The 545761-nt window shown below is 43.2% G+C and overlaps 13 protein-coding genes across 34 annotated transcripts; 6 read left to right on the top strand and 7 right to left on the bottom strand.

The window, feature by feature from the left end:
* Window positions 1-123509: 123509 nt before the first annotated feature.
* LOC118227130 (glutaredoxin domain-containing cysteine-rich protein 1-like) lies at window positions 123510-135331 on the bottom strand. The gene is made up of 4 exons (XM_035417280.1): window positions 134580-135331; window positions 127893-128132; window positions 126691-126756; window positions 123510-124419 (listed from the first exon to the last, which is right to left on the bottom strand). Exons 1-4 carry the CDS (start codon window positions 134979-134981, stop codon window positions 124240-124242), a joined length of 888 nt encoding a protein of 295 aa, XP_035273171.1. The 5' UTR covers window positions 134982-135331; the 3' UTR covers window positions 123510-124239.
* A 12305-nt stretch (window positions 135332-147636) lies between these two features.
* LOC118226748 (phospholipid-transporting ATPase IA) lies at window positions 147637-272196 on the top strand. Of its 4 annotated transcripts, XM_035416585.1 has the most exons (38): window positions 147637-148077; window positions 169249-169363; window positions 175821-175920; window positions 177628-177726; window positions 185016-185061; window positions 185646-185686; window positions 188072-188145; window positions 189870-189939; window positions 191319-191446; window positions 194254-194365; window positions 195692-195857; window positions 196276-196281; window positions 199338-199465; window positions 200555-200632; window positions 201482-201570; window positions 210909-210953; window positions 216581-216653; window positions 220553-220658; window positions 222166-222248; window positions 225127-225176; window positions 225696-225765; window positions 226324-226408; window positions 227079-227218; window positions 228340-228478; window positions 231474-231538; window positions 239096-239268; window positions 240846-241029; window positions 244166-244276; window positions 250916-250990; window positions 253035-253157; window positions 256884-256962; window positions 258073-258134; window positions 258453-258509; window positions 259237-259344; window positions 265189-265277; window positions 265716-265808; window positions 268905-268996; window positions 270687-272196. In XM_035416585.1, the coding sequence occupies exons 1-38, from the start codon at window positions 148032-148034 to the stop codon at window positions 270782-270784; spliced, it is 3498 nt and encodes a 1165-aa protein (XP_035272476.1). In that variant the 5' UTR covers window positions 147637-148031; the 3' UTR covers window positions 270785-272196. The 4 variants fall into 4 exon arrangements, with proteins under 4 accessions (XP_035272476.1, XP_035272479.1, XP_035272477.1 ...); XM_035416588.1 differs by lacking the exon at window positions 210909-210953; XM_035416586.1 differs by lacking the exon at window positions 196276-196281 and having other exon boundaries at window positions 147638-148077.
* Window positions 272197-275568: 3372 nt separating this feature from the next.
* LOC118226750 (protein shisa-3-like) lies at window positions 275569-280274 on the bottom strand. Its single transcript, XM_035416591.1, has 2 exons — window positions 279318-280274; window positions 275569-276754 (listed from the first exon to the last, which is right to left on the bottom strand). The coding sequence occupies exons 1-2, from the start codon at window positions 279586-279588 to the stop codon at window positions 276117-276119; spliced, it is 909 nt and encodes a 302-aa protein (XP_035272482.1). The 5' UTR covers window positions 279589-280274; the 3' UTR covers window positions 275569-276116.
* A 3944-nt stretch (window positions 280275-284218) lies between these two features.
* LOC118226749 (BEN domain-containing protein 4-like) lies at window positions 284219-311157 on the top strand. Of its 2 annotated transcripts, XR_004765095.1 has the most exons (6): window positions 284219-285109; window positions 301504-302088; window positions 302388-302482; window positions 305243-305483; window positions 305820-308179; window positions 308210-311157. XR_004765095.1 is itself a non-coding variant. In XM_035416590.1 (5 exons), exons 1-5 carry the CDS (start codon window positions 284647-284649, stop codon window positions 306056-306058), a joined length of 1623 nt encoding a protein of 540 aa, XP_035272481.1. In that variant the 5' UTR covers window positions 284219-284646; the 3' UTR covers window positions 306059-311157. The 2 variants fall into 2 exon arrangements, 1 of the variants encoding a protein (XP_035272481.1); XM_035416590.1 differs by having other exon boundaries at window positions 305820-311157.
* A 921-nt stretch (window positions 311158-312078) lies between these two features.
* pomk (protein O-mannose kinase) lies at window positions 312079-315703 on the top strand. The gene is made up of 3 exons (XM_035416679.1): window positions 312079-312211; window positions 312778-313061; window positions 313629-315703. Exons 2-3 carry the CDS (start codon window positions 312795-312797, stop codon window positions 314400-314402), a joined length of 1041 nt encoding a protein of 346 aa, XP_035272570.1. The 5' UTR covers window positions 312079-312211; window positions 312778-312794; the 3' UTR covers window positions 314403-315703.
* Window positions 315704-316223: 520 nt separating this feature from the next.
* On the top strand, window positions 316224-324199 carry wdr32 (WD repeat domain 32). The gene is made up of 7 exons (XM_035420069.1): window positions 316224-316954; window positions 317953-318066; window positions 318595-318792; window positions 319214-319416; window positions 320423-320512; window positions 322076-322221; window positions 322893-324199. Exons 1-7 carry the CDS (start codon window positions 316509-316511, stop codon window positions 323262-323264), a joined length of 1569 nt encoding a protein of 522 aa, XP_035275960.1. The 5' UTR covers window positions 316224-316508; the 3' UTR covers window positions 323265-324199.
* Window positions 324200-329188: 4989 nt separating this feature from the next.
* On the bottom strand, window positions 329189-343417 carry slc39a8 (solute carrier family 39 member 8). The gene is made up of 8 exons (XM_035416976.1): window positions 342676-343417; window positions 341163-341325; window positions 337056-337228; window positions 336372-336494; window positions 335532-335687; window positions 333438-333645; window positions 332507-332691; window positions 329189-330370 (listed from the first exon to the last, which is right to left on the bottom strand). The coding sequence occupies exons 1-8, from the start codon at window positions 342910-342912 to the stop codon at window positions 330221-330223; spliced, it is 1395 nt and encodes a 464-aa protein (XP_035272867.1). The 5' UTR covers window positions 342913-343417; the 3' UTR covers window positions 329189-330220.
* Window positions 343418-344639: 1222 nt separating this feature from the next.
* On the top strand, window positions 344640-373368 carry LOC118227344 (nuclear factor NF-kappa-B p105 subunit-like). 2 transcript variants are annotated; one of them, XM_035417690.1, is made up of 24 exons: window positions 344640-344983; window positions 346424-346461; window positions 349411-349483; window positions 351740-351777; window positions 351881-351979; window positions 356367-356515; window positions 357147-357310; window positions 357715-357873; window positions 359268-359372; window positions 361228-361319; window positions 361834-361972; window positions 362518-362652; window positions 362779-362874; window positions 363622-363807; window positions 363929-364070; window positions 364424-364538; window positions 365031-365232; window positions 366016-366185; window positions 366617-366719; window positions 367594-367721; window positions 367838-367904; window positions 368060-368226; window positions 369921-370068; window positions 371554-373368. In XM_035417690.1, exons 2-24 carry the CDS (start codon window positions 346429-346431, stop codon window positions 371730-371732), a joined length of 2889 nt encoding a protein of 962 aa, XP_035273581.1. In that variant the 5' UTR covers window positions 344640-344983; window positions 346424-346428; the 3' UTR covers window positions 371733-373368. The 2 variants fall into 2 exon arrangements, with proteins under 2 accessions (XP_035273581.1, XP_035273580.1); XM_035417689.1 differs by having other exon boundaries at window positions 351737-351777.
* manba (mannosidase, beta A, lysosomal) lies at window positions 373306-392298 on the bottom strand. Its single transcript, XM_035417691.1, has 17 exons — window positions 391868-392298; window positions 391189-391283; window positions 390493-390598; window positions 390022-390195; window positions 387619-387742; window positions 386607-386776; window positions 385733-385843; window positions 385199-385350; window positions 384439-384556; window positions 383609-383695; window positions 380353-380520; window positions 377929-378147; window positions 377398-377562; window positions 376631-376775; window positions 375944-376086; window positions 375309-375566; window positions 373306-374106 (listed from the first exon to the last, which is right to left on the bottom strand). The coding sequence occupies exons 1-17, from the start codon at window positions 392090-392092 to the stop codon at window positions 373870-373872; spliced, it is 2697 nt and encodes an 898-aa protein (XP_035273582.1). The 5' UTR covers window positions 392093-392298; the 3' UTR covers window positions 373306-373869.
* A 636-nt stretch (window positions 392299-392934) lies between these two features.
* LOC118227963 (ubiquitin-conjugating enzyme E2 D2-like) lies at window positions 392935-413687 on the bottom strand. Of its 2 annotated transcripts, XM_035419075.1 has the most exons (8): window positions 413380-413687; window positions 399707-399770; window positions 399592-399623; window positions 399412-399489; window positions 397959-398064; window positions 397195-397288; window positions 395879-395928; window positions 392935-394077 (listed from the first exon to the last, which is right to left on the bottom strand). In XM_035419075.1, exons 1-7 carry the CDS (start codon window positions 413401-413403, stop codon window positions 395880-395882), a joined length of 447 nt encoding a protein of 148 aa, XP_035274966.1. In that variant the 5' UTR covers window positions 413404-413687; the 3' UTR covers window positions 392935-394077; window position 395879. The 2 variants fall into 2 exon arrangements, with proteins under 2 accessions (XP_035274966.1, XP_035274967.1); XM_035419076.1 differs by lacking the exon at window positions 395879-395928 and having other exon boundaries at window positions 413380-413686.
* Window positions 413688-416781: 3094 nt separating this feature from the next.
* On the bottom strand, window positions 416782-419480 carry LOC118228021. Of its 2 annotated transcripts, none has more exons than XM_035419197.1 (4): window positions 419409-419480; window positions 418372-418563; window positions 418144-418271; window positions 416782-417761 (listed from the first exon to the last, which is right to left on the bottom strand). In XM_035419197.1, exons 1-4 carry the CDS (start codon window positions 419472-419474, stop codon window positions 417506-417508), a joined length of 642 nt encoding a protein of 213 aa, XP_035275088.1. In that variant the 5' UTR covers window positions 419475-419480; the 3' UTR covers window positions 416782-417505. The 2 variants fall into 2 exon arrangements, with proteins under 2 accessions (XP_035275088.1, XP_035275089.1); XM_035419198.1 differs by lacking the exon at window positions 419409-419480 and adding an exon at window positions 419062-419211.
* Window positions 419481-422298: 2818 nt separating this feature from the next.
* On the bottom strand, window positions 422299-431692 carry zmp:0000000662 (RING finger protein 145). Of its 3 annotated transcripts, XM_035419194.1 has the most exons (10): window positions 430875-431692; window positions 430275-430383; window positions 428911-429002; window positions 428148-428389; window positions 427629-427804; window positions 426843-426983; window positions 426100-426282; window positions 425693-425840; window positions 425014-425370; window positions 422299-424719 (listed from the first exon to the last, which is right to left on the bottom strand). In XM_035419194.1, exons 1-10 carry the CDS (start codon window positions 431047-431049, stop codon window positions 423826-423828), a joined length of 2517 nt encoding a protein of 838 aa, XP_035275085.1. In that variant the 5' UTR covers window positions 431050-431692; the 3' UTR covers window positions 422299-423825. The 3 variants fall into 3 exon arrangements, with proteins under 3 accessions (XP_035275085.1, XP_035275087.1, XP_035275086.1); XM_035419196.1 differs by lacking the exon at window positions 430275-430383; XM_035419195.1 differs by lacking the exons at window positions 428911-429002; window positions 430275-430383.
* Window positions 431693-438624: 6932 nt separating this feature from the next.
* On the top strand, window positions 438625-545372 carry LOC118227898 (transcription factor COE3-like). 13 transcript variants are annotated; one of them, XM_035418931.1, is made up of 16 exons: window positions 438625-439365; window positions 452550-452706; window positions 455831-455894; window positions 457554-457609; window positions 462276-462349; window positions 465938-466006; window positions 509157-509238; window positions 509675-509792; window positions 511343-511473; window positions 512378-512504; window positions 522996-523084; window positions 533473-533538; window positions 533678-533849; window positions 536010-536192; window positions 537659-537877; window positions 540887-541067. In XM_035418931.1, exons 1-16 carry the CDS (start codon window positions 439232-439234, stop codon window positions 540976-540978), a joined length of 1833 nt encoding a protein of 610 aa, XP_035274822.1. In that variant the 5' UTR covers window positions 438625-439231; the 3' UTR covers window positions 540979-541067. The 13 variants fall into 13 exon arrangements, with proteins under 13 accessions (XP_035274822.1, XP_035274823.1, XP_035274821.1 ...); XM_035418932.1 differs by having other exon boundaries at window positions 511340-511473; window positions 533678-533837; XM_035418930.1 differs by having other exon boundaries at window positions 511340-511473.
* Window positions 545373-545761: the final 389 nt, after the last annotated feature.

Raw genomic sequence — 545761 nt, 5'->3', positions numbered from 1 at the left:
GGTTCATGAATAAGAAAAAACTCTCCCCGCTTAACGATCCCAGCTTCCCAGCGATCACCGCTTACTTCTATCCGCCAGACGTTGAATAAAACAATCATTGCTGTTATTACAGAAATAAATGTCTTGACCGTATGGATGCGAGATTAAAAACTTCAGAATCCTGAGTGACACGCCATTAAACGTAAATCTGGTATTTTCGGCACGGACATCAGGAGTTCATTGTTTAATCGTTCAAGCATGCCATTTCAACATATGACTAGTGATTGCAAAAGAGACAACATGATACAATGGGCATTTTGATTGATGTCACATTCCTCCTAGATGAGAGAAAAAAATGACTTGGAATGTAAATCTCTAGTTAAGGAGGCACAGAGGTTGTTTCTTTTCCGTTTGATAAACAACTGACATTTAAATTGTTTCTCCGTCAAAGCAATTTATTAGCATTTTAATGATAAACTCTGACTACTTTATTAGTAGTTAATTTGCTTTGCACATGATAAAGTATTCACACAACTAATTTAAAAACCCTATCTGAAAAAAAATGAAGAAAACCAGTCCTGCCTCCATATGAAATGCAGATGGAAGACAATTAAAGCCAGAGAGGCTTCAGGCATTCAGATGGTGGAGGAAAGTCTCCCTACATCTTGTCAGACCCCAGGAACAAAAACAAAGCCATGTAATTTGAAAAGACAGCCAGTCTTCCCAAGAACACGTCTTCATGTTGAGTTGTTGTCGCACAATTAGCAAGCTGCGAGATGCGGAGTAGAACGAGACAGTAACATAACATGTATGGTCACCTGCGTAAGCATTATGCGAGTGTGAGTCAGCCTTCAGAGCCAACTGCATGCACAACTGATGTGGAGAGATGACAGAGACATGACATCACACCCATTATTTTGTGCACAAGGGACTGGAGAAGCAACCCACTGGAAAAAAAAGCTAAAAAAGAGAATGGATTCATCCACAGTGCAAGACGATGATGATGATGATAATGATGATGATGACAATGATGACTATGGTGATAATGATGATGATGATGATGATAATGATGAGTCTTTAGCTCTAAGTAGGATTGTGCAGCCGGTATGGATAACATGTTTTTTCCTGATACAAATACTGTTTGAGTACTATGGGTAAATAACTATAGCTGGAGAAACACACTGCATATTTCATTTGAATGAAATGAAATTAATGTGTACAGTCCTGAAAGGAACCTGACACTGCTGCGTGATAGGCTGGATACAACCGAGGTCCCACCCCTGAGTCCCCTCTAAATACCATTACTCGCATTATTCTCACAACTCACCAGACACCACATCTCATCATGGGCCTGCATGAGTACTATCAGTAATTTTCATTATGATTCTACAATATTCATTGTTGAGTTTATTTTTTTTCTTTTGAATCTTTACTTCATTTAGCTTGTGTACAGTATTCATTTACTCACTGCTATTGCAGCAAGTTATTAGGCAGTGGCACTGGGGGTAGCTTGCTTAGTGTAGAACCTTTGCTAGCCACTGCAAGCAGGCCGTTGCTTTCTTTATCATATAGCTTATAAATCGGGTCACAGCTTTCAATCTGCTATTGAGCCTGCTTTGTTAGAAGCAGGGCGAAATTCTGCAATATAAGTACACGCATTCAGGGAAACACCATTCACAAACATATCGGCAAAACATATTGTCAATCTTTAATTGGTCTTGCTGGTGAATTAGTTTAATCGCCTCCATTGTTGCAAAATTGCATTGCCATTGCAGCGGCACGTGGAGGTAACGTTCACGTACATACATATTGGCACAATGAAGCAGCACATTGTACATCTGCTTTGTGTTTAACTTGCTCCAGTGCTACAGAACGGTAAATTCAACGTCTCCTTCTTCACTCTTGCATTTTTATAATGGTGTTCAAGCGCCATTTCACAGCGAAACAGTACCAAACAAGTGTTCGCCACACAAAGCAGCCTATGTTCCTTTTTTTAATTTATTTTTTTCCTTCCGACTACGACCATTGGAGCTAGGCTTCCAGATACGGATCCGACTCTGACTATTACGTGGTCAGCTCAGTCCTATGTCTAAGCTGTCCAGAATATTTAGCCTCAGCAGACTGAGTAGCACTAGGTACACTCATATGTCATTGCTATGATGCAATGCTATATAACTGTTTTTCATAATAAAGCTATTGATAATATGTGTAATTGTGATGAGACGCAGTGGGATGGAACTATTATAAAAACACAATGAGGCCCATCTCACAAATAAAGCCAGTAAAATAAATATGCATCTGTATTGTAAAATAACAGCAAAGCATGCTCCTCTGGGTGTTGTCTCTCACTGTATCGAAACACATAATAGTGCAAACATACAATAGGGGGCAACAGTCTTTTTAGCCTTCTTCAAAGAAGGCTACATTTAACTTGTTCAGCATGCTTTTTATCTCACATTTAATTATGAGATAATCTCTTCAATCAGGTATTACATAAACCGTAATTTGTCAGTAATGTCATTTGAAATGAGCTTTCCTTCAGGGGGCTACAGCTTAAAGAATACTTTCTGAGGCCTGATTGAAACACTGGGCCTGATTGAAGTAACATAGCAGCTCAGAGATAACTACAAACGACCTTCTCTTTAGCATGTCGTCTCAGGTGTTAAATACAACAATCTGTTCATTAGAAAATACGACTGAGACATGATTCCATGCATTGGCTCATCCACAGATCTAGAAGCTACGATACGAAGAAGCTACAGTATGATGTCTGCACATCCATCATGAGGGATAGAAAACTGGCTCTCGTTATCTCCAAAGTCTCATTTTTTTGTAATCTCTCTCATCAGTACCAGATATTTTAGCTTTGCCAGAAACTCTGCTGTCAAACACTGTAGGATCGGGAAATGTGCAGCGCACCTAGGAGTCTGTATCTGATTGGTAAATCCAGCTCCATCTTTAAACTTGATAAGTGGGATTCCAAACATCTATGTGACAGTGTGCTAGAAGTAACTAGTGAGCTGAACTTGTTAACATTTACACCAAAATGTTCAGTGCAAAATCAGATCTGAGGGCTTTTGACTCTAATAGCGTACATGCGGTCCCTATTGGACTCACAAAAATTTGATTTCAGGCTGATCATTTTCCTGGGCACTGTTCACCAATAACCCTTCAAATGAAACATTATTTTCACTACATTTTTCAGATCTTTAAGTAGTTTTTTCAACACCTAGGTTTGAAGAATTTTGCTGGTCAAGTTCCTAGCTTTAATTCTTTGTTGCAATTGCATCACAATTGCAGCATGATACTCTACTTAAAAGGGCAACTCCGTGATTAATGAAAAAGTCTACAAAAAGTCTCTTTGAGCGGAGATGCAAAGCCTGGTCAAAAATACCCCTCCCTCCAATAATCTGATTATTGAAAGGTATCACAATTTTTCTGTGGATTGTAAATCATTTGGACATTGAGACAACATGGTTAGTCCTAATTGACATGATTGGTAATACATTCCTTAATTTCAATTTCAGTTTTGTTATTTTAAAACCATCAAATCATGACCATGCACAACCTGCAGATGCACCACTTTAATCAGGTGTCAAGTTTATAAGATTTTAAAGTGTCCATTAGTGAAGATATTCAGGCAGAACACCTTCAAAGGTAAAACAGCAGTGTTCAACCTAGGATTTGAAATGCCAACCTTCTGACTGTAAGTCAAGTTTCCTAATTCCTAAAGCAAGTGTAGCATAGGACCTTTAATGTTTAACTGAATGAGGTATTCACCTGGAAATTACTGCTGTTCTGACCAGGGGGCCTTAAATCAGAATGCCCAGCCTTAATGAACTGTCACTGTTCATCACAATGTACCTCAGACACCACAGCTGGAAACACTGGCCTCAAAGAGAATGTTCTAGATAAGAATCACAATTCATCACGCATTGTCATTTCATTATGACATAAATCACGTACCAAGTGTGATATGATGCAATGTGGCTTCAGCTTAGGAGATAAAAAAATTCAGGTAGAAAAAAAAATGAAATTGGAAAATATAAATGATATCTTGATTCCTTTAATAAATATAGAAGCTGTGGAATCGCCATGGAATGAATTATAGGGTCTGCTAGTATTATAAGCCTCAGGATATCTCTCGCTAGATATGAGGAATTTAAATTTCTAGGTATTCTACAACACGTCTTCTTAGTTTAGTCCTATGAACTCCTTGTCTAGTTTAGTCCTGCTTTCCTTCTCTGAAAAAGGAGAATAAATATTGTGCTGTAGCTTCATAAAGTATGATCTTGCTATTGTTAGTGCAGAACTAGATTCATGGGCTTGTCAATGGCTCTCATTTTTTTCATATCATTGTTGGACTTTAATAGCGTTTGTGTCTATCACAACTTCAGTAATGCCGAGCACAAGACCCTGGTTGCAATAAATTTGGAATAACAAGACACTTTTGTGTTTGTAAGAATGGATTCCCTTAACTTTAAAGCTACATGGATAGTTCTCTCATGATTTCAAGGCTGATAAAGCTGTCATAAAGCAACATCCCCCGCTCCTATTTATATGTCAAGGACAAATCCACCTCGGAAGCCTTCTTGCACAAAGGTCAGTGGCAACAAACGTAACTCTGGGATGACCAGACATCCCTTTGTTTCAGCCCATTTTCATTATCTAACCTGCTTATTCCTGGTCAGGGTTACAGGGGGCTGGGGCCTATCCCAGCGTGTACTGGGTGAGAGGCAGGAATACACTCATCACCAATCCATTGCAGGGCACTCACACCATTCATTCATACACTAATATGTGTAGGAAATTTAGACTCTCCAGTTAGCCTAACCTGCACGCCTTTGGGCGGACCGTGGAAGGAAAACTGGATAACTTTAGAGTACCCAGAGAAAACCCACACAGACACAGGGAGAACCTGCAAACTGCACACAAATAGGCCCTGGCTAGGATTTGAACCGAGAATCCCTGCTGTGAGGTAACAGTTCAACACCACCTTGCCACCCTGTCAAACAGTCACACCGGGGACCTGCTCACCCTGATAAACCAACTCCACCTCCTGTTTAAATATTTACTTTTTAGAAAATATGGGGGAAGTAGGGGATTGCATTCTCTCAAAATGCAAATGAGTCGCTGACACTAATTAAGGTTGACACCTGGCTGTGTAATTAAGTGAACAGTCAGACAGGAGAGAGTAATTAAGCTTGTCTATTTCCAAAATGGATTGATTGAATGTATTGATGAGATGAGGGGTAGGTCCATTGCTCAGTAAAATGGGTGCACATTTGCCTCTTCACAGCTGTGTGTTCCCAGTAAAATGCAGGTTTAGTGTCAAGCACCTGAGTGTCCTTCATTAAACATTAACGTTTCTAACAGAATGCCTAGAAATTGGTCTATTCGGTGTGCTTATATGGAGATATCCATGGAAAAATGTGAAAAAAATGTGAAAATTTTCACATGCCTTATTACACAGCAAAGTAAATTTTCTTCTTGTTTTTAGTCTGAGAGGGATCAAATGTACACAGATAAACAATAAAGCAGACGTTGTAATGTGCTATTGTGGCTGTGATCGAATGTTTACGGTAACACTTCTAAGAAGTGGGCCACTCAGTTATTTTCTTGATCTCCTTAAAGGATGAGCCGGCTTTTTGTACATGGTAAATAACTGAATTCCACACTCAAGGCTCGAATTTGGAGATTTAAAATGAAGGCCCCCCTCAAAACCGGGCCCCTGGGAAAATGACACAATTTCAGCGATTAGAAACAAACAAAAGCCAAAAGAAGAATATGCTGCCTCTTTGTCTGATACAATTGCATAAGTACCAAAAAAATAAGTAAACCTTTAGGGATGTGGGAATTCTGAGAGTGGAGTTCAGCAGAGCAGAAAATCACATCTTAATCCGTGTTTATGTCCTAAGACAACACAGACATCAGTGAATAGTTAACTGTAGTGATCTATTGTTTTATTAAATTGCGTGCCTTTTTGTAGCTAACAACAGCAAGAGATATGGTAACTACTTAGGCAAACAATGATAATTAGCCTTTAGCTCTTTAAATAACAATAACTAATCTCAATTCTGGTCCCTCAAGTCTTAAACAGATGGAAATATTGCAGGAAATTTAGCAGCCATTTCCTTTTCTTGTATAGCTTCGGGATATGTAACATAAAAGCCAATGTGAACACCAACTCCAATTTTTTGTAGCTTTTTTCTGCATAAAACAATCAGAGTTATCTTGCTTGGCTGAAGGCATACAATATGTTGAATCAAATATCTTTACTATTTCAATATTTGCGAGACACCAAGTCCTACAGGTACAACTATGCACACATAAGCATGCACACACACTGAATTCACACGAGCCTACACATGCGAACAGAATAACACACACATGCAAGCCTGCATACACACATCGCACACTCACACACACGCACACACACACACACAAGTGCGCGCACACACAAGGGGACACAAACTGACGCCGCTTCGCATTTTCTAAAACTTGTTTAATGGTTGAATTTTAGCTGACCCTTTTATATTCCAGATGCCCTACTCTTAATGTGTTTATAATAGTTAATAGTGCCTCCCCTCCAGCTGTTCCTGGCCAGCATGCGACACAAAGCTGGGTATCTTTCACTCTCCTCCCCTCTGGCCAGCTCATTCCAGAGACATCTCCCTGTCCTTCAGCTCATACTGACAGTCCTTACCTTATTAGCTTGGCTCTCCTCATATTTGCTAATAAAGCCACTTCAAACATTACATGCATTTAAGGCATATAGGCTTAATAAAAATAGATTAAAAGGGTGGTCGCAGCAGCAGAGGGCTCAGTCATTTGAAAAACGAATGAGATGTGAATGTGTGGTATGGTAGAAATGATTTCCATGGCAACCACTACCTCAGCTGGCACCGAGTGTAAGCCTTTTGAAAACGGAATGAAAAAAAAAAGTCACTTGTGCTGTCTGTGTTTTAATCGCGTACGCACAGATCATGGAATTCTCTTCTATTCGAAATCTAAATATCTATTGTCAACAGAAGTCTTTCTTCCCCAGCCTACAATTTGGATCGGTCGCTGAAGTCTTCCTCAGAGGGAACGACAATTACAGAAGCGAAGTTGAAGATGGAGGCAATTACATGCCCTCCTTCCTGAATGTCTCCTTCACAATGTAGATTCAGCTGGAGAAGAGCTGCCAGTTGAGACTCACTCAAGTCTTCTATTTTAAGGACACAAAGAGCTGTTCTCTAAAAGCCAATACGCAGTTTACCTGACAATGTATCTCAAGATGTTGCCATGCACTGAATGGTGCGCACAACTGTAGTTCAAAATGAGTTTTCTGGAAAAAGATAAAATAATGTTTGAAAAACACACAGGCAGTGTTGGGAAGAAGTTCAGTTACATTCATATTTGTTTAGTGGTTGTAGTCATTAATTACTTTTTGTCATTTTGAGGTTAAGTTAACAGCAGGACATACCTACTTCTTTGGACCCTAAAAAATATATATGTTTCCATTATGAACAAAATACCACCTCCTCTCTCTCTTTTCCCTCTAATCCTGATTGGTGAGAAGCAATAAACTCCATTATAGTTGCCAACACTGAACTGCCAATTTCCACACATTGTTCTCCCCACTGAGCTGTACAGTGGTTCTCCTGGTGAGCAAAAAGACAATATTGCTCACACATCATGTCAGGGGAACATGAAAATGATGTTTTTATCTTTTTTTTTTTTTTTACAGATTCGTTTGAATGTTTTTGAGTTATTGTAATACTTAGGGTAGCTTTGCTGTAGTTGAACTACTTTCAGAGTGGTTTTCTCAACACTGCATACATGTATTACCTCTGGCTCATTTTCTCATAAAATGACCTTCTCTACTTTTTTTAATAGCAGCTGTGTAGCCCCTGAGCTCTATCTACTATCTTCTGGGCTGCTGGTTGGCTGATTCAGTCAAGGCTGGACTTGTAATGCATGAATAATCCCACATAGGAGAGGTCTTCCTCTGACTCCAGTCTGTGTGAGCTTGTCTGTAGTCTGCGGCGAAACCAAGTGTTTCCGAGGAGAACTACAGCTGTACACATTCTCCCACATCGCCAGTGTGAGTCGGGCATGAATATGGTTGCAGTTGCAGAGAGTTTGCCGTTCCAAATTAGGGTGGGAATTGGACACACTCAGCTCCACATTGGGTGCCAAATTTATGTTTAAAAAATCAGAAGCTTCTCTGAAAAATTGACAGGCAGGTGTCGGTTTGATTATGGCTTTTTGTGGCGCTTCATAAAAAGGCAGCTATGGCCAAATTATGCAGTTCATAATTTCTCCATTGTGTTCCACAGCGAACATAAAGGGGTTCCTTTGAATCAATATACTCACAGAACATGACCAAAAATGTGACATCATGACCCTAATAGCATGCACAGCACTGCAACTTTACTTTTACTTCTACTTCCAGACCAAAAATTTCCCTTCCCTGGCCCACAAATCCCACTACTAGGATCACTCTGGTGCTCCCAGGAGTCTATGGTGTCTTCCAGCAGTAACAAATATGAGACTAATTTAGCATCTGCCATTATTATACAGGATGGTATGAATGCTTATGATGCATCTGTTAAATGGTTAAATCTAAAACAGAATGTAATGGTGGGAATGATGGTAAACAACTTATGTCGCAGTTGTGTGCTACTAAATTCTGCATTTCAAAAAAAAAAAAAAAAAATCAATTTGTTAGGCTTTTCCAAAGAATGAGGTAAGAAATTGGCATAAATATAAGCATAAGCATAGCAAAATGCTCAGTGGGAAATCAACACTCATAGAGAATATTTGGTCCCTATTGGTCTCATACAAACACTGCTCTCCAACATACATTTCTTATTCAGCTCAAATAAAAATAATTCAAAATGCTTTTAAACAGGCCAATATAGAACAACTATGTGAGCTGAATACTGTATGTCAAAATGATGCAAGATGGTAAATATGTGTTTTTGTAATTAAGGGAATATAAGTATAAATGTAAGGGTACTGAACTGGGCAGTCTGACATTAAGTTAGGGTCAAGCTTCTTAGTTTTAACTTAAGAGAGAGTGCCTTGTGCATCTCCCAACAGTTTGAGGTACAGTAATTAAATCGATCACACTGTTAAGACATCCATTTGTAATTAATTAAATAGTAATGCTATTTACAAAGGTTGGAGCTTTAAAAAAAAACTGTCTGGCCTTCTGCATGAAATTGCTGAGCACATACTTCCTTGCTTCCAAATATTTTGGCTAGGGCTAATTTCTGAAATAATTTTGAGGCTAATTTCCAGATAATTACACTCCCTAAAGAGAAAATATATTTCATTAAGAAAGAAGTCTGCACCCAGATTCTTCAATACTGCTTTGCAATTCTCATTTATCTGTGTGTCTTAACTCTGTTCATTTTCAATGATTCCTCCAGTGTTTTATAGAATGCTAACTTATTTATTCATCTTGTGCTTTCCCACCTATTTAAATAGAGTATTCAAGGGGAATAGAGAATCATGCACTGAATTGCACACATAGAAGCAGTCAAAAGCACATTCAAATCTCATTAGTCAACTACCGCTACCAGTAAGAATAAATTTCCTTTTTCCAAATTCACAGTCAGAAAATATTTCCTGCAGTCTCTAAATGCATATGATTGTAATCAACAGACATCATAATTAGTCTAATTATAATCATGATAGCCAATTGACAGCACATTTTAGACAAATTAAACTTGCACCCAGTGCGTCTGGTAGGTAGTATTGTGGGGCTATGGAACACAACAAATTTATGCTTAGCACGCAAGCTACATCAATATGATGGGAAAATTGAGTCAACAAATGTAGCTTGCCATCTTAATCACCTGAAGGCAGAATAGACCACATAACAAGATGAAAATGAACAAAGAAAAAGGAAGTTAGTCTTAAAGCAAATACATACAGAAATAATATTTTTCTTTTGCATTTGCCTGTTCAGCTTGCTCACCAGGAAAAGAAAGATAAATACTGCTGATATCTCCCTATTTATCTCACAAACTGCACCATAATTCAAATATATAGAATGTCTCTATATACCAGAGAAGACAATGGCTGGGGGAATTTAAATGGGCTTTTTATTCTCTGAAGCGATTGAAAAATAAAACCAGTCACTCTCTTTGTTCTTTTGGGGCTGTCACTCTTTCATGTGCGAAAGCATTTGGTATTTGTCAAAAAGCAATTAAGTCCATTCATCAATATATAAAGCTGGTCTGCATGATAGTGTTTTACTGTAAGATGTATATATTAAAAGGTCTTGTACTGTAGCTGGAAGTCTACCTTTGAGTTCTTTTTCACCTGTTTTCATTTTGGCACAAGTAGTGTTCTGTAAATTGCTTGATATTGGGATTCCAGCTAATGTGCATGTGCTGTTTTGTTTACCTCCCTTTCAGAAACAGGAATACAGGTTTTCTCTAATCACAGCACCAAATAACAGATTAAAATGACAGTTTATAATAGTATAGGAGATCCTCAACATCTTATTTATGAGTTTGTTTTGATATGCCACTCTTCTTATTATAGAAAGGGACAACAATTACCAACACAAACCATTCATTGAGAACTTAGTTATAAAAGACAAAGTAATTAGAAGTTACACTTGTATGCCAAATATTTTTGAAGGTATTAAACTTAGTCTATCAGAGTGTTGCTGTTGACAGTCTTCACAGTGGAGCTGGTCTGCTGTTGGAAGGCTGTCCAAACTGAAACTGCGTTCACATGGCTGGATAATGTCCTCTGAGTGGCTAGCTGAAGCTGAGGGAACTGTGAGGAAGGATCACAGGCTTCTTGCCGATAAAAACCTATTGGTTTTTTGTCACAGAAGCCAACTGCCAGGTTTTACATCCATTGCTAATATTTGCATGAGGGGATTAATCAACCATGTAGAAAAGTCTGTTCGCATGGCCCAATGGGCAGCGTTCACTTGTGATAGAGAACACATCTCAACAGAAGGGTGAGGCCTGGCTTTTTCCAGGGCCAAGAAATCTGAGATCAGTGGATGAGTGACACATATCCTCCTTAAGCGCTGGGATCTTTATCCACCTCACTAATCAGTGAAGATTGATCTCTGCCAGATTCAAACCTATTCCGATGTCAATTCTGATGTCAAGCTTGACTAATTCTCAGACTCAGTGGTGAGAGGAGTACTCTCATCTTTCTGGAGATAAAGTATCTGCTATCACATTCCTGAAGAACCTGGCTGCATATCCTTTATGTATGCGACTTATAATGCCTTACTAATTGCTTTTAATTACTAATTTTAATCTTAATTCTCCACGGTTTGTTGATGAACTATTTGTTCAAAAGGTCATTTTACAACTGGCTGCAATATATTATCCCACTAGTCCAATGCTATTAACCCAATAAATTTGATTATATCATCAATTATACTTATACATTATGCATAGGTTAAAAATCTGCCTTCCACAAGTGACTGTTAAAATTGCCTTACTGTGTGGGAGAGACCACTATAATTTAATTGATGTCTAAATATGTTTTATAGCTTTTGAAATAAGTATCATAATTTCCATTACTAGTTATCATGTACAGCTTTTATTTTATCCTGCTAGCTGACAATGTAAATAGCAGCCATTTATTATTGCGATAACTAAGATATGCATAAACCTACAATGAACAGGAACAAGTTTTAAAGTAAAATTGTGATGTATTATGCATGTCCTCTGAAAGAGCCTGTAAATGAGCAGAGCACCTTATGTGCACGTTTGGCAGGGTTATTTTCAGGTGCATTGCTCCACTAGTCGTAATATTTATGTATTTGATTAATCATGTCAGTCAGTCATATTATGAGTGGACCTGTGCAGATTCGAGAATCAGGTGAGTATGAGTATGAAATTTTTATGAAAATGCATTCCTACCTTATAAATCAGTGGCAATTTCAAAGCCGCATAATACAACAAACTAGCCCCAAAGGCTACTACGTGGACATTTCTGTTTTGTTATAAATTATAAGTCTTGTTACAAATTATCGTTTCACATATACTTACTGGAGCAATTTATTTATGTTTATACCTATTGTATATACTGGGTCCTTTTTTCTAACAACGGTAGTGCAAATGGGCCTGGGTGTTGGTGGAGCTGCTCATTTTGTCCTGCGCAATTGGAATATTTTTCATCTTTGTCTAGCTCGGTGGCTTCATGGTCTGCCAGAGACTGGTTTGCATCAACATGGGATGGGTAACTAAAAGGAGGGTGTGTCAACAAAAAACATTTGTGCAAGTTCGGTGTTGAATAATGGATTTGCGGTTTTAACCCACCCAGACCACCTATTATCTCTAATGGTGGTGCTTTGTGCCATTTCTGTGTTCTCACCAATGTGCGCGTACGAACATTGAACATATGAGGCAGATGACTGAACACACAAGATTTTTCAGTGCATTTATTAACTATGCATTTATTTAACAAGTGCATGTCTATACAAGTGCATGACCATTGTGGTATCAATGGTCTAAGCAATTATATGTGTGTACTGTAGAACCTAAGATGTAAAAACACTGAATGAAGCATGTTTCTGTGTTATCATACATCTCCTTTTCAGTGACTCACTGTTTCCCTTGTGAACCGTTTATTTATTCTGGTCTTTATATCTGAATGCAGTGCAGACTTTATTAGTAGTTTATTAGGAGAGCATCCCAGTGCAATCCTCCTGGGTAGATGCTGATAATAAACTCTGAACAGCGTTTTGCAGTAAATGAAAATGATCAGGTATTTTTCATCCTTTGAATATCGCTATGGCTTTTTTGGCTGCATCTTGAATTTCACTACAGCTCAATTCTTTATAACACTTTAAATTGTATTATTACAAAATTGTGAATACAGAGAATAGTGTCTCTTAATCTCTAGTTGAGGAAACTGGCAGTTCACTTATGCCTTGATTCAAAGGTATAGGAGTTAATTAAATTAGCCCTTCAAACTGTCCATAATATAGTAGCAGAAATATCAATTATTGAGTTGGACACAAATTCATTTGCCACCACTCTCAGTTACTGTTACTGAGTTACTGGGTTTGGCAGTTGTGCTCTGACAATGAAAACATGGCCCATTGTGTCATGTATTTTTCACACTTGTATGTGCCTAGACCAAAAGCTACCGATAAATGTGGAATAACACAAGCTGGCACACACAGGTATAAAAATGCATCGTAGTGCTAGTAGTACTGTGTAATTATATGTAATACTATGTCCTGGTTTAATCCAACATTTTTGTTAATTTTGCAACTGCTGAACTGAAGAAAAACAAATTATTATATTTATATGTGACTGAAAGATCAAATGGTTCACAGGACATGAACCGCTGAATTTAGGTGGAACCCTCACAGCAAACGTTCAAGTACGACTAAAAGAGATGAATCGGGGCTAACGTGACAAAGTGTGCGCTGTGTCTTACAGAAGCTTAGCACTGCAGCTTGATTCCGAGACTGCGCAGCCTAGGGGAATATCTTCAGTGAAGCACATTGACTCCTAGCTGTTCATCACTCGCTCACGCGATGGCTGCCCTCCACCTTTCTTTACAAATTTAATGACCTCTCCTCACAGGCAGATGTAACGGCCCCTATGAGTGTACTCAGCGCCGCACAAGACACTTGTCTAATTTATAACTTAAATTTCGAACAGCGCGTCTGTTGTTTTTCCAGTAACATCTCCAGAGCCCTGCTTGTTTCACAGTTGTGACCTTTGACCTCATAATGTGAACCACCGAGTGCAGCTGTCCAGCTGATGTTCCCTCTCACAAAGCAAGCATCGGTGGAACACCAAAGCACTTATACTCTCTTTTATTTTAGCTATCACTGTTTTTCCTGTGACAAGTCAAACCTTTTGTAAGCCTATACACTATATAAATAATGGCAAAATACAGAGCAGACTTCAGATGTATCTTGCAAAATAATGATAAAAAGAAAAGCTCAGCTCATATAAACTAATGGACATTCATGTTTTTTCCATAGCAAGGTGTGCAAACACATACAGTAGTAATACTTGTTTACATGCACATATCTGTCAAAAAGATACAGTTGAATGCGTTCTCTATTCACTTTTCAAAATTGCAATATAACCTCCATCCGAAAACTGCTTTAGTAAGAGGTAAGGTCTTTCTTCATTACTGTATAAATAGGTTTCATTTGTCTGTTCTGTTATTTTTAGTTTCTGGTCAGATATCAAATGCAGATGAATTGTCTAGATGGCAACATATTAATCACACAGCAAGCTCTGTTTATTAAATAAACATGTTTCTCCATAAAACATGATTACATATTTACCCTGATAAGAATGTCTTTGTTTTTGACAAATCCTTGTTTATTTGCTTTACTGGCAGGACACTGAAGACAAGGGTGCAATATTGTTCTGCAAGCACAAGGTTTGATAAAGTGCAAGGAATAACTACGCTTTAAAAATTCCAAAACAAATGTTGTTGGTGCTTTATATTGAGTGAGCATAATACTGGTGTACCATGGGTGCACTACCAACACAGATAGGTATGGTGAAATGATTGTGTATTCTTACATCATTACTTACTATTGCAGAAGCTCCACTGCAATATAAGTTGTAAATGGCAAAGCCTAATTTTTTACCAGTGAACCATTTACCAGAGTAGGTCATAATTTGAATCATCCTGCTGGAGTAGGGTTTCATTTGGCAAGGGCTAATCAGTGTTTGTTTACATTATTTAACCAGATACACCAAGTTAAAAAACAGCACCAGCACATTACTATGGTAAGACACACATACAGTAGAATACTCACCCAAGTATTTGAATAACAAATTTTTTACTTGTGCAGTATTAATCTAAGAACAGCCCTAAATTGTTCAAATAACGCTCCGGCTGTAATACTTTATTAACACGCTCGTCTAATTGGCATACCTTGTGTCCTCCTTTGATTCGGGCGGCGCTGCGTCGCGGCGGCGTCGCGGCGACAGTAATTCCTCACGCGTGCGGCTCGATGCGCCGCTGCACAACGCGTGCTCAGCGTGGCCTCGCCGTAGTGGGCGGTGTTCTCGCTAATGAAGCGGCGGTAGTTTGACAACGCTCACAGCCGGCCTAATTGAGGTGCCGCACGGTCGTGCGTTGGGGGCTCCGATCCGCTCCTGATTAGTTCTGCGGGAAAAAGGAAATGACAGTGAAATAATTATTTGGCACTCGCTCTGACACCTGTGGCACATGTGCAGTGTATGTATCAATTTTGTGTGGGGCCGGCTTGGCATGGATGCACTTCAGGGTTGCCATTCATTGTGCTTGTTTTCCACTCTGCCTGCTGGGGAACTTTTTTATTTTTTACATCAGCTTATTTCAAAGCTTTTGTCGGTGAGTATTACAAGCTGGTTCGATATCACAATTAAAGCCATCCAACCAAAATTATGAAACAGAACTGTAGGTCTGAGACCATAGAATAGTGAAAGTTTACAGCAATGGCCATTTATTTACATGTTTTTAGGGCATGAATTTTCCTACCGTAATGTAATAATGGCAGTTGTTCATAAATGTTGTAATTTCCCTCTTATTTACTTTGTGAATTGCTGTTTATGGCAATAGACTTTTTTTGTTGCTGTTGTTTTTGCAGTAGCAGGTTAAATTAGGTTAGGGTGTAATAAGTACCCTTTACATGCCTACAGAGACCATGTGTTTCCAGTAGTAGGCTACAGTATTTCCATTTATAGCATTATAACTGAAAATAACAAAACAAAAGCAAAAAAATGAAAAATCTCACGTTGTACATTCACAGATCATACATCACAATAGAAACATTAAACATAAACATACACACATCACCATCTCATATTATAGTCCGTCAGTTTGCCTGCCAGTCTTTTACACAATTGTTTACGCAGTCCGTATCTCTTCTGCATTTTCCTGCACGCTCGTTCCTCTGCTGGTTTATTTCATATTACAGTTCTGTGTCATAGTCGATGCGACAGCCATTAATCGGCACATAATTGAGATGCTCCACACCGCACAGACGAGACGCTTTTGACATTCCAGATAGCATCCATCCATCCGAAGCACCTCTAATTGTTATTTCACAAGTTCCTCTCGAAAGACTGAGGACTGTTTAGCTTCCATATTATCAATCAGCAGTTTGGCTCAGTCCGTGTAGCAAAGGTCATTTGCAGTGCTTCATTTTTAAAATAGGATATTTCAATGCAATGCGTTTTGCTGATTAATTTTCAACGGCGGAGATGGCATTGTTTCAGTGCGCACGCTGCTTCAAGGCGTTGGACGTTTTCCCAGATATTGGCGAGTTCATATTCCAAGCCTGAAGCTGTCTTGTTTTGTCTTTGAATTATTGAAATAAACAAGAGCCTCAAATGAGGACAAACATTTTTATACAAAACTGATCAATTACGATTTTCCAGTTAATTAGAGGCAGAGATTTGCTTAGGCACAAAAAAATTGTGCCACGCTCGCAGATAACCGGACCAATGCAGAACCAGAACCTGAACCAAAACAGGCTCACAGATAACCAGACCCATGCAGAACCAGAACCTGAACCAAAACAGGCTCACAGATAACCAGACCCATGCAGAACCAGAACCTGAACCAAAACAGGCCCACAGATAACCAGACCCATGCAGAACCAGAACCTGAACCAAAACAGGCTCACAGATAACCAGACCCATGCAGAACCAGAACCTGAACCAAAACAAACTAGCAAATAACCAGAACTGTGCACGCAGGCAAACAAATAATTGAATGCTAAACATTAGTAGTCTGCTTAGAAACAAGAGGGCATGCTTTTAATTAACATTTAAATAGATGTTGATGAATAAAAATAGGCCTATTTATACAGAATTAACAAAAAAAAAACATGCAAGTTACAAGATAATGAAGCAACTTTATTTTACAAAGCGAACAAGACAACCAAATAATGAAATGAGTGCAGTTGAGAATATGAACAAAAGTTTTTAAATTTTATAGGCTGCTATATTCTGCTGCTACAATTTTGACTCTTTCCTTGTACAGATTACAGAAGTCTGGAATCCAAAGTCTCTCTCTCTCTCCCAGGCTACTGTATATCTTCCGTTTAATTTTTTCACCGTGGCTCAACTACTGCTTCGTGATATGCGACCGATTGAATTTCTGGCCCAGAGTCATTGTTGTTCTCAGCAGAAGAAATGTATCTGTGTCGTGATCCAGCCTTGCCCCAAGTTGCCTTACTCTGTTCTTAAGCAAAGCCACAGTATTTGCCAGAGTTCAGAGCGGTGTGACTGTCTGTCTGTGCACACGTGGTCGTGGTGAAGTTCTTACCTGCGGTAATTTGGCTCATGTTTCTGCGATGCCACGTCCTCGAGTTCTGCACAACACCAGTCGCCTCACATAACGGCACCAGCTGAAGGGGTGAAATAATGGCACCCGACTGGGTCAGCTTCTATTAAGCGTCTCACAGGCCAGGGTATTGTAATTTGGCCTGGTCACAAAGAGCAGAGAGGCTGTTGAAGATAACCAAGACAGCCCCTCCCCCAAACTCTAACCCCAAATTGAAGATTGTAAGGCGGATTAAAGGCAGAAGGAAAAAAAAAAAACTTGAATTAGACCAAAGGGGTGGTTTTACAGGAAAATGTCCTCTTTTAATTCTAGGTCTTTTGTGATCTTCAGGCCACATTGCACCAAACCTAGTTTTTAAAATAAATATCATATTACGTTACTAAATTGTCCATGCCCAATATATTATCCCTACACTGTTCATTTAGTTTGAATCTGTGTTACCCACATTTTAACTGTGTATAGTGTAAATCCTGCTTTCCCTATGTAGCTGATTGATTTTCTTAGGCAGACAGTATAATATGGATGGAAATGATAAAAGGTGGCATGGAGAATACACTTCATTACCCCTCAGCTATTCAAACAAATTTTTCTAATTAACAACTGACCCGGCAGAAATAAAGAATACTGTCTCAGTGGTATGTAAGCTAATTATGTTCTGCATATCTCCTTCAGCCACTGCCTTTATGTTCATGATTGGACAAAGAAAGCTCATCTCAACTTTTTACTTTTTTTTACCATCCACATGACAGCGCAAATTAACGTTTTGAGGGTCTGTTGTCAAAAAAATAATTGTTTAGAAACAACTTTGTGGTTGTTTTTACACAAATCACCCAAACTAATGTAGATAATGTAAGATTCAGCATTGGACCTTCAAATGGACCTGGGTGGGTCAAATGAGACAAAGATTGAGCTTTTTGGCCGCACACATCAGGGGTCGGGTTTGCTGCAGGAAGAATGGCCCTCGTGTTGAAAAGGACGTCATACCCGTGGTGAGATAGATCTTTCAGTTAGGCACTGATCCCAAGAGTACTTCAAAATCAACCAAAAATTACTCACGGAAGAGAATGTTGATGGTCCCCAGACTTGAATATTATTGCAAATCTGTGGGGAAATCTCAAAGATGCAGTGCATGCAAGGACACCTATTAATATTTTACAGCTAAAAGAGTTCTGCAAGGAAAAGTTCGAAGAAAAAATCCAAAAGCAAGAATAAAGACTTACTATAGCTGACTACTGGAAAAGTTTGGACGCTGTTCCAGATCTGCCAACAGAGGTGTTACTGGGTACTAGCTGACGTATTGCCAAAACATTCCAAATCTATAATAAATTTGCATAATCATGCATTAAAATTTACAGAAAGATGTCATGTTTGAAGGTGCCAAAACTTTTGCATACAACTGTGTATGCATTGTGCCAATAATTGTAGAGATGACTATGTGTGTACACACACACACACACACACACACACACACAATGGCATTTAACACAACACACTCTGAAAGAGCAAGAGAGGAAAGCGGCACTAAAACAGCACGATCCTCCTCTCTAAAACAGACCAAGACAAGCTCCACTAGTTGCCCAGCTCCCTGAACTGTCATTGATGTAACTGTTCATAAATAAAAAAGACAAATTACTTTATTAATGCATCCACTGAAAAATCAAAGCAACCTTGAAATTTAATGAATTGAGAAAGATGGACATCTAAGCATTTGATAGATCCTTAATCATTTATCAAGCCAAATTCATGGAAAGCAGCTCTTTTTGGAGGATGATTTTGACTTTAAAAAATAAAAGATAAAAACACAGTCAAGTAGAAGCAGTGCCAATGATTAGGGAGCTGTAGGGCTTATCTAGCCTTCCTGTTTTAATTTGAGTAGAACATTACACCAAGGGAGTCAGCACCTGTGTGAAGTGACAGGAAGTGATTTCTCATGAACCCACTGATGGGTGGATCTACCATATGCTGTCAATCATTGACTCCTCAACCAATCAAGAACCTTCTGCGCTCCAGACAAAAACAAACCAGCAGTTTCAATTGTTCCAAGAGGGGACATCCCATTTCAGGTTTCACAAAGCCATTTTGGCCTTCACCAGGTCTTCATAACTAGATCTGGGCCCCTCCCAGCATGCTGATGTTGTGTGGACAAACACACACACCTCTTGACAAGAAATTCAATGGCACATATGATATCAAGATGCGTAACGCATGGACCGGTTTGAATTGCAACGGCGGATGCTCGTCTAAAAGTACCCTGACCCTCAATAATCCCCCCCCCCCCCCCCCCCCGCCCCCCACCCCCTCCCGCCCTTCTTGAGCGGCGCAGAAACAATTATGGCTGATTATAATGGCCGGCCGCTCTCAGGAAGAGCCGTGCTCAGCCGCCGGCAAACCAAACAGGGTTTGACAGCTGACAATATGCTGCAATTACACGCCTCTTCCACCAAAGAGCCCGTTATTTATCTCGCCGGGGCTGAATACCCTATAAATGATGCCGTGTAAACAGCTGTACACATATCAAGATGTCATCATGGGCTTTAAGCTCATCTAAACCGATTCACTCTCCGCCTGACAGAATGGAAGCGGCGTAATCCCATCAGCCAGTCAAATGCTATAGTTTGTATTTATAGCCTCGGCGAAATCTGTCCGAGATCATAATGCACTTTTCAAATGCCTTTAGACAGCTTCTTATCTTTATGTCGATAAACGCAACAAGGGTCCTGATTTTTGTTTCAGAATTTCCTCTCTGGAATGCAGAAGCAAATGCTGAATGATACTTCAACTGACAGTTAGTGAACACGCTGAATGAATGAATATTATATTCGGCATTGATGTTAGTGAACGTTGTTCAAGGCCACGCCGTCACAGTTCCAGCACTGTTGTCTTAGGAGAGCCGTCAGAAAGAACAGTCTTTCACACTTTCGACAGCTGCAGACAGCTTGTGCGTCCTCGCTTAGTCACATCATTTGCTTGAAATAATCTGTTTAAATGGATTATGTTGGTTGGATCATTACATTGTCTGTGGTTCATTTGCCATATAATCTCATTTAGGGCAAACTCTGAGAGTGATGGATATTGATCCATTTTTTAAAAATAACAACTTCACTTTCAATGAATGTCTAATGGCAACTTAATGGTCTGGGCTGTGAGTAGAATATATCCATTTCTATACAGGATTGGCAAACAAGGGAAGACAAAGGACTAAATATGAAAAAAGTGAAATTAATCTTATTCATACAATCTTACACATAGTCGTATTCATATTTAACCCAGTTGCACCTCTTTATCTCAAAATCCAGAAATGTTTACTGATTCATAAAGGTTGGGTCCATACTTCTGAAAATGGCAATCCATAATCTTGTTAATATCAAAAAATGTCCATATGCGATACCTTTTCTCTCTGGCGTATTTGTAGCAATATTGATGTGTTTGCATTCTGAAATTTCTCCTCTATGTGCTATTTTCCACTGGTGGAAAATTCCGCCTAGTATTCAAATATGATGACATACAGGAACTTGCATATCAAATGCAAAATAGCAGACATCTAAAATCTAAAACGTGTCTTTAAAATTAGGTTTGATATGTTGCTCAATATTCCTGAGTCAGATGACATTGTTGGTTGGCTCTAGGCAGTCTTCTTTCTCAAAAATACATTATCTTCTATTAAAAACGAACACTTGATATGCTCCTAATAATAGCTTCGTTTTGAGTGGAACTCTGTAGTGTGAAAATGAGTTTTGTGACCACCAGCCATCACGGATGTCACCAAATCCACCAAAATTGAAAAATTAAGGATTGCCATTTTAATAGTACATTATAATGATTTAAAATGTGCTTAAACTACCCCTGAATGATAATATATAATGTCATCAGCGCAAAATGATGGCAGTACAAAATGACTCACCAGCACGTTGACCTTTCGTGAAGCTTATGCCAGCAAGCTGGCAAATATCATTGCCGTGAGATGCTAAAAGGTGCCATTGTGAATGCGTGTGGAGAGTGACATTTTGCTTTCAGTCGTACCACCGGCTCACCTCTCCCGCTGCTGTCATCCTATTGATCCTGTCAGGTGGAGCTGAGTGTCATCGCTCACTGTGAGCCTGGCACCAATGCCATCTTTACCTGGCGCGGTGTTGGCTTGCGTGGAAAGCTACGCAGGGACCCTTGGTGTGCTGGAGTGACCTTGGACTGGGTTTGTGTTGTTCATGAGTGTATTATGTGAACTGTATTGTGTGTTTCTAAACTTCATAACTGATGAATGGGGATTAACCTATAAACACTATGACAGATGGATGTGGATAAACCTCAAAACATGTCAAGGTGATGTTGGAAATGGAAATAGCATCAAAGAGTGCACTTGACAAAACATTACTATAGATTTTAATTGAAAACAGTACAATTATCCCTCCTCCAGCTAATTACAAAACATCTCATCTCTAGCTTCACTGAAGCAATCTCAAATTTCCTTTTTCATCTTCTAATTCATAGTCAATAGGAATGTGATGGAAAATCACACATTCCCTGCCTATTAATAATTAATATTAATATTTGTATCAACACACTGATAAAATTGCGTGCAGTAGCTCATATTTGTTCCCTTTCCACATAAAATTTTTGACATTTAACATACTGGAAGTTTAATGTAGTTGGTAATTAGCAGCATAATGGCTGTTTAATGGGACTATTTCGCATAGCTTGCGGTGTACAATTAATTGGACGTTTACTTTTGTCATTTACTGAAAATTTTAAGCATATTGGATCTGAAAATGTCATTAGCAGTGAGAAACTGACTCTAAAAATGAAAATGGAAGTTTTAGAAAAATAAAATCCCTCTTTGAATGATTTAGTAACACTATTCATTAAGTAAGCAACCTCATTTTGTCAAATGTGACTTACATGACCCATTTATATTGACATATCATGTTTACTTCGGTGAATTCTTACTTGAAGGCACAGTAGTAACATTAGGCCCAATGACAGACTCAGCTCCCCAGTCACAGGTAATCCCTCCATCCCTGGTGCTACATGGCTTTTCTCTGCATGAAGCCAATAAAAAGCTGTACTGGGGATTTAAACACACATCTCAGTTTCCAAATGGTCCATCAGGCTGCAATACAGATGTGCTGTAGCCCACAGATGGTCCATCTCCTGCTCGGCTATAAAAACCAAGCCATGGGAACATCAAATGAACAAAGACAATGCATATGCAAAGACATTCAACTTAAAGTTCATTTCCCAATTTGCTTTCTGCTTGGAGTTGGCAGACAGGTATAGAGTTAGCTGCCACCACAGGCTTTTGATGACTTTCCCAATCCCCCAAACACTTAATAAAATAATTATGTTAAAACTATGTCTAACCTTCAAAACTGTTTTCAGGCATACTTTTGAAGTGGGACCTGTCGGTCTCAATGGTCTTACACTGAAACATCATTATTATTAGTGGGCTTGACAAAAAAACCATGTTAGTCTACCAGTTCAAGTGATTCCAAAAAGGGAAGACCACGAAATGGCGTATCACACAACACTAAACCCATAGTGAGCTGGGATCAGAGCAGTGGTTCAAGACCTAATTTAAGTGGCCATTTGGTTGTGCAACTGCTAATGCTAATCAGAGCTCTTTTTGTGTCATAAAACCGGATGAGTTTGACCTTAATATAACATAATATTCCTTATGCTCTGGAAATGAAAGCACTGGACTGAGAGAGATTTTGTCTTTGTGAGTGTAACCCGCTATGAATCTCCCTATACATTCGGAACCACCGAAGCAGAAAGGTGAACGGCAAATTGGCTTAATATTCATATCACACCTGCCTAATCTAGAACTCATTCTCCACCAGAGACACCCTAAAATAACAGAGTAATTTTGAATAGAGGAGGTCTGGGCAACGGTGCTACAGCAACTGTCACACAAAAGCTGTCTGCACATTTTTTATTGAGAGGTGGAACAGTAGGTCAGAGCGAGAGATGAAAGGAAGTTCTGGAAGCACATTGCTTTTCGCTTATTTGTCTGGATTATGCAGAGCTAGGCTGGAAAGCGTTCAGCGGGGCTGAATCTTGAGGGGAAAACAGGCTACTTCTCCTGCGGCAAATGGGCTTAGTGCATCTACCGGTCTTTGGGATGTCACTCCTTCCTGAATTACACTCCTGTGCATGATTGGCCAATAGTGCTGCTGGTGGTCCATGGTCTGCTTGTCCGGGAACTGGTTACTTAACCCTGGTCTTAATAGATAATGTGAAAGAAACTGAACCATGGTCAAATGCTCTGAGGCAGAATCTCTGAAAATGAATGTGTTCACAATGCCTGAGATGGGGGCTTGGCCTCACATTGCTGTGCAAGCAATGTCTAAGACGAAGCTAGTTGGCATACCCTGTGCATGCAATCAGCCAGGGGCTGCCTGAGCAATGCTAACTGGATGAAAAAGACTTCAAAAGGATTGCTGTTTTTGCACTTTGAGAAAGATAACTCATGTTATTTTATCAATGGCACGAAACAACATAATGTTATCCCAATGGTAACATTGTGTAAATATGTTTGACAAGTAGACCTGCTGTGTTCAAGAAGATCGTGCAGATAAGGGTTCTGACAAACATGATAGATGACAATATTTAACTTGACATCATTTGAAAGTTATACTTGTACTGGTGCTATACCACTGCGTATTCAAGAACAATTAATATAATGTATTATTTCAGTTGTTTTTAAATAAGCAGTGTTATAGCACCAATACAAATATGTCTTAACACAAATAATTATTTTAGCAGATTTGCGTTAGATCTGAAATGCACAGTACATTTAAATATCCAATAAAATATCTAACTATTATTAAAATGTCCTTTTACAATAATTTACAGTGGAACCTTGGTGGAAATTCCTGCTACCAGCTTAAAATGGAATCTAGCTGTAACCAGCTTCTGCTCCAGCTGGATACCATCTGGAATCTGATGATGGTCTGTTGTTTGTACCAAACCAGCTCACTATCAGGACATGGTCTTGCCAGCATGATTGCTTTCTCAACCACCTTGTTGACAGTTTTTCCATATCCAATCCATGTTCAAACTAGTTTAAAACCAGCTGGGCCAGCTCAAAACCAGACTGAGTCCAAGCTGGAATTTCTACTGAAGAAGGATGCATTAAAAACTGATCAATCAATTAAATGAAAATAAAAATTCACAGAGGCATATTCACCATAATAACCAGGGGCAAAAGCACAGCTTATTGAAATATATTAAATGATATATTTGAGTCAATTGCAAAGATAACAGAATGGTCTGAATTCTTATAATACAAAAGTCTTAAAGAGTGATAATAGAAATTGAATATTTAATCACAATACAGGAACTGAATTATGTGAAATATTTTAACTGACTTGGGCCAAAAAATGAAAAACACTGCATACTATAGCTAATAAAATATGAGAGTGTTTCAGCAGTTTTTTTTTTTTTTTCCCTCAGCGTTTATGCTTGTATGATTCTTATAAAAATGGTAACACCGAGGGCCTATTTCTTAAAGGCTTTAATAAGCCACGGCATTATTTCAAAGTGATCTGGCTTTGACAAGTAGGCCAGCCCCAGTTCTTTACCCAAATGTATGATTTATATGATCCAGCTCACTCTAGCCTGGCTGGGTAATTAGACCTATACGCATGTGCATGCTAAGCCTTTTAAGATACTGATAGATAGTTGCCATGGTAGATACTCATCCTGATTTGTAAAAAGTGGGTTAAAGGAAATGCAAGAAAGGATAGAAGATACTTCTAGGCTGTCATAACAATGTTAATCCAAATAGGAGGAACTCAAGTATGTGTTTATATATATATATATACATATATATATATATATATATATATATATATATGCTAGCTATATGTGGGTTTTTACAAATATGAAAATGCACCTAGTGGTGGCTTTCTGGCAGTATATAGGAAACTGTCAAGATATGACAAATTCAATACATATAGGAAACAAGAACAAAGCATGGGGTCAAGATCGAAATTGCTTGTCCGTGCCATGAAAAAATGATTATATGTATTACCGGGTAATGCGTTCAATAATGATGGCTGCACTGTACATACAAATCTATTCCTCAAACTGCACAGCAGTTATTTAGATACAATAACATTCCATCATTTTCTGATGACAGAACACTGTGACAATAATAAGACAACATAATATGTTTAAACTACCAAAGGATTTTTTCCTAACAAATAATCTGTTCCATTGCTGATTTCAGCAATACATTTGTTTCAGGAAATTATGGAAAATAGAAACACAAAACAATATCTAATAGGGGGACTGAGGGACATTTGGCGAAGAATCACGATATTCTCCTTTCTCTACAGGCTTTCTCTCCATCATAGGGTCTACAACCACCTTCATGACCTCACTCTTACACAGTCTTCCATGGTGCGTTTTGGGTGAAGAGAATCTTTAGCTTTGTTAAAAATGTGGGTCGGACTGCCAATTGGATAAATTTACCCTTGACAAAGTGCGTGTTCATAGGGGAAAACCCTGCCTTTTTTGAACCCCTAGGAATATGTTCTGACAATCAAAATAGGGGGTAGGAGATTAAAGGAAACAGTCACCAATGGCATGCCCTTTTAACATTTAATAGTTTCACTTGACTATCCATACTTACGTTTTAGATATCTACAAATGCATTTTGACAAGTCATAATTACAATGTGAACAATCAGAATGATAATTCAAGATATATTCCATTATAATATGTCTAGTAAGAACAATTTTCCAGATATCTGCAAATACATTTTGATTAGTCAAACTACCTTTTAAGATATCTGCAGTGATGTCACAGATATCATCATTTGACTTGTCAGACATACTGAATGATAATTGCAGATATCTGCAATTCTGTTTGGACTAGTCAAAACAATATTTTCAGATATCTGAGTTAGAATTATTCATAGTCAAATCTGTTGTGCCTGTCGTGACTCTGAAGTTAGGCTTCGCAATAGATATTGGTCTTGCAAACCAGGTGTGATCAATTATTGTTGAAGAAAAGGTTGAGGCTGTTCCTGAAAAGATTCTGAGAAATTGCCATAAAGTGGAAAGAGATAGCGAAACAGTCATCTCGTTGCAGACAGTAAATCATCTGTATTTCAAGTTTACTGCTCCTTTCATGCATGGGCCACAGTGTAGAAAACCCTGTCAAAGATTCTGGACTGGGGTTCAGGTTGATGTGACATGGCGGTCACTGCGTTAGTAGAATGAGGACCTTCTTGCAATGAGGAGCAAGAAAATCTCAACATGATGTGAAAATTCCATACACATTTTTGATATCTACAACTGAATTTCTGCTAGTCAGAATGATAACTAAAGATATCTCCAAAATAAGATGTTTCCTCTCAAGATATCGATAACTTCTTTGTAGGTATCTTAAAATGACTTTGTAGTAACTTGACTAGTAATAACTCAGATTCAAGATATCTCCACTTTAGTTTTGCTAAGTCATGACTCCAGTTCATATCTACGATTCTATAATGACTAGTAATATATTAGTTTCAGATATAAAAAAAGATAATTTAGATACAGTATATTTAATCAGGAGGAATAGGAAGATATCTTTCATTGAAATTATGACTAGTCAAAGCTAATTTTGAGATATCTTGAATTTGAGTGACAACTAGTCATAATTTCAATGGGGATATCTGAAATTCACGTTTTGGATAGCCAAACCTGAATAGCAGATAACATTAATTGAAGGTTCCATACAACGTAATGGAATAAGTAACATCAGACGTACTAGTCATAATGTAATTAGATATCTTAAATTAGCATTTTGACTAAATACTTTTTTATTCATGCTTGACTGAACCCAGACCCTTCTTTTAACCTTTTTTTTAGATCCTACTGTACCAATGCCGTTAATGGAATGTATTTATGGTCTTTGTTGCCAACATACTGATAAGAAATTGCCACTGCACAGCACTACAGAGCCAGGTGTCACCCCCACCACAGCTCCAGCGCTACTGTGGGTGTAGCTTAAACATGAGTGACAGAAGAGCAAACTGATGTAGTCAAGCTTACCAAATGTCTTGGAGTCAAGACACAACATCATTTTATGCCTCAAGGTGTAAACCTATTACATTTAAAAGTCAAATGAAAATAGGCTTCTCTCAGCAAGATTTGATGAAAAAGCATCTCTCCATCAATAGTTAGAGCTGCCAACTTGTTTACCCTGTGCCAAAATTTCCTCATTAAATTTCATGAGTTAGTTACTTCCATCTTCATCATTTTTAAAATATCTGTTTCCTTGCTGATGTTGACTCACAGTCTCAAACTAGAAGTTTAGAGTTACATTTCATATTCACAGCTGGCAAAGACATTATAAATCAAAGGAAATTCATTACAAAAATATTGAAATCCCACCATCCGACTATTGGATTATCCATATCCAGACATAAAATGAATGGTTTTCCAAATTAGAATTACTATGTTTATTCCCTAAGTACTGTTTGGAAATAATGCTGACCTATGCATGTGGCATCCAACAATTTTCTGGCAAGCTATGTGATGAAATAAGTTGGATCTATATACCTGATGAATGTAGCCACAAAATGCTTTAGTTATTAATGTACTTTAGTTTCATTTGAACCGTGATATCTATTGGCCTGCAACCTGGCCCAGTGAAACTTAACCATAATACAAACCAAAATTATTTGTTTCATAAGTCATCCTTTATTGAGCATTTACCTGCGGTATTAATGCCAAACATAACTTTAAACCTTTGGTATTATATTATATTATATTATATTATATTATATTATATTATATTATATTATAACTTGAATGAAGAAGCAAACAGCCTTTGCTTGTTACTCATCACATGATATTCATCAAGTCCTCATAAAGCACAGGTGGATGCTTGACAGAACCAGTATAAGCAAGGTAAGGTACGATCTAAAAATATGTAATCATTGGCATGGTCGTTCTTCTCTTCTTTTATTGGTTCTCCTCCCTTCCTTCTTTTTATGGTAAAAATGTATACATACATTTTTTTTAAAATAACATCATATGCGGCTTTAGCTTGCAGTCTACGGGCATCTTATCGACCAGCGGGGGGTCGCTAGATAACAATGAATGCAGACCCCCTAACTGACTGATCCCTCCCATACCCTTGGCAACACAATCGCCCAAATGGAGCTACCAGCCACATTCGGTGCCGGTACAGTCCAGATTTGTTCCCAGGCTGTGAGGTGCCTTAACCGAACTCTTAGGTAGCCCCTCTGCTATTAATTTTGTCAGTGAAGACTTGTGCCATCTGTGGGTTGTTGGGCACTGGTGGACATCAATCATACACCGCCCAAATCAAATGTCTGCTCAGTTCTCAGTTTTTTTTTTCTCTCCCTTCAGGCACATTCTTAGATTCTGGAGTTTTTGATCTCCAGGTGAGCTGTGTCAGTGAGAAATACCTGTTCTGCATCACTGCAACTTCAATAAAAAAACATAAATGCGAGAACCACTTTATTTTATTATTCTGTGCCATATTTTAATGTAACATTAAATTATTAATCTTAGGGAATGTATTAATAAAGGGAATCTTTATACTCATAAAAGGACCCCTTGTTTTTTTTTATCTTAACCCTCCACCAAAAAGGCCTCAAGAAGGCATTCATGAGCGGACCTAAGAATATAGTCTTTTTCATCTCATTTGAAACACTGATGAAAAGATATTTCCCTGGCATAAGTGCTTTGGCAGCAGTTAGACTGAATAACCCCTCTCTCTCATAACATAATTCAGGGTGGATGGGTGAAAGTTCCACAGAATTGAGATAGAATGTCTGATAATTCTTTGGACAGGCAAATTATTTAAATTCAAATCATCATTCATGGGTTTGCATTCTGCGTAATCACAGGCACACAGCTGACTCTGTTAGTGAGGAATTGCAAGGTAGACACATCTGTACCGAAACAGAAGCATGTTATTAGATATCTGTGTCTGCAAAATTGTTGGTTGTGTCAATTTTCTCTGTCACATAACTAGAAAGTGCAATGGCAGGGTTTTCACAACACGGCCAAGCTTTTAGAACACAGCCAAGATTTCCTTCGGCATTATGGAATAGATGAATCCTATACTAATTAATGGGGTATTCCACAGTGATCCAGCAGACATCAAGCAACTTTCTTCCTGATACATAATTGTGGTCACTTCTTTCTCGAGGTGCAGACTGTCTTGTTGTCTCAGAAGTTTCAAATAACTTTTCTTATAGAGCACCTACAATGGAATAATTTACAGCTGTACCTTTACAGTGAAGCCTCTGCATGCTTTCATCCAACCAGTCCTGAACTGATTAGATGGAGATTTCTTCCCACTTGTCCTCAGGTTGCTCTTCAGCTGCTTCAAGGATATTTCCCTTCCTTTAGCCTTTCATGTTGTGTAAGTTAGAGGACAGACAGTTTGTCCCCCCCCCAGGAAGTAACTATCCACTGCTTCTGAAATCAGGGCAGTAGCCTTTCCAGTGGCCATGCTGTAGTCTGGCCACTGACCTGTTAGCCCAAGATCCAGCTACCTACATTTGGACATTTTTGTTTATGTATTTGCATAATAAACTGCTTTTGGTACAATTGGCTTCTGGTCATGGGGCTTTTTGGGTTTTGTTTATGTTGTATCCATGGCTGTTTCTCAGTCTTAGTCTTAGAATGTAAGCTTTGTAATTGCTGGCTGAACGCACGTTAGCCTGTAGCTGTTTTAAGTTTGATCTGTGGTGTTGGTGGTTGGTGGTTGGGTGGGAGGGGGAGGGGAGTAGCTTTAATTTAAAGTATTCATTTTTGTAGGGCCGCAAGATCAAACAGCAAGTCCACACTACCAGAGTAATACATGTGAATTTCTGCAGTGTTTTAGTACAGGAGATGGCAAATCCTCAGATCAAAACTGAACTGTACTTGCGTGACTTCCAGCCCTGCCTTCATTTTCAGTAAAATTATTCTTTTTACATTTGTACATGATTCGATATGTAATACGGAATATTGCAGAATTATGTTATATCACAGTAGTTCAAAGATAGCACCTCAGCGGTTAAACTGGGTCGGGGTGTATGTATATCAACATTTGTGTGCTCGGCTTACCCCAGTTAAATCAGCTTGATGGACGTGGTTGCAAAAACATTTTGGGCAGTCAGCACAATAAATCCACATAATGAAACGGCGTGCACATGGACACATCTGCAACTTAAGCATTTATCTGTGACTCCGCAGATTCAGTCCACTGTCCACGGGGCTGATCAGGCCCAAGTTACTGCAGTGATAAACGGCGGCGGCCGTGTTTTCCCTGCAGTCATTCTCTACCCCAACAGAGTTTCGGAGGGGTTCTGAGCGCACTGAAATATCAAACGTGAACTCCTACCCATGTGCAGTGTGCAGGAAGGGCTGGGAACTTGGCAAGTTCACTGGCAGTTTTCAACAAATGTCTGAAAATCATCTTTTCAGACTACATCTTTAACGGCTCCGCTTTTACAAAGCACGTCTTGTTATTCTATTTTCTACCTGGTGCACAAGTTCATATTTCTATTATGAATTCAAATTGCAATATGAGACTGCAGTTGTGTTATGTAGGTCTGCTTTCAAGACCTGGTTTGCTGTGGTACTAGATACTATCTAGTTTGTGGGAAAACCAAGCACAAATAATGAGCATTGTTGGACTGAATGGCCTGTTCTCTTTATGTTATGTTATGTTATGTTATGTTATGTTATGTTATGTCATGATTTCTGGGCAGACAGTCATCGAATTCTGTTGCCTCCCATTTTATTTAGTTTGACAGTTTGTGGATAATGCTGAAATGTTCTGCACGAGTGAGTTCTGTCGTTTCTTCCAGGCAGTGAAGCACCTTGAATATTATGATACCTATTTCAGTACAACGTTTCACAAAGTGATTTGAATAATCCTGTCTGGCTAGCCAGGAGTCACCAAACATGTGGCTTGTAACTGAATTAGGGAGGGATGCTGTTAACTAGCTAAGAGCCCTGCATATAGAAAAGTAAGGAGAAGAAAGGGCATTGCTGTTGTTCATGTTACTATTACTGATGTTGTGGATCATCATCATCATCATCATTATTATTATTATTATTATTATTATTATTATTATTATTATTATTAATAATAATAATAATAATAATTCATTTATTTATTATAAAAACTTTTTAAAATTATGTTTGTGTCCCGTAATGTCGCAGTTCATGAATTCCTGGCCCATTTGTATTCATGGCCTTACACTTTGATCTCAGACACTAATATAGCCTTTATCCACCACTTTGAAATGCACACTTTGCAACTAGTCCTCCAGAGCTTTGAGAGTCGGGCTCATTGAATACCAATGGAACGCCATTAGCATTCTGTTACAGTAAGTCAATAGAGACACGGTAAACAATCCAGTTTGCCACGTTAACAAAGCCATGTAAAAATGGATTACACTTTGACAACACTGTGTATAGATTAGGTTTGTTCAACAGCTAAAGCAATCTGGTAAGGGTAGCAAAGTTATCCATATTTACCACAGTGTTGTCAGTCTAAAGAATGGGCTGTCTTCTAACCCTGGAACAAAACTGCAGGCTGTGGTAAACCATGAGAATAATCTGCATTCGGTATATTTTGACATTTCCATAAAAATCTCTGTTGTGTTTACTGGTTTTATTTTATTGGAACTGTACCTGCTGCAGCTAGTGCATTATTGGGTCTTGCCAAGGTCACCCTTGAAAAGTGATACAGTCAGTATTTAATCTAATTGGGCATTACCTGGTAAAATAAATAAAAAGCTAGACTAAAACTGAAATATGATGTGAAACATCAGAGTTATGTCAAACAAAAATGCTGGCAAATGGCAAAACACAGATAGCTCGATTTTTTTTCTAGAAAACACAGCCTGCTTTTGCCATAATGCAGAACACCCCCGTTTAAGCAAACTGCTGTCGATTTGACCGAAGCAATGAGAAGCCAGCGCCTTTGCATCTTATGACAAACCCAGGACTCAAATGAAACTCAGCAACATTTGCAAGTTGCATTGTCAACAGATCTACTGTACCCAATAAATGCCCAGTCAGGGCTTACGGTTTGATCAGTTCTTTTGGCTGCACCCTGCTGGGTATGATGTGCAATAAAACCTGGCCTGAGTATACACCTCTCTCTCTCTCTCTCTCATCCACTATATGTATATATTAGTCTCCTGCTCATAGGTGAAAGTGTAATACAGGCAAAATTGATCTCAGACTTAGTCTGTTTGCCAAAACTATTTTTTTTTAAATGTGTTTGTAGCAGCCACAATCTTCAGTACACTTTTGTTTCCAAAATATAAATGCTGACTATTCCACCAGAGAGAAAAAAAGAGAAAAAAAGGCAGGGTGGCAGAATTTTAGGTTTTTTCCCTATATTTAAGCTGACAGGCCACATCTGATAACCGCAGTGGTTCATTTGAGTGGAGTCATTTGTTACCCCATCTTTGAAGGGGGTGGGATGAGATTAATCTTGGGTATTGCATCAGCATTTTGGAAAGTGGAGGATGAGAATATTAATTAAAAGCCAATTTTTTGTCTCATGCTTCTTGTGTCATTTGAAATTTCTACTGCCTGTCTTTGCAATTGCTTTTTAAAATGGCTTAACCACCAATCAAACCATTTTGAATATTGCCCCCCTAATACATTTATAATAGACCAGTAATACATTTGTTATAGTTTATAAAACAGATGAGAAAAGATTGAATTTAAAATATTGAATAGATATTAAAATATTTTATGTATTAAATAATGCTGTTTATATTGAATAAAGAACGCTACCAACAATTATTCCAGTGTATGTTTTCTATAAAGAATTCTATATCCTAGTATTAGGTCACCAGGATATATATATGTAAATTAACTACAAGTGGCACACAGTATGTACAGCGGCCCTTGGATAATAAGGAGTGTATTACTCAGCCAAATGATTGCACACACCCACTCCCCTTTTTTGGTTCATTACATGTAGAGCCCTTCTCCTATCTCCTTTGGATGCTGCTATTGTTTTTTCACATTGAGCTGAATCAGGCAGCCCTGAACAGCTAGCATTTACACGTTACGCATTAATAACACATTTACTCACCAGTATTGACGTCGGCGTGAACATCAACAGAAGCAGCTCTGCCTGGGTCAGTGCTTAAACTCATCTTCAATTTTGAAGGCAATATTGTGCAGCCTAATCAGCCCGATAGATACGCCCCTTTCTCGTTTAAGAGGACCATCCAACAGCCCTTGCACAGGAGTTGTCCAACAATAGTAAGCTCGTATTCAAAATCACATTGTTCTGGGCTTTTACCCTCAAGCATTTACAGGTACAACAGACATCTGCACTCATGCTTGCGGGCTGCACTAAGGTTCTCAGCCTCAGAGGACCGTACGTATCCGGCCACTTTACACTCGCCCTTCAGATTACATCGCAGGCAAGTTCTCCCTGCATGAAGGCTTAAGAATCAATGACACATGTGCCCACTCAAAACATCACACAAAGTATAACCTCCTCTTCCACGCCGCTCAGTCTCATCTTGAAAAAGTAATAGGCAGAAAATTGTGCGATATACTTTTTTCCTGATCAAAGGATGGGGGCAAAAAGCAATCTTTTAAATCTTTTTAAAACTCGCACTTCCTTCCCCCGGTGACAGGTGTGCGGTTTCCCTCGGAATCTGACGAATGAAAACTGTGGTGCTTGAAAGTCTGTGAAATGAATTGCCTCACAGTAACCATTGCACTATAACCACATGCCTTTTTTGTTTGTTTTGTTTTTAGAGCCCTTTTAACACATATCTCAGATTCCATAGATTGTATTATGCTGGTCATTTGTAGTGCACAAACATGGCGCACACATAATATACTTATATAGTAAAATCCTGGTGATTTTTTACTATGGCTGATACTTCTTATCGTCCTAAAATCTGAAATATGCACTGCAGGCGGGGGGTGGGGGGTAGGGGGGCTTGGTGTTTCATGCTTATATCTAATCCAAAATGAAAGGGGGAAAGTGAATCAAAGAGACTGAGTCCGCTCCACTGCACTCCACTCTTCCCTCATGAAGCCAACAGGCATCAGCGGTGCTCTCTTGAAATGAACAAGTGCAATCAAGCAGGTAGCCTGAGCTCTCTCTGCCATCAGTGTAGACTCCCTTCTCAGCTACACGCTGAGGTTCCATAACAGCAAGTGACATGCAACAGCAGCTCACAACAAAGGTAGGGCATGCAGGCTATCTGAGATACCCAGCATGATTCTGCACAAAGCACAGCAGATACGCCAATACATGCCATCATTTGCAAGGGCAGATTAGGTACATTGTAAAACAGTCTGGCCTGTGGACAAAACAATGTAATTGCAATACATAGAGCGGGCAAAGGTCTTCCTCTCATTAGATTACAGAACATGTACAGGTCTCTAAGCAGCTTATTCACAATGATCACATCACAGGTGCTAAATATACACTATGCACAGATAACCAGAAGGTAAAATGGTGATGTATAAGAAATATACAAATAAAGAACTAAATACAATTGTAATTGGAAGTTTCTTTCTTTTTTATTTTCATTTTCTTGCGTTTTTATGAGCTGGCCAAATGTTTGATTTGATCTAGGCCTTCATTGCATGAAACTCGGTCAAATGCACTGATGCAGTCCAGTCCTTCAGTTTCTTTCCCTCCTAATCTCATGCATGTAATCGGCTTACCCCGAAGAATGGAGAGAAACTTCGCATAAGGCTGCAGAAGCCCCTTATTTTATTACAAAGGTTTTTCGTTGCAAACAATGAGTCTATAATGTGGCACATAATGTGACACACCCCTGGGATATTTTATGATTACAACAAGCATGAGTGCTGTTTTTATTAGCTGCTCAGGGATGCTCCTGTTCCCTCTTTGTTGTATTGTATTGCCTATGCTGCATTGTGTCAGCTAGCGCCCGGAGTGAATTTTCTTTGCTCATCTTTCTTGGGTCACCTGGGGGCCGTCCGTCCACACAGAGCTGGAGCCGCTCGCTATGCGCTGTTGTGAGGTTGAGATCGCCCGCATCCCGTCACGCCACTGTCTGTTTGCTCTTATTTTACACAGAGAAGCCGAGCCGGTTCTAAGATCCAGCACTAATGCATGCAGGAGCAATCATTTCCTCCTTTATAACGCGAGCCTTCACTCCTTCACAGGAGACCTTGGCAACGAAGGCAAGCCACTCGAGGAACAAACGTGCAATCACAAAAATAGCGGCCATATATGCAAACAGACATTCGTTCAAGTGAATTAGCGCACACCCACTGAGTTCCAATAGACGACCCATACTGTGCAGAAAAAATGAAACGATTCCGAGATTATGAAAAAAGAAACAGCCATATTTGCACAAGTATGTTTGCTATTCAGTGTACAGCATGCCTTATTCAGGCAACGCCTGTTGACGTCAAAATTATTTTTATGAATGTCTCCATTTTTTATCCTGAAGTAACGATATTCCCCATGTCATTCTTAAATCAGAAAAACATATAAGCAGAAAAAATATATATATATTTGGTTGTGGCTGACAGCTGAGAAGCTGTCAATTACAAATATTTCTGCTGAGTGCTACCACACATACAGAAATTTCCAGAAACTTCTGAGCTAGAGTAGCAGTCTTTGATAGTCTGATCACCAGCTATCAAGTAGTCCCACTGGCGGTCAGCCAGCAGGAATCAATCCTCAAAAAAAAACTCCTGTAAAGCCATCTTATCCCTCATCTACAGTGGGACTGCCACTGGTACGAATATGAGAGAGTTATTACCTTTTCCCATGATTCTTGCCACGTGAGAACTGTTTCAACTTTGTAATTTTCATCCTTATTGCGTAAGAATGTGCTTTGCTATAAGGACCAAAATTTTTTAAATAAAATAAAACAGTGAAAATCACTGCACCAGTAAATGAAGAGAAATAGAAAGCAAAGGGTGAACGTGCATTCCATTGGAGAAAATGTTGTCCCCTCTCCTGTCTGTCAATGTAGCACTTGCACATAATGTCAACCATTATCGGTCTTCACTGCCAGTAGAAACTCAGGGAGAATTCTTTGATGAGAGTGAAAAAGTATGTTCTGGAGTTCTTTTTTATTTGTTTGGTTTCTTATTTATTTTGGACTTGCCTCCCTGCAGTCACATAGAATACTAATTTTGCTTTAAGCAGACCTGCCTGCAGCTGGAATTCCAGATTTGCTGTGAAATGCTTCACGCTCAGAAAATCAGAAAATTTGGTATGTTGAAAAAAGATAGAAATATTTGAATCGAAAGTAATCAACACTTCTATATCAGAAGTATATTGTTGATGGCTATGGACAGCAGCAGTTTATACTAAGTCAAAACAAACTGTCATAAATATTACTGCCAGGGTCCGTGTACCAAGAAAACTATTTCTATATGCACTTTACACATGAGAACATACAGGAAATTAACTCGTGAAAACGTGCTGGAAATGAGAAAAACATAGATAGAGTGTGCCAACAATAAAGAATCCTGGAGGCTCCATGATCTTGTGGGGTTCACTATCCTGGCCAGAGTTAGTGGTCCTGATGGTTAATTTCCACCTCATGCTAAAGCATTTTTTTCCTGCAGGGGTTGGAGGCTCTCAGTGGTATGGGAAGCAGAACACAGATGTCATCCTCATGTCATGGACTTTTTAGTCACCAGATCTCAATCCATTCAACATTGATGTACCGGTCAGGATCAATGACTGAGAAGCCAGTATTTTCCACTGTCAGTAAAGCATGAGTTCTATCTCAGAGGAAGATGAATTTTTTACAAAGTCGAGTAACATGCCTCCAGCAAGACTCTGGAGGCTGGTGGATTCAATGCCATGGCGATACAGGTCATACTGGCCATAAATATCAACAATATTTATGTGACCAGCGCATAAACAATAAAGTATTAGTAAATGACTGTGTGTTGGTGTGTCTCTGCCTGACAGTTTGCAGGATGACCTTTTGAAAGATATTTTAAAATGTATATTATGACTAAGAAAGCTGAATTTCTGTAAAATTATTTTTCTAAACTTAAATGCGTAGCTATCTAGGCATGATAGTAATTGATTCAGCTTGATAGATAGCCAACAATCAAATTTGCCTTTTCATTTTTTATTTATTTATACAAAACAAATCTAGATTCCCCAACCTAGAAAGCCAGACAGCAAGCAAACAGCCTATATACACATATAACATGGCACATTGGCATATCTGGCAATCCAATAGCTGCTCTTCAAACAACTGTGGACTATCAGGTATTTTCCTGGGTTATTAGCATTCACACAGGATAGTGCATGTAACCAAATGGCTAAAAGAGTCATGGAATTTGGTCATAAAAATAACCAAGACATATGCAGTCCTTTGGACGTATGATCTTGTTAAGTTTAAGAAATTTTATTTTTTGCCAGTGCATGTTTATCATGTGCTGTCTATTGTTTTAGCAAGCTTTGATGCTTAAATTAGACATGATTACCCTTTTAAATCAAAGTCTTTTGAATGTCAAGTGAGAAGGTTGTCTGTCTTATAAGTACTGATCAGAGCATGAGGTTTGACCACGCAATTTGGTTGTGCCACATTACTTCTAACTCTAACAAGGAAATTTCTGTATAATTTATATTATAATACCCGTCTCTCGATGTAGCACTCGCACATAATGTCAACCGTTATCGGTCTTCTCTGCCAGAAGAAACTCTGGGAGCATTTAATAAAAGTGAAAATGTATGTTCTGGAGTTCTTTTTTATTTGTTTAGTTTCTTATTTATTTTGGACTTGCCTCCCTGCAGTCACACAGAATAATAATTTTGTTTTCAGCAGACCTGGTTGCAGCTGGAATTTCAGATTTGCTGTGAAATGCTTGCATGCTTCACGCTCAGAAAATCAGAAAATACAATACTGACAGATGCCTCCGGTCCACCAGGAATCACTTTCTGCACAATTGTATACAGGGGAGTTACCTGAATAAACTACCCAGAAAGCCCAGTTCTGCCCCCGACACAGCAGCCCTGGCCACTCATTGGATGGATCAGGGAAACCATGACCAATTAGATAAGTGATAAGAGTATCAATACACTTAAAATGCAAGAGATTAGTGCCCTTGAAGTAGTTTAAAAAATGCTATTCTGTGCATGAACTTAAAAACTTGAATGCAAAGACATAAAATGGAGTGTCTGCACATCAGGCAGTACTGTAACTTGTACTTTTAGCCCAATTGGTTAAAAAAAAAAAACAAAAAAAAAACCTTCTCAGCGGTATGAGAGATCTGCTATATTAAAGAGGCTTCCAGTTATTCCCAGTGTGCCACAGTTCTTTCCCTCAAAAATGCAAACTCAAAAAAAAAAATACAAATCTTTTCCCCACCATTTCCCAAGGTACGGTACGGTGCAGCCTCATCTAAAGGTAAATATGAAAGGGAAAATGCAGCTCTCTGATGGGCCTCTCTCCTAGTCAGACTCTGTTGACCTCTCAGAAAGATCCCTTGTATATCTTTTTTCTCCAAGCCTTTTGGGGCAAGCCAAGGCACACGCGACCAAGACATATCCGGGAAGCATCGGGAGTTAATTTTCCTTCGGTGGGAAGACGGCGTTCTCGGGGGCGCAATCCGTCACGCAAAACAGCCGTCATATTATACATCACGAAATGTGCACAGGCCGTCATTTTGACTGATCATTCGTGCCGCGCCCCCCCCAGCCGCCGCGGAATCTTCCGGGCATTCTTAGTCGGCGCTAACGTCGTCTGTGGAGTAAGGGGCGTGTTCGGGCGCCGATGTTCTTTCAGGCGACAAATATCCTTCGAGGATATCCGAGCGCTGCCGCTGTTTCCGAGCGTCGTCCCGGCAGGATAGCCGTGCTACCGCACACACACATCAAGGACTCATTTCTCAGTCGCGAGTATTGATGTGTTGATTAATGACATGGGTTTCTCGCGATGCTGATTAAGGCGACGTGTCCTGCCAGTAAACGCGGAGGCATTTTACTGCGGGACTGTACCATGGGCCGGAACGCCTTGCAGTCAATTTCAAAATAGTTTGGCAAATCTATTGCTGGCAAATCTATTGCTGCAGATGCATAACTAGGTTGAAAACTCAGCTCGCTCGCCTGGTTGGACATTAAGCATGATGGTTCCTTGATTTGAGATGTTTTTTTCATAAGCTGCAATCAATAGGAAAAAAATGTATCTATCTGTATATCTATCTACATACCTTGTGCTAAATTTACATCAGTACTTACCATGCATTGGTTCTAGTGTCACAAACAGTAATACAGCTTAGTAGGGCTATCAGTAAATCAAAAGCACCTTTGCATGCAAGTCATATTAGCACCGACCAGCATCGACATTAAGGAAACTGTAGCCATCGACTGCACCTTCCAGTAACTGATTTATTTCAGTCAGAAAATTTCAGAGGGAATTTCAGTTCAAAGCAAGGACAGATCCGCATCCTGCTGTGGAGCGGCAATCACTTTAAAAGTGAAAAACACCTTTTTCCGGAGGCCGTACGTGCCCGCGGTGCTACCGCTCGGACAGGCGTGAAAAGATCGAATCAAGGGCATAATTAAGTTTAAATCTCATTAGGGGCGGTATGCCATTCCGTGACCCCCGCCACCCCCTTTCGACTGAGGATGCAGTATGTTAATGCGGCGATTCTGCATCTGCCGTCCCAGGGCTATTGCCGGTAACGAGATGATCTATACAGACAGTGACCTTCTCCCCGCGACAGAAGGACGGCTCAGATATCAAAAGTTCACCTGAGTCTGGCGATGACGGCGCTCGCCAAACCGGAACGGCGGCTATCTGAATAAATAACGTTGTTTCCGGGTAAAGGCCTGCATGTGCATTAGTCCCATATGCCACCCACCATATGGAGAGCCGGAGTTAGAATGGGACTGTAACTACAGTATGACTGTGTGTACTTGGGTTTTATTCATCACTCAAGTGACTGGGCACAGCAAAGGACATGGATGCCTGTTCTCTCTCGCTTTCATACTGTTTTTCTTAGAGTGTCAACATTTCTTGGATTATGCAGTTATACATAGGGATGATGTAGAGGAACCCTAGTTGTAGAAATTTTGGAAGTTTGAACCCCCACCTCAATGTCAATAATTTAAAATATGCAGTCGATTGCAGAAAACCCCACAATCAAATTAAACAGAACAGCACTGGCAAATTGGAAAGGCAAACTGGAAAAACCAAGTGGACAATCTGTTTTGTTTTGTTCGGTCTGTTTGATTTTGAATTTGGACACTGCCACCCCCCCAAACTGAATTCCTGGCTACCCCACAGCCTAGTTGTGAAGACACTGCAGGGTATAACAGTGCCATTTCAGCTGCTTTTCTCCTAGATTAATAGCTGAATGCAGTTGCAATCAGTCCAATCAGTCGCTGGGTCAATAATCAATACTGTGTTTTGGACGGCAAGCAAAGCATTTATTTTTCTTATTTTTCTGAAACTTGGGCTGCACACTCAGCCTACAAAAATAACACAAGGTCACACAGACCTTGGTGGGTTGTCACGGCCCTTTTACAATGGCTGAAAGTACAGTAGGTGCTCCCAGTTCACATCCAAGGACCATGAATTTGCTCAAGTGGTAAAAAAACAACACCCTGGACATTTTCAGCATAGTTAATGCCACCTGTGCACCCCGAACGAGGCGAGAAGGCAGGAGTCCAAGAACACACGGAGAGCACATTCCTGGGACCCGCGCCTCGGCGCGTGAAGGGAGCATCCGACCATTTGGGCGTCCCCGGCATCCTCCGCTCCGCCGGCGGCCGGGCATCTGCCGCTCACGGATCCCGGAGACGGACGGAGAGCCGGTGACTGCTCTGCCGGAAACGAGACGAAGCCGCGGAGGACTGGACCCCGCTGCGCCCCTGCCACACCGCGAGGACCCCCGGGAATCCACCGCAACCCCAGGCCTCTCTCTCTCTCTCTCTCTCTCTCTCCCGCTGTTCCGCAAGCCCTTCATTCGAAAACCCATCCGCTTCCCCACTTTCCTCTTAAATAACCCACATGCAGCTTTCTGGGGTAAAAAGGAGATGTTCCATACTGAAGCAAGCGCGAGCCACCTTAACCTTGATTGCTGCTACCATTTACAAACCCGACATCAGGTTTTCTCTCACATCAATTTTCTTCTGCATCAGATTCTCTCTTCTGTTACTTTTCTGAACCCGGGTTTTTTATTATTATTTATTTTTTGCATTCTTTAGATTTTTGATGTTGACGAACAAAAACACCCAGTTACAGTAAACATATTAATATAAACAATCATAAATAACTAATGTTCTTTTTTTTTTATGGAACGGTGGGATCATGACAGTTTTCCAATTCCCAGGTTAGTGTTAACCCTCTGCAAAATATCGAACATTTTGTTTGTCTCATACATGTACTGGAAAATACTTGTTTTTATTTTTTCATGAGCTGCAATCAATATGTGCTTTTTGCTATTGGATGTAGCCAGCTGCCGGCTGATGTAGCCAGCTGCCTTTCTAGCAATGCCGTTATCATTCATATGCACATTGCCTTTGTTGTTTTTAGTTTCGTATGAATCCACATTTGTTTCATTTCAAAGGCCTGTGTGCCTGAAAGCTGGAGGCAACTGGTGAGGTTATTATTCGCTTAATTTAACTTTCCTTGTTTCCTTCTGAATGTGGCCACAGGTGTGCACCTCGTCGCTAATATATAAATATGTTCTCTTCCCCATTCTTGCCTTTGAGACTCTGTTGATGATTTGCCCTTTGAAGATTTTCACATAAAACAAGAAATAAGCTTTTGTATCCTATTTCACATTCTTCACATTCACATTCTTTAGACATTTCTTAAAAAAATAAAATAAAACCTTCAGACAAAAACAATTAGAGAATCCCATTATACATTTATTTTTTCTTGAAATAGATAATTAATGTTTTACTAATTCAGAATTGTGATACTGTTTGGTGTAATACTATTGACAATAGAGTGATTGCTGTACAATGAATGGTGAGTGATACAGTGACATATAGCATGATCATAATGTTAAATAACAGTGTAACCGTGTAATGGATTCTAATATAAGCAATGTAATGAACTTCTGAAACACAGTACTTTGAAGCTGTCAGAGATTAATTTGTGGTGCATCTTTCATTAACCCCAGCACAAACACATATTTTAAAACTTAATTAATAAATAATAAAGGAATAAATTGACGATTGCAATTCTGTGGATACAATGTATTATTTTCTTTAGTTTCAATTTTTACTGTTATATGTTGACTATATTAGAAGATTTATTCCAAGTATGTGTCTTGAATTTTTTTTTTTTCTGTCTCAATTTTCTGATCAATTTTCAAGTTAAATGACAAAATTTTGTATATTCAAGTTCTGTGGGGCATATTGGAAATGTTTTAGAAAATGCAGATTAAATATCCTGTTCTTGACAGACAGAAACAGGTGGGGGGAGGAGGTTGGGGCTTCTGGTCTCCCTTTAAATGCAGGGAAAATCTAACACTTCCTAGTCCTGGGATTAGAATTTTTTCCTAACAGTATTTTCGTACCATACAGGTCCTCTTCATCTACTAAAGACACTGCATTACCCCCTTTGGGAAGTGAGAAACTGGTCAAATTATACATTGTATTGCATGCCAGTTTATCATTATGACATCACTGGAATATAGGAATATCAAAGGTTCACACCAGGGGACCATAATGGTTGACAGAAAGCCATCATCATTCTTTTGATAGTCATTATTTTATTCATTAGCATTGTAATGATAGTCAGTAATCTTGATGTTTGGTGTCCTGTGGTTGTGGCAGGAGCCATATTACTGTATAGCCATATTGCTATTTCTTTCTCCTATTTGTAATTGGATTTAATCTCTCAGTCTAGTTATTTTGAACAGACTGGCAGACAAAAAAGCCTGATCACCCAAAGTCACACAGTGTTAAGCTGGTTTAGAAACTGGCCTTAAATTCAAAAGGTCACAAGTTTGAACTAGGCAGCTTTGTACACTTGAGCAAGGCACTTAATTTGCTTAAGCTTTAGTAAAGTATTCACCTATTTCAAAATGGGTGGAGCAGAAAGGTATGTGTTGCCAAGCATAAAATGTAAGAATATACAGTTCTACAACTAGATTGGAGAGAGAGAGAGAGAGAGAGAGAGAGAGAGTGTGTGTGTGTTTGTGTGTGTGTGAATGTGGCAGGAAAAAATAAATTTAAAGTTTCATTTTGTGGTTGGGTGCTTGTAGGCAGCCACTGCCAAAGAGCAGTTGGGGAAAGAAAAGATACAAAAGTTGATGCTCATCCTTGGGGCCATGTTGTAGAAGGGCTTTAACCTCTCTCTAATCTCTACTCATTCAAATCTTTGACAACCCCGAACAGTCCCACCCGCTACTGGCTCCGGAATGCCGCACGGTCAACAGAAAACACCTGCCACACAGTCAGAGAAGCGCCGGTGTTGTGCTAAATCGAGGCTGCCAAAAAAAAAAAAGAAACGGAGCAATTTAAAGCCATACATAGCTTATCGTCTGAGAGATGGCGCCTAAACTAGAGAACACGCTGGCCCATGAAATTCAGTCTCGGCTGAGAGCACCGGTTCGCCAGATAAGCCCCTACAGTCTTATTTGAGGCCACTACTGGTGAGTGGAGGCCCTCCCCTCCGTGCGAAGGCAGCCCCAGGGCCAGGAATGAAATGATTTCATATGTTTGTTATCTTGACTCATAGGAGTGGGACACGTCAGCCAGGTGTCATTCATATCTGCTGACATCGCTGTGTGTTCTGTCATGCGCTTTTCATCAGTCGAGGGATAGCCCTCAAGCCTGGTTATCACATGTCTAGAACAACACAAAAGTGTACAAGGCTAAGTCCTTAATGATCCTGTGTGTGTGCGTGTGTTTGTGTGTGTGTGTGTGTGTGCGTATGTGAGTGTGCGTGTACGCACGTGTACTGTATGTGTGTGTGTACACGTGTGATTTTTCAGGCACAAACAGTGCTAATGTTTGCCAAAACCTTTTGTTGTGTGTTTCAAATAATACCATTTTCTTAATTGAAATACTAGCCAAACAGCACACTTCTTATTTGCAGAATGTGTCCATCTAGTCCTGTATATTGTACATGTAATTTAAGATATTGCTTGAGGATGTTTCTCAGCTGGGTAGAGCAATGATCATTCCTGGTCCTGGTGGGCTGCAGGGTCTGCTGGTTTTTGTTGTTACTCAGCTCTTAATTGATTAATTAAAGCAGTCAATTACACGGTTAAATCACCTCACCTGCTTTCTTGGGTCTGAACTGGTTGCTGATATTAGGGCAAAAACAAAAACCAGCAAACCATTGCAGCCTGCCAGGACCAGGAATGAAGATCACTGGGGTAGAGCTACTGTACTGTTATAATGCCCAGAATCTGTCATTACCGTACTTTATGGTTTGGTAACAAACCATAAAGCCCCGGTTTGTTACCATGGCTGACATGGTGTATCTGAAAGCCAGTGTGAATGAGCATGACACAGTCAGCCCAGATATGATGCGCTAGCATGCTTGATTCATAAATCCCTTTGTCAACATTTTAGAAAAATCTATTGAGAGAGGTCAGATTTGAAAATTGGAATACCCCAGGATAATATTTTTTTTTTAGTCCCAGCTTAATTTGACTAAGGAAGCAGCCTTTATTATTGCCTGAGAGGTTATAAAAAATGTAATTGACTGCGTGCTTTGTTCCAAATTATGTTTACATACACAAAAGCAGTGAATTAAAATCTTTTGAAAGGAGGCTACACATGACCCAGTTATAACATTCCTTGGAGCAATTAGTTCAAGATGAAATTTAGAGCACAAAAATGCATTCAAGGAATTTTAAAGACACAGCACTGGAGTTGAAAACGTTTCCTTTCCCAGTCTGCTAATAAACCAATGGACTAGTCTTTTTAAAACATAACAAAGAGCCTTCACATTTATTATGCAATATAGTATCACTTACTGGCAATTGCAATCTATGGTAATATACACTTTGAGTATTCTGAGAGTAACTTGCCCCTTCATGTAAATAAAAATCTTAATATGTTATGAAGGAAGTTGGTTCAATGGTGTCAATGCTGACAGGGCATCACTAACTAGTGGAGTGCAATGTAAGATGGTAGGTAGTTTCACTTGTCCCGGCTCAGATTTCATTTTCACAGGTTGACAGACAGTACTGTGATCAGAAGGCGATGTTGTGGGCATGGCTACATAGATAAGCACAGCCGGCTTGCTGAAATCCTTCTGTGTAAATCACTCAAATGTTCAGAGCATTGTTAATGTAAGCCACAATAAAGCTTTGAAGCCAGAACTAAATATATGCCAGGAATCTGTAAGAAAGAGGAAAATATATCACCATAAAAATTAATTTACGGAACTGGAAGGATTTCGATTCAAACGTAGCGGTTAGCACATTAGGGGAAACTCAAGCGTCCCAGCAAACTGATTTTTCAATTTGTGTCAATTTAGAGATAATAATGGTTTTCTCTATGTGACAGCTCATGAAACAAGTTTATATATTAATATGGCCTGCTGGATATTTAACAAATCTATAACTTGCAGTATGGTTCCTCAATATCAGTGAGAATATCAAAACTGCGGTTTTTACAGATGCTGTAAAAAAAAAAAAAGGCTTCTGCCTCACAAAATATATTTTATGACAAATCTTTTTCAATTTGATAGCCCCCATCTTGCCATACAGTACGGGTGTAAGATAGATTCTTCCACTGTTACCTCAATTAACTTAATAAATGATAAACTGTACTGGTTCTGAAAATGTCTGCAAGTAGACAGGTGTTTGTTGCATTTTGCTTACAGTGGAACTGCCTTCCCCATCTGCTCTCTTCCTGCGTACTGTCTGCAGTCTATAGAGAGTAGCTTCTCGAAGCTGTTGTTCTAAACCACTGCTTAGCGAAGAGACGGCTAATTACAAAAGTGCATCTGCCAGGTTATGTAAAACTAACAAAATGAATCTGTAAATTGTCTAGATGATTTTATTCTCCAGACTCCAGAAATTTTTGAAATCAGGAACAGTTGTTTGTGAAAATGCTTTTCAAATGTATATACATATTCCGTATATTAGAATATATATTCTGATATATGGAAACAAATTCCTTTGTACAGATAAAAGGACAGTCACTTGACAAGGGAAGCTGTCCATTAAGGCATCATTTATCCTATTTCAAAAACTGTCATTGGCATACTGTAGTATTTTTCTGGTTAACTTGGCTCAGATGAGGTGTTTGCCACAGCCCGACACCTTGTCACTGTCCACAGTGCCACATTTTGTGCAATAATTTGATAACCACCTATTTGACAAGATTGGATGAGACAAAATGCACCTGATTCTAGACTGAATTCCATTAGCCGGTGAGGAAAAAAGGCCCAGCACCTGAAATGTCTATTTTTATTTTTTTCAAACAACATTGAAATCAAGTCCCCCCTTTGAGCATGCCCATTGTGGCTGCGATGGATATGAACCCACTGACTGAGAGCTTCAGATCAAGGCTTCTTTGAGAGGCCACCTTGAGAGGCCACCTGCTCCAACCACCTACAGTTACAGAGTCCCTGGGTACATTCAGTGAACTCAGAGCTGCATTCATTCATGAGCTTTGTTTTTACTCCTCTTCTGCAGTCCAGGAGTTTATACTCACTGTCCTTTCTATCTTTCCCAATTTTTGTCTTAACTACCTCAATTATTTGGTTTTCTTTTGTTTTACCTTTCTGGAAAGCCTGTGGCAGAGTATTTCTTAAAATGGACAATAACCAGTTCTGAATCAGTGTTTTGAATCAGTCACATTCTTCTGCTTAGGCAGAGGGTGCGCGTGTACACAGAGTCTCACAGCCACAATTAAAATCCAAATGAAGTTAAAAAACCAATCCTGGCCTCAATGTGCATGTCAAACAGGAGAAGCAGCTGGCAAGCTTGAAAGGCCAGAGCTTGGCCTGGATGCAGTTTGTCATTTTCACAGTCAAGGTGCATTGCAAATGTGTTATTTCAGCCCGCTCAAATTCCCCTTTCAGCCCTAGCGAAAAGTTCCGCTCTAGAGGGCCTGGGTGATTTAAATGCAAAACCCCAGGATGCAGACACTCTGGTCAGCCTCTTATCTTCCTCTGGCTTGCTCAAGATGGACATCGTGATTACATGGCAGCTGCCAAACATAGCTTTGCTGAGCGATTTACTTTTTCTTTCTTCCCTCTTTTCCTTTTTTTTCCCCCACACTCAAACACAGCGGCTGCCTGTCGCCTGGCAACAAATAGAGGCACTTAAATGGCTGCTGCTGGGGAGATTTCACCGCCACAGCTTTTGCATATGCTTCTTTGCTTACAATACACTTTCAGTGGAATATCTTCCCAGGACTGTGTCTTTGCTGAGTCCACTAGAGTAAAGGGATGTTGTTCATGTCCCAAAAAATATTGTTAGAACAGGGCTCTTGTTGTATCTGTGTTCCTACGACAACTGACTTTGAGTTTTTACTTGCCCTGAAGGCTACTTGCTTCAATGTGATCTTGCCTCAGTAGCGAGGGACATCCATTGTAACCGGTGGCTTAAAGCTTTGGAAAAGCTTTGGGGCGGCAGTGTAGTATAATGGTAAGGAGCTGGTCTTGTAATCTGCAGGTCACAAGTTTGATTCCCGGGTAGGACACTGCCGTTGTACCCTTGAGCAAGGTACTTAACGTGCATCGCTTCAGTATATATCCAACTGTATAAATGGATGCAAAGTAAATACTGTGTAGAATGTTGTCTAAGTTGTGCCGGATAAGAGCGTCTCCTAAATGCCTGTAATGTAATGTCATGGAACAGATCCTCAAAGATACAATATAAAAATTAATGAAAGAAATATTCAAACTTTAATCAAAATAGCATAACATAGAAGGCAGCAGACTGCACAATAGACATACTTACGTGAATTGAAACTTAAAGAGTATGTTACCAAATTGTATAGATCAACAGATTGTATCTAATTCTTACATCATACTAGATTAGTAAAGCTCTTTTTTTGTTCCTGAGAAGCAAATGTGGGTTTGTCATAACCAATAAGAGGTCGATGGAAGTTTACGTAAGTGTTTTTCTAGGAGAGAGGATGTGAAGGTGTTATTGTGAAGCAGACGTCTTTGCCCAACATTGGGGAAGAAGAAAATCCATGGCTTCCTGGAGAAAGTCCGTGAATGCGCTTTGATGTTCTTTTCTCCGTGACTTTGGGGGTTATAGCATTTTTTCTGTCGGGGAGGCGTTGCAGAAGTGCGAAATGCATTGCCGTTGAGGAAGTGGGATTAAGGGCTTTTTCACGGTTTAGGATGACGGATAATCTTCTGGCAGCCGATGCAGGAAATCTGTCACGGGCTGACGGGGAAACTCACTTTTGTTTCTCTCGTCCCTGCAAATTCAGATTTCTTCTCCCTCAGATTCGTTGTGCGTTTCCTTTTTAACGAAGGGATAGGTTAATTACGGCAGTATGAAAATAAGGGCCGGTGTACACAGAAATCAATTAAACAGAAGCAATGGAAAACAAATGAATGCAATAAGGGATGAAGCGGAGAACAAGCAGTGTTGTTGCAGTGACGAATGATACCTGAAACCCGTGCATTATTACAGAATGAGAGGAACTATCACTTTTATTTTGCATATTGAATGTTAACTAAGGATGCAAATAAGGTGTTTACAGTAGGCAGATGATCATTGATATCGCACGGTGATTTCTGTTCTCAGTCTTTAGCTATTTAACATCTCAAAACAATAGCCCAAGGTATATCTCTACACTATGTGCACTTTCTAACCTACTGAATGTGGCTGGCTCTTTCAATGGAAGCCTATTATTTTAAGTCATGTAGATATAAAATTTTATGTCACATCACAACATTTTGTATTGTTCCACATTTGTACCAGAAAACACATGACAATTTGAAAATAATGGAACATAATAGGTGCAGTGAAAACACATGGGGGTGTATACAATCAAGGTGCATTTCCATCAACAGGTAAAACTGCATAGGTTTAAATAAAGAATATGCAACAGAAGCAGTATTAAAAGTCTAGTGTACAGAATCCAGTACTGAAGAACCAGAAACTGCACAGGTTTATATTTTAAGCACTGCGATGTGCCTCTGGGCAGATCCCACATACATTACTGCTTAAAAGCTCTATGAGCAGGTTTGACATGACATCTGGCTGACATTGTCACAGTCCCTGCTTTACAGCATTTTATGGGACAGAGTGGTGCTGCCTTGACATTGTTCACAACGGGGTGCTTTAATCATGATCTCCACTCTCTCACGTTGCCACGGCAGAGATCTGTTATAATCTTCCCGGTGCTCCGTGCCGCTAACCCCAAACGTAACGGAGAAGCAAATTAGAGACAAACAGTGTGCCAGCCTATCCTGAAACATGTCTAAATTGATGAAAAGCTTCCACACTGCCGTTTAACTTGCAATCATGGCAGAGGACATCCATTAGCCCACAAACGTTAGCTTTCAGGCTACTTCTTTAAAGACCAAGTCCTCCATCAGCACTGCCGCTGCTCTCTGTAAGCGGCTGGTTCTGAGTGATCTGGATTTTTTTACTCTCCATGGCCAGCCCACTGGCTATGCCGTTACTTTGATAGGGTAAGTCGAAAAGGTGATTCCAAGAGTTGTTAGAAAAGATGCTGGGGCATGGATCAGATCCTGAATATACCGACAAATGCGCTTGCTGCCAAAACGTCGGTTCTCGTTTAAGATAATAAAGATAATTTGCACGTTGAAGCCTGAGAGTGCGGCTGCTTCTTTTCTTCCAGTTTATGCACCCCGCCGACCATCACCTTCGCAATGCAGGTGTGTGTTTCCCTCGCTAAATAAGAGCTGCTAGAAAATAAATATTTTAAACTCACAAACAGACATGAGGTAAAAACACCCAACAAATTCAGTTCTACTGATTTAATGGGAAATGCTGAGTAAACAGGAAGTTGTTTTTTTCTTCACTGTTACACTATATGACCAAAAGTATCTGGACACCCGAGGGTCCGGGGCTGTTTTTCTTGATTTGGGCTAGGCCCTTTAGTTCCAGTGAAGGCAAATATTAATGCTGCAGCATTCAATCATATTCAAGATGATTCTGTGCTTCCCCAACAGTTTGGGGAAGGCCCTTTCCTGTTTCAGCATGACAATGCCCCCAAGCACACAGCGAGGTCCATATAGAAATTATTTTTTATCAAAATCGGTGTGGAAGAACTTGACTGGCCTTCACAAAGTCCTGACCTCATCCCCATCCAACACCTTTGGGATCAATTGGAAAGCCAACTGTGAGTCAGGCCTAATCGCCCAATCAGTGCCTGACCTCACTAATGCTCTTCTGGCTGAATGGAAGCAAATCCCTGCAGAAATGCTCCAACATCTAATATAAAGCCTGGAGGTTGTTATAGCAGCAAAGTGAGAGCCAACTCCATATTAATGCCCATAATTTTGAATGAGATGTTGGATGTCAGGTGTCCACATACTTTTGGCCATGCAGTGTATCTGGAAAAAGGAAAAAGCAGAATTATGTAAACCAAAGCATGCTGGTACATTTAGAAAAACCATGAATTATCACAGAAGATTTACAATTGCGATTAATTCCCATGCAAACAGGCAGACACAAGCCAATTGAAACAGAATAGCATTTAGACATATCAGCACACGCAATACCAATAACTGAAAAGTACCTCAGTACCTTCACAGTGCTATGCCAAAAAATTCTTAAAATATCTTGTCTATAAGTCTAACCACTGATCAAAATCTTCACCATCATAATGTTTTTCTTCAGTCATGACAGAAATTACTGCAGTGCTGTAATTTGAAAAAAGGAATAATATATCATGGAGACATACTTTAGAGACAATCAGCCTTGAAGTTAAAATAGTGCATGTATAGAGCCTGACTATGAGGATTAACATTACATACATTCATAGGGATTAGCATTAAATACATTCATTTAAACAATTAATCGGCAGCATGTCTCCCATTACACATTATGCCTCCTTGAATTCAAAGCATGTCATAAAGAAATCTCCCATAACTAAGAGTGTGGTTCTCTGTCTTTCCATTTGGAATGCTTAAATCGTAAGGAGTTCTTTAGATCAGAAACCAGGGTTAAAATTGTATGTTGACTCTTGCAGCCCTGCACGGACTGACATCCTAGCACCCAATTTTGTTTAGGCGCAATATCGATACAACCCTTAGCAACGCTGTTTCCCTCTTTGCTAGGCTAGCCAGTCGAATGTGAATAAATGGGTATATAGCCGTGTGGGGAGACATTTATTGTGAACACGTAACATAAGCAACATCAAAACATCCAAACAAACGGACTTGGTGGGCACGTCACCTTCTTCGCTTTACACCCCCCAAGCACTGCCCACCTCCAGCCTCATTAGTCATGTGTTTCGCTTCCCTTCACCAATTTCCTGCAAATTCAGTACTGCAGGGGTTAGCCAAGCAGATATTCAATACTGTAATGTGAATTGATTGCAGAAGCTCAGAGGGCCCTTCAGATCTATGACTGGTCCGATGGAGGTGATCACAGAGCGCACAGTTGGGAATGCCGAAGTTCTGAGTGATTGAATGCTTGTGCATCAGTGGGTTCACTGGCCTCTTTTTTCCTTCTGTCTCAGTTTCAGGGCTTTTTATCTTTTGTACCTCATAGATCTGAAATGCAGTTACAATATCATTTAGGCAATGAGTTGGCAATTGTTGAACGAGAGTTATTGGTATGCGAAAATCCCCCCCCCCCCCCCCCCCCCTTACACGCACACACACAAACACACACACACACACACACACACCGCTACCAATTAAGCAATTAAATTTGGTCAAGTTTTAAGGAAATGTAATTCAGAGGACACAAATGGAATTAAACAGTACTGTACATTTAATATTGTTTTAGTATGCCCTGTGGTAAATAGAGGGTTAATATAAGTTTGTGTTCAAAGTAGAACTAAGTATTGAGAGGTTGCAATCTGATAGAATCATCCTCAAAAACTTTTCATGATGTACTTTCTATTTTCCCAACACAAAATTAATAGAATGGTTTGTATTGGCCTTGTGCTTATTCACAATATTGCACAGCAAAGAACATCCCAGAGTGTGGCCAGAATAATAAAAATCCAACCCAGAACGTAGTCACATCAATTTAGTTGCATGGCACACCATTACAGCAAGGTTGTGAGATCACTGCGAGACCGAAAACGCTCTGTATTACCCAGGGCATCTTTGGAACCCCCGACAAACCGTTTCTCATCGAAACCCTCGCTATTTCTTTAGGAGTGGGGAGACTAATTGAAGAGCCTTATCAATTCATGCCCGCGTGTCTGCGAAGCTTGGCCCTCCATCTTTGAGACGGGAAGGAAGTAAACAGGACCCCCGAAAAAATGATTTCACAGCTCCCTGGTCTGGCAGTGGCCTGCCTTATGAAGGCGCGTGATTGGCTAGCTTTGTGGGCTGGAGTGATGTCGGCTGACTGCCGGGCACTCCTGTGCTAATATGATGTGCACTGCTGCGACACACAGCTCGGTGGGATTTGCAAGACTTCCAGGAGAACTCTTCTCCAGTACCTGATTTTAATTCCTTTGCCCCCTGACTGCGTCAATTAGTTACCTTCCTCTCGACTGCCGACAAAACCGCAAGCAAATCACGTAGAACGAAAAGCAGTCCTGCCAGACTCTATTAGAACTGCCATTTTTGTTTCCCAAAAGTGTGTGTGTGTGTGTGTGTGTGTGTGGGTGGGTGCATGTGTGTGTGGTGTGTGTGGACTTTTCTTTGAACGTGCTCCCTTTGTTTTGTGTAATAAAGCATCTGAGTGTGTTTCAGCGCCAGAGACCAACAGGTTCATTCTGCTCGTGATCAAATCCAGAAGTGTGCAATCAAAGAGAGGGCAGGCTAATCAACGGCCAAGTAACTGTGTTTGTTAAGATAAAATGAGAAGGGCCACATACACCACCTGACTGTTTCCATAGAGAGAATAGAGAAATGACTGTGTCCATTCCATTATGAGTGCAATAAAAAAGTGTGAAAAATACATTTGTTTGCTCAATCAGAATAGCCTTTTTCTTCCTCTCATACTCTCTGTATTGTCCTTACAATATGATCCATTCAGTTTCCTCTTTCTCTGTGTCCTGGCTTCAACTTTTTTTTATTCTCTGACCAGCATAGCAAGCCTACAACACTGAGCTTATCTCTTTCTTTTATAATTAGCTATTCTTTTGAAGCCATTTGGAGTTACTTGAAGTGTATTTTCCTGCTAGTCAATGCCCCTACACCATCCTTTGTAAAACCGGCATGTTGACAGAAACTTCAACTATTTAAAATATTCTGCATCACACACAATCACTGTCTGGGCTAATTGAAAACAGCACTAAAACTGAAATAATACTCTAGAAAGTGAACTGTCCCTTTAAATCTCCTGTCTATGAAGGCTGCATTAATTATATTTATTAATTCTCAGGGAAGTAGACTTGCTTAATGTATCTGTCAAATAAACATACAGTGTGTTTGAATATATGAGATACCCTTCATGGATCTTTTCAAAATTAATATTTGAGCAGTCAAAATGTTTCGTGTTATAAACGCTGGAGGAGAACCAGATATGTCCCTCATGCTCTGTGACATAAACAACCTTAAAACATATGCTTTTTTAAATGACTCATTTTAAGTAGATGTAACGGCATTATGAAAATTGCATGAAATATATTTTTTTTGTTGGTTTTATTTTTAAGATGGGCCAGATCCAGGCCAGCTATGTCTTTATACAAATAAACATTTCAACTAAAAATGACTGAAAACATCACTCAATATTGACAAAGCATTTGTATATTGATCCTGAAAGGGTGTTTCTGGCCACTTTAGAGCCATAATTGTTCAGGGCCATATACATATTTTGAAAAAATGTTTTTGGCATCTATTGTGACTCAAATATGCCTATACCTTGGTGTTTTGTATTCATGGAGAACCACGCCATATTTACATATTTCATAATTAAGAAAATGCATGGATATTATTCTCAACAAAGCTGACAATAACATACACAGGCAGCCCATACATTGTGCGCAGGGAAATTATTTTATGATGATAAGAAAAATAACACAGTGTCCAAGGAAACTGCGTGTAAATGACTCGCTGTAAATCTATTAATTTGTCTCCAAGAACCAGGTTATTCATCACTTAAATTAATTGGGTTATAACGTGAATACAAACTGGATATGCTGCAGGAGTTCCGTGAGATTCTGTACTGTACTGTGGTAGATATACCCTGCTAAATTACTGCCCGACATTGGTTGGTGGAATTTATTGACTACCATACTGTTTGGCATGAAAAAACCACATGTATATCTTTTAGCCTTTGTGTTGGCATTGGTAGATACTTATTCACGATAAAGGGGGATAGTGTATTTTGACGTGCTCTGTCATCGATTCCAGTTATCAAATGCAAATATAACTTGAATAAAAAATGCATTGGGATGGGCACCCTGACACCGCAGTCGTTATTAAGGGTTTTAATGTGGAAAAGCTGGTGGTTCGACTGCTCTCCAACATTAATGTCACTCAAGGAAAGTGGCCACACGCAGTGCATTAAACAGCTAAAAATTGATCTGTCGGTGACTTTGCTTTGGCCTAAAGGCTGATCTGCATGGGGCTCCTCAGAGTCTCCATAATGATCCTGGCATTTAGACCATTAAAGGGGAAACTAGCTGAGGGATTATCTAGCATCCCTTTGATTCAGTAATCACTCTTCATGGACCTACAGCCAGCATGAATACACAAAGCCAAAAAAAGGGCTTTGTGAAGACACTACTCATAAGACCAATGAGCCGTTGCACATGTTTTATTTGCTAAAGTTTTATTTATTTATTTATTTATTTATTTATTTATTTATTTGCCTATTTAATGTATTTAACAAATTTGAGGTGGATTTTAAATCAACTGAGCTAAACTTGATCAATATAGGAATTATACAGTAGGTGTTATGCATGGATATAGCATGCTCTGCTAGTCTGTTGTAATGCACTGTTAAGTAATTGTTGTATTGTCAAATGATTTGTCACAGATCTGATCGAATGCTGTGTCATAGTCCTTACATAATCTGGGGACATTAGTGCTATGTCACATTACATCAATGAGCTATCCCGCATGGAACTTACAGTTAGATAGGTACACAGCTTAGCCAGGCTTTGTGGTGTTAATTAGCTCATACAAAAGCACATCACCAAGACCATGTAAAAAGAAACTGCATTGTCCATAGTTTGACTAAATGAAAGTGTATTATATATTATTCATGTTAATTGAATCCATACTGTATATTTTTTAGTACGAGGTCACGATGAGTGAGATGAAAATGCCATGTTTTCCATAATAATATGTAAATGCATGAAAGGGTGAAAAAGTCAAAGTTATTAAGCCGTAATAAGTAGTCGAACAAAGTATCAGCCTTCTTAGTTACAGAACATTCTGTCTTTAAACTCCAAATTACATGTTGCATTTTAATTCTAATACTGTGCAGGCCTTCGTGTTTTTGCCCTGGAAAATGAACTGTAAATCCCCCAGTGGCCCTCCAATGGATTTACACAAACACTCTCCCCTTCAAAGGACTGTATGTTTGCCTGAATATTTTGCTGAAATTAGAGCAGTCCTCTTTTTACGATGTGGAAGAACACTTGCATACTGTGAGCTCGGGCTTGTGGGAAGGGAAACAGCTTATCTGTCGTGTCCAGACACACAAACCGAACCCTGGTCTCCCGCTCCCTGCCAGGGCGATGGCAGACATCTTACTGGCCGATACTAAAATAAGAGTCCTGCCGTATCCTGGAGAATAACACTTCATCTCGGTGTTGACTTGGAGAACCGCTGGTCCGCGCCGCCCGCATTCTCGCATGAACGGCCAGCTCGATTTTGAAATGCATTATTCATTTTCCGCTGACATCCCTTTCCGCATTTAATTCGGCGAGAGCCGTTTCTCTATCAGAAACGTGATTTAACACTGAACACTTTGCAGTCTATGGTCATTCACCATGGGATGTATGGTCATTCACCACGTCTTTGGTCTTTGATCCCATTTAGGAATATCGCTGAATTGTTCTTGCTTGGGGTTGTAGCCATTTCTAGCCATTTCTGTTGCCACTGTTGCTGTACATCAGGGTTGCCCAACCCTGTTCTTGGAGATCCACCATCTTGTATGCTTTCAAACCAAATCTAACAAAGCACACCTGACTTAACCGCTAGGAATCTCATTGAGCTGCTAATCTGTAGAATCAAATGAAAATGAATAGTAGATCTCCAGGAAAAGGGCTGGGCAGCCATGTTGTAGACAGTTGCTCACGCTCGTGACTTGGCAGATGCTGCACGGTCACTGGGGAGGGCGGCGCTGAATTAGCAGGACGGGCCTGTACTTGCGAGAGAGCCGCGAATAAGCGCCCGTGAGGACCTCTCACCTCGCAAGGGCTTCCGCCAGCAGTTCCTCGCTCCTGTCTCCTCAGTCAGATTCCATCGCTGTGAAGCACGCCATTCTGACAACACGCCGCAGAGGCAGAATCGGGCTCCGTCCAATGAGGTTATTCTCACATCTGACAATAATACATACATTGTTCTAAAGTGTATGCCTCGCTACCACACTTCCCTGTACTTCCCTGCTTCTATGTTAAACTGCCTGTAAGGACAGACTATTCGTTCAATCTTCTTTGATCAGTGTTATGGACAACATAGGGGCGACATAGCTCAGGAGGTAAGACCGATTGTCTGGCAGTCGGAGGGTTGCCGGTTCAAACCCCGCCCTGGGCATGTCGAAGTGTCCTTGAGCAAGACACCTAACCCCTAACTGCTCTGGCGAATGAGAGGCATCAATTGTAAAGCGCTTTGGATAAAAGCGCTATATAAATGCAGTCCATTTACAACACTTTATAGTGATCAGACTAAAAGTGAGGAAAAATGTACTGGCTTCATTGAGATCTGAGATCTCAACATGAGTCCCATACACACATCTATCTCATATCGAGTTTTCCTGTTCAGTTATCATTAGTAAAATGGACTGCATTTATATAGCGCTTTTATCCAAAGCACTTTACAATTGATGCCTCTCATTCACCAATTCACACACTCACACACCAACGGTGAAAGGCTGCCATGCAAGGTACCAATCAGCTCTTTGGTAGCAATTAGGGGTTAAGTGTCCTGCTCAGGGACACTTTGACACGCCCAGGGTGGGGTATCGAACCAGCAACTCTTTAAGTTATACTTAAAGAGTTATTTGAGCAATATGAGACTTTAATTGAGCAATAAATGTTTGATATTTCCTTGAAAAAAATAAGTATTGTGAGAGTTCAGAAAGCAGAGCCTGAAACCACGCAGTCATTTAATTTTTAGAAATTTACAATAAAATATATGGGGAACCCACATAGAACTGTAAATCTTTTCTGGTTGGAAGCTCCCACTTAAGTTTTAGCATTAATTTCCTCAAGAGAAAAAAAAAGATACAATAGGAGACATTGCAATATGTCTCCATTTAAACTTGGAGTGATATCAGTGAAAGACAGATATTCAGAGGCACTATTCAGTGACAATTTTCCCCTACAATATGGAGAATGTAGCAACAAAAAATATGTAGAAATCCAGCCATGGCTTACCATAAAAAGCATGACTTTTTCCTTCATTCAAAGTCTTTTTGCATAAAATTAAAATAAAATGTATGCTATATGCTAATTGGTATTTGCATGATTTGAAACAATTTATTCTGAATTAAGCGAGAAAGGGAAGCTGAAATCGAGCTCATCAGCATGCAGAATGTGTTGTGCTCCTCCAAGGGCTTTTTAGAAAGGGAAGCAATTTCTGTCATTGATTAAACAAGTTAAACAAGGGAAACTGCGGGAGTAAAATGAACATAACAAAGACTCATATGTGTGTGTGTGCGCACGTGTGTGTGCATGTGTGTGTGTGTGTGTTCGCACGTGTGTGTGTGCGTTTTTGCTTTCGTGTGTGGGTACGGATGAAATGAGAATTTTTCAAACAGTGCCTTTAATGCCAAAAATATTGAATTTGCATAAAATATCAATTTATGCTGTTTTGTTTTAGATCTTGGATATGCTATGCAATTCTATCACCTCCATGGTGAAAAAGAGTTTTTAAGTACAACTGGCTCAAATTTGCATTTAGGTCAAATTACCAGAAATGTAATTTATATAGTATTTATATAGTAATGTTGCATTTCAGTACAGATTTTTACAGATTAGTTTGAACTGCATTTTTTTTTGAGAAATTGTAATTTTGCAAGCTACATTTCTCTTTAGGATAGCTTTGCTGTAGCTCAATTAATGTCAGTGTGAAGTAATTGGCAGTCTGTACAACTTTCAGAGTAGTTTCTCCAACATTGAAGATTCCAAAATAGCCCTCAGAAAGTCAGTGCATTCTTTGTGGCATATTGTAGGCTATTCTATATGACACAGCAGCAGCAGTGTAGTATGATGGTTAAGGAACTGGGCCTGTAACCTAGGTTCAATTCCCAGCTAGGATAATGCTGTTGTACCCTTGAGCATGGGTTGAAATAGAGCTCATTGTTTTTGTAAAAGTATAATCTTACACACATTCGGGCAGCACTTTTCTTTCTTTCATTAAATATCTATAAATACTGTATAATGTTTACAAGGAAAGGACAATGGGGCAGCGGGAGGGTCAAGGGCAGTATGCGTCCATTCTGATAAAAACGGGCAGAAAATGTTCAGACATTGGAATTATAGTATTTATTCCTCATTCAGTAAAAATGGTTTCAGGCTTTTTAAGGCACCCCTCCTCTCTGTGATTCATTCACTCTCTCTAGGCCTATAAGCCATAGACATTTGGGTGAAGGACTATGAATGGCTTCTCTGTAATGTCTGCAAACAGCGTATTGCATGTTGTCAGATCTGGTTTGTGTTCTGCCACTCTGAGTTTTTTTAAGATCTTTTAGTCTGGCCCACATACGTTAGTCCACATGGGAAGGTGGGCGTGTAGACTACTCCAGCAGTAGAACAGTTTACAGAGCTGTTTACTTTGATCTTGAGGAGTTGCTGTCCTCATTATGTGGGGAAAACATGATATCTGAATTCAGAAACTATTGGTTGCTCATTCTTACAAATAAAAACAGAACTATGATCAAACCACATCTATTCCAGTGCCATGTTACTTTGCAGGCAAGGCAGTGTGGGAAAAAAAGAGTAAAAATACAGGAAGCAATGGGGTTTGGTTATATAGCTGACGGTGGTACAGACTGCTCATCACAGAGAGGTGGGGACACAGTTCAGCTGACCTCATAAGGTGCTGTTACCCAGAAGACATATTTCTGCAGTCTGGAGGGAATGGGGTGACACAGCCTGTAGTTTTATACAACTCCTCTGTGATTGGCTCAATGGGAACTCGGTGACAAACCACATTGTGACCTGAGGTGGTTCCACCTAGTTCAGGTCACATGGGTCGTTCACCCTTTTGTTTCTTGTTTAAGGCTCTGTGACTCCGACTGCTCATCTCAACCATTTTCGCATGATATTTCTTGCCGTGCAGAAGATAGCTGATGAGTTTTGATGAATGTTGATGCACTGGAGTTAATGTAGCAATTTAGCTACATATTCTTGATGATTAATTTGATTTTACTGAATAAAAACCGTGTATCATTAACATTTTCTGATGTGATCTGAGGCAAAAGAACAGTGCCTCATGAGACAGAATATGAATTTATATAAATGTAATTACCTGTCAATATTCAGTGATTATTCAGCTAATTGGCACATTGAAAACACTCAAAGAAAACCGATTGAGAGCAATGATCTATTCAAAGGTATGATTTCAGTTTTCTTCATTTCATGACTCACAAATTTGTTTTTCAATGTTTACGAAAGACCGCAGTGTAGTTATATTGAATTACAGCTTCCTACTCAGGCGGTAATCCATGGTAAATCCTGCCATCTACATTATTCATGTGAACCATTTAATAGCCATTCGTATCTACTGAGGTCACATACCATGCAGAAGTTAACAATAGTGCCCCTCAATGGATTTCAACCCCAAAACATTTACAGCATTCCAATTACATTGCTTCACAGTGAAATTCTCAGTGTTAAATTTAACTTTAACAGTGTTTATATGAGTCCAAGTGAAATCAGTACACTATCAGAGTAGATTTATCACTGATACATTTTATAATGTTCCCAATAGGTTTACTGCTAAAAATAAATGCGAACACTCATGCACCATTGATAGAATATTAAAGGTTTTATTAATAGGATTAGCATACATAATTAATAAATGATAACTAGATTTTGATTTTTAATTGCTGGTGTACATTTTTTTGGGAAATATAAGATAGCATTTTATTGATTTCCCTTCCTAGCTGTTATGATAAATCAGATACAGTGGATTTGTTATCAGTAATTTATAACTTAACAATCAATGAGTTTCCTTTTTTGCTGATTTTTCTGATTTTCAGCAGACCTCACTTAAAAGCAAATACAGTACTTGCCCGTTCTGACTAATCGACTGTTAAATAAACTGTTCCGAGAGTTATTGCTCCAGACGTTGTGATGAGCAAAGTCTTTAAAGTGCATCTTAACAAGGGCCACTTTTTTCCGGCAAAGTGATTAACATTTAAATTCCGCTCCATTTGTCTTTCCTTTCTTGCGGCCGTCAATAGCCATGAATGACGCCATTGTTCGGAGTCAGCGCGGAAAGCAGGACTCTCTTTCTGCCGGTGGACGTCACTCTGAGAGTGTGAGGGACGGTTACGCGCAGTACGTTGTCAAAATGACTAATGCAATTGGCCTTTCGGGGGTGGCATTTCGGAGCTTGCGGGGAACACAGTCTACTTGCGGAGACAAATGGCGCTGCCGGAAGGAATAATAAGAACGTAATTAAGGACCCTTAGTGATCAAGCACATAGTCCACTTGATCGGAAAAAAGGGATGATTTTCACTTGGCCGTTGACTAGTGTTTTTGCATGGCGCGTTCCCTTCCCATTGCTGGGAACTCAATGACAACTTCTGTAAAGTGAATTTGATTCAATTAAAAGCTTTAATTGCTCTTGAATAGGCAAGACTGCCTCCCGGTGAGTGAGGAACCAATATCTTGGTGAGTTGAACGTTCCTCTTTTTCAAACTTATTCTTAATTGAGAAATTAGTGCTTTAAGGAGGGGTCTTAGTAATTCATTGCATTTTTCTTTTTCTTTTTTTGATAGCAGGCCTCTGCTGCATCGCTTATGACAATATGATGCACATTGAATGAACATAATGCTTTTATGGGCAGCAGAAATCTATGCAGTGTGATCCAGAAGTGCAAGTAAGATTTAAAATAAGACATGTACAGCTGTAGAGCGGAATGGTAAGGATATTGAGGGGTCAATGGTTCAAGGTGGGAAATTGATGAAATATGCTCCAGCAAATGTTTCTTTATCTTGATCATTCCCGTGCAAATTGTCTATAAAGTGAACATGATGTAAAGTTATTGTAAATAATGGGACATAAGCATGTCAAATAAATAATATAATGTGATATAAAAACTCTTGCCAGACAATTGGCTTTGACATTTTCAAGGACACCCATAAATATCCCACATAAATAATGAGGGAATTCGTGGTGAGGTGACATGTTTTGGAACAGCATGTCGTCATGGCAACGGCTGGGAAAAGATGATGGGATGCAAACTGTTGGAGGGGCAAGCCACCAGCGTTCCCCCACCTGTGGGGCTCTGTACTTGGTTTAAAACCGCACCCAGTGGGCACAGAACATTCTCCAAATTGTCTCAATTGTGAATTTTTCATGGAAAAAATGTTTCAAATGAGTGGTATCGTCAAATGTTAGCAGCTCATTACTGATTTAAGCATTTGTGAATTTCATAAGCTCCTTTTAGAGTTTCAATTAACATTGCTCCATTTAAGCCTGCTGATGTCAGGCCAACATTTGCAGGATAATTACATTTTTAAAAAACATTACACAGTCTTTTGGCTCTCTCAAGTACGTCACATCTCAGGATGAAAAATGAGCCATGTCAAGGTTAAGCACAGAGCGCTCTCTATGTGAACTGTGCCACAGATTGTGTGAATTTAAACCGCTGAGCTGCTTTCATCGCAGTACTGAATGACTGCGTCGTTCCAGCTGATTGAGTCCTTTTGGTTGTGTGCCCTTTAAAAATGTGAAGTTATTTATTTATTTTCTGTTCAAGTGCACTTGAGTGACATTATTGCTCCACTAGTTGGCTTGCAGAGCACACTTGCGTCTGTGAGTCAGTTGCCTTGCAGGTGTTTATTTTGAGTTTAGAGACTGAAGGAACAGCTCTGGTGAAAATACTTGAGACTGACCAACTCTCTTCCCAGCAGTGATACTATGATTTCATTACATTGCATTAGCCTTCATGTAGCTTACAATCTAAGACAATATAAGTGCATTCACCTGAGTTGTGTGAGAAATTGTGCAGGACCTAGAAGATAATTTCCCCAGACATGTGTATAGGCATTATCAGCAATGCACAAATGAAAATTAATAATGCTAACCAACAACATGCAAATCTTGAATAAATACAGACAATATTCATAACGTGAAAATGTGACAAGACTTTATACAGGTAATGCGCACAAAAATGCCATGAAGTCATCATTCCTATTTAAGCATTGTATTCTGGGTGAAATGAGTAAAGCAAACTAAATATGTTGTGGCAGTGTGGCATTCGCGGAGCTAATCTTCGCACAAGACAACTGGAAATTAAAGAAAGAGTCAAAGAAAAGCCTTTAATGCATAAATGAAAAAGCTATTGGAGATAAGTCAGAACCTGACCTGAATCTGAGAGACTAGTAATTAACAATTTTGCTACTGGCTACAATCACTGATTTGAATACATATAGTATGCATGCTTTGAGGGCAAAAGAACCTTTGTAACATAGCACAAGGTGTGCAATTATAAGGCTGAAATGTGTTTTCAGGTGGGTACATTTGTATAAATTTTTTTTGCAGATATTAATTATAGATGCAACAATAACATTGTTCATGATCATATTTTTCCGGAGAGTATGCAATTTCACTGTGTAATTAGTTCATTTAAATGCATTTCTGGATAATATTTCCATTGTCGTGTGCTGTGGCTTTTTGTTCTAAATAGCTTTTTCCTGATATAACGACTAACCTGATAAAAACGACCCACTGTACCAAGGTGCATGCCAAATCATTACCTAAAGACTGAGACGCACAGCAAATTTGTGAAGACGGTCAGCACTGTGCTCCTGCTCAAGAGGAATGCTATCAGATGCGTGTGGATGGGGTGGCTCTCGATAAAAGCGCTTTCTTCGAAGCTGTGACCAATTTCTTTATTTATTTCTTTTTTTTTCTCCACTTGAAGAGGAGCCTTTTCACGAGAAACAGCAGCGGGACTCTGTTGACACTGTAAGTGGATTGGATGGGGGTTGTTGACAAGAAAGTCTTTCAATTTGAAAATTGATTGTTTTGTGTGTGATGCCTCAGCCTGGCCTTTCATCAAGAAAAGCGAGGCGCTATAATGGATACTACGAAGGCGACTGCCGCACACAGGTTCCCATCTGAAAGGAGGCACAATCTCCCTCGAAAAGGACCCAGGTCACATTCAGATGGGCACTGTGTGCACAACAGCAGGACCATACAGCTTTGCGCAGGTCACAGTCTTCAGACAAGATTAAATGCGACCATGGCCGCGTGCAATTTGCACTGGATTGCAGTGCAGTGAAAAAGAGTTATCCCCCTTTCCTGATTTCCACTATTATTGCATATTTGTCATGCTTAATGATTTCAGATCTTATACAAAATGTGTAATATTAGACGTTGGGAAACTGATTAAACACAACACATTTTTAAAATTATTATTCCATTTGTTTAATGAAAAAGTTATGAAACACCCATAACACCCATGCGGAAATGTAACTGCCCCCTTAGTTACTCAATAAACCAATTAATCTGATTTAATTAATAATTATATTCAGCTGACTGAACACATCCAGGCTTGACTGCAGCCAGTGCTGTTGAATCTAAGCCTCACTCAAATTGAATCTAACCATCAGTAGGCAGCACAAAGTTTTACACGTACAACATGCCATGATCCAAGGAAATTCCAGAAGAGGAAAAAATGTTGATGAAATATATCAGTCTGGAAAGGGTTACAAAGGCATTTAGAAGGCTCTGGGACTCCACCAAACCACAGTGAGGGCCATTATCTCCAAATGGAGAACACTTGGAAGAATGGTGACGCTTTGCTGTCTTCGGACCGGGACAAATTGCCATTATTGGAGGAAACATGAATTCTGCTCTGTACCTGAATATTCTTACAGAAAATGTCCAGTCATCACAAAAGCAAGTCCATCTGAATAGCTGAAAAGAAACTTTAGTTTTAGTTTAGTAAAATTTTAGTTTTGGAGTGGCCTAGTCAAAATCTTGACTTGAACCCAATAGTGATGCAGTGGCAGGACCTGAAACGAGCAGTTCATGCTCAAAAACCTACCAATTTGTCTGATTTAAAGCAGCTCTGCAAAGAACAGTGGGCTAAATTCCTCGAACAGTGATGTGAAAGACTGACATAGAATTATAGGAAGCGTTTGGTAACAGTTATTGTTGCTAAAGGTGGTGCGACCAGTTGAGATAGAGGGGGCAATTATTTTGACTCATGGCTGAGATGTGTGTGTGTTTTTTTTTCTTCATTAAATTAATGAAACAGGTGTGCCCTGTTAGATTGGCGGCCTGTCCAGGGTGTATTCCTGCCTTTCACCCAATGGATGCTGGGATAGGCTCCAGCACCCCCCCCGACCCTGCTCAGGATAAGCGGGTATAGATAATGGATAGATGGATGAATGAAACAGTTTTGTGTTTGTGTTTACTTTGTGTCTTTTATCTAATATACTTTTTTCACAGCACTGTACATGGAACTTGTGTGTCTGTTGGTCACAGGATCTGAGGATTTTGGGAAGATCACAGAGCTGGATTGCACACTTCCCGTTTTACATACGTCCAGCTGTGCTTGCAAGGAAGTTGGCCATCTGTATACATCAGCATGTTTTCAGAGGCAATTATGTATGAAATTTTGTGGGGCATGAGAACTATACAGCTACATTTAGCAAGTAATTTGCCAAAGCACTAACTAAAGGGCATCCCATATGGGACACACAATTTTGGCTGAAATAAAAGATGTCTGCCATTGGGATGGCTGGCAACCCCATTGTTCCTACCCAGTGTTATGCCTTAGTGTTCAAATGTCAACATTTTCCTACTGTCGCCACATAAAAATATTAGATATGGAAAATGTACGTTTTGCACTCCCATAGTCTTGTCAAGACTTTTACCCTCTGCTTTTTCAGTCTCCTTAAAACATGGAGAAGGACCAAACAAAGTGGGATGCCAGTGCCTTCTGTAAATCTAAAGGTATTTTATGCTGTTAATATGGTGTCTTTAGCATTAATGTTTTACATTGTCTTACATGTCAAGCTCCGCAAATTATTTACACCCATCCTTATATTACATTAAAAGCTGGACATACTTCATCATGGGTTTGACTGTATGGAACAGATTGTAGGTAATTCCTGCTGAGAAGCTTTGGAACAGTTTTACCATATCTGATGTACTCTAGGTTGAGGTTAATATGCCTGTTGTTTCATTCGGAATTCAAACATCATCACTGTCATGTACATGCTTAACAGGTTTGCAAAGTAGGATTTCAGAATGTTTTTTTTTTTTTTAAAGTAAGCATTCTAGAACGTCATTACTTACAACCAGAAGTGATTGTTACATCATCTTTAGAATGTTCACTTAAGAACATTCTAATCACATGTGTGATCTTACACTTTAAAGGGCTAAAGTAGCCTACATGTCACAAGCATTGGCAAATGCACAGGAAATTTTCATTTCAAATTGGATTTTATAAATGTGCCACACATTAGAAGCCAAGAAACAGAGAGAGAAAGCTTTTTGAAAATAAAAAATAAAAAATTCTGGCAACCAACTTTATGTTTTATTGTAATAAAACTAGAATATTACAGAGGAGCCTGTTGTGTCAAACAATGATAAGACAAGAGCAACAAAAACATCAACTCATGCCTTATCTTAACAAAAGATTGTATAACATTGTGCTTGAAAAATAGCTGAAAGAAACATGCAAGGAGAATTTGCTTTCTGGTTCAATATTTGTTAAAGGGGCAAACCAAAAAAAACAAAAACATTTTTTAAAATCGAAAATGGCTTTGCACTGGATAATAGAAAAAAAACGTTTGCAGCATCAGACTTGGAGGGGATTGTACTGCGGCTTTTACATTTCAAAGCCTTACTCATTCAGCTGGAAAAATCTTGTAATGTTGAAAAGCTGTTTTGCATTTTGCAGCCTCACAAAATACAGGAACATCATCTTCTAGGGTAGGCTATGTTTTGCTCACCCAACATGTGTGTGAAATTAAAATTAATTTTAAATGGACTGGAACAAAAACTAGCACATCTAATTAGCTTTCTGAAAGATGCAGGAACGATGATATTTCCAGGTTTATAGTATTAACATCATACTAGTACCATCAGAAGCATTCAGAAACATCATTGTCCATCTGATACACATTCAAGTATTACCAGTCACACCAACTTGGATTGAGGAGTGTTAAATTACATGGAAATATAAGAACATAAGCAATATATGTTTACGAATGTGTAGCACCAGTAATTCAATCCTTCCATATTCTAGCATTAGGACAATGTTACAAATGTATACAATGATGAATGTACCAATATTACACAAGTGAACAGTGATAGTGCAGGCCCCACAGACAGAGGTTCAGTAAAGAATTTATGTAACACTGATAAAGCTTTTGTAATGGGATTCTAGCACCTTAAATAGGACTGAGTGATTGCAGGAAGGATGAGCTTTAGCTAACAGTGGGTTTCTGACTTCTATATTTGAGTACAGGGATGCAAGTGGAAAGTGGGTGTCTGTTAACAGTCTGTATCTCAGCCTACCGTGGGGTATGGTGGCATAGGGTAACATCGATCCAGTGTGGGTCCCACCCCCAATCCCCAGATATCCATGACTGCAGGTTATGAGGCTTGCCCATATTTAATCTAAGCTTGTGTACCCACAGCTGTGGAAGAATGATGCTTGTGATCTAATTCTCTTACTCCTGTCGTGGGACTTGGTTAGAATGAGCATATAACTAAATTTGACAAGAAAAGGTCATACTTATTAAACTTGAAGACAATGTGAATGTCATTTTTGAGACTTACCCCAGGCCGCCCACCCTAAACAGTATGATTATGACATGATTATTATAGCTAGAGGCAAATAAGTGAGCATAATCATACAGTTAAAAAACACTGACATATAATTATCAAAAGTGTCAGTGCTCTTCTCATCTTTCCACGGACCTGCGTGGATTCAGAATTTTCTTTTCTTGAGAGCTGATATTTGTGTCCCTTGTCTTCAGAAATGCCTCTGCCATCATATGTAAAGGTCATGGCGATATACAAATACGACTGCCATCATTGCATTTCCTGGTTATAAAATATTCTTTTGAATGACATTACTTCTTATTGATCTTTTTGATAAGTGCAGAAGATACTGATAGTCAGAATATTTGGCATTCCAGTGCTCGCAATTTGACTTTATGAAAAAAATAAAATATAATTCAGGGGGAAAATAAACCCACCAGGAATTTGAACCCACAGCTTGGCTCGCCTATGTCTTGCAATGTAACTATTGTCGATCACTTTTATGTGTCTTCTCCTCCACAGTGAGAAAACTAACAAAGCAGACTGAATGATCCTTATTGATGTTTGAAGGAACTCGGCTGACTATCAGTAGAACATCAGGGTGCCGGTAAACATGGCATTTGCATCGTTTTCCATTTCGGAGCTACGGATTTCACAGCTGGTGACATGAGGACACAGCTCCTTCCGGAAAGATCTTCCATCTGCTTCTGTTCATTTGGTTGGAAGACGAAGAAGCTGTTCACTCTCTACAAATGCCTCCCCCCACTCTCTAATCCTGTTCATCTCTACCGTCTATCCCTCCCGTCTGTCACCCAGGAGCTGTTGTCCAGATCCAGGCCGCGCACCCTCCATCTTGACTCTGCGAGGTACAGGCCTCGATCTAGGGCTGACCCAGCTGCGCAAAAGGCGCAGAGCAAATGAGTGAGCCTTTGGGACCGCAGACAGCTTGATCTTGTGACTCCGTGTCACAGTTGGCCGCCGTCACGGATAAAATGGATGGCCGAAATTATAGGCATCGTTCGCGGACAATGGAAAAGGGAGGAGACCATTCAGTCTGACAAATTGAGTCTGAAATGGAGTTTTCTTTCTCCTTCCCCGAGACCCCGCGACCCGTGCGGGTGAAAAAAATATGACTGTTTCAATTTATCAACAAAGCCAGGGACATTTAATGAAGAACCCGGTAATGAGGGTGTCTTCTCCTCCCGAAATTTAATTTAGTCAAAGTTTGCTTACTCGGTTTGTATAAAACAGATTAAACAGCCAATTTTGAGACTCATGCAGACTGGTGGAGGGATAATGCAAATGAATCCATTAGTGTCTTCACATTATAACACAGCCAAAGAGTAGAGAATTGTCTATGAATACAGAAAGTGGAATGTGAATTAGCAGGATATCAGTTGTTTATGCACATTTTTCATTTTTTGTATTCAGACCGTTTGAGTATTTATCAGTTTCAATGCATGCAATCTAAAGAGCTATCCCGTGCCATCACAGAGACATGTCACTCTCCATTAGAGGCTCTTTCCTCATCAGTTTACTGTATTACCCGGGAACCCCTAGGTGGTTGCGTCAAAATCCATGACCTGCATGTCATTTGAATTCATGAGGAAGATACGCACTTGACTATGCCTGAATGAGGAGATATCAGTAAAGCCCAGTGGGTTTATAAAAAAGAAAAAAAAAACACAAACATACTTTTATTATTTTCACATTGACCTTTGTAAGAGGACACATTATTAACTGGAAACTGTAGTAAAAGAGAGAAATAAATTAAGATAACATTTTTAAGGGGGGGGGGGGGACTGTGAGAAGGCTTGTGCTAGAGAGATGTTTTCTCTGTGTGACTGTATCTGAATACAGGGGAAATGCAGTGTAAGATGAGCTGTAGCCTAGCCTGGGGAGGCGGGGTTTTTAATGTATGATTTCTGCCCGCCTCATTGTGCAAGATGGTCCGTCTGCATCAACCGTGCGTGATGTGCACTCCACCAACACAATGAGTGTCCAGCCTGTTTCAGCCCAACTGTCTGTGCGCTCCTGAACTGACAAAGGACTTTGTAGTTACAGGACGGGCTCGACTGCACATCCCAAATTGGGGAGAAAATAAAATGAGGAATAAAGAATGGTTTTAAAGAAGGCACTTAATGTGAATGAAAAATGTATTTGCTGCAAGGCTTTCTTCAGATTTACAATTGTGAGTCAGCAGCCTATGAGAGCCTGATATTTACTCCTGAACAAAGCGAGGACAGAACAAAGGAGTCTGAAGTCAGCTGGTCGATATCTTGAGCTCAACAGTTCTCATTGTCCATACAAAACACCTTATTATGCTCCTATTTCAATTTTAGAAGTACCACCTTGCAGAATGAAATAGGAGATTTGCTCAAATTGGACCTTGGCGGCAGAATCTCAGAAATGATTCAGCTAAATGAAGGTGTAACATTTATTCTGCCAAAACATGCTTGTGTATTATGACAAACTGGGAAATGTACGTTGGATCCACATCTGTGATTTTTAAAAACACTAAAGAAAATGGAAAAAGCCGTTCCCTTGCGGCTTAGATGGTGCACAGTTTTCAGGGGGCCCCATGCCCTCTTAGGTTTCTCCTATGCAAATTATCTTATTAGAGAAATTTGCATTAAAATTACAGAAAACCCGTCCAGTCCAGGCTCACAAGATGGACATCTTCCCTGTCACAAAAAAAAACACTTCCTGAATATTCACTCTTTTGATTCTATTGTGTGCGATCCTATTGAAACCTGAGCACCGCCAGGATAACAATAGCACAAACAGCACTTCAATTCAAAATCAATGCTATGTTAATTAAGGATAGTTAGTGGAAAGGGACTTAGTAAGAAAGTCATTAATTAAACCTTTGATGTATCCACTCATATGTGCAATGAAAGGTCATCTATTTGTTTTTTGCATGTACTTAAATTTCCATTATTTAAGTGTGTAATCCTTTTTTTTTTTTAAATAATTATGGTAATGTTGATTTATGATGCAAGTCCTTCCAGTGGTCATTCTAGAGAAATGGATCTGTTTGTGCAACCTGGTCGCCTGATCCATTTGTATCTATTCAATGAATTTCTAGCACCCGAACATTGTACTTATCCTTTGAAGGACAAACTTCTCACATCCGAATCAATGCAAACCAGAATGAAAATCTGCCATTTTTCTTTCACAAGTGAATCAATAAAACCAACGTGGATATTGAATTTCAAACGTATTTATAGACAACCTCTTATATTTTATAATAGCATTTTAAAGCAACATGATGAATCATTCTCTAGCTTTTTCATCTCTACTTTATCTGTCCCAATTGTCTTGTATTACTTAGCAATCTACCTGGCAGTTTCCTGCTTAGCTAGCTACGTAGCTAACCAGCTAGATCCATTTAGATCAGTGGGGCTGCAGCATTGAGATAAATAATGGATTTATCTCAAGAGATAGCCATCAGATCATGTAGTTTTTGGTTCTTTTGGAATGTATAATTCTCATGATTCCATTCACTGTCTGTATGTAAACATTGATTCTTTGAATTTACTTGAATTTTGGAGCCACTGATTTAGTATTAGCTCATAGAAAACTCAAGATGAAAAAAAAATGTTTTTGTTATTGCTGTTGTTGTTAGTTTAAGCCAAATTGATCACTCAATCACACAGCACACAGCAGATATAGAATGTCAATCTACAAAATAGGTTTCCAGAAACAAGGTCTTCTATGACCAATGCCAAGTCCATCTGCAAGAAGTAATATAAGATCATTTTTGCTTTCAGGATATGATGATAATAATAATAATAATAATAATAATAATAATAATAATAATAATAATAATATTAATAATAATAATCTATTTTATATTAAATGTTCACGAAAGTAGACAGCATTCAAAACCAAGAGTCAATGTTATGCCCCCTGCCTTTATATTGGATTTCCAGTGTACAGTAACAACAAACGCCAAGGGGGACACAAAATGAAATAAAACTGAATCTCGGTTATACCACCTTCAGTTCCACGGATATTACATTCCGTTTAATATGTTTTTGATCAATTCTGTGCTGAGGATATGGGTGTCTCTCAAATTTTGAGCTCCGGTTTTTGAAGGATGTCTATAGACTGACCCATAATATTGTAACTAAAATTTTATTTCTGACAGCAACACAAATTACCCGTTCAGTCCAGCTGAGAGGATATTCATCCTTCCCCTTGATATGAAAAAGTGCATTTCTTTCCGCTCAGTCTCTGCTTTTGTCAGCAACATTTGGCAGGTTTTTCCCAATTAAAATGACTGCACAGCACCTGGTTACTTCAGTCCGAGGCTAGCATTTAGCATGTGCGATGATATTGCTCTGCCTTGCCTGGCTAGCCCACATGTTTTTAGGACACAACGGTGAGGGACGCTGGGTAACCAACCCTGCCTGAGGACAAATCACACCTGTGAAGTCTTCCCACAAAAGACTACAGCATATGGGCTGGCACCAGGGGCCCGCAATAGCAATTAGCGTTAGCATTAGTCCCAGACCCATGGGCCTGCACAGGCCAGGGCATGATTACTGTCACCTGGGATTTGGAGACACAGGCTGTTATTTAGTCTGGGCTGAGACGCTATCACAGAGAAGTGTTTCCCTATCCCCCATTTCAGAGTTCCGATGAGCACAAACAGCAAGGCTTCTAAAGTGACAGGTAAAGCAAATGGCTCCCTCAGTATACCAGGCCTCTTGCTGAACACAAGCTCTTTAAATAAGCCATTGTTTGAATACTAGGCGGGACTGTTTCAACCAGCAGGTTTTGTCATGCATACATCCCAGCATGCATTGCAAACAGTAGCACAGTTATATGACAAATGGGAAATCCTGTGTGGTTTGGTACAGGGGTTAAGACCCTGTGACGGTGTGGCATGCTCTGAAGGCCGTTTTGTCTGAAAGCGCATTGGGACTGAATCCTCTGGGTGAGTGAGCACCATGCTTAAGACTGTACAGGGCAAATCCCCATGTTATACAGAGCAGCACAACAGTGGGAAATCTAGCCAGTGAAACAAATTCGCTGTTGATTATCCCCACACCTCAGATATCCTTAGAGCTGATTGTGGCACCACTGATTGGTCAGGGAATGGACGTTATTTGTTGTTCTACAGTAATTTTCACATGCTGCATTTTTAAACTAGTGCCTGAAGAAATGGGTGTGTGAACATTCCTTTCATGTGTAACAATTGAATGTAAAATTGCATTTATTGTTGTAGTCGTGTACCAGTTATTTGAAGGTGCTCCCGTACATTTGTTTAATATCATGGGTTATCTTGTACACTCTACAAGATGATCAGCAACACTGTACATATTGATCTCTCCAACATTATCTGCAACAGTTAGCTTTGAAGTCTAAACTGCAATGAGTTCCTAAACTTTTTTTTTTTTCTTTTTTTTTTTGGTAGAGTACAATGCAGTTGGTGTCTTGGAGTTGGTAAGTGGCAGGCAGTGGCTATTTTTCTTCATCAAAGAAGAGAATCAATGACAAGTCATGCCAATTTCTCTAAAAACAAAGCATTATTCGTCCAACAGAGCATACAGTTCATGAAATGAATTTTTGGTGAATAAAATCAAAATCAAATAATATTTTATAGATACACCAGATTGCATTTATGAATTTATTGATTTGACAGGGTTGTGTAAGGATGCACAGGATGAATACAGGAGTTGTATTTGTTTATTGATTTGGCTGTGTATGAATCGGTTTAGTTATCATGCATATTTAGAATACAAGAACACAGGTATTTCAGTCAATATGACCCATTTATAGCAGGTCTGTTAATGCTAATCACTTCTTTTACATGGTCTTTCTTATGCATTTAAATAAAAAAATTAAATAAAGAGTCAGTGAAATACCGGAAACAGTAAAACAATATTTTAAATATGCCATATGCCGGTAAGAAAGTGCATGTCTTATGTAAATCCATATGAATGCTGTATAAAGATTCTGGGCTCTGTTTCAAGCCCTCAAAGTTATCCAATCATCCTGTTGGTTCAAGACACACATCCATTCAAAATGAAATAAAAACCAATGCATTTACATGGACACCAATACTGCACGTATCCCCCCCCCAAAAAAACCAAAAAAATAGTAATGTACGGTATGTACCGTTTGCTAAATGTTCCAAAATGTCACCCCGTAATGTTATTCTTACACAGCACCCTCCGACCTCTGTGTCTGCAGTCGCTTTCCTTATTTATTTATGAGCTCCATAGGAGGACACCCTTTGAAATGCATGACTGACCTTTCAGTCGTGTTAATGACTTTCATGTTGATCTTAATCAGCACCGCTCTGCCTCTGAGTTATTTTGTTATATTATTTGAAAACATTTTTAAAACCTTTCAGGCTACAGCACAGACTGAAAACAAAAGGCTTAGTTTTGTTGTTTTAGAAAGTCTGTAAAATATCTTCAATATCTTCTTTTTTTTTTTTTTTTTTTTTTTGCTTTGGTTTTTTTTTTTGTTTTTCCATTGTTTTTGGTCTGGTGCATTTTAATTCAGACCATGAGCCATATCTCTTTTTGGAGATGCTAAGAATATGCAAGTATGCAAATAACTGATCAGGAAGTAGGACAGTCCAAACGTACAGACTAAAGATGCAGTTTCCTCCATTTATAAATTATGCAAGACTTTTTGCGCATTTTTGTATTCTGGTAAAGTAAGCTGGTTTAAATCATTCTCACAGTTTGTCCTAGTGTCTATTTACCCAAAACAATGTGTTTGTGATAGCAGTTGAGCATATGCAATGGATCGAGAAAGTGCATTGTCTGTCGCTTCCATAGAGCACTGTCTGGCTACATGTGATAAACAGGTTGGCGATAACAGAGAGAAAGCCTCAAAGCAAATTTAAAGGAATTTTAAATAAGTATTTGTATTGTCATAGTGTGGACACTGTGTTAGCTCATTAGGGCCTTGGTAAAAAAAAAAATAATAATAAAAAAGAGAAAATAAATAAATAAATAATTGGGGATTTATCTGGTGATTGATAATTGTTGTGATTTTAATAATGCCCGCTTTTTTAAATATTCAGTAATGTACTACATGGCCAAAAAGTATGTGGACACCTGACATCCAACATCTGAAATTATGGGCATTAGTATGCAGTTGGTCCACCCTCTGATGCTATAACAACCTCCACTCTTCTGGGAAGGCTTTATACTAGATGTTGGAGCTTTGTTGCGGGAATTTGCTTCCATTCAGCCAGAAGAGCATTAGTGAGGTCGGGCACCAATTCGGCAATTACATTTGGCTCACAGTTGGCATTCCAATTGATCCCAAAGCTTTTGGATGGGGTTGAGGTCAGAGCTCTGTGCATGCTAGTCTAGTTCCACATCTTGACAAAATCATTTCTATGTGGACCTTTATGTGTCCCCATGGGCATTGTTATGGAAATGAACAGGAAAAGACATTCCCCAAACTGTTGGGGAAGCACAGAATAATCTAGAATGTGATTATATGCTGCAGCATTAAGATGTGCCATCACTGGAACTAAGGGGCCTAGTCCAAACCATGAAAAACAGCCCAAGACCAAGGGGTGTCCAGATACTTTTGGTCATATGATGTAAATAAATCCTATGGAAGATCTCACAGACCAAAAATATTATTTCACTGACTGATGACCTCAATGGGCTATTGTACAACACCTTGCAAACTGAACTGTTGAACCCTTTGTTTTGATAATAACTTAATACTTTTGGATGGAACATAACAGTGTTCCAACATTATTATTAATACAGCCTATATTAGACAACATAAGATTTTTTTTTTTTTAGTTTGTATTAGGTGCAATAATATAGGCAGCTTTGTTAATGTGGGTTTTCATTTTTGATAAAATTCATCCTGGAAATGAATTTATCCTGAACAGACAGCCAACAGGAACAGTCAGAAGTTTCGATTGTAAAAATTAGCTTCATATTTTTTGATAATAATTAAAGCGATAACACAACCAAGAAATATAAGAACAAAATGCCTGTACTGAATTCTGGTAATTCATATTCATTTACTAGTTGAGTCTCCAAATTAATACACAAAATGAAAAAAATAGACCTATTTATGCAACACATACATCGGTGTACTGTACACTGACATATGGCTGGTAGCTTCATAACTGCGTATTTTAGCAAGTAATCTGCACTCCAAACAGCTGAGAGAAGGGTGAGAATTGCACTGTAGCGACCCATGCATTTATTTTTCCAGTTCCCATCTCCTGCATTTACATGCGGAGCCAGCTGCCTCCAGCATGCAAAAGAGTGATTGCGTTCTCTCCGCCAAGGCAAATTGACAGCTTCTCACCCACAATCTTGTCCTTCTCATCCCGACTGCCGGCTCCCTTTGTATTTCATCATTAAGGGACAGTGCTCTTGATTAGCTCATTGTGTGGAGGGTGGTTTCATACTTTTGAAAAGATCGCTGACAGAACCACCTCTCTCCTGGTTCCCTTTCTTTCATCTAGGAACAGAGATGGCCGCTGCGATAAAGTATAAGGTCCTTTTTTTTTCTTTTTTCTTTTTTTTTTTTTTTTTTACATATATAAAGAAACTTCTGCTTTCCAATTTAAGAGCAGGCCTCCGGGACATAGGCCTGTCTTTTCCGCATTTGTCTGTTCATTTCTGTTCAGTCTGTGCATGCCGTGCCATTTTTATTCGAGATCAAGTCACTCGTTTTATTGTCTGCGGTGGCATCGTGGTTGTTTTCCCTCAGTTTGATTGCCAATATAATTTTATGAATATGAAAATGGATGAGAGACAAGACAATTGGAGAGGCACTGCCATCATGTATCTGTAAAATGTGGAAATGTGTCGTGGGAAGAAGAAAAACTAACAAAGATCCTCGTAGATGGAAACAGTGACTGTTTGACGTGTGGGCAAATAAAAACAATAATGACAAAAAATTACCACAAAGTGTGAGCTGTATGTGAGTATTTTCCATCACTGCAAAGTATCTATAATATCGACAAACATATACTGAGCAAAATAAAAACTGATGAATATTCACTGTGCTAAATAAATATGTATTTATACAAATTAAATGCATTCAGATAAATATAATTGATATTTATTTTTACTGTAAATTCCTCTTTTATGACCAGAGAAAGATAACTGTTCTAACCAAGCACAATAAAGCGATTTAAAATTTATAAAAACAAGGTTTTTTTTAGCTGAAAAGCTACTGTTGTTAAATGCTGACCTACGTAGATATATCTTTATTTCAGATTTAAAAGCACATGTACAGTAATGGAAAGTGTCTGTAATTTTGCTTTTCATCCATTTTGACTACATATGCACCAGTTTGCTGTTTTCACTAACCTGTTGCAGCAGTTTTTACAAGTAAAAGGCATACCCTAAAAGGGAAGCCAACAGTAGCAGCAACCATTTCATACATCATAGTTCCTTAATTCAATTCTGTCACTCAGGAATCAAATTAATCTGACTTCCTGAAATATGGCCTTTTGAAATATGACAGATAATATCTCAACTTTGAGACACTTTCCTCCACATGGCTTCTGCATAAACTCATGACTCCTTAATGCATAGGACACAGAGGTGCATTAGCGCTTCTGCATATAGAGCGCATATTGTAGCATGCAGACATTTGCAGGCTGCTGGTCTATTTGATTTGTGGTCCCTGGGGTCTCACGTGGGCAGTGGAGGAAGGGGACATTTTTGGGCCTGGAAGGGATGTGAGCAGGATGCCGTTCATGCCGGGACTGACTAAAAAGCACCTAATTCGATGTCCCAGTTCCAGGGCAAAGATGTGTGCTTTGGCATGGGGGAAATTGGTCCATTGTGATTGTCGAAAGAGCCAGGCCTGAGTCCATCCTATTTTTCATCTCACTAAAAGTAAACAACTGAAACAGAATGGAATGGAGCAGACCTTGCGCGATTCGGTGTTCACCTCTGGCATGCTAAAGTCAGGACCACGGAGGCAGGACTGGGGCTAATACGCTTCTGGGTGTGAAGCGGATGAGCTCAGTGCAGCTGTGTGTGTGTGAGCATACTGTATATAACGTGTGTATTGCTAAGGGACAAAAATGCCAATTTGGTTGGAGAATTGACTCTGTTTTGGTAATTCATTTGTGATTCTGTTTTGTGCTTTATTACCTTGAAAGCACAAGATTTGACTCACTGCAGTTTACACAAAGCATGTAATTTAAACATACTGTACCTGTCATGCTTTACATAAAATACCAAGCCCTGGTTTATCTATTATATTTTGCATAGTTGGTAATCGTCGTACTATAGAATCCCTGTGGGTGGGTGTTCTCTTTTTTTATCAAAATGTGTTTAATTCATGCTGATTTGATGGATGATGATATCACAGTGGATGAAGAGAATGCGGTAAGCAATGCAGCGTATATCCCAGAGGCCTCATCAGTCAATCTGAACACCTACTCTGAGCCACAGCAACAAAGGGAGGGTCTCCATTCACTCAAAGGTGCTCTCAGCCTAGCTGTACCGATAGCATTTTGTGTTGTGCTGCCGAATATGATAATCTAATTACTATGTTTTATCAATCCTGACACCCCGATTATCTTTTTTAGCATGGCTGTGTGGGAGGAGAAAGAGTGCATGTCATCATTTTCACGGTGCAATTTTCCCTGTAACGAGGACAATTAATAAACGTGCCATTCTTATCACAGTCTGAGTTTTGTAGACAGGTCCATTTAACATAGCCCACGGTTCAAGGCTGTGGAGCCAGCCTTTTCTAAAATAGGCAGCCATGGGTCAGATGTGCTTTTTCCCTCCCTTTCACAAGCAAAAATTTTATCAAAAATGAAGTATGATATATTATTTCCTTCAGCTATAGTCTTACTGGTTGTTTGTACTTTCAGACAGCTGGGGTTATTTGTTTGTTTTTTAAAAAATAATATTTTTGTGACTACTAACAACCTTCTCAGTACTAAATTAATTTTCTGTTAAATCATCCCTCAAGGAGAAATCAAGCACAACATTTAATACATAAATAAAACATTTATGGAAAATAAAGGAATTCATAACACCTATAACAAATGGTGAACTAAACAGACATAATGTATTAAAAATGCAAGGCAACATTGGCCATGAAAAACACAAACACTCACAGAACAATATATGAAAAATTAACATTTGATGATGAAACACATTGTTTTCACCAAAGCCCTATGATCAATGTTTACTAAACAATTACCTTTACCGTATGTCTCTATAAATAATTTCAGGAGTAACCCTGCGGTTGAGAAGAAGTGGGGTGGTCATGCATCATTAACATAGCAAAAACATAAGAGAGGCCTGACCAGAATGTTCCAGAAAGGCATCGGGAAACTTTAATTCCTGACAATTTCAGACCAGGAGACCTAAACCAAGAATAGATAAAGATAACACAAAGCAAAAAAAAACATGCATTATTTTATATTAAAAAATATTAATAATTGATTTTAATATAATGTGCTGTCAGATTCATTACATTACATTCAATCACAGATTCAATCACAGGCTCTACATATATATTGTTATACACATGATCATAAAAGGTTTTGAATGTACTGATATTAATTTGAATGTAAACATATCTGAGAACATATCCCTCTTGGGTGCATACACAGTAACTGGTGGTAGGAAGTTGTTTCTGTCTTATTAATTTTGCCTATTCTGTGCTGATGCACTGCGATCTCCGAAAGATGCATAAAAAGTGGCAGCAATATCCAAAGATACCTGGTAGGAATGAATTGCAAAGGCATGTTTGACTGATGTACATTGTCATGCTTGCATGAGATAAATAAACCAGTACAACTTCTATTGTTAGAGCTTGCATGTTAAAGGAAATGTAAACTATACCACAAATGAAACCAATCAATCAATAGCGGTTTAGACCTGCCACCCACCCTGGATTTTGATGTATATCCACACATATAAATTCATCCAATGATGTATATATGCACATATAAATTCATCCAATGATGTATATCCACACATATAAATTCATACAATGATGTATATACACATATAATTTCATCCAAAATTATATATATATATATATATATATATATATATATATATATATATATATATATATATATAGGCACCTAACATGGGGCTGAACTTCTTTCCACATCATAGCCCACAGTTAATCTCAGAGAATTGCATCCAAGGAAGACCTTTCATATTTAGTTTTGGCATGTAGTCAATAAGCACCTGATTGACCAGTGGGGGTCACTAGAGAGTGATGAAACACCAACCCCTATCTAATCAGACCCTCCCATATCCTGGGTGACACAATCACCAATTGTGCGTCGCCCTATGGAGCTACCATACACAGTCGGCACTGACACGGTCCGGATTCAATCTGAGACCGTGGGGTCCATCCATGCACCATAGTGACCAGTGTTTTGGTTGTCATGGTTGTCATGGTTGTCGCCAAGGGACCCCCCAGATGGCCAGGTGCAGTATGGGGCACATGAGATCACATCCAATCACATCCAGGCTGGCACATCCAGGCACACACACCATTGTGGGTCTTGCGTGCTGGCCCCCGTAGAAAACATCTTTTTGGATATTGCATTCTGTCATCTTTAATTACCAAGCTGGCAAATGGCACCCTCTTTGTGCTGTGACTACATTTATAATTCAGTTGTTAAAATCTCTTTCTGGCACATGAATATCAACTATCCAATAGGGACATTTTTTCTCTCGCTCTTCTCTCCCTTTCTCTTCCTCCATCCATCCACTCCCCTCTCCCTCCCTCCCATAGCATTCTGTCTCTCTACCACCCTCACTGCCTCTCTCTCTCTCCATCTTCATCTCTCAATATCTCTCTCCCTCTATGACTTGTGTGATATAATTCACTTCCTCTTCTCAGAGGGCCATCTGGTAGAGCACTGAGTCATGTGCCCCCCCCCCCCCCCCCAAAAAAAGGAAATAATCCATGAGTCTAGAGACTAAGTGACACAGATTCTGTCCTCATCAAACTTCCATATTTGCTTTGTGCTTCTTCCACTGTTTACCCTTCCAAATATCAGGCCTTTATGCAAATAACAAAAGTAACAAAGATTGTGCTCATGTTCTGGAGATTGCAAGACTGATGGCACAAATGCAAAGAGACACTGAGTGACTAATCACCCGAATCCGAGCGGTGTTAATGGATGGAGTCAAAGGAACTGATGCAGTTTGGGGAATTAGTTAGGGAACAAGCAAAAAATACTGTCATTGGTGTCAGTTCTCTCACTGGTTTTTTACGTGTTGAGAAAGCAGATTCTGATTTTTGTTCATGGTGAACCATCATCACAAGCACTGTTCAGGTGGCTAACAGTGCAGCATACAGTACGTTCACACACATAGCACTTTCATTATTGAACTTTTCCCAGCATGCATTGTTTACCATTCAGTGTGGTTCATTCAAAAAAAGGGTGAAATTTTGCTACACATTTGCTCACCTGTCTGTTTAACGTATGCAACATAACTGTAAACATACAGACACACACACACACACACACACACACACACACATAAAGCATATTAATACAGAGTTTATGCTTAGAGGGGCAGGATAGTATATTTGGAATACTTCTTACTTATGTTGATGCAAACAGCAGCCCAGTACTCCTCCTCCACTCCAGAGCTGAAGCCCTGCTGACTCATCATTCAGTGTGTCACTCCGAATGTTTTCCCCTCACCTTTTTTGTCCTCTTGACCTCTGTCACCTCTGCATACTGCTAGCGTCACGGATCCTGGGCTGTTTGCAAATGAGCTCAGGGCAGAGTTAGCTGCAGTGAATCCATTAGCATCTGAAGTAAAGCTCTGAGTAGAGAGATACAGTAGGGAAACAAGAACACAGTGGCTACACCAATCACAGGAAACAGGAAGAAGTACGTCTGAATAATATAGTTTTCCTGGAAAAATCCAGTCTGCCAACATTATCGAGCCTCTCAATTACACAGACATCCAAACAGTGCTGCAACAGTACTCCTGTTTGTACGGGGTCAACAAGTTTAATCTCCTCTTTTCAGCTGTAAACAGTGGCTATGTCATACAAGCATACATACATTTTGGGGCCAGTTTATAGAAATGACACAACACAATTAAGCAGTGTAATTAAGCAAATAAGCATCGTTACACCAGTGACACAACATCGTATGTCACATCTTCGGCGAAAACCAGGTGTTACCCATTCGCCTGGAAACTGTAATGGTCACTTAGCGAGAAAGGCCCTTTTCATTTTGCTCGATAGTCCTCCTGTCCACCTCTGAAGCTCGGTCCCAGGGCTGCAGAATTTCTTTAATTCTAACTCGGGCTTTGCTTTCCTCCCATCCATTCCTTAAGCCTGTCAGGGAAGCTTGAAACCCTTATTACAACACAAGGGTAATCTATCACAAGCTTAGATTGGGGGCTTTAAACTGGCCCAGAGGAGCAGCTATTGAATTGGTTCCATGATGAAGTTATAAACATGCCTTTCACAATCCACAGTCCAGTCTGCCGGGGCCTGGGAAAGGAGAGAAATTTAAAGTTAAATACAGAAAGGAGCTATGAATCAGTGCAATCCAGTCAGCTTATTGATGTCTGCCCGGACAACACCTCTCAGTGGCCACAGCACATGTAGCAGCTCTAATTAACCCTTAACGATCTTGCTATAATGAATGCATTTCGTTTATTACTCGTCCACACACTATTAACAGCCGAAAATGGCTGCCGTTCATTTACTAGCTGCTGAAACAGGATGACGGCTGTTAAAATTAATATCGCACATATTCTAGGATATTTTATCTAAGTTCATTCATGACTGAGGCGTCAGCTGTTGGCACAAGTCAGCCCTGTGATCAGCCCAAAAGCTTGCAGAGAAAATCTTTTATTTTACTGGGGGTAGCTCTCAGATGACTTCAATGCAACAATAATTACAGAGAAACTTTTTTTCATTAAAATATTATCGTTCGGTTTTCTGCAAGGTGACGGTTTCCCAATCTAAAATCAATGCCAAAATGTAATAAAAACAGCAACATGTGACTAGATTTGACGTGCAAAAATGGAGGCATCAGGAAAAAACATTTTCACAAAGACCGCATCTAAAATTTTATGCTTCTAATATATTTGTGTGTCTTAGTTGTTTGACCTTAAAGGTCATATTTTCTGTGGATGTTTTGCAGTGCATAGATGAGTTATTTGTTTTTATAATATGCTATTATATTCTGTGTGCAAATCTCTTAATATTAAATGTGCTCTCTTTTGTAATGTGTTGTTTAGATTTACTGTAGCATTTTCTGGGAGGCTTTGCAGTGCTAAGATTTGGACATAGAAAATACAACCCTGTACCTGTCTGCCTAAGGCAAACCCCTTTTGCTGCCAAACCGCCTGAGAACATAACCATGGAAACGTATGCAATTACAGCCAACCCAATTATGACAAAACAGCACCTCAACATCATAAAAAATACATTTTTTGCAGGCAAAAAAAAAGGCATGAAGCAAACATGAGTGTGGCTTATGCCTATAAACGCTCAACCTAATGGCATTTGAACTGTCATCAATGACATATTACACATAATAATAAAAGACTATTATATCCAAAAAAAATTAAACACATTTGTCCACATAATTTTTGTTTTGCTAAAAAAAAATAACCTATTGCCATAGGAGAGGGATAAAATTGTGCAAAATTGCCTGTTACAACACCCAGGGTCTTGGCCCCCAACCCCAATTAAACATTTTTGTGTGTTACTATAATGGCAATGTAATGGTTCACATAAGTCTTTTTTTATCACCTAGTCATTTAGAAAATATCATTTTTGTTCTGGAAATGTTACTTTGATGCTAACATCCACTGTTAAAACACCCAAAACTAATATATTTTACCTCATGCATGTATAATTTAATCTGTGTTATTATGGGTGATGTTTGCAGTTTCAGAGGCTAGAGTAACACCAGTCACTGCCCGTATCCTTCCCTTTGAAACAAGTAAATCCTACTTGCCATCAAGAATACACCAAATAAAGTAATTATTTTCAAATTTTCAGCATCGATCCATGATGCAGTTCAAAACAAACAATAAGTAGAAATGCAGTACCCCTTTCACATGGAGATTTGATCTTCTTGTCTGCAGCCTGCTATAGTGCACAACTTCTGACAAAATGGAGGAAAGATCAGAGGATGGAAAGCAAGGAAGAGTATTTTAACTGTTTCAAATCAAGAAAAAGCAGATTATATATTATATACAGTGATTATAGAGTTCCAAAAGAATTCACAGAAAAGGTGAAGTATCATAGATCAATTACTTAATTTATTTGCTTCATTTGTCCTTCTAGTTGGCACAGGGTTTGTGTGCAATTTAAAAGGGTCATATTTACTAAGGATTTCATAGACCCTAATCAGACAGATAACATTTTCCCTTATTTACTTAGGTGCCACATCAGAGGTTTGCGCTGGTAATATTACAGAACTTTGGCATTGCTAAAATTTGCATGTTTAGATTAATGCATATGTATTTTTGGGCATTCTGATGTTAGACCACAAAAGTATGGCAGGACAGAACGGAAATTTATAGATATGACCTGCTACAGTTGATTTATCATGCCTGGTGGCCATTGTAGCAAGGGTCTGTTTTTTGTCTGCTAAAAGCGGGTTTTAACTTCTTTAAAAGCTCAACATGGCCATTCATAAGAGGAGACATTGTTAACGTGTTAGAGTTGGGGAGAGTCACCATAAATGCAACAGATTAGATTTTGCTAACTCACTCAGAAAATATTTAGCCTAGCACCATGAAATTTTACTTCAAACAGCTTTGACATGTCAGTAGTCTATTCATTAGCCGTTTCAATTATTTTCATAACTTAATCGAGTCGGATACAACTAAAACCAAGGTTGATATGATTGTATCAGAGGTGTAAAATAACTGTAACAGTAAATGAAAATGCTCTATAATGTGCGTATGCAGCTTTTTTCTGCACATACTAATGTTAATCAAGGAAACACATTTCCAGTGGTAACGTGAGACCAGCCACATCCTCAGATAAAGAAGCATGGGGATTTATTCATGGAAGAACATTGCGTAAACAGTGAAGCACAAACAACTTCATAACTTACCATGACATGAGTTGTGGTAAGCCAAAAAATCGACAAAGAAAACTGCTTTTGTTTGTTTCTTAACACCCAGCTAAGCTTTTACAAAGCAAATAGCTAACCATATGGACCAATCTGGTGTGTGCTTATTTTAAATGCCTGTGACGAGGTAGCTGCTTCCAGAAGATGAAGTTATGTCAACACAGCAAGCAAATTAGTTTAACACATTTAAACATGTTGATGAGTAAAATTAATTTCTTAAATAAATATGAAACACCATTTAAAAGGCCTAAGGTTTCCCTAAAAGGGCACTACATGTACAGTTGATGGTTTTCAACACCACCTAGTGTCCCTAATCCCTAAATTGGAAGCCCTCTCCATGACTTACCTGGGTACCAACCCTCTTGTTTTCTCTTTAGATGGCATTCTGCAAACATATAACAGCAAAAAGCATTGTTTGTTATAGCATCTGTAAGGCAGTTTACAGAAGTGTGCTCCTTATCAGGCCTCCAAAAGAAAACAGACTGTCAGGGACCCCAGCACAGACAGGGAATCAGCAAGTATGATAAAGAGCGCTCAGTTGCAAAACATCCAATTGGATCAGTATTATGCAAAAAAAGATTCTCCCTAATACAATGTAATCATGTTTTGTATTATTGGAAAGCCGATGTCATGGGAACAAGTTGGTGTCGCAGCTACAAAGGTTAGCGCATTGTGGTATGCTTACAGGGACAGTGCAAGCAGGAGTCATTGTCATACTGTTTTGTCATGATTGTGTCTATTTGATGACTTGGGGTTTTTCCTTGTATATAAGAAGAGAAGTGCAATGGTTCGGGGAGGCTCGTGAACACGGTCTCCTGCACACACTGTATGCGTATAGCCATTTCACCGCTCACACTTTCCACCATTGTATATTAGCATTATTACTGAACACACTGAACAATAAACACTGAACAAAATCCAAGGACCGCTAACGATAAAAAAGTGCACTATTTCCATGAAATTGAACAGACTACGGTTTGTCACACATCTACCTTTATTGAGAAAAGAATAAACAAGTAATTAATGAAGAATAAACAAAATTTAGGCTGGGATTCAATCTACATTTGTCATTAACTAAGACTTAGTCATTAACTTTGACTAAGAATTAAAGTGAAATGTAATATTTTTCTTCACATATGTAGTTTGGCAGGGAAAGAACCCAGTAAAACTTACACTTTTCAAACTGAGTTAGGGAAGAAAAAGTGTAACACAGTGCTCAAATTTAAAATCAAAGTTTAGGACAAAGATTGATTGAGTAGAGAACACATTATTCTCATTCCCCCATGATTGTGTAATTTGGTTTCTAGCTGGACCTCTCATCAGAGAAAGCTGCTACAACCACTGACATTTAAAAACAGCATTTATTCATATAAACACCACAGTTTGAAAAAAAAGGCACCCCTATTACCATTCAGACCTAGAGTATTCTTTAATTGGTTTCTTCACTTCAAACAAGTACTGATGTTTGACATGAATAATGGATCAGATCCAAAAATGCTGTTTGCAGAGTCTCTCAGAAAGAAATTTTGGAACTAACTGACTAACATCCTCTGGTAACACAAGAATGAATGAATGCCAAGTTCTTGTTTGCCTTCAAGCTTATGAGCACAGAAAATGTATTCATCGAATGTTCGTGCAGGTTTGCCATGCCATATTTTGATTTAGTTATGCTAACCTTCCCTGAAACTCTGACTTGAAAGAAAAACGTAATGTTTCGTGCCAGCTTCTCCATGGCATTATACAAGTCATACAAGTAGGAACCCTCATCCCTTAGTGACAGAAACAAAGCTGACATTTTACATTGTTGTCATGTCACCCAATGTCTTAGTTCTGCCTCATGGCTTAAGTGATGTGGGGCTGTTGTCAGCTACCCATGAAAACCAGGTTGGCATTGGATGTGGCATTTATGAGTCACTATGGCAGGAGGTTACCAAACTCTTTCCTGATGCAACAAAATGAATTTTCACGATGTGACCCCACATCAATGGATAACTAGATAACTGGCTGAATAGCTAAAGATAGATAAAGGCTGGATAACTCCTTGAGCAGGTTAGCATACAGTAGGTGAAAACGTTGCTTATATGTAACTCTCAGCGGAAACTCTGTTCTCTTCCAGTGATCACTACACTTACAATGATTCCCCTCTGAATGTTTTCATCATGTGTAGTTCTGATTAGTTCATAGTTTGTACAGTATGTGTAAGCAAAATTCCTTCAAGGCTACCAAGCTTGTGTTTCCTTTCATTAGCGTCAATGGGGACTTGAACATTGCTGTCATAATTTTGTTCAAAGCAAACAGAGAGTATTTTATTTAAAACCAACAATGCCAATATTAAAACTAAAAAAATGTAATTCCAAGTACACAATGTCATTGTGGTAGCATCAGTCAGAGTAGAATTACATCAGAAATGGACATCAAATAAAATTAAGTCATCTGTCACCCTAATTTGTAGCTTAACAGATTTGTCTGCTTGATAACTAATTAACTGTCCTAATTGCTGTAATACATGCATTGCAGGACAAATATTATTGCAGATGTTTTACACTGATTTAAATTCATGAGAGGTTAAAAATTTTAGAACAAACATTGTCTGTAATTAATTCAGTCACAAAATCACAGCCAATAAGAAAGAGGGGTTCCTTTCAAAGAGAAAGGAACATCAAATATTGCCAAACACAGTTGATCCGACATAACTTGTCTTCTTCTTTACGCCAGTGGGATTCAAGGAATCCATCACACATTCTAACGTGCTTGGGGAAGCAGAGGGTCAGGGAAGTGTTCACTTGCCAGCTGTCTGTTCAAACTATTAATATACCAATTCCCAGAATTCTCTTCTCTTTCTTTCTCTAAACCTGTGCCTAGAGCCCAAAGTTTTATTTGAAGAGACACACAAAATGCCAAGTGAGCCTCTGAGGAAGACTGTTCTGTTCTCTACATGAAAACAACGAAAGTTGTTCATTTCTCCAATAGAAAACATTCCTGTGTGGGCCATTCAATACAAACTAAGAAGGCTGTCATTGCCAAGCTACCTGTATTCTGTGTGATAAGTAGAGAGATAAGAGAGTCTAGTTATCCTCTTCAGCAAGCGCAGTGGGAGAGCATCTACATACGAGTGAAGTTCCAAAAACTGCTGAAGGATTCAAAAATGATCCTGGAGGCAAATGATCATGATTCATTTATTCATGATTCATGACATGTAGGGAAAAAATCAAAGACAAAATGTTGTAGAGAAGATCCTGAAGATCCATGCAGTCTGTGCAACAAAACTGCAACTTTGTCATTATGACTTCCCGCACATCCTCTCCATCCCATGTGATGTGATGCAAGCATTTTGCATAAAAGCCCATAAGAAATGCCTGGACCCAGTCAGTTTTAAAGGTGTGTGACACTTCAGGGGACCTGCCTGCTCACAGGGTGCCTTCTACAGACAGACTATGTCTTAAAAGAGCAAAGATTAAAAGCAACATTAAAACTGTGTTTAGGCATGTGGCAGCTGTTGTTTGGAAAGGTTAAGTGCTCAAATTTAGAAAAGTGCACTGATCAGTGAAATGTAAGCATTTAATTAAATCTTGGATATGCCAGACCCACCCAGGAGCCACCTTAGATGATTATTTACTCAGCTACCGTCTCCATAAAGGGCAGCTTCTATAGGTTATATTTAACATATTATTCATGTGTACAGCTAGACACAGCAGTGCGGGTTGAGTATGTTCCTTTAGGCTACAACCAGTGCCCCATTTGGGAAATGAACTTACAACCTGAAGATGTCAAGCCCAGGTTGTTAAACACTGTGCAACACATCACAAAGGGCTTGTGCCTTTTATGATACAATAGAATTTCAGAGAATCGTATCAGGTATACTTTCATAGAAAGCATTCCAAAATGCTCCTCTGTTTCTTCTTAGAGGAGCCCTATCTAGTTCAAGAATTCTTTTTGGGGGGAAATGGTCAAATCTGAGAGATTTCACACTTTTCACAACCACAATAGACGGTTCCATAAAGAAATAAAAAGGGTTCCCCTATGGACACAAGGCAAAGAATCATTTTTCTTAGAGTGTAGGTAAGATGCTGAAATGTTTGATTTTGTTCTGCATTATTTGGAAGCCAAACATCAATGTAGCTGCACACATAGAAAAAAAAATCTTGCATTAATGATATCCACATTACCACTAGTAAATTTCATGATTATAATATTATGACTATTTTTCATTTAAACCAAGATTTGAAGCTATGAGATGGATCTGTTTAAAATAAGGTTACAGTAATGTAAATACCAATCCCAATAAATACATAAATAATTCATGTGGTGTATTTTGATGTGTATTTTCAGGATTTCAAGAACTCTGAGTAGCCTCCTTTTCTTTAATCATTTATATGTCAGAGGTTATAGTGTGATTCAGATCTTTTATCAATGAAAAGTGACTAATTTCTGTTTAATGCTTTTTTTGCACCAGTGATACAGAGGATCTTGATACATGTTAAAACGAGAATTAATTGGCAAACTCGACCAAGAATCCAACCAAGCAGAATCCAAAGGAAAGGTTTGGTTTAAACTACACTCACTGCTTTGAACACCACATCACTCTTGACAGGTCCTAGAGACAAAGCTGAAAGAGCTGTCCCCAACTGAGACTAGCAGAGCCAGGTTGAGATTCGTCGTAATCTTTCAGGCCAGCTCCTCTGATAACTATCTCCAGCATAAATCTCATTTCATCACTTTTTAAAGGGACACATCTCTTATCTCACTTTATTTTCTCACCCTGCCTTCTGCTCCTCTGTGGAATGATAGGAGAAGACTGTGTTTTTCACCAACATAATAGACTGTACTGAAAACTAGACCAGTGCTGTCTTCCTTTCTTTTTTTTTGTGAGATAGAGGTGAGTCCATACATGTGTGGCTGTCATCAGTTGATAATGTGCATCTGTTCTTCAGCGCTTCCTGCTTAGCTTAGACAGATAACATCAGCATATTACCTTTATTGGCAAAGGAAGCATTAGTAGATTAACCACCTACGAATGCCAGTTACATCTGTGATTATCTATTGAGAAAGTAATAAAACAGCAGGCCACAACTCTCACATTAAATACTCAATTTTATTTCATTGCATTATTTGAATAATTTATAACTCCAGATATCTCCTCTTCCATCCACTGCATTCAAAACATTTGATTGATCCCAAGTCCCATTTTGGTTCTTACACGCGTTCCTGTTCTTGTCATTTTAGGCCCTCTCTCAAAACAATTCAGTGCACATTACCAGTCTGTTTTTCCAATTATCATACTTGTGCACGCTTTCCTAGTGGCTATTTTGGCCAAAGGGTTTTTGAATGCCGAAAAAAGTGCCAGCTTCGCCCCCCCAATATGCAATCCAAACGATGGAAATTACACTGTTGGGGAATAAAATAAATAAATAATCCAGTTGCGCCAGAAGCCAAATGTATCTCCTGAAGACATGGATTTCAGCTGTGAGAGAGCACTGTGAAATGTCTTATTTACGGTGGTCGCGCTCGTATTTAATTAGTTTCGCTCCGCTTTCCTGCCAGGTCTCCCAAGGACAACAAAAACACGAGCAAACGCCTCGGCGAAGCCACATCGCGTTATACGGCGCTCGGGTAGACAGCCGCTGAAGGAAGCGTCCCGATCGTCACACAGGCAATGTGCAGCTAGCGCCGACAAAATGTGTGCTGAGCAGAGCCCAGAGCTTTGAATCATCTGCTGGTCCATTCCGAATTCTGTCAAAAAAAATTTTTTTGTTTCCTTACGGACCATGATTCCAATCCTTCCAGTCAGGCGGCCAGATTTTCTGAGTTCATTGTTCTTGGGGCCACCAGTACTTACAAAGAGCAAGAGAACTCCAGTCTGCTGAGTGGGCTTGTATCCTATCTTCTATGCATAAGAACCGGTGTGTTTTCATCCTGACTTTGGAGACTGTGTCTAACTGAATCCAAAGTCCACTTCCAGAACATTCCTCATATTGATTAAGCAGTAATAGTAACAATAGCCAAACACTAGCCAGTAGAGCAAGCCTTTGTGACAGAAGCTCCTGCCATTTGTGCCCCAATAATGAACCTTCTTTCAAAGATCTTTTCCTCTTGCCATCTTTATCCAAAATCAAGGTCAACTGGGCCTGCTCAGCATTTTTATACATGCCACAGAGCATGATACTATGTTACTTGTTTACTTGTATCATGCAGTGCACCTGTATGAATGCATCTGCATTCATTTTGTTTCTTCATTCATTTATTCAAATTTTCCCTTTGTCACCCATCTGTATATTGTATACAAAACAAAAACAGAAGGGAACTTCAAGACCTGATGGACATCTCTCTCTCTCTTTCTGTCTCGCTCTCTCTCTCTCTCCCTCCCTCCCTACCTCCCTCTTTCTCTTCCTCTCCCAATCCCTCCTCGCTCTCTCCCTCCCTCTCTCAAAGTGTGTTGTGTGAACTGCCTTCACAACGCTGGCAGGAGCAGATTTGTGTGGCCTGTTGTCTGCATTGTGCCAGCATCAGGTCCGTGTTCCTCATCTCCCAGCTTGGCTCTGGACCAGCTGCCTGAAGTGAGTTGTGCGGTAGCTGCTTGAGTTTGTGCTGTACTGCCTCATTAGAGCTGTATTTGTCCATTCCTCTGCACACACTTGTCCTTTTATTTTTGGGTGATTGGCATGAATGTTTGTCAAGGACCCTTTCAATTATGAATATGGCTGCAAATCTTCCAACTGCATGAAGTTAATAGCTGAAATAATTGATATGAATCAGTGCTGTACTACAAAAAGACATCAATAATCTTTACTGGGTGTTCTTTTTTTAGTTAACTCTCATGATCTTTGTAAGACAGCCACAATACTCATAAACAGGAAAATGAAGGCCACAAAGCAGTCGAGGAAATGGCTTCAAACCTGGCCTTAAGAGCTGTAGTGTTTGCTAATGCTCATTACTATCTTATTTTTCACCATTGACATTATTGCTGGGTAGTAAAATTAAATGCTACACATACACGTACCTATAACCCATATACCTATAAACTGAATGCTATTTACATTATAAATAAAAACGACTGAGGGTCGCCAAAAATGCATAGACCCTGAGAAAAAATCTGCCTATGTGCACATCTCTCTTTGAAGCTTTTCAAGAGGCTGAAACTTAAAAACCAGTTTAAAACTAGCGAGTGAGATCTGCACTGCCCAAGGGTTCTGTTCTGTAACAAATTCACAGGAACAGGCATGGAGCCGTACAGATCAGACATGAGTTACAGAAAAATGAGAGCTGCATGGACCTCAGGGTTTACATTGTACAGCGTTCCTAGTGTCCTTAAACATCTTTGAAAATCCTTTTCAGCCTGCATGGTGTTGTTCTAAAAAATAATGGGAAAATCATGGGAAATGCACAAATATTCCACTGTGAGAAAAGTATCTTTGAAATAATGATTTTCATTATATTATACTTTTTACAGTGAGTGAAATACCTCTATCTTTCAAGCTAATTCCCTTGATTTTACTTGCTATCAAGTATTTCAGTATCCCAGTACTGATAGTGCTAATTGAACAGTTCAGTGGTCTATACCTTAATTCCAATGGCAAATTTAATTGATAACTGGAGAGAGAATGTGTGCTTTTATAGGTACAAAATATTTTGCCCTATAGTTCAATGAGCAGCTAAAAACTACTACACCAAAAGAATCAAAATAATATCAAGATATTATTAAAATATCATTGAAATTTTATAAAAAATATATAATTTGAGTGAGAGCCCTGATTGAACATTTGGCTGCTGCATTGCCAAACTTACAAGATCTATCACTGTATCTAATTTCATAATTTCAGTTCACAGAGTCCACTGATTCTGCAGTCATGAATTAATACAATGAATGAATAATCAATCATTGTAACAACCACACCTGCTTCATGGAAATTCATTTGTGATGGCATTGTTGTTGTTACTTTAACCTTGACTCTGCCTTCGCCATGTTAAACATGTCACATGTAATCACTTTGCCTGTGTATTCGCAGTGACTGTAACAGTACAATAGTCTGCTCTGGTATAGCAGCTGCATAGCACATAAAGAACAGTGTCATTCCTTGAACTCCAGCACTGTAGAGCATTGTTTCTGATGCTGACTATGTTTCATAGATGTCGCGTGACATTAAGATGTCAAAACATGCCGTAACCACAACAAATGCTATCATGAAGGAAATTCAGAGCACGTGACATCAACCTTGAATGGAGCATTTAAATTCCTCCACTGCGCCTGCAGCCTGTAGGGGGCGCTCTGCGAACCTGCGGAGAATGCTCCGGGCACTCGCGCACTTGCTAACAAGCTAAATGAATGCTTCTCTCGTGTCCTCGAGCCAGGTGCGGGCTGTTCGCCCGCGGATGACTGCCTGCTGTCCACCCGTTCGCCCGCACGTGATGCGAACCGCACGTTTAAGCGTGGGCCCCCTGCTACAAACACCTCTGATTGATATCGGCTAGCCTCGGGCTTTTGAGGCTCCGTCATTCACTCGGCCGACGCCATTCAGATCACACACAGCCCACGCCAGCACAGATGTGCTCTGCATCAGGCTCCCATTCTGCAGTCATCAGATGAATTGTCTGTCACGTTTAGCGGCTTTGTTTAACCGTTTTTGCTGAAGTATTGCAAACCCTACATCACGCGCACATAACCCCCCCTCCTCCCCCCACCCCCACACTCACACTCACACAAACACACATACTCTAAATGAGAAGAACAGTTTTGTTATTGATGCTGAAGCACTTTTATGAATACACGTGAATGAAAAGAGGACCCTACCGTCGCTCAGTCATTAGCTATACCACATCAATTTAAAAGCCTCATTTGGAGCATTAACAGTCTCCTGGACTCCTCTTCAGTTTCAATTAACAAGCTGCCACCATGTTTTCAGGGTTCTCACGTAACCCCATGGAGGATAGCTGCAGTTCTAGTGAGCTGTGCTGTCACCACAGCACAGACTGCTGTGTAGCATTGGCTACTACAGACACCCAAGACACAGTAGCTATGTAATATACAGTATCTGAATGGAGAAACAAAGGAGACCCAGGAAACAGGAAAGAAGTAGCTAGTAGTATAGAGAAGTAGTATACTAATGCTGTGGGATTTAACATGGGGTTTATTCAATTGGCAGACATTTTATGGGCATACCGTTTGGGAACGTTTGGAACACTGGATTCACTGCATGGTGGGGTTATGTATTGCAGTGAGAATGTAATTGGCCAAATTAAAAAGGCCTCAGCACACCTCACACAATCACCCCCCCATTCGCTATACCTGCAGCATACTGCAACGTTCAGTTGAGTCTCATTTCAGGTCACATAACATTTAGCTGCTGCTCAGAGTGGCAACCCAATTCTTGCCACTCTGCGGGATGGAAGCCCCACTGGCAAAGAAAGGGTTAAGTGAACCGTGAAGAAAGAAAAAAGCACAAAGCCCTCCGTACTGTAGTTCACAAACAGGCATGTCTAAAGCCACCCGCTGACCACTGACCTTCCCCTCAGCCGCTGCCTTACAGAGAGGACCCTGCTCCATTGTACCTCACCGGCTTCACATTTTGGGGTCGCCCATCTGGAAACATGGAGATGGTATTCTGTTAAAAGCTAATGAGGTGGACGTGCTCCAGGCTGGCCGACAGGAAGCCTGCTCATCAGAGCGGTGAAGGGAGAAGATAGCCTGGCTGGAGACGGTCCTCATTACCGTCCCATGAAGACCGCAGGCGCAATCTGGCCACCGACCCAAAGAGCGCTTTGAGCAGTGAATACGGCGAGGCGTTGGCACGCCGGGTGCTCTCCTGATTGGGCCGATGGGCTTTTGCAGGGGAAAACAAAAAGCAGGCCGTCGCCCAGTTTAGCGCGGGAGCCGCGAGTGTGAGTTTTTAATGACAGTCGAGTCGGAACAATGCTCACGACAAGGCGTGCGGCAGAGATACGCAATATTAAGCACGCTGGCAATTCTAAGTGCAGGTTTTGCCATGGTGTGCTGATGCACCGATGCCCAAAACTGATTCATTGGTGTAAATATTTCAATTATTCCCATAAACGGTGGTGCCTCATATGTTCTGTATCTGGGAAGAACAGAAATGGGGATTCATATAGCACTGTACAGACAGTGCCCAGCGCAGTTACGCAGTACAAAAGAGAATGAGCCGAATTTCAATACAATAGAAAGTATTCCTCTCAGCTGTCTCCTCCCAAACCTTTTTGTCCAGAGCAGAGCCATCCAGTCGCTGGAGACCATATCAGTCTTGCCTGGCAGTTAAATAACAAGCCATTCGTCACTACACCCAGGCTCTCAGATATGAGTGGAGTGATCATTACATGTAAGTGAAAATCATTTTTCAAGCTTTTTTAGTTCGGTCCCGGGTATATATATATTGCATCGTATACTGTGGAATTCACAAGGCCCATTAAATGGCCTGACTGCAGTGGCGCAGTGCGCTAGTGGATCTGTGTTCAACTTAACGGCGTGATGGATTCAGAGTTTGTCTTCAGAATCCTCTGTGGACGCTACATATGAAATGGCTCTCTTCAGCACTGCTCATATACCTGCCTGATGGCACACAAAGGAAATGTCTTACGGGCCAGGCTGAAGATGCGTCTCATGAAACGCGGCGTTAAATGCCATTGGAGGAATTATGTGGCTGTCTGAGCTGGCTCCGATGATGTAAGAGGGAACATCTGTATGTGGAAGGGGAGGGGAGGGGCAAGTGACACGCTCTGAAAACACTACAGCTAGAATAGCAATAGTAAATAATGGCATTCAAATGCTATCATGTTCAAATATTATTTTAAGTTGTGTTGAAGAGTGAGTATATTTCTGTCCCGCACATTCTCTTTTAATAAAAATCTATTCTTGTAATAATGAGCCCAGTAATTCCTTGGCTATGCTTTGTTTAAATGAACAGCCTCAACCCTCTGAGGTATTCTGCTGCTTTCCAAAGCGGTCGAGCCTACAGGAAGCACTTTAGGAAGTAATTTCACTGGAGATGTTTGTGCTGTAAAAAAAAAAATTAATAAACTATCAATGAGACGGCAGAAAAAAGATAAATAAATTCATGTGGTCTTCATTTTAAGTCCTCTGATTGATGTGGTTATTTATTTTCCTGTCTCCTTGTTGTTTCTATCATTTTATTATATTTAATAAATTATATACAATTGTTAGAAATGATAATAATTAACAGTTTGGAAAATTAATTAAAATCCAGTATGTTTTCCTTTTAAAGTAAATTAAAATTGTTGTTGATATCGGTCTTTTTGCCTCTTTTCTGACACTTCATTTTGGCTTTGTGAAAATTAGCATGGGTAAAACTGACAATGAAGTAAATTCACTGAAAGATTATTTTTTATTTATTTATCTTTTGTGAGATCATGGACCAAAAGGACGGGATTCAGACTCCTAGGGTTCACTGCCTCAGTTGGTGGTGTCCAACCAGAAGAGGGCAGGGGTGCTGTTGGTCAGAGGTCCCAACCCTGGTCTTAGAGAACTGCAGGGAATGCTGGATTCTATTATCCCTCAACATATCATTCATTGATCTTTTCAAGCACATAGCACAGTTAACTCATGTGCAACTCATGCATCTGGTTTCCTCGGACCAACTAGTTTCTAACATTAGGGTGAAAACAAAAGTCAATAGACTCTGTGGCTCTCCAGGACCAGGGCCATGGAACCCTGCTCAGTGAAAGTCACACATGCAGGATCTTTTTGGAGAGCCTGTAGTTTTCATGGAGAGGAAAGAGCGGGGTATCGTACCTCAGATCCATAATGTCATCGTTTCTCATAAGACACAGAACATTTGAGGGACCACTACTAAGTTAAACTCTACTGATTTTTAGACACTTTGATTTATTAATGACTTTTATGTGTGCATTTTGTGTAAGAGGGTTATTATTGCATTATATGGAAAAATATTTTGATGCTCATTGTGTTAGTCATTTCTCTACTTTTTTGTGCCCTGTTCTTGTCTCACTATTGGATGATTACCATTCCAGAAAACTCCAGAGAAAAGAGTAGGACAGAAAATTGCGGTTTTGTAATTTTTTTGCCCACTTCACAAACTAAAGTTTTCCTCTGCATGTATGGTCCCAATTAGCAGGCCAGCAGCGATGACTAATGACCCTTCAACGGCTCACGCCCACCAGAGACAGTGCTCTACACCCACAGATAATACGAAGAGCAACTGACCCACAATGCCTCCCACAGCACCCTCTGCTGGTACCTGGATGTTAAAGGATGCTAAAAATTCTTAGTTTTAATTTGATGCTAACATTTAAATCAGTTTTAACAGTGTTTATATGAGTCTAATATGGACAACATGGACTCTGTCAGGCAATTTTTTACACTGACATTGTACTGTGTTCCTGAGTTGGAGGATGACTAACTGCCTTTTAAGCAGCCTAGCAAAATTAGTATGAAAAGTATAAACAGTAGTATGAAAGTCATCAGTATTGTTGCCATCTATGCATAAAGTACCTACCTGTTGCTTTGTTAAGACTTAATAAGTTAGTAGATAAGCATATCCTGGACAGCTTACTCACAAGTGTCCTTTGTCCAGATGAGCATGGTTATATTTCTAAACCAGACATACCTGAACCAATGGCACGTTGTGTCTGAGGCCTTGCCAGCCAGTGAGGGTGTCGTTTCTACAAATGAACAAACATATGTACAAATTGGAGATATACAAATCCGTGATATAATTATTATTTTGCGTATTTTAGTTGTTTGAATCCATAATACGATTCACGCAGTGATTCCGCTGGGGAAAGGTAATGTTTCTGCCACCGCTCCTTTTTCACCATAACCTTATTTGTATTTCAGCCTTTGCTGTCAGCTGCGGATGGTGGGCAGAGTGAAACTCAATATCAGAGTCTGAGGAGATGACCTTTAGAAAGCATTGATATGTACTGTTCCCCATGATTTACATTGGTATTCTACCCATGAGACCTCACCATATCCCATATGTCAGCTAATTTATTTCTGACTTCTCTTTTATTAGTTTCATGTCTTTCTGAGAGACTGTTGATATTTCCAACCAATTACACCAATGTATCTCTCACATGTAAAGTTTTGAACATATTTACATGTATGACTTAGTTTTCTGTAAGGGCAGGGAAATTATGCACACAAAAAAATAATATACATTACGAGCGACATTTTGATGGTTTTTGAAGTTTAAGTTTCAATAAGAAAGCTTTTCAAGCATTTTTAAATCTACAGTGAAATTGTTCAGTTTTCCTTGTTTGTAGGAATACTTACATGAGGAATAATTTGTAAATGTAAAATTGGACATCACAAAAAATTATGAATGGTAAAATAATAAATAATAATAAAAATAATAAAATAAATAATTTAAAAGCACTTCTCTCTGTTGGTGTAAATTGCACTGTACATACAGTATATGGTACAATGATATACAATAATTATGCTGAAAATGAAAAAGGGGCCATTTTCTGAGGTGGGTTATTCCTGCAAAAAAAGTAAGAATCCCCATTGCAGTGTTACATGTGCATTCACACAACATTCACAAACAAGCTTCATGTGTGGGCTTGAGTCTGATTCATATTTGTCATCTTCCTTCCTTATCAAAGATGCATTGAAGATGGGCACACAGTCCACATGTCTAATGGATTACCTGCAGTCGCCTTTCAAAGGAATCAATATAGTATAGCGGGGTGGTGACTCCCAAGGCATACTGGCTTCACTAAGACTGTGTGACGGTATCCCCTTGCATCCTGGCCAAAGTTGACATGACAAAAGCTCAATGGTTACAGTGAATGCTGTTCACATAAAAGAAGACAAAATTGCCATTTTAAGGAAGCCCGCTCATTGGCCGTACGGCACAGAAGCGTGTATACGACAGGGAGGCCTTCAAAGCCACGTCCACGCTATCAGATTGTCCTTTACAGAATCGCTTTTTCTTATCATGGCGACGGCGTGTCTTGTCTCGCAGGAGGAAATCCGGAAGCATTTCATTCTCCCTCTCCAGTGATGAAATCGCTCGCGGCTACTTTGGAAAAAACAAAAAAACCCCAGACGAGGAAGAAGTCTCTTTCTGAAGTCCCGCAGAGCGTGACAGGAAGTCGCCCGCGGTCCCTTCCTTTCTCCCGCCGCTGACATCGGGTGACAAGGGGGACCGTGGTGGCATTAGCCTACTCATGCACGGGGCTGACAAATGACTGACAGCCCGCCAGGAAGTAGGGTGCGCTGGCAGAAGGATGATGGAGATTTATGTCATTGTCTACCCGCGTAATAGGGTTGTCTGAAGCAACCATGTCAAATGGGAAGCACCCCGGATTGGGGCCCTTCTCATGAGACACGCGACAGTAAATCACATAGACGTGCAATGGAAGTATCGCACGCCACACATGACTGTTTGCTTTGGGGGTTATCCTCAGAGGAAGACATTAATGTCTACATATAACTTCGAGGAGATTTTTGCAAAAATTTGTTTGATGAAAAGGTACAGGACATCATAAACATCTCCATAGCTGGAAAGCAAACACATTAGACTTTGTTAAAATATTATTTGTGTCTCGGAAAATTACAGGAGCCATAAAGGGACTGCAACACAATAAAGAACCAGATCCATTGAAGTTAAAGGATCCCTGCTGGGTTCATACAGGTATAGCTGGGACATTAAACTATAAAACTAGTTCTTTTAAGAATCAAATTATTCATCCCAGAAATAATTTGAAATAGAAATAATAAAGAAGAGAACTCATTTTGACCTATTGAGTACTAATGTTATATTGTAATAATATTAGAAATTATGCACAGTCACAGAGTCAACACAAGTATCAGATTGTGAGTGAAGCAAACTCACAATATTTATTGAGTGGTTCAGCTGAGATTCAGAAATACCAGATTGCATCTATTTATTTTGTACTACAGTCAAAAGAGTAGAAACTGAACTGAAAAATCCTCAGATAACATCAACATTCACGGTGACAAAAAACTGAAAGAGCTTATGGGTGGAGCGCTGCGGTAATTCAAAGAATGTGAGCTGGCACAGTACAGAGAGCCTGATTGCTCATTTGAGAACCGCGCCGACAGGTGCGAACACCTAAAAATAGATGTTTTTTATAGGTTTACACACGCCAGACGAGCACTCCGGCTCTTTAAGTGCCTTCTGTTTCAGCCGGGAAAGCCTGTAGTGAGCGTTGTTCCTCGTGAAGGACACCGGGACCCTGTCCTTCGCACGACTGTGAGCACGGAGAAGCTCCTGGGGCTTAGTTTAGACTTCCTCAGCGCAGGCAGCAGCTACTCCCACAGACGGGAGAGAGCCTTCAACACGAGGCAGGCGGCCAGGTCACGCTAATTACCCGCTGCCGTGGATATACTCTCTATGACGTGTGAACGCACGCCATGTCGATTCGCAGCTTTAAGTGATGAGAGAGAGACATCAGCTGATATTTCAGCTGCCACCATTAAAATGTGGCAACTTCATCAGCAATATTTTGTCAATTGTCTTCGCTTTTAGAATCTCACAAATGACAAGTATAACTTATGTAATTAGTCAAACAATGTCCGTCCATCATTATGAAAATAATTGTGAATACTGAATGGGCCCCTTCGTGAAAGGCAAGGCATGAGCCTCAGTATCATCGCTCATTCCTTTGATGAATACACAATTTATGCATTTTGTTGTTTTTTCGCTGTCTAATTTTTAAAAAATATGATCCCTCCATACATACTTCCATTGCTAATATCCTTAATTATCATTGCCAGGTCCCCAGCACAACTCATTGGCATGTTGAATAAACTAAAGAAAATAAGATGTGGCAGCTAATATCCTTATGAACAATGAAGCAGAGATAACAGAGCCAAGAGTCCACACTCACGGTCTGCTTGTAGTTACAAACGGATTACTGAGAGAAGTGCCAGTGGCCTGTAGTTCATCTTCACCTGTGCATAGCATAAAGAGGCTTCCAATAGGTCAAAAGAAATCGAATCCAGTTTAGCACATCAGAGAGGATCTGGCAACTGCTGCATCAGCACGGCACCGCAATGGCAGGGGTCTTCTGATGAATGTACTCACCCCTAACGCCCCCGCTGTCTGCTAGGTCAATTCAGGAACCAATAGCAACATTTCACCACACCCCCGAGGAAAGCACTAACAGCACATTTTTTAAATATCGGAACTTCGACCCATTTAAATAACAAAACCGATACTCTCTTTTCTCCCAAAACCTCTGCATTTACATTTACAGTAGATATTTAGCCGACACTCTTATCTAATCTATAACATTAAATGCCACAGTGGGTGAAAAAGGGAGATTGATGATGTAGTTCTTTAAGTAGCAAATGGAGCTGGAGGGACAGTCTTAGATTGAACATGTTTCTGAATTCCCTTGAGGGTCTTTTGAGACTTGAGATACACACACACAAAGTTAACTTAATTCCAAAACTGCCCTCCTCAGCAGTGTGGGAAAATTGAATGTTTAAATGGTGCACAGGGGAAGGGGAGCTAGATACGCACATTGGGCAAATTTTGAGGGTGTGTCCCATGTTAAACTGAGATAAGCCAATTCAATGCGCATTTTTCTCCCAAAAAAATGGAACATCTAACACCCTCCATCTGGGAATGTGGTGTAACGACAAGTGAGTCGTGAGGTACTACAACAATTTTTTTTTATTTCATGAAGAATGTTTAATGAGCATTTTGACATTTTCCAGTACTCACGAGGAAGCATCTCTCAATATCAAAGTTCACGTAAAAGGCCAGACTGAATACTTGCTCAAAAACACCCGTAAATCTGCCAAGTCTGAAAATGGCCCTTTATGATCCTAGAGTTAACTCAAATTACAGAGAATTGACTATATTTTACATTGGGAGTAACAGTCTTTTAAGTTACTGTAGATACAGTTAATAAACAGCCATTAATTGGCCTTTATTTATAAATATACTTCATATGTGCTCAGCATAAATAACTATGCACAAGTGATACTTAGGGCCAGTTTTTCAACTGTAATATTCATCAGAAGGATGAGATTTGTCCCTGCCAACATAGAACAGTCTAAAGACAGCATGCGTTCTTTGGGAGCACTAATATGTGAAATCTATACATATAATCTAAACATATAACATATTAATATAAATACACAAATAATTACCATTTTCAGATGTGCGATATTTAGAAATACATACTGCATTGAAATATTTTTACGCCAATATTTTCCAAAAATCGATGTATTTACAAAACAGCAGCATATTCCATTTGTATTAGAGATATCGTATCATGATTAGTCTGATGTATGCCCGTGAAAACCCCAGCAATAGAAATCTGGTTGGCTTAGATTAATACTCTCACCTTACCATTTGAACCCTTTGAAAGTGCCACGGTCCCTTAGCCATGTTTTCAGTAATTAAAGTAAAGAAAAAGAAAACCTCAAAACGCAAATAACAAAGTAAAGAAATGACCCATTGAGTCAATATGTAGCGTTTCCATTTAATTAAATCTAAATTGACTTCTGCTATAGCCCAAAGCAGCACTTAAAGTCTGAGTCTCATGAAATTTCCATTGGTACACAAAATTTGAATAATAGGGATTGTTACCAAGCCTCATACTATTGTACACACAAAGAACTGAGTGAAAACCAGCAAAGAGGAGGTTTTAAAGTAACGATACAACCATGTGATGCACAGCGATTAGAAAAAGATTTAAAAATCTGATCTCCATGTAAGAGGTTTGTTTTACATGGAGAATATGTCTATTAGAAATAATCTGTCATTCATAAAATAATATTGGATGAAGGCACTTTCATTAACAGAATTATGAGCTCTTCAAAACATTTAGTGAGTAGAACATTTACAAATGGGAAAATTGCCATTTTGGGAGACATCCTTCTCTGGAGTGAAGTGAAGGTTTTAACTATGAGGTGATGATGATCACTCGAGCCATTAGGAAACAACTGGCCACCTGCCATTATCGAACTACCAAAACCCTTCGCTGTTTGAAACCTTCTGTTTTCCTATTTTTTATCACTTCCTTTAACAGCTGACCCAGTTCACTTGTTTACTCATTATACAATGGACAGTGTGTGCCAAATGTCAAGCTGTGGCACTGACCAGCATCTGGTATGTATTTTCTTAGTTGGAATAGCAATTTTAAATACATGGCTGAGGAATATTTTGTATTTGTGAACAACCTGTATGATTCTGCTCATTCCTTTTTAAAAATACAATTCAAGAATATTGAACTCCCAGTGTTGATCTCCTCACTACATTTCTTCAAACAGTCAAAGATATTCATCACTGTTTGTTCAAAGAAATTGAGAAAGAAAATGTATGGCATTTCCAAAAAGAAAAAGATAAATGTGCCTTCACGTTTTTCCAGAGAAAAATAAATTGCCTCAATTAAAAGTTTTCAAAAGACTGCATCAGCTTCTGTCCTGAGTTTTGTGATTTTCCTTTGCAGCCACTGTTGTGTGGCAGCAGAGCCCCAGGGGGCGCTAGTGCGGCCTCACGCTGAGCTTTTATAAGACCCGGCGCCAGGGATCCACTGTCTAAGAAACATCGCCTGAAATGGGGAGGGTAGCTAAGCAATCGACCTTGATCACAGCATCTGTTTTCTCCCTTAGCTGTTCAATGCACCATGCTGTCTTTCCACTATTTTTTTCCTCCTGAACTTTTAAATGCCATACAGCTAATGAGCACTATTTAAACTGAAATTTTAATTCCAGAAAGTATAGCAACCATTTTAGCGAATGAATCCTGACTCATTCCAAGTTTTGATGAAAATTATTTTATTTGTATGAGAAGTATTCATAATAATCAAAGTTAAAATAGTCTGTTCCCCTGAACAGCAAATCATGTGGCTGCAACTCAATATGTAAATAATATAGATACAGTTAAGAGGTTTAGTTGCTGTTCGACCAAACGTTAGAATGGACAAGATGTATGATCTGTACTGACCTTGACTGTGGTATGACTGTTGGTGCCAGATGTGGTGGTTCAGAGACAGCTGTCCTCCTTGGATTTTCACGCATTACAGTCTAGTGTTTACAGAGAACGTTGTAATACACAACAAATAATAATAAAATCCAGTGAGCAGCAGTTCTGTGGGCAACAATGCTTTATTAATGAGAGATCAGAGGAGATTGGGCAGACATGGTCAACAGATGTGGATGGATAAGAGCAGCGGAAGACCATGCCAGGTTCCATTCCTGTCAGCCAAGTACAGGAAAATGAGGCTACAGTGGTCACATGATCACCAAAACTACACAATTGAAGACTGAAAAGCATCACCTAGTCTGACAAATCCTGATTTCTGCTGTGACATGCAGATGGTAAGGAAAGACAGAATTCAACATAAACAGCATAAGTCAACGTATCCATCCAGTCTTGTGTCAATGGTTCAGGTTGGTGGTGGTGGTGTAATGGTGTGGTACTGAATGTTTGGCATATATTAGGCTCCTTAATACCAACTGTGCATCATTTGAATGCCACAGCATACCTAAGCATTTTGCTGACCATGCACATCCCTTTATGGCCACGGTCCCTTTATGGCCACCCGTTCTCTAATGAGTATTACAAGCAGCATAATACACCAGTCAAAAGTACAGTATGCATCATCTCAAGCTGGTTCCATGAACATGACACTGAATTCAGATTACTCCAATGGACTGCACCGTCCCCACATCTCAATCCAATAGAGAACCTTGAGTAGGCATGGACCAAAATCCTTAGGGAATATTTCCAGCATCATGTTGAATTCATGCTGCAAAGAATCCAGGCTCTTCTGGAGCCAAAAGTCCTGTCCTGTCCAATACTAGATACTAGGGAACACACACATGCATTCATGCATACATACATTACATACACACGCACACACACACACACACACACACACACAAACATACAAATACACACTATTATATATATATATATATATATATATACAAAATCCCTTTAGGTTCAGTTCCACAGAGAGAATATATGTTGTGTACTTCATCATATGGTGTGCTTCGTGGAAAAAGTAGTAAAGATTAATCTGCCGTGTACAAAGTAAGCTGTGCCTTGCTCTCCTGAGACTTACATTCTGCCATTTCTGTCCCTGTGGCTGCTTACTCATTATAATCCCACAAAATGCTTTCTGCAGTCCGGCAGCACTGTCTTTTTAAAACTTACATCAGCAGACTATAGGACCAGTTGCCTACAGTACCATCAATTAAGTCTAGAACGTTCCACAATGTTGGCAGTAGAACAGTATCAAACAACAGTACTTCAATATTGGCTTGTATTGCAGTTACAGGGCAACGTTATTGTGACCATTTGAATTTATTGTGACGTTATTGTAACCATTTGAATTTAAGGCTATTAAAAAAAATAATAGTAGTTTTTAAAAGATAAAAAGGTCAATTCATTATATGACACTATTTTACTGAAAATATTCAAATGGTTTTACATTTTCCTCGACCAAGTTCAGTCAAAGCCTCACTTCTGAGTAGTTATCTGTCATTAAAGCTGCTAATTGCACAGTCTCCTTACATCCTCCGCTTTTCATGTTCCCCTGTATGTGCCGAGCTGATAACGGGTTCGGTTTATCAACAGCAGTCAGCTCTACGTCTCTGTGTATTCCGAAGCTGGCAGCCTCAGATTAGGAGAGTCGCGGCGTACTTCTGCATGCTGTGAGAGCGCTTCAGAGGGAACCGTCTATTTGACACGTTCCCGTTTCGGCGTGGCGACGCCTCCCCTAATCCCCGAGGGTGACAGCCGGGCCTCCGACACCTCGCCGTCCTTCTGTCGGACGCGCAGAATTCGGCTGAATTTTCAGAAGGTTCCAGCGGTTATCAATAGACAGGGTTAACTGAAAATGGTCAAATCACTGTCATTTCACAGGACATGCAGACCGTCCTGGATTTATGGCTGAGTATAGGGTGGGCATGATTGCAACATTTATGGTCATGGGTGCAATGTGAGATAAAATGGATTGCACGAGACTGTGAAGCTTCAATCATCATTGTCATGATAACCATAAAGACTGAGTATAAGACTCCTCGAGCACTGCACTGTACTTTCTAATGGTAAATTGCCCCCAGGCTGACTTGGAACCAGCATAATTGAAATGTGATAAATTCCACTTGGGAGAGAAGCATGATTAAAGAAGACAGTCAAGTTCAAATCATCACATTTCCATAATGATTCTTAGATGCCTTTTCTGATTTTACATTGTCGAAATATTGAGGTTAACATTAATATTAAATTGAGCTGAATTCAGTAGCTATCATATTGGTTTGCTCTGCACTGAGTACATTTATCCTGACCATGGTGGTGTTCATGCTCTACTCAGGGGATCAATGATGGATACTGTATTTAAGCAACACACAGCTCAAGCTTATCACCGTCTCCATGACTGTATTGTTATGCTAAATCTGTGGGAATTGGAATATTAACAAAAAGGAATGCTTAGCGACAATGTGGAATTTTTTTAAGGCGTTGTTGCAGTACGTCAAGTTTGATTGGTTCCTAAAATCAAACTTTTTTGACCCATAGTTCTTGTTCCTCTGTCTTTCACCCATAAAATTAATTTGGCAAGGTCTCTGTATTGCTTTCGTAATGGGCTGTCTTTGGAGATAAGAGCACTAAGTATAACAGTCCACATTTGAATAGGCTAAATGAAATCCTTCTTTTTTCCCACTCCTGCTGATTAGCTCTTGTGCAAAATGGCTATTGTGCACCACCCATGTGCATGGTACACATTGTCCGTGACTGAGATGAGTAATAGAATTCAGCGTAAAGTACTCTGAGGTCCGCTAATGAAATGAAATCTGCTGCATAAGTACAGCAGTCAGCAGAGCATTGTCATTCATTAATGGAAATGCATTGCCTAAGACATTTCACATGTTTCTAAGTGCTTTTGTATTTTTTGTTTTTGTTTCCGAAATTTTTTTTTAAATGGTAAAGTTCAGCACTCTTACACTTAATATGTGTTAGAAATGTGAAAATGTGCGGTAATTTATGAGCTGAACAGTACAGTCTGGTTTCCACATTCTGAACAGTCATTTTGCTTGCTATGGTTTTCTCTGCAATATTTACTGTTTTTCATGTTTACGATCTTCTGAAGCGAATTATGGGTCAAGCCAGTGTGACAAAAACAGTGGCAATAACAAGGCCTTGAATATATAACTGCTTTTGACAATCATAAATAATGACAGTAAATACATAAAATGCAATCTTGATAAGCCCTTTTGGACTTAATAAAGGCAGTGTTGCGTGGAATCACTTGATTATATTTTTGCCAGTAAACAATAGATTTTTTTTTTTTATCCCTCCCCAACAGAGCAGTCATTGGCTCGCTCGAAGCCAGAGAACCGTGCGAGATATTTAATAGTGGTAATTGTCAGGAGCAATCCTGATGCCTGCTTTGCAAAATGACTCCAGGGTCTTTACCAATTAGTTGTGTTTTTTTGTCACATTAATGCTCCAAATTGTTTGTTTGGTTTTGTGCCCCTGTTTTTAACCTTCCCCTTTTAACGCGCGTGCATAACACCTTCAGTAATGCGTACCGACAAACATATGATAGCAACCTGCCAGCTCGGGAGCTCAGTGAAGAAGCTACCGGCTTGCTGGAGTGGAGACACATGGGAGTTGGAGTCTCGTTGGATGACAGCACCTTTGCTGGGTGATTCACTACACTACGGTTGAGGGAGGAATTGAGGGAATGAAACTGTGAATTGCTGGTCATTAATTGCCAGAATGAGATCAAGTGGGAAAACTATTTATTCTGACCTAACATAAAATCTTAAGCATTAGGAGGAGAGATTGTACGATCAGAATTTGTAATGACCCTGGGAAACCCTCAACCAAACCTCAAGAATGACCACATATGAGTGCCACAGTTAAATACTGCTTTGATGCTTGAAAGCCATTGTGCTTTTATTGGTTTGTAAAAATTAATGGAGATGATGTTTTACAACACACTTCAGTTATGAGGAAATGGAAGCAAATAGATCTGGTAATGAGCACAAATTTGCCACATTGAACCCTGGTTTTATATACACGCATTCAAGGAAAGAGAAAGGTAAACCCCCCTGAGTATTCCCCTTAAGTGACAAGCAGTTGTATATTGGACAGATCAACCACATTGAAAACCAGTAAATGTTTATGATGCATTATAAATTTTTGTGTTCTGTATCACAATGAGTTTAGGAGCATTACCCCTTCAAAAGAATCTAACCATCTGTAGAAATGTCAAAAGGATTTCTGCTTTAATGGGTTCCAAATGTGTAGCCTGAGGTTTCATTGTGATATAATCCAAAATTCATCCAGGGAAAGTGAGGGTGACAATTTTTTTATTAAATTTCAAGAACAAGAATGCAACTTTATATCATAAGATAAGCCCAAGCACTCCCAAACTTTATCAAATAAATTAGAGCTAGGAGACGGGCTAATTCCATTTCTCAATGCTTAATTTCTGAAAGCAAAAAAAAAAAATGTTTTGCAGCAGTTAAACAGTGCATCATAAAACTCTGAAACATCAAAATAGAGGTGGAGACGAGCCACAACAGCTGCTGCTTCCATGCTTGTTTGGTTCCCATCCTTTCAAACTTTTTAGAATTTAGAAGTTTTATTTTCTGTAAAATGAAGGTTGCTCTATTGAGTAGAGGAGTCCTCCATTAATGTTAGGATTTGGGTCCAAGAAAATGTGTTCTATTTGTGGACGCACTTGGTTGCATTTTCATCAAAAACTACAGGAGATTTGTGTTTATCTCTTCATTACAACAATCATCATTTCATGTCATGGTTTAAGGATGACAGTAGTTGCTGGGTAACATATATTCTGAAGGGATTTTGCTATTATTTTGCTATTATGTAGACAGTGTGTACCCCAGTTCTGTTATTTTTATATAATATCTTTAATTACGGAATATATTTAGCAATGTTTTTTTTTAAAACAGTTCTTATATACCTTGGTGGCTCTCACCTTGAGATTTGTTTTACTACCTGTGTATTGCTATATATAACTGACTGCCTATGATTGCCCTGTTATTTATTTTGAAATGGAATTGTCTGTGCCATGCAGGCATGTCTTTGTATGTAGTTAGCAAACACTTTTTCACCTTTTACATTCTGTACTCATGCAGTGAGATGCAATGACCAATTACTGGAATGCTTCCACATGCCACTCAGGAGGTAATGTTCGTAGTCATTATTATGTGGATGACTGCGCAATTTGCAGAAAACCAGACATCGCCTGTTTTTACAAATAGAAACGGTGCTATTCCTGGAAAATGGCTGCATGTTGATAACGTGAGAGCAATACAATCAGTGGCGAGATTGGGACCAGTTTCCACCAGTTCTTAACGCGTTGTTTTATTGACAGTCTGTTTTATTGCTGTTGAGTCTTCCAACGGTCCAGAAGACTACAGGTAGACATGCGTTCTCCTCTGAGGAGCATGCAGCCAGCTTCTGTTCCTTTCCATTCCATAGTCCTCAACCTGTGATTGGACGAGAATGCTGTCCGCAGCGTGATGAGGCAAGGCCACGCCCACCAACTGAAATCCTCCCTCCCTGGGGGTGCAATTATGCAGCACCCTCTACAGCTGCCAGCTGCAGTCAGCCCTGACGCGGTCCGAATTCAATTCCAGACAGCAGGGGCCGACCGAACACACACTGGAACAGCATCCCACCCAGCAAATATTGTGAGCCGTTCCTTCATTTTACCATTTACAAAACGCTTCCCACAGCACCAGCACCAGACCATCAATGGCAAAACAGAGGCCTTAACACTTTGGGAACCATTAAACCCTCTATTTCACAACTGATACGTGAGTGATGTCATTGTAATGGCTTTGGGGCGGTTCTGTCCAAAGGAAGACCATTAGCATGTGATGTCATCATTGTGTGACTCCTCATGCAGGGAAAGTCAGTGAGACAAATAATTGTCCACCAACAGACAAATGGATTGAGTAATTTACCTTAAAATCAATAATCCCAAGAATCGCAGTAAAACTGGTGCCACCAAAAATCTACGCATTTTCCCTGTAGCAAATGTATAATATAATCAACCAAAAAATGATTTCTGTCTGTACTCCATATTGGTTCAAATACCATGACTGTTTATTTGTTGCACGCATTACTTTGTCATGTTTAACTGTAAAGTTTGTGTCTTCTAATGTGTCCTACTGTATAACAGGCCTAAACAAAAACATTTATTATTTGTGTAAAGGTAGCTATTACAATGTTTAAAATGCAAATACTTAAAGGAGTTACTTGGCTAATACAGGTAGCGCAAAACCATGGCCATTCTATTGCCAGACGATCACGTCTCAGTGATCAGGTGGATATCAATAACCAATTACCAGATAATTTCTCAGCTAACCAACTGGAAACAATGAAACACAAAATCCATAAATCCTTATAGTGCACACAAAAAGTGTCACCATGAATAACAGTCAAGTATGTACCGTGTTGCAGGATAGGAAATGATTTCCTACCAAACCAAACTTCCAAATATTAAGCAGATCCAGCCTGTACAGCATGTGGATCTGGAGAATCTGCCTCATCCTGACGACCATCTCAGTTCAGCTCAACCCACCAGGGCTACCGCAACTCCCTCTTTGCCGATCTCCTTGCCTCCACTGTCAGACCTCTGTATCTTATCCTGAACATTGCAGCTCAGCCAATCTATAACCTCCTTGGTCAAGTCACTCCTCTTCTCATATCCCTCCACTGGTCACAGCTCTTCATCCATTATATCATTATAATTTTCAACAAATGACAAGGGCAGAAATTATAGTTACAGTCGTAGATGTAATTGGCTCTAACAATCACAGAGTTCACTGCTAAACAGCCAAGGCCAGTGATGATTATTGAATACTATTTCTGAATAATAATTATCATTATCGCCGGACCTACCAAGAAGTGCAGCCAGAAAGTATCAACCAATCATCATTGGCGTTGTTCCAATAGTTGATACTATAATAATCCATAATTGGTGGAGCTCTTTTTTGTTTTGTCCAGGTGAGGTGATGTCACAATCAAGCAAGCACCTATCAGACCGCCATTAGTGTTTTCTTTCAGTTTACCAGTGAATGGTAAAATGGTAAATGGACTGCATTTATATAGCGCTTTTATCCGAAGCGCTTTACAATTGATGCCTCTCATTCGCCAGAGCGGTTAGGGGTTAGGTGTCTTGCTCAAGGACACTTCGACACGCCCAAGGCGGGGTTTGAACCGGCAACCCTCCGACTGCCAGACAACCGCTCTTACCTCCTGAGCTATGTCGCCCCAGTGGTCTGTAATATCATATTTTTTTGCAAGCAGCAGAACTATTCAAATATATTTTTAATCTTTTAACAGAAAATCCTGATCTTGATTGCTTTATCTCAACTTGCTGCCAGCAGACAAATCGTTTTGCAAAATGCTGATGAACTGACAGCAGTGGCAACCACTAGGGGGCACTATATGTTCATTGACTGCCAGCTGTTTTACGCCTGTTTTGCTATCCTTGGTCTTTGCGGCAGAACAAAATGAAAGGGATGGCTAAGAGCCGAATCTGGAGGATTTCATCGATCCTCTGTAGGTGCAAACTGGTGTTTTCTGAGACTCAGAGACCCCTCCCCTCCTCCATCTCCCCTCCCCCCTCTGATGATGTCATCATATTCATTTGTCATTCAAGCGGTGTGGTTATGCAGAGTGCCGCTGCAATGAGGGGGCACTGGCCGGGTTGGCTCGGTGAAATGGGAAGCTAATGCCTCTCCTGCCACTTTCGGTCTGTAATAGCACCCCTTCACCGCTCAAACCAGAAAGGGGGGGCGCTGATAAGAGAGCTGAAAGCAGAACCGCTGCGTTACAAAAAGAGAAATTCTGCGTGGCCACCAAGTATCGCAGACTTTAACTATTCAATTAAGACTAATCTCTGGAAAACCATTTACAATTTCAGTTCATAACATTACTGTTATTTTTGAGCTTAGAAGTGCATTAGCAGGTTTATTATTACACACATTTTCAGTAAATTAATGTGTGAATGCTTTTAAATCACTTCCCAGTTTACTTCACATAATTAGTATTGATGAATTTTCCTCTAAGCAGTCATATTGCTTTGTCAGTGGGACACATTTCTCAGGTACTACAGGTACTGCACGATGGCTGTATCTCCAGCAGTAATACAATGAACTAATGAGTGTTAATTTAACTCAAACAGAGTTCATAAGGGTCCAGGGGGGATCATTGATGTGAAAATGTTCTCTAGAGCTGATTTAACACTTTTATTAAACATTTCAGTGTTTCCATGATATTCCTCGATGTAGAACTGGGTAGCAGCGATTAGACATAGTAAAGGCCTTATAAAACAGAGCACAGGGTGAACTTAGACCCAGCGTGTACCCTTGGAGGGTAAAAATACTCATATGCACACACATATGCCATATGCACATGCACGCATGTGCGCCCGCACACACACACACACACACACACAAATCAAAAGCAACATAGCAGCTGTGCTTATATGATTATATCTGGGAAAAGGCAGGCTACCTCTAACAATCTTGGTTTTACTCACAAAAGAAAAGGGAACTTTAGATATATAATTCTTTAGAGGCAGAGCACCTCCCTTGAATACATCCAATCTACCTTCTGTTTACAAAACTGAACAATATATTATTCCATTAAGGCCATAAGTGAAAGTTAATGATTTTATACAACTTTCCTCCATGGAATGTATATGGTCTTGTCTTGTCTTATCGTAGTATCCATTAAGGCTGGTGGAATGTAATCTTCTGAAAACTGGGAAGAATGTGTCGACGAGTAATTTTTAAGGGGAAAAATGTATAATTTTTCATACTTAGTGCAAATGAAATAAGAGGAGACATTGCCCCCTCGTGGTGTGAGCATGTTAAAACCAAAGAGAGACACAGCTCAATCACCTTAAGGAATAAGGAATAAATCTTTCATTAAGCTTTAAAACTTCTAAGGTTATGTTCAGGTTGTTTGATGTGCGCATCCCAACACAAAGTAGAACATCAACAAAGTCATCAAGAAAGGAGGCTTTTGCTTTGCTTTTACACACAGCATGCGTAAGTTCTCTGGAGCAGAAGTATGCCTGAGAATGGCTGACAGTCCTATTGATGGCTGACAATTCTAGACATTTATAACCTCGTTATTAGAGAAGTGAACACGAGGAGGACTCCCGCGAGTCTCGCTGACTGCAGATGGAGCAGCCGCGTGACCTTTTCCTCACTGGGGCGCTGACTGACACGAGCATTTCACGCGTGCCCACACCCTCGTTTACACGCGACCTGTTTTCCCTCTGCCCGTTCATCCGGAAGCCAGCGCAGCGCTCCCGCGTCGCTGCACAGCTCATTGTGCGCGGACGCAAATAGCTGCCGCGTGGCTGTCCCCGGACGCGCGGAGAGGGCTTCGCAGGCACGCACCCTCCTCTCCGCGGCGTAGCGTCAAAGCGCAGCTGGGGAGAGAGAGAGAGAGAGGGGGGCGGGGCGCGACCGGAACGTTCTCACGGTATCGCTACGCTACAGCTCTGCTGCTGAATCCCAGCGATGTTTCGGGCAGACCTTATCTCATCTCCGCCCCCCCGTTTCTGTTCCAAGAAAGCACTCGCCCCTTTCCGGGGAATATTTTGTTCCCATTGACTTGCAGCTACAGTAGCAGCCTTGAATTGTTCAGTAAGCATGCAAATATACAAATGGGTGACATGCATAATCTATGTGATTGGGATGGCATGTATGCCCTCCGCCAAGTTACGCCTTGGCAGGGCATGCCCCATACCTATACAGCACCAAGAGTATGGTGCTTTCCAGGGTTTCCTACAGATAAAACCACAATGATCACAGACTCTCAGCCCTTAGGAACATTAACTTCTGTACCTTCTGACCTCATGTAAATAGACAGAATTTTCAAACAATTTCACACGTCCATACAATAAAGCCCCAGACTTGGGTTATTTTGCGTTTTAGCCTTCTGCTTCTGTTTCCTGCCAATTCTCTCATCACACATGCTCCAGTCCCACAATCAGTAATTCCCCCCATTGGAAATTTTGCTTCATCTGCCAATAACAACATCTGATCAAAGTTGTATGAGGCAAGTAGCCAATTTCAGAATACTATGATACACAAGCGAAATGGACATATAAGCATGTGCACATGTGATGCTAGTTCAGCCAATAGACCTCGTTTTTAAAACTTTGTGGTCGCCATCTTTGTTTTCTGTGAAACCTAGCTTGGTTGCTAAGTAAGAATTGCCAAAAAAAGTAAACTATTACTTTTACAGCTGTATAATATTTGTGGGAAACTCATCATATTTCTGAAATGCATTCTCTATCATTTCACATTCAAAAAGATTTTGATGATGCCCGTGCTAAAACAATAGTTCCGAAAGGGTACAGTGCCTAAACAGTGCTTGAACCAGTAGTCCACCTTCTTTAAATTACAAGCAAATGACAACATTGATGAAAAAGCACAGAATCAAGTTGCAAGAAATACTTTTGAAAACATTGGTTAGCATCACATTTAAATAAAGCTTGTCTCATTTGTGCGAGCTAAGAGAGCCAATATTGTTTGTTGTAACTTGACCTCATTTTGCTATTAATAGGTTTAATGGCAGACTGGCAGATTTTGCAAGTTTTATTGAATGACTTATAGACAGTGTATTGTATGCATGAGTAATGTGCCATTTTTGATGCCATCTGCTCAGCGAACACCGGAATGGAATAGAATGAAATGCAGTAGAACGTGATGCAAAGGAACGGGGTGAAATGGAACATTACAGGATGGACTGGAGGACGGAATTGAATGTTAAATCATGCCATAGTTTGCAGGCATGGCCATATCTAGGAAAATGGCTCTAGGGCATTGGTTATGGCAGATGATGATATATTGGATTTACGCAGCATCTTTAATGGATGGCAAAGTGTTTTACAGTGAATTAGGGAAGCTCACTTCAACAGGCTTTCATGGGCTTTGAGGAGCCTTAGATGCATAGCCTGTCAGAAGTATCAATGTTGCTCAGTGTTTAATGTTTTTTGCATTCAGAGAATGGAAACATAACTTGAAAAGGGGCTCCCCAGTGGCACAGTCGGCAAATGCACTAGTCCTTGTGGATGCAACCCCATATTATTCACTGATTTCCTCTGATATTGGTCCTATAACATACCTGTGTGCACGTGCGTGAATTTACATGTGACAAATAGCATTGATCACTACAGATGTGATTACAGACATTCACATTGATCTTAAGTGAGATTACTATGCATTTGACTTTGTGAAGTTTGGCACAACATTCTGGACATGGTCCTGCACTGAAAACCCCAACCAAGGTGCCAAGCATGGTGGACCTTTAACCACAGGGAAGCAACCCAATTAGTCTAGCATACGCCAACAGTATGGTTAATCATTCCTGTAATATGCAAAATAGCTATCTCTGCACTGTAATGCTGTCTATACAAACAATGTGTTAAAAATGCTTAATAGCTGAAACAATAAAAAATAAACATATAAAGTGAATACTTCCTCGAATGCAGAACACGTATGCAATGTAAAAACCACGTCCTATTGGACAAACCCAAATAATTTCAGCATCAACGGTTTTTACTCCGGCTGATAATGGACTCTCCAATATAATGGATGCCCAGAACGGAACGTTGCACCTGGTACGAAGTCATTCGCATACCCCTGATGGAATCTTTTCTCGCATGTGTTCAGAGGGAAAATCTTCCGTGAAGATTTCTCTTCATGTGAAGACACTTTAAGAGCGTCAGCTGTTCATCTGCATTGCCCTTTTTCGGCCCTCAAGGCATGACGGGGTGAAATTAATTAGAGGGCAGTAACGCACAGCGATGTGTAACAGGGTTGTAAGATTAACTTCCAAATCAATAGCCTGTGATTTAATGCACCGAGGTCCAAAGGTGAATAAGTCTCTCGAGCATCCAGATAATAAGATTTTCAGAGTAAGGCCAAGGATGCAGAACATGAACATTCCACGAATTAGACGTTGTTTATACCTTACTGCGGTCAGCAAGTCATTGAACGCAAAGGTTTGTTATGAGAAGAACCATTGCAGAAGTAAAATTAAAACAATGTCGCCATCTACTGGTGGAAATATGGCACAGCATTGAAATCCCTCATGTCTTTTTCCAGAGTGATTTTATCGTGGTTGTTTCTTTCCCACAGACAGTATCATTCACGGTTCTGTGTTTATCCATTTGGCTTTGTTGCAGACAGCCATAGACATGGCGAAATGGTTCCTACAAGGAAGTAGGTGAAACCATCAGACTTATATTGATATAGTATAGCATGACATGCTGCACTGAATTGACTGTTTTCCAGACCGTATCCATTTATTTTGGAAACTGTCCTTATTTGAATAAGCATGTTTGCCAGATCAATTACTGAGGACAGTTCAGGTAAGGCAATCTGGTAAACAACAGCTGAGTTAAAATAACAAATACAAAAGGCAACACTCCAGGACAAGGATTTTATCACAATTATAGTCATGTAATTAATGTCAACATTTTTAAATCTTGAGATTAATTATTCATTTTCCAATGTTTAATAAATATTGGTTCAGTGATGTACAATTCAGTAGTTCAGTAATTCACAAAGATATGGTTATCGTCCTAATTCAGAACTGGCGTCCAGGTATTAGTGGCTTATTTAATTGATGCATTTTGAGTTCAGCACGTGATTTAATGTTTACTAATCTAGGATACTAAAGGCTTAAGATATTCTCACCAACACATACTGTACATCCCTGGACTGCCAAAGCATAAGTGTGTGTGTGTGTGTGTGTGTGTGTGTGTGTGTAGGTCTGTGTGTGTGTGTGTCACATGTTTTGATTGACCAAATAATTGAATCTTGGATTTTTTTTAGCATTTGTTAATAGAAGCCCTTCAGCCAAAGCTTCTGGGCCCATGTCCATATTTATGTTTGCCTTAAGCAAATGGTAAATAATACTGAATGTTTTTCAATCAAAATAATGAATTAAAATGATGAATAATTTATTGAAAACAGCTACATCCTTGGTTTGGTATTTGCTTTTGTCTGTTGCTACAGGTGAACCTTCTAGAAGGGATTACCAGAGTGTAATTCCCAGAGAGAAGTGTGCAGCTCTCAAAATCCATACCAGAACTTTCAAGGTAAATCTGCTTTTGTGTGGTTGAACATGCAAGTGTTTCTAAAATCATCTCTCAAACTTTGTTTTCTCTGTCTGGGGTTCTATTCTTTTTCTATCTGGATCATTTGACTGCATGCCATTGTTGAGTCTACCACTTGTTACAACCGTCCTATCACGATACATTGGAATTATTCAATAACAGCCTTTGCTCTTATCCTGCAAAATGGAGGACTATATGAAAGAGCCAGTACAAAATGGATTTTGTAATATTTGCTATTAGTCATTTCTCTTTTTTTATGAGAGACATGGAAAGCCTTTGTCTCACTTACATTCACGCATTCTCTGTAGACTTAGCAGCTAGAAACATGCCGGTATTTACTCTTTGGCACTGTTAATGAAATGTGCTTATGAGCTAATATTGTTAGACTCTTCCAGGAATATAGATTGCTCAATTGTTCCCTCTTTGTGCGGCACCCGTGGAGATCCACACTTTTGATTAATGTGTGGAACAAATTCAGAAATCCTTCCATAAATCCTCTCTGTATCACTCTGGAGACAAGTAAACATATTGGGTGGTAAATTTCACATCATCACATAACACATTAATCCACTAATGTAATCGTGCCTATTTGGAATACGGGGGGAAATGGATTTACGTTTTATCTTGGTTTTGCTTTATATCAAAAGCACATGCACAGACACACACACACACACACACACAAACACACACATGCACACCACACACACACACACACAAACACACACATGCACACCACACACACACACACACACACACACACTGCACACACGCACGCACACACACACACACACATGCAAACACACACACACACACACACACTGTAAATATTGTGCAATATTGGCCTTTTGTAAAATACATAAACAGAATGCAAAGATATTTTCTTGGTCATATCAATATCCAACATTGCGCATTCACACAATATGAGTATGAATGTAGTTCATTTTCTAATATATGAAAAGTGATAATGTATTGGTTCTTCATACACCTTTAATCTCCCTTCATAGCAATCTCTCAAAATGATGAATTATGGAATAAAGAACCCATTTTTGTGGCTGTCTAAGCGGCACCATAGGCCTATTTCACAAGATGGCGACCTGAATATATAAATTCAAAAATATATAACTTCAATTCTGAATATATAAATTCAATTTCTGAATATATAAATTCAATTCTGGATATATAAGTACAATTCCCGAATATATAAATTCAATTTCCGAATATATAACTTCAATTCTGAATATATAAATTACAATTCCGAATATATATATAACTTCAATTCTGAATATATAAATTCAATTTCTGAATATATAAATTCAATTCTGGATATATAAGTACAATTCCCGAATATATAAATTCAATTTCCGAATATATAACTTCAATTCCGAATATATAACTTCAATTCCGAATATATAACTTCAATTCTGAATATATATATAACTCGGTTTATAATCAGGCATATCACAAGACAGACGTTTTTACTTTTTGAATAATTTCTTTTTTTTTCTTCATGGGCTACTGAGTGAGAAAAACAAGTTTAACATTAGCATCAGTAAAATTTGACAGTACAATCAAGGATAAGCAAACAAAAACGTTAAATAATTAAAATTTGAATGAGGCAATAATTCGGACTTCATTAAGGGGTCCTTATTTTCTTGGTATTAGGACCTTTCAAGTAGGGGCACCAAATTTCACAGGGAATGGCCCAAAGAGCTAGAGAAATAGAAAATAACCTCTTAACCAGCTAGAGTTTCATAGAAACCCTTGCTGCAGCATGCGACAGAATACCGTGTTATGGCTCAATGGCAAGCTCCAGCGCACATCAAACTACGGAGGAAGAGGTCTGCACGCTATTTCGCCGAGGCTCTCAACCAGGCGAACGTTTCCCTGCTCCTGTTTACAACCTGAGGCAATTCTTCAAACCGCGCAAAGAGTACAAAGTACAAATCAAAATCAAACAGGCCTAGTGATTGTAACAGTTCTAGTTTTTTTTCATTTTCGTACCGCACTCTAGTCTGAGTTGGCCTGCTTGAGAACGGCTAAAAACAGGTAAAGATGGCTAGCGGCAGTGCGCCTGCCATGACAGTTCCACCAAACATAGGCCCTACCACTCTTTGAGAAACAAAAAAATTATAATTCATGTGTATGAATACTTTGCCCTTGGTTATATAATCAAGACAACATTGTCAAAAACGCGTTTGGAAACACTCATTGCTCATTTCAAACTGAATGAGGAAACGCATCTAGCTAGCTAACTTAGCCAAGCACCTCAAACACCGACTTCGCGAGTTATTCAGAGGTTAAGCAGCTCATCTGTACTCTGCGCGGTTTGGAGAAGTGTCTCAGGTTGTAAACAGGAGCAGGGAAACGTTCGCCTGGTTGAGAGCCTCGGCGAAATAGCATGCAGACCTCTTCCTCCGTAGTTTGGTGTGCGCTGGAACTTGGAATGTAATAAAATCAGTTAGCGATCTATATGTTATGTTATGATTAGCAAATTACGTTTTAGCCAGCTAGCTTGTTAGCAAGCACATATTTGGATATTCAATGTTGAAACTGCATATGCACGTTTATTTTAGTTGTTAATTGTAATTACAAAATGTATTGACGGTCATCGCGACAAGCCTACTTAAGATATATCAGCTGATTTAAAAATGTGTGGGTAGTTTTTATCAGCGATGAAAACAAACAGCTCGGTAGTGAACTGAACACCATTACACAGGCGATCTGACATTGTGACAAGCAATATAAATCTTTATTAGAACAAGTACAGCACAAACAACATGTCACAAAATAGTAACGGTAGTACAAAACTTAATTCAGCGATATTTCACTTCGGTATAATAAGTAATTTTGTGGAGCCTAACATTGTACTTGCATAGCATTTGCCTCCCCTGTTGACCGTCAATGTTAACAGAATCGTTTTTCCTCACAGTTGTCAGGCTCCCTATTCATTCATTTTCGGGACAACCGAGAGGAACAGAGACGCTGTTAACGGACAGCAGATGTTGCTTCACGCTACGAAAACACAATGGAGTCGCCTCCAGAAAAGAATTTGTTATGTCGAAGTGAAACATCTCTTTAATCGGCTAACTTGATGTGGTTAGCAAGCTAGCTATTTAGCTTTCTGGTGAACCAGAGCTAACGTTATACTTACCTTCATAACCGAATATAAACTTCTCAAAAAAGAATTTATAGCCCTTGTCCAGTTTAGACCGCTTAACGTTCACTGGCAATGCTTCGACAATGCGGATAACATCGGACAGTGAACGTTGGCAGAGCTATCAGGGACTGTGAGAACACACGTCGTTTTTTATTCTCAATTTTTCGCTGTCAGAAATGGACTTGCGTCCGTAGCAACGGTAACCGGAAACAAAGTATCCCTACATCCGGTTTTGGTCGCCATCTTGTGAAATAGGCCTATTGTGGAATAAATATGTGGTATTGAGGTCTTCCGTTTGTTAAATATTGCCATCTACTGGGCTGAGGACCCATTGCAATGGGCTATGAACTGCTTGCTTTGTGTGGACAATTTAGACCTGGTGAAATATGCATCAGTTGCTCAATAAACGAACCAGCAGTATCCAGTACAATTCGGGGAGTCCTAATGCTTACTGTTGGGGTACACAATTTACACAACTGGTAAAATGGAATGAAGCACAGAGCTCTGTCCCTAACCCAGGGACCAATATGAGGACACTGTTAGTATCTAGTAAATGTTCAAAACACTGAAAAGAACCATATTAAACCTGAACTCATTTACTCCCCGGTATCTGTGGCTGGCTGGCATTTGAAGCTAAAGGCCTCATTGTGGTCTAAATAATTGAAAGTAAAGCGAGCAATATACATTCTTCAGATGCTTAAATTATTAAGCACATCAATGTGTCTTATAGCAAGGTTGTTTTGTGGTCTCATCGTACTTCTCAATGTGCCACATTATGCGCATAAATTCATTTATTCATTGAGCCAGACTAAAATTAAATATTTAAAGTTATTACACTTTAAATGTAGCTTTGTGAAGATTTCCAGGGCTGTCCTTGGAGAGCTGAAGTACTACTGTCTATGTACAAGAGCTGGCTGTTCTGCCACTTTCTAATAAGCCAGGGAAGGAGTGTGGAAATCTTTGAGGCTTTATCTTTAACTTTTCCCAATGGAAATGTCTCCTGGGAACATAACCAAAACTAAAAAACAGTATTGAGAGAAATAAACAAGGCCAATATTTCTATATTAGACATAAATGTTTGCTTACTAACAGAAAATGCCACACAACTGTAATTTTTTGTTTGTTTTGTTTCTATAATACCACAGAGAAGCAGTGTTGGCATATTTGTGCACACTGCACCAAGTTGGATGGTATATACAGTATTACATAGCATTTGAGTCACTGTGAAAGGGGCTAAGGTCAGCTTTTTCTAGTTGCTGTGAGTCTTACTTTTGGAGGCCTTTTCTTTAATTCATCACCCAGGTAGTTCAGTTTCAGCTCATACCGCCTGAGGCTAAAAGAGGGCTGCAAGACCTTGGGCAGCAGTGTCTTGACCTCCATGCACAGCTGAGATTAATTTATAATCTGCTGTCCTGTTCCTCATAGCCTTTTACATGCTTTTCACCCATGAGTAGGCTACAACCTGTGTGTACTCATAGACTTTGAGTTTAATGAAGACTCAACAAAATGTGTCCTTAGAGGACGACTCATTGGTTTATTTGATGTGAATTTTTCATCTGTAATATCCGATCGAAGGTAAGTGTGGCCACAAAATGGCCACACTTACCTTCCATGCACACATGTTTATTTCCATGCAGATGTAATTACATCACATGCAGTATGCATTGCTTCCCTATATAAAATGCCCCATCTCTCTGAACAATAGGATGACAACATCACAGGGATGGCTGTGATGTTGTCATACTTCATGAAAGCAAAGATTACGATGTCACTGTGTTAAATTCTGCAGGTTATGTTATGCAACAGTGAAAGTGAATTGTTTAGTTTGGAGTTTAAAAAGTAATGCACATCCACAAGAGTTTTATAGAAGCTATTGCACAAGTGAAGCTTATACATTTTGATAACACTTCCTCTGTATAAACCAGAGGAATGGGATTTTATAAATTTGCATAAATTCAACCATCCTCTCTCATATTATAATGCGTTTGCTACAGAAGGGTTTGCTTATTGACTACTAAGATTCCTTAAGTAACCGCTCACTATCATAGGCTATGCTTAACAATATCACCTTTTATGTTTTGTTTTTCAGGTCATTAAGTAAAAGTCAGTCACCATATGTAGTAACTTGCATGACTTCCCAAGCTTCCATTGCAGTTCATTGAGCCCATGTGACTACAGGTGACCAATGAGATGGATCGGGATGCCATGTCACTGAGTCACAAACAGAAGTTAGGCTAATTGAATTACACTATATGAGAAACCTTTGGTTTTGTTTAACACGTTTTATGGGTGCAGCAGTCAACAGGTGGCAGATTTAATGTTCAACGGCATCTTGGTCATCGTGGACGTTGACACATTTCATAGCTTTTAAACAGACTGTGTCGCATTGCTGCCAGGTTTGAGGTCATCTTTTAAAAAATCCATGCATATTCTGAGTGGAAATTTGTGATCATGTGAATTGGACACATCCCGTATTCAGCCTCATTTGCATGTTGATAACGCAATTTAAATATGCATGACCCAGATGGTGCGCTGTGTCACTAAATTCCCTGGTAGGGCAGTTGTGTGTGTGCTTTCCAACTACCATGGGTGCTTTGTGAGTCGTATGTAATGTTCCATCACAGTATCACAGCTGTGGATTAACCCCCTCGATCTGATGTCGCACACTACAGTCCAGATCGGATCCTGATCATGACAATGTTAACTGCGTCTGGAAGCTCCGTATGGTGAACGATAATGGATAATAGCATCAGTCGAGCAGGTAGGATTTGGCTGAGTGATGACAAATAAGGACACCCATTTCGCATCATTCAGGGGGACATCTGGTTGATCAGGCACCTGCGGTGATGTATGGTTGGGATAGACTAACATTTATCACCAGATAAAAGGGAAACCCTATAGAAAACAGGCAAAGCAAAGTCCAAAAAATAAAGACATCAAAACAAGAATGTCACAGCAGGGGGCAGTGTCATAGACGAAGTTGATGAAATAGAATGTGACCGCATTATTTATTTTTTTATATTTCTTTAGCCCAGCAAAAAATCAGCCGGTGGCACGAGTGGCGCGTTAGTCTTTGACCACAGGTCACTGCTGACACCAGAAGAGAGCCCAAGTCATTCTGCAGTACTGCTGAGTGGCACTGACGCACTGCACGGTCAGCAGCAGAACTCATCAAAGGGGTTCATACAAATGTCACGTATGAAGCAGTGCTCTTGGGTTCTCCTTCACCATGACAACAACTTTGATTTTTGTCATACCCGCCCATTAGGACGTTACTAGGGAGTTTCGGTCAGAAAATACAACAGACAGTTATTGTAAGCAGACTTTTTTAAATGTACTGTTCATGTGCAGTAAGGGCTGTCTGCTTGGTGTGGGCAGCGTACTTATAGATTTAAGGTGGGAGTATCCTTGATAAGAAAGTGAATTCAGCTGAAATCAAACCACAGCTGAAAATGGCACTCCACACAAACATGTGTATCCAGTTTTGTTTTTAGTTTCTACAAACTAGCCATATCCTCCCAGCTTTATAGTCTCTTAGCTTAGCATTTCAATTTCTGATACATTTTGAAGTTCAACACAAATTATTTAATTGATCGCTTCGAAAATAATTATTATAACCAAGTACAGTGAAATGAGGAAGCCAGTGTACCATGTCAAAAATGGTAGAAATATATCCTTGTTGGGTCAAAATCATGTTTGGGAGTAAATTGTGGCAGCATATTATATACGTACTGTGTAATGTGCAATTGGGTGGAATGAAAGCCTTTATTAATTTTATTAACCTTTATTAACTGTTAAATCTGTCACTTCTAAAAAAAACAGCACCATATCACTTGCTGTGGAGGACAAATTCAACTCTTACAGAGTACAGTACATATAATCCCTATTGGGCTCATATAACGTTAGAGTTGAATTAACAGTGGACATTTTACTATGTACCAAACGCAATACTCTATGATGTCTTAAATCTTTGCAGATGTTGGTTGCAAGATAGTCATTTCAGTAAGTGCTAATAGAAATTATTACATTCTCCTCTGCAACAAACTTGTTTGGCGCCTCAAAAATATGAGGTCATGAACTTCATCAATTCCCGATAGAACAATATAATAAGCTTTAAGTAAGGTCAAACATAATTCTGATAGCCCTAAACTGCTTATAACAGCTGAACAATAATAAGCCAGTAAACATTTCACTTGTCTTAGAAATACTGTCGTCATTAACATTCCCACATTTATCCTATGTGAGAAGAGTGTCGTGAGTTCTCTGGTACAGTTCCATGCCTGTAGGGGCAATCAGAGGGGTGGTTTGTGGGCTGAGGGGGGTGATTGGGTTGTGGGCTGAGGGGGGTGATTGGGTGCGCTGAGTGCAGTCCCATGTCTGGCCTGTAGGGGCAGTCAGAGAGGAGTGGTTTGTGGGTTGTGGGTTGTTGATTGGGTGCGCTGAGTGCATGCAGTCCTACGGGGTGCAGCTGGGGCAAGGCTGCAGGCCGTTCTCGTTGCAGGCGGTGCATTTGAGGGCCTTGAAGGAGTCCGTGAAGCAGTTGCGGAACACAGACATCTTGCTGCCATGGCACATGGGGCACGGGACGAAGGCGAAGCCCCCACAGGTGGGGCAGGTGTGGGGGTGCTGCACCCTCTGGAGCCAGAAAGAAGTACAAAGAAGGTCACTAAGACAGACTGACCTCTAGTCGAATAATGGGTCACTGATCCTTTCATGGTTTGCTCCAGATGTTGAGGTCTACATTCAGAGTGTAAGATGAATATCCATGCATTATCTCAAACCTGGTTAGGTCCTTTGGTGAGGGTCAGAATAATTGCTCCACTTCCTGGTCGTAACTCGGGTTATAATATCACATATATTATATAACTTAACCAGATGGTTAACTCATAGTGTTCCTTTTGTCCTCCTTTTTTAAAATACTGGTGGTCCCAGTTAGCAACAGGAGTGTCTGGTGTTACAGAACATCCTTCAAGAAAGCATTGTAGTTTTTCATTGAAGCTGACCGCCTGCATGGTGTACAATATAATTTGTGGTAGTTCTAATCCTTTACATATTTGTGTCATACAATTTTAATAGACTTTGTAGGCATTTAACTGCTCTTATCTGAGGCAACTTACACAGCTTACAGTCTTTTACATTCAGTCCATATATACAACCGAATATTTATTGAAGCAATTCAGGTTAAATGTCTTTGCCAATCTGGAATTGAACCTGCATGCTTTGAGTTACAAGCTCAGTTCATAAACCAATGCCCTGCCTCTGCTGCCCTTTCTCGCTCAATTGTTTCCCCTTGTTTTTGTTTTTCCCCCCATTGTGCTGTGTGCCGGGCTTAAGGAGGGTTGGGTTTCAGGGCAGCCAACAGGTTTGCTTTTTATGATATGCTAACCCGAGCCAGGCTGTCCTCTCTGCCAGAGGAAGCCCAATTTGCTCTTCTGAATGATATGGCTCCCCCTGCTGAGCGTCAACAGGGTCAGTGAATGCAGTGCTGGCACCCTGTGTGCATTATTTATGGCATTTATTGATGCCCATTCATAATTCATGGCAGCTCGCAGATGCATAATTGATAACATGTCTCTGCTTATTCCTGCACTGGCACAGTTTTGCTGAGTGGAGAGGGCAGACTGGCACCAGACATGCTGCCCGCATAAAGGGCACCAAAGTTCTCCGGTCACCACTGCCAGGATGGTGGCACCATTCCAGGGTTGCTCGGGCATTTGAGAACTTGGTTTTTGGACACCCTAACTTCCTCTACAGTACCCCGGGGTTCAAGCAGAGCAAATTGGGCTAGTCACTGGAATGCTGTACCAAACACTGACACAATGTTCTCATAACGTTTTCTTCTACCATTAGAAACATTCCGGGGATGTTTTGTGCAGCTTAGCAGAGCACTTAACAGATGCCAGTGGGAGCTGAGCAGCAGACAATGAATTTGAATGGATAGAGCTCAATACCAAACACAGCAGTAGCAGAAGACAGCTTGCATTTAAGTCCCATTAATTAATCATTAATATGTTACCAACATTCACTAACAATAATACATTTTCAGTAGTACCAGTAATTTGCATTGATTCATTCATTTATTTCTTATTTTTTTAAAGTGCTAAAGGAGACAGACACTGTTTAACCATTATAAATGACTTTAGAACTCTCTAAAGAACTCTCATAGAACATCGGCTCATTCTGTAAATCATTACTTTAGTATAGACAATGCAACACATGTTAATAATACATGATTGCTGTTTTAATAAATGTCAATTATTGGCACATTAACCTCTTAAGAGTCTTCCTTTTTTCTGCAAACTTTCATTATTCATTGAAAAAGGACACTTGAGGCAAGGGCAAAATTTGTTAGTTACCCATTTAACCTTTTGAAGAGTAGGTTTTTTGAAATGCTTTTTTTAATTTTTTATTCTGAATCAGTGTGTTCTAGAACTTCATTGCTTTCAATTACCAATAGTGGTTGTTATATCAGGATTGGAATGTTTAGCTAAGAACAGTCTAATCACATATTTGTTATCTTACACCTTAAAGGGTAAAATTGTAATTCTAAACCACTGTAGAACAGACATCCCAAACTCTAGTCCTGGAGGACCACAGTGTCTGCAGATTTTAGTGGTTTCTTTTCAATCAGCAGGTCATGGAATGTATCAATTTAGGCCGGGAAAAAGTGTGTGGATTCTTCAACCAATCAAATACTTAAATGAAACACTAAGGTGGCCAAGCACACAAAAAACAGCAGACACTGTGGCCTTCCAGGACTGGATTTTGAGAGCCCAAATTTTTTGATGAAGGGAGGAATGAAAATTACATACTTTATTCTACATTCTTACTCTTACTCTGGGATGTGAGCTGCCATAAAGCATGGCATAGATTGTGACATCTTTTGTCTACATAGGTCAGCATTACCTCAATTTTTGTGAGGAGATCCTGAAGGTCTCCCGATTCATTCATCCCCATTATTTTTTCTGCACCCTAGGAAATGAACACAAATTATCAATATATAAAACTTGTACAAGAAATCAAAGAAATCATTCACAGAGGTCAGCAGAGTTCAATACCTGAGATTCAAAGTTGGGGGGGAAAGTGTAGAGAAATGCATCATCAAGCACTGGTGGGCTTAAAAGAGCATTTCTACATTGAGCTACTGTTAATGAATACACATTTTCTCAAGAGTTTTATTTTTCAGACACTGCATTATATTAACCAGATTTTATTGAGGAAAAGAGACTTTCACACAGAGATAATGTAAATCAAGGAAGGAAGAAAAAACTATTCACAAATCTCAAGATTAAGGAGATTTAGGAGCTCAGCCTGTAGCTCAGAGCTTGCAGGCTTGATTCTCATTTGGGGCACTGCCATTGTACGCGGGAGGAAAGGACTTAACCTGAATTCCTCAAGTAAAATTTAAACAGACATAAATGTCACTATTTATTTGCTTACATTATGGACATCACCCTGCTAAGGATGTTACAGACATGAACAACAAATATGGGGTAGTAGTGTATAATGGTTGAACTAAGCTATCTAGCTATGATTGTTTCCCAAGTGGGGCATTGCCGTTGTACACTGTAGCAGAGTACTTTAGCTGACATTGTCAATGACAATCCAAATACATGAATGGATTATATGTACAAAGAATTCAAACAGTGTAGGTTGCTCTGGATGAATTCATTGGCTAAATACCTAAAACGTAGTGCGTGGAGAGCTTGCAGTGATGTAGTACATCATTGCTTATTATGAATAGCTAGAATCGTCCATATTTCACAAGCCATGCAAGGGGCTTGTTATCTACAACCTTTGCACAAGCTTGTCTATGTTACATTTATTAGGCTTTTCCTGTACTTAATTGCCTGCACTTTGTCATTTTTCAACCAAATACTTTGTTCAAAGGTACATAGGTTACATAAATATATCTTTATTACACAAAAAATCTGGGAAATAAAAAAAGACACATTTGAGCAAACGATAAAATGAATCTGTAATAATAGAAATGGTGTGACAGACCAGAATTTGTCATGGCTACTATGAGAGAATGTATTCATTTGATCACTTCTACTGTATGTACTGCATGTAGCAGTGTTTGGTTATAGACAGAAGCCCAACTTAACCCCGAGGTAGTGTCCATCGATGAAGACCACAGGGAGGGAGGGGGGCTCCCCCACTGTCCTGCAGCGCTTCTCCAGCTCCTTGCTGAATTCGCCGTTCAGGGCCACGTTCTTCTCCAGGAATTTCACCCGGTGGTTCTGGAAGATCTTGCGGACGAGCTCGCAGCGCTCGAATGTGTTCCTCACCACCCGGAAACTGGTGGTGTAGATCACAATCTGCCCGAACTCCACTTTCACACTTGGCTGGGGAAACACATTAATGCATCATTCACTATTTGCTCTATTTTTAACATTTGGGGGCAGGCAAAACTATTGTTTTCAGCTGTTTTCAGATTTTTCGTGATTGAAAAGGTAATGTTATAGTAATTGCTTCCTAGTTTAAGCATCAATAAGGTCAAAACTGTACAAGGAAGGCAGGGCTGACCCTGTTAACTCCAAAATTCCCAATTATTTGAGATCTGTGGTGTTCAGTTGTTCAGAGCACCCCTATGAATAATGCTTCCAGTTAGTCTACATTATTCACTGTACTTAAATTCTACTGACTGCCCAGTAAACTGATGTCACTGTCATTTGGGGCTGCTGACGTGTTTTTAATTGCCCATTTTACAATACAGGTAGATACAGGCATTTCATTTATTTGATGCTGGGTAATTATGTATAGTATAAAAATGTATAGTATATACAACTGTGAAGGTAAATGCATGCATTGTAATTAATCATAATTAGTATCATAATCATTGGTATCAGATTTTTTGGTGAATTTTTTGACATAAAATGCAAACTGCACAGTTAGGCTGAAAAATTACTATAACCCAGGAACAATAGAGAGAGAACAACATAAGTTCATTTTAAGGCCATCAACTTTGCCCTTATTTCCAAAAAGAACAAAAACTAAAGCCTGTTCCTAATACGGACAACAGGGTAATGAAAATCCAATACAATATTACAGATGGATTCCTAATGTAATCACAAGATGGAATTATGCTTACCCTTCAGCAGTGCATTGCTGATACATGGAGCACAGATTGCCTTCTGTGACACTGAGGTACAGCGCATATCAGTGAGAAAACGGCAGAAGAACAGGGCACAGCAGCATAAGATGTAAAAACATGCAGCACCCAAGCAAGATATTTGCTGCAACTTCCACGTTTCGCTTCCCCTACATAGTAAACTATCCAATGTTAATTCATATAAGTCCAAATAGGGACCATACTGTATGTATTCTGTAAGAGATGATTTAACACTGAGCATTTTACAGTGCAGTCATTAAGTTTTAGCTAATTAATTGAGTCATGAGTTAATCAGTCATAAATGTCACTATGCTAATTATTTTTTATTTCAGCGTATTGGGGTGTCCTCATTAGATGTGGCCAGCAGTTTGTTTCAGTGTGCAGCTTTCAATAACAAGTTGTCCATACATGACATAGCTGTGTGTATACATCTGTGAATTTAGAACAAACAATGTTTTGAAATGCTTGTTTCTTTGGGAACGTTTTTTTTTTGTGTTATGTTTTTTTTTGTGTGTGTTTTGTGTTGTGAGATATTTATGTTGTTGTGATTTCGTAAGGCCACAAATATTGCAAAACATCTTCACTGTAGCTGGAGAGCCATAGTTTCAACAGTAGTCAAGTTATAAAAACTAATGAAATACAAAATACTGAAAAGCTATAAAACTTTAATCTGCATTAAATGTAACAGTATGGAACAAAATCTGAAACTAATGGAACTAATTCTCGCATATTTCAAGTTAGGCACAAAAATTCACAATTTAATGAAAAAAAAAACATTTCTCACATGGACACTTTACTGTTTCCTCCACTCAATGGCAACCACGGCCCATAAATAAAGAAAATAAAAAAATGCTAAACACACATTTTAAATGTCAAATCTCAAGAGGCAAGATACAAAAAAAAACCTTTTCATCAGTCACGCTCAAAATACAAAGAAATACAAAACTAATCTATTCCAGTGCTTTTCATTTCAGGTAGCACAAAGCTACAATTCACAAATTTACAAGGCAATAATCTTGCTATGAACTTGCACACAAAATGGAACGTAAAAACTTGTTTACAAAAAAGATCCTTCCCATTTTTTCATCGTTTTCATTCGGAAAGGAGAATGCTCCCCCAGAGCACTGTACTCATTCACAGATTGACAACAACAATATTTTTGTGAGAAAAAAAGAACAAAAAAGACTTTTAAAGCCTTGCTGTGATTTAATATTAATGGCCCATCCGGATTTTTAAACTAAAGACGACTGGTATTTGCAACTTTGGGGGAGAGGGACAAATGTGGCACAAACTTTGTGAAGGAGTTGCCAGCTCCCATAAAGTCCCTGGGGGGCCTCCAGCAAGCGAATGTAAATCCATCACTGTCTCTTTGTCTCTGCTGAATCAGTGGAGAGGAACACCACTGGATTAATGGGCTTTTGATAGTGGCCCCATCCCCTCCATAACTCCCGTGTGGTATTCGTATAAATCATAATTCAGGGAGTGGTGTAGCAGCTGGCAAAAAGAGAAGGCTGTTTACAAGTCCGGGGTCCGCCAAGCTACAATGGTTCACAAAGTGCAGTGGTCAGCTTTAAAGGCTAACCAGTGTTCCCAGAATTCTTTTACACAGAGTAAGTAGGAAAAGATCAACAGAACAGGGCAGAAAAAGGCCAGGGAATGGCTTATGAAAGATGAAAGATTAACCAACTTGAAAGATGGACTTCCAAAGACAATACCTGAGGTTTATGATATTATGTTTTATGTACTTTTACGTATTTGCTTATACAGAACATGTACCAACAATCCCTGATATAATCAGGATTATAATAAGATTTTTGACTATGTTATTTTGTTTATATAGCATAATAATGCACATATATTTATAGAATCCTTAATGGCTGATCCAAAGCACATCGCTTCTTTCAATGTAAATCTTTTATGAACAGATGAATGCTGAATTTTACATTTTATTTGATTTATTGAGCTATTCTTTTGTTGGTACTTTTATACTTCACATTGAGCAATGTTCTAAATATGGGATGTGTTCTTAGATGTTCTTCTAAATGAGAATATTATGTAAATCATAGAATGTGGATTATACAATATGTTCCCTTTTCTGTGACATTGTAAGAATTGTATTGTACTACTCCATTATAAGCATTCTCTTGTAACTTTAGTCAAATTTATGACTTCTGCCAAAGCCTAACATTGACTAATTCATGAATGAATCACTGAATCTAATGAATAAAAAATAAACACATCCTATAATGGTGTTGACTATATTATTATTAATTATATAGTATAAATATGAATTATAAAAAGTTTACAATCTGCATAAATTATAATCTGCATTTCTCTGAAGATTTACTGTTCAGAGTACCTCCAAAACACAAGCAAATGGATGTTTGATATTCTTTCATTTAGAATAGCATTATATGGGTTCAGGGAAATCTTTTTTCATTTGTTTGTCAGAGTGCTTTTGTCCAAAATACATTTCACTTCAAAAGCTCAGTGCTGCATCTGCATACTACATCAATGTTTGTACACTTTAGTTTGTCTATGAGGGCTCCTACCTAATCTGTTTTTTTTATCTTTATTCACCCAGGAAGTTTATAGCTGAGAATTTCTCTTTTTTGGAATGTAATGGATTGCATAGCCAATCAACTACAGGGGCATGAATATGTGGTAAACTAGAACAAGCCTGTTTTGTGGTAAACTGTCCTGGACCCTGGAGTTAATACCTATACTTTCTTCATGAGTGTAATGACCACGGTGTGAGAGGACCTCTATCAGTCATAGAGGAAGGGAAACAGACGTAAGAGAGACAGACTGCAGCGATGGCAGCTGCGCAGAGGTGGAACGTGAATCGGGAAGGTAACACTGCAGCAGTTCTGGGTTCAGCCCCACTCGTTCGCTCCGGTGCCCCAGGGGTGCCCCCCAAACATAAACGCTCTCCCGGCGGCCTCTCCGGCAGAAGGCCTTCAGGAACCTCCTTCCTGCGGAAGCCCGTTGCCCCGGACGGAACCCTTCAAGAGACACAATCACAGTTTCAGCTACTTCCACACGTGTCACCAAAACGTCTGTTTGGCTCAGAAATGCACAGGTCCAGCATTTGAGGGCTATAAGGGGCAAGGGTTGAGGGGGCGGGGCACTGTCTCTATGGTCATGGGCCAGATTTGCAGAAGATTTTGGGAGACCTTCACCCACAGGTTTTGAATTCTCTTTTCCCCACATGTAGCAGATTTTGTTTATAGAGGCCCCTCCGACCTGCCGGAGTGCATGCCCCCAGAGCTGAAACTGGGCACCCCTGAGACACGCCTGAGCACCAACGTTCAGCACAGAACCAGCTGTGCTCTCCAGTTCAAAACCAACATCTGGCCCTGTAGGGCCCACACAGGTTAGAAGGCAAGGCAGTCCCCACAGAGGGAGTAAGAATCAGGTGGACCAACGGAAGTTAAAACCCAGTACCGGGGGGCTACAGTGCTTGGTTGTGTTGGTGTGATTCAGCACACGTGATTCATTCCTTTTAAGAGCCTATTGATTTACCTCAATCTTTAATTTGATCAGTTAATTTTACCTCACTTTATCTAATTGTTTGCAATATACAGTAGCACAATGTGAATATGGGACTTGTGTTCCTCATGGCTGCATAGTTATTTCTGACAAAATGTGGGTTAAAGGGGCTAAATAATCCCTCAAAACATCAAAAGTGTCTGATTAAGACCATCTTATTAGAATTCTGGGATTGCAATCGTGCTTGAAACAAAAACCACAATACACATGGGTACCCCAGGATCGGGTTTGAGAACCATTGATTTAAGTCATTGATTGGCTAAAGAATCCACACACCTGGTTCTCAAGGCTTTAATTGGCTGCTGAAAGAACATCTTCAATAGCCGTAGACACTGCTGCCCTCCAGGGCTTGATTTTGACTCTCCTGAAGTAAATGCACATTTTTTCCCAGCATGCATGAGTACAGTGCATTTCCTGTAACCACTGCATATACAGCAGGGGCATGTGGTCAGAGTAAGTGCAGGGCATGGCTGCCTTCTCTGAGTCACCTGACTTAATAGATTTTTGTACATAGAAAAAAGTAATGCATGCATACTCGCATAATAAAAATCAGTGGAAAAAAGTGATGGAATCACACATAATTTCTCAGCCTTGAGGGTTGCATTCTAGTCACATATCTCACTGCACCTCACTGGCATTTACATGACCAAAAACGCTTGCACTCTAAATGCAAAAATAACTGAAATAAATATTAATGAACAATGACACACAATTTTAAAAAGTTGTATTTCTGATGGATTTCTACTGGGTAGGCAGTGCTCACTGTGCTAAGGTTGTAACATCCGTGACGCATAGTGCTACTCTGTGGAATAGCTTGCCTGCAATAGAAAGGGCTCACGACTCAGCATTATGTTTGGGGTTAGAGATTTTCCAGCATTTCACTGTCAGTTACTTTGGGATCAGTGTTTCATTGGGGGGATCCTATTAATATGCTTTGTTATCTTATGACATGGGACATATTTCACCTGTCCTGTAGGTTACTGTAGGCCCTCTGTAGGTGTTACTGTAGGAGTTAAACTAGAGATCTCACTATTCTCTCATTTAACATGTGATGTATAAGTTGTCATCTTATTGTCTGGAACTAGAGGCCAATGACCCTGCCAAATGTTGAGTCACTAGAAAGCGGAAGTCTGCAGACATCATTAACCCGATGGGGTTCCCCTGTAACACTTAGCGAATTGGGTCATTAATCTTTCATTTGGCAGTGACCCTGTCTGCACTATGATCATGCTTTCATTTGGGCTCTTCTTGAGAAGGAGAAAGTGTCACATTCTGTCAGAATTTGTATCTGTTCCCAAAGCACAGAAACCCAGTATATATACTGGCATTATTTCTGGAGTTCATATAAATCAAATTTGATATCACTTCAAGCTACAATTATCAGATAAAGGTAAACAGCTGTTATGTAAAGGATAAAGTGTTATTCATATCTTACTTCAGTTCTGTTTGAATAATTAATTGAATATACTTTAAATACAGTAATTAAATGCTCTAATTGACTTATTTATGTGAGCAATTGAGTTTATCCATTGATTCTAATGCTGCTTTAGCGTGGCCATCCGATTAAAAACATTGTCAAAAGTCTGTGAAAATGTATATTTTTCTGAGGATAATGTTTGATGCAGGGGTATTTCTTACTGTTGTATTGCTACCACTTGTTGCAGTATCATGTGCAGACAAAGTCCACAGAAGCTCTGAAAGATTTAACTGTCACTAGATATATATGGAGAAGTATAGCAACTTTTGACTGATATGTGAAAGTATTGTCTTACTCTGACTTACAGAACCAGAAACAATTTAAAAAGCTCATTCTCGAAATAATTGTTTCTGTCATTCATATCAAAATGAAAAAGATTCTGAACAGTGGAAATAATGTAATAGCATCCATATTTCATTTGTTCTGTTCACCTATGCTATATGCCAGTGTTCCTTGTAAAAAGGCAAAACTCTTTTGTTGTTGTTTTCCCATGGGATAACCATAAAATGGTACACCTACATTGCCCTTTGAGGACATTTCAGGGGACTACATAAATTAAATCTGTGGCCTCTGCGTTAGGAAGGAAGTAAGACAATAAAATGCTAAAACTGCAAAACATAATACTGAATTTGATATTGATGTGATTCTTACCCCATACACGCTGGACAGGTTGTTGAAGAGCACCTGACCAGCGCTCACTTTGTGTTTCACCCCACGCACGGTCCCATTTTTGCTCAAGATGTTCACGCGTTTGGTGCTGAAGTGTCTGTCTTTGGACGCACTGGCGTACAGGAGCAAGTCATCAGGTTCGCTCCCGCTATCATCCAACTCGGAGCCAAGCCCATTGAGGTGCCCGTTAGCTTCTCTGGTAGAAGGAGTGCTGATCGACCGTTCCGGCTCGGAGCTGCTCGTGCAGTCAGAGTCCAAAGAGTCTGACGGCGCTTCATCTTTGTATACTTCCTTTATGATCCGCCCGCTGTTCGCGGACGCCACCCGAAACCTCACTTTCTTTTGAGGTTTTTCGTCCGCACCTTTCGAGGTTTCCCGCTCCATTGAAACGCGAGAGGTTTACATGGTCCTGTTGATTGTTTTGTTTTATCGTCTGTACGTGCCACAATTTCATGCGAGGTCAAACGACATTCCAAAGTGAGTCCGCCGTTCCGACAAGAGCTATAAACATGTATGTCACCATTCCAAAAGAATTGGGGGCAAGCAGCCACTCTGCCACCAAGCTAGGTTAATAATAAATGACGTTTTGCCATGGTAACCATGAAAACCTACAGAGTAAAGTGATAGCTTTCTATTAAATAATTGATATATTCTACTAATTTTTCAGACAGCCTTATAACGCTAACCGGGTCCCTTTTTACAGTATGTTAGCTACTTGAAATAATATTTCAAGTAAGGTCAAGAGGGCAGCAGCCTGTACTGAGAACCACTTTTACCTCTTGCACTCTTCATAAATATCTACAACCTTTCAATGAATCAACCTTTGTCTTAGGTATTTTTTCCATTATTTGATGTGGTAAGTTTAAAGAGAATGTCCCATCTTAGTTTTATGTGGCTTTTTCTCACTGGGCACTAGATTGCCCCATTCTACAGAACGTCCCTCCTTCCTCTCTCTCTTTCTCTTGGTTTAATGAGGTTCAGGATCATCCTTGTGTTTGTCAGCGCACGTGACATTGAGATGCATCTCGGTGAATCTTTAATGTCAACGTGCCACGCTGGCTGGCATGCCTGTGAACCAATCGCGTGTGGGCATTTTCCTCTGCTGCATTGCATATTGGGAGAATGTTGGGAGGCTGGAAGCGAGTCTGAAAAAGGGCATCCACCACATTTTGTACGTCAGTATGACATCAGCCGCATTATACTGTACAATGTATTTCAGGCATTACAGTGTGGCTCAATGGCTGTCAGGGCTTGGCACAATGTGCTTGTAACCCAAAGGTTGCATGTTTATTAGTTATCAAGGTGAAGCACAGCTGTTGTACTTTTGAACAATGTTTGCATTGTTTCAGGATATTTATCCTGTGTGTAAATCTAAAATATGATCTGCGCACAGTAAGTCACCCTGGATAAGTGTCTACTAAGTAGTGTCTACTGGATGAGTGTCCACTGCTGGACCTGTTCTGTGTGTAGCCCTCTGAGATGATTTAACTGCTGCCCTCCCTGCCTTGTCCATGCATCCTTATCCTGTGGATGGATGGGTAGGCTTCTGGAAGACAGCCATACCACCAAACATGACTGCATTGCTTTTCAAGATTGATAATAAAGCTTTTAACAGTGGTCCCAACTGAATTTTCAGTTGGGAATTCATACACCAATTGAAAAGCACAAAATTATATTAAATACACTATTTAGACAAATGTTCAGAATTATTAATCAAAATTGTTTTGTTTTCCAGGAAGTCTGCATTATTCATTAGCTGTCCAGTATGCCTGTCTATTACAGATCTTGGAAATTTAAGCAGGTATGGTCCAAATTCCAGCCCATCTTATTCAGATTTATTAAACATTTTTTATGAACTGAAATATTGCATGGGTTTTAACTGATTTGTTGTTTACATATATATAATTGTATTTATTATTATTATTATTATTATTATTATTATTATTATTATTAATAATAATAATAATAATTAATTAATTTATTATTAATTTTTTAAAGGTTTGCCTTTATTGTACATTTTTTAGCTAAATATCTGAAACAGGATGAGAGCGTGAAGTGTACTTCGACAGCAGATGTTTTTGGTTATTTGGCGCATTCTAAATAGTGTGTTTGTTTTAAACAAAAATTCATCAAAATGTGTTGTTTACTGAGAATGCACATTTGTTTAAATTGAATTGACCTTAAAACAGCCTTTCACACTTGCAGTTGAGAGTAATCAGGAATTCTGTAAATCAAAGCCACTACACTTCATGTTTTTCTGAGAACTGTTTCATTTTACATCCTTTTCAGTTTCATTTTGTAGAGGTGTACTACGTTTTAATGAATCTTTAATTATCATTTGTAACTCAATGGCTTTCCACTTAAAAAGAAATTGCATGCTGTCAAAACAAAAAGCTTTTATATATAATATTTCCGAATAATTTCATACATGCAATTCCCCAGATTTCTCAAAAATGCTAATTTCATTAAGAAGCACTTCAGAGCGATTCTGTGAGATATGGTCTGTCAGTAGTGAAATGAATAAACATGTATCATTCGTTACATTCTTTGTATGATCAAAAGCAATTATTTTATTTATTTTTCCCCTTTCTTGCGTGAATCATGAGATTCGCACTGTAAAGTCTGATGGTCGTAATAAAGCAAATTTATGAGCCGTATAAGGGAGAGATGAGACCCGGAGCCGGCCGACTTTATTGATATGCAGCGCGCCGCGATCCCACTCTGTGAGGCTCAATACTCCTCGCCACTATATTATCCCGACAGTGCGAATCATCTATCAGGGCATGAAATGGGAATCGATGATGAGCTTCTCTTAGAACCACTGTTTCATTTTACCCCCCTCCTCTTTCGCGGCTCTGGGAGAACACGAGCACTTCATTCAAAGACACGTCCGCGTCCAAATCCGAAGTCGATACGAATCGTCTGGCAGTGGCTCTTGGCGCGTCTCCAGTCTGAAAATATACCTTGTGGTGCTGGCCGACTACGTAAAGACAATCGATGAAAACGTGTGCCAGCCAAACCCCTGATGTTTTTTGCGCTGTTGCCTCAATGATGTGATGTGATGACGATTCCTACATTTCGAAAACATTATGAGACCTGAACATCATTTCTTTCGGTAATATTGAGTGTGCACGCTGCGTACATCAGTTACATTGAAACGTATTTGTTTAAAAATCAATGCACATTCATTTCTAAGAATTAAAATCAGTTTAATGGGGAAAAGGGAAAGGTGGTATCTATGCTTCATTACTTGATTTGTTTCTGTGTAACTTAGTAAGAAGTCCTGCGGGTGCCCCTGGTCAGCCTATATACTGTAACTGCAGTAGACTAAGTGATGTCAATTCTGCCTAGTTAAACCTTCAGTCAATTTCCACAGACTATTGGAGGCATTTAAATGTTCCTCAAAGCATTCTTCCATGGCCACGTCAGTCTTCCTCCATGTCAGTGCATGGATGCAGAGTAAAGAGGCATGCATGGAGACCGGATCCTGAGGCCCAGGTCAGCTGTGCTAACAAAGCAGTGTGAGGTTACGCCAGCGGGGCAGGCCTCTCTGTGACAGACGAGCAGAGAGAGGGCCACAGGCCCTTGACATCCACAGCTTCGCGTCAACCCTCTAATGGTCCGGAGACGCTCAGAGGGCTGCCCGCGGTCCTCCCCCCCCCCCACGAGAGGCCGTGGCCCGGCCTGTCACTCTTTATTGCAGCATGAGTGTGCGTGAGAAGTACGGCCTGCGGAAGGGTTATTCTCTTTGTCCTTTCTCATGCCTTCAATGCACCCTGGGAAATGAAGTCTGCTCCCTGGAAGACTGAAAACCAGCAGACACACAGTCAAATGTCCAGTGTTAAGTCAACTCTAACAGAGTATATGTGAGTCAAATAGGGACCATATGTACCCTGTAAGTGTTGACGTAACACTGAACATTTTACCGTGCAGATTTTTCTAATCACGTCTTCAGGCAGCCTTGTCCACACCCACAAACCTATGCTCTCAGGACTTACAGGCCATGATCAGGAACTGGGCAGGGTTCTGTTGGCACTACTTCCCACCAGAACCGCTTCTCATTTAGGCCTGAGTCGTTCAATTAAATTAGATGAGACGGGTTTTCTTTTCTTTTTTCCTCAAAACCACCAGCTTCTTACATCTAAATGTCAGACCTGCATTAACGGATGCTCTGTGTGTTTATTTACTAATTGCATTAAACTGCCTGAAAGGACGGTCTGCTGTAATGGAATTACCGTTTGTAACTGGCAAATCTTTTTGCTTCCTTTTATCCTCTTTGCTTTCTGTGACACAAAGATCAAAGTAACTGAATTACTGGTGCTTTAAAAATGCAAGAAAGCACTACACTTGAGCATATCTTTATTAGTCTGTGTGTGAGTGTGTGTGTTTGGAGGTTAGTGTATGCATTTGATTTGTGTACACAATTTCCACTAAGTATACCAGAGTGAATCTGTAATCATAAATTAATAAAGTTACCGCTTTATGGAGAATGACTGTAATGGTGAATTAATATTCATATTGTTCCATGCTAAAACCCCCAAAGCCCTCGGATTGAAATCCTAAAAGAAATATCAGTGGGAATCCAGTACATGACAGAAGTTTACTGGAAAATAGACAGTTAATTTTACCCCAATATGTCATGTTTACAGTTGGTCCCTTTAGTGGAAACTATAGTAGCGTTCATTTATATAACAGCATTGAAAACTGTAATAGATTGTAGGTTAAAGGTACTCAACCTGACTTTCTGCTGGAAATACACAGCTGTTTACTTGGATTGTATGTAAAAGCTCTGTGTATGTCACTCTGGATAAGAGCATCTCCTAAATGCCCAAAATGTTAATTCAAAATGAGAAACATATATCCACTAGGGGTCAGCAGTCCACCTCTTTTTAAAAACAGGTATGGCTTCATTTGCGGGACACAATTAATGAAACGCAAATCCCCGTCGCCTGTCCAGTGCAGTGCCGTACAGCAGCTGTTCCTGCCTCTGATTCATCAGGGGACAGCCCTCAGATCTTGGTGACATGCCAGCCGGGGGCTTTGATCAGTGCTCGGTGAGAGAGCGCCACAGCTTAGCCGCCTGGCTGCGCTCCTCGAGCTGCTGCAGATGAAATGCGCTGGAATGGAGGCATTGCGAACTACGGCCGCATGACAGCGGGATCACTGCTGGACTGAAATACATTTTTGCACCCTGGTGCTCAAGATTAAAATGGATGTGTCTCTCTATCTTTGTTACACCAGTAGTAACTATCTGTATATCAATCTATCTATATATCTATTTATCTATCCATCTATCTTTATTTCTTTCTTTCTATGGTGATTTTGTGGTTGCAATAGGCATGGCTTGATAATGTTCATCAAATCAGTGCTGCAAATAAATAGTACCAATCATAAATGAAAATAAAATGTCCCTCAATGTCTACAACATGCTGAAGCAGCACCAAATAAAAACAGTTAACAGCTTCCAAAAGGCATTTTCTATGCATATTTTCTCTTAATTGCATGTTTTACATATTTTAACAGATATTTTGGCACAGTCAGAAACGTGTTGTGAAACTCTTGTGATGCCAGCTCTCCAATGGATGGATGTGAAGTCATGAGGTATAGGTAATTTATGTTACTCACACAGCAAGATGAGTTTATGGTTTATGTTATAGTTTCATATCTTGAAATAGTGCACTGTCTCCCCGGAGCAAGTTTATAACTTTTTTGGTGAAGCAGTTCTTCAAAGAATATTTTATATTTTCTATCTTTTGCTTCAAATGTGTGATCATTGCTAATTCAGACATTGGAACAACATTCTGTCAATATCTTTAGTGGTACTTCCCAATGGAGAGTGTGCATTAACAATACATCTCCTCATTGTTATTATGTGGCAGTAGTGGTAGCCAATGTATAAATTCCAGCTGGCCAATAAGATAATGTGTTGTAATAACAATAAATATTTTAATTTACTTTTGACTGAGGAAAATGTGTGAGAAAAAGTATCTCTGTATGTTAATTTTAACACCACATTTGTGTGAACATAACTCTATGATGGTCTGAGAAAAATAACACTTTCATAGGGTTGAAATTAACTTTTTGTAGAGTGTGACAATATTAGCAATATGTTATATGTTAAATAGGCTATATTTAAGGCATATTTTATCCAATATATTTTTATCTAAAATTATTTTAGCTGGCATTCCTTCTGTACACTATATGCAATTCACTATATTAGTTCCAAAATGTTTAATAACTACAGACCTATGTGCAATTTAATACAGTTTGTTTATTTTACTAATGTATGCATGCATGCATGCATCGTTGGACACATGGTTATTATAAGATATCACCATGGAGACGACAAAGTACCGGAACCACCGTCTTACATTTCATGCAATATTAATGAATAAATGCAGGGAATTCTCTCGAGGAGCTTGCAGGCTTCCTGTAGACGCAAAGTAATTTCACGTCACTGCTGCAATTCAGACAAAAAGCAAGCTTACAATACTGAATAAGAGAAAGCCAATATATGCACACAAAAAACAAGAAGCATTGTTATGATTAGTACACAAATGCATTATTAATGTAAACAAAATGCCAAGCAAGTACATGGAAATATGAAACCTCTAGATAACATCTTGCCTGTTTGTGTAGCTGTTGTCTGCTGATGAGGAGCACATGCAAACACAGTGTATAATGAATGTTAAGCAGATAGTTGCATTCAGAATAGACAGAATATCACCGGTAAAGTATACACACAGGAAGCACGGGACATGCAATGGCAGGAAAAGATAGGCAGAATGCCAGATTGCACTGTTTTGTGGAAATTTTCCATGACACAGTCACTGCAGCAATGCAACACCTGCAACACCCCACCGGCGCCCAGAATGCTGTCATGCTGAAAGACTGAACATATCACGCCAATGTCTTCTGCTGTGCTGAACTTTGAAAGGTCTGCTCCAGAGCTCAAGGAATGAGGGAGAGTGTGTGTGTGTGAGAGAGAGAGCAAGTGAGAGAGAGAGACTGTGTGTGTGTGTGTGTGTGTGTGTGTGTGTGTGTGAAAGAGAGAGAGAGAGAGACTGTGTGTGTGTGTGTGTGTGTGTGAGAGAGACAGAGAAAGAGAGACTGTGTGTGTGAGAAAGAGAGAGAGACTGTGTGTGTGACAGAGAGAGAGAGAGAGAGACTATATTTGAGAGAGAGTGTGAGAGAGAGAGAAAGAGAGAGAGGGAAAGAGAGTGATATAGACAGATACAGAGGGAGCAAGAGAAAGAACGAAAGAAAGAAAGAAAGAGGGGCTTGGGAGAGAGCACCACAGGAGTTCCACGCTGGTTGTGTCATGCAGACTTTTCATATGCTCGCATCATTACCATGCCATTTGGCTGACGACGGCTCCCAAGGTGACTCTCCAAGCTTTTCCAAGCATTAACACCCAATCTGCCTTTGCCTTACACACCACATTAAACACCGTGACAGTCTGTCAGATGTCATGTCAGCATGTCCAAAGTTTTTTTTTTAAATGCCTTTGATTTTACCACGGTAAACTGGGGCAGATCTGCAGTTCTACAGTTGTCAGTGGTGATGTCCAGCAAGGCATACAGGTCAAATTTGCACAGCTGTTGATCTTGCCTTCGATCCAGGATTGAATGCCCTTGTGGCTTTACTGATATGATTTCCCATCAGTTGTCCAACACATCTTTAATATTTCATGCAAAATGATGTCCATAAAGATGTCTTTCCAACTTTACAAGACTACTGTCATGATATATTATGCAAGCTATTTTGTGCAAACCCCCTTGGTCCCTTGCAAATGCTAATTTTGCAGTTTGGATGCTTCTGATCACAGTATATAAGGGCTATATACAGTATATTCCCAAATAGACAGATGTGAATGGATATACACCATTTGTTTTGGTCAAAAATAGTCATTTCCACAGCTTACAAATTGTTCAATGCTGTTGGTATCATTTAGATATATCATGTCAATTTCAGCTTCGGTCAATTGATGCAAGCAAAATTTTCAGAAGGAAAGTGCCTGTCTTTCTCTGCCAAAACACCCTGCTGCCATTGCAGATAGACTTTGGTGTGTGAATGCTGTTACTGTAATTAGCCGCATTAGGCGGCTGAATTGTTTTAACAAGACCGTCTGGGTGACTGGCCGCTTCGCACCATTGAAAAAAGTTCAGTGGATTGCGAGGCCCGTAAATTACGCTGCCTCAACGCGGGGATGAAATGTGGATTGCATGGGTGATTCATGATTCAGATACGATGCTCACTCAAACATAAAACCACTGCACACTAGCAGAGAGGCAGGCTTTTCCTCCCTGTTGCTTAGCAACCTACCAATCATGAATCTAGAACCCAGCCGTGATGTAATGATGCTGTCTCAGAACATATATATATATATATATATATATATATACATATATAATAAAACTAATGGAAATATTTGGAAACCATCCAGCTCAAAATAAAAAAAAAGCATCCAAAAACAAGCAGAACAATCTACTGCAGAACATCCATTGCAAAATTATTTCACAATGGGGTTTGCATGAATATTAATGAAAGAAACACGCACCATATGGTGTATAGCAAGGCAACTGATACTACTGGAAAGTAGAAAGCATATCATTGAGAATCGCCATATTTGCAGCTTGTTTCAAAACAGTGCAAGATTATGTTTTCCCAGATCTACCAGCAATGAATGAGAGTGTTTGCTGCATTCCATTATAACAGTTCATCTGAATGTCAAGCAAGCAAATGTTGCACATATGCACTAAATAATGCAACTTTACTGCTGTGGGTTGCAATTTACAACCCGACACCCTGTCTATGAACGTTAAATTATTGCGTGCTGCCACTTATCTTAGATTAACATTCAGGAACAGCAAGAGCACAGCACAGAGGGTCTGTGATCTATGTATCCTTGCACACCTATCAGGAAACTTCCACTGCAGATGAACTGCAAGCAAAACCAAGTGTAACTTCAAAACATGCATTGATGCATTCTGGTCTGCACCTAACAGTTAGTGGATTAACCAACATGCATCACTTAATTTGCAGATGAATTCAAGTTCAATTGTATTTAACTTGTCTGAAACAAAGTGAACCCAAACAACTAGGCTTTTCTCAAAATGTAAGTTCATTTGAAGACATACCAGGTTGGTAATCATTTCAAATTCATTAAGTGTGGGTAGTCCCAAAGAAGATGCACTTAGCTGAACGGCTTACATGGCAATCAACAAGGGTAACTGTGATTGGTGGTCCTGAGCATATGACAGCTTGGCAGTGAAATACTTAATGTGTGGACATTGCACATATGCATTCTATGTACAGCTGCCACCATCTTTGAGCAGTATATGCTGTAGTGATTATAACACAGGGATCTAGACCTGAGGCTTTTGTGACCATGGTACTAGATTGGTACCATAGCCTTGAGAATAAAGCTTGACCTCACTGACAGCCAGAAAGATTTAGTTAGAGTAAAAGATCCATGGCTTGTGAACTCTGAACTTCCCTGGATTAAGTAGTCTTCCAATGGTTCACATTGATGTCCAATGACCTGCAGTAAAAATATGGGCAATAAAATGATTAAATCTGCAGTTCATGGTCACCAGCGCTATGGAAATTGGATCCGTGATAGCACAGAAAGCAGGAGAACAGCACACCTGTAGGGCAGAGTGTGTTTGGCGTGTTGTGTACGCTCTCTGTTAAATGTGCGTACATCAAGTTTATGAGACAAATCTGGGGTGTCTGTCACCGTCATTAACATTTGGTTTTTTTTTTTTTTACTGTCGGCTTAACAGCACAGTAAAATTTCTGTAAAAACCCAGCACCTCTGTGGTCCCCAGGCTGTCTATTTCCACCACCATTGTGCAAAGGCTGCAGTGATCCTCACTTTTTTTTTTTTTGAGCACTGGCTGCCTGCCATCTCAATGCACTCAATGTGGAGCTGTAGGTGAAGCTCTCTTTTGATTGTTTTTTGTAAACAAGCATTGGTGGGGGTGGGGGTTGGGGGGGGGGGGGCGGTAGAGGAGAACTGGGGGTATGCTGGGACATCATTTATGGGGGCTCATTTTGTCAGGTCTTTTTGGGTTCCAAGTACACTGGGATAGTTTGTCTCCAAAAAAAACAGAACAGAAGCTTGTTATTCACCGCTGATTCTTGACAGCTTTACACTGTACTTTCTTCTCTCCTAACCTCACAGCCTACATGCTTGGAAAAAATTTTTTCTCCATCTGAAACTAAGCTCATATTCTTCACTCTACTCTAATGTGATAAACATGATACATCTGATTCTGTAGGTATGCATAAGCAGTCCCTATTGTACTGTATTTACGACAAATACAGTAAAATTTGGGCAATCTGTACCAACCTCATTTGGGCATACAGGACATGACAGTGGAAAAAGTAGTATTAATTTCATCTCAGAACTGAGGGGGCACTGTTGCTTGGTAGCTGACAAAGGGATGTGGTTAGCTGGGGAGATGCTGGGGAGGGGCTAAAGACAAGAGACCATATATAGCCCATAAAGTGTTGAGTCATTCTAGATACAACTGAGCTTTTGTTGGCCACTTCCTGGCAGTCTTACGTGCTTACTAAAGCTCAGCCGTAATGGAAATGTTTATACTTTAATAAAGCAGTTTCCAGCTAATAGTGCCCACATGTTGACTTTTTCCTCTGTGCAAATGCACCTGTCCATTATGGCTCAGGGAATCCAAACAATAGCACAAGCTCCTATTCAATTATGCAGGGGACCATCTGTCCTTTAAAATGTGTGACACAAAATTCAAACAACAGAGAACAGATTTTAGAAAATGACCGTTTGCAGATGGGAGCAATGTGATTCACGTGCCCTAGTAAAATATAAAAAAAAACTGTAATGATGTATTCCTGTGTCATGGTGTGATTTTCATTTATCAAAATGCCTCAACTGGGTCCACAAAAACATTGCCAATGTTGTGGCCAATGAGAGGCCATAGTTCTACTATGGGGTAAAAGTGAATTGCAGAGTTGTAATCTACACCATTAGGAAACATAAAATACTGTATTACCTTACTCCATCAAAATCATATGCAAGGGTAAAACAGTGACTATTTCTACTATGGGGTTAAGGTTATTACACAGCTGTAACCCACACCATTAGGAAACATAAAATTGCACTGGCCTATCTCCATCAAAATCATATGCAAGGATAAAACATTTCAGTCACTGTTTTTACTAGCCTACTTCTGCTCAGTGGCAACCAGTGGGAGAAGGGACAGAAATGACAGGGCTGTTTAGCCGTCTACTGTTATCATTGCTTATACTATATTGCTCCCAACTATTGCTCTCAGTTTGCATTACGACGTTTAAATAGACAACAGTTTCTACACCTGTCTGTGCAGAAATACATAATGTCAAAAGAAATTTGTGTGTAGGCCAACAGTCGATTATACAGCCAGAGAGATTGTGATAAGCATAAAATGCTCCCTGAGCATTAAAAATACTATTCTGTCGACTCACTGTCTTCAGGAAAAACCTGAGAAAAAAATGTTCATTCCTTTATATCACAGGGTTCCTGTTCCTGCCTATCATGTCACAACCACATTGATGGGTGTGGACCACTTATCTCTATAGGTAGTAGTGTGGCGCAATTGGGAACGCTGAGGAGAAACGTTAACAAGACGCAAAAGTGGAAGAACACATGGCTAAGTACAATCACAAGCAAAATGCAATGTAAAATGGTGAAACCAGTGTTGGATACCCTGTCTCAAGAAGATAAATAAGTAAATATATTATATGCCATCTCCAGTTATCATTTAATACTTGTGCAGGAACCTGCTAGGTTATAGGAGCAGTGTACTACGGCAGCCACAGGATATCACATGGAGCATAGTAAACAAGTTCACTTGTGGTTTGAATATTATGCAGTTATGAGGTAACTATACAGAATGTATACTCCCCCAAACAGCAAATCGTGCAGCTGCAATGCAGTATGAAAGGAATGCAGACATGGTAAAGAGATTTAGTTGTTGCTTGACAAAACATTAGAAAGGGAAAGACATGGGGTTTAAGTAACTTAGACTGTGGTATGATTGTTGGTGCTATATGTGGTGGTTCCAGGCATCTCAGAAACAGCTGCCCTTCAGTCTCTAGAGTTTACAGAGAATGGTACGATAAATAAGCATCTAGTGAGCAGCAGTTATTTGGGGGGAAAAAACACGTTAAAAAAGAAAACCAGGCCGGGTTCCACTCTTGTCAGCTACGAACAGGAAGATTAGGCTACAGCGGGCACATGATCGCCAAAACTGGATGATCAAAGATTAGACAATTGTTGCCTGGCCTGATGAATTTTGATTTATATGGCAACATGCAGATGATAGGGTCAGAAATTGGTATAAGCAGCATAAATCCACCCTGCCTTGTGTCAACGGTGCAGGCTGGTGGTGGCGTAATTTTGTGGGGAATGTTTTCTTGGCACACATTGGGCCCCTTAATACCAACTGAGCATCATTTGAATGTCACTGCATACCTAAGCATTGTTGCTGACAATTTGTATCCGTTTATGTCCACAGTCTATTCTTTTCAAATGCATACCTCCAGCAGGATAATGCACCATTTCACAAAGCATGCACAAACATGAAAGTGACTTTAGTTTACGCCAATGGCCCGCACAGTCCCCAGATCTCAATCCAATAGAGCACCTTTAGGATGAGGTGGAACGGGGTTAGCTGCATGAATGTGTGGCTGAAAAATCTGCAGTAACTGTGTGATGCTATGGAGTCAGCACGGATCAACATTTCTAAGGAATGTTTCCAGAACCTTGTTGAATGCATGCCCTGAAGAATGCAGCCTGCATTCGAGACAGTTAAGAGGGCCTACCTGGTATTAGACAGGTGTACCTAATAAAGTGGCCACCAATTGTGCGCGCGTGTGTGGGTCTCTTTTTTACACACACGCAAACACATTTAATTCATTATGAGAAGCGTCCTGTTCTTTAGTTGTAATATCCTTGTTGTAATCAATACCGACCAGTGAAACCCTTTCCTCCCCCCTGCGACGCAGATGGTACCGCCTGAATTGTAAAAGGACGCTGTCACTTTCAGATTAGGAAACCAAATCGCTTCGAAACGTTGAGCCACTGCTCTGCGCTTTTCGCTAGCTACGCGTTGTCACCGGTCAGCTACGAAATGTTTGAGACGTACGTTCACCAATCTACCGCCGTCTGTGCATGAAGATCTGCGGATTTATCTGTGTTTTATTCGAAGTTGCAACGCGACGATGATCTGCATCGACAGCTAGCGAGCTAGCTAATTAGTCTGAATTCGTAATTCCTTCGTTTTACCCAAGAACAAGGCATTATTGTTACATGTGGGCTGGTTCTGAAAAACAGCGACTGGAGAGAAGGAACGGAACTGAGCGCACAAGAAGGGGTTGACAGGTGCCTTTACAAGGATTGGTGCGGTACAGATGCCGGTCCAAAGAACTATGTCCGATCTCCGATCCCGGGTGGAAGGTAGGTAGCCGGTTGGGTTGCGGTAATGCATGGCTCCTGATTGAATAGAAAATATTTACTTTATAGTATAATCCCTTGTTGATATTTATAGGCACTTGCACAATAACAATAATAAACGTGCTGTCAATTCGCATTGCGTGCGTAAGCAACAAGCTGTAGCTTTCCGCACAGTTTGGAGGCTAACGGTTGCATCCAGCTGCAAAGTATTTGCAGTCTCTGGCTGCATAAACTCTTCCGATTGTAATTAGCATCACCCATTGCGAAGAAAGGCTTACGGTTGTTTCTAAAACTCAACCATTTTGCTGGAGGACATACAACGTAAAGTGATTGTAGACAAGCCTAGCAATAATCCTAGCAAGACAGCTCTAGCATGGTTGCAGTAGTATTTCTGTTAGTCATGTTAATGACTAGAAAGCTGGTTAACTAATTTGATTGCAGGGGTTTTTAGAGATCAGATGTCCAGCTAGCTTTCCTGCTACCAACTACAAATACAGTATTAGTATCCAAATACTGGATACATTCAGTAAGCTCCCGGTTTTAGGGAGGTGTCAAGCATTCAAAGTGGCTAAAAGCTTGGGAAGACAATGTAACGGCTTTGCTTGGGAGCCCCCGAAGCCAGGCAGTTCCAAGTGTCATAGTAGCGCACGCGAGGCGTTGTCGATTTGCTTGGTGGAGTTATGAATTACGAGTGGTGAAACAATGAGAAGCCATTCGTTTTTTCGCCTTATCATACCCCCACAGTTGTTTTTATTATTTGAAAGATTACGCACTTGCACCGTGAACGCTATTTTCATTGTACTTAAAAGGCTTTCTCGTTCACATGTGAGGTGAAGGTATGGTTTGGTATTGAACGCAAATGATACCAATTGTTGTTCATGCTCAAAAAATCATTTATTTGTCAGTTGTTCATTGCTGTCAGAGTGCACTAATAATTATAGTGCATTTGACTCTTTAAACGTTAAGTCATCATGCAGTTATTGTCAAGTCCTAGTTCAAGATGTATCAATGATACTGTTGATGTTTTCTTCAGTATATTATATAACTTATATTCTGTATTCTGAGACAATTTCATATTAATTTCAGTATTGTGCCATACTAATATGTAGACATTGAGTTCTAAAAGGAGAATTCAATAGAACTGGACTATATCTGTCAATTGTAAATCATTCAACAGGTAGGCTAATATCTAAAGGCCACTGCAGCGGTTCTGTCTTTGTGCCTGTAGGCTTTGTGTCAAAGCTTGCATCAGTGTTTGCAGTCACAAGTGGGCACAGGGCATGGTGTCTCTGACTGAATTGACAGATGGACTGTTGAAGGAGGGAGCCAAGAAATGGGGTGTAATACCACGCACAATTGGATTTTGATCAGATGGCACGATTCTGCTCTTCAGTCTGTCTGCAGCGTTTCTCACTGTTCACTAGTAATATTCTGTAACAAAGACATTTTTTTGTGATAATGTCTTGAATAGTAGCCTTTATGATTGCTTTGCATTATTTGCATTCTAATGATATTAAAGGACTTCACAAAGGGACTGAACAAAGAACCAAGTGTAGGCCTAGCCTATTTGATTTTCAGTATTATGACCTGACCATGTGAAGTAATGGTGTTTTGCAAGCTCCGTCTACTTGAAGGCAAGAACTTCAAGGCATGTTCACGGCACTTTTCATTAGCTATGGAAAACAGGCCTTCTGTTTGTTGTTCTATCTTTGCAATTTAGATTATTGTATGAGCGTATAATTCTTGTACTTAATTAGCCTGTATAATTGTACATGAATGGTTTCTCGCTACAGTGAACTGTTAATAATTATAGACCTATAATTATTACCTTCTGAAGCATGTGCCATGAAGTCAGGGTGGCTTGGCAGTTTGCTATTGTCTTTCTTCTTGTGACGTGTGCGTGTGTGTGTAGGTGTGTGTGTGTGTCTGTGTGTGTGTTCTTTTATTGAGAAAACAGTGCGTAAAGCAGAATATGTGTGTGCTTCCCGTGCCACTGGAGGTTGTGCTTAAAAGAAGGCTTCAAAAAGACCACACGCACAAAAAAAAATCTACTTACAGTCAGTGACACTGTAGGCTCATTATGCAGTGTATATTGAGTTGTGTAGCTTCTTTCATAGACTAAAGACGAGAAATAGCCTAATCTTACAGCTGTAAAAAAGGGTCATGAATAATTGTCAACACACACACACACACACACAAATGCATACATGTATGCGTACACACGTAGTAGGATTGTTTTTATTCATCGCAAAGTGCAGAAGTATATGCTCTTTCCTCTTGTATCTGGCTCCTGCAGCCCCGCCCCCTGCGGGAAGTATCCTGTTTTTCAGTGCAAGCACTTCTGAGAGCATGGGAATCGATCAGGCTGTTTGTCTGAGGAGCCCGTGACCTCTATCAGCCAGCCACTCCAGCTGCGAGATGTTATGTCTTGCTGCTTTGCTGAATTCGAAATGCCCCTCCCTCCCAGCCCACTCGGTTAATAAGCACCAATGGCAGCCATCTGTGCAAGCCCTGCAGACTAACGCTGACTCCGCCCCCTCATTTTGCTGCACTATGTAGGCTACCTGCTGCCTGCTTTGGAACCACTTTGGAAATGCATTGTCAGGCTAAAGAGATTTCAGAGGGATACTAGGACGGATTGGTCAGATTTCAGCACCATGTAAATCTGTCTTAAGGGCCCACTGGCTTGGTGCTTGGTTTGTCTCATCAACCGTTCTCCCTGGGTTTCATTATCCGATAAGCTAATTGCTGACTTTCTAAACAACAGATTTCAAGTACCAATGAGACAAACAATGATTGTAATAATAGCGCAAGCTAATGATAATTGAACGAATTGAATGATAATTGCAAGCTTAAACCACCTATCAGTTTCCAGACAACAGTCTTTCTGTGCTACTGAAGAATGTGTATAGCCAAACAAATAGGCTATTTCTGCTTTATACAGCCATAAATATCCGGGAAGCTCAGACAAACTGGTGTAGGAAGAGTTGTGTTATCAGAGACTAGGGACACTACAGTTTGTATGAAAGTAGGGAATTAATGTGTGTGTTGTTATTTATCCGAATTCCTGATTTAAAATGGCTTATAAATAGAACGCATGAAGGTAATCCCCACTAGACTTGTTCTTTCATGGAAGACAGGGCTGAAAGTCCAAGTGAATGTACATTTTTTTTGCTTGCAGTGTCTTTTTCTGAAAGGTCAGTAGACTGCTTGAATATTTTTACCCCCTAGTGTGGAATACCCAATCATATTTTAATCCATGATAATTACCACAGCCTCCTCTATCCATTTGGGAGACAAGCCTGTGCCCTCCTCCATAGTGCTGGACAGCGAATGTTTGTTATCACACCGCTTTTAACAAGTCAGGATTGCACAGACGTGAATCGGAGGAAGACCTTTCACGTGCAGTTTAACAGGTGGACTTGCAGCCCAATCATGCTGGAGTACTGGGACCCTGCCCTCCCTGGGTGACAGTACATTGAATTGTCCATCGCTCTACTGGTCTACTGGATGCAGTCAGCACTGGTTCGGTCGGGATTTGTTTGGAGACTGTGGGGCCCATCCATGCACTAGACCAGCGCCCTAACTGGCCAATCCACCCACATCCCTTGTAGACTACTGTCTTGACCAAACCAAAGAGTTTTCAGATTAATGATGTGAAGCAATAGCATTAAAATGGGATTTAGTCATTATCTTTAAAACATTTTTGTTCTCTTCTGTTTAAACTGTGCCACTGACTGGCTGAGAGCAGCAGACCTGTGCTGTGATTGGCAGGGAGCCCCCGTGCAGTGTCTCCCTGATTTGTGCATGCCTGGTGCGCACCGGCTCCATGACTCATACTGTTTCTCTTTGCATCCTCCTCAGCTTGGCTGGTTCTGTGCAGTAAGAAAGGGGGGTGGGGGGGGGGGTGATGGTGTGGGGTGTGGGTTGCCTGGCGTGCTTTGCTCCCCTCCTTATGAGCCACGTACACTGAACTTGATCTGTGGTCACAACACACACACACACAGACGCACACGCACACAGATACACACGTTCACGGTAAGAGGCCACGGCGGCCATAGCACAGGGGAACTGAAAACCGGCCATTATTAGGAAATATGATCTCAGGGCCGCCGCAGGTCTTATTTCACCTGGTCAACAAGCGACCCGGCTTCGAAGCCACGATGGATGACAGCATCACGCGGCCCAATTGCCTAACGTACTTTCATCTGCCAGTGAGTGTATTCTACTTCATGAATGTGTCCAAATGGGAGTCTAATACCAGGGAGGAAAAAAGGGTCAATTACTGATGGTGCTGTCATGTCCTTGGTTCAAACAAAAACAGTTCTGCAAAAATCTGGATCGATGTACGTGTTTATTAGTCTACTTTTGTCAGATGAAGTTACAGCGTGGGTTCGGACCTCTTCCCAGAGCACAGCAGCCACGGAAGCTGAAGTTTTTTTTTTTGCCGTGCTTTTATTGCTGTTATTTGTTGTATCTGTGCTGACCTGTCAAGGACAGTCTTTCAGTCAGTAAAGGAGGACTCATCTTTACTTAGTGTCTCCCCAGGTTCACCTCCGTGTAGGAGGCAAGCCGGCTGTCAGATATGACGGGTTGCCAGCAGGGGTGCCTGCTCTGCAGTTCAACTCCCAGTGATCACATAAAACACAGTTCTCTTTTTCTTTTCTTATTCTTGTCTTTTGTACACATTAGGCCCAATTCCTGTTTTATAACCACACCTATGAAATCACATTTGGTCAGATTAAGATGTAAGTGCAGAAGGCTCGGTGCTGATGACTTTGTTGCTGCAGGCATTTATGAGCATTAGCAGAGGGAGTTTGGGAGCACATGGCAAACCGAGACCTTGTGAGGGGACATAATGTGGCGTACGTCAAAGTTAAGAGGAAAGTCTTCCCCTGTCAGCTGTGCCCATACATTATCGACGGGACCTGAGAGCAGTGAATTTGGACCTTGGCCATTAGGGAGCTAAATCCCGGCGTGGGTGCAAATCTTTTAGTAAACGGAATAATCTGAGAGGAGGCAGATGACCAGATGGGCATGTGTAGAGTCATAATCCTATGAAAATTCAGTACACCGCAAGCTGAAATGTGTTGAGATGGCAGGCCATCAAACGTGACGCTATGTTTGTTTGTGTTCATTTGCGTGTGCGTGTGCGCTTGTGCGTGTGTGTGTTGTAGAGGAACTGGGTCGAAGCGTCTTGCTACATTATGGTTCATATGATAAATATGTTAATTATAAAACTTACGCATAATCGTGCATGTTTAAAAGTGCTTTTCCTCATGCATCCCTACCCCCACATCACAGTGCCGCTGTTGCTGTTAATAGCCACTCTACTTATCTGCTCTACACTCATCCTGGCCGGAGACGACCCTGAGGAATCCACATCCCTCCGTCCGAAAGGCTTTTAGCATCTCGCGCTAGCGCCGTAAAGGGACCGAGGTTGACACTTTTGCCGCTCCATGTATAGGGCCAGGGGAAAAAAACGTTAGCAGTTTTCCAGCGCAGAAAGGAGACTGGAGCGTGGAAGCAATCGACGTGGGAAGTCCTCTTTCAGGTGCATCCCGTCGTGCCTTTTGAGAGGACCAGCAGCAGGCCGCGGGAGGCCACCTGCTTCGTCCGCAGGAGCCACAGGTGAGCCCCAGGCCGATTACTTTTGCTTGCGCCCGTCTCCTGCCTCTCCCGCAGCTGGGAATTGGGCCTGCTGGGCCGTTCTAGTAATTCCACCTTCACTGACTGCGTGTAGAGGTAAGCTTTAAGCCCGCTCTGTTCATTCACGGGAGTTTCACATCTAGACACGAGGCTTAATGGGTGTGTGAAATACAGTCGCCTTGCCATTCGATTCGGTAACAGTAGGAGTGGGGCAGCGAATCGTGTGTGAAGCAAAGAAGTATGTTTACAAGTAAGGGGCCATCTTTGCTTTGTTCCAATCTTCTGTGAGAGGAAGCACACAGTCACGGATATTTCTGTCTGTCCAAGCACCTGGATCAAGGCAAGTCATGCCAAAGCCCGTTGGTGGTAACCACTTCAGAGTGAAGCCATTAGAGGACTGGGTCTCTCTCACTCTCACTCTCACTCTCACTCACTTGCACTCTCACTCTCTGTCTCTTTCTTGTGTGTCCTCTGATGTTTTTTCACCAGAATTTTTTTTAAATACATAAAAGTACTAATTCACTCTGAATAAGGGCGTCTATTAAATTAATGTCATTTAATATGATGTCATTGTACCGCACCATTGTCTCACTGAATGAACATGGTACTATGCTGTTTGCAAGTCTAAGGAACACTTTTAACAGCTAATATATTGTCTTTAGTTCAGCTGATTTCATAAGTATTAATCTCACTTGGATGAGGAGAGAAAGTGTCAAACTGATAGAGATGGAAAGTTCTTAAAAGTTTCCTAGGATGAACAGGGAAGGACGCATATTTGTACGTCTAAAGTTTTAATAGTCAGCAGCTAATGTATTGTCTTTAGTTCAGCTAGCTTCATAAGTATTAATCTCACTTCTACAAGGACAAAATGTTTCGAACTGATAGAGATGGAAAATTATTAAAACTTCCTATAGATGGAAGGTTTTCTAGGATAAACAGAGAAGGCCACTGACTTTAAAAATGTAAAATAAAAAAATCATGAAAAGATAACAAAGGTGCCTTTGCTTTTTACATAAAACAAGTGCTATCAGCCTCTGTGGCTAGTTCTACAAGATTGGCAGCTATCAATCACGGGAGTTTAACAAAATGCAGCAAACGTAGCGTCAACATTATTTCCTTGCTGAATCTCTTTGGGCTTAAAGACAGTCCCGCATCGTTGAGAAACACGTCGGCGCGGAGCAAGATCTCAAACCGGCCCTCCCTCTCTCACAACAGTGCAGCAGGGAGCCGTGGCACTGCCAGAGGTTGCCATGGCGACGGTGAGAGAGGCTTAGAACTCTGGATTGAAATAAAGAAGAAGTGACAAAGCATTCACTCGAAATGAGGATGGGTTTTATTTGAGGGAGAAATTTCAAGGGGGTTGGGTAGGGGTGGGGGGAAGGGACAGCTTCAATCTGTGAATTTGCTGGAGAGGGTAGCCAAAGTTTTAATCTTTGTTACCAGAGATATTCTTACAGTGTATTGAGTTGGAATATATTAAATTTCTTTTGTGCTTCTTTAATTTTTCATAAGTCAATAAGAGGTTTTTCTGGATTTACTTGTATTCCAGAACTAGCTGACCCAAGTTAATAACTTGTAATCTGCTAATCTGACTGTGTTTATGTTGCATGATACTTAAAAAAAGGGGAAAAAAAGATTACTGCAGATGAGGACATAGAGTTAAAAAAAACTATTGATCGTACTATCGATCCTGTGTAAGTATGTCGGTGTTTTCAGAAAGGGACTGTGTATACTTTTAATCTCCTCGTTAAACTGTGAGTAACTGGTGTTTACTCAGTGGGAGCTGTTATCTGCTCTATTTCCATCCTCTGCCTTTTATGTAAAGATCCCTCATCATCCGGGCTTCCCCTATAAGCCCACACAGGTCCCCCCTCCTTCTGGTCTTTAGTTAGACTAATCCTCTAATGTTGTCACCCTGGGTCAGGACATCCCCGTTCAGCGGCAGGTGGGGGGGGGGGGGGCACCGTTGCTGTCGTCTCAGCCTGGGTTTCGACGGTGCAGCCGCAGTCCGGGATAGGTTAAGCTTTCCCTCCTGAGGTAGACAGAAACAGGAGGAGATTATCTCCTGCGATTGCAGCCTCCAGCCCATGCTACTTTCGCTGCAGAGGGATGGATGCTGGGAAGGGGGGTCCTCCAGTTTTGCTGACTAGTGGGGTTCTCTCTTTCACACACACACACACACACGCGCACAAACACATACTGTAATATACATAAAACTTGTTCTGTTTTTTTCCCTCCTACCCACCCCCCCTTTGTTTCAGCTCATTCAAGAAACAGCTTTGTCTGTAGCTTTTTGCACAAATCATTTGAAAACGGTAGGCCTATATGTGAGATAAATTTTGAGACCCTTAGTGTAGCTGTAAAAAATCAATGTGAAAGAGGAGTTAAAAAGTATTTTCAGCCAGAAGGCATAGGCCCCTCGATAGCAACGCTAGTTCATGTTAGCATTACATGGACTGGAGCCTCAAGTGCTTAGCCTCAGAAGTCTGTGAGATCTCATAACTGAATAGCTCAAATGAGAGCGGGTGTACACTCAGGCCGGACGGTGCGCAGCGCAACATCCATTTTTCTTCCAAATTACATTTCCTATGCAAGAGATCATCGATCTACATAAGGGTCCATTTCTTAAACCTTTAAGAGAATACCTTTCATTATGCCTCCTACCACCTGATGTATGCCCGTAGCACTTTGCCACTCACGTTTAATAAAAAGGTTTCGTGGCTGCTTGCCGTTGCACGTGCTCGTTTTGCCTTAGTGATTTAGCGGAGCGAAATGCATCCGGCGCATTTAATCTGGGGCTCTGCGACCGCTGACTGAACGCGGCATTAAATGCGCCGTCCGTGGAAAGTCGCGTCGGGAGCAGTCCCTTTCAGGGCTGGCGCTGACATGGCGATCCATTTAAAAAAACGTGTAGCTGTCTGCCTATGAGGTGATCTGCTGTCTTTCTGTCAGTGGAGATATGTAATGACCTTTAATATTTTCCCTTTAAAATGAACTGTAGTTAGGAATATGCCCACATAACATTTTGCCAGTTTGCATTCAGGAATACGTTCTATAAGACGTTATCTGTGCTGAGTGACTTACGCGTCACAACAGGCTGCGCATTATGTGTTTTTTTTTCCCGTCCTCGCCAACGTTCTCTACAAAAACACTTTTCTTCTCCTCATCTATTTCTGTGTATTGACAACCCGCACCCTCGTTTGTGTTAAGGAGGTGTTATTAAATTTGACAGGCCTCTCCTCGTCCTTTGCGGCAGGCTGGGGGGAAACTGCCAAATCTGCAGAGGTGCTTTGGCAGCCCGCATCCTCCCTCCGTCCCACGCACTGCGCACTCCCTTAGCCGAAATTTCTGTGAAACACGGTGCAGAGCACCCGCCGTGGCGCTCTGGATCTGCATCTGGTCCGGGTACGGGGTCCACTGCCAGCCCGGATGTTTACAAATGTAGCGTAGCGACACTTCTGCCAGCTGTTAAAGATTGACGACAGTGACACGAAGCCTTGAGTTTTTGTAGTGTACCGTTATGCTCAACTAGCAAATTAAAACCACTGTATTTGACAGCACAGGAATGATAAATCTATTAACGTAACATTTAACAGAAGAAAAATAACACTAAAGTTTCCTGGCTAGCCAGTTTTGATCAATACAAACAAATTAAAATACTGTGTAAATTATTCCTCTATTTTACAAGAATACTTTGTGACGTCAAGTTGGCAAGGTGCAAGCAACCAACTTGATGTCACGTTAACGAAAGGAAAAACATGTTTAAAAATAAGCAAGAAAGCTCCAAACTACTGTTTTAATTTTGTATTTGTGCATAATGATATGCTATGAAAGATTGATTATTGAAAGCAAATAGAAATATTTGCTTTGCGCCATGTTGTCAAGCATTGTTAACAGCTGGCGGACGTGTTGCCCCAAGCCTGTTCCTCAAACACCTTCACTAGCAGATTTCCTGTGGGAAACACTGCATTATTTTTTATTGTGCCACATTGTGTTGCTGGCTTGTTTATTTCAGTGTTCTGGCTCTATTGGGTTTGGGCTTATAAATTGGGAAGAGCTTGTCAGGGTGGTTCGGGTTGGGCCATAAAGACGTCAGGCTTAGGGGAGCTCAGGACTCATTTCTTACCCGATGTACAGACCGATGTAGCAGACACGCCCCGCTCACTCACCCTGCACACCTACCTATTGCTGTTACACCGCCAGGCAAACACAGTTCCACGCAATATCTGGCGATTCTAGACTCCTTCGCATCTCTGGACCATATTTTCCCCTTTCCACACTCCCCCTCTGTCATTTGCTTCCCCTGTTTGTTTTTTCAACAGTTGGGATAATACACAAGAAATGTGTATATAACTTAGTCTCAGGCCAGGTCAGTCTTCAGTTTTGCTTTCAGTCTGAGTCCAATGGCTTGGCCTGCCTCTCCCAGCAGTCTTAAAGAGATGAGAGAAATGTAAGTAGAACACGCAGAGCTGCATGGAGAGAGGGTCCTATTTCTTCCCCCCCCCCCCAGTGGATGTGTGGGAGGGGCCAGTCACGACCGAACGCTGTGCGGCCGGCAGCGGCGCCGCGAAGACAACGCCGACGTCCACGCAGTCGTAGGAAGCGAGAAACACGGGGTGGCCTGCGAAACGAGCCGCGCGCGATCTGAAACCGAGCCGGAGCTTCAGTCACCTGATCGCCGCGTGTCTTCGGAGATACGTACAGAAGCCGTGGAAGGGATATTTCCACTGGGAAACGCTCGCAATGCAGTGCCAGTATATTGAGATAGAACGACTGTATCTTGACATATAAATTGTATTCTGTTTATTTTTTGTTCGTATATTGTGACACTTCACAATATGATGATATGTTGGCCGACATATCGACTTTTAGAAATTGTAATTGTTTTTCAAAAACAAAAAAAAATAGTGAAATTTGTGTATCACATTTTTTTTTCTTTTGTCCACATATTTGCATTATATTGCACCATGCTTTGTTTCTGTGAGAGAGGGGCCTTCATCCCTGGCTAAACCACCAGGATAATGGAGATCTCCTCCAGGTTAATGTTGTGTTCATTTAAAGTGACTGGGCTTAGAGAAGCACTAAATGTTAATGCTTTTAGTATACACACAGGGACCGTTCCTTAAGGGTGGGAGAAAAAAATCCATTTCCAGCTAACAAGGTTTCCCTGCTTTACAATGACCTACTGGTTGTTGTTTGATTAATGCCAGTGCAGTTGCTGTCTGCGACTCAAGTTACTTTTTTGTCATTTTGTCATGTTTGTCATTGTACTTTAAGCTGTGCGAGTCGCTCGAGTCCGATGGAAATGACATTTAGCTGCTTTGTGTCTTTGTAATGAAGTGTATGTGGGATGGGAGGGGGGAGGCGGGGACGGTGCGCTGTTAGCTTCAGTCCATTAAACGCACGCTTTGTGGAGATTAGCAGGTGGTGCTCGATCTTTTCATGGAGAAACCACCGGTGCCTTTCAGTGTCGATGTGGCGGATCATCTGCACTGAGGAAGGGGCATGCATGCAGACACACCTGTGTACGCACGCGTGCACACACACAAACGCACACACACCTGTGCATATACACAGAGGCACACCTGCACACACACACCTGTGCACACACACAGAGGCACACCTGCACGCACGCACGCACACACACACACTCTGTTCCACTCTGCGAACTCATTCGGTTTGAGTTGGCGCATCAATCACGTCTGTAGCCGCGAGGGCTGGCTGTCCATCACCGCGTTACCGCTGCTTGCAGAATGCGCGCGGCTCTAATTAATTTGGCCAGTCATTCTTCCTAATTTGTTTAGGGGTGGCTGAATTAGGCGGAGTGGTCCATTTGCAGATTTATTATTTAGCTTATTTGCTAATGGCTCTTGATATACACCCGCAGAACCGAAGAGGTTCGCTTCGGGAAGCGAAGAGACAGCCGGGGCTAATTTCGTTTTTTTTTTTTACTCAGGACCTTTAGATCATGTGTCGGTTTCCATGGCGACCCCTTAAACTTCAGCTCGGCTTCAGCGGGAGCTCGATCCCAGCTCACGCATGTGTCGTCCCGCCAAGCGGCGCGTTTTCTCTCCGCCCTCCCTTCCAAATTCTGTTACAGGCGTCGGCTGTATAGAATGCATCTGGACATCAGGCTCTAAAATAAACCAAAAAAAACACGAATAAACAAGAAGACAGAGTAGGTCGGAAGCCGTGGAAACTCCCCCCTCAAAATCTCCCCCCTTGTTCCACGGAGAGGGCGTTCCTGCAGGCTCTCCTGGGTCCTTCTTGTCTCCGAGGGCAGCGGTTTGGGCGGGGTCGAGGACGGTCGATCCATACGAGGAGGTAATTATCGTTCTGAGGTTTCATAATTGAATTTTAATGAGCGTTTTGGTTCCAGAGCTAAAGCATTAGCAAGTGTACAGGGCCCTGATGTGACCCGTGACTGCATTACGCCGCCAGCAGCCCCACCTACACCACCCTCCTCCACCTCCTCTCTCTGGGATTTCTGTACACACATTGTTTACAGAATACAAGATCCCAGACCTGTTTGCTTTCCTCGTCAACATCTCTCCTATTAAAGCTTCTATATAGCCAAACTATTCATTTATATCTGGGGTTGACATCAGAAGTACCGTAACTGTAAATGCACACTGTTACGGTCTGCATTCCAAGCCTGCCTAGTTCCCTTCCTACTGACTGCAGCCGCTCCCATATTCTGAGATTTTTACTTAAAAAAATAAAAATAAAAAATCCCCTGCCCGTATTCCTTATGTCCTGGTGCTGCGCCTGTCTTCCCTCCTCCTTCCGGCCTCTGCAATGCCCTGGCACACCGCAACATTCTTTCCCACAATGCACTGCTGCCGAACACCAGCTAAGCATCATCATAGAGCGATGGGGGAAACACCTAGCCCAACCCCACCACCCTGCCCCCTCCCTCTGCAGTGCCGGGCTAGCCGTTGTGTAATGTGCCCCCCCCCCCAGCTTGGGGAGGCTGAACTTGAGTAACCCTGCCCCTCCCATCCTGTTCCTTGCTATGACGGTGAGGCTGGTGGGGATGGGCTATTTTTATCCCAAATCTCACCACTGAAGCCGGCGAGAGGTAGCGGGCAGCGCCCCTGCTCTAAACCGAGGCGCAAACGATAAACAAGCACCGGCACCCCGCTCCCGAAATTCCCCGGGATGGTGTGACGCAGTCGGGCGGGAGCGATACAGGAGGGGGGAGGCTGGATCGAGGCGGAGGAGGCGTGACACGAGTTCCACTCCGTTTCCCCGCATTCATATGGGAGACGGGAGGGAGACGGGGGGTGGGGAGAGGAGGGGGCGGGGCATATCGCAGGCGAGCAGGGAATTGCCGAACGACATCTCCGATTACAGGGTTTTATGACGCTGCTAGTTTTCAGTTCCCTTCTCTTTTTTTTACTGCGGTCGACTGGAAAGCGTTCGTCACGGTTCCTATCACTGCGGTTCCCGATAGCCACGCGCTTTCTTCTAAACGTTCAGTCACAGTCGCGGGGTTCCAGTTACAGCCGATGACTGATCCTGTACCGTCCCTCTGACCGTTGCAGATGGCGGTAAGGGAAGCGGAGTGACTTCTATAGGAGGGTCCGCGGGGGCGGGGCCATGGCACACCGACGACGGGTTGCAGGTGCGGCCGTCTTCGCCCGCCATGGCGATCGGCTTTCAGCACGGGTCTGGCAAACGTGTCACATCAACCGCACAAACAATCGTAACTGAAACACCCTGCCCTCCCCCCCCCCCCCCCCCCCCCCCCCCCAAAAGCCTTGTCTTTGTGCCCATTTTATGGTCCAGAACCCCCCCCCACCCACTGGTCGTTGTTGAGCGCCGTTCGTCAGACCTGCTCACGTACCGCGCTGATCCTTCGGCCGCTATTCCGCGCGAGGCTCTCTGCTGTGAGATCTGGCAGCAACCCCTCTCCTCTCCGGGTTTGGAGTGGGGCCCTCGAACCTGGGTGCCGACGCGCTAGCCTTCGGTACGCCCCATCTGTGACACCGCTGGAGTGCTCTCCAAAACCAGATTAAAGTCTCTTTCTGGGAATGACATCCTCTCTAGATGGGCCCCGCTTCTGGGCGCGTTGCTGTGGTGTAACGCTGGTCACGGCTGTGCATTTTTCACATGGAACGTGTCGCTAGTGCGCAATGTTTTTGTCTCGCACATTAGGCTGCGTGGGAGTACGAACGGGAGGTGTTTTGAGACTCAGTTTCTGATCATTGCACTCTAATGCTATTTTCAACATTGCATTTCATACACGGCTGCAGTAACATCTGCCAAAATCTGGTCTAATTCTCGGTGCAAATCAGTGCCAGTTATTCTACTGCATGTAACAGGTCTCTTTAATTTTAACATTGAACATAAACAGTGTGCCTCAAATGTGTTTCAAACAGGATTTTTTGATGTGGAACTCCGATACATTGGTCATGTGTACTATTTGTTTTTATACACTCAGAATATCATCAGAAATCATTATGAGTGGATTACATTTCAGTTCATGATCTAAGATTGAAATTATTTAATAGAGTCAGAAATCTTTCAGGGTCGGGTGTGCCACCCCTGAACTAGAGCAATCAGAGCCACGTGTGTGTTGCGTACACTGAAGCAGCAGCGATTCACTGGCTTGCTGAGTGTGGTTGAAGCATTGTCGCAGTTCACTAGAATGATTAAATGCTAACGATATGGTAAGCGGTGTGAAATATTCAGCACAGTCCAGTAGTTTTGTGACAGGATGTCCTACTTCAGTTACCATCCGGAGAGTCCTGTGAGCCGTGTCCTTGTTTCGTTGGCCCGAGAACAAAAAGAGTTCTCGCTAGCTGCGTTTCCAAGCACCCCGAATGTGCGGAGCGAGCTTCAAAGCCGTTCATTTTAGCAGGGTTTTGATGTCGACCCCGCAGAAAAACACTATCTGTGACGTGCTGCTGTCTCCTCCTTTCAGCCATGTTTAAATTCAGAGTGGGGAGACGTATTCATGGCGAGTTTATCGCTTTGGGATTTCCGCCCCCTAAACTAGAGGAGAAATCAGCATGTCAAGTGGAATTAGCCAATCAAAGAGACCCACAAGGCAGCATGGGTCTGTATCCCTTTCAAGTGCCATGCATATTTTTAATGGGACGTGCTGTATGAGAGGGATGATTAAGTATATGAGGTCTGCCAGCTGGTTCATGCAGGCATTGAGCTGCATAGCGTACGTCGCTGCATTAATGCATGTTTAGTGTGTTTGTCAGTATGTGTGTAGCGACTCATAATGTAATAATGGTACATAATGTAATGACTACATAAAATGTAATTTAAAAAGTGATAAAAACTCATAATGTAATAATCTTCCTATAATGTAATAAAAACGTGCGCATGGCGTAATAATTTGGGTAACTTGGGTTGCTAATCCTGGTGGTGGACAGCCAAGAGGAGCATAGCTTTTTGTGTGTAATGTGTTTACGTAACATTATACGTAAAAAGTTATCCACTCAAAATTTTATTGTAGGCAGATTATTGCATTATAATTTTATTACATTTTTATTACAGTATATGCAATTACATTATGCTCAGTTATTACATTATAATTATGCTAAAAAGGTGTTAGTTGTGTTGCAGGTTGTAAGGTAGCTGTAACAGTCATGCATTGCCATCATATTGGATGTAACAAATGGCCAGTATCTGTAATAGCTATCCATCCATGCTATACACAGTGCCAGTCCATAAACCATGTTATCGCTGTATTTTGCATCTGTGTATTATTTTGGGAGCTCCTCTGGGAACATTTGAAGTTTCTGATGTCATACCAGCATTGCCTGGCATCAGCTCTTTCTGGATCCAGATCTTAAATCTGCTACTTCACACATAAGTTTGTGTTCTACATGACGTTTTTGAAATGTTCAGGCGGTTTTAAGTTGTTTTCTTTCCTCATTATCAAGGTTTTCATTTGCTAGTCATGAACACTTACATAGCACCCTCTCTGATTAGTTCATTTTAATCATGTGGTTACACATTTTTAGATTTTTAAGCTTGACTGCCTTGCATTTAAACAGATCGGACTATGCAATCCGATGGACCGTATTCTGCAGACTGACACCTGTCAGAGACACACTGCTGCACATCTAAGCAGACAGGCTGGAGAGTCTGTGTCAGTCATTCACCAGCGGTAACTTATTAAAAGGCTTGTTAATGTGAAGTGACCGGATGTGTCTCAGGGTGACATCCGGAACTATTTTGTTGGATTTTGTCTGCACTCAACATTGTTAGTGGAAAGGATTTAGGCTAATACCGGAGAGGTAGGTAAGCTTATCCACAGCAACAAAACTGAGTGGTTCCTTTAATAAACCAAGAGTTCGCACCACAAAGAACGAGTGTTTCTCACTCCCACTGAAGAAACTGCAGGCCAAGGCCAGTCCTGCAGTCATCCGACAGCTATTGTATGGAAGGCAAAGTAATTACCACTCATGATTTCTATTAAGGTTTTTGGTTTCCGGAGACTCAGTGCGATGTAATCTTTGGGGCATCCTGGCATCATTTTAATAAAGGTGGCTCAGTACACTTTGAACAGAATATGCTGTTACTATATTAATCTAACGCTTAAGACAATGACTTGGCTCATATTTTATATTAATAAATTAGTTTGCTGCCAGTGATTTAAGATTCGTCTTCTAGCCTTCCATAATTATGACACGGGAAACATGCTGTCAAGTAGGTTAGATTTTCCTTATCTCTTTTGGTACACAACCTAGGCTACATGGCTATCATATTTTGGCAGTCTATTTTGTGATTTGTGTTTGATCTAAGTACTTATTTGATTTGAGTACAGTCGCTATTAATCATTATTTCAGTTGTATTCATTTTCCTGTTCTTAAATATAGGCCATAAATAAAATGAGGTCATACAGACAATCGCAATTGGTAGATTGCTAAAATTACATTTGCTCACAAAGCAATCCACAGTCACAGTTGGACATAATGTGGTTGATGGGTCATAGAACACAGATCAACCGTCCACACTGTGACTGACAAAATGACAAAGTGCACATGTATGTGCATGTATATAAAATATGAAGGAAGTACGTAGGCTGCATGTATTGAAGCTAATGGTGAACATGCATTCGTATTCCTGGTAACATGTGCAGTGTGATCAGGTGGCGTGACCTTATTTCAATGGCTTGTTTTCCGTAGCGATGCACTTGACATCCAGCCAAAGTTCTCCTTTTTCCATCCCTCTGTAAACTTGACACCAGTGTTGATGAGAAAGTGAAGAGTTCACTGCGGGTGCAGGACAGGTCTGAGACTGACAGGCCTTCATTTTAAGTGGCAGTAATTATTCCCACCACAGGATTGCTTTCCTGTGGAAACGAGAGACGCAAGAGTGAGGTTCCATGAACGCCATAATGGGAACGCCCATAATCACTCACGGACTTGATTGGACCAATCGAGACTGCTCTGACATATGATCAGTGTACCCAGTTTTGGTTTCATGAAGGCTTCCACCACCAGAGGAACCTTTGATAATAGTTGCTCCACTTCCGCAAAGTCATGTGCTCTACTTTTGTGTACACTAGACTGAAGACACCAGGTGTGAGACAACTGCCAAACACAGACTTTTCAGATTTTTCTGTCTTCAACCTCACAGGATAAAATTGTCAGGGGTTTCCTCGTCTTGAGTGCCAGTCTTGTACTGTTTTGCTACAGGCCTGGGAGAAGCAGCGCAGGTCAGAGCGGTAAACCGGGGTTTTTTTGCATACGCGAACTATGAGATGCTGGTTGAATAGTGAGATTTGTGTTTGTGTTACACTTTCACAAACCTTCCTCTGAGAACCTGTCCGGTGTCTAAACTGGCATGTCTCTGGTGGTTTTACTGAGGCTACTGAAAGTGCTGTTCTCAGCCAGTAAGGTGAGAGTGTCTTGAGATCTTTCAAGAAGTGACCATCTGGGTTTAAAGTCAGGGATTTGCCATATGCAGCTGACGGTGCCTTTAATCTCATTCTGAGTTGTCCTGGCCCTACAGGAATGGTTGCCGTAGTGCCCTGGGGTGGATTTAATATGTTATCAACCCTAGGAGTACAGAAATGCTACTCACTGAGCAGTGAAGCTTGTACATTGTCCCCAACTGTAGGTGGTTCAGAATGCTGGTTCTTAAGAGTCTGCCACTTAAAAAAGCACAAATGCCAAAATGGCCTATAAATAGTTTATGCGCTGTGCCTTTGTTCCTGTACCGAGTTTGAAAATCAAATCGCCTATTATCACAAGCATTTACATGCTGACCTACAGTAATGAAACAAAGTCAGGGTCACGCCCCCTGTTTGAGCTAGTCTGTAGCTTACGGTCTCTTCTTTCTCTTACCAGACAGCCTCAGGGCCAAAAACGTCAACTAGCTTCATGCAGCGGTGTCAGGACAAATATTGATGTGCTGTGCTCGACTCAAACAAAACCGTGCTTTACCTTTTACCCACCCAGAGACAGAGGCACAAAATGGCCGTTTCCCTCTTGATAATCCGTAGGTAACCCAGGAAGGTCACTGACAGGCTTCGGGGAACGACATCGCTCTGGACGTTTATCGTTCACTCTGGCGCGCTCTTAAAGTCTTAGCGTCCTGATGGCGAGTCTTTGCTGGCGAGCTGGCTTTGAGAGGCCTGCTCCCGGCTCCTGCTCACCGCGAAGCCTTCGCCGTAACTTTAGACTGGCCGGACAAGTTGTACAGCGTTAGCCAGAGCACCCTTTGCTTTATGGTCTTGGGAAACGACCGTAGCCTTGCAGGAATGGGAGTGCGGCGTGGTCCGCCGACCGAGCCCATGGCAGCTTCGCTTCGGGCAGCACATCGATTAGCGCGTTAAAGGAAGGAAAGAAGCAGACCGCGCGCGCGGCTCCGCGCTGAATTATTGCCCTGTTGCAGTACTAAAGCCGCGCGGTTCATGAGTAACTCTCTGGCATCCAGACTGCTCTCTTAGGCCACCGTAAATAATGACCTCTGATGTCAGGAGTGGGCGGCTGGGCTGGAATCGATCATTTTATGAGGGCCGGACTAGGTTTACTCATAAGGATTGAAATACTCAGTTTTGTAAAAGCACCATGACTCCATAACGGTCTCGGATCACAGACTGGTCTGACTTTCAGATCGAGGACCATAAAGGTGTGTTTTTCTTTTTCTTTTCTTTTTCTCTTCTTCTCTGCTTATAAGAAACAAGCAAGGAGTTAAACAAACAAAATAGTGACTTAAGGTGGGACTGGGGACAACCCAACTAAATGGCCTTTTAATATTGCACCAATGTTTCTGCCAAATGTATGTAAACATTGTGCGTTGCTCAGGAATACATTGTCAGAGTTCAGGAAATAAGAAAAAGTTGCCATAGAGGTGGTTTTGTATACGTATGCATGCATGCGGGCTTGTGTGTGTGGGCATGCGTGCAAATGTGCTTGTACTAGCAGTGCCCATATGGCCGTGGGCAAAGAACGCACTTGCCCTCATGTTGGCACACTAATTAGATCAGGGCTGTTTGGTAGATTACGCAAGTAGTGGAGTAAACACTGAAATAGGAGAGCCATTGTTCTCCACCCAGACCAGCCCACTAGCACTGAGCGCTCCAGACGGGAGGCTCACACAGACTTAGGCTATCAGGACTTCAGACCGCTGCCCTTCCGGCTCTCTCCCGTCTATTCGCTCCCTCTACCTCCGTCTGCCTCCCTGTCTTCCCCTTCTTCTGCATTTCTACCGGACCTTTCCTCCTCTTTTTCCTCCCCACTCGTGCTCCTCTCTTTCTGGGGTTATCCTTGTTTGGAGAAGCGGGAGGAGAGCGGGGGCTGTGCTGTGTGAGCTGTGCTGTGGGAGCTGTGCTGTGTGAGCTGTGCTGTGGGAGCTGTGCTGTAAGAGCTGTGCTGAGGGAGCTGTGCTGTGGGAGCTGTGCTGTGGGAGCTGTGCTGTGGGAGCTGTGCTGTGTGAGCTGTGCTGTGGGAGCTGTGCTGTGGGAGCTGTGCTGTGTGAGCTGTGCTGAGGGAGCTGTGCTGTGGGAGCTGTGCTGTGGGAGCTGTGCTGTGTGAGCTGTGCTGAGGGAGCTGTGCTGTGGGAGCTGTGCTGTGGGAGCTGTGCTGTGGGAGCTGTGCTGTGTGAGCTGTGCTGTGGGAGCTGTGCTGTGGGAGCTGTGCTGTGTGAGCTGTGCTGAGGGAGCTGTGCTGTGGGAGTTGTGCTGAGGGAGCTGTGCTGAGGGAGCTGTGCTGTGGGAGCTGTGCTGTGGGAGCTGTGCTGTGGGAGCTGTGCTGTGTGAGCTGTGCTGTGGGAGTTGTGCTGAGGGAGCTGTGCTGAGGGAGCTGTGCTGTGGGAGTTGTGCTGAGGGAGCTGTGCTGTGGGAGCTGAGCTGTGCGAGCTGTGCTGTGTGAGCTGTGCTGTGGGAGCTGAGCTGTGGGAGTTGTGCTGAGGGAGCTGTGCTGAGGGAGCTGTGCTGTGGGAGTTGTGCTGAGGGAGCTGTGCTGTGTGAGCTGTGCTGTGTTGGACCTGTGCTGAGGGAGCTGTGCTGAGGGAGATGAGCTCGTCCGTGGGACAGGCCCTCTTCGTCAGCGGGATGGCGGCGTGGAAAAAACGTGACCGCGTAGCCGCCGGTTCCTGCTGCGTCACCGGGCTTGTTGCGGGAGGACGTGATGTAATCGGGGTCGCTCGCTCCCGTCACCGCGGTTTGACGCGTTCGGGAAGCTCCCGGAGGATTTCCTGCGGGGTCAGATCCAGCGGGGATTTCGCTTCAGCAGCGTGTCTCCATGGCGATAATCCCTTCCCAAAGCATGATTCCCTAAGCCACTCTGTCATTCACTATCTCTCTCACTGTGTCTGTCTCTCTCTCTCTCTCACTGTGTCTGTCTCTCTCTCTCTCTCTCTCTTCCTCTGCCTCTCTCTTGTATGCCTCTGCTCTCTCTCTCATTGAAGTGTATGTGGCAACAGTGTGGCTTTAGGACAGTGCTGTGGCGCCAGGGGTCCTTGTCTTATCATTCACAAGTTTGTATCGGGGGGAGGTGATGTCATTTTTGTGCAGAACTTAGCAGAGCTCCGAATAGAACAGTTCACACAGCTCTTGCATGTGTTCCAATTGCAGCTTTTTAATCCGCAAGTCCGCAAGCTCTCCTCAGTCTGCAGTCACAATTATAATCAAATTAAAACGCTGATGACAGTGATGTCATCACGAACGGAGACTCCATTCCCCTCCCCCTTTACCGAGGCCTACAGTACGTGCCAGCACCGCGAATCTCAGGATCTCAGTACATCAGCGAGCCTGACAGGCCAATCCGGGTCATTCGCTTTAGTAAAACAGAATCCCGTACGCTCGGACAGAATACGCTGGGTCTGTTTTTTTTTATGGTGTAACCATGCAGAAAGAAATGATTCTCTGAACAGATGGCGGGAAAGATGCCGTTATCGACCGGAGAAAGGGGGATTGGGTATTGCTCTCAGGCAGCCTGTCGCCCTGCCAGAAATTCCCGAGGCTCAAACCATGCGGCCTGCTGACTAGAGCCCGCTGCTCCTTATTCCGTACTCCTTACACCCCTCCCGCCTGTTTTCTGCCCCCCTCAGGGTATGAGAAGACAGAGGACGCCTCGGAGAAGACCTCTCTGGCCGATCAGGAGGACGCCAGGCTGATCTTCATCAACCAGCCCCAGCTGACCAAGTTCTGCAACAACCGTGTCAGGTAAGGCGACCATTCCAGGTGAGGGCCTGTACTGCCAAGTCAGGCAAAGGCCATGAAGGTCCTGAAGTATCAAATTAAAAGTTTTTTGTTTTTTTTAATGTGCACTGCTTTTAAGACTAATTCAATTCCTAAGAACATGGGAGCATTTGATAAGGAGCAGGCCATTCAATACATCTAGGCTGGCCAGTGAGGTACCACTGGCCCCCGTCCCAACTGTTTTGGCAGCAGCTGCTTGCTGTACAGTTTTGTAGAGCCTAAAGGAGTTGAATAATAAGTGTGGGTTGCCAGGTTTTTGCTGGAGTTCCCCTCAGATGCGTAGAGCACTGCAGAGACCCCCCTGGGCTAGCGGCGCTGGGGTGTTGGCGCATTGCGGTGCTTCACTGCATGACACTCCCCTTGTTCTCCCCATTTCCACACCATCAGCAGAGCTGGGAGGAACAACCCCCCCCCCCCGTTCCCCCACCCTTACATATCCATTGAGGGGGTAGCAAAGTTCACCACACTGCAGCAATTTTGGAAATACAACCCAGAATGTCGCCAGTTCTGTTCTTAGGTTTGATTTTGCCATTGTGTTCTTGGGAGCACACCGCACTGTGTGAATGTGTAACATGACAATTCAGAGCTATGTGGGCTTCACTCTAACCGGGGTTTCCTCTTCACCGAGTTGAAGTTGCCGAAGCTTTATTTTGGCTTATTGTGGTCGTCCACTTGCTGCCTGTGGCAGTTAGGATTCATAAATTTCTTTCATTCATGCTCTGCTGTTATCTCTGTAGCCCTTGCCCCGCCCACCCTGTTTGCTCTGGCAACACTGTGGAGGCATGGCACAGGCAGCTGTCCGGATTGGTTGTTAAGATTCAGGCGTGGTGAAATTTGGAGTGGCTGATTTCAGACTCTGGGGCAGTTAGAGGGACCATATTTTTTATTAGACCATTTAATTTATTGATATTGGTCAGGATGTGAAGGAAATATAACCAAATATGAACTACAGTGTTTTTACAACAAACTTACTGCAACTTTAAACATTAAAGAAATGCAGTTAGGGGGTAGGACTTGGAATTAAATATTTAATGTCTCTCTGCTGAGCTCTACACTATGTTAGCTTTTCTTTCTCAGAAAATAATCCAGTAGGCTACAGTGTCTTTTCTTTCCTGAGGGAAATCATGCTAATAACGATTATGAAAGAATTGTTTACATATGAGGTGTAAAACCCCACAGATTGACTGACTGCATTGGAGAATTTCATTCCTGAGGTGTTATTTAAAGAAACGCTGAGCTGTTTTTACCCCAGCACAGTAGTAAACAATACTAATCATATCATTCCATTTTTAATCAGATAAAAAGCTAAGAATTTTATACAATCTTTTTAATTGTGCGTGACATGATGGCAAAAGATAGAAAAGGCTTCTTTCTTTTTTTTCTTTCCTTTTTTGGATGTCACTGATGGCTTGCTGACAACTCTGCTCCAGATGGCTTGGCTACAGTTTCCAAGCCGTTGTGTAGTTGTTAAGGTTGATAACTGCGGTAAAAGCACAGACCAGCCAAACAAATCTGTCCAGTGGGTAATTCCTGCACGGCTGGCTGTTGACATCAGCTAGATACTTTTTTAATGATCTAATTCTAATGACACGCAGCTGTAAAGAGATGACGTGACTTGCTTGCTGTTGCTCTAGTGATGACCAGGTGATATGTAATGTCAATCTGAAGACCACTGCTGTGTTTGCTGGCTGGTGACAACTGGCAGGTAATGGCTAGCTCATGGTATTCTGAATTAAAGCTTAAACAATATCATTGGTGATATAATGCTATCTTATGGCTAACATTGGCTAGGTGCAGTACACTTGCAACTGATTTCAAACAGTAACTGTCAGAATCATTAGTTGCATTGTAACTATGGATGATCAAAGTACTACATTTAGGGTCTACTACCTTTTCACATGTGTTCTGACTCAATGGCTGGGATGTCTCCCAGGTGTGTGAAATGCATTGGTAGCAGATGATGATGATGATGATGATTATTAGTGATGATGATGAACTGATAACTAATACCGATGTTATTATTATCTCTATGAAGATAATATTGTACTTTTCTCAATGTGTATTGGTCTCTCACAGCTTTCATTGTGTCACGTCTTGTTTTTGCTATAAATTCAAACCTCTGATATGCTGTTGGTATTTTTGTTTCTGTATTGAGTAAATCTAAGCACAGGGACATTATCTGTTTTTTTACATCTATGGTGCTCTGATACGCTTCCTTTTGCCTAGTGTATGACTGAGGTTTCATGCCTGGCCTGAAGAATAACATCAGGAGCGAGAAAAGGCTTCTGGGTCCTGATCCATTTTCCATTTCACATCATATCTGAGTAGAGTACACACTCTAAAAAAAGCATTTAAAAATATTTCAGCTGAATAAGATGCTTTTCTATCCCCGAGTCTTTTGCGCCATCTTAAGCCTTGTACCTTAAGCCTTGTTTCTTGAACAGGGATGAGCCGTTCTGTCAAATCTCAGACACAAACAAGCGTTAAGTGTTCTGGAGATTTATTTTATTTTATTTTTTCGTTTTTGATTTCTGTGAGTTTCTTTATCAGTTTACCAAGTAAACCCATCAGCTCAACCATTCACCGTTTGTTGTGAATGAGCGGAGAACCGTTTTTTCCTTTTTGTGGATTAGAAGGACTTAACGTGTCTGTCTGACAAATCAGAGGGATTGCTTCTGGGTCGTTATGGTCTGCCCTGATTACACTCTCAGTTGAAACGTTAATGGGGGGTCAGAGGAGGTGACGTCCATTTTGAAATCCGCACCACAGAAGCTGACCTCAGACAAGCGGCCAGCCTCCCTCTCTGGGTTTGGTATAGGCTAGTGCTTTGAATGTGAGGTTACTGAGCATTGTAGAGCACACGCTCACAGATACAGAATGCCAACATTCAGACAGATAAACCCAGTCATTTTATTTGCAGTTTGTATTTATTTGAAGTTTAAAAATAAGCTTGTGCTGCTTTATACATCAGTACAGCAAGCACGAAGCTAGGGTGTCCGCCTGCCGGATTTTAAAAGGCCAACTTTTTTTAGCCCACGCTGAAATTTTAATTAGCGTATTCGTTATGAAATTGCGTTCAGCTTGTCGAAGTGAACTATCTTTCCCTGGTCTGCGGGCCACAAACAGAAAATGAAAAGAGCCACTTGCTTAATTGTTATTGAGGGACCGTGAAAGAAGGTCTTTGTCACTCCAAGTGCATTTAGCAAAGTGGGGGGGGGGGGGGCGGGTGAGAACGAAACTGGCAACAAGATTAGATTTTGTGATGTAAAAAGAGAGAGGGATGGAGGGAGGGAGAGATGGGCAAAGAGAGCATGACAATGATGGAGCCAGTGAGAGAAAAATATAGGGGAGGGATTAAGAAGGTAGGAAGAGAGAAATGAATGGGTTAGGGGACAGGAGGTAGAGAGAAAGCAAGCAGGGGAAGAAAGAAAGGTAAGGAAGTGGTGGACATCATTTTGGTCTGCATTCCTCAATGCTGCACACTTCCCTGCTCATGGTTTAGTGCACGAGAACCTCACAAACTGATTGGTCTTGCAGATTATCCACTTAGCTATGGCCGCCTTTGTGCTATGAATTCTTCTAGCGCTTTAGCACAGTGAAGTGTTTTGCAATGGTGGTATGTTTACCTTATTGAGCCAAATCCCAGTTCTTCAATCCTAAGTCTTCCTTAAAGGAGGGAAGCTTCTCTCTCTTCCTCTGTCCTCCCCCCTCCGTTTTCCTCCCCCTCTCCCTTCCTCTCCCCCTCTCTTCGTATTAGTGATGCGTTTTTGGCCTTCTGTGCGTCATGTTCAGTGATGCCCTGGATTCCCTGATCCTAGGGGGAAAGGGATTGTGTGCTGGCGTGTGAACGAGAAATTTCTGAATGGCCTCCATAATGAGCCGCACTGTAGATGCGGTACTCTTTGCCCTGTGATACACTCTTTGTCCTGTGCGTGTGGATGAGTGTGAGGGGAAGCGAGTGTGTGTGTGCGTGTGTGCATGCGTGTGTGTGTGTGTGTGTGTGTGTGTGTGGACCCAGGCTGCAGCTGTTAGGGAGCCGCAGATGATTTTTTTCCCCCAGCCTTCTGTGTGAATGAGCGGACGCCTTCATTGAAGCTTTCGTGAGCGGTTCCCTGGTGCAGGGGGAAATGACGGAGAGTTTGTCTCTGTCAGTGTGTGCCTGCTTATACAGTACGCTCCTCTAACTGAAGTGTGTGTGCGTGTGCATTTGTGTGTGTTTGCGGGTGTGTGTGCACCTCTGAAAACAGCTCGGTGGTTCTTTTTCTGTGTTTTTAAGTGTGCATATCTGTCAGTGTCTGTGTACATATCGCTCTCTGTGTGGAAAGTGTTCACGCCTGTCAGTCTGTGTAGGCCTGTGTGTCTATAGCTGCCGGTTTTTGGGCGTGTCTGTCATTGTCTGTGTTACATGTGTGTGTGCAGCTGTCTGTGGCTGTGAGTGGGTCTCTGGTTGGAGACATGTTTGCGGGTGCCTTCTCTGGAAACTGATGAAGCCAGTGTGCATGTTATTATGACGGTGCCAGTGTGTGTATCTCTGTGGTACAGCTGGTGTATCAGTGATCATGTGTATGTGTGTGATCGTGTGTATGTGTATGATGGAGTGTGTGTGCTGGTGTATGTGTGTGATGGAGTGTGTGTGCTGGTGTATCTGTGATCGGGTGTATGTGTGCGATGGAGTATGTGTGCTGGTATATTCCTGTGACTGTGTGTGTGTGTGTGATGAAGTGTGTCTGTCAGTCTCTCTGCCCGCCCCCTGTCAGAGGGGTGACCCGCTGCATTTGTTCTTCCTGGCTGCGGCCAAAAGTAAGCAAGCCCGGGGCTGATCATCACATATATCTCCTCCAAAGTGGCCGTGCTGCCTGGCCGTAATACATGGATAAATCAGGACCCGGGGCAGGTTGCAGGCTCTGTCAGACGCACCATACCGTAGCTCATGTCACCCTGTCGCACTTAACTGCCCCTTCTCAAGTTATTCTTTAAATATTCTTTATATTTACCACTTTGTCAGTTAGAATATATATGTATATGTATATATATATATATATGTGTATATATATATATATATATATGTATGTATATATATATATATATATATATATATATATATATATATATATATATATATATATATGCAAAAGTATTGAGACCATGACACAGTCTTTGTTGTTTTGGCTCTGTACACCAGATTGGACATAATGAAATCATGAACATGAGGTGAAAGTGTGGACTGTCAACTCTAATTTTAGAATTTTGGGTATTTATATCCGTATCTGCGTGGCTGAAACATCTGCAGGAACTGTGTGATGCTATCAAGTCAGCATAGACCATAATCTCAGAGGAATATTTCCAACACCTTGTTGAATCCATGCTGCAAAGCATTCAGGCTGTCCAGGAGGTGAAAATGGGGGACTGTGTATACAAAGAGCTGAAATTAAACACGGATCACTCCATTTGGATATAAATACCCTTAAATTAAAGCTGACAGTGAGCACTTTAACCACATATTCAATGTTTTGTTTTAAATCCAGTGTGCTGGTGTACAGAACCAAAACAACAAATTATGTGTCTGTCCCAATACGTTTGCCTGTACAGGTATATCTTGCTTTTTTCATGATTTTACCTATAGTGCTATGCATGTGAAGCTAAAGCTGTGCTTCTGTTTCAGTCCATGGTTTTTTTCTGTGATTACTGAAAAGAAAAGAAAAAATGGTTTCTGGAAACTTCTATGAATCTGCATTAAATCCAGACGCTGGCATTTTCCTGCAGCAGTACTGTTTAAGGGCTCGAGGAGTAGGTCATTCGAAATGTTTAATTCTAAAGGTTAGTGAATGATGTATGAGTGTACCGGACAAGCACAGAATTCTGGTAAATGGGATTTTCTGAAAGGCCCCATGTGCTGTGTTTTTCCTCCCACCATCCACTGTAGTTAGACTGACAGGAGTGCATGAACTTTGATGCATTAATGCTGCCGTCCTTGAAATGTATTTGTACAGCATGAGAATAACTCTAACTAAGAGTGACTGCACAAGGTATGACACTTTTCAGAAAGGTAACAAGAAAATTGTGTAACCTATTTGTCACTCTCTGTAGCATTATTCACAGTGAAATAGCTTCAGATAGAAAGGTCAATAATTAATAAAATCCAGCATAATTACAATGAAACTGCATGATAATCTTCCTGTTAGTAAATATTCAATTAATTGACTTAAGTCTAATGATAATCAGCTGACCAAAACTCAGTATTATTAGTTTAGTGTGAAAAGTAGCTGTGATTTGTGTTATGATGGCTTTAATATCCATTCATATACCATGCAAAATGTGTTTATTCACATGTTATTACCACATTATTGGTTTGTAATAACCTAAACTGGCTTCAGTTTCCACCAAACATGAATGTCTGTCTCTCTCTCCTGTTTCTCTTCAGCACCGCAAAGTACAATGTCCTCACATTCCTGCCAAGGTTTCTGTATTCTCAGTTCAGGAGGGCAGCCAACTCCTTCTTCCTGTTCATCGCTCTCCTGCAGGTAGGCTGGATTTCAGGGGTCAGAGGTCAGAGGTCATGCCACCGAGTCCCATACTTGGTGCCCTGACCTCCTCCACCTGACCACCCTCCCCTTTGTTTTGTGAGCCCAAGTGGCGTCCCTACCCTGGGAGATGCGTAAACCTGAGCTCAGGCCTTCTGTGTGGTCAATATGTGCTACGATAGCCATTTATTTTAGGGCAGCACTTCCCAAGTCCGAAATTAAACTGGAGCCGCGTAGAGCTTCGGCTCAGATAAAGCCGGGAAACCAGAACATGTTCTAAGGCACACGCCTACATTCACAGTGCCGAACCTCGGAGCGAAGAACAAAGGGGCCTTTAAATATGCAACGGTCTGACAAGGTCGACCAGGTAACTAGGCAACACGGAAGGGGCCATCTCGAAGAGGGCCGGTTGAACCGCAGTAACCAACGAGAGTCTGCGGCTGCACCCTCTCAGCTCTGATGCGCTGAACGCTTGCTCGAATATGGCTAAATAACGGGCTACAGGTAGGCCACGCATCTTGAGTGGTGGAACTGTAACCCTAGCCTGTAGGACAGAAGGAAATGCGGTCAAATGGGGCGGTATCGCTAACAGCTGCAGCCTTTGGAAACAGAAACTTCCTTAACACGAGGTTGCCAACCCCAGATATTGATAACACAGGCATCGAATCCTCATTATCATCTCATTGTTTTTTAAATCTGTTTGACACGTGCTGAATCGTTGAGTAGTGTTTTGTTTGTATCCTAACATGTCAACAGACAAAACGTGAGGGGACTTGATTGCCGTTTAAATTTTAAAGAAATCCTTTGTCCTTTTTCACAATAAAGCTAATGGTTCGGACAGAAGGCAGCAGCTCAAAATCTCTATTAGAAGCTTTGCACAGTGCACACACTGGGTTTTCTGTTGCGGATCATATAGGGAGGGTTAATGCCCAGATTATAATTCATTTCACTTCCGATTCCTTTTGAATGCACAGATTTGACATTCAGGGCCTTAACCACAAATCACATGCTGTCATTTTAAATGCACCACGTATTGTTGAGACGAAACCAGGTCAAAACTCAGCAGAGTGGAGACTGCCCATTTACTGAAATGTACTGCCTCAGGTGTAATCTGCCATCTTTTCGTTTTTTATGTATTTTTAATGGAAGAAAGCTGGTAGGTTTTTGATTGCTGTTGGTATTCAAAGCCTGAGGTTTTGTGCAAAGCCCTGCTGGCATCATACAAGCGGAATGGTACAATATGAGCAAAATATTTATATGCCGCTTTAGCATATTCCATGTCTATTTTATAATTTCTTTGTTGAACTTTTAATTAACCAGGCCCTCCCACTGAGATAGAATCTGGCTTACAAAGGAGATTTGGCCAAAAGGCAGCACAGTATGCACAAAACGCATAGAATAATAGACATCAGTGATTGCAAAAAAAAACAAGCAGTGCCCGCAATTAAAAATGATTACGTACTTCCCACAGTGCTTCTTGGATTCTTGATTTAATTTGTTCAGTAATATGGAGCTCTTTCGACAGGGCCGAGAGGCTAGGCGGTTGAAAGCTTTCCACCGAGGCGCAGTCCTTGATAGCTGCAACTTCTTAAGGGGGAATGGGGGGATGGGTGTCTCCACAGCACAAATTCAGCTGAAGCCTTCATTTAATTAAAACACATTGTCCTCTGACCCCCTGTCTCTTTTTTGTTTTTTCTCCTCCTGCAGCAAATTCCGGATGTTTCCCCGACGGGACGCTGGACCACCCTGGTCCCCCTGCTCTTCATCCTGGTGGTGGCGGCCGTGAAAGAGGTCATCGAGGACCTGGTGAGGACCCTAACCCGACACACCGCATCAGATACTTACCCAAACCCACACTTCCACAGGCATTCTGTCTTATCCGCGAATCAGTTTTCATTTAACTGAGTTTGACTGGGCTTCAAGCTGGTCGGCTATCCAAAGCCACATTCAGCCCAGCCAGGCGCTGTTCATTAATTAAAAACCCAGAGCAGTTTGCAGTCTGGCTGTCTTCATTCGAACATTCTGCTAATCATGTATTCAGCTTCACTTTCTGTTGAAGTTCTCTGAAGGAGTTGGAGTCTGGAAATGATTAAAAGCAAGATCTCGCGATGGCCGCGGTCCAACTTGTATTTAATGGTACCCTGAATTTTTTACTCACTTTTAATTGAAGTGTCAGCCAAGGCATATGAGATTTGTGTGAATAATTAAACTAAATTCAGCCGGCTGTCCTGACACACCGGACTTCCTCTGGTGTCATGGCTGTGAACGTCGCCCGCCCGCGTTTGCCGGAATGTAATAAATCGATGTTATTTATAAATTCGATTTGGACGGATGGGTGGCCGTTGATGTAAACGGAAATTTACCGGCTCCCCCCCCCCCCCCCCCCCCCTCCCGCCATGTCTCAGACCGGCACGCAGCCGAGCCGGTCACTTTTCCGGGCTCTGTGTGACGGGCGCAAACGCGGCCGTCCCACTTCGTCGCCTGCCACGCCGCGTTAAGAAGACCTGTCAGTTGGCGGCCCCCGTGGACACGGCGGAACGATGAGCGGGTTTGACGTGACGGGCGGAGGCGACGGGCGAATGGACAGCTAGCCGTCCCGTTCACACCCGCTTACTAAAACGCTTGCTAAAGGGGGCGAGCAGCCGCCAGAATATTGTGGATTTGGGGGGGGGGGGGGGGGGCCGCTGTGAAGCTAAATATTGACCGCACTGGAGCCCCCCTCACTCTCTCTGGGCTGTTTTGCAGGAAACAGCCTGTCTGATAGGCTAATGTGGTTTGATTCGGCTGGATCACCGTTAGCATGCAGCTGCTTAGCTGCGGTGGCTGGGGCGATGAGGAGGCTGCGGCAGGTTCGCCCAGCTCCTCTCCCTCAGCCCTGCAAGCGAGCTGCTGACCGCAGTAAAGGTTTCAGCGAGCTTGAGTGCGCTCCTGCCACTATCATTAATCACTGGGCTCTCTTGTTGCTCAGAGGTCTCTCAGTTCTGAGAGAGAGAGAGGGAGAGATAAAGAGACGGAGAGAGAGAAGGAGAGATAGAGAGACAGAAAGGGAGAGATCGAGAGACAGAGAGAGAGGGATAGAGAGAGACGGAGAGAGAGAAGGAGAGATAGAGAGACAGAAAGGGAGAGATAGAGATACAGAGATAGAGAGAGAGACAAACGGAGAGAGAGAGAGAGAGAGAGAGAGAGACAGAGGAAAGGAAAAAAGGAACGTGCACACCCACACGTACATGTGCTCACGCACACACACACACACACACACACACACACACACAGCCGATGGAGGACAGGAGCACAGAAGCCTTGCACGCTCACACACAGGAGAGCGCGCCCCTCCCCCTGGGATGAGCACACGGTACTGTTCCCCGAGATGACTGCGGCTTTTATCCACGGGCCAGCTGGCATCGCATGAAGCGTGGCCTTTGCTTGTACCTGCAGGGACAGGAGTGCAACTGTTGCTGCAATTATGGTTGAAGATGGAGGTCCTTGCCCATAGGCAGAGCGTTAGTGCCGCACCACAGGGAACTGACATCCTGTCTGCACCGCATTAAGAATGCAAGCGAGTTAAATCTGCTTCCTTTATCGAAAGTGAAAAGAGAAAAACATTTCAGTCCTGACGATGAAATCTTGACGCAGGTCACCTGAATTCTTTTGTCTAAGCCCCTCCCCTAGCCACTCTCACACCCTTCCCTCATATAATTTTGTCTGTACTGTAAGCCCCTCCCTCCCCTCCTCACTGCACGTGCTCCGTCCCCACTCTGTCTTTATAATGGACCTGTCCGGTTGCAGATGGCGTGCCGTAGGGTCTGCCGCGCGCTTGAACTCTATTGGGTGATAGTTCTGCAGTCAGCACCTCAGTGTAATTCCCCCGCAGGGGCGTCCCCCCCCCCCCCAACCCTGCGCTCACTCCTGATGAACAGCCAGCCCAGCGTTTTTCAGAGGCCCCCCCGCATGCGAATATCATTGAGTGAGCAGGGTTTTGGGGGCCAGGGGACATACCTCGTTACCCCAGTGAAGGTCGCTCCCTCACAGATGCAGTTCACAGGCGAGATGAACAGAGTTTGGGAAGACTCTCCGTTTCAATTTCAGTTTATTGATATCATCTTTATACTAATGGAACATAAATAGACTTACAATTAGTACAAACCAAATAATGGATAATTCTCTCTCTCTCATAGCTAGTCCTACACTCTTCATGAAGTGTGATACATCCTTGGCATCCTAACCTCCATGTAATTATGGCTATTATGTCCATTTACTGTACTCATGTCTATCTAACAGGTGAGGTCACCTGCATCGCTCTGGTTCCCTTTTCTCTTCCTCTTTAGCGTCCCTGTTAGCCTAGGTCACAGTCCTCAATCCACCCCTTCCCAGAATGCACCGCAGCGCCCCCTTCCACCCTCATTATCCCCGCTTTTATCGCTGCATCATCTTGATTAAAAACGTTCATCTTTCTCCCGCCCCTCCCAGAAGTGTGCAGACAAAAAAGGGGTGGAGGGAGGCGGGGGTGAGAGAAGCTCTCCTGACCCCGCCTCTCCTGCCTGTGATTGATGCTCTCCCAGATGCTCTCCCCTTTTCTTTTTTTTCTTGTTCCGGAAATCGGGCAGCGCCGCGGCAAACGGTGAAAAGCCGGGGCGCTCGCCTGTCCCCGCGGTAACGACTGCGTCGTTCGTCCCTTTGGATTCAGGAAAAGAGAGGCGCCCCGCCGGGCCCCACTCTGTTTTCGGGGCGCAGGGGAGAGGAGATGGCTGCGGAACAGCGTCGGGAGACCTCGTGGGGAGAGGGAAGGGGGTTACCATGGTAACCTGTGACATATCCCGAGCTCGTGGAGAGGAGCGGGAGCCGCCGCTGGGAACAGCTGACGAAACGCGCTCTAATTTTATCCAGGTGCGCGTCAGTCGCGAGACAGAAGCTCGCGGTCAGCCGAGAACAGCAGTCATAGGACTCACGGGACCTTTGCGTACGATCCGCCCACCCCCCTTTTGCCAAATGAACAAAAAGTACAGAGTATCATGACTTTGTAATGAGCTTGTATTGCAGGGATTGTGTTCAGGTCCTGAGGACCAAAACTGAGGCAGGAGGGACTAAAACTAAGAGAGGGGGACTAAAATCAGCAATCCCGGGGCTGACTCTTTGGTCCGAGCTGTCGCTGGTTTAGCGTCTCACCCGCAGTGCACCGAAACACGGACTCTTCCCCCCTGGCCTTCCCTCAGAACAGCCCTTCTGTCCGTCACAACCCTTCTCCCGGGCCTGTGTTTCATCACTCTTTTAATTTAGCCGACGTACAGGGCCGGAGATGCCATGAGGCGTGATTCATACGCTGCTCGTAAACGTTTCCTCGAGGACCCGAGAGCCGAGCTGTTCTGGAAGCAGTGGCCTTAAACATCCAGTCGTCTTTAGCCGCTGCCCTCAACTTGGTTTTCTTCATGTGTAATGGCAGCATCAGTGTGAATGATAACTGTTGACATATTTGTGAGTCATATAAAAAAAAAGAAAAATATTGCTGTCAGAAAGCTGTTATGGACTTGTGGGAGGCAGTTATGAAACAGAACGCATGGCTCCGTTTGATGAAAACGTGTCAAGTCTGCTTTTCAGAGAGGTCTGTAATGCCTTGTTCAGGCTTTTTAATTAAAGGCCATCCTTGGGGAAAGGCCTGTTTTCAGACAGAGAACTGGCTCTCCCACCATTTAGGCTGTCCTTCTTTCATTCAGCCAAAAAAGACGTCGCTTGTTCCTGCGAACACAGAAGAGTGAATGAAAGCGTGTCTTTATAACGAGGCTCTTTTATTATAATAATTTGTGATTCATGGTGGTAATCGTCGTACGGCGGTTCTGAATCGCGCTGTGCTGTGTTTTGATCTGTATGATTTAAACAAAATAATTATGGCCCTGCCTCACTGCTGTCTCATTGGGCCCTGGATGAATAAGCACATTAATCGTAGTTTTACACAGGGTTTTTTTTTTTTTTTTCAGGATATCCCAATGTTGCTGTAGGGACTCAGATCTTTATTGACCATTGTAGTACCTCTATTTAATGTTTGTGAGGTACAAACAATATAACCCCAAGGAATGAATTGATGAATTATTCCTACTAAATGATATTGAATTGTAAATTGTCATTTTTTTTTAATGGTGCAATGTTGTGTGTTCACTGTGAGTGAGGTCATTGTCTGCATTGGCATGGAAAGGCTCCGAAGCTTTAGCCCGTCTATGAAACGCGGGCAGCCGTGCAGGGACCTGAAAAGGCCTATTTCAGTGCCTCCGCTTAGGGCTTGTGGGGTACAAACACTGAAACCCGCAGGACTGAGCGGTGACAAGCGTTCCGCGCCGTAGCGTCGTCCCTCCCCCCCCGCGGGAGCCGAGCGCGACGCGTGTCCCGCGCCCCCGCCATGGGCGAGCCTCTCCCGTTCGGCGCCGCAGAGACTCTAACGAGGGCGGCCGTCAGCTGCTGCCAAGGAGCACACGCCAACAGAATCTGCCGCTCTCGGTCTTTTCTGGAAACGGCCCAAAGCGAATCTTCGCCCACCCCGCCCCCCCCGCCCGAGACCTGAGTCGACTTGTGCCCCTCCTGTCCTCAGCAGTGCGGAATTCGGACAAATGAGCGGTTTTGAGGTCGGAGAATATTCCGGAGGGTAGTTATGCTCCTTTAACTTCCTTCTTATCTTGATACTGTCCCTGCCTCAGTGTGTGTTTCGTTTCACCATTCACTGTTATCAAGAGCGAGCATCTTTACATTTTTATCCATTCATAATTATCTGTGACCCGTTCTCATAAATGAGGCAAATGTCATGAGCATCCCATAATTTTAAAGCTTGGGCTATGCTAATGAGCTATAGAGATCTCATTTTTCCAGAGTCAGTCGCAGTTGTACCGTTGCATGCCCTGGGTGTATTCTGAATTTGTTCTAATTGCTCACTGTAAAAGCATTCTAATTGCACACGCTAGGGGTTCCTTAAATCCCTTTGAAAGGCACTGTAGTAATCTGTGTGGCCTCGTCTGGCTGGGATGTTCCACTGGTTTCATTTGAGCTCAGGAGGGGAGGTTACATTCCTCCTTGCTTGGAGAGCACAAACACCCCCCCCCCCCCCCCGCCCCACGCTCTCAACAGAAAGGCGAGGCTCAGCGGGTCAGGAGAACGGTCCCGGCGGTCGAACGCGCGGGCGTTCGCGGTTCCCCTGTGACGACAAGAAAGGGAGCGTCAGACCGGAGGGAGAACGGGAGGGGTATTAACGGTGAGGAGCGGGAGTGGTCAGTTCCGTTTGCGCTGTGCGTCACTTTGGTGGGGGGGGGGGTGGGGGTGATGGGCTCCCTCGCTCATTTCGTTGACGCAGACGCGTCCGTGCAGGGGCCTGCAGCAGAGGCTTCCCCCCGAGGCTGCGGTCGGATGCGGTCGCGGTCCTAATTGCGGTGCCGGGGGAAATCCACAGTGATGCCCTCCCTGGCTCTCCACTTCCGCCCACCCACTCCCCTCCCCTTCCCCCTCCCCCTCCTCCTCCCCTCCCCCGCTGTGTCGGTTGAGTCATCCTGCCTCCCAAGCCTAACACCCCCAGGACTTCTTCCCACTGGGTGACCCCGTCTCCGCTCCGTTTTCTCTCTCTTCTTTGTGTCTTCCCCTCCTCCACGCGTCACGCTCTCACTCTCGCAGTCTGTGGGATCCGGGTCGGGTTCCGCCTTTTGTGCCGAAGCGGCTTTGCGGTTCTGTATTGATGTAAAAAATAAACAAAATAAAAAACTTCGGTCCGTCAGTAGTTATCTGTATTCCAGTAACAGGCGGTTCTGCTATTGAGCTGCAGTCACTACACAATCAGGGGCCCCGGGTGCAGAAAGTATTTCAATTAATAATACTGGCTGGTGGGTATTGAGTGCTGCGTAGCGCGCTATGTGTGCAAAATGGGTGCAGAATTTTGAGTGCGTGCTAACAAGAGCTGGCGAATTCACAATGTGGGCAGCGCATTGCTGACCCCTTTGGAATCCTCTGCTTTGAATAGGCTGCTTTTTGTACGGCGAAAGCATTTCCCACGGTTCTTACAGCAGTCCCAGAGGTGGGCATCATCAGTGCCGCAGAAAAGCATCGGAGGGAGGTTCGCGTGGAGCTCGCGCTGCTTTGTTCGCTTTCTGTGCGTTCGTGTTTTCAGAGCACGGAAAGGTTTTTTCCAGAGCGCAGCTGATAATGAGGAGACTGGTTTCTTGCGAGAACTGACCCCAGATCAGGGGATAACTGGGTGAAGATATCCCAAAAGGCGGTTTGCTTTTGCGCGTAGTCCCGAAGATCAGAGAAGGCAGCGCGACTCGGGGGGCCCCGTCGCCGGGGTAACGAGCCAACGGATCGCGCGGACCGCCATCTCTGACCGCGGGCGCTCCGTTCCGGTCGAGCGGAGCCAAGCCCAGGTCCACCAGCGCCATCTCGGCTAAGGAGGGTGTGGGGGGCGGTTATTCAGGGAGATCAAAGGAAGAGTGTAAACGGAGGGGCGGGGGTCGTGTCGGTGTCCGACACGCTTCCATTTCCCCACGCTAGCTGCTGACCCTTCGCTTTCTCTGCTCTCCCCCCCTGAGCTTCGTTGGGCTGTGCAGCTGCGCTTAAATCTGAATGATTGGGTCCTGACACAATGTCTCTTTTATTATCTGTGAAGTGGCTGGCGAGGAGATGGTGCTAGTTGCCTAAGGTTACTGCACAGCAATGATGCTTCAGCTCCTAGGACAAGATGCTTCTCAAAAATTGTTCAGACAGGCCAAATATTCTCCCTATTCCTGTGTATGAAATATTGCTTGAATAAGATGAATTTTACTTGTGTAAACAAAGGAGGTTCCTCGTTGAAATATTCATTGTTATTACTTGTTATTCTGTCACTAGTAGGAGGTATATTGACATTTGTGCAGATTCAGACCTGGATATCAATCACAATTTTTGATGCATCTGAATAATGTATTTGTTTTTTGTCAATGGAAAGAAAGGGCCAAGAGTATATCTTTGGATTTTGCCCTCTGAAGACACACTCCTGCTGTGCAGCATCAAAGATGAATATTTGTTGGTGGCAGGCCAGATGTGATGTCAACACTGTAGAACAAAGTGTGTAATCATTGCCCGTTTCTTTTTCCTAGAAACGGCACAATGCAGACAGCGTCGTAAACAGGAAGGAAACGCAAGGTAAGGCCTACCTGCAGGCTCCGTAGCGCAGCCCAGGATTCATTTACAGCCCCTTCACAAGGTTAAATTAGAACAGCAGTATGCTTGGCCTAATCTGCCAAACTGGGATCAACTGCAATATACAGTGCTGAAAGATGCGCAGTGCGCAGATCGGTGATGAATATGCAGGTCGGTTTTGTTTTGATCAGAACGTGGCTTTGCTCAGCAGGAACTGAAGCACGTTCGTGGGGGATGCATATGTGAGTGCTGCAGAGCAGTGACTGATGGGATGTTGCCATTTTTTAAATGAGCGCACAGCTTTAACTCTGACATCTCCCTCCATCAACATTGACCCTGCACTCTACCGGCCTCCTGAATTTATGCACGGTGCCCTTATTTGATCTAGCACCTTCTACATGTTTACCATACGTGAATTTGTCAGATCTGATCGACGGCTTCAGTTTAAATATTCGGCCGAGATACGACGCCGATCTACGCTGCGTTGTTTTGCCTTGATAATGTCCCTCATTGCTTTAAGGTGATTTATTTATGAGCCTATATCAAAAAAAAAATGCTGTCTCCTCTCTCCTTCTGCTTTTCGAAAGTGCTGAGGAACGGCGCTTGGGAGATCGTCCACTGGGAGAAGGTATGTAACCGGGTCTTATTCCATGTGAAGATGGAGTGTCGGGGCGGAGGGGCGGTGGGGCGGGGGTTTGGATCCGGCAGAGCTGTGATATTCATAGGCCGCGCTATAAATTATGCAGGTTTGCATTTGCGAAGCCTTTCCGGGCTCTGACGTAACTGCGCCTGCATTGTTAAGGGCAATTAGCAGTCTGTTCTGCGGAATTAGAGCATGGAGCAGGTGTGGTTTTTTTTTTTCCCCCACACGTTTCTCCTCCGCCACCGATATCTGCTTATTACAAAGAGGAGGAGACGTTCTCTGGTTCTGTGTGCTGTAGGTGGGGAGACGGCCGTCTGCGTCAGCCTGTAATTAAATCCAGCGTTTTTTCAGCGTCCTCGGCAGCGTCGCTGGGGAACGGAAAGCAGCTTTTGATTGTGATTTTTTTTTTCTCTTTCACGAGCAGAATTAATTACCCTGTCAAGAATGCAGTCGCAGTAATTAGAAGGTGCGAAGCCCCGCTCTCTGTTGGCTAACTATGTTTAGCCAGCGCTCTCACACAGGCTCCGTTTATGAGAAGCAGAGGAAGCATACAGCGAGGCATCGTCTCTGCAAACACAATCTGAGGCTATTGTCTCATTTTAAGGTTTATACACAGTACGGCTTGCCTTGAATTCTTAAAAAAACTGAATGAATAGGCATACTTTTTATGTTTTATGATTATAAGCTAAATGGAAGCCACACATTACATGCACACATACACGCAGACACACAGACAGACACAGACATAGTCATTGACATAGTCACACACAGACACACACACACACATACACACACATGCAAGGTGCTTCTATTGTTATTTTGAATGCTATGAAAAGAAAATGACTGGAACAGTTTTGTGATGCATTGTAAAGCACTGCAGCAATGAATCCGACTCTGTCTGCATTTGACATGAACAGCATGCCCCCGCTGAACTGACCCTTCGGTTACATCACTGGAACTCTTTGGCTTGACATTTCAGTGCAGACAGGGACAATGTAACCAGACGCACAGAAAGGAAGTTGTCATCCTTTTTCCTTATAACAATGGGACTGACAGTTATATAGGCAGACAGTTCTGTGCAGGAAAACATGATGAAAAGTTCAATGTTCATTGTTGTTGGACTCCCTTGTTTGGCTGTCCTTTGCATATTTTATCTCAGCGATGTTGACGAAGCAATCGAAGCAATTCCACTCTTATTTCAAGAAGCACACGGCTGTTGATAATAAGGCACTTATAACGGTCTCAATCAGGCATTAGCCTGTCAAATCCTCCTTCAGGCTAGCCAGAGTAACTGATTGGTCTGTGTATTAATGCACAGTGATATGAAAATGCTAATAGTTAGTTTCCAGCATTGGAACAGGGCCTACAGTGAAACAGTTTTGTTCTGTCTGTGAAGGCTCCTAACCAATGACGAGTTTGTTTCTTGCATGTAGCGGTGGGAGATATTGTTAAAGTAAATGACGAAGAATACAGCTGACGCAATCCTTCTCTGGTCCAGGTAGAGAGGGTTACGCAAAAGCAAAAAGTGCCTTTACAAAAATGACCTATAAATTATGGATGCTAATCAGAATTAGCAACAGTAGATAGGAAATGCACACATACACATGTAAGCATAATGATTTATGCTCTTGAGAACTTTCCAGAATGTCATACACTTCCCATCTTGTGAATGGCTCCACTTGTGCATTCCACACAGTTGAGATCAATGTGAGCTCTGACTGGGGCTAATGATGTTTTGCCTTATTTAAGCCATTGCTTCACTTGGAGAGCACAGCGTCATTAATTAGTTGCGATCCACATTTTTGCTTCTCCATTTTTTTTTCAAAATACATGCCCCATCAGGGCTGGCTGTGAGATTTACAATTAAGTGGGCAGGAGGCGGCAATCTTTACGTGCCATAAAGTTTCCCCCGTCGCGGCGTAGCTGAAGCGCTGAACCGAAACCCTCTGATCGGTTCCGATTGGTCAGCCGCATCCCAAATGACGAAATCGGTCTTCTGAGCAGATGTCTGGCGCTGTGCATTAGGGTGTACCGCTCCTTTAAGTAAGCCTTCCGGCCTGCTCCACTGCCTCTGATTTCTAACGTGTATGACCTGACTCAAATGGCTTTTTGGGGGAAAAAAAGCAAAAAAACTAAATTGGATTTTTGGGGAAGCAGTTGTAACATTTTGTGTGGTTATATTTTGTCAGTAAATTCTGTTTGTCTCCCTTGTTCACGTTTTAGCTCACAAATGCTTTCCCACAATCCCTTGTTTGCTTTCTCTCTCTCTCTCTCTGTCTGTCTCTCTCTCTCTCTCTCTCTTGCTCTTTTTCTTCCTCTCTCACCACCCTCCCTCCGGCGGCACTGCGGTGGTGGTGGCTGCTAATGTAGGTTTCTATCGGGGAGATAGTCAGAGCCACCAATGGAGATCACCTCCCTGCCGACCTCGTCATTCTGTCATCCAGGTCAGGAGTCCAGCCTGCTGCCTGTTTTAGAGAGTCTGACAGAGCAGTGGGTCTTCTGTTTCAACCAGGGGGGCACTTGGCCAGGCCAACAAAACAACAAAACATATTCAAGTGCTGGTCATTGACAAGTCATTGTAATGTAATGAGAGACACAGTTCCTATTACACAGGCATTAATGCATCTCCCCACAGCCCTGTACGTACGTTTGAAGTTGTCCAAGCAACGTTGGCCTGGCCGACTGCCTTTCTGGAAGTACCAGAAGTGATGGAAGCTGTCTCTGTCTACTTCTGTCTCTGAATCTAATGATAAGGTTCAATAGTGAAACAAATTAGAATGATATTAGTGGCTTACTGTATACACAATGTTTAGAGCTTATTCTGACATGTAGAACGTGGTCCATTTTTCTACTCACTTATATTGTGGACTTAGCAGAAGAACTGGAAGATTTGGAAAGATATCAGTTAGACTAAAGCTAAGCTCTACCAATGTAGAAATGATGAATCTTCCCTTCTGCAGCAATTGTCAATACTAAATAATTGAATGAGAAATGCACAGATTGGTGCTCTCACACAGCTATTAGGAGCCGTTGCATTTTTTTTATCGCTGATGTTGCATGCATTGCCTGAACCACGCATGAATTCTGCTGCAGTCTGACCACCAACTTTGGCTTAATGTGCCACGATGTGTACAGTTTCATACAAACTGCTTTAAGCACTTACAGGTATTGTGTCAAGTTTTCATGAACAAATTGCGTGATAGCTGCATGTTGATCTGCATGCAGATTGCTTCCCAGTTGTACGCTCGCATACAATATGTCTTGCACATTTATATTTGCATTTAGCCTGTGCATGTATGCAAGCGACCTCTGCATCTTTCAAGCACTGGCTCATTTTTGAATGGTTGAGGTGCGGTAAGGTCCTGCTTCAGTGTTTGGCGAATGGAACATTGTGTGCCTGTTCAAGCCACCTCGTGGGCTCTAAGGTCCCCATTAGAGTGGTGATTTCTCATCTTTAGGTTCGGTCCTCGCTGTGCATTATTTACCTGACAAAAGGGATCCATAATAGCCCCTCGGCTGGAGGCAAGCACCGTCTTGCTCCAGCTCGGTGTGCTTGTGCCTGTTGCCTGCTAATTGTCTATCTGATTAACTGCAGTGTGTGTGCAGGTTGCCGTCTTGTGTGTTTTTGTGTTGTACGCAAAGGACAGCTAAATATGCCAGATGTGGAAAAAGCGGGACTGGAAGCCATATATATTGGTGCATTGATTTATTATTATTTTTCTGTTGCAATCTGGCAAAGGGCTATCTGAAATTTCAAAATTAACTATTGACTCTAGATCTGAGGGACATTTCATTACAGAGAAAATGTGTCGGCTCAGTTATTTTCCACTGTCGAGCTTCAAAGCGGGCTCTCCTGTCTCAGGTTACACTGGCGCCATCATCTTTAGCTGTCCTTTCTGAGCTTTCATTCCATCAAACATCTTTGGGGAAACAACACTCCTCATACTGTAATAGAGAATGACAAAATGAAATTCCCCTTTTTTCTTTTTCAATTGAAGACTTCAGTGTGCGCTCGAATGAAATACTCATTATTGTGAAACTATTAAACAAATAAAAGGAGCAATAAGTTGATTAATACAGAGAAATGAATGTTTGATGCCGTGGCAGTTTGTGTGTGTGTGTGCGTGTAGACTGAACACAAAATTCACCCTCATTCCTTCTTTACCAGCGAGCCCCAAGCAATGTGCTATATTGAGACCTCAAACTTGGATGGAGAGACAAACCTTAAAATACGACAGGTGAGTGCGTTTGTAGACGGTGTGGAGTTTTTTGATCCTTTGTATTCCTCTACAAATAATTGCATCACTCATGTCATGGCAGAAATTATATCCTAGGAAGCGCTACAGTTATACCAAGGAGGCCCCATTGTAAGATTCAGCTTCATAAATAATCATGCAACTACATGGCCGACAGTCGATTGTGTAAACCACTGTGACACTGCCTGTAGCTACAGCTCTCTACCGTTGTCTATATTGAAGTCATTAGCAATGCGTCAATCCTGTTGTGTACTGTCGGATTAGCATTGACACACAGGCCTATATGTCAGTCATCCATTAATCTTGGCACAAGAATTCGAGCTCAGGTGTCAAGTATAATGTGATGTAATGGTGGAAGTTTATTCTTTGTAGGGATTGTGAAGTATGATAAGGCTAAAAGCGCTGTTTCCAAAGGGTGTGGAAACAAGGCTAAGAATAGCGGCCAGGCTCATAGAAAGCAGGTGCTGAATGGCAGGTCCTGTTACAGCAACGGTTCTCGGTTTAATAGGTTGTCAGGTACGACGCTGCGCTGGAGCGCACCGCCCACAGCTGGGGTCAGAACCCACTCAGCTTCTCGTTCCCAGAGGAGGGAGGGACAGTTCCCTCTGCTCCAGTGAGCCCCAAATCCGTGCTGTGCTGGAGGGGAAGGCCGGCAGGGAGGTCCCTGGAGGCAGGGCGTCCTTGGACGCTATGCGTCAGGGAAACAACCGATCCATAAACCATTAGATTTGCTTGCGTTCGGTTCCTCGTGTAGCAACGATTAGGGAAAATACGGCGTCTAAAACGCGGAAGGACAGATATAGCGTGTCGCTGCCAATGCTGGGCGAACTGATTTATTCGGTGAGAATATCGGAGGTGAAAAGTGTAGCAGGTGTGGGTAAAAGCCTGTTCATCGTCAGAGATGGGAAGGTGTGAAAAGAGAGCGGTGATAATAATTTGCTAGAGTTACATTGTGAAGAGTGCGGTGATGAAACCCCTGTAGGGCACGATTCTGTCACAATGATTTTTTTTGTATTAATAACAACAAGATTTGTTATCTTGAGGAAATGACGTAATGGTCTTAGGTCATTATAGTGAGTAGCAATGTGAGCTGTATGTATGAATGTACAGCCATAAACATCTAGCATTTAATTTCTTATGGAGTATGGCCAGTGTAATCCATCAGTAAATGCAATTTTAAAATTCTGCACATCACAGAAGGGCACATTATGGCTTTGGCCTTATGGAAAAAATAAATAAAATGAAGGCCTCTGTTTTTAAGTGAATGCTATGTTTGACCTATGCAGAGTTTGCATTAACAGAGCCAAGATGGCAGCCCCGATGGTCTTCTAACCTCTCCCTGCTTCTGCTGCTTTTCCCAGGGCTTACACGTCACCGCGGAAAACAAGGACATCGACAGCCTGAGCAGGCTGGGCGGGCGCATGGAGTGCGAGAGCCCCAACCGTCACCTGTACGACTTTGTCGGCAACATGAGACTGGAAGGCCACAGGTTCGACAGACACTCGCTCTCGCATTGCTTTCAGGTCTGACCGGTTGGCTCATTTGGCTACAGGGTGGAGAACTTCCTCAGGCTTCTGCAGAGCTTCGCCTCATGTTCACAGTAGTGTTTCTGGACAGATAACCGGGTGATTCATGGGTAGGGGGTGTGTTCATTCCAGGTGAAGTACTCCTGTTGTTCTGTGAAAGAAGCTGCTTACCTAGAAGGTTCAGCATGCACAGAGCTCTTGAGTACATTTGAGTAAATTTCAGTGTAATTACATTTTCCCCCAAACCGAAGCACTTACTCATAAGGGTGCTCTCCACTTTCTTTGGCCCTGAATCTTAAAGTGCTTTTAGGATAGATGTTATTTTACCTTCCTCTTATTGGATGCACTATTTTAAGGTAATTTAATTTTTAACTTAAAAATTCCATCAGAATAAAAAATCTGATTCAGAGCCCCTGGCCTACAGACGCTGGACTTGGGCTGTTTTTTTTGTTATTAGCTCAATCCCATAGTTTTTATTTTGGTTTTAATTGAATTCCTCTTAATTTGACATCATATGACATCACTACAAGAAAGAACAATGTAGTGGTGGTTCTGTATATAACAAAAAAGTGGTTCGATTTTTTTTTCAACTTACTTCATAATGCCAATTTTATCCAATGTAATATTTTAATATTATGTTGTTGATGTATTCATTTTTTATGGTGTAAAACAGTAGAATTAGTTTTGGTAGCTACCGTAAAGGTTAAGGTAAAGTTAACTTTCTTGGGTTTTTATATTATTTCAGTTTTAATATGTTTTTTTATTGGCCTAGACAGTTTTATGTGCAATGACAGATATTTTAGGTACTCACAAAAGTTTATGATGAGCATACAGCTTTAGAATAGCTGGTATAAGAGCATTTTGGGGTTTCTGGTGTGAAGCAAGAAAATACACTTCTAGTAACTGCAAGCAGCTTGTACTGCAACATTATTTTTAGAGAGGCTATACTTCTGAACATATTAATTTTTTGGCACTTATTCACAATTATAACATAAATATAGCTTTTTATATCACACATAAATATCTGTTTCAGTTCATTCCAGGTTACAGGCACCATAGTATACTGTATCGTTCCAACAAGAAAGAAGATGAAACTTCATTTTTTGAAGAATTGGGTAATATATACACACATACAACCTGGAGGCATGACTTTGCTGTACAAGCCAGTTTCCAGTGACTTAGTTTGCCCCTATACTGACTACTGCAAAGCTGGTAGGTTGTCAGAAACATTTGTAAATGTCTCAGATATCCTTCATTGCACACAAAAACTGCCTGAGCTAATTGTAAAGATGCTCTAAAACTGACATAATAGCAGAAAAACTGAACTGTCCCTTTAAGAGGCATGAATTAAGGAGCCTTACCCTTGGGTGCGTTGTCAGCGGTCACATGGCCGCCGGGGTTCCCCGGGCAGGGCTTTAGCCTGGGAGTTCTCAGCAGAGCTGTGAGAGCTGGCGCAGATGAGGGCTTCTGGGAAGGGATTAGCGTCGGCGGCGCCTCCGGCGAGGCTCCAGGTTAATCTGGCTCGGGGACGCTGTGGGAGTCTCCGAGCTGCCCTGTCCGCTTAGCTCGTCATCGTCTCCCCTCTTACCCAACTATCACCTGTCATCCCTCAGAGGCACAGGCCTCCCCCACCCCCACCTCCTAATACCACCAGCGGGATCGGCTGCTATGATCATTATCAGCACATGCTTTGCATACATGCATTGCACACCTATGATGCTGTATGAACACAGAGTGAATGGCTTATGCAAAGTGCGAACAGTCCCTCATCGTAACTGAATATATTATCAGTATACTGAAATAAATGTGTTACCAATGTATTGCAAAACTTAACAATATATTGGCAAATATACAAGTTACTTGTGCTTCAAAATATTGCAATATATTAAACTGCTGTGAAGTTTATTACTATATTTTCCAAGAAGTCCACATACTATAAATATATGGCAGTTATAATAACCTGATGCAGCCTCCAGCTGAGTCTTACTCATATGTGTTGGACATGCTCACTCTGTGAATTTTAACACTTACATCGGTACAGATTTGAATCATTAAATGCTATAATATGAAGCTGTGAACATATTGCATGTGAACATTTTTTAGTGCATTCAGCATATTTAAAGCACTTGTCTTGAACCCAGTATATTGATTCGAGACAGTGTGCTGTTTTTGTGTGCGCATGCATTAGTGGCACCTAGGGCTGTCGTTTGACTTCAGTAGTTTATCATATATAAGCATGTACCTAATCATCTTGCATCTAATTGGAGTTTGAAATTGAGGTTTTTGAGAAATATATTTGATCCATGTCCTGTGTACATAGCTTACTTACAAGTACTCAGCATGGCATATTCTGTCGAGCACTACCCGCGTTTTTCTTTTAAAAGGAAAAAAGCGTTAGCACCTTTGAACACGGATGGATAAAGTGCTATCCTTTCCCTGTTACAAAAGTAATTGTTGTTTATGTATTTGATGTGGATGTTGGAATTTTCATTGATGCATTGTGAAGTGATTCTAGATGCGTTGCTTCTATGGTTACAGGACCTGCTCATTTGCAACACCTATACCAAGGTTTTTTAAAGACTATTTCTGGAAATACATATGTGTATCTGGGGTAAAGTAAAAGGAAAAAAGTATTTACATAGAAAGCAGCAATGTTTATTAATTTCATTGAAATTATGATTTTTATTATGATTTTATTTGTGTGAGCACTTCTGAGCGTTTGTGACAGGTGGCTGACAGAACAGCATTCTATGGTTTTTTTTCACTCCAGCACCGTGCCACTGGGTCCAGACCAGATACTGCTGAGGGGCGCCCGGCTGAGGAACACGCAGTGGGTTCACGGCATCGTGGTCTACACCGGGCACGACACCAAGCTCATGCAGGTAGGGCTGCCCTGGAGCGGCGAGTGCCAGTCAGCAGGCGCTGGCAGGTATCGGCAGGTATCGGCAGGCACTGGCAGGTATCGGGTTTTTTAAAATAACTTTATTGATTTTATAACATTTCATAATACATCAAAAAGAGCATACAAAAATAGATTACATAACATACATCCCTTTACAAATCACACAGAGTTATATCTCAATTTCAGCCCATTCCAAGTCCAGGTCTCGGCAGGTCTCAACAGTCTCTCTGGCCAGCTTGTCCCCAGACTCTGTTTCATTTTGCCTTCAGCAGGGATTAAGGGAATGTCCATTTAAGTGGCCGTCATGCACTTTGAAACTAAGAGCGGCTTTCTCTCTGTAATGACCGAAGGGAGCCCCACTCGTTTATGCTGTAATGGCAGTGTATGTATCTTTATTTATGTCAACTGATATGTACCGTCTACTCGTTTTTCATAGTTTGAATGAATCTGTGGCTGTCTCCTATGGGGAAACCGGTTGCATATTTGTAAAAGACTTACACAGTACCATACTGTGTCATTCCACCACCACCAGTGGAATTAGATACTAAAGCCTTGTTCGCATGGGACAAGTTTGACCCAAGGAGATCCTGTAATTTAATTTTTACTCATTATGTGGGTAATTGCAGCAGAGTATTCATGCTGGATGAAACAATCCCTGCATTTTCACCCGAGTCACTGACCGTTTCCTGAATGTGAATGGGATATAATGTCAAATTAATAGAAGGATGTGATTCTTTTCCAGCGTTACCACAAATTCTTGCTTTTTGGACTTAGTGTTCCCATTTGTTTCAGGCTTTCCAAATGTGGCTGCTCATCCAACCAATCTCATGTATTTGCAAGATTTTCCTCTTCTGAGAACTTTTATTTTTTTCTTCCGTAAATTTGACTCCTTGCTGAGTGGTTGAGCATATGACAATCAAATCTCTCCCGCAGAGTGCAAATTGCGTTTTCTGAAATGTCTGTTCGGATTAGTATGATATAAGGATCTCTGAGTTCGATATACAGTAGGTAATCCTGGCTGGAATTTTTACTCTCCTGTTCTGTAAAAAATTATGGGCATGGAGGGTTCCTATGGGAATGAAATCACGGGAGTAGTTGGTAAAACTGGTCCTGTGCAATCTGAGCTTTAGTCATCTCTGGGATTTTCTCGGGAAATAATGACATTTTTGTTCTCCCTTGTTCCCTACCTCCATTACTGTTTTTTTCTGTCTAGGCCACATAAAGGTCAATTAAATGACAGTTCTCTCCTCCATTCCCTTTCTTGAACTTCTTTGCCTGTACCCCACCCCCTCTCACCGAATCCCAGAATACAACACGGCCACCCCTGAAGCTGTCGAATGTGGAGCGAATCACCAACTTCCAGATCCTGGTTCTGTTTGGCTGTCTCCTAGCAATATCGCTCGTGTGCTCCATCGGTCAGACCATATGGAAGGCGCGTCACGGCAACGACGCCTGGTACATGGACCTCAACTGTAAGAGCATCGTCCTCCGCGCCACGCCCCCCATTCCACCCCCCCCCCCCTTGCCCCCACCCCTCCTCTCTGCCCTCTCGTAGTCCCGCTTTAAACACACATGCTCCTCCTCAGTGTTTGCTCCTTTATTTGCTTGTGTGTACCTCGTTTGCTATTCTTGTCGTCGTTTTTTGTGTTGCTTTTCGTAAAAACTGTGTATCGCAAAACCACAAGTACAAAAGACTTCTAAGGGGAAGAAATGAAAACTGTGGCAGAATAGACCCCTCCCCCTTTTCTCCTCCCCCCCCTCCCCCCAAAGTAAAGATAACGCCCCCACACATTGAATGAAATGGTTGACTATCTCAGCGCCCATGTGCTGTTTTTTATTTCTAACATTCTGTTTTGGTTTTTGTTTTCTTTGTTGTTGTCGTTTTAACAGCTCCAGGTAACAACCATTTCAGTGCCTTGGCCATCTGTGAATGACCCCCCTCCCTCTGTCCTTTGTCCCCCCCTTCCCCCCACCTTTCCCACCCACCTTTCCCCCCCTGAGTTAACACCTAACCGTAGCTCTGACTCGCTAAACAAAAGAAGCCCCTTAAGTAGTCACCCCAACTTTATTAAGGAGGGCCTAAGGACCCCACACATCAGGATCCGTAGCTCGTACAAATTAGGGGTCCCCAATCTTATCCGGAAAGGGCTGGCATGAGTGCTGGTTTTTGTTTTACCCCAGCACTACACTACCTGATTCAACTAATGAACTTACCATGGTCTTCAATCAAGACCTTGATTAGTAGAATCAGGTGCCTTGGTGCTGGAATAACACAAAGACCTGCACCCACACCGGCCCTTTTCAGATGAGATTGGGGCCCCCTGGTATAGATCCTCTCTAGTGCCTGATCCAGACAACATTTCTCCCCACCCTGCATCTGGTGACATGCTAAACTCTTTGCAAACCAAGGCTTTTGACCTTTTCTGCTAGTTAATGAGCATGTTTTGCTCTCGTCTGTTGGGCTTTGTCGTGGAAAGCTCTTCAGATCTGCCGGGTGTACGTATCCGTTCCTTTGTTTACAAGTAGTATAGCGACAGGGACAGAGCACGGCAACATTTGCGAAATGTCTGCCAAGCCTCTCGTTTAGTACTCTTCGATTTGCACCAAAGATGTCCAACCAAGCTGCATGATTGGGAGCAAGTGCCCCTAATCAGGCCAGGGATCTACATCTTTTTTTTTTGTCGTTGTTTTTTTTGATGATGTTGCTTGAACAACTTGAAGAGGTGACTACTCGAAGTGTAGGCCTAGATTAGTCTCAGCTGTACTCTTTTGCGAAAGAGTTCAATAATTTCAGAAGTTGTACAAAGTGCTTAGCACATTTGCCCGATACACGTTTGCAAAACGTTTAGCGTCTCGATGAAACCATCTCTTTCTTCTGAACGGGTCTGTCGTGGAGTGATTTTTTGATTTATTTATTTTTGTGCCAGATTGATTCCGGCTTGTTTTATGACCTACGCCTTAACCCCTCGTTCCTGCACCACAGTGTCTCGAACTGCCAAACCGGAGTCGTAGTGCTTCTCCTCAGCTCAGACGCTGTGGTTGTCAGGGGAAACAGTCCCCGCCGATTGTGACATCGCATGAGAGGGTGAAGTGGAGTCATAAAGCAGGTCTCCTCATCTTCAGATTGATTGTGTCCCTGAAAAAGGGGGTGTTTCAGTCTACTGCACATTTTCCCCTCTTTTGTCGAGTAAAGAATTGTGTGGATTGCTGCCCTGTAAACATGTCAGTTCTGCCACATCGTTATTTACTTGCACTGCAAACCACCTCTGACTTCCACCACATTCCATTGGTTTTTAGTGTTGGAGCCCAGCAGAAAACACACCAGTGTGAGATGAAATTGAAATAGCAACAGAATGTATGTAGCAATAGCTAGCATGTTGTACAGGTGAATGGTTTATGCTTAAAAACAAATAAAATCCCATTAAAGTGCAGGAGAGCACAGGGAAATTGATAGTAATCCGACAGTAGATAGTAATTTAGTTTTATTCATAATGAAAAAGTATCATAAATTCATATGGAGTTCAGTGTAAATTAGAAATCTTTTCTGTCATATTTATGCACCAGGCTCTTCTTTACACGAGCAGAGATGGCGATAAAACCACCCATAATTTATGCTATAAAGCTGCAACACTTTCTGTTGCTTGGCTGCTAACTTCATAACAGAGAGATTCTGCGCAGAATGTTGTTTTTGCTGACCGTCAAAAAAAGAATGTGCTGATCGTACATCGCACCTGTTTAATTTGGAGTACTGGTCCTCGCTGCAGATCTTTTAAGACTGTGCTGATGTGTAGAACATGATGGCTTCTGCACAACCTACAATGTGAAACCGGATACCTTGCGGAAAATGCGATGGCAAGGTTAACTTCAAAAAAAGTTGTGCTGCGACAATGGATGTATGCATGTGTAGGCTTCTGTGAAGTTTTTTTTTTTTGTCGATGTTCTAACCTGCTCTAAATCTGACACCTTGCAGTCAAATAGAACTTTAGATCCAGCAAGTTAAGTAAACTATAGACTATTTCTGATTATTGTTCAGTTTAACATAATATAGTAAATCTCTGTTATCTACTTTAATCTACTAAAAATCAAACCCTGCTTATCCACTTTGTTTGTTGCTTTAGACTGAAGCTCCTACCTGCCCAGCTCAGGTGTAACGTTGTCACAATGTTCCTGTAACGTCGCCGCAACGTCACCACGTTGCCGTAGCCCTGCGGCTGCATTGTGAGAATGTTACGCGTTGGCTGGGGTTTGTCTTGAGAAGTCCAGCACTCAGATTGTCCTCCTCCGCACTGCTAGCAAACCTCACCCCGTCCCCCCCCCCCCCCTCTGCGTGCTGTAAGTCATGCAGACAGCAGTAGGGTCCATCATTCCATCCTCCGTTTTTTCCGTTTTTTTTTTTTTGTTTTGTTTTTTATTTTCCGTCCAAAAACCTGTCGAACCGAGCGAGTAGCCGAGACTCCAGAGTTGCTCGGGCTAACCGCGGTAGCGAGCGCCAGGGCGCTCGAGAGCCGGGGCTGAGGGAAAAACAGCCCTCGCGGCTCCGGAAGGAAGGAAAGGTAATACAGATCACTCCGATATTTCATGTGGGTCTCTCTGTGTGCTGTGGGATCGTATTTCTCCTTTTGATTATTTCCCTGCAGGACTTTCGGGGGGGTGTGGGGGGGCGGGGAGGGGGGGGGGGGACCTGAAAGGAAACCAAAGACATTATTATTATTATGACATGTGTTGCGAGCTTTGCGGCCGCAGCTGTGACATAACGACCGGCTCTCTGTGGAGCACCGCCCGCCGCTGAGGTGAACGTCGTTTCCGTGAGCGAGGGGGTTGTGAGGGGGAGGGGGTGGAGCAGGTGGGCGAGGAAGGTGGGGGGGGGGGGGGGGGGTGAGTGGGAGGAGTATCAGAACCCTGAGAGCCCTTCAGATCCTCGCTTCCGCTGACTGGCCCCTATCTTCAAACAGATGGTGGCGCTGCCAACTTCGGCCTCAACTTCCTGACCTTCATCATCCTCTTCAACAACCTGATTCCCATCAGCCTGCTGGTCACCCTGGAGGTCATCAAGTTTGTCCAGGCCTACTTCATCAACTGGGTGAGCGAAAGGGCATGAGGGCTGGTTACCTCACGCAAGATACGGTCGTGACCCACTGGTCAACAGCATGGAATTATGAGCGAAAGAACACCAGCAGCGGCCATATCGATTTTCATTTGAATCAAGGCCTTCTCAAAAGAGCGGGAAAGTGCACTATGATCCTTCTGGCTGTAAGTGGCACCTGTTTTTCTGCATTTCTGCTGGAGCATCTGTGCATTTACCCCTGTTAGCCCAGTTAGTCCAGAATAGCTGCAACACTTGCAAAGCAAGCTGAGTGTTTGATTCCTCGGGATATTATGCCCCTAGTGTTAATAAAATGTTTCAGTGCTCCAAGCAAGTGAAACTGCAAACATCTCAGTTTCCCCTATAAGCAGACCAGCTGAGTTGCAGGTTTATGGAGTAAGCAGTGTGTGTGCCCCCCCCCCTCCCTTTTTTTGGTTTCGGGCAAGCGTTTGTTTGTCATGCTCCCCTTTGACATGTGTTGATTTGTTGTGGGGGCACAGAAGGGTACCGACGGGGGGTGATGAACAGATCAGCGACGCCAGCCTCCCTCCTGTGCCCAGCATGACGGGCGCACCGCGGGAAGCTCCAAAAATAGACGAGGCGGAGCGGGGGGGCGAAGATGGGTCCGGCACGGGGGCACGTCGCTCCCCCTCCCGCCGCTAGCAGCTCTGCTGCTGATTGGCGTAATCTCGTTCGCGGTTCGACCCCCCGCGAGCGGCGGACCATGAGCGGAATCCAAGAGACAGCAGCTGGTTTAGACCAGGGCCCGTCTGGGCCAGCGGGTCGAGGGTCGAGGCGGGCGTAGTTTGGTCTTTTCACACCGAGATCCGCCGGTCAGGATGTCTGACTAGGTTTTGAAATGGCGTCCACAGAGGCTGTGGGGGAGGTGTTTGGGGACAGTCCAGTTTAGGAGCTGGCATTAGATTCAGAGATGGAGGTTGATAAACCAGAGCCTTCGCCAGTAGCAGCTGAGTCGGTGAATGCCTGCTCAGATCTCGGAGTGAGTGCGTGGGTGACTGAGCTGTAGGTGGGGGTTGTTTGGACGGGCTCTCACCATTGTCCGTATGTCTGTCTGGTTTATTTTAGGATATGGACATGCATTATGAACCTACCAAAACTCCAGCCATGGCAAGGACGTCTAACCTCAACGAAGAACTGGGACAGGTAAGCGCAGCCACACAATCCTTCCAAGGGCAGTTGTCAGAAAGTATAACCTTACTATCATGCATGTCACCATGGCAGCCATTTCTTTCTTTAGTACAAACCGAGATGTCTCATGTCATGCCATCAAATACATTGGTGTGTTGCTAATGGGATGATGGGGGAAATGTGTCCGAGACGCACCAGGGTGTGCACTAATTTCCTTCCCCTGCCCTACTTCCTATCTGGTAAAACTGAGACTCATTTGTGAGCCAGCCTCATCAGAGGGGAACTGACAGCTCCGCCAAATCGGTTAAACACAGAACAGGACACGATGTGACTCACGGCACGACTCGGCCCAGGCCCCCAGGGCACAATTAAACCCCCTACCGCACGGGTTTAGTCTTTCTCATGTTGTTTCTCAAGAATCCCTCTTGACAGACTTTTTTAGAGTTTTAAGACTGCTCTAAATAAATTGTTTTCTCTCACGCCTATTTCTGTTTCAGTGGCTGAATTTCTTTCATGGTTATTTATGTGTCAAAATCAGATATAAATTATGGTCAGGACCTCTGGCATTTTAAGTGGGAAATATATATGCTGAGAATATGCTGAGGCTCAACATACTGTTCAGAAGAGGAGCTTTCAACCCCGCTCCTGGTTTTTGTTGATACTCAGTACCTGATCGAATGAAGTATTTGCTTCACTGTCTGCTCACCTAACCTGGTTTATTGCTGGTTTTACTGTGAGATCTAAAGCTAGCTATACCCTGCAGTGCACCAGAACCTCACGGTTAGAACCATGTGAGGCTGGCAGGTTTCATTTCATACTCTGTTCGTGTGTTGGTTTAGTGCAGCTTTGTTTGGTTTGTTTCAGGTGAAATACATCTTCTCAGACAAAACGGGGACCCTGACCTGCAACGTGATGCAGTTTAAGAAATGCACCATCGCGGGCGTAGCCTACGGGTGAGAGACTCTTATCACTAGCCCTGTTCAGAAACCACTGGCTCGAATCTGCTGTTTTTCATAACACCAAGAGGTTCGCATTTTAAAGAGCAGGCATTGTCCCAAAAGTTTTCCATTTGGTTTCAAGTCATCAACGTGGCTGATTTTCTACCTCAGTATTGTGTGTATGTCCAGATTCTAAAAGTTGAAATGTCATATCACACTTGCAGTGATAAAAAGTTCAAGTCACACGTAGTGTTTTACATGTCCAGTCAGTGGGTAACCATCCAGTTCATTAATAGAAATGTCAGCTGTTTCTTAGATCAGCAAATTGCTTCCCTGAATATTCTTTAGCAGGCTGATAGTGAAGAGCTAGAGGCACGGAGGGAGAAACTACAAGTATACAAATCACATGATCATCTTTCCTGTGGACTTTTTGATTTGGCTGTGCTTCATGTCCTGTCTTACCTGTTGTCTGAGGCTTCCTGTTTAATTTTTTATTTAATTGCAATTCCCTACTCGAACTGAAGCAACTGCTGTAGTTCATTGTGTGGGTGGAGTGCACGTTGCATTGATATAGCAATCAGGATGCTCAGTAGCTTAAAGCATCGTTACTTCACCTTGCTCTTGATGCCTCTCCTTGTACACAGAGCTTTCCTTTAAATGGAGACATTCCTTAATTAAATCAGTTCTGATTGAACTGGTAATTTAATACAGACCTGGAGGTGGGAAATTTTGCAAGCTTCCTGCAAGTGAAGTTTTTTAATGAAATGAATGCATTGCTTGTCTGTATGTGGCAATAGAAATATGAGCAAAAGCCTACCTTGAACAGATTTTTGCTCATTTTGTACATAAACATTTATCTTTTCTTTTAAAGTATTACATAAATATTCATTCACTTGGTTTGAAACCGTTTATGCAATATTTCATTGAGCTGTTTTTTAAAGGATTTTAAGGAGTCTAATCTATTTAGCTTCACTAACACATGCAGTATGTGGTCATGTGACAGTTCCTTCTCACTTTCGGAAAACTAGTTTTTCAAAGGTCATTGAGAACACTGCATTTCCAAAACATTGGGATATGCCGTGTTCTAAATATATCTCTGAAAGGTCGATGAAGAGGGGTGTCTGGTAGCTCTCATTAATATGTATGACCATATGAACGGTCTTATTACAGCTTCTCAGTCCCGTCCCTTCCTCCTGAAAGCTTAGGCTGAGCGTGCGTACAGCGAGATAGAAATGAACCGGTACAGAGTTACCCGAGTGTGACGCAGTTCTTCTGGAGCGGCGATTCATGACCAGCCGCCATTTGGGCTCTGAATCGAACACATAGTGTTCCTGCGCTTTCCGCAATCGAATGTTATGGCAAGCAACACGACGCGGAAGCATGGCCCCGTGCGGCTCGGAGCGCGCTCTGTACCGCCCCGCCTCCTAGTTTTCTGCCATTTGGCATGGCACACTCCCTCATTGCATAGATTTGCGCAATTTGTGTTTGCTTGATTCATAGAGCTGGATACTCACCTGTGCTGTTCAGGTTAGGTTCTTTACCCAGGCATGAAGCACCAGAGTCGAACCCGGTACTTGAACCTGCAGCCTTTTCAGTAGCGCAGCTGTTTAAGGACTACTGCCCACTGCAGCTCTTAGGAGCCCTGGGGTACTGTAGCGTTTTCTAAGTAATACAATATTTTAAGGCTCCCTGCTGTGCAGAAGCACCACTTACTCTGCTGGGAAGTGATCCGTACTGAAGAGTCCGAGGGCCTTGATTTCATTTAACGGGCTCGATATCTGAAACGATGCAGCTGCATGACCTGCATGTCCACGTTGCCGTTTCTTGCCCGGTGGGGTTGTCTGGTTCCACTTTATTATGTCATCAGACCGCTGCACTACCCCTCCCACCCACCCACCCAACATCTCAGCACACGCTCAGCTGTAGCCATTGCGCACCAAACAACTCCCCGCCCCGAAAAGTAACCTCCAACCTTGAAATGCGATGGAAAAACAGGGACTTGGGGAGAAAACTGAATGAATTGAGAAAGAAACCATGGGAAGTAGATGGCCTCACATTACATATTGCATTAGCGAGTGGCTATTTAACCAGAGATGAAATAGATAATATCGTCACTCTGGATGAATTTACTCGTTTGGTTTCGCTTCACATCGTTCCTCTCGTTAAGAAAACACAGCCCCCTGAAGCTGGCTGGCGTGGTCACACCAAAGCGACCAAATGAGATTAGCTACTGCAGTGTCTGCTATCCAAATTTTCCCTTGTTTCTCGCTGTAATCAAATTTCTTGTGTGGCCACGTGGTGCCTTCTGGGAAATGGCATTATTTTACTGTAACTCGGCAGTAATAGATGACTTCCTGACATTGACGTGTTTTTTTTTTTTCCTTTAATTAAGAAACCACAGAAATTGGCAGAGAGCATTTCTGGCTTTCTCAGTTATTTCTCTAACACACCATTTGGCTCCAGGCGCGAGATTTTAGCGGCCATAATAAATGGGCTTCTGTCTTATGTTTTCATCTCGTTATTTCGCATGCGTTATTCCCCACAGTTGAGAAATTAAAAGTTGTGCGCAGTTTGTAAAAAACAAGACTGTTCATTTTAAGATTTACACACAGAATGAAACTGTTCAGAGCATATGGGGGAACACATCCTTTCTTTATCAGAATGTCTCTTGTAATAATACTTGTGGCCCAAAACAAATTGAAACTGTGGACAGGTAATAACATTCCACACTGTTTACACTATTTTATTTGATTTGTACATACCTCACTTTAGATAGATGATTTTCAGTTTCCATAACTGAATTCCTGGAGTTTGTTGTGTGGAATCTATGTTTATGGCAAGTTTGTCTCATTTTGTCATTGAGGTGGCACTAAAATTTTGTCAGTGCTGGAGCAAAGAAACTTACTGTCTCCGTTGTCTGAAGAGAAGACCTCTTTTAACCACTATATAACTTTCTAACAGATCTATAATAAATGGATACAGATGAGAATGGGAGACTATCCAGCTCATCTACATATAATTTAATAACACTGCCTCGTTTGCATATATATTACTTATCGAACAGGACTGTAATGAATGCACATCAATATATCAATAGGGTCCCTGTGCGGGGAACTGGGGAGCTACAACTTCTTTTCGCCAACCAAAACAAATAAAAAACTCAACTGCCAGTTAAATCACAGTAGAGTTGAGGATGAAGGAAGAGAGGCATGAGCAGTGGGGAAGCAGGTAGAAAGGGATGCTGAACAGGAAATTGGAAGACAAATTAAAGGCCAAGCCCCCCAAGTGTGCCATTTTGGCTCCATTTTCCGTCGCTAACACTGTGCTGAAAGTGTACGTCCTTTCACCCGGATGGCAGTCATTGGCACTTTCACGATTACCCAGCAGTCACTTCTTTTTCCTTAGCTACAGTGTCAGACTGTGTGTGTGTGTGTGTTTGTGTGTGTGTGTGTGTGTGTGTGTGTGTGTGTGTGTGTGTGTGTGAGTGACTGTTTATGTTCGTATTTTCACCTTTTAGTGTCAGAGAGCAGGACCTGGCTCAAGTGACAAACTCTGCTGGCGTCTGAGAGGTTTCCATGTAATCAATAGTGGTATTAAAAGACAGCACCTGATTTCCCCACGGAAGAACTGATCGGGTTAATCCAGTGTCTGTGCCCTCTTTAAAGTAATCAGCTGGGTGCGATGGGCAGGGCTTCAAGGGGCGGGGCTTTGAACGAAAAAGGCCTCCCACCTGATTCCCGCCCGCCGCCCGCGGGACAGCTGCCGCCGGCCGCAGGAAGGAGAAAATCGCGTTAAGCGGCCCCGTCGGGCGTACGCTCGGTTTCCTCCTTTCCAGATTAACGCGGCTCTGAACGTCGATGTTGATACGTGCGGATACCAAGATACGTTAATGCCCGTGCCACGCGGAGCAAAAATAGTTCATCTCCATACCCCCGCCACCCCACCCCCCACCCCCAACCTCCCATTCCATTCAGAGCTCGCGTTTATTTTTAGGCCCCGGCTGGGGATTAGCGTGGGTGGGTTCTGGGTTTCAGAGCTTAGCGTGCTATTTCCTGCGATTGGCGTAATCCACCCTAAGTAGCGGTATTGTGTTCTCGTTTTCGCCCACCTGCCCTTGACTGAACACACTTTCCTCTCTCCGACCGGCGGCTCTGGCCTCCGCCTGATCAGCCCGGCGGTGTGGCCACCTTGACGTGATTAGAAACGATTACACAGGCCGGCGCCCTATACAACTCGTACCTTGTATTCTCGGCTGATCGGATAATTGGCAGGTACAGCATTGTCCCCAAGTGTTTGCGTGGGACTGAGGCCGGCGCACTTTATTTATTTTATTTTTTAACTGAAGGTTTTTTTATACCTCTTACTAAAACGGATGAATTTCATTCGTCGATGCATTGGTCAGCAGTCTAAATTGAGAAAAGAAAGAGCCTTCGCTGCCATCTGTAATTGTGCATATCGGTGCTCGTTTATTCAAAATAAAAGGTCTCGCACTGGATTGTCATTCAGTGGAACCAAGCGCACATAGAGAGGATCCTTCTGCCCTATACGGGTTACTGGTGTTCTTGTGGTCTTTGTTTTAGTCGTATGTGACACGTGGGCGGGTATGGAGGGGACCGTAGAGAGCTGCTCGTCCCCTTTTGGCTGCTGTCTGAGCTTCATTCTGCCTCCAGAAGCAGAGCAGACCTACAGGGCCATAGTCAGTGGCAGCTCACAACTTCATCAGGAGTAGCCTTCTTGAGAGAGCATAGGTGTCACAGGAGAGAGACCCAATGGAAAACATCGCTGTAAGCCGCCCCTGTGGCCCCGCCCTTCCATACATTGTGTTTTTTTATTTATTTATATATTTATTTATTCATTATATTTCTTAGCCTTGGTCATTTTTTTCTTTCATTTCACATGTTAATGTAGTATTGTTATCATTTTGTTCTAAACGCCACACAATTGCGATGTAACTTGTCATTGGCTAACATGAGCGTGTCTGTGCCAGTGGTCCCGTCACCATCTTACAGGGTGACCACCCCTGGCACTGTGTCAGAGTAAAAGTCCTGACACTCCTGTGGAGTGCTATCATTCATTCAGTGAACTGCAGAGCGTTCCAGGATTATATTGACTGCGTTTAGGCTGAACCTGTAATTACGTAACTGGATCAATTATGAGGTTCGAAAAATACTGTTGACCTCTTGTCCTGAGGTTCCAAGTTTTGGACTGTTTTGAGAGACTGGAAACATCTACAGAAGCGGCAGTATCTATTCCTGTTTGGTTGGTGTTCTGTTGGAGGAGAGTTGTGATTAAAGGGCCTTTTCTCTGTGGAGGATGTAGGCATTGCACATTTCAACATGTATAAAATGTAGATTGTACATTTATAGTGAATAGTCTGTGCTTGTGTTGTCAGTGTGCCTGTTTGTGCCTACGTGTGCCTGCATGTGTCTGTGTGTCTGTCTGTCACATGTGCATGTGTGTCTGTGTGTGCGTGTGTGTGTGTGTGTGTGTTTTCAAGAAATTAACAAGGATAAGAGGGACAAAATAGTATCACATAAAAACAAATGAATCTAAAATGTTCCAATGCTAAGCAGCAGACTGTTATGTTGTGGTGAAAATCTATACGTAAGTGCTCAGTAATAATGGCAATGAAGATAATTACCGAAGGTCAAATACCAGTAGGTATGGTGTATGCTAAAGTGAATTTACATTTGCCTTAATTAACAGTAAATATTTCTCATATTCTTTCAACATGACATTGAATGCATATTGAGTTGTATTGAGTAGCTGGGTACATGAGTGCTTTGTCTGTAATTTTAATGGCTCTCTCTGCAAGCATTTGATTCTAGGGACGAAGGTAAGTGATGACTCATGGCCATTTATCATACGAGCAGATGTGTTGTGATCCAGCCATTACAAATATGAATGGGTTTAAATATGCTTCAAAACATTATGGCTTTTGAATGGAAAGCTTGAGGGCGATAGAACACGCATAATTTATTTTAACCCTTACATTGCAGGATCAGGTTCTCTTGTCTTACCTCGTATTTTTGACATGCTTTAATTTTCTATATGTTGGCCCAGAGGCTTTTGGTCTGTTTGTTCTTTTTGCTGCTTACATGTTGTCAGTGTGTCCTCTCCTTTTTCGAACCAATACTGTGTTTCTGCCGTTGCAGAGGGAATTGGGTTTGTCTTTTTTCAGTCATACTGGGTTAGTTTATAATAATGAATTTTTAAAAAACATGGTGTCAAAGAAAGGTTCAGCTTATTATTGAACATTCTGTTCCTTATTTTTTTGACATTTTTTATCGCTGTTAGAACTCGGAACTCACTTCCAAAGACATGGTATTACTTGGGGTGGGGGTAAGGGTTGGATGTGGAGGGGGGGGCATTCTCAGGCCGTTGCTGCAGAAGAATATGCATGCTCAGTCAAACTACCCTGTATAAATAAAGGGTCATGTAGATTCCCTGATAGGCTTGTTGCAGCCAGACACCATTCCTTTTCACTGCGTGGTCTACTGTCCAAACTGCATAGTCATAGTGCCGGAGGACTGCAGTTGTTGCTGTGTTGGTACATGCAGGCTGTTGGTGCCCAGTTAATGTATCAATGTTACACAGTGAAGCCTGTGTTACCACAGCGAATACCCTGCACGTTACCCCGCCAACCAGTCAGTCAGTCCGTAGCACGTTTGTTAATGTGCTTTTCAACAATTGCATTTGCTGAGTGCTGGACGTCTTCCATCGGGATAAATCTAAGGCCAGATGGGGGCAAAATGATTCCCGCCCCTCGTGACAGCAGTCGAGAGAGGACTGATTGCTTTGGGTCCCGTCTCTTTGTTCCGTCTGTCTCGTTGTGTTCCACTGGCAGTACATCCTGTGCACACACCCTCTCCTTTGGTTACACCCACGCATTCATTTCCATTGCTAGCTGTCAGTCATCCCCCCGCCCCTGAGTACCGTAGACCAGCTGGCGGAGTACGGTAAAAGTTCTTGTGCTGTTTGTAAACCACTTGATCCGGTGCTTCACCCAGGAGCAGAACTGAGGTGGCCTTTCAAGACAGGGTTTCATTCCTGATCCCAGGGAATTACTGTACATGTTTCTGTGGGTCCTAGCAGAGCTGTGTCTTTAATTCATTTTGATTGATCTGTCAGTTCTGACCGGAGTTTAACATTGCTTACCTGAGGCCTCATTTATAAAACTCTTTGCAGACTTCATACTAAATTGTTGCGTACGCACAAAAGAAGAATAGTGCGTACGGTCAAAAAATATCCTGTTTCATAAAACCATGCATACGCTGAAATGCACACAATTTTCTCTTTAATTCACAATCAACTTTAAATTTAGCACGTACGTGCAGAAGCCTAGTATCCCTCCCCGTTAACTCTCACAATTAGCCATTAATGGCTAATGGGATATTATGAATATGATATGCATTTAAATCAGTTTGTCATTCGGATGAATTGTCAGAGAGAATGAGAGAATGACCACAAAGCAAAAAGGAAACTCCACGGAGTGTAAAATGAGATGCTTGTTAATGGAGGAAGAGGCCAGACGGCCTGTATTTTTTGGCGGAAATAGTTGTGGCATAAGCAATAAAAGAAAATTAGTGGAGTAGCAGCAGGTCACAGCTGCCGAACCATTTCAGAAATTTAAAGTGGTTGGACATTAAAGTGGATGCAAAGAAGCGCATTGCATAAACGTCCGCTGTAAATTTTATAAGGTTAGATAACCATGGCCAGGAATTAATGATAATTATTGTGATTAATTGAGTCACAAGAGTTATTAGCCTGTGGTGAGACATTATTATATAAAATGCTATATGATACAATGATACTTTATTGTCGGATTACACACAAATGTATCTTGCATCTTATAGCGGCACAGTTTCACATAGTTGCAAAGATGAAAGATGCAACAACTTTGTTTTAATAAATCCCAAATCTGCTTCTGAAAGTGGCACATGCGTCTTTTTTGTGCGTACGCATTTTTCATAAACGAGGACGCAGTTCTCCGCTTTAGGTTATTTGTGAAATAAATTCGTTGCTGGTAGTTTTTTTTCAAACAGCGAGGAAACGCAGTGTAAATTTATTTAGGATATTTATGTTCATTTGTGTCCCTGTAACAAATTAAGAGCGTTTATCCTGATCCTTCCAAAGTTGTGCAAAAGGGCCTAGAGCTATTAATGAACTTTGTTTAAGGATAAGTTATGAAACATGGAGCAACTGACTGTGTCTTGAACACTATATACTTTTTTATTTTCTGTTATTTATGGGTCCTTCAGAATAAATACATTTTATGAGTCCGTCTCTCCCACTCACTGCCTAGCTCCCACTGTAGTGAGTAGCGAAGACATTTTACCACTACCTTAAAAGTCTCTTTTTTCTTGTTATTGGCACTGATATACCACTCATGTATTTTTTTCCACAAAGCACTTATAGCAAATGATTTTGTGATAGGCCAAGTAATGGTCGGTAATCAACAGTTCAATCAACTTACGCTTCAAACAAGTTTTAATGAACCTGTGTGTGTTCTTTGTAATGAGTCCCTGGGGAATCTCTGCTGTTGAGAAATACGGGCTTAAAGCATATTTTATGAGTGTTTGAATGTAAATGATATCAGTATCAGTTTCACTGGGCTTGGACTGCTGCGTGTCTTGTTTATTCCACATACAGTGAGCTCGTGTTTGGGACAAAGACATATTTATTCTTGATTTGGCTCTGTACTCCACAATTCACATGTGGCTGATGTGCGCATTCTCAGGCTTTATTAAAGGGCATTTTTATACATTTTGGTTTCACCATGTAGAAATGACACCACTTTTTGTTGCTTTAGCTGTACATTTGGGATCAATGTCTTGCTATAGGATGAAGCACCGTCCAATGAGTTTGGCGGCATTTGTTTGAACTTGAGCCAATGAGATGCTCCTGTACGCAACAGAACTCATTCTGTGGCTGCTGCTATAAGCAGTTTACATCATCAATGAAGACAAGTGAGCCAGTATCTGTAGCAGCCATACATGCCCAAACCATAACACTCCTGCTACTATGTTTCACAGATGTGGGGGGCGGGATGGATGAGCGCAGGTAACATGTAACATTTGGCCTCCACTTTTTGCTCTTGCCCTTGCTTTGCACATACAAGTAAAACAAAAATACCCTTTAACAAAAGCTATAAATCTGCAATTTAACCACATGTGCATTGTTTGACTTCAAATCTAAAATTGTGGAGTACAGAGCCAAGTCAAGAAAATCTCATCTTTGTCCTTAACATTATGGAGCTCACTGCAGATGTCGTACGTATTTATCAAAGACACATTTGGCTCTGCATCACACTGTTTTGCTTTCTCCCCCTTTTTCTCCTTTGTAACCCACAGCCACTGTCCTGAAGCTGAGGACTTTAGTATGTCAGGGGATGACTGGTAAGACCGCCTCGGTAGTGTGCTTCTGCCTTGTTGTGTACTTGCCGTTTTGCATTGTGGGAAATGTGATCGATACAAAGGATGCTAGGCCGTACTGCCACTGCTTCTGTGGTGCCTTAATACTTTAAATGCATCATATTACAGCAGAGTGAAGCGTAAGAGGTTTTCCTCTGCTTATCAGAACAACACCGGATTTCAATGTGATGCCAGGACTTGCCAAACTGATGGTTTAGAATTTAATAATCAGAATAGACTAAATGGAAATGTTATGTGCTGGGATATTTATTTCCTTCTGGACATTTTATTGTGAAGGCACTTGTCTTCTACAGATCTTGCCAAGAAACCATTCTCATTTCTGACTGGTTATCAAAACGTATTTAATGGATGGCAAAAGGTTTTCTCTGTTCATCTGAGAAGGGTTTGTTTTAAATAAGAAACACACAAAACAGGAAGAACACTTTCCAGCTTGTCAGTAATTTCATCGCTGATAAAATTTTCACTCTACTGCCAAAGTTAACAGCTTCCCAGTTAAACGATTGAATGTGAAATGGTAGGGGTGGTGTGATTAGGGGTGTGTATAAAATAACTTGCTGATGGGCTAGTTTTGCCTGATTCACTTTATGATACCACTTCCTTTCATGAACCAAAAGCCACCTCTTTGAACAAGGGGCTTTTCGGCTATTTCAATAAGCTATTTCCTCACCACTCTCTTAGTGGGGGAAAAATATACTCTCGCAACCATTTAATGTTTTGAGAGTATATTTTTAAGTGACTACAAATTTATTTATATGTAGTTACATGACATTTTAAGGGCACTTGCTGAAATTGCACTGCTGTCTTATTTATTCTGACTGTTTCCACCTGTTTTTGGGAGAGATAAGATATTGGTGACAGGGAAAGATAAACATGCAGTAACACGAAACAGAAGTTCCCACGCGACGCACACCAGCTACACGTTATAGTCAGGACATCTTCCAGAAGCGCTCCTGTCATCGCCCTGTTCAAAGCTCAGGGTTTTTTTTTTTTTAAATGGGGAACGGAAGACAAACGATCTGATTGGCCATTATGCATTCTCATCTTCACCACACCTACGGGTAATGTAATCTGTTCAATCGACCCCTTTTAAAACAGCCTTACATTCTACTTGCTGTGAAAGTAGCACAGTGCTATTTTACCCCCCACCCCCCATGTGTTTGTGCCACTTGTTAGCGGTTATGAGTCGCCATAGCCTGTGCATTGTCAAAACAGAGCCCCCTGTGTCGTTCTTAACGTTCCGTGCAGGCGGGGATACAGTCCTAGCGGAGGTGCTGTTCAGAGCTAGCGCGCCGCGACGGGCTGCCACTTCACCGCGCTCCGCTGGCGCTCTGAATCACAGCATGACGGCCCCTCCTCGCTTTGGATGGGCGCCGGGTGATTGCTTATTATTAGCAAGCCCCGGGCCAGCCGGATATTGCCCACATGAGACAGGGCGGAGGTGGGGGACAGGGGCAGGGGGGGAGGGCTTCTAGAAGGGTGTAGCTCTGATGCGTTAGCTCTTAAGGCGCTCTCTCTCTCCCTTCCTCCCCCCTCTCTCTCTCTTGCTCTCCATCCCTCACTTCCTCTTTCTCACTCACTCTCTCCCTCGCTTCCTCTCAATCTCTCTCACTCCCTCTCTCCCTCGCTGTTTCTTTCTCCAGTTTTATGTCTCTGAAGTAGAAAGATGGGCTGTCAGGGAGAAGCCATGTGCAAATATCAGCCTGGTACCCCGAGCCATAAAAAAATAGCTAAGAAAATAAATATCAGAAGTCATTTCTTTCTGGATAGTGCTCATGAATAATAGATACCACCAGCCATTGCTGTTATACAGTATGGTATATTGCTTTTTTCGGTGATATAAGGAGCAAATATGAGTGGCTGAATAGGCACAGTAAGTGTCAGACACTCTCCGCCCTAAAAATATGAACCCCGCCCTAAGAATCACCCCAAATTGCCTCCATTTTCTTTTGTGCCTGCTCATGCTTGGAAATGACCCTAGACTAGAGCTGCAGTTCTTGGTGTAATGTTTGCATCTCACAATGTACATCAGCAGCTTGGCAGGGGGTTGGCACCGCTAGGATAAATTTAGCATCGGCAGGCACGACTGCTCAAAGGACTGCACGCATAGTTACGCCTTCCCTTTAGAAACGCCACGTGTGGTTCATTCTGCAGCCCCAGCGTATGGTGAAGCGACAAGGTTCTTCTCACCCCCCTCCCTTCGAGATTTGAACTGAAGGCTACAGTTGTTTTCATTCTCGCACTGTGGGTACCACCCCCGAATCCCCCCCCCCCCTCCTCGCTCACTGCTATCTCCCTCGCAGCTCTCCCCTCTGGCGTCGGCTGCCCGGCCCTCTTATGACCGTGCCCGGTACGACTCATTCCCGAACCAAGTTCAGGATGTTCTGGGCGTCGAGAGCTTTCTGTTGTTCGCCCACAAAGTACACCGCCACCCGAACCTACAGTCCCACAAGCTTCAGCGCACATTAAAGCACACACAATAGTGGGCTTTCAGTTCACAAGCCCTCCCTTGGAATACAAGAATTATATTTGTTTACTGTTTCGTGTCTGCACAGGGTTAGCATTGCATGCTTTCTATGTCATACCAAACACTTTGGTTTATTTTGTATTTTTGAGAGTTCTTTTGTTCCTGTGTTGGTTTTGATCATACTTTGTTGATATCGATGCTTATATTTATCTATCATTGACATCATCATCTGTGCAGTCCACCACAAGCTGCTATGTCACTACAGTATATACCGTCCTTCTGAGACCTGGCAAAAAGATTTTTAGTATTCAGATTGTTTGATATAGTACAGGTGTCTTGGATGACAAAACATGTTGCAGTGAAAATATTTTTTTTTTAAATATGTATTTTATTTTTATTGAATATCACTTGTAGTGTAGCATTGTAAAATGTATGGTTCTTAAGGTTAAGAGACTATGTGAACTGACGAGTCTTATACTACTATGTACTTTATTCAATATTTAGCTATTTTTATAATTGTTCCATTTATACAGAGCACAGTTTGAAGATGATACACAAAATCAGATTTACACTGACTGAGTTCATATTGAGATACCTAACGGTAGCATGTTTCATCCATGTGAATGCTGTATAAGATGTGTGCCTTCTCCTCCTAGCCTGGGCTCTGTCAGGCCATTGACCATTGATGCTGTGCGAAATCAGTGCCAGGCACGCGGTGTGATGTCATGCTGATGTCCCACCCCTACATCATTCTGTAGCAGGTCACTGACTTACCTCTGTCCAATCGCCATACATCGGGAGGAGGGAATAGTTCAGAAAGCTAACGTATCAGCTGAGAAATGCTGATCACGCCAGAAGCCCCTTAAGAGGCAAACGTCTGGTTGGGCCCGTTGATGCCAACGCCTGATTTTACGACCATTGGCTGGCATGCATCATCCACACTTTTTAGGGTTTTAACAATAGCAGTTTCTCAGACGGTAGTCCAGGGGTATTCAGCTGACACCCCAGAGGCAAAATGTGGCTCGACACTGACAAAGTTTTGGCCCTTTTGATACAGTTATGATGCATCTTAATAATACTGTGTCTAGAGGCTGGATTTATTAAAGGTCCTAGCACGTGTGGGCCCGAGCAGCTGCTCTCCCCCGCGCGTCTGCCATCGCTCCAGGAAGGGGGGCAATCGATAACGGGGGCGGCCCCAGGACGGCTTTAAGCCCCTGAAAAATCCCATCCCGCCGAGACGACTCTGGCAGTAACACCCTGAGCGTTCGGCTAGAACAGGGCCCGGGGGTGGCGGTAATCTCCATTTAAATGCATGACACCAGAGCCACGGGGACGGGAAGACACGGGGGGGTCGAGGGGGGGGTTCCAGCGGGCGATGGCGGTCCGGGGAGGAGCAGGAGAGTCGTGATCTCGGGGCTCAATAGCAAAGACCCTCTAAGCCCCCCGAAGACTGCAGATGTCACGGCTGCATGACACTGATGCCGGAGAACAGAGAGCGAGTGGCTGGTGTAAGCACTGCGGAACGGGGGGGTGGGGAGGGAGGAGGAGGAGGGGCTGGCAGAGCGCTGCTGGCCGACAGAGGCTTTCAGTCCCCAGACCTGCGCTCATCCATCACTGCCGAGGCACTCAGTGTCTGCAACAGGGCTCTGGAGGCTGCTGTAGCACACGAGCTACGAGCCCTACGCACAATGAGACATCCCCGCACTGCTACTGCAGGCTCTGTGAGGCGGACCCTGCCACCAGGCTGCCGTGGCTACTACAGTCACTGCCAGTGGGCTGAACATTTCACTCGCACACTGCAAGAGCTTTCATTTGGGCTCCAGCCAATCAGAAGGCTTCCTCGGAGGGGCTTCCTTCAGGCAGGTTCGGCGTTACCTTTTCAGTAACACTGGCTTCTTAAAGTTTAATTAAATTCCCTGTGGCAGGACATTCTGTCGTGATTGATGGAGTGATGTCACAAAGAGCCACCTCTGCCCTCAGGAAGAGCGGTCATGTGACGGTCCCAACAGTTACCGTTCTTCCAATCTGTGCATCGTGAAGACATAAAAGTGCCAAGGGATGGGCCCTTGAGTCAGCAAGTTGAACCCCTTTCATCTGATTGGCTGGAGCCCAAATGAAAGCTCTTGCAGTGTGCGAGTGAAATGTTCAGCCCACTGGCAGAGACTGTAGTAGCCACGGCAGCCTGTTTTCAGAGCATGGTCTTCGGGTGTGATGTTCCTGCAGATTGTTGCGTTTCGGCATCTTGGCAGGCTTCCTAGAAAAATGGCCGCGGGCCTCAGTAAGGCTCCTTGGAGATGAGAGGGGGTTTTGCAAACAAATAGAAGGTTAAACAACAGTTCAGAACCATGTGTTAAATCTGCTACCTTTAAAAAAAAGGTGGTTTTCACAGGGCTGCTATGAACATTTCATCGTGAACATCAGTGAATTAATAACTGAACACATGAAACTGTTAAAGGAAATAAATACAGCATGACAAACTTAATATTAACTTAATATTAATTAATTAATTATGCTTAATATTTTGCTACAACGTAACCCAAAGAGCCTAGAAAACACATTATTCAGTGAAAAACATATTCAGTGTCTGTTCTAATTATTAATGGTTAGCTAGCTGGGTCTGAAGTTAAAAATGTAGAAAATCTCAGTTTAAAATGTATGCATGTAGAAAGTGTGCATCTGTATCCATCTGTGAGTGTAATCTTCACCATTCTGTTTCTTTACAATGTGGTGTTAACAGCTCATCCGCGCTGTCTGTGAGAGTTGTCTGACGTTGCATAACCTGCACCTCTATTTAAAGCCTTTGCGCCTCGCTCGTTTAACCCTGAACGCACGTGGTATTAGAAAACACGTGAAACCGGCAGCGATTTCTTCTTCCTCATCAATCATGGGTCTGCATAATCGCCCTCGCAATCAAGCAGATGTGGTCTGCCCCAGTCTGTGGGGGCTTTCCCCATATGTTTTTTTCTGGTCTGTGCTCAGTTGAATGAATGCGTGAAATCTCTCTCTCTCTCTCTCTCTCTCTCTCTCTCTCTTTCTGTATCTCTCTCTCTCTCTCTCTGTATCTCTCTCTCTCTCTCTCCCTCTCTCTTTCTGTATCTCTCTCTCTCTCTCTCTCTCTCTCTCTCAGGCACACTGCGCAATCAGCTGAAGAAGGGGGCTTTAATGATCCCAGCTTACTGGAGAATCTCCAGAGCAATCATGTAAGTACCGCTGGATGGCGTCTTAAGCGTCGCTAATGTGCCGGAGCAGAGAATGGCGGTGGAGGAGGAGGAGGAGGAGGGGCACAGAAATAAGTGAATAATATAGCAGGTCTGCAGAGGCCTGCGGACTGTTAAATCAGTGATGACACGGGGTGATGTGCTGCACTCTCCACACATGCCCTGGCGGGTTTGAAAAACATGCAGCCCGTCAATAGAAGCATGCTTACCCACAGTGCCTGTGTCATATTCATTAGCATATGCCCCGCCCCCTTTAGTACCAGGGGGCACATTGATGGATTTTAGTCGATGCTAATTTGTTCAACTGTAGTCATGCATTCCAAGGGCACCAGTGATGACGTACCCCAGTGCAGATTATTACAAACGGATAAAGTCCCTAACAAAGGAAAGAATCGAGGTACCACAGGTAGCTTTCACAGGTGCACTGCGTCATCTCATGATAAACCAGACCCCGCACCTGGAAATAAAAAAAGAATAAGAGAGCAGCAACAAGGCTGAGCGGCCGTCACAAGACCATAAGAGAGATACTGCATTATAAACATCAGGAATGCAAAAATGTCATTAGCACAGCACATTTATTTCTTTTACTCTATAGATGCACTCAGTATTTGCACTGCTTTTGACAGTCTGTGACTGCTAAAGCACAGGTTTAATTTGGGCTGTTCTGGTCCTAATATAGAACATTAAACCAGCCAGGTGTCTAGCCCACACAGATTGAATCCTGGGTAAAAAAAAGCGCAGATTTGCTTCTCTCTGCCTGGAGTTTTCACTTGTTCTGGAACCAGAATAATTTAAGGCTGACGTGTCTGACCTTCCTGGAACTCATTACTTTGAACCTAAAAGCTGCTGCAGAGATTGGCATCGCCCTGGCCCTGTGGAGGTGGTAACAGGCCACATTGATAAGCCAGTCGTCGCTAGCGCTGCCTGTCAAAGGGTGACATTTTTAATGGCATGGTGTCTTGCTTGTGGCTTGGGCTGTCAGAGCATACCTTGACTGTTAACTTCCTTTTCAACACCTTCAATATGTGGCTGTACTTTCCAACAGGCACGATACATAGACGTGAGGTCTAATTTCTCTTTAAACCAGTGTTCCTCAAAAAGGTTGTTGGAGGTTCTGCTTTGTTTGAGGTTCCTCTAATCCAGCAATGTTTTGCTTATATAAATGGTGTTCAGGTCAACAGGTTAGTTTAATGCTAATTGCGTTTTTGGTGAAGGAGATGCTCTGCTTCACACCGTGTTATGCCTCAGTAAATGAGAGAGCAAGTCTGGCATGTGGCCTTGTGGCCGGATCCTGTGTTACAAATAAGGCTCCATTATTTTCACATTAAAAATTCATAATTGTTCAAAACCCTAGCAGCATCCCACTAGCCTCTGCCTCTCAAAGGCTAGTTTGGGTCATTAGCACTAACATTGCCGGAGGCTATGTGTGTGAGCCATGTTGATCGTTAGCACATGGCTTGCTTAAATGGGTTGAAAATAATAAACAGCCCTGATGTAGCATCCAAACTGGGCAGGGTCAGAGAAAGTGCCGGAATGCTGAGCACTTCTGCGCCTGACTACGAATGTCGGCACCTTCTGTTCAGACCCAAGGAAGGTGGGGATGCTGTTCCCCAATGTGTTTTCATCCGGGTCTGTTTACATCCCAAAGTCTCAGACTGCAAGGGTCAAACAGCTCTCCGTCACACAAAACACTGTGGGGGATTCTCTGCTACGATTTTGGGCGTACCATTAGCTGGCCTTTTTTTTTTTTTAAAGGGAACATTCTAGAAGGCTGAATTTTAATGGCGCTCTCTTGGCCCGGACTTGGACCGCCGACCGCCTTGGCCCTGCCTCGCCTTGGGCGGCCGGCCAGCCTTTCCCTAATTAGCATTCTCGTCCGCTGCGCGAGTCCTCCCCGCCACCTGGCCCGACTGCGCGTGCGTGACCTTCTGGGGAAACTGTTGATTTCGTTTGGCCTCTCGCTTCCACTTACCGAACGACGGCTCCGGTTTGACCAGCTGCGGGAGGCGGGCGCAGTTTCACGAACGCGGGGCTCTGATGGATGCAGGTCCTGGCGTGCAGCGCCGCTACAACAATGTTAATGGCTTGGAATTCTGCCACATGTTCTTGCAAATAAGATAACAGTCCAAGGACATGTAGGCTCCAGGTCTCATTTGCAAAAGTCAATCTCAGTGTGACTACCCTGGTTAAATAAAGGTCAAATAAATAAAATGAAAATTTAAATAATTCCATATCCTCATCCGCCAAAAAATTCACCAGGAAGAAGATGTGTATGTCTGAGAAATCATTTCTCGTTCTTTTCACAGACAGAAATAATCACCCGTCTGGCTGAAAATGATAAAACATCGACAGATTTTATGCTACCCGGTCTGTTCTTTTCTTTTTTTGAGAGGATTTTGCTTTTCTTGCAAAGAGAAGCTTAGAGAAATTCTTCTTCTTGGGCTTGTTTTAGGACTCCTCCACAGGGCCACCATTCACGCTCCGTAGGGAGCCCTAAAACGGTGCCTGACAAGCTGGTGAAATTGGGCCTCAGGCCTCCACTTGTACCCCGATTTCACCTCCTCCTTAAACATGCGATTTTACTGCTGCAGTGGAGTTATTCATGGAATTTGTTGTAGGGCCTGTTGTATTAGCGAAAACCATCAGAGGTAATGCTCTGTGGCCAGAATGCGGAAATGTGCTGTATGGGGGCGGGGACACTAGGGGGGGTTGGGAGTGGCGGTCAAGAATACGGCATGGTGTTCAAAACCACTGTCGCCGTCCCACACTGCCCGTGCGTCTTTGATGACCGTCGTCCGTCGCCCACGGATCCGTTATAATTTCAGACAAAACGATATCCACAAAGACAGACTTGCATGCCTGGGCAAGTAAGGTACAAGTGCTGTGTCCCGTCGCACTTGGGAACCTACCCGAGGGAGTAACGAAAGCACACGACAACCAATAAGACGGCTGCAAGCTGTGAATGTGTGTTGTTTTAAAGCAACTGATTTTCTCTCTCTTCTCCCTGTATTTCATATATCGAAGCGGCCATACTGTTATTGTACTCCTCACTCCTCCAGTGCATTCTCAGTGCTCCCTGCACTAGATTCTGATACCAATGTGCCCTAGCATTTACCCGCAGTTTTTCTATTCCTGATGCTGCAAACTCTTATCAGAGGGGTGTCTTCTTCCAGACAGGCTTGATGTTTTAATATGTGATTTTCTCCAGTGCCAATCAATAGGAGATTGGACACCTTATTACTGCCTACATCTCTCTGCCAATAAAATTACTCACTCCTGTCCTCAGCAAGCGTGCTGTGCTTGAGTCCATTCGAGGTCCAGAAAAGCAATTTCATCACGCTCGATCCGATTTCGTTGGGGATCCGTTTTTGCAAAAGCGATTTGATACAAAAAAGGGGGATCCGGAGTATTTGATAATTTAGCTGTTACCGTTTTGTGAAATGAGCACTTTGTTTCTGAAATGCATTGTCTCCATAACCAATGTTGTTATTTCAATTTTATACATGCTAACAGTTTTTGGGGATGATGGGAGAGCCAGTGATGTCCTGCTTGGCTGGCTGCTAGTTTCGCCACAATTCACCTAATTATCTGTTCACACCAAAGTGCTTCACCTGTATTCACCAGCAGGTGTAAAGCCTTATGAGTGTTAATGCAGTGCTTATTAACCCTTTGAAGAGTAGGTTTAAAAAAAAAAAATGTTTATCAAAAATCTTAGTCAGTGTTCTACAACTCCATTGCTTTCCGTTACCAGTAGTGGTTGGTACCTCGACATCACAGTGTTCAGTTAAGGACATTCTAATCACATATTTGTGATATTACACCTCAGAGAGCTAATGTGCTTTTCTGTCCGGTGGATGACTCTTGGGTGTTTCTGTCCCCAGCCCACTGCGCCCGTGATCCTGGAGTTCATGACCATGATGGCCGTGTGTCACACCGCCGTCCCGGAGAGGACCGACGACAAGATCATCTATCAGGCGGCGTCTCCAGGTCCGCCTCGCCTCGCCGTCCACTCTGGCCCTCCCACGAGCTTGTTTCTGCACGAGCGCTACTCGTACAAAATAAAGACGACTGGATATGCAAAGCAAACCCCACAAACCAATTATTAACTTCCCTTGTTGCAGTCATATTCAAGGAAATTGCTGTCATTCCCCCTGGCACTTCCTGGTAATGAGTGCAAAAGTCATATAAAGTCTTCATTTGCCATGAAACTTACAAGCAATTAAGAATGATCAGCGTTTTGTTTCAGATGTGATGAATTTTGGAATGAATTTTAATTCAGGAAATGGTTATTGTCTCTAATGAGCAGTTCTTCGCAGCCTGGTTATGAAATGACATGGAAGTATAAAACATAAATGTTCAATAATACATTAAAAAAAGCATTAAAAGTGTGAGAGCACAACCACATACTGCACATAGTTCTCTCAATGATCTCAAAGAGCAACCTGATTAAAAAGATGATTAAAAAGAATCGCAGTGCAATATAGAATTACAGCGCACATTAAAACAATAGTTTTGTTTCATTCCCTCATTCTTCCGGGACTCCTAGGTTATGGTTTGAACTTTATTGCTCGGCTACTGTTTGACAGTTGCTAGGCAAATGAGTAACGGACACATTAAAGCTCCTGTTGCATGCCTGCTGTGAATTAACTTTGCCCTGTGAGACTGCACTGTTTGAAGTGGAAGCAGAGTGACTTTGTCGTTCAACCAAAGTTCCTCTGGGACTGCCCGTCCTCATCCACAGCCTGTGCTTCGCTTCTTAAAAAGTCCGAGTTTTATCTCAGCTTTTCCCTTAAGCTACATGCTGGGACAGACAAAGCCTTTTGTCTATTAAAAGTTCTGCGTGTAACCGCAGTGGAGATGGCCTAATTCTCCTGCACCTATAGATGTTAAAAAGACCCCTCCCTAGTAAAAAGCAACTTTTTCCGACACGTCATCTTAATGAGAAATAAAAGGGAAAGTTATTATTCGATTTGATCAAACTCACACTCTGAATTTCCCTATGTATTCCCTGCTCTCAGTCTCACCTGGGTGTGTGTGTGGAGCCTCCACAACTTATAATTAACAGCAATTAATTCCCTGTTGATGAGTTTGACTGGGAGTAGAGAGTTGATGAAGTGTGCTTAGGGAAGGTCATTACGTTTTAATTAGTAAGCTTTCTGAGGTTCATTTGAATTACAGTGACTGTGTTTTACACCATTGTTTTTTTTTTTCTCTGGTTGGTCTTAAGTTTTGGACTGCATAAGGTTGTAAAGCAAAGCAGGACTTATTATTTGGATAATATGGACCCATATTATATGAATATATGAGTAAATGACAAAGCAGATTTAACGTTATAGCTTGGTAGCAGTACCACTATCTTGACTTCAACATTAGCACTGACAAAAACCTCTTTTATCAAAGAAGTGGTTGACAAATCAGGAGCAGTGACCAAATATGGCTTCACGTTAGCATTGGGCTGAGTTTACCCATCATTCCCCTTCCTGTTTTCCGCCAGACGAGGGGGCGTTGGTGAGAGCGGCGCAGAACCTGGGCTTCGTGTTCTCGGGGAGGACCCCGGACTCTGTCATCATCAAATCCGTGAGTGCATTGTGGGTCGGAGTGCGTTTCGTCATCCCCCGATCGCGTGGCCACTCCACCTGGGGCTCCTGCGGTCCCAGGCGTATCACTGCCTGTGTTCTGAAATCAGGGGTCAGCGTCTGGAACACCAGGATCGTTCGGGCGTAACTTGATTGCACTCGATTTCAACATTTCAAGCTTTGCGTTGCAAAACGAAAACCGGGTTTCAAAAGAGAGCACGGTGTTTGCATGCGAAATTGCAGCCCTCTTGCAGAGGAAAATAAGGAATATGGAAAGCGGAAAGCAATGCTTGAGTTAGGAAACGGGCGCATAGCCCCTCCAAGCTCTGACCTGCTGCACGCTCGATTTAATTAAGTGACAAAAGGCTGCCTTGATTATTTAGCTTGCCTCTTTGTTCCTGGTAATTGGCTGACCTGATGATGCCGGTGATATAGAGACGGGTCAGATTAATGTTCTCATTTTAATGAACAACGCTCGGCCGCCCTGATTCTCAGAACGCATTTCGGGAGCCTGTGGGCCAGTGAGACCCGTCGCTGCTCTCGGCTGCAATTTCGGAGCGGTCGAGACGGTCCTCGTGGCGTGATTTGCACCCTGTTGGTGAGGCGTATGCTGGAGGTTTGGGACGCCTCATCAGTGAGGTGGCTGTGAATGGTCTAATAGGAAAAGCGCAGCGTATACGCACCAGCTTCCTCCACAGTTTGGTCATTAAAACCAACGAATGCTCTGGAAAGGGAAAGTAGCTTAGATTGCCTTGTAAAAGAAAAGGCAGGATTGGAAAATCCATTGAAGCAAATGGTATAGAATCGGTTTGCCCGTCACAGATGAGCTCGACCAATGGAAACTGTTAGCTGGGTTAAGAGGTGGAGTGCCACGGCCTGCGTCCTTTGCTGGTCTGTATAAAGGCCATAAAATCCCATAATGCCTCAGTGATGTCCTCTAGCCCACAGTAACATGGTTCCAATGCCTCAGATGGATGGGTTGGACTAACCTGGCACGGCCACTCAGAACAAAGTTGAATTGCTTAATCAAACGAATTCTTGGTTTTCATTTTGAAATACCCGAGTGTTTCTAATAAATTGATGGCTCATGTTCAAAGATAACACTGACTGGTCTGTATTCCATCAGAATGTGTCCTAACTTTGCCTTAAAAATAAACACAGGTATCACAATCTTTTTTCTTTTCATTTTTCTTCAGTCATTCTTGCATTTAATTTCTAGTCAGTGTTAAGTAAATATTGATTGAATCCCAACCTCTGCCTATTTTGTCTCTGCAATGAGTCCTTTACATTTTAAAGGTCGTTACTTAGAGTTTGCTTACTGTACAATCATGGATGCATGTTTAGGGATGCACCATGTACGGTATTCAACATCCCTTATACACTGATGTGCTGTGTTGCCTTCATTGTAATGTAAGCACTGTGCAATATGTAATTTCCCCTCTGCAAATGGCACAGTTAAATTTTACACCATGAGATCTTTATGGACTCTTAATTAATGCCACAAAATGCCAATTAAATCTAATCTTGTACGCATTATTTATGACGGTGAAATCTTTGCTGTAGTAATCAAGCATCCCACGACGGCATTATGATTTATGAACAGTATCTGCGGGAGAATCGCCAGGGAGCGCGACGTAGGTGAAATATTACCGAGGTCACACCTTTGGGGACCGCGGGGGATCTGCTTTAAGACGGCGCTTTGTCAATGTAACGGAAATCACTGCAGGCCCCATTAGAAATCACTAAACTGGCTGTTTCGGAGATAACGGCTCAGCTCGAGACTATTGCATCCATTAAAAGCAGTCAGGAAACGGCACCCCTTGGGACACATTGCCCTCATGCTGTTTTCTTCTTAACGGCTTAATTGAAGATTTTGAATGGGGCGACCTCAACCGACCTGGTGCTTCAGGTTTTAATCAGGATAGGGACTGAGGCATATCTTCGGTCCTGGAGGATCATAATTGCCTATTCTGAGATTAAAAACCAAGGTAATGCCTCAGGCCTGAAGGCATAAATACGCTATAAATAATGCTATTTGTCCCATAAAATCCCAGCTTCTGCGCTACCGAAACGAATGGGATGCAGTTGTGATGGCAGCCAATTCGTAATAATCCACACCCATAGGTGTTGACACTATAAAAAGTTCAAGGGATGAGATTTAATGTAGAGCTAACCTTCACAGTTGTGAATGTTAGCGAAGTCATTATTCAGGAAAAAAATGTGATTGAAGAGTGACTTTAGTTACTACACTGCCACCTCGTGGTGCAATCATGCATGCGTGCGTGTGTGCATGCGTGTGAAGATTCATTTCATTTCACAGCATTCCAGATACACAGTTTCCAAGTTATTAAATGAAGTTTTTGCTAAAGCATGAGAGTCAAAGAGCACCTTCTGTTCCTGCTGTTCTGAAACTAATTGAAATGCAATGTAAAAAAAAAAGCCTTTTTAATATAATACTAAAACATTTATTTGGAACCGAGTTCAAATTATCCACAAGCTTTTTATTAAAACCCTTAAGAAAGTCTTTGAGATCTGTTGGATATGGCTGTGTTTCACACCGGTATAATCTGCAAGCCATGTTCCTTGGCTGTGACCAATGTGTGTGAGGGGTCGTCTGAGGTGAACACATTTTAACGCGCACCCCTGAGGGACGTGCAGGATTGGCGGGCATTTAGACACGCCAAGATCATGCATCTCTTCCATAACACCCTTAATTAAAACGTTCCCCCCCACCCAAAATCTGGAAGGGTGTTGTAATGGCTCTCTTTCACGGCTCTCCCGCAGGAAGGGAGCTTTACTGAGCGCCTCTGTACTAATTGAAAAGCTCTGTCGGGTCATTACTCTTTACGGCATTTCTGCTTTCCTTCTCCTTCCTTCAGCTGGGCGAGGAGGAGAAATACGAGCTGCTGAACGTGCTGGAGTTCACCAGGTAGCCGCCGCGTTTCCTTCGCCCGCCGTTCTCTCTGTCCGTCCTGTCTGTTTGTTGTATCCTGTAGCCCAATGTCATTGTTGTAACTGGTAACCAGTAAGAAACCAGTGAGGAAAACAGACTGTGTGGAAATGAGTTTAACTGATGTTCTCAGTTCTCTGGGCCTGGTTATCTGTGAGAAAGTAATAGCCCCACCCATTTCATGTCAGGTTTGGTGAAAAAGTACTTGTTAGATTTATTTGTAATCAGTAAAATTTAGTTTTTTTGGACTTTGCCAAAGTAATAGTTCTGAAAGCCAATTTTCTGCTGCTCAATTTGAGCCACCTCTCGCAGTCCTGTTGTGCTGGCTTGAATGAATGGAGGGTGTTAGTAAGTGTTCTTGCTCGCCATGTGTGTATTTCACGTGCAATTCCTTGCTTACTGTGTGATTATCATAATTACAGTACGTACTGATATTTGGCTTGTCATTGCAGTATGTTACTTATTTACGTGATCTGCCCCTTCTTTTGTTTCCCATAGCAACCGGAAGAGGATGTCGGTTATCATGCGCACTCCTTCGGGGCGGATCCGGCTGTATTGCAAAGGAGCTGTGAGTCCACCTTCTCATTTCAGGCAGATTGTTAGATGGCTAAAGCCAGAGGGGTCCTCATGGACGTCTACACAGGAAACATGTATTCTGCATTTGTACTAGTCTGTGTAAAGGGTCCCCATTTCTATTTAAATAGCTGTAGTTCCTCTGTTGGAAATTGAAGTTAAACAGCGCCTGGGGCGGACCCCTATGCCTACACTATCTTTGGTCAGTCCTAGCAGGAGTTTTATAGTTTTATTCTAATCTCCAAGGTGCTAATTACTGTCTGTTGCAACAGGTGTCGCTATCCTCATGAGAAAGAAGCTATGCTGTTGAGTTTGTGGAAGCACCAGATTGTACTGATCTAGACTAGACTGATTTGTATTCAGTCTTCTTCTCGTTATCTTGTGAAGCTAACGTGCAGCATTCTGTATTCAGTGTGTGAGGCGTAGTGGCTCATAATCGTCTAAACATCAGACTTCACTGATGCTAAATAGCCGCAGCTGGAGGGGCCCGATCTTCTCTGTGTCAGTCTGCGGCGACCGTGACCGGTGACTGTGACCTCTGACCTCCCCGCAGGACACAGTCATTTACGACCGGCTGGCCGACAGCTCCAAGTACAAGGACATCACGCTGAAGCACCTGGAGCAGTTTGCGACGGAGGGTGAGCTGGAGCGCCGGGCGTCTCTCTCTCTCCCGACTCCTCACGGGCGCACTCAGTCCGCGAGCTCATTCGTTTCGCCAGCGCCGTCATATCAGGGACGAGCTAACCCCGCCGTAGCCGCGGCGACACCGTGTCACTGCCAGCCGATGATTCTCATCAGAAAGCAACAGATACACCCCTCCCAGCTGCTTTTCTTTTGCTATGGTTACCTAGCTTGCCGAGCCTACTGCTCTGCGCTGTTCTGCTGCCACCAAGAGGAAGGATGACAATATGCAAGTCCAAACTGATTTCCAGTTTTGATTTTATTTTTCCCTAACCGAAAGAAATTCAGTTGCATTTTTTTAATGAAAATAAACCCTAGAGAAATTTATCCTGCCAACCACACTCCAAATCCATAAACGCTATAGTTCATAATTGTTTGACTGGACAAACAAAACCGATTACATGGGGTTCTTTCCCTTCATAGCCTAGGTGTCTTTTAATTAGCAGCATGTATGGGAGATGTGGGTTTAATTTAGGATAGTATTACAAAAACCAGCATTGCTGTAACCTACTCTGTAAGGCCGGCTAAGTTCAGCTATTCGGGAGCAGGCTGATACTCTCAGTGAACGTGTCACCTGGGAGGTCAGAGGTCACAGGTCACTCTTGGTCTTTCTCTCCTGTTCGGCAGGGCTGCGCACGCTGTGCTACGCGGTGGCCGACATCTCGCAGGCCACGTACCAGGAGTGGCTGGACGTGTACCAGCGCGCGTCCACCGCGCTCAACAACCGCGCACTGAAGCTGGAGGAGAGCTACGAGCTCATCGAGAAGGTCGGGGGTCACTGATCCGTCCCAAAATGCCAACCGCTCTTCACACAATCACAAAATCTAATCCCAGGCTACCTCAAGTAAATTAAGAGGTTTTATTAAAGAGTATTGACGTTGGCTGTCCGTGGATAGTCATTAAGACAGTAAATTCACAGAAAACTCTTCTTTGGATTCATAGTACATTGGCCTGAAAACCTAAACATTTTAAGCATTTATATTGATTTGTCTTTGGGCGAACCATTGCTTTAAAGTTCCGGGGCTTGGGCTGATAGTGAGACCCTGCTGTGGAACTGATAAAAAATCAACAAAAAGAGAAACCCACAACAAAAAGGGAAACCAAATGTAGAAATTTAATTTGGATCCCTGTGAGATGTCCATCAGCTAAGCAAACAGGCTCTTCGATGATTTATTTACACACTAATCCACATGTTTACTCAGCACACAACAAGGGCAGTGTGTGCTACTTTGCGCCTGTCCCTGGCTGTGCTGGGTCACAGAGTTCAACGTCTGCACCCACTCCCAATGCTAATCTCCAGCCCGGTTTCCCTGGCCTGGTTTAATGTCCAGCCCGGCTACTCTGGCCTGGTTTAATGTGGGCCGTACCGCTAACGCTAGCAAACCGCAGTGATAGTGGGGCCAGCTGACCAGGGGCCCCGGTGGAGGGAAACAGGTGACTGGGCTCATAAATCACTTACAGGCTGCCAGCCCAAGCACCATGCCCAGATAAATCAGTTCAGTCTACCCCCAAAAAACACCCTCCTTCACTGGAAGGAGTGCAGATCTGCCGTTCACCACTTGGTGGGAGCATTTATCTGTTTTCTGACACCCTGCCCACACAAACTTGCATGTGTGGTCACACGCAGAAACACACACACACATACAACAACAAACACACACACACATAAAGCCCTCGCTGAATTCTTGAGTCAGTCGACCGTGTTAAATGTGAAACTACTGTATTTTTCAAAGGTTCTGATGGGAGAAAACTAGAGGCGAAATGACAGAGATGCCGTTGCCTTTCTGTGCAGTGAAAAAAGTGTTCTCTTTTCCATTTCTTTACCCCTTTCTCATGATCAGTGATAGGTGTTAAATAGAATATCTCTCGACTCTTTCTGTCCCTTTAGAACCTGCAGCTGCTGGGAGCCACAGCCATCGAGGACAGGCTCCAGGACAAAGTCCCTGAGACCATCGAGATGCTTATGAAGGCCGACATCAAGATCTGGATCCTGACCGGGGACAAACAGGAGACCGCCATCAACATCGGTAAGGCACATCCCAGGATGCCTTGCTCAAATAAACACGGAGAGACTCGCACACAGGTGAAATATATCTACGTTATGATACTGAGCACTGAAGCATCTCCTACAGAAGATTATGTCAGCTTTTTGAGCCAAAACAGGAGTATAATTAGTTCCCTTAGTTATGTGCCTTGGTCTTTAGCCTGATTTTGTTGTTCCATGCAGTTGGCAAGGGCCTTGATTCAAAGGCTGTAGCAACAGTACCTCTGTGACACACACACACACACACAAGGATGTCTTATAAGCTAAGAAAGGTCCGTCTGTGAACGTACAGTATGGGGAAACTGTTAGCAAAGCTGTCAGCGCTTATATGTTCACACAAGACGTGTATTACACAGATTCAGGGCCTTCACAAAGAGGACATGGTTTCCCGCCCTCAGATGTGACGACGTTAGCCTCAGCGCTAACGCGTCGAAAATAAATCCTATTAAGCGCAGACATGAACAGTGGATGTTTAAAGAATGAGGTCCACGGCCACCTACCGCCGCCCTGAATCGGCCCTTTGTCCAGTAATAAGGCGCAGGAGAAGTGACGCAGGTGGTGGAGAGGTAGTTTTATATCTGTGTAGAAAGGCCGAATATTTATTCAGTTTTGACCCGTTTCCAAGGGCAGCTCGGCACCCCTCTGCACCGATTGATATTCACAATTCCCACCACCCCCCACCCCCATCCTCGCCCCCCGCACCTCTGAATTTCTGGAGCCAATTAAAATCCAGCCATGAAAAACAGCTCTAAGTCCACTGCAGTGTGCCATGTCGTAAAAGTATTTACCCTAGTAAAAAACTCCTTCCACATAAAACGTCAGTGTGTGAAGGCCTATACACTTATATAAAACCTTCATGTCCGCAATTTGTTTTGCCAGGAAAGCCATCTGTTGCACTTTTGGTCTTTTTACCTGAAAAAGACAGGTTCTGATTGAGAGATTGAAAGAGAGAGGCAGACTTGGACAGGGGTGATAGATAATGCTTAGGTTAAGTATATCGCACCCTCAGTGTTGCTGTGGAGACTTTATTACAACATCACAGAAATTATAGTAACACCTTATTTGACCTTGGTGTGGTCACGGCCTCTCTCAGGGTTTTTGGTGGAGGGGGTTCTGTGCGGAGTGGACTGTGCTGGGAAGGAACGGCACCATGCCCATATTTTTAATGAAAGCACACTGGTGCTGGTCTGTGTTCCTACGGTGCAGGCCTGCTAACAGGGCCCTGTGTTGGTCTTGGCTTCCCTCTTGGACGAAGCTAGCAAAAAGGCAAACGCAGCCCGCTCTGCCAAATTAAACACGGGCCCAATCGCCCACCGCCTCTGGAACAAGCCGGGCTCTCCTCATTCCCTCAAAATACCCCCCCCCCCCCCACCCTTCAAACTCTGAGCATCTTCAGCGACCAACCCCCCATACCCTCTGGAAGGTCCATTTAATCCCACGTGTCACACCCCGGCATTCCCCCTGCTCACCCGGGAGCCACTAGAGTTTAGTTCCGCCCGAGAGAGGAGAAAATAAAGAAAGTATCATTTTTCCCCGGGCGAATCGGGCCGGGCTCGGTCACGGTGCGCGGAGCCCGTAAGATAAACACATTACTCAGCGCTCGGAGTCGCGAGTCGCCCAGGGGGCTGACGTATGGCCATCAGTCACGCCCGGGGGGGGGGGGTGGGGGGGGTGGGGAGAGGGGACGCTTCGTCGGTAAATATTTGTAAATTAGCCCATTATCACTTAAGAAAACAATCCGTCGTGCCCAGGGTTGCGACCCGCAGGGTGTTAAGGAGAGAGATTTACAATCTGGAGGCGAGATGCAGTCAGACAAGCCAAAGAAACCCCCTGTCATCTCACACAGGCTCTCACACTTAGTTAACAGCATAGGAGTGAGGTCGTGTTATGTGAAGGTTGACCTGCTCTCTTATCCTTAGTAAAACTATCTTTCAACTGAAATCTGTTTTGCCATCATTCAGTTGTGCTATACATAATTGCTAACCACAGAAAATAGCACTGGGGAAAAAAGTAATAAATTAATAAATATAAAAATTATAATTATAATGACAAATTATTGTAATAATAGCAACAATGGGTGTTACTCATAAGGCATTGATTGAAAACTGCACTGAAAAAATAGTTTATTGGACAGGCCTCAATTTCAATTTGTTACGCCTATATTTTTTAGGCTTTATTTTTTTCATTTGAATAAACCTAATATTTTCAATTGAGAAAACCTAAAACATATAGGTGTAACAAACTGAAGTAAATTGTTTAGGTTCATCCAGTAAAATATTTTTTCAGCGTATAAAATTGAATTAATATGTTAATAATATTTGAATCTGTCATTGAATAACCAATAGGAACAGCCCAAAGGAACAATTAAGCAATTAAGTTGGTAAAAGAAAGAACATAACACACATTCCATGTTGGTCCACTGATACTCTTTGTAGTTGTTAAATGACGTCCAAAGGATTAAATTCCTTCCGTATTTTTTTATTCAACTGCATTCCCAGCTCAATTACGCACCAGGAGAAAAGACCGGAAAGTCTCTTTTATGAGAGTCATTTGTCACACGCATTTTTATATGTTGTTATTGGAGTAAATTAATTGCTGCAGGCCTGCCAAAGATTCAGCCACATTGACACTAGCTCCTGGGGACCTTGTGGTGAAAGCACTCTGGAAGCTGGCAATAGTGCGTTCACCGCTAGTCATCTGAAGACTGCAAGTCATCTGCGCTCCACAGCAGTATTGGAATGTCGCAGGAAAAACACGACAGCCCTCGCAAACTCGTTTTTCGGACAAGGGTATGATTTGTACGCGCAGAAGATTAATCGAGCCCCGTGCGTTAATCTCATATTCTATAGGCTGGAAATGGCCTCGGGGAGATTGCCTTATGAGGTCGTATTTGGGTGAACTAAAATAAAATAAAATAAATTTGTGGCTTGTCATGTTTTTTCAGGTTCACAGTTGACATGTGTGTCTTCCCCCCTCAGGACACTCCTGCAAACTGCTCACCCGTAACATGGGCCTGGTGGTGATTAATGAAGGCACACTGGACGTGAGTACCGACCGCCTACCTACTTCCCCTTCCCATCTCCACCCATAATTCTCTCCTTTTCCTTTTCCGAAACTGTCCATCCCAGCCAATCACAGGTGGAGTGCAAACTAAAAGAACACAAATGGTTTATGGCAACCTAAACTAACCTGGCCAAATCTAATGTGTGTTTGTCAATACTAGCATAAAGCTACATGTTCATTCAAGAAGTATTTGCATTAGGAGGACGTTTAACTCAATGAAATCCCAAAGGGATACCTATGTCCCATTTTAATACAGTAGATGGCTCTACAGTACCTGCTAAATAACTGAAAATCTCCATGTCTTAATGTTTTGGGCAAAGGAAATTGATTGTTCATATTCTGTTACACTGGTAATCCATGATGTCGCGTCTACATGTCTGCACTAGCATATTGAATGTTAGCCAAGCGCTAGCATATCGCACGTTAGCCAAGGTCCATGCTGTTCAGGGCAGGGTTGAGATCCTTAAGGATAAGATGCGGTTTGAATATCATACTGGGATATGCACTGTCTGCATTTTTTAGTTCTTCCTTCTTTTGAAATTGAAATGAACGCAGCCTTTTAAGCAGTCTCTTTTTTGTGGACTGGACTGATTAGTATTATGATTTATTGGAGCCTCCTCACGAAGAGAGAAGGGAAACCTGAGCTGTTTCCCTCCTCCCAGAGCGCTCTATGCTTTCCCTCCCTCCTCTTGCTTTCCTTTGTCTCCTCGTGCACTCTCTCTGTTTTCTTTCTCTCACTTTTCGTGCATCTCTTGGATCAGTCTCTGTTCTGCGCCTCTCCGATTCCCTTCAGGCCTCCTCTAGTTCCAGCTGTCTTCATGTCCCTCTTCGCTGTGATCTTCAGTCTGTTTGTTCCGTCTGCTCGCTGCTCGGCCCCTCAGCTGTCTCTCCTGTGTTTTTGATCCCTATTCTATTTCTCCATCTTTCTGTCTCTTCTGACCTCACTCCTTCTGTTTCTCTTGTTTCTCTTTTGTCTTTGCTTTCCCCTCATTCAACCTCTCTCGGTGCTATGTGTCCTCTCTCTCTCTCTCTCTCTCCCTCAGCCCTCCCTCCTTCCCTGGTTGTAATACTGTATGTCTTATTGCCGGTAGTTTGATTGACAGTGAGTACAGGCTGTGGTGAGTTCAGACAGCGCGGTTGGAGGCGGGACAGCCCACCTGTACAGAGGAAGCAGTATCCGATGCCGGTGCAGGAACCCCCCCGCCGTGCCAAGCGTGTCAGCCTGACGGGGGGGCTGACCTACAGCTCTCAGAGGGGGGGCGTGGCAATCCGCCCCGTCAATCTGTGGGCCGCCGTGTGCACAGCGAGAACAGGCCGAGGTGCAGTCACGGCATGTGGCCAGACAACACTGCAGGACCAAGGCCTTATTCGAGAGGCACTGCCAAGATTTTTCTCTGAGACTTCCAATCCACCATGTCAGTCATGTTGCAGAACGCTACATTTAATCTTCCCCGGTGGCAATCAATTTGTGGCCATTAAAACTACCTGATGACATTTCAGAGTTTGAAATTAATGACATTTTTACAGCTTCAGTCAGTTCCAATGTAAGTTTGAAAACCGCTCCAGGGCTGCTGGAGCTGTTCTCTCAAAATAAATTTACCACAGATCATTTAGCATTTTACTGTTTCAAAGTTCCACTGACAATGGAATTGTATTGAATTCGATTGAATGTTTGAAAATGAAGCAGAGAGAGAGTTTTAGCGCTCTGTAAGTAGACAGTGCTTCTCAAGCTTGGTGAACGCTCCACACATTAACCTGAGCACTCCCTGGATGCACCACAGTAACTTCTCTCTGAAAAAGTCGGACATGTTTAATGAAAAGACAAGGGCCCACCAGTGGCCATTTTGAGGATCACAGAAGAGAGATTTGAAGTGGATAATTGGAGATCATGACCAATGATCCATGGCCAGCTATAGTGTCCGAGCAATGAAAAGCATTTATGAGATAGTTGGGGGGGAGGGAAATTGTAGTGCTTGTGTCTACGTGTGTGGTGTGTGTGTGTGCTGTGTGTGCGCACGTGTGTGGAGTGTGTGTGTGCTGTGTGTGTGCGAGTGCACATGTGTGGTGTGTGTGTGCATGTGTGTGGTGTGTGTGTGTGTGTGTGCTGCGTGTCTGCGCGTGTGTGCATACGCATATGTGTGTGCGTGTGTGCACACATGTGCATGTGTGTGTGTGTGTGCATTTGTGGATGTGTGTGGACATACAATGTGAGAACAGGAATGGGCACACAGTTTTGTCAGCATCATCACATTACATCACGGCCCATGTATCACATCAGCTCCTTCTCGGGCCTGTAATTTAGGCACGGAACGAGCCGTGTGTTTGTCAGCATCCCTGAATGAGTGCGTGCGTGTGCGTGCATTGCAGCGCGCGTTACACACGCGACGGTGGGTGGTCTGTCGAGCCGAAGCAGAGCAGAGGCGCGATTACTCATCGGGTTGATATCCCCCCTTCGCAGAAACTCCCGGAAGCCCCCGGGGTTCCCGCCTAACGGGCCGGGGCGTCTGCGCGGCTCTCACCGGGCGCGCCCGAGGAGCCCCGCGCGTCGACGGAAGCAGAAGCGTGTTTGCTAACGGGACGCCTCCTTCCCCGTCCGTAAATCAAACGAGGGCCCGGCCTGAGCCGGCTCAGCCATAACAAAGAGACCCGGAGAGGAGCCGCGCGGAATTAGCGCTAATATCCTCGTGTAAGAGGCGCTGGGAACTGTGGGGTTTAGCCCCGCCCCCCCATTACAAACGGCTGCAGGGTTTCCTCCTCCCGACTGTGACAGTTCCCAGTGAAAGCCTGATTAATCGTAAAGGTCCCTAATTAAAGTCCCATAAGTCCTGTGCGCGTACAGTCAACAGTCGGACTGTAATCCGCTAACCACATAGTTCACTTTCCTCCGTCACTGATGCTGAGGTGAGGACATGCAGGGTGTTTCTAAATCCTAAATAGGGTCTGCCTAAATAGAAAATATAACCGATAACTCAGAAAATACTCAATCTTTGATGCCATATGCCAAAAGCAGGAATTCAACCAACGTAATGAACCAAATAGCCTGCCATTTAAAGAAAAAAATTCCTATCAAATTTTATTGTTTATTTCCAATTTTATTGTGTTTCTGACATGATATATGTGTCAGAAATTGTCTTTGCAGTTTTTATCAACACAACACATTCGTTTGGATCATAGGGCCAAAGGCCCCACATTGGACAGACCAAAGATTGTGTAAATGTCTGTTTGCAAGCGCTCATGGACCTGTGCTGGAAGAAGTCCAAAGTCAGCAGTTCCCTCCACACATTAGGCCTGCCCCAATGAACATGCGTACACACACCACCACTGTCTAAACAGTGGGATTAGCATCTCCCACGCACAGACGCACACACACACACACACACACACACAAGCATTTAGCCTTGCTGCTGATTCCCCTGACCAGCACTCTCCTGTAGAAATGCTCTGTTCTTTTTCCTTCTCACGTTCTCTTATGCGATTAGTTCAAATAAATCCAATTTAAATGTATTTATTAACATGACACACTTAATAATACATACTGCCAAAGCATGTAGAAAATATAACAGTGGAAAGAAATGTAAACACAAAAATAATAAAAAAATATAAATTAGAAGTCACCGTATTGAAAGTAAATAGTTAAAACCCATTCAGATGAACAGGGGCCTCTTTCTGTCTTGCTCTTCTCTCTGTGAACCGCATAGCCCCAGGGTCTCACATATTTGGGTTTTGGGTGCTGTGTCGCTGGATTTTAGCACGGACACGTTCCCCCAGGTTGTGGGTGCTCACCCCGGCGTTGGCCTCCTATGGGTCCCGCCCGGGGGCCCCGAATCCCCAGGAGCCTTTTAGAGGCGCATGCCAGAGGTCTGCGGTGATAGATGGGTGGGGGGCTGCCTCTCCAGAAAAGGACCCCTCCCCCCCCCCCCCCCCCCCATCGGGCCCACTGCAGGCCCCCAGGCCGAGAGACGGGACCCTGCTAATGAGGCGGAAAAGCTCTCCCACCTCAGAGCCGCCCGTCACCACGCTCGCGTAAACAAAGCTTGTTTTCTTTCATTCGTTCCGAGGGGACGGCTTTTCCGTTATTCGAGGCGTGACATCATCGCTGCCCTTTCCCTCCGGGGCTTTCTGATGCGTTGGGCGGCCAGAGCCCACCGCGCTAGTCAGGTGTTTAATGTCTTTTCCAGAATTGGACACGTAGGAATGACTCGGACAGCTAACGTCTGTGCATTCAGCTCAACCTTAATGTGCTTAGAGACACGATCAGGCAGCAACATGCAGTAAAAACAGATGTATTGCATCCCAAGCGGTTGTCATGAAGTCATTAGCCTAGCTGCAGAATTAATAAGGAATAATAAGCAATCAAGTGATCAGAAAAACAATAACGAGGAGTCTAGACAGCAAGACTTAAGGGTCTAGAAAGCATTCTGATGAGAACTGGAATGGATGAAGTTTGTCATTCTTAAGGTCTTCTTTTTCCTGCTAAGTTGCATTTTAGATTGATTCCTTATTGTTTGCAATTAGTCTAATATCCAATTTGTATTCTGAGTGGTGAGAGGCTATGGTTATGATGACATCTTCTAAATATCTAGATAAATGTTCATGAACACCTCTTCTTAGGAACAGAAAAGCATACCCATCTTAAGCCTGAGAATTGTATTTTACTATTTTAACTGTATGAAAGTTACTATTGCTGTAGTTATAAGGACGATTTGTGGCATGCTGCAGTAGCATCAGCTACATGCCAAGCTAAGGTGGCTTCTCTGTATTGTTCATTATTCCCAGAAGCATTGTCCTTGGATACGGGCGCACAGTCTCTCTGTGTGCGTTTTCTTTTCTTGCTCAATCTCTGTGCACATTTTCCTTTCCTTTTCATTTACTTTGTTCATCTGCTCTCCCTGCTCCTTCCAATTCTGTATTTGTTTTTTCTCAAGAAAATGATCCATTTCTCACTGAATAAAATTCATTTTGACTTCCATAAATTTATTTAAAATGTACCAACTGACTGCATAAAAGATTGTGCTGTGCATAAAAGTAAAACAAAAACCAAAGAAGTGTTTTGGTTTTCAGTTTTTTTTTTTTCAAGGTTTCCTTCTAATTCTATCTGGAGCCAACCAGCTGGTTCGTTCATGTTCTCTTGTGCTGATGGATTCAAACACGTGTGTCCTCGTTTCGGAGTAATAGGCCCAATGAGCCTGGTCGGACCAATGCAGTATTTAACCTTCTCACATGGTAATGCTTGTACAGTAGGGTACAACCTTTCTGCCAGAAAACATGCAGCCTCAGGCAGTTTTGACCTGAGTGTCGCTTTAAAGGTTAAATTTGCAGGTCTGTTAGCTTGCAGTTCATCCATACCTTCACCGGTTCTTGTGCTCCTCAGGATTCTGCTGCTCTGGTATTTAACAAAACACAAATGTTGAAGCACTTTTTTTTTACTTTCCAGACATTACAGTGCATTAAAATATGTTAATATTTGTTAAGAATCCCCAAACTCTGACCAGCTGCCTCTCACTGTGGTCAAGGAACAGCCATTTTGAAAGCAAAAGTCAAAATAATATTTTAGCGTTTATGTGTTAAAAACTGGAATGGGATAATCCTGAGGAACTTGAGCACCAATCATGGACACACACTACAGGTTACAATTAATAAATCTCTGTTTTCTGAATGATGTATAGGGTTAAAATGCACACTCCTCCTTTATTTTATTAGTTACAAGTGAACAGTACTCCCTATTTTATTTATTGTACTCATTAGCATGCTATAGCATTACTTCTGGTTAACATGGAAAATGACATTCTTTTGACATTTTCTTTTTCAAGTGCCCTGTCTTGAAGTGAAACATTATGTTCCAAAAACCTTTTTTGAAAAGGCAGATGAACAAATCTGTTAGTGATTCTGAAATTTCAGAGGCTTATGAGCTGTAAATACTTTATATATCATCAAGAGTTCAACCATCACTGGAACTAACCAAAAATATTGAAAAAGGGGATAAAATGGAAAACTTAATATTTGACAGAACTACGAACTAGGCCTCTGTGTTGGAACTGAGACAGATTAGTATCAGGGGGAATGTGGGAGTTCGCACTGCAAATTTAAAGACAACATTGGATGACACAGGGAGTTTCCTTTTCACACACTGTGATGGGAGAGGTCCTATAGTGATGGGCCAGATGAATTTGTGTCATTCATTTGTTACACCCCCCCCCACCTCCCCCCTCCTCTGTAGACTAGTTTATTTTTATAGTTTTATTATATTATAGCTCATTATGCATTGGTCCTTATCTTTGTGTACTCCCGTGAGGGAACAACCCTGGGAAAGCACTCTGGTCGGATGTTCAAAGCTTTTATAAATAAGCCTTGTCCTCGTGCAAGGTTGGACCATCCAAACAAATTCTTTTCCAAGGGTCAATTTAGAGAGATTTTACAGTTTGATATGTGCTAAATGAAAACCATACATTGAGGTTTTTGTAAACCAGCCCTTGCTTCCGTTTTGAACATCCAACATTAATGGCCAAAATTGCCTAAATAAATAAATGCATTTGGGGGGAAGGAGACTACTGGGTTGATATTTTTTCGTGGCAAAAGGTTAACATCTTGATGTATTTAAATAGCGGTGCAGTGTACAACGTAGATAGAAGGCCGAAATGGACAAACCCTCAGTATTCATTGATTTATTGTACGATAAAAGTCCATTTCTCTGGCTACTTAGCAAACGTCAGTTATGGGCTGGGTGATGGTTTGCACGCGGGTTAAAACGGTCACAACTTTGATCTTCGGCGAGATGAAGCTTTCCAGGAGAAATGTAAACCTTGGAATCCACCATAAGTCCGGACTCGTTTCTGGTTGCTTTTCTCAGAATAGTCGTGCGAGGATATCTTTGAAAAGTCTTTTTTACAAAACAGATGCCTTTTGCGAAGCTCTTGCCAGAAAACAGACGGGAACATATATATGATGGAGTGTAGCACATTCCAAAACCTCACGACTCTATACGATAATCACGTAGCCCAGCCCGAACTGACTTACAGGGTGAGCGTACACGTTTTCCCTCGACGAGTCAACGGTGATTAAAATCTTCCAGGTTTAATCAAGGCATGGACTGATTCCAGCTTTCCATTTGAGAAAATCTAGCTGGTGTTCCTGGAGGGAAAATGCCCAGCAAAGACCAGATGAATGAACTTGGATTCTGACATGGGATTGTAGCACAGAGCTTTGTGACCAGATGAACCGTGTGTCATTAATCAGATTGTTTTTGTTCATTGCTTCATTGCTTTTCGATGATGTATTGTTGTCAAAGGAACCATCAATGCGGGCCGAGGCATTGCTCTACGCAATGAGGCATGGGAATCCACTTGATCAATAATGTATTTCTACTGGTGTGTGTTTTTTCCTGTAGGTTCATTTTTCATTTCTTTTCAGGCCCAATCCTTTAGGGCTCGGTGAAACTGAGGAACCGCCGTCGTATTGACTGTCAGGATCTTTATTTGTCATAATTAAAATCTGATAACGATTAAAGATGTGACGGCTGTAACGAATCATCTGCCCGCAGGGCACCCGGGAGACCCTCAGCCGACACTGCGGCATGCTGGGAGACGCCCTGCACAAGGAGAACGACTTCGCGCTCATCATCGACGGAAAGACGCTCAAGTACGCCCTCACCTTCGGCGTGCGACAGTACTTCCTGGACCTGGCCCTGTCCTGCAAGGCGGTCATCTGTTGCAGGTAACCTCGATGTTATATAACCTGTTATAGGTAATATGAATTGAGCAGTAGCTCTGTTACATTATTGCTGGTCAGCTTTAGCTGGAGAGTCTGTGTCACTGCTGACTGGAGGCCTGTCGATGCAGTCCGCGTCAATATCCCCACAGTTTCAGACCGGTTCAGACCAGACCTGTTGTTTGCGTGCAGCCTTGGTTTGCCAAAAAAAAAAAAACAAAGCATTATGCACTGCAAAATGCTAGGCTACACAATAGCTGAGCCCAACAGCATAGAGACAAGATGGAGGCATTAGCAGCCGAGTCCTCATGTCCTGTTAAGCTCCCACTCGTGGGGCAGCGGGTCCTTTGGCTTCCTGGGCCTCACCGCGGTCTGGCGGGTCAACGTGGAGGGCGTTACAGTGCCGGTTGTCCACGCCTCAACCCTGGACCAGTGGAGATAAAGCCCGCTAAAGCCGTCCTGCTTGAAGGACACGTTCGTCGCTTCACATCGCACGTTCAAGTGGCCGTGTGATACCAGGCTTAGGGTCCAGTGAGATAGCTGGGGGTAGGTTGGGAGGGGGGGGTGGGGCTGGAGAAGGGTGCACCCCTGGGGGCGGCTGAGCACATTGAGTCTAATGTTACACACAGCCACCCCCCCCTATCCCATGGAAACAAGCTTGTCACCACACACCCTGAAGTGGGTGATGATCTCACTGTAGAGCAGCACAGTACACCCATGAATGCACCCAGTCACCAGTTAAACCACAGGCATACCGATCAACTCTATTATCCCAACTCATATTCTGAGGCTGTTACGGATTTAAGTGAAAGCCCAATTAATTCAGCTCTCATTAACGAACCTGTTTATATCGCGGTGCTCTGGAATACGAGTTTACAGGTCTGCTGGGGAGACCTGTTTGAGTCACTTAGGCCCTGCGATACTCCCAGTCTTACAGATCATGTCGGGCTGACGTTTCTTGTTGTATGCATGAAGCACCCATGTGAGCCTCCATTTTTGTATGGGTACAGCGTGACTCTCATTCGGCTCAATAAAACGCAATTAGATGAATGGCGACATTTCGAATGACTGGCATTTAAATGTTAGAGCATGATAAAAGTGGTATGCAATCCGATTCAGAGTTAAAAGAAAAATAGTATTAAACTCGGTTCAACTCCTATTCAATTTAGCATGTGGGAAGCAAATGTACAGTATGAAGATAAATGTTAGTCATGACGGTAAAGAGAGTCAACAAGGTTAAACCGTGGCCATTTCTTCCTATTGCCATTTAGCAAGAGACCTGGCTGGGAGTTAGAGAGACATCACTTGATTGTTGTCTGGACAGAGTTTCCTTTCTGTTCAGCAGGAGAAAGTACATGACCCCTGTGGGCATGTTAGTTTCTGCTGTGTGCTCATTAATTCCTGTACTGTGGACTCTGTGCCTGCTCGTTTTGGATCAGATAATGGGCATTGCATGCAGACAGCATCCCCGCAAAGTTCCTTCCACCCGCTGCAGCTGGAGGGAGTGTGTACGGTTAGCCGTGCTGCTGTTGTCACGGAGACCCGGTGTGTAATTACCCTCCCACCCCCATTCCCACCCCCAGGGTGTCCCCGCTGCAGAAGTCGGAGGTGGTGGAGATGGTCAAGAAGCAGGTGCGCGTGATCACGCTGGCCATCGGCGACGGCGCCAACGACGTGGGCATGATCCAGACCGCTCACGTGGGCGTGGGCATCTCGGGCAACGAGGGCCTCCAGGCTGCCAACTCGTCGGACTACTCCATCGCACAGGTGAGCGGGTGTGGCCAGCCGGCAGGAAATGATATCTCATCAGTGTTTTGCATGGGGACCCATGGGAGATGAATCTGCTGCTGTAACAACAACAGTATTGTAGTGTAATGATAGCATTTACTTTAATGCTATCATTACACTACAGTGCTAACCATTGGTTTGGTCACATGCTTTGCACAGGCACTGGTATACATGTAGGTACTATTTTGGTGTTACTATAGTGTTATAGTAACACACACTCCACTGATGTTTTCCAGATTTTGAATCACTTTAGATTCAAAAACATCTGGCAAGGCCCGGTAATGTAATACAGTTTAATGCAATGTAATGAGTTTCTTTGCCAGAGATGTGGAGTGTTTTTACACTGGCTCTGGATGTCACCTCCTATCAGCACCTCTGTGAGATGTTCTGTAACACTGAGGCTGATGAAGGCACCCAAGGTATGCAGGGGTCATTGAGGTCACCTGGCTTAATGTGCAAAGGTGTGCTTTGCTCCGATGAGGACTTCACGTGCGGATTGTAACAGACAAAGAGAAGCACAAAGCAGTTTGAGCCTCATTTGGCTAAGTGCACTGTGACTCAATTTCCTTGAGACCGATCCTTAATTAAGCAGCTGGCTCATTACTCACTTTTTCGTATTCACCCATTTCTTCAGGTGACAAACCCTGACAAAGGCGCATAGTGCTGGAATGTAGGTCAGTTTTCTAATTAAATTAAGAAGCACAGAGAGTGTGTAATCTCATTTTTGAAATTGTAAAGGGGAAGAACGAACCGACGTCTTCTATATTAGTTCGTAGTTCTTTCCCACACACGTTGCGTGTTATCCTGCCGGAACGTTAGCAGTATTGTCACTGTCGACAAGCAACGACGCTCTCGCGTATCGTAGTGATGTTTTGTTGTGATTCTGCCTTGTGACGGCACCGCATGCGATCCTCTTGTGTTCGGCTACCACCCCTTTGGCGGTGCGGCGGCGGTGCTCAAATTCGAGCCGAGGGTGACACAACAACAGGGGACTTTCACGGCGTGCCGGTGTCAGGTGACTGCAACGGAGAAGCTGTCATTAGCGGTCGGCAGGAACATTTAAGAGGCAGCACGCTCTCTCGTGAAAGCCGACCCTATCACGGAAACCTGCTTCCGTGCCCCATTGACTCCCAAAGAGTTCCGGCTATCGGGTTACGCCTTGCAGGGTTTATCGAATTATTTGCTACACGTGTATTGTTTGGGACGTGGTGTTTCTGTGACACCACGTGCCTCCGTGCATGTGTGTTCTCTTTTTGCCGAACTATTGACAGTGTCCTCTGGATGAACCCTGTAATGAATCCATGAGCCCCCATCCGTTTGGCTTCCCTCTCCTGCTCATCACGCACAGCCTTACGGAGGCCATCTTGTTTCTCTCAGCTGCCATTGTTTGTGGTTAGAGTGATGTGTTTCTCCATTGGTCGTTGCCTTGCGACCGTTTGGCGGGGTCTTTGATCTTCAGCGTTGTGTCTGTAATGAAGGTCACCTCAAGCACTTATCAGGGCCCCACAAGACCCTGTGGTGAGCTGTGTGGAAGTGCTGCCAAACCGCTTCAAGTGTCAATTTACAGTCAGTCATTTTTACGCACAGTGAAAAGCGAATTCAAATGCAAACGCAGAGGTTAATGCTTCTGAATGTCACACCACTGACTTATGATACTTAAACGTCAATATACTATATTTATATTTAGTCTGTGTCCAGGGTTATTCGTGAAGAGCACTGCCTGTCTGATTGTAGATTCTCATGCTGCATATTTGGGGCCCAGTGGAGTATTTGATCCCCCTCCACGGGTCAGCAGGGCCTGGGGAAGGGCCCACATATCCCACCTGAGATAAGAGACCAGACCCCCCCCCCCCCCCCTTTCCCTCCCCAGTGGTACATTCCTCAGCCACTCCACCGTTGCTGAACCTTTCTGACAGATTTATAAATTGGATGTGTGTTACATGTTGTGATGGTTCACCGAAAGTCAGGCTTAAGGCCAAGATGGATGTATTTAGCGAAGAAGCAGTGTCTGGCTGGCTCACTGTCGGGGGATTTATCCTGAATTGATGGATTACGCAGCAATGGGGCAGAACTATAAAATTGGACTGGACGTACTATGTTCGTGACATAAGGAAAAATGTGGACTCCTGTACACTGTTGAATGTATCTAACTTCTTTATCCAGTGTGCACTTGTCATATTTTTGCAGCTGAATATTTGATTAAAAGATACATATTGAAGTGTATACTGTCAACCGCTGTTAGTCCTTAACTTTGACTTAACAATTTAACGCAAGCGTTATTGTTTCTTTCTTCACACAGCTTTGCAAGTTGAATTCGGTCGTCGTTTGAACTCGCCAAACTCGTTGAGGAGAAAAAGGCTTCGACTCTTGCATTTAATTGTGGGTCGAACTTAGGGGCGAACGTTGATTGAATCCAGGCCTCGGTCTCGCAACCTGCAACTTATCCTCCGCCGTGCCGGATGTCCATAGGAACCGCAACCATGGAAAGAGTTTGCAGACCCATTTATCAGCTCACCCTGTTAAGGATCTTGGTTTGATGTCTTCGGGGGGGCGGGGGGGGTGGGGGGGGGGGGGTATGCAGTGCTCAAATACTCATTGGCTTCGTACAGAAGGTTTGATCATTTAAATAATCTTGGGACCCGTAGCTTATTCTGATATTAAATGAAATGAACCGTTCCTCCCTGCCTTCAGTGTGAGATGCTCGGGGGAGCTAATTTAAGTTTGTGGCACTTTGACGGTACTCCGCTCTTCACTCCCGTTCGTGTTGATACTGTGCTAACTGAAGGGTCCCAGAGGGAGTGACACCACCTCTCTCTGCCCTTCTCGAAGCCTCGCGAACGCCTGGAAACGCAATCAGAGCGCGGCGAAATATTCCGAGAATGTCTTCATTAAGAGCCGCGCTCCCTCCTCCCCCGCGGAGAGTCGGTCTTTGAAGCCGTGGCGGTGATAAGGTCGCCCTATTTTTTGATCAGACGCCCCTCTTGCGCTTAACACGGGCGTTCGCTGATTGGAATCCCTGGTACCCTATGCCTTGGTGCAGTGTACTGTCGTCCTGTAGGACTGATATTCATGCATTTCCCCCCCCCCCCCCCCCCCCCCCCCACACCTCTCCCAGTTCAAGTACCTGAAGAATCTGCTGCTGGTTCATGGAGCTTGGAACTACAACCGCGTTGCCAAGTGCATCCTCTACTGCTTCTACAAGAACATAGTCCTGTACATCATCGAGGTAGGACTGCTGCACTATCTCTCTCTCTCTCTGTCTGTCTGTCTGTCTGTCTGTCTCTGGCCTGGCTTCTTGGAGACCCCTGAGCTCATCAACTCTGCCCTTGATAGGCTGTGATAAAGACCAGGCTTGGTGTCCATCTGCTATATCCAGGGCTAGAAGGTCTCTTGACAAGTCAACAGTAGGTTATCAGATTTTGATAGCAACATTGTGGCAGAGTGAGTGGAAGCTTTGATCAGCCCCTGACCAACCCCCAGCCCGCCCACCTCTGTATTTGGAGCTTTGTTCTCTGCTGAAGAGGAACTGAACGCTAAAAGAGAAGGCTTCAGCGGTTCTGGGGAGGTTCCAAAGGGGACAGTTCATTGCTTTCGGAGCAGCTGGGAGCCCCTGTCCAGTCCCGGAGCGGGGTATCGGCAGCCCCTCGAGGAACGGGCGCCCCGGGGTTCCCAGCGTCACGGCCGGGTCAGCTTGAGCTCCAGCGGTCCCGGTCGCCGCTGGACTGTGACCGCAAACAGATGGTCGGCCCAGCTGCCTCGCATGCACGCGTTCACGGTAGACTGGATCTCAGAGCTCATTTAAAAGTCACTTAGCATGGTAAAAATAAACCCAGGCTAACAGTTTGGCCATTTGAACGCAACAGGCCTTTAAATACCAACTTTAGAAATGTTTCTGACTCGGTATGAACGTGGCGCATCTAACAAAATGCTTTCCCAGCAGTTCCTTTTCAAATATCTTTTGCTTTTCTCAAAGGCAAATTCTTGAATTTTAGGCTCCTTTGAAATATGTCTGAATGATAGTTGTTGTTGAAAGATGAATGCTGTAAGGTACACTGCTATAGGAAACGGCACCGCTGTTCATGAGATTGACTTTCCTGCACACTATTGGCGTAGAATGCTAGATCTGGGAAAGCACACTTTCCAGCAGACCGGCCAGTTATACACTGAGACTTGTTCATTGGCGCCAACAGCGAAACATTCATGCCGGTTAATAAACGCTGATGTGGGAATATCTGCCTGACATTTTCCAACGTCCTCCCTACCCACGGCTACAATCAGCGACCCTGAAAACAACCTCTTTTTTTTGAGGAAAGCCATGTATCAGGCGATGGTGAAATATAACCCCCAGTGCTATGAAACGGAGACAGATGAGGTCCCCCCCCCCCCCCCCCCGCATTCTTTCAGGATAAAGGCTCAATGTTATCTCTCCTCTGTTGGGCGAGATACTAGTCGACGTACACTCTCGGAGCCCTCAAGTGAGACATCACGGCCCCAGTGCATGCTGGGGGAGCGGCTCCTGGCTCCAGGCAGACACATGCAGCCTTCTGGGGCAGAAAGCGTGGCCAGATGTCGTGAGAATGTCACCGCCGGCAAACGGGGGAACGGGGTTTAGGGGATGAAGTTTCGGATCATAAATTGGCTGAGCCCAATGGGAAACATTACCTCCTTTCAGATTCTCTCTCTCTCGCTCTCGCTTTCTCTCTCTCTGTTTTTCTTTCTCTCTCTTGCCCTCTGTCTTTCTCTTTCTTTCTCTTGTCCTTTCTTTCTTCTTTCTGTGTTGCTTGACTTTATTTTCTTTCCTCGTTCAGTTTTATGTTCTGTAGTAAATCAGTGGAGACCCTGAAATTCCACCGTGTCCCTTTCTGGTAAGACCCCAGTCTAAAAGCTCCGCTCCCGGCTAACCCTTTTAATGGGGCTGAGCTGCCTCTGTCTCCCTGCTGTGTCTACAGGAAGTAGAGCATGCCATTGTTGATAGGTAGGATAGTATTCGTGTTGCTAATTAGCCAACACAAAAGGCTTGATTTGCTCAAAGAAGCAGGTTTGAAAACATTTCAAATGAACACTCAGATTCTGATTAGGCACTGAGGGCTTGACTAAAATTAGCTAGAATTTTGAATATGGCAGCGGCAATCCATAAAAAATAAGACGTGAGAACCATGTTCACAATATACACTCATACTGTGGATAAGCTGTGTGTGTGAGCATGTCCGTGTATGTGTTTGTGTGTGCATGTATGAATGCATGTGTGTGTATGCGTGCTTGATGGCTTGTTTGCTTGCTCATGGCCTGTCATTTGTTGACCGTACTGACCTCAGCATTGGTGGTCATGGGTGTTGCAGTTCTGTGCTCTCCCATTCTGTAGCTAATACAGTAGGCAGTTGTGGTGGTGCTCTCTCTTCTAGCCCTGCCTTTTTCCCATGGTTTGCAGTAAAGGCCTATTCACTGTGAGAGGAGGCTGAACAGTGTAGGCCTTCAGGCTTCATTGAATGAGGTTCTACAGTACGCTTTCAAAACTGGAACCACTTGAGACAGTTGGAACCAACAGGACTGCTGTTGTTGCCTTTCTGTGTAACTTGGCTTCAGGCTGCAGCTGCCTAGGTCTCGCTATTTTGTTCTTTCTCTTTTTTGTGTGATTTTGAAGTGTTTGTCGAAATGTCCGACACATTAGTTATTCAGGGTCCAGTGCATTTGCAGTGAACATATGTGCAGCCTCTAACGTACTGAACAAGCGGGAGAATACCAGGCTGTGCCTGTTTATTGTTGCAAGCCCAACTTTCCCAGAATGCACCGCATGCCCAAACTGCATGAGCGCAGCTGGTAGACATAATTTAAGAAGTTTTTTTATGTAGCCACCTGATTATTGTATTTATGCTATGCTTTCCTAAGTGTTTGCCCTTTAGAGGAGCCAAGAGACTATGCTCGTTCAATCACTCCGGGGTTTCAGGGAGAAGATCTCTTGCACACTTTTACTCTGGGTCATGTAGTCCTATGTGAAAGCTTGCAGACATGATATCGTACGCAATACAGACTGCTGACCGACCCCTGTGTGTCAGCCATTGCCCGAAGCAGTGGCACACTGCCACAATGGCTGTAATTGCTACAAAGGCTTGCTTTTATACTGTTAAGTTTTTTTTTTCCCCCCTCCATATGGTCAATTTACATTTATTTCTAAGAGGGAGTATTGTACAATGTGGAAATAATTATATCCAGGTAGATCTTGACTGCGTAAAGGGTTCATTCTTTATCATGAAGCAGTACCGCAAGATAATTATTGGCTGAAGGCTATGTTTCGGAAGTTTGAACAGTATTTTTTTTTTCTTTATTCAGGAAGCTTGCATATTTTTACATACAATTGTATCTTCTGTCAGGGGAATCGCCATAGTGATGAATTTCAACTTAATCAGTCAGGAGGGCCTATTGGTGTGGGGGTAAGGGGGGGTCAGGGTTGGGGGGGGGGGGTTAGTTGTGGCTTAAGACTTGACTGACAACTTGTCAACTGTCCCAGCCACATTTGGGTGATTGACAAGTGGCATTTATGGGCTAATTACAAGAGGTCCATTCAGCTCTTCCTGAAAGCACAGAGAGACACAGAGAAAAGAAGCAATAAAGGGCCCCAGCAGCCAACTGGTGCTGAACTCTGAATGGGAGGCGAGGGTCTCCATCATCACTGTGACACTTCTTCCCCTCCTTCCCCACACACACACACGCACACATGCACGCACGCACACACACACACACCCTACGCTCACACACACACACACACACACGCATGCACGCACACACCCACATGCGTACACACACAAACACGCATCCACGCACACATGCACATGCACATGCACATTATACATACACACATGTACATGTACGCACACACACACACACACACACACACTTTCCATATTTGCTGGCCTGTCTGGTCCCCCCTTCTCTTTCACGCTTTTTCTGGTAGAGGAATTAGGGTGCCATTAGCATTTGGAGAGGTCACAAAAGGACTGCGTGTAACAAGGGTGTCGGTTTGTGGCCCCGCCCCCGGCTCCAGCCCGGCCATCGTTCAGGCGTGGGACAGCACAGAGGTCACTGATGACTATGCAGATGCTGGAGATGGTGCTCTCTCTCTCTCTCTCTCTCTCCCTCTGTCTCTCTCTCATTCTCTCCCTCTCTCTCTCTCTCTCTCTCTCTGTCTCTCTCTTATTCTCTCTCTCTCCCACACAACATACCTCCCGTTCCCTGTTGTTCGCACACACCTCTGTCTGGGAGCAGGGCGGGCGTGGGAGAGGGAAAAAAAAGCCAAATTTGCTTTCTCTCCGTCCCATCGCCATCCACCACCGCCCCGCCACCCCCCAAACCCCCCACCCCACCCCAGCCCGCCCCGCCCCGGGCTTTCAGATTGTGCAGCAAGCGAGGAGGGCTGCCCCGCCCCCCCGCTCCGGCAGAGGGGGCCCCCGAACGGGACGCTGGACGTGCCGGCCCCCGAACCCGCCATCCGCCAACGCGCCGCTGCATCTGCTAGGCGCGAGAGAGGAGAGGGAGGGGCCCGCCGGCACGCCCAGATTTCGCGCAGGCGTCCCGCGGGGCACGCACGCAACGGCGTGGCCCTCCAGAAGGGGGAAAATCGATTTGTTGATAAGCTACGGAATTAGCTCCGGGTGGAGTTAACACTTTTTCCGTCCACCTGCTCATTCAAAAGCCACAGATATAAAAAATAAAAAATAAAAAAAACACATGGCCAATGCTGGTATTAAGGTCCCTGTCCATGTTTTTTTTCATAGAAGATGATCTAGATTTTTTATTTGGTGGTTCTTTAAATCTTTTTTTTCAATATATATATGACATGAATATTCCCATTTTTTTCCCCAGCCATTTTCAGATTACAGCCTTTTTCCTCTTCTGAATGGGAATGATGTGTTGTGTGTGGAAAAACGGAATGTGATCAACACCAGGACCCTGAAAAAACATAGCATCAGTGAGGAGCACGTCTGACTCACAGAGAAGAGAAGGGAGGGGGGCTGGGGGGGGGGGGGGGGCAGACATTTGTTTTGGGAACATTTTCACGCATTTGCTCACACGATTAAAAGGGAAGGGCTGGCTGTATGGACGTTAGGCGCTGGGGCCAGCTCGGGGTAGGGCTTTGTCGACCCGAGAATTTGTAGCGATTCACACTTTCATAATGAAGTTAAATGAAGCGAGGAAGAGTTCACCCGGCAGGGCCACAGAACGGCTCTCTGCAGTCTGTTTCTTAACACTACCCCATCTGATAGCACAGTACTGCACAGTACTGAGAGAGTTCAACACCACAACCCCATCTCACAATAACAGTGCAGAGAGAGCTCAAAACCACAATCCCATCTCACATCAGCACAATACTGCGTGATTGCAACACCACTGCCTCGTCTCACAATGACAGTACGGAGAGTTTAACTCCACTGTCCCATCTGACATTAACTGTACAGAGAGTGTTCAATACCACTGCCCCATCTCATATTAACAGTACAGAGAGAATTCAACTCCACTCCTCTCTCGCATGAACTGTACCGAGAGAGTTTAACAGCACCACAGTTAGAGCATCAATCAGTTAAGGCACCACGCTGGGGTGCTTGGATGAGCCTTATGGCCCCAGATTGAATCTGGACTGTACCGGTGCTGACTGCAGCCGGTCTGATTAGGGATCCACGTTCATCAGTATCTACCACCACTGGTTGATCAGGCGCCCGTGGATTGCATGCTAAAGCCGCATATGAAAGGATGGAGACAATTTTACTCATCTAAATCTGATGAAATTGAGATCACATTGAGAAAAAATGAAACTGATTAAGTGTTCTACAGATGGGAAGCACTCTGGTCACATAGGTCCCAGAGAATGATTTTGGCAGTTAAAGGGTGTGCCGTCCGAATGCAGGCTTCTCGAGCATTAGCACAGCATCTGGTTTTCAGCTCATAATTTCATTATCAAGATGGTGTTTCAAGATGGGGGCGTACGCAGTTTCTGCCTTACATTAGCAATCAAGCTTTCAGGCCTCTTCGTCTCTTTGCATCTGAGCAGAGTTCAAACCCGACGAGTCAGGCTAATCAAGATAGCGGTCGATAAGACTGGCATCCTAACACGTGTTTTGAACGCATGTCTTTTTTTTGTTTCTTCCCTTCGCATTACAAGAGTTCCTAAGATTCCCCTGATCCATGTTGCCCCGCCGACCGACGTGTATTACCTCATAACTCCTAGCGGGGATTTGAGCCGATCGTGAGAGGGCTGGGGATAAAACGGTTTGTTTGATAAATGTATGGAAGGCTGTAATCCCTGGTTAAATCCATGGGAAATTTACACTGTCACTCAAGGCTTTGCTGGGGGCGGAGCCAGGATGAGCACTGTCTGTCGGCCTCGTTGACCTTTTTTTTTCTTTCTTTCCAGTCAAGTTTGGTAAATTGAAGATATATTGAAACTGCCTTAACTGAAATGTTATGTTACAAAATGTTGAAATAAATATTGTTAATATAAATATTGCCTTATTATTGCATCCTATACAAATTATTTCCGCTTTCAGATATTATAGTTTTTTTTTAAATAAAAAAATTGTACTGTTGTGAAATATATTTGTAATTACATTTTCAAAAAAGTACACATTTACAATATATTTAAGCATATTCCATTTTCTTAGGGGTATCAAGAATTACCCCTGACTGAATGAGGTTATAACCATTTTACGAAACAGAAGGAGATAATCTAGTTGACCAAAACAGCATTTCATGCTCAAATCTGCATCTGAATGGGTGGCCCTGATTATAATGAGGACACCTGCACCCATTGTTCTTCCTCTGGGCTCATCAACCTTTCCCTCCCTCCCTCCCTTCCTCCCTCCCTCCCTTCTTTCAGATCTGGTTCGCCTTCGTTAACGGGTTCTCTGGGCAAATCCTGTTTGAGCGCTGGTGCATCGGCTTGTACAACGTGGTGAGTGTCTGCTGTCTGTGATTGGTTCTCCTCCTTGTCTGATTGTGAATTGGCTGCAGGTACTCAGCCCAGCTGAAACCTCTTGTATTGCAATAGCCCTCCAGGCAAATGCCCATATTGCAAAGCATCTAATAGCCTAAATGTATGAAATGCACTGACAATTTGTGTAAACCTTATCTGTTCAAGGCTGAAAAATATTTTTTTCATATGGAAGGAAAAAGGCTTCCCCTACCACTGAAATCTGTGAGGGTTGGTTGAAACAGTTGGTTGAAACAGTGTATGTAACTATGCTCCTCATATAGTAAGTCTCCTAAACCAAAGTTGGCCTTTGCCATATCCACAATGATTATCTTTTGTGCATCAATCCCAGAATTGCTTTGAACCTGTAGTCTGGGGGCATGTACAGTATATGCAAGGCTATGGAGTGGTTTCCTACTGTGCTAGGGTAGAACTCGCTGTCATATAAATGTGGCAGGATGGAAAACACAAAAAGAGTGGCAGAGCCACTGCGGTGAAAAATCATGAGACTGGTGTAGTGCAATACACAGTTGACCATAAAAAAATGGCGGCTGTATTTTTTATAAACTTAGCTAAAGCCACCCATTGATGGGGGAAGCAATTTGAAGGCAGCTATGCACACTATTTTGGCGACAGTTATTATCTGCAGATGGTTATCTGCAGGAGGACTGTTCAGTGCGAAGCCTTATCTTAATTGGAGCCCATTAGCCGCTGCCGCTCGGCTGTAAACTGTCGGGTTGAGGCGTGACTCTTTATGAGGTTTAACGAGAAGGTAATATCTGTGGGAGTTTCGCTCGTTTAGCGAGTCGAGTCTTCACTGGCGGCCAGAGCAGGTCTCCCTTCCTGCTTCAAGGGGACCCCGCAGAACGGTGCCTTTAAGCCCGCAAGCCAAAAGCAGTAGTGTTCGGACGGGAGGGGCGTAGAGGGTTCCCATACTCCCCGTGTTCAAGTCCTGGAAAATGTGTTCACACATGGAAGTAATGGAAAAGACATGGAAGCTGTAAAATTGGCCCATGGTTTATGCTTCATTTTTTCACAGCAAGCAGAATAATTTATTTCTCCGTGACTTGTTTACTGCAATGGCAGTTTGCTGATTTCACTAGCAGATTACGCTAACGCTGGCTTTTACATTAAGCCCGTTACCAGTCGTGATTGGCATTCATTGCCAAGAGTAATTTGCGAGTGTGTGAATTTGGGCACGGAATATTCTGGATGTAATGCACATCCCTAGCTTTTACCACCAATCTACTCTTCTTTAAAGTACCCTAATTATACGGGAATGTAGCTGCAATTTGCCGTTATTGCGGTGGCAATCCTTGAAAGTCATCCACTTAGCTCTAAAACGTAATTGAAAATTAATGGAAAAGTATAAATCTGATTTAACAAGGACTTTTGATGCACATCCGAATTGAACATTTTAAAGTGGAAGAACAGCCTCGGTAAACGTTAGCGTCGCAGAAGACGGATAGCGGAACAGATAATATGCTTGCGGCATCCCTGCAGTTCCTTCAGGGTTACCTTAAAGTGCTCCTGAATTTGGGACAGGCCGGCTGTCTCCTTGCAGCAGCCACTGAAGTGCAGCAGGGGAGGTCTGCTTTGGCTCATTCCTGCGTATTTCAGCGCGGCGTTTTCCGTTACCCGCTAGCTCCATTAGCCAAAGCCCGTTGTCTCGTTTCCACACACCCTGATGGCTATCTGGAGACGGGGGCTTTGGAATCCAGTCTGAATGGCCAGTGATTAGCAGAATGCTGCTTCTCATGGTAGATTAGCTCACTGGTCCTGGCCTAGCGCAGGACTCAGCCTGCAGCATTAAGCAGTGAAGTTTTGGCATGGTAGTGTCTGAGTTTGTGGAACAGGTTGATGCTTTTTTAAATGTGTTTGGTTGTGTTCTTACTTGTAAGAATGATGGTGTGATTTCAGTGTGTGTTGTTGTGTGTGGGGCAGGTGACATGGTTTCAGCATGTGTGGTTTTGTGTATGTGTGTGTTTACGTGTTAACATTTAATGTTTTTCTGTGAATGGTGCAGATCTTCACAGCACTACCTCCACTGACCCTGGGGATATTTGAGCGCTGCTGCAGGAAAGAGAACATGCTGAAGTACCCGGAGCTCTACAAGACTTCCCAGAATGCCATGGGCTTTAACACCAAGGTAACCGCTGTGCACCACACTGCAGTGAACCTCAGGTCCACCATCAGTGACACAGATTTCTTCACTTCTCATTACAATAGTGTAACTTTAATTTGCCAGCAGCCATTTCACCCTTCACCCTCCTCATGTCAAACTGTCAAAACTAAATTTCTGCTGTAAAAGCCAGTGGATAGTGGAAGGGAACCAAATGGAAGATAGGGACACAGTGCTGTAGAAGGTGCCATCCTTTGAATGAGACGTCAGGCTGAGGTCCCGTCATTAGTAATCTATGCCACTTTTCACAAGAGTAGGGCTGTTAACCTCTGTGTCTTGGTCAAATTCCTGTGAAACTGTCATTCTACATCTGGCCACCTCATCATCCCCTTCTCTTGACTGGCTACACCAGCAGTCGTCAGACTTTATCACCTCAAGCCCCCTTAAAATCATTACTTTCTGGATGAGGATCTCCCCACCCACCATCCACTCACCTCAATAAAATGGTTCATGTTTACGCCATTAGTCAGTATCAACCACAGGCTGCCATCCAGTAGCTGCTGAACACACAAATGCATGAAAGCCTGTCTAAAATGGGATGTCATGTAGCATATTTATGAGATATGTACTTTAAAGTCATAGTACTTTTGTTAGAACTCTCCCACAGACCTGTCATACACAATCATGAGTTCTGCAGTGTTTTTGCGAGCTCTCTCATGACTTGGGATTCACACAATTGCACTCACTCTTATGGAGTCTGTATGCTCCATACAAGCGAATGGGTGAAAACAAGGTGTGGTGTGTATGGCTGGGTTCTCATGCTGACTGGCCCTCCGGCTGTAGCATGCTATGACATGGTGCTACGGAGGCCGGAAGTCTGTGACCGTCCCCTGTTGCCCCCCCACTGTTAATAATAATAAAGCTGTCTCCCCGGGACCGAGGCCCCCCCCCCCCCCCTTTTGCCCTGTGGCCCTCCAGCGTTGCAGCCAGGTCAGCGCCGCGTGGAAATGGATTACGCGCCCCCCATTGAGAGGGAGGTCAGGGGCTTTCCCCCATCCGCAGCGGGCTGGCCGCGCTAGCTGGTTTAACCAGCCCGCCGGGCGGGTCCACCCATTGGCTGCACTGGGCCCATGAGCTCCACACAGCAGGGGAGGTCACTGACCCCGCAGGGTAGCTGCCCTTGTCGTAAGGATAGTGTGCCGCTTTTATACGTTAGCAGAGACTCTCTGTTCACTTGTCCAGGTGTCACGTTACCGTCTGGAGAATCTGGGGTGGGATCTTGGCAATGCACAGGCATTTTGCAAAGGTGGAAAAAAAGTCCCTCTCTGCGCTGGAGTTTACATTGCCAAGGTTTTGCGGCCAAATTTTGAAACAATAGATGAGATAGCTAATATGATATGAGTGCCGAAGGGACTAATGATTCAGAGCAGGGTGTGTGTATATGTATGTGTGTGTGTGTATGTGTATGTGTTTGTGTGGATGTGTGTATGTGTGTGGGTGTGCGTTTTAAAGGTAAAGGCAGCCAAAAATTTTGTTAACGCCTGTCAGGTATTTTCCTCACGTCTCCTGTGAGCCTGAGTTGTGTGCGGGAGGGAAATCCCCCTCTCAGCCGGTCCGTTCCTCAGTGTGGCAGTCGCATGCCTGCAGATAGCTGTCTCTGTGTGATATACTCCATTTGGCACTGAGGAGCGGGCGGGGGAGGGGAAATCCTTCAGGTTCGCCAGCCGCGTCCCCCCTATCGCTTTTAATTACACGTTACCGTCCCTGATGTCCCTCTAGTGAAAGAGCCGCCCGCCGGGGCGGCCCAGTCCGCCGCCGGTACCTTGCCCCGTATCGTTTGCCTGGCCGGGGTTGCATTTCTGCGCCGGCCCGCAGTCAGAGGGGGAGGGGACAAAATAAAGGGGGTGGGGGGTGGGGGGTTGAGGAGGAATATTTGGCCAACGTAAAGTACATCCCTTCATGCTTTTTTAAGCAATTAGCCGGCCACAAAGCGCACGTCTTTAGCCCGGCCGCGACAGAGGGCAGCGCCGCGCGGACCCGAAATGGCGCCGCCGTCGCGCTGTGACAAATGATTGTGAACATTTATTGATTTCATTAGCATTCATTACAAGGAAAGGGGGGGAGGTAGCATCAATGGGGCTCTGTCACAGGCTAGCTGGTGGCTGAGAGAGAGTGCGTGTCAAAAAGACGCAGTGGTTAGAGGCTAGCTGTTGTCTGCGTGGGGGGGGGGGGGGGGGGGTTCCTGTTTTCTGACATGCTGTGTGGAAGAAAATGTGACAGATGAGGAGGGGGGTATGAGGGATATTGGGGAAGGAGGTGTTAGACCGGAGGGGTCCGGCATTCACTGCATGCGTCTAATTGGGTTAAACGTGAAATTGTACTAATCGGCATTGCACATTGGCAGCAGGGGGGGATCTGTGTGTACATGGGGGGTGGGGTTGATGCCTCCTACAGGGCCAGGGGGGAGGGGTTTGTTTTGGTAAGACAGCGTTGGGGGCAAGAAGGTCAAGTCACAGAGGTCAAGGCGTTCTCTAAACAGCCTGATTTTGTGAGGTGGGGGGGGAATGGGTGGGGGTTGGTGTGGTGCGTATGGTGGGGTTGTCTCACGTTGTTCCTCCCTCTCTTCCTCACACCCCCCCCAACCCCCCACCTGTGGTCTTGCCAGACTCGCCTAAATGTGGGTGACCACACAGAAACACACAAGTCCCGCCCCCAAGTGCATTCCAACACAAGACAGACATTCTCCTCCGCAAAACTGAAACCTTACAAGCACTCCCTGAGAGTGGAACCCACGCTTCATTTACACTATCAGTCAAAATGAATAGCCTGCTGCATGTAGCTACATTGCAATGTGTGCTACTGTATGGTTTGGCTTCCTTCACTGTTGCTTTGCTGTTCTTCATTATTTGTCCCGAATAACATCTCCATGTTAATGAATGTTGTGATTCCACTCTTGTGGGCCTGTTTTTGGAGCATGAAATTGAATTAGTTACAGGTTTGTTTGTCATTATTTTTTTGTCATAAATTTTTTTGCTTTGCTTTTCTGTATCTTTCCTAATCCATTGAGTTTTGTACATTTTGAATGGAAAATTTGTCGAGTGAAAAGAATGAACTGGGCCATGGAGGGCGGACGGGGATTTAAAAATCTGAGTTTTTGCAGATTTGATTTCACGGCTGTTTCACGCTACATCACCGATCGCTGTTTTCTTTGGCCCGTTGCGCGCGCGGCTTTTGAAACATTCGAAGCAGGCTAGCTTTGGGGACCGAGTATTGATTTTAAAAATCAACAAAATAAAAGTTCACACGTACGCACACTACATTGCCTGTGCTGGCCGCACCGGACCGAAGCTCTGGCAATCTCTGCCCGCCTTTTTTAGTGAACTGCGAACAAGGCAGTTTGTTGTGCGATATGGAGAATGCGATGTTTTTCTTCCTGGTTTAGTTTAAGGCTCCTGTTTTGTCTCTCGGCCCAAATGTTGTAGGCTGCTGAAAATGCAGAGAGTTAAAATGGCCGCCCTTCCCCCTCACCTCTGCGGTGGACGCTCTCGGCGGACCCGCACGCACCCGTCCCGCCCTGTAGCCGCACGGGATACAAAGTGCCTGCCAGTGGGGGTGCTTTCTCTCCCGGGGCCTTACAAATCCGGGCCTTATGGGGCGCTGAGGGATTCTAAAGGGGCTGGGGTCGGAGGTCGCCCTTCCCCGTTTGGTCAGTGGCAGGGTTCCCATGGCTCTCCCCTGCTCTCTCCCCTGCAGGTCTTCTGGGCCCATTGTCTGAACGGCCTCTTCCACTCCGTCATCCTCTTCTGGGTCCCGCTGCAAGCCTTCCGGCACGGTGAGTTCTGTGTGTGTGTGTGCGTGTGTGTGTGTGTGTGCGTGTGTGTGTGTGGGGGTGTGTGTGTGTGCGTGTGTGTGGGGGTGTGTGTGCGTGTGTGCGTGTGTGTGTGCGTGTGTGTGTGTGTGCATGTGTGTGTGTGCATGTGCTTGCGTGTGCATGCATGCGTGCATGTGTGTGTGTGAGTGTGCGCATGTGAGTGTGTGTGTGTGTGTGTCTTTGTCTGTGTTTATGTGTACAGGGGTCGCAATGAAGGTTAAGTGGCAAGACACTTACCTTGTCTAAAATTTGCCTTTCCATTCGCTGTTCTGGGTGCACCCCACCCCCTCCTTCCAATCACACATTCTGAGTATTTGAAATTCCCAAAGAAAAAAAAAAAAAGAAATGGCACCAGCAACAAGAGCACAGGAATGAAGAATGGGGTCTGAAGAGCAGAGATGGAGTGTGATGGGAATTTCTGCTGAAAGACCACACAGGGCTCCGTGTTCGGCAAAACAAAACAGGAAGTCCCAGTCTGTGACTGACAGCCTGTTTTAAATCCCTTTAAAAGAGTTCCAGCACACTCAGCCCTCTGAATGATGAAGCCTTCCTCCCTGTCAGTCACAAACGTGTCTTGTTTTTTATGGCGTTAAAATAATACGTAGCAGTTGAAACAAAATTGGCATGTTCCTTTTAAAACACTCTTGTTGACATTGACTAATTGAACTGACTCTGTCTCTGTGAGATGCAAGCTAATGTGTCACGGAAATTTGTGAGAATATACAGTACACGTTTAGTGGAGCTATGCTTTTTTTCCACTGCAGCAGAAAAGAAGAGTGTTTGACTTGTCCGGAGCACAAAGACTGGTGCCTCTTAACAGTGTTTTAGTTCCCCTTCAGCTACAGCCGAGCTCGTCACTTCTCCATCACTGAGTCCTGCGCGACGGTTCATTAGTCCTCCATTAGGGGCACCGTCTCGCGCGCACGCCCGAGTGTTTACGTTCGGAGTTTACACTGTCGATTGTTTCCTCCTATTAATGGCATACCCTCCGTAACCTTTTGCAGTCGACTGGGAACTGTAGTCCCGAAACGATGAGCTCTCTAAAAGCCGGAATGTTGATCTTCTTGACAGATACGGTGTTTGGAAATGGACGGACGCCCGACTACCTCCTTTTAGGAAACATGGTTTACACGGTAAGTTATCGGATGTTTATGCATTGAACCCCAGGTGGTCTCATTTGCCTCAGTGCAGAATCGGTCATTTGTTTTCCTTTTTAGGTGTCATTATTGCGCCATTCTGGCTCGAGAAGTTTTTGAGTCAATTGCGTGTACTTAAGTGATGCTGGGACATTTTCAAGTTGGGGTTTGGGTTTATATGAGCGTCTGACCACTTTAATCGGGCAAGACGAGTAGGAATGATCCAGGTTTGGGGGAGGGGGTCTAAATTTGATATTTTGACAAATTGTGTTATAAATATTGTTCTTGTGTGGCTTAATTCTGTTCTTCTCCTAGTTTGTGGTCATCACGGTGTGTCTGAAAGCTGGCCTCGAGACTTCTTCATGGACTATGGTGTGTATAGACTACTGCAAAGTTATTTCACTGCAATCTTTTTTACCCACAATTCCCTGTCCTCTATCATTTCTGAATCTCCCTGTCCTTTTCTCAAGATTATCATGGCCCTTTAAAATCTTTAAAAAATAGTTTTATCACAGAAAGTCATGGAAAAGTCAAGTGCTCAGATATTCTACTGCCCTTGAAAAGTCAGTGAAATACTGCCAAAATGAAACGCAACATTTACAGCAACCTTTAATGTGCATCAAAATGTAGTTCCACCTCACAAAAGTAGCCCTCAATATTGCATCAGAAATAAACCCTTGAAATGTATACATTTATTCTTCAAATGTCATCGGAAATATAAATCTTTCTTAGAGTTGAAACCCTGAGGTTTTTTTTTCTTCCTCTCCTCCCTTCTTTGAACCCTCTCCTCTCTTCTACACCACCTTGTCTTTCTTGTAACCGTAACAGATGCTAACACAGTGTATAGAAGTACGAATCCTTTTTCATGTATGTTTGATGTGGCGAGCTAAAAAGCGTTTGTGAGCAGTAATGTTTTAGTGTCAGAAATGGTGTCACAGCAACGTAGAGACAACGGTTGAATAGATCTTGGAAATCTTCTTACATGGTGATATATGAGTCGTTATGTGATGCTGCAGAAAGGTTGTGTGGATGTTCAAGAGGCATGATGAGGTGAAGCAGAATGGATGTGATGCGCTGACACCCTTCGTCTGCCCCCCAGTTCAGTCACATCGCCATCTGGGGCAGCATCGGTCTATGGGTGGTGTTTTTTGTGGTGTACTCCTCGCTGTGGCCCCTCATCCCCCTGGCTCCGGACATGTCTGGAGAGGTAAGTAGACCCCCCCACCCCTCCACGTCCCCATCCATCCACACTATACTCCTGCTCTTACAGCATGGCATGATGGGTACTGTTCTGCTATGCTGGCATGTCAAATGCGTCAGCCTTACCTGGGGATCTTCTAGCTTTCTTACAATAGAATCACAGCCATTGGCTCATTGTCCAACTGTGACCTCCTTTTATGGTCACAATTCAGGAAGTCACCCTTCACCATTATTGTTCTTCTTTATGTGTTCATCAACTATTTATATAATAGCTAAACTTTATAAGATTGACCACAAAAATACACAGTAACTAACCCACAAGGGTATTGTCAAAGCAAAAATATCACAAAAACAAGATAAACAAGCTGATTCTAAATTTAGAGCAGGCTCCGCGCGGCCTCTCTGTATTGATTCCCCATGATAATTCAAGCCTGCCAATATGTGGCGTTCCACGCGATTGAGATCCACGCTCCGCTCGCTTAGCCGCTAAACACCAGTGGCCGCGTGCTGCCGGCAGAAGCGCTTCGATCGGTGGAGGAACGTCTGAGAACGCCGTTTAGCTCTCGTCAGAGTCTCCCCGGCGATGGGGTCAGTGCAACGCTGGCAGTCGGAAAAACAGATCCAGGCCGCGGGTCGTAAAGAGGGAGCGCGGGTCCCAGCGCCGGAACGAATCCAGTAGCACCACCCCCCCCCACCCCCACCCCGCCCCCCCAAGGAGACCCGTAAAACACTCAGCGGAAGTTAGAACTCGGGGAAGCTGCTCGGAGTTTTATGGGAATACACGTAATTTAGCTTTATGTAAGCCACAGGAAAAAGGGCCTCCGATACGTCTACCGTGTCTTATATTGGCTGGGCTCCTTCGTTCGGTGTGTTCAAAGTGAGCGAGTCCCGCTTTAAGAAGTGCCTGAGTCATTTTCACAGCCCCTTTGACTCTGTGGTCGAGCCGCTCACTCCGGGTCCATAAATCTCATTGGTTGCCGATTTAATGGAGCCCCTGAATGTGTCGTCTGGAAGCAGGAGAACATGGAGGCAGATTGTGATTTCTGTGATTTCAGTGCTAGTTTGTATTTGGCAGGATTGTTGTTTGCTGAACAGGTTACTCTACAGGGTTGGAGTCCTGATCTATGTGGTCACTTCTGGCACTACGATCTTTACTTCACTCTAGTGTTTCTTTTGCACCTCTGCACCTTGAACTAATGCACTTGTTGTACGTCGCTCTGGATAAGAGCGTCTGCTAAATGCCTGTAATGTAATGTAATGTAATGTAATTTAGGCTTTAACCTGGGGAGCATTAGGGCTAAATTGGTGTTGAAGTTTACGATGGTGGTGACGTTGACGATTATGATGATGATAATGAGGAGGAGGAGGATGAGGATGATGATGATAATGATGAGGATGCGGATGTGGGAATGCACCAAGGATCATGTTGGGATTCTAAGTGACTGCATCCCCTGAAGGTGAGTGGGACAGTCAGTAAGAGCAGTTTTCTCCTGTAGTGCCTCGAGCCCTGTGACCTTTGACCCTCAGTGTTACCGCAGTGTGTGGTCGGAGTCATCGAGATGGCAGTCTCGTCAGAGTCGCCCTGAAAGGATTACCTGTGCATGCTTGAGTGTGTGTGCATTGTGTTGTGTGCGTGCGTGTGTGTGTGTGTGTGTGTGTGTGTGCGTGTGCGTGTGCATGTGCATGTGTACGCGCGTGTGTGTGTGTGTGTGCATGTGTGTGCACGCGCACAGGTGTGTGTTTTTGTCTTTATTATTTGCATGTGCTTTCCTGGCAGGGCTTTCCCACTGAGGGAGCATGTAAATCTTTGCTGTATTATGCAGGAGTACGTTCCGAAGCGCTGGAGGTATTCTGCTGCTTCCAGGCAGCCGGAGAGGGGGGGGGGGGGGGTATGGGGTAAGGGGGGGCAGTGTCCTGAGAGTGACGGGGTTTGTTTTCCATCGCGGGGGTAAACACATTTAGAATTCCTCACAGTGCACTGGGGACTCCAGGGACCCGGGAGGGGTGCTGGGGGTCTCCCCTTCGCAGTGGATATTGAATGCAGCTGGATGCTCGGATATCGCACAATTCCCTAAGGAGTCACCCCCCCCCCCTCCCTACACACACACACACACTCCATTTTGAATAAAATCCATCTGATTGCATAAGCCTTAAAAAGTTGGAGGGGGCCTTCATTCTTGGCAGAAGCAGACTTCCCTCCCCCCCCCCCCCCCCCCCAGATCAGAACAGTCTCCCCCCTGTTCCAGTCCATTGTACAAGGTGCCTGGCCCAGTCCTTTCCCAGCTGGTCGGCAGGAACCGGACCACACCACACACTCCCCTCCAAAAGGGGAAGGAGGGCTGGTTTGAGTGGCGGTGGGCACCGATACAGAAATGAAAGGGGAGGGTGATGGGGGGGGGGGGTGCCCCCACAAAGAGGCTTGATCTTTACGGCCAATGTCAGCCCCGCGTCTCGACGGTTCGGATTAGCCGGGGACAGATATAAAAGGGGTGAGAAATCTGACGTTCTTTCAGATATGACACACAGAGAGCGGAGGAGGAGGAGGAGTTAGTTGGCTTTTCTGAATCGGTGCGGCTGGTTTCTAAAGCCGAAGGCCCAGACCGGGGTGAATAGCAGGTCTGGATTGTTCCCCCTTCACGTTTACCATCACAATGGAGGGAATTAACATTCCGGCACCTATGTTATCACTTCTGGACTCTTTCGGGACCCAGACGCAATCAGCCGATCACCGCAATCACTGCTTCTCCTGTCAATCATGGCCAGGCAGCCATAAACGAGCGTGGATCGCATGCCCAATCGCACCGCTAATTTTACCCAGGCGATATTACAATAGCTTATTGTTATTCAGCAGTGGAGATAATTATGAGGTATTATGTGAAGTGATTACAGTATCACCTTTTTTCACCCTCTTCTGAAATTGGCTGAACTTGCACTCGGTCAGTTCCTTAATGAATGTAAATGAACAGTTGTTTCGAGGATTGACAGTTTCTGTGTTTAACAGAGTGCTGACAGGATTGCAGGGGAATGCTTAACAGTGAGTGAGCGCAATTGTCTCCTTATCGCCCCCCCTCTCAAGCGGGGTTTATCACTGTTTTCCAGAACGGGTCTCGCTGTAATCCTGCGTTATTTATTTTAGCTGAACTGTGAATGACTTGGTCGGAGCGGCTCGGCCTGTAAGCGTTTAATGGGGCTGAGTCGGCACCATCAGCAGTGACGGGATTAAATGCAGCCGGAGACCTGGAGCAGACCTGTGATAGGTGCATCACAGTGATCAGCCTATCAGCGAGATAACCGATGAGGGGAGTGTGGCCCGGACGGAACCCCCGGCTCCGCGGTTTTCTCCGGGGTCGCGATATATTACGCACCGCGGGAGATAAAAACCGCCGGGCCGCCGCCGCCGCTCCCTCGTCCGAACCACTTGACCGTGACCGCTCCCTTCGCCCCCCGAGCCGGCTCGGGGCAGGGAGCGTCCCGGAATGCTGATTGTGCGCTCGCTCACAACAAAGAAAGACAGAGAGGGAGGGAAGGAGAGCGGGACAGAGAAAGGACTGAAGACAGAAGAGCAGATTGCTCGGGAAGGAAAGCAGAGGTCGGCAGAAAGGGAGGGAGATGATTAAGAAGTGGGAAAGACGTTTTTTGTGCGTGTTTTTGTGAGGTTGTGAGTTTTTCGTATGGTGGCGTGTTTGTGAAGGTGTATGTGTTTACATTATGTGTGCGTGTGTGTGTGTGTGTGTGTGAGAGAGATTGTGCGTGTGCATGTGTGTGTGTGAGAGAAAGAGAGATTGTGTGCTTGCACATGTGTGTGAGAGAGAGAGTATATGTGTCTGTGTATGTGTGAGAGAGAGAGAGAGTGAGAGTGAGAGAGAGAGAGATTGTTTGTATGTCTGTGTATGTGAGAGAGAGAGAGAGAGAGATAGAGAGTGAGAGAGAGAGAGATTGTGTGTATGTCTGTGTAAGGTGTATTGGGTATAAAAACAAGCCTGTGTGTCTGTGTGGCCGGGCAGTGGTGGGCACTGAGAGTGCTGAAGTCTCAAGAAAACATAGCCGCCCTGGAGCCGCAGACGTAACAGTCCTCTCGCTAGGCCAGCTGGGATGGTTCCCCCAAAAAAGCCGGTCCCCCTGTGCCCCAGCTCCCAGGGGCATGGGTAAATCAGGTCTACCAAACACATCTGTCTGTACCACCTCAATTCCAAAAGCATTTGCACTTCTCATGTATAATTGCAGAAAAAATACGGTAATCATGATACCTCGATGCTGAAGCATTTTTTCACTTATTCACTTGAGCACTAATAGTACTTGAGCTGAGAAATGCATTACTTATTCTAGACCCAGTTAAAAATGCTTTGGTATATTTGATATCAGAAAAAATATGGCAGATTGCTGTCTTTGTTGGTTGCAGTAGAATGTGTCTCTGGGATTTCAGCTTTTATTTTCTAGCGTTTCAGTAACTTCAAACAGATCGTTTTCAGATTTCAGTTTTCGTAAATCTTTGAGACAACAATTTTGCGAGATGACTCTTCGCGTGCCTTTCTGCCACGGATATGTTTCTTGCAAACAAGTACATATTTGTCTCCCAGGTGATTTTTTGTTTGCTCACTACGCTCCGTATATTTACTTGGACGCCTGTAGGAAACGTGATGTCTGTTCTCAGCGGGCTGGCCCACACCCCTCCTCTGGATGATTTGTGGGTTTTTTTCCCGCCTTCAAAGTACGTCTTCTGGCAACGATTGACAGATTACCTAATTTGCAAAACACCTGACACCTTTGATACCCGCGACACCGGTCCGTGCGCACGGGGACCCCGGGGAGATCGGATCAAGGGAGGACAGGGAGGGCTTTGTCCGGGACCCCAGTCGGAACAAGCGGCTCGAGCACGCTCCGCAGTTTGCGTCGAGGGACAAGCTTTTCGCTCTCTGGCGTTTAACGACTGATCGTTTCTGTGCGCCGGGCCAAAGCAAACACGCGGAGAGGGAGGGCTGGCCGCGCGCGACTCTCACCCCCGGAGCGCCCCCCGAGTCCGCGGGGTTCGGTTGGAATGAGCGTTTCCCCTTCCCTGTCCGTCCGCTTCCCCCGGTGCTAATTAACGGAGCCGGGGGGGGATGGCGTTCCGAGCCCTTTTCCGAGTCGGACTCAATCACCGCGCTCGGAATTTAGCCTGCTTCCTAAATGAGAACTGAGGGAAAGAGCGGCGCTGTGCCGAAATAGCAGGCTGAGCTTATGATTTTAGAGAGTGACACCGTACGTCTGCGTCCTTCATCATCGCCTAATGGAATTACACAGTCCTCGTATGATGTTTTATTTTCCTTTTGTGAAAACTATGGAAATAAATGATACCGAAAATGAAACATATATAAATAAGATACTGAACTTCACCATAAATATGCTAACATTCAAAAGTTTGCTACTTTGAGGTATTTAAGTGCATTTTAATTATAGTGTTGTGAAGTACTTACGATATATTTCAGCATATTCAGTTTCCTTACAGCAGTGAAATACGAGATGAACTATAAAACTGTTGAATAAAATTGAGAGGAAAAGCTCAAAGAAATTCTATTTTACCGGTGAGATGCACTGTTTTCAGCACCTTTCTATCTCCATTTGATTCTGAAATGACTGGTAGTTGAAAAGATCCTGTGCCTGAGGGGCAGTGCTTCATAAGATTGAAGAGTGTGTGTGGGTTTGGTGGGTTTGCAGCAATACCCTTCACATTGAGAGACTTATCACTCCAATGATACTAGGCACACTGAATTGTCCACTTATAATTTTACCATAAACCTTTCAGTTTATTGATAAAGGGAAGCATGCTGGGAAGAGAGTCTGAAGTGTTGAGGTCATCTGTGCTGTGTTGCAGGAGTACATGATGTTGAGTTCCGGAGTGTTCTGGATGGGGCTGTTCTTCATTCCCGTGACCTCCCTGGTCTTTGACGTGCTGTACAAAGTGTGAGTACCTGCTCTCATGGTCCCTCCTTCATCACATATGCTACAATAACATCAATATGATCACTTAACAAGGGTACCTATTCATTTAAGCCTTCTGGAGCATAATGAAATGACATCATTTTTAAAAGCTGAGCAAACAATGCTCACATTGTTGTTTTCGAATCCCCCATAGGCAATAAAGTTGTCTGGAATGGTTGTAGTTAAAGTGTTTGTGAATGTATAAAACGACTTGGCTGTTATGTATTGCCCTAATTTTGTTGCACCCTGACGAAGGCGCTCTTTGCCAAAAGGTGTTAGTGTTTTTTAACCGTTCTTCATGAACGTGTTTCTAAAAATAAAGACATATTAGAATGAGTGCCTTGGTTCTTTCCTTCTAATTATCGTCTGTGCATGTATCTGTATTCTTAATATCTTGTGGCGATTGATGGTTTCCCACAGAGTAAAAAGGTCCTGCTTCAAGACCCTGGTGGATGAGGTGCAGGAACTGGAGGCAAAGTCTCAGGACCCTGGTGCAGTGGTTCATGGGAAGAGGTAAACTGCTTCCTACTTCCTTCTTCCTGCTTCCTACTTCCATCCTACTCCCACCAAGACAATCCTACTTCAGCTCTTCTGTACAGAATGGCTGCGTTTAGAACTCACTGTAGTTTTCACTCAATGTGTGTGTGCGCACGCATGTGTGCATGTGTGTGTGTGTGTGTGTGTATGTGAGGTGCAGCCCACTTGTTATGCGTGCTCGCTACATCACCGCTGTTTTCCCAGTCAGCCTCCTGTGGTGCTGTGTTCTGCTACTCTCCTCTAACTCTGCAGGATTGGAAATGTAATTTCTCTGTCTTAGCGAGCCATAATTGCCCTAAAGCTGCGAGCTTTCTCTCCATACTGCGAAGGTAATGGAGGTAATTTATTTTTTGCGCGTTTCTTGGAGCCCGTTAGCAGGCGGTCACTTGGCAGGCAGAACAGCTATAATGCTGAGGGCCTCCGTGAGGAGTGCCGGTGGAGGGGAGAGGCAAAAACCATCAAGGAACGCTTGATTTTATTCAGTCTCCCCTTACGAACTGAATGTAGCCCCTTGAAATGGTCCGTGAATTAGCGACTGTCTGTTGCAGCTCAAAGACCGCAGTGGCAGATGGGAATTTCTACACTTTTGGCTCAGGTGGGCGTGAGATGGGGCAGTGCTCACTTTTGCTCGTGCTCTTTTCGTTTGAGACGCTTTGAACTGGCGAGGGCGTGTGCCCAGTGTTCAATGGCCAGATCTGTCAGGGCACACTGTGGCGTTCCACTCTCACTTTTATGGTTAAATGCTTGTCATCTTTCCTTCATAAGGCATTAGGATCAGACTGGAGGCTTTTTAGACAAAAAAAAGTCCCAGCTCCAACATAACAAAGCACTACGTTCAACCTTAGCTGCTGCTGTGCATGCGTTTTACGGTTGAGCATGATGGACTACATATTAGCTGGATTTGAGCAGGCGTTGAGGTCATTTGTCTCAAAGGGATTTCCCCACTAAGAGAAAGGTGTCAAGAGAGTAGCAGTGTTGTGTTCTTTCCATGGTGTTGCTCTTGGATGTTAGTTGAGATTTTTGCAGTGTTCAAAAGTGCACCTGGAAAGTATTTGTTGCCATTACAACTAAATAACTGGATGAAATGAATTCAATGAATGCAATATAATTATATAAATTGGACACAGTATAGATGTGATAAATTTGTTTTAAAAATAAAACGAGGAGGAATATGTATAAAATGGGTATATACCCTGTGGTATATCTGGCGTGGCTTTGGGTTTTGTTATCTGTGTTCAGTGGTGAGAGCAGGCTGTGGCTGCCTCATGCTCACTGCATCACCGGGCCGGTGTCCCAGAACTCTTTGACTAATAGAAGTGTCAGTTTGCGGGGTGTGGGTCAGGAGCCATGACTTCCTCCGTCTGTCACCAGCGCGACCGTAATCGCGTGATGAATAGCAGCCCGCCGGTTTTGGCTGAAATTGTTTAGCCTTCAGTTTTGTTGTGAAAAACGCCTCTCGCTCCCTCCCTCCCTCTCTCTCTCTCTCTCTTCACGGTTGGTGCTCGCCTCTGATTAATGGCTGGAGTATGGTCTTCTGCGAGGCTGAGAAATGGTCGTGGTGACCCCTGATTCAACACCAGGATAGACCTAATGCTTTGTATATTGTCCGTGTCACTTTTCTACAACCGCTCCCCCCCCTGATCGCCCGGATTCCCAGGTTTTCCCCCTCCGCTTGTTTGCTTTTTTAACGCTCTTGTTTGGTTGCAAGCTATTATTCCCACATTCTCCGAAATAATCACTTTCGCCTGTGTTCCCATAGTCTGCTACTCCCAATAGCCTCTGGACTTGATCCGGTCTCAGAACTGATACTTGTGTGAGTTTGTGAAAGCAGTATATCAGCTGTAGTATTGTTTAACTGGGCTTGAGCATCAGTGATACTGAAGGTTTGAATGATCATCCTTAATGCCCTCGAGGGATAATATTGCTTTGTTGTAAGTGATTAATTAAATAACGTTTATAAGTGGTTTATTAAATGATGGGGGGAAAGAGGACTCCGGTCGCGTGCTGCACTTGATGCCTGTAGTGCGTAATGTTTAAATTGGCCCGGCTTTAGGAACTGGTCTGTGTCTGGTTAAGACTGTTTAGCTCTTGTCTTTTGAAAAAGTGATTGGGTATTTGTCATTAATATTACCGTTGGTGTACAGTTACTCTCTGGCGGGGTATAAAGAAATGTTAAACGTGTACCCCTGGGGACTTTCTGTTTTGACGTGAATACAAATATTGGAGGTGTTGGTGGAGTGGATAGTATTTGTTTCTGTCAAAAGGAATGAAAGCATATAACAGGCTTTCTGCCAGACTGTATTTGTAGATGCCCTTAGATTCAGGCCTGCTTGCTTCCAAATGGGCGACAGGCGGAGTTGGCTGCTGGCATAAGTGCTCCACACGGTCATTTAGGGCCACAACCATCTGGGGGCCACACAATTCAGTTTTTAAATGTTTTTTTTTTTTTTTTTTAAAGGCATGTTTAATTGTGCTGTATTTAGAGGGCGCCAATAGCGCTTTCGACACTATTGTCCTTGTGCTGGTTTCCCGGTCCACGATCGCCAAAAAAGTCCCACCCCCCCACCCCCATCCTGTAATCGCTTCTGACAATTTTAAACGTCTTATTTATGGCCACAAAACCCGATAGCTGGCTCTAGCAACAGGTAATTCTGATCTTGAGGTTCGCTGGTCAGTTCGCTCACCACAGTGAACTTATGGATGCCATTTTCCTTCACAGGATTGATGTATAGAAAAACACCTTGCCTCAGACATTTTATATTTAAATGTGTCAATCGTTATTGCAGGATTTATCGCAGGTGCTACTGCGATGTTTTGAGTTTTCGTTTAATCCTTAATGATGCTGAACCTGAGCCCTTCTGGCTGCTATCCCAGCTCAAAGAGCTGAACCATCACAGAGCCGTTTATATATCTCCCTACTCTCCCTGCGCATGTGGCTCGATCTCTTCTTCAGGAGCCCGCAGGAGTTGGCTCTGCTCCCCAGAGGTGTTTAGGCATGGGGGTAATTAAGTCTCTCTGAAGCGCTCCCTGCTAACTGTGTGTGTGTGTGTGTGTGTGTGTGTCGCTCCGCAGCCTGACGGAGAGAGCCCAGCTTCTGAAGAACGTGTTCAAGAAGAACACCGCCTCCATGTACCGCTCTGAGTCCATGCAACAGAACCTGCTCCGTAAGTCTCACTCATTCTCTCGTGCGTAAACACATGCACGACCACACACCTTTATACTTACACACACATTCACGCGCAAGTGCACGCACATGCACACACACACACATACACACACACACATACACATATAAATGAATGGGCTTTCACAAGCATGGTACCCTACAGACGTACCATGTGGCTGGAGGGCTCATTGCTGTTTTATTACTTCATGGATCTGTAGGCATGACTGCTGGGCATGCCATGTAGCCAAATGAGTCAGGCACCCTGAGGTACACAACCAAAGCATAAAAAGGCATTAAAAGAAACACTTCTCGCACACACAAAAACACATGCAGATGCACTCAGGCACACTGACCAGCAGGGAGTAACGGCTGTGGTTGTTATTACCAGGGGCCGACCGGCACAGACTGGCTCTGGCTCCCATTATCACTTGCAGGCTGGACTCTGTAACAGTGAGAGCTGGTGCAGCACATGGGTCAGAACCACACATGCTCAGATAGATGGGGCCCAGCTCCAGGCTCAATACATATCAGGTCCAACCACACAAAGCAGGGCTTCATGACCATCTTTCATATGTCTATGTGTGTGTCTGATAGGCTGTCCCCCTACCGTATATGTGACAGTAGTTAGGACTCTTCCCCTTTGGTGTTTTGTGGTACTGTATGGACATAACTGTGATTCCCAACTGCTGGAATGTTAAACGTGTCACTGTCATTCCCACAATGCACTCCTCTCACTGGCCGCTCCCACACACCTGCAGACATGCAGGGAGTGACCGAGTCACTCAAGGTTTAAAGGGTAAAGGTGAGTCTGAGGGCCACAGACCCGAGGATGTCCGGTAGGTAAGAAAACGTAGCAGTGTGGGTGTGGTAGACAGACTGAAAGGTCTGGTGATAGTACTCCCAATGCAAAGGTTCAAAGACGGATTTGAACCTGAAAGTAAAAGGATCAGTTTATTGACTTTGCTGTGCTGATGTGGCAGGTCATTGGCTCAGGATTAAAGTGTAAATCTTACCCCCAAACGGTTGACGATGGCCTGGCTTTTGGAAGGGCCTATGGGTTTTGACCCCGGGCATTGTGATGTCATCTGTGGGCGGGTAAATGTTGGCTTTAATTCGAGACCAATAATTGGATGGATGAAAGCGTAGAGCTGAGTGTCTAGTCACATTTTGCTGTGGTGCGTGTTTGTTTGTGCTTCCCTTATCTCGACACCCTCACCTCAGCTGAGACCATCTATGTACAACTTACCCAGGAAACCAGATCAGCTGCACATACACTGCATTCTGCTACAACTTCACAGCAGAAACCCTTTCACTTTTAGAGCAGTGAAATTTGCTGTGAGAGAGAGCAGCCTGCACATGATACAAATGATTTGCTGCATTTTAAGAAGACACTCAAGTTTAAATTGTCCATTATGATGCCAGAGCATTTAAATGTTTTGTTATTACTCTCTGAAACAATTCAGCGCATTTGACTGATACGAACAAGAAGCCTTCAGCATTTCTTTAATTTATTTCAAGAAAACGTCTGGAACACGGGCGACAGCTAATGAGAAATTTGGGCGGGAAACAAGGCTTGTTGTTCATCCTGTGATTCTGATGGAGGGTTCGTAGAGAGAGAGAGTGCTGACTGCAGCTGTGCAGCCGAGGACCATCAGCTGACGTGTGCGTTTGTCCCCCCCCCCCCACAGACGGCTACGCTTTCTCTCAGGACGAGAACGGAGTGGTGTCCCAGTCAGAGGTGATCCGAGCGTACGACACCACCAAGCAGCGGGCGGAGGAGTGGTGAAGCCCCGCCCACCCCCCGGGAGGACACCCGCACTTGAAGCGCAGCACCCTACAGCGGGCGCGTCGGAGAAAGCCAACGGGAAGTGACAGTTGCGTCCGCTTCCTTGTGCTCTTATTTTTTTCGCAGAGAAAGAGAGAGAAAACGAAAGAGGCGGATTTTGAGGGGCGAGAAAGGGGGAATTGCGAGAAACGAGAACATTTACAAAAAAAAATTTAAAAAAACACGTTCACTTTCTGTTGTTGTGACGTGAGCACTGAGCCTACGTTCCAATCTGTGGTCTGAGGTTTCTACCCCGTTAGCACTCAAAAGGTGTGAGGTACTTTTTGTTGTTTCAGTTTTAGTTTTTTTTTTTTTTTTATATATTGTTGGCTCATGTTGAGTATTTTCAGAAATGAACCTAGAGGGCTTTGCTGAAGAGCTCTTTTATGGTTTAACAGGAAAGTGAGTAAATGTTAAATGCAATGAAGGTTTCTTGACTTGAACTCCCACGTCGGAGGAGGCGAAAATGAGAGAATGAGATGCAAAAGAAAATTCATCTTTTTTTTCCTGGAGGTTCAGACACCACACTCCACGAAAAATTGGAATCTGAAAATTAATAACTCTGAAGTCTAGATTGCCAAAGAACAAAAACGTGTGCGCAGTATTTTGTCTCGATTGCAATCTGACATTCACAGATGCAGCTTTAACTTGAAATATTAAAATCTTAACTCAAATATTTTATGTACAATCCGAAAGCCTACCGAATTGTTCTGACACTCCAGAATGGGATTCTCGTGTTGAATGAACCTCCGCAATCTGTACATTCTTGTGATACATTTATTTAAATGGTTTTTTTTTCTTTTTGCACTCAATGTTATGTAAAATATGTGGTGTTATACCAAGCCTTGAAGGCCTTATGTGTGGCATTCTACTTGACTATGGTCATTTAATTTGTGGGCCTTCATAGTGCCTGTCTGTTCATTTTCTTTCCACTCTTTCCGGAAGTCACAGTCTAGAGTCGTGAACCTGTTTTTGCATCTAAACCATTTCGTACACTGCTTCGGTTGCTCTTAACAGTTCATTTCATTCCACACGTTCCTTGGCTGCAACTATCACAACAGTGCCTACCAGAATATTTCCCCGACAGAAAGTATTTAAGATGAAATAGGCCGTCACTATTCAGCTTTGACTGAACACCCAAAAGGCAAGAGAAAACCTGTCTTTGAGCCCCCTTGCCTGTACACTGCAATACGGCTGCGATGGGACGGTTTTGTCCGATGTGGGACATGGGTGCTCTGTTCACGGGCTGCCGGGGTGCCGCGAGGCACTTTTTAAATAAAATACATAACGGCAGTACCGAGAGTGGGTTGGGGGTTTAGGGCCGGGACACCACATTGAACTTTTCTCATACACGGCCCTCTTTCTGTTTTTCGAAAAAAAAACGTCTTTCAATGCAGAGTACATCCCTGGAAACATAAGTGCCATTAGCTTAGGAGGGCGGTTGGGGTGGGGCGGATTTGACAGGTGTCGACCGTACACGATAACAGTGTCTTGATAGTCATATTTTTATATCGATCAAGTACACATTTTACATTTGCGTGCTTTGTATGGATTGTGCTCTCATTTGGGTATTTGTTTCATTTGTTTTCCAGACTGACAAATGTCATACCATACTTTGTGTGAATGGTGGTATTATTATTATTATTATTATTATTATTAAGGTCAACTTTGTCTATGTGTTCTCTCTCCCTACGGGAGATAGGTTGCTGTATTTAGTATGCTTGTGTTCCTGTGGGTGAGTTCAGAAAGCAGGTGTGTTTGCTTCTTCCTTGTCTTATTTGTAGGTAATGGTCCGTCCAGGAGTGCGTGTGTACGCATGTGTGCGAAGGAGGTGTGTGTGTGTGAGTACATGTTCATGAGTGTGCGTGTGCAAGTATGTGTGTGCATGCGTGAGCGTGTCAGTGCGTGTGTCTGTGGGTGTGTGTGCGTGAGCGTGTCAGTGCGTGTGTCTGTGGGTGTGTGTGCGTGAGCGTGTCAGTGCGTGTGTCTTGTGTGTGTGCGTGAGCGTGTCAGTGCGTGTGTCTGTGTGTGTGTGCATGAGCGTGTCAGTACGTGTGTGTGCGTGAGCGTGTCAGTGCGTGTGTCTAGTGTGTGCGTGTATGAGTGTGTCAGTGCGTGTGTCTTGTGTGTGCGTGCATGAGCGTGTGTGTGCGTGTATGAGCGTGTCAGTGCGTGTGTGTGCATGTATGAGCGTGTCAGTGCGTGAGGTGTGCGTGAGCGTGTCAGTGCGTGTCTTGTGTGTGCGTGCGTGAGCGTGTCAGTGCGTGTGTCTTGTGTGTGCGTGAGCGTGTCAGTGCATGTGTCTGCGTGTGTGCGTGAGCGTGTCAGTGCGTGTGTCTGTGTGCGTGCGTGAGCGTGTCAGTGCGTGTCTCGTGTGTGTGCGTGAGTGTGTCAGTGCATGTGTCTGCGTGGGTGAGTGTGCACTAGCGCACGTTTGCTGCTCTGTGTGCATGACCCTCGGGTGTCTCCCAGCTACTGCATGGCCACAGATTCACGGGTTTCGGTCGGCACCCGGGCCCTCGTACCCACCCCCCACCCCCCTCCCACCCCCCTTCTCAAAAACAAGTGTGATGGAGCGAGCGAGGGGGTCATCTTTCCAAGCCAACACTGAACGTTTAATGTCGCCCTTTGGAACCTCGAACGTCTGTTACTCCTGTCGCATACGCGTTGTATTCCCGCTGCGTGTCCGTAAGCAAGTGGCCGTGTGTTGTGGTCAAAAGCATGCTTTAACTTTTGACAGTGTGTCTTGGGATGCATCATTTCAGAATTTTAAATCTTTTTGTAAAAGTTTTCAAAAAAAAAAATATATATATATATCTATATATTTACTTCACACAACCAGTGCAACCAATGTATCTGACAAGAAATATCTGGTGTTGTTTTCTGAATCAAGGCATTGTGGTTTTTGCTTGTTAAAAGAAGATTTTTAAAAAAAGGAATACTATTTTTTTTCTCTATATAGAATTTCTGTCTAGTCAGACCTTCTATGACGATTCCAAAACTCTTTGAATGTTAGTCCTCTGATGTGAAAGTGAGGCATGAACTGGACACAGGAAGTGTGTGATGGACTAGGCCGTGTATTGCTTCCTAAACCGTGTGTCTGTGAAAGTCTGTGGCTGCATGACTGGGTTTTTCAGTGTTAACAGTTCTCTGTTTCTCCCCCGGGTGACCGATGCGTGGAAGGAGGGGGGAAAAAATTGCACTTTTTATTCGATTTGGTCGTTTGGTTGTTGTTTTTTTCGTCGTCCTTTTTCGTCCCGACTTACAGATTTTTTGGCTTCTGTTGTGATTCTTCTGCATGTAGCGACTGCAAATTTTAAATGTTCTGTCTTTAACTGCCATGAAGGACTACTGAAATAAAAACTTTACAAGTGGGGAAAATAGCCTGCTTCTGTTTGCGTTCGTGTGTCTTTCCTTTTAGCTTTCAAATTTAGAGCAACAGCGGGCTCGCTTTACACAACTATCACACCCAGAATCTACTCAATTAATAAAACATTAGGCCTACCTGTGGACTTCACAGGTAGGCCTAAATCACATAAATCACATTTCACGCCTACAGTGCAGCTAATCTGCAGGCAGCAGCTGCAGCCCATTTACAGTTACGTTTCCCATTCAGGCATAAAGGGCTAATTCTTTACCGTGTAAAGCTACACATGTACGGCTCGGCTGCTGACCACAGCCATTCCATTCCGGGCTAAACCGGTGTTGAAAAGGCTGAGAAATGCGCATTGCCATTATTTCCTCACGCCGCAAGAATTCGCGAGAGTCTGACAAGTAAAATCCGCCTCATTTTTTTTTCTTCCGCACAGCGTGTGTGGAAAGAAACAGATCCCAAACAGAGGAGAAAACAAAGGAGCTGACAAATGGAGGCAGAGTTCTTCACATTAACCTCGTTAATTATCCCACTCTGTTGACAAACGAGTGCTGGTTCCTACACGGGCTAATTACAGTTAGCTTTCCAAAGTCTTTACCTTCTCTGCATCCGCCCTTTACTTGAAAGTATTTCCCTATTTGCAAAAAACAGGAATTAATTTGTTAATTTCATTACTGATGGTATGCCACAAACTGAAACGCGATTATAGCCTAATATCTCAAGTCAAGTTAAAAACAAAATTAAGAATGGAGAACTTTTCCAACAAACTACCCACGGTATTTGCTACAGTAATTATCGGCACAAGTATTGTCAAAAACTATTAAATAAAAACTTAATTAGGGGGCATAAACTGTAACCCTAATAAGATGTATTTTTCCATCCTTCATTTTAATGAAATTAAAGGTTCTGTTTCTAAAGTATTTAGGTTTTCACGATTGTTCTCAAGCTGTTCTTTCAGTAAGACAAATGCTGAAAAAAACAGATGTAAGCACCCAAACCACCAGTAAATGCTAACACAAATTTTGAGATGGTAAATGCTTTTCTTTGATTATTGTTATATTTTGAATTAGTCCAAACAAAACACTTGATACAGTTACTGAATTCTTCCCCAGATAGTTAGTAAAACACTTAAACCATTTCCCCTGCATGTTAATATTAGTCCTGCACAATTCAAATAGACTTCCGTTAGCCATTATTTCTATTGTGAAGTCTTGAGATTGTCTGCATCACATTTTCATATTTAGTCTCTGGTCTTTTTCTTTTCCTTGACATCTGCCACCAAGCCAACCAGCAGTGCGAAGTGAGCATCACGGCATCCCTCTGTTCCTGCATAGCAGGTTGTGCTTTTTGTGGCTCGCTTAGTGTTATTGTACTGCTGTTTTCCTGTGTTGAAATTCAGGCCAACCGTTAGTGCAGAAGTGGGACTGCAGATCCTGTTTACAGAATGTGGAAAAGGTGCATGTGGTACTGTACATTAGAAGGGAATTACGAATGGAGATCCCTCTGAAAAGCCGCCCTCTCCATAGAAACAAGCGTTCAATTGCTCAGTCTCTGGTGCCCTGTGCCAACTCCTACTTGCAATGGGTCCATCTTTTTCCCAGCATCCTCTGGGACACCTCATCTGCAGTACTGAGCTTCCATCAAACTCCTTTTCTTCAGTACCTGCTAATCGGCTCACTAGCCTGCGTTTGCGTTGGGCACAGAATTCTCCCCCCACCCCCCGTCTATATGCTATAAACAGGGAAAGTCCGCCCCAGGACACTCTGAGACGACCCCGTCCTCCTCCTGATCCTCCTTCCGGCTCCTCTTCCGTCAACGAAAGCAGCCAGCGCCTCCTGACCCCTCTTCTGCGTCCCGTCCAGGAGGAGGCTTCCAGAGGACGGGTCCTTTTCTCCCCCTGGTCCCGTCCACCGATGGCGGTCAGCTCTGCCCGAAGTCGGCGAAGCCTTTCCCGCCGGAGAAGGGCTCGGGCTGGAGGGGGTAGGGGAAGTACTGCTGGGGCAGGAGGAATGCGCCGCCGGGGCCGGAGTGCAGGGGCTGGTGGAGCTGCAGCTGGGCATGGGCGTGGGCGTGGGCGTGGGCGTGGGAGTGGGTGTGGGTGTGGGAGTGGGACAGGGCGCCCTGCCCGCAGGGTGGGGTGGCATAAGGGGGCGGCGGGGGCGGCAGGAGGGCGGGCTGCGGCTGGGCCTGCGAGGGGGTGGGGGGGCCGGCGGAGACCAGGCACCCGTGCTGCTGCTGCTGCTGCTGTTGCCCCGGCGACGCGCCGGCATCGGCCCGCCCCAGGGAGAAGCGGCGCACCGACCCGCCGCCGCCCGCCGAGCCGGAGCTGGTGGTGGCGGTGCTGGACTGGCGGGAGGGTGTGCGCTGGCTGGGCGGGGCCACCGTCAGGATCATGGGGATGGTCTCGCCCTGGCAGCTGCGCAGCGAGAACCGGATCGGCGGCTGCGCCGGCTGCTTGGGCCGCAGGCAGGTGCAGCAGTACACCGCCACCAGGGAGCCCACCACCACGAACGCCACGAAGATGGAGCCCACCATCAGGAAGGGCACGTAGATCGGCTCTGCGGAAGGGCAGGACCGTTACATCAGCAGCTAATACACACGCTAACAGAAGAGTCAACTTCAATTTAATACAACTGAGGAATAACCCATTCGAATTTAGAATTTGTTTTCATCAACAATTTGACTAGTTTTGTTACAGCCGCTGCTAATGTGAACATGAATCACCTGGCTTAGAAACATCTAAATAACATGCAAGACTATGGATGGTGGCAATCGATGCGTTGATAGCTCACACAATGAAACGTGGAATAGGTCAGTTCACTCATTACGAGTAAAGTGTATTATCAATATTGTACACAGACCAGAGTACTCTCTGATAAAGTATATTATTTAAGCATTGACTCAGTCAAAGTGGTGAGTTTTGAGTAAAACTAAATACAATAGTTGTATGGGAGAGAAAAGGTTTTTCAACATTTCTCATATTTTACCAATAAGCGATTAAGGGGTTCACTTTGTGTTTTCCCATCTGTTTAATTTAAGGCAAAATTCACAAAATACAACTGAAATTTTGAGTTAGAGATGTGTACAGTAAGCTGTTCCTATTTGTATTTTAGGAAGCTATTTCAAATTAATTTTTTGTACTGTACTAATATTGGCAATATGGTCACATATAGTCTATGTACACACGTCCTTCCTTTTTTTACATTCATGTAGGCCTATTAGAAATGTACAAGTACGTTGTTTTTATTGTTTCACTCCGTGATGAAAATTATGTACCAGATTAGTCAGTAAAAGTTGTATTGTATGCATAAAACGAGTTAAGGTTTAGATTAAACGACTCATATGCAAACGGTCGTTTTCTGAAATAGATGCTTGAAAAAAAATAATGATATTCATATTTCTTTGTACAGGAAACAGATGGCCAAGAAAACTCAACAGTAGTATTTGTATAAGCATCAATGAAACAAGAACTGACACGTTGGGTCTGTTTTTAATGCCAATACAGTGCTGCATGTTCAATTTAACAAATGTTACACTTTGAACCTGAGTACGTGCAAACCCGTTAATCTTTTATGGGCTATTGAATGTACTTAATAGCATATTTGTCAGAGTTTGAAATTCTTTTCAAACTCCTCTAATTGGCATGTGAGTGCCACGGTTCTTTTTAGTGTGTGTAAATATTATTTTTCAAGAGTATAAGCTAATTAATCACTCATCAAAATAAAACTTCCATAGGCTAAATAAAACAGCAAGTGTAGTCGTAGCCTATACTCTGCGATTTTGGCCCCAGTGACCAGACTAGCGCTAGGCTTGGTTAATAAAGTTCGAAATACCCTTTTGCATGTTCTTTTTCATCCTTTTAATTTTAGGCCAGGTTGGTATGTCACACTAGCAGTCAGGTTCAAGCCCTATTAAAAAATCAAATAAATTAATCCGTCATTAAGGCTACAGGGAGGTTCACAAACTTTAGTAAGAAACGTAGTGAATCCCAGCAGAAATGCATGCCATTGCTAGATTAATATGCAACCAACTAAAAACTTAACTACACATACGTCTAAACAGTGACTCAGAAGATCTATTGTGACTAACAGAACTAAGTTAATTAATAGGTAATATAGCCTACTTAAATATTTGTTCGGGTTCCTTAGCCAATTGCAAAAGTTTTATTTGGGTCCTGTTTGAAAATGTATAAACATAACTGTACGCTTAAATTGAAGACCGTGCTCAGCTAATAGGCGTGGTCCGATTTCTGTCACGAGCAACAACTAAAAAAGGCCTGCTATTTGTACAATAGACAAATCATAGTTTGAATATATAATGGCCCTACGTCGCTGAGTTTTAATTTGATCAATGCGAATATTTAGGCTGCAAACTTACCTAAAGTTAAACAATAGGCCACATACATTAGGATACTTTCAAAAAGATTTATTTTTTCTGTTTCTTCACTGAATTCAGTTTTTAAATGTATGGTGTGATATTAGCAGATTGAAATATACTAGATCATTTTTATACTAAAAATGATCTAGTATAGCCAAATTTTACAAAAACAGTGAAATACTTTGCGTCGCCCGCCTGTGTTTCTCATCTTTTTCACCTTAATTCTGTTATAATTTTTAACCCAACTTGACAGTATTTGTTTCTATTAATTGGCTGATGCTGTTGTTCTTGTTCTTGTGGTGCTTATTTTCTTGTTCTTGTTTTGTTTTTATTTTTTCTTAAAAACTAATCTTCTACTACTGACTAACACAAATTGTTAATGTTGTTGTTGTTGTGGTTGTTGTTTCTGCTTCTGCTGCTGCTGCCGCCGCTTTGGGAAATTTTTATTTTAACAATAACCACTGTAACAAAGGCAATGGGTCTAATCATAATATTAACATTAGACCATTTTAACGCTGCTAAGAAATACTGTCGTATTTTCGAGACCGCAATTTTGATGGAAAGGTGAACCAAATTTCACCTGAATGTCGGACAGTGTCCCACATTGAATGTCCCACTTCTGCTGCTGGCACTTCAAAATATAGTTTGAAACTAAATAATTACTTATTTTTTTGTTTCCACTATAAGTGGTAGCATCATCTATGAAATATGAATTTGATGAATATATGATTGTAGGCAACTTACGTGCAGCAAACTCAGTGTCCTCTAGTTCTCTGTCATTTGTACAACTCCCCTGGTCCAGTCTTGCGTCCACAGCCGCGCAGCAGTATCGGAGGGAGCAGGAGCCACAACATACGGTCGCGTCCATGGTGTCAAAGTCCTCTGGACATTGAAATCCTTCTTGGTAATTCCCATTGCTGTCCAGCCAGCCGTGGCAGTACTCTCCCTGTGCGTCGGATATCCGCATGTGCCATGTAAAGTACCCCAGTAAGAGACAGTTCAGCAAGCGCACCATCCCGGGAGATGCTGGTTTTCTCTCGGTCCAACTGTATTCACCTATTCAGTCTCGGCTTGGACTCGCTTGTTGTTGTTCTATATTGAAACAGGCTACAGAAAATGTACCAATCGATCGAGTTTGCACTTATATTTGTAAAAAATATTTTTTTTAAAATAAAAAAAACTAGTTCAAAATCCAAACAAAGTGTAGGCTACTGAGAACATACCCTACTCGACAATTTACTAAAGCGCTTTTCATGCTCTACAACATGCCTTTAAGAAATTAAAATTACAATGCAACTTAACAATGCAATAATAACAGAGAGATGGTGTCACCTCTCCCCCTAGGCAACCAACAATCCGATAAAGTACATGCTAAGAATTCCATTCAAAGCAACGTAAAAGTTAAGGCTGTCTTTGACAGCTTGCGCGGTAGCAGTTTCGAATTCGGTCGGGACACAATAAAAAACAGAGTCTTCCCGTTGTCCGATGTTTTATATGTTTCCTCTCTACTTCATGATCTCTCGTTCTGTTCGTACTTTTATTCTAAAAAGAAGTGGTGCCGTCTACTGTACGTCCTACCAGTTGTTTCGAAACTCCTTCGCGCAACCCTCGTGGAGCAATGAGCTGGTACTCTCCAGTACCATTTCAAAGCTGATGTCTTTTGTGGGCGCATTGGACACGCGCACGCCGCTTGTTGCATCTGACGTGCGCATTCACAGGCTTCATTAGAGCGCAGTATGGAAGTTGCGGAGTAACTTGGAGGAGGGGATGGTAATGAGAAATCCATGTTAAGGCCATGTAAACTTAGTCTACCTCTGTGGGGTACACTATTTTTGTGCGGCATTATTTCAGGTCCTTGCCAAACTCGAAGTGCAAAACCTGCTTAACTGTATTCACTTTAATCATTTTAATAGAACAAGGCAACCAGAACAATGTACGTTTTTCACACTGAACTTTTACTCACTTCATCATTTTCTTCGTTAAAGTATTTAGTGTTTTATTTGGAATTATAGCCTGTTCAAAATTGGTTTATCAATTTTAGCTGCAATATTTTAGCAACATTAGATGAAGTAATTGCAAGATATGAACGGGGAGGGAGATGTTTTAAGTCTGAGTAAGTCTACATAAAAAATGTTTAAATGGACATATACAGGCTGCCGTTTACTATTTTATTGAAACGATTGGTATCTATAATATATTATAATTCCGGTTCTGAATGTAAATAGTTTTATCTGAACGTTGAAAATTATTACTTATTTGGCTTCTGCAGCCCATAGAATGTAATGAATTGGATATTAGAATTGATGTGCCTTTTTAAAATTATTTTTCTAACACTAATGACATTCGTTGTGCTTGTTTTAATTACAGGGGGGATTCATTTTTCACTAACTGACCTTTTCAACATATAACAGGGTGGCCAAAAAAAAAAAAAATGCAATCAGCCGTCCTTGCGTGGTCCGTTGCACCTGCCCTTAACGTCAGCTCATGTTGGAGTTCTGAAATGCAAATATTTTGATGAATGCGCCCTCTTGTGGTTATCTGAAACATAGTTTGATTGCTTTCATCAAGTATTGCGTAAAATGGGTGTTGTTATGATGAAATAAATATATTTGATTATCCGTCACGTTACGGACTGCGTTTTCCCCTTGCGGGTCATTTTTGACCACATAAAGCACAATTAATCCACACCTAAACTAAATGGGACGAGGTCCATTAAATGGGACACAAACTATATAAAATAATTGATTGAGTAAACAATTATTTATGTGCATGTGTTTTTAATATATAGATTGTCTAATCCCAATTCTGAACAGACAGGACAGGTCATTGAATTACCTGAGGTTTTTGAAAGTACATTGCTTGTTCCATTCAAGGTTCACAGATCAGCAGTATTCACCATAATATTGGTTTCTGACATGTTTGGAACAAATAAACCATGCAAAAGAAATGCTTTTCAAGCTGCCTCTTATTTATTTCACTGATGATCTCCTTGGCCAATATCTTTATTTGTGGCAAATTAAGTTCATTGTATGGTTAATACCTTCTCCAAATACAGGTGATTATTGACTGATGTTCTGGTCTTTGTCAAGGCTATAAAATCACACCATTTTATGACATGTCTGAGTCAATGAATAATCAGATGACCCAAACAGCAATCAAAAGCCGCTTGTGGAAAAAAGGCCTCTAATCGGACATCAGATATTGAATTTTGTGCCCCATTGATTTCCCCGCAAGCAGTGAAAGAAATACAATAATATAAAACGAATAACCTTCATGAGCCAAGGTGTTGACTTGTTGGTATGATACATGAGCAGCAAAGCTAAAATACTTTTGTTTAATGAGCACATCTTTACTTAGTTGCTTGACTTATACGCACAGCTCGAAACATGTACCTTATGTGGCATAGCGCTCATGTTTTCCTCATTGTTTATATGAGACATTAATCCGAGACCTACAAATAAATGAATTTGTAGCATGACAGCTACTTTTCTTCTCTAAAATAAATAAAAAAACGGGTGGCCCTCAGGGACAGATTGACCTGGCCCTATATTTACCCAGGGCCTGAGAAATTCTACCATAACATAACAGAAACGAGAACTGGAATGTGACCACTCGAATTGTGCTCAAAAGTCAAGCCACACTTCATTTCATCTGATAATAAAGTGTATCGTTCAGTGTTTAAAATGCTGTGAGCCTCCCTTCAATATAATATGGTGCATTTTTTCTGTTGTCCTGAGAAGCTCATTGTCTAGAAACAGCATACAAAAGATACGTGTGCATAAAAATCTGAAAGCAGAGTCACACATCAGTAAATGCAATAATATTCTTTATGGTAGGTTATTCCCCTTGTTTTCTTTCACCATTTCATAGCCTGTGGCCAAATAGTTTTAATACAGAAGATAAAATGAATCACAAAACTGCTCCAATTTTGTGAGCCATACTTGACTGTTGTCTACGTGTACAGTATCGAAGGTTTCTATGGTACTCTGTGACATTGAGAATCACAAAAACAATTAACAATATTTGTGTCTGGTGGACAGCTGGTGGCTCTTTGTGAAGGTTATACCAGGTCATCATATTCCCCTGTGAATGTGTCCAGTGGCAGATATGTGGCCAGAGCCTAACCCTAGAGCCAAAATGGTCACCATTTCAAATGCAAATGTCAAAACAAAGCAGCACTGCACGATAAGAGTTACAATCGTATGCCATTTACCATATTGGTATTCCAGACAGTCTCCAAAATTAAAATGCAACAGCATTCACACTGTTCATTGGCATCTGACTCAATCTATTCACTGGAGTGCCTCTCCAATGAGATCCCATTAATACACCAATCAGTGGTGAAATTAATTATACCTCTATTTCACCATTAATAAACAGCTGGAAAGCTGAGCTTATGCGTAGGAAATGATACCGTGTATATATACTGGCTACACACCGTATTTCACACCTTGTTTTTGCTCCTCACTTTTAGAATCTGCAGTTGTACAAGGTGACACTCATTCTAGTGACACTCATTATGCAACACTGAACATCAGGTGTAATGTAGAAGATTTCTTATGGTTTCCAAAGGCATGTTGTTATTCACTGGAAGTTTGCCACCATGAGTTCAGAGGAAGGTTTGTTTGTCAGAACATTTTTTTTTTGCCCTTAAGTAAACCTCAATTATTGATTAAAAAAATATATAACAATGGCGGCAAATTCCAAAAAAAAAAAGAGGATTGGGTCTATGTGAAGAAAGGTTGACATTCAGAAACAGATCGATGATATATTTTTAATTGGCTAACCCTTGTGCTGCAGTTTACCAGGTGCATTTTCAGGTTGCACGTATTGAAGCATATTGGGCTGAAGGTACTCTTAAACAGCACAGTTCAGTGACCTCCCTGCAGAGGCTTGAACAAGAGAGAAGACCGGATATAAAGCCCATATGCCAGGAGGGTCCACGTCTGTAGGTCACAGCTCTAGACTGGAAGGCTCGGGGTTTCGAGTTTTTTTCTTTCTTTCTTTCTTTTTTAAATGCAGTACAACGGAATACAGTCCTGATTTTATACAACATCCAAGATACCTTCTTAGCCCGCTACTACGTAAAAGAATCTGTTCTTTAAATGCTGCTTAAAGATGTTCTACCGGTAGGTGGCAGTGTAGCATAAAGTTTAGGTAACTAGATGTGCAAGGTCGTAGATATAATTCCCGTGTGTAGTTTTGAGTACGGTACTTAGACCGAATTGCTTCAGCAAGTATCTAGCTGTAGACGTGGTTAGTTGGTAGAAAGATCATAAATTGTGTGTGTAACTCTTGATAAGTGGATCAGATTGTTTAATTGTCAATGCACGGTTTCAGGGGCTGTATGCATGTTACAGAATAGCCTACATGTTATAGCGTATGCACACTATAGCATGCATGAAAATACTAATATTTTTAGAATAAATTTCTATCATACATGGTCGGAAGGTTTTTAGTTATAAAATTTTATTTGGAGAACTATGTGGATATAGAGAAGTGGGAATTAGGATTCTTCCGAAGCATTCTTGTTTTGCTACAGTATGCAATAGTGTGTCGAAAGAAAATAAATAATGAAAAAAATAAAAGAAAGACTAGATGCATAAATTATATCCATTGCTCCTAGTTGATGAAAGTGTATCGCGATTTTGGTTTAAATATATTCATCAACTATTTAGCACTATTTATTTATCACTGATGGAAAAAGTTCAATTGAATATTATAATGTCAATTTTCCTACTGTGCTTGAGACGAACAAACCCCGCTCTCCGCGCAACAAACCGAAGCGGACGCAACACACCTTGCAGACACAAGGCGCACAGGTCCCGCCTGTGTCCCCCTGTTGGTAGAGGCAGTAAAAATTGTCATTTTCACGGCGCTCCCGTTTGAGGATTGGCCCGGTGGCTTGTCAGTAGTCTGCTCTCTAGAGTGCCGGAGACATTCAGACGGAGATACGAGAGAAAGGAGTGAGAGAAGGGTAAACGACACACTGCCATACACACGCACGCACAAGGGGAGACGAGACGCGACACGAGACAGGAACTGCAAACGAGCTGAAACAGCCACGGAGGTCATGCAGTCAGCGGACGAGGGATCCTGTGTCTCCAAAATCTGTAGGCAGCGGAGCCCCTACAGCGCCCTTAAGACCTTCCCCAGCAAGCGGGCGGCGGGAAAGGCGAGATATGACAGACCCACCATGGTGGCAATCCCGCATCTGGGAGGAGGCGGGGGCGGGCATCATTTTCAATATCTTAACCCCCACCATCAGCATCTACAGCACCTACAGCATCACCAGCATTCCCTCGCCAGCAACAACGAGCACAACCACATATCCCAGCGCTTTCCATATGAGAACGGGCCCAGCTTCAGAGTCGCGACATCTACATCAGCATCAGCTTCGGCGGCGACGGCGGCAACGTCGACAGACAGTCCGCGGAGGGTCGGAGGCACAGCTGGGCACCATGTCTCCACGCATCCGGCAGGTAGCGCCGCATCATTTCAAGATCCCACGGACTGCAACCAAGGGCTAAGCGCAGGTATTTAATCCAGTTCAGTTCACAACTTCGTGCTAGTACGAACTACAAGAAAGTTGCAACTATTTGTATATTTATTTACGGGAAGAAAACATACATGCGTGCGATCTCTACAAACAACGTATATCCACGTATAGGCTACACATTTAAAAGCAACGTTTTGTGTTATTTTTACTTTTTCAAGTCAAATGAGTGATTGCATTACGCTTATGTTTGATAATGTTTTGCTTTGCTAATGTTTTTTCAGCTGCCGAAAGCTTTGAATTCTTTCTATCCTTTCCATTCGTTCGGCAGATTTATTTTGATTTAAGTAAGCTTTCATATAGTTAATTAATCTGTCCAAATTATTGGCTGTTTGCGATCAGTTTTTGTGTGTTCCCGGCAACTCAACACTTGTTACCACAGTAGAATACTTTTCGTAATTCATAATCTGCGCGTCATGCTTTCTTGTATCAGTTCGGAAGACACCCGAAAAATGTTTCAGCGATTTAAAACTATACAGTGTGGATTTATGTATAGTCATCATTTGGTTTGTATTTATAGTTGTTTAAATATTATCTTGAATTCCTGAGGTGTGTGCGTGTGTGGGTGCATCGTTTTTGTGTTTACTGTGCGGGGGTGCCTGTATTTGCGTGCGGATGCGTTCGTACGCACGTATGCATATGAGTGTCCTGTGTGTGGGTGGTGCATTATTGCATTATGCGTGTGTGTGTGTGTGTGTGTGTGTGCCACTGCGTGTGAGTGTGTGTGAGAGAGAGTGTCCTGTGTGCATGTGTCACACGTATGTATAGCAGGTAATGCGTGTGCGCGTTGAAGTGCTGTTACTGACAGTGCATGTTGATGAGTGGTGGTTAGTGAGATGTGTTATGTATGTGTCTGCTGACCAAGGTATGTGTCTGGCCTTCCGTATGTGTCTGGACTTCAATATCGTGTGAGTGTCTGTGTGTGAAGGGTAAAGGTACTTATGGTAACACAAGAGCCAAAGTTTAATAGTGCATCTCTCTAAAAAGAGTCTTTCCTGTACCCCTGACCTTGAGAGTACCCCTCTCTCTCTCTCTCTCTCTCTCTCTCTCTCTCTATCTATCTATCTATCTCTCACTCACTCCTTTTCTCGTTTCTCAAGAAGCTGAAGGGACTGTTCTTGGGATTTATATTTAGCTCTTAAAATGAGATTGTTTTATACTAACGGTTTTTTGTTTCACTCTTCTTTTTGTAACATCCATTTGTTATGCAAATGAGCAACAGATCACAGCATAATTCTGCTCTGCAGTTTTATACTGTGTATTTTTCCGGACCTGTGGTAATTCAGCATGCGGCAGGCTTTCATTTGTCCCATTTTGGGTAATCTTGTGTCATTTAAAAGAACATACAATTCTCTTTCTCCCTTTTGTTTCCTATCTCGCTATATCTGACCTTTCATTTCCTGTGATAGATTTGACACTATACAACACTGTCAACGAACAAAAGATCAGCAACAGTGTCAAGCGTAGACCTGTGCATGTTTGTGTCAGCACAAATACTTGTTAAATTGTGTGTGTGTGTGTGTGTGTGCGTAAGAGAGGGAGAGAGAAAGAGAGCGGTAGAGAGAGAGAGCACTTATGTGTCCATGTGTGTGCATTTTCTTGCTTTTATCAGATGATGTAAAGGAACTTCCCTGTTGTGCTCAGACCATTTTGAATGGGTCAGAATGCAGAGAAAGTGGTGTATTGCTGAGGCAGCCCTTTTCACCTAGCAACCACATTGCTGAGTGAACAAATGCAGGTAGATAACCAACCTTATCTCTCAGCCCATAGACAGCATAAGCCTCTGAATCCCACGGCATTGCGCTCTGTCTCCCCAGCAGATATGGTCAACTAACACCTGCAGCTCTGGAGATAGCTGCTCTTATCTCCATCCATCAGGAATTAGAGGCCTGCATGCTAATGGAAGCAGTGGTGTGATGTAGGGTATTGGTGAAAGACGATTGGTGGATCGACAACGGTTTTGCACCACAAGCTGAACAAAGCTACAACAAGGAATGATTGTCCCAAGACCTCTGTTAATTTGATACGAGTGTGATAACAGAACATAACATAATGACGAGAACAGGCCATTCAGCTGAACAATACTCTCCTTTTACTTACCACTAAAGGGTACCTTGTGCCCTAGTGCTCACCATTTACCTACTAACTGAATAGTATCCAGCACCGTATCACGTCTGGTCTTGAAAACCCCAAGAGTTTCTGCCTCTACTGCATGACATTACATTACATTACATTACAGGCATTTGGCAGACGCTCTTATCCAGAGCGACGTACAATAAAAGTGTATAACCATAACCAGGAACAAGTATGTCGAAAACCCTAGAGAGAAGTACCGGCCCAAGTGCAGGGAACAACCGCATAGTTCAACTTGGACCCTGAAGGTTAAACTAATTAACACTAACACAAACGAGAACAGCAACAACGCAGTCTATGCAAAAATACAAGCAGTAGTTAAGACAGGTGCATTAACTAAGTCACCTACGAAACAGCTACCTAGTTACAACCCTAAGTTTACAGTTATTTAAGAGATTACAGGGAGGTAGGGAGGGATGGGGAGAGGTGCAGCCTGAAGAGGTGAGTCTGTGTGGAATGACCTGGCAGGCTATTCCACACAGCGACTACTCTGTGTGTGAAGAAATACCTCCTGATGTCTGTGCAGAATTATTACGCCCCCTCGTTCTACTGACAGAATTTAACCTCAATAATCTCTTGTAGTTGACTTTTTTAATCCCTTTTATGAATTTAAAAGCGTCAATAAAATCTCCCCTTTTACTGAACTTGAAGAGATTAAGCATCTTTCCTCATAACATTTATATTTCAAACCAGGAATCATTTTAGTTGCCCTTCTTTAAACTTTTTCCAAAGCCTTTATATCTTTCTTGTAGTACAGTCCCCAGAACTGCACACAGTACTCTACGTGTGGTCTGTCAAACATATTAAACATAAGTATAACTTCCTCGGATTTGTACTCAATACTTCTGGCTGTATATCCCAGCATCCTGATGTCCTTTTACTGCTACAGCATAATGCATAGAACCTGAAAGACTGAACTATTACTCCTAAGTCTTTTTCAAATTGAGCACATTCCAATTTTGTTCCTCCCATAATGTAGTCCTTATGTTTTTATTTCCCACATGTAGAACTTTACAGCTATATTAAATTTCATTTGCCAGGTTTCTGCCCACTTCTGGATTTCATATAAATTTTCTTGGATTACTTTAGTATATTCCAAATTGTTAGCTGAACCTCCCAGTTTGTATCATCTGCAAATTTATATAAATGTGCTTCTAGTGTTCCAGAGGTTTAATAATAAAAATCAATGCTACAATAAAAAAATAAAAAACACTTGGTAGCGTCTTCAAAAAATGCTGAAAGGTTTGTCAGGCGTGACCTTCCCTGCAAAAAGCACATTGCCTATCCCCTAGGATGTTGATATTTTCAAGAAATATTCATACTTGGCTGTTATAATAGATTCCAGTATTTTACATGTGATGCAAGTTAAACTGACAGGCCAGTAGTTTCCTGGATCGGTACGGTCCCCTTTCTTATTTATTGGTATTGTATTACCTTGCTTCCAGTCGTCCGATATCTCTCTTTCTTCTAAAGACTGTCTAAAAATACCTGCCAGTGGTTTATGGATGATCTCACCTCGCTCTTTGAGTGCCCTTGAGTGTATGCCATCAGAGCCTATGCTGTGTCTTTAGTTTATGCATCTATCAAGTACTTCTCTATCCCTTATCACAATATCTGCTGACATATTTACTGGACTGAAAATGTCTATTAGTAACCTCCTCTCTGCTAAAACTCTCAACGTAAAAACTTCTGGCATCAGAAATATCCTTATTCTTATAAAGCAATGGTTCTAATTGATGTACTTAACTTCCTCCTTAACTTTAATATTCCTACTGCAGTATTGAAATAAATTTTGAGGATTACTTTTCGCATCTTGGGCAATTTGCCTTTCAGAGAGCCTTTTAGCTACCTTTAGTTACCCTTCTTTAACTTTAGCATGCATATTACAATATTCAGCCTATTTACTCTCAGTACTGTCATTTTTATATATCTTATAAAGTGTATTATTTTCCCTCATACTCTCTCGTACAGCTTTATTCATCCATTGCAGAGTCTGCTTTTTAAACTTTATTTTCCTTACCTTTGGACTGAATTTACAGTTACAAGAATAACCCTTTTGAACCTGCCCCACTTTTCATTCACAGTCTTGCAATCAAGAAGTTTCATATTTCTTAAATTCACTCACATCTTGTTGAAGTTGGCACTAAAAATAAAATAAAATAAAATAAAGTAAAATAAAAAAATTTTGGACCTACAGGTGGCCCTTTTATTTAGCCAAAATACATCAAAACTTACTGCGCTATGATGATGCTGAAAATTCTGTCTGTCCCATTACATAGCATCAGATCCTGAACTGATTTTCCTCTCGTGATGTTGGTTCTCTGTGGTTGCATTAGCTCATTCAATCTTGACAATAACATTTACTCTGGAGCTAATAATGGCCACAGTTCAACCAGTCATTGTTGCTATTGGACCACTAATCGTCTGTCTCTTTGGTCATGGTGAAATATTTGGTTTTTATGGAGGTTCGAGGAGCATAGCGCTTTGTGGCTTCACTCTTGTAGGGTCCTTTGCAGAGTCATGCGGTGTAGTATATTGTCTAATATAAAGGAAAGCAATTTTCCTGATGTGATGCTGAAAAATATTTCCCATTTTAGGCTCTTGTATGGGCTTTGCAACCTTTTTTCTTCCTAAAGAAGATGGCTAATGAAAACCATATTCAATGACCCGGAGGTCTTTCTGGTGTCTTTCTGGTCTTTCTGTTACACAGAACCTAAGGATAATGTGCATTACATACAGTAATGCACACAAATCGGCGAGGTAAAGTAGTACTGATTGAATTGCCAAAATATTAGAAAACTTTGTCTGTTTAAAGTAAACTGCTTTGGTTTTGAAAGGCTGGTACAGAACCTCTCACTTTTCAATGGAGGTCTCATCTTGAGCAGGGTTGTTTCAAATGGTTTGAAGGGATACAATTGATTGAGACTACAGGAGCTCTGGTGTTTGGACTGACTGTGAAAGGGAGTAGCTGAACATGAAGAGATGAAAGCTCTCGTATGAAGATAAATGTGTTGTCTTTGCCCCAGTGTCTGCTGAGGGAGAACAAATCTACCTCCAGCGATATCCTGTGATTCACTGTTTTTGTGCACTCTGTCTATTCTGCAGTGAGCTGAACTCGTTTTGCTCCCTATAACCGTGTTAGTGACTGGCTCCTCTTGTGAATTCAGCTGGAGGCTCCTTCAAAAGAATTTATGAAATCCAAATGGATCCAGGAAGAATGCAGTGTCTCTTAAGCAAAGTTAATTAACTTTTTATAGAAACGTGTTGGTCATGTGATTTCAATTTGAGAAAAAAGATTATTCACACCATTATGTGTGTGTGTAATACGTTGTTGAGTGTAAAACCAGGGAGAAGTGCCTTAATAGGTAGTAAATATTGGTTGATGTGTTTTGTCAACACAAAGTTTTGAAAGGATAACATAAATACTGGTAAAAAATGAACAAAAAATGCTTAAATTTATCTTTAAAAGTGGAAAAAAATGTAATGCTTGCTGCTAGATTATATTCACAGCATGCAACTGCACCTCATGCATAACCCACAGCAAACATAAATCCCATGTCCTTTATGTTCTTGAAATGTTGCAGCAACAGTTTGTCACTTTTATGGCAGCATTATAGTATTTTCCATGAACATGCTGTTTTGTATTTTCTGTGAATGCACTGCAGTGGTTGACCGGTTAGAAAGGCCACAAGGAATAAACTTGAGTTATTGATAAACACTAAATCCAGATCACTGAAAAAGCCAATGACTAGATCTTTTGGAGGGAGTCCGTTCTGGAAACTGCATGAAAACAAACAAGTCTATATGGCTCAAAACAATAATGTGCTTCAAAGCAATAAAAATAGAGAAAAAAAAACTGCACACTGCAAGTCAAATGTGTTGACAGTTTCAAACTGTTCAAAGCACCTAATTTATACCCCTCAATATCAGGAATAAAGAACAAACATATTTTAGACTTTATTGCCATTTTAAGGTTTTTTTGGTTTTGGTTTTCTTTATGAGTTTTATCTTCAAACAAAATGACTGAATATTTTAACTCCTTCTCTACTCAGTTCATCCTCAACGTCACACTGATATGGTGGATGTGCAGTTGTTTTGGTCTGTGTATGTCCTGATATTAAGCATACAGTTAAGCACAGAAGTACTGGGACAGTGACCCGCTGTTATTGCTCTGTATTCCAGCACATTCGATTTGAAATAAAACAGTGAGGTTAAAGTGCAGACTGTCAGCTGTAATTTGAGGGTAATTACGTCCATATCGGATGACCCTTGTAGGAACTACGGACCTTTTTATATGTAGTCCCCCCATTTTAGGGGAGCAAAAGTAATTGGACAATTATACCCTATATTTGAGGGTGTAAATACCTTCAAATTAAACCTGACATGAAATGTGTGCAGGGATACTGCTAATGGGAATGGTGGCTATGTTTAGGATGGGGTCCAAACCTCTCTGGAACAATGGGGCAGAATATTATCAATGTAATCAATATGTAATGAAGTAGGAAGGCTCATAGTTTCCGGTAAGCAATTCATGGGAGCTCAATTCTGTTTTTCTGTTTGGGGTGGCCCTCACGCTCATCAAGTCTACCGGCAAAGTTTCTGGCCACCTCGGTTGCATTTCTGCACAGGTTTTGGCTAGTTTATTTTTCAAAACTTAATTTTGTCACTGCACCAGCCCAGCACATTCAGCCCTGAACATTGAAGCGTTGGTGAAATGCTGTCTAGGTGTTGAGGTGAAAACCTGGTGACAGTTGGTTGAAAAGGGAAGTTTTTTCGTTGGCTGGGACATAGCCGGGTAAAACCTGAGCTGTATTGAGGTTAACCAAGTCCATTTATGTCAAAATGTCTCTCAACCTAGATTTCCACCCCACTAGATTCAGGTTTTTGCTCACTGGAAATGGGGTGGTTGCATTACATGTGACACACTTATTATAGTCTACTGTAATCATGTAACGAATCTGAAAGCATAATGGTAATTAGCCTACGTGCTGACAGTTTTTACCTTGTGCTAAAACACAGGCCCCTGTGAGAGCAAACATTTCAGCCATTTGGGCTGAGGTAACTGTAGGAAGTGGGACAGAGAGAAATATGCTAAAACTAGGTGATCGTCAGGAGTCCTACTGCAGACGCCATCAGAGTGAAAAATCAGATGAGATGAGAAAATCGGTTCTGTATGGGGGATGTCCGTGAGGTCAGGCCGGGGCTTAGTGAAGCTTTCAGCAGTAGCTACGCAGTCGTGGGAGTCACTGTCTTCTGAAGTTGGCAGGAGGGAAGCAGAGTTAAGTCCAGGACATAGAGATAGTAATGTGGGGGGAGCAGCTCGAGATGAGTTCATATTTGGTGAATTGTGAGCTGGGAAGGCGTTGTGTTGTGCTACGGTCTTAAAGCGAATGGGGAACTGCAACAGTGAGGAGAGATCTTATTACTAGTGAAGTGGAAGCCTCAACAGATAAGGCCACAGCTGCAACAGGTCTGAAACAGGAAGAGAAGGCAGCTGCAGCGGGGTTGAGCTGTGTGATGAAATAGCCCATAGGATGTTCTTATCACCATGCTTTTGAGTAAGAAGACAGTGTATTAACCCTTACTTTTTTAGCGGTAAAGAGTGAGTGGAATCATAGTCAGGGAGGCCCAAGGCCGGGGCCGCAGCACCTGTTTTGTAGCTACAAAGACCTCTTCTACAGTACACCTGCCGTCCACTGTAGCAGCTCTATTATAGTGAGCATTATAATTGCCATTTCCAAAAGAAATGGCAATTATAGCCATGTTAAGAAAAATTCTCGTTTGATTAAAAGTAGTAAGCCTGGGGACCTTTAAAATAGCAGCTAGCTACCACTGACCGACTGAGATGCCTTGACCCAAATAATGAATCTTAGTTTTACAGAATTGTGCTTTATCTTTAGAAGTCTTGTGTCCCTTGTGAGGCAGGGCAGTTAACAAAACAATGGAATCCGTTTTCCAGGCTTCCTCTGAGGGGGAGGCCAGTGGTAAATCATCTACTTACTGGATAAGAGTAGAGCCTCCTGGGAAGGAAACATCGTCAAGGTCAGCCTTGAGTGCCTGTGAGAAAAAGGAGGGAGATTCAGTGTAGTCTTGTGGCAACCTTGTCTGCAGCCATTGTCTTTACCTTGCAAACAAATACTGGCTGTCTGGGCGGATAGGGTAATAGAAGGAGGCTGAGCGTATTAGTCAACCACTGTGAAATTGGTGGAATCTGCAAGGGCACAAGAGATAATAACAGCGGGGTTAGGCATGTCGGGTGAAAAAGGGATGACATTATTAACAGCTCTCAGATCCTGTGCAAAACAATACGTGTCTTCCCCTGGTTTCTTTACTGGCAAGACAGGACAACAAGGCCTAGAAGTGGGGACAGGAATACCTTGTTCTAGTAGTGGCGCAATGATTAGGCAGTGCCTCTACTTCAGGGCATAAGGGATAGTGTGGTCTTCTAGGGAGAAATTTGTTGGGGTCAGCTAAAATCACCACAGGGGAGGCCTTATCATTCGGTTATACCTTCAGTTTTACTCCCGCTGATGTGTTCCTGGGACATTATGACAGATCATCCCCCTGAAGCAGCCTGTCCCACGCAAGGTGGAGGGTGCGGTTTTGGACGGAACCGATTAGTAACATCATCCTGATGTTGATCCACCCTAAGTAGCATCCCCCTTAGTTAGCTGTTAGTGCCGTGAGGCAGCAACAGCGGGTAGCACAGGCAGAGGATCACATGCTGCGCAGTGTGTAGCTTGTTCCTCTTTTAGCTTTTCATTTTTATGCTGTGGAAACTGGGTGCTTTGGTACCTATGGGCTTTAGATTCAGTTTGGAGATCTACAGTTTCTTTGTAGACACAGAAATAAGCTTTCCATTGTTCTTGAGGAATCTTTCCACCCTTCCGTTCTCACGCTCTCCATAAATGCACCGTTTTAGCGAAATAAAAAGACCCTTCTTCTTGGAACTGTTAGGTCATCAGGAGTCTATTGGTTTCACTTCCATAAAAAACATAGAAATATCTAGACTGTAATGGGTGTACATATAAAAGGCTGGATTCCCCTTAGGATGTAGTTGATTGCTTTCCCCCATCTTACTTGCCATTTACAACATTAAAACTACACACAACACAAAACGCAGCTTTACAAGTGCATACAAAGTTAGCAGACCATACAAAAGCAGTTGAATGTTCAGCACCCAAGAAAATCCTTTCCAGCAGTTCTCAATACCTCTCAGGACTACCATTAATGTAGCCGTGCCTATCAGAGTAACCTTTTATACCTTCACCCGAAAGGAGCCTGTAACTTTCAGAGCACCCTTCTCCCTACATGCACAAACTTTCACCAAGGATTTAAACAGAGCGTTAGCCACCAGAAGTACCCATTTCCATAGATATATTAATGCATAGATACGATGTACTGCATAAACATACCAGATTACATAGCATACCAGGAACCGGGCAATTCTTGCTGACAACCTCGTTCAATGTCCAGATGATGTAAGCCTTGCAGACTCAACAGGACAGGAGGCATACGCTAATTTTAAAATATCCCTTACCTCTTGTATTTGTCGCCCAGTGTTCGGAGAAAAGTGGGCCTGCTTTTCAAAGCGTTCTGATCAGGCGTGGCTGTCACAGTCACGACACCGTGTAATCGTGGAAAACAACTCGGTTTTCACTGTCTGTGGCTTCATTAAGTCACATTTATTAAAGCATATGCCTGAGACACGCACACAATAATTTTACTGCAGTCAGCTTATGTGGAGACAATAGGGGCATTCCCTTTCTTTATGTCAGTGATTTTTTTTTTTTTAAATATGTTAACAGGTTATATTTTTGCTTACTGTAGTCTGATAGAGTGAGGACCCAAGTTGACCAACCTGAGTGCCAACTGTAACTGACCCTGGCACCCCCTGTCTGTCGAAAGCAGCTTTTCTTTTATGTCTCTTAATTGATTCCTGCATCTTGGCAAGGCTTTTGTTTTCTCGAAGAAGGCCGTAGCATTGAGATGTGAGAGATTGAGCTCTAAATAAAGGTAATACGTCTGAACTGGGGAGGGAAGTGGAAATGTTTCATTAGAGTCCAGCACAAAGCCGGTGCATGCACAGAATTAGTTATGAGAACAATCGCCCTTGATTTGTCGTTGGGTTGGAAGTGTGTGCGTGTCTGAGCGTTTGTGTGTGTGTATCTGTGTGTGCGTGTGTGTGTCTATGTGTGTGTGTGTGTGTGTGTGTGTGTGCATGAGTGTGTGTGTGTGTGTGTGTGTATTTTCGCATGTGCACCGTTGTTTGTTCTGCCATATATATTTAAATTTATGTCTGTCTTGATTTGTCTTTGTATCTGCAGCAGTTTGAATTTGTGTGTCTGCCTTTCTATGTGACAGTTTATTCATGTCTCTGACTGTGTGGCAGGGATGGGGGAGTAATTGGGGGGTGCAATCTTTTTAATTTAGTACCCTGGAATACGGGGAAAGATGCATAACCGCCCCTCCGAATTCAGTGCAATAAAGCAAATTGCATTTAAAAGCTTCTCCAAAGAGTCGTGATTAAAATAAATGGCAGCGATATATTTCCCTCTCCCAGAACATGTCATCTTTAATGAAATTTTATGAGCCTCTCTCTCTGTGCGCCGCCAGAGGTGGAATAATACCAGACACGTCTCAGCGGGCAAACGCACACACCGCACGTATGAATACGTCTTTACTGCCGGGTGCGTCCCTGAAAGGCGAACCTTCTGAAACGCAGACCTGTCCATCACGCGCAAGGCAGCCCCGTCTTTGTGCAAAAGCGTTGCTTCAGCGGCACCAAACAAACCGGGGGTGGAGTCTTCGGGGAGTATCCATCTTTTGGTTAGGTGGAGTTTGAAGTCTCCTTTTGTTCAATTATTTGAGACGGTGCTGTCTTCCCGAGGTTTGCCGGGGAACGTTTTAGCGATTTTATTCCTCCTGTTTTTTCAGCTGCGCGCCTCTTATCTCGTTATGGTGATGCGGCAGAGATCAGGAAAGTGAGGGGAATAGAGAAAAGGAGCGAGAGAGGGAGGGGGGAGGGGGTAGAGAGAAAACCAGAGCTGGTGCTGCAAAGATACACCGACCTCCACCAAAAGCAATTCAGCCCCAGGGTTTTTATTCAGAATATCACTGTTTTCTTTGATGGGAAAAATAGAAATTTTCTGTTGCAAAAAAAAAGAGAAAAAAAGCAGACCCTTTTTCAATATTACAATTCTGCTCATGTCATTTTACTTTGTTTGAAGATACAGTGGATTTAGTGGGTTTACGGAATATTGAGCTTGGATGGTTATTAGTATTATGATATTTGTTTGTTTCCCATCTTTATTTTCAATGAACTTTTATTCAGTTGGAAAAGGCTTGCTCTCAGTGCAAGATGATAAGGTACACACTTTGCTGTCTCATTATTTTAATGTTTGCCTCATTTGAATCTGCAGAACTTATGTCCTAGAATATAATGTTCCATTTGAAGTTTGTAGGAGTGCATTACATAATTTGTAATTGCACTTTAAATGAAGTCATTATGAATGAGAGAGTACATGTTTTAATATCAGGGGTATATTAATCATTCTGCTCATTTAGAGTTGGCAGAAAAATCTGCATTATTACCATTGCTAGACCCGTCAAGGCCATCACTTTATAGAAATGAAACCTTACAAAAGATTACAAGAGTTAAGCAAGCCTGGCAACACATGCACACACACACACACACACACACACACAAACACACACACACACACATCTTCATCATCATCAATGAAGTCCATTGATGAGCAATCATGACAATGCTCTGTAGGGTAGAGTAGGGGATAGGGCCAATCTTTGTTTTACTCACCTTCCTGCAAGAAAGGGGTAGTCTTGTCCAGGTAAATCTGCTTCAGGAGTACATTGATGATGTCTTTCCCGCCTCTTATTTATATTTATTTCCAGGGCAAGGTTGGCTGTAAGATGTCAATGTCAATGTCACTGGCACATGCAGACTGCCACTCTTAGTGGTCGTTGACAAGTCTTTCCAGGGCAGTGGGCTTCTGGTTGTACCTCTTTAGTAGGTTTCTGTTGTGACCTTTGAATTTTTTCCGCTGACCTCCTGCAGACCGTTTACTGTCAGAGAGTTGGCTGTATAGGGTTTGAAGAGGTAGCTGGTAGGGAGGCAAGTGAATGACTTGACAAAACCTGTGGGGAAGGTTTTTTTAATGGATCATGTTTGAGTCCTGAGTCGGAGTTGGTGAGATTAGATCTGTGAGAGACTCAGTGTAGGTTTACTAGGCAGGCTTTGTGGGCATCATGTTTGGCTTTTGGGAGTGCTTCTTCAGCAGCCTTGTGATTGGCTGAGTGCAGCTCTGACCACTCACTCTCGACATCAAGGTTTTCTGTGATGTCAGAGAGACTTTTCGCAAAAAAAGACTTCTTAGGCAATTAATCGAGCCTTGTGAGTTGAGGGCAGAACAGTTGAGCCTCTTGTTGGGGGCTTGTTTCAGACGGGAAGGTTGGATCTACACTCTGAGTTTTGCTCTGATTATGTGGAGATCAGTTCAGCCATCAGCGCCATGCTTGGACCTTGTGATCAGAACCGCCTTGAGATCCACCTGACAGAGAGTTATGTAGTCAAGGAGATGCCAATGCTTACAGCGTGTTTGCTAGGGTGTTGCCAAGATGTCTTGTGCTTGTCTTTCAGCTGGAATTGTGTTGGTGACTGAGGTGTTGCTCAGCCCAAAATGTTAAAATCCTGAGCCCATTACTGTTAACTTAACGTCGTTCCATATAAGGTGTTCTGAGCCCACTCACGCATTAAAATCTCCCAGGAGCAGAATTTTGGGACTTTTGTTTAGAACAGAGCCTTAGGAGCTGTAGAATGCTTCCTTATACTGCTTCCTTGACAACAAAACACGCACGCGCATGCACACACACACACACACCACAAATCCACCTAAGTTCCCCACAAATAGCAAAATGAATAGCATCTATTTTGGAAGTCATGGTTTGCTTTGATTTTCAATCACCGAGTTACCCTTAAAACATCTGAAAATGCGTATATTTGGATTGACTGAGGGCTTTATGACTCAATGTTGTCTTCATTATTATGGTTATTTACAACTGCAGTAGTGTTTCATACAGACGGAACTGCATTATCGTTTCAAACTTATAAACCAGGTCACAAACAAACAGTCTAATTTTGGACAAAGACTTCTGAAGCCCATCTAGAGCAAAGGTTTTTTTTTTTAAACAGGGACTGGTATTTTTATGCAATGGTGACCCCATTTTCTGGTATTTTGCTTTTTTAAATGTGTGAACATGCAGTGTGCAGTCTTTCAAAGGGTGTTTGTATTGGTACTGCTGAAATAGCAATGGTCCTTAATTACTGCAGCTCTTTGAGTTGTATTTTTCAGTGGAGGCCTGAGGCGTTTTTATGTCTGTCAATTTCTTATGATTCTATTTATTGTATTTGTCTGGGGACTCCCAAAATCATCTACCAGAGACCCACATACACTTCAGCAAAGCTTTTTTTATCTGGAGTTCTCATTCTAGTGAAGGCCTTTGCTCAGGCCCAATTGGTGGACTGTACATAAATTCACTGTGACAAAATGGCAGCTCCTGTCTTCAGCAGTTCTGCAGTATTTCTTGCAACACAACACAAGTAAATTTGGGATGTCCCGTGCATATTGCCGCAGTAAGCCGACTCTAATAGATTTTAAGATGATACCAAAATGGATCACAGTGTTTCCACAATGAGAATGCACTCATTTGTGGTGTCAGCTGTGTGTGGGTGAGTAGGTTTAAATGACAGGCGCCTTGCTCCCCCCAATGCTTTCAGGATCATTGCGCATACTTGAAGTTCAAAGGTCACAGGCTCCGCACAACCGGAGCTTCACCAAAGGTCATAGGGCACAGGTTATGTCTCAGGCTTTGACCCACGGAAAGCTGTTGAAGGTGTGAAAACAGAAGTGTGGCACTCTCCAGCAGTTAATAGCCTCCTGTGTCTCAGGAGACACAACTCAAAATCAGAAATAGCTATTTAAAATTAGGTAGAGGAAGAAAAAAGAAGGTTAAGCATTTTTAATTGGTGATTAACAATGACTTTACATAATGCAAATTTGAGAAAAATTGCATGCATGAATATTAGGGAACACTGATAATGATTTACATTAATGATGAATGAGGCCTGTGTTTTAGTATGAATTAATGATGGATGCAACTTTCATGCATTTGTGAAGGAGGTTCACATCTGTTCTAATTGAGCCCCTCAAATGAGTGGGAGGGAGAGTATAGTTTTGTATGAATGTGGGCGTACACCATGATTGCATTGCAAATAACATCTTTAAATCTAGAATACATTTATTAATTAATGCGGCCTTAATTGGGCTTTATGCAGCCTTAATTGTCAGGGTACGTAACTGTAAATTCAGACAAGAGAGAGAGAGAGAGAGATTGGAACAGAGTTCTTAGTGTTTCTTATTGCAATGGGCATTTCAAGCATGACAATATCATGACACAATCCCTGCAGAAGCCAGAAACATAACCTAATCTCTGAAACACGCATCATCTGGATTTGTGTTCAGTGTGTTCATAACATGGATTTTGACAGCTTTGAGCTGCACTGGATATACAGTAGATTTATATGCATTCCAAAATAATATGTCATAATGACTTAATGATTATGATAAGTTGATTTCCCATATAAACAATTGCATTTGTTTAACAAACAAGACCTGAGGTAGAATGACAAAGCAGTGTCAGCGTCAGGCAATATAATTACGAATTCTCAGTTCTGTGCTTCTCTGCCAGTCCGAATTCAGGAATCGCATGGCATGTTTGACAGTTAAAAGATATAAACCTCATTGTCGTCATATTGGGTAAGAGGAGGGATGTGCGGAGAACAGGCGTCTCGGTATTAGTTATTAGTAGACAGAAAGTTTGTCAGTTGTAGCTGGGCACTAGTGGTGCTTTTCGGTTCTCTGAATGTGTGGGTCTGTGATGGCTCATACATCCTCCCACAATGCACAGCAGCTTCAAGCAGTCCTGCATAACCAAGGCAATTCGCATTCGCCACCTACCCAGTGACACACTGATTTCAACCAATCATTTTGTGCTATGGAGAGCAACATTTTTTCATTGGCTCAGACATGTCAGTGGCTGAAGTCAATTTGACTGTCAATTGTAGCCGCAACTAGTGCTGTCATGGTTATGAAGTTTAGGTCAATTAATAATCCTAAACCAAATCTCCTTGGTGAACACTACCCTCTGTCTTCTTGGAGCCATTTCTTGGCTATGTAGCCTACTAACTGAAAGAGATTTAATACCATCATTATCACCCTCTGTATTATTCATTATGTTACTGCTTAAGCATACAATTGCATGGATTCTTAAAGAAACAGCCTTTTATGGAATTTACAAACACAGGCACGTCTAACTAAAACCTGTGTAAAATAAATAAGCTAAGAACTCCATTAGTATAAAACAAAATAACAGTAATTAGTTAGGCAGTTAGTATACCATTTTAGATGTCCTCCATGTGGTTCTGTAGTTTCAGGAAATAGCAAACAATGGTGACTACATTTCCAGCCATGCAGTATACTCACTATGATGGAGTGCTCCTTGCTCAATTGTATTATTTCCTCACGTTTTTCCAATGAATGAAAACTAGAATAGTTTTCCCGTCACAATATCTAAGCAAGTTAACTTAAAGTGTTTTGACAATTGTTGGACAAAAAATGATATCTTTACTATATATAGTAAACAATATGTTTACTATATCTGTACAGTCTGACTCTTTTGACAATTGACATTATTTGTACGACCATGAAAAGGTGAATAAAGATTACCTTCAGTTTCAAAACTGTTAACCCAAATTCAGAACTCTCTCCCTACTCCCTCAACTCTCTTCTTGAGCCAAGCAGTCGGCTAAGCTCAAGGCGTAGGCTACAACTCCTGTGAAGAAGGGGAGAGATGCATGCAAAAGACACATTTTAGGAGAAGATGCATAGGCAGGAGCAGACCGCATTACAATTGTTCTTCAGTGTTAAATTGAAAGTACACACATGACTGCTTTTTGCTAGGCAACATACATAAAACAAACTGAACAGTGGTGTAAAACAAATTAATAAATCATCGCAGTGATGTGAATTTAATCGTGTGGGTTTTCATAAACGACGGTATGGTGGATATACGGTGATTGGGACAGCCCTGGTGCCCGCCATGATCGGGTTCATGAAGTCTCATTCTCTCGTCAGTGTTGTTTTGTTCATTCCTCTTTTGCAGAGAGCCGGCTGATCCTGGATGTCTTTGCTCAGCAGTGCAGTCGGGTGTTGACCCTGCTCAACAGCAATGGCAAACTCCTCGACCCCGCCCCTCCCTCCAGCTCGCCCGCGTCGGCTCTGATGTCCCGCATCAAGCAGGAGGAGGGCGGCTACCCGGGGGTGGACCGCACCGGGGGCCCCTGCCAGTCGGGGGACCCCAAGACTCAGGAGGCGGGGCCTGAGTCCCACCACGCCCCCCACAGGAAGCAGCAGCAGACCTCTGCCTTCCTTCAGGCCTTCACCGAGTCGCTTCAGAACTACCTGACGAACCCCGGCCCCGCCCACAGCCACGCCCCTGGTCCCGCCTCAGGCGGGGAATACTGCCACCCCGCTGACCCCGACCCCCTTTCTGCATCCCCAACTCACACCCTGGGGGGCTGGACCTCCCCCACCCCCTCCGAGTCCCATGGGCACCCTTCCTCCACCCTGCCGGAGGAAGAGGAGGAAGAGGAGGGCTGCTGTCCCCGCTGCCTGGAGCTAGAGCAGGAGGTGCTGTGCTTGCAGCAGGAGAACGAGGAACTGCGGCGCAAGCTGGACAATGTGCCAGGTACTGCCCCCTTGTGGCTAGCTGACCTATTTGCATTACATCGCTGTCGCATTAGCAGACCTGTACTAGCAGAAAAAGAGTCTTTCAGTGACTTGATGTTACCATTGCACAGATTATATACGGTTATGAGGATTTCCTTTCTCAAATCCTTGTCGTGTAATCTTTTATGTGATAAAAAACGGATGGTCATTCATCACAGCAGGCGGTCACCTAAAACTCAAAGCAAAGCTGTTTGGAGATAATAGTTACCCATAATTCTCTTTCCCTTTCTGTCTCATTTTCTCTTTCCCTCCTGGCAGTTCCCTGTCAGACTGTGCTGGACTTCTTCAAGAGGGTTCTTCTGCACAACAACCAGTTTGGGCAGCCAGCTTCCCCAGAGGAGCAGTTGACAGAGGTATAGAGGCTCTGTTCTCCAATGTTCCATTGTAGTGCTCACTGGCACTATGCGTGACATTGTGCATTTTCATTTTTGACACAAAATATTAAATTTAGCATTCTACAATAAATGATTGACTGAAATCTATGTTTCTCACTGAAGGGCAAGAGGTTAACATGGAACATGCCCAATGCAGATACGTTGGTGTGGATTCAGTTAGCCGATTAGCCTAAATGCTGATTTTACCATTTTTCTTTACAAAAAACAAAAACTGTTTGGGGATTTCATTTTGGTGATTGCTGAACTCGCCAGCCTGAAGTAACCAGTAAGAAAATGAACACATGCAGTCATTTATAAATGAAAATTATGGACCAATGTTGATTGAATGCAGGCTTTTGTGTAACAAGTGCACCTGACCCCGGCTCTCAACGAAAAAGCTCCTGTACTCTTCTCGCTCTTCCGACAACCGGCGTCTATTTCAGCGCCTCTCGGTATCGGGGGTGCAAAGCAGTCCTCTGAATGGGGCGTCGTTAACATTCAGGCCCACCCCCCCATGTCTGGGCCGAGGCCTGCCTTCACGGACGCGAGGGTGCCGTGGAGTCGCGCTGCATCCAAAACAGTTAGGAACAAATCACGCGAAGAAATATGAACGCGAGACGTCCCCGAAGGGTCAATGCAGAGCACAGGGCTGTTTACCGATGAACACTGCTAAACAGCGGAGAGATCATAAGGAATGGCAGTGCAGAGCACAGCAGGGCTGTTTACTGATCGCTGCAAAACAGCTGAGAGGTGATAAGGAAGGGCTGCAAAAAGGCTAAGAACCAAAAAGCAAATATATCTCAAAAACTAGACAGACATATGCTTTATTTTATCCTGCCCTTAATAACTGTGAAAAAAATCATAGGATCCAGAAAAGGGACTTTCTAGATGCTGTTATTACTCAGCATGCTGAATCGCGGTTCATATTGTGTGGGCGACACTAAATGCTCTTCTCGGGCCTACGGGAGTCGAGCACAAGGCGTTCTCTTTCGTTTTCTTTGATCTCGTCGCTGCCTTAATCCACCTGACCTAAATTTCATGTGCAGCGCTTCATGCCACATACTGTCCATCGCTAGCTATGCATCTAAGTATCTTGGAACAAATACTATTTTAGCACTACCTCACAGTTCTAGTGATGTGCTCGAGAGGACTGGATTTATGAATTTCGTCCCTTCTTTCAGAGAACTGAAGTAAACACTTACAGTATTGTCTCACTCTCACAGCAGATGAACCACTTTTTATTCTGGATTATAAATATTACGTTTTTAATATTTGTTTTTAGATTCAGAATTGGGTTAAGTATTCATGCTTCACCCAGTTTGTATCGGAAGTATTACTTGGCCTAGTTTGACTTGCAATGCAGTGCAACACCATGGCTGGTAACCTAGTTAGTGTGATTTCCTGTGTACTATTTTGCGATGTCTCATTCGCCATAAAAATGAATTACATATATTACATATGTGTAGGATAACATGCTGTTTGCCAGAGGGTAGTTATGACTGAGTATAAAGTCCCCCTTCTTTCTGTAAATTGGTACCTACTCCCTGGTGAGGTGTGAAACCAAAAAGCAAGTGAAATTGAAACTGCCATGCAAATACTCTGGGGTTTCTGAGAGCAGTGGCGTTATGTAAGACTGCTCAATAATGCGAATCTCTACAGACTCTCCTTCACCCACTTTTTTTTCTTTTTTCTTAAAATATGTCTGACTCACTTTTATGTTTAATTAAAAATGACTGTCACGCAGCAGTTATTTTAGGAAATCGCATGAAATGATAGCCTGAAGCTTAAACGCAGCTGGATTGTTTTGAAGTAAAATTCAGCAGCACAGTTGGCGATGCACATGAATTGTTACGCAAACGGTAAAGTCAGCGATGCGTGCAGGGCTATCATGATCACTGCATAACCATCACACCAGCAGTTATGGAAATACATGTGATTAAATTTCCATCATTGCAATGATGGCTTTTTTTTTATATGTATATACCATTTTTCAGTTTTGTTTCATATAAAATGCGTTCGTGTGTAGAATTCAATTATAGAATACAGAACAACAGTAATGCCGTTCGCGTCTGTCTATGCATCTTTTCCTAAAATGTGCTCTCTCTCTTCCACATATCCCTGTCCTTCTTGATAGTAATTGTACCCTACATTTCAAACTTCTGCCTCCTATACATACACCTTCAGCACATTACAAGAGTTCCAGAAGACCAGAGTTGGGTATCATCTCATATTTAATGACAGTCTTTTCTGAACCCCTGGACTTTAGTCTGAGAAGTGCGCAAACTATACATTTTACATTTAGCGACAAACTGGGAATTGCCGCCCTGGGCAAAATCATGTCCATTCGATGCACATAGAATGTTGCCATGTTTTCTGTTTAACGTCTCTGCAGTAGCGAGAGACATCAATGCTTAACCCTTTAAGGTGTAAGATGACAAAAACGTGATTAGAATGTTCTTAACTGAACCTGATATAACAATCAACACTGGTTGTTGAAAGCAATGGAGTAATGGAGTTCCAGAACACTGCTATTCCAAAACATTGCAAATGGTTTTGAAAATCTACTCATCAAAGGGTTAAGAGCAGAATTTGGCTGAAATCCGGAAAGATATATGGCCCTACAGGGACAGGGCTTCCCACCCCTACACTTCATTCATTCCAATCCCATCTGCAAAGATTTTATTATGATGTGAATACCTTCACTGTTACCCCTTTTACCCCTGTCACCTCCTCTCCCAGGGCAGTAAGCAGCTCCTGGGGAACTACCCCGTCTTCATCACCAACAAGCAGTGGGACGAGGCGGTCAACTCCTCCAAGAAGGACGGGCGTCGGCTCCTGCGCTACCTGATCCGCTTCGTCTTCACCACCGACGAGCTCAAGTACTCCTGCGGCCTGGGCAAGAGGAAGCGCTCGGTGCAGACCGGCGAGGCCGGGCCCGAGAGACGCCCGCTCAACCCCGTCAAGGTCACCTGCCTCAGAGGTACTGTCCCTGCCTCCGATTCCAGGCTCTGGCACAAGGGTGGGTAACACCGTGTCTCCTGGAAGCCTGTGTCGCCTTCTGGTTTTTGTTACCTGCAGTAACTATGCTAATTAGCTGTACACAAGCATACTAACATCACTATCTTTACCAAGACTGAATATGCTGAAATGTTATTACCACTCAAGGACTAAATTAAATAACCCACCTGGGGGGATTAATAGCATCAGGCCGGTGCTCTTTTCTTGTTCTGGTCAACCAGTTAACCACCATTAAAGTATGGAGGGGGAAATGTTATCATGTTAACATAAAAAATTTTCCCTCTGTCACCCACCGCAGAGTTCATCCGCATGCATTGTGCCTCCAACCCGGACTGGTGGATGCCCTCTGAGGAGCAGATCAACAAGGTGTTCAGCGATGCGGTGGGGCACGCGCGGCAAGGCCGGGCCGTGGGCACCTTCCTGGGCAGCAGCGGCAGCTGCAGCAGCGGCGGCAGTGGCAGCTTCTACCTGGAGAGCATGGACGGCCACCTGTCCCAGGACGAGCTGTTCCTGCGCGGCTCCCAGGATGGCGATTGAGAGGGCGGGCCAGCCTGAAAAGAGGCCAGACTGACTGAGTACGAGTCTTCCCGTTTCCTGATGCTGGAACTCTGGAATTCTGGGAAATAGGTGAGGCTCGGTTAACATTCCGGTGCAGCCCCATCCGAACCCGGAAGGGGAAAAATGCTGAAATTGTCTTTTAATTGTCTTTTTTAAATCTCTTCTTGTCCTTCATCTCATTGGGAAAGTTTTTTTCTTTATAGTGAGTGAAAGAAAATGTGTCTGGAGTTCATGCGTGTTCAAAGACATGGAGTGTTGTATGGTTACACTGCCATTATTATCATGTCCATGGACTGGATTAAGCGCTGCTAAGAGTTAGCCAAGATATAGCAAATGAAATTGAATTGGATTAAAATTTCATGAGTAACATTCCAGTTTAGAATGTACAATTCTGACATTATTCAAGTTCATCTGAGTGTCAGTTTAAATCAAGTTATCCCAGGTAAAATCTTCTTTCTCACCTTGTTGCTGAAAGTGTGGCATCAGATTTCTATGCCACAGACTAAGTCACAGTAATGTTATAGTGTAAGATAGTATTGCGCAATGTTCTGATAATGTTGCGCAAGGCCTTTTGGGCAGGGCTGAGGGACCTCTCTGTTAATCTCTGCATTGGCAAAATCTGTGAAGATGCGGAAAAACACACGTCCACTACTGCATGTTCATAGCAGAGTACACCACACAAGCTTTGAACTACTTTAAAGGAGCTATGTCAGACAGAAACAACAGGAAGCAGACTGCTTATTAATGTCTGGCTTCCATCAAAGTGCCACTGGGTTCATCAAAGCCTTCTCCTGCTGGTGCCCAGGCCTCTGAGCCAAGCAACGTAAACACAGGTGTTTGGGGTCTACGCCCCCTGCCCTGCCTGTTCTCACACACCTCATTACTGCACGGACAGTTTCCTTTGGAGTTTCGTTTGTAATTCACCAATGAAAATACCTTACGAGGGTCTTTCACACCTCTCATAGTCTTGGCTGTCAAGAACCTTCTGGAAGCTCGGCCCTCGAAACGTGCCATTTCCATTACCAATATCTTCCTTCGTCTTGCTGGATATGAGCTGCTAATTCCGAAAAGACCTCTCAAAGCAGTATTAAGTGGTATATGAACATTATTCATTATTAACTATATATTTCCTTTAACATGAATTTAATACAGCCCCTCATAGGAAAAGTCTCATCTGTATATACACTGTGGGTGCTGTCAAGCTAGCTGGACAAGCCAGATGGACAACATCACATTGTAGGTTGTCTGATCGTTTTACCCATTCATTTACTATTCAGATGATAGTAATTTAACCTTTACACAACCTCTGATTCCAGAAAGGGAAATAAGTGTAATTAGGTGTCTATTGTGCTGTATATAACCAGTTAAAGGATAGAATGTTTTGTGCTTTTTCCTCATATGGAAGTGTTGTTCAGACAATATCTGCAAGCATCACATACTGTAAATTATTGGGCCTCTCTCAGCTTCTATACAATCGTGGCTTTTCTTTCTTTTTGTTTTTGCCAATGTTTTCAATCAAATTATTTGCATATCTAATGGATTTGACTGATTTACTGTTAGGAATTTAATTGATCCTCTATGAAAAGAGATCAGTTCCAATGTTTTTTGCCATTGGTTCAACACAGAAACTATCACTGAATAAAATGATTTATCAAAATAATGTCATTAATTCAAAGCAAACCTTTAATTTAAGGTAATGTTATTTTGATATTTATAAATCAAATCATTTAAAAATGTATATGCTAGCCCTCTAAATTATAATCAGTGGTTTCACGATACAGACACACTTCCTCTTTCTAGTTTCCTATGAATCTGGCACAGGTGCACAGAAAAATTGTTAGTGTTCCATCACCTCTGAGAGTGGTAAATCTACTCTGTGTATGAATCGAATGGAAACAATACAATATGCACTCTATTAAAGCTAAGAATTGCAGAGTTGGTTTTACAGATTTGTATGAACATTTGGTTGTGTGGGACCAATGAGGCTATACCTCTAAAGATCCTCCTAATGCTGTGAAACATCTCAGGTCCAGTGGCCTTTCACGCCTTTATTCGTTTTTAAACAGCTTTTCAGTCCCTTATTTTAACTTTCACCCGAGTGTGAACACCCCAATCATGGCTGTAAGCCAGATGAAACCACTGCCACATCCTCTGTCATTTTGAGAGAATGGAAACAAGCAACTTTGTCCTTCTATTGTGCTTCCAGCAGTCACTCATTTTCGTTCTGCAGGACCCCAACTGACCAGAGGAGTCGCTATTGAGTGACGAGGCGGGGTATACCGCGGTAGCTTTAACCTTCCTTCCTGGGGTGACTGTATGACCAACTATATGCCACGTGGTACTACCAGTCACAGCTAGCACAGGGTCAGATTTTTATAGTGTAGCTTTGCTCTGAACAACGTCACATAGCCTCACACTTTCAGCAGCCGTGTCTCTGCTCCATACTCCCAGATGCAATCTGTCATAGCTCTTAGTTTCCTTCTGCAATGGCCTCATACTCCCAGAAACCATTTTTCTCAACCCAGTGCTCCCAGTTGCCATCTCTCATAGCCTCATACTCCCAGAAGCCATCTGTTCCGCCCTCATACTCCCAGAAGCTGTCTCTCATAGCCTCGTACTCTCGACTCCATATGTTCTATCCTCATACTCCCAGAAGCCATCTGTTATATTCTCATACTCCCAGAAGCCATCTGTCAGAGCTGCATACTCAAAGGCATCCTCCTGGAAAATGTTATAGATATGAATTCCAGTATTTGCAGCTATTAAAAAGAATAAATGTGACCAAACACTATGTACATTGCAATAATAACTTGCAGCCATCGGAAGCTCTTCAATATTGAGGGAACTGTTTTACTGTATCATTGACAAGATTCATAGAAGTAAATGATGCAGTGACTCCATAATAGCAAATTAAGTTGTCACAAAAAGACCTTAAATCAGTGCTAAGTGGCATGTTATGGGACTTTATATCTGACACAATACTGGATATGATATGTACAAATTATTCGAGGAGTATTTTTCTATAAGTTGTCAACAGTTACCTTTTTTATTTCCAATATTTAATATCAATGTGCTTTATGTATAAGCAGCAGAACTTTCAAAGTCATTATTGTCATTTTTCATTATTTGTTTCATCTCACCCAGGAAACGTCATAGCATCTTACTCCAACCAATCGTCTGGTTTTTGGTTACAGATGAGTGAGCACTTCTTTCCATGTAGAATTTACTGTGGTAGCAGTATATGCAAAAATCTGAAGGTAATTTAAGACAGTATCACTCTTTACCCTGCTGAAAGAAGGATAAAAATATGTTATAGCCCAAAATGTATGAGCAATTGTACCTGCTCATTAACGCATTGGCCCATTCAGCCAATTCTCATTTCCAGCACCCCAGGACACATTCCACATTCCTTATTCAATTATTTTAGTCCAACAGATAAGCACATTAAATAGGAATTTTGTGCACGTTGGTACCAAACTATGAAACTCCCTGTACCTGTGCAACTATTTAGTGTTGATCGCTTGGAAATATTTAGTATTTCACAGTAGCCTGCACTGCCCCCTGTTGGCAAATGAAACTATTATACAAAGGTTATAAATTAAGTTTAGCTTGAAAAGTAAACATGCATGAGGTTTTTATGCTTCTGTACAAAAGTGCACAATGAAGTGCCCCTATCTTTTGGATTTTTTTAGACTAACTATATCATCATCATTATTTGTATTTCAAGGCGCACTTGCATTGAACCATTAAAAAGGTGCTTTTGGATAAACCAAAGGTTTTGCAGTAGCTGTTTTAGTCTGTATGCCGATAATGTATTGTTTCAGTAAAAAAAAATGGCAAACAAAGTTTACACTGTGCAGGACATAAAATGGCTGACACATTGAATGTGTCCTTCATTTTGTAAAATGTTGCATTTAGTCAATAATCAGTTGAACGTGGCATTTCAAAACATAAAAACAGTTTAAGATATCGCATTGGCTATCTCTTAGATCTAACTTAAAATCCAGACTCCAGGATTTTAAATTAAGCACTGCCAGTTATCTGTCATGACACATGATATGGCATATGTACGTGTATCAAATCCAAAATTCAAAATTCAATGTATCATTTTATCCATTTCATGTAAGTTTTAGATGTTAGAGGCAATCCATTGAACTCAGTATACACTCCTGCATCTCTTCCTCTAGATCATTTAAGAAAAAACAAGTCTTGCAGTTTGCAATTTTATTTTATATTTTGTAATTTGTTGATATGTATTTAAGTTATTTGTGTTGATAATGCATTGCTCTCTTTGAACATGTCTGAAAAATGAATCCAAAAAGGCCATGGATTTGTTTTTGAACTGTAACTGTTTCAATAAGGGTGATGCCATTATTTTCTCATTTTGAGACATCTGTGTCTGTAATGGGCTGAAGATTATTCTTGTCAGATAAGAATCTGTTCATTCATCTATTATACTGCCTTTGTTAAGCAATTAAAATTCAAATTGCTTTAGTATGGATATTTTATTATATGCGTTTTAATGCAGATTTGCCTTTTGTTGTAAGCACTTATGAATTAAACAGAAAAAAAATGTTTTCAAATGAGAGCTGTATATAATAACAACACTGTATATAATAAAAACAATATATATATATAACATGCCTACACGGTGATCATACTGTGTATAACAGGCTTCCTGTGGGTGTCAAAGGCTGTGTTTCTGCATTAGGTTCTGTACTGAGGTAAAGTGGAAGTCTACGTTATGTTCAGGGAGAACGTTGGTCCATCATGGAGACTGGCCTGCCTTGGAAATTCATCCAAAGATGCCTCTGTTGTCGTGTTGCCTAAAGTTTAGAATGACCATTGTGAATGTGTTACCAATTGTTCACTTTCAAACATATTTTTATAATCTAAAACTGACTGTTCATGTAAACACTGTGAGCCAATTAAAGAATGTTTTTCAATTTCTGTTACCTTTTTTTCCTGCTGTTGTCTAATATTAATTATATAATTTTGTTTACTGAACTTGAATCTGGTTAATGATTCACATGTCATGTATAAAGGGTGGGTATATTAAAAAAAAGATTTGACTAATATTTTGTGTTGCTTTTTGGTTTTTGGTTGCCATATTGAAGTAAGTGGAAATTAAATGGCTGGGCCATTCACGCTAAAGGCAGTTCCTGAGTTCTTTTGCAGATCAGATGTTTCTGTTACTTTTCTAACACATTTTTCTGGATGAACGCTACTTTTTCAAAGATTACTGCAGTAGCCAGAATGCACAACAGGGCACTTTAACCCAATGTATGAGAGAGCTGTCTTAGTTCATATGGGACTGTTTTTGTGGAGTTGGTGAAGAAACCATTAATTGTATTAAATGTTTTATAGCTTCATAACAATAACAACTTTATAGCTTAATTACAATAGCCTAATAAAGGCTATTCTGTGCATGTTCCTCTTATTACGCTTATATTAAAGGTTAGTAGTAACATTCACTTTTTTTAATGTGTGTTAACTGTATTTGAATTACTAGAACTCTCCCACTCACTATCATAATCATCATATCATGGTCACAATAATATCTATCCTTTTTGCACTGTCCTGCCATGGCACTTTCTGTTCAGTGACCCTATCTCTACTCATAATCCTCTGCTTATCTGAATAAAGTGAGAGAGGGAGCACTGTCCGGCTGTTAGGCTGTTGCAGGTGATGTACCAGCCGCCGTGCAGTAATATAATGAACAGGTAAATTCGGTTGTAATCTGACAGCAACGCGCCAGATTTGCAGCTTTTCCATTTAAATAACTCGTTTAATATAAAAGGGGACCGTAATGAGCCCGCCATGGAACGCATGAATTGACAATGGATGTTTCCGATGATCAATGTTTTAATAAAATCATAGATATCAAATGTATACTTTAGTAACCATAGGGGTCTGTTTCACAAATCGCCACGAGATGGCGAAAGAAAGAAAGAATATGGTACGCTACTGCTTAAGAATTGCTTCCGGTTGAGAAGAAAACATTTATTTTCTTTCCTGAAGCCGTAGAGCTGCGACTGAAGTTTAGATTAGTGATCATTGTTGAAGTTGCGTACGGAGCTGATTTCCATTTTCATGTGTTTTGAGAAGACTAGTATTTTCCTGCCTATACGGGTAATGTAAACGTAAAAACATCGTATGGAAAACAAAACAATAATGAGTTTATTTATTACGCAGAAACCGATTGCTAAACATCCCAATGTAGGCTAATGTGTCAGCCTGTCACATGGTATCACCGTTAATCACTGAAGTAAAATATAGAAAAATATGAGCTAGCTTGTTCGCTAACCGACGGAAGAACGTATTGGATGCCATGCCTTTTAAACTTTAAAACTTAGCTTGCTTATGGAGTATATAGCATTTTACCTTGCTATGCTTCCCCATTTTTAGAGGCGAGCATTTCCAGTTTCATAACATTAGCTTCTCGGTTTGTGTCATTTAATTCATTGGTGATGTTTACAGGAATGTGGACTAGATGCTTTCTGTCTAGATCACTAACTAAAGTTAGCCTACGTATAAAATGTAATTTACAACAGTTGGAGAAACAGTGTGCATATAGCCAGGATGAGACATATGGCAGCTAGGTTGCTACGGTTACAGTATTTTCTGTTTCGAACGTGGATAGAGTATAGGCTGCATACATGTATAAATGCCAAAACTAAGATTTGTATCTTAATCAGGTGACGATGCCACCATCATGGCGAAGGGCGTGAACAGTGCCGTTCGGAGTGTGCCAGTTGTGCTGGTGTGTCTGGGCGCACTACTATTCGCCAACGTCCTTATCTACATTTACATCGAGTCCCTGTACCAGATCAGTGAGACTCACGTGTCTCCGCATGGTGTCTGTCCGCCTAGACACTTCAAAATGGGAACCATGAAGAATTGCTCTCCCTGGCTGCAGTGCCCCTCCGTGCGCACAGAGGTGCGCAAGTTAAAGATGATTGGCCAGGGAGCCGTGAAGCAGGTACAATGACATTGAATTATTTAACTTACACCAGAGCACCGTTTACTTAAGATGTAGTAAATATCTTTATCCATCTTTTGTGTACCAAAGTTTAAGAAACCCTTAAACGGCTTTGGGTTGTGTTTGAGTTTGTACAGTTCATCAGGTTTCCTTATCCCTAACCATAAGGGCACGCCATATCTGTCTGCTTTCATATTGCCTTAAGTATGCTCAATGTGCTTGCAGATAGCAACCCCTGTGATGTCTTGTTCTCTCTTCCGCTTGAGCTGTACACCATCAATGCAAGTTTTTCTGCATCAGAGTGTCTGATAAATAGTAACTGGGCCAGGAGCGCATTTAAGGAAATTCCTACGATTAGATGTCTTGTTCCTAAGGCTCATTTGCTTTATTGGTTTTGGAGATTAGATAGCCCATACAACGAAAGTAAGAATGTCTGTCTCCTTTGACACAAGGTATTTGCAAGACTATTTGCTTCATTATTTTTGTTCTCATTTATGAGGCACAGAATGGCATTCCCTTAAAATACCATTTGCCTAGTGACAAGCAAATCTTCATTTACCGCTACAGGTCTTCCTGTCTGAATGGAAAGGCCACAAAGTGGCAGTGTCCAAGCTGTCTACCCCAGAGTACAGAGAGGACTTTCTGCATGGGCTGGCCATGCTGCAGGCACTGCAAGGCCCCCACGTGGTGCTCCTGGTTGGCCTCTGTGTGGAAGACCACACTTTTGTCACCGAGTACCATCCGCTGGGCTCTCTGCTCAACCTGGACTCGGTGCTGGAGCAGGAGAAGTACCGCAAGCTGGACACCTGGCAGACCCGTCTGCGCCTGGCCCTGGAGTACGTCTCGGCCCTCCACTACCTCCACAACAGCCCCGCCGGCACCCGCGTCATGTGCGACTCCAACGACCTGGGCAAGACCCTCTCCCAGTTCCTGCTGACCAGCGACTTCCACCTGGTGGCCAACGATCTGGACGCCCTGCCGGCGGTGGACAGGGCCCGGGGCGGGCTGGTCAAGTGCGGCGGCCGGGAGCTGCAAGGCGACTTCGTGGCCCCCGAGCAGCTGTGGCCCCGCGGCGAGGGCGTCCCATTCTCGGACAAGCTCATGCCCGGGTACGACGAGAAGACGGACGTGTGGAAGATTCCGGACGTGGCGCAGTTCCTGCTGGGGCGGGTGCCCGGCGGCGACGTGGCCCACTTCCACCTCTTCCAGATCCACGGCGAGTGCAAGCGGAAGGACCCGGCCAGCCGCCCCTCCGCCCGGGACGTCCTGGGCGTGTACAGGACGGTCTACGCCAACATGATGAAGGATAACCCCAGCCCAGGCTCCAGAGACATGCTATAAAAAACCCTCCACCCGTCTCCTCTCCCTTTCCCCTTGCAATGTGAACTTGCCTGTACTGGATGTGACAGACCCGAGTCGTCTAAATTAAAGGACTTCATTATTTGTCACATGCTTGTCCCTTTCATAGCACCCTTTAAGTTTTGAAAATATTTAAAATAGATAAACTGGGCAGTCTGAGGTCTTTGTGCTTCTGCTCCTGGGTCAAACCAGTCAAAACCATGTGCTGTCTGTCTGGTGTCTACATGTCTGGTGATATTAACCTTGTGTAACAGGGATGGTGTGAAAGGGCGGTGTCATACAGTATGTGTGTGCTAGACATCTGTTTGTTGTGTCTAGATCTTATTTAACTGCTGATAGAAGACATGTCTGTAAATGCCAGTGTGCCTAAGCTCTTGGCTTTTAGTGTGTTACAATACTAAGTGCTAAATGTTCCTACACTTTGGACTTAAGGCTTATGGCTTGTACTTCCAGAAAGGCATTGTAGTTGTTCCCTTTAGAGAGTGGTTTCCAACCCTGTTCCTGGAGATCTACCATCCTGTAGGTTTTTCATTTCAACCCTAATTTGGCACACATGATTCTACTAATCAGAGATCTCCAGCTGTTGAATGAAGTGTGCTTTATTAGTAGGATCACAGGTCTCGACCACATGACCTGCAGGGAGTTAAACCTGTATTTCAATGGTTATCCCCAGGGGTCCCCATGGGCACTTCAACCGTACAGTCAAATGGGTAATCATACAGTTTAGTTTCTAATTCTAATAGCAAGTACACAAGAGAATATTTCATTAGGGAGTTAGCACTTCCATAGAAACCAGTTTCAATGGGTGGTGAAGGATAAAATTGCAAAAAAAAATTTTGTCCTGTGAAATTCCAAAGGTTATGTGTATATAGAAATTAAGAATTCAAATGTATCTTCCTACATGGTACAGTGCTGTTTGTGTCAGTTCATAACAAGTTTAATGCAGCATTTGTTTATGCTTACAATTTACAATTTAGTGATGGACACTTTTAGCCAAAGCAACATACAAAAGTCAATTTCAAAAAATGGTAACAATGGTAAAGCAAAATGTTATCTCAGTGTTACTGGGATGCTTTGTCAATGTTATAACATTGCCACTACAAGAAAGCAACATGGATGGTGAGAACGTTTTGTGTTAGCTAGGATGTTAAGCAAATACCAGTAGAGCTACAGATGCAAAGTTACACTTGAAGTGCAGTAAATATTTAAATATCATATTCACCAACCCTGTGTGGCTTCAGGCTAACGCTGTTCTGTAGAAGGGGATAAAACCATTATGAATTCACCGACTCAGCACAGAGGTTTCCATCAGTCTGTTTCTTTTCAGCTGTCCATTTGTTCATCAGAAACACCAGTCACCAACTCCAAACACAGCTCTTTGTTTCACCCTTGCCTCCAACATAAAAGGCTGTTTTTGCTAAATCGCTTCAGATCACTCAGTGAAATTGGACAAAAATTCTTAAAATCAGAAGAATGATCCATCATAGTTTCTTTTTCAAACACATCTCTCGGATCCTACTACAAGTGGTAGGTATTTGATTGGATCAAAGACCTTTCTGTAAAATCATAATCCTGATGGAGTCTTGCAGCAGGTAAATCAATGGCTGAAAATGCATATGAGGTAACAGGTGATTCTCTCAGCTAACCAAACAGCGGTGAGTATTTGTGCAAGGAAGATAATTATTCAGCTAGCTTATTTGGCTACTTAATGTACATTGAATTGGACCAATATAATAGGTTTTGGGAAGACCGTCTGCTGTAAGCAAAAATGTAATACTTTGCTTTCATCAAGCATGGGGATGGGGAGAGGAAACGGAAACGTGTCGTTTGCATGTTTTGAGAAAGTCACCACTAGGAGTGATTTGTGTTCCACCGTTCCTTTGTTCGTCACGCCCCTGACAACAGGTCGCGGAGACAGTTACGCGGATCCGTGTATGGGGTGCTTTTCTTTTAAACAAACCATAATGCAAGCAGAGCGGGTCGTGTGTCATTTTACCCGGTGTAGCTAGTCACCAAAGTGGAGTCGTGCGTGGAGGAGTATAGCGCAGCGCAAAGACGAAAGCGAATACTGCTAAATATATCCCCACAATGAGCACGAATCGCCAAAGCGAGGATGCCGATGAAACTCAGGTAGACAGGCCTAGTAACAGAGTCTCCAGGGAAGGCCTGGACAATGAACACTTTGACGAGGAAGTGGAGACCCAGCTGCAAGGAACATCTCCTTTACGGGACAGGCGCGACACTGACCTCGGCCAGACTAGCACGACACCGGGGTTCACAAAGGAGGATTCCACAACCAAGTATACCAGTGCATCGGGGCTCACGACCAAAGGTTTGGTCAACGGTATCGGTAACTGTGTGTTCCGATGGCTTCGAAAAAGGACCATTGGAAGAGGACTTTTTGTGGACCCGGCTCGGGATAACTTCCGGACAATGATGAGTTTGTACAGTTCAATGAACCCTGCCGCGGATTCCGTCAACATAAGCACCCAAACGCACGGTGCAGTGTTCAATTTAGAGTACTCGCCGGATGGGTAAGACAAGTTAGCTATGATGCCGAAATTATAACGATTTCGGAGTAAACGAACAGCATTGAAAACATGTCATATGTCATAAAACCAAGAATAGTGTGCCATTTCTCAAAAATAACGAATTAAATTACTTTGAACAGCTATACTCTTGCGAAACATTCCCCCCATACCTCGTTTACCTCCCTTTCACACGTGCCAGGCGCGCACATTGCATCACATTTAGCCGACATTCTTACCCAATGTAAGCTGTTTACAGTGAAAGAAACATAAATGCATTCACCTAATTTATATGAACAACATTCCAATACCGGAGTGTATATGCTGCATCACTAAAGCACAATAGCAAATTTGCTAACCCGAACCAAAATACCTATCCGGAATATATTCTGTACAGATTGCATCCCTAAAAAGCCCTGAAAGACTTGTAAATACCGAATAGCCCAAATTCATGCAAAAGGGAGAAGTAAAACGGGGTGAGAAGGGACACAAACTCCATATAACCATATAGGCCCTACATCTAACATGCATTTATCAGTGCCTTCTTTTTAGAACATAGATACTCTGAAAGATCACACTCAGCTTCTGCCATAGCCATCAGTGATGTAGTCTGCAGATTATGCTACCCAGGAGGACCTTGCTAACCTTTGGTCACATTAATGCTATATTGATAAGTTGCTCATAAATTAAGTCATAATATGTGACAACACGTATTATTAACCGGTAGAGAGAAAAAAATCAAAAATAGCAAAGACCTCTTACTACAGGTATGTGGAGCCAGGTAATTATACAATACAAAAAAGTACTGTCTGCACATAACAAACATAAAATGCTGAGGTCTAGCAAAAATAATTAGCTCTTGTGCAAGTAGTGCTTAGGTGAATTAAGCAAAAATGGCAAAGTAAAGGTCATTTGGTCAGACAAACTACGCACAGATCTGAATATCACTGCAAGGCCCTGTATATCTACCTGAAGGGAAGTAGAGACTCTTTCCTGTCCCGCAGGTCTGTGCTGACGGTGGCTTGTGAGCAGACTGAGGTCCTGCTCTTTGATCCGATCTCCTCCAGGCACATCAAAACACTGGTGGAGGCACACGAGGACTGTGTCAATAACATCAGGTGCGTTCGCCCCATGAAGTGATGTGCCTCACGTTCTCTGTCGCAGCTGATGTAATTGCTTAAGCGATTTATCTGCTTTCAACAAGTCACTCCTGGGCTAAGATTCAGACCTTGTTTTTTTATCATATGTTTATCTTGGAAGGTGTGCTTAGCTTTGAACGCTGTCTTCATTGACACTAATTGCAGCTAAAAGGAGACTGTTGGGTTAGAATTTGTTGGAACTGCTTTAATGATGTATCTGGTTTTATTGTCGTTCTAGTTTTTGTTAAGGTTGTCGCGTACACCTAGCCTGTTCTCTTTTTGTCTTTGTTTTGTCGTGGCTTTCCCTTTGCCATACGTTACCTGTAGGAAATACTTGGGTGGGATTCGATCATTTTGTCCTTATTTTGACTAACCACAGTCTGGCTTGCGTTTACTTGTAAGGCGAAGATAGGAACATGTTGATTGAATCCTTGCCTCGCTCTCACCTTTCTTGTCTTCACATTACAAGAATCTTTCATCGAGGCCTTCACTTTCTTGTGTCGTTAGGTTTCTGGACAATCGGCTGTTTGCCACTTGCTCGGATGACACCACCGTTGCATTGTGGGATTTGCGGAAGATGAATTCCAAGGTGTGCTCGCTGCATGGGCACACCAGCTGGGTGAAGAACATCGAGTATGACACCAACACTCGGCTCCTGGTCACGTCCGGCTTCGACGGAAACGTCATCACCTGGGACACCAACCGGTGCGAGGGGGAACCCTGCCAAGGGGCTTTTTTAACCACATACTCACCAGTTAGCTTTCACCGCAGCTGGTTTGACCACAGATAGATCTCTCCATTCACTTTCAGTACATACAAACCCATTTGCATTTTTCATGAAACATAATCCACTGTATTTTGCACATACAATCCCCTGTCACCTTCAACCATGTCATTTTTAGCCAAGCACAGTTTATGATCAGGTCCACATGGGTCACCGCTCACATAATGAATAAGTGCTTTTTGTGGGCTTATTTATAACAGGACTCCAAACTGCACTGCTCTGTTCAGGCAGGAGTATTGCATCACTCCTTAGGTAATTGATCCAGCCTTTGAAACGGCTTCTTCTTTTGCTGTCCCTTTTTGCAATCTCCCTCTTTCCCTCCCTCCTTCCCTCCCTGTGCAGGTTCACGGAGGAAGGCTGCCCTCACAAGAAGTTCATTCACACCCGTTACCTGATGAGGATGCGGCTGACGCCCGACTGCTCCAAGATGCTCATCTCTACCTCGTCGGGCTACCTGCTGATCCTGCACGACCTGGACCTGACCCAGTCCCTGGAGGTGGGCAGCTACCGCATCCTGAGGGCCCGCCGCTCCGCCCTCAACTCGGGTAAGGGTCGGCCCCGCCCGTCCGCAGCTCCGCCTCCAGCGTCCCTCTCGGGCTCAGAGAACGTTCCATGGCCCTAATGTTAGGGCCTGTGGTGGGTAGTCAAGGCTTTCTCTGACCCTTTTTCATCACTTTATTAATGGAGAAGTCTGGCTGAAGTGTGTTGTGTTGTCTCAGCTACTTATAAGTAAGGCCACCAGTTTGTCTTCACCATGTGACCTGCAGGGAGTTAAACTTGTATTTCAGTGGTTATCTTCCAATGTTGTATAACTGCTCTCATTTTTTTTTTTTTTTTTAAATACTGTAGCATGTCTACAGTAGTTAGTGATCAAACTGAATTTAACATGCAAGTGTTGTTTGCAAACATTGCTGTCAATCATCATCTGTGCTAAAGTAGTGCGAGAAAACAAGGGGAGACAAACTGATGGCCCTACTTATAAGAGATAAGGATTAGCACACACTGTTTATGAATGCTCCCAGTAAGTGTTTAATCTGGTAATATCCGGATACCTGACGACAACCTGCTGGTTGAAACTCCGTCTCTTTATTGCAGACTGACTGGGAGAATTCACAAGCAGTGTGCAGGTTATCCTTATCTCTTATAGTTTTATATATTCGCTTGCCCTGCACCCGCCTATCTCCTTTAATCTCAGTTACTTGCCAGCACCATCGAGAGACCGGATCTGATATGCTATATAATGTACTAAAGTTTCTCCACTTGCTGACACAACAGCACACTGAATCTGCTGTAACATACCTCTAGAGTTTAGCAGCAAATAGACTTTTTATCCTCTCTCTCTTAGACAGTGCACATCATTATTGATGAAATCACATTCTCAAGCACAAAATTATAGTTAAAAATTCAAGGGAAATAAAAGTGGGTACTGTTCACTTGATAGCAGCAGGACAGGTCTACCCATCCCCATTAAGCTATATCTATTTGTTTGAGTCCTAGTCTATAGGAGGTCAGTATGATGATGATTTTTGGGATTTATTTTTCCGCCACCAGAAGGCGCCACCTCCGGCTCCAGGTCTGCAGGCACCCCCCGTCATGGCAACGACTCCAGTAAAGTCCACCCCATGGCCTCGCAGAGGGAAGGTGAGTGCAGTTCTTCTGTTTCAGGGCACAATAAGCAGTACGTCGCTGAAGAGTGACCATACAAAGGTTCAAAAGAATTTCATACTTTACTTGTGCCTGTATTATCCATATAATAGTCGCCTTGGCAAACATGCACTCTTGAGTAAATTGAGGCCCGGTCGATATATTTATTGGTCAGCTGAAAATATTGGCCTGATGTAAGGCTTCCCCAAACGGGGGAAATCCTGCCGATAAAGTATATTGAAATGTGATTAAAGAAACCTGCATCCATGGTAATGAGAGCCATTTTGAATAAAGCCATACATAGAGGGCGCTACTAACTCACTCCGCTAGTATGGGGTGTCAGAGGGTCCATCTGACTGTACTCTGTGGTCCCATCTGTTATTTGCAAGCGGCCAAAACCAGGCTTCGTTACTTACTTACAGCTTACTTCCTGGTCTTGTTGAGATGTGCTCACTAGCGCCAGTGCGGTTGGCTCCAGTATACTGTAGGTGTTTCACCCACCCATTTCAGTGTAAGTCAATGGTAACAATACGGTCAGAATAAAAAATAATTTTTTCCCACAAGAAAATATAGTTGCAGTAGATGTTTTGTCTTTATCTAATGTCTCTCCATTTGCCAATTTGTTAAGCTAGTGTGTTATTTTAGCAGTATTTTAATATTTTCTGAATGAATTAGGGACACTGTATCCCACGCGCTTAGTGAACGACTCAGACTCGACCTCACTTCATTCACACGTAAGGATCCCTCCTTTTCTCTACTGCGCAGTCTCTGGCTCCAATTTATACAACATGGTGAAGCCCGAGAACTGCACTTCCGTAGTTTCAAAACGCCTTTTCACCGAGCCCATGGAAAGTCAGTGGCTGACGTCACAGTGACCTGGTCCATATTTGTTCTAGAGTCTATGGTTACTGTACTGTTACTATAAGTTTCAGGAGTTAAATAGATGCCTGGACTGACAGGTACATCATGTATGACTGCACTGCTCACATGAGGTGATTACAATTTGCTCCCAACTTTAAATAGTAACTAGCGGTAAGAGTCCTATCACCTTGTCTGTTATCAAGGGTAGACGGTAAAAGATGAACGTACTGGCCCCAAAGCTTTTCGACCTGGATTTGCTCTATCCCCTCCATGTTTATCAACACCTCTCAAAACCAAATAATGAAGTGAAGCAAAAAAATAAATAAATAAATCCATAAGAACAAATTTTGGCATTCCCTCTGGCTGTCTTCCCACTGAGGAAATAGTGTTGACGGCATTTTTGTCAAGCGAAACGTTGAAATGTTGAAAACGTGCAAAGAAGTAGAAATTAGGCCTTAAGTGAGTCACAAGCGGTCCAGTGAGAGGATTGTCTGTTGCAGCATGATAGAGAACGATTGGTTGATAAATTGACATTGAGAATGATTGGTGGACACAGTGGTAGAGGATGATTGGTTGATGCTTGCTGGTAGAGGCGCATTGGTTAAGGTGGGCTGATAGAAGCAACTAGGTTGATAAGGATAGAGGATGATTGTGCTGGTGGGGGTCAATCGGATGCTCTTGTCGCATGCTCTTTTTCAGGTGGGTCTCCAGGGAACAGCCTGGAGGTGCTGACCCCCGAAATCCCGGGGGAGAAGGACCGAGGGAACTGCATCACCTCCCTGCAGCTGCACCCCAAGGGCTGGGCCTCGCTCATCCGTTGCTCCAGCAACATGGACGACCAGGAGGTGGGCGTGCCCGCTGACCATCCCCTCCACTCCACTCCACTCCACAGCGGTCATTCACAAACCCAGGCAGCCTACAACCCTGGAGATACCCACTGAGCGTCTATCACTCTGAGAACTGACCCTGCTGTTGGTTTGCATTCAGATCAGATTGATGACTAGCCTGCTCATGCTACTAAATGATGCTGGTCCTTCTGGACTGCATGCAGGATAATTAGCTACTTTGTACTTGCTTTGATCTCTGAGCTTGTTTGGCTAAGGGTCTGATATGCAATAGATGTATCTGTTGCAATGTATATTTGTATGTGGCACTGTATGTGTGTTCAGTGAGGTGACTATTTGTCAGTGAAGTGTGGTTAAATTAAAATAGTTATGAAGGTCTTTGAAGTAATTCTCAAGGCCAGGTCTGGACAACTCCAGTCCTGGAAAGCCAGTGTGTTTGCTGGTTTTTGGTGTTATTTAGCCCTTAAGTGCTTATTTTAAGTCACGGATTGTATAAAGAGTCCACACACCTGGTTTCGAAAGCTTGAATTAGCAGCTGATTGAAAGGAAACAATAATAACCTGCATCCCTCTAGAACTGGAGTTGTGCAGCTCAAGTGTGTTCTGGGTACTGTAGTTAAGTTACCAAGATAATGCACTGGTAACTAATAAACCTGTCCCGCTCCTCCACAGTGGACCTGCGTATACGAGTTCCAGGAGGGCGCCTCATCGCGGCCCCCCGTCTCCCCGCGCTGCTCCCTCCGTCTCACGCACTACATCGAGGAGGCCAACGTGGGGCGGGGCTACATCAAGGAGCTGTGCTTCAGCCCCGACGGGCGGCTCATCTGCTCGCCCTACGGCTACGGCGTGCGCCTGCTGGCCTTCGACGGGAGCTGCGGCGAGCTGTGGGACTGCCGGCGGGCCGAGACGAGCCGCCTCCGCGAGGTGCGCTCCATCCACTCCCACAGCGACGTGGTGCTCACCACCAAGTTCTCCCCCACCCACTGCCAGCTGGCCTCCGGCTGCCTCAGCGGCCAGGTCTCCCTGTACCAGCCCAAGTTCTAGACTCCCACGGTCCCCTACGGCGACGAGGCCCAGCCACAGCTCTAAGCTCTAAGGGGGGGGGCGGAGACCCGAAATTGAAGAGCCGGGAGAACGGGTGGATGTAAGGTGGGGTGGTGTTGGACTTCATGTGTGGCTGTCCCTATCCAAGGGCCAAAGCAGCAAAGGATGTCCTCCCCTGCCCCCACCCTCACTGGAAAGGCAATAAAATCTTCCCAGAGTTGTCTCTAAATTATGCTTTTCCCCTTCAGCTGCTTCTGTAGCGCACAGTTTTGGGGTGTGTTTGAGGTTATCTTTCTTTTTTCACTCTTGTTATTTTCAACCTGTTGGGAAGAATCTGTTGGGACTTTTCCGGAACTGAGAGCTCATAAAAGGAAAGGTGCGGACGTCATGCTGGTGGCACTAAATGAGGAGGAAGAGTTATTACCCAGCATGCTCTGCCCCTGAGAACATTGCACTACACTCGAAACGAGTAAGACGGGGGAAAGGAAATGGGTTTTTAAAGGCCCAGATTCCCCATTCTCCTTGTCAGAGTAGTTCTTGTACGTCTGCCTTCGGATTGTATTGGGGAGCCAGCGGGAATTAGGGGTTCTGTGACTGTGCAGTCTCATGTTGCTGTTACATGTACTGGAAACCCTGCCCCCCACCTGCCACTCAATGCCTTCCCGCTGATGCTGCTTTTCTTCAATCTACTGCATTGCTCTGTATGCACCATGTGTTCTACCCACTTTACGTTTCACCATGTCATTTGTAGAGTATGTAATTTTCAGTTTATTAATTTTTTTCCACTCAAATTCAAGTTCATTGTTCCCAGAGACAGTTTTTTATAGATTTATCTAAGGTTTGTATGTTTTGTGAATGTTCAGGGCACAGTTCTATACACTGTTTGTATTTGACGCTGCTTGTATTTTAAATACAGTGCACAGACCTGTCCATCACATCTTGTCTTCATTCATTTGACACTGTGGATGGTGTGAGGATGAATGTCTTTTGTGCTTATTCTATTCTGAGTTGATTTAATGACATTAGTTGATTACCAGACTGTTTTACCCAGTGCCTTGCTGCATGCAGTATACATTTTGTATAGGGCCCCCGTTTCTCTATGCTGATAATACCTTAGATTGGAACTTCTATTTTAAAAAAAGTCATACTCTTGCGAAAGTTCTTATTGTTGCTAGCTTCACACTTCAGGTAAGATTACTTACAGGTCCAACAGAAAACAAGCCAACTGCTCGTCTCTTTTCATCCCTTTGGCGAACTTCAGCTGTCGCCACCGTAGGAAAAGCAATTCCGAGGTTAACTCTTATTTTTGAACGAGCCCTGTAAGTTTGTCTTTTTACTAGGCTTTTTCGCTACGTCTGCTCACAAACCGCAGGCTCTGTAGCCACACCCACCCCTCCCCACACAGAAAAGTGCACCACACCCAGAGCCATCCCAAACACATTTTAGAATAGCAAATACCGGATAAGAACACTAATTTGGAGTAAGTGCATGAAGACTGAGATTGCCAGTGCAACATAGATATACCTCAGCGTGGTTATTTTATAATATTCTCTAGGTAAAAATCCTGCATATTATCCCTTTAAGCCAAGAGATCATATAGTTCACTGTTCATTGATCACTATGCCACACTTATGACACCTAAATAGGCATTTTCTACACAGATGGTGTTTAACAGATTTACTCAGGGATTCCTTACTGCTATATGCATTTGTACCCTTGGTCGAGGGATCAAAGGGTCCAAAATAGTTGTGTGAGCCTTGAATGTTCTTTTTTATGCGATTCGTACAGAGTGGCTGCCTCTCTTCTCCACTTTCCATCAAAGTGGCTTAACTAATGTCCAGGACTTCTGCTGAAACAACTTGTTATGCCGAGGTGCTATCTAAGCACTGAGCACTCTCTGTGCAGTGGAGTAGTACAGTAGATTTACAGAACCGAAGATTTTTACCTTGTTGAGCAAAAATGCAATTAAGATAGCATGGTCTCGCTTTCAGTTTGGGATGGGAGTATTTGCAAAATGCTTTGATTTTACACATTTTCTTTCAAGGTGAGCTGCTGTAATCCATTTTGCCGTACATCCTTGTTTTTCTGCTTCTTCTGCAGTCAGTGGTGAGCCAAAATGTTCCTTCATTTAATTGAGACATGAAAGCAGTGCTTTGGCACAGCAAGCGCTATCTGTTTCTCTGTATTACTTTCTCTGTAAAGTGTTACTTTCTTGTCCATGTAAAATTAAGATAATGGCAGATTAGCGTGTGCCAGATTCTTTCCTTTATTTCGGGTTAAGAGTTTATCAGTTAGCAACTATCATGGTAACTTTGCTTCTGCTAGACACCCTTACTCCCACTGCTACTATTTACGACTTTTCAGGTTCTCAACAGCTGGAATCTGCTGTTTACTCTCTACAGCAGAGGTTCTTAAATTCGCTGCTGGTCCTCCCCGCATGCGGTGGTGTTTGTTGAATCTGATCTCTTGACCTCTCGATCAAGTAGAACAGGTTCTTCCAAATTGTTTTCCTTTGCCTTGGTTTTCATTTGAAGTCTTCACATTTTTCATGAATGGTTTGGTTACAGTGACCAAGTGAAAACACAATACCTTCAAGACCCCAGTGATTTCACCTCTCATCTGTGTATAATTTAATAAATAAAAAATGGTACCTCCTTTAAAAGGAGCCATTTGCAGCATAGCATTGGTAGTTTTGGCAGATGATAAATCTTGGGAATTGTGAATATGGGATATTTATTTATGGAGTTCATGCTGTTTTTGTTGTAATGTGGCCTTACGAGTGTACATCAGCATACAATATAAATTGAACAAGTATGATTCAGAAAACAGCTTGTTACAATTCAATGGTCGCCATTTTGCAACGAAAACCAACATACACATGGGGCCCCAGGATCAAGTTTGAGAAACTCGGCGCAGGCCACAGCTGAACTAATCCGATATATTCATTCTCCGATAACTATTCTTTTTTTCATAATTAATTCATAAGAAATAGAATGGTCTAGAAAATTTGGGAATGGAGATTCTGTAGGTCAGGAGTGCTTACATACACTCGCGGTATTGTCAGCGGTGGCCAGTCCTAGTGTCGGAGGGCCATAGCCCTGAAGCAGACAGTAATGTTGACTCAAGTGCACAGCTGCTTGGTCAGGACAAAACCCTCCTGAACCGCGAACACCCTGGGTGTTGGGCAGTAAAACCCTGACACTTGGTCCAGATTTTTTTCAAACTGAAACCAGGTGCTCTTGCACATTGAATAGGACACTGATACATGGCTGTCTTCGCTCTTTTATAAATTTACTTTTTTCTTCTCCACCTTTATTATGCCCTCCATGTTTCGGTAATGTACGGGAAAAGGGGTTGGCAATCGGCAAAGAGAAGCAAAGGTCATTCACTGCTATTTTGCTCTTGAGAAGATTTCCCCAGTTGACATTCTGATGCTCCGAACACCAGGAACACTGTTTCTGCCCAGTCATGCTGAAGTGGTTTACAGCATCTCTTGCCAAGTCTCAATAACTTCACTACAATGCGCTTGAAAGCAAGGCCCAAGCAAAATGACCCGATTCCCAGCATTCCAACACACATCACTCACAATGTGTTAACATTAGCTAACGTGGCAGTATTACAGTAAAATCAAGAGGAAGTTTAGTCTTAGCTGGGCTCTTCCAATGATTATTTGTTTCTGTGGTTTTGGCCAGCCACTTTTTCCTAATTATGCACACAACATATTTGATTGTTAATTTGTTGTCACTGGTGGCAAATAAAATCAGTAATAAAAATAATACAATTGAATATAGTTTTGAATGTATGAGTTAAACTAAGTGTATGCCTCTTGGATGTATTAACAGCAACATTATATCATTTGTATAATTCAACTGAAATAAAGACTATTTTACGCAGTTTTATATATGATTTTTTGTAATTTTATTTCCAGATCTGACTGTTCACTTACTCTTCACAAGATATGCATTTCTGAGCACAAGAGCATAAGATTTTTTAAAGATATTCTATTTTTACAGTAGATGTACCCAGAATTTTGAAGGCACTAATTTACACACTAAGCTTGTGCTGCAATAGATTCAAGTATTCAATGTTTTCCTCTCTAATGTTACAGTGTATGTTGGCAAGAAATCTCACCAGATGAGTTTTGAACGTGCCCCCACCATGAAGGAGGGAAGCGTCTGGCACCTGGCAATGGGGGATGGGGCTCTAACGCTCACCCTGGTCCCAGAAACCTGAGCTCACGCAGTTTTCAGGAGAGATTAACTACCTGCCACGGGTCTTGCAGTGCTGGTATGAAGATGAACCGTGTCCTCACCAGATGGCCTTTACTCACCATGTAAGTGAGTTGTGCTATTGTAGATGCACACAGTGAAATGCAAGGCCTGTTCCGTGTATTTTAACTCCTGGGGCCTCGTTTATAAAAAACTTTATAAAAATGTTATTGGGTGTAAACTTAAACGTAATATTAAAATAATTTCCTAAATTGTGCTTACGCTTGGTTTATAAAATAACTGATTCCGAAAAAAGTTGCTTACGTCCATTTTAAGTGTTCTATCTGCGCCTGCATCTTGCGCACCTGTGATATATAAATCTTAAACGAACATTAATTTGAACACGTGATCGTGCTTTACAGATATCTTATCTTGTGCGGACATCAACAGCCACTTTCCTCTAAATAAAGAGCAATAATTCCTCGTCATGCCTGAAATGGATTACAAATTAAATGTTCCACTTAAAGCATGAATACAGTCCACTTTGGGGATTCGTGCGCACCCCTCCCTCAAACGTGTAATAGCCTACGTCCGCATAACCAGCAGGTAATTAACTCGCGTATAATATAAATTTTATATTGAACTACGATCACCATATCCATGTAAAAGTGTGATTTTTATAGGGATTTTATACCTACTATGTATTGTATTCTGCGTAAGCCACTATTTAAGAAGCAGTTTGAAGGAGAGACAATGTTGTAGGCTAAACGGGGCACTTGATTCGAATGAGCTTTGGACTAAAATGTCAGCAGTTTCGACCTCAGCACCTCCCTTTCCCTTCGGTATCTACTTAGTGCCCTTTCCCTGATTTAGATCGTTTGTATAGCAATCAACACCATACTTAAGAAGTAACTTGCTTTTGGTATGCTTCTATACCAGGATTGAATGAAGGTATTTCCATTTGGTGGTGGATTTTTTATGAATTGATATGAGTAATAAAAGCCACATGCAAAGGTAATCATTTGTTTAATAATAGCAGTGATTTTGTGCTGGCTTCATTCAGAGGAACGTCTGATATATAAATGGATGCATAAATGATATTGCTACCAAAAGGAATTCTATTTTGAAGTATCCAGAACAGTTTTAACTTGTACTAGGCAGGCTTTACATTTAAAAGGATGCCTTGTAAGTTTAGATAAAGTAAAACAAGGTCACCTAAAATCTATTTCACATCCTGTGAGGAAGTCAGAACTATCCCTATATGACCAAGTATCATTTATTGACAACAAATCGCCTGTTGGATTCAGTCACACAGCCAATACATATCAAGAGGATTGGCATATTTGTGACATTCATAAGGAATTACCAGTACAATGGACTCGCACTTAGCACTTGTATTGACATGTGGAACATGCCGAAACCAATACACAGAAAACATAAATCAAATGGTGAAGGCATTTTAGAGATTTATTTTGGAAATGTGTTATCCTATGCATTCAGAAATATTAAATAATGTTTATTTAATCATTCATCACATCCATCTTAAATGGAAGGGTTTTTTTTTTTGGGTTTTTCTCAAACAAACCAAGGCTTACCTCATATGATTAATTTCCATCTCAACTGCACGCAGTTTGACACTGGACATGTAAAAAGTGACCGTGTTCAAAGTTAAAAGGTACTCCAGAACAATGGAAGGATAGGAAAAACACAGCAAACTTCAAAATAAAATCTTTTTATTGCATTTTACCAAACATGATTGTGTAAAAAAAAAAGCTGAAAAATTTTGTTCACCTCTGTGATGGTTAAGAAAGACAGCAATACTCACAATTGTTTTGAGCTATAAGTAACTTCCTTTCCACTCGCGCAATTCATTTTTATTTCTGTCACTGCTCCTCAGGTGTTTCCTCATCATAAGATCAGTGGAGTATACTAGTATTAAGAAAATCTTCAAGTTTTAATCCAACCATTCTGAATTATTTCCAGCCATTCCTTCTGGAAGTTAGAAAACTATTACATACATTATTTCCACCCCAGGAGTAAAAGGAATATGAACAGTGTTCAGAACTTGGGGGGCATGTCGAACTCTATATTCCCTTCTTTGATTTGAAGCTGTTTTTACAGCACCTCTCAAACCTCATAAAAAAGTGGTTACGTGACCAACTGGCACAAGCCTTTACAGTGATTTTTATTATGCCTGTGATGCCTATGTGGCATCTTATTGTGAAAGCTGTCAAATTTAATGGTTTGGCTATAAAGCACCCAGCAAGTAAAAGTTTGAATGTTAGGAAACTCTTTGGCTTGAAAGACATTGGTCCATGGACCACTTTCACCATACGGTCGATTCAACAAAAGCACATGGATTAGCAGCAGTGTAAAAAAAGGCAGGAAAGGTGAACCAATGCTGCAGCACACTGTGGTAGATAATGATGCATGTAATAAATAATGCTTCATCACATGACCATAAAGGCCAGGAATCAGTGGATCAATCAAAACAGATTTGTTATCTCTGAGGAGTGCTGCTGTATGGTCCAACTGCCACCGTGTTCTCAAAATGTTGCCGTGGTGACATTATACGTCAGCTTTGAGAGTGGTAGCGGCCGAGTGGAGACCCATGATGGAGACCCACAGTGGAGACCCACAATGCTTTGGTTGGGACCCACGTCTCGGGACGGGACGGTGGTGCCAGATTTTGGGGCTGGTGTTCTAGCGATGGGACTGCTAGAAAGGCCTCTCCTCTCTCCAAGTCCCCTATCCCAGGTGGATTTCTCCAGCGTAAATGGTGATGAGGAGAATGATGCAGAAGCCGGTCAGCAGGCCGACGTTCTGTATCAGGAAGAAAATGATGGCGTTCCTGGTGGTCCTCTCCTGTTCCGCGACGATGGCATTCATCTCGGGATACTGAAATCGAAGACCACAGTCCTAATAAAGACCCACTCATCTACTCCATAACTGCAGAACATTGGAGCTTTTCTGCACAGTACAATGTTCAGTGTTAAATGAACTCTCACAGAGTACATATGATCCCAACTGGACTCCTATGTACTCTGACTCTGCTAGAGTTGAATTAACACTGGATATTTTACATTGTGCACATTCGCAGTCACCTAGAGTGACTGGACAACCTTTACAAAGGGTTCTGTATCATACTCCATTCACATCACTCCATTTTGCTCTATATTACCAATCCTGTTCCCAAAAACATATAACTGTAAGGGGAGTGTTAGTTAACTGGTTCCCCTCCAGAATGAGTATAATAATTATTGGTAAACAAATAACATATTCTTAAGAGGAATTTTTAAGAGGATACAAATTCTAATAAATCAAGGGTAGAAACATACACCAGTAATTCTGCCTTTTAGATTTGGCTGGTGCTGCAAACTGATTTCAGTCAAGTAGTTCAAATTGTGTTCCCACTCTCAATGCATTTCAGCAGGTTTTTATTCGTATAGCAGTTTTTACAAAGGGTGTTGTCGCTTAGCAGCAAGATGACAACCTCCCTCCCAACCCCCAAGGCCGAAGCCAAGCCTCCATTGCGATGTTAACATATAACAGTTTCCATATGAGATAAATGTTATACAAATGGACAATAAAGGCCTTCAGTGAGAATTTCAATCTGGTACAGTCTGTTGTATAAATTAACATGAGTGGACTTTGGTGTATCCTTTGGCAAATTGGAAATGAAACAAACTCACTGAGCCAAGAGCATTTTAACCACCCAGCAAAATTTCAGTGCTAAAACGATTGTTCCCTTTCCATGTTCCAAAAACACGCATCATTATGCTGTTACGCTGTATAATCCAGTGCCTGATGATGTATGGTTACACCTGATAACATTTTAACTACTGGAACTTGAGAAGATAAGGCTTAAAAGGATATCCTCTATCCTATTTTTTTATTTGTTTATTTTTTTATCATGGCAAAATAGAAATTTAGGAAGCAATTAGCGCCAAAGAAATGACCTGTAAATTTGCCTATTGCGCAGATTTCAGGAAGTAAAGTCATTATCCAAATTACTTGGGGTGAACAGGTTTTTCTGATAACAACCCAGGGCAATATTTAATATCTCTTTGTTGATAAGGAGCTGAAGGATGTGGATTACATTCAGTAAATTGCTGAAGTCTGCTCTTTTCAATAAAGCAGGTACATCAGGTTAATTAGGTTACATTAGGTTAACGCAAACGGCAACCCCTTTTTAAAGCAAAAAGGTTGTGCTAAATGGGCTCTAGTTTCAGCTCTAGCGCTTCTGTGTCCTAGCTGTAGATACTACGTTCAGTCTGTTACTGCTCTTAAATACATCTGTTAATTGCCTTTCTTCATTAGGTTTCACAAAATCAGAATTATTTCCCATAAGACACTAAGCAATTTTCTCATTGTGGCACAGGTTATTGCTAGATGCCTGATTCTGAGATCATGTTCTTAATCTGTGGTGAGTGCAAGGCTAAGCAAATACAGTGGGCTAATATTTTGGACATTATTTTTATTTTTATTTACTTTTATTTATTATTTTGCACTGTAATCCACAGTTTTAGATTTGTAATCAAACAATTCACATGTGGGTAAAGTGCATATTCTCGGCTCTTATAAAAGATATTTTTAATGCATTTTGGTTTCACCAAATAAATAAATAAATAAATAGCATATCTATTAATTATTTTATGCTTCTTTTACTTTTTTTAATAACTGCCAGCTCTTTTCAATATCTAGAATCAGAACTAGATATTGAAAGCTCCATTATACCTGCACTAAGGAAGCAACTGAACACAAATACAAAACAAAAAAAAAAAAAAACAGTGAATTCATTTGTCCCAAAAAATATGGTGGTCTGAAATGGGCAGACTATGTATAAGAAGTGCTGAATTTTCTACATGGTGAAACCAACATGCATGAAATACCCTTAGTAAAATCTCAGAATCTGCTCTTTAACCACATGTGAACTGTTAGATTACAAATCAAAAATTGTGGAGTACAGAACAAAATCAAGAAAAAATGTATTTCAGAAAGAGGACGCAGTAGTTCGTTAACAGGATTACTAACCATGTCAGCCAGTGCGATGTAGAGGAACATGCCTCCTGCCAATGCAAAGATAATGTTGGGGGCGAAGTTGCTCCCCAACACGACGCCAATCGCCAGCCCAAGGTAGCAGGACATGGCCGACAGCATGTTGAAGAAAATCGCCTGGGGGATACTCATGCCTGAGTTCAGCAGTATCACAAAGTCACCTGCAGGGGGAGCAAGAGACCACAGTTCATCGAGGAGGACCGAAACGCTGCAGTCATAATAGCATTACCCCCTCCCCCCCTCCATTGTTCTCCATGACAAAGCCTAATGCATGCATTCTGATTCTTAAAAATCACAAGTGATTATACTATACAATGTACAGGATTAGAGTAGAGCCTGCACTTAATACAAATTTAACTACTAACTACTTACACATTGCCATTGTGTCATAGGTTGACTGGTGATTTGCTCAATCAAAAGCTCATTGTAAATACTGTAATCAGGGTTATAGTTCTAAATGGTAAATGGACCCCAATTATATATAGCGCTTTTATCCAAAGCGCTTTACAATTGATGCCTTGCATTCACCAGAGCAATTAGGGGTTAGGTGTCTTGCTCAGGGACACTTCGACATACCCAGGGTGGGGGATTGAACCAGCAACCCTCCGACTGCTAGACAACTGCTCTTACCTCCTGAGCTATGTCTGCCCAGTTCTATCTGTTTACCGCTTCCCCGCAGGTTTCACTAACACTACAATCTTGAAACAGGAATTCCTTCACGTGGCGAACGCAGGGAAGTAATGCACAAAACCTTCCTTTAGAGGGCTCATAAAACGAGTTCCCTCAGATTTAGACATTCTGCTCTGTGTCCTGCAGTTGCAAGGCCCCCGTACTCTCTGAACCCAGTAAAAATGAGCGCAGCAGTAGAACACCCCTCAGACACCCAGCCCCCCCTCCGGACACTCACCCAGCTCATGAGGGAACTCCTCGCAGAAGATGGCGATGGAGGTGCTGAAGCCGGTCAGCACCGACACGGTGAAGGAGGCCCCGATGGCCAGGCCGTCGATGAAGTTGTGCAGGGCGTCGCTCAGGGTGATCATCCACGCCACTGTCTTGATCTTGGAGATGCGCTCCCCCCTGAGCCAGCGGCAGGTTACCGTGGAGACGTGCACGTCCTGGCAACCCAGGGACATCAACGCCTCTTAAAGCCTCAAAGTATGTGGTGCTGAACACATTTCACATGACAACTTGTGTACAGGAGGATATTGTTCACACAAATACACAACCCCTTTCAACAGGGCTGAATAAATCAGGTTCCACAGGTAAATATGTGACTGGCTCTCATTTCACACAGATTAATAAGCTACAAAATTAAAGCTAGACCCACAAAATGAAATCCTGACACTCAGCTGTTTGAGTTTTTTGGTGCGGTTTTTCATACAGTTGTATCATACAGCTATAGACCAATATACTTTCAGGCGAGCTTCAGAAACCATTGTGGTTGCGAGTGAATGGCTATGTTTGTGTGTTTCTGAGAAGAGCTGAATGTTGTGGTTGGATGAATAGAGCTAAATCCAGCTGTAGCACACTGTGTGTGACCCTGCCAGGTGTAACAATCCATAGTCTTCTAATAAAAACCATCAACATTGAGCATTTAAAGAGGCAAAAGGAAACTAAATATATTGAGAGTCCTACCAGCTTGGGTAAATGTATACTTGCTTTTTATGATGCCCAACCAAAGCTTTGAGCTGATTGTAGTCAGCTGTCACCTGTCGGTATTCAATCCGATTATCTGCCCACTCTGTGCCCTGTCTTTCTCAAGGTGTCCAACTACAGTACAGCACGCTAAATTCCTATCTATTCACGAAGAATCCTCTTAAATCAAGGGGTCAAAGGGGTCAAGGGGTCAAAGGTGAGAGAGGTGCAAAGAACACCATATTTATAGTTTTTTTAAATATTGTATTTAATATTTATTGAGGATAGGCATAAATACATCAACTCAGCTCATGTGTGCCGACTATTGTCCTGTAGATAAATACACACCATTTGCAACAACCCTCACTGACTTGCTATGGGAATGCCGGCTCTTTTTTATCCGTTAAATGTTTTGAGCTCAAACTCGTGGAACACACAGCGGTGGTACAGGTCATGTGACACGGGTTCAGTGACCCCCTTCCCTCCCCAGCTGTTACCCTCCATTGCTGCAGCAATTGTTATGAAGTAGGAGGAAGTCTCTATTTTGAGGGAAATGAGCAAATGCCGCCAAGTGCAACTTGCAAGCATCTGCGCCGTCTTGAAAACGGAAAATATTTCTCAGACGGCTTTTTTACCTTTGCCCTTCCCCGATTAGGTCATGAGAGTTTGTTTAGTTTCTCTTGTCCCTTCCAAGGCCAGCTTGAACTTGGCCGCAACTCTGTTAACCATTAATGTTATTTCTCCAATTATCTTATTTTAGTGATACTGACAAATGCCATTCTGCCCCATGAATACTCTAACTAGATCTCCATACCACTGAAGCAATTCTGTCAAAAAACTGTTGAGTTTCTCCTTTGAACCACAGGGTATACACCTCTGTGAGTTTCAGTACAACTAAAGGCCAACCAAAAACTAATGCAGCAGCAATGTCACTGTTACTATATTCAAGTGTGTCAGCAGTAGGAAATTAATTCTGATGGGCGTTTCCTTCCAACAATGATACTTAAATGTGGCTTAATTTAGACATACACTTATACTGGATTCAAAATGAAGGACAAGTTTTGAGAACAACTCCATTAGTCTACCAGGTAAAACATAAACACTTGTCATTTTAGGATTCCTACAGACAGAAATTTCGCATTGCAAAATAGACCAGACAAATAATTTTCAGTGGGGGCTAACTTATGTTGTACTGCCACATGAATTTCTCCAAGCACAAACAAATCAGGGTAGACGTCTTTGTCTGTAAAAAAATATATGATCCACATTGTACTACAATAACAAGCACAAAGGCCAGACCCAGGTCAAGACTTCCTGTTTCGGAACTTTCATCTTGATTTTTGGGTGAAAGGACTCGGCCTGCTACCTGCTCCGTGGGAGGTTCTGAGGTCACGCTGGCCTTGTCACTGTTGACACTGCTGAAGCTGGTGACGGCGATGACCTCGGCTTTGCCCGCCACATCCCCGTTCTGGAGAGAGTTGGCCCGGAGCTGCTCCGGGGGCGAGAAGTGACTGTGCCCGGGCTGAAAATTCAGGGGAGAGGGAAAAAGAAGAAGGGAGACTGAGAGGAAAACCATGCCAACAAATTCATGCCAGTGCTTCTTTACTCATACCTTCACCCACAGCTCTGCTGGAAAGTGGACCTTTTCATCAACATTGTCCCAGAGATACATCTGCAGTGTACGTGAGCCAATCAGAGTAAAATTGAGTTTCATCTGAATTGCACAGTACGTGAGCTTACGTATATGAACTTTGTATGTGGCTGCCTATCTGGTGGTTGCTTTAAAATCTTCCACAGCCTCAACTTGATGTAAAAGGACAATAAAACATCAAAACTCCTTAAGTATTTTTTGCAGGTGAGGCCATGTTAACTGATTTTCATGAGATAATTTCAAAGATAAAATACACTTCAGTAAGTAATAGTATTTTTCCGAAACTTTGCACAATTTGCTTCTAATCATAACGTAACACATCAGGTGTTCTATTGGCTACGATGAAGGCAGGACATGGTACCTGGCTTCACTTCCTGGCTCAATCCTGACTGGTTAAATCAGTCCACACACTTCAATATTCCACAGAAGAGCTGGTGTTGTTATTGAGTTATTATAGGAGACTATGCATATATCTCTTTATTTGTTTCTGTAAATACTGTCTGCGGTCAGACATGTACAGCATAGAAAAACCATGGGGACAACAAAGATACAAACCTCGGGGTCAGTTTTCAGTGCCATCTTCAGTATTTTTTCTGTGACGAAAAGCAGATAGAATCCTCCAAATATTCCAACGGCTTTTGTGATGTAGTTGTCAGATTTGGGATCAAACCCCAAGGCCTGCTCATTTGGGGAAAAGAAAGACATAGAGAAACATGTGTAAGTCTGTAATTCTGTAATTGCATTACAATAACTGAATAATTTGTGCTATAATGACTGAGGAAGAAAGTAATTTATATGATGGCAATTGATTCTAATTACATCCATAAAATCTGTAACCTAAGCATATTAAAGGTTTGTGTTCTAGTACAGATAATGACCTTTAATTACTGTTCTAATACTGATTATGAATTGAATTCCTGTGTCCTAGTACAGATTATAATACTAAATTACCGTGTCCTAGTACACTAACATATCAGATTGTGTCCTGAGACAGCTGCCCATACCTGTTCCTGGAGATCTACCGTCCTGTAGGTTTTCACTCCGACCCTAACAAAGTACACCTCATTCAACAGCTAGACAGCCTGTTGAGCTGCTAATTAGTAGAGTCAGGTTTGCAAACTCAGGGCTGAAATGAAAACCTACAGGATGGTAGATAACCAGGAACAGGGTTTGGCAGCCCCGGTCTATGGTATGAAATGCTACAGAGAAGGCAGTTATATTACAGGACGTTTCTCTCACCTCCGGGATGAGCTGAAGCACGGCATTGGAGAAGAGCGTGCCAATCGCCAGGCCGATGAAATAGGTGAGCACCTTGGGGAAGTAGGACTTCTTGGTGAAGGGGATGAGCGCCAGACCGAGCAGCGCCGCCAGATTAATAATGGTGACAGCCAAGACCCCAAATCCCCAGACATCTGGGGAAGGGGGAGAGAGAGAAGTCTCTTTACAGCTACCGCTGCAGCACATTCCCCACCCACAAACTGTCAACCCTGGGAAACGTTATAGTCGGTCATCGTACCGGCAGCCCAGGCCACTGATAAGATGTATCAGGAGCTACGGGCGACGAATGCGGGGTCTGCTGATAGTTTGTGCAACCAATACCATCACAGTTCGTTTCAGGCAAACTGCAAAGTCCTTTCAGTTTGCAGTCTGATCAATTATTAGCATCAATCAGTCCAAGGTACAGTAACTGCCTCATCTAGTAGTAACCAATGAATATGGATTGAATAGGCCATATTCAGTCCTGGAATGGAACACAGCCTGACAAACAAGTGAATGTTCACACAAGGATCCAGTCTGTAACAGGTCCCTTACCTCAGTGGTGTAATACTACAGTACTGCAGTTAACTGAAATAGGCACCCTAAATCTTAAGGACTTCCTCCCACCCCTGATTTTGCTTAAGGGAGTAAAGCTCAGTTTTCCCCACTGCACAGAAGTGACCGATCTCTCTGTCACTCACAAGAGTGACCCCATTACCATGGAAACTCCGCTGCTGCTTCACGGCTATGGCTGCCAAACCACATACCTGTCTGTCTTCTTCCTCTGGCCCAGATGGTAATCACATTCTACAGGGCACACCGAAATAATGGAGGATTGCCCCCCCCCCCCCCCCCCAGCAGCTGCTGCACAGAACTAGCACATGAAACCAGGTTCCAGTGGCCCATGCAGTAAGCTCAGATAACACTGATTTACACTTTGCCCCGTATCGGTCCTGCTTCTGCAAAGTACGATGAAGTTTACTGCGTAAACATATTGCTTTCTTTCTGTTCTACAGCAAATTATGATATAAAGAATGAAAGAATGTGAATGATAATTGAGGCTGAAGGTGAGGTTGCCTAGGGTATGTAGACAGTAGAATATAGGGTCTATTAAACTTGCAGAAGTTGTGTCAGTTCACACTGGTTAGGTGAACCAGTGCAAAAAGTACTCCATCTGAGTTATGTTACACAAAGACCTACACTCGTCACAAAGGTAGGGTGCTGCTTTAGTATTAGGATTCCCCTGTTTATATCCTAACCCTATGCATTATGGGATAGAATGCAAAGCTGATCCTAGATCTAGCACTTCTGTTCAAAGATGCTTTCCGAATACAGGCCTGAGTATTTTTCTTATTTGGTGCGTCACCCCACCATCACAATTGAACTCCTGTTGGTTACCTGAGTTTTTAATTTGGTAAAATGAAAAATGTTTCATAAATGAATAAATAAAAAATGTAAAATCTTTCATAAATGAATAAATAATTGTTTGTAAAAAAAGACACTTACAATGGAAAGACATATACTATGACATCTTAACAGAACAACAAGGTTTTGAGGTGTGCACCACACCAGACTAACACATTTTCTTGCATAAATCATGAGTAAAAGTTTGGATAGCAGAAGGTATTATTGATAATCATGAATATTGATATATGATACATGCCAAGAAATTATTGGCATCTGTTTTTGCCTAATTTACTCACTTAATCTGATATACTGCTCTGCAATCAAGTAATGGTCCATAACGATGTAACCCCACTGCACTGAGGCAACTGACAAAGTTCCTTTAATTAACCTGGCACAGACACAGACACAGATGACTAAAGTCTAAAGCTCTCTATTGAAACTGAACAGCTACTAATAAACAGGTAATTAGCAGTTAAATCTTTCCGTTATAAAACTACCTAGATACACAAGCGCAATAAAGTGTACGTGCGCAACGTTGTCCGTTTTCAAACCATCAGCTATTTCAGCACTCCACTGCTTATATCTTTATTTGAATGGTGTGTGTGCCCTGCGATAGATTGGCAGCCTGTCCCGGGTGCATTCTTGCCTTTCGCCCAGTGCACACTGGGATAGGTTCCAGCAACCCTCTGCGACCCTGCCCAAGTGGGTATAGATGATGGATGGATGGGATATATACTGTATATATAAAAACAGTGAGCAATGGATTTCCATTGGATTTGAGAATTTGACTGAGCAAAAATAATCACATAGTGCTGAATATCTTCCAACCCAAAGGGATGCTGTTTTGTTATATAAATATTTTTCATATTGTAACAGGCACACCTGTCTTGGGAGATTTTATAATATCTCATTCAAGGGTAAGAAAGCAAGTATTCTACTTGGGATTTGAACACGAATCCTTCAAGTTCCAAGTCCAGCTTCAGAAATGCGATTGGGTATGGCCTGCCAGTCACTACCAATAGCAGGTCAGGACAGTTTGACCCCAAAGCATTTGGAAACCATTCCCTCTGGCGACACGACTGATAACATCAGCATGTCAATCTTCTCACAATGCATTTACCCTCGCCACAGACACCAGAAAGGCACCACAGACACCTTTCAGCTGACAGACCCACGGTTACAGTTGTAGGGTCATGCTATTGTGACATCATCTATCAATCAATCAATAATATGACAGGAGAAATACACTGCCTGGCCAAAAAAAAAAGTTGCACACTCTAATATTTTGTTGGACTGCCTTTAGCTTTGATTACGGCGCGCATTCGTTGTGGCATTATTTCGACAAACTTCCGCAATGTCACAACATTTATTTCCGTCCAGAATTACATTAGTTTCTGGCCGAGATCTTGTATTGACGACAGGAGAGTCGAACCACTCCGTAAAGTCTTCTCCAGCACAGCCCAAAGGCTTTCAATGGGGTTAAGGTCAGGACTCTGGTGGCCAATTCATGTGTGAAAATGATTTCTCGTGCTCTCAGAACCACTCTTTCACAATTTGAGCCTGATGAATCTTGGCATTGTCGTCCTGGAATATGCACGTGCCGTCAGGGAAGAAAAAATCTATTGATGGGATAACCTGATCATTCAGTACATTCAGGTACTCAGCTGACTTTATTTTATTGCCGCATAACGTTGCTGAGCCTAGACCTGACCAATTGAAGCAACCCCAGATCATGACACTGCCTCCAGAGGCTTGTACAGTGGGCACTGTCCAAAAAAATCCAAATGGAGACTTTTTTTTTTTGACCAGGCAGTGTATATAAAGAGGAAAATAGGACCAGAAAGATTACACACTTTGCGCTTCTGTTTTTGCTATCACAGCATAAACGTGTTTCATTATATTATTTGTGAGTGAGGGATACCAATAAAAAAAATTTACATTTTTTGATTAAAAAAAAAATCAAAATCAAAACGTGTCTGGAAAGGCTTGTGTTTTGAGACATCCATTTCTATACTACAGGATCTTTAGTAAAAACTGTGGTTTATTCTGATATGGTGGATAGATATACAATATCTACAATAATATCAGGAGAAATAACTTATCAATAAAATCACCTTCAAAACCCAGCCTAGTAATTGCAACCATTTGTAACATCAAAATTCCTCTCTGAGTTTTTGAGGACATTTTGTCGTAGAACTGGTGGTATTTTCACACTGATGACACAGTAAAATGTTCAGTGGTAAATCAACTCTTAATGTACATATGGATGTATGTGTGTATATTACATGTAGAGTTGAATTAACACCGAATATTTTACTGTGCACCTTGCTGAAATTCTATTATTATACAGTAAAAATTTTCAGAGCCATTTTAACTCTTACAGAGTTTATATGAGTTCAAGAAAGATCAAATGTACACTAACACATCATATTACTGTACTGAAAGACAGGACCACAGAAGACCTTAAAGAACACATTTGTACCGACAAATCATACCAGAGACTCTGGGAATGCTTGTTCAAGTTCGGATTATTGCAACAACATTGAGAAAACAACAAACCACAACTTTATTTCAACATGTTGTTATATTCTATAAATTCTATAAATACCTATGCAACTGGAGTAATATATAAATTAATTCGGTTTCATTTGAGTTTTTGGACATGATTAAGGAAGGACTCACCAACGGCATGCAAAGGTTCCTCTGTGGCGGGCACATTGAGGGGACAGGGGGGCAGAACAGCCTGATTCAGAAGGGCAGGGCAAATTCTCTCCAAACCATCTGCACTCAGCTGGCTGACGTTGCCCAAGCCATACTGAGACAAGATGTCATTCGCTGACAGGCACTGCAGAAAGGGACAGAGAAATTCATTTTAAAATGACTTTATTCATCAACTTTCATACATAGTAATAAGCAGCTCAATGTGGTTAACAACAGGGGAAAAAAAGACCATACTTAGTAAAACAAGGGTAAAATACAAACAAAATCTGATATGTGGATCGAAATAATAAAAACAGAAAATGAGGGTAAAATAAACAAAAACAGAAATAGGCTGAACTGGATAACTAAAATTACCAATGGATGACGCTTTGCTTCTGCTTGTCTCAGAGTTATGATTGGCTGGTGATAAAATAGCGGGTTGGATCCTTTACAGGCTTAAAAACACAAGCTAAGGGACATCAAAATCAATCCAAAACCATACAACGACAGGCTATATGAATGGTGCACGTGCATCAACACGTATGTATTACTCTCTCAGCGGTTCTTCTGATGCCGTAGCAGATGAGATAACACAGTAGTGACCTTGTGTGGAATGCTATGTGACCTGCACTAAGAAATACTCACAGGTCACTTTTCTACAAGCAACTACAAGCGATCTAGGAATTGATTCAATCAACTCAATGGTGATGAAAAACAAAGACAACCTATTGCAAATTTGAATTCAATTCTTTTTTCTCACTCTAGTCAAATATGCTCTAAACCAGACAGTGACGAATTTAGCATGTGGATACAGTTTATGGTTGTATTCCAAACCTGTCACTTTAATCTGTCGGTGTATATTGCAGTCTGTGTTTACATGTAACAACCTACTTATTTTAATGTTCCCGTACAGGTTTTAGAATTCTGCTGTTGTAACACAGTCCCACCTCTTTGTTATCCATTTCTTCTCCAAAATCTTCAATGTAAAATAAACTCTTTTTCAGAGTACTTTCAACTCCAATAGCGTTTCCTTTGACACTACTAGAGTTGATTTAACACTGTTAAATTTTGCTGCGTGGTGAAGTCGATTTGAGGAGCATCTCAACTGCATTGATTTATATGAAATAATGGATCAAATCTGGATCAAACTATCCAAAACGTGTATTTTATGGCTTAATTCCTACAAGCCAATAAGGCACGATATTATTCAACGAGAGCGTATAAAATAATAAAAATATTGTGGTTCATTTTTATTTAAAACTAATATTTTTTGGAGCTGAATGAAATTGGCTTACATCAAAACCAGCATATTATTATTATTTTTCTTTTCTTCTTTTTCAGATTTTGAATTCCGCCAGTGACTAGCCATTGATTGTAAACCAACGTCATGATTGCACTTAACACGTGCCAAAACAGGCGGATTTAAAAGCTTAATTCTGTATTTGAGACTTTGCTCGCGTTATTTCGCAAACAGTTGAGTGTATCGGTGGGTTACCTTTGAGTGTATCGGTGGGTTTGCTCCTTCCAATACATGATCTGGGTTTCTGGTTTCCAACAATTGCAGAATTTTTTCGAGATTTACAGTTGATAGTGAGTCATTTTCACCGTAGAAACGAAAAATATCCTCTAAAAAATACTTCGACAATTGCCCAGAGACTACGGGTGGTAGAATACATTTTGTTGCAACCAATATCGTCATGATTTTCAGCACGCGAGGTCTGAATATATTCATCTTGTTCTGAAAAAGTCGGAACGTGGTCGGTCTTTCACAGAAATGTTTGTAACTGTTGATGCTGGTTTTGTAAAAATGCTCTACACGAATTCCTGATTATTAAGCAATGCCTTAAATTGTTAAGCAATGTTTTACTTTGACATGGAGGTGAGATTCCCTTCGAAGCAATAATTCGACAATTGCCTGTTCTTAGAGCATGCAAACAAGTAGGCTATTTCACTGTTAACCGCGATTTAATTCTCTGACCAGGTATAGGATCATCCTAACGTCCTGGCGCTTTTATCCTTTCACTGGCTCAATAAAAAAGTAATTATGCCTACCGCACGTGTATATCCTGTGTTGGCTTGCTTAAATCTCTATACAAATGCAAATATTAACAAGGCAAGAGATTACTTCAGCACTCCTGTAGTTCAAAGATCAACTCAGTCCCGAAGAGAGAAAACTTAAAGCTTGCTTCCCCTCTGTCTCGCGTGGTTGAAGTTATTCAGTTTCAGTGGGTCTTTGTGTGTGTGTGTGTGTGTGTGTGTGTGTGTCCGTGTGTGTGAGTGCATGTGTGCGTGAGTGTGTGTATGCTCCCCACTGTCCGTGTACCGTGGATTCTCATTAACTTGCGCAAAACTGTATGGAATACCATTGCACTAAAGAGAAAAATAAAAGCTAATACATTGCCCTGTTTTCATGAAAAATCACCGTCAGTTTTTATATCTATTCAATCATTTATTTTAATTTTTAAAATGTATTTATTTATTTTTATTCATGTATTTGGGTGGGGGTGGGGGGCATGTAATGCGACTTCAAAGACGGTTAAATTCAGAACGTTACATCGATTAATTGAATAATAATGATTTAATATCTGAAAATGCACCTATGCTGTTTATTACACTTAGTTATATTTCATGTAATAGCTGTCTCTTAGTAGTCTATTGCCACCATCCTAATCATTACAAGTAAAATGCTGGGGCTGATCCATGCTTTGGGAATAAACCACAGGAAGTGTGTCTATGCCATGACGGAATCCCGTTACCAATCCTAGACAGCCTCCTAGCGGTTGCCACTCATTCTTCATGGGAAAACTTCCCAATTTAGAAAACCTAAAAAAACCCGAAATTATTTTGTAGGAGTTGTGTTAGAAGTCTGAAATACAGGCCATGTATTATCGCATTTCTGTCCTTAAGTCCATAATGGTAATTGTTATACAGTATCTCTGGAAATGTAATATATTCATTCATTTATATTCAATATATTAATATTACTATTAACTTGTGAAATGCTTGTAAAGTAGCCTACATAACATTAATTACAATCACTTAGCAGACATAAAGAGTGTCTTACAAAATTACATCACTCATATTGCTCATATTTATCTGATTTGAACCCAGCATTCTGAGAAATAAAGGTACAGTAGTGGTTCATTTTTAAATCCCCCACATGTACCCAGAAAATACAGCATTGCTCAGTTTTTAGCTTGCTTGTTTAGCAGCAATTGGTAGGGAAACTGTTTCCTCAAATTTATTTAACATCCATAGATTTGATAATTGTTTTATTGGTATATCATAATCCAGGTTAGTCCTTAGTCCTAGTGCGTTTAATAGCTGTTTTGTATAATATGAACATTCCATGCTCCATTATTTAAAAAAAAAAAAAAAAGTCACTCGCAACTTTGAATCAGCATTTAAGACTGTATCCACCAGAGGGCACACCACAAAAGTCGACTTGCTTCTTTACGTCACTGGGAATTTCCAGCAAGGAAGTCAAGTTTTAACAAACACCGAGGAACAGAGACTGTTACTGTGTTAGCCAAATGACTCGAGACATAAGACTTGTCTAACTTAAAAGCAGTGTTCATACGTGTATTCGCTGCTACATATAAAAAGCATTTCTGTATTTTCCTATCAAACATACGCACGTTTTGATCTCGCCAAATGCAGAAGACTGAAACGGCGCCTTGTAGCTAACTCAGCTATCAAGTAAGCAAGCCAGCTGTCCGCTTGAACGGAGTTGTCATCTACCAAACTAACCAACCAACTTCTGCGCTAGCAGCATAAACCTGGACTAAGTGTAACCCGAAAAGGTACGGCTTCTAATGTATCGGGAATATGAGATTGTCATAAACTTAGTCTCGGTCGTTATTTGATAGTTGGGCAGATGGCAGGATACACTCTTTTCTGTATCCTTGTTTTTGGATTCTGTATTTGTGACTGAAGTTCGACTTTTGGTATCCACTTCCTCATAAATCAGTCCTAGCTAGACAATGTTAATTGCACTTTCTGGGTTATTGGTTTCAGCAAGGACATTTTACTTTTACGCATTTTCAATTTATGATGAATCCAAGGACACGCTCATAGTTGTGGTGCCAGCTAGCGTAAAGTTAGCGCAGCAGATGTACTGAACACTAGGAAAGTTATCCGAAACGTAAGTGCTGAACTCGGCTAATGCTAGCCTGCTAGCTAATTAGCCGCTAGCCCTGTTCATTTTATGATGATCTGTTAGCAGCTACCGAGTTAACTATGACTACTAGTTATTTTGTGAGCCCGTATTAGGAAATGTACATTACATAATTTCATAAAGAATGATATGGATCTGCTTGATCTTGGACTCTTTAAGTAGCATGTTCCTTGTAGTCACATGGTATGACGGTTTGAATCTTCGATTCATATGTGTGACATGAATGAGTGGGTAAAGTTGGGTACTGTTGTACTGAAGCACACATTTTGAGGATATTTCAGGATTAACGCAGTTTTACATTAGAATGCGTTGTGTGAGATGAAGGGTACATGCTCAGTTTTCTGAAAGACGTTGCTGTAATTTGATCTACAGTATTAGTCTTCTATTAACAATGGATCACCCACTTTTGGGGGTTAAAAAGGATCTCTACTCCACTTTGGACCCAGATGGCAATTGACAGCCTGTGTCCATAGCACTGTTGAGTGTTTAAGGATTATTTAAGCATCGTCCTTCTCATCATTTTTATGGATGTGACAAGCCAAACCTGAAACTAAGGTGAAACACAGGAAGCAAGTTTCCTGTTGATTTGGTAAGGGGCTAAAAGATGTGCTTTATCTTTTGTAAGAAATTAACATTTATGTATAGTTGTTTTCTTCACATCACACACGAAGTAAAAGTATGAAGATTGGGTTTCTCAGTAAAAATTGGGTTGCTCAGTAATTCACAGAAAGACTTATTTTGCTCATGTCTTTTGATCTATGCCAGGGGTGTCAAACTCTAGTCATGGAGGGCCACAGTATCTGCAGGTATTTGTGGTTTCCTTTCAATCAGTAGCCAACTAAGGCCTTTAGAGCAAGGTGTTTTGGCTCTTTAGCCAATCAGTGACTTAAACTAGCTAATCGCTTGTGCTGAAACACTCAGAGAAGCAGCAGGCGGTGCAGCCCTCCAGGGCTGGAGTTTGACACCCCCAATCGATGCTAAAATGCTGCAGAGTGTGGATGTGGTGGTGTTCCACCATCAGTTGATATGGATGGTGATTTCAGTGGAACCTCTTTTTCTTTTGCAGGCACCATGGCAGAGGAGGACCCCTACCTCCAAAGTCATGTAAGTACCCGCTAGTATTATTATTATGGTCTTCTTCTTCTTCAAATGTACTAGGTTAGGGCTCTAATCACCTCTAGCCATTTTATCTTAAATAAAGGAAATTATTTTTCATTTTAAAAACAACAAAAAAACATGATGGTGATGTAAGGTCAGACAGAACTGTAGTGAAACTTTAATCACTGGCCTGTACTAGCAGTACTACTGTGCACTGTACTCACAGAGCCAAACTGATAAATTAAATTCAGATTAGCCAAACATTTCAGACAAAACAGCACAAATGCTTTGAAGAGTCTCTGTTGGTAAAAAATAGCCCACTGAGATGGATATGGCCACATTGGAGAGATTGGATTCTCGTTATGAGTTGCGTATTGCTGTTAATTTGAGCTCGTTAGCGTTAGTTGTAGGCTGCCACACATGGCCTTGTTGACGCTAGATAATGTTCGCTAACTTTGTTCGCTGAATGATGAACGCTGGCTCTACATCAGTTTCCTGGCTCCTCCTGAGAGGTGTAAAACGAACAGAGCGGTCGAGGTATGAGCTCACAGGAAGCAGTTCTTGGAAAGTACAAGGAAATTTGGTTGCTACAGTTACCCCTGACTTTGAACGAAGCCCTTCAGTCTTGAGTCCCTTTGTCAGAAAAGCGCTTTCTTCTGTACGAATGTGGTCTTAAATTCAGTCATTCATTCAAGTTCCATTCTCACCTGACCCATTAAAAGACTTAAAACACAATTTAGGCTTTGGACTTAAAGCAGTGAAGCATGTTTCTTCATAAGCTGAAATCTTAGATCAAAACCGTAATGTCAGGACCTTGTTTTTTGGCTTTCTGCTGTCCATCTGGCGATGGAAGAAGCCGTCTTTTAAATGACCCGCCCTGAATCTGCCCCCGAGAAATAGTCTGGGGGTCAGTAACAGCCATGGAATTGGAAATTTCAGCCCTACTGACCTTTTCTTATTACAGCCCGCACACCCACTTAACATCTGCTGCTGTTGGTACCTCTACATGAACAGCAGACCCAGACCATGAAACTACAGTGATGGTGTCTGCTGCTCTTTGAAAGACCCTGGTTTAAGCTGAATTTGAATACCCTATTGCCGAACTGTATGGTCTTGTATGGACTCTACCAGGGCAGTAGGCATGGTTAGAGGTTCATTGAAGTTTTGGAGGTCCAATTTAGGATTTAGCTTGAGATTGCCAAGTCCTGTGGTTCAGGATTTCTTTGCTTGCTTTCAGTGTTATCAATTTTATCGTTTCACGCCTTACACATGAATGACAATAACCATTTCAAGCCTCCCCCACCCACTCCATCAAAAGCACAACAATGTCACTGCACCTCCACTTTTTGGCTGTTTCTGAAAGCGCATACTACGTACCACATATGCTATCATTCAACTCATTTAGTACGTGAGTAAAAAGTACATTGGCTTTTTGGACATACTACGTCATCATAGAAACACTCCACTTCCTTTCAGGGCTTTGTACATTGATGATGGTATGAGACAGGTGTGCCATATTTTTCATGACACCACCCTATGCCGTTGATTGGTTGTCTGGTTGTTGGGTCGTGGACTATTGCAATGCATTTTGGGATACACGTTTCATCGGATATAGTATGACATCCTGGTATTTTTCGCATAATATTTAATTCATGCTAAAAACGATACATAGTAGCCTATGTAGTACATAGAGTGCGATTTTGGACACAGCCCTTTTCTTTCCCTTTAAAATGGCAACAAAAGTTGTTGTCTATTGTCAGGTACATTGTGCGAAAAGTTTTTCAGAATCTCTCCTGGCGTATGAGCTAATTTCCTTTACTGTATTTTATAAATTTATTTTTGGAGTACAGTACTTGCGGCCCGATGCTACGTCTGGTGCACTGTTTAGTCTTGTGCTGGTTAAGACCAGCGTGCTAATTAGCTTGATTGGCCTCGTTTAATTGTTTGAGGATAAAAGGAAGCTGGTTTGGATTGTTCACTGCTTTCTGGGTGGAACCGCTTCAGCGTGAAATGAAGGAGGAGGTTTTGGGGGATTTCCCATCCCGTGTCTGATGCTTTGTCCTTTCTCTTCCTTATACCAAGGACAGAAAAATGAATTGAAGGGCAAGACGGATACAGAAATGAAAACATTTTACTTTGTAAATAGACGGGTTGATGACTGGATAATTACACAGTTCTTCGTTATCGCTCAGTTTGCAAACCAACCAAGAAAGGGCTTGGCTAATAGACAAAATGGCAAATTTTAAGTAAATAAATGTAAACATGCCACCATGACTCTGTGAAATACTTCACATCTGTTTTCTTTCACTAAAAGACCAGATACAAATCTTTCCCTCTGTTGTTGCTCAGTCAGCCATACACAGTGAGTGTGGCTATCTGTAATGTTCATGATTTGTTTGTAATACTGCCATTGGTTATTTGGGCACAAGTCTTCTTCCTTGACTTAGGAATGATAATAATAATAATAAAATAATACTATAATAATAATAATAATAATAATAATAATAATTCTGGTTTTATTGTTACACTGCCTTTTCATATCCAAAGGACCCTGTTCATTTCACAGGTTTACTTCTCTCATGGGTGACCATGTAGGAGACATGTTCAAACTACTGCTACAGCAGGACGAGAGTGACGAGGCCCAGTCAGAGACCACAAAATGTGGTCAAAGCCTTGAAATTTGGACCATTCTCTCTCTATCCAAACAGCGTAACGTAAAAGCTTTCCAACGTGGTTCTCCTGGAGCGACCCCCGATCCACCTGTGCCGCAACTGCTGCTGTTTCAAAGCCATGCCCACGTTCTGTGGTCTCGTTGCGTTGGTCCTGTTGTGGTTGCAGTTTGAAACTTCTACCCTACGCATTAAAGCAGATTTTTGGAGAGAAAAAGCTTGATTTGCAACACGAGTGACATTTTCTCTGTGGCTCCTTGTGTGTGACTCTCTTTCTTCCCTTCAGTTCTTGGAACCATGGATTGGAATGGATGCGCTGAGTTACCCACCTATGTCACATGCCAGCGCCCTTAGGATAGGTAAGTTCAAAACATCCAGGCAGTGTGTGACCTTCCCACGGGAAGGCGGTAGCCATAATAACAAAGGATGGGTTGTCAAAAAGGGTTTCCTAGAGGTCAGCGAACAGTCTTCAGCATACAGGTGTTTTAACAGCAGAGCAGGTGACGTTATGAATATGAATTTAGACACCCATGGTAGTGTCAGAATGAGGCTCCACAAAGCAAAAGATAGGTCACACCTACCATGTTTGATTCCTGGCTCATTGATTTGGATCGAACATTGTGTTTTGATGTGGAGGGAAAAACCTTGTGATTGGCTGAAATGAGTGATTTAGAGTTCTCTGCAGGTCCACTTTAATGCGGAAACCTCACTTTCCTGTCACTGCACACTAGGGCCATCCTGGCCTTAAACGTGGTTAAAGAGTGTTATCTGAGGGGGCGTGGGGGTTTGGCTTGTGTGCACGAGCTGTCAGCCTGGCTACATTTAGTACACATCAGGCAGACGTTTTACTTCCTGTAAAAAGAAATGGCCTATATTTGGACTTTTATATTTTGGCGGCGTTGGGGAAATATTGCGCTGCCGCCAAGGGACTTGCGGTGTTGAGCGACAGCCGAAACGTGAGCGTGCCCTCGCCGATAAAAATACACCGGAGAAACCGCAGAGCCGGGGTTTTTAAAAAGCCCGCCCTTCCATGGGCTTTTTTAAAAAAAAACACGGCGAGGCTTCTGAAGAATGCCAGGGACCGGCCGTGCAGATTCGGGCCTGCCTTCCCCGCTCGCCCACTCTCGCTTCTGCATTCTCCTGGCGCTCGGCCAACGGCGACGCCGTAGCAACTGGCCTTATTTCTGGGGGATGTGTCCGCGGAAATTACAGGAGAGAAAGTGCGCGCTAGCTTTTCATTCGCAGTGTGTAAAATAACATGGCTAGTTCTTCGTAGTTTTAGCTTGATGTATTTTTACCGCTAAGTCTCACAGTGTTGCTGATAGTGCTCACAAATTGGCTAGCTCAGACTTTATACATTAAACCCGGTATCGAGAGTCTTTTGTGACTGGTCTGTGCTGCCAGGAGCCTGAGAGAGTATGTTCATGCAGATGCAAATATGCTATACTATTGAAGGTAGACCTGCATGTTACTCCCACTTCAATTTCATCTTCAAAGTAGCTTAGTACCAGCTTTCGCTGGAGTCTCACTATTGGCGAAATGTAAATGAAATTTTTTTTAAAAAGGAGAAAATTGAGTCTGAGCCCTTGCTGTTCATCGGCTGAACATCTCATCGGTTGTCCCGTAAATATTTGGTGGTATTTGTGCTTCCTCCAGAGAGACATCTGGATTCCTTCGGTGGTGTTTGTGTTGTACCTGAGATAGTCTTGTTTCCTCTTTCCTGTTGCAAAGTTTGCTGCTTCCTGTCCACAAGCACACGCTTCCTGTCGACGTAACGCAGCACGTCGGGCATAATTGTGTAATGGTGTTTTACGCGGCCTCAGCGTTACTGCTTTTGCTGTGCTCGTCGGTTTGCCGTCCCGTTAGCACTCGTTAATCGCGAGGACTGCGGGACAGCTCGCCCGCGGGTTTCCCTCAGGTTTGATTTAGGCTATGCCTGATAAACCGAGGGAGGACGTTTACATCTGGCTGTGCTTTGGTCAGGCAGTGTCTTTCCTGTGAGTGTGTCACGCTAAATGGAGGTACCTCAGGGGTTTTTTTTATACACTTAACACACACTGTGCTGTCAGTATCCTACTGTACATCTGTTTACCCATACATGAGCCACAAGGCTGTTTCTGGAATACCCATTACTTGCAATCAGAAAATCAGCAATTTTAAAAAAAGATGATGCTGACGTTTTCAAAACATGGTCTTGATGGCAAGTGTAGCAGGTCAGCTGCAGTGTGCTTTAGCTGCTGAGTTTAAACCTCAGATTTAAAACCCTAGACCACAGAACTGCAGTACAACTAGAGCAGCTGATTAACCCATAGTTCACAGATTAGATTAGCTGTTCCAGTTGTAATACAGTTCTGTGGCATAGGGGTTTAAACCGGGGTTATAAATTCCAGCTGATCGCGGTGCAGTTGGCTAAACCTGTTTTATTGGCTTATTGCAGGTTAATTCCTTGTTCTCGAGTCACGGAAAACTGTCTTAGCAGCTGTCCGCTGAGAATGAATGGCGTAAAAAATCTTCTGCTGGACTGTAGTTCCTTGCTTTAGTTTTACAGGTGTATTATAATGATTGTATTGAAAATAGTGATTGGTATATTCACTTTATTATTTTTTTTGCAGCAGATGGGCCTTATCTTCAAATCATAGAGCAGCCCAAACAGGTAGGCTGTTTAAAATGCATCTCTTTCCATTTTGACCTGCAGAAAAGGCTTGCCGCCCATGTAGCTAAACAGTCCGTGTAGCTGAGGGTCTGCTCTCTTTCAGAGGGGGTTCCGGTTCCGCTACGGGTGCGAGGGGCCCTCCCACGGCGGGCTCCCGGGAGCTTCCAGCGAGAAGAACAGGAAGTCCTATCCGCAGGTGAAGGTGAGTCCACCAATCAGAGCGCGGGGCCCGCAGAAAAGGCAACCGATGGAAGTGTGGGCCGGTAGCCAAGGAAACGGGCTCGTAAGGGTGCAGGTGTTGTTCCCGGTCGGGTGCTACTGTTATACCTTTGATCGCTGCATATCTTCAGCAAACTGCTATGAAAATTGATTGTATACTTAAACGTGCATATTTGCATAAAGCACTTTTGAGAAGGGTGTCTCCAGTAGTAACCGTATGTGCTGTATGGATCTTACGTTGGGGACTTGCCGCCAAACTGGTGGGGTTGTGTGCCCCTGTCTGGAAGTTGTGTACCCCGAAAATTACATAGAGTTCTGCTGAAAATGTCCTTCAGCATCTTTGAAGCTGTCCCATAAGAAAATAAACAGAAAACGTGAGGCGGCTGTCTTTAGTCTGCAGTACGGAAATCTTGTCCCAAGATCTGAAAATGAAATAAAAGGGGTCTTGCATTAATGTCCTCTACTCTGGATAAGCATGACAGATTTCACATTCAAGGTTCTTTCACGCGTGGCTTTCGATTGTCCGACCTTCACAAGTCCGCGATTAGCCTTGGTGTGAAACAGCCTGAGGGGTAAATCTGGTTTTCACATAGGTGCTGTCGACGTATGTGACATCCGCTCTGTTCTGAGCTGTCTCCAGTGTGAGAATCTCATCGATTCACATGCGGCGCGTCCGATTTTGGTTTGAGGCAGTCGCTGAAGGGAGAAGGATGTTTTGTTGCAAACAAGACTGCTAAAACCCATAAAAACAGTCATTGTGGCCAAAAACTTTGCTTGCTCAGTGCAGGGCCTGGCCCTTGTGGGTCTAAGTTGAATACCATTTGGATGCACGCAACCACAGTCTTCCTCCACTGCAGAGCAGTACTTAGTAATTACCAGTTTTGTTCTCCTTTTTTTGCAGCGTTACATACCATACAACATTCCTTGTGTGTTAGCCAAGGACTTCTTGCGATTACAAACCCTGGCATTGAGGAAACTGAATCCGTATGGCAGGGGGTTGTGGAACAGTGCAACAGGTTGCTGAGAAGCTGCGTCTTCATCCTTGATGGATTTATTACCGCGTTGGAAAGGAAAAGCAAGCAAACGCGCATCTCATTACTATGCACAGGTGCAGGGTTTAAAAAAAAAAAAAAAAGGTCTTCCACCTGGACACCGTTTCAGTGATTTATGACCAAGACAAAAGTGTTTCAACGGACTCTGCCTTCATCAGGATATACAGTTTCATATTAGGCTTCTTTAAATAGACACGTGAGCACATCGGGTGGATATGATGTTGTGGCGAAAGAGTGCATGCACGTGGACAAAAGCGATTTCATTGGATGGTGAGAAACGTGTATCCTGTAAAGAGGCATAGGCTACTTCCTGATCAATGATAATGTCTTACTTTATTCTTGTAAAATTCAGATAAATTGTCTACACGTTTACATCAGGAATGATAAGAATGTGTACAGTTTTAATGTGAAATATTTATTCATTATTCATTTGGTTGATGTGTTTGCTTTGGAAGTGGAGTTAGCCTATTGTTTTCAGAGAGTGCCCTGTAACTGACTAGGCTAGTTAAAGATTGAAAAAAAGTAAACGCTTGCAGTTGTGGCACATTTGCATTTGCCTGAATGGGCTATTGTGGAAACATTCGTACCTGTCCAGCTCTGAGGAAAAGGACTTCTGTTATTTAGTTTGCGTGTGGGGCAGTTTTTTTCAGTTACGGGTATATATAATCATTCACAAACGTGATCCCTTATTCCTTTTACTTCGATATTGTTCTGCACTTTGTTTACATTACATTACATTACATTACAGGCATTTGGCAGATGCTCTTATCTAGAGCGACGTACAATAAAGTGTTTAGGTCTGGATTCTTACAGAGAGAGTCGTACAATCTCCCAGCATTCTCTGTTGTAGTATTACTGAGCACTGCCCCGTTCTGCCCGGTACAAACAAACCTTGTTGTGCCTCATCCACACACGTGTAGGCCCGGTGCGCGAGTGGGTTTCGCCAGCGCTTTGGGGAAATCCCCACGTCTGTACTGTCTCTAAAGAATTTAGCCAGAAACATTTCTCGTTTTGGCTGTTTGTTTCTCACTCTCTCTTCTGTTCCCCAACTCACATGAAAATGTTATGTATTTAAGGGCGGGGTCGTATTGCATAGCTGCCAGTCTCAATCTTTCGAAATAACCTTGTAGTAAACTGACTAATTATTTGCTTGATTATTGTGAGGGAATGTTAGTGGGCAGACATTGACTGTGAAGGGTTTTAAAAGCCGTGGGCACTAAATAGATGTGATATTTCGACACACGTCATCGAACGAACACCGCGTTGGAAGGGAATTGGAAGACGGACGGTTGCGTAAGCCCCTCAGGTTTTCGCAGAGTCGGTTTTTGGAACGGACCGGCTCCCGTCTCACGCTCTGCGTCCTTCGCCTCGTTGGGAATTTCCTCCCGCGTCGCTGGCGCGGTTAACAGGAAGCGCCGAGCTTGCTGAGAAGCGGGAAACGCGGTGGCGTGCTCGCCCGCTCGCTCTCCAGCAGACTCAGACCTGCACGCACGAGACCGCGCCGCCCGTTCTGCCTCGGGGCTTCGTGCTCTGGGTAAAAGGCCAGGTTTCACACGTGTCGTTTTCAGAACTACGACAACTTTGAATCCACTTCTTGCTGTCAAAGAACAGGTCGCTGTTTTACTCAGCAGGCTGTATGTTTTTGCCATGTTATAAAGGCTGTACTCCCTGTTAGCGGTGGTCACCCTTGCCTTTTCCTTTTTTTTGTTTTACTAAAAGCCGTGCGCTCCGTGTCTGTCGACGGCGGCGGCAGCTTCCTCTTTCGTGACGCGAAAGATTTTGGACGCGGAAACGGCAGGAGGGCAGGCCGGAGCGCAGCTTGTCGCGGGAGGACCACAAAGCCCAGAAGTCAGCACTGTACTTCTGCAGTGATGTCACCCCCCCGACCGGCTCCGCTGCAGTCAGAAAACCGCTGCTGGGGTTTCCGCTGCTCTTGCAGCGATGACCTTTCAGAGCGGAGACGTGGCCTCGAGCTCCAGCCCGTGTAAGAAGTTCAAGCGAGCGTAGCTGGTTTCCTGCGGCGGCTGTTGAAGGCCGGACACCATTGCAGTAGCGTGGACCGTGACATACCAAATCAAATACGAATGTGAAAGAGGGGTTCCCACAGTACAACGATTAAATATTTTTTCTTTCATTCATTCAAATTCTTTTATTCCAATTTTTTGACACTTGTCACCATCTGTTCACCAGGGCCTAGAATAGAAAATGACACACAACCTGGGTATTTGTGAATGTGTGAAGCTTCAGCTTCTGGAAAGCACTGACGTAACCGTGCACAGCGTAGAATCGGTGACGCTGTAGAAGCTGGGGATTCCGTCCGTTGTGGACACCGCGCGCGCCGTGTCAGGGAAATTTCCCTGGCGTCCCCAGCTGCCCCGTGACCTGACCGGTCGTTACGCCTGCGGTTTAGTCACAGATTCGGCCGCGCGCTCCTCAGCGAGGGCCCCACAGACGGGTTCGGGTTTCCCCCCCCTCGTGGCGGCGAGAGCAGGGCAGCGATCGGGCCGCCTCTGTGTTTTGGAAACCTTGGCGTGGCGGCGCCTAGCATCCGCGTCCCCGGCGGGTCTGAAGATATGCCGTTCGTTCAGCGGCCATCGCGACCGGGCTGCCCGGTGTGCCTCTCGCTTCTCCGTTTTTCGGTTTGTGGACAGTGTTTGGACTTTTTTGGATTTTCCTGCCTTGCCAACTCATATTGAAAGCTCCCTCGCTTGGTAGACATGGTCTCTTTGTTCTTTTAAACTTTGCGTGATGATGGTGCCCCTGTCTGACTCAGTTCGCCCTAGAGAAAGCATCTTTTCAAATAAAATGAGAAGTAAAAGAATGCAAGTTATGTACACGGCAACATGACTCACACCTGTTATTTTACACGTTTTCGCAATTGACGTATTTATACAGGCTGCCATGTAGAACAATGATGCTGTTATCTATGCTAATTCATATTGTACAGTGGCCACACGGAGCCAACCTTGTGTGTCATGTGGGCGCTGCCGTCATTCTGGTTTCACGTCAGTTTAAGCTGGAAATGAAACCTCAGAAATAAACGGCATAATAAAAGCGTAGGCGAAAAATATTACCTCAGGAAAGAAGTGATGTCATCCCATGCAGTCCCACTAGTGGTAAACCGTTTGCGTGCTAAGACCTACTCTGTGGTGCTCTTTGGGGTCGCTAGGTTTGTGAGCAGTTCTAGGCTGTGTATCTCTGCCCGGGCCCTATTTTAGGGGCCCTGCCTGAAACCTTAACAACCCGGGCTGTCCGGTGTAAGTCCTTCTGGTGAACCCTGGGGGGCGGAGCCACGCTAACACGCTTCTCTGGCGACAGATATGCAACTACCAGGGCATGGCCCGCGTGGTGGTCCAGCTGGTCACCTTCTACAAGGACACGCACCTCCACGCCCACAGCCTGGTGGGGAAGCAGTGCGACAAGGGCATCTGCATCGCCGACCTGCAGCCCAAGGACTCCTGCATCAGGTGGGCACCGTCGACCGGGAGCCGGGCCGAAGGATTCGCTCCGCTCACTGCTCACTGCCGCAAGAGCAGGAAGATGAAGGCTTACCCAGAGTTAGGCCTTATGCTACCCTGTGCTACAGCTACAGTTAATGTTAAAATTGAATTTGAGTGAATACAGCAAAGGGAGATGAACTCTGGTAGTTATACAATGAAGATTTCAGCTTGAAAGGGATGCTATTAGATCTCTGGGTAGTGGCTTCACCGTCCAGAGCAGGGGCCCCCTGCCCCAGCCCTGGTCCTGGAGAGCCCCAGAGGTGGCTACTGGTTTTTGTGGATACTCTGCAATTAACTGCTCAGTTAAACACATTTCACTGGTTACTTCAGTCTGTATTGGTTGCTGGTTATTGACACTTATTATCGGTTACTGATTATTGATTATGAAACCAAGGCTGTGGGACTCTCCAGTACTAGTCTACTAGTTGTAGACCCCTGCTGTAGAGTTTGTAATTCAGGAGATGGTATCATAAATGTAGTGATTTTTCAGCACCATTGTGACATCACAGAAGAGTCATGACAACATTGCTGGTAGCCAGTGAGGGTTCAGGGTTGGCCTCCCTGGTCGCTGAGGATCAGGTGTGGTTTTCTGCCGTAGCTTTCCCAACCTGGGCATCCTCCACGTGACGAAGAAGAACGTGAGCAAGACTCTGGAGGAGCGCATGACGGAGGCCTTCAGGATGGGCTACAACTGCGGCGTCGTCATCCACCCGGAGATAGACTGCCTGCAGGGGGAGGTCCGCCAGCCGCGGGAGCTCACAGGTCCGCCCCCTGATCGCGCGGAGTTTAACGGCCAATAAAAAACACCTCTGTGTGTGTGCGCGCGCATGCGTGTGTGTGTGTGTGCACGCGTGTGTGCGTGCGTGTGTGTGTGTGTGTTTGGTGTGCTGTGTTCTACCCCCACATGAATGTGTGTTTGTTTTGTGTTGTATTGTATTGTTACACCTGTAACATTCTATTATGCTTATGTTTGTGTGTGTGTATGTGTATGTAGTCTTGCTGTGCTATGTTACAACTGAGTGTGCATCATACAGTCATATCTCATACTGTATGATCACATTTGTGTTGCATTTGTGAGTGAATGAGCGTGCATGTGTGCGTGTGTGTAGTGTTGAAAACTGGATGGTGTACTCATCTCATAGAGTATAATCGTGTGTTTTCTGCAGAACATCAGAAGACTCTGATAGCCAGTGCTGCGGTGGCTCAGGCTAAAGAGATGGATCTCAGCGTTGTGCGTCTCATGTTCACTGCCTTCCTGCCGGACGGCGACGGGGGCTTCACCCGCCGGCTGGACCCTGTCATCTCAGACCCCATCTACGACAGCAGTGAGTCCCCACCCCTGAGAAATCCCACACCCCTCAATTTCTCAACATGCAGAAAGTCTCCACCCCTCAGAAAATCCTCACACCCCTGAATCTCTCAGCATGCCTACCACAGCAGTGAGTCTCCCACCCCTCAGAAATCCCACGCCCCTGAATCCCACGTGCGCTGTACAATAGCAACAACAGTGTGAGTCTCCACCCCTGAATATACAGTAAATATGGAGTCTGTCAATGGTGTGGGCCTATGGGTCCTGCCTCTACAATCCAGTGTTTTCAGTATTTGAGGTCATGGAAGTAGGACGCGTCTCTGTCATTATAATCTCAGCACATTAATGATTGCTGAATTCCAGTTGTTATAGAGTGGAATATTAACCCAAGAGCACATTCATGCCGTCTGCACGTGATTTGACACTTATCCTGAATGCTTATGTTAAATATGACCGTTATTTCAGAAATGATCGCCCACGCCTTGATCACGAAATTCAGCAGAATGAATGTGTTATTAGTGCAGAACACAGAGGAATAAAACCGCACTGTTTCCTTTCTCCACCCCTGCGCTCGCGAACGCCTGCGCACAAAACCTCCTCCGCCAGCTTTTGCTCCCTCATCGGGCCAAAAACTGGGCCGCCGCTTTCGATTGCACCCCGCCTGCCCCCCCCCCCACCCCCCGGCTGCGCGCCGGAAAGGGCTTTGATCTGGCAACCCCACTTTCTGTTCAGAGTCTCTGCGGTTTCCTTTTTCATAGCGAAACTAATGAAAGCTCTTTTTCCATTGGTCTCAGAGAAGAGCGCATATTAGAAAAAACGTTGCATGCGATATCGCTCGATGTTTATGCCGCCGGTGGAGATCCTTATTCAGCTGAACGTTATCGGCGTTCTGTTTGTGTGTTGCCTGTGTGCTTGCGCGCTTGTGTTTTGCACGGCTGCCACGTGCTTTGCGCTCTTATGTGTCCTTGTCTAACAGGCAAAACATAAATTAAGATGGGCTCATTTCACTTGAATAATAATTGAATAGTTCATCCATAATACTTTGCTGAGGTTATTGTAAGGAACCTGTTGATGTTGTCCAGTGTTTCAAGCTGAAGTCCCAGGGAAACTTTTTTACTTGACCAGCCTAATGCTTGATCCAGGGTCTCGTACACAGCAAACATCCATAAGATAATGCTTTCATCCCAGTACTCTTTAATCACAATTTTCCCATTTTCTTGCATGCAAATCTAATGTCTTTAAATCAATCACTGGGTACAGGTTTGATCAGTGGAGACATTGTACTCGGCTGCCTGTTCTTCCATGTGTCTTGTAGAGTGAAGGACAGGTAATGAAATGTAATGGGTGTTCTCTCTAACGCTCCACTCTCTCTCCCTCTCCCTTTCCCCCCCTCCCTATCGCCCATTCCAGAGGCTCCCAACGCGTCCAATCTGAAGATCGTGCGGATGGACCGCACGGCGGGCTGTGTCACCGGGGGGGAGGAGGTCTACCTGCTGTGTGATAAAGTGCAGAAAGGTGGGGGGGGGCCTTTCGTCATCACGTTTCCCGTCTCAGCAACGGGGTCCAGAACGAAATCTGACTGGATCTGATCTAGTTGTGAGTGAAAGGGAGGATGATAGAGGTTTTGGCCTGTTGAGTGACAGGAACGGGGAAAATGACTAATTTATCCCATATGCTGTATATTTTTTTGATCCGTAATTGCTAACGAACCAGAAGGAAATGACGACACGACTAAGAGCCATGACTCCCAGCCGCTGGGAATTGGGGATTGACGCTCAGGGCAACCGGCGTTCCATGAATAGTCTGTTTTACGCGCAGTACAGGCTTTCTTCCGGGCCTTCCCAAGCTTAGGTTAGCCGACGGCCTGCCTGCCTGTCTAGTTAAATGTGCATGTCTATGGCCACGACTCCACGAGCTGATGGGAATTGGGAATACAGTGTTACAGTTTGTAGTCCTAAAACCCAGGTTGGCCTACAACATGACATCATCACCTTTTTACACTCTATTGACGCTCAGGGCAACTGATCTTCCATGAACTGGCTGTGGCTGCCACAGGCCGTCTCTGCGCCGCGGCAACGTAACAGCCGCGTCAAAACGTGCCACCGCGACCTGGTGGGCCGCTCCCGGCGCACGCGCTTCCTGCCGATAGCGATCTGAGGCCGCGGGCGTTTTTGGGAGCCCACGCACCGCCCAGCCTCTGTACTTTACATGGAGGAAGTGTTCAGACCCAGACTGCGACCCTGGGGGAATTCCCCAGCTCAAAGACGGAGAAATTCCAAGAACCGCACGCTCTCTCTCTCTCTCTCTCTCTCTCTCCCTCCCTCCCTCCCTTTCTCTCTCTCTCTCTGTCTCTCACACACCCTTTCACTCTCTCTCTCTCTCTCTCTCCCCCTCCCTCCCTCCCGTTCTCTCTCTCTCTCTGTCTCTCACACACCCTTTCTCTCTCTCTCTCTCTCTCTCTCTCTCTCTCTCCCTCCCTCCCTGCCTCCCTTTCTCTCTCTCTCTCTCTCTCTGTCTCTCACACACCCTTTCTCTCTCTCTCTCTCTCTCTCTCTCCCTTCCTCCCTTTCTCTCTCTCTCTCTCTCTCTGTCTCTCACACACCCTTTCTCTCTCTCTCTCTCTCTCTCTCTCTCCCTTCCTCCCTTTCTCTCTCTCTCTCTCTCTCTGTCTCTCACACACCCTTTCTCTCTCTCTCTCTGTCTCCCCCAACACCTGAAGTCAGGCATGTACCTGTACTGGAATTTTCATTGCATCATGCACCGATAACAGAGGGCACATTTTCGTACAATGAATACACTATTGCATTATAATTCTAAACTAAATGAATTATGTATAATTGTACTGAATTATTAATCAAATCGTATGTAATTATAATAATGACTTTATATTATATATGTGAGGGTTTTATTTTTTCAAAAAGTCAACATATTTTTGGTATATTTCAGTTTATTCATCTTTCATATAAGCCACATGGTGAGAATGACTGTCTTGCCTTATGATGTTATATTGTATATGTGAAATTGCAGATTGGCTGGTAAGGTACCTTTTTACGACAAACCCTAAGCTTTATGTTATCGTACGTGTGCGCTGATTGGACAGATCAACCAGCTTGGTTTTTAATGTAGCACTGCACTTTGTCACAGCGGGGATTGGTAATCGATCCCAATTTGGCGGGTGACTGTGCCGTACATTGGCAGAGATTTAGTTTATGCCACTTGGGTTCACCGTGGGCCGCTTAACTGCCCCGAGGCGTGCCTGTGGGCGGAGCTTACACAGTGAACGGCGTGTGAATGGCGAAGCGAGCCGGAGGGGCGTTATCACCTGCCTCCAGCAGGGCTGACCGGCGCCCTCTCTGTGCCCCCTCCACAGACGACATCCAGGTGCGCTTCTACGAGGACGACGACACGGGGCTGATGTGGGAGGCCTTCGGAGACTTCTCCCCCACGGACGTCCACCGGCAGGTCAGCGCCCCGCCCACGGCGGCCAGCCAGCCAGTCAGACGCTCGGCTGCCCACGTAGACTGCCAATGGAGGCTAAACATTCTAATAGCAAAGATTTCCAGCAGATATGAAACCATGAGAGCATAAATATATGAAACCACGAGAGCATAAATATATGAAACCACGAGAGCATAAATATATGACACCACGAGAGCATAAATATATGAAACCCCGAGAGCATAAATATATGAAACCCCGAGAGCATGAGTGCTCCAAAATGTGACCTATAAGGGTGCTGCAGCAGTTATAAGAATTTACATGAGATGGGTATTTTTTTTCTTTAAGCTTACAGAGAGATCAGTGTGAACACTTTTGGCTAGTTGTAAGTTGGTGTACAGATTGGTATGGCAAGCAAAGTGGCCAGTATTCTGTGTACAGGCTGATACTCACATGTGGAAGAAGACATGTACATGTATGTCTGACTCTGCTGATGTTTCATTTGATCGGCGTGTGAATGGCTTCTCCCCCCCCCCAGTTTGCGATCGTCTTCAAGACCCCAAAGTACCGTGACCAGAACCTGCAGAAGCCCGTCTCTGTGTTTGTGCAGCTGAAGAGGAAGTCTGATAACGAGACCAGTGAACCCAAGCCCTTCACCTATCACCCACAGATCATTGGTGAGCCCAGCGCGCTACCTGTGCTATCCGACGCTATCTGTGCTTCCGCTTACTCCTCTGTCTGTTTGATCTGCGTTTATTTTTACACTCGACACTACTCTGCGCAGTCTGCTCCCCCCGACTGCGCTGTCTGCCCTGTCTGCTCCCCCCCGGCTGCGCGGTCTGCCCTGTCTGCTCCCCCCCGGCTGCGCGGTCTGCTCCCCCCGACTGCATGGCCTGCTCCTCCCGAATGTACTGTCCGCTTGTCTGCTCCCCCTGACTGCACTGTCTGCTTGTCTGCTCCCCCTGACTGCACTGTCTGCTTGTCTGCTCCCCCTGACTGCACTGTCTGCTTGTCTGCTCCCCCTGACTGCACTGTCTGCTTGTCTGCTCCCCCTGACTGCACTGTCTGCTTGTCTGCTCCCCCTGACTGCACTGTCTGCTTGTCTGCTCCCCCTGACTGCACTGTCTGCTTGTCTGCTCCCCCTGACTGCACTGTCTGCTTGTCTGCTCCCCCTGACTGCACTGTCTGCTTGTCTGACTCCTGTGCCTGTTGTCATGTGTAGATAAAGAGGAGGTGCAGAGGAAGAGACTGAAGACGCTCCCTAACCTCCAGGACTTCGGTCCCCCGGGTGGAGGTGGGGGTATGTACCGGGGGGGCGGGTCAGGCTCTGCCCCAGGAGGTGGTCCCGGCACTGGAGGTACGCGGGCGATGCATTTCCCAGTTCAAAAACTATAGAAATTATTATCAGTACCGCACATATACTGAAACGTGCTCACATTCGGGTGACCCGTTTCTAAGCCCAAAACTGATCGGTGTGTTACAGGACACTACTACCAGGGCTACTCCACCTATGGGAACAACAACTACGGGACGGGCTACCCCTTCCCCCACGGAGGGGGCGGAGCCGGCATGAAGCACGGTGAGTGACAGAGCTCCCTGGCAACATTGGCTCGTCGCCATGGTGACGAGTATCCACGCCTACCTGGTCTAGAGAGGCCCTTGCGAAAAAAAGCTGAGTTTCCTGGTACTGAAGCGGAACACGGGGAAAGGGTTTGTTTGGGCGCCTCTGTAAAAGCCCAGGGGGCACTTTGGAGCTCACAGTGTGTGGGGAGAAAGCCACACCTTTATACCTGGAGCTCTTTCCTCTCCCGCCTCTGCATTTGAGTCTGAAGATTCCCGCTAATAGTAAAAAATCCTGGCCTACTTTCAGTGCCCTGTAGCCAGATGCTAGGTCTGTTACACCAGGGCTGTTAGCGAACTCTGTGGTTAACGGAAACAGTTTTGGACATAAAGGGGCAGAGCTGTTACTATAGTAACTGACAGGGCAATTGTTAAAGTCAACTAACTGCAAAAGATTTACAGTTTAAGCCTGCTAAGGATACTTAGAAACATGCAGAAGTTGATTGAAAAGATCCCATAACTACATCTCCCAGCTGTGTACAGACTGATTCTTATATGCATCACTTATTGCTTCTGGCTACTCTATAGCACCTCTGTCAAACCCACCAAACAGGAGCAAAGATTGTTGCAGAAAGTTGCAAGCTGCTTAGAGCAAATGAGGCGCACAAGGTGAAACAGCCCGGGCGGACTGCCCATGGGAATAGGCAGAGGACAGCTGTAGGTGGGTTCATGGCTGGTCATGTGACCGGCGTCCCCTCTCTGCCAGCCTCTCAGGGTCCGGCGGGGGACGCTGGCCAGGACAGCGACGGGGACGACGACGAGGACCCGGGCGTGGGAAGAGCGGAGCAGATCTGTGACAGGGCGGGGTCACCAACGGGGGCGGAGCCAGGAGAAGAGACCAGGCCCAGGAGAGAGCAGGCTCTCTGTGAGCTCCCGGAGGGGCCGGCCCATGGTGAGATTTGCGGCTGCCTTGAAAACATTTTCAGAATTGAGAAAAATAAATAAATCTGTGTGCATGTTTGCGTGTGTTCCCGCACGCGCTCAGACGGTGCTAACCCCGCCCTCCCCCGCAGAGCGGCAGCTGGAGCAGCGAATGGTGGAGCTGGCTCAGAAGCAGGCGCAGGCGCTCTTCCAGTACGCCATCACGGGCGACATCCGCACGCTGCTGGCCCTGCAGCGCCCGCTCATGTCCGCCCAGGACGAGAACGGAGACACGTGCGTCCCCCCCGCCCCCCCCCCGACCCGTTCTCACCCTCACTTTTCTTACAAACGCCGCCTCTGGTTTCTGTTTATCTGGTTTCCGACCTGTCAATGAGGAATCTTTACAGCAGTGCCTCCCTCCTCTGTCTACTGCTGCTCAGAGATGCCTTTCTCCATGTCTTTCCTGCAGTCCTTATGCAGTCTTTTCTATCTGTTCAGTGATTGGTTGTCCTGTGGCATGGTGTAGCAGGGAGGTCCCTGAGTAAAATTTGCCTTGCGCCTGATTGGTTGTCGTGCGGCAGCGCGTAGCAGGGAGGTCCCTGAGCAAGGCTTTCCTTTCTCCTGATTGGCTGTCTCTCCTTCCACAGCGGTTTGCACCTGGGGGTGATCCACAGCCAGACTGATGCGGTGCAGAGTTTATCTGAGGTCATCTCGGCCCTCCCGGGAGAGGATGTGGTCAACATGAGGAATGACCTTTACCAGGTACCACACACAACACTCACACACACACACACAACACTCACACACACACATACACACTCAGAGCTCACTGAATTCCGTCTATCCTGCTGTCCATCTAATTTAAATTAAACTGTCACGACTAAACATACGCTCTGCAATACTCCTAAAATTGATTTGTGCTAACTAATAATAATAGTAAATAATAATTTTCCTGTGTAAATATAACCTAATAATAATTTAACTTAATAATTTAGCACATGTACTGATTGGGATGCATTAGCCTAGTCTGCTCCTAAATCATTCAGAAATTGTTAGTGTAGAGCCCTGATGGGTTAAGTACTACCAAAGCAAACGTACATAAAATTTAAACCGTTACTGTAATATATAATTATATTACATATTGATATTTTCTTATTTTTTTAAGAGTCTGTTTTATTAAATTGGCTGTGTCTATGTGAGTCAGCGATGATGAAAAACGTCACTCACCGCCGTCCGCCCGTCTGTCTGTCCCAGACCCCCCTGCACCTGGCAGTCATCACGCAGCAGGAGGAGGCGGTGGCGGCGCTGCTGGCCGCCGGCGCCGACGCCGGCCTGGCCGATCGCCACGGCAACACGGCCCTGCACCTGGCGGCCCGCCAGAGCGACGGGAGGATGACGGGACTGCTGCTGAAGCACAGGGACGCCGCCCGGCTCACCGACCTGCCCAACGCCTCAGGTACCCGTCTGAGAGATCCCCCCCCTCCACGCTTTCATTACAGGGGTGTAAGGAAACGACCGTGTGGTATAATGGGTAAGGACTAAGGAGTTGGCCTTGTAACCTAGAGGTCACAGGTTCAGTAAGGACACAAGGTTGAGCAAGGCACTTAACCTGAATTGCTTCAGCAAATCCAGCTCTACAATTGGATGCAATGTAAAATGCTATGTAGAATGCTGTGTAAGTCGCTCTGGATAAGAGCAGCTGCTAAATGCCTGTAATGTAATGTAATGGGTGTCTGAACCACTGGGTCACAGATCCTTACACACCCTCATGATGCTCAGCTTTGTGTGTTTAACATTGGAATTTCTGTCCCCCTACTGTTAAAGCAAAAACATTTCAATACAACTAAGATCCATTGAGAAGCATAATGAAGAACAATACGGTGTATGAATATCCTGTCCTATAATATAGTGCAATGTAGTATAATGATATACTTTAATAAAGTCCTTCTTCCAATTAAAAAGTAAAACTTTGTGTCCTGTGGGTTTTCACTCCAACAAAGGACGCCTCATTCAACAGCTAGAGATCTTGTTGAGCTGCTAATGAGTAGACTTGGGTGTGCTAAATCAGGGTTGGAGTGAAAAACTACAGGACGTTAGATCTCCAGGAGCAGGGTTGGGTATAGATTGGTGTATAGATCCTGTGGCTGTACTGTGCTGGTTCAACTATCTGTTCTATGTGCTGGTTCAGCTATCTGTTCTCTGTGCTGTTCTAACCCTGTCTGGTGCTCTGTGTGCGCAGGGCTGTGTGCGCTCCACCTGGCTGTGCTGGATAACAGCCTGGGCTCTGTGAGGGAGCTGCTGCAGGGCGGGGCCAACGTGGACGCGCGGGAGCTCAGCTGCGGCCGGACGCCGCTGCACCTGGCCGTGGAGCTGGATAACGTGTCCCTGTCCGGCTGCCTGCTGCTCGAGGTACCGCAGGGGGCTGGGGGGACTTTACACTGCACTGGGATCAGGGCTGGGAGAACTTTACACTGCACTGGGAGAGCTTTACACTGTGCTGAGATAACTTTACACTGCACTGGGATCAGGGCTGGGAGAACTTTACACTGTGCTGAGATAACTGTACACTGTGCTGGGATCAGGGCTGGCAGAGCTTTACACTGTGCTGAGATGACTTTACACTGCACTGGGATCAGGGCTGGGAGAACTTTACACTGCACTGGGATCAGGGCTGGGAGAGCTTTACACTGTGCTGAGATAACTTTACACTGTGCTGGGATCAGGGCTGGGAGGACGTTACACAGTGCTGGGATACCCATATAAACCTAGCCACTGCATAAAAACACAATGTCGTGTTTATATAACGTGCGTTTATATGACGCTGTGTTTTGTCGCTGCAGGGAAACGCACACGTGGACTCCTGCACATATAACGGCTCCACCCCTCTCCACATCGCCGCGGGGCGCGGCTCACTCAAGCTAACGGCTCTCCTCATGGCTGCAGGTGAGCACCGGGTAAAGGCAGCTAACCCAACAGCCGCCATCAGAGCAGAAGCTGTCAGTCCAGCCTTTCCATGGACTGTTTCTAAAACAGCCTATGCATAAAATAATTTAGTTATGCTAAAATATGCACTATGTAGATGCAGACAAGAGTTTGAGTTTCAAAGGGCCAAAAGTACTTCAATGTGTTCGGCCCCTTGCCACCTATTGAATAGCACTGGTGTTGAAGCACATCTATCTTTGAATATTTTACATTTTTGTTTTGGCTGTTGAAGACGTGCGCAGTAGATTTTTGTTTTGGTTGTTGAAGACGTGCAGTAGATTTTTGTTTTGGTTGTTGAAGACGTGTGCAGTAGATTTTTGTTTTGGCTGTTGAAGTGTGCAGTAGATTTTTGTTTGAGCTGTTGAAGATTTGTGCAGTAGATTATTGTTTTGGCTGTTGAAGATGTGTACAGTATATTTTTGTTTGGGCTGTTGAAGAGGTGTACAGTGGATTTTTGTTTGGGCTGTTGAAGATGTGTACAGTGTTTTTGTTTGGCCTGTTCAAGATTAATTCAGTAGGTTTTGTTTAGGCTGTTGAAGACGTATGCAGTAGATTTTTGTTTAGGCTGTTGAAGACGTGTACAGTAGATTTTTGTTTAGGCTGTTGAAGAAGTGTACAGTGGATTTTTGTTTTGGCTGTTGAAGATGTGTTTGGGAGATTTGTGTTTCGGATGCAAATGGCTGTATTGTTGCTGCACATGCTCGGTGGAGCGCGTCAGGCCTGCTCTTTGCCTTGCGAGCCGTTTTTTTGTTTGTCCGTTTTGCTTGGCCGCCGTTGCGCCTTATCGGACGAGCACATCGGTGACCGCCACCTCTCTCTCCGCCTCCGCCCGCAGGCGCCGACCCGCACATGCAAAACGGCGAGCCTCTGTACGACACCGAGGACGAGCCGTGCGCCGAGGAAGAAGAGGACGAGGGCTTCGTCCCGGGCACCACGCCGCTGGACATGGCCGCCTCCCCTGAGGTGAGTTTCCCCGGCGACCATCGGAGAGCCAGAGCGACTCATTCTGTCCTCTCATTACCCTAACACCTAGTTTTGCTGAGCCACTGTTTAAATGTTTTTTGTACCTTTACACACAGGTTTATGAGATTCTGAATGGTAAACAGTACCAGCCTGACATCACCTCTATGGTTCTGCCTCCACAAGGTAAGCTCCGCCCACCGCATGCCAGGTTTGTCTCGTCCCAACACTGTGCCTCTCACGCTCGGAGAGCTAGTTTGATTGGCCGCTCAGTGCTCTGATGTGTGAGTAGCGTGTGCTCCGCCCTGATGCCTGTGTGATTTCCCCCCCCCCCTCCCCAGGCGACCTGCATAAGCTGGGCCAGGAGCTGAAGCAGAAGCTGTGCAACGCCCTGGAGCAGCCCCCCCAGAGCTGGGAGAGCCTAGCCAACGCGCTGGGCCTGGGAATCCTCAACAGCGCCTTCAGGCTGAGCCCCTCACCCGCACACACGCTGCTGGACAGCTACGAGGTACAGCACCTACTGCACACACACACACACAGGCACACACACACATGCTGCTGGACAGCTACGAGGTACATACAGACACACACACACACAGGCACACACACACACAAACTGCTGGATAGCTACGAGGTACAGAACCTACCACACACACACACAGCCCTGAGGCTGAGTTTCACTCCAAACCCCAGAGCACTGCTCTCCTGATGCTCTTCACTGGAAAGTTTCCCAGACACCAAGCCAGGTTGTGAAATGGCTCGCCTTTTTCAAAGAAAATCTTTTTGTTACACGTTCAAAATTTCCAGTTATGACTCGTTTTCCCTGTCATTGTCTGAAAGTTGACACTGAAAAGAAGCCCACTCATTTTCAGAACATGACATTTTCTGCCCAGATGGGAGTAATATCTCACAGGACATTCAGTCATCGACGATGAACCCACTGGCACGGAAAACACAGAGGGTGCCATTTTCTGCTCAGGGCATTTAGAGGAACGAGTGGTCTTTTTCCCTTTCAGTATCTCAGTACAGTAAACTCCCACATAACCGACTTCAGTCACACCAGAGGGAGGCAGACAGATAACAGGTCTGATAAACTGGTAGGAATTTAAATAATCATGGCGGCTAACGTGGTTTCAGAATGTGAATTATGCAGAAATTAAGTCATTCAACAAAATGAATTGAAAAAAAAACTTTCTTGGATGTACTGTTACAAACTGGTTCATATGACACAGTGTGGTTGATAATACCTTTTCCAAAGCTGCTAAACTCGAAGGTGGGGCGAGCAGCTGTCGGTCATAGAGTGGGGTGGGATCTTATCCAAGAATTCAGCGAGTCCTCTGGGCTCCTTCCAATGGCTTATTTTATCCAGCCTCGATCCAGACGTCCTCATATCTATTTCTCGCGTCCTTCGTTGGGTGAGCGAACACACTCAAGACTGTTTTCCTTCGAAGGTGTTCATGGTAGTAGTGTGGGTCAGTGTCTTCTGATGTCTACTGGTGTTTGGCGAACAACCCCCATCCGAACGTCGGGAAATGGCTTCTCGGCCCTCCCCGATGTTCCAAACAGCACTTTGCTCCAAGCATGTGGAAGCCTTTAGTGTACTGCACTTACAAGTCACCACCTGGCCAGGCTGTCAATCTCAATTAGAAATTGGCCTTAACATTGAAATGAGGCCATTGGATAATATGATCGAAGAGTCAGGAATCAGATATGTGGGAGGCTACTGTGCTTGAATTATAGTTTTCTTTTTTAGAAAACGGGAAACCCAGTAATGTGCTTTTAGCTCCACAGACCTGTTGAAGGTCCGTCATGGTTCTAAATGTCCTTTTTTAAAGTATATTTAGCAGAAAATTGGCTTTTGTGTGTCCATGGAATTTAAAACGGTGTTTTCATTTGAACTGATCAAAACAAGGCCATTTCAGCTTCAGGCTTTCCCACCCGATTAAGACCCAGAGATTACTTAGAGGGAAGAAAGGAAACCAAGCCTCTAGACGCAACAACTCTGGGTCCAAGTCCAAGGCCGGAGTCACCTGGTTCTGTGTTTCCATGACAATTTAAAAAAAAGAATGTTTAAAGAAGAGAAAGGGGAACATTTATTCTTTTTGTGTTGCTGTTTGAGCAGTACCTTCACTGAGTTTTCTTGGCCGATTGAAACAGCTGGGACCATGGCCTGACAGCAGCCGGTCTCCTCTCTCTGCTCAGGTTTCAGGAGGTACCGTGACGGAGCTGCTGGAGGGGCTGAAGGCGGTGGGAAACTGCAGCGCCCTGGACGTCCTGCAGGGGGCGCTGGGCATGGCCGGGCGTCAGCCGGAAGAGCCCTACGACGTGCGGACGGAAGCGAAACTTGGCGGTGAGTGGGACCCCAGGTGGACAGATCTCATGCACCTGGTCACACGTTCCTCCATCTTTAAATCAACACTCAACTCAACACACTCTGAACACAGAACACAGGCTTCCATTTGACCTCTGTAATTTAACCCACTTCCTCGATAACTTCTGTAGGAACAGAGAAGTCTAACATTGCACCATCTATAGTTACACATAGTGCGGAAGGTTCTAGCGGACTCCTTTAACCAGTAGCTGGTCAACTCAGCCGGTTCAAGCTGTCATCCAGCTGGGTACTTCTAATAAGTCACCTGACCAGAGAACCGTGGATGTACAATAGATGTGTATAGTTTCAGTGGAACCTTTTATCAGAAACTAATGGACAAAAATTTTAAGGATGAATGTATGGTGTTTTCCCATATTGACGTCAGCCCTCAGGCTGGAGTTTCTCTGTGGGCTGTCATCAGGGACACTCTCTGAGAGGGCACCACCGGCCTTCCCCGTGGCAACGCTTTCAGTACCGTAGCGCCTCAGGTCAGATCTAGGATGATGTCATTTTCACGGTCGAAAGGCGAGGGGATTCCCTGGCGAGGAAACCTAGAGGCTTGGAGAAAAACGAGACTACCGTCAAATTCCCCTCCCGGCGCTGTCTGAGATACGTGATCTCCAGATACTTCCACGCCGAAGTTCCGTTTTATCGTCAGGCCAACGGAGTCGGTTTAGAGAGGCTCGTTATTTGGCAGCGCAGCCCATGGACTTCCTCTTTGACCTGGTTCCTTATTTACGTACGCGTCCACGGCGTACTGCGTGTCCCTGGGGTTCCCTCCGTATCGCTGCCCAGAGCGGTGAGTCATCTGGTGCCTCCGGTGGTGAGGAAGCCACCGTGTGGCCAGACCCTGAACTGGCTTTAACAGCGACCTTGAGGCCTAGCCCAACACCCGCCCCTTCCCCGATGGTGGTGCTATATGGCCGCATTTCAGATTTCACAGTACTTATGAGGACACTATGGCTCACTCTTGCGAGACGGTCATGAACAGAGCTGTTTGTTGCCAGCTTGAGAGACAGGCCTCCAATGGAGGTCTTCAGATTCCATAAGACTGCTGTGAGATCTTACACTTACCTCATGGAGTAACACCACTAAAACCAAAAAATAAGTCAGTCTTATTTTAGTCTTAAATTTAGAATTAAAATCTTGTTACTATTACTTTTTTTGCTAAATGAGACAAAAAACAGTAAGACTTAAAACAAGCTTGTTTTTCTACTTAAGAGGAAAAAAAAAGGTTTTAAGTCTCATTACAGTACTTTAACCACTATTAGGTATTTTCGCTGTGAGTGTTGTGGTTTCATCATTTCCTCTCCCTCTCTTCTACGTGTCGTTTTTTTCTTCCCTCATCCTCCCTTTTATTTCTTCTCTTGCCCTTTAACTGACCTTCTCTCCCACTTCTACCTTTGCTTCTGCCAGTCATTTATTCCACTGACTCCCTCTCTCTCTCTCTCCGTCCCTCCCCAGGCGCACCCCTGTCCCAGCAGGTGCAGGGCCTGAAGGGGGATGATCCGGAGGAGGGGGGAGCATTCGACAGCGGGGTGGAGACGTCCTTCATGAAGCTGAGCCTCAGCATTTCGGGGTCCCTGTGCGGGCCCCCCGAGCCGAGCGAGGGCCCCGGGCTCGCGGTGGAGGGGGAGGTATAACGCAGGCCCCGCCCCCCCCTCGCTATAGCACCCGCCCACCCACCCACCCACCGCCTCCTCTCAGCGCCCGGGTGGAGGGCCGCATCCCCACGGAAACGGAGCGCACTCGGACGCGGCCGTTTCTGACCAAGCATTCCTCTGTCCATCTCCCACAGAAAAATCCCTCCCTCCCCCCACCCTTTATACTGCAACCATGGTTAAGTGCTCCCAAACTCTGGGATCAACATACCCGAAACCAAGACAATCTAAGGAAACAGGGTGTACTACTGGCAGGTTTAAAAAAAAAAAAAACTAAAAAAAAACAGTGAAATCTGCGTGACTTCGGTTTCTCCTACACTTGGAAAGTACCCTTCACACCAGCAGTCATTGTTAAATTAGTGGGCAGGAAACTTAATCTCCGTTGGTTTACCATGAAGTCATCACAGCAAAGAAGAGGGACCCTCTCTTCCCCTCCCTCGGTGTAGAAGTTGAAACGCACGCACACCCCCCAACTCCCGAGGGAGGGATGGAACAGGCCCGTTAGGATAACGGCTCCATGCGTGTAAGGGACCGGAGGTGCTGCGGCAGCCAGTACAGGAAGCCACAGCGATCAACTTCCTGCCAAAGACAACAGGCCCTCGAGCGGAGATCGCGTGACTGAGGCCCGGTCGTCAGGGACGTCGGACACAGCCGCGTCGCGTCCCCAACGGCGTCCACCTCGCCGCGGATGTTGGTTCAGTTGCGGCTTCACGGACAATCAAGCAGCCTCTCTCTCATCACCGAACAAGCCATTCAACGCACTTACTCCGTCAGAAGAATGGCCTTGCATCAGATCACTCTGACGTCCAGTGTTCTTTTGGAACGTCGAAGATAAAATCCAAAGATTATGGAACATAGACAAAAAAATGCTCTGTTGTACTAGTTTTATGCTATTGTGACTTTTTTTTTTTTTACTTGTCCCCTTATCTGTCGTGTTTAAAGTCTGCCACTATGCATTTTAAAAATGAATGTGTTTTTTTTTTGGGTTGTTTTTGTTGTTTGTTAATTTCGACTCAGTGGCGTATTTGTTACTACCTTTAAACTTGCTCCAGCTAGTAGTTGGAAAAATGGTACTCGTGTAAAGTTTTTAAAAGTGTGAAGCTTAACCGACCAGCTTGTACATCTGGAGGTTCAATGCAGTTTCTTAGTCTAAGACTTTAGGTTTTATCTGTCATTTGAAATGGACTATGCAGTGCAGTAGAGAAACCACAGAAATGCTTATTCATAGTAAATGAACCTGTGTGACAGGAAAGATTTAAACAAGGAAATATGTACAGTGTGCTTCCCTGACGATGATGGAACATTAACTTTCAGGGAGGAGTCCTGTCTAGAATAATAAAAGTATTGCATTCTTTAAAAGCTAAAGAAACAGCATTGCTGTAAAATGTAAATTTAACCCAACGTTTTTTTTTTCCACACTGACACTTATTTTCTTGCTTCTACTGAAAAGAAACTAACATACTCTGCACTATGATCTATCAGGCTAGCATATTTATACTTGCGCTTTGAAATTCCACTTTGTATGTACATATGGAGGCATTGGCAAATGGCAAAGTCCTGTTTGTTGGCTTTTTAATTGGCTGATTGTAATACTTTTATAATAAAATTCTGAAAAGTATGAAGTGCTTCTTGACATTTGTGCTCTTAAGCAATTTACATTCGTATTACCTTCGTTCATAGTGCAATGGCAGCTTTTGAAATGAACTCCTCCTCCACACATTTCACTGTTGCTGTTAACAGCCAGAGTGAATCATCCATCTGACGCCAAACCACTTCAAGGTGCAGAGACCAAACTGCAAGGTCTAGCACAAGCAACATGTCACACCAGTATGTCGATGGGAAACATTTTTTTCAAAATTTGAACGTTCTCATTAGCCTACCGCAGGCTGTGTCCATTCTTTTCAGCTGGCACTGCCACAGTCCATATTCTACACCAGATAGTGGGGCCCATTCACACACGTGATAAGCTATCCAGCAGCCTACCTCCACAAATATCATTGTATCAGGTCACTTATTACATTTGACAATTACTTCACAAGGATGGTGTTTTAAAATGAGCATCAGCTATAACAAAACTACATTTTCCCTGAGGTTGGGTGTGCACAAGCTGTGGTCGCGGTCACGGCTGTCTTCGGTACACGCCCCTGAGTGAGGTGACCTGCAGGGCGCGGGACAGCTGGGAGGCGCTGGTGGGACCCCAGGGGTAGAAGCGCACCGTCCGGCTCTCTGTCGCCATGAGGAAGCCGTTGGTGTCAAAGCGTCCCGGGATGTCCCCCACGTCCAGCCACAGGAAGGGCGCGACTGCGGAGGTGCGGAGAGTGACCTCATACGTCCCCCCGTCCTGCCGGATGCTTGTCTGTGGACGCGCACGCGCACACACACACACACACACACACACACACAAACACAGAGTAGTCACAATGTGGAATAGCTTGCCAGGTCATGTAGTAGAGACAGGAACTGTTTTCAAGACCAGGCTTTGTTTATACGGTGCTAGATACTACTTAGTTCGTGGTTAAGCTGAGCATTAGGTACATTTCAGTGGTAGGAAAATGGCAGGCATTGTTGTGTTGAATGGCCTTTTTTCGTCATTATGTTATGTTAATCGTAAAAGGACATCCACTGTTTGAACAGGATAGAGCAGAGGTCCTCAATCTTTTCCAGAAAGGTCCAGTGTCAGTACAGGCTTTTGTTCCAGCCAAGCAGTAACACACCTGACTCTGCTAATCAAGGTCCTTGGCAAAGAGTCTACTCATTGATTCATTTGTAGAATCAGGTGTGTAACTGCCTGTTTGGAACAGAAGCCTGCACCCATACTGCCCCTTCCTGGACAAGATTGAGGACTCCTGGAACAGAGCACACTTATTAACAGTACTGGAATACAGCTAAATCCAGAACGGGAGAAATAATTTTCTACAACCTGATAACAATGAGCAATTTTTTTACACTGAGTTAAACTTAAAATAAAACTACAAAATATCACACCACTGCTGAATCAGGAGGAGTAGTGCACATACAGTTTTATATTATTTCCAATAAAGAGCTGCAGATTGAAAGCCCTGTTAATGTCAGAACAACTTTCTTAATCGTTAGCTCACAAGATGTTTCTCTTCAATATTTATTAGAAATACAGAAACCTTAAAACTAACTGAATGTCTGTCTTGCCCAGAAAATTAGAAAGGAGGACTGAAGGTGTATAGCAGTGGTTCTCAAACTCGGTCCTGGGGGACCCCTGTATATGCTGGTTTTCATTCCAACTTCGTCTGCAATCCCATTTTTCTTAATTAGGTGCTTTTCATGTTTTAGAGCTGGGGTCCCCAGTCTTATCCAGAAAGGGCCAGTGTGGGTGCACACACCTGATTCTACTAATCAAGGTGCTTAGCAACGACTAGAGGTTAATTAGTAGAATCAGGTGAGTGCATCCACACTGGGATTGCAGTTGAGGTTTGAATGAAAACCAGCATGCACAGTGGTCCCCCCAGGACCGAATTTGAGAACCACTGTTTTATAGTAACGATGTGAAACGTGTGTTGTTTGAACAGTAGGATTCGCGCTCACTGTGATGTTGGGCATCTGCAGGCCTTGTGCCTCTCTGGGAGAGCTGAGGAAGAGGTGGTTTGTGGGACCACGCTGGCCTTCGGAGTCCTCCAGGTGGAAGGTCAGGACGCAGGTCAGCGCAGTGCAGTTCCCACATCCCGCCAGCAGGGCTGCCGCGGGCTGCTTAAACAGAGGCAGGGCGCTCCCTCCGCTCACCAGCGCCGCCCCAGAGGCCAGAGTGCACACCGGCTTCAAGCTGCTCCACTGGTACACTGTAACCTGGTAACGCACACACAAAACACACATTACTACACGACACTACATATTTTGGGACGTCATGGGAAACATTTCCATATCAGACCTGTGTTTGTAGTTGTTCCAATGACCTTTGGAATGCACTTATTGCACGCCGCATTGGATAAAAGCGTCTGCCAAATAAATGTAATGTAATGAAAAAAGTAAACTACTACTCCTCAGACCTTGTCCCTCTGCAACATGAAACATTAACATCCATAGTGAGCTTGGTATGAGTGCTTGAGGACAAAATCATACTGGGGTATTATAATCCTCAATCAGCTGTTCAGGGTAAAGGGCAGAATGCTATTCCCAATGGAGAGGTATCGGACACACAAAGACGACACAATGGCATGACCTACCACGACCCTGAGGGTGAGGTCAGAGGTCAGGTCGGACACGGCGTAGATCAGGAGCAGCCCCTGGTCCAGGAACCCCACCGGCAGCACAGGGGCAAAGAAGTCTCGGGCAAAATAATGCAGCATCTTCCACTTCCCACCAAACTCTGCACAAGAGGGGGAAACGCAACCTCTGTGTTACTATTCCTTCACTGTGAGCTGATTCCTTCTTCTGCAGGCAATAATGCAAAAATGAACACACAGGTTCTAAAAATACAGTGAAGTAAACGACAGCTCAGATCTGAAACAGCTCTGAAATGTATGATCTTTCTGATATGGAGAAGTGTGCTGATTTTACTGATGCCTCAGACAGCTATGCTCTGATCTGCCATCGAGTTTCCCTTTTGAAGTGGAATAACAGGAAATCTGAAATTCACTGACAGTGCAGACTGAAGAACATCTTAATACAGTCTGTAAATTTATGCACACACACAAACACACATAAGCACACTCTCCCACACACATAAAACAGTGACTTAAAAATCAAGACAAAGCTATTGACCGTCAAGGCTATTGACATATCGAACACTTCCACATAGACATGTGTATAATGTCGATATATATGTTGATATACGGTATATGAAAGTATGTGAATGCGGTTGTGCAGTACAAGTGTAAGAGACAACAGTGTAACTAGTACAGCATACTGACCAATAGAGGACCAGGATGGGCCTTGCCAGATGTCATTGAGCTGCCAGTAGAGGGCGCCCATGGTCTTTCCTTGTCCATCTATGATTTCGCTGCGGCTCCTACGGTAGAACTCTGTCTGAGCCTTTACACACTGCGCCTGCATAACCTGCATAACACACACACACACACACACACACACACATTTTAAACTTATCCTATGCAGCACACAAAATACGTTTTATAGTAACCTGCACACGTGCATTTTAAACCCATCAACTAGGTATGCACATATATAACAAACAAATCACCTCCATTCACACACGCTTAAAATGACCTCTGTGCATTCTCAGTTTTATACTGATCCACTGCTGCCACATTACAGGTATTTCCATTTCAGTGACTAGTTAGCTTTTCTCACATTGCTCCTTTTGTATATAGTAGGACTTTGAACCTGTTAACCAATCAGCCTTGGGTCTAATGTGAGAATATCAAGGAGTGCTGGTATGGCATTTGGCATTGTGAATAGAGATCTGGTGAGCTAATCTTATGGTTCCTGTTGGCTGGGTACAGAGCAATTCCAACAAGTTCTCTGATTGGTCACATTCAAAATAGCAATGGACATGATTGGATGCACAAGAATGTGTCCTCGGACGGGTCACGTGTGTATCTGATTGACTGGAGGAGTGAGCCAGCGCACTGACTGGCCACATGCAGATCTGACCGACTGAGTGGGTTGAGCGAGCGCTCCGATTGGCCGGGCGCTGGCGTGACGTCAGGAGGAGGCGGACCTGCGTGAGGTAGAGCGTGTCTCTGTAGGCCTGCAGAGGATCGGGGGAGTCCGGCAGGTGGAAGTGCAGCTTGGCCTGCTCCAGCATCTGCTGGTTGCCCGCGTCGTGGTGCTGCCGGTGGGAGGAGAAGCCGCTCTGGTAGCTCCAGTCTTCAGGGGCAGAAACCTGCGGTGGACACGCTCCCCATGTTACCCACAATACAGTTCACTCCCAATCACGCACTTACAATAGCACACTCTGGCCCCTATAGGCTTTAGTTCTTCAGATAAAACTTTAGATCAAGATCCTGATCCACTATGGTAATCAAAGATCCAATGTATCTCCCTACTGTACAGTACTCGAAAATCTATAAAAGGTGCTAAAAAATGCAATATCCATGATTATGATATTAACAACATATATATTTTTTAAATTTTACAATTTAAATCGCTCGGTCAAGAACATCTGCTAGATGATGATGACGACGACGGCGACTATTACTATTATGATTATGATGATTATTATTATTATTATTATTATTATGAAGATGACCTTCTGCAGGGTGGAGAAGGAGGGCCAGGACTGGAAGCCGTATTCGGAGGCAAAGCGGGTGCGGGGGAAGCCCCTCCAGTCCCAGCAGTCCTGCAGGTAGCTGTAGAAGTGCGTGTCCCCAAAGTGGGGGTCGTAAGGGTCCCGCGCCACCCAGCCCTCCCGCTCCGACTCGGCCCCGTTGGTGGGGCTGGAGGTGAGGAACGGGCGACTGCTGTCCTCCTGAAAACACACAGAGGACTTTGTGAGGGCATGAGCCAGATGCGGTTAAAAAACACAGCTTTTAATGTGTGGGTGCATCAGCACAACACACTGATACAACAGCAAACACCACCTGGCCCGTTTCCCTACATAGTGGTGGGGTCCATGTCATACAGTACCGAAACCATACATGGACAGCTTGAGATAACTGATGTCACAGCAATCATAACCAGTATTATTTGTCATACTGACTTTTTGAATGTTTTTAGCCCTCATTTTGCTATATGCTAATTGTATGTATAAAGTAGTACAGACCAAGTATACATACACTGAGCTCCATAATGTTTGGGGAAAAAATACTTTAATTCTTTCTTGATTTTGTTCTGTACTCCGCAATTTTAGATTTGCAATCAAACATTTCACATGCAGTTAAAATGCACACTCTCAGCTTTTATTAAAAGGGTCTTTTTAGAGTACCTGTTCTGCAGTCTTTGCATACACACTACGCTCAATGGCGTGGGGATATAGATAGCAGTCAGACCCCAACAGCCTCGTCTGTAGACTAACAGTTGCTTAAAACTGAGCGATGACTTCTATCTGAAGGCGAAATGCAGAGACAGAGGGAGAGAAGGGAGCGCTGGTATATCTGTCCACGCTTTCGGCTTGGCACCAGTCGTAAGGCTTGGCACCCGTCTCAGAGTTCAGCCATGTGACTGGTTCCCTTCCAAACGCCTTCAGGTGCGCTGACGCTAACGGAATGAGCCGGCTGTGAGTGGCATACCCCGTGTTTTATGTAACACATATTGTCATTGGTTGAAAGGAAAGGTGATTCAGAGTAGGAGAATGAGCAACAGTGTATCACAGGTACTCCTCGAAACCAAAATGCAACTTGCAGTAGCTCGTCTCATTGTTAAATCCACCTCCAGCTATGCCAGGAATGGCCAACACTGGTTCTGGGGAGCTGCCCAGTCTGCTGGGTTTTTTTTCACCTTAAACACAACAACCACTTTAGAGCCTAGAAACTAGGTGAGCTGAATTAACTGTGTAATGCTTTAATTCACCAATTAAGTGCCGAGTAACAACAAAAACCAGCAAACCCTACCCTCCGCCTCTCCTGTACCAGGGTTAGCCTCTGATAAAGCGCTAATGTTCTATGCAGCTGAGGATTGTTTTCTGTAACCATAACGGTCTGTGGTTCTGTCGCTAATATGAGCTGAAACAACACCAGTGTGTGCTACTGCGCCATAGCAACACAATCTCATCTGTACCGCAATGCCCAAAACCCTCCAGTGGCACCGGGGCTGGCTGTGAGCACAGACACATGCAGCCATTCACTGAACTGACAAATTAGTCCTGCGGTTACCAGTACCCAGACCTTGAGGGGGGATTTAAAGCCAAACACACACACATGTACACTCACAGACACAGGCACAGGCACAGGCACAGGCACGCGCAAACGCGCAAACGCACAGGCACAGGCCCAGGCACAGGCACAGGCACAGGCACACGCACACGCACACGCACACGCATACACGCAAATGCGTACACGCACACGCACACGCACACACACACACATACACACTCTCTCGCACACACACACACATATACACACTCTCTCTCACATACACACACACACACACACACTCTCACACAAACATCAGCACTGAGAATCTGCGCTGGTTCAGTGTTGCTTCAGCTACAATCCTTCAGCTCATCCTCAATGTGTTAAAACCCTGCTTACAGGGATGAGGAGGTAAATATGCTCAAAGCAGTGACTGCTCATGGGAGGTTAATGTACACTACAATACCATGCAGTGGTAGTGAAACGGATTTCAGTCAACAGACAGCAATGGATTTCCCAGTGGACAGTTCAAACGAAAGGTCAGGTCAAAATTTGCCATTTCAAGAGCTTAGAATTACAGGGTTTTATCTTCAAAGTTTTGAGTTGTGAAGCTTTAGGATTTCAACCCCCATAGCACTGCACTGATTTCTATGGCCACAATGTTAGTTTTAGTATGTTTTAATATGATCTCAGGGGTTTAAGACAGGAAAATGACACAACCGTTCCCCCATTAATTACTAGATTTTGACAAAAATGTCTGATAGAACTCTGTAATTATAGGCTTGCGACAATTAACGATTGCTCAGGCAAGGCGCATACTTGCTGAAGATCAACACCTGCTCTATAAATGCAATGACTGAGAAAGGAAAGTCATGGCTACTCGCCTTCTGAACGATCTCCCTGATGTTGTCAACGTACAGCGTGACGTAGTCCTTCACGTAGCGAGGGCGCTGGGGGGCGGGGATGCCGAACCAGTCCGAGGCGATGGCAGCCTCGTTCTCGTTGTTCGCGCTCCACACGATGACGGAGGGGTGGGATTTCAGCCTCCTCACCTGGATGCACAAACAGGAAATGACATCGCTCGACTCGCAGATTTCCCACAACCCCCTTTCAAAAACTCATGTTGTCTGGGAGGTGGCAATGTTACCCATTCATCTTTGTGGGGAAAACAATGTTACCCGACTGTCTTCGTTGGTAAAATATTCAGCGTGAAAGTGGTCTTTTCCATTTTTAATTTTGACAAAAGCGTACACTTAAATCGCATCACAAATTCAACACTAGTTCTCCCAGTCAGACAAGAAATAACCTCTTCACAAAGGCAATACTATTGTAAAAATGAAGAAGGCGATTGTCTTTTTTTCGTTGTGTAATTCAGCTGGTTCTTGTCCGTGGCTATCTCATAACCCATCAGTGGAGGCAATAAATTAAAGCTTTATTTGCCTCCTTACTCATAAAACGTAGAGCGGACATTCAGACTAATTTTTATTCCTTTCATCTGTCCTCGATATTGCTTCTCCAGCATGAGCTTACAGCCAGCCCAAGGGAAGAACATCCATCTGTTTGAAATCCCTCATCTTGAACAGTCCGGTTAGTATGTGAGATACTACATTACATTACTACAGAGCTGCATGATTATGCCGGTAGTTGTTGCTGTTGTAATTGCCATTGGTGGCCTCATCTGGCCACCAATAAAACACATGAAATGTACAATACAAGCAAGTAAACATGGCTGAAAAAACCTGCAAAGGCAAAATAATGACTCCATGAGAACTCTCTCAGCGTGTATGCCACTAAATGAATGAAATTGGATGCGCGTGTTGGGGAGGAGGGGGCGCGGGGGTGAGCTATTGTTTGAGGAGCTGCACCTTTCTACCATTCGAGATCACAGCGAGAGTTTTAATGTGCAATCCTAATGTTTAATGAGCTATGAAAAGCGCTGGTTCGAGGCCGTACTGCGTCTTGTTTAAGCGGGGGGCAGAAGTGAGGGGAAATTGGCCTGTGACTCTTAAGCCCTGAGCCAGTGGGACACAGCTGGTGCGTGAGGGGGTGCACTCCCTAATTACCCCACACGCCCCACTGAGTACACAGGAACACAGAGAACGCCCTGTGCCCAGCGAGGCTCAGTGACTGAGCACCATACGCCTGGCAGTGACTTAGGGGGAAGTCTGGGGTGCAGGCCTCCAGGTGTGTGTGTGTGTATGTGTGTGTATATACATGTGGGTGTGTGTGTCCGAGTGTGTGTGTGTGTATAAGTGTGTGTGAGTGCATATGTGTGTGTGTGTGTGTGTGTGTGTGTGTGTGTGTGTGCATCATTTTCATTGTCCATACACTTACAGGGTCACTTTGAGGGAAGCCCCACCCCCGCTAAACGAATATACAAAGAGAGAGAGAGAGAAGGCTGAATTAATTTCAAAGCAGAGCAGCCTCAGCACTCTCTCACTGTCAGAAGAGAACGCAGCCCGGGATGGCAGGGCAGCCAGGAGCAGAAGCAGCAGACAGAGACGGATCGGAAAGGGAGGGACCCCGCGACAGCAGCCAAGCGGAGGAGGAGGAGGAGAAGGAGGATCAATGCAGAATACCTTATCCTCATCTGACTTCAGCATGGCTGCTGCACTCGACAGCACAGCCACTCTGCACACAGAGAGCGTGTGCAGACAGAAGCAACTGCACTTACATTTATGTTCACATTTACATATACGCATTTAGCAGATGTCTTACCCGGAGAGACTTACATAACTTACGTTTAAAAACAACCCATTTATACAGCTGGGTTTCTATTGAGCCGGGTCTGGTTAAGTACGTTTCTCAAGGGTACGATTGCAGTAGAACCTGCAATCTCTCAGTTACAAGCCCAGTTCACAAATCATTGTACGACACTGGCTCTTCAAGTAATTACACTGCCATTGTTCGATGGCAGGACCAGACAACCAGGACACCGTTCCAGTGATGAGTCACTGAAGCTAGGAGGGGCTGGACTTGGTTAATACTTAGATAGATGACCCCTCTCAACAGGCTGCTGATAGAAATTGTGCCAATAGGGGGCATCAGTTCCTCTGGACCAAAAGGAAAATGAAGCGTCCCGATGCATCTGCTGGGTGGCTCATCCAGGTAAGGTAATGTTCTTGTGTGTGAATGAGCCCCACGGGTGGGTATCGAGTCTGGGCCATGCCAGGGCCAAATGCGTAGTCAAAGCTGTGCATGAATACTCATCTTCACTGATATACACACACACGCACACACATGCATGCATACGTGCATGATTGGCCATTCCAAATTGCAGATAAAACGGGAGGAGAAGCATTAAAAAGGAAACAGAAAATGCAATGGGAAGTAATGTGTTGTCTTCACATGGATTTTGACTCAGTGTAAATATTAAAGATCACAATCACACTTACCAAAATGCTGTTAAGGGATAAAGAGCAATTTACTCTGCTGTACTAGTCAAATTTCCTAATTGCCTCTCAATCTTCTCAAATAGCAGTTGACTGTCTGTGTCATCTTTCTAATCTACATCTTTCTATACTGTTCTCATTTTGTTCCGCAGGGTCATTATTGCAAAAGAGGCTTTTTACAACGCAGCAAAATGACATAACAAAGAGCGTTCAGTTGACCTTCTGGGTTAAACTGTCAAAATTACCTCTGAAAGTACTGAACTCCAGTAGTTCTGTTTCAAAGCACAGGATTAAATGTATTTGCTCAACAGTGAATTTAAATTGTGAATTTAACCAGTGAATTCAAATTTAATTTGTCTGCAGTTATCCTCTTTAAAAAAAAAATAATAATAACCTGGTTGTTCACGGGGAAATGCTAAACCATCGACCACAAAGAAAATGACCACCCCTATCCCCTTTAATGCCAGTCTTGCTGATATTTTGTCCTGCCACCACAGGAAATGGTATGCCAAAATGTCATATGGCAGCTGAATGTTACATAAGAATGTAATATATATGAAGCTAAATGTTACATGATAGCTGAAGGTTTGCGTAAGAATGCAAAATACATAATACAGAATGCTGTATGCTAACAGAACACTATGGGAATGCAATAAATATAACAGAGCTAGGCTAGCTGGGAATGCCTTTAGCATGAGGTCACACAAAGCCAGTGGTGATGCGTTATGGGAGTCTGAGTCCAGCTCACCTGGTGAGTGACCTCCTGTCTCACTGTCTCTATGAACTCGGAGTCTGTGGGGTACAGGGCGCAGGCGAACATGAAGTCCTGCCAAATCTGAAATGCACAAGCACAGGGTGTTATTTTTTACACTTCCTGTTTTGCTTTTCTAAAACCGGTATGCTGTGGTTTGGATGTGCGTCAAGAACCACAAGAACGTGCCAAAAGCTATGTTGGAATGTGTGATGAAGAGACAGAACAGATGTCATTAATGTTTAGCTGTCAATTTTAGGAGTTTATCATTTCATTGTGAATTTTTATTCCACTTCAAGGACTGATCATTATGCAATGAGATCAGTGTCTGAAACTTGACCTGAAATGATCCCTTAAATCAGGTGCCTGTCATTTGCTTTGTATTACGCTCAGTCAGTTGTGATGTAACTTCCTGTACTGTAAGGTCTGCTGCCTGCAGGAGCACACAGCCGTGACATTAATTAACATTTTGCGGGCAAATTGAAAGACGTGGCTTTCAAAGATCACATCAGGGGGCGAGATGCAAGCAGGTGGAAAGTGGTAATGAAGTGAATGCTGTGACATAACAACATATCCGCTAATTAAGGATATCCGGCCAAAACTATGATGTAGCTAATTATATTCGACTGAGCAATGCTGAAGACTGCCCATTTACAATACGCTGAAATACTGCATTCTTATTAAGAGATGAGATCTCAGTTTTTTTAATCCAAATATGAAAATAAATGGCAGTGACTTGTGCTTGCTGTCTACAGGTCGGTACCAACGTAGCATTTCTCCGGAAAGAGAAACAGAAAAAAAATCTTTAAATAGGCCAGAGATGTTACCATGACTCCCAGTTGATCACAGAGACTGTAGAAATGTTCTTGCTCGTAGACTCCTCCCCCCCAGACTCTCAGCGTGTTCATGTTGGCGTCCGCAGCTGACTGCAGAAGGTTCCTCAGTCTGACGCAGGCACAGAGACATCAATCAGCACAACACGCAAATTCTCCCTGGGCTAAGTCAGGGCATAGAGATATTAACAAGCAAGTCTGTCTACTGATGGCAGGTGAACTCTGAGATTTGGTCATTACAGTTCATTGCATGTTGAGAGAATCAACTAAGTGTTAAAAGAGTTTGTAGGAGCAGAGGGGCATTTTTATCAATAAGCGGTATGTGGCGAGTTTGTAAAAGATATTTGGAGGTGTGGGTAGCACAAATTAGTTCAGTGGATAGGAAAATTCTGATCCAAACCGGATCGGTTTCACCTTGCAGCCTGAAAATTAGCTTGCACATAAAACAAAAATGGCTGCCCAAGGGGAATCCACCAAGCCGATAAGTGACTCAGCAGTCATTTGGCTGGTGTAATTAATTTTAATGAATTTAAAAGGTGTTCCTAAATTTTAAAAAGGTGAAAATTGCTCTCCTTCTCACTGGCAAGCCTATCTTAATTAAATCAACTTCATCAGTGAAGGAAATAGAACTTGAACTGAACAGAACTGAATCTGAAATTGTTCGATAGTAACTGTCGCATGGGAACACTGTTAGCGTTTAACAATTTCCTTGTTGAGCACACATCTGCTGAGCCATAACGTGGGTGTGGCTTACATGCTGGGCGTGACCTGGTCCTGGAAGGCGTGAGCTGGGATCCAGTTGGACCCCTTGAGGAAGATGGGAATCCCATTGATCCTAAAGTAGAAACTCAACCCTGGTGACCCGGCAATGGGCTCCTGAACCAGCTCCACCGTACGGAAAGACACCTGGAGCACAGCACACACACAGACCTCTGTTCACATAAGAGCAACTGCCTGCTGCTCCTATGTACAGTCAAAGTGCTCATTTCCAACATATTTATCGACTGTCCGCAAATCCAAACTAAATAACAAAAAACACGGCTGGATGCAGGGTTCCTTTTCAATTCAGTCAATTCAGGAAAAAATGCAAATTCAATACTTTAAGTCCCCATCATGGTCGATGGAGATGTTCCAACAAACGAACCACAGTTAATTTCATTTTTGGAATTGGCCCAACTGAAATGGAAATCACCCCAACCCTGGCAACATGACAATAAATGTTTTTGTCGTGACCTGAACGTATCCAGTAATGTGTAGTTAAACATAAACAAATAAACGAAGCACTGACCAGGGTTTTGGTGTCGATGGCGAAGCCTCCGTCCAGCTTCATCTGTACGCTCATGTTGTACTGTCGCTGCGAGCCGTGTCCCCTGGGCCACCACAGCTCTACTTCCACGCTCTGTGGAGAAGACATGCCTCCGTTTCAGAGGGACTCATGGACCTGACAGGTACAGTGAGCCAGTCCTTTTCCAAGTGGACACGTTTAACCACACTGATGAATTTCCTGTTTAATTAACATGCCTTTTCCCTTTTTTATTCTTATTTCTGATTTCCTGCCGTTTTTTACCCCTTCAATAATTGTACAAATACTGTATGTTTGTCTAAAAAATATACACACAAAGATACAGAAAGGTCGATATACCGCTAGCAGGTAAACATAGGTGGTGACTATGCAACAGAACTGAACTCAGGCTACACTAAGTCCTCCTTTTTAAGTGTTTTTGACTTCAGCTGGTAATCTGAGGAAGAGGAAACTTGGTTTTTGGTCCACTGTGACTTCATCCTATTTGGTTACTATAACATTACTCATGTCCAAAAAAATCCCTGGCTGAAACAGTTATGCACACTTTAAAAAGTGATCGGATCCACAGCTGATTCACACAAGGCCTGCAGATATAGGTCTACAGTAGTGCAGATACAGTACAGGCCTGGCTCCACCCCCAAAGGATTCCTCCACTGCTTAAAGCACTTTCTGACCCCCAGACCTGATCCAGGATCAGCTTACCAGCCCGTTAATAATAGCACCAACCATAACAGAAAAAGAAAGTAGGTGACCCAGGGTCAGCGCCTGGAGAAGTGTCAGTTCACATCCTGGTATTCCCTCAACCGAGCCAAACACAACCAATTCAGCAGTTGTCTCCTCCCCAGTAGCTCAGTCCCACCTTGTTGACAGGGAGGACGAACGTGCTCCTGCTCTGGCCCGCTGGCAGAGAGATCTGGAAGGTCTGCTGCGTGGCGAGTTCGGGGAGGAGGAGCGTCACGGATCCCTCCGCTGCCGCCACTGCGTCACAGTGCAGCTCCGCCTCCACGCTCCACTGGGAGGGATCACCCCCTGTGGAAGTGGAACAGGATAGTGACATCACCATGAGTGATGCACTTACACACAACGCATCACCGTGAACAACACACACAGACACAACACCGTGAACGACACACAACACCTTCCTCAGAAATGCTCATTAGTGTTCATTCTTTCATGAAAGGGAAAACACATCGTAGGATTACTTTCCATCACAATTTAAGTGGTATGTTTGATGTGAGCATAATATAGGGCAGAGGTGCGAATGGGGGGCCGTATCTGTTTTGAGATTTTGTGGCAATGTATCCTCTCAATTAATTAATCAGCCCTCTCATTTACATGACCTGACATTTTAACTAAATCCCCTGATAAGCTACTGAATGATACCTGAAGACTGCTGTTCTATCCCTAGAGGAAACTAGCCTAACCAATGAATGAATGGGAATTGGCGTATACAGAGAATTTGAGCTGAGAGAGCCAGAGGTAATTGGGTGGTAACAAAAACCTGCAGCCACATAGACCGTCCTGGAACAGAACTACCCACCCCTGACATAGGATATGAGTCTAATATTATAAATATTACACACAGGGACATATATACACTTGAACATGTGGTAAGGCTACTTTTCAGCTGAGTTTAAGAGACATGTTTGATATGTGGTCATTGCTAATGAGTATAATACAGGGCATAATGACTATAAAATAATAATATATGTGAAGTTTAATTTATATTTGTATTTTTATATTTATAATTTATAACTTGTACAGTAAATCTCTATTGAAGAAACACAAGTGTAGGGGGAGAGCAGTTACATATCAGCGCTAAAGAGGACATTTCCCCTGACAGGGGTGAAACCTGAGGTGAGATGACGTACCGCGAGCCGGTGTAGCGGCGAGGTACGGCAGCCGCAGCGAGTCGTAAGCCTCCAATCGCACGCCCCCCCAGAGCCCCAGGGTGGGGAAGGACGGCCCCCAGTCCCAGCTGAAGGAGCTCTGGGCCTGAAAAACAGCTCGTGAGCGGCGGCCGCTTCCAGATTCCGCGCGCCTTTGCGCAAGACCGGCCGTGTTTACGGGAACGCGGCGGCCGACGGCGGCACGTGAGGTCCCGGCAGCTGGGCCGCGTAAACAGAGGAGTTCAGGGAACCCGACGGTACACATTTGCGCAAGACCCCTCCCTAATTTACACTATGACTGAGGCAAGGCCCGATATAGACCACTGGGACATAATACTGCTTTGCCTCTAGAACATTCTATTTCAATCACTTGGCAGACACTCTTACCTAGAGCAATGTACAGTAGTGGAGAACATCAGTGTTATTCTCAGAAATACAACTCAGTAATCACCAAGAAGGCACAGAGTGAAATGTTAACCAAAAAAAAATTCGCATTTCATTGAAAGAAAAAGTACCACTGGGCAGATAACTTTTCTTTAGGGGTGCTGTTGTCCAAACCCTGCGACCGTTAGCAGGGTTTCAGCAGTGAAAGGGAGACTGAGGAGGGGCTAATGAGGTCTAGAGCTTGAGAAGCCCTTTAGCTCGAGAAGCTAAATATAGCCGTACAGTTGTCAAGAGATCTCAGCATTCTCAGCGACGCTGTGCATCAACCTTTTTTTAAGGCCCGGTCTCATGAGACAAACGGGCCAGAAATAGCGGCTCCGCTGCATCTTCGCTCCCCGCTAATTACGCGGCGTTTCCCCGCAGGCTTTGATTGGCCGGGCCCTGCCTGAAGGCTCTGTTATAACAGCCTTTTCGAGGACCTGTTAATATTCAGTCCTCTAACAACGGAGTAAGGGAAGGTTACGTATGGCGCTCATAATGTAGCGACGAGGTAGGAGAGTCGTGTGTTAGCTGGGATCGGGTAGCCTTCCGGAGGACTTGTTTACTGATTTTAAGAGATAATCAAGTGTGAGGCGTGACAGGCCCATGCATTTTTAATGAGGCAGCAGCTTCTTTTATTTAAACAGTGGTGTTCAGTGAGGTTAGTTGCCTGTTCACAGTCCTGACCTGCTGCCTCATGTGGACAGTGGCCTCACCTTAGTGTGCGTGATGCTGTTACAGGTCACTGTGCATATTCGCCTGAGCTACACCTGAACGGCATGTCTATAAATCAGGGCCTTACTAGTTCTTACAGTAAGCAGTGTCTGTTCACACTGAGAGAATCTCTTTCAAACATTGATGTTTGAAATGTAACGGTTCTCTATTGAAATTATCATTAAACTTTGGTGGGTGTGTGAAATAAGAGCATATATATAACTTTCTTTGAAAGGATTAAATCTGGGGACCGCCAATGTTTCACAGGCAGGTAGCAGAGTGTCCCCAGATTCCACCCTTTCCAGGAAAGCATAAGTTTGAATACATGCTCACATTCACACACCAGCCATTCAAAGTTCAATGACACTTCCAGTAGAGAACTGCTGTTTCAAACATATCAATGTTTAAAAGAGGCTTTCAGAGTCAACAGACACTGCATTTCGTAGTGCGTGCAAACAATTTCTGAAAAATAGTAGGCTATTTGCTTTGCTTTGAAGCTTGTTTTGAAACCAAATCTGAAGAGCGCATTGAAATGTAAATTATAGGAAAAGTATAATGAAAGTATTTAAAGTATTCGATTTTTGAATACTGAAAGAGTATATAAATTCTAAATCTAATAATAGAACTTGTCTGCACTGTAAATTCTTTAAATACATTTAAAAAAAATAAATTTCAAATGCAAATTCTGACAAAAATATGACTGAAATAGCCTGCACTATCCTCAAGGGATGTAGCGAGTTCATTCCACAGGCAAGCATGAAGGCACCAGGGACTGTACTTTACAAGCACCATATAACATGCTGAAGCTTGAACTTAAACATGTTTTGCCAAATGAACCCCTGGGACAGTATTCAGTTGGAGGGCAGAAGCTCGTGCCAAATCAATAGATCTCATATACAGTTTTGTAAGTATGGCACAAATTATTACATCCCCTAACAGCAGTATATTGAATAAAGTGCAATGTATTTAAATAAAATATCTAAACAAAATCTGAATAAGATACTGCAATACTTCACAAGATATACAGTAGGCAAATGTACCAAAGATATAAATTGCTGATATTGCAAATGACATTTTTCAAAAGGTCTACACACATACACACACACACACACAAATACTGAAATACAATCCGCTGCCATAACCAAATTCACTCACATGGTTTCTCTTTCTCACCGGATCTTTGTATGTATTTAAATGGCTTTAAATGCCAGATCACCTGAGGCTCAGAGAACAGATCTGTCGACTCACCTTCCTGACGAAGTTGACGTGACACTCCCCTTTCTGCACGGGCGGGGGGCAGTCGGGAGGGACCGGGTAGGCGGAGTGAGCCCGGCTGCGGTCCGTGGCGTACGCCACGGCGGACGAGAGGGCGACGGCGAGGACATTCCCCTGTTCCCTGAGCAGCCCTTGCACATCGAAGTCCTGCGAAAACACAGAGCGCGTCACCAGAACTGGGTCAAATATGTATTTGTTTCGGATTCAAATACTTTTCTGTGCTGTATTGATCTTGCCTGGTGTAACTGAGCCTGCCAATATGACCAGGTGAGATTTGCACTTTTTGAGAGTATTTCATTGGTTCCAATACACCAGACAAGAACAGTAAAGTGTAGAAAAGTATTTGAATCCAAAACAAATGCGCATTTGACCCAGGTCTGCGCATCATGCAGGGCCGGTGCGGTGGGACGCGCCCGAGGCAGGGCATGCTGGGATTCCACTCACGTATCTGCGGAACATGTTGTCCGTCTTCCCCAGGGCCGCGCCATTGAGGGAGATGGAGGACACCGTGTCCACGCCCTCAAAGACCAAATGGACCTTCTGCTTGCTCCTGAGGAGGCACAGAAAGGAACTGCTGAGTACTGGATTGGGCCAAATTATCCACCCTTTGATCAAATAAAACATACATAGCACATGGACAAATAAAGCAAACTACAACTTACGTAGCAGGAAGTACATTAACCTATCATAAGTGGCGCAGGGGGTGTTCCCATTGAAATCAGATATTTTGTGAGACTTTTCAAAGTCTTAGGCAACACTGAATAACCTTTGTATAAAACAGTCACATTTTCTATTACTGTTTAAGAACAGTGGGATATTTTATTTCACTAAGATTTTTAAAGATGAGGGAAACCCCAAAAAGATTAAAATATTAACATTTCAGCTCAAAGTAACATCTTATGAGAGGGCATCCAAAAGATTTCAAAAAATTGTTAAAAAACAATTGTGAAATAGGAGACAGACCATGCAGATGATAGCATTCTCAAGCCAAGGGTAAGCAAGATGCAACGAGTGGCTATGAACCATTTATAATGGCTAGTTTGGTATACACAGAGCTTACTGAGGTGACGTGTAGTTCTTAGCTTTATCAGTTCCAGCAGTAAAGACAATGACTTGTGCAATAAGAAGACCCGTGCTTGCCTTATCTCAGCTGGCACTGAGAATGTGGTCGTGTATGTCCAATTGTCAAGAGAAATCCACCTGTAGGCCAAGTCATTGAACCTGTAATAAGCGTCCTGTTCAAAACACAAACAAACTTTATCAAAAAAACAAGGAAAAAGATCACAAACCCTCATGCCAAATCCACAGACCAATGGGCAGCCAGTGTAGAGTGATTCGGAGGTAGCATTACTTGGTTTTGATTCACAGGGCACAAGAAGCAAATGCGCCAAAGCTGTGCAGCAACATGCCAAGTGCAACAGAATCGGGGAGGTACAAACGAAATTACTTTTTTGTAGTTGAGGCATTTGGCTATTAATTTTGTTTGATCTTTTTCATCTCAAGTTCACGCCCATCAATGCCATGTAGACTCCCATCAATCGACTGATAACTGAGCCATGTGAATGATGCGACATGGGGGGGGGGGGGGGCAATGACACCAGATGCTACTTAATTTATTGCTGCTTGTGCCGAGTCCTTGTTCGTCGCCTCCTGATTCAGCCACACCAGGCATTCCAGCATAGCGTATAGAAGCCGAGCATACTAGCATGCATGTGTGTATAATATTGTCAGAGGGCTAAATCAGCTTTTTAATAACTCTTGTTCAGTGAATTTCACTTGGCACATCTGATCTTAAAAAAAACCAGCGAACATTGCCTACCTGAATATGTCCCTGTTTCAATAGCCCTGTATGTACACAGCCAGGCACTTCTGCACTGAACGACAATGAACCGTTCGAGTTGCATACCGTCCATTTCCCATTTAAGCTATACGTTTCAAAGCCAGGATTGCGTGACTGTGGTCCAGATGATTCACAGCGTCCCTCCAGAACTGTTAAACTCAGAACGCACACAATGGCTGCTAGAACTTCCCGAAACGCCTTCATTTTAAATTTGCTCGATCAGAAACAAAGAGGACTTGGTGAACATGCCTTCTAGTTAACTTCCTCATTCATGTTTTACAATAAGGTAAATTCGTTTCACAAGCTGCTCGTCATTTTCATTTCGTATACTGTTCAACTAGCAATTAATTTCGCTTTGACCACATTTCTGCTTCGACTAACTTCCTGTTTGGTGGAGGCAGTCATATGACAAAATCAGGTGACTACCGCTGCGGTGTTTTTGACGCATGCTTTCTTTTGGTAGCTGCCGGTTTATTCTCTATTCCTTGTTCAGATAAGGAAGTCATACTGTAGAGTAGCGTATTCACTTCGGTTGAAAGACATAATTTGAAATTTCAGAGCTAATATAGAGGGACCTTTTCCGGGGATAATATCGCAGAAGTCCTGATATAATATTTTTAAACTTAGCTTGTGCAAAAAACTTGCACAACCATCATCCATAAAAAATGTATTATTTTTCAAGTTACAACTTACAACTGAAATGACTTGTAAATTTAACCTTCTTACTTCTCAAACAGGTATAAACTTACAAGTGAGGCAAGTACCTAGGTTTGATCCAAACTGTTACCATTAGATCAGTAAGGTTGTCTTCCACGCGCCCCTTGTATTCAAGTTGGCATGTTCACTGAACACACTTCATCTCTGCATACCATAAATACAATTTAGTAACATGTATTCCTAATATGCGGCGACCATAGTCCCCCTGACCATACTTCTGGTGAGGCGTGAAGGCTGCGATTTCAGACATTTCCAGAGGCGTTTTTCCAGTCGAACACATGGAAATGACCCACACTCAGCGGGACAGGTCACAAAGAAAACCAGCTCTGTAGTCCCAAGGCCCACCGCTTTTATTATCATTACAGTGAATACAGCCACATACAAAAAGACAGCTTTATACAAATTGCACCAGGCTACCAAGTATTGGTTTATGCAACTTTATTGAGGGGGGGGGGGGGGGGGGGGAAAGAAAGAAAGAAAAAAAAAAATCAATAACTAGCAGAGCTATTAGTTGATCAGTCATCCATTGAGAACTTTGCATCTTTTTTTTCTTCAGTGCTACAAGAAAACAGTGTTCTGGAAGATGGATTAACTAATAGCTCCCAATTTCTAAAAACGGGGGAAAAAAATACAAAAAAAAAACCTAAAAAGGGGACCGAGTTCACCCCACCCTACCCTTCCCATCTCATCCTCCAAATTTGCATCATCTGCAGAACATAAACGTTATTCCTTTATTAACATGCATAAAATACAGCATTATATTTTATTCTTTTTTTATTTCATTTTTACATTTTTTTTTCTTTTACTTCCTCGCTGCTGATGCTTATACTCTACAGCAGTTCACCGTCCAGGTGGTCAGTTATGAGCAGAAAATACATTTCAACAGACCTCAAGGTCTCTAACTTTATTGGGAAAAAGCTTACAAAAGAAAATGGATGCTGTCCCAGCAATGAGGTGATCCTTGCGAGATGGGGCTGGTAGCGCGTGGAGCATCCTTGTTTCGTTGGCATCTTCAGCACGTGTTAGAGCGATGAGGAACACTGTCGTCGGTTTGGTTCTTTAAAGCCTCATAACCAAGTGGCTGGGGTGATGTGTTGGCCTGTTATGGCCACATGCTCTACTGAGTTTCCAGAAAGAACCGTGGGTGGTTGATTTTTTTTTTTTTTTTCTCTCAATGGGAAAATTACATTAAAAACTCAAGAAAGCCTGGTCTTGCCTGGGCCGGAGGCACCATCTTCTTGCAAGAGCACGTGAATGAATGTGGGGCAAAAAATAAAAATAATAAAAAAAAGAAACGCCTAGATATGGTTTGATACAGGGGAGCAGCCAAATAAGGAAAAAAAAAAAAAGAAAAAAAAAACGAAACCAGTAATTTAAAGTTTATTCCAGCTATAATACGGGTTGTTCTGACTTCGGCGAGGTGGCATCACATTGCGTACTTCTGAGTCCATTCCCGCGCTATTCTGTTGTACCTGCACGGAGAGGAGGAGGAACAGTCACACGTTAGCATCCCAGAGAACCGCACGTCGCATGCAATACGCTACAAGTGATGACTGAAAAAACTAGCACGAGACCGCAGCTCGACTGCCTGTCAATCACACCCGTCGTATACCTTCACATTTACCAGTGACCGATTGGAAAACCTATTCAGGCTTTATCTAATTAAAATACATTTCCCCTGGAGAGGGGGGGGGGGGGGGGAAACAATGACATACTGTACACATATAGCTACACCGGGTTAAAACAGTCAGAATCAGTCAGAATCACTCAGTATTCAGAGTGCCGCTAGCTTTGTTTGCCTGACTCAGAGCTTGGTTTTGCTAGCTGATGTCACAAGTAACCTTAAGCAAAGTTCAGATAAAGGAGGCATTCCCACTTTAAAGACGTGCTTTTCCATGTTGCGGGCTGAGCCAGGAGACGAGAGGCGATAGCCACATTAGCGCTCTCCTCCTCCGGATGCATACTAAGTGCTATACCTGTACAAATTATTTCCACCTCCTGTCTGCAATCACCATCTAGCCACACACATTTTCTGGAACAAACCTTGGAAAAAGCAGTCCCTAAAGAGATGCCATACCGTCATGCTGTTAAAAAACACTGCACTAGAATAAAAATAAAACTAAAACTAAAAGATGGCAATACCGAAAGAATTAATTCAAACTGAACTCCAGAAGCATTGAAATGCAGTGCAATAACTATGACCCAGTGGCTTATTAAACGTCATGGTCTGGACTGAACTGAAGCGCTTTCAGAAGGTAAAGTGCGACAGAAGCTAAGGGGCTGATGGGAAGCGTAGTCTAACAAAGACTCGTAAAGGAGAAAAACAGACGACACTTTTGGGAAGTTTTCCCACTATGTTGTAAATGCTCATCAGATTTTAATTACAAAAAAAAGTAAAACAAAAATTTTACCATTTAAGGGGAAAATGCGTTAAATTCATTCACACGTTGGTCCGCTAAAGGCTGCACACCCCCATCTGTGGACTGTGGAAGCTGAAATCCTAGCTACATTACAATGTGCTATCAGTGAGCTCCGGGCCTATGCTCCACGGTGGAGGTAATACATTTAAAATATAAAACATCCCTGAGCCAAACCATGGAAATAGGCTGACAGTCATACAATGCACTCTACTCTATTTCATACTGGCTGCAGCTTCAAGATTCACTGGCTAACTGGCTAACCGCCTTCTTCGACAAAGCAGTCCAGCCTGGAATTTATCACTTGGCAGCAGTGGAGGGGCAAATAAACCTGTACGGGCTATGAATATAAATCCTAAAATGAATCAGACTCCCTATTCTCTGCAAATACTGCGTTATGGCCGGCAGTAACATGCATACTGATGTCCCACACAACATGCTCCTCCGCTCAATTTCAGCACCTGTCTCTGAACAAATGAGCAGCGGAGGCTCAGATCACCAGACCCAAGCTGAGCGTTAGGTACGTCATGCCGTTTCTCTGCACTCCAGCTACACGCAGTCTGAACGGACGCAGCTTCCAAAGCCCAAGTCCTCCCAGTGCAGCCTAAATCATTCCAACAGGTTACTGCACCTGCAGACCTGTATGCCCTATGCTACTGAGAGAATAAACACACAAGACTGGCTGCAGCTAAACGGGCTAGTCCGCACGGGCCCCGCCTCAACCCCGCGCGGTCAGGTTAACGTGCACAGGCCAGGTGCAGAAGCCTTGGGTTAGTGAACGGTCAGCGCAGTCTCCATGCGGTCCAACGGAGCGAAACCACACCCCTCGCCAGCTCCAAGATGCAGGCGCCCTTACCCTAAAGCATCGCATACTTCTCTGTCCACTCCCGTGCTAGTCTACTATATCTAACAAAGCAAAAACAAACGGTCCAGGGTTACGCAAAGAGTCAGATTCCCCATTTCGGACACTTACTGAAGAACCTTACAGGGCAGGAGGACATTTCCAGACCAACATGGGAAAAAAAAAATCCCATTTTAAAATACTTCAGAATCAGCGTTTTCATGTAATAGGAGAGGATTATCTTGCTGAAATCTGAGAAAATGGAGAAATCCCATTCTGGAGGCTGCCTCCATTTAAGGGAGAGGAGCAGGTCACTCAAAAATGAAATTAAGGTGTGTTTCCTCTTACCCAGAGTACTCTCTGAGCATCCAGACAGTTTCACTGAGAGACTGAGAAGTTTTCCAGATATCCGCTGCAGCTCAGACTGATGCAATGGACCTCGAGGGACCCATGTTTCTGAGGCGGTCAATGCGCTGAGAATTCACATTCGGAAAACTCAATATCAACGTCTCTCTCCAAATATAACGCCAGGGTCACTCACAAACACCAGAGCTAAATTTGTGCAGTTTCATCAATAACTACTTGTATTGAAGAACGCCAACAGTATATCCAAGCAGGTCTTGTGCAGGCGGACTAGAATCAAACTGGATAGGTGGTGTTGTGACGTTGGCGGAACGCAACCATTCATTGTAGTTTCAATATAGCAATTTGTTAGCGACTTATTTTATTAAAGCACATAACAGCATCAAAATTCATGGTTGAGAATATTAATGGGAGTAATTTATGTTGTAGAACAAAACATGAAACTCGCTTAGGCTTCTGTTCACTACAAACCATTTTTTTTTTGCATAAACTGAAAACCCTATGTGTAAAAAAAGCATTGGAAATCTGCAGAGGGGACCAATGGCTCAAAAATGCCAACTCATTTCCTGGTTTTAGGACTACGAACTGTAACAGTATGACATGCCTTGCTTGAGACTGTGGAGGACACACAGTTGGCGTACTTCAGTGAAAGTAGTAGTTTGTGATGAAACCAAGCACAAATTAAGCTCTGTGGATGTCCATGAGTAACCACAGCATTATATTTGGAAAGAGAATTTGCCGTTTAGTTTTTCGAATGTAGATTTTCGGCACACTATGGGTCACTTGAGGTTTGTTGCATCAAGGTGAGCTGCAGCAGATAACCAGAAAACTAGTCAAATTTTATCAAAAACTACCTGGATGGATAGGTAGTAGTCCGGGTAAGTGGAAATATACCTTACTTTCATTTTTGGGTGAACAGCCTCTTTAACCTGGTAAAATTCCAGAAAGGAAGCAGGAGAGGAACTCACTTTTCGTTATCTGTTTTGTAGATGCGTGCAATCTCTGGCACTAGAGGGTCATCTGGGTTTGGATCACATAACAGTGAACAAATGGACAAAAGAACTGCAAGAAAGAAAGAAGAAACAGCATTAGGACTGACAGTGATTTGCATCTTACGTTAACATCAAGCTCTCTAGTGAAGTACTGACGTAGATACAATTGCTCGAATTACTGCGCCAAAGAACAATAGGAACAATTGTACCAAACAAATGTACAGCTTGAGCTGATTTCCAGTGTTTGTCCCTAGAAGGGGTGGTCCTAGAGCTGAGACCTAGAGTTGGGTTCTAGGCTCGTCTAACTGTAAAGCACAAAACCGTACTTGCAAATATGTAATACATAAAATGCTACATTTTCATATTTGATGACAGCACCTCTTTAAATATCCAGTAGGTGTTTATCTTTTCAAAGCTTCACCCAGAGGTAAAGTGCCGATGACAGACAAACATACCACCCAACAGGAAGATTTACAAGCACAGAGAGAAGACGCGTGACTTGTACACCTGGGCTGGAACCGAGCACCGTCTCAGTGACAAAAGAGCAAAAAGGAGCTTTAACCCGTCAACAGGCCCATCGGAATGCAACCAAACCTGAGCACTGCATCCTGCTAAGTGCGTAAGCTGACAGCTTCAAGGAAGGAGAAGTCAACTCCTCAAAGCAGAAGTCTATGAAGAACATGGAGGTCAAACACCTGAGGCCTACATTAAAGCAGGCTTAAAACAACAAAGGTCCTTACCTTTAGAAATAGTTAATGCAGGCGACCACTGTGATCTTAGAATATCGAGACAGATGCTGCCATTACTGTTAATATTAGGGTGATAAATTCTTGTGGTAAACGCAACCTAAAAAGACAAAAAGAAAACATTTCAGATTTTGCATTTCTGTATCAAATGATTTAACCAACAGACAATGGAAAACAAAGGATAAAAGAGAATGCCGGTAGAACAAACATTTTGGCTAAATTCTTCACAAGCGCAAACACATTTTGCTTTTCAGTAAATTTGGAGAGAGACAGCCGTTACCACAGTCTGTGGGTACAATTTAAAATTTCTAAATTTTCACAATGTCAAAGTAATCATTTCTCTAACCACAATTTTCTGAGGGCAAAAGCATCTATAAAAGTAGCGTGACGCTAACCGGCAGCAGTGGCTACACATGATATCTCAGTACACAGTGTGAGCTCGCAGGTGAATGGAGAACACCCGTCAGTGGGGTTTTGGAGAGGCACGCCAGTTCCTGCGTGCGAGCAGACTGCATTCTGGGAATTCAGACCGACGCGCTGTGAAGCCGCAAACGGCGGGCAGCGCTCCATTGCGGGCTCCTGGATGGCGGTGTGTACCTGAGCCTTCCGCCTCCCTACCCGCTGTTCACTGGGAGCTGCCTGGCAGCCTGGCAGCCCAGGCAACGTTATCTAACAGGAAAATCTACATACTGCAGCCCAATAAAATGGGGGCACATGCTTCTAGAATTTCTGCAATGAGCGAACAAGGTACTAACAAAGTCAGGGGCGGGCAATACTGGTCCTGGAGAGCCAGTGTGTAAACAGGTTTTTGTTTCCACCAAATGAGCTAACTGCCTGTATACACCAACACTGGTTCACTCATAGATTAGATCACAGTAAAACATCTTTATATAAGGGACTCATGAACAGTCTCTGGCTGTCATTCATGTGCTTATAAAGAAACGTAGATAAAAATGTCACAAGGTGTAAATATTAAAACTAATCAAGTAAATATTACAGATAGAATTTGGTATGAAAACCAAAAATAGATGAGCCCTTCAATTAAAGTCGCTAATTAAATTAGGATAAACGGGTGACTACACAAAAAATCGAAAATTATTATTGTTAGTCGTACTTGGTTAAGATATTACCCTACAAAATTAGTACTAACCAAACTATCTCCCACAAATAAAAGATAAGCAATTAAATGCATTGTACAATATGTCCATGATAAAAAAAGTTTAATTTATTTTTTACTTTTGTTTTAGGTTACTGGTGACATCTTGCCACCTTTTATATGGAATATTGTCCTGAATATTTAAATGCAAGACTTCTGAAATATTTTTGCAGAAAAGATAATAAAATCTTAATGGAATCTTTAGGCCTGCTCACCTTAAATACATTAATGGAAAGCTCAGTGGAAACACACAACGCATTCACTGCTACCGACTCATTTAAAGACACTCACCTTGGGTGGTTTGAAAGGGTAGTCTGTGGGGAAGTGAATTGTCAAGAAGAAAACGCCACCCTGATATGGACTGTCGTTCTGCAGGAAACGGGGGTGAAAGGGCAAAGGCGTCAAAATTTTACCAAGCTGATAGCACCAATATTTCAAAAACGTGCAAAGGGGAGGACACGCGATACTCACAGGTCCCATGATCGTGGCCTGCCAGTGAAACACTGTGAACAAACAGAATACACGGTTATGAGGCGGCGTTCCTGAAGAGCAGCGGGAATGCAAGAACGAGCCGTGCGGGACTTACTGTCATCTCCCACTGGCCCTGCGGAACATTGTGCTGGTGGGTCACGTGCCAAATCGTTGAGCTCCTGCAGAGAGAGAGAGAGAGAGACAGAGAGGGAGGGAGAGAGTGAGTGACGCAGATGAAACAGGCGAGCTGTGCGTTTCTCTGTTCACAGCTTTCGCTGTGCTGTGGCAGCCTAACCAAATTTCTCATTCTAATTTCCCTACGGGCCCGGAGCTCAGATAGGCTAACATACAGACCGAATGGAAAAACGTAGTTCAAACTACCTTTCGTCTGGATTGGTAAATCATGAGACAGAAAGGAGGACTACTGAGAACTCATTACACACCGGTGGTGTCTGAGAAGCCTATTAACTGCGGGACTCAATCACAGTGTCCCTGGCGTTGATGCAGAATCAACAAATGTTGACAAAATAAAGTTGCGATCTACCCCAGAGGTCTTAGAGGTACCCCTCCACAAGTCAATTAACTAGTTTCAGTGGCTCCCAATTCACATGCTATACTACTGCAGTCAAATAGATACTCCAACTGATTGCACTCTCAGCATCCGGATTTCAAAGTTTCAATGAAACGGAACATCTCGAGGTAGCGCAATTACACTCCCTCAAACAGCCCAGTAACATGTATGCCAGCCCGGGAAGTAATTATGGGTCTATCTAATAAGTGCTTAACAACGTAATTAAACCCTGGAGGTATTTAGAAGGAAATTAACATTAAGGAAAAAGCCTCCATTAAGCTACCGCTTTCAGTTTGTTTCTTCAACAAAACTGAATTGGGCAAACGAGCCCGTTCTCAGTTCAACGGTCTGTACGCATTACAGTACCGCTGTGAGAAACCGCGGTCCCGCGCGGGATTGGACGACGAAGAGCAAAACGCTCGTAAGCGTGCCACGGCTAATCAAGCAACGGCCAGGAAAGCTTCTCGGGAACGCGGTTCGCCAGTCAAGGTGCAACTCATACCCACTCGTGCCCCCGGCTAAAACAATCGCCCCTTTGATGGACACCTGCAAGGTTCTCCTCGGGGGTCAGTTCTCAGAGTTTCCAGAGCACGCCATGTGATGCCAATTACAGACAAAGGTTTATCAGCCAAATGGGAAATTACACAGATTAGTTGGGGCATGCAAAGTCCAGACCATTTCCTTTACAACAAACCGAACAGAAAAGAGGGGGGGGGTGACCTGCCCAGATTATAACTGTCCGCTTAAATGGTGCTTGCCAGCCCTTCAAATTGTGAACAAACGGTGAATGGCTACCTACTCTGACTCTGTGGGGGCAGCTAGCCATTGTTTGTTTATAGTTTGTCTGCTTCAGGCGCTGCTGGTGCATTCTATTCTGTGCTATGGTAAACAAAGGCTAATCCTCGTTTCAACACGCACGGGTTGCTCGAGTCCTTCATGTAGGGATTGAGCCTTTATTTGAACCTCCGCTTGTTTAAGCGGCTCGTTCCTTCCCCCATTTTGAGTGCTGGAGATGAGAGGGCCTGCCTGAAGTCCCTGCGGAGGGAGTCTCGCGGCGAAGCGGCGGTGACAGCCAGCCTGTGCTGAGTCACCGCCCACCGGTCTGCGCGTTCCTCGCTGAGCCTGCCAGGCCCACGGAGAGGCCGCGTCTTCAGGCGGCTGCCACCTGAGGACACCCGGCTCCGCGCTGATGTTCCAGCGCATTCTCTCGGCGGGGAGAGGGGGGGGGGGGGTCGCGGGGAAACCAGAGCCTCTGTTCTTCAGCAGGGCACTACTTTAAAGCTGTAGCAAAAGCCCTCGTTCACCGAGGGCATAGGTGGCCAGCCTACTGCCTGCCTGCTTTCAAAAGGCACTGTGGGAGAGGACCCAGCCTCAGTGCAGGATCGTCTCTGCTCAAATGAAAGCAGAGGCAGTGAAATTAAATGGTTGCCAGATTTTTAAAAACCCATCCAAGAATGTGCTCCTCTCCACTCCTTTCTTAAAAAGTAAAAACCACCCACACTGAGGAAAAAGGTCATACCCTGACAAAAACACTTCAGGCTTCTTTCAACAGTTAAAACCGGTAGAACATCCCTTACATAAACAGGCGTCAAGAAAATATCATCCGAGGCCTGGCCAAGGTCATTTCCCGAATCTGTCCTGTTCCCCTTCGTATCGGTTTTGGCTCCAGGCTTCTTGGACCGATGACTCGGCGGTGTGTATGGATTCTGGGTGCGTGGTGACCGGGCTGGCCAGCACGACCTGAAAAAACGGGACTTTTTGCTCCCGTGAGCGTAGCGCATCCGTGATCAAAGCAGAGCGCTGCCGGCTAACGGCTTGAAACGAAAGGTAGCCCTTTTCCAGAAAGCACAAGGGGACTTGCGTCACTCGCAATTGACCTTCTCGGGTCTCATTGACATTTGTTCACTTCCTTGTCATGGACGGGGGAAAAAAAAACAAAACCTTAATTGCATCTGTGGGTGACGTAGGCTACCTGCTGTCGCTAATCATTCTCACACCGTGGCTCACTACCTCAATGCAAACGTTGTTTTCTGGTTCACAAGACGTTTTATGCGCGTCTAACCCCAAAGTGACAGTAGCATCACTTCTTCACATGAAACAGAGATGCTAACAGCCGCTAGCCGCTGGATTGCTGCACTGCCCTCATGCAGACGGAGCGACTCTGAGGAATGAGGAGGACAGAAAGGAGGTGCAGCAGGAGGGTGAGGGGACGAGGAGGCAAATGCAGAGCTGAGCGCTCGAGCCGGGGCCGTAGACCCAAACCACATGACGGTGAACGGCGTGGCGGTCCAGGCATGGCGCGCTGCCACGGTGCGCCTCCAGTCTGCGGCCCACACATTCCGCACTAATGAAAAAAGGCCAACCTCCATTCCATCACTTACCTGAGGCCTTGGAAAAATACATTTAATAGTGATCTGATGGTTTTGCCGCAAGGTGGAACATTCGACAGCAGGGAAATGGGGTCTAGCGCGTCTCGTACACTACTGGACCTCCCAGGCTGCTTGGAGACGGATTAACGTTTCAAAGGGAAGAAAGTATGTACCCCAGCCCAACCCTTCTCCTGTTTTAACACTATACCTAAACCGTGGCTTTTTTCAGTGTCAAGTCTTCAGAGATACAAAGGTCCTTCTGCTAAACTAGCCAAATGCTACTAAACATGAAAAACATGCTACTAAACTGGGTCAGATTTGGAAGACAGCATCTAAAACTTCACAAAGCGCAGGAGCAAGTTCAGGAAAGCAGTTCACAAAAAGGTACAAAGAACTACTTTGTACCTTTAAACTTTCAAACTTTTTTTGGGGCATGCTCACTAAAGGCCTTCACACACAGTCCAATGTGTTTTTATCGGTCTGTCCATTTTCTTTTTTTTATGCATCCGAACAAGGCAGAATTTGAGGAGTTGTAACGGCAAACCGGTTTCAGATGTGAAGTGTAAGAATTCACAGCTGAGGCATGTTGTTGATTTTGTCCTGGGATCCAAAGGCCTACAGAGAGAAAAATACCCAAAGGTACAGTATCTCTGCAGGTGCGAATGTAACGCGCTACAGTGCTAGGTCACGAGCACTCCAAATGAAGGCTAGTAGGCCGATTCCCTGTAGGATTAAACAGTGGGGAATACTATGCCTTGAAGCCACTGATCTTGTGGTGGTGAGGGGTTTGGTTACGCCTCTGTTAGAGATCCATATGTGTACAGATACAAACACACCCAGCACATGGAGATAGCATTTTTAAAAAACCGAACAGAATTGCTTATGTCAGCGGTGTCTAAGTCAAGCTTCTCAGATTTGGAGAGCTGACTAAGTCACTTTGATCTTAGCACAGGCTGTCCACCTCTGGTCACTAGCAAAGGTCCACTGACAAGGCCGTAAAGTTTTCAAGTCAACAGTTGTCTGTGTGTCAAGAGGTCACAAGTAGCCTAATCCTTGCAATTTCTTCAGAAATTCACATAAAGTTCTGCGCCAAAAAAAAAAACCTAAGGTGCTTGTATTTCCTGTAACTACACCTCCCAGGGAGAAACACAACAAAAATATGCTAATTTGGCAGTGCGCTTCTGAAAAGGTTTAGGATTTCAGCAGGGCTTGTACTGAAGCGGTCAGCACAGCAACGTGGTGCCATTTCCTCTGAAACGGTTACTCCCTGTCACCCAACACCAAAGAAGCCCTGTTATTGCTCCCGTTTTGGCAACCTCCAAGTATACAGGCTTGCTCTTTCACCACACAGAGACAACAGCAGGACATGAAGAGGTCACAATGCCCCTTTTGATTTTAGGACCAGGTCCAACAAGGACCTGACCACCAAACAACAACTAGCAGATTTACAGTAAACTAAAGGAGACTGCAGAACCATTTGTCCAAAAAGGTGTGAAATTTGATTTGTGTCAGAATGAAATTCATTGAATTAATCATTTCTTTACTGGCCTCGGTATGTGGTGTACCCCAGGGGTGTGTTCTATAGCCCATGCAATTTACTTTGAATGACTCACTGCACTAGATAAAATTCATCAGTGAAGCCTGCAGATGACCCAGCCACCTGATCTTTTAACAGAGAGCGCACAGAGCCATGGACAGTAAAGGGGCTTTACGATGGTGTTTAAACCAGGGAAAAAGCTGAATAAGGAGAAGAAAAAAAAGATTTTCAGGAAAATCTCACTGATCCATCACACATCATTATTAATGCATCCTATAAAGGCACAGTATCAGCACACAAGGACTGCAACCACAGACTGGAATGGCAACACAAATATGCACTACGTTACAGCAAACCTGTACAAGCAAAAGCTACTGTACAAGGAGACCAAGGTCTTTTAATGTGGAAGATTTACATGTATTCTTTATACAAAATACCCTCTCTTGCTGTTGCAAGGGATAGGAGATCTCCCAAGTAACACGGAGAGCAAAAGTACAGGTGGCCAATCCCCATATCACTGTTCACAGACGACCCATACTAGACCCGAGCAGGAGAATCACAAGGGAACCATTTCACACTGCACATCCAAGGTTATGTTCAGACTCCAAATAAGATATTTTCCCCCCCGCATAGGCAATGTAATGCAGTTTGGACGTTTTTAGAAAGGTGTGAACAGAAAGTAAATAAATAGGGAAAAATCGTACAGTTTTTTATTTTCAGTTTTGATTTGTGCCACATTTGTATGCGGAAATACATTGGATATGTAGTCATGCGACTTGCATGCGACTTATGTGGACGCTCAGATCGTAATTGTTCAGGCCATACCAGTTGGGCAGGGTGAGCACACTAGAAAAATGTTTTTAAAAAGACTGGTGCCCACACAGAGGTACACCGCCAAAGAGATTTTGATGTCACTCTCCATGTGACGGGTAATGTCGTCAGAATTACGCACTGGTAGTAGTGAGTCAGTCTACAAATTCAGGTCCCAGCAACAACAGAATTGTGTATTAAGGCTCGCAGTCTGAACACAAGCATAAATATGTTAAACTGCTTTCTGTTCAGTATGTCAATGTACTCATTAAAGCCAAATAGATTGCTAAGCTTATTGTGCCAAGCAGTATTTACACTGAATGAAAATGAGTCAGAGCCCCTTGCATCCGAACAAAAGGGTTTTCCTTACGTTACCTCCAACTGCCTGCATTAGTCATGTTCGGCTCTGTATGCAATTCTACTGCTTTACTCAGACTCAGGTGACGTGTGACTTAAAACGCAGGGCTGTGTGAAATGCAGAAACTCCCTTCAGCCTGTTCTTGGAAGTGAGCAAAATGAAGATCAGAAGTCCAATTTGTGCAAGACCGAGGGAGATTCTGATAGGAACTGAGGAACATTCATGACCACAGACGGAGCTCGGGGGTTCCCTAAATGTCTCTGGGTCCTTCATAGCCGCTGACACTGATAAGTAACAATGGATGCTGTGCCAGGATCAGTGCCATTTCCACTATGCAGGGTAACGACCGGTTCAAACTGGAAAATCCTCAATTACAGCCTCAATGGGTTACGAGCACTCTGGAGAGGGAGCAAACCGGCAACGTTCACTCATAACTCACATCCTGTCAAACTCTTAAATTGGAAGAACCGCCAAATAAATATTTGCCCTGAATCTAGAGTCTGTATTTGAGAACCTAAACGTTTCCATGTACATGGTTATCAAGTTGCACCACTTCACACGAACGTTCAGTCATTTATCACATTTTTTACGACCCCGAAGTTTCCAGGTCATTGGCGCCTTCTAAGCCATGGAGCCTCACACTGTACACTTCCATTTGATCAGCCATTTTTTGAACCTAGACTTCTATTGAGGCGTCTGAGACTGGTTACAAGCGTGAGTGCAAGCTCATAACGGCTCCTGTTGGGCTGAGGAATTAAGATGTGAACTTACTGAACTGCCTTTTTTAAACACCCGGCTGCAGCAGGGTTCACAGAAGTCAGTTTGGCACCGCCTCAAACGGCTCTGGCCCGAAGAGAATATAGGCCTACGTGCAGCCACAACTACAACTGACAGGCACTGTTCTGTCGCAGCATTAGAGTAGGCAGATCTACAACCTCCACCTCATTTCAAAACCAAACATTAAGGGGAAAAAAGCTCCCACTTTCTTGCCAATACTTCAGTAGTCTGTCAATGTCAGCTCAACCCAAATACACTACCTGTGTTGGCTCAAAAGCTATTGGGGGAAAAAAATGTTCGGACACACACAATAAGTATTCTGGAATGATCTCAACAAGTCCAGATTCTCATTTAAAGCAAGAAAAGAAAAGAGAAGAGAAGGATGTCTACAACACATACAAGAGGAACCAATGCAAAAGGAATCACTGATATTATACATAAGAGGCTACATCAGTGAGCAAGGATTGGCATAGATTCCCATGGATTTCAACGGCAGGACAGAAGAGGCCTGTATCCAGGTGCTGGGCCCCGAAGAGCCAACATTCAGCTGGGATAAAGGTGAACTCCGGTTGCACAGGTTGAATACGGGTCATTTTCAGCGATGGCTTTTAACTTTGCATGCGTGATGTGGGGGGGGGGGGGGGGGGGGGTTGTCTCATCATCGTGACTGGGGCTGCCCGTGAGATAAGGGTCTGTGCGGCTGCGGCGAAGGAGTCTAATTTTAGGCCTGCTTTTTTTGGGGGCGACAGGGTGAGAAGGCAAAGGGGACGGCCCGGGAGAGACCGGGGCTTGTGTTTCTCGTGGGGACCCCTGAAAGGACCCGGTGCATTCCAGGGCCCCAAATTAAACCTCCGCACAGCTGTCTGGTTACTTCTGCGCGTTTTTATCCTGGGCGTCGGGTACATACGCAAGCGCCGCCACAGACTCGTGCTGACGTACTTTAACCCAATTTAGGTGGGTTTGTGAAGGCGTTCACACTTGAATGAGTAAGACGATGTACAGTACTGTAAAAGGCTATATCAAAACAAATTAAATTTTAAAAATAAATATGAGGTTGTCCCTTACCCCACAGTATGTCAGGGGCTGCTAGGGAAATTAAGGATGCATGATATATCGGCATCTATATTGGCATTGGCTGAAGTTAGTTCAAATTCTCATTATCGGTATTGGTCAGATCGGGTGCTTTTTGAATATAGTGTGTCATCCTTTCCCAGGGCTGTGGCTAAAAAACAACATAATTAAAATGATCTTTAATTTGTTAAACAAAACAATATTGGCATTAATTATTATAAAACTTTTATTAAATACTAACAAAAAACTTTAGCCTAACTCAAAGATTAGCACAGCACCAATGTTTTATTCAGAGACATTTAGAAAAACTTTAAAACGTTTAAAACTCCTTCATTTAGAATTATAACACAGCGCAGACACATTAAGCAAAACTAATAAACAAATAGAATTCTCTTTTTTAGCCCATGGCGTTTTGAATTAATTGAATACATAAAGTTAAATAAACTCTACAAATTGGTTGCATAATAAGAAAGGCTAATATTAACAATAACTTAGATTTTGTGGCCAAATTACACCATTAGACCATTTACACAGTTTTAAAATTGATAAACGGAAGATTATTAGACAACGACATTCATTCAATATTTATTTATATTTATATATTAATGATTAAATGACTTCATCCGCACCAGTCCTTCGAGTCAAAACCCTCCACCCTCTCCCTGTTCTCTCTTGCATTGCCTGGCACAGCAACGACGACCAGAAATTCAGCTTCAAATACGAGAGGAGAATGCCAGTTTGTGTATAGCCCACCCGGTTCATTGTCTACTACGTGCCTGGCGACAGTAGCCAGTGCATTTCTGGCGCGACTTAATTATTCATCACCCTGGTGTCAATCCATTACCGCAGTAACCAGGAATACCGAGTACCAGCACAGCCCTTGTTGCAAGTACTACAACTACTCGTTTATGAGGTTTAGTTTAGCCAAGTGATGACCTCAGTACAGTTTCTTGCAAGAAATTTTCTGGCAAATCTATAGTTTTGCATTTGGCCTGGTCTAAATGTTAAGATATAGAGGTTTATTCCCATATGTTTGGAAGGCTCATTTTACAGTATGTCAAACTCGATTATGATAGGAACATATTTCTTAGACAAACCAAATTAATGGACATAAATCAGTAATAATCGATTATCAGTCACAAGAGGGAAATGATTATAGGTTATCAGCTAAAGATTTGATATTTGTGCAACACCAGCCTCATATGATTGTTCAAGTGAGCGCATTTCTCCTTTTTCAAGTTTATTTTTTTCACCTGACATAACAGTATAATGGCATTTTACAGGGAAGTGCTGAAGGGTCTACCAGTAGAATAGACTATGAGCAAAGAAGTTTCAAATGTTGAGCCAAAATAAATGCCATCTTTTCTACATTTAGGTTGGAAGAAATTTGGGCCTATCTGATTCAGTGACTGCAGACACGTGGAAACAGTGTCATTTTCAGTAATGACTCAAGACATGTATTAATAAAGCAGTGATTTTTATAGATGCCTGTATCGGCACCAAGCATTTAGTTACAGTATAAATGGTAAACCCTACTGTTAGAAAGACATGTGATTAGGCAATGAAATGAAAAATACTGCTATCAGCTGACGTGACTGTTAATTATCGGTTATCTGATATTGGCCAAAATTTCAATATCGTGCATCCCTAACGGAAATCTAGGCCTCTTCTAATTAATTCTAAATTATTCAATATTATTCAAATTAGTAACCCCAGGCAACAGTGAGAGATCCTTTACTCTCAACTCATGTCCTCTCTCCACAAAGGTACTTCTACGTGTAAAACTGATGTCAGTGACACGATGCTGGGTGCTAGAGAGACTGTGTGAACAGTGATTTCCACTGCATTTCCGCGGCTCTGATCTTTATTAATCTGGGGTAGCGCGTGTCCCTTTGGAGGGCTGGGCTCGGTGCACTGTGCTACGCGAACGTGGTCGCGCACAAACGCGACCCGCGCCATTCCGGCTCGGTCCCACGGGCGGCCCTCTGGTCAGCATGCCCTCCGACAGGAAGAGCGTCGCAGGAAGCCGACCGCAGGCCTCGAACGCTTAATCGCGACAACAGCGGGAAGTACACCAGCAAGTACGCACTGACAGAAATCTGATTGGAACAGGAAAGCGCTACAAGTCACAGATGGTATGAGCTCACTAACATCCAAAGCACATACCAAATCAGCAAATCCACACAGAGTATGCCCGGCACGACCTTCTCAAATGGGACTGCTCTCTCTGGTACCATTCCCCAATGATACAAGCAATGATATTACATGTGACAGCATCACGGACATCTGCACACAATATTCCACATCAAACGGCCATTTTGTTTTTTGATTGAAAATGACAATCCTTCAAGCAACAAGCCCCACAAAGGTAACATGTGGGAGAATAGTATGCCTACAAGCCTTTAATATGCGGCTGCAAACAGAGTAAAGAATGACTGGCATGCGAGTCAAAAATATAATTGTATACCTTATCATCGGAAAATAACAGGGAACATGTAACACTGACAATTACTAGGTTATACACAACGAGAAACAAGGACAAGCAGCAACATTACTGAGCAAGTAAATCACCACAGATGAACTATTTTATAAGGAATGTAGGTCATTAGAATTACTTCAGATCATGAGGTTTATACTGCCCACTTCTCCTGCCATTTCCTGACTCAACTTTTTATCGGGCCCAGAGGCAAGCCTGCAAACATCCTTCTCATGTCACTACAACGCAGTAACACTGAGAATATTGTGTGTCGTCTTGGAATACCCCTTGACCATACTAACCTTCCCCTCACCTGACAAGCACTACCAAACCTAGCAACGCTACGCGGACGAGGCGAAGGAGAAAGAGGTCCCACCTGCAGGAGTCGCTCACTAAAAAAAACGCTGAGCGAGAGACAAGCGGAATGTTTTCAGACGCAGCGCCCCGAGCGGCCATGTTGCTCTTGTGGTCTGAGGCGCTTACCATAACAAAACTCCAGCGCAAAAACAGGATGTTCGGTGTCGCAGTTCACTGGCCTCCAAAAAGTCTGTTCAAACAAAACCGTACTGAAGAAGTGAAAACTTGCACATTACCACGGCATAAGTGGAAGGGAAGAAATGATGAAATCTGCTGCCAGCACGTTAATGCCGGGTAGCAGGGATATTTAACTTTTTTTTAAAACCCCACAGAAGACTTCCATAAACAACTTCCAGGACAGATTTTTGAGTAAGAGCACAACCGGACGTGCAGGGTTATTCATACAATCGTGTACTATTAAACATAACGTAGAGGCAGTTTCAGACGTCAATAATAAATGTGTGACAGTAAATGTCTTCATTCACCGAAGGACCACATTCCGGGCTTCCCAACATTCCTTCGTAATACAGCCTGACGACTTTGGGACAACCCTACAAAAAGGGATATACTTCTCAAAATGTTAATTTTACGATTTTCTAGTTACACGACTTATCAATGCATCCAGGTGTTTTTTTCCTAATGTCACCACATTAAGATTACACAGAAGCTGTAAGATCAGACCAGGAAAATGCACTAGGAACGAAATAGCCTAAGCAAAAAGCAACAGCTCAAAACAACACATTTAAATCACACTGCACTAACTTTATCTCTTTGGACCATGTAATGACTTAGGATGTTGCACTTGCTTGAATTCACTGCCAAATGTATCTTATTTTTTAGCCAATAATGCAAAGACTATCAAATACTCTTCCTCAAAGAATGCTTATTGATTACAACTGCCAGTTTCTCAGGTGAAATTGAAAGTTGTGCGAATCACCATGGAATTTTACCCAGAAAATGTCAGAAAATAGGTAACATTTCAACATACATTAGAAATTAATTGAATACCTGCCCATATAGGCCTATATTCAATATTAAATCATCATTATGGGATTTTGTATCAAAATGAAATTTAATGAACTGGGGATCTTGATGCTTGAGAATGCAGTTTTTTTAACATTGGCTGATGCATTTGTACAAAGGGTCTCAATGGAACAAAAAACCTGAGCAAGTTTACAAAGAACTATCTGGATGGAACAAGAACACTTGATGCAACTAGAAAATCATGAAATTTAGATTTTTACATGGAATGTCCCCTTAAATTACAACACACACACACACACACACACACATATATAGGCCTATAAAGCATACATGTATGCATGTGTGTATAGATGTATATATACATACACATACATTATGTATATATACATACACACACACATATATACGTACAATTATACCTAAACTAAGTTCTGGTATAACGAAATAATACAGAAAACCCTACTCCAGGTCACCGGAAACTATTAAATCGTGATTCACACAAGGATGTTCATCCCTTACCATGCTTAAATCGTGATTCAGACATGCATCATGTCATGACTAAAGACATTACAAAGGAATTCCGAAACATTGCGATTGCACAACACTTTCATTCCTTTCCATCTGCTGCAGTTCGAGTAAGGAAGTCGTGCTCATGTTATAGGAAGCCATCCTTACAGCTGATAACACTAAAAACGTGACGTGTTTCACCAACTGGAAAACGGTAAACAAAACCCCTTCCAATGAGATATTTAAGAGTGCAGTTTAGTTTTCAAGGCTCGTACTGAAAGCACCAGTTAACTATATGTTCACAGAAATAACAAACCTACACAACTAACTTAGATGAACGAACTACGTTACCCTATGGGGTTTACACAGTCCCCTGAAAAACATTAAGCATCTAACTCAGGTTAGGTTACAAAGCAAGCGCTAGCCACGGTCAAACCACCTGTCACTCGGGGATACTGGACTGATTAAAGGACGCAACTTTGCTAGCAGCTGTACACTTTGAAGTTAATGATTCCAACTTAGATGGCAATCAGCCGTATAAGATTATTGTCATAAAGAGATAACTAAGCATATCTATCAAGAAGTAGCCTACTGTGCAACTAACTTGGGAGGGGTGCAGCTGTAATTATCGACATTACTTAGCCACCTATATCATATGGAGCCTCAGATTGGTATGCTTTACTTTTCAAGATTCATAGTGCGATATTATGCTAAAGCTTATACAAATTAGTCAGCCAGTTTCATTAACGTTAGCTGTATCTAGCCAGTTACCCCAATACAGTCTACGGGTCGGCCCGCCATAGCCGCCATTTTAAAATTAACAAGTTAACAGTCTTAACTAGGCACACACAATTTAGGGACGGACGTGGTTAACTGCAAGCCAAGTAATGTTAGACAAGTTATCCAACTTGACATTTATTTCCCTACTTACGTTTGCTAGCCAGGTTAGACCGCTTAGTAGTCTGTTAGCTAGCCACAGATGAGCGTAAATACAGACCAGGTTCGTTGGCCGATTAGGCAGTTATGGCAGCCAATGACAGCATTAAGAGCAAAGTTAACTTGGCCGTAGACTACCGTCATAATTTCTCTAACCAACTAAATATATTAATTATTAATATTAAACTCCTGTGACATGTATTTGGCGACTAGCTACAGCTGGTCAGACTATTAATTTAATGGCTAACAGTGGCTAGCAAACATGATTGAACCTAATGCTTCCCTACTAGCCAAGTAAGCTTCTCTGATGTAGACGGAACGCCTGCTAACCAGCAACTTTACTAGACAACGTAACGTTAGCTAGTCAGTCTAGTTATAGTTGAAATTAAACTATAACGTCAGTCTGAAAAGCTATCTAGGACATGGAATTAGCAAAAATCGCAAACTGGCTAGCCAAATACAGCAACGTTAGCTAGCTAAAGTTAGCTGCTAAGTAGCAAAAACCTATTTTGGCCTTCGCTTGTCTTAACCAATATGCCAACGTTGACCAATATAACAGAAACCTCGTTTCAGCCAAATGCAGTTTGGCTGAAACGAAATAGTCATTAAATAGTCTAGACTCGCTATAATTTGTTGACTAACGTTACCTATAAAAGACAGAACGTTAGAAAATGGGCAGTTCCTATATAGCTATCCCAGAAAACCGTATCATCTCTGACGGGTCTAGTTGGAGCTCGTAGACATATAGTTAAATAGCTATGTAACGTTATCTGGCTAAGCACTCCCGCTGGTAGCGCTACCTACCTTGGGAACGTTAACAACCGACCGGCGAAAAACGCAGGCCTCACACGGTAGCTAGCACAATTAACAATAGCTCAATACAAACCATAGAGTATTATTTGCTTGGTACCGTATCAGGTGAAATTACGGTCTTAACTTAGACAACCTTTCATCAATAATATAGTCACCGACTTAACTCAACATCTGCTGTGGTCAGATTCACAGCTAACGTTAGCTAGCCCAATGGCAATTTACCTTATGAATTCGCTTCAGCGCCATTCTCTCTTTCTGTGGGTTACCCGGGGTAGTCTGTTCCGAGTTGAAATCGCCAGGTAAATAAAAACCAAATAACTTGCTATCTAAATAACTACCACGCGTTCACCCTGAGTGACTCAGTCAACGGTGATCGAAGCGGTCCAGCGATCACCGGTATTATATCCGTATGCTCTGACCACCTAGCTAGCTATCTGACGTTTGTGCTGCTCCAGCTCCTCCGTCCTGTCCCTCTCTCGCTGTCTTGTCTTCTCTGCAGTTCCACAAGATGTCCGCTTCTGCCGGAACTACACACACCCATGCAGCCGGGCGGACCTCTATCATATATCACTCCGCCCACACCGCACCACGACGTCAAAAATCAAACCCTGGAGCGGAGCGGACTCGTAGTGGAAACCTGCCAGTCGCAGCATGTTATTTATACTAAACGCGTTTTTCTACGCCTGGTCCATTTTTTTCAAGGTGAAGTAACTTCTTTATGAAAACGTTCTTTTTAATGGAAAAATTGTGGTAAAATTAGGTTTCACTGACACCAATGTTGCAAGAGAGAGATTTTGGGGAAGCAAGAAGCTTATTTTATGGCAAACGATGATCAGTTTTCCACTCCAAAAGACAGTGACAGGATAAAGTTAAGAGCCTAGTATAATTTTAAAATATGTATATCTCGTCCAATCATTGTGAATTTTACGAATAAACTTCAATTCATAAGTTCTTTTTTATATTATTTTTCCTGGTGACTGGACAACTGCAGTGTTTATAGTGTCAGAAGAAACATTATATGATAAAGCTCGACATGTGATGTGTTTGTTAGTTCATTAAGCCCACCACACAACTGACCTCTTAATTGAACCATGACACCATGATTTTCTGTTGCTATTTTGGGAAGCCTGTGTTGTTGTAGTGTATTCTGATTGGTCGAGTGATGTTTCCATGGGTAGATCAATTCTAATTACCATTTATAGACTATTAATTGTGAAACTAAATAAGGCAGACTTGCAATTGGCTTAATAACCTCAGACCCTGTATACCACGGCTTTTCAGCTGACAGCCCAGGTGTCAAATGCAGCCTGCCATAGACTAGATATGGCCCTTTGATTGTCATGGTGGAACATAAAAAAAGAACAAATTGTCATTTATGGAGGATAATAAATCATATCTGTGAGTATGTATGAATACCTCAGTGTTGTTTAAACACATACATATATAACTTCATTCATTCATGCAATTCATACATTTTAGTAATTCTTAGTAAGAAATGTGGAATCCATCACTTTCTGCAGAACATGTGTGCCAGAACAAAGAACTTGAATAGAGCATTCAACCCAGGGGGAGCCAAGTGTTTCAGCACACATCATAATAATGTTTCTGTAGTGCCTCATAAATTGTCTAAATGACACCAATGGTAGAACTGCTAACTAATTGATCACTGATGTGCCAGCACATATTGTACAGTACACATTCAATATTGATTGTCATTTTACATGAGGATGTTTTTGAAGGAGGAATATTCCTGTGCTATTTTGTCCCTGTTTTCATGCCATTGTTGATGTGCTCTTTTGCTGGACATCTTTGTCTTATCGGCCACAGCAATGTGTAACACCTTCTGTTTGTTCTGGAGTAGCACAACATCTGTGTGACCAATACTACATCTCCTCAATATCCCAACAGTATACAACAGCTGTACTGTGAAATGTTAATGTGTTAGATCAATTCTGGCTAATTTCAGCTTTCTTAAGATAGTCTGGGTATTTGACCTGACTGGACTCATACAAACTCTCCATTGGAATTAACATGGAATATTTTGTATGTGCCAGTTCCAATGTGTATACATCAATATCACCAGATCAAGTTGCATATCTACACATCTATTTTCCATCAATATGGAAATGGTTTAGATCCTAAAGTAAATGAAGCGAATACAGACACAGGTAAACATGGAGGCTTCTCTTTCAACTTTGGTTTAGCAAGATGCATTTATGTTTAATCAATTTTTAGTCATTTTTATGGGTTTAAAGAAAGTCTTACAAGTAACGCTCAACAAAGCAATTATCTGGGAGCAGCCTGAAAGAATTCAATTTGAATTACTATAAATCCACCACATTGAAAATGCTTCCCTTGGTTAAGCTAATCTGATGTAAATATTGTAGAGCTGGAGGGGAACCAAAATGAAAAAATTTGGCCCAAAATCAGTTTTCACCCAGCAAGAATACCACTTTATCACAAAGCATTCAGACATGAATCTGGAGTCTACGGGCTGTCTTTTCAGCTTGGCACCTACTTTAACTATGCATCGATTTAAATCCTGAACACAGTGGTTCACACCTTTTCCAGTTTTTATTTTAACCCTTAAATAAAATTCTGTTAACTGTTTATTTGTTGTGCTGGATCAGAAAACTCACCAAACAATTATAAGGAACTGTGTGGCCCATATCCAGGCACTGAAGCTTTTAAAGAACGTCCCAAAGTTCTATGAACTCACAACTGCATTTGCCAGGTTCTTTTGTACCTCGATGTTTGTTTACCTCAAACAAAAAATGACATGCTTGCAAATGACGTCCTAAGGCAATGGATTGTGGAGCTTAAATCTTGTGTTTTTTCAAAGAAGTTAACGCAAGGATATCTCACTTAATTCAGATTCAGATTAAGTTAAATAGTCACCAGGATTCATTTGTCATTGCATACCATTAATCACAATTTGCATTAACTGATAAAGAAATTAATTTGAAGGGCATTTATCCATGAGTAAGTAACCCATATATGAGCATCATTAAAAGAGGCAATAAGGAGATATAACAGGAGTAGTGATAAGAACACAGTGGCAGGACAACCAGGGCACATAATCCAGATATACTCTGAGGCTGATTAAGATTAGACACTTATGTGACACAAAGCATTTGAAAGAATATTGTCTTGGGGAAGAAAGACGAAGGAGCAGCAGGTCAGGTTAAACAAATACAGACAGGCATCATGGAGAAATGTTGTTTCGGAATAGTGGTTGTTTAATCTCCTTGAAACAGGACCATATGTTTGTTGTGAATTGCCAACATTTTGATATCAATTATTTCAAAAGGCCAACCATGTTTTGCGAGCATGTATTTAGAAATATACGGAACACACGTGTGTATATATAAATTGGCTTATTTTTATTTTCTGTTAAAATGCTTTTGTTAAGATATATCTTTTTTTAGTGCAGCCTGTTTTGGGGTGAATGCATATGACTGTACAACAGACAGAACATATGACATTATTTTTGGTCGTTGTTTGTTCATATGAAGCCTTCAGAGGCTGTATAGGTAGTTAATAATTATGTGTACTGTCAATGTTTGTGTGCCCTGCGGTCTGTGGTTATTTCTATAGGAAACCATTAAAAGCACCAGACTCGCCTTGATATTAAAATCTAAATGTCTTCAAACGTTATTTATTTCTCTGACAAGATTTGACAGTATTCAGGCAATGAAGCTGTGTTTATAAAAATGCAGGAAATGATTTGATTCATTCATTAGAACATAAAATTATCAATATCAACTCAAAATCATGCAGTTATGTTTTTAATCACAGTAATGACCTAAATACTCATTGTATTGTGGAAAATGAGCAAAATAAAATAAATGTTTAAATGTTTACCACAAGATCGAAATTTATCTGAAAATTTGCTTTCTGAAAAGCTGATATTTGCTGTTAACAACAGCACCACCTGTGTCAGGTGATATTCCTGGTCACACATTAGATCACCTGATATGCACTGTTACCCACAGCTCCATCGGTGTTACATGATATGCACTGTGTCAATCACAGCACCACCTACATCACCTGATATTCATTGCATCCTATATGCAATGTCTTTGTCACCTGATGCTCTCTGTGTGAACCACTGTGTGATCCACTTACCCTGTAAGCACTAGCGCCCCCTGCTGCTCATTGATGAATCTCTTCACAAATGCCTGTGGCAAAGTGATTCATTTCATATATTGCAGACCAAAAAAAATTTATTAAATAAATATAAATAATACAAAACGATGGAATGAAAGAAGACCCAAACAATTGAGAAAAACATATGAATTATGTAATGACAAAAGATGTAAAAAATAAATTCAGAACGATGGTTGTGTTATACTTGAAATTTTTTTGTCTTGTAATCCATGCTGATGTGTGCGGCTCCCTCAGAAGCTACAGGTCCAGATTGTGCTATAGAGTTCTGGTGCTGCCCGTCCATCGTTCCTCCCAGAAAGGGACCAAATTCTTTCAAGTCCAGAGTGACCGAAGCGAAATCTTCTCGACCAGACTCCCTCTCTTCATGAGCTTTAAGCTTGCTTTGGCTGCTTGTGCGCTGATGTCTCTGGTGGTCCTTTAGTTCACCTTGCATCCTAAAACCAACACCAGTCTGGTTAAATATTTAGCAAACCATGATCGGAGCATGAGGCGGTACCAGGCACCTTTCTGGACAAGACACCAGTGTGGATAATTTTAAACGTTATCTATTTGGTCTCCTGTGGGGCACAGTAGATGCAGTCACAATGAGCTGCTTTATATCCTCCCATCAATATGCCGGCCACCCACAGCCCCCTAGCTATTGCATGTACAGATCATACTGTTACATATACAGGTATTCTGTGATTTATGCTGAACCTCCTGATGCCTGAAGTGTACAACAGTCAGTGACTCATAGCTGAGTGTAAGATGCAAATCAAAAACAATGAAGTGATTAGTTCAAACGACTACACATAAATTCTGTTAAACATTACTTACTTGTTTATCTGAGGTTGGCTCTGATGAAATGACTTATTCAGGGCTGCGTTTTCCTGCTCGTCGTCACAGAAAAAGCTCTGCAGACGGCCTTTCTCCTCCTTCAGCAGGCTGTAGTCCTCGCTCAACTCCTACAGCACGAAGGGGACGCAAATATCAGTCAGGTCCTTTACTACGTCGAGGGAAATCAGGGATGGCGCAGGCTAAACTCCAGAATCAAAGCCAAATTACTTTGAGAAGCTTGTCTCTGCCGCGTATGAAGTCCTGAAGTTCCTCCATGGCGGTCTGGCTCTTGGACACCGCTGCGGCCTTCTGCTCATAAGCCTCAGCGAGCATGACCTCCATTTCACGGACGCGTGTCATTTGCACCTCCAGTTCCTGACCTATGGCCCGATTTTGCTGCATGAGAGACTCAATCACCGCCTGAAATGTAAAAGCACAAAAATACGACCATGAAAACAAGAGGCTTATGAAATCTGAAGACCCTCTGAAGATGCGAGATCATACAAACAGCTTTAGGTTGATCCTAAGCCCAATCCTCCTCATCATAACTTTCAGCAGGATAATTTAAAACAATCATCTCTTCCCTTTTTTGCAAGACAACGCAGGGATAACTCATCCAGACATGTCGCCAACAGGAAATATTTGGAAATCCTCAAGAATATCAAAAAAATACTTTTTCATCCATGAATCATTGGCTGATTTATCTATGTGTTTAGCTGAACAGCTGTGAAAAAAAAGAATCACAAAACTCATTGTTCAACAGTCAGCCCAAAATTTTAAGGTTAAGGAGTTTCCGTTACATTTTCTATCTAACTTTAAAAGCCCTAATAATATAAGACCTTCACTCCGAAGGAAAAGGCTTTAGAGTTTTGACTTAGGCTTGACAAGATGTCCGTCAACCCCAGCTCACATACTCACCTGATCAACGAGACAGAACCGGCTTGCTGTTGATGGACTCAGCTGTCTGAGTTAATCACGCTCTATAGCTATATCAAGAGCAGGGCTTCTTTAACCCTTATCTTTGTTTAAATACCCTGTGCAATGCTAACAGAAGTATACTTTGGTACACCACAGGCTCACCTCCTGACTTTGGACTTTTTGTGGCAACACTTGTGTTCTGTGTATCTGTGTCCCAGAATGAACTCTTGCCCTTGAAAACTAACATCATGTGAGCTGAATGTATTATGTGCAACAATAGCATACAAACACATGTTTGTGAATTAATGAGCAACATGTGCTACTGTGTAGTGAAAGGATGGGCTTACCCTGGTCAATGAGTCCTCTTGCAGCCGAGACTGAAAGGAATCTTGGATGCACGTGTCCATCTCCATGATCAGAACCTGGGCCTCCGAAAGGTGCTTCTGGAGGGTGTTGTAGTCCCTGCCCGGGGCCAGGGTTTGGGGGGAGGTCCGCTGGTCAGTCTGATGGTGCCCGCTGTGCCTGGAGGAGAAGCTGCGCACGGACAGGCAGTCCTCGGGGGTGGTGACCCCGCTCAGGAGCTGCTTCTCCACCCGGCACTGGGAGGTGGTGGTGCTGATGCTGCTGGACGTGCTCCTGTGCCTCTCCGGCTGCTGCAGCCAAAGGAAGGAATCTTCCGGACCGGGCTGGGTCTCCTCGGGAGATTTGAGCCCCGAGCGCAGGGAGTCGGGGACGATGTCATTGAGCTGCAGCCTCTGGAGGTCCTGTAGTTCACCCTGCAGCCTGCAATGAACACCAGCCAGTGTACAATTTAACTGAGAGAATATAAAATGTGTACTGTGCCATGGCTGTCACACAAAGACTTCACTTACTGTATGATCTGTTTTAAATATCACTGACCTAATAATCCCAGTCTGGGAAAATGATCCTTTCAGGAGTTTGTTGCCATTCTCACTGTTGGCAAAGAGGGTCTGCAGACTCTGGTTCTCGTCCCTTAGCAACCTTATCTCCTCCTTCAGAGAATCAAGCTGACCATCTCTCGCTCTGTCCTTGCCTATCCATCACAAGATGAAGAACCACCAAATAAAAAGTTGCAACCATGCCATTCAAAGACAATATACACGCTGTTCCAATGAAAAGCAAGATGTTTTTCCTTTTCTGATTGGAACCTGTTTAAAATTCAAAAGGTGAAATGTCCACAGGTCAGAAAGTATAAGTCCTGCCATGTGTTTCTTCCACCCATGAACTCAGCCAGCAGACTTCACTGATTAGATCAGACCCAGGTGATTGGAACAACATACTGGGGAGGACTTTTACTTTCTGGACCTGTATTTTCCACCTCTGTTTAAATTACAATTATATCATCAAAAGTTTATTAGTACTATTGGGATGGCAGGTATGTCATCTGACTTATTCAGGGCTGCATTTTCCTGCTCATCTATCTTCTATCATCTATCAAGTTACAGCGTCAGGCATGCCCCATATCTCAGTTACTCTGTAGTCTCTGTGGAACCATTAGCAAGGGCAGCACTGGAACCTGACAAATGGTGAAAAGAGGAAGGCCTACCCTTATCTTCCTCTGAGCCTTGCAGGGACACCTGTTGTTTCAGCTCATTGGCCTGAGAACCGAGAGTCACTACACTCATGTTATCTTGTGTGCTCCCGTCATGTGTCTGAAGAAAATCAAATTCAACAAGGAGCATGTCAGTGGCAATGCCTGCAAGGCCTCCTAACACATAGGAAGTTTGTAAATTCAAATTTCATCATGCCTTTACAATTTTTGCTCAATTCATTGCTGCCAATTTGTATTCTTTTAAATGTGGAGTCTTATATTATATTTATTTATAAACAAATACTTATAATATAGGGCACAGGTGTGAAACTCCAGGCCTGGTGGACTGCAGTGTCTGCTGGTTTTTTGGGGTGTTCTCACCACAAGTGTTTCACACACCTTCCTCTCAAGGCCTTAATTGGCAGCTGATTGAGTGGAAAACAGAAAAAAAACGGCAGACAGTGCAGCCCCCTTGGGATTCAGTGACACCCCTGGTATAGGGCATCAGCACAAAGTACATCATACTGCTTTAGGTGGAAAGATCATCAATGTGCCTCTGTGACAAAAGTTCTATTGAAAACGTGCCCTTTTCATCAAGGAGATTTCCATTTCTGCTTGATAGAGGTTGTCATCTTTCATATAGAGCTGTCGTTTCAGGTCTTTGATTTCCTGCGTGTTTTCAGTCATGACTTTTTGAGCGTTGACCAGCATCTTCTCTATTTGCTGTCCTCGTATGATCTGCTCCTCCAGTTCTTCTGCAAAGGCCCTATTCTCCTGTACCAGGGTATTTATCACATCCTGCATTTGAGCAAAATTGTATTATGAATGGTTATTGAAAGGATTATGTAAGCACTTCCTGAATTTTCGACTGTTCTGCACAGAACAATTCATTTAGTTTAATCCAGTGAATGAATTTCATAACCATTCAGGCTGTCTGAAAGGTGCTGCAGAACATATTATACGGTTTGGAAATATTTTAGACCTTTCAGAAAGGCAACACTACAAATTAATACAATCCTATTTAAGATACCTACTTTATATTGAGTAGATTGTAAATAAAAGGAAAACACAGAAGTCCCAAGTGTTGCGAACCTCTGGTATTATACGCTGTACTCCCAAAAAAGGCCAGACTACCAGAAACATATTTTCTTTCTCTTATCTGTCAATTAAAATAAGTAAAATGTAATGGCTGGGTTTATTCAATTCACCAAGAAATTCCAGTTAGCTAACTGTTTATCCAACAAAGTATCAATGACTATAGAATGTAAATCAGTACCCACCAGCATCTGATAGAACTTTAAATTGGATCAGTAATCCATTTATAAATAATATCCAGTTAAGTATGCAGCTACTTACCATTCGAACGGTTGACATTCCAGATGTGTGCCAATAAGATGTTTTTCACAACTGTGAATATCTTACCAATGATGATAGCAAATGATACAATGTAAACTATGAAATGTAAACCATGGAATTTGAAATGAGTCCAGGGTTCTATGATGTCACAAAGGTATTTGCTTTGTCCCCATGGTGACTGTTGACCCAAACAAACAAGTCTTCATTGGCGGCAACTAGCTATATGGTATGTTTACTCAAGTTACCAGTAACAATAGCTTAGCTAACTACAGTACTCAGCCCACATAAAGGAGACCACCCCTTCTTAGAGACTTGGCATTTAACATAAATTGTTTTGTCAATCAGAAAATTTGAAAAGCCATCTTTATTCCACTCTGAGGTTAGCAGGATAAACATTAATCACCCACTGTGAATGCCAACAAGCCCCACATCAAAAAGGGAACAGAAGACAAAACTGCCCAGACTGACAGTGCAGGCAGGCAGTTACAAATGATAGCACACACTTTCAGCTGGCCGTACAGTATGTGACAGCAATGCACGTGCTTCAGTTTAATAAAACATCAAGTCCCACAATCCTGCAGTACAAGCCTATCACAGCTCTTCTCCTTTCATCAGAAACATGTGGCAAATACAGCATGCCCGATTTACACTGTAGCTCTGCAGATGTAATGTGATGACTCAGTGTCTGTAAAAACCCCGCTCTCTGGGTTGTAGGCACATAGTCGTGGGGTGGGATCACAGTGTCCAGATGGGTCTTCCATAGTCTTCAGGATAAATGTCTCTGCTGCAGTGAAATTGAGATCCCTGTTTGAACAGCTGAACTCAAACTGCAACACACACACGCGCACGCACGCACACACACACACACACACACACACACACACGCACACACACACACACAAACAAAACTAAATAAAGGATTTTAAAATATCATTTACACACTTCATGTTTCTGATACATTGTAGTTTTGAGAAGGCAGCTCATAGAAGATGTCATCCGTAGTGTTTGTGCTTCTGAGGCTATTTTTCTCCAAACAAACTTGTCCTTTCAGCAGTCTCCAAAAACCGCTGTCAACCTACAGAGTATTCAAGTGTCTAAGAGATAAACTACAATAAATGCGACTTTGGCAAAACTATTCTCTTTCCCCAGCGCCCTGATCAGAAGGAACTTGCTTCAGGATACTCAAAAAAATGAAAGTAGTTATTACATTCTGAAAGAAAACAAATAAAATGCTTGACCTGACAGAACTGTATCTTTACACTAATTGTCCCTGCTTAAAGGTTGAAACCATGTAGAACCTACGAGGAGGCAGACCTTCACAAAGTTCGAACAACAATGACAGCAACAGAGGTTGGCAATACATCTTTGCTCAGTTGAAACATTTGAATAATTTAAACAGTGACATTTTTTTTTAGAACTACTTAACCTACTTTTTAGAGCTTGTTTAATTTATCTGAATCAGAATTTTACAGGAAGCTTAATTTTTTAGTTTGCTTTCATATAAGGAAACTTGGAAAAGTTCACTATAATTACCTATCTGCTGTTTTTTTCCCCCTCCCTCCAATCGCAACAGCACAGTTTTGGCTTAGCCGTAGACCTGGATATGTGTACACCTTTGTTCTACTTCAGGAAACTATAAGGTGATGTTCATACAGTATGTAGTCCTGTTATCCTCCACGGACAGAGGGTGTACACGTTTGAGAGGTCGGGTGGACTTTTCCTTCGGTGCTACATGACACTCTAGCCACCTCCACCCGCTCCCCCGGGTTCATATCATTTGCCTCTTCCTCCGCAGACTCCGCCCCCTGCACTGAGCAGCCCAGCTGCTGACTGCAACGGTCCAGACCCATTCACTCTCAGTTCAGCCCGGTCCGTGCAGGCCCCGGGTCCTGTCCGAGGCCGTCCGCCACGCTGCCCGCGTTCGGATCGTCGCCCTCCGCTGGCGTCGGCCCTCGACTGACGTCCCCTACGCCGTCGGGGTCGTATTCCTCCGCCGTTCCGGACAACGGGGTTCTACTTCGCGGAAGTCTGTCCGACGTGGTTTCCTGTGGTCCGCTTTCCTTGACCTTGAGACCCGTTGTATCAGCCTCGTGTCCCCTCGCGCTCGTATGAGATTTCCCTAAAAGAAGCCCGTCCAACCCCTTTCCCCAGAGGCTGTTTTGGGGGCCCCAGGCTCCGCCCCCATGGGAGGAGCCGCCTGCAGCGAGCGGCGGTAACCCTTGCTCGGTCTGCTCCGGATCCCCGCTGACCATCCCCGCTTTGGCTCCGTCATCCGGCCTGCCGTGCAGCCCCGCCCCGTTCCTGCCCTCCAGCCGCTCCTCCTCCAGGGCCCACACCCAAGGGTCCGCCCCCGACCACGCCCCCTCGGGGGTGGCCAAGCCCACGAAGTGCCCGCTGGCGTTGAAGCGGAGGCCCCGCACCGGCACCCCACTGAGGTCGGGGGGCGCTCCGGCGTCGGCCGGGGCCTGGGCATTTTCCCCCCTCCCCGCCTCCTCCGCCCGACCCGGGTCGCCCTCCGCGGTCTGCTCCAGGCCGGCCTCCTCCTCCCAGCCGAAGCCTGGGGCTCGATTTTCAGCCTCCCCGGCCGGAGCGGCCCCTTCCTGGGCCTCGGCGGCCGGGCCCTGCGGGGACGCAGTGGGCTTCACCGGCTGGTGGCACATGGGGCAGGTCTCCTGCACGTACAGCCACTTGCGCAGGCAGTTTCCGTGGAAGAAGTGCCCGCAGAGCGTCACCACGGCGGAGCTCATCTCCTGCAGAACAGAGACGCGCACTCCATCACACAAGATACCGCGCCTGAAATTGAGGTTGGGACCTTATCAGAGTACTCATGAAACATTTAGCGATAACATAGCGCCTCTTTCACTCCCTCTTATTATCAAGCAGCTAGAGCTCTGCAATCCTTCTCCCCGCTCAACCAACCGAGACCGAAAGCTCTCGAGCCACAACCGACATGAAATTTACAGGCTTCGAAGGCCGCTAGGCCACAAACAGCCACCCAGAGCCGCCCAGTGTACGCAAGGCAAGGTCCCCGACCCCCGGCTGACCTGGAAGCAGATGGCGCAGACGTCGTTGTGGCGGCGCAGCTGCTCGTCGGTGGCGCGGGGCAGCGAGTTGATCTTGTGGGCGGCCTCGCGGCGCAGCAGGAAGCTGCGCCAGCCTGACTGGGCGCGGAGCCACACGTTGAAGTAGGAGTGGATGATGATGACCGAGGCGCCCATCCAGCTCCACTCGCCCAGCAGCGACTCCCAGGTGCCGTAGGCCACCACGCACAGCGCCACCAGGAACTCCAGCACCCGGCTCACCGCGTTCACGCAGTAGATGATCTCGTCCAGGCTGTCGATGGGGTCCCGCCGCGCCAGCTCCACCATGAACAGTGAGTAGATCAGCAGGGTGCCCGTCACCTGGGCGGCCGCCGGGACAAAAAGCGCAGTTTTAAACCAATCCCTGAACTGGGACCTTCCTAGACTTGCTGATTGGCAGCTGGAGCCCACCAATCAACAGGCTCTGTGCCTGCACCACTAAGGGGGAACTAGAACTAAAACTGGAGATGAACCAAAGAAAGCTTCCAATGTTCTTGTTAGTGTTTCCACAGTACTGCTGACACACTAACATCCACGGCTAGGCAGTGTTGTGGTCTACAGTAAGCAAGAGTGCAAAGCCCATCACTGTACACATCAGGGCTTCATAGGCATGGTTCCTGACCTCTGATCGTTGACCTCTTACCTGCAGGGAGGTGAGCATGCAGCTGGACACCAGGATGAGCAGCCAGAAGTCCATGTGGAAGAACTGGGAGATCTTATAGGCCATGAAGCCGGGGAAGATGAGGAGGAGCAGGCACATGCTGAGACCCCGGCAGTGTCTCCACACGCTCCTGAGGGAGGTCCAGACGGAGCACGTCACTTACACGTCGCTTACTCGGCAATTCATGCTTCCTCAGCAATTACTCACTGCTTACACATAACTTACACATCCTTTACTCAGCAATTACTCACTGCTTACACAACTTGCACATTGCTTACTCAAAATATTTTTTATAGTTCACTGAAAAATCACTTTCAGGAAATGAAAAGTCTAATGTAACATTCTTCCTGCGCACATGCTGTTCAGTGATTGGGCCACGGCGACCAGACCTGTTACGGGAGGCCCCGAGGGCCAGGATGATGGGGTCGGTGATCTCGATCATGGACTGCAGGGTGGAGGTGACCACGATGAAGAGGATGATGCTGAGGAGGAAGGTGCGCTGCAGCACCTGCATGTCCAGCAGGCCCGTCTGCAGGGCCAGCAGCAGCAGCGTCACGCCCTCCGTCACCCCCCTGGAGCGCAGGAGGAAGACAAAAAAAAATTATTATAATAACAATCATTTAGCCAATAGAAACAGATGCCATTCATAATTTTGTTTTGACAGATTTAAAAGGAACTGAAAAAACATTCAGGCATTTATGAAATACAAATGTCTAACTAACACTAACACACAATATGTATTTTATGCAGACCCAGGAAGAGTAGTTGTTGCCTTGGCAACAACTAATGGGGATCCAAATAAGCAATAATCTGTGCAACAAAGCTATAAGGGAGCTGTGCTGATCACAATTCTGCTGGCTGAATTACCACTGCTCAAAGGCTGCTCTTGTGCCCTTGAACAAAGCACTTAGCCTAAACTCAGTTAATATCCACCAATGCACACAAACAATACTCAAAAACTGTAAGCTGGGAAACTCGGACAACTTCGACAGATGTCAGCAGTGCAAATGAGGAACGCAAAACGACCGCACAGAGGCGCTATGGAAGCAGACGAGTGTGCTATGGATATGAGAGTGAGAAACGCTGGTGCGGCACGCAGGACGATGCTGTTGGTCGCGGGCGCGATGCGTACCTGTGCATGACATTCTCGTTCTGCACGGCTGCGTAGCCGCCCACGTAGAACTTGCAGAGGTTCAGCAGCCCCAGTGCCAGGTAAGACACCACGAAGGTCAGGCCCAGCAGGGAGTAAGGCGTGGCACAGCACTCCGAGACACTGCGTGGGAAGAGAAACACACACATGCGCACACACACACACACACACATACACAGACATGCACACACACAGACATTCACACACACACACACGTACGCACGCACACAAACACACACGCGCACACATGTACGCACGCACACAAACACACACGCATGTACAAACATACACACACGCACACACACGCACACACACGCACACACACACATGCACGCACAGGCCTGAGGCAACGGGACACAGCCAATAAGTATGTCAACACATCATAAAGTTAATGAATAACAATCCCTATCTCTCAACTCTGCCACGACCTTGTAGCAGAGTTCGCGAGAGGTACAGCCAGCTTTAGTTTCACCGCGTTCATCTAGTGGTGCGGACAGATTTCAGCCCTTTCAAAGACTGGGGTCACCTCCACTGAGAACAGCTAGCAACGGGGAATTCATACTCCCAGTTTCAATTATTGTATGGTGATGACAGCAGTGATATTATTGTATTCTGTTCATACTAGTTAGTATTAGGATTAGTATGACAGTAGATGAGAGAATTACTTGGATCATAACTAATATCCTTGCCTGCAATCACAAGTTACTATCCTTGCTTAAGACATTTATGCACAGTACAGAGAGCCTCTCACTGGATAGCTAATTGTACCTGGTAAGGAAAACAAATAGCACCCCCTGGTGGTTGGCGAAGGGATTGCTGGAGGTGGCATGAGAGTAAACCTGCACCAGGAACAGCACAAACCAAAAGACACTGAAGAGGGTAGGGACGGCAAACTGATTCCACAGAGTGATCCCGAGTGCAAGCAGTCTGTACAGCTCCAGCACCTGGGAGAAGGATAAAGACAGAGAGGCAGGAGAGGACAGAGGTTAGCACTTCTTAAAGTGACACACACACATTAACCTTCCTTTAAGTACAACAGTAGCCTCGCTCTCATTTAGAAGTGATTTTTGTTCGCTAACGTTTTTGTATTGTCACGTTGTATCTTACAGGGTTCCGTTTGATTCTTCAGTTCCATGGAAACACTTCCTCCCACCTGACACCAGACACACAATTTGACTATCCAATCAGATCTAAAAGTCTTCCCTTTCTAGGTCACACTTCGTAGTAAAGAGGAAGCGGCCTGCTCGACCCGCCCAGGCTGCTGCTGGCTCCCTCATTCTGGCTCACCTCCACCTGCAGGAGCTCCCTGTAAGCCGCCCTGGCCAGCTGGTAGGGCACGAAGAGGTTGGAGATGAGGAAGAGTGCCACCTCCAGGCCTGTGAGGACCATGGCGAAGGAGCTGACGGTGACCAGCGTGGCGTGGGGCGTGGCGCAGAGGCGGGCCAGCAGGGGGAGCAGGTGAGCTGAGAAGAGCCACACTTTCCTGGTCTTCATCAGGAAGGCACACAGGGTGCTGAGGATAATCTGACCTGTGCAAATCAACATCACAGGTACAATATTAATGACACCAGAATACATTCTCACATACAACAGAGTGAGTCACACAGACACTCATGCAACAGAAATGTGTGAAAGGGAGAAAGAACAGAATGCGACTTTAATCCTCTTGATAAAAATGAGCTGGTCTCAAACATGGTGTATGCAAAGACCTCAAAAAGCATAACATCACTGTAGAAGTTACTTTGGAGTTACTTGAAGTGTATTCTGTTGTTTTAGGATACAAACCCCTGAACATCCCTATACCAGCCACTGTGAACCTTGCAGGTTTTCAGAAACATCTGCAAATATGTCAAATACCCTTGATGACACCTTAAAAAATGTCTGTGCCATCACGAACGTGCACCAACACAGAAATTATAACAAAAACCCCAAAAACTGAGCTATCCCTTTAAGCCGGAGGAAGAGCGTGCTTGCTTTCCTCAACCCAGAGCACTTTGAGAAACACGCAACTGAAGTGGGAGGTTGTTGTGTGGTTCAAGGACCTACTTACTTGTCAGAGCAGCAACGAAACGGCTGAAAGCCAAGGAGTCCAGATACACTGCTCCCTCGTACCCATAATGCAGCTCTCCACGCACATAATCTCTGTGAAGGATTCAAAGGGCTCACATGCAGATGGTCTGACAGAACAGATTAAAAGCATTGCACTTCTTGTGCAACGGTCATTTGCAACAAGGGCAGAAAGTAAGAGAGAAAATTAAGTGGCTGGTTTTCCTTTGTTTGATCCAAAGGTTGCCAGATTGTGAGACAAATCTGAAATTAATTCAAACAAAAATAACCCCTCTCGCTCCAACAGTCTCTGTTGACCTCAGATGAGTGATCAGCAAGAGCAGTGCATGATCCGCTGAATGCTGATCTGGGAACAGAAGGCATGGAGACTTACACTGACAGATAAGAAGAAAGCTATCCTGTACACGGATTGTCATGCTCCAAAGTGCAATTTACAGAATGAATAGGCTAAAGAATTCCTGTTTCCAAGGCCGACACCGGCTGCTGATAGAAATGAAACCAGAAAAACTTGCAGACACTGCAGCCCTCCGGGGCATCAGTTGACACCACTGGGTTGCACCTTATTCTTTGGTCTTGAACTGAAGAAGCAATGGTGAAACTCTACCCCAATGACATACCCAACCCCAGCCTCTTTACACATACGTCCAAATACATCTGGGCGGAGCCTCAGCTCAAGCTGCATCAATCCAGAAGCTACTGTGACATCACTGTCTTCCAAATCAGGTCAAGCTGATGTCAAGGGGGAAAGAACAAGGCCATATAAAGTTCTGATAGGCTGTTAATCTGGTCTGAGGTCAATGATGACATTGTACATAAGCTGTGCACGCATAAGCCCGTGCCTTGATGTGAGCTCCGGCTACAGGCTCCGCCTCCATACTGCTGCCAAACCACTCACAACTAGCCATGTTAGGGGTAAGGGAAACGAGGCGCTAAAAACTGTTGGTCACAGGAAATGCTACGTACAAGTGGGATGATGCCAATGTTCCATAAGATGTAACCTGCTATTGACCATATTGCGTTTCCCCAGAAAAAACAAACTTGTCAAACTTTCATTATTTCCCTCCGGGAACATCTCTGCATGCCAAATACGGCAGCTTAAAATGAACTGCAGGAATCATTAGCAGCAGTACACACCACCCTAACACAAATTAGCACCTTTAGAGAACATTCACGTGACTGCATGCTGCAATGGCCAATCAAGCCAATGTCGGCACCCGTGAGCTGTGCAGGTTCTGGCATGCCATGGCAGGTTTGCACAGCTGGGTGGTGTGCCTGGCAGCTTGGTGTTGTTCAGTCAGCGGAAAAGTGGGCATCTGTGCGCCTGGCAGAAGCAGCAGCAACACACACCTGGAGACTTGGTGACCCACATAGAGCAGCAGGCCTGTCAGGACGTACAGGTACAGCCTCACAATGTGTCTCAAAGGCAGGACCAGCACCACTACGCTGACCAGATGACCTGAAACACACACACACCTCACTTCAACTTCAACGGGACATGGAACATCTCGACAGACAGGCTGACAACTCTGATAGCACTCCGCAGAACAGTGTCCTGTTTTATTTTAAAACGCAACATTCACTGCAGAAAGATTTTGGAGACATTACAAGTACATAAAGGTGTGATTGTCCAGGCTGAAATGCGCTTCAGTGATCCTGGCTTCTAAACGTTAACATCTTTTTCTTTAAAATTTGAAGAAGGAAATATCAAGCATGTATACATTTTCAAACCAATATGATAACGTCATTGAAATATACTCTAGAAACTCTAAAATACGCCATATGTTATGTACGATACAAACTTTAAAAAAAACTATTTGTTAGCCTTGTGACAAGGCATAGCTCGAAAGATGACGTAATGTCTTGTGGAACGTAATCATTTTTAAACTACCTAGCGAACGTTAGCTAACATAAATAACCCCGACTCTGACCGTATAATCAGCCACTTACCGACATAATAGAGATTCCAAATGACATATTTGTATTTAAAAAGCATGTCTTCATTCTTTGCCTTCAGGTGCTCCGTGAAACTGTCAATGTCACACTTGTACAGCAAATCCAGCATGAGTATGCTAGGTACTCTCAAGGCAACATTTGCTATTTCTTCCAGTCGAGGCATTTTCATTGCTAATCTAATGCCAGCTTGTTAACGTGCTACTAATTATTCATCTTCTCACATGATTAATACCTTGGAACCATATTGTCCAACAGACAGCACAAGCGCTGTAATCGAGATGGACGTTCACAGCACATCATTCGGTGCTTTTTTGCGATTTCGCTTGCCCATTTTTCGGTTCAGCACAGTGTTAGTTTTCACCTGTTGCTAAAACACCCGGGGATTCTCGCCAAAGCGGTGGGGCACTGTATTCCGTTTCCTTGAGCGGGCATTACACAAAGTTATTATTAAGCAACGTTCCGGTCTTTGGCGAATCGGGGAGAAACGAAGCCATCTGACAGCGTCCAGGTTCTGATTGCTTCTACCATACATTCTGTACCTCCATGTTGTCGCCTCAGTTATAGCAATAGCAAACCCGTGTTTGTACACGTAGACAGCTGCAGCTTTTTTGTTACTTCTGTTGGCGTTTAACAATGCGACAAAGAAGCTACCTATAGAACCGAACGGACTACTTCTTAGATAAGAAAATAATAATATTTCACGTTTTAACTTAAGAAGATGCACAGTCCTGCCTTTCCTGGACGTCGACAATCTGGCTCTTCCTCAACATGAACAGCCATTGTTGTGAACTTTGACCTCACGCATTCGTCACAACTGCGACGACACCGCTGTTTGCTGACGTAATGCGACCACACTGTTCTGTGAATGCGAAAAAAGATACGCGCTCCCCGAATGGCACGTTATTTGAAAAAGTGCAGACCCCTGAAAGCTGTTAGGCTAGCAAAAAAATGTTTATACGTATGAAAAAACGAACAAAGAATAAATGGATATAAGTAGAATAAAAATAAAGACCGGTGATTATGCTTACCGGATTCACAGGAACAAAAATACTGCTTTGAAGATGATTTCTCAATCACATGTAAGTCAAATTATATTAAGACCTGCTAAATCAGTCTATTTAAATCTTGAAGACTTGAAGATCCAGCATGATTTGGCATTCCAAAACAACAAGCCTACCTTTTCCACTATTCCAGTATATAAATAAAGAAATAAATAAATAAATCTTATGGACTCAGTCGACTGACCATTAAGAGGATCCCTACAATTGGGCCTTTCCATTCATTTACATATGCCCAGCTCTAGATTTCTTCTTATTCTCTTTGTCATTATTACTAATAACAATAAACAGATGACACTGTCAAGTTTGCTATATTACAGACTTCACAATACAACATAAAATATACAATTTTTGTCAAACAATCAAACAGGTGTTAAGAATAATGTACAAAACAGGCCAAATAACCCCCAACAACATAATGTGGTGATGAGAAAAATAATTTCATATAATGAAGCAATAAATAAATACATTTTTGATTTTATCCAGATTTGTCAGTGGATAGTTGTTCTTAAAAAAATCTTTTTTTGGGGGGGGGGGGGGGGGGGGGGTTATGCCTCTCCTCCCCAGAGATTGCTGCTCTTGGGGTCTATGCATTTAAACTCCCCAACACTTAAACTAAAGTTCAGTGTGTATCTGCTTCTGATACACTAGCTGTAACTGTCAGTGAGTTAAGTATTGGAATGTGAAATCTAGCCAGGGAGTATGGCTTAATGGCTGAGTGCATGTTGTGTATATATGATCAATCCCCTGCATCTCCAAGAGGAATCTTTGGGGTGAGAGTGTGGCACAAGGGCTTGGGAACTGGGCTTGTGGGTTAGTCTCCCAGCTCATGTGTTACTTGTGTAAATTTAAGCAAGGTACTTCATCATTTTGTGTGTAAACATGGGTCACTGGAGACATTTTTGATACAATTGTGCCAGACCCATTTTCCGGACAACTGCATTTTGTTATGAAGGACATTACCGAGTTAACATTATGTTTCATTGGCTGCAACAGATAGAGGAATGGACACAAGAAATGATTAATGGACAAGAAACTTGTCCCAGGCGGAGGAGTTGGGACAAGATGGACAGGAGTCACTGTAAGACTTGGAGGTCAAACTTGGTACCTATTCTCTTTTAGCTATTCAAGCTTCATGCTGTCTCCATACACAAATGCTTTCCTTATACAAGCCATGGTAGCAATGATGTTGTTTTAAAAAAAACATCTGAATTCATTTTTTAAAAAGCAAATTAAAAGTTAAATAGTTAAAACATCTATAGTGTCTTTTTCCACTTTATATAATATGTTTAATGCCTTGAAAGTGGGCTGTAGGAGGACCAAAAGTTCCTGCAGACCCTCTACACCTATATTTATGATGACAACACATTGCTTACTCTTGCCACACTGAGTAGACAGGTCAGCGATGTTTAAAACAAATCATCATATGAATTTGTTTTAAACATCACTGAAGCACAACATTTTGTTTGTGTACTCATCTATGTCTTCTCGTTAAAAGAGCTATGAAACTGAAGCTGTTCGTCGTCCTGATGCTACAATCACGGCACAGGGTAAATCTTCAGGTTATACATTCACATGGGATTTTGTGTTCAAAGCAATCTGCAGGTAGACTACAATGCCTCCACAGACAGATGCTCACAGACTGCAACTCAGAGCTGAAAAATGATTGGCTGCATATGCAATGTGACAGGATAACTTCAGATAGTGAACAAATAACATGCAACAAATTTAGAAATACTCAGGTATGGAGTTGATGGAACTATGCATATCCACATTAGTTTTGCGACTTTCCAGTAGGTGGCACTATGGGCCATGCAGTGAGAATCACTTTCGCTTTACTCTAAAGAAAGAGGAATATTTGCAAATGATAAAGATTGATCGCAACTTCAAATTCCACAGACTTTTTAAATTTATAATTAAATTATATGCATTTATTTCCATATGCATATGATTAAATTTAATCATATAATCAAGTTCCATATGTAGAACCTGCTGTTTTTATTTCAATACTGTCAAATATTTGATAGCTCACTTTCAAACCAACTTACGCTGGTTTTAAACAGAGCCCTTCATACAAAATTGTCTGGCTTATAAATGTGCTTTTATACAAATAATTTTGCCTTTACATAGCCCTCATATGCTAGAATTAATCAAAAGATGATAATGAATCTATGTGGTACAGGAATGCAAGTAACCAGGTGGCAGTATCGTATACGGGTATGCCGTATGTTCATATTGAATGATAAATATGAATTATGTTTTAAAAGTTATGCAACATTTGATTAAAGTTTTACATAATTTCAAAGTTTTGGATAGGATGTACAGAATTTCATGCATGCTCCCCAAAATAGACATTATATGGTGCTTTGGGGAGTGAACAAAAATGTTTTGTCTGGGTATTTAATGTTTACAAAGTTATTTCCAAGCCAATAACACACCACTAAATTAACTGAGAATTGACCTACATGAAAACAGAACAAAAACATGCATCAGTCATAATTTAAATGTCATCGATTGCATTGAGATCTTAGGGCTTGGTTATGTGTTTTACACCATTTTTCATCTTGATGATTATACTTTATTGACAAAGGCCACTAGTAATAGCACAACATGCAAACCCGTAGACTGTTCCTTTTATTAAATGAAGCCAACAAAGCATGATATTCAAATTCGGACCTCCCGGACATGTGATGCCGTTGAATTTCAGGTTTTAACACAGGGGGGAGACAAAGATTTGAACACATTTATCAACACCATTTGAAGGATTTAACTCTTTCATTGTGTCCTTCATTCTGACAACTTTTCTACAAATAAATTGTTATGCAAGGACACAATTAAATGTATACAATTGTTTTTATTAATGGAATGCAAATGGAAATTTCTGGCTGACAAAATTATCAGTGTTGTTTGCCTTGTATTCTGGTATGTACAAGTCTTTCCACACCATCACATTTACTAGGGCAATGCATCAGTAAAGTGGAGAACTTCACATCAAAGATGTGATGTTCTCCACTTGAAGTGTGTTCTGTTGGCACACGGACACCACCTAATACATATCCCATTGTGGTGCCTAGCCTGTATCTCAGACAGTGGTAGACACTTGAGCTGTCACCGAAAAGGGACAAAAATGTCTTAGCGTCTCTGCACTAGTCATCTCGCGGTTTAGAGAGATGACTAGTGCACGAATAAACGAGCGCTTGGTCTGTGCATATTGCTGGAAGCGCACAGATTGCCAACCGATGCTTCCACTTGAAGAAAAAGGGCTTTGATTAAAGCAGCAGGATAACAGAACTCGTTGGGTTCCATTCTTTCATTCATAAGTAAGAAACCGTAGGACGCCGACCGCCTTGCGTGCTACACTCTCACCTACTGATGTTGCAGTGACCGCTCAGGTTTCGATTCGCAATCTACACGTTTATCTGCAGCCAAATTGACACTAGGATATTTTAATAAACATAGTACCCCTGTCGTAGTAGACGTCGTTGGCATACGTCTGCCAGCAACGGTTTAATTATTTTAAATTTCTCATATAAAAGTCACTGATAGAGTTCACGGGGGACCATCGGGCAACTAGGTTAATTCATTATACGATTTCTGAAACTTTAAAATGCGGCGAAAACCCGATAATACAGTTTAGTTGAAATAGGCCAATTGTAAAACTTTTTCACAGGCTGAAAAAGAAAATTACATGGGCTTAATCATTTCTTTTGAATTTCCTTGTGATTGACAGATCTGCATAAATGTGAGCCAAAGCACCTTTACAATAGGTTATATGTCTTTGTAAATAAAATTCAGCTATAGCGTACAACATAAAAAACGTGTCCTAATCATCATTGCAATTAAGTGCTTCCGCCGACTATTTTTTCCAGAGTAATTTACAATGCATAAGGCATCACAATAGCCTAGAATATCAAATACAAATCCCCAAAAGAATATTACTATTCGAATGCAAGCCATTAATCCAGCACTGTCAGTAAGAAACGTAAAAAAGAATAACTTTAAATAGGATATGCAAGGGATTTAAAGCTTGTTAAATCCAAGCCAAGAAACCCATATAGGCTACATTAGGAGTGAATGGAGGACAATTAATGTTTGGTGGGAGAGAAGTAGAATATGTAAATATTCAATACAGATGAAACATGCAGAGATACAAGAGTCAATAATAAGAAACTACACATTTCTAAAGATGCTAAGAGATTATGTTCTCTTTGATATTAACCTAAGCAGAAGAGAGATGGCATAGAGGAGATTACTATTGATCGAAGGCAAAGAGGAGCGCAGCGGTTAACACAGTTGTAAGCAAGATCTGGCGAATCGAATATGAGCAGCAACAGGACGCCAATTACCTGAGCAGCTTGAGCAGGTATATATGAACAATAATTTAATAAAGTTAATAAATTAATAAATAAATAATGCCTCCCGAGATTGGCATGGTATGACTGCAGAGTCACCGTCAGATATTACCAAATGATAAAGCGGATGGAAAACATATTTATGTTTTCGCACCACTTTAAAGTCAAATTAAACCTTTTTTTTAGCCTGCCTCTTGATTATTGGGCCTACAACGTTCTATTTGCTTGCATCATCTGATTAATTAACCATAGAGTTGATACTCGAATATGTGATTACAACCACAGACACACAATAGAAAGTGTATTTAAAAGTTTTCTTTTAAAAGAAAAGTTTCAAAACTCCGACGTGAACACGAATTGTCGCACTTGATTCCGACGGAAACATGATCAGAGTCAGAAATGTTTTTTATATGAAATTAGGGTCATTTACACATACTTTCAGACTACTGGCTTAGTTTCCGCAAGACACCAGCAGCTCGCTTTGAAGAGAAAACATTTAAAAACAATAAAACATTGTAATTGATTCTAAAGTCCACGTTTGTATTTAGACAATTATTTTGAGACTAACACGAAAATGAATGCATATTTGTATAATCAAATTATGTTGCACTTCTTCAATATCAATACATTTTCTTCAAAATCTTTTTACTGTAATCCCAAGGGACCAAACTGAGCGCCGCGAGTCCGAAGCATCTTAAAAGTTAAATATCGGTAGTTTAGATTTATTCATTTTTTATTCGTTAGACTAAAAAGAACAACCTATATATATTCGATAAAATATTCAATATGTTAAATGATGAAAAAGGTGAAAACTGTCAATACGTTTTTTTGGGAAAGCATGGTGCATGAAACCATTCATTTATATATATTTACACGAATTATTTTTGATTTCGTAGAAATCATTTTTATTTTAGCTATTAGTTATTACTGAAACACCACACAATTGGTAATGGTTGTGATGACAGCAACAACAACAACAACAACAACAACAATAATGATAATAATAATCATCATCATCATCATCATCATAATTCTGTCGATTTATGTTTACTATTCGCAGAAGAAAATGCAGCAGTAATGGCAGAGACAGGAGCCATGCGTATTAGTTTTCAATGGAAATAATGCGCCCTTATAGCATGACAATTAGGTTACGAAATCCGATTGAATGCATGTCTAATCGCATTACGCACCATTTCAGTTCGTTTTCTACGACCTATTGTGTAATGGCTCCGCATAAAGCGAGACCTCTCAATTTTATGATTTAATCAACAGGGCAACACATTTTACAGTCTATAACAAAGAAAGTAGGCTATATAGATCAGAACATCCAAAATTTAAATGAACTGAAAACAAGTCAAACCAACATACATTTAAAGATTTCACATTTAGAAGATAGAATGGTATTCCGTAATCATTACACACATTGTATGTTTACTACTTCACTTCTCGTTAAGACTGGTGAATGACATATATTATTATTTTTGGACGTTAATTATCAATCTCCAATATCAGGGAAGTTTTGCAACTAATTGACTTTGTCATTCCTGCTGACCTCATAGAACAGGTTCGCGTTACCAGGACCATTTACCTTTTTCATAGACACATACTTTTACGTTCACGTGTATCAACCACACAGTGCAGCCTATGCCGCCTTTTAGAAACTGATGCATGGGCCGGGGGTAGCCCATTATTCGCATCTCCATTTGTAAGCGACGCATATTCAATTCTCATAATAACTATAACAGGATACTGACAAGTGATACGAAGTGCAATTCTAATTTCGAAATGATGCGGCAGCAACTCAGACCGCAACAGCTTATGGACTTCTTCGCGCTCATTTGACAATAGGCCTAACCTTCTGCTACATTTTAAATATTATTTTATTATCGCAGCAAATAATAATCTAATCATCTAATCTAATAATTATCTAATGAAAGTACATTCACAATAAAATGCTTTATCTGACGTAAATTCACCATAATTGACCAGGCCGAATAGAATATGATTTTGCCCTATCTCAAACTTCCTGTTAAAACAAGGGAAATAAAGTATAGGCTACTGTATGTGTAATGTTAAAACAATACCATTTAGCCTGCGTTGCAATAAAACCTTGATGTGTTATTATGTACATGAAGTAGGCTACTCTACTTGCTCTGACGTTTCCTTCTAGTTATCATGTGGATTTAGTGCGGCGAATTTTAAAAATGACGTACACAATGACTCCCTCCAATAGAAATCCAGCTGGATCATTAATATCCAAATGTTTATCCCTTTTAAGGACGAATCTCCGCCCTTGCCAAGTCCAAGTGTGTCTCCCCCGAGAACCGAGAGCTGGAGAACCCGAGAGAAGGTGCGATCCGCTGGGACTGAGGAGGCATAAAGAGACGGGGAGGAGGGGATGAGATTTCTTGCTACCCAATCCCCCTTTTCCCCAGGGAGAACTAGCCTTCCCTGGTTCATCCCTGCCTCTTGTTTGGTAATCATTTCATTTTACTCCTTTTTGAAGCGGTCGCTTGTTTTACCCCACTTTTCATTTCTCAATCCCGTGCGCGTATGTTCTCTCTCTTCTTCTAAACCAATTCAGTCACTCCCTTTTTCCCTGAACCGAAAAGGTGTCCAAGACCCTGGCTGATCATCCTCCTTTGAGATGCTTTACGGTTCTAACGCTTTCCTTTCACTCCCCCTCTTTTAACTTGAGACCATTTAATCTTGAAACCACTGAACTTGGTTTTGGATCTAACTTCAGGAGAAAACTCTAAGGGATACAGAGTCCTTCTTTGGATAAGAACCTCTATCGCTCCCCTCGCTGCGTTTTGGAAGGAGATTTTCACCCCGTTTCAGCTGGTTTTTGCTCGTTAATCCAGGTGCCCTTGTTTTGTGCTCGAAGGAGGATTATTTAGTTTGAACTGGTGTTAGGGAAAAGACACAAAAGGCGATTTTCATGTTCTCCATCCAAGACAGTCTCCCGCGGGGAGCTTTGACCATGAAAGAAGAACCCCTTACCAGCGGCATGACACCGGTCCGCTCGTGGATGCAGAGCGCGGGGATTCTGGACGCGAACACCGCAGCTCAAAGGTAATAATACATTTGAATACCAAGGGCGCGTGCGAAGGTGCTGAAGTATTTGGCAAATGGCAGGGAATACACGATACAAATCTGCCTGTGCGTGGGGGAGCAAACCGTGGTATACTATCTCTCGTGGTAAAAGGTTAGCGATGTAGCCTACTTGAAAGGGTTTTGCATATAGGCTAAGTATACTGAGCGGTATTTACGATAAACTTTGAAAAGGTGCTTGATAAAATTCGAATTCGAGTTGTCGAAAACTACACCAATTTGATTGTGTTCCTATGTGGTCACTGTAGTTTAGAAAGAAAATTTGGACAGTATGATTTACATTGTGACTTTCAGCGAATATTACTGTGGATGAAAACTTTACCAGAGATTGAAGGGTAGGGATCAACGGTGCCTTCTGCAGCTTGCAGATTGCTCTACACGAAAATGTCAAAAGATTCGGTTAATGATTTCAGTTTAAGTGAAGCCAGATTGAAAACTTGTCCCATTCACAGCCATGATGCATTTTCAAGAAACAAAGTCTTAGTTGGTTCCCACTAGCCTACGTTCATTTGGATGTGCTATGACAGTATTGGCGCTTATTCGAGGGACAACACAAACTGCAAAAAGTATAGCGTTTTGTTTCACACGACGAGGGCGAGGTCAGAATAAGAACATCTCTCTGTTTGCGTAAATAAGTTTAGCTCTGTTTTTATTCGCTATTGGGCTAGTTTTTACCACATCATGGATATCACTTTTAAATTTAAGGGGCGCGTTCAGTTGCAGCACATAATTTAAATTATGAGAGTGATATGGTAATGCATTTATGTAACATCAATATTATGATAATACCTCAACAAAATTGATATCCTACAGCAACGTTTCGTTTTTGGAGAAAACAGACCCGACATTATAGTTCAGTTTTAACTAAAGTGCATGAGTGTTCTTATTTGAATAAATAGGGTTAATTTATTTAGTTGTATCCATCGCGCCATGGCTCTTAATAACAATGCGAAATCAAACACTGAACATCTCTAAAAGCCATTCAGAATTTCTCAATTTAAATTTGATAAAAAGTCAGTTAGTTCTTGTATTATTATTTTATATTGATAATGCCAAGCTTGTTCATATGCTATGTCATCCCATTCCAAAAAAATTAACTCAGATTCTCTGAGTTTATGTGTTTACAGTAAAACCTGATCCGAAGTCGGCACCATTTATTACATATAAAGACATAGCTATAGCTCTATAGCTGGACGTGCTTTTATTTAGTTTGACGACAGCTGATCCATTAGAAAAACATTTCAGAGGTGTAGATATCTGGTATGTACAATTAGCAACATATATATATATATATATATATATGCGTGTAACATTATTTATGTATAGATAGTGTAATATATTGTATATATAACCAAAGACACATTAATATAATTTACAGAACAATTGCTATAGAGCACAATTAAGCATCGTTGCTTATTACTGAAAAGGCCAAATGACAAGGCCCAAGTTTTATTTAGGAAATATTTATACAGTCGAAATGACCAGCGTTGCCTGTAATGTGTGAAATTTCTTGCGCTAGTTAAACGAGCCATGATGACCTATGCCTTGTCCTAATAGACGGGCATTTGTCATTATTTTTCAGTCTCTACACACTGACTGTTGTGAGCGATGTCTCGCTACAGTACGCTATAACATTTCGTATTGTTTACAAAAAAGCATTCTTTAATTTAGCGCGTTAAAGCGGCTATTTTGAAACATGCATTTTATGGGCCATTCAAGTTCAGACGTAGGCTCGCGGTCAACTAACTCTTCCACGCGCATGGCTTGGATGCACAATTCGTTTGATGCAGTACAGTAGTTCGGGGAAGAGGTTGTAAGTTTTGCCTCTGTTTGCTTTGGCCTAGCTATAGACAACAGTTCTGGAACCGAGGCAAGCAGTAAATAGCCTGTTTTGTTTGTGATGTAGGCCTATTGCATTTTATCTGTCTCATTTCCCCTGAAAAGAATTGCGCCTTATGTTTGACATGAGTGGAATATTAGCCAAGTGACTGGAATAAAGCGGCTCGTTGAAATATTTAGTCCTGGTGGAGTAGTTGCACAGACTGTGCAAACTGCAAAGCATGAATCAAATATATTCTGCCCAGCACCATAACTGCTGATAGACTGTTGTTTAACGCGGGTATATTTAGAAATAATACTGAGTAGTCACTGCCTTAATGTCTCATCACGTTTGTCTTGCCTGGAGTTCAGCGAAAATATAGTTGTGAAGTTCCGTCCTCCATGTTTTTGTAATGTTAACTCAACACTTTAAAAGCTATCGACCCGGACTATTAGGTGGCAGATGTCGGGCTGTAAGCATATACAGAGCTGTTGCGTGCAACACCCAGATCGCCAAAAGTGGTTTTCTGCACAATACCGATATTTTTGCACTGTAATTTTCTGCTTCCCCACAATCAGGATCACGACTGTATTTAAATGGTCAAACTTTAGTAAATATTTAATATTTTCAAATATTTCATTAATGTTTACCATGGATCAAGTCGTTTTCACTTGTGTTAATGCAGAGCTCTTGTCTTAAAAAAAAGAAAAATTACCCTACATTTCTTAATATGTTTATGTTAAATATTATTGTGGCACATTCAACAAATTACTATATAACTTTGCTAACAACAGACTTCACAATTAAGCTTTTAAAAATGGCAAATCTCACTTAATCTGATAATGTCATTCTACAGCAATATTTGAAATTTGTAAAGTGTACCTAGACTTAGATCTTATTTTCTGCTTTTGTTCTTCTTTTATCCAAGTTTGAGATATGGCAGAGATATGAATACAAACAAGTGCAATACTTCATCCACAAGGTTGTCTTAAATTTCCAATAATAATATATATAGCAAATAAAATTAATTTGGTACAATCTGTATTTTGAAAGGTGTGACCTTTTGTTTTTGTTGACGTTCCCTGAAGGCCATTGCTTCCACATCTATTTTATAGTATTTTGCAATAAATTACAGATTTGGGTAGATTGTGTGACATACTGTCCATGAAACCATGTGTGTCCAATTCTTCAGCATTGGGAATTTGTTCGTACAAGGATGTGTACAGTAGATCTGCCTGGAAACCATTTTACTCACAAACCCGGAAATTCAAATGTTAAAACAGGGCCACAGGGAGTCAAAAGTCAAAGATCCCTTGATAATCAAGATCAGAAAATCTCCCTATACTTACATTCTACTTCAGCTTCATACATAGTGCTCTTGCAATGTTTCTGTGACATTCTTGGAGTCTGACAGCATTTCTTATGTCACTGGAAGATTTAGGAAATGTTAGATCTTTTGCGTAGTGCCAAAAAACACTTAACACACCCTGATCTCTGTATTGCAGGCTCCGATTTTTTCGCCAGAAAGAAAGGGTGTTTCTTTTTACCCAGAATTTCATGGAAAAATCATGAGAAGTTGACAGAAATTCCAAGCTGGTAAATTCATGCGTAAAACCCATCCCCCTTTTCTTAAATGTGGCTTTTTGGAAGAAATGTGTGTCCTAAATGTGTGCAACATGCTGCCGAAAGGTCTTCAGAGCTCTTTGATGCATTTCTTTTGGAATCTGGCTTCCTCGTGGAGCATCGCACGCCCGTGGGGTCGCTGTGCTGAGCCGAAGGCAGGGGTTTCGACAGAAATGTGGATACACCAGGGGGATCGAGGCATGCCCCCTCGGTCAGACCTGTAACTCACGCAAAGCGGGGCCCGCTGGACGGAGCCGCCGAGCGCTGCGGTCCGGGGCCCCGGGGTCGGTTTCGCTCAAAGTGCTTTGGCCTTAACTTTCAATGAGGTTTTTCAGACGGTTCTACTGTTCCCCCCCCCCCCCCCCCCCCCCCCCCCCCCCCCCCCCCCCCCCCCCCACTGTTTACGCAGCATTTGTGTTTATTTCTTGGGTTAAAAACCGCACGAGAACTCTCACTTCAAGATTAACCGTAGGCAATATAGGTGATTATTTATTGATTCCTGTAGGACTTCAATATATCATGAAATCCGCTAATCTGCTAAGGATTAAGATTATGTTACTTCAAGGGTAAAGACTTTATATATGAGGCGAGGATGCCTTGGCCAGTGTCGGTAAATCTAAATCCGATGACTCAGCTACCTGTGGGTTGCAATATGCCAATGATTGGAGTGAATGCCCTCAAATGAAAAAAACCAACAACTATGCAGTCATTGCTGTGTATAACAAAGTCTGATAATTGTTGTTCTAACTATTACTCAGGGAAGAATAGGTCAAAATGACTGTATCAATATTATGTAGACAAATTGCAGAACAGGTGACTTCTGTAATGGGTGAAATTTGTTCAGTCGGAGCGCGCAGGGAGATATCAAACTTAAATAAAGTGTTTTTTGCTGCAGCTGCCAGAATGAGCAAATCATTCATCAGCGCAGCCTGGAAGGCCCCGTCGCCTGTAACTTAACCCCATTAGAAGTGTACAGGTGAGCTGATAATGGCCTCAGCTGCTGGCTCCTAATTATACTTCTAAATGTTTACGTGGTTTGCGGGGTTTGGCGCCTTGAGTGACAGATGGGTAAACGGGCGGGAGGCGCTGCTGCCAGTCCGCTGAAAGAAAATGGCCGTGGACGCGGAAATCGGGCGCTAGTAAAAAAAAAAAAAGCATCAACAGGGAGAGTGTAGGATGTGGTACATGGTATGCGTGTAATCCTTTTTATTGTTAATGTGCACTTGTTTGAGGCCATTTTGTATTTGCTTTTTGGTTTTTGAATACTGGCGGTGTGAAGAATTTAGGCGAGGGTGCATTTAGTGATGCAATAAAAATCTTTTCGCTCAGTATGGGGACTGTTTAAAAGTTAAGAAACAAAACTGGTTATATTAAATGTCCCTCTGAGGTAAGGACAGACCATCTGCATTGAACAGGTGATTGCTTAACAAGTTTTAAGTGTTTATCCTTGTTAGTTTGTTAAATACCAGTGCAATTGAAGTGAATTACAGGTAACCTCAAAATATTCAATGTGAATAAAACCATATCTCTGTTTTCGTATTTGAGTATATTGGATAAATGACTCAAAGCAAACTAAATTAAACAGTGAAGCTAACAATAACAAGCATCTTTAAAATTTCTCCGTTGTATTAATAGTGGATCAGCGTTAAAGTACAAGCAGAAGTTCCCATTCAGAACAGAGTATCACAGCTTTCTCTGCCACCTGTTTTCCATTTCTGTCTGTCATTACTGCCAAATAAATACTGGCATACAAATGTACCGCACTAATACTGTTGTTTCATACTTTTGTCTGCAATTTGCTCGGCAAGTTACGTAGTATAATACGGATCTGCTAAAACCTGATTACTTGTCTTGCCGAAATTACTAACAAATTAGACTTTAGCTGGAAGCATTTAGATACAGCCCATAATAGCCTCTTATGATTGAAACAGCTGTGTGCTCTCGGAAATTCTGAAAAACTTAAAGGCCTCTATTATGATTTCTGCTGTGCTATACTGTAGTGTGTGTGTGTGTGTGTGTGTGTGCTTTTTGCACATGTACATGTGGGTATGACTTTTAAATGAGTAATATGAGATAGGATATGTGGTAGTAATTTGTCTTTGTGTAAGCATGCATGCAGTTGCTGCTTATCTGTGGTAAATACTAAAATTTCAGAAGTATATTGCAGCATATGAAGGTATGATACATACTTTAATGACAATGTTCATCCTGCAAGCAGCTCCTGCAGTTTTAAGTTGTACAGACTTTAGTGGAAGGTTGTGGAATTACTTGGCTCTGGGTTTCTGGCACACCGTGCCTAACACACCGAACGCACTGAGAGACATACTGCCACGTTTGTTTTAATGAATCACGCAGAGGGAAATCCCGCGGCTTACACTGTCCAGCAAATTTAGATGACTGTACATCTCCATTTTCACACTTTATTTAATCTTTGAGACTCAGCTTTGTTGAGTTATGCTGCATATAACCGTGGCTTCGATTTTGCACAGAGATACAGCAGCTCACACTCTCCCATGCATTTCTTAATTGTCAGGTCAGTTGCATGTATACATGACTGTCAGCAAAAATGCCCAGACCCCGTAGCTACCTGTTGTGCTATGCAGATCATCTGTCTCATTTATCAAAGTGATACAGGTGATGCACTGTAAAGACTTAAGGGTTGTGCCGGGTCCAGATTCCCTTCAGCTCCCTGTTTCTGTGCTCTAGCTTTTGGAATTAAGAAATGGAAACAAATTTTACTTGTTGATTGCAAATGCAAGACGCAGAAACTAACTCTAGAAAACCTCACGCAGTGACACCCTCAAAAAAGGTGCTTACAATGTTTTACCACTGAATAGCTACAGGGCGAACAAAGAACATTAATATTCTTGAAGTAACTGAACTTGAAATTTTGTTCAAGAAACAAAAAAACTTAAACTTAAAACTCCCTGCATTCAGAAAGCTTGCAATATTCATGCACCTTAGAGTCTGGAGAAAATAAAGAAACTATGAAACAGTCAGACAGAGAGAGCGACAAACGAGAAGTTGTTCTGAACCAGACTGCTGTAATACATGTTATATTTGGACTCTGAATCAGGCTTTCTTACCTTTTGAAGTCGGGGGAAAGTACGATTCTCTGTACAAAGCTCAGAGTTGCTAAGTGGTTCAGAGCTAAAGTATAATATAAATGACTGTTTTGTGCTGTCAGAAAAAAAGTAAAACATTAGACGGGTGCAGTAACTGCGGTAATGATGTGTTAAGGGGTGAGAGCAGGCTCTCACCAGGGATACAGGAACTACAAGGCTGCATTTGAAGTCAAACCAAAGCCCACAGTTTATGAACATTACTGTATCTAACAGTACTGCAACATAACCTCCCGCTGTGTGACTCTAACGACTGCTGTGTTAACTCATGTAAATGCTACATGAAAGTTTAGCTACAGCAAAAAAACAACAACAGCAAAAAACTGTATTAATTTATAATTTATTTTGCTTTTCTGATGTATTTTAGTTCAGTTTTTTTTTGTTGACTCAAACACACAGCCTGCAAATCGCAAAATGTTTTACCCTGTAAAAAAAAAATTTCCGGTAAAGATTCCACTCGGATGGCAGTGTATTCACACGTTTATGAGCAAGGGGTGGGTTGTTTCTTTCTCTTTTTTACCTATATCACCTATGAAGACAGTATATTTCCAGTTTGACAATGTTGTTATTTTATGAGTTCTTTTGTCAAATTCTGAAGAAAAGTAGCCTCAGGTGTTGCAGACATTTTTAGAAATTGCTCCTGTGGAACATTCACACTTTAATTTAAATTAACCTCTGACCCAGTATTAATTAATATCCTACAGATATATTTTCAAGAAGGTTTTAAACATTCTTTTTTTTACCACTCATCACTAAATGTGACCCGTCAGCTCTCCTTTGACAAGCGGCATGATTGTTACCTCATCAGTGTGACTGTCTCTTCTACCAGAACTGGCAGACCTTCAGCCAGCCCATGGGAAATATGCATCGGCGCTTTATGCAAATATTGGTTTCCTGGGACGGGCGAGGCGTTTTGTGTGGATTATAAAGGTATCTGAGAAATGGACAAGGCCTCAATCCCATATCATGAGTGCCTCATCTCTACTGATACGACTCCCACTGGACTGGGGGGGGGGGTCAAAACCTCCTGGTCATGTCTTCCGTGTTTTGCGTGGACAAACATGAGTACACAAAAAAGCAAATGACTGCCTCATGCAGACTCTCACAATGCGCTGTTGTACATGCAATGTAATACAGAAGATGGCTTTTTGTAACATCAGTTCAGAAATGTGTGTATGCTGATCGCCCTTAGAGATTCCCCCTCTGTGTCATGCACAAGGGGTAACCCGGAATGAAGTAAGTCTCCTTTCGGTTGGTGTTCTCCCTCAGTGAAGTGTGCACGTGCGGCGCGGGTAGCAGTGGAGGGAGTGAGAGAGAGAAAGAGAGAGAGAGCGAGAGAGAGCAGGCGTAAGATTTAGTGCTGTTTATTTGATTAATAACTGTGGCTGGTGGCCAGCCAGTGGATGATTTTTAAGTGTCGCATTTGTATAAACAAGGCGGCCGGGCGTCTGGCTCATTAATTGTGACGGGCAATTCATTCTTTTGAAACAAGCGGGCCGGAGTCGTTAAAGACTTCCCGGTCACACTCCATCAGTCCTGTGATTAATGCCCCTGTGGACCTGGCCTGCTCGGCGGAGAGGATGGGCCGCTCTCCGGGGTTTCCACGGGCAACCCCCCCCCCCCCACCTCCCCCTTTCTTCGCCCATTCCTCACCACATGCAGAGCTTAAGCCTTTGGAGTGTTGGTTTGTCGTGTGATCCGGTTAATTCAACCAAATGTGTCCCATCGCCAAAACTGTAATTTCAGAGGTGCACAGTTCTCTAAATCTTCCAGGCGCCGATGCATCTGTGTTGGCTTGCTGTGGCTGCTATGTGCTTTGTCACCGCTGCACTGTCACCTGTACGCCAAATCTCATAAGTGAGATCAAGTAAAAGCCATCAGGTGTGTAAGTCACAAACTGTATCCATCAGAATGGACCGTAGCCTCATAATTATTGCTAAACCACTGCAGGCACAACATGGACTTTCGTGTTTTCTAATTAGAATTTGACTGTATTTTTCAGTCTTTTCTTATTTCTTCATTTCGGCATGGTATCAATTAATTTTGACTTTGGTAACGAAAATAACATTTTGAATGCTTTCGCCCACTTTGTCACAGTTGGAATGCCCAATCCAATCATATTTTTCACCATTGGCCATTGGGGCAGCCTCTGTTATCAATTTGGGAGAGTGTAGACTCTTCTCTGAAGCATTTGATGCCGATATCTGCCTCATTCCACGCTTCAGTCCCCAAGTCAGGCTCGCACAGACATGAATCACGGGAAGACACTTTATGGACAGCTGAACAGGCAGGCCTGCAGGTGTGCACTCGTCCAGCAGGGGTCACTGGTGACGCTGTGCAATGAGATGCAGTCTCATTGCACAGCGCCTGTCTGCCAACCCTCCCTTCTCTGATCATTTCAAAGGACGATTGTGCATCGTCCAACATGGCTGCTGGAATTCTACTGCAAACTGTAGGGCCCATCCATGCGCTAGATTAGGAGATTCACATATCACACATAAGAAGGCACTTGATGCAAGTCTTATGGAACAGCATTAATAGAGACAATGTACAGCAAGTGCGGCTGTTGTTTTGTGTGGTATTTTTCTCGGCTGTTGGCTATGGAAATCTGTCATGTCCCATCTGCTGCAATGTGGGCAGAAACAGCTGTTTTATTTATTTGTTGTTTGGCTGTCTGTTTTTAACTGATTTACCGATGCAATCTGTACAAAAAATGTGGGAACATCAATTTTTTTTATTATACTGAGTGCTTTATTCTCCCGGCTGGTTTGCCAACATATAAATGGTTGCAGCTGCAATTAGAATAATTAAAATTATAATGAAAACAAGCTTTCAGTGCTGATAGTTTTCAGTGTGAAAATTTTTGTCAGCGCACTTGCTTTCAGTTCACTTATACAGCATAGCATTACAAAAAAGCAACATTTGTACAATTATGTTAATGAGGGAAGCAGTTGTTAACATAATCAAAATTAATGAAACCATACTTTATGCTAATAAATGTGCCACTTTAGGATTTTGTTTGCTTAATTAAATTAATTTATTTAAGCTAAGAGGGGAAATCATTTGGAACATTGGTAAAATCAGAGAAAAGACAATTCACTTTTTGGAAAAAACCTGACTTAACATTCTTTTGAGGGTACTTGCACAGATGTTATTGGCCCCCTGTTCCTGCCTAAATCCATAAAAATACACCGATACATTTCTGTAAACATTTGTTGGTGGTTGTATGCTGATTGGACTCCTGTTTGAAAGATATGGTCATGACTGATGAATGTAACCTTTCAAAATGCAAATTTGTGAAAGAAATGTTCATCAGATGTGTGGCTCATAATGCATATTTATTTAGCAGTTGATCATCTGGTATTTACACTATGTCTTTATTCTAGATGCATCTTAAATCCTATAATCTATAGGACATTTGCTGGTATTTGAAAATATATACACAGATATTGCTGCTAATGTCTACATATATATTTTTTTCATTCTGTTGGCTTTTGTTGTTGTCTTTGAACACACTGGGACTATTTTGTGGAATCTGAGCATGTAGCCAGGAGGTTGCAGGTTTGTATCCTGTGCGATGTGTATATATATATATTCCCCTCCCCTCGAAATATTATATATCATATTGTATTGCTGCTTTAGTCAACAAAATATGGGCTAGTACAGTAGCTAGTAACTGCTAATGAGAACAACAAAGTCACTGAGTTTTCTGGATATGTTTTGAAAAATGTATTGTTTAAAGGATTGTATAAGGGCAGCCACAATGTACTCTGTTGAAAAGGGGTTTATTTCATTTTGATGCCATTTTGTAAAATTAAAATGAAATAAACCCTGGCAAGACACCTTCATACACCTTGCTAATGCTTGTCATGTTTTTTTTTGTTTGTTTTTTGGCCCGAATGTGCAGCAGTGATGGCCTTATGAGTCATTGAAATGAATTTTGAAGCAAAGTGTTTTCACCATAAGATTCTGCTCATTAAATGCAGTATTTGAATAAAATAGCATCTTTCTTCCCAATATTTAAATAGTTCTATTGTCAGTTCTGGTGGGGTTGTATTGGTTGGGGGGTTACACATATCCAGCTATGTTGGTGCGAGTCATATTGTTTAAGTGGCAATTTGTACTTTGTTTTAAAGAAGTTCAGTTTTTCCTGATATTTAATTTTATATAAGAATTATTCTAAAATGAACATAAATAAATATTTCTCAGCAATTTCCTGTTCAGCTTACTCTAATATCTCCCATAATGCCTTTCTCTTGTGCCCTCAACCATGAAAAAACAGGCATTGCAGTATGGGAAAATGAGGCAGAGGGGAAAATGAAAACAATGGATCACTGTCCCTCTCGTGTAACACACTATCAAATATTAATGTTGTCATTGCAGTTTAAATGGCGTAATCCATCCAAGACAACTGTGCCACCCCAAATTAAGGCTTTTAATTTTCACCCGATAAAACCTGACCGGAATCTGAGGGTTTGAGTCGGTTTGGTTCAATTCTGTCCTGTTATATTGGGCTCGGTTAGGGTCAGGCTCTCTGTAGCTGGCTCTTCAGAATTTGAGCGTGAAGCACCGTACGAACTGGGTGGAAATTGTAGAAAGGCAGTCTAAACTATACAAGTGACATAATGGATGCCTCAGAGCCAGTGAGGAAAAAAAAAGTTACTGTCAGGGGAGTATAAAGTGAGGCAGCAGCCTTCTAAAAGAAAATTCGAGGTTCTGGATGGTGGTTTTTTTTACATGGTTTTTACAAGCGTGGGGTTCGTAAATTGCAAATACAGTGATACCCAGCTTATGTATGGGAACATAAGCCGTAAATCAGGAATATCGATGTCACAGCGGCATACTGCGCAAGTTTGCCACCATGCACCGTACTGTACTGACGCACTTATTGAAGTCGGGTTCTGGACTGAAAAGGATCATGTATGGTTCGACTGAAATCTTCAGGCCCCTTTCAAACTCCTCCCCAAATTGCATTTGTGTACTCCATTCTTGCTGTAGAAAATGTAAGATCTGAGTATCAAGAAAGGATCTATGGTATGTCTAATGTTTTTTTCACACAATAATAGTGGGCTGATACTAAAAATAATATTGGAGGAAATGTGCCATTTTAGGATTAATAACAAAGGAATAATAAAATGTTTTGAAATCTGAACATGAAAACCATTCTGAACAAAAGTGAATTTGTGGAGAGTGAAAGAATGACATGCTGTAGAGAAAGAAAGTTCTGGAGACTTATCGCCCTTCTGAAGGATATAAAAAAGGATACAAGTTATATTGCTACATCACCGATTCAGAAACTCTGTTCTGCTGTCTCATGTTGTGGCTATTACACCACTAGTGATTTCTAGGTGGCATGCCAGTTTTTTATATACAGGCTGTTCCATTCCTTCCTCTGACCTCCTCCTCCTCCTCCTCCTCCTTCTCTTCCTCCTCCTGATTCCAGATACACAGTCCTGTCTCTTATTGGATTTACTGTAAATTCCCCAAATGTTGCCAAATGGCCACAGTTGCAGCCTCATTCAAATCATCTTAGTCTGATCCTCTCTGCATCGACCGTTATTTTCTAAGCTTTCTCTTTGCATTGTGATGAAAAAGATCACATAACAGAAGGCAGACCAGGCTAGTAATTCTGCTCTGTTCTCTGGCTTTCTCAGCTGTTGCTGTAACCACAGTGGTTTTTTTGATTGCTAGTTTCAAACTGGCAGCCTCACCTTCCACTCAACACACCATTAGAGGCTCATATAGCTTGCCGAGCCAAAGGCATCGCAAAGGGAAAAAGGAACAAATCATATTCCTGGATGACAGAAAAATGACAGAGTGACTGGATATAACAGGAGATGACAGAAAATGTTGTAGCGCCGTCTTGTGCCCATTGGAGTACATCTACACTGGTTATTTGGGGTAGCACAAAGGAGCGGAGACACTGGTCATGCTATGGAAAACTGCTTCAGCTTGGCAGTACTCAAGCCTGTGCTGTGTCATAGGATCTTAGAACAGCGGCAAAAATATCTCTCAGCCTCTGTCACACAGCCCATCAATAGCATTCATTGAAGTCAGTTTGGTCAGTTGACAAAATTTAATACATATTGATACTGCAGCTGACACTGTCTGTGAGAATTGACACAATTGTCAGCATAGCCGTACGTGCTATGGACCGGTCATAGTAACCCCATAGCAGGGTGGTCTGACAGAGGAGGGAATTTTGGTGGCTCGTTGGCACCTGTGACTGAACATGGCTCCTCAGTCTCTGTCAGGCTGAGTGCTGGATTTGTCACTAAATCGATGGAGAAATGAGAGAGAGCATCGATGGAGGTGTTTCCCGCTGTCCCCTGAGGAGTGCGAGCCGGTGGACGTGGGTTTGATAGACAGGCTGCTAAGGAGGGGGGTGCTGGTGGGGTGTGTGGGGTGGGGTGGGGGGGTGGGGGTGGATGGTGGTAACAGTTTATTCCCAGCCAAGTTTTGTCTTTGCTAAATGTGGAACAAGAAAAGATAACAAGTATAAACGTGAGTCTGAATGAGTCATGTACTGACACTATTTCTCTTTTTCTCTCTCTCTCTCTCTCTCTCTCTCTCTCCTGCAGTGGAGTGGGTTTGGCCCGGGCCCACTATGAGAAGCAGCCGCCCTCGAACCTTCGCAAGTCCAACTTCTTCCACTTTGTCCTGGCGCTGTACGACCGGCAGGGCCAGCCTGTGGAGATCGAGAGGACCTCCTATGTGGACTTTGTGGAGAAGGACAAAGTAAGCCCTGTTTACCGCTGCCGTGAAACACCCTTGTTCGCAGCGACGCGCGTTGCCACTGCTTCGCGCACCATGCCCTGCGGCCCGCTCAAACGGCTGCATTTTTACTGACGAGGTCCAGGTGAAAGACCTCGCTCGCAGGAAACCGCAGCAGCCCAGCTGGGATTTGAACTTGCAACCCCCAGCGCTCTGACCGCCGCACCGCATGCTTTGCGTGTCTTTTTTCAGTGTGGTACTCACACCAGGGTTGGAACGGGTGAATATCAGTGCACTGACAGTACCGCAGAATGCTTCTGTGGGAGCTTATTTTCATACTGATCCTTCTGTATTCCCTCATTGAACAGAAATGAGCTAAAGCTGAATGAGAAGCCCATTCACATTGAACCCCATCTGCACTGATAATATTTTGCAATGGTTCAGCACGCCACCGTTGCACAAGCTTATGTGCTATTTCAGACAGTTTTGCAAGGTCAAATCCAAAGCTCATACAGAGCAGACCTGCTGCTTAGCTCAGAGTCTCCTCTGGATGTAATCAATGTCTGTTTAGATAGAACTTGATTTATTCAAGCAACAGGGTCTGTTCTGCATGTGTAGCTATAGGGTGAATGGTATACACAGTTATACATTTGCTCATTGTATATGTTTAGTGATTTAAGTCAAACAAAACATACAAACTGTATTTTGACTCATACATATTACTGATACAATGGTTTGATTTTAAGAGTTTTAAGAGTTCACATACAATTCCTATTTATATATTGTTTGAAAATACACAGTTACAGTTTAAATTTTGTTGAAGCATAGGATTGCTGTTTGTACCCTGTAACTATGATTCATTTTTGATTGTAGGGAGAATTTCAAGTCACAGTTACAGTAGTGTGTCTGTAATTAGCCTTGCATTAACAGGAATGAGTTCACCATTATGCTGATTTCTTCTCTTGCCATAAGGCTGTGCAGGTGTTAGAATAAAAGGCATCAACAGGTCTGTGAGATGTAATTCTCCACACTAACTCTAGGGGGCCATACAAATCGTAATGTTTTCATAAAAGCCTTAGAAGTGAACATATATTTTAACTAAATATTGTAATGCTTTAAATATGTGAATGACTGTTGTTTTCAGAGAATGATGGAACAATGCGTCAAGCTGAAGCTGTGTTGCTAAATAGTTGTGGATGTCCTTTCAGTGCTTGTGGTGAAAGAAATTGGCTCGTACTTCAGAACTATTGCCAGCAGTGTCACTGTACAGAGAGGTCCTATTATGTCTTACACAACTACTTCTTTTATGAAATCATTTCAAGCTGGCTCTAAAAAGTTCTCTGAAATTATTTTCGGGTAATTTCATAATTTCTGCGTGCACAAAAATGATGTGAATACTTTGTCATGGGCACAGCATGTTGTTCTTTGTCAAGCGTTTGTGAATGAACATTGCAGCACTAGTATAACTGTAGTGTTTATTCTCGTTTTATCATTATCAGACTAGCTTTCAAATATAGACACAACAAGCATTAGGCCTATGTGTGGCATGCATAGAGAACTCAAAACTAAAACTGAACTTTTCAAAATGGGGTTTTCAGAAAGTCACAGCTCACTCATCCATATTTCCTTATGTGTTCAATGTCTGTCAGATTACTCAATTCCTGTGCAGTTTCTACGTCCTCCTTTTCCTCCAGCAACACCCAGAGAACACGCCTCAGAGGCCAGATCTCCCACTAAATTATACCAAATGTTTCTGGCTTATTTACTGTGCCTGTTTGTGACTGTAGGGTGGGCACTTCTGCATATCTGTTCCCTTATGTCATTTATGAAGCGTTAAACAGCACACCACACCTCTACATGCGTAGCTGAATAAACATCTGCAATTACTTCTTAAGAATCTGCCTCTTATGAAGTAGTTGCAGAATTCTAAAGGAGATATATATTTTTAATATAAACAGAATGAATTTTGTTGAATGTTGTAAAACGTTCGGTTAAATTTTATTTAAAAAAAAATAAAAAAACATTTAGCCAAAGAAAATGTCTGTTATTTTACAAAACAATCTTCCGTGGGAAAGAAATTTTAGCCATTCAAGGGACAGACTAGGGACTAATTTTGTGGCGATTTCTCAAGTTACATTATTCACCATTTCCTACATTTCTTATCGGTGTCCCGGATCTTGAAGGCTCTGAAAAATTGGAGCCCCACTTTCCATCCTGCTTGAATTAGCATTGGAGTTTTTTTTTTAGAATTAAAAAGGTCAGGGGAGCTTTGGATGTTATTGGGACCACGGCCAGCTGGCACGGATCGAGCCTCCGTTTCGCCCTGCCAGGTCACAGTTGTCTGTGCCTTCGTGACCCCTCCGGCTCCGCCCTGGACCTCTGCCAGCACGATGGCAAAGTTTGCTTGGTCCTCCGCAGGGGTGAAACCGGAGGCTGGAAGTCCCGGAGTGCGGGCTAGGATTGTACGCAAGCGCATTCTAGCACTCATCACGGGTCAAAAGAGGGCTTTTCAGCTCGTGAACAGTGAAATAAAGGCTCCTAAGATTCATGAGTAGTAATACTGTCATCAGAATTTATCTTTTCATGTTTTCTGTAACTTGGAAAATTTGAAAGATCAATGACATAATATGGCTTGGTTTTGAATATGGAGACAAATAAATGCTTCACACATTGGGTTAATCAGTGGTGGGGTCAGTAACATGATCTTTAAATGTGTTAAACTAAAGCACATTGATGGCTGGGCCTGTAGTTGGTTGCATAGGTCTGAACGCTGCTCTCCCACCTACAACATTTTCAGTTTTCTCAATGACATAATTAATTTTTTCCTTATTATAGCTAAAAGCGTGGACTATTTCTGGTTACTCCTGTGCTGTCACATCATTCATCACGAAAAGTGGGAATAATTATTTTTATAATGCACTCACAGTCTGCCAGAGCTGTCACCAGAGATTCTGTTGTCTTACCGAGAAATTGTAATGTGAACCTATTACATATGCTGATGCCATCGCGCGAGCTGACGGACAGACCTGCAGATATCCTTCCCCCGGTCTCATCAAACTGCACTTAATGATGACATCATTGTGGGAGGTGGGTGGAGCTCTGGGAATTGTAGAGCCGTAAAGGGTGTTTCTCTTTGTCTTTTTCCTAGGAGTATAACGGGGAGAAGACCAACAACGGGATTCACTATCGGCTACAGCTGCTCTACAGCAATGGTGAGGCGGAGCAGCTTTGTTGATGAAATCTCTGCAGCACAGAGAAAAAAAGTGCGCTTGGTTAAAAAGGAAATTTATTGAAAAATAATTCTCTCATCATAGTTCTCTCATCAAAAGTTTTTATGGCAATGATGAAACGGCATATCATCCATATCTTTAGAATGTGTAGGCTGAATTAAGTGTAACTGGGGCAAAAGCCAGTTGCACATGTTACTGTAAATAACTACATTTACAAATTCACAGTGATTGCCCAACAAACGGGGTTTCTTATCAGACCAATACAGTAAACATACGTATAGACATTTTAATTTTAGGCGGTTTAAATTTTATTTCATAGAGTGTGTCATTGAGGGGTGTAATTAAGAATTTAAACCTCAGCCAGTTTGCCTGTTTTAAAGATAAGATGTTTAGAACGCTTAGTCCTCTGAGGAATGCATATATCATATCGCGCCTATGCAAATATTTTCACTTATAAGATAAACAGAAAAGTGTCACATTTTCATACTTTTCAGTCAGCATTACCAAGTAATAACCGGAGTCAAAGCTTCCATGATTACTGAATTGCTCATAATTGCTATATACATATTGCAAAAACAATTCCTTGGATGCCCAGAAGTGTGAATTTGAACATAGCCAAATTATGTGTGTGAATTACCTGGAATTAACGATAAGCATTTAATTTCCTACTATGTGTTTATACAGTCATTAAGCATTGACAAAGACAGCTCTTAAGGATTAATCTGTTATCAGGTTAATTGTGAACATCCCTTGTGCCTATCCTGGAAAAAAAAAAAAAAGTGGCAGGTACATTACACTGTTTAAAAACAGGTAATTACTAGAGAGACTTGAGTACGACAGTTATGGTGCCGTCCCTGTCCACGCGGCCCCCCTCCAATCAGTCAGGCATTCGTTCTTGAGCATCTTTATTCCTGTTTCATCCTTCCTTTATGACACCGTAAGGCTGCAGTACAGAGCAAAGGAGGGAAGGCAATAATCACTGATACTTCATTAGCTTCTACATTTCCAGCTCTCGTCTTGAGGGAACAGGGTGATTGGAGGGAGGAGTGTGAAGCTCCCGTCAGTGATAAACAGCCACGGCCAAATTATTTTGTTTTTATTATTTATTTTGCCCAGCCGACTGGTTAAAAGAAAATTGCAACCTGTACGCCGGGGACGATTGTTACGATTGTTGTAAACACTGTGCGAACATGAAAAGGTCATGACTAATTTCCAGAAACAAATGTATTCTTTAAAACTCATATTCCATCTGTAGTGTGAGAACCAAATTAGCATTAAAGATGCATTCTATTAAAATGCATAATGAATTAATCCAGTGTGCCATTACAAAGAATCAGGATTGGACAACAAAACATTTAGTCCTATGAGAGCGTTTATCACATATAACGCAGACTCGCCTTCAAGAACAAAAAAATATTGGGCCTTGCAGAGAAGTCTAGGGAAAGCACTTTTACTCCATAAGACAACACGTTTTATCTGTGTCATAAATGTAGCTTCCCGACCGCTCGTGCGAAAGGAGAAAAGTCGGAGACTAGACCTGAATGCATTTTAATTGGTTTCTGTTACACCCTGTGCTGTGTTGAGATGCCGTTGAGTGCTTCACAGCTGCTATTGATTTTAACGCATTCGCTCTCTCGGCAGGCATCCGGACGGAGCAGGACCTGTACGTTCGGCTAATCGACTCCATGACCAAGCAGGTAAGAGCCGTTACCACGCAGAAGGGATCCTCAGGAAAAAAAGTGCTAAAAATGTTTAAAAATAAAAATAATACAAATACTCATCAGGGTGATCAGACGAAGAAAGAACAAACAGTAAAGGTGGGGGGAGGGGAGGTAGATTAATTTCTGTACGGCGTTGTCCTTGCATACAGTCGGGGTACACCTTGGGACGGGGTGAAACAGTCTCTCGGGGTTCACTGACCACAAAGAAGTGTAAGCACTGTGGGTGTGTTTATCGCCATGGCGAACAATGACAAATCAGGATGTCTTCAATCCCGCGTGCATTCCATAAATAACCTCCCTCCGCTAGGCACCTCACAGCGGCAGTCAATAAAGACAAAGCGAACGCCGTGTACCTGCCACTGCTTTTCAGTCCTCCCACCACGTCGGCCTTCCGTCCTGCCTCAGAAGTTCACGCGGTCGCAAAATGATTTAAGCCTCCTTCAGTTCCCAAATTTTGTTGGTTTCTAAACTAGCTTTCTATGCTGAGCGTACAGTTAAATGTCCATTGTTAGTTCAACTCTAACAGAGTTAATATGCATTCAATAGGGCCAAAACGACTTTTTTATTAGAGTGAAATGTGCTATGTAAGAGTCGATTTAACGCTGGATATTTTACTGTGTGCGCACGTATGGGAGAACACAGCTCTCTAAGGCGCAGTCCTGGGACTGGAATCGGTTGGGGGTGGGAGCTGTGTAGTAACCAGGGAAACTCGACAACGCGGTTGCCATCTTGGACGGCCAGAGCGGACACACTTCACCAAGCTGGTACGGCCTGAGAGGAGGAGCCAAAACAAATGAGAGCTCATCACATCGACCCGCCCGCGCTACTGACCTCGCACCCTCTGGCAGCCGGCGGGGGGGCTGGAGAGGGCGGCGCCCCCCGGAGGACGTGCTCTCTCTCCCCCCGCCGCACCTGACCTGCCCTGTCAGTGATGCTGCGGGGGTCTGGTTAGCGCAGGAGGGCAGGCAGGCTCGCTCTGCCAGGCGTTTCTGCGTAGCGGAAAGAAGGGAGGGAGGGGCGGCGTTGCTGCGGATACTAAAAAGGGGACTGTGAAAGTGTGTCAAAGCAGCGTCGCGTTGTTCTGCAGCTCCCCAAATAAACTGTGAGATCCTGCTTTCCCAGGACCCAGGTATGGGAGCTGGTGTCTGGCTGGGTGGCGTCTTTTGGGACGATGTGTTAATAAGTACTTCACTCTGAATTACTGTGATTCATTTATGAACCTGTTTGGCCTTTAAATACAACATTGTTTAAAAGCTCAACCGCATGATATGCTAAAATTAGATATGTTGACTTTTTCACTTTTATGTGAACTTGAACTTGGAGCATTTTATGAACTGGGAAGGCAATAAAAATATCTAGACTGGTTCAATTCAATACAATTTAATTCTGTTGAATTGAATTAAATGAAATGGAATTAAATTCACTCCCTTATTTCTTCTGAATGGAACACCATTAAATCTTCAAGGCAGGCTGAGAAGCACCTTCATTCGGACTGAAAATCATTGGAGACATAAAGCTTATTTGCATTTACGCGATACGCATTTGTGATATTGCACAGGGTGGGTGAAATGTCAAGCTCATCATTTGTGAGTGACAGGTGGCTGGGCATTTTGATTTCAATCCAGAATTTCTTGTGCTTATTCTGACTTGGAATTGCTGATCACAAACGGAAGCAAGGGTTATATTAAACATCATAAATGGATTGTTTCGATTTTGGATGCTGATTGGCTGAGACCATTTTCTACAGTGATCGTAAATCTGATACAGTAACAGTTAATCAATCAGTTTGTGAAAAGTATCACTCCATGCACAAACCATTACTTACAAATTATATATAATTATATAATATTTCGATTTCAGTTGTTTCTACATGCATCAACTGTTTTATGAAAGCAATATGGCACTCATGGCTGTGCTGTATTGTAAATACAAGCAAAGCTACTGGGTGATTGCAGGCACGATGTGAAGCGAAACAACACCCCTGCAGCCTTGACTGTATTCATGATACAGCAACGCCTCAAGTGCTGTATTGCTTTCGGTGTTGTGTCATGTCCCATGTGACAGGAACTGCCAAGAGCTGGCAAAGTTACACTGAAATAATCTTTATTTCCTAGAAAGACAAAGACTTTTTTGTCAAAACAACAAAGCCTTGCTGCTTGGGAAGTAAACACCCTGCCATTTTATCATTCTTCATCAGGGCTGTAATTATTCCAAGTGAAGTGGATGAGCGGAGAGAATGTCCTCTGTGATACAAAATGGCTTCCACAGGGACATGTTAACAAAGCGATGAGGTCCTCAAAGGAACTTTTAGATCCAAGAAATGAGCGTAAGAAGTCCTTCACAAATCACTGGAGCGTGGCCAGAGATTTCCGTGGGATTTCTTACATTCAATTAAACACTTGTTTGTTAAGGACGCGGCGTGTTTGCATTCTAGATTGCAGCCTGAAGGTACTGCGCGCGGTCTGACGGAAGCCACGTGTAACGAGCGGTTCAAGTCGCCAAGCTGCATTTTGTATGTTGCAGCCTGTGTCGGTATTGGCTGATGGCCGTCGGGGGCAACAGTTTTACAGTCGTAGTTTCAAATAACTTCTTACACATAGTCAGTTATCACATGGAGCAACAGAACCCCCCCTTCTACCCCACCCTGTCACTATCCCACTACAGCTCGCACTTCTCCATGTCAACCTGTCAGGAATCGATGTGGCGCCCAGCGTGTCACAAAGCGTCGGCCCCCGCTGGCCAATCGATACCCTTTAATCCGGCGGCGGCCGCCACCCACTGGGGTCAGTAATGCACAACCGACACAATGGAACGGTTCTCCTCCCCCTCCCACTGATTGACAAGCCCACTGTGCATATGTACGCTATAACTCATGCAGTCTGTACACGGGCAGGGGGTGTGTATTTATTAGTCTTTTTCTGCGAAGACGGGCGTCATTATGCCACTGTTTTGTAGTCTGAGGCCACCTCTGCATTCCAGAGTACCACTCCAGTCATGGGTTGAACCCATAATTGGTGCCCTACAGGGAGAAAATGTACAACCAGCACCTACAAAAGCTATTTTATATACTAAAGATCCCCCCTTCCCTTCAATATAGAGTTAATGGGAGAGAGCCATTTGAGTGCGCTGGATGTTGGGGTCATTGTGTACTCTCTCTTTCTGATGTACCTCTAGCCCCATGTCAATGGCAGCCACTGAGCCAGGTCTCCCAGGTGTTTGAGTGGTGGGGGGGGGGGGGGGGGGGGGACTGGGATCGTGCCCGCAAATGTGCCCTGATATTTCTAGGAACGGAGGAGCCTCTTCCTGTGGCCCCAATCGTGTGAATCCTTTGAAAAAGACCCACACAGCTGCAGATATGCAGGGGACTACATACAAATTTTATTTCTTTCACACAGATCCATCTTACTTCTTGCCATAAAGTAGTCATGAAAGACAGTCAATTGAACTGATGAATTCATGTCTTTTTGCAAGGTTTTGTCTTTTTAAAATATGTATCACTCAAATAGAAAAAAAGGCCATGTAATCAGTGTTCAAGCACAATATTCATGTACATACTCTATATTATTTAAAACATTGACTTAAATTTAATCTTACCGTTATATTTAGAATCGCTTGCAATTAATAAAATTATTGAGGGGCCCGTTATTTGAATTACCCTCTCAAATGATAAAAGGGAGGGAGTATATCATCTGTAATGTCCCATCGCTGTGGCGTGCGTTTCCGGAAAAGGCTGGCGGACAGGCCATTCCTCCACGTTGTGACTCTCGCCTGTGACAGATACAGCCGTTACATATGAATATTATCGACCCCCGCTCTGCCCCCTCCCCCTCCCGTTCCCATCCCTCTGGTGAGATTGGAAGTTCTTAATAAGGAAGAGAGGCCTTCACGGCCCTGGGATCAATAATGCAAAAGTGGTCGTTATCAGAAAAAATATCGTTCCCCGGGGGGAACTGGTCAACTTGCGCGCGACCGACTGACCACTGGGGGGGTTTCGGTTGTGCTCCCCCACGCCCCCGCCTCCACCAACCAGGGCCCTCGGGGTGTGAAGATGAGGGAGAAAATACATTTCTTCTCCCTGTTAATATGTAGTTATCATCCTTCTTCACGTCTTCCTGAGATTGCTCTGTGATGGATGGGTATGAAGTGGCCTCCCTCAACGGAGTAACAGAAATCAATGGGAAAATGGCCGTCTTGGGCTGTCTCCTTCATGTGTGCTTTAAGTGGGACCCCCTTCGTCATACGTCTTGTTAGAAAAAAAGATCAGTCTTCCATTTGAATTTTTATCCTTGTAAAGGCACCAGGAGTGTCTGTGTGAGAAAGCGAAACCTAGGGAAAGTGCTTGGTTGTACGTAGGCTGGTACGCCTGTCTCCCAGGGGTTAATTTTAAAACACCTTCTGTTTTTTTTCAGGAAGCTTATATTTCATTTCAAGGTGCACTTGTGTGCACACGTGGATTCCTAATTATAAGGGAACCCACTGAAAATAGGCCAGTCCTTGTACCCTTTAAGTCTCTATATCTGTCTTAATTTACAGGGATATTGTTGAGTGAAATTAATAAAGAAATCCCTACAGGTGGTATATAGCAATAGGCAGTGAGACAAAGTGAGTTTTAATGAATCTGATCTTTCCTTTCTTTTTACAGGCAATCATATATGAGGGCCAAGACAAAAACCCAGAGATGTGCCGTGTTCTGCTCACCCACGAGATCATGTGCAGGTAAGTGTGCCTGCCCTCCTGAAGCTGTGTGGACTTTGAACTACAAGTTACTCACTGAACTACAGCTTACTCACTGAACTACAACTTACTCACCGAACTACAGCTTACTCACCAAACTACAGCTTACTCACTGAACTACAACTTACTCACCGAACTACAGCTTACTCACTGAACTGCAGCTTACTCACTGAACTACAACTTACTCACCGAACTACAACTTACTCACCAAACTACGGCGTACTCACTGAACTACAACATACTAACGTGATAAAACCAGCTTGTTGTGACACAGTCAGAGTTGCTGTCTAACCTTGGCTGTGATAAAGACATGATTTTAATAATTTTTCACATGAATCTACATAATTAAAAAAATAATAATGATAATAACTGCAATTTTGTATGAAGGTACAACATTATTATATCAAAACTAAAATATACAAATATTGCAAACATTTTATATATCTCGATGTCAGCCGCAATAAAGTGCTGTCTATAGCTTATAAATGCTTTATATAGTAGTAATTCCATGCTAATAAAGGTATTACATATGTTTTATAAAGGCATTATGTTACTAATGGTACAATATAATGCATTTTCACACAGTTGTGTATATTTATCATACAGTTCATTCAATGAGCCAGTTTTATATATATATTATTTAACATTCGTCCATGTTTTCGTGTTACAAACCCTTTTTTATAAAATTGGCTTTTTCATGTTTAGAATAAAAAAAAGAAAAATTATTAAAAATGGATTTGTAAATTATAACGTTGATTGTTTGGTTTGAATACAAAGAATATTTAGATATTCAGGTAATTACCACTAGTCCTTTTAATGTAGGTGTAGAGTCCTTTTCCACATGCCACTAAGAAGCTAGGATGTGGAGTTGAGCTCTGTCAGACCTCTGTCAAATCTAAAAATGCTTTATTGTGCTACTCTGAGCTTATCCTCATCAGTGTCAAATCAGTGCCATTTCACACAGTCATAGTAAGGTCACATGTTGGGGGTGTGGACCCATTCAGCTTGGTGATGAATCACTTCCACAAGCACTGGGAGAAGTGTTAACCAGATTTTTCAAAATGAGTGATTTCATCGATAGGCTTATGTGAAGAAGGGAATTTGTTCCTGTCCCAAAGGCGGTCACCTTTTTAGATCAGTGTAGTATTCCAATATAAAAGCATGTAATTTACTAGATTCATAATACAACAAATTATTAAAATGCATTTTCATGCAAATGTATTCAGATGTGTAATTCAGTACAAGCTCTGCACTCATTTGAATGGTCCCCCCTCAAGTGGCATTTTTCTGTCTAGCCTCTGTGCTGTGCAAATATAGCTTCTGATATATAAACAGATAAATAGAGAGAAACATAAGTGAACGTGGAGAAAGAGGATGTCATGGTCTGTGCAGGCCAGCTGCCAGTTTGGCATACGGTGCGGTTTGGAAAGGGTGGCATCTCCCCGAAGCTTCCAACCAGACCAGATTGCTGCATATCATTAGCTATGGCTTCACCCCCGGCTGTGCTTTTGGTAATTACAGCAGTCGCTCTTTAAAAACAGAAGCGTCGTTCCAAGCCCATCTCCGCTTCTCTTCAGACTTTTCTTTTCCAGTAAATTTTTCAAAAAAGACAGAAGACTGTCATTGACCTCAAATGCATATATGGTCGCATGCTGTATATCACACCGTCATTATCGCGATCCTAAGACAGCTTGAGTTCGAGTTTGAGGCTGCACTCACCAATGTCCACCAGTGTCTTGCTTGAGAGGCCACTGGAAAGTCCTCTTAGTGGATTTCCCCAGTATTAGACTGGTGGGGCCTTAGCCCAGCAGGCTACAGGGGATTATGGATTATGGATGCGTTGCCAAGGGTTGTTTTCACGTCTGAGGGGCCCCGGACCCTAGGGGGAGCTGTGTGCTCCTGGGGTCCTGTTTGTTTATAACACCTCTCTGGCAGTTTGAGGAGGCTGTCACCACAGTCGCACTGTTGGGTTTCCAATACTAATTGGTCTCCTGGAACCTTTGCTAATGGTCCACACTGCTGGGGGAATAAATTATGGTGGCACGATCTATGGCAACAGTCACACATGCACGCGTGCGCACACACATACACACATGCAGACAAAGATGGGTAAAAAAACAACAACAACACAGGGTCTAATTTATATTCTTCCCCCTTACAAATGAAACAGATGCTTTAAATGATTCATAAACCCTGATCATATTGCATGTTAGAGTTTCTTCTTAAATACTGTCCGTTAACATTGACTGCAGCAGGGGTGATGGGATTGCATATAAGATGATAATTAGTCTATTCAGGTCATGCATTATGATTCTTTTTTAGAATCTGAATAGAAGAATACAGTTACCTAGAGGTCAAGTTAAAATAGAACCGTAATATAGAACTCCATTGAACCTGTTACCTGTTCTTTTTCAGGTACATTTATACATTCTTTTAAATTAATAGTTATAGAGATTTATAAAGAGAGGTTAATAAGATGATGATCTGAAACGTTCTTTTTGGAAAGAGTATTATGTTTTAATTTAGTTCAGCAACTTTTACAGCATATGAATTCTGAAGTATTGGCTCACCTTTTCTTACTATATAAATGAGTTTATGAATTTTTTTATTCGAAGCAAATTTGATAAAGAACCAGATAAACAGAGAAGTATCACAGCATACATGCAATGTGTGTATGATCTGTGTGAAGATGCATGTGAGTCGGTGTGCATTAAATGTCTGTCTGTGATCTGCATTAGGGCGTGTGCACGGCGACTCTCTCTGATTGGTGATTGTACGAACGGGCACTCAGGATGTACGCTAGGCACCACGTGCTGCCGCAGGACCCGACGGTCAGGGGCCGGTGGTGTCGGGCGGGACGGGGGCAGGGGGGTTCCATGCCAGGGCACCTCTGGGTGCTGTCCAAACTGTCACTGGCTGGCTGGGTGACCTTGAGTGGACCTCCAGCCAGCTGGACGGACAGGCGAGGGGAACGAGGAAACTGCACCGCTGCTTTGAGCGCCTCAACCTAAAAGCGTCACTAAATATATCCATTCAGGGATGCCAGTTAGCTTTCGCTTTTCTTTACCAAATAATGACATTGTGCCTTATGTACTGATACTGACCAATACTGAGGAATGCCTTTCAGCTTGACAAACAGCTAATAGCTCACTGTCTAATGTTGGTCTGAATCAACATGTAATTTGTTTCTCAAGTGCATTAAATACATTTTTGGAAGCATACTACTGCACGCATTTCTGTAATCCCAACCCCTGTCCTCAGCTTTTGGGAGCAGCTTTGTAGCTAAGTTTTGATGCCCTACATTCACTGGTAACATGAACAGAAGGTTCTGAACATTTGCAAAAATGTAGACGCCTGAAATGGAGGTCATTTATCTGAATACTGTGGGAATTAACAAATCCCCACAAAAAGAGTTATCTTCACACAGCTTGTGCTTTAAGGGCAATTTAAGGGTCATTCTCCTTGTGTGCTCCTGTCTAATGTTAGCAGGGACATTTAAATGATTAGTATTTTTAAATGAATATCTCAATAAAGGTGGTGTGAATGCTTAGTGTGTCACTTTCCTTCCAGTCGGTGTTGTGACAAGAAAAGCTGTGGGAACCGGAACGAGACCCCGTCTGACCCGGTGATCATCGACAGGTAAGGGCCCAGGCTTTCCCCCTCTCTCATTGGTCGACCTCTGAACGGTCACAAACGGTTGTAGCGCTTTAAGACACAGAAGCTCAGAGCGATCTCCATGTTTCTTCCATCCGCGATTGAGCGCTCTTCAGTGGTAAGAATTAGTGGGTTTGCAGAGTGGCTGTGTGTCCTTTATTTTTAGAGGCCATTTTCCAGCGGGGTCTGGCTCAAACCAAAATCGCACCCTCTCTCGCTACAAATGGCTGGCCAGATCTCCTGAAAGGGTTGGGTTAAGGACCAGGGTTGTTCTCTACAGTTAGACACAATAGATCCAACATTTACATACTGTTGCTCACTACTATCCTGAGAGGGGGTATACAGGGGTAGAATTCATGAAAGATTTAGGGGGCGTCATAAGACTGTTTTGTCTTTGCATTCTCACTAGCAGGGTGTGTGTATGAATTGGTCTTTGTTCCAGCATTGCTCTGTGTGTTTTTGGAATGTAAAGATAATTCTCAGAGGCTAGATTTTCTGTTCATGTTGAGAAAAAAAAAGAAAACAGCTGTGATCAATATTGAAAAACTTTTATCAGAGGTGAAGAATCATCAGATGCTCTCCTTTTCTTTTCTGGTTGACGTTTCCTGACGTATTTCTATTTAATTAAGCTAAAGACTGCATACCCAGACAACCACAATTAAAAAACTTGGTCAGCCCATTCTGGAATACCCACACTGTCCTAAAACAGTGCAGCAATATTACTCTGATGTAATGTTTTGAAATGTCTGTTCAATGGTGTGAGCATGTTTTGTGGTTGCTGGTTACAGATACAGTTAGAGAATAGCCCAGTTTTGGAAGGAGTAACCAGTTGGATTTATTAGTCAATTTTTACATTAACTCATCACCATGTCCGAGTTGAAAAAGATTATTAGAGATATTTATATGTCAAATGACATTTTTGCAATGCTCAAGCATTTGCTCAGTCAATTGAGGGCAGAAATGTATGTTCTTTGCTAGTACTAAGAATTACAGGTTGATTTTCTTCAGGGAAAATATTTTGTTGCCCCACATGTAAGGAGTATTAGTGACATATGCATAGAAATTGGGTTGATTCCAGTTACTCAGAGAACACAGGTATCTGCAGAGGACAGAAATCAATACCCGGGGTGAGGAATTTGTCATGTCCTCGACGCGCCAAAGACACGCGGACCTGTGTTTGATGAGGGCTTGGGATGGTGTACGCTAAGGGCAGATAGGCTGGGTGTCAGTGGGGCTGATTTATGGCCACGGGAGCAAAGCCTGCTGGGATTTTTGCGGCCCGCGTATCGGCACGAGTCGGCTTTCGGAGGCTTTGCGTTTTGCGCCGCCCCTCCCCGGCCTCGGGGGTGCTGCGGGCTTGGCCCGGATGGTGCACCCTCTTCCGAAAAAGATGAGCTTGGGGGTCATCTCTAAATCCGCCTCGGCTCCCACGGCCCTGGAGAGGGTCCAGGGTTTTGGTTGGGGGGAAGGGGGGGGGGGGGGGGGAGCGGGAAACTGGAATGAGCTCAGTTCTGTGGAAGTGTGAGGTCACACCCCCCTCCCCCACTCCCACCCCTTTCCCCTGGCCTCGTCCCGAACGTCCTCTCACCCTCTTGGCGCTTTGGCGGGCTCTGGATCGTTCGGCACCAGGAGCCGACGGAGCACAGGTCACCTCTGATCGTTCTGTTATGCGCAGAGAAAAGGCTTCTCGGCCAAACACACGGCAAAGCGCCTGCTGGACTCCACACGGGGCTGGGACCGTGACCGACCGACTGACCGACCGACTGACCGACCGACAGACCAACCGAACGCGGGCTCACTCTTTTAAGACCGACGGACGACATGATCCAGCACTTTTTGAAGAGTGTGCGCCTTTCGTTTAGTGTAAATGGAGGTTGTATGAGTGTATCATGTTTCCCGGGCTAGCGTGTGAGCCACGGCATTACTATGCTTCTGGTGAATTCCTCTGGCGGGAGGTTCAATGTGCTAATTAAAGGGAAGCTTTGCTCAGGCGGAGAAACACTCTGATATTCACTCTCTTTGTCAAGTTCCAGTAGCTTTATGTCAGGTATTAGTTTTATCCAGCGTCACTCAAGCAGGTGTATTTTAGTTCGCTCTGTCAATACTGTTACCCTTGCAGCTATACCATAGCTCCCTAGCAGTCACATGATTACGCTGGAGTACGATTCACTTCTTTCTTCAATTCATGCTAATTCTCTTGTGCCATAACCCAATGAAATGCCCCGCCACCTTCAACCGACTCCTCCCTCTCATTCCGCACAGTGCTTTGCGTTCGATGGTCCTGACCCTTCCTTGCCGCCCGTGCCCTGGCACTCGGTCGCGTGCGTTCCTAACAAAGCAGCCGGGGTCCCCGGGGTCAGCCCGCCGGGGGGGGAGGGGCCACGGGGCCTGCATTGTAGCGTAATTGCCTCTGATGGAGGGGACAGCCCGCCCGCCCGCCCGCCCACTCATTATCCCGCCCTCAAGAAAATAAAATAAAACAAAATAAAATAAAATAAAAAAGAATAAGCGGCGAGATGTTTTATGGGTGACAACGGAGGTCCCTGATTTAGGGCCAGCGCATGCACTCCCTTGCATTTTACCTCCCCATTAAGAGATCCCAGATTTACGAGCGCGCGAAGACTGCCGCCCCTTAAACCAGCAGATAAATCACGCGCGTGCCGGGCCGATGCAAATTATGACCGCCGATTGTCTCTGTAAAAAGAGGCTAATGACAGGAATTCATTGGCCCGCTCGTTCGGCGCGCTCCTTCCGAAACGCCGCTTTGTAAATCAACCCCCGAGCTGGAGGCCTCGCCGCGTCTCCTCCTCCTCCTCCTCCTCCTCCCTTTCCCCCCTCCGCGCCCTCGCTCCTCGCCTCTGGGCGCACCTCCTTCTTTAGGAGCTGTAGGCTTTCATTTTTCTCCTGCCCGGCTTTCTTGTTTTCACCCCCTCCTTCCTTTGTTGTCTCTTTGTTTCTGTGTCTCTCCTGTTCTGTCTCCCTATGAGCAAGTGTTTTCACCCAACACCGTAAGACCAAGGAGTTCTGTTTACTCAAAGGGTATGACGAAACCAGTTAGCCTCAAGTATTCATTGGTCTTTACCTGTTAAAATAAACTCTTTTTATTTCTTTATAAATTAATTACAATGACTTATCCCATTTTTTTTAAATTTGGGACAACTCAATTTACTTAGTAATATTGCATTTATGTTTTTCGGTGTCAAAATGCTGTGTCTGTGGCCAGTTTGATTGGAAAGCTGGGTGCTATGGAGATGTATTTCTGTTCCTTTGGCCCCGAGCCTCTGTCTGCGCCCGGTGTGCATGTCAGGATCCCCACATTAGTGTTGGGAGGAGGTTTTCCCCGAAGCATGGCGCGCGGTCGCGGGGAGGGGGGGAGGCGGGGAGACGGAAATCGAAAAGCGCCGGGCGGGCGTGACGCGGGCGAGCCGCTCCTTCTCAACCGCTGCCCCATTTAGGCCAAAATGCTGCCGAGGCAAGCAGAAAACGACAGCGCCCCCCCACCCCCCACACCGCCCCCCATGAAATATTGGTTGCCGGGGTTTAAAACAGGTGTTATTACAAGCTAATACAGCAATTAGATCGCCCTGTGAGTTCCCCCGGCGGGCTCGTAAATTTCCCGGGACTGCCAGGGCTTAACGGGGGCCCTTGTCTAATTGCCTGATATGGAGCCCCCCCCCCCCCCCCCTCGCCCACCCCCCTTCACTCTAATGTGCTCCGGGGCAGGGTTCTCTTCCCCTGGAACTTTGGCTGGTTGGAGTCATTTGCAGGAAGTGGAGCAGGGGTGATGGCGACTGGTCCGTTATGTTTCTCTGTCTCTCTCCTCCTCCTCCTCCCCCTTCCCCCCTCCCCACTCCCCCCCCCCCTCAGTGCTCTATGGTGTCTAATGGCCCGGGCTGCTCGTTTGGGCTGGCCGGTCGTCCATCACCGACGCGGGTCTCGCCCGAGGGCCTCTCCGTGATTGGGGGGGAGGGGGGCAGGTGCATCTCCGGGGCACTGGAGGGACAGCTGTGAACGCCCCGGCCCCGCCCCTCTCCCCCTTCATCACCTGCCCACCTCTAAATAAGGGCACGCAGGAAGAGGGCGCTGTGAAATTGCTCATCGTGAGGTTGCCGGGTTCGCTGTTCTGCTAGAGTGTCTGAGATTGAGAGGAGAGACCCAGGACGTAGGGGTCGGTGCTGGGCTTGATTAGCTATCTGTCTGGTGAAAATGCACAAGGAAATGATGTCACAGCTGTAAAACAGTTCCTTGGAAAAGATGCCAGTATACACACTGAAGATCACTGGGAAAGACCGAGATAGAGTGAGAGAGAGAGAGGTGGAGAATGTGTGTTTTTGTGAATGAGGAAGATAGAGGCAATGAGGCGTAGTGTTTTTGTATTTGAGAGAGACAGAGCTAGAGAGGGAGAGAGTGTGTGTCCTTTCTGAGGGAGACAGAGCCGAGCCTCTGTATAAGATGAAAAGATTGCTGGAGAGGGAGAGAGAGTGTGGTTTTCTGCTCAGGAGAAAGATAAAGGGAGACAGTGTGTGTGGACTTTTGTGTATTTGAGAAAAACAGATGTATATGTATACGTGGTATATATTAGACATGGAGGTAGTCGAATGAGAGTGCATTTTGTGTATGAGAGATAGAGTAGGGGAGTGCGTGATTGTGTTTTGTGTTTCAGAGAATGAGGGAGGGAGAGACTGTTATGTGTATGGGAGGCAGAGGGAGAGAGTGAGTGTGCGTTGTGTGCATATGAGATGGGGGAGAGAGTGATTGTGTGTTTTGTGCATGGGAGATGGAGTAGAGGGAGAGAGTGATTGTGTGTTCTGTGTATGTTAGATGGAGGTAGAGGGAGAGAGTGATTGTGTGTTCAGTGCATGGGAGATGGAGGGAGAGAGTGATTGTGGTGGCCCCTCTCTGTGGAGCTGAACTCAGGGGGGCCTGCAGGAGGCCTGTGGGTGGGAGCTGTGGTCCCTGAGGGCCCCTCCCTGTAATCGCTGCCTATTGATCGGTGAGTGAGAGCATCGGACTGGGCTAGATTAAGAGTATAGATTTGCAGTAAAAGGAGAACATTACTCGGGTGCCTGAGTAAAATTGAAAAAAATTGAGGAGGTACAGGAGGTAGGATGAATCGGAGAGAAGAGGAAAGAGGACATACACTGGGTGTGTGTATGTGTGTGTGTGTGTGCGCGTACATGTATGTGTGTATGCGTGTATGTGTGTGCGTGTTTGTGTGTGTGTGTGTGTGCGCGTACATGTATGTGTGTATGCGTGTATGTGTGTGCGTGTTTGCATGTTTGCGTGTGTGTGTGTGTGTGTGCCTTTGCGTGTGTGTGTGTGTCTGTGTGTGTGCTTGTGATGCATGTGTCCATGCAGGTGTGTCCATTCATATGTATATATGTGTGTCTGTGTGTCTGTGTGTATGTGGGTGGTGAATGTGCAATATATACATATATATACATATAAAAAATATATATATATAATGCAAGTGAGGACACTGATGCTATAGCGTTTTGCTGCTTCACTGAGTTTCTTATGAGGGTGAGCGTTCTGGCAGTTGTTATTTTATGGTGCGGTTCAGGGTCATGTGACAGATGTGCGGAGGTGGACTGACAGTCCTACAGGTGAGCGGCCAGTGAAACGCAGCCGCTGCTCGCTACGCGGGCGGCTGCAGAGGGGAAGAGACGAGGGCCGCAGGGACGCGGGGACGAGGCGTACTCCCGTTTCCTGGCTGCCCAAAAGGTGCACGGGCGCTGGGAGTTTCGTTGGGCGTGCCCATCCCGACCGCGTCGCGTGCCTGTCCTTCTAGGCCAGAGTGTTCCGGTCTACTTCCCGGCTTACCGCGGGCTTCCTCGCGGCCTCTGGGACCCGCGCGCGCGGCGGGGGGAGAAACGAGACGGAGAGTTCTCCGGGATTCTTATTTTAAGGCCGCGCCCCGTTCCCCGGCGCGGGAGCGGCGGCGGGCGGCGGCGTCAGTCGCCAAAAATAGAGGCGGGAGAGCTGGGAAATGGGGCCATCCGGCTCCGCACCTGGAGCTGCCTCTCTCCGGCGCGCGTGGGGGCGTGAGACCTCCTTACCGCCCCCCGCGGCGCCGAGAGACGCCGCCGTAACGCTGTGTCAACGTTCCCGCAACGCAACGCCGGCTCTCCCCCCTGCAGCGCGGACGTCTCAAACACCCCGAGAGCTGCACTGGGAGGCTGGGCAAACTGTAGGTCCGCTGTGGTCCGCACTATGTTTATCTGGGCTCAGTGCTGGGGAGGACTGGTGCTGTAAGACCCCATTGTAAAATAGTGTCCTTTCCACTCTCATTTCAGACAGTGCTGCTCTGAGTAGACAAAAAAAAACATGGAGAAGAAAACGATCGAAAGCAGAACTCTGCAAAGAACTGCACATGCTTTTTAACCACCGCATACACAATTGAGGGAATAATGGCCGATGACTGAATTAAATATCTTTCAGTCGTTCAATCGTTTTCCCGTTCATGTCGTTAACATGTTTATTTTAATGGGAAAAGTTCTTTAACCTGCTCTGTCGTGAGTAGTCGTACGTCTGAGAGGGTAGTTTACATAGCGCTGCTGTGTTTGACTGTAATGCTCTCCATTAGCATTCTGAGGCCTTGTCATGTCACTTTGATGGGAAAGCCCCAGATTACCTGCACTGCCGATCGATTGCAGATGATACAGTGATGTTCCCCATAGTATAGTATGCATCTAATGTGTAATGTATTGTATTGTCAATATAGTTTCACTCGCTTTCTCTGAAATGGGCACACACACACACTCGCACCCATACACACACGCATGTACGCGCGCACACACACACACACACACACACACAGTACATATATGGATTTTTAATCTTCGTATATCAAAGCGTATTATAAAGGCCTATGCTGAAGCATTTGGTTGGTGGTTGTATGTGATTAGTACCTAGGTGTGTGTGCATGTGCACGTGTGTGTTTGTGTGTTTGTGTGTTTGTGTTTAGGGAGAAATTACCTTTAGCAACATCACACTTTAGAGTTAGGAAGATATCACAGTTACACCGTATGCTGGTTCAGAGTTCGATCCACTTACAGCAGTAAACCCAGTGATGCAACCCCACCACTTCTCCGAATGTGTATCCATAACCACCACTGCTCCATATCACATCATCACTCATGAGTAAGGAGATATAAGTGGAAAAAAGTGCATGTAAATCCCAGCTCTCATTGATGAAACCAATCAAAGTGTAGAGTGTGCATGCTATAAGGTATTTAAGTGAGTGAGATGGTCTTTCATGCTAAGTGTGTATGTGCCAACCTAATAAGCAGATTTAGTGGTTTGAGGCTCATGTGTTTATTGACAGTTTAGTTATATTAGTTCATGCTCATGCGTTTAGAGAAGAGTGGAAACTAAGCTGAGCTGACTGTCCTTTCCCTGATCCTGGCTGCTATTCATGATAAGTGTTTTGTAAGGGGATGCATTGCCCCATAGGATACTGTTCTGTTGCTGAGAACGCTTTTGAGGACGTGTAATTTTCTATATTCACCCTGGGAGGGAGTGTTTCAGTTGCCCGAAAAGAGTGGAGGCACACGATGTAGAGGATGTACCTGCTTCCATTTTCCTTCTTGAGCTGCTGCAGGATGTTGCAGCAACGTGATAGGTGTACATATCTGATTGGACAGACCTTTTTATTTAAAAAAGGAGTGGTAAACGTGCAGGTGAGAAACGTGTGGCCTACTGCGTTAAGCCAGCTTGCTGAAGCCAGGGCCTAAAGTTGTCATTTGAGGCTGAAACGGAGTGATACAAACTAAGGGACTGAGCGGAGGGAGTTAGGGTGTTGTCACCCACTTTTATGAGAGGTATTGATGAACAGGGAGGAATACAACCTGGGGCAGTTGAATTCAATCTGTGTGTGAAACATGCACAAGAGAAGCAAATGCACTTCCTTATAAATATAAAATATAAAGGGTTTCTTCAGAGCCAACAAAGCAGGAAGTGCTGTTTAGGTTTTATTACTCTCTCCCCAGCTTGTCAACCTACTTGCATAAACACTGTCAGGAAATGCCCTCAGAAGAGTCTGTTCCAGAAGCTTCTGTCTGTCATTCTGGCACCTAACCCCCCCCCCCCCCCCCCCCCCCTTCTATAGGAAAAAAGCAATCGATCCCTCTCAGTGATCCCTCCTGTTGTGTTCAAAGAGCAAATCAGGGAAGGAATGTAATCCACTGTTGTAAACACACACAGAGAGGGGTCTCGGCAGTAGGGCGAGCGATTAGCTGAACTGCGGTACTTCTCTCCGCCTATGACCCGCTGAACAACTCACACAACACACACACACACACACACACTGCACACACACACACCACGCATACATACACACACACACACCATGCATACACACACACACACACACACACCTCACCACTAGGCCCGTTTCCTTTAGAGACCGCATCCGCGAGCGCTCCGTAGCCTCCCGTCCCCATTATCTCTGATTCCAACACTCTCTCTTCTCTCCCTCTCTCTCTCTCTCCACTCAATCACCTAAGTGTTGCATGAATTAAAGACTGTGAGATAATTTCCTCCAGCCTTAATCACTCGCGAGTGTGGCGGGCCTAATTAAGCAGGCCCGTCGGCAGGCCCCGTCCTGCCTGACAGACACACAAGGTGAGAGGGAGATCCCTCCCGCGATAATGCGCACGCGCCTCCGCGGGAGGAACTTGTTTTTCCCCGCCGGTGCTCCTCCAGGAAGTTGAAGGTCGGAGCGCTCGAGGTGGTTTTCCACAGCGGGGAGCTCCTCGAGTTTGTTTCTCTTCACTGTCACTGAGGAGGTGGGAAGTTGAAACTATGGCTTCAAGATCTTTTCTGATCAAATGGCTTTTGCCATCTTGGACCACCAGGGACCGCTGTTGAAGATTAGCCAGTTGGCTAATACTGGCGCATTTACAGTAATGCTAATTAATATGATCTGCCACTGTAAAAATAAACTTGTAGCTTGTGTAGCAGGTGAAAATGGTGCCCTACAGTATTTTGGTAATCACTGGTCACCAGTTAATTCATAGCTGTGCTTATCGTTCTTCTCATTTTCCAGTTATAAGAGAGCAAGGCATTGAACCTTTTCATTATATTTTAAACACACTCAAAATGAAATTTGGTGTTATGTGGTCTATGTATTCTTATGCTATGTTACAATGCAGAGAAATACGAGTAAAGGTATATGGGGTTAATATGGTAGCATTTTGTATATGTGTGTGTGTGTGTGTGAGAGAGAGAGAGAGAGAGAGAGAGAGAGAGAGTGAGAGAGATTAAGGATTAAGTGGGTATTGATTTTTGTATAAAGATCCAAAGGCCCAGCAATACGATAGGGGGAATGTCATAGGAGAGCATAGCCCTGGAAAACATGGCTGTCTGCTACATCATTCAGATCAGTGAAGGAAGTTCACATTGTTGGATGAGCTGATGATGTCACCTGCTGTCTCCACCAATTATAAATGACCCCAGAAAGAGGATACCTTTCAGGACAGTTCAATTCAATTCAGTTCAATTCAATCCAATTCAATTCAATTCAATTCACAAATCTGGTTCAATTCAATTCACAACTCCACTTTCATTCAGGATGCACAATAAAAAAAAAAATTAAAAAAATCATGCAACTCTGATTGTTTTGATAGCTTGATCAGTTTTCCTTTGAAGCAGCCCCAACTGCTGAGACAGAATTAGCTGAGGGTTCATATCCTGACTGAAAGATGCCTGCAACTATAGTCTGTCAGCCATCATGTGATATGGGAAAAGTGAGGGCAGGGGAGTATGGGGTGCCATTTGTAAAAAGTTGCACACTCTGTAACCCTGCACAGAGTGTGCAACTTTTTACAAACGGCACCCCAAAGGGGAGCAAGGAACTGCCCCCACAGCCTTTAGTGTCCTTCCACCGGCTATGGTGTGTACTGGGACTGTGGAAGGAAGCACAAAGCTGGGGCTGTAGGGGGAATGCAGAGTCTGGACTGGTATTATAGAGAAACCAGCGCATATACGGACTGTCTGTGTCTGCCTTGATCGGGATCTCCATACACACACACCACACACACACACACACACTCTCTCTCACACACACACGCATGCACAAATCAATAACAATTTATAATTCAGGATAGCTGGAGTTTGGGTTTTAGGGCAGGCCTGCTTCCAGCCTTCATAAATATTACAGTGTTATTGACGAGGGTCCGAATGAATTGGAGATTCTTTTTTCCCCTGTCCCTCTTTTTTTCTGGTTTCAGGTATTGAGCAGTAAAGCCCGGCTTTATTAAATCCCTTCAAGATTGGGACAAGAGGGCTAACTAAGTTTAAATACGACCTCTGAAATGGACTAAATGTGATAATTTCTTTCAGAGTAGAGAGCCGTCCTCTATGTGCAAATACATGCTAAAATTCAGCTGACTCTCCATACTGGATTTCCTCGTTCAGCTCAAGTGCTAAGTGCTGTCTTGGTTATTTGTTAACAGAATGGAGGACTGTGTGAGTACTGTGATTTTAGGAGAATATTGACCTGCACATACTGTAACTTAGTCCATAGTTTCTACAAAGCAATTGCATGGGGCTGAGTTTTATTAGGAGTTGTGACTTTACCTCTTGTATTGTAGACTTTGAATGTTGACTTTGAAAGGGAAATCTCATTCCACAGTGATGAGGATAGATTTTTTATGGATTCTGTGCCAAGATGCTATTTTGGCCAGTCCTACTTTGGCTTGCTTGCGTTAAACCATTCATCTGTTTCATGTGAAATTATTCAGTGTGCTTATTGAAAGCACTTTTAGTATGTAGATTAAAAATATATTAGACTTGAAAGTTATGTTTTTTTTTTTTAGAAAAATAAAAACATTGTGGACACGTCCCAAAAAATTATAAAATGTACTGTATTAGAGTAAATTGTACAATAACACTATTGGTTGAACAGTTTACTGCATACAGCAATCACATTCAAAAGAAGTAGAGGGAGAGAGTAGAAGATAGCCAACGGTGACAGTTGCTGTCACCAAAACACACACATACACACTCTCATCCGCATACATCCACACACATGCAGACACCCTCCCTCCCCCCTCCCCCTCATTCTACACTCCTTTACTTACCAACCCCCTCCCCCCTCCTCCCCCAGGAGACCATAAGTTGACAGAAAATCAATCATGCCATAAACCAAGCGGTCAACAAAAAAATGGCTCAGACCCCCCTGCATGTGAAGCCAGAGGCCGGTGTGGTCCTTAAAGGAACAGCGCCCTTTCAGATGCACGCCCCCTCCCCTCCCGTCCGTAAACAGCAGGTGCGCGATCTGCCTCCTTCTGCCGTTCATTCATTATCCCTGCGATTCTCAACAGTTTTATTTACCGCTGAGGTAAGGCTTATTTATCAGAGCGAGAGAGAGAGCTGGCACTTGTTTGGAAAGACCCCTTTTTTCCAGCACAGCTATTCTATTTATTGAGCAGATATTTAGCTCTGTGTTCACACTGTCCTCTGTACCTCTGCGAGGTTACATCTTTTAATAGAAAGTTCTAGCCTGTCCCCATTGCTCTGTGGAGGCACTCTCTGTGAACATCTATAAGGAGACAGAAAAGTCACATGACTTTTAGCTTCAACCAGGATGAGACATATTCCCAAAGTCAAAAATGTCTCCTCAGTAAATAGAGCTTTCGTGCTTTCAGTGTGTCTCTAGATAGCCCTGTTTTCTACCATTACACAGAGATATGAATTTGGAGACCGGTGCTGGTCTGGCCTGTCCTTTTCAAGATTGCAAAGCACTGTGGATTACCAACACTGACGTAGAATGTGTTTGGGCTGGCTGAGAGAATCATGGTAGGTAAGGGAATCCAATGAATGGAGATTTAGGTTTCACATGTCCTATAACAACGATGATCCAAGAGAACCAGTCAAAGTGCTTTTCTGCCGAGAGAAGTGTTTTGATTGGCTTATGCTGACTGCTCCACCCATTTTAAGGTAGCTCTCTCTCCCGTTGCCAATAAAATCTTTCCCGAGGCCTACATCATGGATGGGCGGGCTCAGATTATTGGGAAGTGGTCATGAGGCCAGAGCTTCATCACCCAGTCTCTGCTCTGCTGTGTGTACTGATAACACTTTATCAATGCATTATTCATTTCCAGATTACTTATATGACTTACTTTCTACATATTATCAATTTATACTGCTGGATACTTCACTGGAACAATTCAAGTTAAGTACCTTATCTCGGTCCCTTACTGCTACAGCATACTGCCACTGCATTAATATATTGATACTATATTAATACATCACAATGCTTTATTCACTGTGCTGTTGCTATATATGAGGTTCCCAGAAGCTCCAAAGCCCGATCTATTTATGCTGTGTACCTATTTATTTGCCAGCGTTGCTCACACGGCCCTTGTGAGTTCACTTGTGACATGGCTGCCTAGAAAGAATCCACAGTTTAAAAGACAAATTGAAACCTAGCAGTTTATTTATTTATTTATTTTTTTAATTATTTATTTTTTTCTATATAACTGAAAAAATAGGGGATTGAAAATCAAGGAAAACACTTGAAAATACTGAAATGAGATTCATCCCATTTGCAGATGGGGATTATCAGCTGCACTTATCTACACCAGCTGCAATGCAGCTGCCCCACAGTAGTCTTCAGTATTGCCCAGTGTGTGGTGTTTCCTCCCCAGAGATAAAATTAGAGATAAGACATTTTGTTGACTAACTCATAAACTTATTCACATGCTTAGCATATTACCTTGCTTTATTTTCCACAACTAGTAATTATAAGTCTTATTATTTTTATTATATTCATTGATTTTTATTTGAATAGAATTGTCGGACACATATTTCTGTTCTGTTAACTGTGCTATTCCTGGCTGTTTGTTGTTAGCATTTTCCACTGTATTTTGGAATTGAACCGATTGATTACCGCTGCCAAGCACCCACAGACAAAAGTTATATAGTCGTTTTCACCTATAAAACACCTGGAACAAAGGCTAATTTCTAACGGTAATAAAAAATCTATATAAAACTCAGAGGCATGGATGTGGTGGTTGCTATTTAGGCCTTTAAGAATGATTTGTTGCCTTGATTTTTGTGGCCTAGTTTACTCTTTGAAGAAGCATTGGTAAGCATTTCATATAGAGCGCGCAAGGCTTTGTTTCCTGTCGAAGGTGCGCAGTGGGGGATGTTGCTGTACTGGTGGCAAAGTGGTAGGTTAGGTCTGGCCCTGTAGCGGAGTGAATTGGGAGGGAGGGGCACCTGGTGAGACTCAACGGTTTTTTAACGGCAGCGAGTCCCTCTCGATGGGTAGCCGCCATCTGGCCGGCCCCCTTGTGGGGGTACTCGAACCTTCGGGTCGTGACGCTTTACTGCCCGAGTCTGCTGTCGGCAGATGGCACTGCCAGCACCGGTGGAAGCAAAAGGAGGTGCCAGGCGCAGGGCGGGGAGGAGAGTGTGGCACAGGGAGGCTGCGGGAGCAGTGCGATGGCCCCTGCAGGGCCCCTTCCCAAACTGCGGCAGATAAGGGCGCAGCAGTCAGTCTGCTATTGCTAATGAAACTGCTTTTACCGCTAATGCTCCAGCTACTGCTTCTATTGCTGCTACTGCTACGTGCAGACTGCTACTGCTACTGCTGGTACTGCCACTACTGCTACTGCTGGTACTGCAACTACTGCTACTGCTACTGCTGGTACTGCTACTGCTACTGCTACTGCTGGTACTACAACTACTGCTACTGCTACTGCTGGCACTGCCACTACTGTTACTGCTAACACTACTATTGGTACTGCCACCACTTTCGCTGCTAATGGCACTGCTGGGACTGCCACTACTGTTACTGCTTACGGTACGGCAACTGCTACTGCTGCTACTACTACTACTATTTCTACTGCTATTACAATTGCTACTGCTGCTATTAATACTGCTGGTATTACTACTGTCCTTACCGCCTCTAATACTACTGCTGCCACCCTCAACAGCAATACCACAACCGCCACAACTGCTATCATTGCTAATATTAATACGTTCTGTTCAGTATATTTGCTAGTATTAATACTAGCAATGGTACCTCCTATTTAGTAGAATTGGTAGTATTTATATGAGCAATGATAGCAGTTGTGGTTCAATGCCATTTGAAGGTGCAGTGTAAGTTAGAGTGTCATCATTGTCATTATTATGATCAGTATGCCATCTTCAAATGATAGTGATGTTACTTCATATTCTAATCATAATCATCGTCGAGTGATAACCGCATCATAAACCTAAAGCACCATATTTGCGTTGCTTATAGTGACAGCCTGGTAGCTTGGGGTGGCGTTGCTGGGAGAGGTTCGGAGACGAGCTCTGTGTTTGTGTCACAGTGAGGGGCGGGGCTTTGACAGCGGGGAGACCCCAGCAGCCCCAAAGTAGCCCGCTGTCAGGCCTGCAGGTTGGAGCGAGCGCTTTCCTGCGGAGGCAGCTGGCGGAATGAACAGCCATTTTAAGACCGACGAAGAAGGAGCAGACCCCGCCAAAGCAAAGGATTTTTAATAAGGGCGCAGACGCCCCTGAAAGCAGGGAAATAAATGACTGATGAAAGAATGGGGAAAAGGTACTGGGGGAGTTGTTTTATGATGTGGTGTGTGCCCCCCTCCGCTCCCCTCCCCTCCCCCCCCACCCCTCCTCCCTCCATCTTCATCCTCTCCTCCGCTGACAGGCCGAGTCTCCCTGGTGTCCACACCGCCTCCAGCTAAAGATGAGATTGAAAATTAATTTTGGGGGGTTTCATTAAATTCGCTTTTTGGCCCATTTCCCTGAGTGGTCCCCGAGCAGGCCGCCCTGGCATCGCTTGCGTCCGTGCTTGCCTCCGCCTGCCGCAGCCGAAATCTTCGGGGAGCACCAGGGGGAGCGGGGAAGGAGGAGGGGATTGTGGGAAACAGAACCTGAAAAAAAAAAAAAGATTTGCTCTGGTGAAAAGTTTAAACTGTGCGCGGTACTGCATGCCACATGTATTTAAACCTAGCCTTCGGTGGGGGCTTTCGTGAGGTGAGAACGCTACCATTCCCAGATATGTTGGGGAGATATGACATGCCTGTAGGTGCAGCGTTTGCTTTGTTGTACTATTTTAATATGAGGTGGTTATGTGACACCTCAACGCAATACAGGTCTGCTGTCTAGTTGAAGCAGCACATTTATTTATTATGTGAGAGGTATAAGATTTACTTTACTTGTTTCCCAAGTGAATGTGTTTCATGGAGAAAGATTATTTATCCACAAACATACGGGGGAAATTTGGCACCACTGGGAAACCCACAGGCACAAAGAGGAAAATTTAAATTTGCTTGCATCGATTGGACTTTGTAATTATAATGTTACTAATGACAAATGAAATCTATGTTCCAACCAACCAAACAACTAAAAGGCCTGTGTGTTTCTCCTATCCAGTCTCCCTCTCAATCTCTTGTTCTCCGTGTCTCACTTAGCTAACTATGTCTACATGCAGACTCAATTCATATCCTCTTGAAACCTGAGAGAAAAAAACTAAAGTGTTTTAATTTTTGGACGTAATCCAATTCAATTGGGTGATGAATATATGCTGTGGTGAAAATATTTTCAAAAATATTGTATCATTTATTTTTATTTTATGTCCCTTGTAGCGTAGGTATCAGCATAGTAGAACATATGGTTCTTGAGATTGCCGGGTCTTAGAAGGATATCACATTTATAAGCTTGCTCTCAATTGCTGTTCCTGCTGAGCATTGCTGCTGATTACCCAGAATGCACAAGTAGTCTGGCAAGTTCCCACCCCTACTGACAATACTAAAGGAATATTGGGATGAGATAGTTTCTTCAATGAACAGGGTGAGCTATTTGAATGATATAAAGATGAGTTAAACTGTATATAATTGCAAACTCAGTCTCCCATCACTTTTTACTGTCAGCTCAATAGTCTTATCTTCTTATCTTCTCCACCCACACAGTAACACAAATACAGACCACCTGATGCTAGGCTGCATACAGCTCCACATGTCCAGTAATCCAGCTGTTCTCAATTCCTTCTCAGTGTGTAGAAAAATATCATGAAAATAAAATATAGTATATAAAATAATTTTCAAATTATGTGTATCTATTGTTTTGATTATTTCTAATACTACCAATACTACATTATTATACATTTCACTATATGTAGCTATTAAAGTTTTAACTTGAATGAAAACTGCACTAAAATCCGAGCAATTTTTCCTGTTGAATGCGCCTTTTCCAGTTGTTCCAGATCTAGGTGTTCAGTCTGTCACAGCTGTTCCTCTTGTTTAAAAATGGCTTTTTTCATGCTTGTTTTTTTAACTTCATCTTTTTGAGAAGTCTTGTTTTTTTCTGATATGGGGGGGGGGAGGGGGTAGGCTCACGTTAAATTGACTTTTCAAGGTGAACATCCCATTACGGAGGAAGGTTGACAAATTAATTTGGTGGGCGCCTTGTTGCAATGTGGGTAGCGATAGGGACCAGGCTGTCAATTTGAGAAATGAGGTTTGGCTCCTGGAGCCAGATGGGAGAGAAATTGAACAGTACATTAGCTAATTACTTATGCAAATCACCCCCGTCCCGCACCTTACCGTAAGCATGGCGGATGATACTTGGGATGCCAAAGACTTGTAGATAATGCTAATCCTCTCCCATACACGCACGCACACACACACGCACACCTTCAAAACCAGAAATCGCCACACAGAACGTTATGGAAAAAAAAATTTACAGGGCTTCTGATGAAGCACTGTGCAATTGCAAAATCAAATTGGTGGAAATATCTTTGCCCCCAATTGGAAATGTCTGGTTTTATCTGAGTTTATCTGAGTTCTGTATGTTTATCTGAGGATCTGAGAATCACTGCAAGAGCACTAGACATTGATCATCAGTTTAACCAGCCACTACAGATGCAGAATGACTAGCTACTCAGGCCACTCCACGCTGTAGGGCATTCACACAACGTACAATGTTGTGCACTGACTGTGTTGTAACTCTAGGCTAATGTTGTGCAGGTGAAAGCAACGTCTCCTAGAAGCTCCGATCTCTGAAACTGTCATATAAGAAATACAGCAGATCTGAGTGAAGTGATGGGCAGTTTCAGTGAGGTAAATTCCAATATAGCCCTTCATTTTCTTACGAGCAGTAATTACAGTTTACTTTAAGGTAAATTCAAATTTTGAAACGTCCGCCTTGCTCCAGTTTTATTATGCAGCTTGGCTTCTTTATCACAAATGTATTCATTTTGCACTCTTTGCAGGCTTCTGATACCAAAGAGTAGTTAGGTGTTTGAGTTAAGAGTTGCTCATTGAAACAGTGTTTTGAAAAATGAGTCAAAGAACTAATAAAAATCAGAAACATGGAGAAAAAATAGATAGGAATTGAAAAAAGTACATTAATTTAAACCTATAATACTATTGAAAATTCAATATTGCAGTGCTGTTCTAGTGTGGTTTTAAATTGTGCTTAACCCATTTTTTTACATTTGCATGATTGATTATAGTAAGTATTTGTACTCTTTAATAGACCTCATAATTATATGAAAACTGCCTACTTTATAGAAAGCTTCTTCTGTTTACCATATATTTGTCATCATTATGTCAATGATAAGTTTTGGTATCCGCACAATTGGCAGGAGAGCAATTTTGGGGAGAATTATTTTTTTTAATCAAGGTTCCCTAAAGGATTTTCTGTAAAATTCTAACCTCTCGGAAAGTAATTCTGCATCGGGAGGTTGCAATAACATCAATACAGAGATGCCCATAAGTCATCGGTCTGCAGAATGGATTGCAAATAGAAGCATGCCTGCTCTTCCCCAGCTGTCAATCCGCTTTGTTACTCCCGGAGCAAATGCTCGCTCAGCAGCCAATCAGAGGGGGACTTTGCGGACGTGATGACAGCCTTGATTCCATCGCATGCGAGGCGGCGCTCTCGGTGCTCCGGCCTCGGCTTACGGAGGCTTAGCCGCGTCGGCGCGGTTTCTCCGCTAATAGCGAGGCGCTAATCTCACCTGTCAAAACATCCCACCGCACAAATCAAAGATCCACTTTAATTAGCGAATCTCTCCCCGAGATCCTGGTCGGGAAAACACGGCAAAAAAAAATAAGGAATGCCCCGAGCCTCCAAGATGAGGCATCGGAATATCAAGTGGCTCAGCCCGTCCGGTGATCACCTGCTGGGGTGTCTGGTGGGCTGGGGATCTGCGCCTGCATCGATTCAGCCAAGTGTGTCGGGTATAACAGATTACGGGCGGTGTGTATGAGTGAATCATTAATTAACAAGGGCAGTTAAAATTTTGTGTGTGTGTGTGTGTGTGAGAGCATGAGTGCATGTGTGTGTGTGTGTATGTGTGTGTGAGTGTGTTTGTGCATTTGTGTGTGTGTGTATGTGTGTGTACGTGCATGTGCACGTGTGTGTGTATGTGTGTGTGAGTGTGTTTGTGCATTTGTGTGTGTGTGTATGTAATGATTCCATCTGGGCATAAGTATGTGTATTATAGCCAAAGGAATGGATGAAGAATTGCTTGGGTAAAACTGTTCTTTGTAACTGTCAGTCGGAATAAAGTGCTTTTGTTTGAGTTTTGAGTTATGGCACATTCTAATGCTTGAAGAAGGGGGATTCTGTAAGATATTGGACTGCCTGGCAGGAGGCAAAGTCTAAACTTCAGCAACGCTTGCTCTTTATATTAAAGACATGCTCGAGGGTTTGAGATATTCAAACCCTAGAGCCTTTTTTTTGCGTGGTGAAATAAGTCAGTCATGATCCTGTGAAATCCAATCCATCCAGCTGCGATGGAAATAAAAGAGTGTAAGTTAAGTGCAGTACTCTACACTACAATGTGCCGTGTCTGCTAGTGATTCTGGCGTGATAAATCTCTACCAGTGACCGTTCCTGTGATTGTGAATGGACTGCATCCGCGTCCCCTCGGAACACAGTAACAGAAACAAGACTGAGAACCATGACCTCGCTCTCTGGTCCAGCCCTTCATTGAGCCTTAGGCTCGTTCAGACACGTCTTTCGCTGTCCACTGCTGGGGGGAAATGAGTCGCCCACGTCCCCTTAAAAGGAGGGGAATCTGACCTGGAGGAGAATGGAGGGCTGTGGGAACCCCGCCCCGCCCTGCCCCGCCCCGCCCAGGGAACGAACGCTCCGTTGCCCATGAGTGCTCATGACGGGAAAGACCAGGAGCTCTTTTAAGGAAAAGAGGATGCTGGAATGCTGATGGGATCCGGGATTCGATCCAAAATTGCACAAGTGGCTTTTTCGCAAATTGAAATCCTGGCACTGATAGCGAGTAACTTATTTATTTTATTATTTTTTGTTTAACTTCTTGTAGGGGTTGTAGGCTCTGTTTATACAGTATTTGTCATTTAAGTTCAGCAAGAAGCGTGGGTCAAAGTTTTTTCTCAGCCAGCCTCCTTTGCCTGGTTTTTTATTGGTGCAGATAGACAGCTCAATGCCTCTGATCTAAGATCAGAACACAGGTCATTGGGGTCCAGGGTCTGGAGTTAAGTTGGCAGATTGGTCTGCATTTTCCCTTCTTCCACACAGTGTCCCTCTGGCCCTGAGAAGTTTTGTCATGCCAGTTTTTTGGAATGAAAAAAATACAATGCCACTGAAATTAAAGGAACCAAAATAACTTGTGAACTTTTAGATGAATCCTACACATGCCTAATAAGCAGGAGAACATGTGTTTGAAAATCTATGGTGGTCCTCTCAAAATGCTGACTCCAATTTGATTTCCCTAGATCTGAAATTGAATCCTGCCCGCAGTAGTGATGACTGCGGCCAGTTGCCCCATGGGGCAGGGCTTTAGAGTTGCTGGCCCCAGGGATGCCCACGGAGTAAGGTTTTCAGTTGAAATAGCACTCCCTGCCATAACAACTGTCTGTGAAGCTCAGCCAGTGGACTACAGTGCAACTATAAATGTGCTTTGGAGAACAGATTTGGAGGCTACCCTGAAATGTCCCAAATCAAAGGGTTCTAGTGATAGGGCAGGCTTACAACTGTGAGCAGACATTCCAACTTCTCAAAGAAATAAGTACTGGATAAAACATTCAAATGTAGAACCATAAGCATATGGATTAATTTGAAGATACCATTCCATGCCCCTTTGTGCTTTTAAGTTTATCAATAAAATATTTTAGCATCAAACAAATTATCAATTTTTTTGAGTGAAAACCGTCTACTCAACACTCTGAAGATGTTTAAGGAACCATGCACAGAGTATCATTCCGCCCTTTGGAACATTGACAAAAAAATACAATAAAAAAATAAAATAAAATCCACACGACACATGTTGACTCACATTTTGGGAAAGAATGACACAAAAGTGCTCTCTCCTCCGTAAAGTTCAAGCGAGAGGAAGTGGCTGAACTTTCCCTGGGGAAAAAGTCCCAGAATCCCCCGCAGGCTGCAGACAGGCATCCTCGCTCCCCACTGACACTTCCACGGCCTCGGCTGCGGGGACGAGAGGGCCGCCGCAGAAAGCATAAACGGAAACATATTTCTGCCCCAGTCTGTGAGACACTGCACTTTTAACCCTTCTGCCCGGCGGTGCTGGTTGAAGTGGTTGGCGTGATTTACTGGTTCCTGTCCCGATCCCTGACGCTGGAAACACCAGAAAAAAAGAGGATGGGAATGTTTGAGATTCTCTCACCAGGGGTCTCCTCTCCTCAACAGCAGGGAATCTTTCAGGGAAAATATTTATCTTGTTCTTTTTTTCGTATTACTTATTGTACACCCACGCACGCACACATACACGCACACACATGCACACACATACACACACACGCACGCGTACACGCACACACAGACACACAGTATAATGTAGTCACACTCTTCATACTAGTGCAGATAAGATTTGGACAATCACCATATTTTATTTGTTATTAAAATTAATCCAATGCTACTAGAAAGCACTGTTCATTGGGTTGTAGCAGGGCTGTACATGAGAGGCAAGATGCCAGCTAAATATTCATATAACACTGCATATAACACATTTATTGTTGTCCTGTATGATGGTCACCTATTGCAGTTAGGTCAGTTATTGAAACACAGTGTTTTTTTACCCATAGAATTCTTTATTGTCCTCTCTCTCTTGCTCCCTCCCTTTCTATCTTAATGTCTCTGTGCCGCTCTGTCTGCACTTTGTTTAGGCTTTTTCTAAACAGCAAAAATATACAAGGGGCATCTAGCAAAGCCTCCCCAAAGCTTTTAACCAACCCATTTTTCTCACGCCATTTTTATAGAAATACACACAAACAAATAACTTCCTGCTTCAGGCCTACATACCAATCATAAGCATCATCTGGCTCTATGGGTAGACATTACCTTCTAGAATAGAGTACAGAGCATTACTGTAGTTGTCAAAAGCTGCACAGAATGACAAGAGACACAGTTAGTTATCTGAGCTAAAGACCCAGGTCCTCAGCTATAGGTATAGCTATAGCTATAAACTATGTCTATTTGTAATAGAAGAAATTATACACATTCCTATTATAAAAATATAAGACATTTACCTAGCTTTTGGAAAACCTCACTTTGACACACTATGATAGAAAGGACTGACAAGGCAAAAGGATGTGGTAGTTATAAAATATTGCCTTGAAAGCAGATCTTTGTTGAAGAAGCTACTTCTGGCACAGAGGAGTAGGCCCTCTTCAATCTAAATGCAGTGAGTTTCATCCTTAATGCATTTAAGCGAGCATTACTCTGTTACAAGCCATTATAAGCTCATTATAAGATAATTATGCTCCACTGAAATTAATAAAAAATATTGTGCGGGAAATGAAAAATGCAATACTAGTTCCAACTTGTTAGGTAAGGAGCGAGTGAATTGGGGTTAAATTGAATTGCGGCCTTAATTCACGCGATAATTTATTTGTTTGATGCGGTTAGGCAGGCCATTAGTTAGCGAGTGACACAGCAACTGGCTCGGCTAGTTAATTAGCCCGCTAGCCTAAAGGGTGGTGGGATCCTCGCGCGGTGCTCCTGTTGTGAGGTATCAGGGAGGGGGCATAATGAGGGACCACGGGTTGAGAGACACACCGGAGCGCCGTGGGTAGGAGCGGAGGGGGGCGGGGGGGCGGGAGAGACTGCATGGGTGAATAATTTCCTTCCATCTGGGACGCCTACCCTGGCACCCTCTCGTTCACTGTGCCAGCTGTTGCCCTACCGCCCGTAGCCTGCCACTGTGTCCATCACCCCCCCCCCCATGTTTCACAATATTTCATATTTTACCATCAACGCTCGTAAGTAGCCACCGCAGAGAAGGTGGCGGTTTGGGGATTCGGGGGTTTGGGGCCAGGGATTGGCTGCGGGTGGGGGGGTAGGGCATCGGCTACTGTAATTGGATAACAGCAAGACCCAATTTTGTCCGTAGAGCTCATATTGTCAGAACGCCAGAGAACGTTGTGGTCCATTGTCTCGTGATAATTCCCAATTATTTTTTTAAAAGTGAAGACACTGTTTGGCTTCGCAATAGAAACATATCACAATACAGTTTTATTGGTTATCTTTGCTGTGCTTTAATTCTAATGAGAGTGACTTTCATTAAATTTCCTATTACTACTAATTTAACTTCGTATGTACTATTCCATACTATCTTTGTGCATAATCACAATATGCTAAACAAGTTTCTGGTAATCTATTCTTTGCTGACACAATTATAAAATCATGAACCTTCTACAAAGTAGCAACTTAATAATCTAACATACATACATACGGTCTAACATACAGGGTGTACTGAAATACAGTGTAATATATAGCACAAAAATGATATAGACCAGCAGTGACTAATGACAGACACTGCATATAGTCCAAATGATAGAATTTAGCAATCTTACTTCTCCCTCCCTGAAATTTATCTGGCAGTTTGAATTACGTTTAATGTGGTTTAAAGTTCAGAATCTAATGTGCTATGGGTGAACAGAACATACCCTTAGCTCTGGCCACAAGCTATTCCTTGTCAAGAATGAGTTGTGCAACAATGTTGATTTATTGGAGAATCCATTGCCCTTTTTGCCTTTTTTTTTTGGAGATCTCATTTCGCTTTCTGCAATTCAGAGCAACGCCTGGCAGGAACCTTCGTTTCGCTGTTATTTCAGTGTGTTGGAATCCCGTATCTCGGAGTACGCGTTTCAAAATAACGAGCGGTGACAGCGCAAGCTGCGGAGCTGGATGTCACAACCGCGAAACCCCCCTCTTTCGCTCGCAGTTAGACCGGCGCGTTTTACCATTGGCGATAATGCGTCATATCGTAACGCTAATCGTCTTACGTGGGAAAATAGTCTCGTCAACTGCCGCGCACGCGATTGCGCCAGCGGTTTAAATCACGAGGTCACGCTGCAAAGCAGAGCGCTTGCCTGAGAGGAAGTCGCTGTTGTGTAAATAGCGCAGGGTTAATGTATCGGATCGTTTATGCGCCGTGCGTGCCTTTTTTTTATTCACTGCTAGCGTGATGCCAGAGTCCTGCTGGAAGAGCCCCGGCGCATCACTGAACCCTTCAGCATCAGAATCCTGAAGTAGACAAGAGACCCAAAACCCACTCTCCGAGAAGGAAAACAAACACAAAAAAAAGCTGCGAGTTACATTAGGGCTGTCATTTGCGTAGCATTTCTTGAATAATAAATCTTTTTAAGTGTACTGGAAAAAAAAAAGTGGGGAAGCGCTTTGGAAACTGAACTCTGGGGAAAGTGTTCTATCTGGGCGTATCACGCACGCATCCATTCAGTGGCTCTCCGGGCTCTGATTTATGGCTTTGGACGGTGTGTCCAACCGATAATTTTCCCAGAGTTTTATTTGCCCGCGGGGCCCCCCCCAAGGTGCCTTTTACGATAAGCCCGAGCTTGACGCCGCCTCGGGCCTTCTGGGCCCCACCAATCCACGGGTTTGTCCCGGAGGGGGCGTGTCCCTGGATTGTCCTTCTGTCCAGAGACCGGGGCTCCAGCCCTCGCTGGGCATGGGGCCCATTGTGCGGCGATGCCAGGCTGCACAATTGCCCGCGCGCTGCTGGGCTTAAGCGAACCTCGGCTGGGCACGGGGGCTCCCCTGCTGCCAAATTAGCTCCACCGACACCCTTGGACCGAGGTGTGAGAGATACCAGTCGAGCCATTGGCATGGCTGACGCGATTACCTCATCTCATGTGTGCTGGGGAGAAATAATATTCGGGTTTTCAAAATAAAAGTCACTTTGCGTGCTCAGCCTGTATGTTTTTTTTCCAGAAATCTCAGAAAAATGTACATACCCAAAATGGTAATGCATTATATATATATATGAATATATAATATATGAGAAATATATGAATTGGCTATGAATGTTCGCAATTTTTATTTTAAGCAAAAATATAATTTGTTTGTGTTGGCAGGGGCTGATATTAACATATTACACATCAGGGAGAAACAACAAAAAAGAAAAACTTACTTAATATTTGAGGAAAAGGACATTGTGACCGCATGAATGTGGGCATTATTGAAGTATCAAGTTGTGAATAGTGAAAACCGTTCTGAGAGGACATTGGCCGATGCAAGGTTGGCGTGAGTGAATGACATCTTTGCAACTGTGAAGCAGAAACAAGACTGCAGTCTCAGCTTTCAGGGTGAGATTCCGGGTATAGAATCCAGACAGATCACCTGAAAACAGCTCTGGTTCTCTACCACCTTTACCTAAACAGGAAAGGAGCAGCCCTGGATTTCATTATCTGTGCTATGAATGATTCACTACTGTGAACTGTGTATCTTGCACTCTGAACACTTCTGTCACATTTTGAAGTCCTGGAGTTAAGCGTTCTGTGGAGTAACGTGAAAAGGAAGCAGTGGAGTATTATACATGTGTATAATGCCAAAAACGTAAAGGCCTCTGTGCAATCAAACCGCAGTGGAATTTTTACTTTTAACTCTAAACTGAAGTTCTCTTTCATGTTCACCAACAGAACTACAAGTCTCAGATGCTTAAACGAAAGGAAAATATGTAAATCTTGGACACATTTTTATTATTTTTTATTTTTTTATTTGCTACTCTAAGTAAAAAGAAAGTGTTACAATTTGACTGTCTCTGGGCTTGAGAGTTCAAAAGTATTCTGCATTCAGTTAAAACAATTTTACACCAATAAAAAAAGAACAAATTAATTAATTGAAATGCAGCAACTAGATTGGGAACAGTTTGTCTATGATTTCAGATCATTTTGGTTCTCTGCCCTTTACACATTGTCTCCCTTAGAACTGCAAAAGCTTTGCGTTTTAAACTGTGTGCAGATAAAATGCTCAGAATTAATCAACTCTAATTCATATTCAGTGAACTCTGAATGAACACGTTTTACTGTATGGAGATGTTTTATTTCAGTTTATCGTTCATTTTTTACGTTTAAACTCCATTAGAGTGAAAAAATCCAAAAAGCAGTTGTATCATAAAAATGCTGTGTCAGAAATGAAATGCTTTTCAAGAGCTATCTTCACTCCAGACAGATTCTTACCCTTAGAATCTATCCTTTCATCTTCTTTCAGCTCTTCAGTTATTTCAGAGAAAATGGCTGGAAACATTGCAGCACGGCGCACTGTCCGCAACGGTCTGCGTAAAACACCCCCGATGAGTGCCTTACAAATCTAATGACCACCACTTGGGATGGTTAAAGTTCATTTGCATAGCTTGTTCAACAACCAGATTCCCTGTGGTTTACATTCTATCTATCTATATATGCATGTATGCATATCAGTCAGGGTTAGGAATAAGTTCTGTGGATCCATGGCTGCCGTTAATGTGTGTAAAAGGAGACCGTCATAGCGGTACTCCTCTATGCTACTGAGAGCATTGGAGTCAAACACATGAGTGCTATTTCATTTCTGAAACCTTCAAACTATCAGAAGTAGAGGGTGTGTCTAGAGATGGGGAACATCTGAGGTAGATAAAACACCCTAAAGTTCTATGATTGAATCCAAATAGATTTGTGTCAACTGAGTTCAGGATTGTAACTTTTGTAACGAGATGGGCATGGAGAATATCTTTTCACAAATGCACCTGTAAAGGCCTTGATGTCCTTGAATATTATGAAAGTAAATATACTTATTTCTTGGGAATCATTAGTTGAGGAGATCCTCACCCCCGCCCCTCCACCCCCCCACCACCCCCCAGCCTTCGCCTTCTCACCATACGAAGCGAGCGTACAGTAGAACTGCTTTGACTTCGAGCGAGACTTCCTTTTAGCAGAAGGACATGGCCACGCAGTCCTTTGTAGGATCTACAATAGATTGAGTTCTTTGTCGGCCGGACGGCGTCTGTCTGCGGCGTGACCTGATGCATAATGAAGTCTGTCTGCCGAGGTCAGTTCAGCCGTCCGTCTCAGACGCGACGTGGCCTTAAAGGAATTGGGGCTGGCTCGCGCCGAGGAGAGCAGGAGACGGGCTCTAATTTGGGCAGACCTATCCCGGTTATTCTGGGCTCCTCTCTCCAGGGCTTTCGGAATTCTGGGTCACGAGCATCCGAGAGATATCCGGAGTAAATCTTCAGAAACGGGAAGCGCGAGCTTCCGGACACCTTTGCTCTTTTATTTATTTTTTTGACTGACGCTGTCGAACGGGGTGGGGGGGGGTGCAAAGGGGGGGTTGGTTGGGTTTGCCCTCGAGGTAATCATACCTTTGACTGGATGCCAACGCGCGGGTTGCGCTGCGACGTAGCGAGGCCCCCGTGGGATTCCTTAAGGTTTCCTCCACGGGTGGCGAGCAACACAGCCCCCCCGGTCCCAGCGCACGCCCGGCGGGACGGGGAGCGGAGGGGAGGCGACGCCGGGGACTTCTCCCCCGCTCCCGCTCGGCACCTTCGGGTTCGTTCGCGGGCGTCGGCGTCGCGGGTGGTAATCAAACGCCGGGCCGCTGAACAGAGATTGACGGGCGCCGCGCGGCGTCAGACGAGCCGCCCCGTCCCGTTCGCTCGCCCAAATTAAACACTCCGGACTTTTTTTCACCTGCTCAAGCGGCAGGAGCGCATATGGCCCGCGAGTTAAAAATAAAGACAATGCGCATACATTAGCATACGTAATGCGCAACGACCCCCATTTAATATGCAAATTCCCTGAAATATTACTGAACACCTTCTGTTCGGAGCGAATGCATTTGAATTTGCAATTAGAATTATCCTGCATAATTAATGAAAAGCGTCAATTTTTGGCTGCTTAGTAATTAGATTAACATGTTGACGGGGCACTTAACGGGCTCGGTACCCAGGCTCCTGTGCCGAGGCCGGGACGGGTTCTGTGGTCCCTAAACTGGATGTGCGGTCCGGTTTCAGGTGTCTGGCCTGGACCAAGCCAAACACATGCTTTTGACTCAGGGGTCAACAGGGAACCTCCTAGGACTGGGAACCTCCTAGGAGTGGCAACTATTCGCAGGGACATCTTGCCAAATATGGTTTGTCCCATACAGGACAGCCTTTGTCTCATATATACTGTTTTGGTGAATAACTTACCAAATTGGGTTGCTATATGGTCTTCATGTGCCACAAATGTAACTAATTTGCTAAACACCCAGCATTGAGTAACATCATATTAGTAACATTACATAATAACAAGCCCCTAATCACTCCATGTCACATCCCATCAGTAATATTGAATCTGTGCATCACTGTATTGCATTCCCTATTCAACCATTCCTTCCTGGGAATACTGGCAACCCTAAACCTATGGCCCATGATGAGCCAATGACATAGACAGACACTAAAACTATGAAATGTTAAAAGTCTATGTGGAAGTGGAATTTCCAAAATATTGTGCTTGCAGCTGGAGCACTTGCATGCTCCTCTAATCCTGTGTTCAACAACACTGTTTAGGTGCAGTATTACTGTCACCTGTTTTCACTTTGTACAACCTGATTAAGTATTAATGAAAGCCAAATTTCTTCATTTAGTGTAGACAGAACAGGTAGTGTAAATATGATACTATTTAAATTTCGTTTACAGAATCATTAGATTGTATAAGATTTTAGATCATTCAAAATCATTTTACAGTTTGTCATCATTGGAACAGACCGATTAAAATTGTTCATATTAAAAATTCATGTCTGTTATTATAACGCATTTGTCATATACATAATATTTGAATTAATTTTCCCTCCACCTTTCATGTAGTACTAATCATTAAGGTTCTTTTGGGATTAAAAATGACAGGAGCCCATCACAACTTTTGAAATGAAAATAATTTGATGAAGACGGTCATTATTATCTTTGACAATTATCTCCGACACACTTAAAGCATGCAAATTTCCTGCAGAGACAGAACTGGTGTGACATTAACAAGCAGCTGAACGCTTCATGCATCTGGCATGTGGTATTAGTTTCCCAAAGGAGACGGGACAGTCGCATCACAGTTTACTGCCTTAAAAATGCAGGCCCGTGTGAAGACTATTTGTCACTAATCAAATAGTGTCCCATTTTGACTGTGACTTTGCAAACAACTGCAAATCATTTCACCCGGCTTAATCAGTTGATAGCTAATGCCACTTGTTACTCTGTCTGGAAGGCTGTGGTGGGCTCTAAAAAAACAAAATGGCGTAGATACTAACAGGTGTCCTAACATGATGTTCCTCATTGTTTTTCTGAGCCATTACTGACCGGCAGCCATTCGTGTGATCTCTCTGGCATTTCACTGCAGTTTTCCCTCAGCAGTTGCACACGGTGTTGCTCACCTCATTATTCTCTTACGGCTATACTCGGCATCACCTCTGGTCTCTCTAGCGTTTAAACACTCTGCGATACGCTAACCTGTGGCGGTGTGCGGGAAAATTTCAACGTACGGTTCGAGCGAAACGATCAAATCGCCGACAGAGATCCGCCCGCGGCAGTTGGGTTTCACGGTGTTTGTTGGCCCGGATTTCTGGGCGCATTAGAGGCTGAACGGGTTGGACCTTTTTTTTTTTTTTGGCAGGAACCGCCGTGCAGGCAAGGAGTGGTTGTTTTTGTTTATCTACATCTCTGGAGGCTGTTGGCTAATGATGCGCCATGGCAACTTGAGTGCCCAATGCTGGCAGCCTGAAATGGCCTGTAGGGCCAATCCACAGCCGCGGGAGTAGTGGTGTGAGGAGAAGTCCGTGCTGCAGCTATGGCAGTCACCAGAACAGCAAAACCCTCCCAGAAGAAGTCGGTCCAAAATCGTGTTATTGTAATCATTTGTGTCCACTACATAACAGTAAGTGTGTGTTTGCTTGTGTGTGTGTGTTTGTGTGTGTGTGAGAGAGACAGAGAGAGAGAGTGAGCAGGAGAGAGAGAGAGAGAGAGAGAAGGAGATATGAAAAAACCTAATTGTAATTTTAGGTAAATCGGGCAAACCAGGGAACAAAGGTCGTCTTGTTAATTTATTAAGGTAATTAAAAAAGCTCTACCTTTCGGCATTTTGTGAAGGCATGAACTGTAGCTGAAACAAGGTAGTTCTTCTGTGCACCTCTATCTTGACATGTGTATTGCCGTTAATAAATGAACAAGGAGCATATTGAGCATATCATTATTTCAAATTAAATAAGGAATGCCTATTCACTAAGTGCTGTGTGTCCCTGTGTACTCTTGTAAAAAAAACTTTCCAACCCTGACTACTGGTTCTTTTAATAATATGATGGGATTAATATGTAGCGGCACTAGCAAGATAAAGCAAAAATACCACTGGGGAAATATGAATTTACCCGGCCAATCTTGCTTTCCTTCATCGGTTGAAGCGGCAGGCCCTTCTACAATGTCCCCAGTTGTAAAGATTTTATGATTTCACATAAAAGTCAAATAACATGGAGACTTACCACTGTAATTGCCGCAGGCAGATTACTGCCCTTGTGAAAAAGTATCGAGAAATTAGTTCAGTTCACAATATCATACCGATATCATTCTTTGATTTTGCTCCAATAAGAAATATGGATTCCTCTCTATTGATGAGTCTGTTTTTGTGGCCCGAATTGTATATGTAATGTATAATATGCATAAGATAATTGATAATTTGCATATTTGATGTAAATGTGAAAGTATAACATTGATAAGTGAAGCCCCCACATCTGGAAGTGATCATCTGTGAGCGAAAAAGCCCTTAAACAGAGCTGGGATAAGAAGGAATACTGGAATACCGAAGTCCTTCCTGCATTTTGAACATGTGAAACGAAGCCTGCTGAATCTGTAAAAGAAGATGACTCTTCGCTCCAAATCTTCCCCAGGTGGCTACCCTGTTCTAGCTGGCATCAAATTTAAGTGCCTCTTTCAGTATTACATTTCTCAGTTTTTAGTCAACGGTTCCGTACCTACTGTACCGTCTCACATGTTTTTATGTTTTGTTCATATTTGATTTAACCACTTCATATATTTCCCATTGAGTGCAGTATTTAAGTGATAATTAACTTTCTGGTTTATGCTGTTTTTATTCTCTTCCTGCCCGTATTTTATGACATAGCTTGCTAAACATTACATTTTTACTTTTAGTGAAACTGCAAATGAGAGTTATTTGACATAGTAAGAGGCCTTTAAAAAAAATAAAAATAAAAATCAGAGTAATTTCATTTGAAGTTTGAGTTTCTCTGTTTGCCCCAGATGGCTGAGTGGAGTGATATGTGCTGTTGTGGCTGACCTCATTTTAGTGAGGCGGGAGTTTTCGCATTGACTTCGGAAGGCATCGGGTAAAGTTCGCAGGAGTGGCGATGCCTTCTCGGGCGCATTGTTTTAAGATATAAGCCTAAATTATCTCGCTCTGCTGGCACAGCACCTATTTAAAAAAAAAGTGACATTTTCAGGTCAAATTACCCCGGAGCGCCGCTTAATGTTACCTACTTAGCGACAGAACCGGGGATGTGGTTCACAAGCCCGGAGCCGTCCCCGAAAGTGTCCAGACGCGGGGGCGGCCAGATGGTGCGGTTCGGGTCACGGAGCCCCGACCCGCCTGTCATGCATCTGAGACCAGGTACGCTGGCGGGACAGGTAATGTCTGTCCGTTCGGGGTGTTCCGTGGAGTGAGAGCCGCGTCCCAGAGAACTGTGCCGGAAAACCAGTGGTCTTTGCTCGAGCCCCAGCTGTTGGCCCTTTGCTCAGTTTGTTTACGCAAAGCTGACTCCCAGCTACAGTTTTTTCTCCCCCTCCTTCCTCAGAGTTTAGGAAGCCATCGCGCCAAATCAAAACAAAGGACTTTCGCGAGCTCCGGAATGGTTTGATTCCCTGTAACTTCAAAGCCAGCGCAAATTTCATTTGTTTGGAAACGGTTGCATCACTCGCCTGGTTGTGAGTCAGTGGCTATGTGCTTCTCTCTCTCCTCTCCCTGCATCCTCTCCCTTCCTGTTAATGTGGACTAGAGACATGAGAAAGGCCAGGAGGTTGATACCAAAGAGACCATAAAATAATGATGCTGTTCTTTCTGTACTTCATATTGCCAGCCCCATCCATAAATTGTTGGACCCCAAAGTTACGTCACTTTAAACTCACTTTGTGAAATAACTTGAACTCGTTCGAAACTCCTTTGTCTGACCCCAGCAGAAATGCCATGTTCGTTTTATGTTTTCCTCAGTTGGAACAAGTCTGTCCGAATTGACTTGATATAACAATTCATGTGCAGGCAGTCACACGCTACTTTTGCACTACGCAATCTTCCAGGCGTACCTCCAGTGTCCAAGCAACCAGAACGGCTGCTATTAAGCATCGTCCAACATTTAGGTTTGTGAAGCTAAGCTAAAGTGAAATGTTACATTTGAAGCTGTTTCTGAACTAACTTTACGTATGATGGAAGCAGAGTCAGCTGTACAAGTTATTAGTCAGCGTGTGAGTTATTATCTAATGCAAAACAAACTGCTCAGCTGACCTACGTGGGTCACATCACACTAAATAATTTTATAGTACCACACTCCTTCGCTCTTTTCAGAAGGCTGAGTGCAGTTTCCTTTCCCTTCAAATAGCACATGCTCCAGTTAAATATTCAGGGTGATATATGAAAGTGGTATTTTTGTTCTGCCAGAACAACAAGCTGCTCTTTGGACTGTACGTGAGCTTTGTGGCTGCCAAAGACTGTCAATCAGCACTAAACTTCTGCCACCTTGACACGAAAGATTGTCACAAAAGATTAGGTACAGTCATAATTATACTGTTATGACCAATGTGCAAGAAATCCCAAAAGCATGTGACCTTATAAGTGATTTACTAATGTTGTTGCAGTTATTGCTTTAATGAGTAGACCTAATTTCTTGCTATCAAAGGAAAGTGATACCATGGGGTTAGCAGTGCCTGTGAAAGATGCAAATGAGTAAGTCATTCAGCAGAGGACACTGCCAATGCCTTCTAGGACTGTTTTCCAGTTAATCTAAAATCAAAACGAACCATGTCTTTCTACCTGACATAAAACAATATGACTGAACAAGCCTGGGATTGAGCTATGCTATACAGCTATGCTCCCTTCATTACAATATCATATTTTCTCATATATTGAGAAAGTACATCTGTACTGATCATGGAATACATTGTGAATATGTAGACTTTTGGGAAAATAAATTGATTACATATTTTATATTTGCTTATTTATTGCATATACTATACATAAATGCTGTATCTTGATAGTACATTTCAGTATGTTTTTGCTATTTTCCATTTTGGTGATATCTCATTTACATAAGAACCAACTGATATACGTTACAGTAGAGTTTTGTTGGCCAAAGTTTAAAAAAAAAATATTGCTATTGATTTTTACCATGATAAAAGTGGCTTCACTTTGCACTGGAATTTTCAGTGAGTACACCGGTCCTCTTTAAAGTGAGTTGTCTCCTTGAGTAGGGTTTTACCCTGCCTCTCGCTGTGCTGGTGTCTGCGCACCATGGCGTTTCTCCCGTTCTCTTAGTTTTGGAGGGTCTAGAGGGATGGCATCTGCTCGCCTGCCTCTCCCTCTGTTTGCCAATATGTTCCCAATCTGTCCGCAGGGCCCTCTCTCAGAGAAAGGCTCTGTCGCGGTGCCTCTGCCAGTATCCCACACCCTTCCATTCCTTTGCTAAGAACACCAAGGGGCCGTCTCTCATCTGGCTGGTTTTTTTCAGTTCGCTCAGTGTGTGTGATGAGCGGTACCCTTTAGGGTCCGTGCTCGAGTCCTTGGGTTGTTTTGAGTGCTGATTACAATCCGACCCCTGACCCCAGTGTCAGTCGAGATTAGCGAACGGCTCAGCTGAGATGAACAACAGCAAGTTCACTGTGACGGGTATCAATCCTGGTTGTACCAGTTCAATTCTGGGGAAGTGTGTCTGCTGCAGTGAATGTTACTGCAGGAACGCCCTCGGTCCTGCGCTCTTTAGACTTTTAGGATAGCTTCCTTTGTCCCTTCCCCCCAGAAGGGCTGAGTTGGTATTGGTGGAAAAAAAACCTGCTGCGTTTATAAAGCCAGCAGGGCTCCGTGTGAAAAATGGGGCCATTTGGGCATATTTGTAAGTCTTGTCAAGAAGCAGCACCTCTGGTCTCCTGGTTAACAAATTGACTGTTTAATCTGGTGACATTCCTAACTGGGCCAAGGGCTAATATATGCATCCAAGAATAACTGGCCAGCGGCGTGATAGATGGTGGACTATTATAGGTGGTATTTAAATCTGCGAGGACAAGTTCTCCATTGCCGTGGAAACTGACAGATTGATTCCAGTCAGTCTTGAATGGAGCTGTCACTCTTGAGGTGGAGCAGTTTTTTTTGATTCCCCAGAGAAGGCACTAGCTGACCTTAGGTCCACTTTTATCTACCAGTCTGGCTTTGGATAAGACTTCAGGCAGCGACACCATATTTTTTGAAAAATGAAAGGGAACAGACTGAGCTCCGCGCACACCTTCCAAAACAAACAGAAAAATCACTTCCTGGAAGCGGTTGTGAGGAATGCACTGAAATTATATCAGTAAGGCAAGCAGGTCACATAATGCATTATGGGTAAAGGGCAAGGAGAGAAATTTACCTTTGAGGTGCTTGCAGATCAGCATTGAAGGTTGTAGGGTCAGAGGTCAAATAATTTCTTCTACCAGAAGAAACCAAAATGCAGGTTTCATGATCTTACTGTCTATTTATTAAATCTCATCAACAATGAATATTAGGTTATGTCAGATTTTTACCACATTTGACTGAGCCCTGAAATACTGTAGAATGCCTTGTGGGATGAGAACCTAAACTTCCTCCTGAATTTGAGGATGTAAGTCAGTTTAGGTTCTCAAAGTGAAAAGACGACTTTGCCAGTATGGTGATTTCAGGTCAGCCTGCTGTACTTTACTGTAATTGGGTCAGGAATCAGAATACACTTTTCTTGCAAGTTGAGAAAAGTGTTTCACAATTGTAAGATTTAAGGGATATGTAAATGATTTAATAAATTTAGAGACAAAGTTATGAATTTAGCATTCCAAATTGTTACGCTAAGTCTGTAATTCAACCACATCTGGCAAGCTACAGCAGGGTTGGTCAACTGTGGTCCTGGACAGCTGAAGGGTCTACTGTTTTTTTAAACATCAGCCTAAAATAAGCTGTTCTATCCAATAAATTGCTTTCACAAAGCACTTAAACAGACAGCTTCTATTATTGTATTGAAATGATGGGAAATAGTGAGACTACTGTGTTGTATTTTAAGGTTTGACTCAAAAACAGCTTCCTTCTGTTAATTCTGAAGTCAACATGCAGGGCATATTTTTAGATGGTGCCCCTCATCGTTACTTGTGAACTCTCCCAGAGAATAAAGGCGGAGGCAGCTCCTACGGTTACAAAAGCTACCTGTACACGATTATGAATTCATTCTATAGAAATCTGGTGCTAAGGAAACTGTGAAACAGAATAAGTGCGGACACATCATATTGATAACATGCATATGTGAAGACAGACTCTCGTATTGACGAAAGGCGTGAATGGTTTTCTTCACTTTCACAAATGATAAATTTCTGCACTGTAGACGCCTGGGAGGTTAGCACAGCGTGATATGACTCCTCATTCATTTCTCACACGTTAGGCCAGATATTTCATTCTCTTTTTGGAATTGTTGTTATGGAATGATTTCAGTCAGTGGGACAAATATCCCGTTCGCCATAGCAACTGGGAGAAAACACTGCCGAGGAGACACCAGCCAGGGAATAGCCCGCGCTGCAGGAGAGAGTTCTCTTCATTTTAAAATCACTCTTTCATAAACAGGAGCGTCTAAATATGGACACTGGTTTACTGTGTGAATTGTTTGTGATTTCAGCTTTTTCAAGTGTGAAAGAATAGGTTGCGAACCTGAATTTGTTTTTTATTGTTTCGGTTAAATATAGATTTTTTTGTTTACGCACATACACACACGCACGCGCATGTACACACACACATGCACACACACACGCTCACACACACATACACACATGCGGTCACATACACACACGCACGCACGCACGCACGCACACACACACATTTAGTTTGTTGGCCAGCCTGTGTTAGAAAATTTGCATCATTTAAGCGGCTCAAAATGCTACCAAGACTGCCAGAAATACTTGTTTAGATTTGCTGGCCCAGATTGGGCTGAGATGCTACCATGACAGAGGTAATGGCCTTTGTTATCTGTCCATGATTTCCGCATAATTAGCTTTCATGCCATATCAGCTGCGTTCTATTTCCATCTGAAATCTGTAAAATGCAAAGGGGCATCCTGGTCAATGGCATGAAAAAACACATAATCCAGCAGTCATTTCTGCTGGCCCTTTGAAGGTCAACCAGACCTGAACTGATCTGGAGATGTTTCAAAAGTAAATTCACCTACGCTGACATTACGCTTAGCCAGAACCAAGGCAGGCCAGCTTAATCAAGCATGTTTACCTTTAGCCTGTAAAATATTATAGCCAGAAAGCACCTCTTGCAGTGTTCATCCCTAGCTAGTGTGGTACAGACGTATGCACAGTGAACATAGTTGAATAATAGTTTACAACAGAACAAAATTTTCACAATTGAACTGAGTGCAGAATATTTTTGTGATACATCCAAAGCTGAGAAACAAATTCATCTGGCCTGGTTTTAGTCTGTAGCATTTAAACACTAGACGAGGTTATTGTTTGAAGTTGAAAAAGCAATGGAACCATGTTGGGTTCCATTACGACAGCACACATGCGAGCAAAGCTGGGTTGGTGGAAACGAAGCTTGTGTAAACTGTGCAAGATACTATACCTGACAGGCCGAATAGCTGTACTACACTGCTTTATGTAGAATTGTACTGTTTTCCAGAGATACAGAGCGACCTCCGGTTGGCTGGGTTCCCTTTTTTAGGGTGCAGTGAGTACTCTCACTTCTCAGGGAAAGCGGTGCCACATGTCCACCCCCCCGGCGCCCGGAGTGCAGCCTCCCCTCTTAGTGCAAAATGAATTGGGGGAGAGCGGAGACCACTCCTGCTATTCCGGGACGGGCCCCTGGCACGCTCCCAGAGACGGGATCAGTGGGGACCGGGAATGGATCAGCTGGTAATTATGGGAATGATTGCCGGGGCCCGGAAGTGTGGCACGCCGGGAGGGGGCCCGGACGCCCTGGAACCGCCAACGGCTGTCACGACGCGGCACACGGCAATATTCGTTTAAAGTTTGCGTTTTATTTGTTTTTATCCTTTTGAAGTGTTTGTGTGTTCTTCAATACATCATACGTGTACATACTGCTAATACATACATATACAATACATATATATATACTATTGCTAATATATAAATAGTTATTTTCACCAAAAGCCAATATTTAGGCTTTTTTTGTTATTTTGATATTTTTTAGTTGCTTAAGGATTACTGGTCTTTTCAGCTTGTGAGATTTTTTATGAGATCTTGGCTTGTTGTGTTTCATTTAACATATTTTAGACATGGTTTGTCTTGTCAAGAATAAAATGTGTGAGCAACCTTGTTAAACTTGGGTGCCACATACATTCAAAATAACTTTTTTCTTTTGAAAAAGGTATAATTGCTAATTATTAATAAAATGAAACTTTTGCTGTAATTTCACTGTGGAGGCTAGACGTCCTGCTCCAGCCAACATCTGAAATTTCCGTTCTATATATTTTCAGCATGGATTTATTTTTAATTTTTATGGAGACAAAGGTCCTCATTGTGGCTGCATTGTGAATGCTCAATCATATACTTTAAAAGGTACAAGTGCACAATGAATTGAAAGAAAACGTTGTTAGCTGTATTAACAGCATTTTACGTTCTGAGCAAACCTCTGCAAATAGAACACTAGAGTGGTGATGTTGTGCAGAACATCAGAGAGTGATGAAAAGTAAAAAGAGAGAAAGACAGAGAGACGGAGAGAAAGAAGAGAGAGAGAGAGAAAAGACAAAGATGCGTTCCAGGGACTGTTTTAGTGCCTCATCAAATATTTAGTTTGATTGTACATAGTCCTGTAATTGCCATCTCTGCTGGTGAATTATTGATGTCCTGTAGCAGAGCTGAGCAGGACCCTAGCCTCTGAGCACAGGAGAGGGGAGTCACACACAGACACACTCGACAGGGTCTGGGGGTCCCAAGGGGTGTGTGAAGCCCCCCCCTCCCTCCCCCAAACTTTCTCCTCACCTCTGTTCCCGCAGTCCTAACCTGGTGGGTGGGGGGTTGGGGTCTCAGATCCTGGACGGTTTCATCAACAGACACAAAGCCTGGAGCAGAATCACTTTGCCCCACCAGTTAATCACACGTAATAAATGAGGCGGAGACAGTAGGGAATTTTCCTGCCAGGAGCCCATATTCAGAAGCAGATATATCAAACGGGACTGGAATCATGTCACACGCCTGACTCCGATTGCTTACAGAGCATGCTGAAATGCTGTGACCATCTGTAGATCTATCTAGATCTAGGTAGGTGGCATTTGAATAAAGAGGAGTGTGGAGTATGGGTTAGGGAAGCAGGAGGTTGCAGGTTTCAGTCCTATGCATAGCACTGTGATCAAACATGAAATGCCTGAGGAAATCTCTGGCTGTATAAATGTGTAGGTTATTCAGCTGGAGATTTAGTAAACTATGTTAAATTGCTTTGGATAAGCAAGCAAATAAATTATTCAATAATTTCACCACAAACTGTAACATTTCCCCTAAAGACTGTGTGTGCGCATGTGTGCCTGTATGTGCATGTGTGTGTACACATGCGTGTGTTTATATGTGTGTTTTTGTGTGTGTGCATATGTGTTTGTGTGTGTGTGCACAGTTGTGTGTGTATGTGTGTCAGTGTGTGTGTGCATGTTTGTGTGTGTATGTGTGTGCGTGTGTACATGCCCGTGTAGGTGTGTGTCCTTGTGTGCCTGAGAGCTGATGTTTTCTCAAGGGATGCCAGTTTGTTGTTTTGCTGCATTGGGCCTGCATAAGGGATGTTATGGCTGGTTGACATGGTGACAAGTCAATAGAGAGGCAGGGCCAATACCGCCAGTTCTCACCTCGAGCCGGTCACCAGGACTCACCGGGCACACAACTGCCGTCACCCCTCCTTTGGTTGAGCTTACTCTCACTGAACTATTCGTCCCTATGAAAGATCACCGAGCAATCTGATCCAGGCTGTAGACAGAGCCCGAAGCAGACAAGTCCCGACATCAAACCGTCGTGGTCACCATCTGACAAACTCATCGGGGGGTAACGCAACATTTCTGACTCCGATGGTAATGCAATATAATCAGACGGCAACGGCGAAATGACTCGAGGAATCAAAACGGGCGGGCCTGCGGTTAATTTATAGCCCCTTTTCGGTCTGGGGACAGGGACGTCTGGCCGGTAAATCCGGTCGCAGTGTCTGCCGCGCATTAGGGCCTAACAGGGCCACACGTCGGCGCGGAAATTGATGGCTGGGCGGCTTAATGAGGTGATGGCTTACAAAGCAGAGGCGGCCTCCCTCATTATCCGCAGCTACTTTGCTTTAAGAGCAGAAAAGAGAAGAAGAAAAAAAAAACACACTGAAATGAATAATTGCACTGCGGCTCAAGACGGCATTAATTATTTATGCTGTTTTAATATGTTTTTGATGGGGAGGGATGGGCCGCTCTATCGAAGTTACTCCCTCTCGCCCTCTCCCTTCCTCTTTCCTGTCACTGCCTCTCGCTCTCCCTCTTCTCCGCCACGGTCCTCTTTTTGATATGGGAGACAGTTTGGAGCTGGTTTGCAAAATCGTGAAATTGGGGGGGGGGGGGGGGTTTTGGAACAGAATATACATTTATGAGGATAATTGATTTTGAGATTTTGGTGGTCTGGAGAGCGCTGTGCTATCTCTTATGTCTGAGTGAATCCCCTCTAATTTGAGTTTAAAATTCTGTGCAGTTTTAAAATGTCCTCCATATAGTATTCAAAAATTAATAGCGTAATAATGGCAAACAGTAATTAGGGGAAGCGATCCAATTTAGAAGTTGCATCAGTAGCGCGTGGTGAACGTGTGAAAAACAAAACAATTTCATATGAATTTCAAATTTACATACTTAATAACATGGAATACTATGCTCTTGTGACTCTTAGCAAACAATGTGTTTCACTTTTCAATGTCAGAAACAGAAAAGTATATTAATATATCCTTCCCATTTTAATAGCTTTTCTCCAGATTTACAACTGCTGTCAGAGTTAATAAGTTTCTGCGATAAAATGTTTTGGCAAGTTCACTGAATGTACAGAACGAGTTTCAGGTTTATACAGAGTTCCTGTTCCTAAAACTGTGAGCATCACTTAAAAAAAAAAAAAAATGATGACAAAAAAAGCCACTTTGGCACCTTTGAGGAATGTTGTCCCCGAATCATTTGCACGTCACCTCCTTTGCACAACTTCCTGTTTTTCTCCTCAGAACGCACACCATCTTTTTTTTTTTTTCTCAAGCACATTTTGTGGGCGAATTCCGTGTGATTCAGTGCCGGGCCGCACACCGGCTCTACGGAAAGAGGGAAAAGTTTAGTTCTTTGACGCCTCCATCTCTCCCCCAATGTGATAATTGTGTCTGGGCTCTGTGTCTCAGCACTGTGCCTCAGCACCGCACTGCCTGTAATTATAATACAGTGCCAATACGGGAGGAAAAACAAGAGGTTCCCAGAACGCATCTCACCGAGCCTCCCCAAACGGTCCGCTTTCCATCCCCAAAGAGTTTCCTCAGGTTTCCTTATCTGGCTTCCAAACCTGGAGAGAGTAACAAGTGCGTGCATGTCACACCACACAATATCCGAGGCGCTAGCTGTACGTGGTTTATAAACAACCTGGTGTGGTGATTGAAAGCGCATCGGTGCTTTGTTTCGCAGAAGCAGGAAGTAACCGCTGACTCTCTCTTGGTTTGCAGTGACGAGCTGGTGAAATAAGCTCCAGGGCTTTTGGGCCAGTGTGGATTGTCTGTGCTGAGAAGTGTATAACACACAGGAAATGGAGTGGACTCCGACCAATATAAGACCAATATATAAATGTTGTTGACATTTGTTTTTAATTTGCTTTCATGCACCACTTCACTACATTTATTGTAGTTTTGCTGTAAATAATAATAATAATAATAATAATAATAATAATAATAATAACAACAACAACAACAACAACAATAATGTTATTATTATTTAAAAAAAAATAATAATAACAACAACAACATTAATGTTATTATTATTAAAATAATAATAATATTAATAATAATAATAATAATAATAATTATTATTATTATTATTGCATATTTCAACTCCTCACCTCCCTGATACATTTCAAGTATCAAAACAAGCGAAAAGTGAAAAGTCTGCTGTCTGCATTACCAGGGTGATATGGGATCACACTGTCCTGTCCACAGTCACAGTAAATGTAAACCATCAGCACTCTGAATTCACCCCATCTCTGCAGTCGGAGCATTGATCCCCAACCTGTGAATTAAACCCTAACTGAAGTGTTTGGATGGAAACGATCGTTACAACAGGATCATGTTTCCCCCGCCATAATCTGTTCTCAATATTACTCTGCACCCAGAAGCCGGTGAAAAGGTATACTGTACATCATATGGAAATAGGCTATTGATTCATCGGGAAGTTGTCAGCTGAGAGAAACGAGCCTTTGTTATTTCAGTGGCAGGGGATGGCGGGACGAAAAATACACTTTGAATCGAATGAACGGTGCGGTGGTCAATGGCAATGAGTGCCAGCCTTCATTTTGATGGATACGTTTCCGATCCGTTATTTTGTCTTTGGTCTTGAGCTTGTGGGGTATAGTGTGTAAGGTCATGACGCTAACTCTGGAGACATTATGAATACCCTTTGGGAAGCTTTTATTCTGGAAGTGACGGGGAACTGGATTCTGGACTGGCTGTATAGCTGGCTGAATTTTCAATGAGTTAAATTAGTGCACTTTATATCTCTTGCTCTCATTTTCAAAGTCAAAATCCGTGGCAGAGCCCAGTACCGCCCTGCCTCCTGTCCCACCTCTACCCCGACCCCATCCCACTTGAATACCGGGGACATGGCGGTTGCACGCTTCCAAAGCTTGATCCGTTTTTAGCGTCCCCGGGAATCCTCCCGGAATCTCACATTCCTTGTCAACTCACGCCCACTGGCAGATGGTGCCCGGCCCTGTGGCGGTACCGGGCCGGGCTCTCTCGCCCCCGCGGACTTTGCCCGCGTTGCCCCGCCGCATATTTCTCGCGGCGGAGAGTTTGAGCGAAAAGCTGTCAATCCCGGTCAAGCGGCCTGTACGGTACGCCCTGAGGTTTCTCTTCTCCTGCTCGTCTCTTTTTTTGTTCTGCTAGTGCCTCGGCCCCAGTTCAATTTAATTCTCAATAAACACAGCATTACTCTAATATCAGCGTACGGGTCCAGTTACCAGCCCTGTCTCCTACTGTGTTTTAATCCAATCCCTATTGATCCATATCTCTGCTCCCAAGGACTCCAATATCATGTGAATGGAGCTGCACGATGGGCTCCCCATATTATTGTACTCTATGGCCATAAAGCACATTAACAGCCTCTGCTGTACCCCCGTATCAAGTGCCAATCGATGCCGGCTAAATAGAGACGGCCATTTTTTTTCTTTCCACTGTGATTACGAAATGTTCATATTTTTAAAGCTACGGGGCCGGGCTTTGATTTTTATATCTGGCTTGCTTTATTGCGGGAGCAATGCAGAGACGCGGAAATCTGCTTTCGATGACGTATAAATCTTTTCTCTTTTTTGTAAATCGACGACTAAAATTTGTCCTGTGTGTTTTACAAAAGATGGTTCCGGTGTCTAACTAGATGAAAACAGATGCAGGTTCATGGACCAGCCCTATATTTCCTCGATAAAACCTGAAGACTGCACATCACCTTTGAAAAAAGAAGATTTAGTTAACCTCCACCCACTGTGGCTGGGGTTATCCTGTGGTTAATGTGACAATGCTGTCTACGACCTTGTCAGCAGTTAAATGCGGGGATTAGTATCGTGATAATGTGGCACAGAAATTACGTGGGAAGTGTTCTATCAATAACAGGGTTGGCCGGCCCCCCCCAGATTAATGTGTGTAGTAGGTCATTGGTAAAATTCATGAAGACCACATTAATTCTGCTGTCTTACTTCTGCTGGGAAACATTCTGCCGTGTAGTCTATTAGGCCTTGGGTTTAATCATGCCCTATCATATACATTCATAATCCAATGCCATAGGTGAAAATGCACATACGTCCACACAGAAATGGGAAAGGATTTGCTAACTTACTTTAAATCATAGTGACAACCCATTTACCCATTTACTTACACAAATTTTAATCACAGATCTTTTTCCAATACTGGATTTTTTGTTATGGCTATGCATTAAACTGGGTTGATTAATTGATTTGATGTGGTCCCTCGAGTAGCGAAGCCAATTTTTTTGTGTTTATATAATATTCACAAAGCCCTTTCACGGCAGTTACTGATGGCAAACATTCTCCCACCTTTCAATGTTGTAATGACCTGAACGACAGCGTTATAAGTATTAAGGGACCCCATAAGGGTGTTTTGTGCTCTGCTTTGATGTGATATATGATGTAAGTCCGTTCATTTCCCTTTCTCAAATCCTTGTAGAATTTATGTTTCCATTTGATTGCTGTTTTGCGTATCGGTTTCCCTAAATCCCTAAATTAAAGTTACAACCCTCAACCTCTGTTGGGCCATCTAGAGTGTTTTGTATTGAAAGCCATTCCCTTGTGCCTGTGTCACAAGTAGTCACTTGTGCTTGCGTCTGAAATATCACAAGACAGCGGCAGCCGTGGCTTTCTGCTGAAAGCAGTTTGTTTTTCTCCCCCCCCCCCCCACAGATTCTTCCTGAAATTCTTCCTCAAGTGCAATCAGAATTGTTTGAAAAATGCTGGGAATCCGCGAGACATGCGGAGGTTTCAGGTAGGCTATCTGACGCAGAGCCGCAGTATTCACATTATTTTAAGCATTTACGCTTTCCTCTCTTTTTGCTTCACAAGGCCCAATCATAATCATACTCATCAACACTTATTTCTGCAGCCTCTGCTATAGATTTGGGACAAGCACGTGATTTCCTCTGACACACTTGATTTCAGCTAGCACTTCTTATCACACTGTGATGAGAAGTCGTGCTAACACAGACATGAGTCTGACAAAGACACTTCATGTGCAGCTAACATGTAGTTAAACATGGCATTTACTGCCACAAACAGGTGCCCACTTTTTTAACTGATTGAAACTATTAACCTTAGAACTTTTGTTCAGGAGCCACCATCATTCCCCAACACCACTACCTTAATCAATGTGCCTATATCCTCTGATCTGAGTTCCTCCCCCCTCCCCTTTCTGTCTCCCTTAGGTGGTGGTGTCCACAACGCTCAACGTGGACGGTCACGTCCTCGCGGTTTCCGACAACATGTTTGTCCACAACAACTCCAAACACGGCAGGAGGGCCCGGCGCCTGGACCCCTCCGAAGGTAGGATGCTCTCTGGCGCCAGGGTCATGTGGTAGGGTCATGTGATCCAGGCCTCCTAAAGCCTGGGACTTCAGGGTCTGTGTCTCACCAGAACAACGCTCATGTGGTCACCACTGGATCAACTTTTAACCTTTCATTACTGATCTTCATGCTTACCAGCTTACAAAGACTGACAGGCTGAAACATTGATCAAAATCTTCACGTTCAGACACATCTGAGTGTTGTACAAACACGCTTTGAATGTTTAAACTGAAAATATCCAATATATCTTACTAAAATGAGAAGGGTATTAGAAGTTGAGTTCAAAGTTTTCTCCTTTCTCCTGATGAGTGTTCTATTACGATTTCCCAACATCTCTTTCTGTAAAGTTTCTGTAAGTGCCATGCAATCTTTCCGATCTCTCGTCTTATTACATACTGTAAATGTATGATGTTGCTTTCCCTGCTATGCATATTGTCCCTGCAGTGAGTTGATAGAAATGATAGCAAATCACAAAGTGTGTGATCAATGGTAAGACTCTTCCCAAGGCCTGTGCAACGATCTAGTCACTGGCTCCCCTGCCTGTTATCTGACTGGCTGGTCAGAGGTTACCCTTCCAGACAAGACTAATCAATCAGGATGGAAATGTGTGTGATGGGGCCCCAGTCTGCCTGTCTGTCTCTGTGGTGCGGGGAAGAGTGAGGCTTACTGGCAGATAGAGAGACGGACTCTAATATTGAACTGGAATTCAAACACTGGCATTGATTCTCTGGAAAGTATGCTGAATTGGTGGCTATTAAGATTGCAATTACTGGGACTGTGAATATGATTGCATTTATAACTCTTAATGTACTTAATGTGCATTGGAGGCTATTTTATTGAGAGTTATGACTCGTAGTAGCACAAAGAACAAAGGGAATGCAAAACAATAGTCTGAATGCCACCAAAAAAAGACAAAATAACTGCATAAAATCAGGTTTTAATATTAAAGTATGACAAATGGCAATGTACAATGCAGCCTAACATAGAGTATGATGAATTTTGGGGGTGTAAGTTTTTTGAGACAACAAGCAAAGTTTTCAAAAGTCATATCATAGCATTGTCCTGTGTTATCTATGTTGTTTCTTTCTATGTAACACTTTTGAACTGACCAATTTTTGATGCATGACAAATATATTGTATAAGTACGTGAAAAGAGGTGTTTGTAGGTTATTTAAAATGACTGATAGATTACTGTAATTCTACTCAGTTGATTTGTATTCATTTTGTATTAAATCAAAATCTTTATTCAACATTGGATCTCAAAATTTTGCTAGATTTTTGTAACAGGAAGCCTGACCATAACAATGCACACAGTAAAATGTCCAGTGTTAATTCAACTCTTAACAGATTTTTAACAGATCTTAACATTTGGTTTCACGTTCCAAAGTGGGACCAAATGTTATCTGTTAAGCGTTTAATTAACACTGACGGGACATTTTGCTGTGTGGCTGAGTACTTGAGCTGGTCAGACTGCGTTTAAAATTCGGGCCCCAGTTCTCACGCCCTTCCCGTCTGTGTCTCCGAAGCAGCTACGCCCTGCATCAAAGCCATCAGCCCCAGCGAGGGCTGGACGACCGGCGGCGCCACCGTCATCATCATCGGCGACAATTTCTTCGACGGGCTGCAGGTGGTGTTCGGCACCATGCTGGTGTGGAGCGAGGTGGGTTCCGTCTGAGGGCGGCCTGGCCTGGGTTGTTCCTCCTGGTGTAGTATGGGGTGTGTGTACGATTGTGCGCTACATGGATTATACAGTGCATGTTCGTGGTTATCCACTAAGAGGGGATGCCCATGTTATTCCATGTTACTCCCTGAGGGATCCTTGAAGTTATTGGTTAAGGTAATGGTCAAAAGTAATGAGAGCAGCCATGTCTACTAACAAAAGATCATCCATCCAACTGGTTCTGTGCATACGACCCAGAACCCTTTTTCAGAACCTAACTCCACTGTCCTCTCACCTTATCACCCCTGCTTACTGAATTTGAATATACTGCAGTGTCAAATCAGAAGATCAGAAAAAGATATTGCAACACTTCGCAAACTGCACACAATAAAATTATTGGCACGCTATTTTCAGATATTGCAAGATGTTCTTTTATTTTATTAATATATTGCTGAGGAATGTATTTTCGATGATATTTTCTAGCAAGTCCACATATAAACAATATATCACACTGTATGTTAAATCTCTGTGGGCCCCCCTTCCTTATCCCTTCCTATGGTGGACAGCAGCCCCTGAGAGGAACACTGAGTTTTACGAGGTAGCTGAAATATAAAATATTAAAACACAGAAAGTGCATTCAGGTTCTCTTCTCCCTAACCTCTCTGTTTCTGTGCCCTCAAGCATAGAGATCAGAGTGCTGAGACAGAACTGACACCCTTGATGAAGCTTTAAATAAACACAAAATTAAAACTATAAATAATGATACACTCACTGGCAAAGCTCCTTGTAGGCTTCCTTCAATAGAGAGGTTATAAACCTTGCTGAACTTTGACCCTAGAAACAAAATGGCTGCTCTTTCCTCCCCCCTGTGTGTGCTGACGGTACGTCCTGTGTCGTTTAACAGCTCATCACCCCTCATGCCATCCGAGTCCAGACTCCCCCGCGACACATCCCCGGCGTGGTGGAGGTCACGCTCTCCTACAAGTCCAAGCAGTTCTGTAAAGGGGCGCCAGGACGGTTCATCTACACAGGTGGGCCAGCAGGGCGGCGCCGTGCCCGGGGAGGAGTCCTCCTTTGTGCCACCGTGTTGCCTATTGCATCGAGTGTTGTTACCGTTATCGTTTCCGTTTGGCTTTCTTCCCCCTTATCTGTCCTTCATAACCTCTGTGATTTAAGCGATTATACTGAGGAGGTTGGCCTTAATAATGCAGCGCTGAGATGTTTTTCAACTTTTCCCTCCATATCTGTATGTCAGCAGCAGTGGGACACTTGATTTCAGTAGATGCATAAGTATTGCTCAACCCTCCACAGACAAGTACACGCACACACAGGCTCGTATATATACACACACACACACACACACACAAAGACATAGAAATACACAGAAGCTTCTGGCTTTGATATCATTAGGTTAAATCAGCCTTTTCACTTTTCGATTATCCCCTTGAATAATCCAGACACCATTCAAAGTAGTGTAAAGGTCAGCAGGGCTGTTTAGCATGATAACAGAATGTCAGCACATTCAGCATAAGAGAGGGGACTTTGCTACAGCTGTCTGTTAAACACAAGGACTTTGCCTTTCCTTTTCTCCCTCTCTTTGAAGCCCCCGGCAAACACATCCGCATACATGTACATTGGGGCAAAGCGACAACCTCACAATGGGCTGATCAGCCAGCCTTGGCACTGTCAATTCTTCTGCGATGCTAATGGAAGATCAGCTCGGCGATATGAGTGACAGAAGTACAGGGTATCAGATTCATTTTTCTATTGGTCAGAATGATAATATAGATGTAGGCCACTGCGTGAATAGTCACCTTTTATGCTTGCAGATTCTAAAGACCATTAACACATCTTTGGAGCCAATGGTTATGCTTTTTTTTTTAGATAAAGCTTTCAACACAATAGCACGATGTTTGTTGGACAATGTTGTGGACGAATTAAATTCCCACAGTACTGAGGCTCTGTGGGTGATGTCAAAGCCTTGGATCCCATGATTGCATATTGAGAGTCGCTTGTATTATTTTCCACTGAATCTGAGATGAAACAATTTGGTTTAAAGCCATATGCTGTAATCAGATCATTCTAAAGCAGAGCGTTTATATTTATGGTCTTCAGGCTGTATACATTAGACCACGGGAAAATTATTTGCAGCACGTCTTTGTAATAACTTTGCTGATGACAGTTATAAAGCAACTGTATGTTGCCTCTTCAACTGAAGTGAGCCAGCTGTACACTATTCATGGAGTGACTGTCCAGTGGTACACAGCTAACTAGCACTTCGTCAACATTGCATTTTACATAGATTAAAATACATTGAAATGTATCACATGTTGTAGACATTAAGTTTGTACCTTTACACACTTAAATATACTTTTCATAGTTACTCTGGACCACATGCCCAATATTATTTTAACCTTTATGCTCCTTCCGATGTGATAGATGGGGAAAGTTGCCTGAAGAGGTGCTGCCTTCATTATAATAATAATGGATTCAATTATATAGTGAGCATGTATTATGCCTTCAGCACAGCACCCCAATAACTATAGTGCCCGCTTTCTTTTCTTTTAACATAGTCAAAGCGGGCAATTCATTCATGTCATTTTCTTTGGACTGTTTGAAATATATAACATTTTCAGTAAGAGCTGAACCTACTTGTTTCCTGCATTTATTCCTGGTCATATTGGTAGGAGTGGGTCTTACCTCCAACTTTAAGTAGCCACATACTGTATACAGTCTGTCTGTTATTATTCAGGAACAAAAACATTCCCCTGTGTCTTACATCCCTACACAATCCTGTGATCTTATATTAACCATCTAGCACATCAAACGGAGGGTTGCATGAAATGAGAGAGAAGATTTAAAGCTTATTTAATAATTTAATAATGCAAGAAGCAACTTGAGATATAGGATTACCTGATGGAAGGAACATTTTTTTTTATCCTTGTTTACAATATATTGGTATTCTAGTTAGTCCTAGAGAGGTATAGTTAATATAATAATATATTTAGTTGTGTTGAAGGTTAATAACATGCTCACATGGAGTACTGTACATGCTGAACTGTGGCCTAATTGCTTTTTTAAAAGCTCTTTAATCACTGTAGTTGTACTTTTCTCCAGATTTGGAATTCCTAATCTTATTTTTAGTAATATAGAATCCCCTGTTAATTGGGAAAAATATATAAATTGGGTTAGAGGGAAGATTAGAATGTGCATTCTCAGGAATGCATGCAATTATCCACTGCCGCTATGCAGTAATTGTGATAGAGGACTGCACCACTTATCCTGTTAGCAAAGGCATTGTAGTGGGGGCTATTTGGCTAGATATTTTACTTAGAAAGAATTCTAAAAATTCTCAACATGTTAGGGTTTGTTGTTTTGAATTAACGTCAGGTTCTAGCATGGATATGTGCAATAGAAGTCACTTTTTGAAGCAAAATATCATAAACCCAACAGATATCCTATTACCAATTTAGTACCCGCTTACTGTTTCTTTATTAACAGTTTCATGGTCATACATACAAAGTAGTAAAATATTTATTACATTTCCTGACAGCATAAGCAGCCCTTTAAAGTAATGTGTGAACTCCATTGCTTTGTAACCTGCAAATGTATGAGAGACTATGTGATATATCTCCTCGCAGCTCTTATGAGCTGGAAAAGCCTCTACACACATTTTGTAAAATAAATCTGTAAACATATGCCTCTCTGTAATATTTATGTACCGCCATTCTAGAGTCAAGGCAAAGTGCCAACTGCCCAACCATATCATGGTGACCCCTTCTGAGATTCCCTGTGGCCCCATTTCCCAGCTTACCCCCCCCCCCCCCCCACCCCCCACACACACACCTCTCTCTCTCTCTCTTACACACACACACGGGCCACCATGCTTCTGACATCCTTTTGTATTTAAGTACATTTGAAGTGCATTTATATACACGTTTGTATGGTAATACATGTACAAAAGCAATGCATTGACAAAAGCAATGTACAGTGTATTTTGACATAGATGAATAATTAGTGAACACTATAAATGTCTTACACTGCCTTACAGTAACTACATTCACACTCTCTTCCTCTCTCCCTCTCTCTCTCTCTCTCTCACGCTCTTTCCTTTTCTTTTCTCTCCTCACACTCCTCAACTCTTGTTCCCCATGCTTTTCCTCATGCTCTCCTTTCTTGTGGTCCCCTCTTTTTCTCTCCCAAGTTGTCTCTCCGGCTCTGGCTGCAGAAATTTATAGGCAAATTAAAGACAGGAGCCGGGAGGTATTGACTATCCTGGGAAAACACAGCTCTCCGAAAATCAGTCGCAGAGTGCTGCAATAACTCACCACCCATCGATCCCTCCCTCTCTGGCTTCATTGATCAGCACTTTACAAACCCAGAGCCTCACTGACAGGAACTAAAGCCTCTCCAGCAGTTACCCCATTAATAACACTCCTTATAATCATTAGGCCGTGCTGATTACGAGGTGACAAGAACGAAGACAAAATAATAAGAATATGAATAACCATAACAATAACAGTAGCAATAACAATCATTATTATAATGTGTATTTCTTTATTACTTATTTAAAGGCGATTGTAAATGTAAATGCAGCTGAGGATGTCTCCTCTTTTGTTGTATCATATGTTAATGTGGCTATTGCCTCAGGAGGGTTTTGACTCCTCTTTATTCTCCCTAGTCTTTGTTCACGCAGTCATGTCCACTTACAGCTGGCTTCCATCACTGGGGACAATGCAAGGGTATGCAGGAGCATGATTTGGAAGCTGTAGCAATGACACACACAACTGTCAATGTCAAATGATGCAACAGTGCTTGGATAATTTTAAACATCTGAATAGTTTTCATCGACATTTCAGAGTTTGGGCGAGATCGGGCAATTTATTTTTTACATGCAAGCTTCCAGGCCTTGTTTTCATGGTTATAGCAGGAAAAGGAAGGTTGTAGCAGATGTTTTTCAGAGCAGGCTTGGACACGGTCCACATTTGCAGATGCTTTTGATAACGTGGGGGTTTGGAGTATGGGGAGCGGATCTGGGTAGGCTGGGGGCTGTCGGTGGGGGGTCTTGGTAGCTGGTAGCTGGAACTGTTCCTGTTGACCCAGATGCTTTCACCTGCACCGAAATTAAGACAAAGAGGCAGCAACATTGGCGGCTAGCAGCTGCCTCCCAGTAACCAAGCTTATTTTGCTGAAAAGCAGTGCATTCGGTTTCGTAAGGAACACAGCAATATCACGTAATATGACCTGGCTGTCTTACGTTCTTCATATGCACAGTGTCAGCTATGATAGCTGGGGGGAGACTAAATGACTGGGTTCCAACAGAGCATGCTATCAGGCATTTGTTTTTATTTTAACCGTTGAATTAAATTGAATTCCATTCCATTCAATTCGATTCAATTCAGTTCAGTTCAGTTCAGTTCAGTTCAGTTCAGTTCAATTAAACTCAATTAAATGTGCTTTACTAGCATGGCAGAATTTTACATTTGTATTACCAAAGCGACTCTATCGAGTGTACAGTATGTTTAATCAAATAGTTTGTATAAATAGTTATATTATAATTTAAAATCCCTCCCTCACCACTAAGTATTATGTAGAACCAGATCGAAACTGTTTGTTTTGTCAGGCCGGGGGAACAATTCATTCCGCCGAATTTGCTAAGAAGGTGAACCGCACGAGTGTGAATCTCATGCCCAACACAGCAGGAAGGGTTTAGGGAAATGTGCACAAGCTGTGTCCCATAGGAGTTTGATTTAGGAGACATTTCTTTGTGCAAGGGATTCTGGGAGTTTATAGAATGAACTACAAAGCCGTGTCAAGGGAAGATTGACTGTCCGTGATTGTTTCAGCTCTGGACCCAGTGATGTTGCGGGAAAAAGTGGGCAACCACTGCCAAACCCGAAATGAAAGCTGATGAAAAGACAGGGTGCCTTAAAATGCCCAGAATTTTGGAGCCCTAAAATGCAGTTTTCTTTAAAAAATAAAAATAAATCCTTTGCTACATTCACTATTAAAGCTATATGAATTGTTATTTAAAAGAGTTTGGATTGGAAAAACCTATGTAACTAGTGACTGGTCACTAGAACAAGAGCAATAACACTCCTTGCACATATTTTTTCTGTACTGGCAAATGGATTGGTTTTACAGGATTCAATATTTAAAATATTTGTTAAAGAAGCCCACCCCCCAGTGAAGTAGTTTTATTATTTTATGATAATCTGTTAGCCTTTTGTGTTTGCCCCGTTAATTGATCCACATTTTTTTGGCATTCTAAAACACTCAGTATTACCTCACACATTCATTGGTTAATTATGGTTGCATAATTCACTCAATCGCATTGATAAAATTAAAATTAATTCATTCAAAATATGGCCCATTGTTACAGCAATCAACCCCTCTACTGAAAAGGCATATGTGGCACTGGGTCCAGTGGAGTAGCAGATTTGTCTTTGCCACGCCTAGGTGGAGAGAACACACACACCTGCGCTGGGTTAACTAATCGGCCCAGGTGCTTAAAGGTGTGCTCCTCTCCGCGGTACGGGGCCAAGACCAGGGGCACACACCGAGAGAGAGCGAGTCTGCTAGTTTGTCAGAGCACTGAAAACAAAGAGAAACTAGCGTGACTAAAATGCTGATGAGCTGGATAGTGGAGTGCTGAAAAACTTCTGCTATGTTTGGTCTTCTTTCTTTGTTGTTTTGATTTGTTGTTTTTCTCCCTGAACCCATAAAGGGGAATGGTAAAACTGTTCATTTATTCATTTATTAAAGAAAATTAAAGCTTAAATTGAAGTTTCCTTGGGGACACAGTTTCCTACAGTATAGGTCTGATGCAATTAAGCTGATTTTGTAATTAATTAATAAAATTTGTGAAAATAAAAACATGTGGTTGTGGTAAAACAACAAAGAAAAAAACATTATGCCGACTCCTTCAATATCTTTGAAGAAGGGACAGTTCTGAACTGGGTTAAATAGGATGTCTCAGCCACCACAGTCATTCTAATGGCGGCCATGGTGGAAAGTGCTCTGTCTTAATTGAATGTGTCTGGTGAACAGGGCAGCTGTGATCAGGCCTGTGGTGTCGCCTCTTCATCTACCCCGGTGGGCTCCATCTTTAAAGGCCTGACCCCCCCCCAACCCAGCCCCCCTCTCCTCTCCTCCTCTCTCCGTCTCCCTGCCTCAGCAGAGGCCGCCTGTCAATCACAGTTTAAAGTTCATGAAATTTCTATGAGCATCGATTTGGGATGGAGGGGGCTGCAGTGACAGGCCCTGGTGATTGATCGAGCTTTTCTCGCTTTGAATTTCTCCTTTTATTCCCCTTAGTGAGTGTGTGTGTGTGTGTGTGTGTGTGTGTGCGTGTGTGTGTTTGTACACACATATGTGTGAGAAAAGGTTATGGGTTTAAGTGGGTGCATTGTGTGATTGAGCCTGTGTGTGTGATTGTACATGGTTTGGCCCATGTTTGTGGGTGTCCTAGTGCCTGTGCATTTATCACTTGATTCCTGTGTCTATCTTTCATTTTCTGTATGTACAAAGGAGACAAAGGGAGACAGAAAAAAAAAGAAATACTTTTAGATAAATGGATGGGGCTCATTCCTCCAGTCTGTTATTCTGCGTAATATTGCCCCTCCTGAAATAATAACAGCCCAGAGTAGCATTTATACAGTTCCTCCTGAAAATCAAATACGCTATCACAATTGTGCTGTGCGTAGCTCCCTAGGACATGGAGCAGACACGAATCGACACAGGGGACTCGGCAGACGGCGAATCCGCAATCAAACTTCCCATAAACAAAATACATAGCTCCAAAAGTGAAAAACGAACTTGCCGGTGTTTTCAATACTGAAGTCTGAACCACCCATTTGTCAGAGACGAATAAATACAAATAAATCAATCAAAAAAATGTATTGAAATGTGAAATTTGCGGCTGGTCCGGCCCCCCAAAGTCTCCGCCGCTCCATCAAATCAAACGGCCTCCTGACGGACAGGCCGTGATCATGCACTTTGTCTGGCCTGTCAGCTCTATTTGATGGCGCATCAGTGTAATGGGGGAAAGCCCTTGAGGCCGCCCGGTGTCGGAGGGAAGTGGAGACGGGGGGTAACGTAACCCCATGACGTCGTCGCTGTCGATCGCGCGGCGACGGCTTTTTTTTTCGATCAGGGCACCGCGGCGGAGAGGTATTGGAGGCGTCCGTCACCAGGAAGCGGACCGTCTCCGCCGGGCTAGGGACGGTTAATGCTGGCTTCCGGAAAGAACCGTGGAGCAAACCCAGACGCAATACCGTAGATTTCACAGTATAAACGTGTCCACTGAGACATGCTAGGTCCTGTTAAACACTAATCTGACTCCCACTAATAACTAGCTAATGACTTTGGCCTAGATTCATACAATGTTGTTTGTCCTTAACATTGACTTACACTGAAATGCAAGTGTTTTTTTTTCTTCTTCTTCACAAACACAATTTTGCAAGTTCAGCGATCTTCATAATTAACTCGCCAAACTGTGTTTGCTCAGAAAACAAAAGACGCTTGCTTCGAATTGTCAGACTTAAGCACACGTATTGATTGAAACCAGGGCTATCTCGCATAGGGACAAATGCTATCCCAGGAGGCCACAGTGATCCGGAGATGGCTTGTTGCGTGTGGCGATTTGTAGTTTTCTTTGTGATCTGTAGTTCTCTTTGTTATATTAAAAAACCTTACCAAAATGAATTACCATCTGAATTAACAGACCAGATCTGGTTTGCCATAGATCAGAAGAAACCTTAGGCATAGATCAGTGGAATCTCTTCTTTCTTCATCCAGATACTGTTATCTTATAAAGTTTCCTTCTCATCTCTTTTCGTTTCTTCCTAGAGATGCTTTGTTTCAGATGAGAGGGGTTAATGCCATGTCCAGGGGCTAGATTGACTTGAGGGCCAGTCATAGCTGCTGATTACACTCCAGTAGAAAAGGTTAATAGACGCTTTGTGATAAATGAGAGCTTTCTGCCTTCAACAATGGTTTGTTAAATAAGAAGCAGTTGAGTAAGGATGAAATTAACATTGATATCTCTAAAAAGACCCCAGGTAAACAGTCAGAAATTCTATGGCAGAAAGGCAGAAATTGCTATGGTATTATAAGTATCGCTGTTAAAGTGGTTTGTAAAAACCCCAAAGGAAATTGGTTGCTGGATGGAGAGCGTGACACACTTGTGATGTAATTTTCCATCATGTTTTATTACAGATTGTGTTAATGTATGTAAAAGGGAGTGGCTCTTCTTTTATACGTATCCACTCCTTTTTTGGAGGATAGTTCTGCCTTCTATCCCCTTATTTCCTGTCTGTCTCATAATACTCCGACATTGTTTGCTGACAGCATTCTCTAGCTTTGTATATGTGTAATGAGGGGTCAAAGACAATGTGCACTGTCTATATTCATACAGAAGAATGAAAGAATTCATGAAAGAGCAGTCACATCTCTATTCTAATGCACACTTTCCCCTGAAGTACATTATTTCCCCTCGACCCCTGACACATGCACACACCCACCCCCCATCTCTATGTGAAAATCTATACAAATTACAATGGAGAATGCGATACCGATGGCTGGAATTGCAGAATATGTTTACAATAAATCAGGCAATCCATCTTCATATCAGGCAGATAATGCTCAGAGGAACAGAGGAGGGGGGGTCAGGGTTCGAGTTGCGTGCTGCTACTCTTATACTACCCCTGCTTTTTGGGAGGAGACGACATATTGATTAGCTGAAGGGTGGGGCTTAAGGCGACCAATGAGCTGCGAGGATCATAGTGCATTAACGTTGATAATAATCAGTGATGAGTGGTGAGTTTCAGCTTATAGGGGGCTGGACTTTGTAGAGAGCTGATCTCATTGGTTTCCTCTCTGCTCAGTGTTCAGTGTGAATGGATCCCTTCCCTCTGTTCCTCTGCTTCTTGCTTGTTTTCAAGTATCTAGTGAATCACTCTGCGCAGATGCTCTGCTCCTCCTGATGGCGCTCAGCGCTGCTCTGTGGCCCCTCTGTGGGGCGGGTCGGCACTCTCACCGCATTTCCCAGAATGCCCTGCTCACGTAGCTCTGTCTCTTCCTCGTGCAGTAGCTCTCGATGACAATGTATTTCAGAGGCTGCTGTGAGCTGATATACGACTGCAGTATGTATTCTCATATGCTACGAGAGGCATTTCTAACAATAATACGACATTTATTTCACGTATGCAGTAAAATATCCAGTGTTAAATCAACTCTTACAGAGTACATATGGTCCCTATTGGACTCTGTTAAAGATGAATTAACTGTGTAGTGATGTATATGCTAATGATGTATCCCATGATGTAACCATTCACAATAACTCATTTTGTGGTTATCCTTGAAAGCGTGTTACAAGTGCATAAAAGATCATTTTGTGTTGAAGGCAGTTTAGACAAGGACAGGGCTTCAGCATGCAAATTCGCGCACATGCGGCAAAGCAGTGCTTTGGGCCACCCACAGGACTTAGCACAGAGCCAAAGAGGGAAGACTAGCTCCCCCTGTGCCCTCTATCCCTCAGCCCGCCCCCCCCCATCCCCCACCCCTCTACCTGTGAACCATATCGTTCTCCTCTGAGCCAATCAACTCAGGAAAATGCGATTCGGGGGCCTGTAGGCCTCCTTTCCGAGAAGGGGAAAACAAATATTGTTAGACGGGTAACAACATCTATTTTCCCCGCATGACAACGGCGGCGGGCTTCGCCGGCGTGCCCCTTATTCTTATTCATGAAAGCGGCAGTTATGCATATTGGCGGAAACTAGCTGTTCCATTTGCCCCGCATTTGGAGTGCCAATCATCCTTACGCAATGCAAGAGGCGCTGGTGACAAAACAGAGCGGGCTACAAGGCTGACAAATTGTCCCCAAAGTCAAATTTGACAGCACTTTATGATAAATGGCTTTGATTACGGAGGAATTCCTTTAACTCGTTTAAGGGTGCGTGTGCGTGCGCGTACGCGCTTCTTTATCAATCAGAAGAGGAGAATTCCCAGTTTTTCATTTGTTTGTGAGAATAAAGCGCAAATGGAGGGCAGAGATAGGGGGAGAAGATTATATTAGCCGCAGACGCTCATTGATAGCGATAGCTGAGAGCAAGGTGAGATTCCGGGCTTCGGCGAACAATTCAAAAATGTGTGACTGTCGGGGAAGCAGGGAGAGAGTGACATTGTGAATATTGTGCTTCTGAACCTGCAGCCAAGAAGCCACGATGTTGAAAGGGCCATAATAATTGTATGGATTTTCACAAAATGTTGAACAATCCAACACTTCAGAAGCACAGTAAATGAGTGGGGGCAGGCAGGTATTTGAGAATAGCTGAAGTCTGGTGGACACCAGCTAGACCTTGTTTTATCCTTTAATTTTGTGAAACTTTTTTTAAACAGGTGAAGAGGTGTCTGATTTTCAGTACTTTCCCCGCTGTGAAGGGCACCTGGACTCTGTGATTCTCTATGATCGTTAACATATTGATGTGACGCTAACTGCCTTGGGCCTCTTGTCTCTCCAGCCCTGAATGAGCCTACCATCGACTACGGCTTCCAGAGACTACAGAAGGTCATCCCCAGGCATCCAGGGGACCCCGAAAGACTACCCAAGGTAGGGAACGCGGGCGAATTCCAGGCACGCACATGCTTGTGCACTGTTCTCAGCTGAGGGCCGACGGCCCTAGCTTCGTACGCGCGTTTGACTGGTGGGCCGGTGTGGAATTTATTTTGCGGAACCTCACTGAAATATCTGCATTCGCGTTTTTTTTTTTTTTCTGCGGCCAGGCTTGATTTATCGACCCCTTCCTTATGAAAGTAAAACACAAATCTACAGCGTCTGGTACCTGGCCTCTCCCGGCCCTTTCTCGGGGTGGAAAACAAACTGCTCCCTGAATGGTTTATGATTGGTCCCACAGAGCACGGAGCGTGACTCACATGGCACACATGCCACCCCTATCCCCCGCAGCTTAATAACTCGCTCTCGGCGTCGGGGGCGACTGGAAAGAGATCAGAAATAAAAAGCTGCGTACCTGCGAAGTCGCGCGTCGGGCCTAGCGCATCGATTACGCTCGTTCCAGGTTTCGGGGGGACGATCGCTCGCGCCATATTAATTTGGACCGGCTGGGTTTTTGTGGCTTAACTTGAAACACATTTGTTGATGGCTATATTTTACGGCCGACTCTTTTTTTTTTCTTTCTCGCTGAACCTGAGGTTGCTGCGACTAAGAAAGGAATGATGTAAAGTCACGGAGGCCAAATATGCAAGACCCAGGAGACTGAGGAGACCATGTGGGCTCTCACTCATCCATACACTCTCTCTTTCACTCACTCACTCGCTTGCACGCTCTCTCTTTCACTCACTCACTCACTTAATTTCACATGTTTTAATTGTTTGAGTTTATTTGCAGATAAACATATATAAACAGTGCAGGACATCAAATTTTGCTCTGTTTTTGGAGAAGCCTATAAATAGTCCATATACATGTCCTGGACTCACAAAAACAAAAACAAACAGTTAATACAGTATGTGTAACTTATATTGGTCTGTTTGGTTAGCATGGTATTTCAACTTGGCATTTCAAAAAAGGAGATGGATATGCTTCTTCCATAGATAGACCGAGTACACAGCCCACTTCCATTACAAACACTTCCTCATAATTTTCCTTAACAGCAATAATATGGGCTGTATTAGATGTTATAGAAAATGCACTGATATTACCACAGTTTTTGAACCAACTGGACAGAACATGCACTCTCTCTCACGCACACAAACATCATACATGTTGGCATATGTGCACAGTCATACACTTACATATGCACACAGATCCACAGACACATACGCAAGCTCACACACCTGCACAGACACACACACACATACGCAAGTGCACACATGTGCACAGTCGCACACACTGAAAGCGCACACACCCGCACACACACAGACCCACCCATGCTCATGCCTACACCACACATCGGCACATATACATGCACACAGGCAAGCACACACACACTTGCACATGCACGCACACACATAAACACACACGCAATCACACACGCACACACGCCCGCACACACATAAACACATATACACACACACACACACACACATACATGCGCACACGTAAACACACACGCACACACACACATACTCCGCGGGTTGCAGTGGAGACTCCCTCCTTTTGCCCCTGGCACTTTGCTGCCTCGTTAGAATGAAAAGATTATTTTCCCCTAAAAAGCACGCGGGCTAAGTGAGTGAGATTCCTCTGGGCAGGGCACGGCTGTACGAGGGGATACAATCAGATGGGGACTGACAGTTTAAAACAGCTGCCAAATTGAACCCATTTATCAAAATCTGACATCTGAGATCCAGTCACCAAAAGCAGTTTATTTGTAAATTAATACTAATAGTGAACACACGTAGTCCGGCTCCTTTGATATTTGATTGGTGACAGTGGAGAGTATTTTCATTCTTTTTTGTCATTCTGAAGAAATCGTTTTTTTTTTTTTGTGGGTTTTTTTTTCACTCAAAGCTTTAAAACACGGAGTGAGATACGCGCTTATTAGAAACGAAACAGATCAGGGCTGCTTCTGCGCGTGTCGCTGCGCTTTGTCGTTAATGCAATCACACGCGTTGTGCGCGAGGTGTCCTCTGATTGCTTGGGGAATACTTCATGTTGGGACTTGAATGATTGTCTCTTTAGAATTGTTGCACTTAACAACTCGAATGTCATTGTGATTCTCATCCCGCTTATGAAACAATACGTAGGCATGTAATTCAATACGCGCCATACACGGGTGGGTACCCACACCAGCCCAGGAGAAGCGTTAGTGTTATTCTGTTTAGGGAAACACTCATGTCTTGAGTGAGGAATAAATGGCTTTGGGGAGAATGTCTCTCTTCAGTCAACAAGCCTCTGACAGATAGCATTTTTTAGAGCAGGACCGCGTGTGCCTGGCAGTGGCCTCTGCTAGGCCGAGCTGGATCGTGTTTGCTTTTCATTTCATTTCCAGTTTGTCTTGCCAGCAGGGAAAGAGTGAAGCTCTGCATATTGAAAACATGGATTTCTGTGTTCATTTTGTCCCCCCCCCCCCACACCCCGTCGTGTGTGTGCGTGTGTGTGCGCGCACATGTATGTGTGTGTGTTCGCATGTAGATGCTGGCTGGTTGACTGAGGCTTATTAAACTACAGAGTCTCTGTGGAGATTGCGCCTTCGATGGAAAAACAGTCACGTCGAAATGAGCTTACTGCATTTATTGCATATTTGCACAATTAGAATCACACATTTGAAAGCATATTTACTGCGCTGTAATATGCGTGAATGTTTTTGCCATTTGATTGTTAACTGATGAAAATATTAGCCATCTCCCAGTAAAACAGAATTTTATGCATGAAATACATTTCCATGTATGAAAAAGACACCAATCTCTGAAAAGTAAAAACAAAAGAGAACCATCTACTTTTAAAACGTTTAAATTTTAATACTCTTTCGGTTAGCCTCAAAAAATCTAAACAAAATGATTTATAATATAAATTAGCTTCCACTGAGCATTTCTGTTTTGGAATGTAAGAACTAGCATCGTGTATAGCACTTGAACACTTGAGTATTTGATGGGACAAATCTTTAATTTGAAGACATACTTCAGTCATTAAAGGATTCGTTGCGATCTCTATTCTGAAACAAGTCAAAGGCCAGAAGGCGATATATAATGACCATTCATCACTATCACTATAGCGCAGACCGAGCGCAGAGCCGCAGAATGCATTCAGACATTCTCTTCAGCAGAACACGGACAATAAGTAACAGCTTATTACGGCTGACCCGGGCGCCCTCTCCCTGAACTACGCAGAGACATCTCTTTCTTCCGTGCCCTCGGAAGAGCAGGGGGCCGTAGAGGAGATCGCAACGCACCGGCGCTGGAGTCCTCGTGGCTCCTCCTCCTCCTCTCCACGGTTGGTCGAGGGAGAGGGGGGCAGCGGTGTGGGGTGGGGTGGGGGTAAGGGGGCGGGGGGGGGGCTTGAGGGGGGGTGTGCCGTCTGGGAGGCTGATTGCATTTGGGGCATGCGGCCAGCCAGTGATTCATCATTGTTAAGGGACATGTCGGCGGGGCCCGGTCTCCTAGGTCAGCTGATCCGGTCTCTTAGTGTTGGAGGTTCAGGGTAGCTGAGGGGGAGGGGGCTGGACCCCCCCCCCCCATCCCCCCAATCCCCATTAACTGAGCTACTGGAAAGGGAAGGGGAAAGTATGAGCAGAAACAAAGGAATGTGGGGTTTCGGTTTCCGTGGCACCTCATAACCGCTCGCGACGTGCTCTCGCTGGCGGGCACAGTGCCCCCTTTTGGCCCCTTAAGTGAGCGCTGACACAGAAACTCCATCCATTGGCAGTGACTGAGAGGCTCTTAGAGCTGCGTGACATCTACTAATCTATTATCATTCCCCATCTCTTATCTTTTCCCCCAAAACCGTCACCCGATTGCAAATGCGCAGACGTGTCTGTGGCCCGTCCAATCACTGGAGCCTCCATTTCTATGGAACAGTGCAGACTGTGGCACGTTGCCTTGGCATTAGAGGGCAGCACCCGCTGACTGAACTCTCTCACCCTCAGAGGTGCTGTAGCCAATTATGGCCCGCAGGGCTGCCCGCTCCCTGCCAGATTATATTGTGCCCGGATGTGAGGTGTGACAACAAGCACCTCAGTTGGGCAAAAAATGTTTCATAATTCCTAGGCCACAGTGTCATTGCTAAAAACACACCAATTAATGCTAAAGTATGAATTTTACATTTCCTCGATTAGTAAACAGATAGTTTTCAAAACCGCTTCCATACTGGTGTACAAGTAAAAAAACCAAAAAAGTGTGAGAGAGAGAGAGAGAGAGAGAGAGAGAGAGAGAGAAAGAGAGAGAGAGAATGGTACTGAAATCTCCCTACGGCTTCTCTTTTCCTGGTTGCAGTGTACTCCCATGCAGGCTTGCACCCTAGGCTGATGAAAGGATGACCTTTCTCTCCTTCATTCACACTTTGGTATGGGCAGTACACTGTACTATCAGTCCCGGGCATCTGGAAGCTGAATTTCTGAGCGTGTTTATGCCTTGTGGGCTTTTATTTTGGAGACCAGGAGCCAGATTGGCAGCCTGAAGGAAGCGGTTGGTTTTCCTGGCGCTCTCGCTCGCTGCACACCGCTGCACTTTGTGGCGCGCTGCAAGACTCTTACTTATTTTGTATTATTCATTGTGTTTCATTACATCCCTGGGGTTTTAATATGCAGTTTTTATGAGAGGAGGTCTCATCAGCGAAAAAAATTACCCGGGACTTCTGAGAGATAAATGTCATCATAACCGCGTCGGGCCGAGATGTAACTTTTCTTTTAAACTGGAATTACACTCCCGTTGACCATCCCCGCTCCTGTTTTATTGCCCAAAGCAGCACTTTTCACGATGAATAAATGCGATATTCGGCCCCGAGTTTAAGCTCTGATGTAATGAATGCTTTTACATTACAGGAATTGACTAAACACACTTGCTCGACGTGAGATTTATGGATTTTCTGCTTTGTCCTTTCTGTAAGTGGGGTGTATCGCGGACTGGCTGCACGCGTCTGGGAGGCTTTCAGAATGATTGCATCGCTACTTACAGCGTACAGTAGTCCGCGCAGCTCCTCGTCCTCCTCCTTAGAATACTCGATGGCAGTGATACTGTAGGAATTTGACGTCGATATTTATAGTCTCTGGGCTTTTAAAGGTTTGTGGCTCACCGCCCTGACTGTGCAACTATCTTATCATATGATGTTGACGCTCCATGGGTTCCCTCTTAAACCACCGATAAGGATGTTTGCTTGTGGGAATGGGGCATAAATCCCTTAACACTGCCTCTGTATATTCTGTTCTCAGTCAGGAAACATGCCAACCCCTTGCAAATCATTTTGGTAGTACTGTTTTCGGAATTCAAAAGTCAAAACGGAGAAACAAATCTGCTTCTGGCTAGACTCTGGTGTAACGTCCTGCCCGTTGTCATGGTACCCGCGAAACGCTTCCCAAAGGGCCACCGCGCAGTCGGGGCGGACGAATTAACGAATGCGGTGTCCGGGTTCAACCCTGGCCCCGCCCCTGACCCCTCCCACCCCGCCCCCCTCGCTGCTTCCAGGTGTGGGGCGGTGATAAGGATTAATGGCGGTAACGGGGAGTCGCGGTACCGCGGCATCGATTCGTCGCGGCTAAAGCGCCGGGGCGCTGATTGCTGGCACTTAGCCTGACAGGAATCCGATGGCCGCGTCCCTCAGCACGCAGGCAGGCAGGGGGGCCGGCAAGGAGGGGCAGAGGGGTTGACCCTGGCGCCGATGCCCCTCTGCGGAGGGAGGCCGCGCCTGGCCCGCGCGCCGCTGCCTGTCAGCGAGGCTAGCCATGTCACAGGCTAGCCGCGTATAAGCCCCGCCTTCGCTTTGTTCCGTCGCCCCGGGCAGCCTCAGGGTGACGCACGGGTGTGCCGCGGGGCTGCTGGTGATCCCGGGTTCGGTCGGCCGGGCCCTAGGGTCAGCTGACCTGTCCTGTGGAGGGCTGCACGTGAGGGCTGGGTATCAGTCAGTGGAGTGCGGCTGGAATTCCTCCTGAAGAGGTTTTACCGTGGTTTATGCTGGCTTTATGCTGGCTGGAGGTGCATGGCTCCTTTTGAATTGTTTTTCCTTTGTAAACAGACAGCATGGTCCCAGAAATTTTGTAATTTAGAACATCACACATACACACACAGACACTAATAGACACACACACACACACATACACGCACGCACGCTCACACACTCACACACACACACACAATATACATAAACACATATACAGACGCACACACACACACACACACACACACACACTTTAACGCAGGAGTGACAGTGAGATCAGAGACGCCGTTCCGCTGCATCCCCTCCCTGTTGGGGGGGGGGGGGGGGGCGGGGCTGGCCGGCTGTCAGCGTCTAATGGAGGTGAAATAAGAGGCAGCCGCTCACACAAAACACAAACACGCCTTCAGCGCCACGGGCCCCAGGAGCGGGGCCCCAGGAGCGGGGCCCCAGGAGCGGGGCCCGAGGCGGGCAGTCACAGCCACCGAGCGCCCAGACATTAACTAACTTCTGTTTTATAATGGAGATTAATGAACTCTGAGCGGGCCTGGGGGGAGGGTGTCGGGAAGGGGGGGGTGATGCTGGCAAGGGCCGGGCTCGAAACAGATTGGCCGTCCGTCGCGGACAGCAGGGTGCGCTGTAGCGGGCAGGGCGCGGCACGCAGGGAAACGGCCCCTGTCCCTGCCGCACTAGCCCGGAGACGTGGGCGGGGCGGGGCGCTGGCCTGGGCGGGGTAGTGGGATTGGAGCCGGCGATAGGGGTGAGCAGGCGGGTGTACCGACTGTGGAGAGGAACAGAGACAAGACACGGGTCTGACATTTAGAGGCCCTATGTTACATTACATTACATTACATTACAGGCATTTAGCAGACGCTCTTATCCAGAGCGACTTACACAACTTTTACATAGCATTTTACATTGTATCCATTTATACAGCTGGATATATACTGAAGCAATTTCGGTTGCTCAAGGGTACAACGGCAGTGTCCTACCCGGGAATCGAACCTGCGACCTTTCGGTTACAAGTCTAGTTCCCTACCCACTGTGCTACACTCCGTCCTACGTGAGCTGTCACAGGAGCACACACACACACACACACACACATATGCGTACAAACACACACACACACGCATTTATATATTTTCATTTAACCCGAATGTGTAGACTGACTGTATTTCCATTCAAATGTACACTGTCATCATAACATTATAACTTTATAGATATGCCCAACAAGGTTTGTCAGAAATATTTTATTGGCAACATGAGTGAAAGTGCAGAAAGCCGTAGCGTAGCGTAGCGCCCATCTGCGTGTGAAAGCAGGTGACTGAGGTGTCAGGTTCAGGCTCCTCCTGTACGCCAGGTCGACGGGGACATGTATTAGCAATGTGCAGTTTGGAGTGTACACCCCCAACCCCCGCACCCACCCCTGACAAAAAAACCTGGATCTGAGGACACTGTGATCCAAGCAGTGAGCAGACAAAGCGCTCCTTGCTCATTGGCTCACAGCGTAATCAAGCGTGGGGGGGTGGGGGGAGGGTTGTGAGTGGCAGGGGAGAGCGCTGCCTTTTGTGTGTTCTCCCTCATCAGATATTATGATCATTTATTAGTCTGAAAAGGCCGTTTGTGTTCAGGCTGACCCTTCCCGTCCTCCGCTTGCCCGGAGGCTACGGGAGCGAGCCGCCAGGGCTTTCGGCCGATTTGTCTCCGCGCCGCGCGCCGCGCGATAGCGCTGTCCGGCATGCTAATTAGCCCCGGCATCGCGACCGACCAACCGCGCGGCGGATCGTTATTCACGACGGCCCGACCTCGCCGAGGGAAATCAGGGGCGGAGCGCGACGTCGTTTCGGCACGTCTCCGACGAGCGTTTCACGAAACAGGAGGGAAAAACACGGACGCGAGCGGACACACAGGCCGCCGTCGCCGTGGTGCTGCCGGGCGCGTCGGCTCGGCCGCGAAGCTCTGACAGACGGCGCGGAGAGGCGACCCGGGCCGTTGTGAATCGTGATCGGAGGGTGTTTTCACGGCGAGAGTCGCGCTCGGGGAAGCCTGTAATTTGTACAATGGGATAATGATAGGGTAGCAGTCCCCCAGCTGCTCCTGCTCCCACTTCTGCCGGAGAGAGACCTCCCTCCCCCCCTCCCTCACCCCCTCCCTCCCTCCACTTCTCTTCCCATACTTCATCCCCACCTCTTTTTTTATTTACCTTTTTTCCTGTAGTTTTCACCATATTATGCCATCCCCCTCTTATTTTACCACCTTTCTTTGACCCACATTGCACACCTCTCTCTTTCCTTCTCTCTTCCTCAATCTCACTCTCTGACCCCTCTCTCTCTGCCTCTTCCTGTCCCTCGCTTTCCCTCTCTCCCTCTTCCTTTCCCTCTCTCCCACTCTCTCCCCCCTCCCTCTCTGTCCCTCTCTCCCCCTCCCTCCCTCTCTCCCCTCTCTCTCTCTCTCCCTCTCTCCGTGCCACCGTGCCTCCTCCTCTCCTCTGCAGCCAGACTGCAATACCCCAGAGACTTCCACCAGAGGCTCCCACAGACTCAGCTGTGGCACGGGGGCCCTCAGAAGCAGCCGCGCCGCGTCGCGCGCGAGAAACCCGCTCCCCCCAGGGCCCGGGGGCCGGGCGGCCGCCGCGCATCCCCGACAGCCTCAGCGCCGAGCGCCGTTTACACAAGCCCCTGTTCTGTTACGCTTCTGAACCGGGGGGGGGGTGAGGGGGTCACTGCGGCCCGCAGAGCTGCCTGATCCGATTGGACGCTTCCTGTCCAGTCTGGTGAGAAAACAGCCCCGGGCTATGAACCGGGTTGCCGAGGGGGGGGAGGCAGCGGGGGTGATGCGGAGGGGGAGGGAGGAAGGGGGGGGTGTATAAATTAGATAGGGAGAAAAATTCAATAAACAGATGCAGCGTGTCTATAATAAGCAGCCGCTCGGAGGCTGCGATCCGAGCCTCTGAAGCCGGTCCGAGTTCCCACGGCTCAGGGCCGCGCGGCCTGACACATGCGGAGCACATGAACCCGAGCGAGCAGAGGCTGACACGGAGACGGGGGCCTGCTGCTCTGCGCAGCTGCGCCCCCACGCGCGCTCCCGCACTGCGCAGGTGCCTGGGCGCAGCCGAGCGCGCAAACAGCCGTCCTCTCCGTTACCGTCGCAGGTACAGTTGCCTAGTGACGCGGCTCCACCCACACTAATTATAGTTCAGAATCCGTCTGGTGTAAATTCTGACTTACGAACACCTCGTACATTTACGGCACTGTTCTGGAACAATATTAAGCAATGATGTTCTGCTCAAGGTTATACGGTGCCTTAAGTGTTGCTGATGATTATAATGCACTTATAACTGTGTTACTACAGCTAAATACTAATTAAAACAATTTTCTGGGGTATAGTTTACTCCCATATTGTTGTTTTGCTCTATTGGCCCCATGTCACACAACAAACCTTATTTTTATTCAGGTAGAGGGAACCAAAATTCAGTGGGTGCCGCTATTTTTTTTAGTTAATACATTTCTGAATTATTCCTCATGTAAAGGTTATATAATATGGCCCAGCATGGAGTTCCCTGATGTAAATATGTATAGAATTCATGTCAGTGTGTACCATAATTAATTTGCATATCTTTTAAGGGCTTTTAAGATGCCCTTTATAAGGGGTCACAAATGTTTTCACCTCAGTGGCCCTAAACAGACCATTCTCTGACTGCGTCTGTGAAGTGGTTCACCACTGATACTGTTGAACAATATTCAGTCTGCAATGCGGTGGCTATTTAACATGCTAGTTTATGGAAGCATGTCTAAAACAGGGCATCTTACGCTATTCATCTACATCACGTTTTCTTGAACAACTACACTTTTTGTGACCAGTTTATTTTTTACCCGAAATTCGAAAATGATAACGCATTGTTACAAGGGAAAATATTTTTTTCATTTTGCTGAAGACCCCCTTGTACCCCCTCATGCACCCTGCTGAGTGCCCCAGATGGAAGTTTGTGTACCCCTCCGTCCCTTCTAAAATATCCATAAAGCTGGAAGGTGGACCGAGGTGTTCATCCGCTGCCTTCAGGGGACATTGAGGAAATACTTAAAGCACATCATCCATATCAAACCTTGCTACTTTAGAAATGACTTCTGTTCTGTTTTCATGCTCCACATTACATTTGAAAGGATTTGATTCGCTGTGCAAATTCCCGTGCAAATACTGGGTTGTATCTCGCCGACGCTCATTTCTCGCCCTAACAGTTGCAGATCTGGATGCACTCAAGTATATGTTATGGATCCTATGAGTGAGCACGTGTGTGCATGCATGTACATACATGCACATTTGCGTGTCTGGTTGCGTGTCCTGGGTGAGCTGTGTGTGGAATGGGTCACTGAGTGTGTGTTTTTTGGTTGTCACTGTTTTAGGAGGTGCTGCTGAAGAGGGCAGCAGATTTGGTGGAAGCTCTGTACGGGATGCCCCACAACAACCAGGTACAGTACAATACATGTGCGGCCAATATGTGACCCTCTGCCTTGCTGCAGTTAAGAACCTGGAAAATGGCAATGCAAAAGAAATATCCCTCGCTTTTATGATCTTAATCTATTTCCCTTTCCCTCTCCCTCCCTCCAGGAAATCATACTGAAGCGGGCAGCCGACCTGACAGAGGCCCTCTACAGCGCCCCCCGCAGTCACAACCAGCTGCCCTCCCTCACAGGCTCCGCCCACTCCATGATGGGGGTCAACTCCTTCGGCAGTCAGCTGGCCGTCAACATCTCAGAGGCCTCGCAAGGTGCTGACCAGGGTGAGCGGGCGTGACCCTGACCCGTCCCTACACCCCGTGACCCCGCTCGCCCAAACCGAGCTCCTGGGTTAAAAAAGAACTAGGAGGGGGGGAAGGGGGCTGTTGAATTCTGTTTTTTTCCGAGCTGAATGAAATGGGACCTTGAAAGAGAGGGTTTGAGAAAGGAGAGGGAATGAGGGACAAGACTAAGAGTGTGAGATGGCAGTGAACTGCACGAGCAGCTTATTACGAATAAAACGTTCACTGTTCAGGCTAGGGGGTGGAGCAAAAATCAAAAGCTTGTCGCTCCTTATAATCAAAGAGATGGCCGTTGTGTTAACAGCATTCTTCAGAGGGTTGTTGGTTCTCTTCAGTCGTCTCAAACCGGTATTGACTCTTGGCTTATTTGTGATTAGCACGCGTTCGTGTCAGCAATTCCTTTTCATCTGCCATTGAATATTTATTGCAGTGTGTCTCAGATATCTGTCTGGGAAGCACTATGGAGCGTTCAAATTGGACGCATGTATCTTTGTGCTCTTTGAGAAAATTATCACACAATGTCAGGCAGCAGCTTCTAATAGTGATACAGGCTGTGGATTTATAGCTGTGTGTTGCGGGTTTAAAACCAAGAATGGATTCCTGCTTTGGTAATGGACATATAGCTGTCAGTTGTGCCTTTCCGAGGTACGGTCTTGTCCATTTTTGCAGCCCTGTAGGAGCTGTGCTTGGATTCAGGAACTGCCCCATCCATTTACCTGACCTACTCTCCATCCTTTCTTCTACCCTCTCTTTTTTTTCTCTCTTCTACCCTCCGCTCTGTTTTTTACATTAAAATCAGCCGAGGGAGAAACACCTACATGAACCTACAGTATGAGGTCATGGGAAAGCAGTGAAGCCGTGGCTGCCTGCTGAGATAAAGCCTTTGCGCAGAGCTGGGCCCTCCCGCTGCAGTGCGTCTCGTGCTTTAGCCTCACGAACGCTGTAGGAATGCGCTTTATTTGGGGAAGTGTAGGTTCACGCGAGGGATCCCCACATTGCTTCTCAGCTGTACTGCCACCATCCCGCTCTTTCTCAATAAGATGCCCCATTTCTGAACTGGGTCCATGGCCCCTCAGTGTCTTCCCTTGAGAATTCATCAATCACAGAATACCAGGTAATTACAGTATGATGTGTCCTCCACTTTGAGTGACTTATTTGAGCATCATGGGCTTTTTTGTTTGATTCTTCTATTTTGGTATCCTTCCTCGATTTATTTGAACAAATTCATTTGTTTAAACTCTTTGTTCAGATTTAGGATGTGATGCATTACGCTCACACACAAAAAAAAGGGCTCATTTGATACGGGTTAAGGGTTACATCCGCTTTTCGAATCCGACCCTCATTTGCCTCCTCCCACTCGGTCCCGGTGAAGCGGTCCCGGTCGAGCGCCGCTCCCTCCCCCCCGGTGACAGCCCGTCCAATCGCGGAGCGGGGTGTGCTGACGAGCGCGCGCGCCCACCCAACCCGCTCCACCCATCTCCCCCGTTTCCTGGCGGAGGGTGTAAAAAAGCCCTAACAGGAAGGTCGCTGATGGACGGCTGGCCCAGAACCAGGGAGTGGGCAGGCAATGGGAAACACATGTGCCAGCGGAGGAGGGGATCTCCTACGGGCCGCACCTTCCACGAACCCCGAATTCCGCCGCATTCCCACGGAACGCGACCGGCTCTCCTGAATAGGTCATTGTGAGGCAGCGGTTAGGGAAGAGGGATAGCAGGAAAGCAGGTTCAAATCGTGGGTCCAACAGCTGCTGTATGTTTGTCTTTTTTTGTTTTTACTGAGTGCAAGGAAGTGCTCAATAAAATGTTCGGTATTAATTGAACTCTAACGGAGTTTAGAAGAGTCAAATGAGGATAATGTGTGCTCTAGCAGAGTGAAAGCTACTCAGCCTTAATTTAACTCTGAACATTTTGCTTTGTATCTGATATTACAGTAGTGCTGTAAATGGGTAATGTGTCCATTTGTATGACTCAAACCATTGTGAATAAAGGCCTGATTAGGAAGTAATGCAATGTAATTTACTGTCTCGGAGATGGAAATTTCCGTCCTCGTTGTCAGGTCGGACTGTCAGTCGAGGTGGGCGACTCTTACGCCGTGCGTTGTGCCCCCCGCCCCCTCCCCTATCCGCCCGCTCTCCTCCCCCAGGCTACTCCCGTAACTCCAACAGCGTGTCTCCCCGCGGCTACGCCCCCAGCTCCACGCCCCAGCAGTCCAACTACAACACCATCACCTCCACCATGAACGGCTACGGGGCCGGCATGACCAATCTCGGGGTGCCCGGGTCACCCAGCTTCCTCAACGGCTCGGCCGCCAACTCCCCCTACGCAAGTAAGTCCGGAGGCCCCCCCTCCACAGCGTTTGTGAGAAGCACCTGTCTTCGGTCAGAGGGGTGAGAGCTATATGGCTGCACTGCTGAGAATCTTAGCAGTCCCCTGCAGTTCATTGGCTTCTTTTGCTTCAGTACATCTAGTAGTTCTGTCTTGGCAGAATGGATCTGGGTGCTCTCTTCAGAGATGTTTGATTTTAACAGCAGATCTGGCGAAATGTATCGGATCTGGTGCCTCTTAGCCTAGTGTTATCGGTCAAGTGAAATCCTGTCTCACAGACTAAATCTTGCTACATGCAACAGCCAAGTATTGTTTCAGGAAAGATTTTTGTCTTGAGGAATCGGGGTGGGGGCCTTGCCTTTTCTCCATCTCTTCTTTTGGCATGCTGCATTCCGTGTCTTCTCAAAGTGTTGAGCTCAGGAACATGCACAGAGCTTGAGAGTGCTCATGTTAGGGAGATTACGAGAGGAAGAGTTGGGGCTTGTCTACCTGCTTCAGTCCTGATCAGCTCTGACTGCAACTTATCCATTTTCTCCCATTCTTTTCCATTCCTTTCACTAACGTTTTCCACATCTTCATTACAACATCCACCCATGGGCGAAGCACTCTTCCTATTCAGGTTATTTAAAAATTTTATTATTTAATGCTCATTTTATGATTTTAAATTAAATTAACTTAAAACAAACCTCCATTTTCCTTGATATCCGTGGATATTTAATTGAATTTAGTTAGTCAGTACATAACTGATTTGCCTCTAATACAGCTTCTGTCCATTTTATGTATTTATGTTCTCAGTTTGCTTTATATTTTAAATAATTTTCTTCTTATCTTTCTAGGGAAATAACAGTAAGATGTTTTTTTTTCAAAGTTAGGGTATATTCACTGAAAATATGTTAAATTTGTGGATCCGTCTAAATTATTCATATATAATTTGTAGTTCCATTCTGATTTCATCCCATACATAAGGTTGTTGCAAATAGTCTAATGGAAAGCATTGACCCAAATAGAAATCTTGTTTCATGTAATTTTCAATGAAGAATCCATTAGAGGTTGCTAGCTCAAATAAAGATGACACTAAATTCATCTCCCAAGGCCAATTCATGTCTCGATTCATGTCTTCAAGATGGTACCATATAAAAACAGAATGTATAGCTGAATGTAAAGTATCAAGACACTTCAGGGAAGTATGGTATCAGGTTACCTTGTGTTTCATACTTCAAAATATCTACCCTGAACATGGAAGGAAGTTGGCATGTTAAAATCGAACCCTTTGATCGAGGGGATCGCTGAAACGATTTGGCTCTGAAAGAAAAAGGTTATGGATCAACTTCGGCCTGATGCTGACAGCGCATGTGACTTGGCCCGCCAAAGCCCCCTTTCGTCCAATCACAGCCCATGCCTTTGCTGTCTGTGCCTCATCTCACGCCTGGTGACTGACACGTCTGTCTGTCTGTCTGTCTGTTTCAGTCATCCCCTCCAGCCCTCCGCTGGGGGCCTCCACCATCACTCTCTCCTCCAGCGCTAACTCCTCCTCTTCCTCCTCCATCACCAACGCTGGCATGTTCTCATTTTCTCCTGTCAATATGATCTCTACAGTCAAACAGAAGAGCGCCTTCGCCCCCGTCGTGCGGCCACAGACCTCCCCGCCCCCTACCTGCACCAGCACCAATGGGAGCAGCCTACAGGGTGAGCACCCCGCCCCTTGTCTGCCTCTTGGTCCCTCCCACCATGAGGGTGTTGGTAGATGAAGGCAGTTTAAAACTCATTTTGATAAGAGCACCATGGCTGTGCTTTTTTCCCCATTCAGTCCCCACAGTCGGTCAGGTCAAAAAAACTGTTAGTCCTCTACTGGCTGGCTAACCAAGCATAAGGCAACCCTCTGGCTGTGTCCTTAACGGACACTGTTTGGCGACCTTCCAGGAAAAAGGAGTCGTGATATGACCCAAGAGCGGCTTCAGGTCAAAGTTGATCCATAACCCTAAACTCACGTTCAGTTTGTAGGTGGCGAAACATACTGTTCTTCTCTGAAAGTCAGTTGTGTGTTTCCTTGTTTCCGTCAGCCGTTTATGACAACAGGTGCTTAGGTACCATTTCCTCAATTCATAAAATGAAATGTACCGCTGAAAACTTCATACGAAAACCAGCTCACCGCAAAAAAAAAAAATTTGAACACATGCGATGGACACGGCGTTTGTCCTCAAGTAGCCCTACATTGTTTGCCAGAAATAAAGGAGGGAGTGGGTTCATATTCAATAGTTGAGGAACTCTTTCCAAATGGACACAAGGAATGTCACACTAGCTTTTGTCATCCTCAAGATATTGATCTCTCTGGCTTAGGCATTGGGGAGCTGTGAATAATAGCATTAAGTCTTCTGACAACAACCAGTGGAATGAAGGTGTCCCCAGAGGAGGAACAGACAGGCAAATAGAGTGAGAATATATTTTTGTTCCTAGTGGCCAAAAAATCACTCCGAAAAAAATGCGGTTTGCGTTGGTGGCAATAGATGGGCTACCCTTTAATGCTTTTGCCATGAGAGATGGCTTTAGGCCTGTCAATTTAAAGAAATGGGCAGAAATGGCGTTCTGTCAATGGATGGCTAGTTACAAACCTTTAGTGAATAATTTAGAGAACGTGCTGTTTCCTTAAGAAAATCTTCAACATGCATGAGATACTTTATAATAATTATACCTAATTTCAATTTGTATATTTCACAACTTCGTATGAGGCCATATTGTGAAGAGGAGCTTCACCTGTTAATTTTCATAAACTTAAATGAATCGTAAATCATGGTGATAGTTTTGTTCAAATTTCATATCGTATCATTGAATTGGCTGCAACAACCCAAACCTTCTATTTTGTTTATCTACATCTCATTACATGAATAGGACTTAGTGTACTACTTCATGTTATACTTTAGATTTAGGCTTTGTGAAAAATGTTGCAATAATTTACCATTATTTATGAAGATCTGAAGAATTGTGCATTCCTCTTAGTCTATTACTACTGGGAGTCTAAGTAAATACATAGTTTGAAATTATGTGTATGTACCTATTTTCAATTTACAAAATAACATTTTATTTCTTTGTACATGTCACCATTAAAGCAACCCATTTGAATTCCACTACTGGAGTTTATTTCTCATATTTTAGCTAGTAAATTTGTCGGTAAAATATTATGCCTGTTCTTAACACAGTCAGTCCAATCAGGGTATTTTGAATATAAATATTTGGCCATTATTATCGATTATTGGATGATTACTCAAATTCTTGTTAATTAAAAAATAATTTCTCATTACATTTGTCATAAGTATTCATGATTCTAGATCCAAAGAAGCATGCATAAAATTGATTTATTGATTGACCTGAATTTTTCTATGTGTAATTGTGAGTGAAACCAGTTGCCATTTCATACTGTGTTCAGTGTGAAAAGTGCAGGGCTTGATTTGGGAAATTTGATCATAGGAGCCATTAGAATATGTACATATTAAAGTAATCACATACTCATTTCATGTTAAGCTACCACATTCCCCAAAATGATATCACACTGTGACTACAAGCAGCTATGACTTAATGCGACTTTTAATGTAAAGCTGATTAAATTGATTTACAAAATGTACAGATAATTTGTTATTTTATATTATTTTATTATTTTATAAAATCTAGAACTACTGGCATGCTGAATCAAATGCCTTCTTAACTGTCACATTAATGGACTTCAGCAGTCTCACTTCAGAGGTCAGAAGTTTAACTAATTATCCAGTGGGCTGGTTTCTTTCATTGATACATTCCACATGCAGACAAATACAATACATAATCTGAAATTTAACTGATGCGGAACATTAGCTTTGTAAGTGCAAATACATTGAGTGTACCTATTCTATTTCTCATTGTGAAACCTATATACAAATGGACTAGGGAGTAATAATGAACGTATTTCAATTTATTCGCTTGGCCAATGCATTCACAGTAAGCTTTTTTTGATCTTCAAACATTATTCTGTGTTGAGCTCCCACACAGTGCTGCTTATTGTTGCAAGCTGCTGAAAAAGCCAACAGTGTAGAAGGACAAGCCCCCTTATTGAATGTCAATGTGTTTTTCCCAAAATATCCGCTTCAGTATCTGGTGCTTCGATAGTTCACACAGGCCCTTTACTCTGTCAACATTCCCAGAGAAATAATATCATTTCACTTCAGTGTGCAACAGTCTTTACTTTTCTTTTATGAAATAGTGGTAACAAATACTAAAAATTGTTTAATGATTACTGTTCAAAATAATGACACCATTAAAATCCAAATTTGAAGGATTCAAGGGAAAGCATTGATAGCGCTCAATAAATAACAATAGCATTTGCTTTAAACATACGTCCTCAAACAATGTGTGATTTCTTTGGTTTGTTTCAAATATAGTGACATGGGTCTGCCTGGAGTCAGTTACAAAAAAGCAGAGATCATTTGAATTCACATCTTACCATTTCAGTTTTTTTTGGTTCTGCTATTTTTTAATGCTGGTAATATTTTAAGCTTGGTCAAATTTTATTTTATTTTTTCTGGAAGATTCCGGCTGTTTGGCTATAACCCCTACATTTAGCATGCAGGACTATGGGCACCGACTTTAGCCGGAGCCAAAACATTTTCCATTCCTACAGTCTACATTTTTAAGTAAATTAATCTAAAAACCTGTCTTATTATTCCATAGACTTTCTAGTGATTGATTGCTCAAAATACCACCAACATCTCCATGCGAAGCATCCACACAACATCCACATTTCATCAGCAATTCAAAAGTGAAGTGAAGAATCCTATGCAGAGGTACTATGTTTAAAACAAATACAGCATCTCAACATTATGTTCTGATGTTCAGTCTGTTCTTCTCAATGTCTTGCAGCCATGGCTGGTCTCATAGTCCCCCCTATGTGAATGATGGCTTCTTCCCTGCCCCCGCCACATTCTTCCAGAAGATGGACTACGGCTTCCGAGGCTCAGAAGCCCCCAGACAATAACTTCTCAGAGGTCCTCGTTCCTGTGGAGGAAACATGGTGTCTCTGTGTTCCTGGAATGCAGTAGGGTGACCCCCCACCCCCACCCCCACCCCCAAACACACATGTACATGTTCTGGCAGTGACATTCCATGTTTTCCATGTCGGTGTTGTCTGCATTCACTCCCCTGTCCGTTTTTAGCAGTTTGATTCAGAGTAAAATAATTGTGACCGCCCAGGCCTACTAAAAAAAAAATGCCATTCACACAAAGATATTTACAACCACTACTCCAAGGTGGAATCATGGGAAATTAACCGACAGGTGTGATGTTATTGGAAGAACCCATAAAAATTCCTCTTGCTCAAAAGGAGCAGAGTTGCTTGTGGTTAATAAATGAAAGGACTTTTTACAAGGTTTTTTATACCAGCTATTCAGTGTTTTCCATTTTGTGATTCAGTGTGACTTGTCTTTTTGACTTGTTCTTTTTTCTTTGTTAAACAAAGAAAGTCAACAGATTTGAAATTCACAGACTCGGGCAAGACATTTGAAACTGCAGCGCCGCAAATGAAAAGTTTGAGATCCTCCAGGGTTTCGTGTAGATGACGCCAGTGATATCAATAATATATATCGCCCCGGCCCAATGAAATTCTAGCAGTTCCCTCAATGCTTGGCCACTTAATAATAACTAAGCCATTAAATGTAAAATAGGTGCCCGACAAGCCCCAGAGAATGGATGGATGTACTGTACCATTCCTCCTGCCAGTCTCCACCTATTCTGTCACAGTTCAATCCATCGTCTAGGAAGTGTATGGAGAACACACCGATCCTAATCCCTGTCTGGCAGTCCAGGCTGAATCCACTGTCAGGCTCAGGATGAGGAATGGTGACTATGGTAACGTGATACATGAAATCACAGATCAGGTCAGATACACATAAATCCAGAAACAGCTCCATCAGTCCGAATGAGTGAAATCTAAGCCTGGTCTAATCTCTGAGGGACGTAGGCACCTCTGGGTGCTGAGGCAACCTCATACGAAAAAGTTATGTTAATATATATGTTAAAAATATTTAAAGAAATAAATAAAAATAAGGAATACGTATTTAATAAATGTCAGAATCCACATAATATATTGAAAATATATAAGTTGTTGACACTTTAATGTTACATGATTGCATGCATATGCTGGAGCATGCATTGTAAAATGACAAAAGACGATATTTGCATAAATCACATATATTAGAAGTGGCAGTGAATTATATATTTTCTGTATATGGCATTTTGACATATATGTACATGTAATTTTGACTTTTATTTTTCTAGTTTAACATATTAAAGCATACTTTTTCATAGGAGCATAGCAGATAGGAAACCAAGTCACATGCCTACACAGAAGTGTGTTTGCCAACATTTCTTCATGGACTTCATGTTCCAGTTCCTCTGAACAAAAATGATAATACTAATGTTTGCCTTTGTCTGTGTTGGGCCAATAGATTAGGGAAATGAAACATGTTCAGATTAGCTTTACCATATTTGGCCATTGGTAGGGGAAACACAAGGTTTGCTGAAGTTTAACCACATTTAGGTACCAGATTTAATACCATCCTCTTATTGTGCTTTTTGTATTTTGTATGTTCTGACTTTTTATTTTTTATGTTTGGTTTGTTTTTGGTGATATAGGCCTGGGTAATAGTGAGGAAAAAATATATAAACATATTTGATGTCTTCATACTTTTTAGATACTGTACAAAAATAAAAAGTCCTATGAGAAGAAGAAAAACACTTTTGTAACAGTTAAAAGATAGAATTGGTAAAATCACCCTGTTTTTCAAAGCAGGACAGTTCCTCCACTTTTGTATAAAATGCATTCCTATATCTTTTTTTGTATACAATTTTCCCCCTTACCTTTCCCTTGTCCTCTGTGTATAATTGTGAAGGGTGTATAATCATAGTTATTTGCTAATGCACTATATTAGTTGGAACACCTATGAGAGCGTTGCATCTTAGCACGCAAAAAAAAAAGAAATAAATAAAAATTTTAAAAATGTTGTACAGTTACAATATAAACAAATATTTCCATCTTTCATTTGAAAGTACTTTACCTTTCATGTGTAAATTTTCCAGAGTACATTTCTAAAATGAAAATCATCAATCATTCCTCTATCCCATTTGAAGTTATTTTAAATGCACCCATGTTCTTGCCCTGTGCTAATTGGTGAATGATGTTGTATTTTAATCACAAGACATGCCAATATCTCTGCCTTTTGATCAATGACAAGCAGTGTAATGCACCTGCCTATAGTAAGCATAGTTCCAGTACTGTATGTTTCGTTCATGCACAGTCATCAGATGGAGACTCATGGGAAATGTAGTGTCCCCTCTAACCAGCAGAAATGTTCATCAATGTTATTGTTATTGTTTTCATTGTCAGTGCACATAAATGTCTTGTTTAGTTATGCAATTTGTATTACTGTAATGCAATTGATGTTTACGCCACACACTTTTGCAGAGTACTTGTAAAATAAAAAACAAAATGTATATAAATTGATGCCTTACAGGACACCATATGTACATGCTGCATTTCTATGATTCATACTCATTCTTTAAAATGCAATTAGAAACAATGAAAACAGCCAAGGTTGAAGTTTGAGGAACAAAAGGAAATTATGCTCTTTTTTAAAGAAATGTTCATCCACGCTGCTGTCAGGAGTTATTTTGGATTCCATTCCAAGAAAAAAATGGAATTCAAAATTCCATGTACACAGGGCATATAGTCTTACATCTGAGCTTGTTGATTCAAAAATGGATGATAGACATTAGCTAGGACCAAATCTGCTGGGATGTGAGAATGGCTGAACATGGAAAAGAGAAAACCAGAGAGAGAGATAGAGTGTGTATGTTGTGCATGAGTGTACATGAATATGGATTTGAATGTGTATGTGCTCCTTTTGGTGTGCATGCATGGACATGTGGATTATACATTAAGACATACATGCATTACAGTCAAATGCATTAAATGATGTATTTCGCATTTATAATATAGTGCTAGTGTATATGTGAATGGAAGGAACACTATACATACTGGCTATACTGAAAATGACACCTAATCCATTTACAAATATGTCAGGGAATGGCAAGCAATGGAATCAAAATGATTCCACAGCAGCAAGATTTACATATTAATTTATGTATTTGGTCATTGAAATGAGTCAGCAGTTTTGTCATAACGACAAAGTTTTCTTCAGTATTGCCATAGTCCATGGAATCAGTTACTATGGAATGGTCATCCTGGAAACTTGATAAGGCTGAGAAAATTTATATTACAAAAAGAAACCGGTAAGGAAGTAAGGCTATAATTTAATTATAAGCATTAAAATCAACAGTAAAATCTTATATAAATTGGGATGTGTGCACCGTGTAACAGATATGTACAAATTGTGATCTAAAACCAAAAATCAACTGTAATCTGTGTAATCATTTAAGTTAAACCAAGTTTTAGGCTTTTAAAAGAAAAAAAAAAAAATAAATCTACCGAATACTGCTGGCTTAAAAGTTATACCAGGAGCTTGAGAATCACAAAATGTCTGAATATGGTCATTGTGTAAAGCCTTATACTGTACTGGCTAATGGTAAACAAGAAGTTGGAAAATTGCTTTGTGTCTGAAATGGATTCTCCATTAATTTGTAGAGTACTCTTGATTATTTTACTTACCGCAAAAACGCTATGTTCAATGTTGTTTTAAAAAACCCATTTACAATAATGTTCTATCTGCAGAATTTAAATTCAGTTCTTCCGGTCATTCCCACACATTGACTTCATTCCAGCTGTTTATTGTGCTTTCAAATTGGTTGGATCGTTTTTCTTTTTCATAATTGTAAAACATTGGCAATGTAGCCATTGCTTTTGGAGGATTTGCAGCTGCAGAATGTATTTTTTCCCAAATGTTTTTGAAATGTTACTGAAATGTAGACATGCTTGGATGGGAGGACTGCATATTTATAAAAGTATAGAATATTGTATCATTGAAGTATATCAAAGCACAATGTTTAATTCACTTCTTTAACAAATGTGAGGGAAGGGGGGATGATGTCTGTTGCTTTTTCTTTTTCTGACTATGATCATGCTGTAAATAGATGCATGCTTCTCTGTGATCCAGTGCTTTTTTGTACAGATGCAGACTAATAAAGATGACATTTGGCTTGAAAATCCCTCTCGTGAAGATTTTATTTTCAACTGCGTTCACATACATAACCTTGCCTTTGAGGGGTTTGCTGGAATCAACAGTAATTTATACGGATGAAACATGAATTTGACAGTTCTTTCTGTTGAAAGTGATTTTAATATACATCTTGAAGCAGCTCAAACCCCAACACAACAAAAGGAAGAATAAATCATAAGAAAGGAAAACTAAAGATACATGTGAATAATCATGAAAAGCAATGCACTTCTGGAATTAATTTAAACCTGTGACCCAGACACAGAATGCGATGGTGGTTTCTCAGCAGAGTACAGATACATTGGGAGGACTCTTTGACCCTACTTCTGAGTCTCTGGGTTTCGGTTTTCTGCTGAATTATACAGTTGAAAAGGTCCAC

This window comes from Anguilla anguilla, chromosome 5, assembly GCF_013347855.1.
Source record: "Anguilla anguilla isolate fAngAng1 chromosome 5, fAngAng1.pri, whole genome shotgun sequence".
Classification (NCBI taxonomy): domain Eukaryota; kingdom Metazoa; phylum Chordata; class Actinopteri; order Anguilliformes; family Anguillidae; genus Anguilla; species Anguilla anguilla.
Note: the sequence above shows the minus strand (reverse complement) of the source record. Positions and strands in the feature narration are given on the sequence as shown.

Excerpts from the sequence above, each read along its gene's own strand:
- LOC118227130 (XM_035417280.1), bottom strand. The coding sequence starts at position 134,981 with ATGGAGCGGGAAACCTCGAAAGGTGCGGACGAAAAACCTCAAAAGAAA. Across the intron at positions 126,757-127,892 it reads TCGATGGACACTACCTCGGG|GGTGCAGAAAAAATAATGGG; the intron begins GTTAAGTTGGGC and ends TTCATTTCCTAG. Across the intron at positions 124,420-126,690 it reads ATCTCCTCACAAAAATTGAG|AGGGTGCAGCACCCCCACAC; the intron begins GTAATGCTGACC and ends TTCTGGCTCCAG.
- LOC118226748 (XM_035416585.1), top strand. The coding sequence starts at position 148,032 with ATGCCGGTCCAAAGAACTATGTCCGATCTCCGATCCCGGGTGGAAG. Across the intron at positions 201,571-210,908 it reads ATCGCGGGCGTAGCCTACGG|CCACTGTCCTGAAGCTGAGG; the intron begins GTGAGAGACTCT and ends TGTAACCCACAG. Across the intron at positions 239,269-240,845 it reads AAGGCGGTCATCTGTTGCAG|GGTGTCCCCGCTGCAGAAGT; the intron begins GTAACCTCGATG and ends TCCCACCCCCAG.
- LOC118226750 (XM_035416591.1), bottom strand. The coding sequence starts at position 279,588 with ATGGTGCGCTTGCTGAACTGTCTCTTACTGGGGTACTTTACATGGCAC. Across the intron at positions 276,755-279,317 it reads GGACACTGAGTTTGCTGCAC|AGCCGATCTACGTGCCCTTC; the intron begins GTAAGTTGCCTA and ends GCCCTTCCGCAG.
- LOC118226749 (XM_035416590.1), top strand. The coding sequence starts at position 284,647 with ATGCAGTCAGCGGACGAGGGATCCTGTGTCTCCAAAATCTGTAGGCAG. Across the intron at positions 302,089-302,387 it reads CAAGCTGGACAATGTGCCAG|TTCCCTGTCAGACTGTGCTG; the intron begins GTACTGCCCCCT and ends CCCTCCTGGCAG. Across the intron at positions 302,483-305,242 it reads CAGAGGAGCAGTTGACAGAG|GGCAGTAAGCAGCTCCTGGG; the intron begins GTATAGAGGCTC and ends CTCCTCTCCCAG.
- pomk (XM_035416679.1), top strand. The coding sequence starts at position 312,795 with ATGGCGAAGGGCGTGAACAGTGCCGTTCGGAGTGTGCCAGTTGTGCTG. Across the intron at positions 313,062-313,628 it reads GCCAGGGAGCCGTGAAGCAG|GTCTTCCTGTCTGAATGGAA; the intron begins GTACAATGACAT and ends TTACCGCTACAG.
- wdr32 (XM_035420069.1), top strand. The coding sequence starts at position 316,509 with ATGAGCACGAATCGCCAAAGCGAGGATGCCGATGAAACTCAGGTAGAC. Across the intron at positions 316,955-317,952 it reads TTAGAGTACTCGCCGGATGG|GTCTGTGCTGACGGTGGCTT; the intron begins GTAAGACAAGTT and ends CCTGTCCCGCAG. Across the intron at positions 320,513-322,075 it reads CATGGCCTCGCAGAGGGAAG|GTGGGTCTCCAGGGAACAGC; the intron begins GTGAGTGCAGTT and ends GCTCTTTTTCAG.
- slc39a8 (XM_035416976.1), bottom strand. The coding sequence starts at position 342,912 with ATGAATATATTCAGACCTCGCGTGCTGAAAATCATGACGATATTGGTT. Across the intron at positions 337,229-341,162 it reads GGAACCTTTGCATGCCGTTG|ATGTCTGGGGATTTGGGGTC; the intron begins GTGAGTCCTTCC and ends CCCCTTCCCCAG. Across the intron at positions 333,646-335,531 it reads CAGAACCTCCCACGGAGCAG|GACGTGCACGTCTCCACGGT; the intron begins GTAGCAGGCCGA and ends CTGGGTTGCCAG.
- LOC118227344 (XM_035417689.1), top strand. The coding sequence starts at position 346,429 with ATGGCAGAGGAGGACCCCTACCTCCAAAGTCAT. Across the intron at positions 361,320-361,833 it reads CCACGGACGTCCACCGGCAG|TTTGCGATCGTCTTCAAGAC; the intron begins GTCAGCGCCCCG and ends CCCCCCCCCCAG. Across the intron at positions 366,186-366,616 it reads CCGGCTGCCTGCTGCTCGAG|GGAAACGCACACGTGGACTC; the intron begins GTACCGCAGGGG and ends TTGTCGCTGCAG.
- manba (XM_035417691.1), bottom strand. The coding sequence starts at position 392,092 with ATGAAGGCGTTTCGGGAAGTTCTAGCAGCCATTGTGTGCGTTCTGAGT. Across the intron at positions 390,196-390,492 it reads ACAACATGTTCCGCAGATAC|GACTTCGATGTGCAAGGGCT; the intron begins GTGAGTGGAATC and ends GTGTTTTCGCAG. Across the intron at positions 377,563-377,928 it reads CCTTCTCCACCCTGCAGAAG|GTTTCTGCCCCTGAAGACTG; the intron begins GTCATCTTCATA and ends TGTCCACCGCAG.
- LOC118227963 (XM_035419075.1), bottom strand. The coding sequence starts at position 413,403 with ATGGCGCTGAAGCGAATTCATAAG. Across the intron at positions 399,490-399,591 it reads AGGCCACGATCATGGGACCT|AACGACAGTCCATATCAGGG; the intron begins GTGAGTATCGCG and ends CGTTTCCTGCAG. Across the intron at positions 397,289-397,958 it reads TGCATTAACTATTTCTAAAG|TTCTTTTGTCCATTTGTTCA; the intron begins GTAAGGACCTTT and ends TCTTTCTTGCAG.
- LOC118228021 (XM_035419197.1), bottom strand. The coding sequence starts at position 419,474 with ATGGAGATGGACACGTGCATCCAAGATTCCTTTCAGTCTCGGCTGCAA. Across the intron at positions 418,564-419,408 it reads AAGAGGACTCATTGACCAGG|GCGGTGATTGAGTCTCTCAT; the intron begins GTAAGCCCATCC and ends TTTACATTTCAG. Across the intron at positions 417,762-418,143 it reads AGCCAACCTCAGATAAACAA|GATGCAAGGTGAACTAAAGG; the intron begins GTAAGTAATGTT and ends TGTTGGTTTTAG.
- zmp:0000000662 (XM_035419194.1), bottom strand. The coding sequence starts at position 431,049 with ATGAAAATGCCTCGACTGGAAGAAATAGCAAATGTTGCCTTGAGAGTA. Across the intron at positions 429,003-430,274 it reads GTGGGTCACCAAGTCTCCAG|AGATTATGTGCGTGGAGAGC; the intron begins GTGTGTGTTGCT and ends AATCCTTCACAG. Across the intron at positions 427,805-428,147 it reads GGGAGCTCCTGCAGGTGGAG|GTGCTGGAGCTGTACAGACT; the intron begins GTGAGCCAGAAT and ends TCCTTCTCCCAG.
- LOC118227898 (XM_035418930.1), top strand. The coding sequence starts at position 439,232 with ATGTTCTCCATCCAAGACAGTCTCCCGCGGGGAGCTTTGACCATGAAA. Across the intron at positions 462,350-465,937 it reads ACCCACGAGATCATGTGCAG|TCGGTGTTGTGACAAGAAAA; the intron begins GTAAGTGTGCCT and ends CTTTCCTTCCAG. Across the intron at positions 466,007-509,156 it reads GACCCGGTGATCATCGACAG|ATTCTTCCTGAAATTCTTCC; the intron begins GTAAGGGCCCAG and ends CCCCCCCCACAG.